Below are 576,716 nucleotides of genomic sequence, written 5' to 3' on the forward strand. Positions count from 1 at the left end.
ATGGATATAGGGCTGTGACAAAGGATGAATCCAAAAGCCACCTCACTATGGCCCCTATAAAAAATGTGGAATGGAAGGCAGCCCTGCTTCTTTGAGGCCTAGTCATAAAGTGGGTAGCAGTATGATTTTTCTTCAAAACACAGGATGTGAGTAATATTACATTTCTTTCCTTCCTCTAAATAAATTTTAATATGCTCCAGTCCCCCATTTGGCCTGACTGGTGGAAAGGCCAAGCTCTGTCATGATGGAATGCTTCTTGATATCATGTGAATGCCCAAAAGGTCTCTTGTATTTGGTCCCCAAAGATCATAGTTGATGTAGTAGTGTTCAGAGAAATACTATTCCTCAAGGATGGGGACTCCCCTGGGGCACTGGGGTCATTGCCAAACCTAGGAGACCAGTACCCAGGACCCAGCCTCCTTAGGAACCCTAAGTAGCCATTCCCTTCTGAGGTCTTGTCACATTTTGGGCCACTGCATGGAGTCAGGGTAGAGGCTTCTAGTGCTTGTGGAGCCCACACACCTCTGTGCTGTCTCCCCAGTCTTGAAGGACACTCCCCAAATCACCTTTTGGTCTAACTCCTTCCATTCCTTTTATTTCTGAGAGGATCCCAAAGAGTTACTTTTTAAGGGACCTTTAGAAACGCAATGTGAAATCTCCTTCTTGGAAGAATGGCTGGGAAACAGTATGCCAGTATAGGGTTTTTCCTACAAACACAGATCCTACAATGTAACCCTATTGTGCTGACTGCCACATCCAATAATGTTGAGAGATGGGTGAGAGGAGTAACTGCAGAGTTGTCACTCCAAGCAACCCAGCAAGCAGGATGTAACCTTATAAGATATCAAACAGCAGAGAAAAAATGGAAACAAAAGTGGAAGAAATCAATTTTTTACTTTTTTTGGGGGGGCACATGTATATCTTTACTGTGCAAGGAAATGTATATTTAATTATTTGCTAATAACACAAGCATCATAACTATGACAGTAATTATTTAAAAGTATTACTTAATTCAAGATGAATAACATATTTTAATAATCTACATTTGCTTAGCATTATATATTTTCATGCGTGTGATCTCATTTGCTGTTGACCACATCCTGGGAAGGGGACACAACAGATAGGAATTCCCCCTTTTGCAGCTAAGAAAAGTCAAGTGGTTTCCATGGTACTTGAGTCCAAAGTCAGTCAGCTGGTAGATAGTTGAGTGGGACTAGAACATAGGTAGATTGCTTTTCTACTTAAGCACTCTGCCCTAAGCTATAAGACTGGGAGTAAAAATATGGTTTATCGATGACTTATTCATAGCTCAGTAATATTCCATTGTATATGTATATACATCTTCTTTATCCATTCATCATAAAAACGGACCCTTGAGTTGCTTCCATATTTTGGCTGTTATAAAAAATGCTACAATAAACATAGAGGTGCATGTATCTTTTTGAATTAGTGTTTTCATATTCTTTGGGTAAATACCCAGTAGTGCAATTATTGGATCATATGGTAATTATATTTTTATTTTTTTGAGGAGCCTCCATACTGTTTTCCACAGTGACTGCAACAGTTTGCATTCCTACCAACAGTGCATGAGAATTCCTTTTTCTCTACATCCTTGCCAAGGATTGTTGTTTCTTGTGTTTTTTATTTTTGCCATTCTGACAGGTATGAAGTGATATCTCATCATGGTTTTGATTTGCGTTTCCCTGATGATGAGTGATGTCAAGCATCTATTCATGTGTCTGTTGGCCATCTGTATGTCTTCTTTGGAGAAATGTCTATTCATGTCTTCTGCCCATTTTTAAATTGGATTATTTGGGTTTTTTTTGGTTGAGTTGTATAGGTTCTTTATATATTTTGAATATTAACCCTTTATCAGATATATCATTTGCAAATATATTCTCCCATCCAGTAGGTTGCCTTTTTGTTTTGTTGTTTCCTTTGCTGTTAAGAAGCTTTTAATTTTGATGTAATACCAATAGTTATTTTTGCTTTTGTTTCCCTTACCTCAGGAGACATATCTAGAAAAAATTTTGCTGTGGCTGATGTCAGAGAAATTACTGCCTGTGCTCTCTTCTAGGATTTTTTTTTTTTAATGGTTTCAGGTCCCACATTTAGGTCTTTAATCCATTTTGAGTTTATTTTTGTGTATGGTGTAAGAAAGTGGTCCAGTTTCTTCTTCTTCTTTTTTTTTTTTTGCATGTAACTGTCCAGTTTTTCCAACATCATTTGTTGAAGAGACTGTCTTTTCCCGTTGCATATTCTTGCCTCCTTTGTCAGAGATTAATTGGCCAGGTAATTTGGGTTTATTTCTTGGCTCTCTCTTCTACTCTACTGATTTACATGTTTGTTTTTGTGCTAGTACTACACAGTTTGATTACTACAGCTTTGTAGTAGTATATCTTGAAATCAGGGTTTGTGATACCTCCAGTTTTGTTCTTTTTCAAGATTGATTTGGCTATTTGAGGTCTTTTGTGGTTCCAAACAAATTTAGGATTATTTGTTCTAGTTCTTTGAAAAATGCTGTTGGTATTTTGATAGGGATTGCATTAAATCTGTAGATTGCTTTGGGAAGTATTGTGTGAATCAGTGACTATGAAGTACATGTTTTGAATTAACCACAAAAGGCTTTCCTCACACTATCCAGTGAATGGTTAAATTCTCTCTTCCTTTACACCACATATTTAACTCCAGCTGAGGCAAGAAAATGAGTAGGTATTGAATGCTCCTGTAATTCTGAAGATGAGAGCTTTTGGAGGAATGTAGGTTTATGGAAGGTTTAGTTAGGTGTGTTTCATTTAGAAATATTTAAATAGTAGCTACTATGTGCCAAGCATCATCCTAGACTCCAAGTGCTGCTCTGTCCAATACAGTAGCCATGAACCACAAGTGGTGGTTTAAATTGAAATTAAATGTAATTAAAAATTTTTGATCCTGGTCACACTAGCCACATTTCAAAATAGCCACTTATGGCTGGTGGCTACTATTGGACAGCGCAGATACAGTTTCTTAAAGGAATAACATTCTTTTAAGAGCTTTCCATTTATTATAATAGAAATAGAGCATTTCTGTAATCACAGAAGGCTCTATTGGACAGCACTGCTTCATAGTTACAAAGATATAAAGGGATCAGACTTGGCCCCTCTTTTTTTTTTTTCTTTTTATTTATTTGACAGAGAGAAAGACAGCCAGAGAGGGAACACAAGCAGGGGGAGTGGGAGAGGGAGAAGCAGGCTTCCCGCGGAGCAGGGAGCCTGATGCGGGGCTTGATCCCAGGACCCTGGGATCATGACCTGAGCTGAAGGCAGACACTTAACTGACTGAGCCACCCAGGCGCCCCTTGGCCCCTCTTTTTAAGAACTTATAATTATTATATGCCTGTAGCAGAACTTAGAATATATCACAGCATGTTCTACAACAGAGTTATCAGTTCAGTTTAGCAGATATTTATTGTGCCAGTCACTATGCTAAACTCTGTGGACACAATGGTGGCTAAAAATTGGTCTCTGCCCCATAGTATTTTATAGTTAAATGAAGATATGAATAAAATACCTCAAGTCCTTGAGGACCAGGACAGTTTTCTCTGCTTGGGAAAGTTATGAGAGGAAAACACAGTTGTGCCCATTTCTTCTGTCTTCTCTTATCCATGTACATAAATAACACAGAAAATACTCTAGTAACTGTATTATATAATAAGCAATTATTATAATTTTGCATTGACATTCCAAAGCACTGAACTCCCTTTGCTCTATTTTACAAATGAGCCTGGACCATACGGTAGGAACCATGACAACTCCCAAATTTGCTTGGCAACATTATTCATAATACAGGCAGTTAGACCTCATGCCAATGATAGTTCTTCTTGCCCTCTCCTACTTAAAGCAGAGAGAGCCTCCCTCCTGTCCTCTCCCTACCACCATGGGTCAGGTGCAACAGATATTTGTATTTAATAATAGTCTCACAGTTCTAAGTGGTCAACAGTGATCTTTTATTGAAACTTCTGGCAACAGCTGTTTTGTGTCTCTTCTCCCTTTATTATGTCTCATTTAAATTGCATAAATAATGAAATAGTTATGTCATTTACAGTAAGATAACTCCGCATTTAATTTGTGGGCAGTGGTTGAATATTAATTGTATTTTCCAAGACTCAAATGAAAGAGGCACTATTCATTGGCTGAATTCTGGAGGGGGGGTGAAGGGGAGTTCTTCATTGCCATCTAGGACTGGTGCAAAGGATTTAACCCTCAGGTTTTTTTCTTACTGGCATTAATGTTACTTTATAGAGAGGAAGTTGCCAAGGGAGTGGAAGCATGTTGCTGTGAAGACAGAAGTCTATTTCAAGCTGGTTTATTCCCTTATTTTAGTGACCTTGGGTAGTTACTTCTTTTTATCTGTGCCTGTGTTTCTGCCTCTACAATTGATACTGATACAGCTTCTGTTGTCCTTGCTGTTTGTTTTGAAATCTTTGCAATCTTAATTGCTGAAGAGAGACCTGGCAGCCTGAACTTTCAGAAAATCTGGATTTATTTCTTGCTCCACCAGTCACTCACTAAGTGACCCTAGGTAAATCATTTATCCTTGGTGTTTTATTCTTTCCATATATAAAATGTGGTTATGGTACACTTCTCTTCCTATTTCATGGGAATACAGGAGGACAGAGATGTGAAAGAGTTTGGAAGATTAGAGTTTTATGGAGATTGAGATTGTAATGGACATGTTTGCTAGTTTGCCAGTCACATCCTTATTGCTAATTGGCTTCTCCTTCCTTCCACAATTCCTTGAATGGGCATCCTTTGAAACCAAGCTACCCGTGACTGGACCAGAGTGGACATCAAGTGTAGGAGGAGCCAATGTATTATCTAGTCTGAGCCAATCAGATGCCCCTCTTGAGTCTCTTAATATGGAGACGCAGAAATGGAAGTCAGATGATGATGGATCCTTGAAGTAAATGGTCAGGTAGATTTTGGGCATTTTGACTCAGTCCATATTGATGAGCACAAGAAGAGATATGGTCTGAAGACAGGCAAAAGAATGGCTTGAATGTGTTAAGAAAAGCGGGTAAGTGACCCTGAGGCACTAGAAAGAATGAAATTGGGTGATGGAATGAGGGGCTCTCTGAAACTTTCTAATTTCCATAAGATCTGGCTCTGTTTTAAGCATTTCACATTTTTATTTGCACCACAATCTAATGAAGTAGGAATCTAATGAAGTAGCTTCCAGTTCAAGAGAACTTAGTCAGTTATAAGACTTATCCATGCTCACAGCTGGTTCTGAGGTTGGTTGAAGATTTGATTATAGGCTCTTGCTTCTAAGTTCAAAGTTTTTTTCTGTTGCAGGAATGGTTTATTATTTGCGTTCATTATTGTTTAAGGTTGAAATAAGGAGATCTAAAGAAATTGTTCTAGTCCAGTGTAGATACTGAAGACTGATATTTTATTTATAAATTGCCTGGACAATATTTGACATCATCTTGGATATGTGTCCTGATGCCAAAAACCTCACTGCTAAATTTATTTCCTCCTCCAGAATATAGATGATACTACTGCCTTTTTCCTAGTCATCCCACTCAAATCATTACTCATTTCTGTTAGAACCAGAGTGTAAGAGTTTGCAAGGTGATCATATATTTTAATTGGTATGTACTCATGGTTTTGGTAGATATTTTCTGACTTTGGTCATCTCCTCAGTTGAGCTTGCATCTTCAAAAAACATTATTAGAACATATTTAGTGATAATCACAAAAGCAAGCATCAACATTTCGTTTAAGATCTAAGTTTGTATAAAAGAATATATTATTTCATCAACAAGTCATTCAATGGTTTTCAAATCTTCTTAGTGATGGGATTATTTAATCAAACAAAATATCATGCTGAAAACTGATATGAAAAGAAATGACAATGGAGCTTGTCTGTCTGAAGGCAGTGGTGGATGTTAGTCCTCTCATTTCTACCCCTAACCTTTGTCATCTTAGGGAACCTAGTCAATACTTCTAGATTCTGTAGAGCACAATTTCAAAGCCATCATATTAAACCATTAAATTTATTGTCAATAATTTTTATTTTACAAAAAGCTATTTTCTTAGTAGAAAAATGGCAAAATATTAATTCCATCTTGGAGTTGCCTTCATTGATGCTTTTACTGAGCTTCCTTGAAGACAAAGGCCTTCATCTCACCCATCTTTGTCTTATATTTCTATTCCCTGCTTCACCAAATAGTTGCTCCATAAATGCCTATTGAAGGAACGAAGTGAACTATTATGTGAACAGAACCTTGGACTAGGGAACACATTATCTGCATGACTTTTAACCATTTAGTGTTCTTTTTTTTTCTTTCCCCTTAATAACACACAATGCTATTGTAATACTGCCAAATGGTACTACACTTCAGGAATTTCTCCCAAGAATAGAGTGAATTTCTCTATAAAGAAGAGTTTTGGAACTAATATCATGGGTGTTAAACTTGCTGGGTAACCTTGAGTAAATTATTTAACTCCCATGAGCTTCTATTTTCTGATCTCAAAGACAGAGCAATGGTGTCCTCTTGACCTATGGTAGTAGTAAATAGTAGATAGTAGCACATAAGTCATATGGCTATTGTAGGAGTACTATTTGTGAAATGCTTAGCACATTGCTTGGCATGTGTTATATGTTCAATATATGGAAGCTATTTTTATTTTGAGGGCAATATAAGAAACAATGAAGCAAAGAACAAAATCACTGTGAAAATGTAAAGTCAGTGTCAAGCCAAATTACATCTATCAATGTGAGCATTGTGCTGTACATTTCACAGTGCTTACTTGTGTTAGAGAGTTGACAGAACTTTCTGTTCAGAGTTGGCAGGTAACTAAATCTCACCTTTTCTAAGAGGTTATGCAATGTGATGAAGGGTTTAAGAAATATCTTCTCAAAAAGGACTTTGACTAATGCCTGGAATAGTTATTATCTCATTAATAGTTGGCATCATATTAATAAAAATGAAGAAGAGTAGGTTTCGCTCCAAAACGGGTTTGCCCATTCATAGAGTGGCTCAGGTGGGCAGCTGTTGTCTTTTTTTTTTTTTTTATTGCCTTCTTCCTATTGCAAGCACCCCATACTTTATGCTAGTTTTCATATGTTTTTCAGTTGTTCTATTAAAGTACCAGTTAGGTATACAGTAAATGATTCAACATTCCGTAGCATTAGATCCCTCATTCCACTTAATTTTATTTGCTTCCCCGTGTCTCACTCTCCCCATTGCCCTCTCATCGCAATAAAAAAAAAATCCCTCTTCCTCACTTGTAGCTTTCTAGCTCTGTGGAATTTTGTGTGACTCATCACATAGTGGAATTGATGAAGTCAACAGCTGCTGGAAAGTCAACTTTTTCCTTAGTAACTGTATCAACATGTGTTTGCTATTATTCAATTAAGAAAAATACATATATCAAATACCCATGGTAGTTTTTGCTAAAATTTTCAATGGTGAAACTCATATTTTGACATATCAAAATGTATAAATGGGTACAGTAGAGAAAGTTTTGATGGGGGAACAAAATCATGGCGAAATAAAGTAAAGTGGAAGAGAAGAACAAATGACACATGTTGTTGGTAATGCTATAATTTATATCAGAATGTGTTCAGTGACTTTCTTCTTGACACTATTTTTTTAAAAGATTTTATTTATTTATTTTTGAGAAAGAGAGAAAGAGAGAGAGAGCACAAGCAGGGGAGAGGGGCAGAGAGAGAAGCAGACTCCCTACTGAGCAGGACCCTGATGCGGGACTCAATCCCAGGACCCTGGGATCATGACCTGAGCTGAAGGCAGACACTTAACTGACTGAGCCACCCAGGCACACCTTTCATGACACTATTAATGGTAAAGCAGAAACTTGGCACCTCATGCCCTCTGTAGTCTCCAGGAGGTCTGACTGTCCATTCATCCATTTATGCATCTAACAAATAATTGAGTGTCTATTATGGTGAAATCTCTGCTTCATGGAGTTTACATCCTAAGAGGGATAAAGAATAAAAAATTGTAAAAAGAAAAATAAAATGATTACTCAATGTGATGTGGGCTGTGAAGGGAAAAGGCAAGAGGTTAAGATGGAGATTAATAGGGAGAACTTGCTTCAGGTAGGGAAGAGATGGAAGACATCTCTCTTAGGAGTCACTGAGACTGAGATCCAAAGGATAAGAAGGAGGCAGCAAAGTAGAGAGGAGGGTGTAAGAGCATTTGGTCAGAGGGAAGAGCTGTGCAAAGTCCTGTGATCTGATAGGGCTTAACATGTTCTTGGAACTGAATGACCAGTGTGTCGGGAGCACAGATAGTGAGGAGGTGGTGGTATTAGATAAGGTGAGAGAGAGAGGTAGGGTTGGGTCATGTAAGACTTTGTAGGCCTTGATAAAGGGACTAGATTTTATACTGAATACAGTGAGAAGTCACTGGAGGTTTTGGCTGTGTGTGCATGTATATGTATGTGTGTGTATGTGTATGTGTATGTGTTGCCACATAGCAAAATGGCCAAATGAGTTAGATGGGGAACAAGAGTGGAAACAGAAAGACTAGCTAGGGTATACCAGGATTTAAATGATGATTGCTCACACTGAGGTAGTGACAGTGGAGATAAGGCAAGAGTTCAAAAGAAAGATACATAGTGGGGCGCCTGGGTGGCTCAGTCGTTAAGCGTCTGCCTTCGGCTCAGGTCATGATCCCAGGGTCCTGGGATCGAGCCCCGCATCGGGCTCCCTGCTCCGCGGGAAGCCTGCTTTTCCCTCTCCCACTCCCCCTGCTTGTGTTCCTGCTCTCGCTGTCTCTCTCTCTGTCAAATAAATAAATAAAATCTTTAAAAAAAAAAAAAAAAAGAAAGATACATAGTCAAGATAGAACTGAGAAAATTCTATGAAACAATGATGAAAGAGAAACCATCCTAAGACGTGGGAAGTCATTTCATAGAGGTAGGTGGAAAGCCACATGACCAATACACGTATGAAGAGATGCTCAACCTCATTGGTAGTCAGAGGGTTATAAATCAAGACTAAAATAAGGTACCATTTTATACCCATTTAGTTAGCAAAATTTAAGAAGTATGCCAGTTCCAAATGCTGGTTTGAGTGTGCATTGTTCTCTGATGCTAATGATTGAAAGACCATTTGTCATTATGTAGAAAAATTGGGGATATGTCAAATATCAGGATTGAACAATTCAGTCTTAATGATAACCCCTAGAGGAACTTACGTCCATGAGCCCCCTCAAGAGAAATGTACAAGTATGTTTATAGCAGCACCATTGGCATCCCAAGGGCCCATCAGGAGGCAACTGGATAAATAGTGGAATGTTCACAGCCTGAGCTAATATATAGCAGTGAAAATGAATGAACTAGAATTATATTCAATAATACAGATGATTCTTAAAATAAAGTTAAATGAAAAAAATCAAGTGTCAGAATATTCCATTCCACATGATACTCTTTTTTTTTTTTTTAAGAAAAAACATAAAAATAGCTAAAGCTAAGTAATTTTCTGCTTGGGAGATTGTTTATGTGTAAAACTTTTTATTTAAGGCAATGGAATGATAAATACAAAATTTAGGAGAATGATTACTTCATATGGATGGAAGGGGACAGGTGAATGGGAAAGAGAAGAAACAAATGTGTGATTGTGAGGTTTTTTTGTTTTTATTTTTTACTGTCCTTGTTCTTTTTTTTAAAAGATTTTATTTATTTATTTATTTGAGAGAGAGATCAAGAGAGCAGAGAGAGCATGAACGGGGGAGCACAAGTAGGGGGAGCAAGGGGAGGCGCAGAGAGAGAAGCAGACTCCCTGCTGAGTGGGAGCCCTTCCTGGGGCTTGATCCCAGGACCCTGAAGTCATGACCTGAGTGGAAGGCAGATGCTTAACCAACTGAGCCACCCAGGTGGTCTTGTCCTTTGATTAGGTGATGAATTCACAGATGGTAATTAATGATGACTAAACAACAAAATAAATAAAATCAAATAAAGAGAGCCACACAACACCAATGATGACATTGGCCTATGGTTATGCCTATGGTACATCTGGGTACCTGAAGTAACAAATTATTTTAAAAACCTATTTGGCTTAAAAATACAGTTATAGTTAGGATAATTTGATAATGTTTGATCTCTACAGATATTCTTTTCATAAGTTTGGCTGTAAAAGAAAGAGAAAATTGTTGATGATTGGAGGAGGATCTGATTTCAAGGGATGGAGTTTTGTTTGTTTTGTTTTAGTGAGAAGGATATGGGTCATGTTTGTAGGCTGACGGAAACAATCCAGAATACAGAAAGGGAGAGATTGATGGTAAATGAATGGAGCTGATAATCAAGGAGCAAAGGTCTTGGGAAAATAAGAAGGAATGAAATTCAGGACACAAGTGGAAGGAATGGCTTTTTGTCATTTCTCCATTTTAGCAGAAGGAAAAGAAAAGAAAATGGGAGCAAATATAAGTAGATTTGTTGTCCATTGTGGGAAGAGGAGAGAATTTGCTTTGATAGTTCTAGTAAGTTGGGTGATGAATAACACCTAGAGAAATTCATTATTGCTCAAGCAACTGGCAGATCTGAGAATGCACATGAAAGTCAAGTAAATGAAAGGATTCCTAGAGACAAAAAAATAGAAGTGTTTTAAATCTTAATGGTAAAATGGTTCTGTCAGTTATTTATATCCAATCAGATTCCAGTATGTTATTGAATTTTCTGAATAAATATAAATATTATGATTCATTTCAAAAAGTTTGTATGTTTCTTTCCATCATTGAAATCTCTGTCCTGGAGTCTGTACCTTAATTTGTCACTAGTCATCTTATGGTCTTGAAAGTCACTAAACTATAAGGTCACAAAATATACACTATTGCAAAACATTTTTTATGTTGTAAAAACTTATATTTAAGTTTTTTAATCAAAGATTTGGTAAATCTGTGAGAGTAATTTTAATTTTATACTTTAGATGTAAAATGTTTTAATTACATTTTAATTGCCATTCATATCGTTGACCATTGTTTGTTCTCGGTAGAGGCACAACTTGCTTTTCTGGGTTTTTGCATTATCATTAATTCTATGGTTTGGTGCCATGGTTCAGGTTCCAGACTCTGGAGCCAGACTCTGTATCACTTACTGGCTTTGTGACCTCGAGCAAGTTACTTGACTCCTCTGTGCTTAAATTTCCTAATCTGTAAAATTGAGATAGTAATGATAGTACATACCACATAGGGTTATTGGGGGGATTAAGTGAATTAATATATTTAAAGTGTCTAGAGCAATGTTTGACATGCAGAGATTATTATAAGTCTTAACTACTATACTTAACTATTGCTAAAGTTTACTCTGACTCTGCTCATATTACTTGCTTATTATATATTTAAGGGTGTATGAAATGATTCTGCAGGCCAGTAGGAACAGGAAACCATGAAGAAGAGGAAGGGTTAGGGCTCAGAAACCATACAGCACAGATAGAGGAGTGAGACTTGTTAGATTCCATAAATCTTGTGAACCAATTTCTTAAAATAAATCTCTATCTATCTTTGTGTATATGTCTTTATATAGCTTTGTATATTATTCTTTATATATACCAATATATTTGTGAATATGAAGAATCAATATATTTCTTATTGGTTCTGCTTCTCTGCAGAACCCTGAATAATACAAAAGCTCTGAATGTAAATTTAGCCAAGGCCAAAAATAAATTGTGACTGAAATATGCCTCTTAAAAAAAGTCCCAGTTAAGACATGGCAAATTTCAAAGCATCAGCCTCCTGGAAGTGTCCTTTACCAAATGAGAATATTAATATCCATCACACGAAGTTGTTGGGGGCTCAAATTAGATGACACATAGGGTGGTTGGGGAGATGGGTTACACAGGTGATGGAGATTAAGGAGTGCACTTGTGATGAGCACTGGGTGTTCTATGGAAGTGTTGAATCACTGTATCATACACCTGAAACTAATACTACACTGTATATTAACTAACTGGAATTTAAATAAAAACTTAAATAAAGCATTGGGTAAACTGCTAAATAAATTGTTATTAATTATAACTTTTATCTGAGGTAAGTTATGCATGGTGATGGCCTTAGAACAATGATCCCACCTAATCCCACTTTGCAATAATTGACAAGTGGAAGACCATTACCTCCCACAAACATACTACAAATATGTACACACACTATGTACACGCTCACCACACAGACACTGACATACATACCTGTTTTGGGGAAAAATAGTGAAGCTGACTGTTGAACTGTTAAACATTTTTATTGTGCAGGCTTTTAACCTTTACAGGACATGCAAGATAAAAAAGTGTAAAATATATCAGTAAGCATATAAAATTTCAGCAATCTTTTGGACCAGCAATTGATTTGCATGACGGACTAGAACAGACATGTCTTGGGATACACAGTTTACAGATTGAATCACAAAGCAATTCCCCAAGTGATTTTCCTCATATAAAGATAAAAATATCTTTACACTTAAAAAGTATGCAATATACTACATTTTCAGTTATGTACACAGTTTAAAAGTAAAACTATGTCCATGCCAGTGTCTGTTTTAAAATGCAAAACTTAAACGTAGGTAACAGGTTGATAATTAAAGTGTCAGGAAAACTAGAAGAGATGAAAAATAAAATCAAGCAGAGTTCCAAATAGGTATATGAAAATAAAAATAAAAGCATATAACTGAAGGTTAAAAATAATGTCCCCAAGGTCAGCCTCTTAATATGAGCAGGAGGAATAAAAAGCTTTTAAATGTACCAGTCAGCTTTCTGTATGACTCAGGTTTACAGGTGAAATTCCTCAGTTTGAGTTCAGAAGAATTTGAATTTATTCCAGCAAAATTACCTCAATCTTTCATTACTGCCTCCTTCCCCATCTTCTTTCTGAGCAAAGTGATGCTTGGATTAGGTCCAAAGCTCCTGGCAGGGGGAGGGGCTGTGTGTCACAGCATAACAGACGGTTACAAGTGCTTTACTTTGAAGGGGGTCACATTTGCAACAATTCTGACAGTCTCACACAATGGCCTCCATTTTACGAGCCCTTCCCCAGAGGCCCACTGATCAGCTGAAAAGGGAACACAATGTTCAGCCACTAAACCACCCCAGTGATGGATTAGTTTGGAGTCAGGAAAGCGTGATTATTCTTGAAAATAAACGAAGTTGAATAGACATGCTGACCTCATTCAGTTGATGAGAGGCAGGGAAAGTTGGCTTCCACTCCTGCCAGCCCAGAGAGGGCTCAGTCCCATTCATTCACCTTAATTCGTTTCATGGGGTTGATGTAGACCATACTTGATATGGATAAAGATGCTGCGTGATCAAATGCAGACATGAACTTTATCCAGCTCTGTTTCTGAGAGTCAGAAACAAGTGTGGAGAATGGATTTTCTAATTTTGGTCTTCAGGAAGGCTGCTGACCTAATGAAAGTTAATGAGTTGGACCCTATTTGAAAAGGAAAATGTGAAGAACAGGAAGGCACTTAGGTCTCATTATCTATATAACAAATATTCAGGCACAGAAAGAATCACAGGTTAAAATTCAAGAAGTGTAAGGCATTAGTTGGAACATGTGACTGCAGATTATGTTTTCTAACTTGATAAAGATCACTAGATCCAATTGGATCATTAAAGTGAATAGCAACAATCTACTAACACTTCAGATGGTGGGGGAAGAGTTTGCTTAAAACCTGCCCACATACCTGTATACTTAATGGCCATAGCCAGGAATTCTTCCCTTACCATAAAATGATCAACATTTTAGAATAGGCACTTGAGGTTGTTTGTTCTTTTTTTTTCCTCCTCAGTTCTTCATATTTCTCTCAAATTACCTCTCAACAATAGGTCCATATCTCAGTCAATAAAACAATGGTCCACATGCAAATAAGAATGTAAGGAAAAATTTTTAAATGGGTTTGAAAAATCGAGACCACCAAAAAAAAAATAGATGAAATAGCTCAGAAGAGACAAATAATAGTTATGAAAACTGAGTGATTTCTTTGTTCTGAACCAAGAAAATTCATTCATATACTGTTGCTGTACCAGCAACCTGAAACTTGAAATTGGCACCAAGAAAATTAAAAGGAAAAAAAAAGAATCAGGTATACTTCTATCCTTAAAATGTCATTTATATTTCTTTCTGCATGTTGATGCGAATATTGCTGAATATTTTGCCAACAGCCTCAAAGAACGGGTCACAGAAGGTGTGGACGTAGATGGAATACACACGGCTGATGCACTGAATCTCAATCAGGAAACTCTTAATGCACGGTACAACTGCCCAGATGTGCAGGAAAGAAAGAATGGCAAAGTAAATGCCCCAGATGAGGGCCATTGGGATGCCAAAGAGGGCAGACAGCAAGCGGTAAAACCAGTATTTTGTCACAGTGAAGGTGGTGAAGCTGGCCTTCCAGATGCCATCAAAACTGTGTGTTCCTTCTGGTTCTGCAATCACATCTTCAAAATCAATCTAAAAGGAAGAAGTGAGAATATGAACTTACAATAGAAGAAAAGAGGAAAAAACACTACTGAGTATCCATAAATACATATTATCTTTAATGTACAGGTTCTATGTGAGATGCTTGAAGGTACCCAGCAGCATCAGCATTACTCTGAACTTGTTGGAAACAGGTATTTGGGCCCCACCTGGGCCTTATTGCATCTCTGGGGGTGGAATCCAGGAGAATTTCTAACATGTTCTCCAGATGTTTCTTTAAACTTCCTGCCTTTAAGTAAAACCTGGCAATATGGATAAGTATACAAGGTGCTCAGTGAAATGTAAATGACGTGACCTAAGCTAATTGTACTCCAACACAACTACACATACAGTGTTGAGTGGTAGTTAGTGCATAATTGATTGCTGACTCTTTGAACACTCCATGGGTAGAATTTCTTCAGCAAATTAGATCACTGTGAGCTGTGAGGACTCAAGAAGTCTCCATGGGGTGGTGAGACTTGGGCAGGGCTTGGAAAATGGAGTATGATTTGGAGAAGAAGGAAGGAGGGACCTTGGAAATGGTGTGAGCAAGATCCCAGGAACAAGGAAGGGTGGTACAATGAGTGTCACCGGCAGATAGACCTGTGTGGGCACAGTTAGAAAGAAAAGTTGAGGCCAGTCTCAATTTTATTTTACATACAGTGGAGGGTCTATTGAAGATAGTGGAGTGGGGGAATGCAATGTGGTTATTTATCAAGGTGAATTTGACAACAGTGTACAGGCTGGAGAAAAGAGACTCAAGGCAAAGAGACTGTTGTTGTATCCCAGGTTTGAGATGGTAGGGCCCAAACTAGAATTGTGGCCAGGAAAAAGAAAATAAAAGAATGAATTTCAGGGATCTTAAAGGAAGACCCCACAGGATTTGGTTACTTCAAGTTTAGGGAGAGAGAAAAGCCTAAGATGAGCTTTGAGCTTTGAGATTCTGATTTGCCAGCTAAGGAAAGCCAAGGTGACATTAACAGCAAGAAGAAAGAAAGGAAGGCAGTTAAAAACATGTTAAGGTACAGCTTCACCTTTGAATTAAACAGAGTAAAGTTTTGAATAAAGACAGATGCAAATATCAGTGGTCCACACCAGTGAATCCTATAGTAGTCGTTTTTGCTGGCCACAAGGAAGTAATCAAATGAGTTTACAGTACATAGCACTTAACAGTAACCAAGTGCTTCTACATGCATCATCTCTATGTGATCTGGGGTTTCATACCAATCTGAGAAGGTGGGTTGTTATCCTTTACAAAAGAAGATATAGAAGTTCAGAGAGGTGAAGGTGACTCGCTAACGTGAAGCAAACAGCAATGGTGGGACCAGAATGCAAACTTGATACCTTTCCCAATAGCATTCTCTCCCACAGTACCTGTCACCTAAACAGTGAATTCCCAGGAGCTTTTATCTCACTGGAAGGATTTATATAAACTCAACTGAAGCATAGGATTAAAAAAATTACCAATAGAACAGTAGGACAGAGCCAGCTCAACTGCTTGGCAAAGGCAGCTATATGAAGGGATCTAATGTAGTTTGAAATCCAAACAAGTTGATGACTGCCAGCATCATCAGGAATCCAGGCAAGCTCAGGATTAGGGAATGAGGTCTTGGGTGACTCCATGGAGCTTCTCAGTGCCAAGATGTCACCTTTGATTCAACACAATAAAACTTTTTTGGGAAAAAGTACATGATGCTCACCAATAATTAAAGTTTATTTTCTAGAACATTCTGTTTCATGATCTATTGTCCAATGCCTTAATAATGTAATATGTAAAAATGGTATGTCTGCAATTATGTACATGAAGTCAAACAGATTTATTGTCATTCCAATTTTTTTCTTTGCCTCTTTATATCTAGACTCAGAGGTAAACATTTAGTTGTGTGTTTTAAAAGGTTGCATGAAATATGTGGCAAGTCACATCAATCCTTTAATGACATTTCTGTGCACTTTACTTAATTGTCTACTGTGGGGTTTTGTTCTGACACTGTATTTTCCCAAAGCTATTAAGAATAAAAACCTGTGGTTTTTCTTCATCCAATTGCAAGATACCCAATAGTTTTATTTTTTTAAAAAAGATGACCTTATTTTGTAAAAAGATTTGGTGAAGTCAAAAGTAATACACTAGAACAGACAAAAGATGAGCGATTGTGGTCCATGAATGCCCTGAAATGGGAACATACATTTGAGTGTACAATGGGAGAGGGTACCTCACTTTTATTAAAAAGTAAAGATAGTCTACTATCAAAGGAGGGCAGGGAGCACTTTATCGGAGTAGGGTACTTCCACCTCTTTACAGAGCAGAACTTGAAGCATGCCTGCCTTGAGATTCTTTTCCTAGGGAAGGGATAGTTACTAACATTTGTTGACTTGCTATTATGATCAGACACTTCTCATTTAACTCACATCAACTCTTAATATATTATTCCTACTTTATAGGAAAAATGCAAGGTTCAGAAATGTTAATATATTTTCTAGATAGATAAGAGGTGGATTTGAGTTTTGAATCTGGTCTGAAAGATACTGACTCTTTCTTCAATACCACATTGCTTTAGAAAAATATTTTTCAAATTTTCTCCAAGGCAGTTTTACTATTTCATAGTTAAAAAGCACATTAGCAAAAAAGAGTTTGCTGAATTTTACTTTTCTGGTAACTGTAAGAATTCTCAAAACATGGTCTCTGAGGACGATGTTGTGATGAGGTTATGTACATCATATATATAATTGGTCCTTAGTGAAGATCTATGGAGATATGAATGTGGGTAAGATTTCTTGATAACTTTATTTTTCTAAGCATAACTATAAATGCATTTTTCGACAAACATATTGGAAATTCTTAACTGCCAGTGAGCATGATTTATCTTCAAGTGAATTTAGAGCAGGTCTCCAGGGGTGGACAGCAATATGAGAAAAATAACATGTTATATAAATATATTCAGTTAGGTAGTTGCTGTTTTAGTCCTGAAAACTTAAGATAGCTAAAGATTACTAAAAGTATAGCCAATTAGATACAGCTGAGAAAAAAAAGTAAGGCAGGTTAAGGAAACACATTGGAACCAGAAATAAAGCTTACTTTCTTTCTACTTCCATTTCTGCAACAGTAATAGTAATAGGTTTTTGTGAGGAGTACATGAGATAATTTATGTAAAGTGCTTACCATGGGTATAGAGCATTACAATATAGTAAATGCTCAATAAATAGTAGCATTAAAAAATTCCTTGCTGTGGGTGATTAAGCTTTTTAATTGACAGTTATAATAAAAGCTATCAACCACAAAGCACCAGTGGCTCAAAAGAGCTAATTTCGATCTGTAACGATCTTCACCACAATTCTCTGAGATACATGGCCTTTATTTCCATTTTATAGATGAGGGTGGTGTAGGTGGTTAAAAAATTGCTCAAGGTCACAGAAATGTTAAGTGGCAAAGCTGAAACTTGTTCAACTTCAAGTGTGAGCTCTTTTTGCTTTTATATACCTGGGGTTACAAGCCCCTATAATAGTCTTACTTGCTTAATTTTGACCCACATAGATATGCTTCCTAAAACATTCGCATTTTGATTATTAAAGGAATTACTGTTGATTGTGTTTCCATTTTAAGTTAGGACATCTAGTAACTAGAATGTTTTGCATTTTTGGTACTGATTGTATTTTCTTGGCCCGGCACAGTATGTTCTCACAATCCTGGGCACCCAGCCAAGAACTTTCACTCTAATTGGCAGATAAGGAAACTGAGGCACAGAAGGATTAAAATGGGCCAGACATTCTCAAGGTCCCAAGTAAATCAGTGGAAAAGCTGAAATTAGAACTTTAACTTCCTGATCCCCAGGCCTAGGTTTAGCCCTGTGCTCAACACTATATCCCTAGGAACTTACATCTTTCTCACCATATCCCTTGTCCATCTACCCCATTCATATCTCCAGGTCTCCTGTAAGTCTCTCATTACCTTCTAAGGCATTGACTTGAAAGCTATTTCTATGTGAAGTTAGAAGAAATGTCCTTTTTACAGCATGAACATGAACATTTCTATATATCTACCTAGGGTGAAGAAAACAGGAAGGAATATTCTAAAAAATATCTTCATTGCACATTTTGATATGTATTGATAATGCACTGAACCCAGGAAAGTTCTGCTAGATAATCAGTCATTCCATATAAAGTTAGTTCAAAATTCTCCATCACCCAAAGCACAGTTTCCTCAGCATTTCCATAGATGTTTAAAGCTAAAGGAATCCTTAAAGAAATGGAGTCCATTTAAGAAATTGATGGCCAAAGCTGTCAGATGACTAGATCAAGGATACCTTCCCACCTATGGCAGACACAGGATTGGAATTCAGGCTTAGGAACTCTCCTGGGCTCTTCTGCGACTGTCTGCTACACATCCCCTGTCAGTCTAGCTGCTACATTCTGTAGCCAGTACAAAAGACAACGAGGCTTGTGTTGGAACTTGAACATCATCTTCCTCTCAAGAAGTCCCATGGGTCTATTATTGAATGAGTGATGGTGCCTCTCTTTGACACTCCCCAATGTGTTCATTGTTCACATCCATCATTGGTTGATTTATCCCTCATTAGAACTATCACTCTGGAGTCCCATTTCTTCAGGGACTTATTCCTCTTACTCCTTAATGAGGATAGGTCTTGCCTAGATTGGAACTTCATCTGCTCACTTAGATTTGGAGCAGAAGAGGAATTAGAGATTTGCTCTAAGACAAAAACAAAAACCGAGAGATGCAGGTGCCATTTATATTCTTAAAATGGGATGCCTCGGTGAGGTTGTCCTGCTTTGCCAAGAACTGATTTTCTGTTCTGTAATCTATGGAACAAGTTGCCCTTCTGGCAAGAATCATTATGCAGACCTCAAGGTCAAAAGCATAAATGTGTTTCAGTGATATTTCTATGTCTTAATAGATGCTTTATAAGGAATCAACAGTTTATATTACTAGATTTTTATAAATGACATTAAATTCCTTTGTGCAGCATTGACTTATGCTATAATTTCAGAAACATAAGTCAACAAAAATCTAGCAGCAGATGTCAAGAAAAGCAATCTGTCTTGTGTTTTGATAATACTTTACTAATGTAATAAATCTAAGAAGGTTTCATCTTGTTAAAAGTATGTCACAGCCATATTTAAAACATTTTTTATATGTACACAGGATTAATAAAATACAGGGTCATTTTTTGTCCTAAAATCTGGACATTTTATTTCTGAGTAAGGAATTTTCAAGAGGGAAACTTTAAGTACATTTAGGGTCTCATAAGCAATGAAGCTTGCATATTCTGTTTCTATGAGGAAATATCTTTTTAGACTGTTAGTGGAAATTGTCAATGTATTGGATATACAGAACACATAATTAACAATAAACAAGGTGGTTTCTGAAGACTTGGGTGTTGTCTGCCCAACATCCACAGAATCCTGATTTATTCAGGTAATAGCAATAATCCTTTGATCTCACAGATAAGTTAGGTTGGTTTGGACTTGCCAGGGTGGTGTTAGTCTCCTTGGTGAGAGATTGCTTTAAGGAAGACATGTGGCCCAGTTCTGGCTAAGTGGAAATCTGCTGGGTGGGACTTCCAGGAAAGCTTTCTCTTCCTTATGAAAAGAGACGGCAGGGCTTGATATGGCCCTTTGCCCTTTTATCCTCCTTAGAATATGTATGATGTGGTGCCTTGATGTAGGGAAGTCATCTTGTGACGATGAGGTGACATGTGTGTTTTAAAGGCTAAGAGTATAAAAGATGCTGCTTTTGCCATTGTCAACCTATAAAAACAATGCCAGTAACTGGCTAGCTCTAGACTTCTAAGGTAGCACATATATATATACTTATTTTTAAGCCACAGCTATTCAGATTTTCAGTTACCTATAGCAGAAAACATTCCTAAGTGATACAGTAACTAATAGTCTTTTCTGTCGGTTGACATAGTAGTTGTATATTTCCACATTTAGAGATCTGAGTTCAATTTCTAAACTCAATGTATCTTTTTAGCACTACTAGACTCTATTCCCAGAATATGCTCCTAAACTGTATCACAAAATGTTGGCTTTACATTAACATTTAGTTCTAGTAAAGCATAAATAAGATGATAAATTAACTGTGAAAGAGACAAATTAACATATTTGTGATAGCATCTAAGATGGCTCCCAATGATTCCTTCTCCCCTACTTCCTGGTATGCATGCCCCATGTAATACCCTCTCCTTGAGTGTGGGCTGGAGTTAGAGATGTGGATTTAGATAATAAAACATGGCAAGAGTGATGGGGTGTCACTTCCAAGATTAGGTTACAAAAGAGTGTGGCATCTGTCTTGTTTCCTTTTTTACTCTCTCGCTTGTCTGCCCTGCTAGAAGCCAGTGCTATGTTGTGAATTGCCCTATGGAGAGGTCTGTGTGTAAGGAACTGAGGGAGGACACTGGCCAACAATCATTGAGAAACTGTGGCCCATAGTCCAACAGCCTGGGAGGAACTGAATTCTATCAGCCATGTGAGTGAGCTTGGAAGTAGGTCCTTTCCCAGTTGAGCCTTGAAGTGACTCCAGCCCTCATACCTTGGTTGCAGCCTTGAGAGGCCCTGAGCCAGAACTACTAAGCTAAGCCATGCTTGGAATCCTGACACTCTGAAGATAATAAATGTTTGTTGTTATAGGACACTGAATTTTGGGGTAATTTGTTATGCCACCAGGGATAATTAAAACAATTCCAAAGCAAACCACCTTTATTTTGATAATCATTTCTAATTTTCTTTTTTTTTCATTTCTTATATTCTATTTCCTTTCTCTTCTCTATTACATAATTCAATTCTCATGCTTATAGAAAATTATATACAGTGAATAAATATCCTGGTCAAGCTCTATTACAAAGCTGTAATCATCAAGAGAGTATGGCACAAAAACAGACACATAGATCAATGGAACAGAATAGAGAACCCAGAAATGGACCCTCAGCTCTATGGTTAAATAATCTTTGACAAAGCAGGAAAGAATATCCAATGGAAAAAAGACAGTTTCTTCAACCAATGGTGTTGCGTAAATTGGACAGCCACATGCAGAAGAATGAAACTGGACCATTTCCTTATGCCATACACAAAAATAGACTCAAAATGGATGAGAGACCTAAATGTGAGATAGGAATCCATCAGAATCCTAGAGGAGAACACAGGCAGCAACCTCTGTGACTTTGGCCACAGCAACTTCTTGCTGGACACGTTCCAAAGGCAAGGGAAACAAAGGCAAAAATGAACTATTGGGACTTCATCAAGATAAAAAGCTTTTGCACAGCAAAAGAAACAGTTGACAAAACCAAAAGACAACCAAAAGCATGGAAGAAGATATTTCCAAATGTCTTATCAGATAAAGGGCTAGTATCCAAAATCTATAAAGAACTTATCAAACTCAACACCCAAAGAACAAATAATCCAATCAAGAAATGGGCAGAAGACATGAACAGACATTTCTGCAGAGAAGACATACAAATGGCCAACAGATGCATGAAAAAATGCTCAACATCACTCAGGATCAGGGAAATACAAATCAAAACCATAATGAGATACCACCTCACACAGGTCAGAATGTCTAAAATTAACAAGTCAAGAAATGACAGATGTTGGTGAGGATGTGGAGAAAGGGAACCCTCTTATTACACTGTTGGTAAGAATGCAGACTGGTGTAGCCACTCTGGAAAACAGTATGGAGGTTCCTCAAAAAGTTGAAAATAGAACTACCCTACGACCCAGCAATTGCCCAACTGGGTATTTACTCCAAAGATACAAATGTAGTGATCCGAAGGGGCACATGCACCTCAGTGTTTATAGCAGCAATATCCACAATAGTCAAACTATGGAAAGAGCCCAGATGTCCATCGACAGATGAATGGATAAAGAAGGTGTTGTATAGATACACAACGGAATATTACTCAGCCATCAAAAAGAATGAAATCTTGCCATTTGCAATGACGTGGATGGAACTAGAGGGTATTATGCTAAGTGAAATAAGTCAATCAGAGAAAGACAATTATCATATGATCTCACCCAGGATCATAGGGGAACGGAGGGAAAAATAAAACAAGATGAAATCAGAGAGGGAGACAAACTATAAGAGACTCTTAATCATAGGAAACAAAGTGAGGGTTGCTGAGGGGAGGGGTGAAGGGATGGGGTAACTGGGTGATGGACATTAAGGAGAGCACGTGATGTAATGGGCACTGGGTATTATATAAGACTGATGAATCACTGACCTCTATCTCTGAAACCAATAATACATTAGATGTTAATGAATTGAACTGAGATAACAACAACAACAACAAAATAAATATCCTGGAATTCGCTCTTGGGGCAAAATTCAGAAATATATGAAAAGGAAAGAGCATTTTCAACTTTCTTCAATTCACGTCAAACAGAATGTTAGAAAAGTTTTAGGCTATTTATGGTGTAATCATCCATTTACTTAAAGTGGCTTGGATTTATGACCAGATATGTACCAAAGACTCAGAGCCAGCTCCATATAGAAGGCCCATCACCAAATCTGGACTCTTAGGCTTAATACTTGTGAGCGAACTAACACAGGGGTTCCCAATTCCTGAGGGTTCTCAGCAGGGACCATGTGGCAAAGGAATCAACTGGGGGAGGGTGCTTGTTAAAATGCAAATATTCAGGCCCCATTTCATTCTCAAATCAGATTCTCTGGGGCAGGACCTGGGGAATCTGTATTTTTAACAAGATTTCTCTTCTTTTCTCATGCAAAAGACTAAACCAGAGTTATGCCTGCCCCTTTGGATCTGGTAACAGCTCTTTTTTGTCCTTGCTACTCTTTCTTTTCCCTCCATGCCTTGAAGCCCTAGTTTGCTTCCTGCTTCTCTCTGGAAGCTCCTCATATGCTGGATGGCATCTGGAAGTTGGTGGATAATGAATGGAAATTCCTTTTGAAAAGCTTTTCCTAATTTAAACCTATAAATATGTATTATTGGACGAGGATGAATGACTTATTTATTATGAAAAACACACTAACTGGCAATAGAAATCCTGATTTATTTTCATGATTCTAAACCCAGTATAAACAAAAGTATATTTAAAAATACCAAATATGTACTTCTAAAATTCGAACGTATGTACCAAACCCAGTCATCCAGAAAGAAGGTTTAGACTAATTGCAAGCTCCTTCACTGTTCTCACACATATTTCCAACATGCTGAGCAGCCTTTGAAGTCAACAAAATAAATGTGCACGAATGTGTGGGCGTAGAGAGGGTTGAGAACTAGCACAATTAAATGTTACCAGAACACAGGAACTTTACCCTAATGCCCATGTGTTTTCTCAGGGGCAAGGGCAAATACCCACGTGTTTACTGGGCCACTGAGGGAAAAGGCTACAGGGTTCTTGCAGCACCAACTAAAAACAGGAGGAGGCCTGGATTGTGTTAATGCCTGCAATTACTTGGATTCCCAGGGGATCCCTATGCAGCCCTAAGAAAAATGTAAACCTGGGGTGGGAACACTGATGTGATTTGGGCTGCCTTGGGGTGGCAGGTACTAGGCAACTTCACCTTGCACAAGAACACAGGGTTGCCTCCTGGGGAGGAGGGGAGATGTCTGCATTACTAATCAGGGTTTCAAGCTGGAAGAGGGTAAAATGGGGGTATTTATCTACCTCTCTGAGTGAGAGGAGAGGGTTGGGGTACAAGGGGAGGAATTCAGAGAAGATCTGCAGTCCTTGACCTGGGCCTCCCAGCTGGGACCCTTGAGTCTCTTCCTTTGGACTGACCTTCCTCTTGTTGCTTTCCAGACATTACAGAAGCCTCAGAATAATGATACTTCTCATTTATAGTGCCCTGTTTCACTCATCTGCTTCTCTTCACAAACTTGTGAAATTCTAGGTTATCTTCATAATAAGAATGGAAAATAGTCCTTTACTTTCCCACTAAGAAGAGGTCACTTTACTAATAAATGACTGGACCAAACCAGGACTTAAAGGGAGGTCTGGGTCTGTTGCACCCATCTTGGTATCTTCCATGATACCTAGTAGTACCATGCACACATTAATTAGCAAATAAATATTTCTTCAATATGTATACTTTTTTAAAGGAGCCATAAATGTCCATCAGAAGGATATAGGCATATATATAACATTTCACTAACCACCATATTATCTCCTATTAATTCTTTGCCTGCTATCACAGTGCACTTTTATTTATCTATTTTTTTGGTATCCCATTTTATTCAAAATGATGTTCTTATTTACCATAGCCCTATGATGCAATGAACATTCTGATCAAAATGAAGTGGAGGGTTGGTTATCATTTAGGTGACTTGGGCACCATGGAAAGGGGCATTTCAAGCTCAGAAGTCTTCACCTTTAAGGAAAGATGATTTAGAAAGTATTGATTAAAGGATGTTTTTGCTTGGTTGGGTTTTGCCCCCAGTGATCTGAATACAATTGTGTAAACCTAGCCTAAAAGCAGGGGGCATGCAGTGGAGTATGGTGAGGTGGGGTCTTGGAAAGGAAGCAGGGGATCAGCAGAACACCCCAGTGGGGAATGGATAGGGAGGGAGTAAACTTGTTTTTTCTCCCCATGTTTTCCTGTCGTGTGTGTGTGTGTGCGTGTGTGTGTGTGTGTGTGTGTTTTCCCAGGGCAGGAAAGGAGGCCTACAAGTAATTTGTACTTTAGAGTGAATATAGGTGACTATGTTTACTTTCCTGGCGGGAGTATAAGAAAGAGGTACAGAGAGAGGCAGAGCATTAGGGTGGTAGATACAGTTGACCCTTGAGCAACATGGGTTTGAACAATGTGGGTCCAGTTATACACAGATTTTTTTTTTTTTTTGATAAATACAATACAGTACTGTAAATGTGTTTTCTCTTCCTTATGATTTTCTTAATAACATTGTCTTTTCTCTAGCTTAAAGAATATAGTACGTAATACATATAATAATCAAAATATGTGTTAATTGACTATTCATGTTATCAGTAAAGCTTCTGGTCAAGAGTAGGCTCTTAGTAGTTAAGTTTTGGGGGAGTCAAAAATTATACATGGATTTTTGACTGCACAGAGGGTTGGTGCCATTAGTTCAAGGGTCAACTGTTTATTCAGAGGCAGCAGACTTTTACAGAGGCCTTGGGATGCAATAACTTATATTATGGAGCACGATATGCCTCACTGGGTTCACATCACATCCTGTATGTATGTGAGGAGCAGCAAGGCAGGGGTTATCTTCCCTATTTTACAGACTAGGAGACTGAGCCTCAGCGAGGTTGTAATCAGTGACTGGACCAAATACAGGACTTACGTCTCTCAGATCCTCATTCACTTCTCCCTCTATCATACCATTCTCTTTAACCCCACACCAAAATTCTCGTTCTGTTTATGCAACCCTGCTCATTCAAATGGAATCACATAGGAATTTCTGAATCCACATGCTCTGGTTGCTCTTTCTTGCCTGTACCCATGCTTCCCATCCAAACTAATAGAACATGCCTCCCTGACTCAGCAAATAATGATGGTCACCAGGACAGAGCAAGTGATCCAAGCCAGAGGATGTGGCTGTCCTCCTGCTGTCAAACCTCCATGCTCAGCATTACCCTCACTCCCCAGCAGCCAAGCTCCTCTGTAGCCAGGATCCCTGGGTCATTTGACTGACTATGTTACCAGGGTCCCCATTGCCTTGTCATCATTCTCTGGCTTTTCCAGATTTACCACACCATTATATCTTATTCCATTCCTGTAGGGCCAGTGATTATCCAACATTAGTACACTCAAGAAGTTTCTGGGGATGTTTGTTAAAATGCAGATTCCTGGGCCTTGGGATTCTGAATCAGTGGTTCTAAGGTAGGGTCCAGGTATCTGTACCCCCTCCCTCCATTTTGATGCAAGTGGTCTGGGGAGAACACTTTGAGAAACAAACTGCCTTAGGATTCATTCTCTGCTAGGTGAGAGGCTCTGAAAAATCTGACACTCATTTCTGAGTGGGCATGACAGTAGGTTAGTTACTGTGTTGCTCCGTACTTTTGAGAGGCAGTTTGTTCCGTGGTTGATAGCACCAGGGCTGGGTTTGAATCTTAACTCTGCTCTGTTATCTCACATAAGCTACTAAGCCTCTCTGTCTTAGTTTCTCACCTGTAAATTGGTGGTAAAATAATACTTCATAGGATTGTTCTATATGCTAAATGACTTAACCTATGCAAAATGTTTGGGACAGTGCCTGGGCAATGGCCGGTGCTACATCAGGAGCTTCTGGCCCAGGCACTCCAACCAGGAGAAGAGGGGAAGTGTCAGGGATTTCAGTAACAGCGTTGGGAGAAATGGAGGAGATATTTTGGAAAAGGAGAACCTCTTGGCATTTCTGAAATCATTTCAGGCAGGTGAATGCTTATTTTGCATTCTGCCATTATGCAAACAAGAAGGATTAGGTCATCTCTATCAAGTGCATCAACCTTCTGGAGTTTATTATAAACATGAGGCACACGGCAACCAAATATGCCCTGGGGAAGAAGATGCCCTAGCTGACTGAGCTCCTGGATTTGTCAGAAAGTGGCACCAACATGAAGTAATGGGACTCTCTCTTTGCTTTAGATTAATTCCTTTTTGCCTTCTTTTTCTTTTTCATTCATTTGAAAGTAGCCAACAGGTTTTTCCATCTTTTGCTCTTCTTAGAGAGTATGAATTACCCTAGGGTTTGTATTACGGTTTGAAAATTTAAGTTAAATTTCCCTGTTTTGATAACAAAGATTTACATTCCTGGTTTACACCCTGTTATGCATTGAATTGTGTCCCCCTCAAAAAGATATGTTGAAATCCTAATCCCCAGTACTTCAGAATGTGACCATATTTGGAGACAGGGTCTTGCAGATGTAATTAGGATGAGGTCATACTGGACTAGGGTGGACCCTTCATCCAATATGGCTGGCATCCTTATAAGAAGTTGGTAATGAGAAAACACACAGGGAGAAGGCCGTGTGATTGGGGTTATGCACTGCAAGCCAAGGAATGCCAAAGATTGCCAGCAAACCACCAGAAACTAAGAAGAGACAAAGAAGGATTCCCATACAGGTTTCAGAGGGAGCATGGCCTTGGTGACATCTTGATTTTGGGGATCTGGCCTCCAGAACTATGAGCCACCCAGTTTGTGATACTTGTTAAGGTAGCCCCAGGAAATGATTATACATCCCTTTGAAAAATTGCTAAAAACTATCCTCCATGATGAGATGATTTCCGGGTTCCAGAGCTTTTTCATACTTCCTCGAGTAGGCTGTCCACCCTTTTTTTCTGGGATCCCAGGTTGAAACCTAAAACCACATTCAGTGTGCCTGCAACCAGCTGGTTCTGAGCCTTCTTCAGGAACCCAAAAATTTCTCTTCAGTCCACATAGCCTCACATTTTTATGGTCACAAAAAGTGCCTAGTTGTAGATGGCTCAGTACAAAGCAGGCTGCATATCTTTTGATTCCTTATTTAAATCTTCAGGCTTCTGGTATCGATTTGGTGGCACTTATTGAGTGTCACCAAATGAATGACCTGGAACAGTGAATAGTGTAAAAATAGGCCATGCAAGGGCTAGTGATAGGAGCTTTGAGACTGAAGCATTGAACTTGAACAGGAAGGAGTGATACCTTGGGGGCACTTGTGTGTGCCATTCTTGAGGAGAAATAACTTCAGCCCTTGGAAGTGTTGGAAGTTCTCTTTCTTAATAGAAAAGTCCTGCATTGGTTAATGCATGGAAATCTTATTCGATCCAAACAGGCAATTATAAGGATTCATTCACTTTAGTGAGCAAGCCTTACTTCCTCACTCAGTTCTGTGTTTACACTTGGAGTTTGTTATTCTTTTAAACTTCTGGGTGTGTCATGGGACAAATATGAATGATTACCACAGTAAAGAAAATAAAAGCTCTTTCCATTCTAACAAAGACATAAGAAACAGAAATGTCTTCACCATTTTCAAACTATCTATTGGTTCGCATAGACATTTGTTTGAACCAAAGCTTTTTAAACAGTCTTAACTCCTTTTCAGTTTCTACAATTCACTTCCTGATGGCAGGGGTTGTTTCCTACCATTCAGTCAAGTCAAACTAGGGTTACTAATAGCTTTCATCTTACCTCACTGCTGGAATATTTTTCCCTCCAGTGCTTGGAGTCTGTTTATTAAACAAATAGAAAATGGATGAAATAAATCTCTGCAGGTTTGAACATTGCTAGGCAAGTGAGGAAGAGGATCTAAACTAGAGTTCTTGTCAGATGTAAACAAGGATAATCATAGCTCATATGTGGCTCCCAAGACACAGCCCCCCACCTCTACAATGGGGTTTCTCTGAGCACTGTTGGCATTTCGAAATGGATAATCCTTTGTTGTTGGGGTGAATGTAGACATGCTGTCCTGTGCACTGTAGAGTGATTATCAGTATCCCTGTCCTTTACCTATTAGAAGCCAGTAGTACCCCCTAAACTGTGATAACTGAAAATAACTGCAAACATTGCCAAATGTCCCCTAGGAGGGGGTGCAAAATTATCCCTGGTTGAAAACCACTGCTCTAGAAAATCAGAATTTGATGTGGTGAGATAGGACTTGAACTTTAGAAATATTTATAGCCTAGAATGCTTATATATTTATTGCAGGAATTTTTGGTCTAAAGTACTGTGGCCTTGTGTGTTCATTCATTCATTTATGCATTCGATATTTATGAAGCACCTACTTTTTTGAGGATGGAATAAATCAAACAAGGAAACAGAGCCAGAATAGGGTTGATGAGCTGGTTATGCGTCATTGGAAAGGGAGTAGTGCAAATGAAATAGAGATGGCCTCTGGCTGCTCAAGCTCACTCAGGAATCATTACCAAGGAGAGGTAATGTCCTTCTGTGGTGCACTACCTTAACTGTTGAGGAAGAGGAATTCATTTTCTTGCTTTTCTCCAAATTAGTAATCATGTGAGTGTACACTGGAATTTTGAGTAATTTCTTTCAGGACAGTGGTCCAAGCCCTTCCCTGCTTTAGGGCCTTCCCACCCGGCCGTTGGTTTTGCTTGTAACATTCCTTCCATCACTCTTTACTTGGCTAACTCTAAGTTATTGGTCATGTGTTAACCTAAATGTTCTTTCTTCAAAGACTTCTTTCTGGTCCACACCCCTTTTCTCACCTGGATTTTTTTTATTATTATGTTAATCACCATACATTACATCATTAGTTTTTGATGTAGTGTTCCATGATTCATTGTTTGCATATAACACCCAGTGCTCCATTCAGTACGTGCCCTCTTTAATACCCATCACCAGGCTAACCCATCCCCCCACCCCCCTCCCCTCTAGAACCCTCAGTTTGTTTCTCAGAGTCCATAGTCTCTCATGGTTCATCTCCCCCTCTGATTTCCCCTCCTTCATTTTTCCCTTCCTGCTATCTTCTTTTTTAATTTTTTTTAACATACAACGTATTATTTGTTTCAGAGGTACAGGTCTGTGATTCAACAGTCTTACACAATTCACACATACCCTAGCACATACCCTCCCCAATGTCTATCACCCAGCCACCCCATCCCTCCCACCCCCCACCACTCCAGCAACCCTCAGTTTGTTTCCTGAGATTAAGAATTCCTCATATCAGTGAGATCATATGATACATGTCTTTCCTGATTGACTTATTTCGCTCAGCATACCCTCCAGTTCCATCCACGTCGTTGCAAATGGCAAGATTTCATTCTTTTTGATGGCTGCATAATGTTCCATTGTATATATATACCACCTCTTCTTTATCCATTCATCTGTCGATGGACATCTTGGCTCTTTCCATAGTTTGGCTATTGTGGACATTGCTGCTATAAACATCAGGGTGCACATACCCTTCGGATCCCTACATTTGTATCTTTGGGGTAAATACCCAGTAGTGCAATTGCTGGGTCGTATTCACCTGGATGTTTTTATCATCCAGCATATCTGACATTTATTTATTTAATGGTTTGAGTGAGTGTGTGTGTGTGTGTGTGTGTCAGAGAGAGAGAGAGAGAAAGAGGGAGAGAGAGATTATTTCTGCTACTAGACTATAAGCTCCCTGGAATATAATAAGTACTAAGTTAATATTTCCTGAATTAATGAATGAATTAGTGAATGCTGCCATTTTGCTACATTATATTTCTCTCTTTCTTCTATTTACAAGAGTAATAACCTGATAAAATCTCCTTTAGGAAAGAAGTTCTGAATGTCTTATTATCCTGTCCAAGGGTTAGTAATTGCATTTATTGATTGCACTAATTTATTCTAACCCAGTCACAGTAATTTTGGTAAAAGAGTGATCAAAGGTGATTAATGACAGTGAAGTCAGATTAATTCAGTTTTTGCTTCTCATGAAATTTGGGTTCAAACCTACAGATGTACACATAGCTTTGCTTAGGGAGCTGATGAGTTCCTGAAGAATGTTCAGTTGGTCTGGAATTCGAACAGCTTCATGTTTACCTTCAGAATCATACGGTTTGGGTGCTAAGTGATGGGATTAAAATCAGACAGGGCCCTAAATTTGAAACTTTTTATGGATCAGAGAGAAATAAACTATAGCTGGCTAATGGGAAAATCTGACTCAAAGTAATACTGCTTCTGCTCTGTAGTTCTTAGTCATCTGATCCAATTGCTCACAGATGGGCTATTAAAAGAACTTCAGAAATGTGGCCACATGAACTCGATGAATTTGACAACTGTCAGCCCTTGGAAAGTCTGAGCATTCTTATTTAGCTAAACCTTTTTAAGACCATTGCTCTAACTAAAGCTGCAGGTAATGATGCACTCTGTTATGTGAACTAAAGAGGGATTAACTGGTTACAAAAAAAGATTTCTGAAAGTTTGTAACCTACTTTGGAACTGATTTTCTGATCTATCTTGGAACACAAAAAGCCCAATTTTGAGGCAAGGGCAATAAAAGGGACCACACAGTTCTGAGCACAGATGAGAAGGGGAAATGAACTCCAGCTCTTGATCTTTTTAGTCCCAAATATTTATTTGTGGTATATTTGCACTCAGCATGCTATCTGTTGATAGCTCGGTATTTCAAAAATGACTAGCTAAATCCCACAGCCTGAATATTAAGAATGAGAATGACCATTGGTAAAATCTAGGAAGAAGGTAATAAATGTAGTATAGATGAGGGGTCTTCCACCATTCTCTCTGCATGGACTTCATGCACCTTTACAGGCTTCCACTCTTTTATGAATACTGGTCAAACAGATCACAGAATTTTAAGAAATGAAAGCAACTTAGGGACCATCTAGTCTCTTCTTGATTGCTATAGGTGAAGAAACTGCTGTCCAAGGGTCCAAGTGATTTTTCCAAGGCCCAAGGTACCACTTGAGGTCAGTGTCCAAGAGAGGGCTAGAATTCAGATTTCTTCTGAGGCTCAGTTTCCCCATCTGCTCTGAAGAGTGATTGGCATCAGTAAAGCACTTCTTAGTGACTTGAGGTCTCTTCTCTGCACTAGGCACTGGAGAAATGAAGGAGACCTGCCTGTCCCTAGGTCCACTGAAGTTTCCTGTAGCCTCTGCACCATTAGGAGAAAAACTAGTGCATGTCGTTAGCTCCATCTTAGTATGCCTGAGCCATGAACCCAGGTAGAAGAAGGGGGAAAAGGGATGATACTGTAACCAGATGATCTTCCTCTTGGGGAGAATAGAAAGAACAAGCAAAGAAAGGGGAAACAATAGGGCTGGATTACATAAGTGACATGAGATTTATCCCACATACAAAGTCTATCTTTTGCAGCTGCTACAGTAGAGTCCCAGAAAGTATTTTTTTGTAATAGGAATTTGAGAGACAATACCATATTCCAGTAAAAATGCTAAGGACTCCCCAAAATGAGGACCTAAAGAAGTAATAATTTCCCCGCTGTGGCCCTTATGGTCCTGAAGGTTTTATCATAGCACATGTTTTTATTATTAAGAAATTCTAACTGAGAGTCTAAACCAGATTCAATTACATTCGCATCACCTGGGGAGCTTTCAAAAACAAAACAAAACACAGTACGTAGGCCTGGGCCTCATCATAGTTCAGTTCAGTTAGAATTTCTAGGGATTGGATAGACACAAAAGTATTTTGAACTGTTTCCCAGATGATCTACAGCTTGGGTAAAGAACCTCTGGTCGAAAGTCACAAAACAGCCACCCTTTGCAGAAGCCATACTCTCTCATGAGTTTACATCACAATAAGGGTTTATACAAGCTGAGAAATTGTATGAATATGCAATGTGTAGGAGGGAGTGGATGGGCAGGCTTGCTGTAAAGATAATGTTTCATACTGACCTTTTGGTACATACAATGCATGCATTTTGCAGTGTTCTACTTTTAGATGTTTACCACTTGCATTCTCAACCACTGTTTAAAACAATGCCATACTAACACCTCTTTGCCCCAAAACAAACCAGGTATCCTGATGGAATAGAGGGAAGTGTTCGTAAGTATGCCGGTGCTTAATTATGAGACTGTATGTCAATGTTGTTATACACCTAATTGTAATTGTAGAGGTAGAGAGATTTGAGAAGTTACATAGACAAGGAATTTAACACACAATCATTTTAAAACAACTGTGACACATTCCTGGGATTAACCATTCTTATTACTTGGAATTTCTTCTCCCGGGTAACCTAATACTTTTTTTTTTTTAAACTAAGTGTACAACCCTTCCTCCTTTTTCCTTGTCCTGAATGGTGATTGTGTCCAAGCAGTATTTTTCTTGTAAGTCTCGTAATAACCTGGCACACCTAAAGGCAACTGTCATGCCACGTCCCCTTCCAGCTCTTCTAACGGATTGTTCAGACAAAGCAGTCCCTCCTCAGCCATACCTGAGAGTTTCTCTTCATCCCTATCTCCTTCCTTTTGTTCTTCCTTAGGATCTTTCTAGCATCTCTACTTCCCTCATAAGATCAAAATAGGAACCCATTCTTAATAAGTCTGACAAATAGCAAATGAAGTAGACAATCTTGTAGGTGACATTTCTTCTCATTACATTGTCCTTTTGATTCCATCCCTTATACTTCCTTTATTTTATTTTATTTTTTAAGATTTCATTTATTTATTTGAGAGAGAGAGAGCTTGAGAGAGAGAGGGCATAAGCAGGGGGGAGGGGTAGAGGGAGAAGCAGACTCCCCGATGAGCAGGGAGCCTGATGTGGGACTCCACCCAAGGACCCGCAGATCATGACCTGAGCCAAAGGCAGACGCTTAACTGACTTAGCCACCCAGGCACCCCCATTATACTTCCTTTAAACTATCATTAAATTATTGAGATGTTTAGTGTTTATGAACAACTGGTAGACTTAGTTTGCATCCTCTATTGCCCAAGGGGAATGGAGCACGGTGGATTCATTTAAGGGCACATTTACAATAGTGATTATCACCTTGGAGATCTTGGTCCCTTGGGGACTGTGGAATTATGAGCGTATCCATTATACTCACCAAGAATCTTGGTTTTCCACATCATAAGCTCCCACAGAAATGACAACCCTTTCCTGGTATTTTCTTATTTTTCATAAATTTACCCATTTGTTTCCTATTTAATATCTATGTTTGTTATTTCTAGTCATTTAACATTATCTCACTTTGTATATAGGTCTTTATCTTATTTTTATGGGTTTTTGGTATTTGTCAAAGTCACTTTGATGTTATTTTTATCACAGATGTTAACAAGATCATTGTAATTGGTGTCATTTTTAAGTTGGGAGTCCTCTTAACCTGTTCATTCCAGTCATTGATAAAATATTAAATGTGCTAGAACTGTGGTCCTGGCTGCATGTTAGATACCAGTCACACCTAAAATTCTCATTACACATCATCACCCTTTTTTGATGGTTACTTCCTAGTCCTGTCTATTCTTAACTGAAGAATGATCCTGATTTCCTATACTTAGCTTGTTGATAGGGAAACTATTTGGAGTCAAATCGAGAGGTCTTACTTTTATACATGTTATAGTAAATCCACCTCCTCTCACAGGAGGTGAGAGAAAGAAGCACATCTGGAAAAGGAGCTAACATTCGTTTCACTTGGCACAGACATCAATAATGAAATGAATGATGTCTGATCCTTTCTAGAGACTTCTATGTTTTGTCTATTCTTGTTTCTTATGAGAAGGGATCTGAGATCTATGAAAGACCACCTCTGAGGTACAAAGAAACTTCTTTGCTGTTGGAATAGTGGATATTAATGGTCACCACCTCCCAGCTAGTAAAATCTCAGATCTCTGTGTACTTAACATCTAGAAATAATAAAGCCAAAGAGAAGGAAAAAGAGGCTTGGGTTTCTCAAAGCTGTTGTTTCCTTTAGGTGTGGAAGGTTTGGATTTTTCTTCAGGGCTGTCTCCTGACCTAGTCATTCCTCTGATGTTTGCCATTGTCCAGAGGCATATGGGTGGTCTGACAGGGAGTCCTTCCACCCCTGTCTTTGAAAGGAATTTCTCATGTGGCCTGAGATCCACTTGTCAGTCTTCACATTTCTGCCCCAGTGGGCAATGCAAAGCAGCAGTGATGACATCTCTTGGCGTTCTGGGAATTTGCTTGTCCTGCCTAACAGATACTTGGGAGTTTAGCCTAATCCTTCAGGCCCCAGGAGACCATCCAGGTGCCATAGCCTGCTTACTGAAGGCTCAGGAGAGATGCATCTGTGTCCTCCTCAAACAGGAGATAAAAATAAAACTCTTAATATATACATAGAACATGTTTTTTCTTTACTTTGGTAAATAGAAGAATGTTTCTGGATTTCTTTAATTATTTGGATATGCTTTTTCTTAGAAGGTTTAAAATGTGGCTGCCATTGTGAAAAGGGGCAAAGAAAGACATTCAGTAATGTAATCCTATTGTCTTTTCACTCACAGGAGACATTCAGTTACTTAAAGAAGAATATCAGATTTCCTCAGCAGATTCAATTGGACATCCATTTTCTAATGGCAGACTCAGTGTGGAGCCCTGAGATGGGTATTGGGCAGCCACAGTCCTGGGGCCACCAGGGTGCCACTGTCCTACCCTGAAGGACTCAGGCATGCAATGGGAAGGAAGAGAGGGCGGAGAGGCATAGGGATAGAGAAGCGGAATACTCAGAGGGCTTTGATATATGCCAAAATAGAGATAAAAATAAAATGTGGTGGAAGCAAAGTGAAGAGATGACCAGTTCCTATGAGCGTGGTCAGCAAAGGCTAACAGAAGCCCCCATGTCTCAGGTAAGCCCTGGCAGATGGCTGCAGTTCTGTCAGGCAAGCTCTGGTGCAGTAGGACTCATGACATGCTCTGTGCCTGGTGTGGAGCAGGTGCTTCCTAAGTATTTGTTGAATGGCCTTCCTAAGGGAGCATAATATCTGAGAATGACTCTCATTCTCAGCTCTATAACTAGAGTGGTGGAGGGGTTTACTCAAAACAGTTTGGTGAATTGGTGGTTATTAACTATTTTAATTTATTTTATTTTTTTTAATTTATTTGACATAGAGAGAGGGAACACAAGGAGGGGGAGTAGGAGAGGGGAAAGCAGGCTTCCAGCTGAGCAGGGAGCCTGATGCGGGGCTCAATCCCGGGACGCTGGGATCATGACCTGAGCTGAAGGCAGATGCTTAACTGTCTGAGCCACCCAGGAGCCCTGGTTATTAACTATTTTAGACAAACAATTTCCCTCCCTATTAAAAAGATGATGCTCAGGATCAAGTGAGGAAGAGATCTGTTGACCTAACCAAAATAATTGGTGGTGAAATCCAATGAATGCCGTTCCATTTCCATGACATATTTTGGTATACCCATTCCCAGCTATATATTATTACTGCTAATCATATAGAAAAGGTCAACAGTGCGCCATGATTGATGGAACATTTCAGTTGTTCTTCTGAGAGATTAATGGTGTCTTATAAAATGCCCTATTAAGTCTATTCCTTACTTCTGGCATTTGTTTTTGAGAACAAATACATAATTACTAGGGAGGAAGTCTCAGAGAAACTACTTTCAGGATTAAAGAGGCATTTCTCCCACCAGCATACAACTCAGGTTTTTCTCAATTGTTTTATGTTTCACAATGTATTACTGTAATGGTACAAATGTCTGGAAATCAAACAGGCAACTCGAGAACCTTAAATGAAGCTGTTAAATTCAAAGTGCCTGTTAGGACCTGCTTTATTCTCTCACACTTGCTCCTCCCCACGTATCCAGGCAGGATCAGCCACACCCCGGGCTCTTCCCTGGGCAGTCAGGGTGCTTTAAAGACTCAGGCGATTCAGCACAAGCCAGCATTGCAGCTTTTCTGGTCTGGGCATGTGTTGTACTTCTAATCACTGAGACCACACCCCCACTTTGTACCCCAGTTCTGGTCTTTGAGACTTGATCCTCCCTGGTTTGTTGGGAACTCACCCAGCATCCAGATTGCTTGAGGTCTGAGGTTTTACATTAGTCTTCACATTGGTCCTTCCCCCTCCTGCCCCAGCCTGCCTGCCAGGATCTAGAGTCAGACCTTAGAGCTACAAGCCTGTCACTCCCAACTCAGAGGACTTCTGGAATCCCCCTTGCCAAATGCTGCCCACCCACTCTAAGAACACAGCCATCTCTTTCTGTACTATGGTGATACTGCAGGTTGGTTGGATTATGATCTATTGCTGGAGAGAGAGGCACTGGAGTGCTGTGGTTAAGAACCTGGGCTCTAGGGTCTCACTGTCTAGGTTCAAACTCTGACAAAGCTACTTCTTACCTCTGTAATTCTGAGTAAGTGGCTAAGCCTGAGTTTCCTTATCTGCAAAGTGAATGTGATGGTGATAATAATAGTCCTCCATAGTCGTTGGAGGAGGAATCTGTGCCACCAAGCTAGCCTGTAGGAATGTTGGAGGAAGCATCCCATCACCTGTTTGACTCTCCCTGCACATCCAGCACTCTTTGGTTGGCCCCATTGCTTGAAGTTAGCCCTTTCTTTTAGTGAAGGCCATATCTCCTGAGTTGGCTTCCTGGCCTAATAATGCCCTGTGTGATGCTGTGGCCTATAAAGGGACAAATGCCTTGGCTGGGCATAGGAGGCCCTGCTGATCTGGGTACTGCTTGTGTCCCTTGCTCTGGCCACACTGTGTCATCAGACATGGCAGCATTGTGTAAAGAGATGGATGTGGGAATCCTGGAGTTGGCATGTGTAAAGCTCAGTCCAGCACAGAGTGGGTGGCAGGACAGGGAGAAGGGGCCTGTGTTTCTCTTTATCTCTGTTTCTCCCAATCTTCCGCTTTCTCACTACTTGGGTCCAGATATCAGCATCTTTTTCAGTTACTCATTATAAGTGAGAAAATGTAATTGTGTTTGATACGTGCAACAAATAGGAGATGATGCAGTGCAATCTCTAGACACAATTTATCTTTTTACATAGAGTCTATCAATGCCTGTTGGTACTATAATGTCTTTGCTGGGCTCAGGAATTGAAAATTAAATGCAGTTTTTAAAAACTTCACTTTTAAATTGCTATAAGATAGAGAATTAAGCACATAGAAACAGCATCAATTTATTTAAGCCTCCTCCAAATTAAAATTGCCTGGCTCTTAATTACCTAAACAGCTGACAGTGACTAAAGGGGAAGCTTGGCTGTGCCTTTAGGAATATGTATTTCCCCTGCCATGAAATAATGACTAATAACAAGACATCTTCTTAAGGTTCAATAAAGGAAACAAGATGTATTTTATATCTGAAACATCAACATAGTTCCCATGAGAGGCAGGAAATAGGTATTCCCTGCAGGTGTAAATCTGTTCTACCAATTAATTCCCCTGGTAGTTGCACAGTACATGGATCATGCAGATTTCCTTTAAGACAAAATTAAAAACACTTCCCCCGTCCTAAACAATGGTTCATGTGAAAGCATGCCATTTTATGTTTCCTGGAATAACTGAAAAATAGTTAAAGCTATTTTAAACATTTAATTTTTGATGGAAGAGCTGACACAATATGTGATGGAAGGATGTCAGTTTCATTAACTCTGTGTTGCAGGGAAAGAGACTAAGGTTTGAGGGTGGAGTAGATTGGCACTTAAGAGCTCCTTCAAGTTATAGTGCAGCTTGATGGCTGTGATGAAGGGCAGGAGAGGGTCATGTGGGAGAGCAGAGAGGAAATGTGAAAATTTTGCCCTTTCTGCTAAAAAATAGTGTGTGTAGGGATTTCTAATGTATTCCAGGTTATAGGAATCAGCTATAGGCCATTGCCAATCCATCTGTGACCATATAATTTTTCTTCCAAGGTAGGACACTTCTGAATATAGAAGGGGCACTATTAATGGTTACTCAGGGTTGATCAGTATTAACTTGTCTGTATGCAGCAACCTAGAGCATATGGCTACCCCACTCCTAGGTCACCCTGCAAGGCTAAGCTTATGGTTGGCTATAAGCCCAATTGGCCTCAAGGGATGGAGAACCATTGAGCAAAGTTGATTTGGGAGCCCTTCAATGGTGTTTCAAAACTCTTTGGCAGGGTTTAAACTGGCCTGACCTTCAAATATTCTTCTGGCAGGGAGAATATCTAGAATTACGTAGTGTTACTGTATAGTCCTGTATTTTCTTAGGATAGAACATCCAGAGTGTATGTCTTTAAGCCACCTTTCTAAACCTGACTTCACAATGTAATTATATAGGGAACTTTGAAAAATTACAGATCCTTAGGCTCCAGCCCTAGATATTCTAATTTAATAGATCTATAGTAAGCTCAAGCACCTGTGTTTTCAAAAAATTCTCTGGTGATTCTGATGCCTCGCCACATTGAAAGCCCTCTTGGGTTTGTAAAGAGGCTATAGGGTTTTTAAAGAGCTGCAAATTTCAAATTTTCAATATGAATATTAGAACTTGAGAGCCAATACAAGAAGAGAGCATATGAAAGAAGAACAGAAATATTTTCCATAATTTAATTATATTTTGTGTAGGACCAGAACAGAGGCAAATTGTTTAAAAATATATATATTCCTTATTTTGCTTATGCTTGTTTACTGGCTCAGGGACAATTTACAGAAATATTATAGATGAGTCATTTTTTGAACTAAGCCCTGAAGGATATAAAGTTTTAACAGACAGTAGAATTTGGTAAAGGAATTCCAGTAAAAGTTTGCAAAGGAAACTATATAAACAGAGGCAAGGAAATAGCTGTAAACTCTGTGTGAGTAGTGTTCATATCTAGCTCTAGATGGTAGCCACTGACTGGCATAGTGCATAATAATTATTTATTGAAAGGTGGATGGCTCTTGGAGGGAATGCTATTATATGAGAATGCCTCTCATTCTTTTCTTTATAGTTAGAGAAATTGAAGCATAGAAACAAAGTAGCTTGCCCAAAATATTTTTAGGGCTGGTGTTTTTTAGCTTTTATTAGCTAAATAAGTTCGATCCCTATTTATAAGCCTAATTCTCAGGGATTACTGAGGGAAAGAAATCTGTTGGCCCTGACATTCTTTACTCCTTTCTTGGTGTCCAGTCCCACACTAATGGGACTAGATGCTTTCTAGTTGAAAGAGATCATGAAAGCAATAGGCCATTATGCTGAAACCAAAACTGATCTGATTACTATGTGCATGCCTTTCCTAGACTGTTAAAGAAGAAGAATTTTGTGTCTGCATATTTAAGAATGATTACATTCAAGTTTTAGAGAAGAAAGTTAGAAAAGTTGCAAAAATATTTTTTCTTATCTTGGCACAATACTCTTTCCACTCTATCAGGGTGTATGTCAGGCATTTATCTAGGGGCTGAGGGTTTCTTTTTTTAGGAACTTCTTTTAAAAGAAGTATAGTATGCAAATTTTTTCTCCATGGCCTTAGGGTACTGTAAAGGAGCTAATATACAAGGTCCAGAGTGTGGAAGAAGAAAGGGTGTGTGTTTCTTGGTGTAAACCATCTTTGTATGAAAACAGAAGCCTTGCCCTTTCCCCACACAAACCAAGCCAGGAGGATCGTGAAAGGGCCTAGAACCCCCCAGGTCAGTGCACACAGCCCCATTCTGGTAGGGGCTAATTCTCTGTGGGCCTTTCATCATAGAGAACTTATGTTGAAAAGTAGGGCAAACTAAAAAGCAGTTTCATTCAAAATATGGAAATGTCTGTTATTTTATGGATTTGAGTGGGCAGGACACATAAGCAGGTGGTTTTTCAAATTACTGGACTTTCCAGATGCTGCTTACTATGGCAGCTGTTCTTACTTTAAGCCCTTTTAAAATGTAGCCAGCTCTGCTATTAATTGGAAGAATAAGCCACATCATGAGTTTTTTCATAATTCAAAGATATTTGGTGTATCTGGTCTTAAATTTTAATAAATATTATGAAATTTTATTCAGCTAAAACTAAATTATTTTTTGATGACAGGAGATGGAGAAGAAAAAGAGACTTTCTTTTAATAATCATTTAAAATGTATATCATTGTTGGCTGAACTTGAAAGTGTTTTCAGATGCTTAAGGATGAATAATATCCCCCATTTAGTATCGCTCAGTGATGTGAGAATAAATTCCTACCAAAAATTAACATAATGCTCCTTTATAAGCTAGAGGTTCTGAATTCCATGACTGATCTTGTATGTGGAAGAATATCAATCACCATCATGTGGAGCTATCTCCTAAACAAATAAACAAACAAAACCAATACCAATTCCAACAGAAGAGAATATTAACAGGGTGCTGAGTGCTTTGAGACAATCTGATCTTTTAAATCTTATTCTTTGATTATATGTATATCAGATAAATATAGAATTTGAAATTACCATTATATTGAGACTAATCAAAAATCACTCTAGAATGCTTTCCAGTTGAAAGGGATTCGGGAGGCATTAAGACATTATTTTGAAAGCAAAACCAATCTGATTACCATGTTATGACTTTTTTTGACTGCTAAAGAAAATTTGTGTCTGAGCATATTTAAGAATTATTACATTCAAGTTTTAGGATAGAAAGTTACAAATGTGTATTTTTATTTTCCGACAAAAGTCTTCTCTCAGATGTTCTGATATTTCTCAGGACTAATCTCAGAATCATCTCAAATCATTTATCTCCTCATAGCAATAGTCTATAAGAATCACATAATCTTGTCTATTCTTCCCTTATTTCAAAATATCTGTTTTGGACAGTAACCGTTTGATAACATGGATAAAATTTTAAACTTCTATAGCCCTTAAATTTCTCTTAAGGAATTGGAAGTTAGGCTGGTAACCATTATGTTCTCTTCCAATTCTCAGATTATGTCATTTTATGCTTGTCTGATTTTATCCCCAGTGCCACTGCATACTGTCCTCATTTCATGTCTAGACCACGGAGCAATTACATCTTTACTGTTCTCTGCTCAACCAGACTGACTACCTTTCATTACATCCTATAGCTTATCTTAAATAAAGCCCACCCTCATCATGTCATATTTAAACGTGAAGTCTTGTTGAGATAATAAAGTCCAAACTTATCATGAGTGCTGGATAAACGAGTCTGCCATCTGGCTATGATCAGTCTGTTCATTTTTATGACCTACCACTCTGCCACATGAATTCTCTAATTCCAGTCAAAATGGGCCACTAAACCTTCCATCATGCCCTGTATGAGGCTTATTTAAAATGCCCTCCTGTCCTTTTCTCAGCCATTTGCATTCTGTTTGTCCTTCCTGATCCAACTCAGATTGCACTCCTTCATGCCCTTCTCTATTAAACTATCTATAATCCATCTTCCCTCACCCTGTTGTCCTATCCACAGTAGGGTCTCCCTAACACTTAATATCAATACCATTCACTTTTTAAAAAACTTTATTGAAGAATAATTGACAAATATAATTGTATGTATTCATTGTGTACAATGTGATGATCTGATATACATCTACATTGTTTAATTACCAAGATCAACATAATTAATACCATTCACTTTTTTTTTTTTTTTTTTTTTTTTTTTTTAATGAGAGACAGAGAGCATGAGAGGGAGGAGGGTCAGAGGGAGAAGCAGACTCCCCACCGAGCAGGGAGCCCGATGTGGGACTCGATCCCGGGACTCCAGGACTGTGACCTGAGCCGAAGGCAGTTGCTTAACCAACTGAGCCACCCAGGCGCCCAATACCATTCACTTTTTAAAAACCTTTTTATTATTCAGTATTCAATACTGCTTATTTTTGATTTATTATAGGATATATTTGATCTATTTCCAAAATGATAATGAGAAGGTTTACAGTAGAGACCACATAAAACAGCATGTCAGTTAAAAAAGAAAGTGAAAATACAAAACCAAAAATGGGAGAGAGGAGTAACATGTATTAATGAAATTTAGAATCTAGCTATATGTTTCCTGGTAGTCAAAGCAAAAAAGGACCCATTAGTTACCATTTGGCAGTGACTTACTATTGTGATACAGTGTGTGTATTTTTTAAAACTTTCTATCTACATGCATCTTGTCTCTCTAACCCATTCCTTGTGATTTCTAGGACTTATTTTAGGAATTATCCTTTATAGTATGTGGCTCAGTGTGTAGTCTAACATATGATGAGTTTAATAAATTAGTTGATTGGTGGCTAATGAATCAGAAGTCTAAATTTGAAGCAGTTTTATTTATATAGAAATTTCAAATAAGTACATAGTAAACATACAAATGAAAATGTGAACATAAAAAGAACACATAGAAATCTCAGAGGGAGAATGAAGGGTCTGAAGTTGTGACCACTTTAATCAGACGAAATTTTAAAAAGCATTCATAGCCTACTATTTTGGGATAAATGTCTATACAGATGTAATATAGTACAGCAAACCTTTAATAAGATAAGAAACCTATTTTATTGGAACTACATTGTATAGACTAATTTACTGACTTTTCTTTCCCTCCCTAAGTAGCTGTTTTATGAGACTGAAAGGATGCCGTGCAGATATACCATGCTGTTCCTCACACTGTACTCAGGCTTTCATTTCTTCTCCATCGAAAGTTATTTTTCTAAACTTGGTAGAAGAGCCTTTTTAAAATGTAGGGAACTAGTCTGGCGCTGTCCAAAAGCAATTTCCATGATGATGGAGATATTCTATACCTGTGCTGTCCAATTCAGGAGCCAGTAACCTTGTGTTGAGAGCTCAGAATGTGGCTAGTGTCGACTGAGGAACTGAATTTTAAATTATACTTAATGTTAATTACTTGAAATTTAAATGGAAAGAGCCATAAGTGGCTAGTGACTACAGAATTGGCAGAGGCAGCTTTTACAGAGCTGCTTGCCTCTAAATAGAAACTTCCATACCTGATTTGGTACCTTGACCACTGTTTCTTTATTATCACATCAAGTTTTAAGCTACCATGCATTAACAGTAAAACTTTGGATGTTTTTGTTATTTTAAGAAGTCTATGTTGTCAAAAGTAAAATTTAGGGAGATTTATTATTTACTGCCATGTAATGTAACCATGGAGAGGATCATCCCTGTTTCTGTCATTATGTTTGTTCTTGGACTCAAAGAAAAAGCACTTCTAAAATAGGAGTCTCCATAGGGTCTAGGTCACCTTTCCTGGGCTACTGGAAGATGGCACTCTCTGGGCAGAATTTGCACTTGTAGCCTGGGTGTCTCTCTGTAGGGCATTCTCTGAAGTCCTCTCTCAACCAGGCATCTGAGTAAGTGGGCCTACCAAATTCTTCTCAAGGTGGATTTTTCTGACTGTCTTGTTTTGCTCATAGGAGCAAATGGGAGGTGTTTGCTTTCTCTAGGCCAGCAGGAGCTTGCTCTAACTCTTCCTTTTAATTTTTTTTAATATGAGGATCCCCACACTTGCTCTTTGAAATGCTATTCTGTCAACTGCTATTTCCTCTAAGCCTGTTATGCCTTTTTTCCATCTGTGTTGAAGTCTCTTTTCCCAGTGGAGCCTTTCTTTCTCAGCTTAGTCATGCTATGTGTGAGACCCACATCCACACTGCTGGCCTCTTCTGACTCATCCTGGGTAGCTTGCTTGCTCCAGGAACCCCACTCACAATGCAGTGGAACAGCAGGGAGGCTCCAATGAAGCCAGCCCTTTCTGAAATCTGCCTCTTTTCCTGGCTTCTCTTCTTGTCTAAAGCTACATGAGGAGGGGAAAAAGCAAAAATGTCCTTCCCCCCCTTAAGGTAACACTTTTAGTAAATAGTTTGTAGTAACTCTAATTTCCAGTTTATAAGCTACTTTTGTTATTGCTGCTACTTTTAAATATTCCATAATCTAGCTAGTAGAAAAACCCACTAATGCTCCAATTTTCCTTTTTCCTCCACCAGCAAGCCAAGAGAGTCAATTCTGACAGTTACATTTTCCTTCCAGTTACAGGTTAAATTGTTTCCCTTTTTGAAATATATTATTCATAAATGTGAACAGTTTCTGAACTATAGCTCCTCCCATCCACAGATAGGAGACTGGCTAGGTGGAAATTGCTCATCTGCCCCATTGGCTGTTCTGGAGTTGTTCAGAGCTGGGTCTTCACACTGTAATCTTCCAGGCCAGGATTTTCCTTGGCCCTCCCTACCCCTCAAAGAAAACCCTCTGCCAAGAATGGCTTAGGCCCATGATTTCCCAATACAGATGGGTTCAGACAGTAAATTTCTCTGACTTGATTTGCTAAAAGGGTCAAAGTTGAATAATATAATGATAATCAAAAACTGATCACTGACTCAAATCTAAGTTTGGCCAATAACTCATTCAATTGACTTATTATTTTTTTAATCACTAAACACGTTCTGAAAGTATAAAAAGGAACTCCAACTTGAGTGTCCCATTAACTCAGGGAAGCCTGACCCAGGCAGTCACTAAAGAAGCAACTTTATATACCTAATTAGAGGGGTCTATGGGAGAAATTAAGAGGCACATGTTATTTTTGGTTGTGTAAATTAGCTTGGTTTTGCACGAGTACCACTTTTTTCCAGTTAAAATACACTCTCTCTCTTTCTCTCCATATATAATATATATGTATTCTTTGTCCTTAGTCGGAAGCATTTTACCCACCTTATTTTTAAGAAAACAACTTCAGGTTATCTTGATTTGAGCTGGGAGAACCTGCCTACCCGTTTTCATCTTGGTACAAGACCTTACACAATGACCTTACTGCTTTAATTCTATGTGCAGTGGGGCACCACCCTTCACTAGACTTTAAGCCTGGGAATAGACAGAGGGTGACCTGCAAGACAACCATCTTACTCTCCCAAGGAGTGGGGGTCCATCTGTTGCAGAGATCTGGAGGTTCATTTGCCAGGAGAAAAGTGCAGTTAAGGAAAAGTGCAGTTATATGAAACTCAAGTTAGCTAAATTCCAGCTGAACTAACCAGCAGGAGGGGGGAGGGGATATGTGACATTTTTGACAACTGTGGGAGCTCCCACATTATCAAGCCCAGAACACGGTGTGTGTGGCAAAGGTACAGAAGGATGCACAGACTGCTTGCCAGAGGAGAGCTGTCCCAACCCTGACAGCATCCCTGGGGCAGGGGGCATGGAGGGGGGGCGTCCTTTGCACGCTGGCCGCCTCACCTTACCTTGACCACATCGTCGTTGAGATGCCTGGGGTCGCGGTTGACCAGGTCGATTTCTTTGGTGTGCGCGTCGTACACTTGCTTCTCGTTCATCTCTTCTGCCATGGCCTTGTTGTTGGGCTTGTAGATGTTGCCCTGTTCCCGAATGGGAACAGTGTAGAGATGTCCCTGCGCAGGGCAGACGGCCAGGAAGGGGAGGGTGGCCGGGGAGATGGGAAGAAAATTTCAAAATGAAAAACAAGCGATCAGAAGTCAGCCTGGCGGCGGGGCAAACCTCGAAGCTCAAAATCGAACTAACCGCTTAGGCAGCGGTGGCTCCTCGCACAGTAAACTCCTTGGCGCTGCAAGCTTTTTAAGAGGATCGAGGAGAGGACACCACACCCCTCCGTACCCGGCAGGGAGCTCCGGTCTCCCCCGCCCGCCGCCAGGGGTCAGGGCAAACACCGCGGTGCGGTCTGCCCAGGCCCCAGCCGGGCGCACGCCCAGCCCAAGGTACCCTGCGGAGACCCTAGCAGGGGAGGGGACCCGATCTCCGACTTCTGTCCAGCCACTCTCTCCGACACGCCACCCTCGCCCCGAATGCTTCACCTGCTTTATTTTCCCGTCCCCCTGGCCCCCATTCCTTCTCTCAATAAGCTCTTCCAGCTTATCTTCAGATCCAGTTTGAACCCCCGACCCATGGAGTCTCCCCATTTTTGTTGCTTCTGGTCGCATCTCTCTCGCACCTGTTCGCGTCCCCCACCCTCTGTCAGCCCTCTTTGTCCCTACATTGCTCTCCCCATCCCCATGGTGGTCACAGTGCCGAAAGCCCCCATCTCTGGACCAAGCCATGTGTCAACCCCCCTAAACTCCCTAGAACAACGATATCTCACCTGCACAGCTCCCTCAACCCACCCTCAGGTCACTCTTAGGCTGCCGGCCGGTGGCTGAGCCACTGCCGCGTTTGGGAACGCGCGAGGTCTCCACACCCGGGCGGAGCCCGAGCGCAGGAGGGTGGTTGGAAGGGGTGGTGGTAGTTGGGGGGAGGAGAGGTCCATCCCTCTCCAAACACCCCCACTAGGCGCCAAGATGCTGGAAGAGTTCTTGAGGTGGCCCAAGAGCTTTGGAAAGTGCAAACATGATGCTCTCCGCCCCGGCCAACCCGTCCAGGCGCCTGGTGGGGAGTCTCGGGGACTGTCCCCAGAATTGCGGGTAAATGACTTCCCACCCTGCGTTCCAGCTCGCCGCCTCTCAGCAGGCAGGGGCTGGACTGTGGGAGTCCCGCAATAAAGCAGCAAGCAGCAACCCCGACCCACCTAGAAATGCGTCCTCAGTACTAATTTCAGGACCCCGGCCCCCTTTCCGCCTCCTTCTAGTTTAGGGGCGCCCGGACCCCTTTCTAAATGGGAAAATAGAAAACATTCCTGCCACCTCTTCACCTCCCCGCCCAGGCCCATTCCGCAGAGATGCCAGCGCGAGAGGAGCGTTCCAAAGTGGAGAGAGGGCTGGGGCAGGGAAAGCAGTCGGAATATTTGGAGTGGGAGATAGCAGAAGGAGGCACTCCTTGCGCTCCCCAGGGCCCGGCGCGCACCCACCCAAGCCTACCTCGGAATCTACGTATTTGCCCCCAGACATGCTGGCCGGTGGCTGGATGAAGGCTCTGAGATTTCTCTGGGTTGTTATTTAAGGGAACTGAGGAAGGAAGATCTTGTATTGTATGGGGGAGAAAAAGGCGCTGGCGGCGGGGGGGGGGGGGGGGGGAGCGGTGGCTGGGAGGGAGCCTCCTGGCCGCCCGCCAAGGGTTTGTTCTGCAGCGGTTGGCCGGGACTTGTGCTGCGCCGGGTCTAGGCACATCCCCAAGGTTCTGGCAGCAGAGGGCGGGGAGCGCCCGCCGGGAGCAAGGAGCAATGGGAAAGCGTTTCACCAGCGCTGGGTTGCTTGGGCAAATATTTTAAACCTGGGGCAAGATTTTCCCAGTTATGAACCACTCAGAGGCGTCCTGCAGAGAGCGAATGTTTTCGCAGTGCATCATGCTCGCAGGGGTGGGGAGTGAAGTGACCCGGCGCGCAAGCAGAGATGCCCAGTATGGGCACCCAAGCTTCGGAAAGAATTCAGCTCTGCTCTAAGCCGTTTGTTCTCATCGCCCACGTTCCATCTCAGCCCAAGACACAACTATCTCCCAGTTTCACAGAGGAAGGGATGAAAAATGACCCAGAACGTTTAGGTGCATTTCACACTTAAACACAAGGAAGGAATTTGTGTGGGTTCGCGTGTGTGGTGGACTTTTGGTGGCACTCCTTTACATCTAGTTGGTGGAGATGGAAGCTGGGAGAAGCAGACATGCAGAATTTAACATTTCCCAACCAGTTCTGAAATTTTCCACAATGCTTTGAAATAAATGAAAATGTTAAACTTTACTGATTTTTTTGGAACAAAGGACATTCATGCCAACACGTTATGCCATATTTATAAAATGTGTAAAATATTTACAATCGTAGAAATATTTAATTGGAGCTTCAAGTTTATCATAGAGTTTTTTTTTTTTTCTAATGTACTTGCCTGTGAGTTAGAGGACACCTGGTTTTTCTACTAATTGATTAGAAGTTTAAAAAATTGTTAGCAATTAAAATATTTTATTCCTGAATTTGGGGATGCTTTTTTTTATTATAAAGCAACACATGATGAATTAAACAATAAGCAGTTATTTTATATTGGGCATTTATAAGTCAAGAAATTCACTGTCCAGAAAGGACATTTTACCTAAGGTTTCATATGCAATCAAAAGTAAAATTATGACTTGAAATAAAAAAGCTGAGAATATACATGAAGGGGCATAGGTTACATTAAAAAATACTGGCAGTCTGACATGGGGGTGGGGGCACAGAAGGGGGAGGAGAAAATGGAGTAGAGGATGGAAACTTGGAGTTGATTATCTAGTTAGAGAGAATATATGAAAATATAAAAGAACTATAAAGGACAGACTGTTGTTTATAGTAAAAAAAGCAATACAATTTTTTTTAAAAAGATCAGTTTCAATTACATGGCAGGGAAGATGTCGCAAATGTTGGCATTAATTATGCTGGCTAGTCATTATTAGAATACTAAAGATCTTCTAAAAATTGGGTTTTTAAATTTTTATTTCTGCCAAAATCCATTTCTAAATTTTTTGAACAAATTGTGTGTTAACAAACATGATATGCTAAGAAAGAGTGGTGTCAGGGTCAATGTGTTGTGTGGTGCCCAGTCTATCTCTAATGATTGCTGAAAGATTGCTGTTCATCTAACTCTTCCTTCATAAGTTGGTTGCAAAGCAGTTGTGGTTATGATCTATGGAAAAATGTGGAAACCGGCTCCCATCTATTGTTATTCAGTCTTCAGCTGTGATGAGTAATCTTGACTGTGAAAAAAGTCAACAGGAACAGGGAGAGAGTGTGTCCTGCATTCCAGCAAGGACTGGACTTTCTGGGGAGGCCTGTGAGTGAATGCTTAACTAGCACTCAACTGAGGGAAGTCCATGGCGAAGCCAAATCAACAGCAGTGCATGGAATCATAATGATCAGTGAAGCGTTGTCAATGCCAAAATGAATTCCTAATGAGAGGAAAAACCACAAACTCTTCATTAACCTGCCTCAACAAGAAGCTAGAACCAAAAAGAAACAGATTGTATTCTGGTTATAATAGTTGAATTGAAGAATTGGCTCCAATTTAACAAGAAATAAAGAAGAACATTTTTAGCATAGGTATAAGATTTGAAATGAACAGATGTAAAAAACAAAATATATTTTCTTTGATATCCCCCACAGATAACTTTAGGCTTGGAGGCAAGTTAATAAATTTCTCCAAATCATTTACTAAAAAATGAGTAAATGGCAACTTATTTGCTGCCTTTTTTTTTTTTTTTTTGAAGAAGCAGTCTTAAAGGTTAGCTCACGCATTATATGTTACTAAAAATATAGAGCTAAAAGGGACACCATTCATCCAAATCAGTAGCCTTAGAGATGTGGAAATTGAAGTCTAAATACATAAAAATGATTTGTTCTTAAGGAGTTTTGTGGGGTAATGAACATTTTAAAGTTGATAAATAACTAGAGCACCTATTAACAATTTCTGGGACAAGGGATTCTTAAGTAGTCTGGTGAGGATCTACTCATGGTAAAATTGTGAAGTTAGTTGCCTTTTGTGTTCTCTTATCTTCTCAACAACCCCTCCCCCCCCCCCGCCGAGTCCCCACCACCTTAGATCCTCTTACACTAAACTGGCTTCATCTGATTTCCACTCTAGGAGTAGGAGTCTAAGGTTTTGCTTACAACAGTATCAGTGGTTTTAAGAAGCAGGCAGGTTTCCAGCATTTATCAACACTCAGAAGCCCAATCAGTGAGTTCAGAAAAGAGATTACAGTTTGGATTATAATAGTGGTTATCACTAGGTGTGATATAAAAAGAATAATAACCAGTGTGGGAGAGCTAGCCAGCAGTCATTCCTAACTTGGGTCACAGCTCTGGAGCTGTGCTTTGGAGTCCTGCTGGCTAGTTGCTGGCTCATTGGGGTGTTAGGAGCCTTTAGGAGAGGGTCAGAAGGGGAAGGGGGAACATTTCAGAGGGTGACTATTTACATGCATAAATATCAATATTTTTACAAGCTATATGTTCAGCTGAATATTTATCCTGTTTTTCAGCATCACCATCTCACACATCTTCCACTGAATTCCATTCAGGCCTTCCCATACCTGCTTTACCTTCTTCCATACCTTCCATTTTATATATGGAAAGAAACAGCTATCTAGATGAAGATCTGCCTCATCATCTGATCCCTTTCCATCCCTCTTCTGGCTTGAAGGCCTCCACTGGACTCTTTCTTGTTGTGGGCCTTTCCATTTTGAGTATTTTAAATGATTTTTTCTCTATTTTCTTAAAAAAAAAAAACACAACTATTTCTACATTCAAAAATCTTCCTGATCACAATGGATGACAAAATACTCTTTTCACACTGTTTCTTTAAATTAACGTCACTCTGCTTATTTGTAAAATGGAAAACATTGACATCTACCCAACAGTGGTGCCATGAACATTTAATGAGGTGATTTAAAGCACAGAGGATACTGCCTAAATCATAACAGATGCTAGGGTTAGGGACAAATTTCAGCCTACAGATTCAGAATTGAAATAAATGTATTGGGGCGCCTGGGTGGCTCAGTCGTTAAGCATCTGCCTTCGGTTCAGGTCATGATCCCAGGATCCTGGGATTGAGCCCTGCATCGGGCTCCCTCCACAGCGGGGAGCCTGCTTCTCTCTCTCCCACTCACCCTGCTTGTGTTCCCTCTCTCGCTATGTCTCTCTCTGTCAAATAAATAAAATCTTAAAAAAAAAAAAAAAAAGAAAGAAAGAAATGTATTTACTTTAAAGTATTTTTATTGTAAAATAGTTTAACCCTCTGCAGTAAATAGTGTAAGAACTCTCACCATGAAGCTTGATCAAATAATATCATTTTGCCTTATTTGCTTCAGATTTTTTTTAAAGTGGAAAACATGTATACTACTGAGGTCCCCCATGAGGTGTAACTTTCTCTCTTTTGGTAACTGAGCTTAATTTCTTTCACAAACCCCCATTCCTTCAGGTAGCAGAAACTTCAGCTCAGTGCATTTCTAGTTTCTGCCATTTTGTTGGGATTGCACCTAAATTCCAGGGGCTTATGAATTGCCAAAGAATCTCGGGGTGGGTCTGTGGAAGAGTCTCTTCCTTAGCTCTGCATCTTGGATCTGAGAGGTACATCATCAACCTGTCTGTCCTCAATCATTGGTCCATTCAGGGCAGTGCTACTCTGTCCTTCATGCTCATTCAATATACCCCTTAGGGCTACAGACACTTTTTGCTACTTCTGTTTTTTTCTTGGGGCTCTAGTTACATCTAATGAATTTGGGTGGGCAGGCCTGATGTGGCAGCACAGGGCCACCGTGGTGAAGGTGCTGTAGAGAAGCAAAGAATTGCCCTGCCACGGTACAGAGAAACTCTAGGGGGTTGCAATCTCCACAGGCCCTGCTCAGAAACAGGAGGCACAGATATCTCAACTTTAGATTCTCTTAATTTATCTGGGCCTCGGCTAAAGACACACATATGTCAAAAATCATTTTGCTTATTTTCCCAATTTTCTCTCCCTTGCGCAGGAAGCCATGCTTGCACATCACCCAACAATTTTTCTGTGCCCTGAATTCCCCCAGGGCCTTCACCCAGGCTTTTAGAGTCAAGAAAAGCCTTATCTCTGCTTTTCTGCTGTAATGATCCTTTTGTAGGCATGGGGGGGGGGTGGGGTAGGGGAGGGCTCTAGGGGCTTCTAGAAAAGAACATAAATTAACATTTCAGAAGTGTTATCATTCAGTTTTCTTTTTTCCCTTCAACCAAATCCTGCCAAAATTTTGCTAGTAACATCTTTCTTAAGCTCTCTCTGGTATTTCTGAATTATAACAAACCCTTAAATTCAAATTTTAAATATAGAAGAACTTCTGCCAGTATTTATATTTCACTGATAGCCTTACATTAAGGCTTTTATCCTTCTAATTAACTCAAAATATTGATAGTGGAATAATATATCTGGCCTTTAGCTATCGTGTCGGTTTACTTTACAATTTTCTTATCATATATTTTGTTATTAAGACCAAACCAATCTGACTGGTTATTTAATATGATTGAAATAAGATTAATTCTTGAGAAAACTTTTGGATAGCAAATTCTGTGTAGAAAAGTACAATTCTTTTCGGTGTCCTAACTAAAATTGGTAAAGGTATAGTTGTACGTACTAAATCATCATAGATGAGGCTTTATGGCTATGTCTGAGTGATATCTCAATAGCTAATTAAAAGTGAAAGATGATGTGAACCAACACTTTTTTTGTCATCATCTATCCAAGGCATATTTTAAAACTGAATTTTAGGGTGTATCAATCAATTATTGCTACAATAATTTGGCATAAATAAACTACTACAAAAGTCAGTAGCTCAAGAACAACCATTTGTTCACACAGATCTATGGATTGGGTGGGCTGGGGCTTGGTGGATGTAGGCTGGGGTGGCTGGGGCAGCTTTGCTTTTCACTGCAAGTCTGTGGTGTCTCTGCTCCATGTCTCTGTCCTCCGTGGACCAGCAAGCTACTGGGGAAGATTTTTTTCATGATCCAAGAAATCGCAGCTACAAAAAAGGAAGAGGAAAAATATGTCACAGGCTCCTAGAAGCCTAAACCTGGAAATGACACACTGTTACTACTGCCCCATTCTGTGGGCCAAGGCAAGTTACTCCACCTAGGCCAAAGTCAAGGACTGGGAAGTGAATTTTGTCAATGGTGAGTCCATGGCAGGGTGTGAATATAAGAAGGTATGAAGTTACCAAATCTACATTAAATGCATTAGTTGTTAGGGATTGGTTTTTGGTTTCAGTTTTCCATGTTTTAATCTAGTTTGTTAGATATACCCTTTTGCTATCTTTTATTTAATTCTCATAAAGCTTTATATAGTATATTTAAAATCTTCCCATTATATAGTTGGTAACAAAAAAAATCTCTTAATCTTAAATGCCAACTTCTGTATGAAGATTCTCACATATGATGCTTGACAGAGGACTTCAGCGAGAGGGGCCTAGATGGGTCATAAGACGCACTTTCTTGAGATGCCTGGGTGGCTCAGTCGGTTAAGTGGTTAAGTGTCTGCCCTCGGCTCTGGTCATGATCCCAGGGTCCTGGGACTGAGTCCCACATTGGGAATCATTGCTCAGCAGGGAGCCTACTTCTCCCTCTGCTTATGCTCTCTATCCCTCTCTGACAAATAAATAAATAAATATGCTCTCTATCCCTCTGCTTATGCTCTCTATCATATATATGATATAATGTAATGTAACATATCTGCAATATTTACCATTTTAAAATATACGAGTAGAGTGATTTTTTTACTAGTAGAGTGTTTTTTTTTTTTTTTTAAGATTTTATTTATTTATTTGAGAGAGAGAATGAGATAGAGCATGAAAGGGTCAGAGGGAGAAGCATACTCCCCGCCGAGCAGGGAGCCCGATGCGGGACTCAATGCGGGACTCGATGCGGGACTCGATCCCAGGACTCCAGGATCATGACCTGAGCCGAAGGCAGTCGCTCAACCAACTGAGCCACCCAGGCGCCCTACTAGTAGAGTGTTTTAACAGTATATTAGAAAATAAAATCAACTGCATATTAGAACATCACGTCTTTCACTTTAACAAATAATTAATTTAAAAATTCCATTTTAACTATAATGAAATGATAAAGAATAAAATAATCCCCTGAATACCAGCAAAAATTATAAGGAGATATAGACTTCCATATTTTTCTTAAGTTAATGTAAATATTTGGGAGGAGCCCTCCACAAAAGCCCTTTGTTTTGTAACCAACCCACCTGGCTTTAAGTCAGAACTCCATTATATAACAAAGGAAACTCTCTTTCCTTTTGGCCCTTACCCTAGTAAATAAACTATTTACCAGGAGTTGCTTTTACCTGGGGGAAATTTATCTCTACAACCACTTCCGTTGAGGAAATGATGCTTAATCATAAAGCATTTCACTCTTCAAAAAGTATAAGTCCATATTGATCATTTATTAAGTGGTTTGGTCTTTATAGAGAACTCTACTTTCTTATAATGATATGATGAGTTTGTTTTTTCACTAATTTCAAAGAAAATCTGTGATTGCAACATCAGCTTTTGTACATACTAGAGGATGGGCTTAATTCTGCACTGCTGGTTTTTGCCTTCAATCAATTCAGCTTCAGAGGAAATGTGAATGTTGTTTTAAAAGCAGGTGTGGGGGATTATAGTTATGAGACAGATTGTAGAATCCTTTCATAGGTCCAAACAAATACCTCTGTCAGTTTTCTCTTTCTGCAGCTGCTTCATTGTCCTCTCTCTCCATGTCTTACTCAAGCTTTGCTAGGGCCTTGTTACTCAAAGTGCGGTCCAAGGAGCTACAGCATCAACATCACTGGAGAGCTTGTTAGAATTCAGAATGTCAGGCCCAGTTCCTGATTTACTGAGTCCAAATCTGCACTTTAACAAGATCTCCAGGTTATTTGTATGCACATTACACTTCAAGAAGCTGTGATCTAGGCGAAACTTGAAAATGCACATTCTCTGAAAGCATTTAAAAAGTATATGCCAGCAAATACTACTTTCCAATGTAAGAACTATAAATGAGGAACCCCTCTCCCCCACCCCACACACAATTACATGCAAAAAGAGCCTTTACATGATGGGAAGAGCAGTACAACTGAAGCTTGGATGACTTAAGAGGGAATCCCAACTCCAAAAGAGGAAGAAACAAACATACTATTAAAGAAATATTTGTAAACAAAGTGAAGGAACCATCATTTAAGGGTGAATCCTACAGGCTAAGTTGGCCAAGTTGCTTACAGGGAACTGGCAGTTCTTTTCATTTCTATAAACTGAAGGCTTCTTGGAATGTGAAATCAAGAATTACAAACTGGGTAGCAGCCAAGATTATTATTATTATTTTTTTTTGGTAGGAAAGGTCCTGAGCTATATTAAAACTATCCCATTAGCCACACCCAAAAAAGTATTGTCCTGTAGCAAGATCTGAGGCACCACTGGCCTATTAACTTTATAAGAAGACAGAGTGGTTTCTTAGGGACCGCTTAAAGTAGCCCAAACCCATCTTGCACAATGAAGTGTTTCATGCTGGGCAGACTTCCCTGCAGATTTTAAGGCTGGGGAAATTTTCCTTTACAAATCTGAATATTTCTTCAACTCTAAGCATCATAAAATCATGAAAATCTTTAGATGAATCCCTAGTTCAATATGCAGCATAGAACCTGCCTGCATTTAATCTGTCCCAGAGATTAATGCTCATCATTCCCGAAGTTCTTCCAGGAAAAATATTTTATAATCTCCTTTTTGTCGTTTCCCTTTGTTTGAATATATTTATGATCACAGTCTTATTGCGTGTATCTACTCTAATAAAATTTTCACATAAGAGAATTCCACTTAGGCTTTCTCTCTCTCAGAAAAAAAAATAGTTTTAATAAAATTGTTTCTTTGTACAAAATCTTTCATGTTTCATGTGGCCCTTCAATCACCTTTAGAATAAATAATATCAATAACTGGCTCTTTTTCAGGGGTCTATTTCAAATTTTTAATTATGATAGGATTCTTCCTCTCATCTAAATAAAATGTATGTAAATAATTCAGTTGATTGCTCACCTGTTTCTTCCACATGATAACAAATGATTTTTTGATGTTTTATTTCCAGTGCTTTGACTATGCCCCTTTCATCCCCTTCCACCCCCTACATGGCCCCTGCACAACAAGCCTATGAAATTGATTGAGTATGCTAAGTACTCTGTGGAGATTTTCATTTGGTTTATATTATTTAACTTAAAATAATGTGGGCTATTCCTGTGACAGCCTCAGGTAGGTCATATCTAAACTGGAGAGGAAGGTTTGGTTTATCTTATGCTTCATTTTATATATTCTAGAGCCATGACTTCTCATTTTCAATATTGGTCCCTATTTTAATATTGATTAGTGATTATCTGTCACTTTGTGAGAAAATATGTATGTAAAAAGTATTTGCCATTTCATACACATCTGTTTGGTGATTTCTTCACTTGGGTGCGTTGTAGTTTACAAAGTTTTAATCAGAAAGAGTATTAAACTTTGTTAGATCATTTAAGACAAAGTTCTAAAGACATCAAGATCATATTTGTGGTCCATTTAGTTTTTCTTTGTCTCATAGGAAAACTTTGTAAACCTTCACCCTTCACAGCCAGCTAAAGTGTTCAATTCATTGGGCTGTATGGGAAAGGGGAGGAGGAGAAAGGGGAAAGGAAAAGAAGAATGAGTGGATGGATCAGTGCTAGCCCTTGCCAACACTGGGAAATATAACTGTGCCCTATGGTAGGGTCTAGCATTATTATTATTATTCCAAAGCACAGACAGCATTATTATTTTAGATGTGAGTGAAGAATCAGGAGGAGAAATGAGTATGGGGATCACAATAGTTGTTATCACTATAGAAAAATGTTTGTTACATTTTTATATGTGTAAAATGGAATACTATAATGTTGTTCTATAATAACACCTAATACCTTAGTAGAAATTACAAATATATGTATAATTTTTTTACTAATATACATATATACATACAAATCCTATCACACACTGCTATTGCAATTTTAAATTGTATAAGCCTATTGAAAAGCAGTATGACAATATTCAACCACACCATTAATACGATTGCATACTTCAATCCAGTTTTTCTGCTTTTGAAAATTTATCATGAGAAAATTACCCTATAAGAGGAAAAAAATCATGTATGGTTTTCCTTGGGATTTCCAAGATTAAACAACTGCTAATAAGACTAGATAACATATTAAAAGATTTACCAACTGACAAGAAATTTCCAACCAAGTGAGAAAAGATACAAAATAAGGCCTCTGTTTAGAAAAATATATGCTTAGTCTAAATGAAAATTAATACTCTAATTATTAATATTTTACGTGTCAAGCTGTCAAGTACTGAGGAGAAATATCATCATTGTGCTTTTGATACATATTAAAGATGTCTTTTTAAAGATAGTGAAATTTTATGAAATTTACAACAGATAGGAATAATGGTATTTGAAAAATATTTTTCTGACCTAAGCTAAAGTGTAGCGCCTAGAGCTCAGATCATAAAGGGAAGGAAAGGGTGTGCTCAGGATAGCAGGGTGTGAGGCTTGGGGAGGGCTCGGGGATCAGAAGGGGGCAGAGTGAGGAGGGTACAGGGAACTCAGTTACAAGTTTGAGGGGAGCTCTTACCACTGAGGACTTGGAACTGACTCCACTGATCAGAGAAGGGGAAAAAAAAGGTGCTTCTCAGGGCAGGAAAGGTGACATGACTGAATGATGAATGAAAAAGAAGAATTTGGCTGAAAGGGAGAACAAATTTTTGAACAGCTATGCACACATGCTAGAAATAGCAAATCATCTCTGTAGTGATTAAGAGCCTAGACTCTGGTGTCAGATTCTCTTGGCTCAAATCCTGACTCCCATTATGATCTTGGGAAAATCCCTCAACTGCAGGGCAACAGTTTACTCTTCTGAAAAATGGGGATGATGATAAAAGCCATATCATAGGGTTATCATGCAGATTAATTAAATGCCTAGCAGGTAATACATGCTCACCAAATATCAATGTTAGTGTTTGTACCAGAGATATTCTCCTGCTGGTATCAGGCATGAAGGATTCCAGCCAGTTTCCCCTCAGTAAAAGAAGCATGTTAATCCTTGCTACTTGCCTCACTGGGAAATTGTGTGTTTACCCCTGCAACTTTCCAAATGACTTCTTGTTTCACTGTCTCAGTTAGCTGAGCCAGCAGTTGGCTGGAACCGGTATGCCATTCAGCTAGAGAAGCAGGTTCTGCTTACTGCCCTTCCCTCCCCTTTTGTTACTGGCAGGTGCTTGATGACAAGCTACTGGGAGGCAGGGAAAGAAAAGAATGCTCCAAAGATGACCTTTTGCTCTGATCTCTTCCTGATGCATTTGTGTCTAGGAGAAATATTTGCCCTTGCTTACATGCTGTTTCCCACTCTGAGTCATGTCTCTTCCTTTCTCTCATCATTTTCCCCCCTACCTTTTCCTATAATGGCAAAAACCACTTCTCTAGCCGTGCAGCCAAGCTGAGTGACCTAACACGTCCAAGTGCAGGCGGATAGGTGTCTCTGTCCTATTTTTGGATAATTGTTGAAGTGGTGTCCTCTGATTTCTCTGATTGCTGCAAGGTCTTCTTTCTTTGCTACAGACACATGGCAACAGTCAATAGCACAGAGAGGCAAGGTGGGAGAGAGACAGATGGTCAGAAGTTGTAGTTCCGTTTTTACTTTAACTTTTGCTTTTCAAAAGCATTGTCTTTAGGGCACATGGTGGTAGCAGAGCCTTCACACCCGCTTCCAGGGCCCTTTTCCTTCAATAAGACATAAGTAACCTTTCTTTATGGTAAGAAGAAAAGTCTTTAGATGACTTCAACTCCGTTTATCCCTATTCGTTTTCCATTGTCCCCTTCACTGGAGCTTTGGGGGCAGAATGTCCAAAAGCAAAGCTGTGATGGGTGAGGATTGTGACTTTGGAGCCTCCTATTTTCCCTTTTTCTGTCCCAGCTTCCTCTTTGGTACTCTCATGTGGAGCTCAGGTCAAAGCCCTCACTCTCAGGTCCCTTATGTAGTTTTCAATATCCCCTTCTCAGGTCCTTCATTCACATAAAGTAATGGATGACTGGTCATAGATTGAAATGTTACCCCACTCAAGGGCATCTTTTTTTTTTTTTTTTAAAGATTTTATTTATTTATTTGACAGAGAGAGACACAGAGAGAGAGGGAACACAAGCAGGGGGAGGGGGAGAGGGAGAAGCAGGCTCCCCACAGAGCAGGGAGCCCGATGCGGGGCTCGATCCCAGGACTCCGGGATCATGACCTGAGCCGAAGGCAGTCGCTTAACTGACTGAGCTACCCAGGCGCCCCACCCAAGGGCATCTTTTACTTAACAAGCATCCAAGTGTAAGGTTCTATTGGTGGTAGTTCAGATATAGTCCAAAGAAAAAGGCTGAGGAGCAGGTACAAAAATGTCTTAAAAATATAACAAAGGGTCCCTTCTTTTGCTCATTTTGCCGTTTGGGGGTGAACAGGGAGAGGAAACTAGGATGATTAAATTATGGAAGCCTGGATTGTTTTTATTCCTAAAAATTATTGCCTGAATATCTAGTATATCTTTATCCTCTGCTTCCTCATCCTTTAATTCTTTCCCTTGTCCTTCCATACACATAGATATACCTTGAAGGAAAGAAATATACTAAATCCTGGTTTGTGATAAGTTGCATTTAGTGGTGGTAATTTTTCACTGCAGTACTACCTACATTTTTTTTTTTATTATGTAGCCTTTTTAACATTCTTTAAGCTCTTTTTATCTTAAATAAACATTCTAAAATGACAAAGTTGCAAGCTAAAGAAACTGAGCCATTATTTATATGATTATTATGCTATTTAATTTGTCCTGGGATTCAAATGAAACGATGTATAGGACTGTGTTTTCTAAAATGTAAAACTCCATAAAACAGTCTTTTACTATTATACATTTCAAAATGAGAAATAGGATAGTAAAAGAAATAGCAATATTTAAAAAATACCAGAATGTTTCCAAATGAGCTTTTAAGTGCTAGTATTTCCTACCACTGAGATGTGAAAATACATTTCATTCAAATAAGAGAATTGAGAGTAAGGACAAGCATTACCACAAAGGATGAAATACACCTAACCTGTTTTACATACATTTTTGTTGTCCCAACTTGATGATTCATGAGTGAGAAAAATGGCGAGAAAGGAAATCTTATTAGAATCAGTACATTTCAAACCTCTCTTGAAAATAAAGAAAATTATGAAGTTGAAATGTGATTCCCATCTCAGCTCTGCAGTCATTCCTAGTTTTCTTCAATTATTTATGCACATGGTCATTCATTCAGAAAATAGTGATTGAGCTCACTGACTGCTGGGCATCATTTCAGAATCTCCAGAAACACAGATGAAGTCATGTTTTTGGTTCTCAAAGACCATCTAGCAGTCTAGAAGGGTTTAACAGGGTTAGTTTTACCATGTGGGAAGTGATAATAGGGGTTGGCACAAGATTTTATCTGAAGACACAGAAGAGGCACTTGATGTGGAGGAGTTTTAGAAGTGGGGGTGGGACAGGCCACGAGGAGGGACGCTGGCATGGGGACAGAGGAGAGGGTTGGGCACACAAGAACAGAATGACACTTAAGTGAGGGCTAGAGTAGGCACTGGCTGAAGACAGCAATGGGTTGAGAGTGAAGGCCTTGTATCCATAGTTTAAGAGTTTGGATTTTGGTCTAAGGGCAGTCACATATAATTGATTGTTTTATGCAAGAGAATGTCAGGGGAGTTTTGATAAGATCACTCTATTTTTTGAAAAGGAAGATGGATTGGAGATCATTGAAGGCTGGAAGTGAGGCCCATTAAGAGGCTGTGACAACTAGCTAGGCAAAAGATGAAGATGGCAACGATTACGGTCTTATAGCAGTGATTTTGGTAGAAACATCTTCAAATAAAATATATTTTAATTAATTAAAAAATAGAATTAAACATTATTTTCAGAGAAAATGTAACAACAATAAAGAATCAGAATTGTTAAAGGTCTAGGAATCCCCATCATGGAGAATCAAAGGCACATACTCATTTTCACAATCCACTGAAGATTGAAAAGTAAATGTATTCGTTACTATCTTTATCGCACATCAGCCCTCTGATAGAAAATTTGTGATTTTTAAAAAATTCCTGGTCTGAACAGCTAGATTGGTTTGCATATACATAGGCAAGTCTTTATCCTACTTAAGTCCCAGAAAGCAATGAGATGGGAAGCTCCTGAGATCCTTTAGTTCAATTCTTTCATTAGAGATAAGAAAACTGAGACCGAGATTAAACCCCTTGCAGGTGACACACCTCAGTAATGGCAGTGCTGAGACTGGAATCCAGATGCCTAATCTGGAGGGCAGGGCCCTTTTCACTGCACTGGAACAGCTTCCCAAGGAAGGCATCTAAACAAATTAATGGGATGTGGATGACTATTGAAAAGAGGAGATTTTTAAGTTCTTCAAAATTATGAAAAGCATTTTAGAAAGCCAAACACCTGCTTTATTATTAGAGGTTGATCATTTTTCCAGATTAACTGATGAGAAAATCCATGCCAATATCAGCAACTACTCTTCTCATACTCATTTTCCAAAACTAATTTTGGACTCTCGTCTGGCTTCATGGTACCAGTATCCAAGTACATGTGATTTATATTGTTTTACTTTCTTATTTAAAAAAATTGAAAACAGAAATATCAGTTTATTTAGGATTAGCAAGAGACTTCCATTTCATGAGGAAGATGAAGTATGATGGGTTTGTGAACAATTCATTGCGTATACTATTCATCAAATGATAGAAAATTTTATAGGGAACCTGATTAAGTGCTGGGAAAACAATTAAATTACCAATCCCATAATTTTTCATGGCTATATTCCTGAATAAGCAGTTACTCATGTATTTTTTTCTATTATGGGTTTGTAACAAGGTTTAAAAAGGTTCTTTATTGATCAGTTTCTTATCTAATATAATAAAAACAATGAACACATTTTATGGGTTTTTAGAAAGTTTATTACAAATACTCATCTATTTGCCCCACCCTCAAATAAGAGAACCAACATATTTGCATATGAAACCTGAATCTACTTGGTACAAAATTTCAGTCTTTGAAATAAAATATTTAATGGCAAATCTCAAAAAAATTAATTTTAATGAATAATCAATGCTATTCAGAAATACGGAAATCGTATGTCTCACTTGCTAAAAGTTAATGGTTTGCTATATATTTTGGCTTTAAAACTTATCGATAGCTATTTGAAAAGATATGATTTATTTAAGCTTATGATTTATTTAAATGCATGTTTTATTAATCAAATACTTTTGGCCAATCAACATATCCAAATATTTTTAAAAACACTTTAAATACAACTATATAGTTGTATAGTTTATAGTATAACTGTAAAGTCACGAAACTGATCTTTTTAACTAACATAAAATCTATGTCGTCAAATGAGTGGTAATGTTTTAAGGTAATGATCAAGAGAATCTTTTCTAAGGATGCTACAATGGCCTAGAGGCAGTTTTGAAGTCTCTTTTGTAGCTTCTCTTCAAAAGGATAGGAGTTTCATAATTTAATCATTTGTTTACTTTGGCCCCCAATAGTATTCCAGTTAAATCATCCTTTATATTCACCAGTCCTGGCAATTTGGAAAAGTAAAATTAATCTTCATTGAATGAAGATTTGTCATCTATGAAGATATTCAAAGGAATGTTAATTCAGGTTCTGATAATAATTCTTAAATTTGAGCATTTACACACTTTTAAGATGTGTAAATTATAGTAACCACTTACATCATAGACATCTTTTGTACATGCCTATCATTTTGGAATAATGAGATTTTTAAAACAACAGTGACTCATAACATTGAAATAGGACTCTACAATTCAAAAGTGATAAGAATAATTTTATACTGTGTAACAAATCCCATATCAGACAACAACATCATGGAAGTCTGTATCTGTTAGTCTTTTACATATATATATACATATATATATATATATGTATAGTAGCTCAATAGCATGGGCCCAAAAAATTGACAACTTTCCTGTAAGTCTCTCTCCATGAATCACTGTAGTTGAAATAATACTTAAGTGTCAGAAATAGCCTTTATGTAAAATGTTATTAAATAGCACCAGTATTACTTGAAGGTAAAGTGAGACATTAACAGGAATGCAATAAAAGTTTAATTTCTTTTTTTGTTTTTTTCTTTTTAAAGATTTTATTTATCTGAGAGAGAGAAAGAGAGAGAGAGAGAACGCAAGCAGGGGAAGGGGCAGAGGCAGAAGGAGAAGCAGACACCCCACTGAGCAGGGAGCCTCATGCGGGGCTCAATCCCCAGACTCCGGGATAATGACCCGAGCCAAAGGCAGACACCCAGCTGACTGAGCCACCCAGGTGCCCCACAAGTTTAATTTCTAACTACAAGAGCAAAAGCATCTCCAAGATGAAATACCAATTAGATTTGGATTAATTTTAAGGTCACAGCCAGAAAAAGCTCAGTCATAAAACATTTCAGGATTTTGCTTGGAAAAGTTAGAAAGAAAAACCTTGTATATCACTCTTTTACATTCTATTCCCAAAGAAGATATATATATGCTTACATAATCAAGACAGTGCAATCTCACCAATGAAGTTCCCCATGAAAGAGACATTTACTCATTCTATATATTAGTTCAACAAGATAATATAATAAAAGTACTTAAAAGCAATCTGATTAGAGCAACATTTACATTAAGTACAAAATATACAGTACAATGAAACATCTTATTAAATAGACCTGTAGGTTAACAATATCTTATTTAAAGGTACACACGTTCATTATCTATTTTCACATTTATTTGTCCTATTATATTTGATAGCGCCTATCATCACTGCATGCTTTTGTTACTATAATTTCTAGGATCTTTGTATATCTTTTTTGTAAGTATTCCCATGACTTTATCTGCAAAGGTAATTTTAAAAGTATTACTTTCAGAGTAAAAAAATAAGAAATTCCATAATTTTACAAGCAGTTGTGCACAGAACTATTATAGTGTTTGAGAAATGTCCCTTGATCTTTATGAATTCATCATTATAAAATGTGTACTTTTGTACTAAAGTAAAAACTGCCTTTAAAATTAAGTGTTGCCAACCCACTGTATAATTCTGGCTCTAAAGTTAGAAGTGAAATCCTTGACTATTAATTAGAAAGGCATTATTTGAAAAGATCTGCCAATAAACATTTCTAAATGTGGTTGCCAATCTTAAAAATTTTCTTAATTAGAACAGTTGGGAATGCTTAGAACAGAACAGTAGTGCTTTTACATTATAACAACCAAGAAGTATTACAGTATACAGAACTCCAGACCTGGGGTCCCAGTGTTCAGTCATGACTCAGTTGCAGGCTGACAGAAGAGAAGCTGCGTCCTACACTTGTGCACAATGGGGCAATGACAACATCTGTTACACTCTTCCATATTGTCTGTACCGAAGGCAGGACCATTAGGCAGGTCTTTACAAAAGGCATTATAATCCTGAAATGGAGGAAGAGATTTGTGTAAGGATTATTGGTGTTGCCAAATGAGGCCACTGACTCTTACACATGCATGAAAAGATATAATAATGGCCCAATTCACCTAAATTTGAACATTTGAAACAAGTCAATAAACAGTGACCCACATAGTGATAAGATGCACAGAGATATGTTGCTTAAAAAAATAAACAGGCACATAGATGATAACACCAGTATTCTTTCTATAGGTGGCATGCTATCTGAAACAGTAAAACAAAAAAATAAATAAAACGGTAAATGTATCTACCTGATCTCTGCCCCTAAACATTAACCTGCTTAATTCTTCGTATTTCCCTGGAGTTGTGCTTGCTGGTAGCCTTTCCCGTTGCCTCATTCCACTTCCCTACCCCTTGAGCCAGGCTGGGTTGGACACTCCCTTTTTGTGCTTCTAAAGTACTACAGCAAAATTTCTTAATCCTTAAATTTACCAAAGGGTATCATAAGTAGATAGCTATACTTCTGTCTTTTCTACTAGAATGGAAGCTCTTTAAGTGAAGACATCCTTGACCTTTATTAAAGGTTGGGCTGAAGTGAACTTAGCACTGTCATGCTTAATATTACTAATTTTTCATAATAATTACATACACTGAAAAGAGCTGTGTGGTAGAGTTAAAAGAACTCTGCAATCATGTCAGAACTCTTAGACAAAACAAAACAAAAAAACCCAGACTATCCTGAAATTATTTTTTCCATATGTCTTTTCTTAAGATGACTGCAAATGTTCATATTCCTCGGGCTGATTAATTTTCTCTGTAATCCTCTGAATAATGCTCTCTATTGTAGTAGTGCTATTTGAGCACAAAAGTATCTTTGAATTCTCAGGAATTGCTGGTAGCCTGAATGGAATTTTTATTATTATCTGTATGGGCACAAGGAAGTAAGGTTGATTTTCTTGGTTTGCTATTAAAATGTGACTTAAATAAAGGTCTGCTGTGCTTAGCCAACAGGGAAGGGAAGATCAGGCAGCTGTCGGATTGATTGAGATATTTTTAGAATACTGAATTATTCCTATGGACTGCATACACATTTATATTTATCTCATATTTTGTTCCAAGTGCTAAGACTTAAAGAAATGCTTAAAATTAATTACTAGGTGTTTCAAAGCTAAACAGTTGAATAGAAACCCGAATGATGACAACTTTTGACTTTTTATCCCATTATGTTTCTCACTTACTGTGTGGCCTTGGGCATATCACTACAAATGAAAGTAGAACAGGAGCTCTTACAGATTGGCTATAAGGATTAACACTTACTATGCACCCTTGAAATGTCTATATGATGCTGTCATTATAATGTATATATGATGCCATCATATATAAGTAGAACAATTTGAAGTCAGAATATACAGTGAAAACAAAACAATCTCAAATTGAAGTTTAAATCAGAAAGCTTCCTAACCAAATCTACTTCACTGAGAATATACTTTCCACTCTTCCTTAGGATAAGACATTTTCTATCCCATAACTTCTTAGATCTCTATGTCCTAAAAGGGAATGAAGCACAGGACAAAAGTGGACTTTCCAGTTCAGCAAAGTACAACTGCTTACTTTTGAGACTTCAGTTGATAGGATGTGGTAAACTCATTTTATTTTCTTTAAGTTGTTGTTCTCTCACTGTGGGTCAGAGGATCCAGTGATCCAAACACTTCTGTTTTTTTTGTTTTAAAGCTTTTATTTATTTATTTGAGAGAAAGAGCACGAAGGGGGTGAAGGGCAGAGGGAGAAGCAGACTCCCCCCTGAGTAGGGAGCCTGATGAGGGACTTGATCCAGGGACTCCTGGATCATGACCTGAGCCGAAGGCAGACACTTAACCGACTTAGCCATCCAGGCACCCGATTTAAACATTTCTTAAAGAAATCTTATAAGATTATACATTCCTCCATTGGACAAAGCCCTTGGGACAGAGACTTTCTTAGCTTTGTATTAACTGTAGTGTCATGTAGATTGCATTGTCATAGCAATTTGCTATATTAAAAATCTCTTCCAGAAGTGAAATTGCTACTACTATATTTCTGTAAGTTGGACTATCTATTAGAACTGCATCCCAGCAAAAACAAACGGTAAGGGAGCTCCAGCCACATTTCTTTGATATGATCCCCTTATGACCAATAATCTGCTCTTGCCAAATGGTGGCTATCTCAGTCTGAATGTGGTATGGTATCAAAACAACCCACTGGTCCCTCATGACCTGTACTTCTGACGTAGGATCCAACAACACCAGTTTGAGTTCTGGGTGGTGGTGGTGTTGTTATTTGTTTGTTTAAGGAATCTAAAATCAGATCCATTCCGACGATGTGATGTGGTTCGAATATCTAATACTGCACACTTTCATAACTTTGGTTCCCAACCTCTGGTAATAACAACCCCTAACCCCTGCCAAAAGAAAAAAAAGAAAGAAGGAGAAGTAAAACAATGCAGAAGAAAGGCTCACTCAAATAGGTTTGTTTTTTTATAAGGCCTCTCCTTGATCTGGTCTTATCATGTCATGGGAATGTAATCCATTAATGATAAATCTATTTTATCAAGATAGCTTTAAACTAACTTTTAAGCATTTTTTTGTTTGAAGTAACTCCTCTACTTGCAATCACAGCTGCCTGATGATGAATGGATGATTGTTAAATATTAATGACCCACATGATTGTAATTTGAAAAACAAGCTGAGGTTAAATAATACATTTTATGTGTCTGAAAAAGAAATGGTTTGATGATTCACCACTGGAAGCACTGCATACAAAAAAACACCTTCTGTTTTCAGGAGAGCCAGGTGAAGAGAAGCATCATTTGGTAACTGTAGCTTTACTTCTATCTTTCCACCATTTAGTAAATGCAAACCATTTTGTTTTCAATTCCTCAGCGAGTGCTTTAGGAAAGCCCAGCTTTGTTGATTATAAATATGGCACTCTGTATTTCCAAACAGCTTAATAGCCAACATTTCACAATATGCTATGTGGTCACTCAGTTTTTCATATTTTTGAAAGAGGTTAGATGACTGTTTTTGGTTAATTGGGAATCCAAAATTTTATGTGCTGGCTTAGGCCTCTTTTAAAAAATCCATGTGCTACTGTCAGACTATGAGCTAACTATACATCTGGCCTTTGTGAATTTGCTTATGTATAAAGGCAGAGATTTTCATTCCTCTGGCAGTCTTTTGTCACTTTCAATATATTTTAGTTGTTTTCCATCTTTAGTGATCAAATTAAATTGGTGTTCTTTGTCTTTTACTTACTTGAATTTTTATTTATCCTTTTTTATTTTTAAGGTTTATTTATTTATTTGAGAGAGAGAGAGAGAGAGAGACAGCATGTGAGTAGGGGGAGGGAAAAAGGAAGAGGGAGAGAAAGACTCCTCAAGCTGACTCCATACTGAGCGCCAAGCCTGACACAAGGTTCGATCTCTTGACCCTGAGATCATGACCTCAGCTGAAATCAAGAGTTGGTCATTTAACAAACTGAGTCACCCAGGCACCCAGAATTTTTATTTATCCTTTAAAAGACTTTTTAGACTCCTTTTTCTCTATGAAGCCTTCCCAGTGCCTCCCTCTTCCTCAACAGGTTTAACAGTTTTCCTCAGCATCTACTTCTGTACATAGCCAGCTGCCCTGATATACTGAGTAAACTGAAGGCAGATCCTACATCTTACTCATCCTTGGCCCAGTGCCCAGCACAAACTAAGCACTCAATAAATTTATCTGCTTGAGCTAACTAGCTAGCTAAGAAACTAAAAGAAATTGATTTACGGGCGCCTGGGTGGCTCAGTTGGTTAAGCGACTGCCTTCGGCTCAGGTCATGATCCTGGAGTCCCGGGATTGAGTCCCGCATAGGCTCCCTGCTCGGCAGGGAGTCTGCTTCTCCCGCTCCCACTCCCCGTTTGTGTTCCCTCTCTCGCTGTGTCTTTCTCTGTCAAATAAATAAATAAAATCTTTAAAAAAAAAAAAGAAATTGATTTACAAGGTAAAGGGGAATTGAGAATAATTTTTAACTTCTAACAATGAACACAACATGTGTTAGGGTGTGGCAATAGCATATGAAGTGATTAGGAAAGACATGGAGGCATTTAGGATTATACATTTTGCCAGGACTGCCCTAAAGCACAATACTGACAACTGTTGCAATACTGGGGGATGATCATAATGCTCTTTCTCTCAGGACAAAGTGAGTATCTTTTAAAACCATAAATATAACATTTTCCTTTAAAAATTTTTTAGTGCTTAAAAAGTTCTCCAAAGTTTTATGATGCATTTTGAGTGTAAATAAAGTTACTCAAAACATCCTATTAATGCCCAGTAGGTTTCTATAGTTATTTTCCCTTTAAGTTGATGCCCCTCCCCATGTTGTCTCATAGGTGAAAAAGTACTTTGGAGTCCTTCTCATTTCATTATCCTGCAGCTTGAGTTTTCATTCATTTCTGTTGGGGGCCCCTCACCTTAACTGCACACACACAGCATCTCCTCTGGTCTCATCCTTGCCATTTGCTAGTGGCAGGATTGGAGCAGCCCCTCCATAGCACTGCTTAACCCGGCCTGACATCCCTGTTCAATTATACTGTCACTGGCATTCTGCTCAGAGATCACTTTTGTTTTAGCCCAGGCACAGGTGGTGACTGAATAAAAGGTGATAAAAGAAATAAGAGCCTTGCCCAGAACCACTGGCACAAGTCGTAACTCAGCCCTGTAAGAGAACAGCCTGGGGCAGGAAGCATGGCCTCCAGGTCTCCACCTCCAGCCTTATTAACGTCAGAAGGAAATTCACACCTGAGGACGGAGGAACATTACTTCTGTTTAAACTCCTAACTCAACCTATGATTCTAAAGAAAGCACACTGCCCTTCAAGGCCTCCGGGTTCTTGCTACTGTGGCGAGCTGATGCGTGTTCTTCTGGCAAGCCCGCCTTGGGAGAAGGGGAGTGCAGAGGGCAGGTGGCAAAGAACATTCCTACGATTCAGAAGGTCGGTCCACCCCGGTGTGCCCCTTCTCACCAGATGTGCAGACAGCTGAGGGTGGCAAAGAGAATTCCTGCAGCGAAGGCCATGGGGATAGCCAGGAACAACGTCAGGAACTTATAGATCACGTATTTGCTGATTTCAAAGAGGGCATTGCTGCAAATCCACACTTTGTCAGAGGAGTGTGTAGACACCGGCTCTGCAATCACATCCTCGAAGCCCACCTGCAGAGGCAAGACACAGGAATCCCCAACTGTCACCCAACCTAAAGCCCGGGGAACCAGGAGTGCTCCGGTGGGAGAAGCGAGGAGAAAGGAGCTGGCTGGGTGCCCTACCTTCTGTTAGGGTGAGGTTGGGCACACAAGAATTTGGCTAAGAATTCCTAGTTACACAGGCGACCCCTCCGCATGTGAGTTCCGGGTCCCAGACCCTGGGCGGCTGACCCAGTGGCGAGGGTGGGGGTTGGGGTCCGGGCGGGGTTAAACGGGGCACCCGTGTCCCCAAGCCTTGGCGGGGCCCAGGTCACGGCCCGCCCCAGGCTTCTTCACCTTGAGATGCGAGTTGAGCCGGTGGGGATCCCGGTCGGAGCCCGAGTCCGCGAACTTATCCAGGTCCGCGTAGTCGACGCCGCTGTGGTGGCTGTAGGCATCGTCGTCCATGAAGAGCTGGACGTCTGCTTTCTCAGTCTCCAGCCCCATCGCGGCGCTCGGTGCGCGGCGGCGGCTGCAGCCCGGCGGGCGCGTCCTCCCCTTCCCGTCGCGCCCGGCCCCGCCCCGCCTGCCTCTCCCGGCGCGGCCCGGGCGGCGGCTGATTCCAGCTGCGGGCTACCGCTGCCGGTGGGGGCCCAACCCGAGCCCGGCCTCCCTGCCCGGCGTGAGGGGCGGGAACCGGACGCAGCCGGAGAGGTGGCTCCCGCCCAGAAGAGTCCCGCCGCCACTTTTTGGCCGGGTTCACGTCTGCCTCCCGGCTGTGACTGCTCCCAACAGGCACGTTCCAGCCCTGCACTGGCGGGCGGAGCGTGCCCTGGAGACGAGGACCCGTATTCCCGCCACAGAGGAGCCAGGGAGACCCCTGGGTCTTATCTCTTGATGCTTAGAACTGGGATTCTTAAGAGCTGTCCAGGGATGATGGACTTACTGCAGGGAGGCAGCTAGGTGGTTAGGAGCACGGGTATAGAATCACAAGGTTTGTCTTAACCTCCCTGCTCTACCGTTTACTATGTGTGCTCGGGACCTCAGCTACCTCGTAAAATAGGAGCAATTGGGGGCGCCTGGGTGGCTCAGTCGGTTGAGCGTCTGCCTTCGGCTCAGGTCATGATCCCAGGGTTCTGCTCAGCGGGGAGTCTGCTTCTCCCTCTGCCCCTCCCCCCTGCTTGCTCGCTCGCTCTCTCAAATACATAAAAGTCTTTTTAAAAAATGGGAGCAGTTGTTCCTGCTTCACATAGTTGTCGCTTGAGAATTAAATTCCTGTAGAACTCTTAACGTGGTCTCTAACACACAGGACACACCTGATTGCCAAGCAATCCCACAAGTGGTAGAGGATCCAGGAAGCACGTCAGCTCTCTGGCTGTCCCCGTGCTCACAGATGTGGGAGCCTGCTGGAGGCAAGGTGAGGAAATGGAGTCAGTTTGGTGAGCTCCCTGTCCCTAGGCGTTTGCACTCTCAGAGCAGAGAGGATGTCTCTCTCTCTTTTTCCTTTCTAAATTAAAACTCTTAATTTGCCTTTGAATCAAGCCCTGTTGAAAGATGTTAATGCAGTCACATCCACAACTACCTGTGGGAAACATGTGAACAAACCCCTATCATAAAGCCACTCTGCAGGAGAAGAATCCGACTGCTGAGTGCTCACTCGAAAGCTTTCAGAAAGGAGGATTGTGCATGTTTATAAAGGCTTAAAAGTCTGGTGGACTTAGATACTTGTTTGGGGACCAAGAAAGTACTTAGTGAAAATTTGCCAAAAGTAAAAGGGTCTTACACTGTGGGGGTGCCTGCTGTTTGCTCAGGGCCTGAGACATAGTAGGAACACACTAAGTATTGCTGAAATACAGTGTATTTGGAACTTGCTGCACATATTAAATCCTGGTGTGTGAACTGGATTTGAAGAATTACTTATTAAAAAAAAGAAGACTTTTTGAAACAATAAAAAGCATACACAAAGAGCAGGATCTGAATAGGAAAAATATTTGGAAGCCAAATCTCAATATTTCTAATAATTAAATGGATAGCAGTGTTGTAACCCCATGGTTGAGTCTCATGCCTGTCATGGTGCCCCTCCTGTCTCAAAGGTGGTCCTACTTGCCCATTCTCTTTTCTTACTTTCCTTTCCCAATTTTATTCACGTTCAGTTCATTCCAAAGTGATGCCTTAGACATTTTGCTTACTGCTTTTTCTATTCCTCTCTATCTCCTCCTTTCACCTAAGCAGACTGACTCTAAGAGTTGGGGCTCTTCTAGAGTTGTTGCCCAAAAACTATCAAAGTGAATAGAAGAGTTTAATACTTAAGAAAATTCATAATAATGATTACCAGGAAACGGAAAAGAAATGAGTTTATAGCTAACTAACATTTTGTAAAAGTTTATTTTTCTTAAAATAATCCCAGATTTTAAGATATTGCTGAAGAAAGTAATTCCCATAGTGCTAGAGTTAGTTTAAGCAGTGGCTGAAAATCTGGCTAAGCTTCTTTCCTTTCTTTGTCCTCTGATCACGTTTACATTTCCAGTGGGATTAGTAAGACATTTGCAATAGTTATCCAAAGTAATTGACTCATTTTTCAGGCATCAGGGCCAGGAGGCCAAAAAGCAGAAGAAATTAACATTGTCTTAATGGCACAGCTTAGATTATAGATTCATTTGTAAAATGATGGGTATTTATGAAAATATGACTCTAAAACCTAAGCTAAAAGAAACCCATCTAGGTTTGTCGTATTTAGCATAGAGCTTAAAAAAGGATTCACGGGCGCCTGGGTGGCTCAGTTGGTTAAGCGACTGCCTTCCGCTCAGGTCATGATCCTGGAGTCCCGGGATCAAGTCCCGCATCGGGCTCCCTGCTCGGCAGGGAGTCTGCTTCTCCCTCTGACCCTCGTGCGCTCTCTCTCTCTCTCATTCTCTCTCTCAAATAAATAAATAAAATCTTTAAAAAAATTTAAAAAGAAGGATTCACTCATTCATTCACTACAAATTTTTATTGAGCACTTCCCCCATGGATTGATCTGTGTAAGGTTCTTATTCTGATGAAATTCTTGTTCATTTCCCCATTTTAATACCAAAGATTTTTTGAGAGGAGCTATAAAAATGATTTTGCTTATCTTATTAGTGGATGCTTAGAAAGTGTTAGCTATTGTTCTCAAGGGGTTTAAACCAGTGATTATCAAAGCAAATGGTCCCTACTAACTGGAAGGGCAATCTACCAGGAAAGGGAGTCGACAGAAAGTGGGTTGGAGGTAAATGGCTGAGGACATGAGTATCTCCCAAATCACATGATCACTCCTTCCATAGTTTTCTTTAGTTTTTTTAAATTGCCCTATAACCAAGGGAACTAAAAAATTTCATAATAAATGCATACTGTTACATTCATCTTCTAGCTGTTATAGCTTCTGACGAGCACTGATCTTCAGATGGCTTATTAATATATTTGAAGAATAACAACTTGATAATTGATTAGTTTTATTAGTAGGATAGTTTATAATTATTTTGTTCCTCACTTTTCTTTTCTCAATGTGTTGTCTGAGAAGATGATTCTTCTGGTTCATTGAAATTTGTATGTGAATGCCTTTATGAATAAAAATAGCTAATTTTTTCTCTCCACTCTTTTCTTTTCTTCCTTCCTTCCTTCCTTCCTTCCTTCCTTCCTTCCTTCCTTCCTTCCTTCCTTCCTTCCTTCCTTTCTTTTTTTCTTTCACAAATCACAAAGGTGTCATTTTTTTCCTTCTGTATAGCTTACATACAACTTTAGGGCAGGGTCTGTTTTTCAAACTGCCATTGTGAAATTGGTTATTAATGAAAATAATAAAGACTCCTTAATTTCACCATACAGTATTATGAGTTAATAATGTTTAAAACATTTGGAGTAGACCAGGTTTTCTCAACTTCAACACTATTGACATTTTGGTTCAGATCCTTCTTTGTTATGAGGGGCTGTCTTATGCATTGCAGGATGTTTAGTAGAATCTCTGCCCTCTGTCCACTAGTTGCCAACAGCACTCCCCAGTTACGACAACCAAGAACATTTCCAGACATTGCCAAATGTCCCCTGGGGACCAACATCACCTTTCCCCTCTTTTCCTAGGCTGAGAACCCTTAGACAGGACATTGTTGAAACAGTTTTTCATGTGAATGGGAAAAATTAAGCTCCAGCTGTCCATTTACAAACCCATGATTAAGATAAATCTCAGAACTGTAACACCAGGGGCGCCTGGGTGGCTCAGTCGTTAAGGTTCTGTCTTCTGCTCAGATCATGGTCCCAGAGTCCTGGGATCAAGCCCTACATCGGGCTCCCTGCTCGGCGGGAAGCCTGCTTCTCCCTCTCCCAGTCCCCCTGCTTGTGTTCCCTCTCTCGCTGTGTCTCTCTCTGTCAAATAAATAAAATCTTAAAAAAGGGCACCTGGGTGGCTCAGATGGTTAAGCATCTGCCTTCGGCTCAGGTCATGATCCCAGGGTCCTGGGATCGAGTCCCACATCAGGCTCCCTGCTCCTTGGGAGCCTGCTTCTCCCTCTGCCTCTCTCTCTCTGTCTCTCATGAATAAATAAATAAAATCTTTAAAAAAAAAAAATCTTAAAAAAAAATTTAATGAACACTTAAAAAAAATTGTAACACCAATTTGTCATAAATTCCAGGGATTTTTGAAATTAAACTTAAGGATACTTGTTTGCTCTCTTAAATTTTCAGAAGAACCCTTTATCATTGATTAGTTACAGATTTTCAATACAATGCTGGTATTATTTGAGGGATACATATACCTCATTTAGAGACCAACAAGAAGCAACTCTCAGGCCCTGTCTACCTTGCAACCTCCTGTTCTTCCCTACCATGGGCCAGAATGGTTTGAATAATTATAGCTAGAAAAATGGAAATTTGGGACCTCTTGATTCCCTCGGGTTGTAAGGTTTAGTGATTTTTGAGACTCTTTGGCAACTGAATAGCTTTTCAAGTTTTAGGTGACCTTAACGGAGAAGTCCATGGACCTGTTAGTGAACAGCCAGGCAATTGCTTAAGCTTCTCTAACCAGACTTGCTTACTATCAGCAAGGACTAAACCTGAGAAATTTGGAAAGACCGCCAGTGTCCTGTACGACCCATTCTCTCTGTGGAAAGACCGCAGTGTCCTGTACGACCCATTCCCATAAACTGTTTCTTGCATAACTCCCTGTCCCCTAGTCCTTCTTGATCAGTGTATCTTTTCATCCTCTCCTCTCTCCATCCCCACCCTCCAATTATCCCCTCCTCAATACACAGCACAGCCTCCCACAAAAACAATTTAAAGGAACAGATAAAAAAAATACCTGTTATTTAAAGTTATTCAATAATCAACTGTTGTGAGGTGTGCCAGATAGTTGTCTGGCGTTTAATGAAAGCTTGTTAATTTTTTTTCTTACCTATCACTTGTCTTTTTGTCTACGTTCTAGGTAAAATTAGCCTTGTACCAGTGAACCAGGGAAATTTTAGTTTAATATTAAGACATAGTCATTTGTTTGTAATTAGTGCCGACTTAATCTTCTGGCTCTTTCAAATAGTGCCTCCTCTGGCCAAAAACCTCTGTTCATACACAAGAATTTCCAGAATTAACTTTTGTTTGGAAATACATAACTCTTAGAAATAGACAAGTACACTATAGACAAATACAGAATAGAAAAGTACACTCTTAAAAAGTCCATATTCGGGGCACCTGGGTGGCTCAGTCGTTAAGTGTCTGCCTTTGGCTTAGGTCATGATCCCAGGGTCCTGGGATTGAGCCCCACATCGGGCTCTCTGCTCGGCGGGAAGCCTGCTTCTCCCTCTCCCACTCCCCCCCCTCTTGCTGTCTCTCTCTCTGTCAAATAAATAAATAAATAAAATCTTAAAAAAAAAAGGTCCATATTCATGATTAGAGCCGAGAGGATAGGTCATTCCATTCTTATTCAAAACAATGTATGACAATTTCAGATTTATCTTATCCTGTTTTCCATAAGTAAAGGATGTTCCTGTTTAATCTTTTGAGTATCCCATTCATTTCTGGAATACTGTATACATAAATAAGACATGTGCATAGGACTTTGATATTTTATCTTTCCAGAACATGAAATTGGCGCTAATTAACTTTTGGTGAGCACTAACTTTCAAGTTAACCTCTTAGTAAGTACAACTTCCTCTATATTCAAATGGGAACATATTTCTATAAAGATGAATAGTTACATGTTTTCCAAATACCAACTGAAATGTGTACAGTAAGATTACTAATTAATAAAACAACAGATCTAGAGGTTGTTTTCTTGGTTTGGGGTTTTATTTTGGACAGAAAAAGTATAGCTTAATTTGAAGCCTTTGTTTTCTCTAGTAATTCTTTTTACAAATGTTATTTCACTTTCATTTAGAGTAAATGCCAATTTAAAAACACACCATAGCTAATCTATATTAGTCATGAGAAAAAAGGATGGAAATTTTGTTTTGTTTTGTTTTGTATTAGTGCATATTTCCAATATAAGAATAAAGACAAAAACACAGAATATCTTCCACCTGACTCTTGTAAAGTAGTGTTTTAGTGTCTACTAGGTGACCCTTAATGCTCGAGAGAGTCATCTGGGAATCAAGAGCAAAGGGAATGCAACTGCACAGAGCAGATGGAAGACTGGAAGACTGCCAATGGGTTGGGCAGGAGAATTTTTAGATTATATTTTTCTATCAATAAATATGTGGGAAGAATTTTGTTTCTACAGAGTTTACTAAAATAATATTTGTCTATTTCTGTTCTGTGGTTACACAAAACTATAAGGCAGATTTTTACACTACTTAAAGGCACAAAATAAATTAAGCAATTTAGGTGTTTTTATCTACTCTTTCTGGGCTACTGAAGCCCAATTAGGCCCTCTGTCTGCTAACTGCTTTTTGACTTCTAGGTTCCTTGTTTAGAACAATGAGAGGATTGCATCTAAAGGTAGATATTAAAGAAGTTACTCTATTTATTTATTTATTTATTTATTTTTTTAAGACTTTATTTGCGAGAGAGACAATGAGAGACAGAGAGCATGAGAGGGAGGAGGGTCAGAGGGAGAAGCAGACTCCCTGCCGAGCAGGGAGCCTGATGCGGGACTCCATCCCAGGACTCCAGGATCATGACCTGAGCCGAAGGCAGTCGCTTAACCAACTGAGCCACCCAGGCGCCCTCTATTTTTTTTAAAGAAGTTACTGTATTAAATACATTATATATAGGACTATTGGCATTCTTGTGTATCTGAATAAGGTAATTTTCCTCTAGTTAAACAATTAGTAAGTGAATAAATGTCTGATTTCAAAAGCAATTTTAATGGATGTTTGCATTTTGTTAAAAAGATAGGAATCCTTCAGAGCATTCAGAACATTCTCATCATGCTAATCTTCAAGAGAAACAATAAACTTTTCATTGAAATATGCACTGTTTCCTATAACATCTGTATTTATGTCACCATCTCACTTTTGGGACATGATAACAATTATTTCTCAAATAGAGTGACATTTTCTCCTTAATAATAGTGAATGAATGTAAGATTCTGCTTGTCACTTATTCTCAGTCTACATACATTCACAAAATTACACATTTTACTAACAAGTATGCTTTTTCCTTTTTAAAAATTATTGTGGTCATTGGAAGCTCTTGGATAAACATGTCACTGAAAATAAACTTAGATAGTAAAACACTGTGGCCCTGAAAAACTGCACACTACTTTATTTGGAAATAGTAGAATTTGCAGAATGTTGCTATAAAGGGCATGTTACTCAAATTACTTGGTTCTGAAGACTCTTACTATGAAAGCAAAGTATTTTCTGAAGGAGTAGAACACAAATAGCTAAATGTTTGGGCCAAAAAATAGAGTTATTATTTTATCACTTTGGAAAAGCTTATCCAATTTCACCATGTATGTATTGCAAGTCTTTTTCATTAAAAAAATAGCATAATACAAGACACAAGAGGTGACAAATGAATGCTGCTTAAATTATTTATAATTATAGGATGCTGATTATCTGTCAGAGTTCAACTATCTATTAGGAACAGAATAAAATGCAGTTAAGTTCCTTTTAGGTGTATGGAGATGTTTTAGGATATTAGAACCTCCTTTAGAGGACTTACACTCCTGCAATGGATCTTATTTTCTTCTAAGTTTCTTTGGTATTTTCTTGTTGGTTTGTTTTCTTCCTTCCAGGGAAAGTGTTTCCATGATGGAACTGTTCCTTTTTTCCTCCTCTCTTTCTTGCTTTCTTGCTCTCTTCTTTTCCAAAATGTTATTTTCCCCAGTCACATAGTCTTGCTCATTAATCTCAGGGTTGGGAAGAACTTAGAGGTTCTAGACCAATGTTCACCCATCAACAAATCTTCATAATTGATCTTACAGATTGTAGGAATATTTAGCAATGGGGAATTATTTTATAAGCAACCCAAATATGGTTGCTATAAAATTCTTCATTATTTGTTCCAGAACCATCTATCTGAAATTCTTCCTTCTTTCCTTCCATCCGTCCATCCATCCATATCATTTTCTGCCTTCTACAGTTAAAATAAGACTGTGAAATGTCAGCCCTTGAAGTGTTTGAAAGTAGTTTTTAAAAACTAGCCCCCGTTCCTACTAAATGAACAGATTCATTTCCCACAATTGTTCTTCGTGTGTCAATATTCCCGAATGCTTCTTCTAATTCTCTTTTTCTCTGATCCTGTTTCTTATCTCAAAATCACACATAAAGCATAACACTTGGTCTGGGGTCTCAGCAGTATGGGGGAAAGCAAGCATACTATATTTCCTTCTGTGTATTGATCTCTAGACTGATTCTTTGGCTGCTCTATCCTGGTGCTGATTCAGACTAATACCATTGGATTTAAACTTTCTTTCTTTTTTTTAAAGATTTTATTTATTTATTTGACAGATTTATTTATTTGACAGAGAGCACAAGTAGACAGAGCGGCAGGCATAGGGAGAGGGAGAAGCGGCTTTCTGCTGAGCAGGGAGCCGGACGTGGGGCTTGATCCCAAGACCCCAGGATCATGACCTGAGCCGAAGGCAGCCGCTTAACCGACTGAGCCACCCAGGCGCCCCTGGATTTAAACTTTCTAAGTCTTTTGTATTCGTTTGTATTTTGTTTAGGTCATCTGCTAATATGAAGTAATTGATTATTTGACCTTAACAGGATGACTATATTATTCCTACTAAATTTTATCATGCTTTGAGTTTTTTTTATTTTTGACAGTTTTCATTGTATTACTTTATTGTTAATCTGCGATTTTGTTTATATCTTTATCCATAGTCACTGGTAAATTTTGAATAGGGCAGGGTTGAGAACTGAATTAGTTATAAAGTTTTCCAGTGAATTAGTTATAAAGCTTTCCAGTGTAATGGCTATAAATATTATCTATATGCTGATGATTGGAAACCTGTTCCAAAGCTTCAAATTTATATGTCCTGCTGATATTTTTGACATCTCAAGCTTTTTATGTCCAAAACCTAGCTCTTGATTTCTACCACTGGTCATTCTCATCACAAAGTTGGTCAAACTATGGTTTGGTCAAGCCTATGAGTCAACTTGAATTCTTCCATTTCCCTCATTGCCTCTTTCCCCATCAAGCCGGTTAGTTCTACCTCCAAACCCAGTGCTTTCACCTTCTTTCATTTTTATTTCCTCTCCCTGGTCTAAATTAACATCTCAACCTGAATCGTCTCAGTAGGCTCCATGCTTGACTCTGCTTCCATTCTTCTCCCAGAAATTATTTTCTCCATGCAACAGCCAAAGAATATATATATATTTTTATTAAAGTGTTATATATACACATATATCATATATATATACATATCAAATATATATATACACATATTAAAGTGAAAAAATTATAAGCATCAGCTCACCTTATCACAAGGAAAACACACCCTATAACTCCACTCAGATCAATAAATAGAAGATTACCAGACCTCAGAAATCTGTCACATGCCAGTCTCTGTATCACCCTCATCTCCTCCCCCAAAGTAACTATGATCCTGAACTCTAACATCGTGTATTAGACTTGCTTGTTATAAATTTTACATAAAGGGCATCATATTTAATACTTTTTAAAAAGTCTAATTCATTTCATTAAACACAACTGTGAGATACATCCATTTGTACAGAGGAATAGTTCTGTTGTTTTCACTTCATCTCTCTCCATTGCTGTGTGATGTTTCATTGTATGAATAAACCACAATTCATTTTTCTACTCTAATGTTGATGGGTATGTGGGTTGTTTCCTTTGAGGGGTTACTATGAATAATACTGCTATGAACATTTCTGAATAAGTCTTTTGATGCAGATATATACATATTCTGTTGGGTTTATATCTAAAAGAATATTCGCTGAGTTAAAGGGTAAATGCGTATTCAGTTATAGCAGATATTTCCATTTTATAAAGTGATTATACTAATTTACACTTTCACCAGCAGTGAGTGAAAATTCCAATTGCTCCACATCCGTACCATGAATTTGCTAATTCAATAAGAATATAAGAAAATATTAAGGTTGGCAATGTCAAGAGTGAAAGGTGACAGACCCCTCCTGTCTTTTTAAAATCAGGAGGTGGATGAAAAGCAAAATCAAGTACTGGTTTGGGACTGCTATTTTTCCCAAAAGGTGTATCACTGGAAAACACACTCATAGGAACACAAAAGGGTCAACATAATCAACCTAGCTCTTTGGGGAGTAGCAAATGCATTCTTATTCACTCTGCTTGCTTCCTGGTGAAGGGATATATTAAGTGTTACACTTGTGTTGTTTTTACAAGCTGTCTTTTAAAATATCTAATTATGAGTGAGTGGATTTTTTTTTCTGAATATGGTGATGTATTCTTTATCACAATTCTTCATTTACATGCTGATGACTTCTCTATTTTTTCTATCTTTGTTGTCCCTTTTAACTGCATACAACTTTAAATATATATAAATTTATATATATTTACATATATATGTAAATATATATAAATTTTTATACATTTAAAGATTTATAATTTTGATATCTAGTGATAACAGTTGAGAAGTACTGATCTAATTCCTTGATGATTCTCATTAACCTTTATGGTATAAAGTCAATGTTAACATCTCAGGTCCAAACTAAAACATTTCTGGGAGTGCAAGGAGGGCACTGTTGATAATTACATTAGGATAACCAATGTAGACAGAAACTGTCCCGGGCAAATTAAAACCTATTGCCACTGAGCTTGACAACAGTCTTCAGACCATCTTTCTCCATTTCAGGGCTATTGATGGCAGACACTGTAATTTGTGATGCCTTAAAGTGATTGGAACAATTCAAGAGGCTGGGGAAAAGAGAATTTCCCCTGACAGTATCATGTAGTAGAAAAAACATGAGTTTAAGGTTAAGTTTTAATTCCTTTTCTAATAATCATTAGTTGTGTAACTTTGGTTGTTACTTGACCTCTTTTATTCTTGAGTTCTTCATTGTAAAATGGTAATGACATAAGCATGAAACAAAATGCCTGAGGTAGTGTTAAATTCTGCCATTACCAAAAAAGATACTCAGTACATTTTAGTCTCCTCAAAGGGTCCATGCTTGCAGAAAACAATTGGTAACCAAAGGGAGGGGAGGTGACTTCATATTGAATAAGGTTCAATTCTCTCACCCAACTCATAATTCTTAATATTGTATATGTCTTTTATATTTTTCTTCAAATACATTTTACATTTGCTGCTAAGAACAGTCCTGTGAGTTAGGCAAGACAATTGTTATTATACCCATATTAGAGACAAAGAAACTGAGGCTCAAAGAAGTTTGTGGAGTTGGGAGTTTTCATTGTTATTAAATATTAGGTCCAGAATGTAAACTCAAGTTTCTTGAGTTTTGGTCCAGGACTTTTTCCAGCATGTCCAGGTTCTTCCTGCTTATTTCAAGGAAATGGATGGGGAATTAATTAACTCTGGTCCTTAGATATCACATTGATTTGAAAAAAACCTTTCAATAAAATATTTAAGGTGTGTTTGCTTGTAGGATATGCTCTGCTTTATTTTTTGACACAAGTGAGGTGTCGATTATAGTTCTGGAATCAGCTAAAGAATAAAATTACTAACCTCATAATCTGCATATGTATTATATATTTTATGGTTATTCTAAAACAAAGGTTCAATTCTGCAGTGGCTTTTCCCTGAATACTAGAAATGCCTCAGTTAGATTTCCTTCAACTCCCTATTCAGTGAGAGCATTATGCTCTGGGAGTGCTGATACTATAACAAAATGAAATTGATAATTTCAATCTGTGGAAAAAGCACATAAATTATTTTGAAGGCAAATGGAAAGGAAATCATGGACCAACTATTGTTGAGAATTATTTTCCACTGCCTTCTTCTACTGATAGCATGAGGAAGCCAGAATTAATCCTAAAACATTTGGAGCTTAAAAGTTAGGACTTTGCTAGTTCTTCAACAACAAAGGAAAGAAGGGAAAACAGGTGTACAATGTTCCAAGTCAATGGGAGTGGTTCATGCCTTTCCAGAGGGGGATGGGCCAGGGGACTGACCCTGAGCACTGCAAGGGAAAGGGCCACCCACATGGCTGCAGGTTTGGCCCAAATAGCTCTGAAGTGCCGCAGAAAGCACTACACTAAAAGAGTAGAAAGAAATGCATGTACTTTGCTATCTTTGGGAGAATGTTCTAAATGGAAGATGGAACCATATGGAAAAAATTTAGGATATTTTTGGGTTTCTTTTTTTTTTTTTTAAATAACAGCTTTAATTAATTTAGCTATAATTCACATACCATACAATTTACAAATTTAAAATGCACAATTTAGTGGTTTTTGGTGTATTCACAGAGTTGTGCAGTCATCTCCACAATCATCAGTTTTAGAACATTTTCATCACCCTCAAAAGAAACTACACATTAGCTATTATCTCCTAATCCCTCCGTCCCCCCCACCCCGCCCAGGCAACCACTGATCTACTTTTTATCTCTGTAGATTTGCCTGTCCTGAGCATTTCATATAAATGAATGCATGCAGTATCTGGTCTTTTGTGACTGTTTCTGTCTCTCAGTACAATATTTCTTTTTTTTAAACTTTTTAAATTTAAAAATTTATTTTATTTATTTAAATTCAAGTAGCCAATGTATATTACATCATTAGTTTCTGATGTAGTGTTCAGTGATTCATTAGTTGCATATAACACCCAGTGCTCATCACATCATGTGTCCTCTTTAATGCCCATCACCCAGTTACCCCATCCCCCCACCCACCTACTTTCCACAACCCTCAGTTTGTTTCCCAGAGTCAAGAATGTCTCATGGTTTATCTCCCTCTCTGATTTCTTTCCATTCAGTTTTCCGTCCCTTCCCCGAAGATCCTCTAAGCTATTACTTATATTCCACATATGAGTGAAACTATATGATAATTGTCTTTCTCTGATTGACTTTTTTCACTTAGCGTAATACCCTCCAGTTCCATCCATGTCGATGTAAATGGTAGGTATTCATCCTTTCTGATGGCTGAGTAATATTCCATTGTATATATGAACCACATCTTCTTTATCCATTCATCTGTTGAAGGACATCTTGGTTCCTTCCACAGTTTGGCTGTTGTGGACATTGCTGCTACAAACATTGGGGTGCATGTGCCCCTTCTTTTCACTACATCTGTATCTTTGGGTAAATACCCAGTAGTGTAATTGCTGGGTCGTAGGATAGCTCTGTTTTTAACTTCTTGAGGAAGCTCCATACTGTTTTCCAGAGTGGCTGTACCAGCTTGCGTTCCCACCAACAGTGTAGGAGGGTTCCCCTTTCTCCGCATCCTTGCCAACATTTGTTGTTCCCTGTCTTGTTAATTTTAGCCATTCTAACTGGTGTGAGGTAGTATCTCATTGTGGTTTTGATTTGTATTTCCCTGATGCCGAGTGACGTGGAGTATTTTTTCATGTCAGCACAATATTTCTAAGGTTATCAGTGTTGCATTATAAATCAGTACTTCATTTCTTTTGATGGATGAGTAATATTTCTTTTTAGTAATGTTATTTATCCATTAGTTGATGGACTTTTGGGTTGTTTCTACTTTTTGGTTATAATGAATAACGCTCTTGTCAACATTTGCTTACAGGTTTTTATAGAGACATGTTTTCATTTCTCTTGAATATATACTTAGGGGTGGAATTGCTGGGTCATATTGTACTTCTATGTTTAGTCTTTTGAGGAGCTGCCAACTGTATCCCAAAGTGGCTGCACCATTTTATACTTCTACCAGCAGTGTATGAGGGTTCCAATTTCTCCACATTCTCATCATTGCTTGTTATTATTTATCTTTTTGAATATAGTCATATGAGTAGATGGTAAGTGGCATCTCATTTGGGATGCTATAACAAAATACATAGGCTGGGTTGCTTATAAAAACAAATGTTTATTTCTCACAGTTCTGGAGGCTGAGAAGTCCAGGATCATGGTACCAGTGTTTGATGAAGGCTTTGTGGTTCATAGACAGTATAAAAAATGTATTACCTCAAAATCATATTCTGTAGATATTATAGTGGAAGTCACGTGGAATAATTGTTTCAAGAAGATAAAGGACCAAGCAATTTTTTTGCAAATTTTTGACAATTAAAGAGAAGCTTGTCATGTATTTGCTCATACATTAATAAAATAGCTGATGATGGTATCAAATTGATGTGATATTTCTATTCCATTGGCTATATTTAAAACAGTAATGTTAGTGTTTATAATATTCTAGAAATTACATTCTTTGGAGTTATTTAAACTGTGGTAGAGAAGACGTTTTATATATCAACCTAGAAATTTACAAAGGGGTACATACTTTTTTCAAACTTTTTCAGGAAATATTGGACAAAAAAAATAATGAAGTGAAGAACATTGCTATGGATCAAGGAAGGATATTTTCCAATTGTTAGAGGCTTTGCTTTTGTAACTTACTTTCCCCTCTGATGCTATCCATTACATTAATTTTGATTCTGATTTTATCTGAAAAATCTGGTGTTGGGGGAGGGTGGGAAAGCAAATGAACAGCAGCTGCCACATTTTGAGCACATTCTGCTTCTGGAATTCATCCCAGAAAATGCTCCTGAATGATTCCAGTGAGATGTGAACCAAGCCTGCTTTTCAAGACCTTCAGAGAAGGTCTTTGATCTTTCCCCTCAGAGTGATTATCATCGTTTTTTAGGATTTGTTTGTTTGTTTGTTTGTTTTAAAGATTTTATTTATTTGACAGACACATTGAGAGAGGGAACACAAGCAGGGGGAGTGGGAGAGGGAGAAGCAGGCTTCCCACTGAGCAGGGAGCCTGACGCGGGGCTAGATCCCTGAGCCAAAGACAGACGCTTAATGACTGAGCCACCCAGGCGCCCCTATTTGTTTGGTTTTTGATCAATATATTGAAAGAATTTTTTTTTTTTACTTTTTTTTTTATTCTTATGTTAATCCCCATACATTACAACATTAGTTTTAGATGAAGTGTTCCATGATTCATTGTTTGTGCACAACACCCAGTGCTCCATGCAGAATGTGCCCTCCTCAATACCCACCACCAGGCTAACCCATCCTCCCACCCCCCTCCCCTCTAGAACCCTGTTTGTTTTTCAGAGTCCATCGTCTCTCATGGTTCGTCTACCCCTCTGATTTCCCCCGCTTCATTCTTCCCCTCCCGCTACCTTCTTCTTCTTTTTTTTTCTTAACATGTATTGCATTATTTGTTTCAGAGGTACAGATCTGAGATTCAACAGTCTTGCACAATTCACAGCGCTTACCAGAGCACATACCCTCCCCAGTGTCTATCACCCAGTCCCCCCATCCCTCCCACCCCACCCCCCACTCCAACAACACTCAGTTTGTTTCCTGCGATTAAGAATTCCTCATATCAGTGAGATCATATGATACATGTCTTTCTCTGTTTGACTTATTTCACTCAACATAATACCCTCCAGTTCCATCCACGTCGTTGCAAATGGCAAGATCTCATTCCTTTTGATGGCTGCATAATATTCCATTGTATATATATACCACATCTTCTTTATCCATTCATCTGTCGATGGACATCTTGGCTCTTTCCACAGTTTGGCTATTGTGGACATTGCTGCTATAAACATCGGGGTGCACGTACCCCTTCGGATCCCTACTTTTGTATCTTTGGGGTAAATACCCAGTAGTGCAATTGCTGGATCATATGGTAGCTCTATTTTCAACTTTTTGAGGAACCTCCATACAGTTTTCCAGAGTGGCTGCACCAGTTTGCATTCCCACCAACAGTGTAGGAGGGTTCCCCTTTCTCCGCATCCCCGCCAACATCTGTCGTTTCCTGACTTGTTAATTTTAGCCATTCTGACTGGTGTGAGGTGGTATCTCATTGAGGTTTTGATTTGGATTTCCCTGATGCCGAGCGATATTGAGCACTTTTTCATGTGTCTGTTGGCCATTTGGATGTCTTCTTTGGAAAAATGTCTGTTCATGTCTTCTGCCCATTTCTTGATTGGATTCTTTGTTCTTTGGGTGTTGAGTTTGATGAGTTCTTTATAGATTTTGGATACTAGCCCTTTATCTGATATGTCATTTGCAAATATCTTCTCCCATTCTGTCGGTTGTCTTTTGGTTTTGTTAACTGTTTCCTTTGCTTTGCAAAAGCTTTTTATCTTGATGAAGTCCCAATAGTTCATTTTTGCCCTTGCTTCCCTTGCCTTTGGCGATGTTTCTAGGAAGAAGTTGCTTCGGCTGAGGTCAAAGAGGTTGTTGCCTGTGTTCTCCTTTAGGATTTTGATGGACTCCTGTCTCACATTGAGGTCTTTCAACCATTTGGAGTCTATTTTTGTGTGTGGTGTAAGGAAGTGGTCCAGTTTCATTCTTCTGCATGTGTCTATCCAATTTTCCCAACACCATTTGTTGAAGAGACTGTCTTTGTTCCATTGGACATTCTTTCCTGCTTTGTCGAAGATTAGTTGACCATAGAGTTGAGGGTCCATTTCTGGGCTCTCTATTCTGTTCCATTGATCTATGTGTCTGTTTTTGTGCCAGTACCATGCTGTCTTGATGATGACAGCTTTGTAATAGAGCTTGAAGTCCGGAATTGTGATGCCGCCAGCTTTGCTTTTCTTTTTCAATATTCCTCTGGCTATGCGGGGTCTTTTCTGGTTCCATACGAATTTTAGGATTATTTGTTCCATTTCTTTGAAAAAAGTGGATGGTATTTTGATGGGGATTGCATTGAATGTGTAGATTGCTCTAGGTAGCATTGACATCTTCACAATATTTGTTCTTCCAATCCATGAGCATGGAACGTTTTTCCATTTCTTTGTGTCTTCCTCAATTTCTTTCATGAGTATTTTATAGTTTTCTGAGTACAGATCCTTTGTCTCTTTGGTTAGATTTATTCCTAGGTATCTTATGGTTTTGGGTGCAATTGTAAATGGGATTGACTCCTTAATTTCTCTTTCTTCTGTCTTGTTGTTGGTGTATAGGAATGCCACTGACTTCTGTGCATTGATTTTATATCCTGCCACTTTACTGAATTCCTGTATGAGTTCTAGCAGTTTTGGGGTGGAGTCTTTTGGGTTTTCCTGTACCTCTGAAAGAATTTAAAAATACTTTCAGATTAAAAGAAAAAACTAGTTATGTCTAAATTATAGTAAGTAAAATTTCAGAAAAATGGTTACATTCAATATTCTAAGAGTGTTACAAGTTGGTAAGTATATTGCAATGTTTGATTTGGCAGTGAGAAGTACAGCTTTAACTGAGGGTAAGATTTTCATCTTTTCAAGCCAAATATGGTCAATTTTTAACTCTTGACAATGTCCATCCATATATAGGTTTCTGTTTATAGTGTGATTTGGATTTATCACTCATACAACTTCTCCATGTTGCAGAATGGGTTTTCCCTGCCTTTGAACTTCCTGTGGTTTGGCACTTACCCTGCTCCCTCTGAGATCCAAGCTCATGAAAAATTAAGCTAATAGGAGGGGATCTTTGATAAAATGGAGAACGGAGACAGGGAATCTATGTGCATTCAGGATCCTGTGAGGAAATAGGCAGGGTCATTAAGGAGAGTGTAATAAGAGACTATTTTCAAAGGTATGAGGTGGGTAAGGGGAGCCACTAACAGTGGGCGCCGTTGCCAAACAGCTCTGAAGGGTGGGAGAAAGGATTAGTGACCAGAACCCAGAAGCCACCTGATAGTGTGGATTTTGGAAGACAAATACAGCTATTGGTGGGTTTTGGGGTAATAAAACCCAGGTTCATTCTCCTCCCATCCTTTGATCTTCTGCAGGTGCCTCCAACTGGCCAAACCAAGCTAGAAGACAAAAGGCAGGGGCACCCTAGATGCTGTCCATAAGGCCAGCTTTCTGGGACACAGGCCAGGGTAGGGGAGAATTGAGAGCATATTTGAAGAGTACGTGGAGAATAGCCAGCATGCTGAGATATAGTAGTGCTGTAAGAGGTTGTCAGGGCAAGAGAAAGTTATGTCTTGTGGCTCAATTGCTCGTTGATTTCTAAAAGAATGGAGGGGTGTGGTGTACTGAATCTTTGTGTTTTCCTTCAAAATTCTTGTTGAAGCCCTAATCTCCAATGTGATGGTATTAGGAGATAGGGCCTTTGGTATTTAATTGGATTTAGATGAGGTCATGAGGGTGGAGTCCCCATGATGGGATTAGTGCCCTAATAAAAAGAGGAAGAAACTCCAAGAAGAGACACCTTTGCTACGTGAGGGTGCAGTGAGAGGGCAGTTCTCAGTAACCCAAGAATAGTGACTTTATCATGAACTTGACCATGCTAGAACTCTATTCTTGGGCTTCCCAGCCTCTAAAACTGTGAGAAAATAAACGCCTCTTGTTAAGGCTCTCCAGTCTATGGTGTTTTGTTATGGTAGCCCAAACTGACTAAGACAAGGCGTCTGCAGGTCCTAAAGCTACTGTCTTCCACACAACATATACACATTTCTTATCTGGGAGCCAGGACCCTGGGAAGTTACAGGGGCAATAAAAACTTTTAAGGCAGACATAGTATGAACTGATAAGAGGATGGACAGAAAAGGAAATGAACCATTTTGTTTCATTCTCTGGGTACTCTGCTATTATCACTGAATAGCAAAATTTCTTTCTTAAAATGGATTTTTCCTCTCCATCTTTTCAAACATTAGTGACACAGCTAAGAAATTATTTATGTATATGTATGTATATTTGTGTATATATATGCATATATATAATATATGTATATAAATACAATTCTGAATATTGGTTGTTAATTTTAAAAGATAGGTTTTATTTCAAAGTGTTTAGAAACAGATCCTATATCTATATTACTTCCAAGTTTTATGCCATAGTGTCAAAACTATATAATTCAAAACTATATTTAACTTGTTTGATTCAGTACTTGTATAATTCCATAGACTTTTAACACTATTCTAGCATTTAAACATTTACAAATAGTTAATTTTAAAAGAAATAAAAAGTATGGAAACATGATTTCTATATATACCCTTTAAATAGGGTCAGTGATTATATGATAAATTTATTTGCTCTTGAATAAATATATGTTACTTTCTAACATTTTCTTTAGAAGAAAATGATTTAAGAGAAGTAAAAGAAACTGAGTGTTAAGAAATCTCCTCAGTTATGTGAATATTGGCATAGTCTCTCTCCATAGAAGGAAAGAGAAACAAATTGTGTATTTGTGAGGATATATATTCTAGCCCTCTTGTCCAGTGGGAAGAAGTAAATAATTGTGGCATTGAGGCAAGATATAGTTGAGAAGAAAGAGCATTAACTGTTCGGACAATTGTTAAAAGCAGAGTATCTCCTAAATTTTTCACTTTTCAGAAGAGAGTATACATATTGAGGGAAATACCTTTCAGGTCTTATTTCAAACTAGCCTTGTAACCTGGAAGTAGGGGGGTACCTTAACGCACATCTTGGGATCATAAAGACAAAGCAACTGTTTACTTGGAAGGCAGTTTACAGGAAGAAGCTAAGTATGACTAATTGAATAGAAATAGCTAGACACAATGAAATGTCATAGTTGGAGTGGAAAAGAGAAGAAACCTAAATAAACCAATGTTCATTGCACATTGAACTATAGTACTAAGCAAGCATGTCTGCATTAAATGGAACAAAAAAAGGCGTAATTGAAGAGAAATGAAATAATTGTTAGAAAGGCTAGAAACAAAAACAAAACGAAGCTTGACAAAATGATCAGGAGCAAAAGAAAAACGTAGTGAAGGGCATGGGTGGCTTAAAGTTCAATTTGTTGCAAGATGATCAACAAAAATGAAATTATCTGCCTTCTAGAGGGAGAATGTAGGCCAGTTAACCATCGCTAGAAGGGAGGCTGAATTGCTAGGATTCTGTTTTACTTCTGTCTTATCTGCCAAGGAGAAAAAAAAATAGGTAAGAAGCTGTTGAAGCTCTTAATGAAGAGAAAGCGTGGTTGTGAAAGTAGGAGTTTGCAAAATCATTTATTCTTTTTTTGAGTTATAATTACTTGTGATAAGATGCACAGATCTCAAGTGTGGAGTTTGATGGATCCTGACATATGTGTACACTTGGGTAACTATCACCCTAATCAAGATTAAGAACATTGCTATTATTCTAGAATGTTTCCCCATGCCCTTTTTCAGTTAATCTCTATTTACTCCCCGCTCTGCTGAGGAAATGACAGTTCCAGTTTCTATCACCACAGATTAGTTTGGCTGATTCTTTTTTTTTTTTTTTAGTTTGGCCGATTCTTGAACCTTATATAAAGGGAATTCTATTAGCGTGTACTCTTTTTGTATGGCTTCTTTTGCTCAACATACTTTGGAGAGCTATCCATGGTGTTATAAGAAGAGCTGTGTTTGAGTCTCCACTCAAATACTCTAGTTTTGTGAGTGCCGCACAGAATTCAAGCTCCACAAGGGCAGGGATTTTTATCTATCTTGTTCAGTGTCCCATCCCCATTGCCTAGAATAGAACCTGATGCATAGTAAGTGTTCCACTTCTCAACTATGACATGAAAATAAAGGTAGTAATCTTTTATTATGTTCAAAGGGATTTGTGAGGCGTAAGTAAGGAAAAATATCTAAATTGCTTTGTAAACTCTATAGCATGTTCTAAAGGTTATCTTTTATTACAGACAAGCCATGAATTCCTTGAAGACAGCAACCATACCTTATTGATCTTTGAATTTTTCACATCTAGCATAGTGTTGAATATACAATGTGAAGTCATTATTGTTCCTTGAATAAATTTCAGTTTTTTCTGAGAATCTCAAGTAAGTGTGTACAGCTTTGGGGGACAAGTGAATAGAATCAGTGTTCTTTGAGTATCTACTATACACACTTTTTAATGTTAAGGTACTTCATGTGTGCAAATTGCTTGTGTTGCTTATGTCATAATTACTTGGCAATAAGAAATTCTGAGAGTTCACACTGGGCTAATGTTGGGTCCACTGGACTGGGAGGAGCTCAGATAGATAGGCTGGCTTTGGAGCTGGAGGTGCACCAAATTGAGTCCTCTGAAGAACAGACACCAAAATGGGATTATAAACTGGATGTGCAGGAGATTTCTTGGGGGAACACCTTGTAGGAGGAAAAGGGAAGGAAGCCTCTAGGTGGTGGGGAGAATTATCAGATCACGGTGCAATGTGAAAGAAAGAGGAAAAGAAGAAGAGTTGATTAGGAAGAGGCTCAGACTGCAGTGAAGTTATAAGAAATTTTGGGCTGGCCTCAGCATCCCCATGCTCAGTTATTGACTGTGCACAACCAGTGGGAAAGTGTGGTATCAGCAGGAACAGGGTATGGATTGAGAGAGCAGCAGCTAGGGCCACCTGTCCATTATGCAACTTGTGACAGGAGATCTGAGTGGTGCATATTGGCATGAATGGGATCAGAGGCAAATTCCATTGTCAATGGGATGAGGCAAACCTGGTTTAATCTAGCCAGCTGATTCTGAGAAGTGGGTAGAGAAACAGTAAATTAGTAAGGAAGAATGGTAATCTGGAAGCATGTGTCAAGGAGCAGCCAGTCTTCTGGGGTTGAAATAAGTGAAATAGAGAATGATAGGAAGAGATGCTCTTATGGTTTATGCTGAGTGAAGTTAATCGAACAATGGATACAGAATATACTTAATTATATAGATTTTGAATCTTTAGATTCTTTTCAGTGTGGAAATGTGTACTTAAGAATGGTTGACGGTATGTGCTGTATTAGAATTTGGAGAAAGGGCATCAAAGAGAATTAAAAGAACAGATCACAAATCTATCCCAGCAGTATGAGAAAAGAGCTAGGTGGAGGCTTGGTGAAGAAAATTCTGAAAAGTTAAAGGAACTGTTTTATCCTTTCTATTTTTTGAAAGACCTGTTAGCATTCACTTATCCTTACTCAGTTATATTTTCTAAAAATTAATATATATCTTATATATTTTGTTGACATATATGCATATCCCACATCGCCCCTGGCCCCGCCCCCCCACAAAAGAGTATCTTGAAACTATTTGCAAATGCAGGTTTGATCACATAACTTTGATTGTGGCAATTACATACAGGGTTTTGATAAATGATTTTTTTAAAAATTGAAGTATAGTTGACACAAAATGTTACATTGGTTTCAGGTGTACAACATAAGATTCGACATTGTGATAAATGATTTTATAAGACAAATTCATGCCCCAGAATAGGGGATTTTCTATTTGTGTTCTGGTCTCCTACATCTGCAGTGATCTTAGGGTAATTGTGTGATGACTTTTCTTGTTATTACCTGATATTATCAATTAAATTATTTTGTTTTTTTAGTGTGAATATACTAAGCTTACTAACATTTAGGAGAAAGTATATCATCATAAATTTCCATTTTCTTGATTTATTTAAATCTGTGGGTGAATAAATGGGAGTTACTATTTACCAAATCACAACTAACATTAATAGGAGAAGGTTTATTAAGAATCCTTTTAGGAATTGTAAATTTTTTGTAAGCAGTGTAAGTGCTTTGCAAAATAGATGTTATATGTTCTTCATATTTTACATAGCATGATAGATTTTGGTATTTACCTACTTTAATTATTGGCATGCCAATAATTGGTAAATACCAATATATTTAACACACACCTAACACATTCTAACATATTCTCCACATTTTTGTTATCCTTTAACTTATGCATTCTGCAACTCATTATAATCACTGTATTAAAATATTTTATTAAGCATCTAAATTGCTTACTCTGTCTTAAAATGGTAATTGTTTTAGGATATTTTAGAATCCTTGGTATTGTGACAATGTTAAAGGGATTTAAAAGAGAAAACACATACCTTATGAAATGTAAAATATATAGGCACCATTTTGATGACCTCTGAAATTTCAGTGAGTGTTTAATGCCCTATAAAAAGGCAGTTTTCACTGTTTGGATTGGGATGCAAGTATTCTGGAATATAAAACATCCATAGCTCCCCTCCCACTTCCCAGTCAACACACACACATGCACATATGTGTACACACACACACACACATCAGTGTGTCTATGATCTGTTGTATGCATGGAGCTTCTGTTTTGCTGCCAAACTCAGTTTCACTGAAGGAAGGTATCATAGGAAATGGGGCAAGCAGGAGGATGGAAGGGATGGCATATGTTCCTAGCTTGGCTCTTTGGACTGGAATGGGGCCCTTGGGATTAGAAGGGAAAGACTAGAAGTTGGAAAAACTGTTTTCTTAAAAGACCTTGTAAAATTCTGTAACTACTGGAGCTACCTTAGGACGCATTCTTCTTGACTCTTTATAGACTCCAGTCCTGCTCTGACATCCCTAAGTTTAATGGCTTTGAGAGCTTCAGGATTCTGCACACTTGAAATAGATTTTTGGTTGGTGGGTACCATCAGTGGGGACAATTATAGGTCTCTTTAGTGAGACTCAATGAAATGGGTGGGGGAGAGGATATTGGATGCCATTAGGTGACTATACCTAAAGAAGACTGTTCTTGGGGTGCCTGGGTGGCTCAGTCATTAAGCGTCTGCCTTCAGCTCAGGTCATGATCCCAGGGTCCTGGGATCGAGTCCCTCATTGGGCTCCCTGCTCAGTGGGAAGCCTTCTACTCCCTCTCCCACTCCCCCGCTTGTGTTCCCTCTCCTGCTGTGTCTCTCTATGTCAAATAAATAAATAAAATCTTAAAAAAAAAAAGATTGTTCTTTAAAATATTAGTGGTAACCATTTGGGAGCATTAGAAATAATTGGAGAGGGACGCCTGGGTGGCTCAGTCGGTTAAGCATCTGCCTTCAGCTCAGGTCATGATCCCAGGGTCCTGGGATCGAGTCCCGAATCAGACTCCTTGCTCAGCAGGGGGTCTGCTTCTCCCTCTGCCTCCTCTGCCTGCCATTCCCCCTGCTTGTGCTCTCTCTCTGACAAATAAATAAATAAAATCTTAAAAAAAAAAAATAAATAATTGGAGAACACTTTGAATAGGTTAGCTTTCAATTTGGGTATGTATATATGTATAGATACACACTGAGGAAACAAAGTGATAATTTGTTTATATTAATAAGAACTTTATATGTGTGTGTATAAATCCTACACATTATGAATTTCTTTAGAATAATAAATTTATTATAAAATGACTTTTAAATTAATTAAATTAAATTAAATTTAAATTAAATTAATTAAATTAATTTTAAATAGTTCTATGTGTTGCATAGGATGTATGGGACTTTTGAGCTTAGTCAGAGGTGACTGTCCACAACCAGTTGTAACATGACAGTGAATGTCTTTGTTGAAACATTCAAGTTGCAATTACAACATATTTCTTCAGGTAGCAATTTCTGAAAGAAGTTGCCGTATAAACTCCTCTTAGTCTGAGGCTATACTCACTGTATAGTCCCACCCAGGAATAAATCCTGTACCAGCAATCTGTTAAAAAACAGTGTCAAAGACCAGCTTTTTTTTTTTTTTTTAAAGATTTTATTTATTTATTTGAGACAGAATGAGAGAGAGAGAGCACATGAGAGGGGGGAGGGTCAGAGGAAGAAGCAGGCTCGCTGCCGAGCAGGGAGCCCCATGCGGGACTCGATCCAGGGACTCCAGGATCATGACCTGAGCTGAAGGCAGTCGCTTAACCAACTGAGCCACCCAGGCGCCCCAAAGACCAGCTTTAATTTCCCATGGTAAACAATTAGACAACTGAACAAAATAATGAAACGGATGTTTTTAGTGATTGGAGAATAAGCAGCATGAGACTGTGATCCTCGTGAAAAAGAAAGTAACTATGAACCCTGCAATCTTCCTGGCTTTCTGCCAAGAGTCAATTTCTAACCCTGGGCACTTGTGGGGAAAACCCCAACAAATTCTGGAGGCCCATTGATTTAAGAAGATGAAGATCCAAGTCTGGGGAGACTAAGGCAGCTGGAAGTTAAAGGGTGGAGTTTTGGAAAGGGGGATACTCTATATAAAAGGAGCTCCATAAATCTGCATGGGATCTCTCTAGTCTTTGTTTAGTACTGGGCTGCCTGTGTGTAGAATAAAGCTTCACAAAGATGGACAAAGAATCACTGTGGAACTGTAAATGTAAATATTCCCAAAGGTCACAAAGGGCAGGAAGATGTTTGAGCTCTGACCATCCACAATGGAAATTCCTGGTTGGTCATCTGGGAAATTTGATGGAGACCCCAGGAATCCTGACTCAGAAGTAGGAGTGAACTAACACTGGAGTGAAGGCTATTGTAGACCCACACTAGCAAAATGTAAAAATAGGCTTCAAAGTGATAAAAATGGATCTTCAAGTTATTTAACTCTAAAAGGGAAGCAAACAACATCCAAAACACTTAAGAACATAACACTCACAACACCCAGCATCCAACAAAAAATTAATAAACAAGCCAAGAAGAAGGAAAATGTGACCCATAACCAGGAAACAAATTAGTTAATAGAAAAAGCACAGAAATAACAGAGTTGTTTGAATTAGCAGACAAAGATGTTAAAAACATGAACATAGTAGGGAGAGAAATGTAGGCTATTAAAAAGGACCAAATAGAATTTATAGGAATAAAAATACTATATACAAAAAAAAAGAAATGATGGCCCCAAATTTTCCAAGTTTGATGAAAGTTATAAACCCACAGATCCCTAAAGCACAATGGACCCAAAGTAGGGTGAACACATACATGCTAACACAGACGCATAAAGTATACCATAATCAAGTTTGTGAAAACCACTGAAAAAGAATATTTTAAAAGAAATGAAAAAGGCACATTATTTACAGAGAAACAAAGATAAAAATTACAGCAGATTTCTCATAAGCGGACAGTGGAATGACATTTTTTTTAAGATTTTATTTATTTTGACAGAGAGAGACCGCGAGAGAGGGAACACAAGCAGGGGGAGTGGGAGAGGGAGAAGCAGACTCCGCTGAGCAGAGAGCCCGACGTGGGGCTTGATCCCAGGATCCGGAGATCATGACCTGAGCTGAAGGCAGACACTTAACGGACTGAGCCACTCAGGTGCCACCCCCTCCCAGGTTGTCTAATTTTAAAAAGACTGACCATACCAAGTACTGGCCAGGATGTAGAATAATTAGAAATATCACTCATTGATTTTGACATTATAAATGGTATAGTTTGAGAGTTTCTTTTAAAATTAAATATAAACATATACCAGGGCACCTGGATGACTCAGTCAGTTAAGCGTCTGACTCTTGATTTTGGTTCAGGTCATGATTTTTGGGTTGTGAGATTGAGACCCCGACCCAGTTCCACACTCAGTGGGGAGTATTCTCCTTTCCTTTTCCCTCTGCCCCTCCCGCATGGCATGTCCCACCCCCAAATAAATAAGTAAATCTTTAAAAATAAAATTAAATGTAAACCTACAATGTGATTTAAAAATCCCACCCCTCTGTTTTTACCTAAGAGAAATGAAAAGTTAAGTTCACATAGACTTATACATGAATCTTCATTGCAACTTTATAGCAGCCAGAAAATGAAAATAACCCAGGTGTCCATCAAGAGGTGATGGATACACAAATGATGGTATATTTATAACATAGAATGTTACCAATAAAAAGGAACGAAATATTGGTACATGCAGCAATATGGATGAAGCTCAAAACTATTACAGTGAGTACCAGGAACCAGATTCCAAAGAGTATATACTGTATGATTCCATTTATATGAAACTACAGAGAAGACAACATTTATTTAGTGTGACAGAATGAAGATCAATGGTTACCAGGGAACAAGGCACATGGGGCAAGAAGGGACACTCGGTGCTTTTAGAGGCCATGGATGTATACTATATTCTGACTGCAGTGGTTATATGGTATATATACCATATATAAACTCATTAAAATGTATACCTAAAATGGGTGTGTTTTACATATGTAAATTATACCTCAATAAAGTTGATTAAAAATGTGTCATCACTAGAACAGAAAGGAAATTAATTCTATTTGGCTGAAGAGTGGACACATTTTGAACAGTCCTGTGTCCTTAAAGTCCTGCTTTAAGCTTGTTTACTGCAAGAAACAGAATATAAAAATGTGTAACTATAGCAAGAGAGTAATTGCATTCATTTGCTAATTTGTATCCTTGACCTTGTATATGCTATTAGTGCTTCTTTCTAGTTCAAAGTGAAAGTATCTTTGAATTATTTTGGTATCATCATTCTTGCTCATCTTAGAAACAAGTCCAGTTTCTTGTAGTCTGTGGTAACTTAAGTGTCTATTGCAACTTAAAGCAATTATTCTGTGAAATAAAAATAATAGGAACGCCTGGGTGGCTCAGTCATTTGAGCATCTGACTCTTGGTTTCGGTTCATGATCTCAGGGTGTGGGATTGAGCCCAGAGCTGGGCTCTGTGCTCAGTGCAGAGTCTGCTTCAGATTCTCTCTCCCTCTCCCTCTCTTTCTCAAATAAATAAATAAAGTCTTTAAAAAAATGAAATAAAGATAATATATGAACATAAGCATAGATATAGTGGAATAAGTAATAAAATCTTAGAATGGTAAACACCTAGAAATTTTCCCAATATCTGAGGCCAGGGAAGATGAAATTACTGCCCAATGCCACAAAACTAGTGAGTGGCAAAGTCTTGATTTTTAACTGAAATTTCTGCTTTTAATTGATATTGAATTTTAAAATAGAATCCTTTCTTCCTGCTTTTTGTTACTCTGTCCTTGTCCATTCTGCCTTAAATCTCCCTAGATGGGGCTTTTTGCCTTTCTCAGGCTTGTTTTTCCTGCTCCCATCTCTGTGCCTTTGCTTATTTTACTCCCTCCTCTGGAATGTCTTTTTGATTTTCTGCAAATACAGATGGTCAAGGAAATTGCCATGATGTTAGAGTATCGCAGTGTGTTTTTCTGTCATAAAAAAAAAAAAAAGGCCAATAATATATTTAATAAAATACATTCACTGGTATCATTTTTACCATAATCTTTATGTCCATTATTCATGTCAGGGACTGAATTGTGTTCTCCCAAACTGTATAGTTTGGGTCAAAGCCCTGACCTTCCAGTTGATTATTTTTGGAGATAGGACCTTGAAAGGACTGATTAAGGTTAAATGAAGTTGTAAGGGTGGGGCCCTAACCCAATAGGACTGGTGTCCTTATAAGAAGAGGAAGAGACACCCGGAATGTACATGCACAGAGAGAAGGTCATGTGAGGACACAGTAGGAAGGCAGCCATCCACAAGCCAAGGAAGGAGGCCTCATGAGAGGACAGCCCTGCCAGGACTTTGATCTTTGACTTTCAGACTTCAGATCTGGGAGAAAATAAATGGCTGTGTAAGCCACCCAGTCTGTGGTATTTTGCTATGGTGGTCCTACCAGACTAATACAGTTCCCTTTGAATACTTTCTTAGATCCATTTACTCCACCAAAGTATTTCTTACCCATAGTTAGTGTTTACTCTGTCCTTAGTATCTATTTTGTAATTTATTATGTTTTATTTGCTTTAGTTTTTTTATAGACAGTTATATCATAAGCTATATATAAAATAATGCTTTTAGAAAATTCATTATTTAGTGCCTATGGGTACTTCTATAGTAAACTAGAATTATTTGTTGGTTTGACCCGAGGTCTACAAGGCCTGATTATAGGCATTTCTCTATGATTATAAGAAAAATGCCCTTGGGCGCCTGGGTGGCTCAGTTGGTTGAGCGACTGCCTTCGGCTCGGGTCATGATCCTGGAGTCCTGGGATCGAGTCCCACATTGGGCTCCTGGCTCAGCGGGGAGCCTGCTTCTCCCTCTGACCCTATCCCCTCTCATGCTGTTTCTCTCTCTCTCTCTCAAATAAATAAATAAAATCTTTAAAAAAAAAAAAAAGAAAAATGCCCTTAAATTGAATATCCATCTTTGAATTGTACAATTGATTTGCTAATCAAAGACTCATCCTCAGTCAATACTTTTTATTTATTTTTATTTTTATTTTTTTAAAGATTTTTATTTATTTATTTGAGAGAGAATGAGAGACAGAGAGCACGAGAGGGAAGAGGGTCAGAGGAAGAAGCAGACTCCCTGCCGAGCAGGAAGCCCAATGCAGGACTCGATCCAGGGACTCCAGGATCATGACCTGAGCCGAAGGCAGTCGCTTAACCAACTGAGCCACCCAGGCGCCCCTCAGTCAATACTTTTTAAAAAAGATTTATTTATTTATTAGAGAAAGAGAAAGTGAGAGCATGAGTAGGGGGAGGGGCAGAAGGAGAGACTCTCAAGCCAACTCCCTGCACTTAGCAGGGAGTCCCACACAGGGCTTGATCCCATGACCCTGAGATCATGACCTAAGCCAAAATCAAGAGTCAGATGCTTAACTGACTGAGCCTCCCAGGTGTCCCAGTCAATATTTTTATTAAAAAAAATTATACTTTAAAACACAATGTCTTAATTAACAAGTTGCTATTTTTCATAACACAATGGAAACCAGACCTTAAGTAGTACATTTTTTTCTCCTTTAGATGTCTTTTGTATACAAATTAATTTAGAATTTTTTAGGCTTACATAGGTATGTCTCATCTCCTGTGAAGGTACATAGCACATCTTTTATTTCTTTTGTATTATATCATTTATTGAGGAGAGGAGGGAGGGAAGGAGAAAGGAGCAGAGGAAGGGAGGAAATGACAGCTCCATACTTCTCCATGCATTCTTTGTGGCTTCTTTAGAAGAAGGAAAAGCATTCCAAATTCAGAGGTATGAGTCAGTGAAAGATGGAGGTAATATGCAGTATTAAGTAGAGGGTGAGATGTTCAAGTTCAAGATTGAAGGTTAGTGGGAGTAAAATGGTTCTGTATGGGGGATGCTGAGAGAGAGAAAATTATGAAATAAAAGAGACCAGCAGGGAGGTGGAGGGCTGGTGGGAGGAATGAATGGAGAGAGGGGGCAGACAGGTGACTGGAGAGAGTGGAGGACTAAGTCTGGGAGAAGTGCTAGCTGCTGACAGTTGAAGAGCATGGAAAAGAGATATGACTAACAAGTAATATTTGAATGAATTGCTGTGCATTTTCTGTCTGAAATATTCACTAAAATGTACATTACTTTCTGAAGCTTGTGGACACATCAAGTTTTGTTATGTATAGAAGAAGAGGACATGAGGAAAATCTTCTGTGTTATATAAGTAAAAAGAATGTTTAAATCTACCAATCTCCACAGTGTTCCTGATTGCAATGAAGATCAAGAGCTATTGGGGCTCCTGGGTAATTCAGTTGGTTAAGCGTCCGACTCTGGCTCAAGTCATGATCTCAGGGTTGTGAGATCAAGCCCCACATTGGACTTCATGCTGTGTATGAAGCCTGCTTAAAATTCTCTCTCTCCCTCTTCCTCTGCCCCTTACCCTTCCTCCCTCTCTAAAAACAAAAATGAAAATCAAGAGCTATTTAAAATACTTTAAATATCCATAACAATATGAGAGTGTTGTCATATATAGTATATTTTCACTCTTCACTGTCTTGAGAAATGTAGCTTTAAATCTTGAAATAAGTTTATATAAGTCCTTTAACTTTATTCTTTTTCAAAAAATTTTGGGCTATTCTCATCCTTTGTACATATAAATATGTAAATATATATGTATGTTAGAGTCTAAGTGTGTGTGTGTTAGAATCAGCTTGGGGTTCGATCTCATGACACTGAGATCATGACCTGAGGCGAAACCAAGAGTTGAATGCTCAACCAACTGAGCCACGCAGGTACCCGTGATCTTTGAATTTTGAGTCAACCTTGCATTCCCTGGAATAAACCCCACTTGGTCATAATGTGATAACTTTATTATATTTTGCTGTATCTGATTGGCTCATATTTACTAAAAATTCTTGCCTCTTTATTCAGGAAGGATGATATACTGTTAATTCTGTTGAGGTTGAGATTTCACAGTTTACCGTGGTAGCCTCTATCTCATTTTGCCTAATTCAAATGCTGATCTGTACCAGATTCTTCCATTTTCTGTTCCAATGTATAGGTTTATTAAAGATTCTGTGTCTCTCTCCTTCTTGCCCACCCAGTGTTAATGCTGGGATGTTGCTTTTTATTGATTTTTCTTTCCTTATTACCAGTTGCAGAAAAATCCACAGTTTCTATCAAAGTATTTGCTCAAAATTTACAATAAGAATGAAGATCTTCACTTCATATATCTCAAAGCATTCTCTGTAACTTTTATCTATCTTCTTTAGATATATTATACATAGTAAGTTTCATATAAGGTACCAGATATTTTCTTTTCTTTTCATACAACATGTTTTAATTTGGATTGTCATACAAATATCTTCACTGTTTCCCTCCCTTTCCTTACCCAATCATCTTCTCCAGTATTTTCTGCTGTTGGCAACTCCATACATTTTATTACTCAAATCAGAAAAATGTGATTCTTCTTCTTTGTCATTCTCTATTTTTGATCCATAACCAAATATTGCGAACTCTGTATCTTAAGAATTCCTCAGTGCCACCTCCTTTCTGTATCCTATCATTGCTGAGATGCTCACCATATCTCTCCTGGATTCCTGAAACCATACTCTAACTGGCTTCTGTTGCCATACCAGCCTGTCCTTTACACTGCTACTAGCTTGACCTTTCTGAAAAATAAATTTGCCTTTTCTGCTTAAAATTATTTAATATCTCCTTTTTTTGTCATTAGCACATGAACTCATTAATGCAGTTTCTAAATTCTTCAAGATCTCTTCCCTGTTAAAGAAATGTCCAGAAAGGGTTTGAGCTGAAAATGAATTCCACGTAACTTAGCAAGGTGAAAAACTATCACAGCTTCTGTGCAATAACCCTAGTCAACGTTTTCCCAACTATACCATAAGAATGAAACACTTAATTTAGCACAGCTAAGATGGTGGGAACTGTCTTATTCCCACTATTGTGTGGGCCAGGAGTTACAATCTCAATTAAAAAAATTGTCAAGTTATTCACATTTATTTGGCTCTAAATCTATTTTAATTTGTGGGAGGCAAAAAGGCCCGTGACCCTAATGGAAAACTCATCTTAATCCTATTCATATGGAAAATTAGGCTGCATTTGATGAAATGCCAGTGATTGAAATTAAACATTTTAGCTCAAATGTCTCTTCATTCCTAATTCTTTACCCTAGCTCTAAAGTCAGAAATTATCCATTCTTTTCTTGTGCTCTGAAAACCCCTTTAAGCTCATATTGCCTTGCTTTGCAGTTCGTATTGAATGTTGAAGTTTTTGAGGCAAGAAAATAATGTCTCATGCAGAGTCTGGATCAAAGATGTGACATAATAAATATGAATCAAATTATGCCAAGACTAAAAGTATAAGAGTATAGACACAGAGCTATTATAAACATGAACCTTATACAAAGCCAGCTTTGGAAACTCTGGTTTTTCTCTTTCTCCCTGCCTCCCAAATCCAGAGTTTCATGGAAATGCAAATGTAAGAATATAAAAAACAGCTTCTTATATTTGTATTAGTTAGACTTTGATACTTGTTTCTATTTAAATAATTTTTTGCAGAAATTTTATAGTGTAATACTCATGTCTTGCCAACAAGGCCAGTGTATCTTTTGGTTTTTCTATCCCCTTAGACTTCAGGTATTTGATTTTGGTATGCTATTATTTTTTATTGTTTGCCATTGTTGACTTAACTTTTGATGAGAGAAAATATTTTGTTTTACCCTATTTTTTATTTTGTCTTACAGTAACTGTATGAAGTAAATTAAATCAAGGTTTTAAATATGAGTGGAGAAAAATTTTAATGAGCAATTTGAAGTATGTTTTGCATATGGTCAACATATTTAAAAATTTCATTTGCTTTTTACTTTAATCTTGGATATAAGAAAAGTATCATAAAAGCAGAATCTTAGCAGATGCATGATCTTCACATGTGGTTTATGAGCACAGATCACTAATGACTAATGCCAACTTGTTTATTATTTCCATTCCTTGTGGAAACATTGATGAATAGAAAGTTAGATCATGAGCAAATTGTAGCTTTCCCAAAAGAAAACAATTTGTATCATGTTGCAAAAAATAAATATGCAAATTTATTTAAGGCATATCGCTGTATTAGATTTTTTTTGAAACTTTTTCTATCTATATCAAAACCCTCTTTGATAAATTTAGTTGTTAAAGCCAGTAAAAATGGAACCCCTAGTATATATCATTCTGGCATATTAATCCAGAGTATAAGCAAACAAATTAAGTGGTTTTATATCCAAAATATCAGGATGAAACTACAAGATTTAAAATATCTGGTAAATGTAGAGAACATAGACACTTCTGTCATATTTGGGAAATTGTGCTTTTGCATCTTTTCTTTTTTTTGGATACACTTATTAGTTGGATGATTTGGGACAAGTCTCTGAGCCTGTATTTTTACCTGTGACATGTAAAAACATGTCTGCCTCACCTACCTTAGTTAGTCCAGTAAATATTTCTTAAGCTCCTGTTATGGGACATAATGCCTGTTCTAGACATTTACATTACATAACAGAAGAGACAGAAATAAGTAGGAAGATACATAATAACCACAACAAATCAATAAACCATATAGCAAGTTAGAAGATGGGAAGTGATGTGGAAAAAAATAAAGCAGGGTAAAGGCAGAAAGTTTCTGGTGGGAGGGGTGGGCTCACTGCTATTTAAAATAGAATTGTCAAGGTAGGCTCCATTGAGAAGGTGGCATCTGAGATGAGACTCAAGATATATAAAGAAGTCAGGCAACCAGGAGCATTCCAGCCTCAGGCATTCACTAGGGCAAAGGCCCAAGCCATGTTTGGTGAGTTGGCAGATAGCAAGGAGGTCAGTGTGACTAAAATGGAGTGAGTGGGAAAGTAATAGAAATCAGAGAGGTAAGGAGGACAGGGGTACAGGTTGATCATGTAAAGTCTTATAAGCCATGGTAAGCAGTTTACTTTGATTCTGGGGGAGATGAGAAAAGTTATGAGGGTTTGATGAGTGATATGATTTGAATTGGGTTTTAAAAGTACCACTCTAACTACTGTCTTGAGAGTGTATTTAAGAGAAAAAGAGTGGGAGAAAGGAGACCTTTAGGAGGCTGTAGAGGAGATCTGAGAAAGATGATGTTGGCCAATGGACCAGGCTACTAGGACTAGAGGTGGGGTGAAGTGCTTGATTTGTAGATATCTTTTGAAGGCAGAGCCAACAGCATCTCCTGATAGATTGGATATGGGATGTGAGAAGTGAGTAGTCAGGGTTGCTCAAATAATTTGACCTGAGCAACTGGAAGGATGGAGTTGACATCAAATCACATAGGGAACCTGCAGGTAGAGTAAATTTTGAGGAGGAACATCAGAAATTCATTTTGGTGATGTTAAGATTGAGATGTCTATGTGACATCTAATTTAGGATAATCTAAATTATGCTCTAATTGAAACTAAATCTCAAAACGTCAGTGGCTTAACATATCAAAAGGTTACTTCTCACTCATGTTATACGTAAAACATGCTTTACGTACACAGACAAAGGGACCAAACCTAATGGAACGACTTCCTTATTGTAACTGCATTTAGAAACATATGGCTTCCAGGATCATGAAACAGAGGAAGAGAAGAACTGGAGAGTTGTCTTGGCTCTTAGTGTATCTGCCCAGAAGTGACACCACTCATTTTCTCGTACAACCCATTGACCAAACCTTGTCATATGGCACCATCTAATTGTAAAAGGGTGGGAGTTATGGACTTTGATATATGAATAGGCATTCAGGTGAGAAGTCTGTGCTATGAGATGAATTTGAGAGTGATTTGCCATGTGAATAATATTTAAATCCAGGGTGAAATCCATTTGAAATCACCAGGGATAGAACAAAGAGGAGAGAAGAGGAAGAAGGATTGAACCCTGGAGTGTTCCAATGTTGATAGGTCTGAGAGTGGAAGAAAAAATGCAAAGGAGACTGACAAGGACCATATAATGAGGTAGGAGGAAAGCCAGGAGCCTAGGGTGCCCTGAAACTCAAGCGAAGAAAGGGTATCAAAGAAAATAGAATGATGGACTATGACAAAGCTACTGAAATTTCCAGTAAGATGAGAATTGAGAATTGACCATTGCACTGACAAGGTGGAACTCAGTGGTGTCCTCCATGTTTTGAAGGCCTGATGACAACCTGTTGGAGTGGATTTAAGGGAGATCTGGAGGAGAGGAATTAGAGATTGTAAGGTTAGGCAACTCTTTTGAGAAAATATAAAGAGTGAAATAAGTGGAGTGTCAGCTAAAGAAAGAAGAGAGATCAAAAACAAGTTTTTTAAAAAAAGATTTTATTTATTTATTTATTTATTTGAGAAAGAGAGTAAGCAGGAGAGAGTGGGAGAGAGAATCTGAAGCAGACCCTGTGCTGAGCACAGAGCCCATCACAGGACCTGATCCTGTGACCGCGAGATCACTACCTGAACCCAAACCAAGAGTTGGAAGCTTAACTGACTGAGTCAAACAAGGTTTTTTTAAATGAGAAAAATAATAGCCCATGTGTATGCTAATGGATGGGTAGGGAGACACTGATGCAGGAGACAAGGGTAAAAGTGCTGAAGTCATGTTCTTAAGCAAGGGGGAATAGATATGTCTACTTCAAGTGGAAGGATTGATTAGCTAGGGACAAGTAGGAAGGCAGAATTGAAGAGTGAGATGTGATGGGAGTCTCTGTAAAGCTTGTGTACAAGTGTCTGTGGAAGTTTGTGCCTTGGATTTGGCATGAACACCAAATGAAACACACTCAAAAATAACAGGCAAATATAAGTTATTACTAATTTACTATTAGCTTTTAATAGCTTAGCATTGGTCAAAACTTCCAAGAAGGAGTCCAACAGGAATACAGCAGGCCAGGCTCCTTTGTAAGAAGATGGAGCCTATCTAGAGGCTCTTGGCAGTACTAGAGTATGATGCAGGCTTCCTGGAAATCATCTTTGCCAAGATGATGTTCACTAGCGAAACAAGGGAAGACTGAGGTTTATCCTAAATTACTCCTATGGAAAGATGAATTAGGAATTGAATGGGTAGAGACTTATACCTCTGTTTCTAGCTTGTGTTTATATGGCAGTGTTAGCTCATAAATTAATCTATAGCCAATAGTTACCATATTAATTCAGTTGCATGGGCCTCATTTTTATGTGTCACATGCAAGCAAGCAGCAGCCATTCATAAGGGATCAATGCTTTGGGACTCAGAGGGCCACATTTAGGAGAAATGTACCCTCTAAATTATATCATTTATATGTTTACTTGAAAACATTTATATTCTGTTCTACAGTAGTAATTAATACCTTCCTAATATAGGATAAAATGAACTCAGGCTCAGAGTGCTACCAGGAACCCAACAGACTATTGACACTTCTGTTGCCTTAGTCATTATCATTTCCTTTTGGGGCAAAACTAAACAATGAAGAGATTTGTTCTGGTGTGTGTGTGTGTGTGTGTGTGTGTTTTCCTTATTAATTCAAATTGGCAATAATTGACCAATTAATTCTGTGAATCATTGGAACTTTTCTAACTTTTTGGACCTATAAAAACTATCTCTTGAATTAGTTGATGCTATATCATGAAGCTACCATGTTCTGGAAAATCAAGCCCCTTTTCTGCTATAGTTCTAAAGATTTTCCAAGCATACTAGTAATCACAGAATCATAGAATTATCCAGAGCATTCCTACACTGCAGAGGTTTGTGTCCAGAGGAGTCAAGCGAAGGATTTTAGAGACCATGTGGTAGCCCACTGCCAACATCTGTATTCCCCAAAGAAGGGAAAGACTGCACTAGAGTTGCCCGGGGAGCCTCTCTCGGGTTCTGTCAGAGAGTCTTTTATGAAAAATGCAATTAATTCATTCTTCCACTCCAGCACTTTCAACAAGGTAACAGTTGACAAACTGCCAGGCTTTATTAGCCAGAACAGAAACAGACATCACTATGTCATAACAGTCCTAAACAGGAGCTTCTGTGTTTTCTACTGCAGCGTTGGAAGATTCTGAATTTTTGATGCATTTGCCTTACGTGCCCACCTTGCTTATGGGCTTAAATTAATATGCTGAACATATGGAGATTTTCAAAACCTTTTATTTTTTCTTACATACATTTTAAATTCTTGTAAACATGATACATGTGCATGTTAAAAAAACAAACATATAGAAGAGTTTATAATTAAATGCCATTGGCCCCACCTCGTCTTCTCCCACATGTAATTCTGTACCCCAGAGGCAACAGTTTTCTCTTTTAAATGTTTCCCTCTTAAACTTCTTTGCTAGTTAACTTTATATATCGCTATGTTATGTATAGTATGACAGTGTTTCTTAATTTTCCACAGACATTGTTGATTGACTTTCTGTTAGATGCAGATTTAGATCAGTTATCTCCTCCATACCGTTGGCATCACCACCATCACCACCTTCCAGTTGGTTTTATGACTTCTATTGGTTATTGTTATTTGCGGTTCTCCTGATTACAGACAGTATCTCCACACTCCTTACTTCCTAAAAGGACATCAGTGCTCCTGGTCTGCATTTAAACTCTCTTCCTTGTTTCCATCTCCCAAATTACATCGTTTATACTTCCATTTATGCGTGTCAAGTTGAAAAGCATTTGCAGAGTATTCTGTACTCATAGTTAACACATTCTGATATATATATATAAATTGACTCTGAAGTTGAAAATTGACATATTCTGGTCTGTGACTTTTTTTTTCTGGCCACCTTCAGTAGTTAGTTATCCCATATCATTCTACTTTTTATCTCCTGAAAAGTCACTGAAAACTCTTTTTTTTTTTTTACTCATGGTTCATCTCTGGTTCTCTTTTGTTGTTCTTCATTTCTTTACTTTTGATAAAATCTAGAGAAGGAAAGAGGATAAAAAAGTGTCTCAGTCCACGTTGTCTTTCTTCGGAAGCTCCTTTTTAACCTGGACCCCGCACTCTCTCCCCAATACATATGTAACAAAAGAAAAGTGTTGTACCAACAATAATCTAACTAAACTCATGTTTTCAGTAATCCGCTATTGGAACTCCATTTTATACATACTGTCATTTTACTTCTGAAGTTTAACATTTCATTATTGCTTTAAATTTAGGAAGGAAAATGTTCTAATCCACAACCCCCTGACATGGCAAATGAGAAAGGCAAACAAACTCTGGAAAATAGAAAGAAACATGTAAAAACCAACCATTGATTTTAATTGTCTTTTTATTCTGACATTCTTAAAAATATATCAAAACCAAAAATGTTTTCTTTTAAAGTTTTGGCATATCTTGATTCCTTATTTAGTTTCCTCCAATTACAGTTTACAGGCAATTGCCCATTTTGATATCTTCATCTGCACTGCAGGATCAGATAGTAACATACTTTCCTCTGCCTTCTGTAAAGCCTGGTTTACAGTTTTAATAACTCCTTGGAACAAGTTACTTTACAATATAAACATATATTCCTGTTTATTCAGAGTGACAATTTTGTTATTGCTGTATTATGAAAACAATTGTGTTTCTAAATAAAATATATTCATAAATTAAAATCAAGAGATCAGCTTAACTACAGTATGTATACAGTCTAAAGTCCCAAGAATTTTGTCTCACAAAATCATTTTGCCTGAAACAGCTGTCTATAATAAAGGCAATGTCTGCATGATTCCTATTTTAAGTATGTCAAATTTGTGTCTCCCTGTTTTCTTATTATTTCCTGAAAGTACTCTTTTTTTGAGGGGGGCGGGTGGATATTTTCTTTACCACTTTGTGAGTCTTGAGGAATGTCTTGATGTGCCAGAAGGACAGACTGCTTTGTCTTGGACTGAAGGTGGCCTTGTGAAAGCTGACTTCAGAAAAAGAGAGGTGTGTAGCTTAGTGGTGAAGGGCCTGGCTTGGAGGCCAGATAGTGGGTGCCATTCCTGGCTCATCTTCTTACTGACTATGTAACCTTAGACATTTGACTTACTCTTTCAAAGCTTATGAATGGGAACAATAATAGTATTTACCTTAGATAGCTGCTAAGAGGCTAATATAAAGCAATTCATGTAAAACATAACAAAATGCCCACACTTATAAAATACAGATTAAATAGTAGTTATTTTTATTCTTATTATATTGACTTGTTAGTATTAATCCTGTCTGAGCACATAGAAATATCTACACACATCCTTTAGTTTTTGAGGAACTATATTCTGAGGATAGCTTTCCAATAGGAAAAGGATAGGAACTTCTCCTCTTTCACATTATGAACATGATTCAAATTTTGGGAATTGCTTGCATAATGTGCCAATGGAAGTATTAAGTCCAACCTTAATCTTTCCTCCACTTAGGAGGTCAAGTTTGTATATAGCTTATTTATATCTAAATCCCTGTTTTTATTAAGGTGCTTTCAATGGCTTAACATGGAGATTAGTTTCATAAAACCTGTTTAACTTTTACTTGACATGGCAAAAAAATCCCTAAATTTTTAAGCAGAAGTTTGTGTGTCCCTAACTAGGTAAAGGAGAGAAGATGAACCCCAGGGTAATGGTGGGAGGCTGAGGGGAAATACTAAAGACTCAATTAAATTCTGGCTGTACCACTAACTTTCTTTGTGATTTAAGTCAAGACACTTTATTTATTCATCACTATGCATATTTATCTTGTACTATGTTCCAGAAACTAGAATAGAGACAAATAAAATTCCTTTCCTTAGGAAACACAGTTTACTTTGGAAAGCAGACCAAGTACAATACAACGTATATGACAATACATACACAGTGTGTGACAATCACCAAATAACATGGATGCATATATGATGTGTGTGAGGGTATGTGGTATAATGTGTATACTATGAAATCTATCTTACTATATTTTATTAGTTTTTGTCATTTTTTTGTGGGTGTATATATTCTGCTTGATATTTGCTAAGTTTCTGGAATCTTTAAATTTATATCTTGAAGTTAAAAATAGAACTACCCTATGATTCAGCAATCATACTACTGGGTATTTATCCAAAGAACAGAAAAACACTGATTCGAAGGGATGCACGCACTCCTATGTTTATAGCAACATTATTTACAATAACCAAGATATGGAAACAGTCCAAGTGTCCATCAATTGATGAATGGATAAAAAAATGTGATATATACATACATATATGCATATATATATATACACAATGGAATATTATTCAGCCATAAAAAGATTGAAATTTTGCCATTTGCAATGACATGTATGGAGCTAGAGTATAATGCTAAGCAAAATAAATCAATCAGAGAAAGACAAATACCATATGACTTCACTCATATGTGCAATTTAAGAAACAAAGCAAACAAGCAAAGGGAAAAAGAGAGAGAGAAAGAGACAAATTGAGAAACAGACTCTTAACTATAGAGAACAAATTGATGGTTACTAGAAGGGAGGTGGGTGGAGGGATGGATGAAATAGGTGATGGAGATTAAGAAGTGCACTTATGATGAGCACCGGGTGATGTGTGGTTCTTGAATTACTATATTGTATGCCTGAAATTAATATAATGCTGTATGTTAATTAACTGGAATTAAAATAAAAACTTAAAAAGCAAAAAAATATATATATTTGACAAAATTTGGGAGATTTTCAGTAATTATTTCTTTAAATATTTTTTTCTGCCCCATTATCTCTCTCCTCACCCTTCTGGGATCACAAATATATGTATACATATATGTACATATATATACAGGCATACATATCAAAGAAATCTTTTTCTATTCTCCCATAGATTTTCAAGGCTCTGTTAAATTTTCAAAATTTTTTTCTCTTCTTCTTTTTTCTATTATTTTATTTTAAATTCACTGACATCTGTAGTTTAAAAATATTAAATAAATATTGAAGTTCATTTGTCATCTTTAATTTGCTCATAAACTGATCTATTGAAGTTTTATTTTACATATGTAGTTTTTACTTCTAGAATCTCCATGGTACTTTTTTATAGTTTCTATTTCTCTGCTGAGATTTATTACATTTGTTCATTCATCATGAGCATATTTTCTGTTATTGAGCATAGTTATAATATCTGCTTTAAAATACTTGTCTGCTAACTCTAAAATCTGGGTCATCTCAGGGTTTTTTTCCATTGGTTGTCTTTTTTCTAAATATGGGTCACGCTTTTATGTTTCTTATAATCTAGGAGTTTTTGATTACATGCTGGACTTTATGAATGATATGTTTTAGAGATGCTGGGATTCTCTTATATTCCTCAGAAGGGTGTTCACTTTTGGTTTTAGCTGGCAATAGACTTGGCTAAATTCACACTCCTAGCTCTGTCTCTCCTGTAATGGGTAAAAGCTAAAATACCTATTTGGTTCTTTTTAGTCCTAACTGGGCTGCTTACAGTTTGCCCTGAGTGTGTATAGTGCAAGGTTCACCAGAAATTTGGGTAGAGTTTATGCACAGCATTTGGAGCATTTCCTCTCTTGCTCTCTTCATTTTGGGATTTACCACTCACTTTCCAGCTGCTGTGGTCACCTGCACCCTGTTCTCTCATTCTTTACATCAGAAGACAGTTGGATTCTATCAGAGTTCTAGATACCCAGCACTGAGCCAAACTGGACCCTGTCCTGGGACAAAAGGCTATAAGACATGGGAGCTCACTGAGTGCTGATCCCTTCTTTGTGTGAATTCTTTCCCGTATCCAGATCCTCCCTGCTTTGGCTTGTTCTTCAGTATTTTTAGGTAATTTTTTTTTTTTATTTTGTCCAGAGGGTATAATTGTTAATCTGCAGGAAGATGGTCCAATAAGAGTTCCTCAGCTATTACCAGAAAGGGAATTCTCGATTTAGGAAATGTAACTATGCCAAGGTTTAGGGTTAGTTGATTTAAGCATATTATATCTATCTATCTATCTATCTATCTATCTATCTATCTATCTATCTATCTATCTATCTATCATCTATGCTGGGTGTTGTAGTATGCTATAATTTAAGGATGATGCAAGGTACTTTAACTCACCCCTTTAAAGTTTATTTTTAGAGTAATGCAAAGTGATGAAAAGAGAAGTTTGTCTTAAATATATGACTTAAGTATGCTGTTTATTTGTGTCTGGGTATAGGTGTGTTCTCCAAAATGGTAGTCATGCTACATGTAGCTACTTAAATTTAAAATAAAGTAAAATTGGGGTGCCTGGTGATTTAGTTGATTGACTCTTGATCTCAGCTCAGATCTTGATCTCAGAGTCATGAATTCAGACCATGCGTTGGGCTCCACACTGGCCATGGAGCCCACTTAAAAAAAAAAAGATAAAGTAAAATAAAAATTTAGTTCCTCACTTATACTACCCACATTCTAATTACTCAATAGCTACATCTGGCTAGAGGCTACTGTCTTGGATACAGAAGAATAGTATATTTCCATGATCAGGGAAAGTTCTACTGGACAACACTGTTCAATAGAATGCTTCTCTGTCAAGCAGACAAGTATACTTAATTGGAAATTGCATGTGTTCAGTCGGTCATCTGAAATCCACAGGGATAGAGGAGCCTGGGTGGCTCAGTTGATTAAGCACCCAACTCTTGATTTCAGCTCGGGTCATGATCTCAGCATCGTGAGATCAAACCCTCAGTTGGGCTCTGTGCTGAGTGTGGAGCCTGCTTAAGATTCTCTCTCTCCCTCTGGCCCTCCCCTGCTCTCTCTCTCTCTCTCTCAAAAAAAAAAAAAAAGAAAAAAAGGAAAGAAAGAAAGAAAGGAAAAATGAAATCCACAGGTACAGAATCCATTACCCACTAGAGCCATACCTCAGTGGACACCGATGTTCACTCTTTTGTCACATTGGCTATTTTTTCCCTTTGTGGATTGACACACTACATATGTCACTCCTTTGTTCCTGTGAAATATCTCTGTGGTCTTAAAAGCAGTAGTAGTTTCAAAGATTTATTTTTATTGAAGACTTAACTATGTTCTAGGCACTGTGCTCTGCACTTCATCTGCATTAGCTCGTGTAATCATTACAACAACTATATGTCATAGATGTTATTAGTATCTCCATCTTCTCAGTGGGGAAGCCAAGACAGAGAGTTAGGTAACTTTCTCACAGTCCTGTAATAGGTGAGGAGTGAAGCCAGGATTTAACTGTGGAAGAATAAGGGAAGTGGAAGAATATTTGATATTTTGATATTCCCTGTGGGAAACTTCAAATTAAAACTTGAAGACAACACTGCTTTACTTTCATGAAAAGAAGTACAGCAGAAAAGAATTACACAGAAATTAGTCACATCTTTTTAGACTCTTATCAAAAACTTGTTATGTATCATGCCTTAGCCAGTTATATAAATTCCTCATCTAGGAGTGTTTGTGGAAAAATATTTATACTGCCTTCCCTTTCACCTCTCTCTGATGCCAAACTTCCTTTCAAATTACCAGCTTTGAAATCACAGTACATTTTTCTGATTCTGACCCATATCACTCTCCATACCCAGGGCCCTCATCCTATTTTATACTCCTGTAACAGTATAATTTTTTGTTTGTTTTTAATTTTCTATTTAAAGATGAGTTACATTTTAATACCTCATATTAAATGTGCATTTCCATGTTTTAAACTTCTTTATTCTACATAAAAGAATTCCTTTGCTAAATGAATTTATTTTCATTCGGAAGGTTTCATTTTTTTAATTAGTATGTATTGATTGTACTTTTCCCCTGATTGCTTTTCCACCATTACCCTTTTTTGTACTCCTTAACATTATATTAGAAATGTTTCAATGGCTTTGAACTCTTAAATTTAACAATGAGGTAAAAGTTTCCTTTTCTAAGGAAGTGACCCATCCAAGAGAGGAAGCACTGTGGTCACAGTGCTGAAGCTGGAGCCCAGAACTGCTTTCTTGCTCTGTTTGTTATTTCTCAACTACTCTACCGCTTCTTGCTACCAGAAAATGTGACTTGGTGGTACCACCAGCTCAGGCCTCATCAGCCCTCTTTAGAAACAGAATAGACTGAACTGATTGTCTAAAGCTCCTTTAGATCTATATTTGTTACAAAAGAGTAACATCTGTAAAATATATTTTGCCCAGCAAAGGAAAGCATGACTATTATTATTGTGACATACTGTTTCTTAGATGTGAAGAGAAGAGTACTCTAAGGAGTACTCTAAAGAGTATTTGGTAAAGGGCGCCTGGGTGGCTCAGTTGGTTAAGCGACTGCCTTTGGCTCAGGTCATGACCCTGGAGTCCTGGGATCGAGTCCCGCATCAGGCTCCCTGCTCAGCAGGGAGTCTGCTTCTCCCTCTGACCCTCCTCCCTCTCATGCTCTCTGTCTCTCATTCTCTCTCTTGCAAATAAATAAAATCTTAAAAAAAAAAAAAGAGTATTTGGTAAAATATAACACCAAAACCACCAAAAAAAACACCCAAAAAATCTGATTATCAAGTAGAACAAAGATTTTACAGTGGTCCTTGGCCTCACATAAATGAAGGGAACTTGTTCTCATCAAAACATTCCTTGCTTATTATATAGCCATCATATAAAAAAGAAAAAACAAAGAGAAAAAGTCTGTAGGGAGATCCAGTAGCTTCAAATTACTTTATTTATTGTATTTAGAGACAAAACCAGGAGATCCCTTATAATTCCATCATGAACCACAAGAACAATAGTTTTAGAAACATATAAATTTCCCCTTTGATATTCAGCTACAAGGAGATCTTTGAAAGAACTTTCCAGCCATACTTATTTTGGAGATGCAGCTGGATTATTATCCACATGTGGCAGAAACAGGAAGGCCTCATTTCCTCAACATTTTCCCACTCTGCTCTTCAAAGGGAGTGTGAAAATATTTTTATAAAAGAATGGGATTCCCTGGGTTTCCTAATAGTTGAAATTAGCTGCTCTTCATTAAAGTGTTACATTTGTCCCTCTGGGTGGAGCACCTGTGTTTTGGTAACTCATTTTTTTAAAAGTCAAAGACATTATGATTACTTGATGAATATGTATAATTGCTGTAGATTTTTGTGAGTCTCATAGCAGATCAATGTATTACCCATTAAAAGAATCAAGGGAAACTCTACCTTAAACAGAAAATTGGAAAAATCAATCACTACTCTATTTAGAAATGAATTTCTCCATTATGATAGCATATCTAATTTAGGGTGATTTATGATTTACTTCTTTTTCTTTTACTTCTTTGAATTTTAACTTTGTCAATAATAAATATTTGTTGTATGATAAAGGAGGAGAAAGAACAAGAAAATGAAGCATTTACCTATTCTATTTTACTCATGAGACAAAGAAGGCCAGATTTAACAACCTAAAGGACTTTAGTTGAATCTTCAGCATATCATTCTCTCTGATAGATGTATTTCACCATTGTTATACCATCTAGATAAGTGTTGTTCAACAGAACTTTGTGGTGATGGAGACATTCTGTGTCTGTGCTACGCAGTACTCTAGCCACATGTGGCTAGTGGCTACTGAGCACTTACAATATAGCTATTGTGACTGAGGAACTAAATCTTTAGTATAGCCAGGTATGGCTAACGGCTTTCATATTGGACAGTTCAGACTTAGATATATCCAAAATAAAAATCAGTCATAGGCATCTAAAAAGTATTGTAGCACTGTTTGTGATTACACAAACCTGCATTTATTTATACATAGTTGTTTGGATGTTTATTTTCTCTATAAATGATTATATGTGTCTATAAAATGGAAGTCCATATTTATTAAAAGTAAACTAGAATCATGTTGTAAAACTATTAGTTATAGGAGAAAGTAGGAATAATACAGGTGGGGCACCTGGCTGCTCAGTTGGTAGAGCATGTGACTCTTAATCTCAGGGTTGTGAGTTCAAGCCCACGTTGGAGGTGGAGTTTATGTTAAAAAAAAAAAGAATAATGTGGGTCAGAATTAAAAGTAAATACTACAACAATCTTCAAAATCTTTAAGAGAGTCACAGCCATTGTCCTTGATTCTAACAATTCAGAAAAGCTCAGGTATATGTTAAAACATGTTAGAACCTCAACAACTCTAGTAGTAGGGGAAGGAAATAAGCTAGGAGTAAGTGGGACAGAGATTGGTGAAACTTTCATCTGTGGGACCTGACCGTGCATGAATAGTGAGAGATGTACAGCAAGAATGACCTTGATTTTAATGGGGGTCACTATGGAAGGAGGTATATGTAAGTGTAAGCTAGTATCATTAAAATAATTAGGTCTTTGAATTTATGAATAGGGAACCTTTAGTCATATTCTTGCTTCTGGTAGCTGCAGTGGGTTTTTGTAAGCCATAAGACGAAGAATCAGAGAGAGATAGGCGTGAACATTGGGGAATGCCTCAAGACTTGAGGAGTAGGCTAGGCTATGAATAGAGTTCGTGCTACTCCCAAGGGCAGTGGACAATGTGCCAGGACATATTTTGACATATTTGACCAGTAGAATGGTTTGCATTTTTTGGTGTTGAGAGGAGGGGGGATGGTTGTGATGGAAAGAGAAACAGCAGTCCAAATTGGTAATTGCTACCCTATTAATAATTTTTTTTAAAAAGTAAGTTTCATGAAGAAAGAGACTATATTTGTTTAACTCCCGTATGTCCAATACCTGATGCAGAGCCTTGCATGTTGTTGGTACTCTACAAATGTTCATTAGATGAATAAATAAAAAGGCTTTTTAAAAGAAGTTGGATCTCACAGAGAGGATGGCCTCCTGCATTGGTCTGGATGTTGGACTAGATGACCTTTAACATCTTCCAATTCTGAGATGACATGATTTCATGACTTGATATTAGTTCCAGCCAAAACTTCTGGATATGAAGCTAATGTAATTTCTTAGGATCTAAGCATTATTTGCTATAACAACATAGGTATTGTTTGATCTTTTAAAAATTAACAGAAACATGTTAGTTGACTTTAATAAAGCATCATGTTTTCAGGATCAAAGTGAATCAACAGATTTTGGTTGTTATGAAGTTCAGTGTTTTGAAGTTCAGTGTTTTACTCTATTATTTTCAAAACCCTCTAAGATATCAAAGTGAATCAACAGATTTTGGTTGTTATGAAGTTCAGTGTTATGAAGTTCAGTGTTTTACTCTATTATTTTCAAAACCCTCTAAGATATGACTGAGGTATTCATAACTGATCTGGATCAGCTCAAAGAAAATTAGTAAGGTAAAATTTCTTTGGGATACATTTCATCCTCTTTAACACTTCTTTTATTCCTTTATCCACTCTTGTCTGTCAGGAAGCACCCAATGCTCTCACTTTTCCTCATCCACCTAGTTTGACAAATCTCTTCCAAAGCTCCTATCATGTCAGATCTAAACTTGTTAGCATTGATTACACAGCCCTCCAGGGTCTGACTTTGCCTATCTGCAGGTCCATACTGAGGCATCTTGTATTTGATGAATCAGTGTGTTGAGCTGTGTCACATCTCTTTTCCTCTACATGGTACAGTCCCCCCCTGCACTGTACTTGCAGGCTGTGAATAAGTTAAGGGGAGTGAGCATAACTTAGTTATGGAGCTCAGATGGCCACTCCAATGGAAATGCCATGAGGGTAGAGACTCTGTTTTGCTTACTACTGTAACCTACGAGTTTAGAACAATATCCAGCTTACTGCAGTTGTTCAATGAATGTATCTATACATCCAGTATCTTTCATAATAGAGAGACTTAATTATTTGCTGAATGACTGAATGGTTCAGAAGTTCTAGGTTCTGTCCTGGATGTACTAGCACTCCATGCTTGATCTTAAGAGTTAATCTGGTTGTGAAGTTTACACTGAAATTTCCAGGTTCTTCAGGACCAGAAGGACTTTAATAAAGGCTACCTTCTATTGAGGCGTTGACAGTGTATTAGATACTGTTCTAAGTATTTTACATGTATTAACTCATTTTTTATTAATTCATTGTTATTAACTTGTAACATTGTGAAACAAGCATTATTATCCCCATTTTACAGATGATGGAAATGAGGCACAGCAAGTCTACATGATTCTCTAAGGTCGCACAACTAGGGAATACAGAGCTGGGAGTCAGGCAGTCAGTGTGGTTTCAAAATCCCTTCTCTTTATCTCTGTATTAGCTGCTTCTTTGTAATGTCTTTATAGTCATTTTCTATATTACCCACTTTTACCCCTGGTGATGCCTTAGTTGTAAGTTGCAGAAAACCCATTTCAAAATGTAGAGGATTTATTGGCTCATGGAACCAAAATGTTCACAGATAAGTCAGACTCTAGATAGCTTATCTGGGTTATGGTTTGGTTCCCCATGATTCTCACAGCCCTGTATTTCTCGAGATGTCAGCGTCATCCTCAATTAGGTGGAGGAAATGGTAGGGAATTGACTATGGTTGTTCTAGGAGCTATCCTCTAGAGGAAGAGACATTGTCTTCAATTGTTCCCCTGAAGAGAAAACTGTCACAGAACACCTCCAAATACTTCTAGCCTCACAGACAGAAATTAGGTCACATACCCTCCAGTACCAGTGGCCAGTGAGTGAATGGGTTTGTGCAGATCAGTGCATGCCTGAACTTCCTGCCTCACCTCTAGATCCAGTGATGAAGTCAGCTTTCCCTGAAGTACGTGAATTTCTTATGGAACATATGAATAAACAAACTGAAGGTGGTTGTGGGGGAGATGGAGGAATGGATAGTAGGCAGGGAACCCCAATTCTTACTACATTCCTCATTTTGAGGATGCTGGTCCTCAGAGATATGGTGACTTATCACAAAGTTGGTTAAAGATCCATTTATTGTTGAGTTATAAATTTCTAAATTACAAGAATCTTTTCAGGAAAAAACATGTCTTATTAAAACTCTTCAGGGGAAATAACATTTATCTCTAAATTTTTACAAAATATGAAATTAAGACTACTAAGAAGTTGGATTTTTTTAGTTAAATATGAGAGAAAACAGTTTGAAAATAAAACTGAATGTTATATAATTCTCATTGAATACTTAGTAATATTTATAATTATAAAAACAGTGTATATACTACTATGTAGTAAAATCTGCAACATAGCTTACTAATTTAGATTTGATTTTCAATTTTGCCATGAACCCCTGTGCAAGTAAATATGACCAAAATCTTTCTGAAAAGTAGGTGGTTAGGATATATCACAGAATGTCTGCTCATCAGCCCATTGAAATCTCGGTTCTTCCATGTTTCACTGAAATTACATATGCCATGTTTAAAAGTGACCTCAAAGCTAACTCCAATAGACGTGCATTCATATGTTCACTTATTTGATAAGTTCTATAGTTGAGCGCCAAACTCTTGGGGATAGGGTGGTGGGTACTTGTCAGTTGTATGTGAATTCTCTGTGGATTCTCAGGATTTCTTTCCTGAGAGGCTTTCCCCTAATTTGTGCCTCCCTCCTTTATGGAGCCTTCTTATAGCCTGCCACCAGAACAATTTTTATAAAACTCAAATTCAGTTATACCTTGTTTTTTTTTTCTGGCCCCAGTATAATTAACATACAGTGTTATATCAATTTCAGGTGTACAATATAGTGATTCAACATTACTCAGGGCTCATCATGACAAATGTACTCTTAATCCCATCACCCATTTCACCCATCCCCCCAACCACCTCACCTTTGGTAACTTCAATTTGTTCTCTATAGTTGAGTCTGGTTTTTTGTTTGTCTTCTTTTTCTACGTTCATTTGTTTTGTTTCTTAAACAAGACAAGTCATATGGTCTTTGCCTTTTCTGACTGACTTATTTCACTTAGCATTATATCCTCTAGATCCATCCATGTTTTTGCAAATGTCAAGATTTCGTTCTTTTTTTATGGCTGAGTAATACCATTGTATGTATATATACCATATCTTCTTTATCCATTCATCTATAGATTGACACTTGAGTTGCTTCCATATTTTGGCTATTTTAAATAATGCTGCAACGAATGTATCTTTTTAAATTAGTGTTTTCATATTCTTTGAGTAAATATTCAGTAGTGGAATTACAAATCATATGGTAGTTCTATTTTTAATTTTTGAAGAATTTCCATACCGTTTTCCCCAGTGGCTGCACCAGTTTGCATTCTCACCAACAGTGCCCAAGAGTTCCTTTTTCTCCACATCTTCACCAACACTTTGACTTTAGCCATTCTCACAGGTGTGAGGCTATATCTCACTGTGGTTTCGACTTGCATTTCCCTGATGATGAGTGATGTTGAGCATCTCTTCATGTGTCTGTTGGCCATCTATATGTCTTCTTTGGAAAAATGTCTGTTCATGTCTTCTGCCCATTTATTAATTGGATTATTTGGGTTTTTAGTGTTGAGTTACATTAAGTTCTTTATATATTTTTGGATATTAACCCCTTATCAGATATGTCATTTGCAAATATCTTCTCCAATTCAGTAGGTTGTCTTTTTGTTTTGTTGTTTCCTTTGCTGTTCAGAAGCTTTTTATTTTGATGTAATTCCAATAGTTTATTTTTGCTTTTGTTTCCCTTGCCTCAGGAGACATTATCTAGAAAAAATGTTGCTATGGCGGATGTCAGAGAAATTACTGCGTGTGCTCTCTTCTAGGATTTTTATGGTTTCAGGTCCCACATTTAGGTCTTTAGTCCATTTCAAGTTTAGTATTGTGTATGGTTTGAGAAAATAGTCCAGTTTCATTCTTTTGTATGTAGCTGTCCAGTTTTTCCAGCACCATTTCAATTATACATAATTTCTGCTTAAATAATTTCAATGGCTTCCTGAGATTTAAAGGAAAATATTTAAAATCCTTACAGTAGCTTACAGATGTTTTCACAAGACCTGAATGTGACTTCCCAGCTACATCTTGTATCACTCTTTCACACATATACCCCCAAACCTGCCCACTTTGCTTTAAATAGAGATTTTTAAAAAAATACTGTGCCTTTGTACATGCTGGCCCTTCTGGGAGTTCCTTTCCTGTACTTCTCTATTTACCTAAATCCTATTCATGCTTCAAGAACCAGCTCAAATATTACTTATTTTGTGCCTGCTTGTGCAAACTCTGTAGGCAGAGTTAGTTATCATTTATTATATTCCCATAAAACTTGATGTGACCCTATTGTTCCATTTAATACATCACATTGTAATTTTTTTTTATATATCTTTCTTGTGAAATGAGATAATGTTGGTCTTTGTAACCCTGAGTTATCATTTTATCAATATACTAATCTGACCAATGAACACTTTTATTGTTTCTAAAAAATATTTTCTGAGTACTTTTTCTAGGCCAGTCACTGAATTCATAGTTAGCTCCAAAATATGGCATGAGGACTTCATTTTATTTTTAATAATCCAGGTGCTTTTTGAACAGTTTGATGTTTATTTTGGCTTTGGTGATCTTCCAAGATGTATCAGAGTGAGAAACGCCACTGCCAGAAGTTGACTGTGTAGTAGAAATTTTTTCCCCTGTATATAAAAATATCCTGATAAGACAAGTGTGATTTGATATCCTTCCAACATACTATTTATGATGATGGCAATTCAATATTAAAATCACTGGCATTTCCTTCCTTTCCTCCTAGATAATTCTTATGCCTCTCACATAATTGAATATAACAACGTTCAATTTTTTATATTTCTATCTGTAGATTATGGACTGCAAAAATTCCAGGGAGAAAAAAAGAAAATATCTTCATTTTGAATTAACACTCTTATTTGGCCTTCAGATTATAAAATTTTATTAGGAGCTTTAGTGAATCAGTCCAGAGTTCTCTGATTGATTCATGAAGCTGAAAAATGTATTTCATGAAAGAAAAATTGTGGTACACTTAAGTGATTTTTTTAAAAAGTTCCATTGAAGAATAAGCCTTGGGCTCATAACTCCTAATTCTGAATCCATCAAGGCATGCTGCTTCTGTTCATGAATATTTTTATTTTAAATATGCACAAAGTATGAAAAGCTTATGCTATTTCCCTATTATAAAAAGAGTTAATTATGAGCACTACATTGAAAAATCATTAGATGATATTTCAGAATAGCACAATAGTTCAATCATTTTCTAGTTACTATGGAATGTATTCATCTTCCTTCTAGTTAATGATTTTAGAAGTGGAATTGGACTTTCAAATTTTCAAGAAGTACTTTGTTGTAACTGATTTTCTTACAAAGAGAGTTTTGATTCTTCCTTCTTTACAATTACTGGTTCTTGCCTAGAGGATGAATATATTCCATCAAAGCATAAAGAAATGCTATCCTTACCAAATAATTATTGTATCAAATAAAATTAGGACAACACTTACTAGGCTTTTAGTAAAATGAGGGTTTTAAAACAATCCAAAGCTAGGTTAATGCTGAATGATCATTTCACAGAGAATATAAAATTCCTCTGGTCATCAGCAGGGAGTCTAAGAAAGCCAGTCTGAATTTTAATGTTAATTAGAGAGAATTTAATCTTCCTATTCCTTTGTAAATAGATTGACAATACAATGACCTGTTGAGTTTTGTGCTTGTTAGTCCTGGATGTTAGAGCACTAGGGTGTGCCCTTTTGGGTCTCTGTCTCTCTGTCAAGCCTTGAGAAATGTAATCTGGTGGTACAAAGTGGAGCATTAAGGCAATGAAAAACAGTGTGACAGGCATAATTGTTTTAATTTGTCCCTGCCAATTGTCAGTAACAGGCCTTAGACTGCACCTGTATCTCTACGAATTGGACTAAGGATCTCACCACACACACAAAAAGAGTTAACTATGTGAGGTGATGGATGCATTGATTATCTTGACTTTGGTAATCCTTTCACAATGTATATGTATGTTAAATCATCACATTGTACACTTTAAATTTGTACACTTAGGTTTGTCAGTTATTCCTTAGGAAATCTGGAAAAAAATAAATACAATAAAAAAGATATCTGAACAAAGGAAAGACCCTTCCAGGAAAGAGAATTTAATGTTTCATCAATCAGGCTAATCACAGCCTCTCTTGAGCTAACCAGTTGGCCTACTCGAAGTACTAGCTCTGCTGTCCCTACATGAAGACAAACTACAGCACACCATGCAGATCAGACTCAAGCTAATAGCACATTTGAGACAATCCTACTCAGTGTTATTGCAGAGACAAGAAATGTATAGCAAGATGGCATAGGAAGTATTAATTTGTGGTGGAGTTCAAATATAACTGATAAATATAGTTCAAATATAACTGATATGAACTTTTTTCTTTCCCTGTTCAACTGATGCCTTCTTCCTATTGGGCAAGGAGGGAGGAGTGCACCTGCTGCTCAGGGAAGGAAGACCCCACAGGTGAGAACAAAGCACTTCTACATTCTATATCCTAAGGTTTTATAAGGCAAAAGCCATCTCAGCTTAAGAGCAAAAGGATTTGATGTAGGTCCACTAGCAGGGAGAATAGGTGTCTTTCTGCTCTTCATACTAGATAAAGAAACTTCAGAGGAAGAGGAGAGTTTAGAAATTAAGTAAATTAGTATTGTAGTGACCACATGTTTTGTTATTCCCCATTAGGAGTCTGGTTTGTGGGGAAGTGTGGCATGGGGAGGAGATGATATAATTAACTTTAAGTAAGAATATGAGAATAAATGGTCTTGTGCCCTTACTACTCATCGGGAATCTCGAAAGGCAGCAGCCTCATATATGTAGAACACTCTACTAGGGATAGTAAAATGGCGTATCTGCATTTGGGAGAAGGGACAAGTTGACCAAAAGATCTTGGGACTGGGAAAGCAGTAAGCAGGATCATACCAGCAATGGGTAAGGATGAGCAATGATAAAGTGCCAGGTGACCCACCCACTGACAATTATTCTCTGAGTGTAAAATATGTTTCACACATGCTCCTCAGTTCCACATGAATCAAGTCACATCATTAAAAGGGATCTCAGCATACGATGGAGAAAAAGGAAGACTCCAAAGGCTTTTTGTTCCCATCATCGCTGTAGGGTGGCAATTCCACATATCCCCTTGACTAAGGAATATGGATTAGGGATAAAACAGGAACACATATACCTTAAATGTGAATGAAAAAAAATTGGGTTTGGTTTAAAGAAATCACAGGATTGGACTAAGAAAAATGGAATTTGAATAAACTGAGATTTTTTTTTTATTATGCAGATATAGGAGTTCATGAGAGATAATGAATTTGTTAGATGAAATAAAATTATATGTTCACAAAACTGGGAATTTTGTGGACCATTGTGTGAAAAATGTACACACATGTAGAATAATTAGCAGAGAGCAAGGTGGAGTGTGTGTGTGGTTGTGTGTGTGTATCCAGAATAGTTACTCTAGAAAGCAAGAGTTTTGTGAAATTCATGTCAGGAATGCTGTCATGATTAGATTAAACCTGATCATTCATAAGGTGCATAATTATAAAACTGTATTTGACGTTACTGAGCCAGTTATCTCTTTTCCTTTTCCGTGTTTCTGTTGAAATCTGAAAGTTTTTTTAGCAATGTTTTTCCTTGTAATGAAGGGTAGTGAGCATATGTGTTGGCTCTGATGAGAGAAAGACGGATAGAGAGATAGAGACAGAGGGAAACAGAGAGGTCCTAGGAGCAGCAAGAAGCCCCAAACCCAGAAGACGCGCTGCTGCTAGCATTCTGCTCTCTGCCTAGTAGCATAGGTCACCCTTCCTTTATGATAACCAATTGCAAAATCCTATGATAAATGCCTGAAATCACACAGAAGCAAAAAAGGGATTCTAACACACCAGGAATCACGAAATAATTGAGAAAAATAAAATTGAGGAAATTGAACTAATGGAGAAAACAGAAAACTTAAAAAAATCATTAATATCTTCAGGGACATTGAAGAGATAGCATATCAATAAAACAAGAGAAGGAGGTTCCAAGAATAAAAGATTTCAAGAGGCGCCTGGGTGGCTCAGTCGGTTAAGCCCCTGCCTTCAGCTCAGGTCATGATCCCAGGGTCCTGGGATCAAGCCCCACCCACATTGGGCTCCTTGCTCAGCAGGGAGTCTGCTTCTCCCTCTATCCCTCCCCCTACTTGTGCTCTCTCTCTCTCTCTCTCTGTGTCAAATAAGTAACTAAAATCTTTAAAAAAAAAAGAATAAAAGATTTCAAAAAATAAAAAATATGAGAATCAAAATTTATATCAATGACTAACAAAATAAATCATAGCAATACTAATATCAGGTAAAATATAATCTAAGGAATACATTAATTTAACATTGCTTTCCATTTCATCCTTAGTTCTAAATTAATTCTTCACATACTATTGTACACCATGGGACAGACTCTATCTTGTTCACTATTGTGTCCTAGCTAATTACCTTATACTTAGTAAGTACAATAACTTTTCTTTAATTTAATTGAATTTAACCTAAATCACATGATCTCCTTTTTCAGTAAACTAGATTGAGGAACCATATAACTTAGTTTTCTGTGTGTGTGTGTCATTAAGGGATAAATATAAGTGAAAATTTCAAACTCTTTTATAGCAATTTCATATATATATTGATGCCTTTTCTAGTTCTGTGCCTCAGCCTTATTAATTTGCTTCTGGAATGCTATTTTAAATTTATCTTTATGATTATATTTCTAAGGTCAAATGACTCACAGCTACACTGGGTCTGTAAAGGCTATGGTGACATTGGCTTTAAGCCCAGATAGAAAAAAAATGCCTTTGACTTCCAGTGAGTGGAATTTCTGAGTCACACATCCTTGCCCTGCTTCATATGCAGATGTATCCTCAGAAGATGAGAGCCATTCTGAAGAGGCATTTCCCTGTTTTGGTCAAGGGTCTCCAAAAACAATTAATTATTTAATTTCTTCTAAAGGTTTTTGTTTTGTTTTGTTTTGTTTTTGTCTTAGTGCAGTATTCTAAGAGGTTCATTTCAGGAGCTCTTGATGTATTTATCACCTACTTTTCTAATGAAATTCACAAGGACTTAAGAAATTATTATCTAGACCTCAACTTTCTAGTCCCTGAGGAAACAGATGCTGCCAATAAGACTGTAGGAGTATCCTACAGAAGTTTGCTATGTGATGACTTTATTGTGACAATGTGTTGATTTCTCTTGAAAGTCAAATCTATTTAGTGAGATTATATCATTTACACAAAGGGGTAATAACTAAAAAACACACCCATCCAGTGGAGACAGGGAATTTTTATAATCTAGTCAGACTTTAAATCTAGAACACCCACATATTATGTCAAAATGCATCTAATAGCAGATTTGCAGGTCCCTGCTCTACTGGTATTACATTTATGATCCAATATATTCTAGCATCCCAGAACCTTATAGCAGATTCTCTTTTCCCAAATCTCTCAGACTTTGGGATTTTTGTTCATTCAGTGTAGATTTATTGAGTGTTTGCTAAGCACCAAGCATGGCTCTATGCACCATGGATGCAAAGATGAGTTAGAAACACTCTGTGCCAAAGAGCTCATATTCTAGAGGGATAAAGTCATAAATAGGTAACTAGAAGTAATCCAATGGTTCTGTCACAGAAGTATACTCATGGATATATGGAACTACCAAGAGGAGAACTCCATCTTATTTGAGGATTTGCAGAAGACTTCCTGTTGGATATAATAATGACACCAAGTTAATTAGGTGAATAGTTGGCAGGAGGCCATTCCAGAGAGATTAGACCATACATGTTACAGCATGGAGGCAGGAAAGCATGGTATGCAAGGGAATTACAAGCAGTTCAGTGGAATAAGGGATGGCAGAAGTGGTGAATAACAAACCTGGAAAGATGGAGGGCCGTATGTGCAATGGTAGCTTTAACCTTATCTTGTGAGTTAGGTGGACCAACATGGTCATATCTTTATTTTAAATCTTTTCCCACCTGTATGTGTAGAGAATGGATTTGAAATCCAATTCTGGAGCCAGGACCATTTCAAAGGCTCTTACAAGGGATAATGAGATGTTAAGCTAAGGATAGAGAATTGGGGTAGACTGGTCATATTTTTAAGATATTAAAACAGCAGGACTTGGCATTTATATATGGGTATATTAAAGAATATGGATTCAAGAATGATTCTGAGATTTTTATTATGGGTGACTGAATGGATTGTAAATTAGATATTTGAATATGGGGCTCTGAAGATAAGTCTGAAATGGAATACTAGTGTAAGTTTCTTAAGCATGTAAGTTTTAGTAGAACTCATCACCAAGAAAGAAATTGGAGACCTCCATCTTGTGTTCCAGTATATTTTCTAGAACTTGTATCTATTTTATCTTGGCAATCATGACTTGAGAAAAACATAGTTATTCTTCTACCTAACTCTCATATACTGTTGTTAGAAATATACAATGGTAAAATCAGTTTGGAAAACAATTTGGCAGTTTTTTAAACAGTTAAACAAACTTGCCATGTGATCTAGTCTTTCCACTTCTTGGTATACCCAAATAAAATGAAAGCATGTATTCATGCAAAAACTTGTACATTTATGCTAATAGTGGCTATACTTATAAAAGTAAAAAACTAGAAAATCCAAATATTCATTAACTAGTAATGGATAAATAAACTGTGGTATATCCATGTAATGGAATGCTACACAACCAATAAAAATACTACAACATGGATGAATCTCAAATAATTATTCTGAGTGAAAGAAGCCAGATAAAAATGAGTACATACTATATGATTTAATTCATATAAAATTCTATAAAATGAAAACCTATGTATCCTGACAGGAAGCAGATCAGTGGCTGCCTGGGAGGGGAGGAACAGAAGGGAGAAATGACAAAAGGACACAGGGAAACTTTTGGAGGTATAAAGATATTTATATTTTTTTGAACAAGAGTAGGTGAATTATTTTGCCAACATGATAATATATAATTCCTTGACTGAAGTAGAGAGGTGTTACATTTTGACAAGAACATAGTCTTAGATAACAGTTCCTTTTTGAAAGGTGAAAGATTCTCTCAGTTATTATAATAAATTTAAGAAAAGTGCATGGACACTAGCACAATAGTCATTTTTGAATAAAATTTTAAGTAAAGGTCTTTCCACATGGGTTTTGGGGGGAAGGGTGACAAGATGAGAGAATATGTTCTCTGCTCTTATTTTCTCTTCTCATTTTTTTTCAGAAGGCAATTTGGACAGATTTGATAGTTTCTTAGATCACAGGTATATCGCACCGGTTAACAGTGTGGGTTTTAGAGTTAGCCTCTTTGAACTCAGATCCCAGCTCTGTGATTCACCTTCAGCAAGTGAATTAATCGTTCCAAGACTCAGTTTTCTCATCTTAAAAATGGGGATAATAGTAGTGCATATCTCACAGAGTTGTTTTAGGGACCAAATAAGATAACACATGAAAAACATCACAAAGGGCCAGGTGTAACACACATCCCTAAGGGGCTACTTTAAACTGAAGAGAACTTTTTTGGGGGTAGGTGGGTGGAGGTTGTATTTTGAGAATAGATGTGGTAGGTGGAGAATGAAGAGGATTCAGAAGTTGGTTAACTCTTGTCTAGCCTTTGGTTCCACACTCTGTCCCTCAGTGGGAGCCTACATAGCATCCAACAGAAAATGGAGGAACCAGATTCACAGGCAACTTTTGTACTTCCTTCTGCACTTACGTTGTTTCTCTCCATATCCTGGGCTCAGCTACCATCCATTGTTTCATCTACACACTCTTAAGTTAAAATAAATGTTCTCTGTTAATACAAGTGGTTTTTTTTTTCATAGTTTCTTGTGAAAATTTGGAAAGGTGAGGCTGAATTCCTTACATTTCTTTTGTCTCCGCCCTGTTTTCTTTGGCATAGCACCAGTTCTTAGGTTTTGGATATTAAAACATATGTTAGTAATCATTGATTAGACTAATCTGGCAAATATGCCCAAAGTGGCTAGCTTCTCTGCAATGGATGATAATGAAAAAGTATAGGGAATGCCTAGCATCTTTCCTTCTAATATGAAGTGAAATACATTTAGACAACCAGTCTAGCCTTTCCTAATGATAGGATATTATTATTAGATTTTTCAATCCTTCCTCCTCATTTCATAGTTACATTTTAAAATGGTTTAATTGATTTTTGTTTGAGATCTTATTTTGGAAATTTTTAGAAGACCTCTCTAGATTCCTCCCTTTTTGGAGAACTATTTGGGTAACAGTCTTCCCTGATGATACTTTTCTTGTCTGCTTGTATGATAGTTAAATGTGGACAGTTCAGTTTAGTCCTCTCATTTAAACACAGGGATTATTTTCTTTTCATGAGTGCTTATAATGTGCCAGTTGCGGATGAAATACGTTATCTTTTGAATTTTTTTCTTTGCTGATGTCTTTTTTATGAGCTTGTCAGTAGCATCTGATTTGGAGGAAGGTTTTTTGTCTTTTGTTTTTTAATGGATATTTGCTTCCTGGGATGATGGTCTCTTTAGTGGCACTCTGCCTAAATCTCTGGGAATGATAAATTGGGTAATCCTTTTGTATTGGCTGTAGAGTGGTTTGGAGAGAGAAGGGGGAACACATTAGGCAATAGAATCCATTGGGGACTGAGTAAAATGTACTTTTCTCTGGCCTCACATGGCTTGTGGCTTAGGGAATATTAGCAATCTTTACTGAAGACACACTGGAAGGCAAAATAATAACCAAGATATATACTAAGTGCATTTGGAACTGCATATATAATTTAATTGTTTGGGTAATTTGTGTGTAAGTTAATTATACATGTAACTATGCAGTTAAGACATGGCTTTTATTTCCCACGGCAACACACCATCATTTGGTAGGATGGAATATAAACTAACCAGTAAAATAAAATAACAATTCCAAGTTACACTACAAAGCAGTAATATTTACAAGAGGAAGATCTGTTTCTTGTCCATGTGTCCCCCTGAAGGTCATGTGGTCCCAAAGTCCCTTCCAGGGATATGCGGGATCTGCAGAATATGATTCTACTCCTCCAGATAGAACCAGGACCCTAGAAGGAGAGCAGAGTGGAGTAATTCAGTCATTGGTGTTATTAGTGGGATGGCTGTTACACATGGAGACACATATTTAATATGGTCATGTGTTCTTTTGTGTGTGTGCCTCATGCTAACAAAGCCTCTTTCTCTTCACTCTCTTTTACTGAAGACCGGGAGTGGGATTGGAGTTGGGGAGATAGGAAGAAAACTAAGTCCTTATACATAATTAATGTACATCAAATATCTTAATCCAAGGTGGCGAGGAAATTGCTCTGAAGTTTAAAAAAATGTATTAGTTAATGCCACCATTTTAACTGTGCAATTTATTTAAGTGCTGTTCTTAATTGGGAGTAGGTATTATATAACATGATAACATGGTTTAAGTAAGAACATACCCTCTGAACTGGTATACCAGAATGCACCCCATTCTTTCATGGCCAACTCTTTTAGGAATGTTTTGTTTGTTGTTTTAACATTCCAGAAGATAAGGCTAATTGCTTTTTTAATATGGGACACTGGAATTGTTTGCTTGGAACACAAACACAGTAACTTATTTCAAATTGGCAGAATGAATATTTACAAACACCTTAAAAGGAGGATTTCGTGTTTTCCAAGCCTTCACTGCATAAAAGAAGCTCTGTTTATTGTAAATATTGACAATGATTAAGTTGCTTGGCATATAGTAAGTAGTTTCTAAATTGGATGGCTGAATGGATGAATGAATAGGAATGTAGAAACACTAAGGAGCAGACTGAGTCAAAAAAGGATTTTTTTTTTTAATAATATGCTTGATTTTTTTTTTTAAGATTTATTTATTTATTTATTTGAGAGAGAGAATGAGAGAGAGAGCATGAGAGGGGGGAGGGTCAGAGGGAGAAGCAGACTCCCTGCTGAGCAGGGAGCCTGATGCGGGACTCGACCCTGGGTCTCCAGGATCATGACCTGAGCCGAAGGCAGTCGCTTAACCAACTGAGCCACCCAGGCGCCCAAAAAAGGATTTTCTTTTAGAGCAAATATGCTTTTACAAGAACTGCTAGGCATGTTGGTACAAGTCCTCTGAAAAATGCCCTCCAAAACTGCTGTGAGGGTTGATTTTCTCCTGTTCCCTACTCTATCTCACCACACTTTTTAAGTAAAATTGCCTGAAAATCAGTTGATCAGCATGTTTTAAACCAGTTAATGAGGGAGGGAAGCTACAACTAGCCTCTCCCAGGTGATACTTGTCTAATTTTCTGATTCTGAGAGAAATCTGTCTTTGGAAATGATTCCTTCTATCTCTCTTTTGGACCTGCAGCCTTTTTCCTGCCACCCTTGTCCCAGTCTGGCTCAGTGAATGTGGAGAACGTAGGTGCCAGCGTCCCACATCCCAAGTGTAGGAGGTCCATATTCATGGTCTGATCTCCATTCCTTCTTTTCATTCCTTGCCCACCACCCAATACTTAGTTCCTGACATGGCCCTGATATGGTCCTGCCAAACAGCTACTTCTGCTGTCTGGGCCTTTTACCACATGATCCTCCAGACCCAGGGACGATTATTTGTAATTGCTTATCGTAGGCCGAGCTCTTGAGAGGTAGGTGATTGTGAAAGAGCCCAGAATTGAGCATCAGGAATCTGGTTTGCAGTCCTGGCTTTGCCACTCTAACCATGAACCCTTGACCACATTGGTCAGCTTCTATTTTTTCCATATCCTTATCCCAAACAAGATTTAATGCTAGGTAACTAATAAACTCTCTTCTGGATCAAATATTCTCTGTTAACATGAAATAGTCATTTCAAAGAAGAGATATAATTGGAAATCTTTTGATGCATGGCTTGTGGATCACTTACTTGTGTTCATTTTGCATAAATATTGTGAAAACTGTTCTGTGAAAAATAAGCTGCTGTTAAGTAACAAAAGCCTTGATTTTAAAAATCCCTTTTGAAAGATAAACTTGTGCCTTTGAACCTTGCCTAGTATCTTTTATAATTTTCAATGAGGGGTTTAAGAACTTTGTATAATTAAAAAATCATCTCAAATTAATGAAAATCCACCTCAGTATAAATTAGGAGAAATGAATATCCTGATTTATTTTGTTCCAGACTAATGACTGAAGTCTCAAGAATGCATAAATAAGCAAGCAAAATAGAACTCATTGGAAAATCACATCTGTCCACCATCATCACACAAAAAAGGCACATTGTGTGGTCTTGAGAAAGATTACATAGCATCCAAGGGAGGAAGCTCTTTCTTGAGGAGAGAGATGAATAACTAGAAAAGCAAAGGGTTCTGTGAGAAAAATCAAAGACTGGGTGGGTAGAGCCGGAATTAGAGTAACAATTGAGGCAAGAGGAAAGACCAAGGACAAATAGAGTTTTTAACTAGACATTCAGGCTTGCAGGCGCCATCTGAAATTGCAAAAGGAAAAGAATAATTGAGCCTGGGATGTGATTAGGATAGTCATACCGTGTATATTGAACAAAATATGAATGAATGAACATGATGACTTAAGAGGGAACGGATCTTTTCATTCAGTTTCCTTATCTGCAATTTAGCATTTGAATGTGAGTATTGAGTATATAACCAGAGTATAGAGTATAAAACCTTGATAATAGTTGGATCATAGCAAGCAGGGTGGCTAGGGCATCTAAAAACAAAAAACAAAAAACAAAAAACCTGCAGGCCCCTGAACACACAACATGCTCAAATTCTATGAAAGAAGGAAGAACTCCCTAACTTATAAGTGGACAGTGACATTAGCATTTGGGTGTTACTCAACAGGTGTGGTGTGCTTCCTGGGTATTTCCAAGAAAAATAAAAATAAATGGATAAGTTCGAGCCCAGGATCCCTTTTGTGGCAGACACTGTTAGTTGACTTGCTCAGCATTTAATTTCAACTTTTTCTCCCTTTCTGACCCCAGTTATAGAGACTGAAAAAGTGAAATTCTTGCTCTTTCAGCCTCCCTTAGAACTGAGGGTGGCTGTGTTGTGTGGCTAATGAGAGATAAGTAGACATCTGCTCAGATCTCCCTTCATCCCCTTGTTCTTTCTGCTCAAATGGGGACATGTTTCCTACAGTTTTGGCAGTTATCTAGGGACTATGAGGGAAGGGTGAATGAATCAGACAATAGCCATTACATCATTAGCCAATAAACGCATGTCACCAGCCATTTACCTATAAATTTATAATAAAATAATTTCCCATTTATTTAAACTCCTGTTAACCAGTTTATTCTTTCTTGTAGATGAATGTACCCTAATGTACTTTCTAGAGAAGCAAACTCTATGCTATATTTCCACATTATACACTCTGATCCCACAGTGAGGTGAAACTTATTTTGCTTCAGGCCACTTATCCTGGCTTTCCATGAGCAAATAGAATCCCTTCTCTGGGCATCTTAGCAGACAGATACAGGTGCTTGTGGAGGTCACTCAGGCATCCTTTGTGGTAAAAGGAGTGGGGTAAGGGCTGGCCTCAGAAACCTCAGTTCTCCGTCTTAAGCAGAAGCAGACTAGGGTCCTAGAACTTAGCATGTTCCTTCCTCTGCATCTTCCTTCCTTCCTCATCCACAGGACAAATAGCTCAGGGTCTCTCTGCCTAAGGAACTGTACTGTGTGTGTGTGTGTGTGTGTGTGTGTATGTGTTTGCGTACTCACCTCTAGACTTCCTCCACTCCCACTATGTAAGGCAGGGAAGGTGGGAACGCAGTTCAGCATCACAACTAGAAAGAATGAAACTCACCTTGAGAACAGCAGTAGAAAGAGGACTCCAAGTTTGTTGTGAACAGCAGTAGTAAAGGGAAAGGCTTGGTGTGGTTTTATGGGAGATCCATAAAAATAGTTGAGAAAATTTATACAGAATAATTATTTTGAGAAAATAGGAGATGTTCACAAAAAAGAGAGAAGAAAGTATGAAAGATTATTCTGGCTTTATTTTCTTTTCTAGTCACTCAGATTATGTTAGTGATCAAAGTAACTGGTCATGCACATATACAAGTGAAACCTGAGCCACACTGGATAAATAGCAACTTATGGAGTTATGCTATGGAAAGCTTAGTTGGTATATTCCCCAAATCTGCAAAAAAACCTTGCAAATATTAATGAAAAATATCTGGACTACTAGTTCAGTCTGCAAAAGGGAGAATAAATTTGAATGAAAAATAGTACACACTGAAGACATCTGACCTCCATAATATCCACATATCATCTTGACAGGGGTAAGAAAACATTTGCCACAGTCTTCTGTGGTGTTGCTCAGTAAAAATTGTGAAATATTACACTGTTACCATACAACAAACAGAGCTATTTAGGTATCAAGTCATTACAAATTAGTAATATTACTTATTATTTAAAGATTTTTAAAATTTATTTATTTGAGACAGAGAGAGCAGGGCTGGGGGGGAATGGGCCGAAGGAGAAGAGAATCTTAAGCAGACTCTGTGCTGAGTGTGGTGCCCATCGCAGGGTTCCATCTCAGGACCTGAGTGGAAACCGAGAGTTGGACACTTAACCAACTGTGCCACCCAGGCTCCCCTAATATTACTTAATATTAAATGGTAATCTGACATATTATTTGTGCTAAAATAAAATGATACCTAAAAATATTAATATAGAACATCTGGTTTACTTCATTTAACTCTCAAGCACATTTAAAGTGAACTTTTTTTTAAAGATATATTTTATTAATTTATTTGAGATAGAGCCAGAGTGAGCATGCGAGTGGGGGGAGGGGAACGGGAAGAGGGAGAGAGAGGATCTCAAGCAGATTGCACTGAGTGTGGAGCCTGACTTGGGGCTGGATCTCACAACCCTGAGATCATGACCTGAGCCAAAACCAAGAGTTGGTCACTTAACTGACTGAGCCACCCAGGCACCCCAAGGTGAACTTTTTAATATCAAGGAAATGTCACTTCACTTTAAAAAACTAAGAGTCCCTATGATCTGAGTTGGAGATCAGATTTTGTCTATTAATTATGAAGATTTAAAACTAATCCATACATTTTAGACAACTGAAATAATTACATATATAGATTTTGACTTTCTGCCACAGAAACTGTAGCTTCAGTAGTATTTTGAGAATTATTTACAAATCATTTATTAACCACCAACATCCTTTTATGAGAAAATTAGGTGGATCAATATATTCACTTACACTGGGAGTTAGAGTTGGGAACTTCTCATTTCCACTTTGGCTATCTCTTGTCTTTATTTCCAGCTATCATTGACAGCTGATGAAGGAGGAGTTAAAAAGAAAATAAATCAAAACTGAAGAATTCTGCTGTTGAGGGCAATACACATATTTTCCCAGAGTGCAAAGTTGAGAAATGGAAATACAAAGTTTCATTAATACTTTGAATAGTACAGTTTAAAATGATCTGATGGGGCGCCTGGGTGGCTCAGTTGGTTAAGCGACTGCCTTTGGCTCAGGTCATGGTCCTGGAGTCCCGGGATCGAGTCCCACATCAGGCTCCCTGCTCGGCGGGGAGTCTGCTTCTCCCTCTGACCCTCCCTCCTCTCATGTGCTCTCTGTCTCTCTCATTCTCTCTGTCTCAAATAAATAAATAAAATCTTTAAAAAAAAATAAATAAAATGATCTGATGGATTTTCCATTTACTCCCTAGAGACTGATAAAGTTTGAATGTCAGGAAACTTTTCTTGTGTTTATTCTTCTATTTTCCTTTTCATACTTTCCAATCACCATTCCTCCTTAACATCCCTCTAAGGGACACCTTAAGTGATTCCTCATTTTAGTGGCACTTATGCTCTTTTTCTATTTCCTGTGAAGTTGCCATTCTGTCAAATTATACATTTTCTTAATCTTCACTCAAACTTATTACCTCCAACATTTTAATGCTCATTGAACATTTCTTTAAATATGGCTCTGTCTTTACACTACCAGATACCAAATGTAGCATTGTTTCTGGCATTATCTAGACAGTTTTAATTTTACAGAAATTATACTACAATAATAAAATGTAGAATTCCATATGATTTTTCACTACTGTATTTAACCATGGATTTACATTTAAGCTCATCAACATTTATTCTGAAATATTTTCCTTCAATGTAATTCCCCCTAAACCAAGTTCTTTGTCTTTACATTCTTTAAAATAACTCATTTTCTCTGATGAAATTTTGTATTGTTCATTTAACATTATGTAGTATGTGTTGTCTGTATTCAAACAAAGTAAACATACCCTGCGCCCTTAGCATTTTTTATATATTTCATACTATATGGTATTCACATCATTTCTGGGATTTTCTCCTCTGACATATGTGGGGATAATCCTGAGGCAGTTCTTTGAGGGGTCCTTGTTATTCTTTACAGATGACTGCAAGAGTCTCACATACCAGAAAAACCCCTGTTGGAGGAAGATTTGGACTGTTTAATGTCTAGTCTCTGATAAGAGAACTCAAGTTTGATAGATTAAATAATTTAGCATAGAAAATATGAGGCTCCTAAAATAGCTAGGGAATCCCTTTGATCATTAGTTTTATTAAGAAATACTGTGACTCATTTTTAAAGGAATTTGGCAATCACAGTTATGTGAAAGTTATTTGAACAAAATATACAGCTCTACATGATCTCTTATCTTTTTGTTCTAGTCATAATCATCTTGGTCCTGTACTTCAGCGTTTAGGTTGATAGTCATGAAATTTGGGAGAAGAAAGAAAAGATTAGGATAAAATAGGACTGACTAACTTCCAGAAGCACAGAATTAGTTTTCTCTGCAGGTGTTGTTGCCCCTCCTCTCTTTAGCCCACCAATATGGTGAATGGGCCTTCCAGCCAGGATGAGTAAGGGGTGCTAGTGCCTCTGTCCAGGGGCTGCCTTCTAGGCCTTTGGCTAGCACGATGGCTCTTGCCAACTGTGAAGGTTTTTTGGAGGCCCCCTCAGAGATGTCACCCATTGCCTCTTGACACCAAGCATCTTTCACAATCCCTTGTAAGATACTAATTCATTTGGCTTATAATGGATGAAAACAGATCATATATTTTCAAGTCAGATAATACCTAAGTTATATAACTCCAGAATTTATAGGAAAAAAAAGTAATAGAGATCTTTAAAAAGACTGTAGTATGGTACCCATGGACTATTTTACTGTATCTGGGGGTTCTACAGAGTTAAGCTTTATTAACCTTTAAAATATAAAGCCCCAGGCTCTGGCTTCTAAACATTTTACAAATCTAGGAAGTCTCTGTATAGAGTACCACTTGCTTATTACTGTTTTTCTAAATGACCAGTGTCATCTCCCAATGGTGGTTAATATTCTTCTCCAAACTTTCCACCTGTCCGAAATGGTGAAATGTAATCTAGTGTAAATAGGATGAAGAATTTTCATTTGTTTCTGTGATCTACCTGGCTTGCTGCTGCTCCCAAGGGGAGAGAGAGGTATCAACTGGTCGTGTGTGTGTGTGTGTGTGTTTTTTTAATTTGTTAAGTGCTACATCTCTGCTCCTGTCTTGACAATTGGAGGCTAGAAATTTTCCAACTGTGCTGATCAGAACTTCTGTCTTCTAGTGGATATTCTACTACTTCCCCATTTAAATTTCACTCTCACCTTTGTTTGAACTAACACTTGCATTCATTTTCAGCCAATAAAAACTACAAGAAGGAAACACCTGTATTTTTTTTGAAAGATTTTATTTATTTATTTGACAGAGAGAGAGAGGCAGGGAGAGAGGGAACACAATCAGGGGGAGCAGCAGAGGGAGAAGCAGGCCTCCCGCAGAGCAGGGAGCCCGATGCGGGGCTCGATCCTGCGACTCCAGGGTCATGACCTGAGCTGAAGGCAGTCGCTTAACCATCTGAGCCACCCAGGTGCCCTTTTTTAAGATTTTATTTATTTGACAGAGAGAGGCACAGCGAGAGAGGGAACACAAGCAGCGGGAGTGGGAGAGGGAGAAGCAGGCTCCCCGCTGAGCAGGGAGCCCGATGCAGGGCTCCATCCCAGGACCCTGGGATCATGACCTGAGTTGAAGGCAGACGCTTAACGACTGAGCCACCCAGGAGCCACCAACATCTGTATTGTTAAGTAGCTAATGCTACTATGATACTATAGCAAAATGAAAATCTTATTAAAGATCATAAGGGCAAGGTTTCAGTGGATGATGTTTTCAAGACAATAAAATTGGTACTACAGTTGTTAATATTACATATATTAAATTATATTCATATCTAATTTGTATTTATATTGTCTTATATTTTACAACATTTAAAATATATACTATTCCATGACATTTGCTTCTCGAAATAAGTTGAAGGATAGGTATGTTACATAAATTTAGCCTAGGATATACAAATAATTAGAAGAGCTGATAAAAGATTCTAGCAAATTCCTCACAAAAGTTATCTGCCTGTGTTAGAAAACATTGTTGCTGGAATATTATGCCAGCCATAAAAAAAAAAATGAAATCTTGCCATTTGCAATGATGTGGATGGAACTAGAGGGTATTATGCTAAGCGAAATAAGTCAATCAGAGAAAGACAAGTATATGATCTCACTGATATGAGGAATTTGAGAAACAAGGCAGAGGATCATAGGGGAAGGGAGCGAAAAATGAAACAAGACAAAACCAGAGAGGGGGACAAACCATAAGAGACTTAATCTCAGGAAACAAACTGAGGGTTGCTTGAGTGGAGGGGTGTGAGAGGGATGGGGTGGCTGTGTGATGGACATTGGGGAGGGTATGTCCTCTAGTGAGTGCTGTGAATTGTGTAAGGTTGATGAATCACAGACCTGTACCCCTGAAACAAATAATACATTATATGTCAATAAATTAAAAAAAAAGAAAACATTGTTGCATTGTAAGTAAGTGAATTATGGAGGAAATTTTCCATTGACTTGTTGGTAGGTGTTTTAAATGATATACGAGCTTTCTGGAAGGCAATTTTAAAAACCTTTTATAGGGGCATCTGGGTGGCTCAGTCAGTTAAATGTCTGCTTTTGGCTCAGGTCATAATCCTGGGGTTCTGGGATAGAGCCTGGGATCAAGCCTGGGATCGAGGCTGGAATGGAGTCCTGCATTGGGGCTCCCTGCTTAGCGGGGAGCCTGCTTCTCCCTCTCCCTCTGTAGCTCCCCCTGCTTGTACTCTCTCTCTCTCTCTCTCTCTCGTTCTCACTGTCAAATAAATAAATAAATAAATAAATAAATAAATCAAACATTAAAAAAATAAAAAAAACTTTTACGTTTGAATACCCTTTGACCCTAGAACCAGAACTAGAACAATTTCCTTAAATTGGGGTTAAAAATCGTACAATTTGACAGACACTGTGGGTTGCCTACCAAACAGCCATTTTCTCCCCACTCCTCAACACTTGAAAGTGCTTGTCGGTATGGAACCTGAAAATGTCAGACTCTGGCTATCCCAGTTATTCTTGCAGCTGAGTCATGGGCATGCTATCCGTCCTGTCCAGTGAGCCAGGGAGAAATCTACTCAGGAACTCTCAGAAAGGTATTACTCCTGGTAGTGAACTGACTGTGGTCTCAGCTTTCAAAACTTCTTTGTATCCAAACCCTTTGCAGCATGACTTTGTGATTTCCATGTGTAGAGGTGGAGTCTCTTTCCCCACTTCTTGAAGTTCGATCAATCTTGTGATCTAATTTCAGCAACAGAATATAACAGAAGTAGTGGAACACCATTTTGGAGCCTAGCCTCAAGAAACCTTGGAAGGTGAGACACCAAGAGTATCACAGCTTGGTGGACTCTTTCCCCAGTGAAAATTAAAAAACAAATAATTATTTAAAGTCTCTGAAAATTGTCCATATGATTTCACTCATATGTGGGATTTAAGAAACAAAACAAATGAGCAAAGGGAAAAAAGAGAGAGAGACACAGACCAAGAAACAGACTCTTAACTATAGAGAACAAACTGATGGTCACTAGAGCGGGGGTGGGTAGGGGGAAGGGATAAATAGGTGATGGGGATTAAGGAGTGCACTTGTTGTGATGAGCACAGGGTGTTGTATGGAAGTGTTAAATTACTATATTGTACACCTGAAACTAATATAACACTATGTTATTAGCTGGAATTAAAATAAAAACTTAAAAAAAAACCCCAAACATCTAAGAACTGGTAATATTTCTGAAAATGAGGATGAAGATAGAGATAAAAACAGAAGGAAAAACTGAATATCTATTTAGAGAGTATTTAGAGCCCCAAATCCCCTCCTTGTCTCAGCTTGGTAGATGGAGGACATATCTATTCTCACCTCAACAAAAGTCTGAGATTTTATTCTCTGGAGAGGTCTGTGAACTGTAGGATACCATACATATACCCTCACTCTGGACCTAACCCTAATTCTAGATCTGAGAAAAAAAAATATATATATATATTCCATATATAATGGAATATTACTCGGCCATAAATAGAATGAAATCTTGCCATTTGCAATGACATGGAAAGACCTGGAGAATATCACTTGTTGTGATAAACACTGGGTGTTGTATGGAAGTGTTGAGTCACTATATTGTACACTTGGAACATTATTACACTGTATGTTAAGCTAACCGGAATTTAAATATAAACTTTAAAATAAAGTATCTGAAAATTGTCCTAAGAAGATATAGCAAATGGAGAAGCATTCATTCAATAAAGTCTACTAAATAGGCAACAACAGTAAGAGTCTGTGGAATTGCAGCAGTCATTTTGGAATTATGAGGGAAAACATTGGCAACACACTGAGGGGAGAAGAACGGAAATACAGAGAAGAGATTCTTTATAACATCGCTGAGTCTGTGAACTGACTAATTCTTGAACTAGCTACTTAACTCATTTCTTTTTATGTGAGAAAATAGTTTTCCTATTTTTTTTAAAGAAATTTTAGTTTAAATACTTTATTTTTGCAAACTAATTGATATTCACACGATTCTCTGAATAGAACAAAACCATGGCAAAGTCATGTTGAGTGTGAGGTTTGCACCTGGGTGTGTGCGTTCTGAAGCGTTGTCCTTTACTCACCTACTCACCCCCACCTGCCTGCAAAGTGCTTCATTTCCAAAGGCTACTTTTCCTGGTCCAGTGTGCATGCATGTCTGCATGCTCCCACCATTAGTATTTATGGTTCATTCAGATCCATGGTGTTGAATAACAAGTGTTCACTAATTCAAATAGGATTACTTACACTAAACATGTGCATTGTAGCCTAGGCTCTACCAAAATATGTAGTCAGGTATCATGAGATAAACAAGGGGCTCATTGGAGTCCTTAGATAAACATTAAATGCTGACTTATTTTCGGAGCTTGTTTTTATTGACCTACACGTGTGCATGATGAATCTCTCTGCAGAAGAGGCTTAAAGGCATGACACAGCCTGTACAAAATTGAATAATCTAGTGTAAGAATCCAAGTAGTCTGATTCCAAAATTAGTTCTGCCTTCATTGGGTGCAGGTGTAGACTATTTGTCAGCCATCTGAAGCCCACTTAGACTATATGTTGGAGGAGAAATCACTTCGAGGAAGCATTTTATTTTATTTTTTCTAAGAAGCATTTTAAAATTCTTGCCTTTACAATGTCATAATTACTTCAAAATTTATTATTATGTTTTACTGTTTCTCTTTTCTTTGTAAGAGCACTTGCCATAAAAAATATGGATGACAATGGGTGAATAAATATTTGGTAATAGTGCTTTTATCTTTAGTTTTAGAAACTTTATTTTTGGTATTTGAAATGTAAATAAAGAGAAACTATACACTTGAAATAAAACAGCTCCCTTGAAAGAGAAACAATGACATATCAGCTTTTCATTTTTAGTAAATTTAGCTTTCCTAGGTGCTATTTCAGTTTTCCCCTCAATAAGAAAAAAATAACAAATAGAGCTCATGATTATATGTAGTACCAAGACAGGGACTTGGAAGAAAATAGAGCCTCCTATTAATGTAGCTGAGTATGTTTGAAATGCATTTCAATATATATTTCTTTCATGAGTTGCTTGTTCATAGTTGATCACTTCCCCCTGTGTTGGCTCCTTTGAAGGATCTGGTTTCAGAAATTACCTCTTGAAGGCCTTGCACTTGACTGTTGGTCTTTCATTTTATAGTGGTGGAGTGCTCTCTGGCTGGCCTCAGATTCAGGTAAAAGTATGCTAACAGCAAAGGCTTTGCAGGGTAGGAGAAAACTGGAAGCCAGCAATTTCACAAGCAACTTAGGAAACAGAGTTAAGGGTATGACACTTCACATACCCCTATTTATAGAAGAAAGCATTTGCAAATTGAGAATAACTTGTGTTTTTCTGTGCACTGTTATTCCTCTAGCCATGTCTAGATAGCTGGCACACAATTTATACATGCAGTCTATATCCTAAAAATCAACACTAAAATTGGGTTGGAAAAACCCTGGTTCAAGTGTTTTCTACATTTGATGTGATGTGATTGAGAAACCTCTCTAGGGGTCAGTGGGAGAGTTTTACTCAATAAAGAATTGTTTTTCATAATTTTTCTTGATGGCTTTGAAAATAAGCCATATTTAGTGATAGTCTACTAATGTCAAGGAGAACTGGTAAAAGGAGTTGCTTATTACTAAATGTGCCTTTTGGATAATTAAATATCTAACTCTGAATTGCACATCTGCATTTTTTCACAATAATATATATGTTTTTAAAAACCACTGAGGTTATTCTTCTCACCTGACTAAACTGAATATGCCTGGCACCCAGCACTGCCCTTGAACTAAACAAAATACTGCTGTTTGGAATTTAACCTTACCATGATCGTTCCCAAGCCATCTATGACTAAGAAAGGATTTAAGACCTGTATCTGGCCTTGCCATGGGGGTATAGGAACAAGTTGGAAGAAAAGAGCAAGTTCTTGGTTATTTGCATGGGAAGAAGCAGGCTTCGTTATAGCCAAAGCATAAGCAGTCTTGCTTTGAGTATAACGCAAAGTTTCATTTGTAAGACAATTCCCTGTACCTTCATAAAGATTTAATATTATATCTTTACTAATTATTAAAATAACTGTAGAACAACACTAACTGAAGGCATTTGTTAGACTAAACAGAGCAGGCAAATATGAGCTGATAGACCTTGGATAGTTAATCAAGTGAAAGTTTTCAGGCTAATAATAACAAAAATGGGGTTGTTAGTGAGTGCTAGATAACCGGTTAGATGTATAGAAGAGCGAAGAACATAACAAGGACTAGAGAAATTGATATTTGGTTATAATCTAAGCAAAGTGCACAAAGGATTTTGAAATGTCTATTGTGGTACTTCATTGAATAGCAAAGTGATACAGGCTTTTGGAGGAGAAATGTGATGTAGTGATTTTTTTTTTCTGAGAATTTTTGCTTTAATAGGAAGGGCTAGGGGTGCCTGGGTGGCTCAGTCGTTAAGCGTCTGCCTTCGGCTCAGGTCATGATCCCAGGGTCCTGGGATCGAACCCTGCATCGGGCTCCCTGCTCCGCGGGAAGCCTGCTTCTCCCTCTCCCACTCCCCCTGCTTGTGTTCCTTCTCTCGCTGTGTCTCTCTCTGTCAAATAAATAAATAAAATCTTAAAAAAAAAAATAGGAAGGGCTAATAATTTGAGATAAATCTTTTTTATCTTATTTAAAAATATTCTTAGAAATATTCTTCTGTTTTTTTTTTTTATTAACATATAATGTATTATTTGTTTTAGGGATACAGGTCTGTGATTCATCAGTCTTACACAATTCACAGTGCTCACCATAGCACATACCCCGCAGTGATTTTTTATTTAAATGACCATGTCTATCTTTATTGTTTGCCCACCCAATATTGGATTTCTTCCTTATCTCTGCTCTGCCGCTCTTCTTCTTCCTTATAATTGGAATCCCACTTTTGATTACATGTCAGGATGTCAATTGCTTCTGACCTTTTTTCTACTTCAAGAATATGAATCTTGACTAATCTAAGTCAGGGGATGGTAACCTGCAGTCTTGTCACCTGTTCTGTAAATAAAATTTTTTAAAGATTTATTTATTTATTTTAGAGAGGGAGGGAGAGCGAGGGTGTGTGTGTATGTGTGTTTGTGTGTGTGTGTAAGTGGGGGTGGAGAGGGGCAGAGGGAGAGAAAGAAAGAATCCTCAAGCACACTCCCCACACTGAGCACAGGGAGCTCCATCCCAGGACCCTGAGATCATGACCTGAGCCAAAATCCAGAGCTGTCCACTTAACCGACTGAAACACCCAGTTGCCTCTGTAAATAAAATTTATTGGAACATACTACACCCAATTATTTAGTATCACCTGTAGCTGCTTTCCTGCTATAACGGCTGAGTTCAGAGATCTTCAGAGATTAGCTGGGACACACAAAGCACACAAGGAAAATATTTTCTTTCTCTTGACCTTTAGATGTTGTGTGAAGATGTGATGCTGGGAGCTGCTGCATCCATGTTGTAACCACAAGAAGACAACTTAAAGCTAACATTATGAAGATGGAAAAGAACTTAGGTCTTTGATGTTATCACTGAACTGTTATATGAGTCAACTGTAATGTTCATATCTCAGGAGTTCTTATGTTGTAGTATAATAAATCTTTCTGTTGTTGACATTATGAGCTGGATCCTTTATTAATTGTTGCTAAAAAATCCTAATACATATAATACATATAACTTGTAAGGGACCAAATTGAAAAAGACAACAACAGAAAAGATGGTAAATAGGAATGACATACATGCACTAGGTTTGTGGGTATAGGATAAAAATTCTGGAAAAAATGAGAACTTTTAAGATTAAGCTATTGTATACATACAAGAATGATTATTATGGCATAATTATAATAGAAACAATTGTACACAACTTAGGAGTTCAGTAATAGGGGATAGGTTATGGTTGGGTTGCCTCATTGCACAATTGTTTGACCATATGATGGTGTTTCATGTGCAGAATACAATGTAAAGGCAAATTCAATAATACAATGCAAAATGCAATGAAAATGCAAAAATACAATGCAAATTCCCTTTGGATTACCTCTGGATGGATTCCAGAAGTCCTGGAACTACTAAAATAAGTGATGTTACACCCATCTAGACTACTGTATTTCCAACAAAATGATATCATAATAGACTAGTGACATCAATAAATCTCACCACAAAGGTTACAAAGCAAATATACACTGCAATTAGATCATGTAAAAAATACATAGAAAAAGGAGGAGAATACACTGAAATATTATTTGCATAATTATGAGTGCTTATAATTCTCATGATTGTATAATTATGTAAGATTTTAATTGTCTTCTTTTTTTTTTTTTAAAGATTTTATTTATTTATTTGACAGAGAGATAGAGAGAGAACAAGTAGTCAGAGAGGCAGGCAGAGGGAGAGGGAGAAGCAGGCTCTCCGCTGAGCAGGGAGCTGGACGTGGGGCTCAATCCCAGGACCCTGGGATCATAACCTGAGCCGAAGGCAGCCACTTAACCGACTGAGCCACCCAGGCGCCCCTTTAATTGTCTTCTTTATAAACTTCTATATTTTCCATTTTTGTACACAGAACAAGTGGTACTTTTATGATCAGAAAAAAATGCAAAACCTCTTTTTAGTTGTATGGTTCACTGACATGGTACTCAATAGAAACAACAACAAAAAATAGATTCAGTTTCTGTCACTTCTATTGCTTATCCTGTAGGTATGGCTGTATAATTTGGATGATATCTCTATTATATTTGACAAATGATATTCTTTCTACTGTTTCCTTTGCTCCTAAAACTATCTTTCACAGCAAGTGTAGCTTTAACTTATTTGGTTTCTGTTTCATGTAAATCAACAGTCTACTTCCACAAAGTCAAATGCAAAGGTTCTCCAGATATCAGACTCCCAAGAGGTAGTCTATGCATTCAGGAAGTGTGAAACATGCAGGCTTTGGGTGGCTGCCATTTCCTTCTGAGTAGTCTATTCCCACAGGTACATTATTACTCACATCTTTGGAAAAGATGAGAAGCGTTCCATGCTCTTCAACGTAAATTCTTTTGCTTGCATCTTCCCAAATGTAAGATAAACCTTGAAAATGACTGGCAAAAGTTTTTTGAAAGAAATAGTTACATTGGGGAGCCATTGCTCCATGCTTTAGAAAGAAAAAAAATAGCAGATGGTTATGTGACAACCACTAATCCAGTGATCGTTTTGGTTTTTTCTTATCTATGAGAAACCATCAGCACTTTTTAAAGAAGCAGTATATTATTATCATTAATCAAATGCTTTGATTTGGGGAATCAATTCATTGATTTGAGAGAACTGTCTGGGAGGTTTCTCTAGGAAATCATATTACTTAGAAGAGCTCAACGTTTGTGGCAACTTGGAGAATTCTTCCCGATCTTCAGTCTCAGAACAAACTATGGAACTGTTGTTTATCAGGCACTTGGAGGCAATATAATGTGAATTTGGGGAACTCAGTATATTTAGCAACATTGGAAATTTGATGGCTCCAGGAAAAAAAAATTGGAAACTATAACTAAGAGGTTTCATCTTGTATACCATACAGAAAAGAACATTCCTGTTTTTAATTAACTATTCATTTCCTTTGCAGGATGTGGCTGCAAGCAATCAAAGAAATTATTTGTAACAAAATGTCTATGGTTTACTAGCTTATTTCACTAAAGCATCATATTAATGAGCCCAAGTTTCAGATTCATCCCCAAGTGAGCCAGCGAATTCACTCTGGGTTGAAACAAACAACTCCACCCAAATTTAGCCAGCCATCTTGCAAAATTGTTCCTTGAGACTGGTTGAGTATGGATGGATGGATCAGTACAAACCCATTCTCACCAACCCCTGGAAAATCCCCTCATACCCAATTATGTCAAGAGTAGTGTCTTCATAAGGAGCAGCAGATTCTTGGTGTAAATGTTGCAAAGCCCAGTGGTTGAGCACATGGACTTTCCAGACAATCTGTCTGAGTTTATGTCCTGGCTCCAGGTTCAGTAGGCTTCAGACTCATTCTACTCGGGGCAAATTACTTAACCTCTCAGCCTTAATCTCTCCATTTGAGAAGTAGGTCAGATAGTAGGTTGTAGTAATTCATAGGGTAGTTGTAGCATTAGTTGTGATGATGTATTTAAGGTTCTTAGTGTAGCCTCTGGCACTTTAGTAACGGCTCAGAAAGTGTTACTACATAAGGTCCCTTGTTTTAGAAAGCAGCTTTTCAACACTGATGACATTTGTGGAACTCAAAGGATCATAGATATTTTTCTGGTGACCCTGTTTGAGTTCAACACAAAGAATGACCACTATGGATCCAACATGAACAGTGTTCTCTGGCAGACCTGGATTTCTACTCTTTATGGAATGTAGTGAGCTGGATGTGACCTGCCACCAGCTAATTGCCATTTAAATGAATGCAAATAGAAGCCCAGACTTCTACCCCACAGCTGAATGAGTCAGGGATTCCAACCCAGCAAATTGCCTGTTTATGGAATAAATCATTGAAAGCTCTCTCTGTGTGGCATTTTCCAGGTTTACCTGAAATCTGTCACTGAAGCCAGTGGTGGTCTGAGAGAGTGTGTAGGAGGAATTTAACCATGAAAATCTTATCTTAATCTTTTTCACAAGTACTCTGTGTCTTGACAATCTCAGGAATTTTATTGGCAGGTTGTCATGCGCCTTCTGCAGAGATTGGAATGCACCACTGGATGAGACAAACAGATGGTGTGGATCAGAGATTTTCCACTTTTTACTGAGAAATTTTGAAAAGATGGGGGAAAATCAAAATCACCATTTAAGGAGACAAAACTTCCTGATTCCTTATCAGTTAAAATCATTACCTAAAGCAAAAGTCTTTCTGCAAACACAACATTATGTTTTATATAAAATTATTTTCTTTCATTTTTTGTAGTGTTCAAGTAATTCTCCTAAGGATAAAAGTGAAATTAAATAGTATACAGAATTGCTGAAATTCTGTTGTTTGGGCTGCAGCATTTTCCTTACATTAGTCATTAGATCTATTTCTAAGTAATTTGTCTGAGATGTGGTATTTTTTGTTTGTTTTGCTAGTCTCCATTTATAGCTCAAGCATTTCTACAGTTGTTTCTGTGCTAACACTCTGCTTTTGTTAAAACGTATTTTTACTGCATTTTTGATTGTCAATATCATGCCATCTTTAAAGCCCCTTTCCCACTTTTTAAAAATTAAGGTATAATTGACATACAACATTGTATTCATTTCAGGTGTAAAAGGTAATGATTTGATATTTGTATGTATTGTGAAATGATCACCACAATAAGTCTATGTAACATCTATCACCATACATAGTTACAAAATTTTTTTCTTGTGATGAGAACTTTTAAGATTTATTCTCTTAGCAACTTTCAAATATGCAATATAGTATTATTAACTGTAGTCACCATGCCGTACATTATATTCTCATGACTAATTTGGAAATTTGTATTTTGTGATCCCCTTCACCAATTTTGCCCACCCCTCACCGCCCACCTCTGGCAACCACCAATCTACCAATCTGTTCTCTGTGTCTGTGAGCTCATTTTGTTTTGTTTTTAGATTCCATTTATAAGGGAGATCATCCAGTAATTGTCTTTCTTTGTTTGACATATTTCATTTAGCATATTGCCCTCAAGATTTATTTGAGTTGTCACAAATGGCAAGATTATATTCTTTTTAATGGCTAAATAATATTTCATATATCTACCACATTTTCTTTATTCATTTAGGTTGTTTCCATGTATTGGCAATTGCAAATAATGCTGCAGTGAACATAGGGTGTGTATATCATTTTGAATACACTTTTTCATTTTCTCCAGATAGATACTATATGTTATTTCTATTTTTAATTTTTTTTCTTTTTTTTCCTTAAAAAAATTTTTTTTATTCTTATGTTAATCCCCATACATTACATCATTAGTTTTAGATGTAGTGTTCCATGATTCATTGTTTGTGCATAACACCCAGTGCTCCATGCAGAATGTGCCCTCCTCAATACCCATCACCAGGCTAACCCATCCTCCCACCCCCCTCCCCTCAAGAACCCTCAGTTTGTTTTTCAGAGTCCATTGTCTCTCATGGTTCATCTACCCCTCCGATTTCCCCCCTTCATTCTTCCCCTCCTGCTACCTTCTTCTTCTTCTTCTTTTTTTTTTTTTCTTAACATATATTGCATTATTTGTTTCAGAGGTACAGATCTGAGATTCAACAGTCTTGCACAATTCACAGCACTTACCAGAGCACATACCCTCCCCAGTGTCCACCACCCAGTCAACCCCTCCCTCCCACCCCACCCCCACTCCAGCAACCCTCAGTTTGTTTCCTGCGATTAAGAATTCCTCACATCAGTGAGATCATATGATACATGTCTTTCTCTGTTTGACTTATTTCGCTCAACATAATAACATCCAGTTCCATCCACATCGTTGCAAATGGCAAGATCTCATTCCTTTTGATGGCTGCATAATATTCCATTGTATATATATATGTATACCACATCTTCTTTATCCATTCATCTGTCGATGGACATCTTGGCTCTTTCCACAGTTTGGCTATTGTGGACATTCTGCTATAAACATTGGGGTGCACGTACCCTTTCGGATCCCTACTTTTGTATCTTTGGGGTAAATACCCAGTAGTGCAATTGCTGGATCATAGGGTAGCTCTATTTTCAACTTTTTGAGGAACCTCCATACTGTTTTCCAGAGTGGCTGCACCAGCTTGCATTCCCACCAACAGTGTAGGAGGGTTCCCATTTCTCCGCATCCCCGCCAACATCTGTCGTTTCCTGACTTGTTAATTTTAGCCATTCTGACTGGTGTGAGGTGGTATCTCATTGAGGTTTTGATTTGGATTTCCCTGATGCCGAGCGATATTGAGCACTTTTTCATGTGTCTGTTGGCCATTTGGATGTCTTCTTTGGAAAAATGTCTGTTCATGTTTTCTGCCCATTTCTTGATTGGATTCTTTGTTCTTTGGGTGTTGAGTTTGTTAAGTTCTTTATAGATTTTGGATACTAGCCCTTTATCTGATATGTCATTTGCAAATATCTTCTCCCATTCTGTCGGTTGTCTTTTGGTTTTGTTGACTGTTTCCTTTGCTTTGCAAAAGCTTTTTATCTTGATGAAGTCCCAATAGTTCATTTTTTGCCCTTGCTTCCCTTGACTTTGGCGATGTTTCTAGGAAGAAGTTGCTTCGGCTGAGGTCAAAGAGGTTGCTGCCTGTGTTCTCCTTTAGGATTTGGATGGACTCCTGTCTCACATTGAGGTCTTTCAACCATTTGGAGTCTATTTTTGTGTGTGGTGTAAGGAAATGGTCCAGTTTCATTCTTCTGCATGTGGCTATCCAATTTTCCCAACACCATTTGTTGAAGAGACTGTCTTTTTTCCATTGGACATTCTTTCCTGCTTTGTCAAAGATGAGTTGACCATAGAGTTGAGGGTCCATTTCTGGGCTCTCTATTCTGTTCCATTGATCTGTGTGTCTGTTTTTGTGCCAGTACCATGCTGTCTTGATGATGACAGCTTTGTAATAGAGCTGGAAGTCCGGAATTGTGATGCCGCCAGCTTTGCTTTTCTTTTTCAACATTCCTCTGGCTATGCGGGGTCTTTTCTGGTTCCATACGAATTTTAGGATTATTTGTTCCATTTCTTTGAAAAAAGTGGATGGTATTTTGATGGGGATTGCATTGAATGTGTAGATTGCTCTAGGTAGCATTGACATCTTCACAATATTTGTTCTTCCAATCCATGAGCATGGAATGTTTTTCCATTTCTTTGTGTCTTCCTCAATTTCTTTCATGAGTATTTTATAGTTTTCTGAGTACAGATCCTTTGTCTCTTTGGTTAGATTTATTCCTAGGTATCTTATGGTTTTGGGTGCAATTGTAAATGGGATCAACTCCTGAATTTCTCTTTCTTCTGTCTTGTTGTTGGTGTATAGGAATGCCACTGACTTCTGTGCATTGATTTTATATCCTGCCACTTTACTGAATTCCTGTATGAGTTCTAGCAGTTTTGGGGTGGAGTCTTTGGGGTTTTCCACATAAAGAATCATATCATCTGCAAAGAGTGAGAGTTTGACTTCTTCTTTGCCGATTTGGATGCCTTTGATTTCTTTTTGTTGTCTGATTGCTGTGGCTAGGACTTCCAATACTATGTTGAATAGCAGTGGTGATAGTAGACATCCCTGCTGCATTCCTGACCTTAGGGGGAAAGCTCTCAGTTTTTCCCCATTGAGAATGATATTTGCTGTAGGTTTTTTATAGATGGCTTTTATGATATTGAGGTATGTACCCTCTATGCCTATACTCTGAAGAGTTTTGATCAAGAAAGGATGCTGTACTTTGTCAAATGCTTTTTCTGCATCTATTGAGAGGATCATATGATTCTTGTTCTTTCTTTTGTTAATGTGTTGTATCACGTTGATTGATTTGTGGATGTTGAACCAACCTTACAGCCCAGGGATAAATCCCACTTGGTCGTGGTGAATAATCCTTTTAATGGACTGTTGGGTCCTATTGGCTAGTATTTTGGTGAGAATTTTTGCATCCATGTTCATCAGGGATATTGGTCTGTAGTTCTCCTTTTTGATGGGGTCTTTGTCTGGTTTTGGGATCAAGGTAATGGTGGCCTCATAAAATGACTTTGGAAGTTTTCCTTCCATTTCTATTTTTTGGAACAGTTTCAGAAGAATAGATATTAATTCTTCTTGAAATGTTTGGTAGAATTCCCCTGGGAAGCCATCTGGTCCTGGGCTTTTGTTTTTGGGAGATTTTTGATGACTCCTTCAATTTCCTTAGTGGTGATAGGTCTGTTCAGGTTTTCTATTTCTTCCTGGTTCAGTTTTGGTAGTTGATAAATCTCTAGGAATGCATCCATTTCTTCCAGGTTATCTAATTTGCTGGCATAGAGTTGCTCATAATATGTTCTTATAATTGTTTGTATTTCTTTGGTGTTGGTTGTGATCTCTCCTCTTTCATTCATGATTTTGTTGATTTGGGTCATTTCTCTTTTCTTTTTGATAAGTCTGGCCAGGGGTTTATCAATCTTGTTAATTCTTTCAAAGAACCAGCTCCTAGTTTTGTTGATCTGTTCTGCTGTTCTTTTGGTGTGTATTTCATTGATTTCTGCTCTGATCTTTATTATTTCTCTTCTCTTGCTGGGTTTAGGCTTTATTTGCTGTTCTTTCTCCAGCTCCTTTAGGTGGAGGGTTAGGTTGTGTACTTGAGACCTTTCCTGTTTCTTGAGAAAGGCTTGTATTGCTATACACTTTCCTCTTAGGACTGCCTTTGCTGCATCCCAAAGATTTTGAATAGTTGTGTTTTCATTATCATTGGTTTCCATGAATTTTTAAAATTCTTCTTTAATTTCCTGGTTGACCCATTCATTCTTCAGTAGGATGCTCTTTAGCCTCCATGTATTTGAGTTCTTTCCGACTTTCCTCTTGTGATTGAGTTCTAGTTTCAAAGCATTGTGGTCTGGAAATAGGCAGGGAATGATCCCAATCTTTTGGTACCGGTTGAGACCTGATTTATGACCTAGGATGTGATCTATTCTGGAGAATGTTCCATGGGCACTAGAGAAGAATGTATTCTGTTGCTTTGGGATGGAATGTTCTGAATATGTCTGTGAAGTCCATTTGGTCCAGTGTGTCATTTAAAGTCTTTATTTCCTTGTTGATCTTTTGCTTAGACGATCTGTCCATTTTAGTGAGGGGGGTGTTAAAGTCCCCCACTATTATTGTATTGTTGTCGATGTGTTTCTTTGCTTTTGTTATTAATTGTCTTATATAATTGGCTGCTCCCATGTTAGGGGCATAGATATTTATAATTGTTAGATCTTCTTGTTGAATAGACCCTTTAAGTAGGATATAGTGTCCTTCCTCATCTCTTATTACAGTCTTTGGTTTAAAATCTAATTTGTCTGATATAAGGATTGCCACCCCAGCTTTCTTTTGGTGTCCATTAGCATGGTAAATGGTTTTCCACCCCCTCACTTTCAATCTGGGGGTGTCTTTGGTTCTAAAATGAGTCTCTTGCAGACAGCATATCGATGGGTCTTGTTTTTTAATCCAATCTGATAGCCTGTGTCTTTTGATTGGGGCATTTAGCCCATTTACATTCAGGGTAACTATTGAAAGATAGGAATTTAGTGCCATTGTATTGTCTGTAAGGTGACTGTTACTGTATATTGTCTGTGTTCCTTTCTGGTGTATGTTGCTTTTAGGGTCTCTCTTTGCTTAGAGGACCCCTTTCAAGATTTCCTGTAGGGCTGGTTTTGTGTTTGCAAATTCCTTTAGTTTTTGTTTGTCCTGGAAGCTTTTTATCTCTCCTTCAATTTTCATTGACAGCCTAGCTGGATAGAGTATTCTTGGCTGCATATTTTTCTCATTTAGTGCTCTGAATATTTCCTGCCAGTCATTTCTGGCCTGCCGGGTCTCTGTGGATAGGTCTGTTGCCAATCTAATGTTTCTACCCTTGTAGGTTACATATCTCTTCTCCCGAGGTGCTTTCAGGATTTTCTCTTTGTCTATGAGACTCATAAGTTTTACTATTAGATGTCGGGGTGTTGACCTATTTTTATTGATTTTGAGAGGAGTTCTCTGTGCTTCCTGGATTTTGATGCCTGTTTCCTTCCCCAAATTAGGGAAGTTCTCTGCTATAATTTGCTCCATTATACCTTCTGCCCCTCTCTCTCTTTCTTCTTCTTCTGGGATCCCAATTATTCTAATGTTCTTTCATCTTATGGTATCGCTTATCTCTCAAATTCTGCCCTTGTGATCCAGTAGTTGTTTATCTCTCTTTTTCTCAGCTTCTTTATTTTCCATCATTTGGTCTTCTATATTACTGATTCTCTCTTCTGCCTCATTTATCCTAGCAGTTAGTGCCCCCATATTTGATTGCACCTCATTAATAGCCTTTTTGATTTCAACTTGGTTAGATTTTAGTTCTTTTACTTCTCCAGAAAGGGTTTCTCTAATAACTTCCATGCTTTTCTCAAGCGCAGCTAGTATCTTTAAAGTGATGATTCTGAACTCTAGATCCGACATCGTACTAATGTCCATATTGAGTAGGTCCCTGGCAGTCGGTACTACCTCTTGTTCTTTTTGTTGAGGTGATTTTTTCCGTCTTGTCATTTTGTGCAGAGGAGAATAGATTAATGAGAGAACAAAATGCTAGCAGAGTAACAACGTCCCAGAAATGATACTCTAAACAAATCAGAAAAGACCTGAAACAGTGGGAAAAGAAAGGGAAAGAGAGAAAAAAGAAAAAGAAAAAAAAGAAAAAGAAAAAGATAAAGATAAAAACAAACAAAACAGAGCAAAACAAAACAACAACAACAACAAAAAACCAGAATGTGATCAAATATGATCAGACTGGTATATAGATCAGTGCCACACACTAGATTTTGGGTGTATTTTGGTCTGTTAGAAGAAAGTGCCTCCCAAAATTTTAAAGAAAGAAAAACTTATATATGTACAAAAATAAGGGTTGATATGATGAAGGGGTGGAATATGACTGTAAAGATGGAAATTATAAAAAATTTTATAAAAGGAATTGATAAGAAGTTGTTTGAAAAAAGAAAGAAGAGGATTTAAAAAAGGAAAAAAAGAAAAAAAAAGGGAGAGAATGTGATCAGGCAGGGGAGTAGAAAAAAACCATATACTAGAGATTTAGGGTATATTTTGATCTGTTAGAAGAAACTATCTCAAAAATTTAAAGAGAGAACAACTCCTATATATATGCCAAAAATATGGGTAACTACTATGAAGGGATAGAATATGACTCTAAAAATGAAAAATAAAAATGTCTTTTTAAAAAAGGGATTGATAAGATGTTGGTTGAAAAAGGGAAAAAGAAAAATTCAAAAAGAAAAAGAAAAAAAGACAGTTAAAAAAAATTAACTTTGAAAGACTAAAGAATCATGGTAAAAAAGCCATGAATTCTATGTGTAGTATTCCCCTAGCGCTGGAGTTCTGCCTTTCTCATTGATCGGTAAACTTGGTCTTGGCTGGCTGTTCTCGCTGATCTTCTGGGGGAGGGGCCTGTTGCCATGGTTTCCAAATGTCTTTGCCGGAGGCGGAATTGCCCCGCCCTTGCCCAGTCGGGGCTAAGTAATCTGCTCGGGTTGCTCTCCAGAGCTTTTGTTCCCTGTGAGCTTTCCGTACAGCTTTGGAGGCGGAGAGTGAAAATGGCAGCCTCCCAATCTCTGCCCTGGAGGAGCTGAGAACTCAGAGCCCCGCTCCTCAGTGAGCCCCCAGAGAAAAGCAGTCAGTCACTCCCAGCTCCCCGGTCTCCAGCCGCACTCCGTGCTCACCCGGCCTATGACCGCGCGTTTCTATCTCTGGCACCTGACCCCAGGTGGAGTCTCCAAACCCAGCAAATCCCTGTGGTGCACTCCCGCGCCGCTCCTCCCGGGGGAGGAAGGTGAGTCTCCCCGGATCTGCCGCTTATTGGGTCCCTGCTGGAGGAGCAGTGGCCCGACTGTGCCGTGGATCACAGTTTATGGCAACCCTGAGCTGAGAGCCCGCGCCTGGGCTCCATCTCTGCAGCTGGCTTCCCCACTCCGACACCTGGGAGCTCTGCTGCACTCAGGCACCCCTGGTCTTTCTGTGACCCCGAGGGTCCTGAGACCACACTGTCCCGCGAGGGTTCCACCCCCCGCTTAGCCACCGGAGTGACGTCCCTCAGCGGAGCAGACTTTTAAAAGTTCCGATTTTGGGGCGACCTGGGTGGTTCAGTCGTTAAGCGTCTGCCTTCGGCTCAGGTCATAATCCCAGGGTCCTGGGATTGAGCCCCGCATCAGGCTCCCTGCTCCGCGGGAAGTCTGCTTCTCCCTCTCCCACTCCCCTGCTTGTGATCCTGCTCTCACTATCTCTCTCTATCAAATAAGTAAATAAAATCTTTAAAAAAAAAAAAGTTCCGATTTTGTGCTCCGCGGCTCTATCACTTGCCAGAAGCGGCCGACGGAGGCCCCTCCCCCGCCGTCTATCCTCCCGAATATCGCCTCGGATTCACTTCTCCACACGTCCTACCTTCCAGAAAGTGGTCGCTTTTCTGTTCAGAGAGTTGTTGCTATTCTTTTCTTTGATCTCCTGTTGAGTTTGTAGGTGTTCAGAATCGTTTGATCCCTATCCAGCTGAATTCCTGATAGGAGATGAAATCCAGGTCTCCTACTCCTCTGCCATCTTGCTCCGCCCCCTTAGTTTTTATTTTTAATTTTTTAAGAACCTCCATACTGTCTTCCATAGTGGCTGCACCAATTTATATTGCCACAAACGGTGTAGTAGCGTTCCCTTTTCCCTACATCCTGTCCAACACTTGTTATTTCTTATCTTTTTAGTAATAGCCCTTCTACCATCTATGAGGTGAAATCTCATTGTGGTTTTGATTTACATTTCCCTGATGATTAGTGATATTGAGCATATTTTCATGTACCTGTTGGCTATCTGTATGCCTTTGGAAAATTGTCTATTCATCTATTCAGATCCTCTGCCCATTTTTTAATCTAGTTGTTTTTTTTTTTTGCTATTGAATTGCATGAGTTCTTTATATATTTTGATACTAGCCCCATATATATGAGATATATGACTTGCAAATATTTTCTTCCATTCAGTGGGTTGCCTTTTTATTTTGTTAATGGTTTTGTTCGCTGTGAAGATTTTTAGTTTGATGTATCCCACTTACTCATTTTTACTTTTGTTGCCTTTGCTTTGGGAGTCAAACCTAAAAATATCATCACCAAGACCAAAGTCAAGGAGCTTATAGCCTATGTTTTCATCTAGGAGTTTTATGGTTTAGGTTTTATGTTCAAGTTTTTAATCCATTTTGAGTTAAATTTTGTGTATGGTATAAGATAGTGGTCTAATTTCCTTCTTTTGCATGTGGCTGTCTAGTTTTTCCAACCCTACTTACTGAATTGTCCTTTACCCATTGTATGTTCTTGGCTTCTTTGTCATAAATTAATTGACCATATATGTATGGGTTTATTTCTGGACTTTTTATTGATTTATGTTTTTATGCCATGTCTGTTTTTATGCCAATATCAAACTGTTTTGATTACTATATCTTTGTAATGTAGTTTGAAATCAGGGAGCCTGATGCCTCCAGCTTTGTTCCTCTTTGAGATGTAGTATATTTAATTATATTTGCATACCTCTCTAAATAGCACTATTGATATAAAGACATGACACTCCCCACACAGTTTTTGTCAAACTAGTTCAGTCCCAGAATTTTCAGGGCCTTTGTCATTCTGTGTCATAGAAATCATGCATTTGGGGCAATGGGAAAATATAGCATCATACTTACTAATTTAAGGTTTACTTGCTAGAAATGCAGTGTCATTATTTTTCAAGATAGTGTCTTTCAGGTCCTCCTTTGTGTGTGTGTGTGTGTGTGTGTGTGAGAGAGAGAGAGAGAGAGAGAGAGAGAGAGGGCATAAACAGGAGGCTAGTCCACAGAGCTAGACGCAATATTATTTAAGAAGAATAATTGGTTAAATGAAAACTGACAAAGTGAGGTAGGTAGAATAATGCCCCCTCAAAGATGTCCATATCTTAATCCCCAGAATCTGTAAATATGTTACCTTACACAGCAGAAGAGACTTTGCAGAAGTGATTTATTTTATTTTTCAGCATTATTGAGGTATAACTGACAAAATTGTAATATATTTGAAGTGTAAGATATGATGGTTTCATCTATGTATATACCTTGTGAAAGGATTCCCCCCCTTGAGTTAATTAAAACATCTGTCACTTCGCATATTTAGTTTTCTGTTTGTTTTGGTGAGAACACTTAAGCCCTACTCTCTCAGAAAATTTTAATTTTACAACACAGTATAATCAGCTATAGTCACCATTACATTAGCTCCTCAGACCTTATTCATCTTATAAGTGAAAGTTTGTACATATCCTTTTACCAGCTTCTCCCTATTCCCCATCCCCACCTCACCCCCTGGCAACCACCAGTCTCATCTCTGTTTTATTAGTTTGACTTTTAGAATATTTTTAGATTCCACATAGAAGTGATACCATGCACTGTTTGTCTTCTCTGTCTGATATTTCACTTAGCATATTGACCTTCAGATTCATCCATGTCGTTGCAAATGGCAGGATTTCCTTCTTTTTTTTAATGCTAAATAATATTCCATTTAGGGCTGTATATGTATAGATATAGATGTAGATATAGATATATAGATGTATATAGATATATATATACACAGATACACATACACACACACCACATTTCCTTTATCCATTCATCATCGATGGACAGTTAGGTTATTTCCATACTTTGGCTATTGTCAATAATGCTGCAATGAACATGAGAGTGCAGGTATCTCTTCGAGACAGTGATTTTGTTTCCTTTGGATATGTACCCAGAAGTGGGATTGCTGGATCATATGGTAGCTCAATTTCTAATTTCTTAAGGAATCTCCATGCTGTTTGCCATAGTGGGTGTACCAGTTTACATTTCTACCAACAGTCTGCTAGGGTTCCCTTTTCTCCACAGCTTCTCCAGCATTTTTTATCTTTTGTCTTTCTGATAATAGACATCCTAACAGGTATGAAGATAGATATAGCTCAGGGGTAGAACATTTGACTGCAGAGATTATTTAAATGAATGCAAATGGAAGTTAAAGGCTTGGGAAGAGGTGATTATCCTGGATTACTTGGGCGAGCCCAGTGTGATCACAAGGGTCCTTATCAGTGAAAGAGGGAGGTAGGAGAATCAAGAGTCAAAAGAGATGTGAGGCCAGAAGCAGAGGTTGGAGTGATGTGATTGCTTACTGGAAGGCAGAAGGGAAATTGACAATGGAAGGGAGCCACTGGCCATGGAATGCTGTTGGCTTCTAGAGGCTATCAAAGATAACAATAGGTTCTTCTCCTAGATCCAACAAAAGGAACATAGCTCTGTTGACACCTTGATTTTAACCCCTATGAAAACCTATTTTGGACTTCTGGTCTCTAGAACTGTAAGATAATACATTTGTATTGTCTTAAGCCACTAACTTTGTGCTAATTTGCAGCAATGGGAATTGAATACACATAGGAGCCTGTTCACAAACTGTGCTGTTGAGAACCCAGAGCTTAGAACTCATCTGCTCTGTGAATATAGAGGCAACTGGCATCTATTGCCACTCTAGTGGCTGTCAATTGTTCCTAGCCAAATGTGTCTATTCTTTCAGGTCCCAGTGCATCCTCGATGCCTTCCTGCCTGTATGCTGATCCTCTTACTGTCCCCACCTCCTGGAATGTCCTCTTGTTATTCTGTTCAGGTTCTTTTCCAGCCAGCAGGTTCACTTGTTTTATAAATACACCATTGTTTCTTTGTCCTGCATTATAGTCATTTAGCTGAGGGAAAAGTCACCTATCTTGGTTTAGCTGTGGAAAATTACATACCCCTTCTGTGAGCAAAGATTATAGGCATAAACGAATCCTAAATCTAGTTACTGCCTAGTGTTGAAATGAGAAAGTTCAATTTCAACTCAAATATTTAGTGAACCATCACTGTTTTCAAGTCATAATAATTGTACGAGAGAAAATATGTAGAATAAAGCCTGCCCCTGGGTAAGGACATAAGTAAGTATAGAAGGATGTGTATGATAAGGCTGTGTATGATGTTAAATGGAGGTAATAGGGCTTTGCCGTAAGAAGGACTTGAATTACTTGTGTCATTTATTAATTTTCTGTTATCCTTGATTTCCTCATCTTAATTTTTTATCTGAAAAGCTCTGCATATTAATTTCTACTTCATAAATTGCTGTGAGGATTAAAGGAAAGTATGGATTGGTTGGTTTATGGATTAATTCAACAAATATGTGCCTAGTGCTTACTATGTGTTGGGCACTATCCAAAGTTCTAGAAATATATTTGTGAGTGAAATAAAGTCACAGTGTTCACAGATCTTATGTTGTTGTAGGAAAAGACATAGGTTAAATAAATGGGTAAATATAATACCAGTAAATGAAAAATGTTATCTAGTTAAGAAAAAGAAAGGTATAGTCAGAGAATGACTGGGGCAGGGAGGGGAAGTGCTGAGGAAGACCACCCCCAGCATCATCGTACAATTTCTGACGTCACATGCTGACCAATAGATGTAAGTTCCTGTTACTTGAGGAAAGGTTTCCAGTTTGTGAATTTTGCACAAATTGATGGTGGAGATAGTGGTTGGATTTTAAGGGTGAGGAAGATTTCAGCAAGAAGGGATGGCAGGGAAGAGTATTGAAGCTGAGAGAGAACGTGCATTGGCACAGAGTTTCCAAAGTGTGTGTCACTTCTGAGAAAGTACATTAATTCCCACACTCATCAGACCCTATTTCACACCGCGTCTGGGTTCCATTTTTGAGTAAAGGACATTAACGTCCCTCGGGACTTTGGCCTAAAACTGGGAAGCATTCTCTCCTCCAGTGATGTAGCTGATTGCTTCTGCTGCTTTCTGTACTTCAGACAGCTCTGCAAGTTTGGGCCAACTTGTTGACCCAGGAAACTAGACCACTGGGCAGGCAATCAGCAATCAAGTTTTATCTCCATTCCCTCTGTAACTTTTTTCTTTCTCTCTCTTTTTAAAAATTTGGCTGCTGTTTCCAGTGGGATGAATCCCTTCTTGATTGCCAGAGATAGTTGCCTACCTTGTTTTAATAATCTTAATTTTCTAATTAGAATTCTCAAGACAAACTCAGCTTGAGGAAAAAAAAGTGTGTTGTGGGGGGAGAGGTGGGGTGAGGGGGTGTGATGCTGGGCGGAAGAGAGGGCAGGAGAGGGCAGGGATGCCTTTGGTTTACCACAGGATGTTCAGATTCTCTCACCAAAGGAAAAGCAAGCAAACAGCAAACTGCCTGAATCATGGGCTTAAGCTCATGGCTATTTCAGAAGGACAGGGAATTCCTAAATGCTGACTGGGGTGGCCTACATGAGTGTGCTAACAGCCAAAATTAAGGTTCTTTGGAATTTTAATTTTTTTGAAACAAATTTTTGTTTTCTTGAGGATAAAGGATCCCCATCTTTCCTCATCTCTGTTCCTATTCCCACCACTTGAGTTTTCCTTTTCAAAAGCAAGAAGCTGCCCTCTAGCTTTCTCCCCTCTCAAAGGTTCTGTCTCTTCCTTTCCCGATTGGTTTTTTGAAATAATCTATTCATGTTTCCTACATCGCCTCACTACTTGACTCACTTGAAACCTGGTTCTTCTGGCAATCTGGTTTCTGCTCTCATCACCCACTGAAATTGTTTTCACAATGGTCAAAACTTCGCCAATTTGACAATTTTGATGACCTCCTCTGACTTCTTCTTCCTCCTCATCCTCCTTGTCCTCCTTGTCCTCCTCTTTTCCCTCCTCCTACTCCCCCTCCTTCCCCTCTCCTTGTCTTTCTTCATCTTCTCCTTCTCCTCCTCCTCCTCCTTCTGACCTCTCTGCATCATCTGAGTCCTGGTAACCTCTCAACCTCTAGGTTTATTATATTCTTAATTTTTGTTTTTATCTAAATATACACTCAGTAAAATTATTTGTTTTCTTCTCTCTTCATCCTCCAAATATGGGTATTTTTTTTGAGGCTTCATTATCAATTTTCTTTTCTCTCCTTTGGCATTTTCCCCTGTTTCAGTAGCCCCAACTCTTCTCTTGAACTCTAGGTTCAAATCCCCAAATACTCAATACACATTGCTACCCATGTTCTCCCATCAGCTTCCCAATTTTAGCACATCAAAAATGTGGTTCATTTTCTTCCTTCGATGCCTCCAATTAGGTGTCCAAACATAGTCTCATAATTAGTGCATTTCTTTGAAGCAATATGAATGAAAAATGATACATGAAAACAAGATATTCAGTATACATTTTTAAGAACAAATTTTCAGAATGGGATCTAACATACTTTTCCCTAAAACTGAACCTAAGAATTCAAGTGTTTAGGGGCACCTGGGTGGCTCAGTCGGTTAAGCGTCAGACTGTTGATTTCAGCTCAGGTCATGATCTTAGGGTCATGAGATGGAGCCCTTGCGTCGGACTCTGCACTGGGTGTGAAGCCTGCTTGAGAGTCTTGCTCTGCTCTCTCTCTGTCCCTCCCCCTTCCCTGTTCATACATGCACGCTTGCTCTCTCTCTATCCAAAAAAAAAAAAAAAAAATTCAAGTGTTTAAAACCCATTTCTAGAAAGTCCTTTAGAAGAGCTACTTCACTTAATACATTTATCATTATATTGTAGAGCCTTACCACATCTCTTTACAAGTTGTCTTACACTGAAAGTTATTTTATTTTATACTTAAAAGAAAATTTTTTGTGACTGTTGCAATTCTCTATACCACCTGGGGAAGACTATAGGGATAGGAGTATTTAACAGCATCCCCAATGAGCCTTCCCACCTCACCACCACCTGACACTTTATTACACAAACATCAGGTTTAGAAATTGTTTTTCTTCCCAAGCCTCCAGCTGCTGGCCTGCCAGGCACTGAGCAAGCCTTGTGCAGCTTGTCACAGGCAGGGTTTCCTGTCAATAGAAGAGAGGAAGCAGTGCTTTTGGATGAACCCTCATTGTCCCGGCTGGAACAGTGATCACCAGGCAGTGATAAGGACCTTTTTCAACTTACACGAACTGCACGAATCTGACTAACCTTGTTAGGGAGAAGAGGAAAGAAGGGGCGGTTACAAATAGTGTTGGAAGCACTCTTTCCTTGGCTTCTCATATCCCAGCAACCGAAAGAATCTAAAACACACTGAGTAAGATGAATCTTTTGAATAGTCAGAATGTTTATCTTGCCAAGGCTTTTTTGGATCTTGTTGCTTTCCAAAGTGAATATAAAATTACATCATGGAATCAATTAAAAAAAAGTAATTAATAGACTCACTTAATTTGTAACTAAAAATTGGACATTGTAATGTGTTCTAGCTTATGTTTGATTTTTTTTTATCCTTTTATTTGGGGTAATTCATGAGTTTAGCATCTTCCACTTAAGGAGCCTACGCCATAGGGTCTCTTTTTTGTTTCACTTTTATATTCTAAAATCGCTCTTTCCATTCTCATTCTTGTTTTCTTTAAGGAGTCTTACATCTAAAAGGTGCTTCTCTCTCTCTTTTTTTTTGTAAGATTTATTTATTTATTTTAGAGACAGAGTAAGAGAGCATGAGTGGGAGGAGCAAAAGGAGAGGGAGAGAGAATCTCAAGCATATTCCGCATTGAGTGTAGAGCCCAGATGTGGGGCTTGATCTCACGACCCTGAGATCACGACCTGAGCTGAAATCAAGAGTCGGATGCTTAACTGATTGTGCCACCGAGGTGCCCCTCTAAAAGATGCTTCTTAAATATTTGTTGAATAAATTCTATAAATATTTGTTGAATAAATGCTTGTTACAGTAAAGACATATCATCAGCTTCTCTTTCCTCCCAAAACTTGACATAAGTATGATATTTTCTGTTATTGTAGAAGTTACTTTTAATATGTTAAACCAAAATAATTATTCCCATTTTCCAGATGACGAAACTGAACCCCACAGAGGTTAAATGACTGTGTGTGTGTGTGTGTGTGTGATGGTGAGTCAGGGATCTGGGGATTGAATTGGCTTATAGGTAGCAAATACATTAGCAATAGTGTCTGACTTTGGCTGTTGTTCCCAGTGGCCCATGATCCTAAAGGAGAAAAAGAATCCTGTAATTTAAATAACTTTCTTTGTAAGAAATATTAATTTAGTGATAAAGCTAAGAGGAAAATTGAAGCAACTAAAAGATAATTTTTCGGGGTCTTCTTACCCCAAAAGGGGTTAATAGTAGCATGGCTGCAGTGTACAAAAGCATTTATATTGAACCTGGCATCTTGTGATGTTCCATCTAAAATGCTTCCTATCATAAAATTCTATTTACAGTTTAATAAAGTCTAGAATGGGCTCCTAAACCCAGGTGCACTGGGACCGAAAAGTATTTTCTAGTGTAGGAAAGCAAAAAAACAAAACAAAAGTGCTTTTATTTCTTATAATCACTTTATTTTAAAATATTTTTAGTTCTTTCCATAGATAGTACCAGTCAGCTTCGAGAGCCTTGGATTTAGATAATCTGGGTTTGAGTCCCAGATATAATATGTTGAAATTTTGTTTAATTACTCTGATGCTAACTGACATCGTTTTTACAATGTCAAAATATAAATGAGCAATAATGCATAATGAAGTGTCAAGCATAGCAGAAGTAGGTGTTTAAAAATAGTAACTGTTATAGTTATTCATAATTAATTTAATTTTTGCTATCATTATTAATTAATTAATTAATTAATTTTTTTTAAAAAGATTTTATTTATTTATTTGAGACAGAGAGAATGAGAGAGAGAGAGCACATGAGAGAGGGGAGGGTCAGAGGGAGAAGCAGGCTCCCTGCCGAGCAGGGAGCCCGAAGCGGGACTCGATCCAGGGACTCCAGGATCATGACCTGAGCCGAAGGCAGTCGCTTAACCAACTGAGCCACCCAGGCGCCCCTATCATTATTAATTTAAATATACTTATTTTTTTCAGTCAATAGTTTTACCTCTTTATAATGCTAACAGTTCAGTTTTTTCACCAATGAATGCCATGTTCTGAATGAATATACTAAGTGCCATTCATGCTAATTATGTACATCTGTTTACCGAAGAACAATTTTCTGTTATTGAAAAACCATAGAAATATGTGATAGATATATGATATTTACTTGTTATTAACTGAACATTCTTTACTTGAATTTATACCATAAAATAGCATATTACTTTATAGAATTTAAGACTGGCGTGTGTGTGTGTGTGTGTGTGTGTGTATGTGTTGCAAGTAAACCAAACAGATATATATCCTCATCAAGTTGGAAATGGTAGTGCTTGACTTGTTTAAGTGAAGTGTGTTTGATTTGATTCTTGGAATTTCCAGAAATACACATATATGATCTAATATAACAAATATAGTGCGAGTACCAGCATGACAGATTTCTTTAAAGCTAAAAACCTTCCTAAAATTTGTTAGAAGAAATAAGTAGAATAGCATACAAAACAGAATTTTCAGTATACATCTGGAGACCATCCTGAATATGTTCTTTATTTCAAGGGCAGATATTTTCAAATTCATTTGACTCTAAGAAATTAAAATGTTAAGATCAAATCCTTTAGTTTTTAATGGTTTTATAATGATGCTAACACAACACCGTGGGAAGTGACACAAAATGGTAGTATGGTATTTGAGAGTATGTGTTTGAAAACTGTACCAGGTATTTACATATATTCCCAAAAGTTCCAGATTAGGTGCTCAGGTCGAGCGTGCTGGATCGTGGCCTTCCTCCCCTCATACACCATCTGGCCTTCCTCATAATCCTTCCCCATCTCACTCCTTACCCACTCCCTTATATGTAGAATAGGGTTCCTAGGTAATGCAACTCCAGAGGGTAACATTTACATAAGAGTCTGTGTATGCAAATGGTGCCCCCTGGAGTTGTGCAGTGGTTCAGCCTGTTGACCATAGGAAGTAGCTAGCCCTGTCCAAGAACTAGCCAAAGTAACATCCAAAGAAATAGCAGCTTAGAAGTGCAAATTCATTATGTGAATACTCTCTTTTTTTTAATTTTTAATTTAAATTCAATTAATTATCATATAAGGTATTATTTGTTTCAGGGGCACAGGTCTGTGATTCATCAGTCTTACATAATACCCGTGCTTATTACAACACATACCCTCCCCAATGTCCATCACCCAGTTACCCCATCCCCCTACCACCCTCCCCTCCAGCAACACTCAGTTTGTTTCCTATGATTAAGAGTCTTATGATTTGTCTCCCTCTCTGATTTTGTCTTGTTTCATTTTTTCCTGTCTTTCCCTATGATCTTCTGCCTTGTTTCTTAAATTCCACGCTTTCTTCTTAACAAATCTATGTTTCTGTTTTGTAGGGTATACCATGGTTAACCTTTACCCTCTACTCCCAGCTTGTTCGACCCTATCTGTACCTCCAGGTGTTAAGTATGGACAGTTACACCACTGACCACCTGACCACTTTATTGCCCTGTTATTTTGTAATATATTTTTGGAAACCTATTTAATATAGAAAGGCTTTTGGATTTTTTCTACTTCTCTTTGGTTTTGGAATGTATATTAAGGAATATCCTATTGAAACCTCTTAATATCTCTCATGATTAAAGATAACATACAATAAAAAAAAGGTAACTTAATATACAGTCAAAAGAATCACTATCCTTCTTTTAGTTTGGTCAGAACAGTGTTCTGTCACTGACAATAGAACTGGGGCTTATAGAAGAGCCTCAAATAAACTCCATGATGTCAATCTCAAAGGCTAAATGATATATGCTAACATGTTTTACTTTGTGTTAATAGTCCAATTATCATTTGTTATTTATGAGTTGCCTAAAATCTTATTTTTTTCTTTTTTTTATTATGTTCAGTTAGCCAGCATATAGTCCATCATTAGTTTTTGATGTGGTGTCAATGATTCATTAGTTGTATATAACACCCAATGCTCTAAAATCTTATTATCCTGGTGTTTATTTTTCAAAAATATAACCAACCAGAGAAATAGATTCTATAAATTTGTATTCATTACATAAAGTAAATTCATAATACACTCATCTTGTGGGGTAGAAGCTGTAAGGGCAATTTTCTGATATTCTTATTCTTACTGCATATTGAGACTTATCAGTCAAATATTCATTCTTTCAGATAAGTGGGCTATTTTTAGCCAGGAACTATTTGAGGTCAGGGACTTTACCTTATTTATCTCAGTTTCCTTAATGCCTAGCATGGTGTTTGGCATATCTAAGTACTGAATGTGTGTTTGTGGAAGTTTAATATTCTTTTTTGGATCTATCTTAGTTCCATTATATCTTTGAGATAGAGCAAGGAGATACACAAAAAATATTCTGGATTTAGATGTCAGTTGTTTTTGTTTGTTTCCAGAGGCAAGTCAATTCCTTTTATTTTGCAGCTAATAGAATATTCTGACAAGGTAGCATCATTTTAATTTTTTTGAACCATAGATTTAAATTGAGCTAAAGCATTACTTCAAATATATATTAAAATTTCAACAGGATAATGTGTTGCTACTGAGATTTTTTTAAATTTAATTTTTTATTATAGTAAAATATATATAACAAAATTTATCATTTTGACCATTTTTAAGTGTGCAATCAAGTGGCATTAAATACATTTACAATGTTGTGCAACCATCACCATTATTCATTTTCATTTTTCTAAACAAAAACTTAGTACCTGTTAATCAGTAGCTCCCCATTCCTCCCCCTGCCCCAAGCCCCTGGTAACCTCTATTCTGCTTTCTGTCTCTGTGTGAATTTGCTTATTCTAGGTGTCTTATATAAGTGGAATCATACAATATTTGTCTTTTTGTATCTGGCTTATTTAACTTAGCACAGTGTTTTCAAGGCTCATCCATGCTGTTAATCTGAACATAATGGGCATATGTATCTCAGTTTATGATAATAAAACCAGCTAATCAGAAGTACCTGTGTTCCCACAAATAGTAGAAATGAAACTGCCAAAAAGAAAAATAGGGGTGGCCCTTATAGTGAGAGGTAAGTGGTGATACATACTCGAATGCCATACAAAATAACATGTAGTAATTGCCAGGGAGTTATCTAGAAGGAACATGCAGGACTGAATGCTGATGACTGGAGCCACACCATGTTAGGAGAGCTAGAGGACTGGGACTGTGTTGGACATCTTTAAACCCCCTCAGAGAGGGAGTTGACGTGACACAGTGGGCACCCAATCAACATTAGTGGAACGAATGAAATAATCATGTACTCAAAGTAACCTTTTCCATAACGTTTCCATAACGTCTTGTGTTGGGTTGATAAATCAATTTTGTCTTTATAAAACATTTTCTGTAATCTCTTTCTCTCTCCCCATGTAGCTTGTAAGTGCTTACATTCCATAAGATGCCAGTTATATTCCCTTGAGCACAATAGATGTTTGATAGGTGTTATTTGCTTGAGTGATTGTCAAGAGAATGTGGCAGAAATGCTCTTCCTCTTGTTTTGGACCATCTTTTTAAAAATTAGGTTGCGTGGTGTGTGGAAAGTAGCCTTCAACCCCACCTGGCACTGCATCGTGGGGAGGCACTTTGGTAGTTATGTGACACATGAAACCAAACACTTCATCTACTTCTACCTGGGCCAAGTGGCCATTCTTCTGTTCAAATCTGGTTAAAAGCATGGACTGTGTCATACACCCAGTGATCCATCCAAAACCAAGGACTGCAGCCTAAATTCCAAATACCAGAGACTGAAATCTTCAGCGTTGCCTAGGGAAACACCTCGATCTTTGAACCTTTATTGTGCTGTTTTGTACAGGGCATTCTCTGTACAAATTTGTTGTGGTTATGAAACAATTAGCAAAACAGCTTAAATTTGTATTTATTTTCTATTCCATACCTTTACCCCATGTTTTTTCCCCTCAAAATCCATTCCTTTTGAAATAAATCATTTTGTATAAGGCTTTCATCACAGAATTTAGAAATGTCAGTTAACACCTGATAGACACATCTTCCATTGGTCTGATTCTTGAGAAAGTACTTATTTAGCCCACTATTCTACTAGTAGCCTGCTTATTACTAGATTACTTATTAGTTTACTATATTCCTAGACTTTCCCTGTTGTGGGCATGGGACTGGCCAACACAAGGTCTGAAAATCATGCTATGTAGGAAAATGGAGATGGGAGCAGTGCTCGAAAAGTCTGAACATTTCTCTCTCTTTTCTGTGGAAATAGATAAGACAATGCGTTTCTATGCCTTATTTTTTGTCATCATTATGCATACTCACTAAATATGGACTCCAATTAATCCTCTGCCAACAGGAACATTCAAACAGATGCTTCAGAGATAGAATCCTTAAGATAGTGTTATTTCTTGAGTCAAGTCTATGATTCTGTCCCTGTGATTCTAAGCATGGTCTCTCACTTTCTGTTTCTATGGAAGAATTGACCTAAAATCTTTATTTAGGATGTTATGAGAAATGTAAAAAAATCTCATGAGAATTAGAGCACTATAACTCATATTTTAAAAAAGCTTGTCAACATCAGAATGCTGTAGAAGAGTGAATGACTACAGTCTGGCCTAAACCATAGATGGCTTTTCTTCTTGGTGAAATGGGTGGTGCTAATTCTCAGAGATTAAATTTTTTAAAGATTTATTTATTTATTTATTTTAGAGAGAGAGAACGAGCAGGAGGGAGAGGGAGAGGGAATCTCAAGCAGACTCCATGCTGAGCACAGAGCCTGATGTGGGGCTTGATCTCATGACCATGAGATCATGACCTGAGCTGAAACCAAGAGTAGGTTGCTTAACTAACTGTGCCATCCAGGCGCCCCTCAGATATTTAACTTGAAATCACTGTGGCTATGGGAGATAATTTTTTTCAAAGGAAGTCTTTTGGAATGTCTCACTTTTTTCCCCATTAATAAAAATAGTAGGGTTAACAGTTAAATTTTTAAGGGAAGACAGTTTGGCATCATTTAAGTCAGTTTATATTTGGGATTAGGAAGTGACTTTACAGAGTGCATCAAGAGACAAATAGATCAATTTGCCAGGAAGCTGAAACCATTTTATTTGTTCTTTCTGGCATGGTAAAATACGAAATTTTCATTTAGGAAAGGTGATTTATTGTGAGCTAGACTATCCACTAAAGGTCAAGTAAAAAGTAAAACATTTATACAGACTGAACCAAAGTGCATAATTTATACAAAAGAATAGTATATTAAGACCTGTATTAGTTTTTTAATGCTATATAACAAATTATCACAAACTTAGTGCCTTAAAGCAACACAAGGTTATTATCTCACTGTGGCCATGGATTAGGAGTCCAGGTATAGCTTAGCTGGGTTCTCTTTTCAGTGTTGTACAAGGGTGCAATGAAGGCAATGGCTGGAGCTGGAATTTCATCTGGGGCTTGGGGTGCTCTTCTAAGCTCATTGATTGTTGGCAGAATTCAGTTCCTTGAGGACTGAAGACCTCAGCTCAACTCAGCCAGTGGGAGGAGGATGAATGCCATCTGGGAGTGGTCAAGGAGACAACAATGGTCAGCAGAACATCCTGGGAGATGTGTTCTGAAGAGTTGGGGAGGAGCTGGTCAAGAGGGCTGAGTGCCACGGAGAACAGAAGCAGAGGCCCATAGGCAGTGGGTGCAAGAGTTTGGAAGTTATCTGGTGATCCTGAAGGCAGCAGTTTACAGTTACTAAGAATTAATAAGCTAATAGTCTCAGGGAATGAAGATAGAAGACAGAAGAGATTCTTTCCCAGTCATCAAGTGTGCTAATCATTTGTAGCTACTTTTCACAAATAATACATTTGCCACCTCTGTCGCCTTTAGATATGCATTGTGGATATTTTCACAGGTCATAGCTCACTTCTACAAAAATTAATTTTTCTGTAAATGGAATGTATTTTTAGTGTAAGTCTCCTTTCTACCTGATAGTAGAAAACTTTAGTTATCTTTAAGTAAATTTGATCCATGTAGTGATTTCTTTCATTTCAGGATTTTAACTTGGTCAAAGAAGAGCTCAGTGTCCTGCTCTGGAGATTCAGCTACACACATGACATCTAGGCTTCTCTGGGGAGGGTGGTTTTGGGCCTCAGCTGTTCTCTGACATGTGCTGGCACGCGCTGAGATGGAAATCATCTTGTTTGTCTGTGGGTATATTTCTACTGCATTCAGTGAGATGTTGCAGTCCTATGGACCCTACCATCAGATTTATGTAGGTTTATTTCTATTCTACCTACCTCTGCTTTCCGCCTCCCTGCATACCAAACCCATCTGGTGTCAATAGTTCACTCTCAGACTCTTCTAGCTTCCCCTAAGAATTTCAGAAAACTATCAGAAGCTCACTGGTCATTTCTACCCAATGGCTGAGGTGCACACTAGGGCAGATGGCATCTGGAAAGTGTTCATTATCTCCTTGGACTTTACCTGTGTCCTCTGATAGCCTCAAACATGTCTGGCTGGATGATTCAACTTGTCTTCCATCCCCAATCTATCATACTCAGCCTAAGGGTGCAGGATATCAGGCCCCTTCTCAGGACTTCAGAGATTATTTCTTCTTCTTCTTCTTCTTCTTCTTTTTCTCCTTCTTCTTCTTCTTCTTCTTCTTCTTCTTCTTCTTCTTCTTCTTCTTCTTCTTCTTCTTCGTTCTTCTTTCTTCTTTTTCCTTCTTCTTCTTCTTCACCGTCTCCTCCTCTTTTTTTTTTTTTTTTTAGGACTTCAAAGATTTCTGAGTTGTCTTCCATTCTCCACAGAGCTAACCTCCAATCCCAGACCACCTTTATCTTGTTTTCAGGGTAAAGGTTATACAGCTCTTCATATTTTTTTTCCTCTTCAGTCGGTTTGTTAAATGATATAAAGTTTTTGTTAGATTTTGTCTTCTCTAGAGATTAGTCTTTTGAGTTTCAAAATACCCAGATCTTCTGAATTAGAATCCTTGGCTTTCATAATGACTCCTGCTATGAGTTGCAAGAACTTATTTGGAGCTAAAGCCAAGAACTTGCCTCTGATTCTTCATGCAGCTGTGTTAGTCATGCCTCAAGGCAGTGTATGTCACTCATGTCATAGGGTGATGGTCTCAGAAAGAGTGTGTGTTGGGGTGGGGGGAGGGCTGGGGTGGTGATGCTGTTAATGAAATGGGGTAGTGATGCCAAGAACTGGAGAACCTGGTATCTTTAATTCCTATCCCTTAACATACTTATGCAATATGTGAAATTCAGATGTCTATTAATCTTTAAGAAAGCTTTCCTTTGACTCCACTTATGAGGAATTGTTAGAGGACCTAGGGCCATTTAGCCTAGAGAAAACTAGTCTCTGGGAGCTGTTGATTGGTGTTTCTAAGTTTTCACTGAGCTGTTGGGTGGGGGAGACACCAAAAAGAAGGAGGAAAGAAGTCTCATGCATTAAGTCCCTATTTTGTGCCAATACTTTTAAGCATTTTGCTTCTGTTATTAGGTTATTTGTTTATAGAAACCATGTGAGGGCATTATCATCATATTGGAGAAATAGAGGCTCAGGAAAGTTAAGCAGCATATCCTTAGAGAAGGAGCAAGGCAAAGCGATCACAAGCACAGTCTCTGGAGCCAGACCGTCTGGTGTTAAACCTGGCTCTCCCACTTACTAGCTGTGTGACATTGGATAATTTGCTTAACCTCTCTGTACCTTGGTTTTCTTAACTGTAATTGGGGAAAATGATAATATATACCGTTGGGATTGTGAAAATTAATGTGCTAATGTATACAAAATAATTAGAAGAGTGCCTGGTACTTAGTAAATGCTATAAAAAGATTTTTATATTATTATTATTTAAAATTATCCTAACCATAAAGCTGTTAAGTAACAGAGCATGAATTTGAATGTAGATCAGCTTGTTTTAAAACAAACTTATTACCATACTTAATGTAATACCATTTATTCAGATGAATTAAATTTTACAATTTCTTTGAGAATTTCCTTCCATAAATATTATTAAGCTTTTCCTATATACCAGGGACTGTGTTACCTAGCATTGAGGAAATGCTTTGTATACATAGAATTACATGTTGAATGCTACCACATCAAGAAAATCGGCTAGATGGACTGTGTCACATTTAGAACTTGTGCTCCAAATGGACCTCATCGGGGTCTTGGGAGAAAATCTAGGAGGGTTCAATTCTCCATCCAAGAAGCTCTGACCCCTAATTGGGACAAACATAACAAACATATTTAGAAACTTGAAAAATGACCTTACATCAAAAGTCATACAAATACGGCCTCCACAGTGCAGGGCTTGATTTAAAACCAAGTAACCTCCTACATAGGTAAAGCCAGTTAATAGTATGGACGTATTTATTCAGCGGTGGTATCATAGGGTCAACGGCACCCGCATTATAGTCAGATATACAAAAGGAATCATAAATTCTAATCTGTAATTGAGATAATGTCCCCCAGCCCCCAACCCTCTGGCTAATTGGCTGGAAGTGAAACAGGGAATTTAAACTTGCCCATTAAGATGATCTTAGTTTTTCTAGTTTAAAATAATCTTACATAAGGTTAACACAGTCTCTTTTTGGTAAATACTTCATCTATCAGGATTTATCCATTTCTCTTTCATATAGTGGCATCTTATTTCAAGGGGAAGCCTGTGTGTTTTTATGCCATGAAGGAAAGGCTCTTTGGTCCATGCACTGTCACCTGGCGTAACATATCTAGTTTTCAAGTTATCAAAATAGGGAGGATAATGCTGGGTGCTATTAAGTTAATTTCTAAAGTCACATGTTCACAAGAACTTTGAAAAATGTTAGTACATTGATCTGACACTCTTTCATATTGTGGCTGTTTCTTCATTTATAAGGCCCTAAAATATAACAACAATAACAACAACAACAACAACAACAACAACAACAACAACAACAAAATCCCTTGGTCTATTTTAATAACGCTGGCTATGGCCTTAAGACCACTTGTGTATATTCAAGGCCACATATCTCAGTATTTTAATTATATTAACCTTAACTACTTTTGCTTGATACCCAAATTGCCTTTGGAGTAGCAAAGAAAACCACTTAAATTTATTTTGTGCCCTATAAGAAAATGTCAAGCCAATTCTCACAGCACCATTTTACTGATTTTTGGCAGTGCTTGGGATACTTAAATGTGAAACACAGTAGAATAAGTAGAATTTTAAAATTCTCCTCTTTAAAAGAAAATTCTCTTCTTTAAAAGTCTCTGCTTTTAAATTTGAGTTAATGGATATCCCAAATAATGAGACATTCCATTTTTTTTTTTTTAAGATTTTATTTATTTGCGAGAGAGAGAATGAGAGACAGAGAGCATGAGAGGGAGGAGGGTCAGAGGGAGAAGCAGACTCCCTGCTTAGCAGGAAGCCTGATGTGGGACTCGATCCCGGGACTCCAGGATCATGACCTGAGCCGAAGGCAGTCACTTAACCAACTGAGGCACCCAGGTGCCCGAGACATTCCATTTATAAATGACCTATGAGCAGTGGGGGAAGGCATCAACTCTAGAAGAAATTTTAGAATAAAATTTAGAAAATGCTGCTGAATTTACTTAATTATTTACAAGAGCTAATAATTTTTTTCAAAGTGTTTTTCAATAAGACAAAAAAAGATTCCTTTATGGTAGAATTTTCTCTTTTACTTTATATTTGAAGGTGAAATGCACATGATCCAGATTTTCCTCAAATGCTTTAACTGTTTAAAAAATCTATTTAGAAATAGTTTCTTTACTCCCTGAATTTAAAAACAATTTTTTAATAAATTAAAATAATTGCAAATGTCCTTTTGTGAAGAGACGGTCAATATAACAGATATCAAACTAGTATCTTTAGAAAGGCCTGCTTGCCAGGTTGAGAATTTGAGTTTCAGGGGTTTACCCGCCATTCCCTAACTGATCAGGATGGTTTACTCTGCCCAGAATGCAACACAATGTGGTTTGTGCTGAAAACCTTTTTTCCTTCTGGGGGTGTGGAATTTTGGTGCATACTAGTCAGAGAATTTCCCATATAACCAACCCCCAATAAAAACCTTGGATGCTGAGTCTCCGGTGGGTTCCCCTGGGTACAGCACATGCATGTTGCTGTATTTTCTGTTGGGGAAGAATATGCTCTGTGTGACTTCTCATGGGAGGAGTGAGCATTAAGTAAACCTGCACATGAATTCCTCCAGATTCTGCCTGTGTCTCTTTTCCTTATAATGGGCTGTCTAACCTTCCTACATTGCTATTTTAATATACTGAGTACTGTGAATCCTTTTAGGGACTCTCCAAATACAGAATGGTCTCGGGGAAGCCTAATACTCATACCTTTGCAATATTTTACAATTTTTTTTTTTAAAAGAAACAAGTAACTTGACATAAAAATAGAAAAGAACACATGTGCCGGAACTGCTAATTTATAGGTTTTCATCACAAAGATTGATTAAAATTTATCTCCTCATTCAGAAATGCAAATAGGCCAAACTTTCTTTTTCCAGTGTTACAAGGATAGCATTTCATTAGTCCTTTAGATATGACAGGACATCAGAGATCTCTGGTTTCAACATAAGTACCGAATGGAGAAAATGAACGTGCAGAATTTAAAAAGAAATCCTGTTGTGTGAATGGCATAAATTTTAATCCAAATAAGGTTAAGAGTGGCCCTTTATAACTACTGGGCCCAGAGCGGGGAAAGGTAGCTGGGCCGGTGAATGTGTAACAGCTTGCCAGCTCTTATTTTAGATTACTCAGAGTCCTGGCTCTATGAAATGTAATTCTGAATCTCAAAGAACATTTCTTTTTCATTTTCTTGGGCTCATTAGGTTAGTAAATGCGAAAGGAAGTGTAACTTAAAAGAGCGTATCGTAGGTATGATGATGAATAACAAGTCAGAAAAGCAGACAGCTGTAGCTCTTGGTGTAATGAGTTTTAAGTTAATGCCTTAATGTTGCCAGTTAAACTATTGTGAAAACTTGCCATTGACTAATTGCATGCTGGCTTATTTAGAAGGGAAAGTCTGCAAGCCAATTAAATAAATCTGAAATGGTTGTATTCCCTGAGCTGTCTCAGAGTACCTATTTATAAGTATGCAAGGGCTTAGGATACATTTTTAAAATGTTAGTAACAGATTTCAAAATCCCATGAATTCTTTTTTTATTTCATTGAAGGCAGTGAAATGCATTACAGATTTTTCTGTAATAGAAAATAAAAATTAAAAATAAAAAGTCAGTTTGTATAATGTGAAGACTGTCTCTAGTTGCAGATTGTTTGCTTTTTTGGCTTCATGATTCATTTCTCTATTCCACCCCATATTAATACTAATTATTAAAGTATCAAAGGACTGGAATGACAGGGCTTAACTAATTTAACCTGACCTGAGTGCAAATGGAAAAGTTATTGTTGTTTGTAGTATAAAGCATTTATGCATTACTTTTTTTACTGTTTTGAAATGTTATGTATAATTATAAGAACATACTTTATTGCCCTTATTGCACAATTAATTCATTGAATCAAAATATGTCCACTGATTATTACAAAAAAATTTACGATCAATAAGTCCCCCACCAATGCATGAAATTCTACACAGTTTTTTTCCTAAACAGTGAAAAATATCACTTTTATTCATGCCTTCTTGCATTAAAATTCTTCCCTTCTTTCCTGGTTATTTACCCTTTAAACGTATGTCTCCCTGATCTCTACCTAAGTCCTAAAATGTGCTTTTCTCCAGTGGTGGACAGAGGAGTGCTGTAGATACAATTGACTGAAGATCTCTATTTTATTAAAACAATAGCTTTCTCTTTACTGTCTCCCTTATCTAACTTCCTAGCTACCCTGAGGAAAAGCACCATAATGCTGAGCCCTTGGCCACTACCCTGATTTGTAAGTACTGTGTGTTTCATCCACTATATCTGGTTTTCTCCTTTCTGTTTATGTATCAGAGAATGTTCTTCATGCTTCCAGCAACTTCATGGATCTCTCCTTTACCCAGCTTCTCTCTCATTGACTGATTATGTATATGTAAAATATATATTTATAAAATTTTATATTTCTATATAACATATATTCATAAAATTTACAAAATTTATATATATAAAAATATACATACACCTTGCTGCAAGAATTATTTCACATAAAAATACATTTTATTTTTACCTGCTCGGAACTAAGAAAAAAACAAATAGCATAGATGTATATGTACTCTGATTTCCTCCTTCTTGCTCATTTTATCATCCATAGTCCTTTAGACAAGGCCTAATGCTCTAGACCAAATGAGCCCCATCTTTGGTCATTTGCATAGGGCCTTCATGATTGTTGTTTTGTCTGTATTCCTTCTTCATTATTATTTACTTAGTGATTTAATTTAAATCAGTTGAATAGCTGGCATGGTCTGTTTCTAGTTTAAATAAGCTCACTACTTCTTATAGCCTTTGATAATATTTGCACAATTATGAAGTTAATGTCCTGGTTATAATTTTCTAATATACATTGAATTGAATAATATTTGAAATATGAAATCATCATACACAGCTCTGGCCACACTAGAACTTATTGAACCTTGTGTGTAAATTACCAATTTCTAATGTTTATTCTTCTGATATTTTGTTTCCTTTATTATAACTCTTCTTCCCATCTCCCCTTTGTAGGTCCCAATTCATGTCTCTTCCTGCCTTCGTGATCTGGCCTAAGTCAACTCCCTGAACCACTCTGTTGACTTTTTCAGTCTTTTTCCTTCTGTACTTTGTACTTGCATGTTATGATATTCTAAATTTCATTTAGTTTTATTTTCCAGTAGTTCAAAGTTTTTACACAAGTATTCATGGTTTTCTTTCCCTCCCCCTTGGCATATTATATTCTTTCTCAGTGCATATTCTTCCTCAAATGTCTGAGTTTCTTAAGGATAGAGATGATTATCTTTTAGTTCTATGATCTCTCTCCCCTTCCTAATCCAAGGATCTATACTCCCATAGACTTCCAATAATGCTGATAGATTAATATCTGTATAATGGATGGGAGGGGTAACTCCATAATGTCTGATTTTTATGTTTTTTACAGCTTTAGTTGGAGAAATAGAATCATTTCTATGGTATGCAAATTAGGACTCCTTGATCTTTCAGACCAGAATAATAGCATGCGTAAAGACTTAAAAGTAAGGGAAAACACTGAGTATTGGGGAAATGAAAAGAAGCAAGAGTATCTGGAGCATAGGTGTAAGAACAAAGTGGAGAACAATATTACTGGGGAGGTAACCGTGTCAGATAGGGCCTCAAAAGCTGCAATAAAGGGTCTTGGTTTGATCCTGAGTCAGTGGTGAGTACTTGAAGAATGACATATTATGTAGGGGGTGGATAGAAGGTGGCCATGTTGAAGAGAAAGAAAGAAAAACAAGTTATGAGCCTCTGCAACAGTCCAAGCAAGAGATGCTGCTGACCTGACTTAGGATAATGGCTCTGGGGAGAAATGATGTAGACAGATTTGAGGATTATTTAGGAGCTGGAATCAATAGGACTTAGTGATTAACTAGATTGGCATATGAGGGAGACAGAAGAGTCTAGGGAAACTGCCAGATTACTGGTTTTGGCCGAGTAGATAGTTGTCCCATTCATGAGCAGAGCATAGAAAGATCTGAAGACTTGATGAGGAAAACAATAATTCAATATTGCATGTCAAAGCTGATTTGCTAGTGGTACATGCAGAGTGAGTTATTTAAGAGGCAGTTTGACATGTCAGAAACTCAGAAGAGAGACCTGGGCTTGAGACAAAGATTAAGGAATTTTCAGCATAGAGAGGTATTCATAGCTAAGGTACAGGAATACCTTTCCTAGTGAGAATTGGTAGGAAATGTGTGGAAGTGGCCTCAGCTGGACACCAAAGACCGCAATACTGAGGGTTGGGTAGAGAAGGAGGAGATTTCGAGGAAGGCAGAGTAATAACAGCCAGAGGTGTAAGGAGCATGGTGAGGGTGTGGAGTCAGAGAACCAAGGGGCTTGTTCCAGGAGGGAACTCTCAGCAGGGAGGTCAAGTAAGAGAGGGGTTCAGAAGTGACAGTGGGACCTGGCCACATTCTGGTTGTTAGTAACTGTGGCAAGATCAGCTTTTGTGGAAATCAGGCCCATATGTTGGGAAAGCATCTACCTCAGGATGACAGCATGTAAGGATGCTGTATTAGTCAAGGTTATCCAGAGAAACAGAACCAATGAGTGTGTGTGTGTGTGTGTGTGTGTGTGTGTATGAAATGTATGTATATTGTATATATGTGTATTGTATGTATGTATATTGTATATATGTGTATTGTATACATGTGTATTGCACATATGCATATATATGTGTTTATATTATATATATGCAATTATATAATATATAATTGATTATAAAGAATTGGTTCATGCAATTATGGAGGCTGGCAAGTCCCAAGATCTGTAGGGTGAGTCAGCAATCTGGAGACCCAAGAAGAGCCAATGTTTCAATTCATGTCCAAAAGGAGGAAAACACCCAGTGTCCCAGTTCAAAGGCTGTCAGGCTGAAAAATTTCTCTCCTATTCAGGTGAGGGTCAGCCTTTCATTTTATTCAGATCTTCAACTGATTGGTTGAGGCTCACCCACATTAGGGAGATCAATCTATGTTAGTCTACCAATATAAATGTTGATTTCATCCAAAAGCACCCTCACAGAAATACCCAAAATAATGTCAGACCAAATATCTAAACACGCTGTGGCCCAATCAAATTAACATATAAAATCAGCCATCACCCTTTATGATGTCCCCACTCTGGTAAGCACCTATATGAACATCAGAAATAGCAAGAGTCTTTTCAAAAGTTCTGAGCTATACCCTCAGAATTCAGTCACTTGTGGGTAAGGCCGCTGTCTTACTTTCCTAAGGATACCACAACAACCAACCACAAACTGGGTAGCTTAAAACAATAGAAAGTTGTTCTCTCACAGTCTGAAGGCTAAAAGTCTGAAATCAAGGCGTCATCAGGGCCATGCTTACTCTTAAGGTTCTATGAAAGAATCCTTCCTTGCCTCTTGCCAGCTTCTGGTGGCTCCTGGCCATCCTTGGCATTTTTTGGATAGTAGCTGCATCTCCTCTTCTTATAAGGACAGCAGTCATTGGATTTAGGACCCACTCTCATCCAGTATGACCTCATCTTAACTAATTACATCTATAAAGACCCTATTTCCAAATAAGGTCACATTCTGAGGTTCTCGGTGGATATGAATTTTTAGGGGGCACTATTCATCTCACTACAGCTACTAAATAAGCATCTGTAATAAATACCCTAGTGGGTTCTGATGCAGGTGGTTCACAGATCACGCTCTGGGAAACACTGAACCTGCAGACTGCTTTTAAGGTAGCGATGGGGGTTGGCTCAGGTAGGTGGGCGGAGGAATTCCCTGAAAGCTTAAACCCACTATGACTGATTTTTAGGGCCAGATATGGGCAAAGGCATCTGGATTTTTAAACGGTATTAGCTCTCTAATCTCAAGAAATCTTAAGTGAAAAAAGATTTCAACCTGATTTAGAGTTCAACATTATTGCTAGAACTGAAAGCTGATTACCTTGCATTCATAATGGCCAAGGATCCACTGTCTTGAACGTGGTTTTATAATATCTCACTCGGTATTAGGTTTTGAAATGACTACCTTCAGAAATAGTTGAATCTATTCCAACTACCCAATAATGTTTTGTTGGATGAAAGCTTAAAAAACAAACAAGTTACCCAGGAAAGTACAAAATCACAGAGGGGACTATCTCACAGGGGCTGCAGATATTCAATACATAACCACACACAGAATTAACTATTTGGCATCCTGAGAGGCCAGAAGATACTGCAAGGAGCATGACGCCCTCATTAGTTTGAATTCAAGAGCACATCCTGTAAACAGTTTTGAATATCATTTAATAAATTTGAATTATTTACTTATATGCATTTTGCAAAGTTTGGACTTGAAATCTTCTGAAGTTGGCAAGCAGTAGAAATTTCTTTTAAAATTTTTATGGGACATATGAAAAATATACCACATGAAGCAACTTATGAATAAGATATAAAGTAGAATTCTGAATTGTGAGCTTTCATTATTCCCTTGAAACTGTTCCATTCTGTTGTATTTATTGGGTACCTGCTACATGCCCAGAAATCTTTGCTGGGAAGTTCCAGGTAATGCAAAACCATAAAGTGTGACTAGTTCAATGATTTTGTACTTTTTTGAGAAATTTTATTTTTTAAGCTTTCATTCAATAAAATATTAGGTGATATTTTGAACAGATTCAACTATTTCTGAATGTGATCATTTCAAAACCCAATATTGGATGAGATATTATAAAACTATATGCAAAACATTGTTCTCCTTGGCTATTATGAATGAAAGATTAACAATTAACAGCCACCTTTCAGGCACAAAATAGATGTAGCAGAGACATCTTTTTGATTCTGTGGTCAAAAGGTCAGGGCTGTCTTCAGCCTTGTGCCTGCTAGCGGAAGGAGGAGGGAGGCTTCCTTTGTCCTTGACTTAAGCCTCCTCATTCCCAGTATGTGATAACCCAGGATCAAGGATAGGAAGCAAATTAACAGCAGCACCTTCAGGGCCTTCCCCCTCCCTTCTCCCTCTCTCTGCCATGCTTCCTTCCTTCTTTAGCTTAATAATGTGCTCTTACCATATTATCTCTGTTCCAGAGTGGTAAAATAGTTATTTCTTCAATATCATAAAATCCTGGGTCTAGGAGAATGCTTAAAAGAGTATCTAACTTATCCTTTTGTTTACATATCTGATTAATAAAAATTACACACAAGTGCATATAGTTCAAAAAAGCAACTTATGCGATACAGCTTTTATAACAACAATAACAGTGTTAGATCTATATGAGTTACTAATTCACCATGAGTGCCTCCATAGACTTGTCATAAATGCTGGCCAAATAAAGGCTTTCTATGAAACATTATCCCAGATCATTGGGGACTATTTTTAACCAATCTATCTTCATTCATTTTTTGTAGATAACCTTTTTGTTTTCTTTTTAAAATTCATTTTCCAAATAGACACTCATAGTACTTCACTTTTTGATATCATGATCTCTATTAAATGACCTGTTGCACATCACTGCAACAATAGAATTTAATAAAAACAGGGTTTTGTAATATTAGTTCTTTCTCTCAGATATTTTGATATATATCTTCCAAATATGACAAAATTCCCCATAAAGATGTATCCAAGATTCCTCACTAGACTGAGATGGGAGGGTACACCTCAATGTTCTGAGTTTCAGTTTCTTTTTTTCTTTTCTTTTTTTTTTTTTAAAGATTTTATTTATTTATTTGAGACAGAGAGAATGAGAGAGAGAGAGCACATGAGAGGGGGGAGGGTCAGAGGGAGAAGCAGGCTCCCTGCCGAGCAGGGAGCCCGATGCGGGACTCGATCCAGGGACTCCAGGATCATGACCTGAGCCGAAGACAGTCGCTTAACCAACTGAGCCACCCAGGCGCCCCTGAGTTTCAGTTTCTAATAACACCTTCTTTCATTTTTTTTTAGATTTTATTTATTTATTTGACAGAGAGAGAGACACAGCAAGAGAGGGAACACAAGCATGGGGAGTGGGAGAGGGAGAAGCAGGCTTCCTGCTAGCAGGGAGCCTGATGTGGGACTCGATCCCCGGACCCTGGGATCATGACCTGAGCCGAAGGCAGACACTTAATGACTGAGCCACCCAGGCGCCCTCTAATAACACCTTCTTTCAGTTTCTTACTAAAGCTGTTGAATGTGCTTGTTCCTTTGTGTTATATACCCTTGATGGCCTCTCAGGACTCAGAACAATGAACTAATCACACTTTATGGTTTTGCATTACCTGGAACTTCCCAGCAAAGATTTCTGGGCATATAGCAGGTACCCAATAAATACAACAGAATGGAACAGTTTCAAGGGAATAATGAAAGCTCACAATTCAGAATTCTACTTTATATCTTATTTATAAGTTGCTTCATGTGGTATATTTTTCATATGTCCCATAAAAATTTTAAAAGAAATTTCTATTGCTTGCCAACTTCAGAAGATTTCAAGTCCAAACTTTGCAAAATGCATATAAGTAAATAATTCAAATTTATTAAATGATATTCAAAACTATTTACAGGATGTGCTCTTGAATTCAAACTAATGAGGGCGTCATGCTCCTTGCAGTATCTTCTGGCCTCTCAGGATGCCAAATAGTTAATTCTGTGTGTGGTTATGTATTGAATATCTGCAGCCCCTGTGAGATAGTCCCCTCTGTGAAGGCTGCAAGGTGCAATCCTGGTGTCTAGCATAGTACACAGTGAGTTCTCAATAAATATTAGTAAATGAGTGAAAAAAGAGAAAAGGAGAGGACGTGTGGCAAGACAAGAGAATTAATGTTCCTTGAGGTTGTACTATATACCAAAGCCCATCACTCTCTGAACATGATTCAGCTTTTAAACTAAAAATGAAAAAAAGGTTAAAAAGTAATAATTTGAATATGTTATGTGTTCTTACAATGAAGGGGAAAAAGACTATAATAAAACAAAATTAATAGAGTAATGCAATAATTCGTGGAATTCATTACTGGTTTAAATTTATATAATTGCTTGCATTTGTAGATGGTATAATATTTTTTAGTTTCTGCATTTGATCCATTGATGATGGTGGAGGGACTGCCCTCTCAAGAGCTAAGTAATTCCTTGAGATAGCAATCAGCTCACACTGGAGGGTACCTTCATATGCCAACCAACCAACCCAGAGCCTGTAAACCAGCCACCCCCTTTATTGGCCTCTCACACTCTGGGCCACTATCCACCTGCTCTAATCACTTCAGGATTTTGTTCCAGATGTGGGATAGTCCCTATGCCCCAGAGGCTGCTGAAATTATTCAAACTAGCCAATCCTAAACCTGCCTTGCCTGTTCTTTCCCACAGAAACTGCAGTGAAGGCTCTTTCCATGTTTTCTCTTTGCTCCCTCTGCCTGACTGAGACTGAGGCTTTCCTGTGTGGCCCCACATGGTGTAGCATGCCCCCTCCTCTTGGGAACTGTGAGTATAACAAACTATCTTTTCAGTGGCAGTTGTCTCCTGATCTGTCAGCCTGACATATCTGAATAGTAATAGTAAAACCTACATTTAAAAACTAGATTGACTGTAAAAAAAAAGTTTAAGTACAAGTACTAAAAGAGAAACAATAATCCTATCACAATATACATCTGCTAATTTATATTTTTTGCCTTATGAGTTAATTGAAATTTTCTAAATGATTACAGTGAGAAAGCCCTCTTATTATTCCATTTCATTTAATAAGATCATTATACCAGCTTTTCAATAATTTGGTTGTTTTTGCCTGTTTATATCCTTCCAAGTAATATAACTTACTGATGGGATAAACCAATGCAGATCAATTTACATTTTTATAGGAATAAAGATTTTGGAAATAGACTAAAATTCAGTGACAGACATGAAGAATATTTTATTCTGTTACTCTGTTTTTGTAGGAAAGAATAATGTTTTGTTCCAAATTCAGTTTTGAGTGTATTTAAAGAGGCAGACTTGATGAAGCACCAAATGGATTTTGTTAATGCATGTTCATAATCCCTTATTCACAATTCCAAAATCCAGAGAACTCTGAAAACCAAAAAAATTTTTCATAAGTTTGTGGCAAACTCATTTGGTGGTGAAACCTAACCTGAATTGATGAGGCCACTTTTATTGTCTTTATTCTTCTTGAAGGTGAATATTCATACTTATGCTATAGAAATATTAATGTGGTATTTGGGGGGATGCTAACCCAGACCATGATGGGAATATTAAACAATGTGCCATTTACAGACTGTCACATTCTAAAATTCACTAAAAGTTCTGAATTTTGAAATACAGCTATCTTCAAGAGTTTCAGATGAGGGATGGTGAACCTAATTCAGTGTATATCTGTGTTCATAGTGCTTACATGTTTTGGTCTTATGGGCACAGACGGTTACTCCTCCTTTACTTAATACATAATTTTATTTATTATTGTAACTCCTGTATTAAGTTTCTTAATTTGAAAGAATGTCATAAAGGTACTGGACCAACAGTTTAAGACAGATCTTGATACTTCCCTGTGCAAGGGGCACAGCAGATAAAAAGATGACCCCATTACTGTACTCCAGTGAGGACAGATGTGAAAGAAATAATAGTGACAGTGCGACAAATGGTGTTAAAGCGGTGTTCAATGTGCTTTTGGTTCAGAGAGAAGGGAACTACTAATTGCCTGAGGGAGTTTGGGAAGACTGCAGGAAGAGGGGATTTTTGAGATGGCAAGGAAAGAAAGGCAGTTCACCAGATAATGAAATGGGAAAGAGCTATTCAATTCCAGTACTACTGATTATAAAACAAAAGGGAAATATTAATGTGATCCCTTGAATAACTTGACATACTGCAACTGTTGCCAATGCTCAAACTCTTCTCATTAGTATTGCTCTGTCACAGTGAAAGACAGTTTTAAACTTTTCAGCATCATTAGAAATTCCTAGAGAAAAGCATCCTAGCTTTTGATATGTCTCTGCATTGAAGCAGAATATAATGCTATTTGCAGGATTCAATAAAATGCCAATGCAGTTTGGATTATCTTCAAGGAGCGACCTTCAATCAAGCACCAAATATCCCTGTCTCACAAGGCAGTTCCTTGGAAAAAATGACTGTGAGACACTGAGTACATTACTTGTCAATAAAAATCACATTAGTAAGATAAATATAGGAACCAGTTTCTTCCTCATAAATGTATACCATTTGCCTGCAGTGATGTGATATTTAAAGCTCAGGTTAGAATTGACAGTGCTGAAGTTCAACCTAGTTATTTTCAAATGCTCAACTTTAGTAAGTGCCAACAGCAAAGGTATGATCTCTTGGGTCTCTTTCAAGGGAGGAAGATGACAATGTGGTTTTTAAGCAGTGATGTAAAAAGAAAAGGTTAAAGGCAAAATTCTAATAAAATAAATTTAAAAAATTCCCCATTCCCATTTCTATTTTGCTAAGTTATTATCAGGGAAATTTTTAACATTGTTACTAATGGTGTCCCTAATTTTGCAGCTGAGTCCCTTTTCATTTTGCATTGTGGCTGACACAAATCATTGAGAATCTCTGTACAATAAATCACTTGAAAAATACATACAGGCAATGAGCCAAGAAAGATGGTTAGCATTTAATCAAAGGCAACCTAGTATTTTTCACCTACTATCTATAAAATGAAACCCATATTCAACTTAATCACCAGGCAATTTTTTTTTTTTTAAGATTTTATTTATTTATTTGAGAGAGAGAGAGCACATGAGATGGGGGAGGGTCAGAGGGAGAAGCAGACTCCCTGCTCAGCAGGGAGTCTGATGCGGGACTCGATCCAGGGACTCGATCCAGGGACTCGATCCAGGGACTCCAGGATCATGACCTGAGCTGAAGGCAGTCGCTTAACCAACTGAGCCACCCAGGCACCCCCAGGCAATGTTAATTCAGAGAAAAGAATGTTGATCCTTGCAACAAGGAGGTGGTTTGGAATACATTAAAAGGAAAAAAAAAAAGTACTGAACCTAAAGTTTAGGGCTCTGGTTTTTGGTTGGGATTCTGTAACTTCATAGCTGATTCCCATAGTTAATGTATGCTCATTAGTGGGAATTCCAGATTACTCAATTATAAAATCTAGGAGGTTAGATTATATGGATTCTAAGGTCTCTTTCAACTTTAAATTTTATAGATACTATCTTGTACTGTAGGCTGTGATCATGTATGTATCTAATAGTGTTGATACTTGGCCTTTAAGCTGGATTATTTTGCCTCAAAGCTTCATTCTTAATGCAGTTGTTAATCAGGTAATAACAACTAAACTTTCATAAATGATGCCATTTAATTCAGGTAACTTCCCAATTGTTCACAATTTTTGCAGAATGAGTGACTAGCTTTTTGCCAGACTCAATGTATTACCAAAGGATAATTATGGAATACATTGTCTATGAAATGAAACCATTCTTCTGATAAAAAATTGTGAAGCCCATACATTTTATACTTTATTTAAAAAATCATTATGGTGGTAAAAAAACAAAAACAAAAACAAAAAACTTTGGTAACAGTCCATTTGTCATCTGGCTTCTTAGTAAACTCTCATAAAATCAATCCTGTGGAAAATGAAGAGGCATTGAAATCTGTTTCAGAGTCTGACACATCATGCAAGACATTACTACAAAAAGACCAGGTGAACCAAAAGACTGGGAATTGTCCAAACCACACCCTGATTATATCTTTTCCAATTTTTGAAAATAGATTCTATTGCTTTATTGTTAATTCATGCTCCTAAATACAACTACCTATTCCTGAAAACTTCTGGCATCATTTTTTTATTTTAAATGATATTTATTTTGTGCTTGAAACTATTTTAAGTGCTTTACATGTATTTATTCATTTAATTATCATACCACCTTCTGAATGGGCACTGTTAGTACCCTCATTTTATGTATGGGGAAATTCAGAACAGAGATGTTTAAGTAACTTGTACTGGGTCACATAGCTAGAAAGTTGTCAAGCTGGGATTCAAGGCTAGGGCCTGGAGGGAAGTGCCATAAACAATCAGCATGCTACACTGCAGTGATGAAGAGCTGCCCGAATATATGTTTATTTGGTTTTTAGGGTCTTGTATATAATAGTAGAGCTGTCATAGCTTTCCTACACAGACCATATATTTTGCAGCAGATTATTCTGGAGTGGTAATTTTTAAAATAAAATTGTAGCAAAATCAAGGAATTTCTTTATATCTTCATGTGGTTTTGTTAGTGTTAGGGTCAAATGCAGCATAGGTTAAAAGAAACACTGATCTTCTAGTCACTTCAAAGACATTGTCTCCAATGAATAAATAGCAAAATTGTAAATTCATGGTATTGCATCACTATAATAACTTCAACATATTTTTTATATTTCTGAATATCGGTATACTTCAGGAACATAGTTTAAAAAAGTAGGTATGACTAAGCATATTACCATTCTGATGAGATATGACAAGGCTTTCAACCTTTTATAAATGTTGTTGGACTAGATTTGGGAAAAATTATTTTTCATAATTTTAAAAATCGATTTGTTATTCTGAACAGAAATCTCTCTTTAGGGCCAATGGGTTCAGTCCTTAGAGGTGTGAACATCAAGAAGCTATTGGCTAATGGTAAGCACATAGTCTAAACACTCATTTTTTACCCAAGTTTGCTGACAAAGGTCGTGTTGTTAGGAATTTAGTGGGAAACAGTGATAGGCATATCATCACTAGAAGGAAGTACCATTAAATTTCATGGAAACATATTACAGATGGCTGTTTAAAATAGTTTAAAAAACTGGAAGATTAATAAAAAATATAGTATCAATATAGATATTTGTTTTGTAGCCCAAATTTCTGTGTGATTTCTGCGGGGCTATCTTAAGATGTGTCATAATGGTTCATGGAAATGGATTAGTATGATGATTGTTAGCTAATTTTCTAGGTGAATTCCCCTTCTCTCTTTTCTTATACAATATTTCTAATATAATAGACAAGTTGAGTCACCGTAGTGGGTAGTTAGAAGGAATGATTCCTTGCCTGTAAAAAAAAAATAAAATCTTAGAAATATATGGAAATGGAAAAATAGTGATTTGAGTTCTTATGATATAATATTCCAACCCATAGCTAAACACTTTTTTTAACTTTTTAAACTGTTGTCACTACCATACTTTACAGATAATTCCACTCTGAAAGACAGACTTGTGAACCTCCAATGCCTAGAACCGTGCATTCCTTTTTTTTTTTTTGCATCACTATTTTCTTGAAAGTTTCTGAAATATTTTGCAAAGTCTAACTTTTGGGTTGTATTACTCACTCAATTACACAAAACATAAAACTCGTCTTTGGTAAAAACCAACAACATTCATATTCTTTCCTTAGCTCTTAGCCTCGGGCCATGTTTCAGTTGTGAAAATGAAGTACTCTATTTTTATCTGAAAATATCTGGCTCGTATTTCATTGATAATCTTATATGCCACCCAGTATTATACCAAGTTGGATTTTGAAACTTACTGGTACTAGTACCACCATACTAGTACCATTAATCATAATGAGGAAAATCACAACTATGTAATAATATGTTTATGGAATGTATTATTTTGACACAGGCTTTGCTTAGGTTATACACTAATACACTCAGTGTTTAGCATAAAGGCTTCCTAGATTTAAGAGCCCTTAACTGTTTGGGCTTTTTGTTGATTTAAGTTAAAAAAAAAACAATATTTTTCCTTTTATGTGTACAATAGCTACAAATGAATAAAACTTCCAAGGTTATATAACTAAGCTCAGAAACAAAAAACCAATCATATTCAAAGATGGGAAATGCTTGGCAGGCATCCCCCACTTTCTCTCCCATGCTCATGGCAGACATTATTCATTGATCATGGCCAGAAGCAGCCTCAGTCCTTTCCTCAAAACAGTGCTCTGGAAAGCCACAGTCAGTCAGGGATGGCTCAGGGAGCAAACCAATCCATCATAACCAATAAAATAGAATATGACATCTCATCCATGAATCTCTCCCATCTGTATCTATAAACCCAAAAGGATCTACTACATACAAATTAAGTTGAAGGAAACAAGCTCATAGCTTATAAGAAAGAAAATGGAGGGACAAGATCACCCAAAAGTTGTTTATCTTAATTTTTCTATATTCTTTTGGACCTACAAAACCAGAGAAAGTGTGTCCTTTTATGAAGCAATCAGTTTTGGGAAGGGAAGTTAGCAAGGATTCTGGCCTCAGGAATTCCTTCCCACAGGAAATGTGGCCTTGCAAGCTGAAGGGCTGGGCTACTCAGAGGAAGTCTGCTGCAGCATTTCCATATGTCAGGCAAACCCTGACCCAGGGGGTGTTCTTCTATGGAAGACCCAGGCTGGCTAAGAATAGAAATAGCCTGTGTGCTAGTGAAGCTGAAAATGATTTCCTCTTGTCCTTATTTATTCAGTTTTAGGGATGGCTTCCCTTTATAGTTTATATATTCTTGATGTAAGTTTCACTGTTGACAAGCATTAGAAATTGAAAACAGCTATTAAATTTGAAACTCTTTTTGTGTATGTGTGGGAGGAGTAGGATAAACTTACTAGGAAAAGAATATAGTACTTGACCTATACCAAAAAGTCCGAAGCAAGCAAACCATAATGTCAAGGTATTGAACCTGTAAGTACACAAACAAGAGTTGGCATGTTTTCTCATTGGGATCCCAGAAATATCCCCACCATGCCTAGCATAATGTTAAGTTCTGTCTTAGCATGGGCTGCTAATAAAAAATACTACGGACTTAGTGGCTTAAACAACAGAAGTTTATTTTCTAAAGTTTAGTTCTGAAGGCTGGAAGTGTGAGATCAGGGCGCCAGCTTGGTTGGGTTCTGATGACACCTCTTTTCCTGGCGTGCATATAGCTACCTTCTTGTTGTGATCTCACATGGCCTTTCCTTGGTATGTGTGCTGGGAAAGAGATCTCTCTCTTTCTCTTCCTGTAAGACCACCAATCTTATTATGAGAGCCCACCCTCACCACCTCATTTAACCCTAATTACTTTCCTAAGGCCGCATCTCCAAATATCATCTCATCCATTGTTGGTTAGGGCTTCAACATATGAATTTGGGGGAAATACAGACATTCAGTCTATAAAACTTTCAAAGCTTAACTGTTGATTGGTTGATCTTAAAAAAACTTGGGTTTTAAGTTTTACTAAAACCCCAATAAGTAATTTGAAAAATATATAAGATTTTCTACCAAGAAAATCAGGGGCTGATAAAAAAAACAAAAATAAAAAACTGTTAGAATTTAAGAGGGTACTTTAAGAATATAGTCAGGTGATCAGATATAAAAGTCAGTATGCAAAAATCATTGGCTTTCTTGATATTAGCAATAATCAATTAGAAAACATAAGGATAAGTAGGATTTCATTCATAATAGCAATAAAACTCATTTTATATTTAGAATAAATAGGAAATTTGCCAGACTTTTATGAATAGGGTATAAAAACCTACATAAATAAAGTGCTATTCCATATTTCTCAATGGGAAGACTCAACAATGTCAAGATGTTGACAAGCTGGCTTTCAAATACATATGGAAGAAAGAACAGCAATGCTTATTAGTAACTCCAATTTTTAAAGAAGAGAATGATGGGATTTGACCTACTAGTAATCAGAACATAATGTAAGGAGATTTAAACAGGGTATTTTGGCACAGGAATAGACAAACACATTAATAGAAAAAAATAGAATGGAAGCCCAGGATTATACAGGAATGTAGTTTATAGTAAAAATGTTGTCTCTAATCAGTAAAGGTGTTCAGACTTCTCGCTGAATTGCATTATGATGGTTGGCTATCCTTTTGGGGGAAAAATTGAACTCAGCTCACATCATAAGCAAAAATATATTTTGGAGAGATTATTAAGAATAAATGTTAAAAAATTATTAAAGTATTTGAAGAAAATGTAGAAAAAATTTTTATAACTCTGGGAATTGGGAAAGCTTTCCTAAGTGATACACAAAAATCATAAATCATATAAGAAAGTATTTGTAACTTCAACCTCATAAAAACAAAAATCCTCCTGTGGGACAACAGTAAAAACTAAGTTATACAATAAACTACGGACTGGGGAAATATTTACAACATATATAAGGTATTTGCAATATACAATGAGTGACTACATATGAATACGCAAAGCACAAAGAACCAAATAGAAGGTGGACAAAGGATACAAAGGACCATTTACAAAAGAAATGCATATGACCAAAATATATGTAAATTAGACAATATTTACCAAAATTTAAAATAAGCCTAATCTTTGGCCTTGCAATCTACTTCTAGGAATCTGCCCCACAGAAATATTTACTCATAGTCAGTAAAATATATTTAAAAAGGGTATTCTCTTTTATAGTAGCAAATACTATCAACAAAAGACAGAATAAATAAAATTCAGACCCTTCCGTTATTATAAAGAAAGAGCCAGAGCTTTATCTACTAAAACTAAATTAGAACGTTCTTTAAGACCCAAGTGAGGGGTGCCGGCACCTGGGTGGCTCAGTAGGTTAAGCATCAGCCTTCACCTTAAGTCATAATCCCAGGGTCCTGGGATCCAGCCCTAAACTCCCTGCTCAGAAGAGAGTCTGTTTCTCCCTCTCCCTCTGCCCTACCCCACCAATCGTGCTCTCTCTCTAGCTCTGCTCTCTTTCTCAAATAAATAAAATCTTTTTTTTTGAAGAGCCAAGTGCAAAGAAGTTGCCATAGAATAACAGAATCATATGTAAATGCTTATGACCCATGTATGTATAAATACATTGTGTCTCTGTATTTTTTATTCCATATGCTTTTGTGTAGATTGACTGTTCTCTGAGAACATATTCATGTGTTGTTTGTTTAACCAAAAAAAAAAAAAGTTTTTTTAATCAAAGAGAGGAGTATTTAGGGAAGGTCAGGCATGGTGGCTCAAGCTCTTCCTCACATGACAGAGGACTGCTTCCAGGAGGGTGTGAGAATCACATGTCTGTCACTAAACATGGTTTGGGCCGCTCTCTACTTAAATTTTCTCTTGACCTCTGGATATGCTGCCAATTTTTCTTTTCTGGGGGAGGGGTTGTTGAAATGGACATAAAAGGAAGTTCTTTAAGACTTGAGATTCTTGTTATGCAAAAGTTGCATTATTGGAAGTGGTTTTAGATGTGATCTAATGCAACTCTCAAGCTTTACGTGGAGTTCAGATTTCCGAGATGGCCAGGAAACTTTAATGGGAATTTCATATTTCTCATGCTTGAGTCACATCCCTTTATCCAGAAACCTGGAAAATATTTACCACTGAAAAGCCAATTGAGGTGGTACTACTCCTCTAACTTTTAAGCGGACAATGTACCAAGACAAAAAAAGGCAATTTCATTCAAAGGAATAAAAATTAAAAAGTATATTTCAGCAGACAAATTATTACTGTGATGCCCTTTGATAACCCACAAAAAGTGTTTCTCAGTGTTACTTTAATTCTCTATATTAGGACTTTTTAATCCATAAATTCTGCTTTATTACTTTCCACCAGCTCTTTCCAACACCGGTCTGGTTCGTTTATCTTCATTGGTCCAATCACTAGAAGGGAGTCGTGGGCAAAGTTAGTATGTTTAAGACATGTCATATTCTTATGTGTCCTAAGAGTCCTTCACGAAACTCACTTGTCTCCTTAGATATTGGCAAGGAAAGGCCAGAAACCTCTCCTTCCAATTTGATACAGTTTATTTTTACTGAGTGCACTGCTTTGGTAATAATGTGCCCAATACTTTCGCGCAGAGCTTATCTGATTTGCATTCAGCTAAACTGTGTCTGTGTTCTCAGATGTGTGTCCCTATAAAGAGACCACCTCCCCACTTTTTGAACTCCATTGTCCCTTGGCCTATACTGGAATGAACTGTAGCTCTATGAGATCAAATAGGCTATAGTAAACCCCACTGGGCTCTTGAGTTGCTTTCATTTAGTCCTTGACTGAAGAATTTGCAAAGTGTAAAGTTCATTATCAAACATGATTCCTTCCTGGAGCTCTAGGCTGGCTTCCTGTGGGGGCCTTTGTTCCATTCTAACTGAGCTTCACAAGCTGTAAATTCCAATTAAAGCTCAAACTCTTGAGACATAGGAGGTTAGGAGAAAGACTCTTCCAACATCTCCAGTCATCCACATATTTTCTGAGCATGTATAAGAACCTTGAACTCCTGGACCCAAGCAAGGCCAGTATAATAATTTTGTAACTTAAAAAATGGGATTTTAAAAAATTTCACGTAAAACTGAAAGTCACCATGCTGGAAATGTTCTTTCCTTTTTAAGTTCTTTAATGTTATATAATCTTTCTATGTTTACAATGGGAGGAAATGATCCTACTGGCTGCCAATGAATGAGGGAGCAGAGCAGAGCTGAAGAAATCAGAGCTAATATTCAGCACAAGTTTCTATAGTCTTGTTTGTTTGATGTGGTGGCTGTTGGGCTTACAGAAATACACCTTCTGTTTATACTTCCAAGTGTTCCTTTTATCGTTAGATAAAAGTGTACAAGGGAAGTTGCCAAAATTAGTCCACCTTTTGGGCCCAGGCCACAATTAAACTTAGATGTAAAAGAGATCAAAGCATTTCCATTCTGATCCAAATAGCTGCAGCCCAGCAGTGTAGCTTGCGGCACTATGAAATGGCTAAATACCTTCTGCTCTGGAACATCTAAGCAATATAGATCTTCCTCAACTTATGATGGGGTTATGTCCCCATTCCCCATCATAAGGTGAAAATACTGTAAGCTGAAATTGCATTTAATACACTTAACCTACTGGACATCATAGCTTAGCCTAGCCTACCTTAAACATGATCAGAACACTTACCTTAGGCTACAGTTGGGCAAAATCATGTAACACAAAGCCTATTTTATAATAATGTGTTGACTATCTCATGTAACTTATTGAATACTGTACTAAAAGTGAAAACCAGAATGGTTGTATAGGTGGCTCGCTGCCACTGCCTGACATCCCCAGAAAGGGCCATATCGCTAGCCCTAGAAAAGATCAAAATTGAAAATTCAAAGTATGGTTTCTAGTGGATGTGTCTTGCTTGTGTACCATGGTAGAGTAAAAAAAATCGCAAGTCAAATAATTGTTCAGTGAGGGGATGTCTGTATATTCCAGACTGCCAGGCACAAAAAAGCATGCATGTCTGCTTTTGAAATGACTGCCTGCCTTTCAGGATCTGACAAAGAAACACTTGTTTAGACCTCAGTTTATGGGAAGTGCCCAGGTACTCCTGAAGGCTGCCTCAGGGGATCTTTACAGAAGGACAGTTTCTCTCCTTTCCCCAGTTGAAGCGGAGTTGAATTTCTGCATGGTTTTTCTATGCTTCTTTTAGGTGAAGCCAAACTGTTGAGGCTGCCTCAACACCTTTGCAAGATGGCAGCATCTCCCCCATCTCCTCCCTTTTTTATATTGCTTTCATGTTCTGAGCTTGGCAAAGCATTAGACTGGTGTCCTCTGAGGACTTGGGAATAGACAGAAGACTTTTGGTCTCTGAGCAGGAGTAGGGTCACTAAGTTATTTATTATGCAAACCATTTTTGTGAGTGAAAAGGGGAATTATTAGTAATTAAGCCTGAACAACTGGAGTAAAGTGAGACTCTGTGGACAAATTGGAATATATGGACCCCTCGTGCATAGGGGAATGGATGACTCCTGTGCCTGGAGCCTCAATTCTAATGCTTCTTTTCCTGTGCAAGACTGGGCATTTTCTAGTCACTCCTTTAGATTAATACAGGCAATCATTTTCTGTGGTTGATAGCAAACATAGCAATAAGAAAAAAAAAAAGGATAATAAATTTCCGTATGACTCAGAACATAGCCCCTTTGTTAAATAATATAGCTCCAGAATAGATTTTGTTGCAAAGAAAATGTTCTGTACAAATTCTTTAAAAAAGTCTTTCAAATGGTTTTTTGTTTTCTGTTTTTTTTTTTTTTTTTTTAGGATGCCACCACCCACTATTTACAAAGAAAGTCTTGAAGGGAAGCAGCAGACCCTTCAGGCCATTTCTAGCAAAGAGATGTACATTCAGTACCGACAACACAGAAACGCTGTTGTAACTATACCCAAACCATTTCTCATGTCCAACGTATTTTTGTCTTCAGACTGCAGTTGGATGGCTGTTTCCTTTCTGTTTGTTTTACCACTTCCCTTCTAAATATTTTGCATCATCCGGAGATTTTCCCAAGTCGTGGTCTGCCTGCTGGAGGGCCACATTCCTCTGACTTGTGGCATTAAGTTGTGTCGCCATGGCAAGGCTTATTTATCATAAGGGAGTATTTCATAGGATGGGCACCTCTCAAAACAATTTCAATGTCCTTTCCTCCTCTTCACATGCTCAGATTCTGAGACAGCAGCCCAGATATGGCTTTCTCTAATCATAAACTACATTCCTAGAGTGTGAACTTTACTTTGCTCTGCTTTTAAGATAGGGAAATATCTGGCTCTGTTTATTTCTTTCAAACTGGGCAGTGCCCTCTTGACTGTTATGACTAATCCACTTGTCAGGGCTGGAATCTGCTAACAGTTCTTTACCCCAGGTAGATCACATTGCTTGAACTTGTGAAGCAAAAACGCTGCAGAGGCCAAAGGGTGACCTCCTGGTGCTTGAAGCCCATCTTCTGTTGACCATGAGGATTTTTCCCAAGAGAAGGAAAGCTTAGTCAGAATCTGACAGTTCTTGCTCCCTCACATTCCTGCAGAGGAACCAGCCTGGGGAGAGATAAGAGCTCTGGGTTGACACCCTGATTATGCCTACCTTTTTATTTGTTAAATGTGGAAATTGACTTCATCCAATTAATAAGAGCAGGAAACAGTTTTTGTTTTCTCTTTGTAGGAAAACATGAAGTAACGGTTTTATCTTAATTTGTCAGGCATTACCCAAGAGACTACAGCCATGTGGGCTGGTGGCCAAAATATCGCTCTAAGTCCTAAGTATTAACACCCAGATATAAAAAGAATGCTAATTGGTTTTCCAGCTGAAAAATAATAAGGTACTTGTGCCAAAAATGCTGTGTGGCATGGAAACCCCAAGTTTGTACAATAGGGCCTGATTGCAATCTGGGGGCTCCATTTGTACTCGTATGTAGCACTAAACAAAGGGAGGTGTTGCGCTCCTCTGCCTTTGTAGAAAGCCTCTCTCCAGATCTCAGCCTGGTGTTGCACCAGGCTTCCCACAGTCTTCCTGCCAAATCTCCAGTTTTTTCCTGGCTGCCATTCAGGAAAGTACAGCTCCATTCGTAGGATGGAAAGTTAAAAAGGCCTTGCTTGGATACGCTGAAATATATACAAACACTGCTTGACGTATGGAGTGGGCTGGTTTTGCCCAAGCTGCTCCTGCCTGCATTCTAAGGAAAGGAGGAGAGAATTTAAAAAGTGATTTCAGTTAACTGATGGAGATAGTAGGTGGAAGAAAAGAGTATTTTTTTTTAAAAGTGAATTCAGCATTCCCCTTGATCCTAACAATTATCCAACTTAGTTTCCACATTGATAAAATGTCCCTTAACCTCTAAGAGCCCATTCAGCGGGGGCCACCTCTAACTTAAGGACCGAGTTTAGTACAGATAGAAGATACTGAGCGTAGATATTCTAGGGAGAAGGTCACTGGAAGTGAGCTGGTGAGAATCGCTCTTGGGACCCTTGGAGCACAATTTGGTCCAGGGCTGGTACTCTGATGCATTTTGGCTAATTGCCAGCATTGCCCCCTGGCCACACACCTTGACTCTGTGTCTACATCACTGATGGAAAAGTGCTTGAGCTGAAAGGTTACCTAATACTTAGAACCCTGTTCTCATTATTTCCAGTTGATGGTAAATACTACTGCAAACTTCACAGATAAATTAAATATTTATCTAATATTATCCAAAATGTGTTTTTAAAAAGATTTATTTATTTATTTTATATATAGAGAGAGCGTGTGTGCCCACGGGGCAAGGGGCAGATAGAGAGGGAAGGGGAGAGAATCTCAAGTGGACTCCCTGCTGAGCATGGAGCTCGATGTGGGGCTCTATCTCACGACCCAGAGATCATGACCTGAGCCAAAATCAAGAGTTGGTCACTAACTGACTGAGCCACCCAGGTGCCCCATCAATGTTTTTCTTTTTTTACTGTTTGTTATAATTAGTGCATTTTCCCCTAGAATGGTTAGGCACAATGGGATGTATTAAAGGGTTTAGAAAGCATTTATTTAAGAGTACAGAGCATGAGGACGTTTTACTGGCAGGAGAAACCAAGGACTAGAAGAACACTGAGTTAGCATTACTGGTCTTTAATTTGATTTATTCCCACCAAGCTAATGAATTTTCCAGTGTCCCCCATCTTTCCATGTAGGTGCCAGGCTCCATTGGTACATTCCTGCATCTGTGACTTTGGGCTTGCTCTTTCTCTCACCTGGAGTGGGCTCCATTCTCTTCTCCTTTTAGATTCCAGTTCAGTTCCACCTGATCTGTGAAGTCTTCCAGACCACTCCAGTGCCCTTGGGTTTCCCATATCTGAACTCATACCTCTCTTACTATTTTCATGAAACCAGGTAAGGATGTGGATGTCACAGATTAGATGGGAATTGAACTGGGACCCAGAATACGAAATGAAGAAAGGAGTAAAGGCATAGAGACCCACTCAATTAGCTCAAAATAAGGAGAACGTATTGTGAACCTACAGAGTAAAAAAAATGGGCATTGCAGGATATGAACTGGAACCTATCAGAAAGCTAGGCAGCTCTTCTCCTGACTCTCAGGGTCATATACTACGCCTCTGATGCTTTCCCAGGAATACTTACTTACACATTCTTCCCTTTTGTCTCTCCCACATTTCCCTCTGTTATCATTTCAGTTTTCTTTCAGCTCAACTATGCTCAAATAACTGAATTAGATTTTTGGGAACTTAATTCCAAACTTCAAGAGATTCAGTCATCTCATCTTGTGCTGTATATCCAGTCCTCTGTTTGATCAGTGTGATTGGCAGGGGCAGGGTTTTTTTTTTTTTTTTTTTTATGTTATGTTAGTCACCATACAATACATCGTTAGTTTTTGATGTAGTGATCCATGATTCATTGTTTTTGTATAACACCCAGTACTCCATGCAGTACGTGCCCTCCTTAATACCCATCACCGGGCTAACCCATCCCTCCACTCCCCTCCCCTCTAAAACCCTCAGTTTGTTTCTCAGAGTCCATAGTCCCTCATGGTTCATCTCCCCCTCTGATTCCCCCCCTTCATTTTTCCCTTCCTTCTCCTAATGTCCTCCATGCTATTCCTTATGTTCCACCAGTAAGTGAAACTATATGATAATTGACTTTCTCTGCTTGACTTATTTCACTTAGCATAATCTCCTCCAGTCCCATCCATGTTGATGTAAAAGTTGGGTATTCATCCTTTCTGATGGCTGAGTAATATTCCATTGTATATATGGACCACATCTTCTTTATCCATTCATCTGTTGAAGGGCATCTCGGCTCTTTCCACAGTTTGGCTATTGCGGACATTGCTGCTATGAACACTGGGGTGCATATGGCCCTTCTCTTCACTACATCTGTGTCTTTGGGGTAAATACCCAGTAGTACAATTGCTGGGTCATAGGGTAGCTCTATTTTTAATTTTTTGAGCACCTCCACACTGTTTTTTTTCCAAAGAGGCTGTACCAACTTGCATTCCCACCAACAGTATAAGAGGGTTCTCCACAACCTCTCCAACATTTGTTGTTTCTTGCCTTGTCAAGTTTTGCCATTCTAACTGGTGTATCTCAATGTGGTTTTGATTTGAATTGCCCTGATGGCTAATGATGATGAACATTTTTTCATGTGTCTGTTAGCCATTTGTATGTCTTCTTTGGAGAAGTGTCTCTTCATGTCTTCTGCCCATTTTTTGACTTGATTATTTGTTTTTTGGGTGTTGAGTTTGACAAGTTCTTTATAGATCTTGGATACCAGACTTTTATCTGTAGTGTCATTTACAAATATCTTCTCCCATTCTGTGGGTTGCCTCTTTGTTTTGTTGACTGTTTCCTTTGCTGTGCAGAAGTTTTTATCTTGATGAAGTCCCAAAAGTTCATTTTTGCTTTTGTTCCCCTTGCCTTTGGAGATGTATCTTGAAAGAAGTTGCTGTGGCCGATGTTAAAGGGGTTACTGCCTATGTTCTCCTCTAGGATTTTGATGGATTTCTGTCTCACATTGAGGTCTTTCATCCATCTTGAGTTTATCTTTGTGTATAGTGTTAGAGAATGGTCGAGTTTCATTCTTCTGTATATAGCTGTCCAATTTTCCCAGCACCATTTATCGAAGAGACTTTTTTCCATTGCATATTTTTTCCTGCTTTGTTGAAGATTATTTGACCATAGAGTTGAGGGTCCATATCTGGGCTCTCTATTCTGTTCCATTGGTCTATATGTCTGTTTTTGTGCCAGTACCATGTTGTCTTGTAATATAGCTTGAAATCTGGCAACGTGATGCCCCCCAGCTTTGTTTTCCTTTTTCAACATTTCCTTGGTGATTCGGGATCTTTTCTGATTCCATACAAATTTTAGGATTGTTTGTTCCAGCACTTTGAAAAATGTCATTGGAATTTTGATCGGGATGGCGTTGAAGGTATAGATTGCTCTAGGTAGCATAGACATTTTAACAATGTTTATTCTTCTGATCCATGAGCATGGAATGTTTTTCCATCTTTTTGTGTCTTCTTCAATTTCTTTCATGAGTGTTCTGTAGTTCCTAGAGTATAGATCCTTTACCTCTTTGGTTAGGTTTATTCCGAGGTATCTTATGGTTTTTGGTGCTGTTGTAAATGGAATCATTCCTCTAATTTCTCTTTCTATAGTTGCATTGTTAGTTAGAAAGCAACTGATTTCTGTGCATTGATTTTGTATCCTGCCACATTACTGAATTGCTGTATGAGTTCTAGTAATTTGGGGATGGAGTCTTTTGGATTTTCCGCATAATGTATCATATCATCTGTGAAGAGAGAGAGTTTGACTTCTTCTTTGCCAATTTGAATACCTTTTATTTCTTTTTGTTGTCTGATTGCTGTTGCTAGGATTTCTAGTACTATGTTGAACAAGAGTGGCGAGAGTGGGCATCCTTGGCGAGTTCCTGATCTTAAGGGAAAGGCTCTCAGCTTTTCCCCATTGAGGATGATACTTGCTGTGGGTTTTTCATAGATGGATTTTATGAACTTGAGGAATGTTCCCTCTATCCCTATACTCTGAAGAGTTTTAAACAGGAAAGGATGCTGTATTTTGTCCAAATGCTTTTTCTGCATCAATTGAGAGGACCATATGGTTCTTCTCTCTCCTCCTATTAATGTGTTCTATCACATTGATTGATTTGCGAATGTTGAACCACCCTTGCGTCCCGGGGATAAATCCCACTTGGTTGTGGTGGATGATCCTTTTAATGTATTGTTGAATCCTATTAGCTAGGATTTTGTTGAGAATTTTGGAATCCATATTCATCAGGGATATCGGTCTGAAATTCTCCTTTTTGATGGGGTCTTTGCCTCGTTTGGGGATTAAGGTAATGCTGGCCTCATAGAATGAGTCTGGAAGCTTTCCTTCTGTTTCTATTTTTTGAAACAGCTTCAGGAGAATAAGTATTATTTCTTCTTTGAATGTTTGGTAGAATTCCCCAGGGAATCCATCAGGCCCTGGACTCTTGTTTTTTGGGAGGTTTTTGATCACTGCTTCAATCTCATTGTTGGTTATTGGCCTCTTCAGATTGTCAGTTTCTTCCTGTTTCAGTCTTGGGAGTTTATAGGTTTCCAGGAAGGCATCCATTTCTTCCAGGTTGCTCAATTTATTGGCATATAGTTGTTGATAATAATTTCTAATAATTGTTTCTATTTCCTTGGTGTTAGTCATGATTTCTCCCTTTTCATTCATAATTTTATTAATTTGGGTCCTTTCTCTTTTCTTTTGGATAAGTCTGGCCAGTGGTTTATCGATCTTATTAATTCTTTCAAAGAACCAACTTCTAGTTTCGTTGATCTGATCTACTGTGTTTCTGGTTTCTAATTCTTTATCTCTGCTCTAATCTTATTTCTCTTCTAATGAGTGGCTTAGGCATCGTTTGTTGCTTTTTCTCTAGGTCTTTAAGGTGTAAAGTTAGTTGGCGCATTTGGGATTTTTTATTTTTTTTGAGTGAGGCTTGGATGGCTATGCATTTCCCCCTTAGGACCACCTTTACAGTATCCCATAGGTTTTGGACCAATGTGTTTTTGTTCTCATTGGTTTCCATGAATTGTTTAAGTTCTTCTTTGATTTCCTGGTTGACCCAAACATTCTTGAGGAGAGTGGTCTTTAGCTTCCAAGTGTTTGAATTTCTGCCAAATTTTTTCTTGTGATTGAGTTCCGGTTTTAAAGCATTATGGTCTGAGAATATGCAGGGAATAATCTCAATCTTTTGGTATAGGTTGAGACCTGATTTGTGACCCAGTATGTGGTCTATTCTGGATAAAGTTCCATATGCACTCGATAAGAATGAGTATTCTGTTGTTTTAGGGTGGAATGTTCTGTATATATCTATAAGGCCCATCTGGTCCAGTGTGTCATTCAAAGCTTTTGTTTCTTTGTGGATTTTCTGCTTAGGTGATCCGTGTATTGCTGAGAGTGGAGTATTGAGGTCTCCTACAATTAACATATTGTTATCAATATTACTCTTTATTTTGGTTAACAGTTGGCTTATGTAGATGGCTGCTCCCATGTTGGGGGCATAGATATTTACAATTGTTAGATCTTCTTGTTGGCTAGACCCTTTAAGAATGATATAGTGTCCTTCTGTGTCTCTAACTACAGTCTTTAGCTTAAAATCTAATTTGTCTGGTATAAGAATTGCTACCTCAGCTTTCTTTTGAGGTCTGTTGGCATGGAAGATGGATCTCCATCCCTTCACTTTCAGTCTGGATGTATCTTTAGGTTCAAAATGAGTCTCTTATAGACAGCATATGGATGGGTTCTGTCTTTTTATCCAATCTGCAACCCTGTGCCATTTTATGGGAGCATTTAGGCCGTTCACGTTGAGAGTGATTATTGGAAGATATGAATTTATTGTCATCATGTTGCCTGTGAAGATCTTGTTTTTATAGATTGTCTCTGTAAATTTCTGTTCTATATCACTCTTGGGGTCTTTCTCCTTTTATAGAACCCCCCTTAATATTTCTTGCAGGGCCGGCTTAGTGGTCACATATTCTTTCAGTTTCTACCAGTCTTGGATGTTCTGCATCTCTCCATCCATTCTAAATGACAGCCTTGCTGGATAAAGTACTCTTGGCTGCATGTTCTTCTCGTTTAGTACCATGAATATGTCTTGCCAGGCCTTTCTGGCTAGGGGCAGGGGTTTTTTATACAACAGCTACCTAAGCCCACTCCCGTGGCAGCCTGTAGGTGGAAAAGTTTCAGAGAAGAGGGAAACAGGTAGGCACTCCAAAAGATATTCATTACCTGCAGAACTGTACTATTTCCCAAAGTAAAGTCCTTAAGGGCAAGGAATAAATTACATGTTGCTTACATCCATCGCTGTGTTTAGCACAGTGCTGTTCATCTGCCACAGTGATTCACAACCCTGGCTACACAACAGAATCACCTGGGAAACTTTTAGGAATATTTCAGCTTTCAATGCTCCTCTTTGCCACCACCAGAAATTCTGATATCACTGGTTGGGGGCAGTGCCCAGACACCAGACATCAGGGGCTGCTGTGCTTCCCAGATGTCAGACTTAACTCTTACTGAGGTCAGGGCCATGGAAAAGATTACTCCTAATACTGAAAAAGTGATTGGCTTCCTAACTGAAAACATGGTGGAAATTCAAGAACTATTAAATAGCTTAAAATTCTTGCTTGGCCTTTTTAGAAGGCTAACTGTAATTACATGCATACTGTCTTAGGTGGGGTGAATACCAGTAATATGAGTAACTTTAGAAAGAGACATTAAAATTTCTGATTTTATATTTAAAAAATTTCCCCCATTCTTATAACCAGTATCATCAAATGTGATAGTCAATGGTTATTTCTGCAAGGCTTTTTGAGCACATAATCAATGCATCTTCAAAATGCAGTCCTGTTCCTGGATTCCTTGAAAACAGGGTCTTATATAATTAGGAAAATTTAAGATTTATTAAGTTCTGAATTGATCACAATTCAGAGTCCCACTTGAATGACAATTATTTTAGTTTTTTCAGTGGCAACTCTGAAACTCTAAATTTAGACTTACTTAAACAAACTTTCCTTTAGAATAGCAAGCAGCTAATTTATTGCAGGCTCTAGATGGAGATGCTCTTCCAGGGTGCTCTTTATAGTATCCTTGTGGTTGCCAAGGTTTGCCTTAGGCTTTAGAACCATTGGATGTGGTTGAGTAGTTAGAGAATTCCTTGAAAGTAGTTTCTGGAGTTCTTCAATATGATCAGTGAAACCACGAAGATATTCCAAGTTAAATTGATTCAAGGAAATTAGTTTAATTGTTTGTTCCTGAGGGAATAGCACTGCCTTTCCTGCCAAGTGTCTCTGGGATCACCTTGGCACATTTGTTAACAACCTCTGGAAGTCAAGCTGCCCTCATCTTATGATTAGGCACTGATTTTTGCATAGAATGTGATTCATCTGCTTTTACATTTCTTACCCCAATTTGCTTCTCTGTAAAGGAGCCATTTTTCCCAATTAACTTGCAGTACTCTTAAGGAAGGCAAGTTTTAACATTGACCTCTTTGGCAAAGGGTCTCAAAAGAGAATACTGTGGAAAACATCTTTACCAATATTTGATCTAGCATAACCAGACTCCATTCCCCTCTTGTGTTACGGTGCAGACCAGTGCAGTACCAACACTTTGTTATCCTAGAGCATCTTGTGCTGGACCCTCTGGATGTGAAGATCCCTTCTTGGATTTACCATCATGTGTCCAGTGGTCAATAATGGGAACTGTGATGTTAGCTATTAAGTTTCCTTTGGGGGTGATGTGAATGGCTTCCCTTTCTTTCTAGCAAGATATTGGCTTTGCCAGAGAAGGAGCAGAGATATCACCTTGCAAGTTGAACCGAGGTTAGTGTGTTTGCACTGACTGGCAGGGACTCTGGAATATCCATTCCCGTGCAGCAGACCTTGCTGACCATCTTGGCCAGAAAGCTGTGCTTGATTGATGGGCACAGCCGTTAAATAAGAAACTGTGCCCTTACTTACTATGAACTCTGCAAGCTTGTCATTTGGCAAGGTTGATCCTAGGACTTTTGCATATGTCATATTTGATCCCAAATCAAATGGCCTAAAGAGGAAGTCATTACAGCTTTCATTGTGAATTCCTTTTATAACACTATTCTGCTAACACATCAATGAAGTAGTCCCTTGAGTTGTAGTGCACACAGATGGCACAACTCAGCACTACAAACATTTTGCTAGTTCTTTGTTGAAATCTAAATCCAAAAAAATTTTGACTAGCATTGATGAGAGGTATACTTTTAGTAACCCATGAGACTGTCAGGTATGCTCCTGAAGCAGGAACAAATAGCAGAATATAAGATCTATTATGGGTTCTGCAAACTTTTGGGAGAACAACATGCTTTTTCTTTTAAGGAATTTTGATTTTGTTGCCTTAAGATATGAATTCTTGTCATCATGTAACTCCCAGCAAGCACACTTCCAAGAAAAAAACTTTCAATATGCCTCCTGAAGAGCATTTTAAATGCAGGCTTTACTTGGGTATTAAGGTGGAGGTTTTACTCAATTGTTTCCCAGAATTTTTTGTTGCCAAGGTTAATTTTGAAAAGGATTTCCCCATTATTTCCTCCCTCCCTCTGTTTCTCCCTTCCCCTCCCCTCCTCTTCCCCTCCTCTCCCCTCCTCCCTCCCTCCCTCCCTCCCTCCCTTCCTTCTCTCCCTTTCTTCATTTCTTCCTTCAACAAACATTTTTAAATTATCTACTTTATGATGAGCTTTTGCTGAAGATACAGGTATTAAAACACAATCCTGGCCCTTAGAAAACTTTCTTCTTGTGGGGAAGGAGTGGAGAAGTAAACATGACAAACATGCTGTCTGATAAGAATTATATGCCTGGTGTTGTGGAAAAACATAGTTAGACACCTAAGCCATCCTGGGTGGAGTGGGGCAGTCTGGAATGGAAAGGTGTACTGTTGGTAAAGGTATCCTGGAGGAGGTAACTTTGAGTCTCTTAGGGCAAGTGGAAGACAGCCTGTTTCAGGATGCAGGGTGGAGAAAAGAAGACAAACAATGGGCCTAAAGGCAAGAGAGGATGGGACATTGAGGAAGTGACAAAGAGTTCTGTGTTATTGGAATGTAAGGTACCTGGGGTGGGGGGTGGAGGACAAGAAGTGACTCTAGTGAGGTTGGAAGAAACTAAATCGGGAATATTGGTACATTTTTATTACAGATTTAGAATTTTCCTAAAGAAATGTGGACACATTAAACAATTTTAATGATTAGATCTTCCTTGTTACCCAGATCATTCTAGTGATGTGTGGAACATAGACCAGATGGTGAGATGGAAGGTAAGGCGATCTATTAGAAGGCAATTGTAGGTAGTCCAAGGTAGAAATGATGAGGGTCTGACCTAAGGCAATTCCAGTTTAGTAGAGAAGAGAGGATAAATTGAGAGAATTTTAAAAGGTAAATTAATAGGACTTATGCTTATATAGATTTGGTGAAAAAGAAAACACAAACATACTTATGAATGAGGTCCTCATTTTAGTAAAGACCATCTATTCCAAACACATCTAAAGTCACTGGGAATCCAGTCAGAGGAATTCAAACTGTACAACTATAATCAATATGACTACCTTTGAACACATAACCCCATGATGCACACATCATGCACCTTCTGCTATGTCACTTGCTTGCTGAAGACCTTGTTGGAGATTCCCTCAAGTTAACTTTTGATCTTTCTCATGAAAAGTCCTCTCTACACAACTATTGGAGATATCAGAATTTATCTAGCTTAGAGCCTCAGAATTATCTTTAATATACTTTTCCTTATATAGGTATAATTTGTCCTTTTTCAAATTCTATCATAAACTGTGCATTTTAAACAATTATTTCCATAGCAAAGACACTTGTCTAATAAGTCATGGGAGCTAACATAATTTGACCTACTCACAGAACTTCCCTTTTTCAGTTTTTTTTCCTCTAATTAAAAGAAGCTAAAATATTATTTTGGTTTCTGAATTTCCATGTTACCTTTAGTACTTTATTTTCTTCCCATTTTGCAAGAGCAGATGTGCACATGTGGTGGAGAAGGCTGCCACTGAACTGTAGACTGTTCTTGTTGAGCCCTAGAGAGTTTCCATGCTCAGAGCAAGCAACTGTGGTAAGCAGGAGGGGAAGGTAGGTAGGAAAATGGTGATTGGTCACAGGACTGTTTGGGGAGAAGCTAAGCTAATTGCAAGTCTTTCCTTGGGAAAGTGAATGGTAGCAGTGATTTAGTACCCTTATCCTAAAACCCAAGTTGTAGCTGTCTAGAGAAATGGAATAATGAGCCTGAGGAGGACTATGGTTTCTTAATTGTTTATTAAGGAGTCAGAATTTGCACCACTTCAATGAAGCCCTGAGCATGATTGTAAGAGAGAAAAGGCTGCTGTACCCCAGAATGGCTGTTGAGAAACACAGAGGCTCAGTCTAGGCTGTGATTCTAGATTTTGCAGCCTTAAAGCTAATGTATTTTATGGATAACTCTTAGCCAGCTCAGTTTATCTGTTTTCCAAGCCCCAGAAAAGATGGGAAGCAAGCTAGAGGCAGGCATTCTGGCAGCAGCAGACAGACTGACAGACAGACAGACAGAACTGACAACCTGATAGCAAAGGAAAGGCTTAAAAATGGAAAGTTGGTGTAGAATTGTATTCTGCATTATAGCATTGTGCAAGAAAAGATAGATAAAATTATGGACCAGTGTTATCAAGGAAGATTAAATTATGACTTGTGTTTTTTATTTGCCGTCAACGTTTGTTAAAATAAACAGCTTAGGAATGCAAAGGTTTTCATTGCTTGAAGAATTAATAACATAAGACATGTTTGTTTCTCTTATGGTTTCTGCTATTAAGCCTTGTAGAAAAACTACAAAGAGACCATGAAAGTGAGTGTCTCTCTTTTATGAGCTCTCAGAATTGCCCATCTCACTCTCTAGTTACCTACCATCTTACTTCCTCTCTCAACTGCTACTCACCTTTCCCCCTACCATTTGCACACATCACACTCTTTACCTTTCTTCAGCTCCTGTGTTTGTAGTTGCAAAGTTTATTGCTATGGTTTGAATATTCATATACTGGAATTATAACCCCCAAAGATGATGGTATTGGAGGTGGGAACTTTGGGAGTTCCCTAAATCATGAGGTTGGAGCCCTCATAATGGGGTTAGTGACTTTTAAAGGAAACTCCAGGGAAATCTCTTGCCTCTTTCACCATCTGGGGATACAATAAGGAGTCTGCAACCCTTACCTGACAATGCTGTCACTCTGAACTTGAACTTTCAGCCTCTAGAACTGTGAGAAATAAATTTCTGTTGTTGGTAAGCCACCCAGTATATGGTATTTTGCTATAGCAGCCCAAATGGACTAAGACACTAATCATTTTCCAAATGGTCAAAAATGGTAAAGGAAATCATTACTGTTCTTTCCTTTATAACTACCTTTCAATTACTTTTACTATTTAATTAGTATAAAATAAATAGTTGCCACAAAGGCCAAAGAATGAGAAACAAACAAAAACATTCAAAAATACTTACAACTTTTGCATAAGAGATTAAAATGCTCAGAGAAAATCAAGAGGCCTGAATTTAAAATGTTGTAATAATTATTAATGACTTAGGAACTAACTTTACTGGAATGGATAAAGCTTTGTTCTGAAAGTCAGCTATATTAAAAAATAACCCCTCCCAAATTCTCATAAATTATATCACTCCATTTTTGTAAGATATTTCTACTATAGACTTTGTGGTTGAATTTTAAGTTAACATATCAGTTTACTCAGAAATCTTAATTCTATAGAAACAAAGAAAATGCTGCTGGGTGGCTCAGTCCATTAAGCATCTGCCTTCAGCTCAGGTCATGATCCCAGGAACCTGAGATCAAGTCCCACATCAGGATCCCTGCTCAGTGGGGAGTCTGTTCCTCCCTCTCCCTCTGCCCCTCCCCAGGCTTGTGTTCTCTCTTGCTCACGCTCTTTCTCAAATAAATAAATAAAATCTTAAAAAAAAAAAAAGAAAGAGCTTGACTTAAAGTTGCAAATATACTCTTAGAAATGACTTAACTAATATGGAATGAATGTTCGCATGTGTGACCCTTGTGTTGCAGATGCCTGGAGCAGAAGGGATCACAATTAATTTATATGAGTATCACTCTTTTTTTGGGTTGAGTTCCCACTTAAAAGTCTGGGAAAAATCTCTTCACTGGTCAGTCAGGCCAGGAGGTTGTCATCAGCTTGCAATTTGGAAGCTTAATCAATGTGTCAAAATGTCAGAAAGAAGCCATGTCAGAGAAAAGAAAGCTAACAAGTATTATGGGAGTTACTGGTTACTCCCAAGTGACATGCTCACCGTATGCTTGCTTCTGCAAGTTCTGTTCAGGGCATTTTCTAAATCTAATTCAGGGCTTCTCAACTCAGCACTATTGATATTTTGGACTAAAAACCTCTGTGTATTGTGGGGGCTATTGAATGCATTCTAGGATGGTTAGAAACATCCTTGGACTCCACCTATAGATTCCAGCAGCATTTTCTAGTATTGATAACCAAAAATGTCTTCCAGCGTTAAGAAATGTACCGTGTGGGGTTCCTGGGTGGCTCAGATGGTTAAGCGTCTGCCTTCGGCTCGGGTCATGATCTCAGGGTCCTGGGATCGAGTCCTGCATCCGGCTCCCTGCTCCATGGGAAGCCTGCTTCTCCCTCTGCCTCTCTCTCTCTGTCTCTAATAAATAAATAAAAGAAATCTTTAAAAAAAAAAAAAAAAGAAAGAAATGTACCGTGTGTGTGTGTGTGTGTGTGTGTGTGTGGTAGGGGAGGGAAGATGGAGAGGTAGAGGGAAAGGCAAATTAACCTCAGTTGAAAATCACTGCCAAAATCATAACCCCAACACACTGAATTAACATGCTGTTATTGCTCTTGAAACATAATACCCTAGAAAAGTTTTTGCTGTACATTGAGATAGTAAAATGAATACTGTTCTCTAAGCTGTTTTGTTCTACTTGATTATAACTTCATTACCTGTAAAATATCCTGGTTGTATTAGGCCCAGTGTACCCAGATGGGTATTTTATGTCTCCTCACAGAATGGCATACTTCTCTTGTCTAACTTTCTTTTCTCTTCTTTGGCCTAAAGTCTTTTTGTAACTGATCTTGTGCCTAGTTAGGTGTAGGGTGAGCATGCATCTGGTTCATCCAGATCAGTCGTGGAGCATGCCTGTTAGCCAGGCATCATTGTTATTGGAACCCATTGTCAGTCCCAAAGTGTCCTGGTTTGGATGATAAATCAGGCACCTTTTTATGACACTCTGGGGGGGAAAAAGATGTTTCTTTTCATTCTACCAAAGAAAAGGAATAAAATTCAGTTTGTTTTTTCTTTTCTTTCTTTTTTTTTTTTTTTTTAAGATTTTGTTTATTTATTTGACAGAGAGAGACACAGCGAGAGAGGGAACACAAGCAGGGGGAGTGGGAGAGGGAGAAGCAGGCTTCCGGCCGAGCAGGGAGCCCGATGTGGGGCTTGATCCCAGGACCCTGGGATCATGACCGGAGCCAGAGGCAGACGCTCAATGACTGAGCCACTCAGGTGCCCCTAAAATTCAGTTTTAAATGGAATGTTTAGGAAGTACATTTAGTTTTCTCCTCTGCCATTTTCCCATGCCATTAACCTGAAGAGAAAATCACTTAGGATGGAAGAGTGTTCATGAATAGACCCAGCAGCTTGAATACATACCTGAAAGGCAGAAGAAGCTAAATACTTTTTGACAGATGAAATGGAATACCTCTAGCAGCAGCCCACAATTTGCAGCAGAGAAGGTGGCCTCAGGGCTGTTTCCCTCCTTTATGACAGGCCTCTATAGAGTTTCCACACCCCCTCAGCAGCAGTTCTACCAGGCAGAATTGGGAAGAGAGTAATTACTTGAAGTACTCTTGATGGAACAGCTAAATAGGATGAATTGAAGCGTTTAACCAATCCCCTTTAGCTCCTATCTAAATCAGAGGGCTGATGGCCAAAGAAATTGAATAGTCATCCGAAGTGCTACAGCTTCTAATACAGGTTTTGGCACTTCAGAACAAACGTGGGATGATAGGGAACCCCCAACTTGCATCACTTTCTCTCCCATTCCTTTCTAAAATGAAGATTGCCAGGGGCACCTGGGTGGTCAGTCAGTTAAGCGTCAGCCTTCAGTTCTGGTTACGATCCCAGGGTCCTGGGATTGAGCCCTGCATTGCATTGGGCTCCCTGCTCAGCAGGGAGTCTGCTTCTCCCTCTACCCCCTGCTCTTGCTCTCTCTCACTATCTCTCTCTCTCAAATAAATAAATAAAATCTTTTAAAAGAAGTGAAGATGTCTATACTAACCATAGAGAAACAGAACTTCAGAAGAAACCCTTCACAGCTACATATGCTAGTCAAGTTAGTCTTTTATTTGCCAATATGAATGCCTGGGGACCAATGCTCATTAAGGAAAATCAGTAAGGCAAAAAGGATAATCAAAATGAACAAACAAAAAAATTTAAAACTGTTACTGCTATCTTCAGAAAGATCGGATTAAGTATTGCAACCATAAGTAAGCTTAGGCTGCTATAAAAGATGAGTGCTTAGGCAACAAGCAAGAGTTCTTGGAAATTGAAAAATAGTTGCCCAAATTTAAAAAGTGAAAGGAAACAGAAGACAAAATAAAATCAATTAAATATCTCAGAATATACAGCAAAAAGGATATAAAATCTAACTATGGAGAATCAATTCAGGACAGTGAGCACGTATTAAAAGTTCTAGAGTGAACAGAGAAAAATAGAAGAATTCAAATGATCAAAGATGTAATAGGAGAAAATTATCTGATTAAAAAAGACACAAGTCTGCAATTTTTAAAAGCCCACAAAGTGTTAAATGGGATGAATGAGGAAAAGCCCCACCTGGACTTATCCTAGTGAAATTTCAGAAATGTAAAGACTCAGAAAAAGAGAAAAAGAGCATACTATCCACTTCTATAGTGAATAATATTACCAAAATCATGACATTGTAAATGCTATTTGTTGTTTTCCAGCTTCAATGAATCAACTCTAGACAAGGCTTTAAAGATTAATTATGGACATACAGTAATGAAATGTAAGTATAATTGGGGCCCCTACATTAATCCACATGGGCTATGCACTGTCCAAGTCTAGGAGACACCATTCTCAAAGGGCCTATATATGTAATGAAAAATTCTTTAGCCATCAAAAAGAATGAAATCTTGCCATTTGCAACAACATGGATGGAACTAGAGAGTATAATACTAAGCAAGATAAGTCAGTCAGAGAAAGACAAATACCATATGATTTCACTTGTATGTGGAGTTTAAGAAACAAAACAAATGAGTGAAGGAAAAAAAGAGAAAGAGAGAGGAAAACCAAGAAATAGACTCTTAACCATAGAGAACAAACTGATGGTTACCAGAGGGGAGGTCAGGGAGGGATGGGTGAAATAGGCGATGGGGATTAAGGAGTGCCCTTGTCCTGATGAGCACCGGGTGATGTGTGGAATCCTTGAATCACTATATTGTACACTCCAAACTAATATAACACTAGGTGTTAACTAATTGGAATTAAAATGAAAATTTATGAAAAAAACCCAAACCAAAAAAAAACAGTAACAAAAAAGTTATCAGAGTGGGGAATGAAGAGGAAACCACCAGAACTAAAGTAGAAACTCTGGCAAGTGGGATAAATGGCAGGTAGCAGGACAGAAAATGTAAGCTTTCCTTTGATACCATTTGAATTTGTTCTTTTGGGTATGTTAAATTAATTAAAGAAGGAGGCTGATGTGGCTCTAATGTCATGGTGGCCTATGTAAGCAAACCAAAATCTAAGCCTGTAAATGCCTCAAGGTGACAAAATCAAAACCAAATTAGAAACCACTAAGTAGGCTTTAAGCTATAACCAATCAATAATTTCCTTTCTTTGCTTCTTGCACTTTCTCTATATAAGTTGCTTCCCTGGCTCCTGTCGGGAAGTATTCCTAAACCACCTCGAGTTTGGTGCAGCTGGGTTGGAATCTAGTTTTGCACAAATAAACTTTTAAAATCATCATTGTATAATCACCCAGTCACCTGGGAACTTTGCAGAGGGGCATGTGCAAATTACACAAAAATCAAACAGATCCTAAATCACTTCAAGATTACTATGCCTCATGCTTTTTTTGACTCTGATAAAGTGGAGGCACAGGGTGCTATTTTGCATTGTGATTTTGTGGACAAGTTAAATGGATGGTATTTCCCATGGGTATGGAGCTCTCTTTTTTCCCTTTGGATATTGGTGGATTTATTGATGTCATATAATTTACTACTAACACTTCAGGATCTTTATTACGTATTGATTCGTTAAATATATAAAACATTTTGTTTGAGCCACGCCACACTTCTGTGACAATTCAGATAATTTTATCAATAACGTTGAGTGGGGTTAAGAAACTGTTTCATGTCATTGAGAAAGGAAAGAGCCAGCACTGGAACAGTCTGTCTTCCCCTACCCCATAGCTTCTTCAAGGGTGGAGGAAGATTGAATAGTATTAAAACACACAGGCAGCTTTTAAAATGTGAAAAACTCATTACCGAGGAGGAAAAAGGAGCCACCAAAAACAGGAAATCCTGCTGAATGCCTCAGCTATAATCTTCCTCACCCTAACTCTTTTTCAAGTTGAACAATATAGTAGTTAAAAATGTGTCCTGCAGAAAAGCTATCGACAGACACTGTAAAAATGAAGAGCGTTCCTTAAAAATCTATATAATTCCATTTAATATCCAGTGCCAATTTGAGTCCTTGTTTATGTCCTATGAAGCATCTTCTGACTCAAAATTACAAATTGGTTTTAATGGAGGTTTTTTTAAAAATATAAGATTAATCTCCTCCCCTCCCCCCCCCACAACATTTAAGAGGTTTTTTTTCTAAGATCAGTATCTATAAAAATGGGGATGGGGATTGGGGAGTAGGAAATGTGAGAAAGTGTAGAATAGGAAATGTAACTGATCTCATACCATTTGAATTTAATATATGCATGTATGGAGGGAGGTGATTTAACCATAAGTGGGAAAGTGCAGGCCACCAATGAGTCCTTTTCCACAATGCTATCTGCTCCCTTTAAAGTTAAAATTTTATTAGACTACCATGAATCCAATCAGGAGTTTCAGGGAATAATTCTGTTCTTGTTTTTTATTGGAGATTTGAAGTTCTGACTTCACAATGCTGAACACTTGATTTAAATTGAACATAAAATTGTTTTAGCAACTCCAGTTGCAGGACATTCTCTTTCTCTGGCCCACCTGGCATCAGTGTGAATGTTTGATGACTTTGTCCAAATTCTGACTCTTTTCACGTTGACTCAGTTTCTATTTGCTAGAACAAGGTGACCTGCCAAGATAGAAAGGACAACATGCAGTGACTCACAGACATGTTTTCTCTTTTATTTCTAAACAAGTGCAAAGACCATCGATAAGAGTGATTTTAACAACCGTGTTAATCAGTTTATTGTGAGGCAGTGCTTCTTCCTTCCTACTATACCCACCCACCCCCAATCATCTCACCCAAGAGAAACAATCTACAAAACTTTTAAAGATATACTTGCTGGTTTGAGTGTAGATACTTAATCTTGGAATTACTTTGGTTTTTGGGTGTTTAGCCAAATTGTTACTGAAGTATACACTTTTCTTGACAATTACCTTTAAGACACTATAAAGTGTTTCATGGTACCTAGCCATAAACAATTCAAATGTATTTTAACTTAAAGCCTTCACTGGCTGTTTTCACCTCAATGACACAGAGAAATATATTTGGATCAGGGAATAATTTACATCAGTAATGTTTAATTAGCATGATAAGGTATGTGTAATCAAGAATTATATAACTTTCATTGCATCCACGTTTATCAAATACAAATGAAAATAACAAAGCTTATTTCTTCCATAGATAAAAGTGTCTTTGAGAAAAATAGTCAATCCGTAGCTGCTGTGATAAAATAGCATGGTTCTACTATTTTCAAAAGTCTAGAGTGAGATTACCTGTCAGGATGGCTAAAATTAAAAAAGATAAGAAATAACAAATGTTGGCAAGGACATGGAGAGAAAGGAATTCTCGTGCATGATTGGTGAGAACGTCAATTGGTACAGCCACTGTGGAAAACAGTTCTTCAAAAAATTAAAAATAAAATACCATATGATCCAATAATTCCACTACTGGGTATTTCCCCAAAGAAATCAAAAACACTAATTTGAAAAGATATATGTATCCCTATGTTTATTTCAGAATTATTTACAATAGCCAAGATATGGAAGCAGATTAAGTGTCCACTGATGGATGGATAAAGAAGATGTGGCATAACACACACAGACACACACACACATAAACACACACACAGGAATACTACACAGCCATAAAAAATGAGATCTTGCCATTTGCAACAACATGGATGGACCTAGAGGGTATTATGCTAAGTGAAATAAGTCAGACTGAGAAAGACAAATATCATGATTTCACGTATATGTGCAATCTAAAAAACAAAACAAATGACTAAGCAAACAAAAAGCAGAATCTGACGTATAAATGCAAAGAACAAACTGATGGTTGCCAGAGGGAATGGGGATAGAGGAATAGGTAAAATGGGTGAAGGGGAGTGAGAGATACAGACTTCCAGTTATGGAATAAATAAGTCACAGGAATATAAGGTACAGCATAGGGAATATAGTCAATGGTATTATTATAGTGTTGTATGGTGACAGATGGTAGTTACATGTGTGGTGAGCCTACTGTAACATAGAGAGATGTTGAATCACCATGTTGTACATCTGAAACTAATGTAACATTGTGTCAATTATACTAAAAAAAAGTCTTGAGTGAGATTAATGGTGTTTTATAAAAGTCAGAATGTGCCTTTATTATATTATTTATTTATGCAGTGGTTTCCCATCACAAATGAAAAGCCCCAAGCTTAGTGAATTTGAATCTTTTAATGGAAAGTAAGCAAACCTGCCTAACTTTTGCTCTGGAGGGATACAATGTCTTTATTCTATTAGACAATCAACAAAGATGCCCTGTGACCCAAAGGGAGACTTAGCTCTGTCTTCCAGAGCTGCTCACTATAAATCATTCTTGAAAAGAAAAAGTCAGTCAGTACCAGCACTGACAAGACATGCAGAAAATTGAGAGACACATGGAGAACTGTCTCCCCCAAACTGGTAACTGCCAATGTGGTATGATTTCAGAGGACTGGCTAATGTATGGACTTCTACCCATCTTAGCTTCATCCCTTCAGTAGATAACGTTTATGTGCACCCCACATTTTCCTTGCAGCACCCTTCTTCCAACACATTACCTAGAGTTTTGTGGTGTCACTACCAGTGTCCCCTAAGTCACTGTTTTCAGCAACCATGGTGACTTGGCTCACTACAAATTTTTATTCTTGCTCTCATTTTATTCCTATTGTCTTCATTCTGCAGAATATACTATACAGTGAACTTCACAATATTTCAATACTTAAAAGATTTTCCTCTCTCTGGACATATGACTTGAGATAGTTGAAGACATGAGGCATATTAGCAACCATATTTCTTTTTTTCTCTCTTTAAATAATGAAGTCTGTATGCATTTTGTGTTTCTTTTTGTGTCAGAGTAAATTGTAATAGAGGAAAAAAGATCTGAGCACAGATTGAAAAGACAAAGTTGAGGGTGTAGGCCTAGAAGTAGGCACCTTGGAAATAGGAAAGAACCCAACTGCATCTGTAGCTTCTTTTTCAATATACATTTTTCAGTCTGTACCTACACACACGCTCACACGCACACACACGCACACACAATTATCTTACTGAGTTTACTTGATGACAAATGTAGCAGGAATTAAATGTATTCTCTATATTCAGTTATGGTACAGCTTTTTCAAGTAAAGATAACTCAGTCTCTTGTGAGGAAATATTCTTATTTTCAACAATTTAGAACCCTATTTTGTTTGTTTCTCCTGCCAACAAAAGCTCTCCCCTCCCCATCCTTCTTCCCAACGTGCAGGCAGAGGTTGCACCCACCTTAATGTGGCAGAAGTTGGGGCCACTGTCTTCTGTGTTCTTGATGTTCTTTGCTACAGAGGGATTGATTTTATTGGTTGTTGTCTTCAGGTGTGAGGTTCCTTTACTAGGTATGTGGTCTTTTTTCCCCAATTCAGAGTCCCTTCTAGGTCCTTGTGGCATCTCTCTATTCCCCCACTGGTCACACTAGGAGCTCCTGGGTCTCTGGCACACCATGCACAGGCTATGGGAGGATTGGGGCACCCTTTTGGATATACCATTGAATGCCTCCCTTCCCAGTCCCCACTGTACAGTTTTTTGGCCTGTTGACAGAGCAGCACAACATGGAGCTCTCCCTTAACCTATTTCAGCTTTCTATGGGCATTTTGAAAGATTTTGTTCTCTTTCCCTTTGCCTGAGGCACTGGGATGGCAGTATGGGCCTGTTCTAGTTCTGACAAGGGAACCAGGTACTTCATCAGCTTTAACTGTATTACCTCTGAGACGTGTGCCTTTTTTGCATGGCAAAAGACTTTGCTGCTCTCCCCTCTTCCCTTGCATCCTATCCTGTCCCCATTTCCCTAGAGCTCAGTAAAACTCTAGGACCAAAGTACATCAGGCCTGTATCCTTATATGGGAATTGGAGTTTAGGGGATTTATAAAAAAACCTTATCCCTTTAAACAAAGCGTCAGTTTCAAGAATCTCACTGGGGGTTCAAAAAATCTAATTTTGGAAATCAAAAGCTGAACATGGACACCTTGCCATCTTGCATTTCTGTTTTAATTCAAAGCTTCCCTAACATATTGGCCAAGGTTCCACTAGCTGAAAGGGGAACAGCATAATATACATGGAAATGTGAGAAAGAAAAACACCTATTAACATATTTTAAAATATTCCCATAAAATTGGATCTGGCTAACTTAATCAAAGGAAACATATTAGAAGGCTATTGGGGTCCCAGAAAACCAGTAGGAGGCCGAAGGATAAGTATGGGAATGAGCAGGAGCCCGGGTGATGCGGAATACCAAGACGAAGAAAGCAAGGCAGTATGGGTAGAATGCCACTATTTAAGATTCAAAGGCAGGTGGGAGAGCATCAGAGGGTGAGTTTAGTGGGAGTCTACCCTCTGTTTTTGCCAGGGCTGGGAAGAGGTGGCATCGGGCAGTTTCAGCTTTTATAATGAATTACATGCAACTGGATTATCCGGTCACCCAACACAACACAGTTAGTGTTGGTTCTGGAGGTTGATCAACCTTCGAGGGAAGAATTAGGGTGTTGTTAGGAGTTTTTTTCTTAGGAACCCTAAATGATATATATATATATATGACACCTAAATGAAAACCAAGAAGAGATGGGGAGGAAGGGCTAAGAAATAGAAGGCAAGGTCTCCAAAAATAAGATCCTTCTTTGCAATTCTGTCAAGGATATGTGTAATTCTGGGGTTTGATGCTTGACCTTGGCCCTAGCACACATCCCACAGTGCCTCTTTCCCCTGCTCCTTTGTTTCATTCTTTATTTTCTCTCCTCATCTGTATAAATGGTACTCAAGTACAGTGCAGATTTACCATAGCCTCTTAATTCCAATTCTAAACTGCTAGGAGAGAAAATTTATTGGGCTAGCTTGGTGTAGCCACACCTAATTAGCTATGAATCCAGGGGGAAGGGGTGGATGCCAAGGACTACGTGACACAAACCCTCCTGTGTGTGGTGTGAGGTAGGCGGTGGTTCCCAGAGAGCAGGGGATGGGGCATAGAGTGGGAAAAGAGGTTAAAATGTATTGCAGGTCAACAGTATTTCAAGGTGTAACTATATCGTAATTTATTTTACTAATCCTCTATTATTTCATACCCATTTTCTCCTATTACAAGCAAACTGTGATAAAAATCCTTGGCATTAAGTCACATTTTTTTCCTCCTTAAGATTAATTCCTAGAAATAGAATTGCTGGTGCAAAGAATCATCACAGTTTAGAACTTTTGATGGATATTGAAATTATCTTCCAGAAAACTTGTGCCAGTTTATGCCATCTCTAGCTACTTAAAAGTACTATTTTTTTTTCTGTATTCCCACCTGGATGTATTAATTTGCTCATTAGATATATTAAAATAGTTAATGCTTTAATTTACATGCCTTTCATTCCAAATAAGGATGAGATTTTTTTCAGAAGCACGTTAGCTATTGTGTTTCTTTGTATCTTTTACTTCTCCTTCTACTATTATTGTTTTAATCTTTATTTTCCTATTTTAAAGACTCTTCAGATATAAAAGATAGCAGTTCTTGCCATATATGTCCCAAATATTTCTCCTTGTTATGGTGTACCTTTTGAGGTTTTATATCTATCTTTTTTTAAAAGATTTTATTTATTTATTTATTTGAGAGAGAGAGAAAAAGAGAGAAAGCAGGAGCATGGGTGGGGGCAGAGGGAGAAACAGGCTCCCCACTGAGCAGGGAGCCCGATGCAGGGCTCGATCCATTGACCCTGGGTTCATGACCTGAGACATGATCATGACCTGAGACCTGAGGCATATGCTTAATCAAATGAGCCACCCAGGTGTCCCTATATCTATCTTTTTAAAATGTATCTATGAAGTAGCTTTTTTAAACTCATGATTATATAATGTAACTAATTTAAAATTTGGGCAGAAGGAAATTCTTTACAGTTACTGGATTTTTTTCTTTGTGGAATATGATGATCTTTTGTTCTAGATTTTTTAATTTTTATTTATTTATTTATTTATCTATCTATTTATTTATTTATTATTATTTTTTAAGATTTTATTTATTTATTTGACAGAGAGAGAGACAGTGAGAGAGGGAACACAAGCAGGGGGAGCGGGAGAGGGAGAAGCAGGCTTCCCGCGGAGCAGGGGGCCCGATGCGGGGCTCGATCCCAGGACCCTGGGGTCATGACCTGAACCGAAGGCAGACGCTTAACGACTAAGCCACCCAGGCGCCCTGTTCTATATTTTTTAATTTAATTTTTTTAAGTAGGCTCCATGCCCAGCATGGAGACCAATGCAGAGCTTGAACTCATGACCCTGAGATCAAGACCTGAGCTGAGATCAAAAGTCAGATGTTTAACCGACTGAGCCACCCAGGCACCTCTGTCCTATTTTCTGACTTTAGGGGAAGTGGTTATTGGCCAAAGCCACCAGAAATTTAAAAAACAGTGAGAGTAAGTAGGGGTGTAGCTTTATGTACAAGTAATGTTATTGATTTGTTAACAGATTTGGTCACATAAATCCAAGATAAATTTGATCTAGGCTCATTTCATTTGGTCACTTAGGGATAGGAGAAAAAGGGAACAAAGGGAGTAGCTGATAATGCAGTATCAGTTTTCAGTGTATTGTCTGTTTCTAAATCTCCCTTCAATTTTCCAAATGCTATTTCAAAGGTCAAGATTTTGTTGAGAGCTGACTAGAATCAACTTCTGTGCGTTAGATGGAAATTGGCTCAGAAGCTAAAGTGTAGTGGGAGGTATTGCTTCTTTTTCCAAGAGATATTTGGCTGAGAGGCTGCCAATTTATGTGCTATGACGCTTTTCAGATAAGGAAATTAGATTATCTTTGGCTTTAAGGGATAAACATCCATCTCCATGCTTTCTAGTCCTGCTTGAATGATACCATTAAATATATCTTCCTATGTTTTATTTTCATTCCCAACTGACAAATATGATTTCATTTTTTATTGTCACAGTAAGGTTTACTCTTCTTGATTTTATAACTTATCTAGCACAAGCTGGATAAAGAAGTATGAGGATATAGTAGTTTAATCAAGTTGTTATTAAAGTTCACTAAGGACAGAACTTTCCAGATGTACACTCTCCATTTTATAACTGCTGATGACTTTTTCACCAGAAGGATCCTTTAAAACCTCAAATAGAGCACATCCAAACTGTGATAGATAGACCCTGAGGTGAGCCTCACTGAGTCCTGCTCACCTATAATCCTCTCCTTTCGAATGTCAGGAGAATCTGTGACATATTTTAAGCCATAGAATATGGCAAAAGTGATGGGATTTCACTCCCTTAATTAGATTATATTGTATGGCAAAGATGATGGGATGTCTTGCCTTGATTAAGTTATGTTATGCAAGACTATCTTAGCATAGATGCTAACATTGGCCTTGAAGAAACAAAAGGCCACATTGTGAATTACCTATGGAGAAGGCCACATGGCAAGGAACTACCTTTGAGACATGTAGGTGGCCTTCCGCCAACAGTCAGTAAGAAGCTGGAACCTCAGTTATATAGCCACAAAGAAATGAATTCCACCAGAAACCTGAAAAAGCTTAGAAAAGTAATCTTCCCCAGTCAGGCCTCCAGATGAGAATGCAGCATAGTTAACATCTTGATTGCAGCCTTGTGAACTCCCCGACAGAGGACCCAACTAAGCCATGCCCAGACTGCTGATCAACAGAAACTTTGAGATAATAAAGGTATATTGTTTTAAGCTTCTGAGTTTGCAGGAACTTGTTACAGAGCATATAAAACTCATATACAAATCTAAACTCAGTATCTTTCCCAAGCCTCTTGTATTTTCTTTGTATTAGTACAACTATTTTTCCAGTGAAATTCATCTTTGATTTCCAAAGTCAAGCAGTTACAAAATCTTGCTGATTTCATGTCTAAACTATATCATATGTGATTCCACTTTTCCATTTCTGGTTTATATCATCTTTCCTTCCTATCTAGACCACTGAAAATCTTTTCCTTCCTTGGGCCTTCCCTGTGTCTTTTTGGTACATACCCAAAGCTGTGCTTCCCAAAACAGCTTCTACAGATACCAGTCCCATGAAATGTCCATTAGAGTGCAAGCTCTGGGAAGGGAAGAAAGGTGGCTGTTTTTTTCCACCCCTGTGTGCCTGATGTGTAGTATGTATCGGAAAATAATGAGTACACAGATCAGAACATTTCTGGAAGAAAATTGAGGGTATTATAAGAATAAAAGCCTGATAATTTTCTTGCAGGAGGTTATAATGAGGGAGTTAACAGGAGGGAGTATAATGAATTACCTTCACACTACAAGAGTTTTCAGAGCCCATCCAAGATACAGAACAGATGTAGGATAGAAGTAGATAGACCATACATCCTAGCTTAGGCTCTCCTTTTAACTCAAAATCATCTTGGTTGAGATGATAAATTCAGGTGGTGGGTGGCGAATGAGGTGCCAGTGCCCTACATCAGATAACCAGTCAGTTTCCCTAACTCAGGCCTCCAGCACATGCTTCTCTTTTAAATATAAATGAACTCGGAAGAAATTTAGAGATTTGTGAGGCTGAATGCTCTTGATTTTTTTGCTGTTGTTAAATCATTTGTCAATCCTTTCACCCAGATTGAAAATCTCAAAGGGAATTCAGTCCCATGCGTTTCTGATTAGTGTGCACGTAAGTTATCCAAAAGTTGCGTAAGCACCATTAGAAGTACAAAACCTTCCTAAAGTTTCTGTTTTATTTTTATTTATTTATTCTGCAGGTGGTGTTGGGAAGAGGGTGTTAGGGGCACAGTAAAGAAGAGTAAAGAGTATTTTGAGTTAGAATCAGGATCATGAGGAAATATCCCTAATATGGTAAAATTCACAAAAATAATCAAGTCTTAAGACATGAAATCCAAGTTGTTCATATTGATATTGTGTGTGGTGCCATATAATTGCCTCATTTTTTGAAACTAATCTCTGCCTACAATATATATCCACATATTTTCATAAATATAGCATTTATATAATATATTTATATAATTTGTGTAATATTAGATTTCAAAATTTCTTCCAGATTAGAGTAGAAATTATTTTAAATGGTTGGTCATATATCATTGAATATTAATGTAATCTTTTCTCCGTTAAATGAGTCATGGGAAACTTTCAAAAGCAGAGAGAGCAAGGAGTGTTAAGCAATTATAGATTACCAAGGTTATCACTTTCTGTCTGAAGGACTGAAAGATCATATGTCAAATTCTGATATATGTGCAATAATATCTAATGAGTAAATTTGAAATTTATGGCTGTATAAAAATAAAAGTTTAAAAGCATTGTTACATTTTAAGAAGCATTCTAGGTATTTCATACCATACAGAAATGCACACAGACTGATTAGTTGTGTTCAGAAACTCCTTTTGTCCAATTTTTTGCTGAGTTCAGTGTCTCATCCCTGCCTGGAAATACTTAGTATGCCAGTGTGCCTAGAACTCAGGGTGTGGTCTTCCCACCCAAAGGCTCTCTGTCAGTTAAAGGGTATGCTTGGTCCAGATTTAATTCACTGGATTCTAAGTATAATGGCAGATTTCATGTATAATGAGTACAATGGCTTAAAATTATGAAATGAATTGCCTTATGAAACATTATTTCTTAACTTTCTGAAATCTGATGCCAGGATACATTTAGGTTTGGAGCATACATCTCTCAGTTCATAGCTCTCTGTTCTAATTTCGAGCTATCACCAACTACATTCAACATCTCTTATTCTGACATAAAGGACCTCACCGCCATCATAGTAGAATTGCAATGAAATTCATGCTTACCACATTCCATGAACGGGCCAGGATTTTATAGAACATACTTCATTCCTCTGGGAAACATGTTTATTTTTGGGTTTCTGAGCAGATGCATTTCTGCAGTTGACTAGTAGCTTGCCAAGAAATTTCTGAAATCTAGCTGTTTTAGTAAGAAAACCCAAAATAGTGGTATAAGTTGTTGACCATCTGTTAGTGCTCTTATAGAAAAGATTGCTGCCTTGGGTGGAAGGAAGAATATAGGCTATATATTATAGAATATAATAAATTCTTATGTTCTGTCCAGTCCTATGATTCTATTATTCAAGCACCTCATATTAATTTGTCATTTCATGCAATTTATTATAGTTTATTTTGGACTAGCTATGAATAGATTTGTGTTATTTGGAATGCATAAATAAACTTCTTGAGGCTTATTTTCTACCTTCACTAATATGTCTTCATAATCTCTGATGTTCAAATGTCTTTTTTTTTTTTTAAAGATTTTATTTATTTATTTGAGAGAGAGAGAATGAGAGAGAGCACATGAGAGGGGGGAGGGTCAGAGGGAGAAGCAGACTCCCTGCCGAGCAGGGAGCCCGATGCGGGACTCGATCCAGGGACTCCAGGATCATGACCTGAGCCGAAGGCAGTCGCTTAACCAACTGAGCCACCCAGGCGCCCTGATGTTCAAATGTCTTTAAAGGAGAAAGGGGATAATATTTCCCATGTCATGTTATAAACAAGGCTTAAAATAAAAATCCTTTAAGGAGAGAATATACAGAAGTTTTAATTTTCACTAAGGTAAAGATGATTGGTTTCAGAGCCTATTTATTGAGCAAATTATGATAGCAGACACTAGACATCCCTGAAGGTGTGAGGAGGGACACCTCAAAGGAGAAGAAAGGCCATAGAGAATGGAGGGTGGGGAACTTTACCCTTTGCTTTAGAATTGACATGTTCAGTATCTTGCCTCCTTCAGGTGGTAAAGTATTACAATCCGTCCCCAACTTTAGTCTTGATAGTGAAGACAAAGTATAGGAGAGTACTCATGAGTGGTTAGAGGGCTATATTATTTCTCTCTTAAAGTGTTGGAATTCTTTTCATTAGATAAAAAGGAGCAATCAATCAACAAATATTTAAGTTTAGCACTGAATTAAATGCTAAGGAATTACAAAAGATTAATAGCCAGTTTTAAACAGCACAAAAGGAAAGGGAGAACAAAACCAATAGTAGTAAACTCTGATTTTTCATGTAAAATAATATCATAGGCATCGGGAAAAATTAGTTTCTGTTCAACAGGCCATTTTTGCCCCTATTAGGAGATGTTTTAAAGTCTTTTCTTAGTATTTTGAACAAAATATTTGTACTCCTTACTGAAAATAGCTTGACAGGAAGTCCCAAAGGAATTTTGTCTGCCTCAAAAGTTGCTTTTAGAGTTCTGAGTTTCTGGCTTCCTCCTTCCAAATGCACAGTGGATATATATTCTAATTCAAAATACAGGTTTTTGAGAAATAAGATGTTTCTCTTCCTCAATAACGAAATTTTGCCCAGTTCTTTCAATAGGAGGTAATTTGCTACATTGAAATACTCCATCTCTTAATTCATAATTTTAAGTGGTGAAATATAAATTAAATACTTGACGAATGATTCCTGATGTACTTAAATGTGACTTCCCTTTTCATAAGTGGAGGAATGGGTACATATATATATACTGGCCTGAGAGGCTACCTCTAGCCATGTATTAGTCTGAGAGGCCATATACTATGACTGTTGCAAGTGTGACCTCAAACTCCAGCTCCGCTACTCACCAGCTGTGTAACTTTCAGCAAGTTACTTATATACACTTTAACGATTTAAATTCCAGGTCTGTAAAACAGGTCTGTAAAAAAAATAGTGAATGTAAAGTTGACTTTCCACGCCTGTGGAATACTCTCTATAACTTAGCAATTTTTCCCTATTATTAATTCAAACCCTTCCCAAATTTTGGTCATTACATCATATTTTTCTAAAACCAACTCTCTGTTTTTACTTAATAAAATGTAAATCTTGGGCGCCTGGGTGGCTCAGATGGTTAAGCGTCTGCCTTCGGCTCAGGTCATGGTCCCGGAGTCCTGGGATCGAGTCCCGCATCGGGCTCCCCGCTCTGCAGGAAGTCTGCTTCTCCCTCTGCCTCTCTCTCTCTCTCATGAATAAATAAATAAAATCTTTAAAAAAAATTAAAAAAATAAATAAAATGTAAATCTTGTATAAGTAAGAATTATAGACTGAATGTCAATTTGTGACCAAGTGCAGGATATACTGGAGCCATTATGTGGTGAATGCAGGGTGTGTAGGTAACCAATCTAAACAATTTAGAATTTTATGTGGATGTTAAGATTAATTTTTAAAATTTCAAAAATAGAACTGATATAATAAGAAATATTTTATTATTTTTATTTTTTTAAAGATTTTATTTATTTATTTGAGACAGAGAGAATGAGAGACAGAGAGCATGAGAGGGAGGAGGGTCAGAGGGAGAAGCAGAGTCCCCGCCGAGCAGGGAGCCCGATGCGGGACTCGATCCCGGGACTCCAGGATCATGACCTGAGCCGAAGGCGGTCGCTTAACCAACTGAGCCACCCAGGCGCCCAATAAGAAATATTTTAATAAAGGCATGCCTATTGCTAATAGTGGATGTAAACACTTATCTCGATATGTTAACAATTTTTTGAGATAAAGTAAATATAAATAAAGTAAACTCTGTGGGAAAGTATGTTTGATATTTTTTAAAAACCCTCAAACTAATTCAATGATGTCATTAAATTCATTAAATTGCATAAAATTCTGAAAAAGTGAACCAAACAGGATTGAAGAAATAAGGATCATCTATTTTTTTAATCTCTGGGAATTTCCATCATTATTGAATATGCAGTATTATTTCCTGTATTAAACATACAAACTTTTTAAATTCTATGCACTCTTCTAACAATCACCCCATTTCTCTGTTTCTCTTTTATGGCTAAACTCCTCTTTAGAGCTTGTCCTAACAATTCCACTAAAAGCTCTTTTATCAGAGCATAGCCCCACATTGCTGAATCCAATGCCATTCTTCATCTTTGACTCAGTTTATTACTTGACTTCCACTCTGTCTCATCTTTCTGATTGCTAAACACTGAAATGCAGCAGGTTCTGGCTTTATGTACTCTCCTTTCTCATTCTTGTTTCCTAGGTATCTTCATCCAACTCCCTGCTTTTAAAATCTCTGCATACAGATGACCCCAAATTTAGATCTCCAGTCCTATTAATTACAGGTTTGTATAGTCACCTGTTTTTTACTTCATGTCTCCACTTAAATGAAACATAGAAATTTCAAACTTATCTTGTTCTTCATAGGACTCTTGGTTTACTTCAAACTTCCTTTTCCTATGGTTTTCTCCATCTCAGGAAAATGGCATCTATTCTTCTGATCACTTTAACAAAACAAAACAAAACAAAACAACTTTGGAGTTGTCCTTGTATTTCACTTTTCCCTCATGCTTCAGATCTAATTCATGAATAACTCCTTTGGCTCTACCTTGTAAATATATCCTCGATTAACTACTTCTTACCACCTCCACCACTACCTTCTGAATCTATGCCATCACCCTTTCTCACCAGGATTATGAAAATAACCTATTTGTCCTCCCTGAGTCTGCCTTATCCTTCTCCATTTTATGTTTAGACTGTTGCTGGAATGATCTATATAAAATGAAAATCAGATTATGTGACCCCTCTGGTAAAACTTTTCAGAGACTTCCCACCTCACACTGAAAAACCGCATTTCTTATGATATTGTCAGTCTTATCTGCCAACATCCCCACAGGGAGGGAAATCCTTTAACAAGCAGGATAGGAAAAGCAAATTCTCCAAGTTGAGTTAGTCGAAACAGAACGTGTTAATCCAATGATTTTAGGGGACATGTATAAGGTTGCCCAGTCATTGTGAAACAACAGATGAGATACAGGAGAGGAAACTGCAAAAGATTTATATTCTTGTCGGAATAAGATATACTAATAACCCAATGATTTTGATTGAATTAAACATATAGTTATTACTAAGATTGAAAGACTTATTCAACATCCCTGATTACCTTCGTTATGGGCCCCTAATATTCATTATATCACAATGAGAAAGGCCACATGCAAGTAATCAGTAGCTGAGTAACAGGAAGTCTAGATCATTGTACTTTGGGAAAAGGATAAAGAAGGAGCTGAAGATGAATTTCATGTATAGATAAAAGATGAGATCATAAGACGGTTTAGGGTCTTACTTTTATGATTGGTTAGGTAGGTACATGGCAGTGATCAGTAAGGGCTAATTATTTTCCACTATTGAGGCTACATTTTCCTGAGCACTCTACCAAATGGTCTGTGAATGATGAATTTTTCCCAATCTGGCTGGTAGGAACAGCACTGCTTTGGGCTCTGTGTGAATGTACCTTCCAATCTGTTAGCATAGTATATATGGCATCTTTTTATTGTATATGTCCTCTTTAATTTCTATCAAAAAAGTTTTATATACATTTATTGTTGGATTTATTCCTTGAGACCTTACTTTTTATATTCTCTGTGATATCTTTTAAATTTAATTTCTAAATGTTTGTTGCTGGATAAAAATGGAGTTAATTTTTTTATATTGATTTTGCATCCAGTAATCTTTGTTTAAAGATTCTGATGATTTATCTGTAAGTTCTTTTGAGTTTTATATGACATCAGCATATGCTGAGAGTTTTATTTCTTCGTCCATTTTTTTATATCTTTTATTTCTTCTAATACTTAAATGCTTTGGCTGGGACCTTCAGTACAATGTTAAATAAAAATATGAATAGTATTTGTTCCTGGTCTCTAAGGGAAAGCTTTGTAGAGCTTTTCATCTGAATGACGACATTCTCTTTTATCCCAAAATTGTTAAGAAGTTTTTGTTTTGTTCTGTTTAATAATGAACCCATGATGAATTTTATGAAATTATTTTACTGTATTTATTGAGACAAGTACATGGTTTTGTAATTGGGTGGCTTACATGAACTGATTTTCTATTGTAAATCAACTTTGCATGTCTGAGATAAACCAACTTGGTCATGATGTAATATTAATACATTGCAGGATTTACTTAGCTAATATTTGGATTGGGATTTTTGCATGTAAGTTTATGAGTGAATTGACCCATCATTGTCTTTCCCATTCTATCCTCAGATTTTAACATCAATGTTATACTGGCATCATAAAATGAGTTAGAGAGTATTTCTTATTTTAATATCCTTTGGAAGAATTTATGTAATAATGCAAATATTTGTTCCCTCAATGTTTAGTTAGAATTCAGTGCTGAAGCCACCTTTATCTTGTGTTTTCATTTTGGGAAGAATTTTGCAAAAAATGATGTAATTTCCTTAACCATTTTTAGAGCAATCTGGATTTTCTATTTCTTTTTCGGTTAGTTTTAAGATACATTGTCTTAGGAATTTGTCAGTTTTATTTAAATTTCCAATTTATTGGAATAAAGTTGTTTTTAATATCTTACCTTTTTTTATATCCACAACAGTGCAGCTATACCTCGTTTTTATTCCTAGTATTCCTAATATTGACTACTTCTGCTTTTGCTTACTTTTATCAGGCTCATCAGAGGTTTATCAATTTTATTAATCTTCACAAAGAGCCATAATTTGGTTCTTTTGATTCTCTCTCATATATATTTTTCTCTGGTTTTTTAAAAAATAATTTATGCTGCTCTCTTTATTTACTTTTAGTTTATCTCTTTTTAGATGATTGTTTAGCATTCATTCTGAACTTTTGTTCTTTTCTAATATCCTAGAAATGGAAACTTAAGTACTAATTTAGTCTTGTCAAATAAGTTTTGATGTGTAGCGCTTTCATTATCATTTTTTCTAAATATTTTATAATAGTTATGATTTCATCTGACTCATGGGTTATTTAGAGGCGATTTTCTTTCAAACATTTTTTTCTAGTTATCTTTTTGTTTTGATTTTTAACAAAATTTCACCATATACAAAGAAAATGACCCACATGCCTCAGTTCTTTGAACTTTTTTGAGACTACTTTTGAACCAGAATATGGTCTGTTATACAATATGTTTTGTGTATGCTTCAAAAACTTTTTAAGTTCACAGTTGGTGGGTATAGTGTTCTATATATGTCCATTGATTGACTTTTATTAATTATGTTTTTCAAATCACCAATATCATGTTAATTTTATTTCATCAGCTGTTCCTTTAGCTGTGAGAGCAATATATTAAACTCCCCCATTATTATTGTGATTTATTTTTCCTGTTTTTTCCTCAAATTTTTGATTGCCTATTTTGGGGCTTTGATGGTAGGTGCATACAGGTTTAAAACTATTATAACTTTTTGAGTCATTGAATCTATTAACATTTTCTGGTGACCATTTTAATCTTTTTTAATGCATTTGCTATTATATTTATTTAGAGTGACATTAGTACCTTACTACCTTCCTTTTGCTTAGATTTTTAACTAGTATATATTGTTTTGTAAAAATCATTTTACTTCCAAATATTCTGAATCTTTAGGTTTCAAAGTTATCTCTTATAAACAGCTCTGGGCTTTTTGCTTTTTGTTTCTTTCACCCCACGAGGCTAAAAATTTTATATCGAATGCAACCTAATTGCCAAATGCCATAGCAATGAAAGTAGGCTCTAGAACTCTACTTTCCTATCTGGATCCCAGCTTTTACTCAGTGCTGAGACTCCCTTTTAATTTTACCAGTTCATTAATGCTTCTTAAGAATATGTATTTATTTAGGATTATTAACTGGTTTTGTTACTGGTGAGAGAGTCTGCATTGTGTGAATAGAGGTCTCAGTCCTGGGATTCCCCACAAAAAGATTTACGTGAGGACCAGAGCTCAGAATAAAGACGCCAGAAGGAAAGCAGCAAGCACAAAGCAGTTTATTAAAGTGAAAGTACGCTCTCCAGGTGAGAGAGCAGGCAGATTCCACAAGGTGGAACTGGCCCTGGGTTGTTTTGAGATTGGATATTGTCTCTGGGCTGGCAGGAGCTGTGACATACAGTGAGGTGGTCTCTAATGGAGGGCGCTTCCAATCATTTGGGGGACTCCTCCCACAGGTTGGGAGAGGAAGTTTTTGACCCTACAAGGTTTGTACCAGAACTGTCATGGCAACCTTCGTGGGGGGACTGTAACCACAATGCAAATGCATTATACTGAGTCTAAGTGTTACCCTGGGGCAGAGGTGGAAGAGACCAGAGCATGCCCCATGCCTGTGGCTCTTGATCAGCCAACCCAGAGGTCTTGGAAGCCACAAGGTCAGGATGTTGTACTTCCAGGCTTTTAAAGTGTAGCTTATTTATCACCATCCTACCATCCCTATCATTCCCCTTCAAGGCCTTGGGACTCTGCCTTGGGGAGTTCCTTCCACTCCTCATGTCTAACTTTTACCTAACAGTTTCAGCAGAGGGATGATTCAGATAGCTTGCCATATTATAACAAATTAAAATGCAAAATAGTGAAATTTTAATCCATTATTAAATCCAAAATTAAAATCTACCATTTTAAAATTTATAACTCATGAGTTATAAGATGTGATAATTTATATGTTAAATAATTATGTTATTGCTTATTGACGGCCTTTTAATTTTTCTCCAGTTTTTTATTAAGATTCACTTTACATACAATAAAATTTACCCATTGTAGTGTATAGTTTGTGGGTTTTGACAAATACACAGTTTTGTATTTTTTGGTGTATTTTTTTTGTGTGACTACCACCATCATAAAGATATCTAACAGTTCCAGCACCCCAAAATACTCCTCTTGTCCCTTTGTAACCAACTCCTTGTCCTACCTCAAACTCATGGCAACCATTGACCTGTTTTCTATACCTGTAGTTTCAATTTTTTCAGAATTTCATATAAATTAGATCATCCAGTATGCATCTTTTTAAGTCTGGCTTCTTCTTACTTCACATAATGCAGTTGAGGTTTGTCTGTGTTGTGTGTAATCATTTTTACTCCCAAATAGTATCGTGTTGTACAGATATACCACTGTTTATCCAATCACCAGTGAAAGGATATTTGGGGAGTTCCAGTTTTGAGAAATTGCAAATAAAGCTGTTATAAACTTTTGTATGCATATTTTTATGTAAGTAAGACTTTCATCCTTGAAGTGGGAGTGCTGAATTGTATTATAAGGGAATACTTAACTTTCTAAGTACTGTTAAACTGTTTTCCAAAGAAGCTATGACATTTTGCAGTCCCACCAGCCATATATGAGAGTTTTGGTTGCTCAATACGATCATCAGCACTTGGTATTTATTGTCAGTGCCTTTGTGGGTTTTTTTTTTTTAAGTTCTTATTTAAATTCCAGTTAGTTAACATACAGTGTAATATTTGTTTTAGGTGTACAGCATAGTGATTCCACACTTCAGTACAACACCCCGTGCTCATGACAAGTGCATTCCTTAATTCCTATCACCTATTTCACCCATCCCCCCACCCACCTCCTTTCTGGTAACCATCAGCTTGTTCTCTATAGTTAAGAGTCTATTTCATGGTTTGCCTCTGTCTCTCTTATTTTTTCCCTTTGCTTTGTTTGTATTGTTTCTTAAATTCTATATAGGAGTGAAACCATATGGTATTTGTCTTTGACTTATTTCGCTTAGTATAATACTCTCTAGTTCTATCCATGTCATTGCAAATGGCAAGATTTCATTCTTTTTTATGACTGAGTAATATTCCATTGTATATATATACCACTTCTTCTTTATCCATTCATCAATCTATGGACACTTGGGCTGTTTCCATAATTTGGCTATTGTAGATAATGCTGCTATAAACATCGGGGTGCATGTATTCTTTAGGTAAATACCTAGTAGTGTAATTGCTGAATTGTAGAGTAGTTCTATTTTTAGCTTTATGAGGAGCCTCCATACTGTTTTTCAGAGTGGCTGTGCCAGTTTGTATTTCTACCAAGAGTGCAAGAGGGTTCCCCTTTCTCCTTATCCTCATCAACACTTATTTCTTGTGTTGTTGATTTTAGCCATTCTAAAATTTCATAGGTGTGAGGTGGTATCTCATTGTAGTTTTGGTTTCTATTTCCCTGATGATGAGTGATATTGAGCATCTTTTCATGTATCTGTTGGCCATCTGTATGTCTTCTTTGGAAAAATGTCTATTCATGTCTCCTGCTCATTTTTTAATTGGATTATTTATTTTGGGGGTGTTGAGTTTTATAAGTTCTTTATAGATTTTGGATACTAACCCTTTATCAAATATGTCATTTACAAATATCTCCCGCCATTCCATAGGTTGCCTTTTAGTTTTGTTGATTGTTTCCTTTGCTGTGCAGAAGCATTTTATTTTGATGTAGTCCCAATAGTTTATTTTTGCTTTTGTTTCCCTTGCCTCAGGAGACATATCTAGAAAGAAGTTGCTATGGCTGATGCCAAAGAAATTTCTTGTCAGTGCCTTTGACTTCAGCCACTGTAATAGGCATGTGATAGTATTTTATTATGGTTTTAATATGTATTTCCCTCATAAATGATGATGTTAAGCCTTTATCATGTAATTATTTGTCATATGAATATCTTCTTTGGTGAAGTGTCAACTTGAAAATTTTTCCCATTTTGTGTTGGGTTCATTTTCTTACTGAGTTTTGAGGTATAACCTTGGTATAAGCCCTTATCAGATATGTGATTTGCAAATACTTTCTCCCACTCTGTGGCTTGCCTTCCCGAAAAGCAGAATTTAGTTCTGTTGAAGTCCAAATTATCAATTTTTCTTTTATGAATTATGGCTTTGGTGCCACAGCTAAAAAAATATTTGCCTAACTCAAAGTCACACAGATTTTCTCCTGTGCTTATTTCTAGAAGTGTTTTAGCTTTAGATTTCACATTTAGATACTGATTCATTTTGATTTCATTTTTGTTACCTGAGGTATAGCTTCTCCTTCCTTCCTTTCTTCCTTTGTTTCTCCCTCTCTCTCTGCATATGGATATCAAATGGTTTTGGCACCAATTGTTTCTGCATTGAATTGCACTTGCATCTTTTTTGAAAATCAATTGTACATGGGAGTGTAGGTTTATTTCTGGAGTCTGATTCTCTTTCATTGTCCTACAAATCTGTTTGCTCACCAATATTGCATTGTCTGGTTTTATGGATCTTGCCATCAGGTGATATAAGTTCTCCAATTTTGTTCTTCTTTTTCAAAATTGTTTGCTTATTTTAGTTCCTTTGCCTTTCCATATAATTTTAAAAACTAAAAAACCTGCTGGGATTTTGATTGGAATTGCATTAAATTTGTCAATCTGGGGAGAATTGACTTCTTAATAATATTGAGTCATATAATCCATGAAAACAGTGTATCTTTCCAGGTATTTAGCTCTTCTTTTATTTTTTTCATCAGTGTTTTGTAGTTTTTATCTCTTAGATCTTAAACATATTTTGCTAGTTACATGCCTAAGAATTCATGTTATTTAGTGTCTTAAGTATAAATAGTGCTGTTTTAAAATTTCAACTTCTAACTTTTCATTAATAGAGTATAAAATATGATTGATACATTTGTACATTGACCTTATAGCCTGCCTGCTTGTTCAACTCATTTATTAGTTCTAGTAGCTTTTTTGTAGATTCTTTGGTATTTTCTATGCAGGCAATCTAGAACCTTCAGTATGGTGCTGAATAGAAGTGATGAGGGCAGATATCCTTGTTTTGTTCCCATCTTAGGGGGAAGGAAAGAGCTAGTCCTTTACCATTGTGTGATGTTAGCTATTTTTTTTTTCTTAAATAGATGTGCCTATTAAGTTAAGGAAGTTCCTTTCTATACCTAGATTACCGAGAGGTATTCTTTCTATCATGAATGGATATTGAATTTTGATTTGAATTTTGTTTGTCGGTTGGTTTTTCTGCACCTACTGAGACAGGATCATAAGAGTTTTTAGATTTTTAAATATGAATTACATTGACTGATTTTCAAATGTTTAGCCTGCCTTGCAGTCCCTTGATAAACCCCAATGTATTCATGATGTGTTATCCTTTTTATATAGCATTGAATTTGATTTGCTAAATTTTCTTAAGATTTTGCAGCTATGTTTATGTGGGATATTGGTGTGTAGTTATCTTTTCTTACACTGTCTGGATTTTGGATTTAGGGTAATGCAGGCCTCAGAGATGAGTTCGGAAGTATTCCATTGTCTTAAACTGTTTTGGGAGAGTTTGTGTAGAATTGGTATTTTTTTCTTAAATGTTTGTACAGTTTAATGGTAAAGACTTTGGGGCCAGGAGTTTTCTTTGTGGAAAGTTCTGTTAAACTATAAATTTAATTAATAGATGTGAGGCTATTCTGGTTACATTTTTTTCTTGAGTCAGATTTGAGTGTGTCTTTTAAGGAATTTGTTTATTTCATGTAAGTTTTTGAAACTGGTGGCATGAGGGCGCCTGGGTGGCTCAGTTGGTTAAGCGACTGCCTTCGGCTCAGGTCATGATCCTGGAGTCCCTGGATCCAGTTCCGCATCGGGCTCCCTGCTCGGCAGGGAGCCTGCTTCTTCTCCCTCTGACCCTCCCCCCTCTCATGTGCTCTCTGTCTCTCTCATTCTCTCTGTCTCAGATAAATAAATAAAATCTTTAAAAAAAAAAGAAAAAAGAAAAAAAGAAACTAGTGGCATGATATTGTTTTTTTATATTTTCTTATTATCTTTTTAATGTGTGTAGGAAATGTAATGATGTTCTTCCACATATTCCTGATAATTAGTAACTTAGTAAATCGTGTCTTTTCCCTCTCTGTTTTTTTTCTTGATCAATCTAGTTAGAGGTTTATCAACTATATACATCTTTTCAGAAATCTAGCATTTGGCTTTAGTGATTTTCTCCATTGTTTTTTTATTTTCAATTTTTATCAATTTCTGCTCTATTCTTTATCATTTCCTTTCTTATGCTTGTTTGGGTTTTATTTGTCTTTTCATTTGTCAGTTAATTCAAGTTGGTTAATAATGTTGTTCATGTTTTTTATATCCTTACTGATTTCATGACTTATTCTTTTGATTACTGAGAGAGTTTTGTTGAAATCTTTGTCTGTAATTGTGAATTTGCTTATTACTGCTTTCAGTTCTGTTTTTGCTTCATATACTTTGAAGCTCTGTTATTAGGTGCATAAACATTTGAGATATTTTTTGATGAATTCACCTTTTTGTAATTGTAAGATGACCCTCTTTATTCATGGTAATATTCTTTACTTTGAATGTTATTTGGACTATTACTAATATAGTCACTGTAGTCTTCTTCTGATTAGTGTTAGCATGGCATATCTTTTTTTATTGTTGAGACTTAATTTCTTAGAGCAGTTTTAGGTTCACAGGAGAAATGAGGAGAGAGTACAGAGATTATCCATATACTTTCTGACCCCCACATATGGACAGCTTACCCCATTATCAGCATCACCCACCAGAGTGATGCATTTGTTGCAATTAATGAGCCCACACAAACACATCGTCATACCCAACATCCATAGTTTACATTATAGTCCACTCTTGGTGTTGTACATTCAATGGGTTTGTACAAATATATAATGACATGTATCCATCATTATGATGTCATACCGAGCATATGTATGGGGGGATATACATGCTCAGTATTTCACTGCCCCCCAAATCCTCTGTTTCACCTATTCATTCCTTTCTGCCTCCAATCCCTGACAGCCACTGATCATTTTACTAGCTCCATAGTTTTGCCTTTTCCACAATGTCTTATAGTTTGAATCATATATATCTTTTTCATCCTTTTAATTTTTTGTGTCTTTACATTTAAAATGGGTTTCTTATAGGCAGCATATAGATGAGTACTGTTTTTTTATCCAATCTGTCAATTTCTGCTTTTTAATTAGGGTGTTTATATCATTTGCAATAACGTCTATCTGTGGGTCTTTTCATACCCTGTGTACAGGCCTTTGCTGGCACCATGGGAGAGTAGACAGTGCCGAAACTTTTGCTGAAGTATTCTTCAATAGCAACATTTTACAGCATAAAAAAAGGTCTGAGGCAGTAGTGGAGTCATTGTGCTTTCTACTGATCTGTTATACTGGCTTTAGGAAGCAAGTTCTTCTAAGAATAAATAGTCTTCTAGGGTTCTTGGAAACATTTTGTGGTGAGGAGGAGGTGGAAGGCCAAACTGTAGGAGGGAGGGAGGATGTAGTTTTTCAAAAGTGTAATCCTGAACTTCTTTCCGATTAGAGTGATTGAGGTTCAGGTTATTAAAATGAAAAAGTAAAAGAGACATGACTGTGTTTGTTCCCTTGTAGGACTCACAGAACATTTATCTAAATTTTGATAACAAAAATATCATTATGGTTTGAGTACAGTTTTAACTTGTGACTTTTACTAATAAAATATAAATTACATTTGTACCATTAAATAATTTTTTATAATATAGTTTTCTATGGATCCATAATTGTCTGTTGTATAGATATACCATGTATATCTATGTATATAACAGTCTCTCTCTGATGGGCATTTTAGACATTTTTCCTATTTAACAACAACTAAAGAAAATCCCTGCTATCCATGGTGATGACCATATTTTGTTAAAAGCTATTTACTTATTTATTTATTGAGAGCACAAGCAGGGGGAGGGGCAGGTAGAGAGAGAGGGAGAGAATCTCAAGCACACTCCCTGCTGACCGTGGAGCCTGACACGGGGCTCAATGCCATGACCTTGAGATCACGACCTGAGCCAAAATCAAGAATCGGCCACTCAGCCGACTGAGCCACCCAGGTGCCCCAGTGACCCTATTTTTATATGCATTCAGGATTATTTCTTTAGGGTAACTTTCTAGAAGTAAAAGCTAAAGCTTCTGAAATATTTATTGAATACAGGTTAATTTTATCTGAATGTAAGAAGTCAAAAGAAACCAATGAAATTTAGTGGAAGAACTGTAGAGATAGGCCTTAGAAATTTTGTAGGTTTGGCTCTATAACTTACTTGAGAGTAGGTAGAGTTTCCTTTTTTAAAATACATGATCCTGGGCTCATAACCCTTCTGTGTTCTTTTTCAAATTCTCTTTATCATAAATGATTTCTCTTTTTCTGATTAACTCTTAACCCTTGGTCATCGGGCTTTGAAACTTGTCTTGTTGTTCTTACTTTATACTTTGTATTCTCTTGTCCTGTGGTAAAGAATATTGGAAACTACAGAAACCAAAACACAGGCCTGCTAATGGCATACTTCAGGAGTAAAGGTTTGGATCACCCATCAGTCAGAGACATACAGTCAGCAGAGGTGTTTGCTGAGGGCAGAGAGAGGATGAAATGGGAAGTTAAGGAAGGGAGCTCTAAGTTCCCCTAGGATCCCATGACCAATGGCAGAATTTAGAACCAAAGCAGTGATGCTTATTTTCTGTATATTCTTTTCATTTTCCCCTTTCGTATTCCTCTCTATATAAGATAAATTAATAATAGTGAACTCTATAGCTTGGTATTTAAGTTACAGATTTATCAAGGAAAGAATATAACTACAAAGGAACAAGCCTCACCCAGAGATGGACAAATTGAAGGTTTTATGTCTTCACTTTTAGTGAGAGAGTAGGAATATCTTTGGTTAGGCGGAAGCATACTATTATTTTTGGTCAGAAGTTAACGTAGGTAAAAGAGATGAGCTGGAAGCTGAATCAACAATAGTGTATACACAGCTACATTGTTTGCTGTCAACTTTGCATTATTCCCGAGTCTAAGGAATTGCATTTCCCAGAATCCCCTTTTCTGATGTGCTGATCTCACGCGAGGTACTCATGTAAGATTTGGAAGGCAGGATGAAAAGGTCATTATTCTAAGGAGGTGTGGTGGCCAGATGTAGTGACTTTGCAGATCTTCCCATAAGCTTCTCTTTGAGGTCATGGTGACCTGATATGGCAGATTTATAGAACTCACTATGAGCAACCATTTCATAGCTGTTAACAACCAGATGTGGCTTCTCAGACTTCTCTCAAAGCTCTAACTTCTCTACTGTGTTCTAGGTCTTTGGGCTGAAGTCATTAGTAACTGAGTCTGTGATTCTTTGGTTGCAGTCTCCAGACCTTCCCTCCTCCAGCACCTTCCACACTTGTGGAAGCCCTGATTCCTATATTAAATCACTTTTATTATGGTAATGTGCAGTGGTTCTGTGTTTCCTGATTTTTTTCTGGATTGCTGCATATACTAAAATTCAATTATTCAGTGGATTACTTATGCAGAAATGGGCAGATTAAAGCTGTAGAATCAGCAATCCATAAACAGGTCTTAATAGGTGAAAGAATTTAGTATACAGCAAAGCTACCAATTCAAACCATAAAATAAAGACAATATCATTTAATAAATGGTAATAGGATATTTGGTTAACTATTTGGAAAAAATAATAACAGACATTTAATAGTTTTCATCAGAATGAACTTTCAGTAAATTAAAGAATTAAATAAAAAAATTGAAGCTAGCAGAAATTAGGAATAATTACTTGTCTTTGGGGGAAGAAATGTTTGTATAGCACCAAAGCAAAGGAAAATACATGAAGGAAAAGACTAATAAGTTTAACAACATAAAATTTTAAAATTTAAAGGTCAAAACTACATTAATAAAAATGAAAGGAAATTTGAAAACTTCTCCTGAAAAAATTTAAACATATATATAAAGGATTATAGCTTTACAAATAAATAACCTAATGGGTAAGTGGCATTAATTGTCAATTTAGAAAGAAAGAAACATGGCTAAAAAATTCCTTAACATAATAGGGAGTATAAGAAATAAAAATCAAAATAGTAATATCTAATTTTTTTTGCCTCTTAAGCAAGGCTTTTATAAAGATAGTACATATTACTAACAAGGATGTGGTTAAATGCTGGTAGTAGAATTTTAAACTGATACAAATTTGGTGTCAATAAAAGGGCTATTGTTGGTGATTAGTAAAAAGAACTTTTAAATAATCATGTAGTTTGATTCTCTAATTATTCTTCTAGGATTTTGTATCAGTGAAATAACTTTATGCAAACATATTTATGCACTAAGAAAGTAATCAAATAGTATCTGTAATAGAAAAAAATGGAAACATACTAAATGATTAGCATTAAGACACTGGTTAAATACCTATGAATTACTGCATGATAAAATACTATGCAACAATTATAATGCTGTCAAATAATAAATAATATTTAATGACATAAAATGTTCAAGGCATAATGTTAAGAACTATGATATAGGAAGCAAGGGCAAAAATGAACTATTGGGACTTCATCAAGATAAGAAGCTTTTGCACAGCAAAAGAAACAGTCAACAAAACCAAAAGACAACCGACAGAATGGGAGAAGATATTTGCAAATGACATATCAGATAAAGGGCTAGTATCCTAAATCTATAAAGAACTTATCAAACTCAACACCCAAAGAACAAATGATCCAATCAAGAAATGGGCAGAAGACATGAACAGACATTTTTCCAAAGAAGGCATCCAAATGGCCAAAAGACACATGAAAAAGTGCTCAACATCACTCGGCATCAGGGAAATCCAAATCAAAACCTCAATGAGATACCACCTCACACCAGTCAGAATGGCTAAAATTAACAAGTCAGGAAACGATAGATGTTGGCGGGGATGCGGAGAAGGGGAACCCTCCTACACTGTTGGTGGGAATGCAAGCTAGTGCAGCCACTCTGGAAAACAGTATGGAGGTTCCTCAAAAAGTTGAAAATAGAGCTACCATACGACCCAGCAATTGCACTGCTGGGTATTTACCCCAAAGATACAAATGTAGGGACCCGAAGGAATACGTGCACCCCGAAGTTTATAGCAGCAATGTCCACAATAGCCAAACTGTGGAAAGAGCCAAGATGTCCATCGACAGATGAATGGATAAAGAAGAAGTGGTGTATATATATACAATGGAATATTATGCAGCCATCAAAAGGAATGAGATCTTGCCATTTGCAATGACATAGATGGAACTGAAGGGTGTTATGCTGAGTGAAATAAGTCAATCAGAGAAAGACATGTATCATATGACCTCACTGATATGAGGAATTCTTAATCTCAGGAAACAAACTGAGGGTTGCTGGAGTGGGGGGGGTGGGAGGGATGGGGTGGCTGGGTGATAGACATTGGGGAGGGTATGTGCTATGGTGAGTGCTGTGAATTGTGCAAGACTGTTGAATCTCAGATCTGTACCTCTGAAACAAATAATGCAATATATGTTAAGAAAAAAAAAAAGAAGATAGGAGGGGAAGAATGAAAGGGGGGAATCAGAGGGGGAGACGAACCATGAGAGACGATGGACTCTGAAAAACAAACTGAGGGTTCTAGAGGGGAGGGGGGTGGGAGGATGGGTTAGCCTGGTGATGGGTATTAAAGAGGGCACGTTCTGCATGGAGCACTGGGTGTTATGCACAAACAATGAATCATGGAACACTACATCAAAAACTAATGATGTAATGTATGGTGATTAACATAACAAAATTTTTTTAAAAAACTATGATATAAAAAGATGATATACATTAAGATGAAAATTTATAAAAATTTGGGAGTGGGTTAGTGTGTGTGAGTATGCATAGAAAAGAAAAAGATTGAAATTATTGCATCATATGGTATTTCTATTATTAATTTTTTGAGTAACCTCCATACTGTTTTTCACAGTGGCTGTACCAATTTACATTCCCACAAATAGTGCAGGAGGGTTGCTTTTTCTCTACAACCTTGCTAATACTTGTTATTTCTTGTCTTTTTTATTTTGATTACTATGACAGATATAGGATGATAGGCTGAAAATTTTAATACCACTAAGGTATTGAGTATGAATGAGATGGATTTAATTTTTGTTTGTTATGATTACCTATTTTTTTTTGTAAAACAATGAAGTTTAACTATATAAAGCATGGTCCTTGGGTTCAGGCAGATATGCATTTGAATCTTGCATTTATTATTTATATGCCACTCCATCTAAGTTTTTGCCTTGCATTGATTATTGTTTTGTACTCTATGTAATCAGCAAAATTTTTCTGAAAAAAGCAAGATAGTACATATTTTAGCCTTTGTGGGCCAAGAGGCAAAACTGAAGATATTGTGAAGAGAAGTATGTAACAAGGGAGAAAACAAATTTCCACAAATTTTTATTGGCAAAACTAAAAATACAATGATAATAATTGAGTACAGTTATTTTTTGAATTATAGATCCACTTATGAGGATAATGGCATTTTTCCCTATGAATAACATTTGTTTACTGGGGATTCAAAATTAGTATTCTCTATCCATCAAAATTTGTCATAAAAGTACATCTATCTGTCAATATTGATCTGTAATGAGACTTCCTGTGTTTCATTTTGAAAATGTCTTTTTACATAGAACAGTATTGCCAAATGCTGATATCTGTCCATGAGCATATAATTTTAATTAAGCATCATTATTGTCTGGAAAGCCTTTATGGATTCCACTAAATTATTTTCCACATTTGTTTTTTAACATGCCATTATATTGCATATTAATCACTTCTAACTGTAGGTTAGGTAGAAGCTCCTCAATTGCAGAATTAAATGGATTTTGAAATACGGAAATTTCCTTCTCACTTGAATTTAGGTCTGAAAAACACATCTGGAACTATATGTAGTTTGAGGTCAGAACATGTATCTGTTGTGAATCTGTATTGGACTGAATATCTCACTTCTTATTTTAACTTTTGGCAAAATAGAAGTATATAAAAAAGCTTGACATTTCTTGTGATTCAAATAACAATAGTTGTCACTGAGTTTTACCTATAAGTGCTGATTTGCTTATAATTTAAATTAATTAGGAAATGTATTCAAGTCTGCATCAAAAGCTTATTTTCAAAACCATTTAGTGTTCAATAATAATAGCTAAGGGTGGTTCTTTTATTTTTTTAATAAGACATACCTCAGTATTGGCCCTGAGGTCAAAATATTTCAATTAAATGTTAACCACTGTTACGCCATTGAACTTCTGTATGGTAGGACAAGTCAGGTTATTCAGCTTCTACTTCTGACAAAAATTCATTGGAATAATGGTGTATGAAAGTCATTGCATCTCACCATTGATACTATTTGATCAATGACACATGTAGATTCAACTACTTTCTGCCAAGTACTTGCTGATGAATATTACAGTGAGTAAGCACTTCACAGTTTCATAAGATTTATAAATGTATCCAAATAAGCCTTTTCTGCTTCACATATATTTTTACTACTATCAGTTGTAACACATCTTAGCAGATTCCACTTCAGGTTGTATTGAATTAGTGTTTTCCCAACTTCTTTGAAAATATTGTCATCTATACCTGTTCCAATGCAAATGGTTCATAGAAGCTAATTCTTTAGTCACCTCAAACTCAGGATTAACTCTTGAGTCATCAAAAATCAAAGAAAACCATTTGAAATTATTTGCTTTTTTTTCAATTGGCTATTGATATTGCTTCTAATGCCCTCAACTTTGCAAGCAACCATTATCATGGAAAGGCTCTTATTTTTGAACAAGTGCATTTTCTCTGGACACATTTTTTCAGTTGCTGCAATCAAATATGGCAAATGGCTTTCCATATCTGGCTAACAAATGAGCTGCTCAGATGTTTAATTTGGTTGCAACTTCATTTTCAATTTTTACATTTTTGTGTAGGAATTTTGCTGTGATGAGATATTCCATTTTAAGTTTTCTAATTTTTCTGACTGTTACTTTCCTATGAGGTGAGAATATTGTGAGAAGTTCTTAATCTAGGAATATCAACATATATTATACTAAATTAGCATAGCTATAGTGTCATTGCATTATAAACACAATGTTTTCCCATATAACTCAGTAACAAAGTAATCCACATTCCACTGTGCCTTAAAAGTATGGCCCTGTATTTGAAGTCCACTTTTCTCTTTTTGTTTTAACATGATGGGTAGGCACTGGTAATAATAATAAAACAACATGCTGCAATATGGTGATATGCATGACACTCAAAACAATGCTTCACTGTGATTTGTAGTATACCAAATAACACTGTGAAGCAAGGGGAGTACCACATTCAGTCTCTGTCACAACTATTCAACTCTGCATTATGGCAAGAAAGCAGGTATAGACCATACCTAAATGAATATGTCTGTGTTTCAATAAAACTTTGTGTACACTGAAACTTGAATTACATATAATTTTAATGCGAAATGTATGCAATAATATATTTAGATTTTGTTTAGATTTTAAGAACACTCTTAGATCAGGGCGCCTGGGTGGCTCAGTTGGTTAAGCGACTGCCTTCGGCTCAGGTCATGATCCTGGAGTCCCCGGATCGAGTCCCGCATCGGGCTCCCTGCTCGGTGGGGAGTCTGCTTCTCCCTCTGACCCTCCTCCCTCTCATGCTCTCTGTCTCTCATTCTCTCTCTCTCAAATAAAAAAAAAAAAAAAAAAAAGAACACTCTTAGATCATGGGCCATATAAAAAGAGATGGCAGGCTGGACTTGGCCACAGACTTTAGTTTGCCTCTCCCTGGGCTACATGAATCAGAATATTTTCATTCCCTATACATTCCATGCTGTTTCTTTCCTAGTTGCCTTTTTTGACTTATGCTGTCTCCTCTACCTAGAATGCCATCCATCCATTGCTCCTTGCCTCCCTTCATTTTTATGAGATTTACTGCTACAAGTCCTTTAAGATCAGCTCATTTCTCACTTTCCTAAAGTTTTCCCTGATATGCTCTCTTCCCCTAAGATTTCCTCTCTCATTTCTGTAATAACCTGTGTATAACTATTACTGATCTTTTATCACCGTATTAGAGTTTCCTGTGTATGTATTTTTCTTCCCCAACACACTAGGCAACTGAGGACAAGAACTATGTGGTTTTTAAAAATTACCATATTATTCATATCTATACAAAGAAAACTTGGGATTTACATATATATACATATATTAGACCTATATATAACTCATATATGATATGTGTGTACATATATTTGTGTGTATGTGTATTTGTATTATGTATATGTGTATATTTATATTACATATATTTGTACATACATATATGCAAAAGTCAGTCTGTTTTTATCATTTCCATAAAATGAAAATCTTCAGCATCATAATTTATTGAAGTCACTGCCCATGCTTGGCCTTATGAAATTTAGAAAACATTTGGACTTTTTTTTTTTTTTTGAGCCTGTGAAGTTAACTCCTATAAGGAAAGCCAGGTTAAGAGCAGTGCCAATTCCATATTTTCCAAGACTTAATTGAAAGACTGAATACAGATGTTTATCAAACCAATTTTGATTATTGGGCCATTTACATATTCATTTAAAAGAGTGTAGTTTTCTTCCATATTTCTTTGTGTCTCTGTTAATATTTTCCTTTCTCAAAAACAGGCTATATTACTGGGCACATTTTAACACCACAATTAGTCACGGATGTGGTGATTCATCAGGTTGGCTTAAAAAACGAAAGCGGCCTTGCCCTTCCTAAGCGTTGACTGTTGGCAACTCTCTTTTCCCCACTCTGAATCAGATGTGTATTTGTTTGAGTAATCAAGAAAGAACTGTCTGTCTTGTGACCTTACAGGCTGGTGAAAGGGAGCAACTGAGTGTTTTTGGCATAGTAAAGTTAGCAGAACAATGCAAATCTGTAGACCAGAGACTGCTCTGCTTGGCCACTTACTCTGGGCAGACTTGAATGCCACACAATCCTCTGATTGCCTGCAGGATTTTTCACCCTCTGCAGAAAACTATTTTAATATAAGCAAAATGGACTTCAAGTCTTATAAAAACAATTCTTAAACTCTCTCTGTGTGCATCTTATTGAATTCTCTACCATCTATTAAGACCTGCAGTCTTTCCAAAAAGAGCGTTCTGAATCCTACTGTGATAAGAGCTGGTAACAGACAGCATTACAAGATGGATGCCATTAGCAGAAAAGCACATTGAATAACCCTGCTGGGGAATGAATGAGTCAGCCTAATGCAAATTTAGGTGAGGCAATCGGACCACACAGAGGGGATGTTGAAGGCATTTCAAAGATGAGAGAGAGGGGTGATAGCCAGTAAGGCCAAGAACTTTTAATGAAATGACAGATCTGATGACAGTGAAGCTGAATCTGGCGGAAGCAAAGGATTCACTTTCTCATAATGGATTAACTCATCCTATTTGCCTCTTAAACAATGGGTATTTTAAAGACACCAGTTGGAGGAAGTCCAAGTATCCAGTTTTAAGGATGCCTATTAGAACAGTTATAGGAGAGTGTCTCTCTCTTATTTTTTTCTCTTGGTAGGGGTATGTGGGAGGTCATTCAAAAGCCAGATAGAGATAAAATTACAATGCACATCCCAGTGGACTCCTCCCTGCCCTATGTTCGACATTCTTAAAATCTATGTCCCAGGTCTTGAAATCTTTAAACAATCTACAATGTTCTTTTGCCTGCCCTGGGAAACCTATTTCAGTAGCACAGCCATGCTGGTTACACACCTTTTCTGACTCATGTTCCCAAGTGATTTTATTCCAGATATGATTTGGGGACAGTTATGTAAATGCTGTTCTGATATCTTCCTAAAAGGAAATTATTTTGGAAGTAAAGTCACTGATAAAATCAACTCAGAGAAATGCACTTTGTAAATATTAAAATATGAGCATTATTAAAGGCCATGCTGTAAAAATACCAATTATTTTTCCTGGATAGCAGTTATAATAGAACAATGATATATCTTTAAGGGGAGAGTGAAAGGACCTCAGTTTGAGAAATGTGAGGCAGGAAAAGTTTTAAATTATTATATTCACGAATATTACCTAAATGGTTACTTAAAAAACAATTCTCTATGTAAAATAAAACACAAAAGGCCAATATGAAGGGAATGGAAGTTAATGTTATCAAAGGAGACGAATGTAAATTAGGTTTCTTTCCATATCCCATCATGGAGGAATCTCCTTTTTCTCTTGGCTTCCTGTTTTCCACGTGGAGAAACTTCCTTGAACATGTCAGTCCCAGTTCTAGCCACCCTGACTCATTCCTTCCCAGAGGGGTGAGCAATTCAGGGCAGACTCAGCCCTGTGGGGATGGCCTGGCAAAGGCCTGCAATTCTCCAGCTCTGCCTTGGACTCACTGGGTCCAATGCTCTCATTCAGGGTCTAAATGTTGGAGGATATTTATGACTACAGATCTAAATCCAAGTTCTTAAATACACCTTCTTGGAGGCTCTGGTGTGACTCACCCTCTATCTCTCAACTGGTTCTGAATTTAGGTAGGAAAGGGAAGAGTTATTTTTGGATCTTGATAAAGCTCCAATAGTTGATTATGAAACAAAATTATGTGAGATGTAAGAGGTATATCTAAGTATCCCTCAGAAAAATTAAATAGAATTTATCTTCCTGAGAAGAGGCAAAGCCAGAAAAATAATACATACCAAGTCCCTTCATGTTTATTTGTTTATAGTGATGTATGACATCAGATAGGCAGATGTATGAAAGAAAACAGCATGGAGGGAGCATAAGGCTCCACTTGGATGTGTAGTAGTTAACCAGAGAAGACCAGCAACATCAAAAAAGCCTAAGAGGAGAAAAGAATTATGAATTTCACTCTTCCGTCTCTCTTCCAAAAGAGTAACTACAAATATGTGAGAGGGAAGCATGGCCATAGACACTGTGAGGCTATGCAGTAAAATCAGATTTCAGACTAAGGATAACTGATTTCAGGATTTAAATCAGGATCAATCACAACAGGGCATATGAGATGCCATGAGGCTATGTGTCCCAGTGGGACAGAGTGGGGAATGTTCTGTGGGAAGGAGAGAGCTTCCTTTAAGAGAAAAGGAGGAAGAACTGAAAGTTTAGTTACAAGAAAGCTGGAGGCTGGAGGGAAAGAAGGGACAAATAATGGGAACTGAAAATGGCTTGATTAAAGAAAGACAAGTAGAGCAACAGAAATGCAGCTCTCCCTCCACCTCCCACCCCTTCACTGCCACTACTCCTATGGAGGTAGCTAACTCTACTCATTCAATATTTGGTGTAATGGCATCTCCTGCAGAAGGCTTTCTTCAGCCCTTTCAACGTACCCATCAGCCTTCACTGCCTCCTCTCAGATTCAGACTGGCTGGTCCAGTATTTAAGAACTTGAGCTGTACAGCCAGAGAGATCATATTTGAAAATAATCTCTGCAATTTGTTTTCTGCACAATCTTGGGCAAGTTATTTAACCTCTCCTAGTCTAGTTTCTTCATCAATAAAATCTGGCAAATGATAGTATACATTCCATACAGTTGTGAGCACTAAACAAAATAATACACAAAGAGCGTGGCACACTGTAAGAACCCAGTAAAAGGTGGTTATGATTACTGACCAGTCTTTCTCATTCTCTAGCATAGCACTTATCATGTTGCATTTCCATTTTCTATCTGCACGTCTATCTGTATGTCTGTTTGCATGCAAATTGTGAACTGAAAGTTGAATCCCCCATGCCTGGTACAATGTGAGACCCCATAAACGTTTGTTGAATGAATTCAAAGAGTAAGCTTATCCCATTCTCTACCATAAATGACACTGATATCTGTGGTTGTATTTCAGAAAGGGCATGCTAGGAAAAAATCTGTCCAAGTCAACTATATCATTGTCTACTCTTTCAAAATACTTAAAAAAAGAGATTCTCTAATCGCCTTTGATAAGATTCTCTGGTCAACGTTTTCTCTAAGTCAAACACACACTTTAAAATGAAAGTTTATCACTTAATTTTTTACCTCAGTGAAAAAAGAAAACAGCTGCCTTCATTCCGTATAAAATAACCTCTCATACATGTAAACATTCACATTGGCTCTTTCTCCTCTTAGTAAAATAAACCTATTTCTTTAACCTTTTTAAATAGTCTTTTCTCTTCAAGCCCTTTACTAACTGTGTTCTGAAAAATACTGAGTCACAAAGCATAAAAACAGTGAAAAGTTTTATGAAGCTTCAAAAAGTGGGACATCTAACACATGAAGAAAGGACACCCATCTAAAAATAGAAGAGCCACATTTATTTGGAAATTGTGGTCCTCAAAACATTATTATACTGGCAAATAAAGTCTTAGTAGTTTTAGCCAGTTATACTACTTAACCCTTCCTACTTTTATAAAATATATTTCCAAAGGATTAAAATATTGATGAATTTAATATATTAAGAATCTTAAACTATTTCATCCTTGGACACATTCACTACTTTTCAAAAGATCTGGCCCAAAATGTAAATTGGTACATCCACTATGGAAAACAGTAACGGAAGATCCTCAAAAAATTAAAAATAGAACGCCCAGATGATCGGGTAATCCCTCTCCTGGGTATGTATCCAAAGGAAATGAAACCAGGATCTCAAAAAGATACCTATGCTCTCATGTTCATTGTAGCATTATTCATAATAGCCAAGATATGGAAACAACCTAAATCTCTGTAAATGGATGAGTGGATAAAGAAGATGTGGTAAATGTATGCAATCAAATATTATTCAGCCAAGAGGAAAATAAATAAATCTTGCCATTTGCCACAACATCAATGAAATCTGAGGGCATTATGTTAAATGAATTAAGTCAGACATAACAACAAATATTGCATATCACTTATATGTGGACTCTAACAAAGATGAACTCATACAAACAGAGAGTAGAATGGTGGTTACCCTGGGCTTGGGGTGGGGGAGATGGAGAGATGTTGGTCAAAGGGTACAAACTTCCAGTCACAAAATAAGTAAGTTCTGGAGATATAATGCACAGCACAATGATTATAGTTAATAAGCTATATTATATGCAGATCTTCCTCAATTTACAATGGGTTTATGTAAGAATAACCAATAAGCTCATCATAAGTTGAAAATATCATAACATATGTAATTTATTAAATACTGCACTGAAAGTAAAAAACAGAATGGTTGCATGAGTACAGAATGGTCATTGGTGTATCTGTTGTTTACCTTGTTAATCGTGTGGCTGACCGGAAGCTGTGGCTCACTGCCGCTGCCCAGCACCATCAGAAAGTATTGTACGGTGTATCACTAGCCCAAGAAAAGATCTAAATTCAAAATCTGAAGTATAGTTTCTACTGAATGTGTATTGCTTTTGCACCATTGTAAAGTGGAAAAATCGTAAGTTGACCCATTGTAAGTTGGGGACCATTTGTACTTGAAAGTTGCTGAGAGAATAGTTCTTAAATGTTCTTATTACAAAAATGAAATGGTAATGGGTGCCTGGGTGGTTCAGTCGGTTATGTGTCTGACTCTTGATTTCAGCTCAGGTCATGATCTCAGGGTCATGAAATCAAGCCTCGTGTCAGGCTCCACACTTGGGATTCTCTCTCTCTCCCTGTCTCTCTCAGCCCCTCCCCCCAGCTCACCAGCACTCTCTCTCTCTCAAAAAAAAAAAAAAAAAAAAAACAAAAACAAGAAAAAAGAAATGGTAATTTTGTGATGTGATGGAGGAGTTAGCTAACACTATGGTGATAATCATTTTGCAATATATAAGTGTATGAATATCAATGTGTTCTATACCTTAAATTTCCACAATGTTTTTTATCAGTTATATCTCAATATAGCTGGAAAAAAATTTTAATATTAAAGACCTGGAGAATGATCAGGTTCATCATAATATGATCCAAAACTGAAAAGTTAGAAACAAGCTAGGGAAAAGATCATATAGGATAAGAAATAATTTGTTTCAGAAAAATGTTTGCACAACACAAACATTTCCTATAGTATTACAGAGACAATGCCTTAAAAATGATTATGTATGCATTTAAAATAATATTTTAAGGATTATGTTTGACATTTGAAAATGGGGCACTTGGCTAGCTCAGTCAGAAGAGGATGTGACTCTTGATCTCAGAGTCTTGAGTTTGAGCCACATGTTGGGTACAGAGATTACTAAAAAAATAAAGTATAATAATAATGTAATAGCAAAAATGGCTTATCAGATTGCATATTCAATATGAAAATTTTGTTTAAAATTTTTTTTCAGTGTTTAAAATAAATACATTGTGGTAGGCATTTGTTATATATGTGGCCATCTGTGGTTTAGGACTTGAAATTAAGGCTCAATATTATGTGCTATCTTGACATCTGGTAAAATGAGGAGGATCTTGAGTGACTGGCCTAACTGCAAGTTCCCCTCCCCAGTCTGCTTTCATAGATAAGATCCCCTAGCCAACTTTATCATGGATTAGCAATCCTCCTTATCACCAGGCACAGTTCCTGCTTATCCCTTAGTGGGCTTCACTTCTTTGCCAGCCCACTATTCAAGGATTATTCAAATAAGCCAATCACATCCTTCTGCCAGAACTAGGAGTCACTCTGCCCTCTTGATACTACAAAGCCTGCCTTCCAGTGTCCTTGCTTATTCACACTGTTCCTGAGTGCAACCCCCACGTAGACTTGTGGGCAAGTGGAGTTCCCCTCTCCCAGGCTGTGAGTATATGTGATTAGTAAACTGATGTTGATCTTATGAGTCTAGTGTTGGGTCACAGTGTTCAGCCATCCCTGTAACTATAGGGCAGAAATCCCTCCCTTACCAACAGGGTGAGTAGTAGGTGATCAAAATAACACCCAACAATTGTTAATTAAACACCCTTTTTATATTTGCTGAAATTCTCACCAAAATATGAAGTGTCAAAGGCAGAAGCCCTTTCTCCAGCCTTCTGTGTAGCTAGGACATGTGTATATGGCAAGGTTTCCACCCATTCAGGTGCCTGAGAGTTTGACTTGGAACATGAGTCATTAGGCCTTCAAGGCAGTGTTCTCTTGGTGAGTGTGGCAGTGGTCGTGTGAGACAGTTCATGTACAGCAGTGATGAGGTTCCCTTATTTAGTCCCAAGCATCATCATGGAAAGTTGCAGTTTTGGGGAAGGTTGCAGGGTTGCAGCCAAGATGTGGCAAGAGTGTCATGATTAGATATTGTTTCAGGCTGGATGGCTTTTCACATTGAGTCTCTGACACTCACAAATCCTGTGAGGGCCCAATATCATTTTATATGTTTCTTTACTATTTGAAGTAGCCCAAGTTGGTTCTACTATTCACAACTTAGTACTCTTACCAGAATAATAAATGGCATCAGAAAAAGTAGCAGGCAGCCAGAATCCTTAAGGAGATGGAAATCTGAGATTATATGACATACTTACATCTGAAGGCTTTGAGAATAAAAATGTTACCAGATAATGGGATTCTACCATCCATACCAAGCAGTGTTTAAACAAAAGAATTAAGTAATTCTTCACCTGTGATTACTTCTGATGACAGGCTTTAGGAAATAAATGTCCACCGATCTGGGATAGTAGGATATGTGTGAGAAATGCAAGGATTGTGGCATAGGCTGATTGTTTCTAAGTGCACCGGAGAACTTACGGACATTAAACAATGTGCTCAGTATCCGAAATTCTTGTCTCAATGCATTCAAGGGTAGATAATTTCCTTGATGATATGAAATTATCTTTTACATTTTTCAATAATGGAACAGTTGTAGTTGAAAATAAGATAGAAAATTTTATCCTGAGGATCACCAAATTACAAAGTCAGTTTAACTTATAGTCTTATTCTCATGTAAAAGTTAGGGTATTTCTTTTTTTAAAAAAAATTTTTAATTAACATATAATGTATTATTTATTTCAGGGCTACAGGTCTGTGATTCATCAGTCTTACACAGTTCACAGCGCTCACCATAGCACATACCCTCCCCAATGTCCATCACCCAGCCACCTCATCCCTCTCACCCTCCTCCACTCCAGCAACACTCAGTTTGTTTCCTGAGATTAAGAGTCATTTAGGGTTTGTCTCCCTCTCTGGTCAGTTAGGGTATTTCTTAAGCAAGATGGAAACGTATGAATTAATGTAGGGCTAAATGAGAGGAATCAGACCATGAGAGTACAAAAACGCCCAAGTTCCACAGAATCTCCTCAGTAAGCAGAATCAGCCTCTTTCCTCCGTCATGGGCCTTTCCCTGGCTCGCTTGGAGACTTGTAACAAGCTTTTCCTCCTGCGTGCCTGCACCACCTCTCACTGCTGTCAGTATAACTGGAGTCAGACATCAGCGTGTCTCAAGGGGCCACTTTCCAATAAAACAGGGAGGGGAAAGTTTATATACCACATAATTAGAAATACTTCACTAATTTGTGATGGCAAAAGTTTAGGGAATATATTCTGAAGGGCCTAGACTAAGAGGGAGCTAGTTTCATGTGTATTCATTTTGCAAAAGTTCATAGAGCTGTTCATTTGTTATATATGCCCTTTCTCGTATGCGTATTTCAACGAAGTTTGTAAACATCAGTAAATTGGCATGTTCAATCAATTCTGAGCATCACACTGACCCAAGTAAAGCTTTGTCTTGCTTTTCTTTCTGCAAATTGCTCCCCAGTGACTTTTGAATTCACCTTTTGTACATATCTGAATTCTTTCTGACAATAAACATTAATGAAATTCATCTCCTTCTATAGGTGCTGGCCTCCATAATTGAAACAGAGCCATTCTTTCTAAGATTTGAGCAGAAGAGGGTTCCAGATGTACAAGCAGCCTCTGCCTCTCTCCTCAGGTGTCTCCCTTTCAGGGGTCTAGTCCATGGACTCCTGCTGCCACTCTTTCCTCCCGACTTTTTGCCACCCTGGCTCCAGCACACGCAAGCCCTTTCAGTTGCTTCCACTTAGAAAATCTAAAACAGGCTGATATTTTCTTTTCTTTTCTTTTTTTTAAAGATTTTTATTTATTTATTTGACAGAGAGAGACAGAGAGCACAAGCAGGGGGAGCGGCAGGCAGAGGGAGAAGCAGGCTCCCCGCTGAGCAGGGAGCCCAACCCCAGGACCCCGGGATCATGACCTGAGCCGAAGGCAGACGCTTAACTGACTGAACCACCCAGGCGCCCCCAGGCTGATATTTTCAAAGCAAATTTTACTAAACAGGAATAAAGAATTACAAGTAGAAATCCGGGGGGAAAAAGAAATTAAGCCTGCATTGCAATAGTTAGGTTTCCAATAATAGACCTCTAACCATTTGCTCTCTATTCCCGCCCCCTCTCCACCCCACTTCCATCACTTCCATTTTCCTACTTTTTTACATGGAGAAGGGTTGGCAGTAGGTGACCTCAGTATTTAGTGCATAGCTTACAACATATCAAGATAGGATCATGGTGGAGCTGGAGGGGGACTGAATATTTCTGAGGGATCCTGACTTGAAATTAAATGTGGTAATTAATGAGGTTTGGGTTAGCTCATAGACTGAGAGTGTTGTATTCATATGATAAATAGTGGCATAATGTTGGGGGAGAAAATAGTGTTGTTGGAAGTTTATTTTTTTAATTTATTTTTATTTTTATTTTTTAAAAGATTTTATTTATTTATTTGACAGAGAGAGAGACAGCGAGAGAGGGAACACAAGCAGGGGGAGTGGGGGAGGGAGAAGCGGGCTTCCCGCGGAGCAGGGAGCCTGATGTGGGACTTGATCCCAGGACCCTGGGATCCTGACCTGAGCCGAAGGCAGATGCTTAACCACTGAGCCACCCGGGTGCCCCATGTGGTTGGAAGTTTAAATGAAAAAGAAGGGTATAAGTGTTGACATTGGGCAGCAAAGCATAGTTAATGGACACATTTCGTATCTGTGGCTGACCTATATGTTTTTGAATATCCTTTCAATATTGTGGGAAGGTGTAACTGTATTTCCTGTTCTCTTCTGCACTAAGGACTGAGGCATGTGATTCACTCAGATGAATCCATAGAAGTATTTAGGTGAACTAATGCCATTACTTTGAAGCAAAAAATAGAGATATGAGTCTTTTATTTTCTCATGAAATAGACTGGTTCTAATTTGAGAGTATGTTCTCAACGTGGTTTTTTATAAACCAAAAGACAGGTATGGAACTAGGTGAAAAGGAAGCTAGATTTTATCCATTTCTGAAGTTGGACTAGATTATGAGAAAATTCATGTGGGCACAAATTCAGCTTTATAGGTATCCCCTATAATACTTACTGCTTTACAGATCATAGAGGTTTGGTGAAGATTATTTATATTATTATTTTAAAAATCACTCAAGTACGTTGGCAGATACTCCATGTCAATTTAGTTTGACAGGATATATGTTAGTGTATGTTAAACCAGCATATACTGAGGGAGTTAGCAGCATTTGTAGTTTTAATTCTATAATAGTGGGATAAGGAAAGGGAATGTAGGGAAAAAGAAAACATCCCACCCTGGAGCTGAAATATTTTGAATCTGACATCACAATTAATAGGAGGAGAAAATGAAATTTTCCTAAAGCGTGAGTTCAAAATTCCACAAGTTCTTGCCAGGCAGGGGCAGTCCATGGGCCAGCTGCAATAGCTGTGTTAGAGCCAAACCGGAGATAGAAGAGATAAGAGTAACATGGGAGCCAAATATGTACTTTAGAAAAAGCAGAGGCTTTCAAAAGGAAAAGTGTGAGGTGCCCAAAAAATCACATTCATTGTCAGAATGAAATCTGACACTCTGATAAACTATTACTTGACTCCATGTAATGAAAGATAACAGGTTACTCTAACCTGTGCCCTTCATAGTAAGCCATTAATCAAAATCTCCAAAGGGACACCCAGAAAGTCAGAGATTTTAAAAAAAAATTTCAATTAAATTTTATGTTTAAATACTTGTGGTTATCAGACTTTTAAAAAATGTGTACTCATCCCATATCTTTGTGAAGGACAATTTTTTCTTGTTGGCATAGAAATGGAAAGAAATGGTGGCTCTTGAAATAATGTTAAGGAGATCATTAGATAAATTTAAGTTAAAGTAAAGTATGTGGGGACTGAGGCTGGGTGACTTAGCCATGATTTCCCTTGTTTCCCTGACCCACTTCCTTTTCATGCATTTAAATGAGACTAGTCAACTAGTAAAGATTTTGAAAAGAAAATCTATCTCTACCATTCATTTTGACCCTTTCACAGATCAACAGGTGATATTTACCTCATGATTGTTACAGGTTGGAGAAAAAGCTTCCTATAAAATGGTGTATTTGATTGGATTCAACAAAGTTGGTGAAAAACATCATTTATCTCTAATTGGCCCATGCAGTTTCAGTACATCCCCCATCAAAAAAAGACCCCCCTCCCCATCTTGGATGCTCAATGATGGGAACAACAGAGGGTAAAGGTGTAAGGCAGTTGTCTAAATGAGAGGCGTGAACTGTGCCATCCTCAGTCCTGCTTCCAGACTCTTCTAGAAAGGTTTCAAGCACCATAAAGCCCTCTGAGTTTTGACCTATTCTGTTGTATTGAGGTAAACAACTTTATTCTATTAGTTGCTTAAGAATACACCCAAGCAAAAAAGTCTATCTAGTCCCAGTTAGGGCCCTGCTATTATGGGTTTAGAAAGACTAAAGTCACGTTTGCAGTTGAATTTTATAATTCTGAAATTCTTTCTTACTGCCTGCTCTGATTGTCCAGGCACCTCTGCCCTTGATCTGGTCTGTTTCCGTTAACGTGACACCTGGCTTCCCCAGGGTGGTCTGCTCCACATCTGAATCATTCAGCAAGTATTTATTGAGCATCTGCAAGAAGCCAGACTCTGTGCTGGTTGCTAAGGATGCAGTTAAATAACACTGCCCGTCCTCTTGAGTTACCCACAGTCTGGTGGTGTGAAAACAGCAATCTATTGCTTTCTCTTGACAAATTCCTTGATACCTAGAAGGCTTAAAATGATAGTTTTAGCAATGAACTTCAGAAATAAAGAAAAAGCAGAAGTCACATCCTAAAAATAGTAAATAAGATGAGATGGTATTACAAGGCACATGTAAATGTTTCTGAGTTGTATTAGAAGACTTAAAAAAGACAAAATTTTAGCTTAGGTTAGATTTCCATCAATAGTTTGTAAGAAGCTGTAGAATTCTCAGTTCCACCCAAAATCTGAGACTAGTTTTTTCACTTGGTGGAGATTTCCTACCTGGTCCATGTGATGATACATTTCATTCCCTGTGGTTCTTGCCCTAGTCCCAGCATGAGATAAATAAACATCACCCCACACAGCCTCTCCATGTTGGGGTCCTTTTGTATCTTCAGGTTGTTGTCTTACGTGGGGGCCCTTTTAAAAATTCTCAAGTGTGATCCTTCCCAGGGAACTACCTGGCTCTTGTCAGGCATCCTTGCCTTGTGGTTATTTGGCTTGAGGCAAGGGGATACAAATGAATCTTCTCTTTAAACTCTTCAATACTTCATTCTTTAGTCACTGAAGGTGTATAATCACAGAAGGTGTATGATGTAACTTTCATGGGACCTGAAACTCTTTCAGTTTTTCGGGGGTGTTAAAAAAAAGAATACAAAAGAACAAATGTGAAATTAGGAATGAACGTGACTATTTACTAAGAAGGTGAAAAGAATTTAGAACTAATGACAAATTTTTTTCAAAGATTTTTTTTTTCAAAGATTTTATTTATTTATTTGAGAGAGAGAGAATGAGAGAGAGCACATGAGAGGGGGGAGGGTCAGAGGGAGAAGCAGACTCCCCGCCGAGCAGGGAGCCCGATGCGGGACTCCAGGATCATGACCTGAGCCGAAGGCAGTCGCTTAACCAACTGAGCCACCCAGGTGCCCGAACTAATGACAAATTTTAAAAAGCTTACAAGTACCTCACAGAATTAAAAAATAGCATTTTTATTAACTGCCTCCTACACCTCTAAAATGTCTTTTTCCCTGTGATTTTTGGCTGCATATTCTTCAATCTCCTCTTCATATGCCAATGATTTAGAAATGCCATTTTCAATAGATATATTAGAAAGGTATTTCAATTTTTGCTTTGTCATGGTTAATTAAAATTTCTTTTATTATTAGTTTAGAAGTTCCTTCCACCTTTATACCTCTTTATTGGAACTGCCATATACATTTTTAGAATTCTTATAAAATGTGGGAAAACCACTATTAAGTTTCTTTCATATATGAGCTGTAAGATTTCCAGTTTTCTGGTGCAGCGAATTAATATTAAATGCCCTTTTAATGGACAATTTTCGTTGTCTCAGGAGGTACCTGTGCAAGTAAGGGGGCCCCGAAGGTTAATCTTCATTATTTTGCAGTAATCCACTGTGACCTGCTAATGTTGGGAGAATTGGTTTATAATCTCTTGGAATATATCATCTAGGTCATCCAGTCCCTTGACTTGGGATGCTAGAACTCTCAGCACCTAATCTATTGTTCTTAGCCTTTAGGACCTCAATTGAAACAGACACTTTAAGTGGTAATACATAATAATATATGGGATCTGAATAAGAGGATTATGTTAGTTTAAAAGACTAAATCAAACTGTACCCTACAGACAGAAAATAAATAGCCACCTTTCAAACGATGGAAGTTATAAGACATTGTATGGGTCATAATCTCTGACAACAATGCAATAAAACTAGAAAGTCATTATACAGGAATGTTAAAAAGGTCAACCACTCATACACCTAGTTATTTTTCTCAATAACTGTTGAGCCATGAAGGAAATAAAAACTTATAATTACTCCAAAAATAGTATTAATGAAATCATTACATATAAAGATCTATGGGATAGTGTTAGAGCTGTAACTAAAGACAAATTGAAATTATTAAATATTTTTATTATTAAACAAAAATAATCAAAATCAATTGCCCATTAACTAATTAATTAATTAGTAGTGACTACCTCTCACAAGGATTTGCTTTGTTTTCTAAACATGCATAAGCTTTGATATCTAGGCATGTTAAGGAATAATATGATCAAGCATACATTATCATACATTTATATGGTAATTTGGGTTTACAGAAGAAGACTGAACTAAAAGTTAGGAGAAGCTGAGGGGGAAATGTTTGTATTTTGAACTTATTTTATTAGACATTTCCTGCTTATGACTTGGTGAGCCTGGCACATGCTTGTGTATCTGTAGTTAGTACAATAGTTTCCTAACTTCATTATGTTTGGCTTACTTTATATTTAAGTGTATATGGGATTGGGGAGTTTACAGTTGGAGAGGGAAATGTGTGAGCCCTTGGACACTTGACATAAAACTTCTCAGGGAAATGTTTGCAATAGTTCTTGGTAGAAACTTCAAGAAATATTAAGTTAAAGAATATTGATTGATTTCCTATGGCTATAATATCTTTTTTCTAGGCTTTTATTTTAAATGGACTGGGATGCCTGGGTGGCTCAGTTGGTTAAGTGACCAGCTCGTGATTTTGGCTCAGGTCATGATCTCATGGGTTGTGAGTTTGAGCCCCATGTGCCCTCTGCCCCTCCCCCAACTCATGCATGTGAGGGCACACTCTCCTTCTCTCTCAAATAAATAAATCTTAAAAAAAAATAAAATGGATAGAGACAGAAATATTGACTATCTTTTGTTTGTTTGTTTTTGTTTTGCATGTATTTTTTAAGTGCTTTTTTGTTGTTTTATAATCTTAAACAAAGGTCCTAGATGGGTTTTGCTTGCTCAGAGAATAAAGTACGCCAAATAGAGATCTTTCATAGTATGATTCATTTTAATTTGGGGGACTTCATTTACTCATTACAAAAATGTTTTCAATAATAATGACACTTTCTTTTAAATTTAGACACAGTGTGGGGCGCCTGGATGGCACAGTTGGTTAGGCGTCTGACTCTTTGTTTCAGCTCAGGTCTTGATCTCAGGGTCATGGGATCAAGCCTGGCTTGGGGTTCCCCATTCAGTGTCATAAGCAGACTCCCTCTCCCTCTCCCTTTGCCCCTCCACCTCTAAAATAAATAAATAAATCTTTAAAAAAAAAAGTTAAAAAATGAACTTAGACACGGTCTGAAAATACTGAAATAATTGTGTTCAGAAAGTGTTATGCAAACATTACATTATTTAACAATGCTCCTCTAATTTCAGCTAAACCACAGGATAGTGATTTATGGATTTTGGAAAGTTCTCATACATAGTTGGTGGAAGTGAAAATTGGTAAAACCTTTGTGTAGTTGCCAGGATTTCTTCACCAAAATATAGAACACATTTGATAACAATTCTCTGACAAAAATAACCACAAGGACAGTATACAATATATGACATGAGAAGCTTATTGACATGATACTCAATATATCTTACGTGTAACTTTAATGGCTTAGGGGTTTTTCAGTGTTTGTCCTTTAAAAATTCAGGTTGTCTTTACCATAGCCAAAAACTTTATTAAAAATATGTGTAGGTTCAAAGTTAACTTCTTACTCCCTTAACACTTAACTGGTTTTGCCCACTACTCTATAGATAACCCATAAAATTGCACACAATTTACATCTTGAACCAGAGTTTAATAAATCTGATGCTATTGTTTCTACTGTGCTCAAATAATTATTTCCATTTACTCAAAGACAGTAAACATCAGGCCCAAGACCCAGACTTTTGCATGAAGAGAATTTGGAGTTCCTTTTAATGCAACAATTAAATTTGAAATACTCCAGTTAAAAAAAAAAAAAGGCAAGAAATGGTGAATCTTTATCAGAAATCCTCTCCTTCAGATATTCAAGAAATCTTGTTATACATTTGGTATCAGAAATGATTTATTGATTATCTTAATGGGTTAATAGCATTTCCTTCATTCAAATGTAACATTATTCCTATAAGCATCCTTTTTCATAAGAAATTTGGGGTCATAATTATGTTTTTATTTTTTAAAAGCTTTTATTTATTTATTTGTAAGAGGGAGAGAGAGAGAGAGCATGAGCAGGGGGAGGGGCAGAGGGACAAGCAGACTCCCTGCTGAGTGAGGAGCCTGATGCTGGGCTTCACCACACGACCCTCAGATCATGACCTGAGCTGAAGGCAGGTGCTTAACCAAATGAGCCCCCAGGCGCACCCCATAATTATGTTTTTAAAAATTCTTGATTTAAGGTAACAATCTTGAAAAATAAACCTACAACTATTTTTTTTACAAATACTTCAAACTCTGAGAAAGATGAAAGCTAAACAAAGAACAATGCCGTTATGAGTCATGTATTTATAAAAAAGGAACTGTAAAGTACTACCACACAGGCACATGCTGTCTAATTACACAGGAGGCTCATTTGAGGCTAGAGCGGGCAAATGTACTCACTATGCCATTCCCAGATTGCCTCAGGGTACAGCTTTCCTGCGTGACACGGCAGGTGAGTGTGAATGAGACCCTTCCTCCAAGCCACCAGAGCACAGTGGGAACACACGTCCTCCATCCGGACTGCAGAGGTAGAAATGGCTGAATGAAGTGGGTTCACAGCCTCTCTTCCCAACACCTAACAACAACAACAACAAGTTAAAATTCAGCAGCAGCTTAACAAGAAAATTGTACACCTTCTCTCCATAAATTTAAAAAGTAGTTACCTGGGGTGCCTGGGTGGCTCAGTCGTTAAGCGTCTGCCTTCGGCTCAGGTCATGATCCCGGGGTCCTAGGATCGAGCCCCGCATCGGGCTCCCTGCTCGGCGGGAAGCCTGCTTCTCCTTCTCCCACTCCCCCTGCTTGTGTTCCCTCTCTCACTGTGTCTCTCTCTTCAAATAAATAAATAAAATCTTTTAAAAAAAGAAAAAAAAAAGTAGTTACCTGAGAGGGAGATGGGGAGAGACAGAAAGCTTCTTTCAAAATATCATGTCACTCCTCCATGTAAAACACTCCAGTGGCTTTCCATCTTCCTCAGTGTAAAGGCCCAAGGCCTTAAAATGTCTTCCTGGCCTCTCTAGATCCTGGCTCCCACTACCCTTCTGACCTCATTGCCTACTAGTCTTGATGGCCTCCTCATTCTGCTTCAAACATGCCAATCACTTTTACAGTGCTAATTCTTTGCATTTGTAGTTCCTTGGCCTGGAGAGTTCGTCCCTTGGAAATCATGTCTCATTTCTCTACTTTCTTCAAGTCTGTAGCTCATATGTCACCTTATCAGAGGTCCTTTCAGACCACCCTATCCAAAATACTAAGCCCTGTCACTTTCTATTATGCTTACTTCATTTTTTGTCATCATGCTTATATCACCTGACTTATGTATGTTTTGTTATTTATTCATTGTTGTCTCATTCCCACTAGAAGGTAATCTTCATGGGGCCTATAGGTACTTTGTCTATTTTGTTCACTGCTATAAACCCAAAAATGGGCTTGGCACAGAGTTGACACAAAAAATATGTTGAATGAGTGAATTCTGGTGTGGACAGAGTTCTAGCTCTGCTTCCATTCTGCAGAAGCAATCCTCTCTTAATAGTGTGAATCCACAATGTAATGACATTCTCACCAACATCTTCCACAGGGAGAGAAATGGCCTGACCAGGCATCCTGGAAGGCCAAGAGAAAAATATAGGAAATACTTTTTTTTTTTTTTTAAGATTTTATTTATTTGCGAAAGAGAGAATGAGAGACAGAGAGCATGAGAGGGAGGAGGGTCAGAGGGAGAAGCAGACTCTCCACTGAGCAGGGATCCCGATGTGGGACTCGATCCTGGGACTCCAGGATCATGACCTGAGCCGAAGGCAGTCGCCCAACCAACTGAGCCACCTAGGCGCCCTAGGAAATACTTTTGAGGACATAAGCTCTCATTGTATGAGCAAAGGCAAAAAGGGCCCCAAGGTGCTGCTCATTTCTAGGGATTCATGCTAAGGTGGATAGAGAAGAAGTTTGCAGGAGTGAATGCATCCTTGGCTGGATGCAGTGAGCCTTGCTATAGTTTCTTTAAAAGTATTTCAGAAGGAAATAAAATATGTGACTTTGTTTGAGCATTGCCTTTCCCCCCTCTGTAGCCTCAATATACAGAAAATAGAGCATTTCAGATCTCAGAATTAGACTCAGAGGGTCATAGCAAGAGATGGGGAGGGTGTCTATCAAATAGATTTTACTACACAATATCTACCGTCATGTGAAAGAGGGACAAGATGTAGAAATGTGATCCATCAATCAGTAGCTAGAGAGAGCTACATATAAATGTGGAACATGGCCTAGAAGAGACAAAATGATGAACCCCATCTGGAGGAAAATGCCAAACAATAGAAGACAACCTAATGTGAGTGCTCTGAGTTTATTAAAAAACAACAAAAAAGGGGGTGCCTGGGCGTATCAGTAGTTTAAACACCTGACTCATGATTTTGGCTCAGGTCATGATCTCATTCATGGGTCATGAGATTGAGCCTTGGGTCGTGAGATCAAGCCTTGCATTGGGCTCTGTGCTCAGCAGGGAGTCTGCTTGGGATTCTCTCTCTCCCTCTGCCCCTCCCCCCTGCTCACTCGCTCTCTCTCTCAAATAAATCTTTAAAATAAAACCCCAAAACTTGTAAAATCGTGAATTCAAAAATAAGTATGAAATATAACAATGGGATGATATTAAGAGGGCAGTCACTAAGTAAGCAAACTGTTAACCAGAACACTACTGTATAATAAAGTGGAAATGACAAAATACAAAATATATATGGCTGGAAATATAAATTTTTGTGCATAGGAAAAATTTAGGTAACTACAGTGCCCATAGGGATTTAAAATATAGAAATGATGATAGGATCAGCAAATAAAATTCACTATGAGGATTCTAGAAGTCCCTACAGTAGAAATGCCAACAAAAGGAATAGAATTTTATTCAAAAATGTAGAGGAAATTTCCTCTGAAATGAAGACTAAAGATTGCAGATTGTAAAAAAATAATGAAGAACAATCAATACATATCAACATAGACCTATAATTATTGAAATAATTAAACTTTGAGGAAGGAGAAAATAATTCTTTGGACGCCTAGAAAACAAAGGAAGTCACTAAAAGCTAGCTTTTGTCTTCTATAGTAGAATCCAATGCCAGGAAAACAGAGGAATAATGACTGCAGAGTTCTGAGGTCAGAGATTTTAATCAGAAATATTATACCTTGCCAAAATATTATTCATTTATAAAAGTCATCAGCAAATTTTCAAGCATGGGAGAATGCAGGGAATATAGACTCTATGAGTTCTTCTGGAAAAACCTATTTGATCTCAACTTTTTTTTACACTTTTACTGAGGTATAATTGATAAATCATAAGATATTTAGTGTACATTGTGGTGATTTGATATAGTATAGATTGTGAAAGGATTTCTCCCATGTAGTTAATTAATGTATCTATTACCTCGCATATCTATTTCTTCAAATGGTGAGACCATTTAAGTTCTGTCATAGCAAATTTCAATTATATAATACATTGTTATCAACTATAGTAATTATGTTACACATTAGATCATCAGACCTTATTTATTGATAGCAACTTTTTAAAAAGATTTTATTTATTTATTTGAGAGAGAGGAGAGACAGAGCATGAGCGTGGCGGGGGGCGGGGGAGCAGAGGGAGAGGGAGAAGCAGACTCCCTGCCGAGCAGGGAGCCTGATGCGGGGCTTGATTCCTGGACTCCAGGATCATGATCTGAGCCAAAGGCAGATCCTTAACCGACTGAGCCACCCAGGTGCCCCTTGAGTGGTTTTCAACATTATTTGTGAAACTAAGTTTTGAAAAACTACCCAGATTAAAGGAGGGGGTGGAGATTCACTATAAGACAGGAGGTACTATCTCTCGATTTTCATTTGGACAACTCTTACCTTCTAAATTTCTAAAACACACAGATTCTAAGGAAACTAAAAAACAAAACAAGCTAAAATAATGACAATCTGGAGACTACAACACAGTCATTTGGAACAATGGTTCTCAGGCAATTTTATCTGCAACTTTTCTTAAGTACTGTATTTGTGTTATCATTCCTCTTTTCCCTACATTTTTATTTTCCTTTTTTATTCACCTCCCTCAAAGATCACAGCCTGGACCACTCTTTTATAAAGAAAGAACACTCGTAGTTTATGCCTCCATTACTACAGATTCTTGATTTTATAGATCTCAACAGGGACTGAGCCTGGGTGGCTCAGTCGTTAAGCGTCTGCCTTCGGCTCAGGTCATGATCTCAGGGTCCTGGGATCGAGTCCTGCATGGGGAACCTTGCTCAACGGGAAGTCTGCTTCTCCTTCTGCCTGTCTCTGCTCCCCCTGCTTGTGCGCACTCTCTCTCTCTCTCTGACAAATAAATAAATAAAATCTTAAAAAGTAAATAAAATAAAATAAAAAATACATATAGATAGATCTCAACAGAGATTGAGATGTGAGGCTTAAGAGGCCAAGGAGGCCACACTGCAACTCTGCTTGACTTCAAGGCTGTCACCATGAGCCAAACCTCGGAGCACAGCTTTGTGGATGCCATAATAGAGTACTAGATGAGAGGAAGTCTTATAACTCATTTCATAAAAATTTGCTCATTTTACAGATAAGAAAAGTGAAGATCAGCTTTATAAAAAGTGACTTGCACTGGGTGCAAACTAGAGTCCAAGACTGTGATTTCCAGGTCCGGTCAACGTCACCACCATGTGCCACGCCAACCACTTGGCATCCTTTTGGCACACAACCAAATCTTATATTTGCCCCTGTAATTCAAGGTTGTTGTTGCTGTTGTTTTCCTTCTTAACTTGGTTTCTTCATTTGCTGATTCTTTAGCTGTGGGATCCTCAGTCATATCCACTGAGGAGCCAACTACATTAAATAAAAATATGGTCACGAACCCTACTCTTAGCCCAACTCCCAAGGTGAATGACCTTGTTGGGCTTTACTCCCGCTCTTTACCAGGGAGATCAGTATCACCTCAGCTATTTCTAAGCAAATCTAACATTCCAGAATGCAGGGTATATAGAATCTCAGGGAATGACTGATTCTCTGGGGCATGTTTCTGTGTGCACGCCTTGTTCTTTTCAATGACCTCCCCATGAGTTTCTGGAATGTGAAGACTGTTTTTTTCTGAAGAAACCACTGGCCTACATACTTCTAGTTCTTTAAAAAATTGTTACAAGGGACACTGCTGTAACCAGCAATATAAACTCTTGGACTGTTTCCTAGTTATCTTTCTGCCTGTTCTTTATCCACCAGCCTGAGAAGAGTGGTGCAATTTTGTGAGCTAGCTAAATAAATTGAATAAATGAACAAATAAGTACACTGAAGAATAAGCACTAAACTGTGAACCCAGTGCTTCCACAATAGACTTCTTTCTGTGGCATGACTTTCATCAAAAATATCCTTTTTCTCCTAATCACTCTGCATTTCTAACACTCTAGCCTTCCCTTAAACCTTCCTTTCCTTCCTCTCCTTTCTCCCCTTTTCTTCTTTCCTCCTCCCACTGCAACATTTTCTTCTTTAAATCTTCAGACAAAAGAGCAGTTTTAATCATTGAAACATATGGATGCTGGGCTGCTATCACTTAACAATCCATAAATAATACTTAGATGTAAATTTTGACATTTTGCTCAAATTTCCTCATGGCTATATAAGATTTTTTTTGTAGTATTAACATGAATGTAGAAAAGCAATGAATACGTTGGTGGTGTTGGTTGAGAGTGACAGATACAGAAACAAAGACAGAAAGAGACTTAGGGAAATTTCAGATGAATATTATTTGGCAACATTTCAAAAAAAACCCCCCAGAAAACCCAAAGGACATTAGCAAGATCAAAGCTGTGTGGGTACATAAGTGGAGTTCAAAGAAGGTAGCAAAAGATACCGGAAAGCAATTTTTAAAATCATGTAATTACATAACAATGATTCTTTTGTTTGTACCAACCTTTCTAGTTACATTTTGATGTGAATGACAAGTGATAATTTCCTTAAATGTACTTCCACCCTGTTCTCAGTATGTGTTATGTGAAATCTTGTTTCCTGGCATGTTTTAGGAAGAGAGGTAGAGGAGTCAGGCTGGCCTCAGTGTGATGTGTGCCATTTCCCACTCCTGATCCATCAATTACACTGGTCAGGTGGCCTCACCCCATCTCTGAGGGAGGCCGGGCAAAGGAGTGCACATCACCATCACCCGGATCTGCCATACCTGAGGTAGTTGAAAACTCATTGGTCTTGGAGTCCAGAAAAACTGTGTTCCAATCTACCTCAAACTCAGTAGAGGAGACAACACTTCTTATTTTCCATCAAAAAGTATGTTATACTTCCCCATATTTCCAATCACATTTACAATTATGCTAACAACACCTAACTTTTAAAAGGACACTTTTTGCTGAAGAATGTGTAAGCCCTTGGTTTATTGTTTTTATTTTAGTTGAGAGCAGTGGTGTTCTATCCAATAAATAACATTTCCAACAAAATTAAAAGGAGGCATTAGGAAAAAAACGAGGAGAGGCATTTATTTTACCATTTATTCTACTCTTTAAATCTGATTGAAGAAATATACATATAGAGAAGTGTACGTATTGGTAGTGTGCAGTTCAGTGAATTTTCACAAACTGGCTATACCTGGGTAATCAGCTCTCAGATCAAGAAATACAACATTACTAGTAACTCAGAGTCCCCTTCTAGTTTATAACCTCCTAAGGATCACCACTATCCTGCCTTCCAATACCACAAGTGAATTTGTATTTTACATAAATGGAATCGTACAGTATATATTCTTTTTTTTTTTTAAGATTTATTTATTTATTTGAGAGAGCGAGAAAGAGAGAGAGAGAGAGAGCACATGAGAGGGGGGAGGGTCAGAGGGAGAAGCAGACCCCCTGCTGAGCAGGGAGCCCGATGCGGGACTCGATCCCGGGACTCCGGGATCATGACCTGAGCTGAAGGCAGTCGCTTAACCAACTGAGCCACCCAGGCGCCCCACAGTATATATTCTTTTGTGCCATGTGCAGAGAGCAGAATGGAGTCTCTCCTGTCCAGCAGGAGCCAGTGTCAAGCAATGACGCAAGCAGGTAAGGTCCTGCAGCCAGGAGACATCACCGGCTCCCACGCCAGTTCTGGGGAGAACTGATCATGAGCGGAACCAGAGGAGGGCTGCAGAGACCCCAAACCGATCCATTCCCTTTAAAAAGGGAAGGATTTGGGCAGAAAACAGTCAGACTCTTCAGACCTGACCCCTCTATGTCTGACCCCTTAAAAAAGGCAACTGCCGCCGAAGGCGCTGCCTGATGGATGTCCGAACAGAACCGAGAGCCTTCCCTGCTGGAACATGAGAAGCAGTCAGTGCCGAGAGCTGACCCGGACCAGACGGAGGCCTTAGCTCAGCTGTGCGCCCCCAGCCTGACTTCGCGTTTGGTTCATGAACTTCCTGCACCCTTCTGTTGTCTTGTTTGTTGTGTGGCTTGTCTTCTGTCCTGCTCCGTGTGCTGTGTAAGAAGCCAAGCTTAATCACGTGGTGAAATGTCATGGAGTTTGGAATCCTAGGCCTGCTTTATATTGTGATTTAACTTTGCTTTATGATTGAATAAAGCTGACACTGTGGAAAGACACAACTCGTGTGTGCGCCTTCATCGCCTTCATCGTGTGCTCATGAAGTGTTACATTGAATTTGTTATTATGTTATGCTATTAGGTTGTTCTTCTTATTGCTAATGTATTCCACTCTGTGAATATAGCCATACTATTACATTTGGGTTTATTTTTGACCGCCAGTCTCTATTGGCTAGAGAGTTGGAAAGTATTTTCATATGTAATCAATATCCTGCTTCTCTTGATCAGTTTCCTGACCTCTTCTGATCACTTCTGACTGCTCTCTTTTTGAGGCTTACAGTCATTAAGTTTCCATGGGCTTTGCTGGCTCTGAGGCAAATCCAATCATAGTTCTCTTTTTGTTTTCCTTACTCATTCTTTCCTGAGTTCCTCTGCTGCTGCATATATATATCTTGTATATATCATCTATCTATTTATCTATCTAATGTTTTATGTAACACACACACACACATACACTTTTTTCATGCTTATCTCGTATGTCAGTTATTCTCAATTTTTTTTACATTGGGCTTAAACTGGAGGTAATTTGGAGACACTTATATGGGACTTGTTGAAAAAAATTATATATTTTTTATTTATATAATTATAAAAATACAGCATGTTAATGAAGAAATTGAATATGGTCTTTATATAAAGATGACAAATATTTGTAGTTTTTAAAATGAGAAACTTAAGTTTGTTTTGGTGAAAGAATCTGATTTTTTTGTGTCACATTTTTATAACTGAAATGTTTATAGATTTCCTATTCAAGTCTTATTAATGATGCAAAATCTTGATAATTACCATCAATGAGACACTTTTTTTGGTGCAAGTGTCACCTGGTGATGGGTATTAAAGAGGGCACGTTCTGCATGGAGCACTGGGTGTTACACGCAAACGATGAATCATGGAACACTACATCAAAAACTAATGATGCAATGTATGGTGATTAACATAACATAATAAAATAAAAAAAGTATTAAAACCATTAAAATATTATAACAGTTAAAATTATATTTGAAAAATTTAGGAATCTCTTTATTTCTCAGCTGTAACATTGAAATTTCCTTTGCTAATGAGGATAGATTTTTAATCCAATAGAATTTTTTTTATATCAAGTATTTTGAGATAATGACAAAGCTCTATTTTGGAACAGGCCTACCTACACATCAGAGAAGCTACTATGTAGCCAGCACATCAACTGAAAACAGAAAGAAACATTCAGTATATGGGAAGCTAGAAATGTGGGACCACTCCCCAGAGCTATCCCCTTCCCAACATCCCATCTGGCCCCCTTCCTCTTCCTCCTCTCTCCTAATGCTCTACCAAGTTCACCTTAAGCTATTTGGCATCTCCAACTCCAACTCCTCCAGCAGCCTCATAGGCCTTATAATGGGTTGATTGGTGGTTCCCCAAAAGATATGTCCATGCTTTAATTCCTAGAGCTGTAAATGTTACCTTATTTGGAGAAAAGGTCTTTGCGTATGTAATTAATGGTCTTGAGATAAAGTGATTGTCCTGGATTATTTGGAGGGTCACTAAATCCAATGACAAATGCCTTTATAAGAAGCACACAGGAGAGATTTGACAGACAAAAGATGAGGAAGTAATGGGACCACAGAGGCAGAAACTGGAGTGATGCAGCTGCAAGGCCACAAGTCAAAGAATGCCACCCCTGGCCTTGCAAGCTGCCCAAGGGCTGAGACAGACAGGATGGTGTAGCATGGCCAGTGAGCCTTCTTGACACATTGTCCTTGGGGTGGCCACATAGGGCTATTAACATTCAACTCACCCTCTGGTAGTGATGCAGTTTCTTCTCACTAGGATTATTGACAATGTATGTTGGAAAGAAAAATTATTTTCTATAGAAAACATCCATAGTTTTGGTAGGAAAAAATATAGGTTTATGGTGGATCAGTATCAGGAAAATCACCCAGCAGAAAATATTCCCAACTTTTATTTTGAATTTTATTAAAGCGCTCCTTGAGCATAAACCAAAAGATCCTGAAGAGGTGGTAGATGGTGGTGGAAACCCTTCTATATTTGGGTGTAGAATTATCCTAAATTCATGTGTTAGTCTGTTTGAACTTCATTTTTATTAACTCTCTGACACATTACTTTTTGAGACGTAATAAAAGTTTTGAGAAATTTTCTTCAGCCCACTTCACATCAGTTTGCTCTTTGCAGTTCCTTTGCACTCACCTCTGTCTCTGCCTCCCCTGCCCCCCCTCCATGTGCTTCTCCTCAGGTAATACTCCTCCTGCCTCTCCTAGCCACCTTTGTGCCAACTTTTCTGAACTTTGTACTGGGATAAGGATATTTTCCCAAGGTGGCCAATTGTTCCAACTTACTGAAGACTTTTATAAAGAAAACACCAATGTAGACCGCTTGGTAATTTAAAATTCGTGATTGGTTAGCTTTTGGGGTTCCTGCATTGCAGTGATCGTCTTGTAGATTCCACAGTTCTTGGGGCAGAGCGGTAGAGAGGAAAACAGATTCCCTTTTTCTAGGCCAGAACATGGGAATGTTAAAAAAACACAAGCAGAGCACGAGGAGTGGATTCCTGGGGTGACAGAAGTGACAGCAGTCTCAGCAGCAGCTCAGAGGGCATTCGTTTCTAAAATTACCGTGGTATGGACATTGCTGGTGGAGTCCTCTCGTCCCATAGAATACTGCCTGAATTGTAGTTGAGAAGTACTGGGACTGACCCTTTGGACATAAGTAAGTATTCTTGTAGCTTCTTGATAATACAAAGGGTAAGTCCCTGGAGGAAGCTAGAACCTTTATTCACCCTGGCGAAGGTGATTCGTTTTACTTTGGCTAACTGATAAGACACATAGTGTGATCACAGCTCTAAGTACTGTCAGTGTTCCATTTTACAGATAGAAAAACAAGGCGCAAAGAGATTTAACAACCTCTCCAAGGTCACAGTTAATAAGGCGCAGTCAGAATCAAACCCAGGCAGCCTGGCTAGACAGTCTGTTTGAGAAGATTTGATTAGCATTTAAGTCCAGGAAATAGAGTGGAAGGGTTACTGTACTGTTACCCAAATAATTGCTCCAAGAAATGGAAAGACATTGTGCATAAGGTATTTACTTGTTAGTGTGAGTTGGTGTCACAGCGTGATGGGAAGGTATCTCTGGTGTCTCACAACAGGCAAAAGTCATACAAGAATATCTTGCATTTGGTACTGGAAAAGTTGAAACTGCCTTATGTACACAAGATTGAGATAATATTTATTTCAGCAAAATATCTTGAGCCTGTTCATTTTTGTACCCTGAGGTCTGGAAAACCTGACATTCTCTTGCCTAGCTAGTGTAATCTATTTTAGCATCAGTGTTCCCCATTTTCTAATAAAATTAGAGTTTTAGGTTAAAGAGAAGTATTTATTAAAGCAAATGTTGTTTTTACTGTAATGCTGTTTAATTTTATCAGACTGGTATCCAAGTTACCCCTGAAACACAAGCTCTATAGATTGTGAAGTTTAGGAAGGTTAAAACATGGCTAATGGGTGTTCTTGAGGAATCTTAAATCTCAGCTAATATGTTAAATTTTCAATTTTTGAGAACATATACAAAATGCTCTTCATTGCCATTAAAGTCTAGGAAGCCAGGTTATGGCTATTGATCCCTAATATAAAACTGAGAATCAATTATTGAAAGATTTATTTATTTATTTATTTATTTATTTGGAGGGGGGAAACAGAGAGAGAGCGTGTGAGCCGGGGAGAAGGGGCAGAGGGAGAGGGGAGAGAGAATTCTCAATCAGACTCTCCACTGAGCCCGGAGCCTGACGCAGGGCTTGATCCCAGGACCCCGAGATCATGACCTGAGCTGAATTAAGAGTCAGATGTTTAACCTACTGAGCCACCCAGGCACTCCGAGAATCAATTATTTAATATAATATACCTGAATTTTTCTTCAAAACTTAATTGTAAGTAAGTGATTTATGTCCATACCCTTTTGGGGAGAGTCTAGCTCATCAAAAAGGTGGTAAAATTTCATACATTATATTTAGAGATTAAAGATTAAGTCCAAGCTAAAATTGAGTTTGCTCTGGGTCAGCCAAAGTTGTTGGAAGAGAGAAGCTGCCATTTAATTAAAAGCACCAGCAGGTGGAGATAGTCTTATGTAAAGATGTTCTCAAAGTCTCAGACTCCAGTGTCCCCTCTTTTCAGAACTTTAGGCACATCTTACTGGGCATATCCCCCTGGATATGACATTGGCATTTTAAAGAAACGTACTCCAAACAAAACACCATATTTGTCAACCCAGAAACTCCCCAAACCCTGTCATTTTGGATTTTTATGGAGGCCTCACTACCTAGGTATGATTGACTAAATCATTGGCCATTCATGAATGATCTCAAATTCTAGCCTCTCTCCCCTTCCAGAGGGCTGAAAGTTCCAACCTTCTATTCATATGGTTGGTTCCTCTGGCAAACTCAGGTGTGATTGAAAGGGGTTTCTTATGAATAACTGAAGACCCTTTATCTCTTTCGTCACTTAGGAAATCTGAAGGGTTTTAAGAGCTCTGTGCCATGAACTGGATGAAGACCAAATATGTATTTCTTATCATAAATCACAGTATGACAACATCTCACCACTTTTCCTGCTGGATCACTTACACTCCTGTTAATGACCCAGTTCCAGTGTTGCCTCCCCCCCTGAAATCTGCTCTGCTCTCATCTTGACTCCCTTCATGCATCCCCTCTATTGAGGGCTTAACACACTACATGATAATTACTTGTTTGCATGTCTGCCTCTCTCCCCATCTGGTGAGTACAAGCTCATTGGCTCCTTGTACACCTTGTAAACATCAGAGTCTTTTTGTAAACTCTGAGCGATTGGTTACTGAATAAATGAATGAACACAAGTTCGATGTTTTCTACATATTCACAAGACTGTTATCTGGTGAATTTGCTGACATCAGCTCTACTTGGTGACCATATCAGATTACTGATAGTGAGAGGACTTTTGTATCAAGCCACAACTATAAATATCTAACATAGTTTATTTATTATTAATTTTCCTTTTCTCACATCACTCACTTATATTTGGAAATATATATTACAAGGTATGTGAGCAAAATAGCTGAGTCGTTTCTTTTAATATTAACCAAAATCACCAGGTATCAGACTTATTTCCATTTATAAGATTCATGAAGTAAGAAGGTATAGTCATTTTATTGCCTTGTAACCAGAGAAAACTTTGGGGCATATGTACATTCTACATTTCTGAAACATGATTTATTCTCTATAGTTTGTGAGTTTGATACATTTAGATTTTAGGGCAAATTTTAAGCTTATAGCCACAAATTTTGCAGTTTTTCTATTCATTCAAAATGCCTTCACCAGTCTTTTTTTTTTTTTCATCTAAGATTATTTGGGTATTTTATGAGATTAAGAAGAAAAAAAAGATTTGGTTAGCATATCTAGTTTCTTTGAAGTGAAATGACACTTAGAATTTGATAGGTGGTCTTAATTCATTTTGCCAGATAAGTGTATGTTGCTGATAAGTAAGCCTATTTTCTTCAACTGAGTGTAAACAAGTGAAGAAATATGGTGGAAAATAGTGTTCTCACGTCTATTATGACTTTTAAAAACACATCTCTCTTGTAATATTCTTTAGCCTTCTTCTTGCCTTTAAAGATGTGACCCATCAGACTTTACATTTGTTCAACAGAATTGATGGAAGTCTTTGCGGCAACTGTGTATCTCAACCACATGTCTTTCCACTTCAGCTCACCAAGGGACGGACTACTTTTATTACCTGAACAGGAAAACTGAGTCATCTCAAAGGGCCAAAAACCAGACTCTTTCCTAATCAGAGACCTCGGAGCCTGAAGGTGTTCAATTTGGGTCCTGGCCTTTTGGAGACAAACTTATGGGAATAAACTTTTCCATAGCAGAAGAGACATCATGATTTTTCCGTATTGCACTCCAATTTCTTGAGAATGTACTTGAAGAAGGATGTTGAACTAAACCTTAGATTTCTGTCTTCTATTTCAGATACATTCCATGCAGATTATGGCACTGTGTAGGGTATACCACTCAGCCTCCCACACACGATGATTCCTACGGAAACCCCTTTTACTGGCTGCCAACAAATCAGGAGCTTGGGCTAGCAGGGTTTGAGAGGGCACGGATTCAGCCTGAGCTGGGGCTGGGCAGGAACACAGTGTGCGTTCCAGGTTGGCAGAAGTGCATGGTTTACAATTGCAAGGGAAGGCAGAGCTGCTGATGCTAAAAAACAGTCCAGGAGGCTAATAAATGGTAAATGAGGCCCCCAAAGCACACAATGTCTCTCTTTCTGTCTCTCCACCTTCCTTTTTTTCTCCCTCTCTCATTTCCCTAATATGTTATCAAAGCTGAGACGTTAACTGTAAAATTTCTGAAGTCCCTTATTCATTGTGTAATGGGCAAGCCACTGTGTTGTCCTTAGCTATGTCTGCAGATTCATACTGATCCACCCTGAAACTTGTAATGCCGGAGTGTGTGTTGGTTTGAATCGGCATTACCATACAAGGCAGCTTTGAATTCCTTGTGGTAACCTTTTATTACTCTTTTTAAGTTTCCCAAGTACTGCCAAACGTCTTGAACTTTGTGGAATGATTATAAATTTTATAAACATAAACCTCTGATTTCACTTTGAAATTGTGAAAGAATGCCAAAATTATAGTCACAATGCACATTTCAAAATCAAAGACCTGGAACACCATTTTGATTACTTCAAGCCTAGAAAACATTTGTTGGTATTGTTGGACAATTGATAAATGGGCCTTGCAATAGCTATGCTGGTTTTCAGGAAGATTATACAACCCAGAAACAAAGACTGGGCTGCAAAGCTAGCCTGGGTGTCTGGGTTGTTTGTATATGCCTCAGATATTTAGAAAGCTGCCCCTTTAAAATCTCCAAAACATTTATTAGAAAACTTCATAATATAAGTATGTTTCCCTTGGCATCTCAGCAGGGCAGTTCTTGTTTTCGGCTCAAAATATGAGGGATTTGGTTCAGAAACAGAAAGGGTTTTGTCTTTAACGTGCTGACATGGGGCTGCTGCTGGTTGCATGACCCAGAATCAATGCAATGCGGAGCAACCCTGTAACGAGAGAACTTTCTCTACAAGATGGGCTAAAGCAAATGTGCATGGAAGAAATCTCTGGAAGGGCAAACAAGCAAAAGAAAACTATTTTTATGTGGTCCTGGTATAGTTTATATGAAAGGGAAAAGACATGGAGTCAGTATGGCAATATGGGGAGGCTGGATTGACAAAGTTCAAATGCTAGTTCTTCAGCTTCCTAGTTTTGTGGCCTTGGTCAAATTACACAATCTCATTGTCCTCAGTTTCCTTATCTGTAAAATGATATAATAAAACCTACCTCCGAGGGAGTGAGTGCATATGTATAAAGCATTTAGAACAGTGACTAGCTCTGCTGTTCAAAAGAATGATAAGGCAACTTTAAAAAGAGAGTGACCAAGAATGAGGGAGGGTATGTGCTATGGTGAGCGCTGTGAAGTGTGCAAGACTGTTGAATCACAGATCTGTACCTCTGAAGCAAATAATACATTATATGTTAAAAAAAAAAAAAAAGAAGAAGATAGCAGGAGGGGAAGAATGAAGGGGGGAAATCGGAGGGGGAGATGAACCATGAGAGACTATGGACTCTGAAAAACAAAGAGGGTTCTAGAGGGGTGGGGGTGGGGGGATGGGTTAGCCTGGTGATGGGTATTAAAGAGGGTACGTACTGAATGGAGCACTGGGTGTTATATGCAAACAATGAATCATGGAACACTACATCAAAAACTAATGATGTAATGTATGGTGATTAACATAATAATAATAATTAAAAAAAGAGTGACCAAGAATGAACTTTGTTTAAAACAATGTTTTGGCCAAAATTTGCTCTCACATAATAATGCTTGCCCCAACACACACACACCTAGAAAATGTCATTCTAAAGCTATTAACTCTTCCTTTGGTAAAATGCACATTAAGTACTCTGAAAAAGCCTCTATGATCGTCCCCCCAAAAACCTTTTGGCTAGAAATAAGTAATAGAAATTCCTATGTTTGTTCTGTAAGAAGCAGAATTATCCTCAGCCTTCAGTAAGGATACTGAGCCCTCCCTCCGGAATGCAACCCCTTGTAGCAGGGGCTTAGCTGGATGTGCTTGCTCTGTCTTACGCCACCGTAGGGCAGAGGGAATCCTTAATAAATATTAAATGGTGATGATGATTTCAACAATAATGCTTTACAGTTACCTCATAGATTTTGCAAAACTGTACAGGGAAATACTGGGTATAGTGCCATTTGGTAGAAAATGAGGTGGGGTGTGGAAAATCAATTCAGAATGAAAGTACTTGAAGTCGCTGTGGTCCTATATGGTCCTCCAGCTTCTCTTCCCAGGCCCTATGTTAAGTCCATGAGCAGAACTTCGTTTGGAACAAGGAAAGAAAGAGAAAATGTGTGGGAGAAAAAAAAAATAATGTACTATATGCCTTTGTTAAGCAGGACTGCCCAAACTCTCTATATACCCCCTTACGATTCACTTTTTTTTTCTTTTTATGATTTTATTTATTTATTTGAGAGAGAGAGAAATCACAAGCAAGGGGGGGTAGGGACAAAGGGAGAGGGAGAAGCAGACTCCCCACTGAGCAAGGAGCCTGACGTAGGGCTCCATCCCAGGACCCTGGAATCATGACCAGAACAGAAGGCCGAAGCTTAAAACAGACTGAGCCACCCAGGCACCCCACAATTCAGTCTTATATATGCTTAATTACATTGAAGGTAAGATCCCTAAATTGTATATAAATTGCAATTCAAAGGAAGTAACTCATTTTTAAATGTGAGAAAATATTGTAAGAAATTGGGTAAAAAACTGATTATGACTCACATACCACTGTTCTTTTTTTTTTTTTTTGATGTAGTGTTCCATGATTCATTGTTTGCGTATAACACCCAGTGCTCCATTCAATACTTGCCCTCTTTAATACCCATCACCAGGCTAACCCCTCCCCCCACACCCCTCCCCTCTAGAACCCTCAGTTTGTTTCTCAGAGTCCATAGTCTCTTATGCTTCATCTCCCCCTCCGATTTTTCCCCCTTCATTTTTCCCTTCCTACTATCTTCTTTTTTTTAACATATAATGTATTATTTGTTTCAGAGGTACAGGTCTGTGATTCAACAATTCACAGTTCTCACCATAGCACATACCCTCCCCAATGTCTATCACCCAGCCACCCCATCCCTCCCACCCCCCACCACTCCAGCAACCCTCAGTTTGTTTCCTGAGATTAAGAATTCCTCATATCAGTGAGATCATATGATACATGTCTTTCCTGATTGACTTATTTCGCTCAGCATAATACCCTCCAGTTCCATCCATGTCATTGTAAATGGCAAGATCTCATTCTTTTGATGGCTGCATAATATTCCATTGTATATATATACCTCATCTTCTTTATCCATTCATCTGTTGATGGACATCTTGGCTCTTTCCATAGTTTGGCTATTGTGGACATTGCTGCTATAAACATCGGGGTGCACGTACTCCTTTGGGTCCCTACATTTGTATCTTTGGGGTAAATACCCAGCAGTGCAATTGCTGGGTCGTATGGTAGCTCTATTTTCAACTTTTTGAGGAACCTCCATACTGTTTTCCAGAGTGGCTGCACCAGCTTGCATTCCCACTGTTCTTTGATAAACTATAAGTATTGACAGACTTCCAGGCTAATCTCCAGATTTTATCTCAACATTTATCACAATAGATTGAACACCTATCTCCTTTATAAGATATGAGATTATGAACTTCTTGAGGGCAAGGCTTATGTTGTACATGGTTTTACACCCATAGTACTTGGGACCTTGTGGATCCCTCTCAATCTTTCTTAAATAAATGATTTTTATTTCAGAAAACTTGGAGAATGAACAAGCCCTTGTGTTCTAAATTCTTTCCCACTGAATCCTTAGCAACACTAAAGGTGTTTCTCATCCTGACAACTGGAATGCTGAGGATTCCACTGTCCAGTATAGGAATTCAAGAACTTCCAGTAGGAATATAGGCCTTCCATTTTCTCCAGGACTGTGATCCTAACCTCCAAAATGTACTGTCTTGAAAACAGTACTCACCAGGTTTTCTGAGTCAGGATTATTATGAATGTTCCTTATGTTTATAAACTCTACAGATAGAGTTTATGGACTTATGTTTATTAAGACTGCACATTTGTATAAATCTTTGAGCCAAGGGAGAGGAAGGGCAGATAGAAGGATGAGTTAAAATCTTAAGTACAGTATTTGTATAAATAACATTTTGTAGTAAATTTACATGTTTTGCAAGATTTCTCCTTTATGGGTCAACTAATTCTGTTCAGCAGATCTTACAGATACCAGCCCTGCATAATGAACTACCCCCAAATTTTGTGGCATAAAACACCCATTCATTATGTTCATGGCATCTATGGTTGGGAATATGGACAGGACACAGTGGGTTCAGCTTGTCTCGGCTGACACTGGGGCTTTTGCTAGAAGACCTGAGGCTGGGGATGGAATCATTTGAAGATTCATTCACTTGTGTCTGGAAGTTGATGCTAGCATTGGGCAGGGAGCCCCAGTTCCTCTCCATATGGACCTCCCCACATGGAATCTCCAAGTGGGCTACTTTGGGCCTCCTCACAGTATAATGACTGGGCCCCATCTCTTGAGATAGGCTAGAGAGGTCACACTTGTGAGCTAGCCTAGGAAGGCATGCTTGCTACATTCTGTTCATCCTAGCAATCACAAAGTCCCCCTCAGGCACAAGGGGAGGGAAGATAGATTCCAGATGGTGAGTGGCAAGGTTCTGGGAGAACATGTGAGACCACAAATATTACTAGGGTTGTTTTTGAAAATGCAATCTGCCACATAGGGATTGATACTCTCATATTATAGAGGAGAAATTGAGACACAAACAGGTTAAGTGGTTGTTCAGAACTTTCAATGTCTATTGTACCAAACAGAAGTACCAAAACTACTAGTATAATTTTTAATTCTTCAGTAAAGAGAAAATATACTAAACTTCTCTTAATTTTACCCTGGAAAAATAGAAAGTAACATGAAAATCTCTTCAAAAGTATCATTGACATATAGTCATGTTTCATAAGAAGACTAGGACCTTTTTTTTAAGTTAATATGAGATGCCAACATAACTTTTATTTATTGACTTCTTTATCTACATCTCTAGCCAGTTTTTCCTGAGATTCAGATTTCAGGTTCCAAACTATACCCCTACACCTGTCTCAAACTCAATGTGTTCCAAAGAAGATTCATTTTTCTCTCAACCTAGCTCCTCCATAAGGAGATTTGTCCATTTCTGTCACTGCCATTCTTCCAATTGGCAGGAATGGGTTTTGGGGTTGTCCTTGACTCCTCTTGTCCTTCAATCCCACTGTGACCAGGTATTTTACACTCTGTTTTTGCAATGCTTCTATTTATCTATCCACTACTCTAGGAAAATAATGAAAATAACCTCTGTTATTGGAGAAGATACTTCAATATCTCAGTCACTTTAGGATCATTTCTGTTGTCTCTGTTCAGGAACAGGTGGTCATTACTTTAATCTTCTGTTTACCTGTTTGTCTCCTCCATGAGACTATGAAGAATTGAGAGCAGAAGTCTTACCTTATTCACCTTTAGTTTCCCAGTATCCCAGTATAACACTTGACCTAGTCAAGGTATGTTTGTAGAATTAGCAAACGATCTGCTTTATTTATCTGTACTAGTTAGGAAAGGCTAACTCCCATGAAAAATAACCCTAATCTCAGTGGCTTAAAACAATAAATCTTACTTCTTGCTCACATCGTGTTCCAGTGTGCAACAGTGTGGAGAAGAGAGCCTCCTTTATCTCCTTTATCTCTTGGCTCCACCATCTTCTAAGGAAATTTGAGTTTTAATGGCCAAGCCTAGAAGGCTCTTGCTGGGAAATACAGTCCCACTGGAGATAAGTTTGGTTATCATCTAGCCAATGTCACACTAGCCTTTCAACTATATACTTATTTATAATAGTCATCTTATAGATCTGCTGGTCCTACCTGCCTTTATTTCCATTCTGTTCTCTGCCCCCCAAAACCTCATTTGGGGAGATTTTTAACTTTTTTGTAAAGGTTGCATGACTCTGACCTCTAGGCATAAACTGGTTTGCCCAGTGTGAAACAACTGGGGTCAGACTTTCTTTTTGGGGAATTTGGAATCAGAACCTGGTAGCACTGTTAGGGAGAAAAAATTTTACTTTACCCTTCTACGTTCTTTGGCTGACAAATTGATATAAGCCAGATTAACAGGGGAAAAACAAACAATTACAGATGTGCTGGAGCCCCATAAGAATATGAGACCCCACAGGCAGTTAAGCAGTTGAGGTTTATATACCATCCAGAACTAAGAAGGGGGTACAGAGTCTGAGACTTCAAAGAGGAGGAAGACAAATTACAGGAAGATGGGAAGAACAAATGTTTTGGTAAACAAATGTTTGCCATACCATTCAGAGACAATGGGACACAGAGAGGAATTTGATCTCCAGACCATGCTGAGCTTACCCCCAGCTTACCACACCTGGCCCATATTCTAAATTCTTTTAGGCAGATAAGGGGAAGGTAAAGCTTTTCCAAGTCTTTGGGCCTTGATTAACTTCGGCTCAAAATAATCCACATGCCAAAGTGGCATTTGAGGGAAGGCTCATTCTGAGCCCCTTCAGGACTAAGCTCTGATAGTAATTTCTTAGGCAGTGGGGTATAAATGATTCCTGTGGGAGAGTTCACAGCCTTCCCTCAACCCACTCAGTCTATTGAAGAGGATCCCAATTCTCACATGTTATGATAAAGGCCAATGTTTAGAATCTTAGAACAATTACAACCTCATAATAGCGATTATACAGGCCATTATTATCTAATATTTTTAATGGCTTTGACCTCCTGCTATTTGTATATTCTCTCATCTTGAATCTTATTTTCCCCATTTGGCCACATTTAATTTTATGTGTTAGAATTCTTCTATTCTCTCTAGAACATAAAGCACCATGAGAGCAAGGATTTTGTCTTGTTCACTACTTCGTTCCCAGTGCCTGCAGCCATGCCAGGCATAGAGCAGATGTTCAATAATTATTGATTGACTGTGAGTGAGTGCATGAATGCATGAATGAAGCAATGGAGAGAAGTGGACATGACAGAGTGCAAGAGAAGAGAAATTGGTAAGACTGGGGCTTGGGGGCATTGTGGAGAGAGAGCAGCTGGAGATGTAAAGAAAACAGGCAGGAGAGGAGTGGGAATTTTAATAAGTATTGCTGAGGGCAGTGCTATGTACTATGATCCTTGTTACCCCTTTTTAAAAATTCAAGTAAATTTTTTTCTTAACTTACTGAGCTATATTTCTTCTACTGATCCATTTTTTAAAAAAATTGACCAAATGAATTCCATATCAACTAGTGAAACTCTTACCTGGTTTTCATGACTTATTCATATGTCACTTGATTCATTTTGTTATTCACTATTTTGGAGGCATATATCATGTGTTAAGTGCTATTGGTTCCAGGGAAAAAAACATGAATAATATTATATTCCTGAACTCAATTAGGGCAATGATATAAGTAAACTAGTAGTATAGATCAAAACCTTTGTGGGAGCACAGAGGATGGGTCACAAACTTAGTAGGGTGTGAGAGTGTCGTGGATCAGCTTCTTAGTGGTAGCAACCTTTGCAGTCATGGATGTATGAAAGAAGTTGCTAACTTCAAGAAAGCATTTGGGTGTGGCTAGATAACAATGTATATGTATGGACAGTTAGAAAAAGAGGCTGGATTGCTGTTAGATTTTTAAGTAGGAGAATAGAAATTCCATCTTTGTATTACACTCTGGGAGAAGAATAAAGAATGAATCAGAACAATGTTTCTCAAAGTGTGGACCCAGATATCAGCATCAGCATCACCTGGGAACTTTTTAGGAATGCAGATAATCAGGCCCCACCCAAGACCTTCTGATTCAGAAACTCTGGGGAGTGGGGTCCAGCAATTTGTATCGAACAAGCCCTCCAGGTGATTTTGCTGCATACTAAAGTTTGAGAACCACTGAGTGAGCATGAGGGTGAGAGGGTGAGACTCTAAGCAGGAAGGCCTGATAGGAACTTACAATATCCCTGGCGAGAAACAGTGAGGTCATCAACTACAGTGTTGGTTATGGTATTAGAGAGGCAGGCATAGACAGATTCAAATAAATGTTTCAGATGGTCAGATAAGTCAGCATGGTAGGGGAACCAAGTAAGAAGATATAAGGAGGGAGGGAGAGAGAGAGAGAGAGAGAGACTTTGATAGAGGAGGTAACAATGACCTGTGACTTGAAATGGATCAGATAGATAGAATGAGATGGAGTGGGGAGAAAGCCAAGCAAAAATTTAGTAACCAGTCACTGCAAGAACTTCACAGTATCTCTTGCTGTAACTCCACATCATCTCTGGTCATTCTCTGGCATTCTGCCTAACAAAGATACCCCAAATGATGCCCCTGTCTCATCTCACAAGCCAACAGAAACCCCAAGCTTCAGAACTAAATAGCTGCCCAGCAGCCCTATACCCTATAGCTAAAGAATCTGAACTCTAATCATTCATCATAGTGATCCATAGATTCTGAACTCTAAATAATTATTCACCATAGTGTTGAGTTGTTTGCCAATTCAACAGCCATTACCCCTCTTCCTATTGTCAGCAAATTAATTTTGTTCTGGGTGACCATGTGCCCAGCCCTTAGGGTATGAATTATGATGGGATAAGTCAACCATACTTATAGCTTTCCTTTTTCTCTGAGCAGGTGACCTAGTTCTAGCCAAGAAATGGAAGGGTAGTTAAGTCTGCTGGGGGCTCCTGGAAAAGATGTTTCTCCTTGTTAAGAGAGTAAAATACCCTTTTGTCCCACCTCTGCTTTACACTTTGGGTGCTGTTATGTGAAGGATTGGCACTTGAGCAAAAGGACAAACTTGAGAGTGGAAGGCAATGAGTATGGGATGGCAGAGCAGAGAGATTAAAAAGAGCTTGTTCTGAGCCAAATTTGGACTAGCCTATGTCTTGTCTTTAAACCACTCCTGTTCGTAGTTACTTACAGCCAAAAGCATTCCTAATTGATTACTCATTCTTCTCTAGCAAACTACCGGAACTAACCTTGGTATGTCTCTCAGCTCTGTTTACTCCAGGCGTCTAGATTTTTTGGCCTCATTTGGAAATCTGATATCCATTCTGCTTTGTAAATCCCTTAATCTGGCCCTATCCCTTCCCACACTCCCTAACTTTACGTCTGTGTCCTATGAATTCCAACTTCTGTGAACTGCAAACTCCCTGTACTCTCAACTGCTTCATCTCCTTGTTCCAGCTGATAGTTATCCCTCATGCTCTGTTTCTTCTGTAGAATTCTCTAGTAGAGGCCAGTTATTTTTGCTCTCATACAGACATTCCAGAGGGCCTGTCGTGTCAGTGTCTTCCTCGTCCTCTGTTGGCATTTCCACTAATTCCTTTTTTTTCCCCTAACAAAATCACAGCTCTTTGAAGTATATATAGTAGATGGCCTCAGACTTTACCACCTATTTCTACCCTTAGTTGTCATCTTGAATCAAATTCTAGGATACCCCTTCACATTTTTTGATAACTTTTGGCCTCTGGCTCATTCTTCTCTCAACCATTTTCCCTATTGTTATTCTTGGTGACTTCAACATATTTCTAGATGTCTATCCTACACTTGGGCCCATTATTTCTTAGACTCCTCAAATCCAATGATCTTGTCCCCCATCGTACTCAGCTATAACTGTGAGAAGAGAAACAATCAATGGGACTCGGCCAGAAGAGCTCTAGATTCCTAAATCCAGCCCTCGCTTAAACTATATCATGATGCCTTCACAGTCAGTATTTATGGGGGCATCAACTCTAACGTCTCTGCATTCAATAATGGCAGACTCTAGTAAAGATAACTGGGCGCAAGTTGTTTTGTTATTGTCTGAAGGTCAAGATATTCTGGGGTAAAGTATCATTGAAGAAAAATCAATAGCAGCCTTCATAAATGTCAGCATAAAATGCTATTCAAAACAAGTATAAAAGGTTAATGATATTTTGAGTGTTTCAAAATACATTATCAGATTAAATAGAAGCTACAATGACATGTTGTTCCCCATGAAGAGACAAAATAATTAGCTAAAGCTATTTAAATATCTGATAAATATATAAAAAAAAGATTCAATTAATGAAGAAAGCATGTGTGTCGGGTTATGTGCTCAAAACACACCCGTATACCCCAGCAGAGTGGGTCCTTTTCATATCTGTGAGTATTCAGTGCAATCATCAAAGTTGTCATTGAGCATTTAAATCAGGAGAGGTCAGGAAGGGGCAGAGCATATCTAGTAAGAATCTGTGGTAAAATGCTATTTTATGGAGACATTGATGGAGTCATAAGTTTTCTGAGCAGTTAGGCGAATGCCCAGAAGACAAGTTCAGATATGCCAGGGCATCTTGAGGCAAAGGCTTAATACTGATCTTGGGTTATGGTGTCTCTTTGGTAACCATGGTGAGGCTGGATGAACTTAAACACTGCATGTTGGAAATTTCTTAAGAATAAGTCAATAATGAATCTCTTGCCGGTAAAATTGGGCCGAAATACTTCAAAGTCAGATTTGGAAATCTATGCTTTAAGATTTCAGGGTTACAGAAGTTTCAAGCTAGAGTTGATTAAAGAAAAAAACTTCACAGGCCCTCATTTCAGGAAAAAAAAAAGATATTCTACAACCAATAGAAAGGCTAGTGTGTCTTTTAAGCAACTCGTATTTCTTAATGGGATCAAATAACTGAAATCCACTGATTTCTCAAAATTATTATTGTATCCAAGGGTTACAAGCAAAATTCTGCTTAGAGATGAACAGGATATGTCCAGTTTCTATGAATGAGATCATGATTAATCATTCTAACATGTCAGATTCTTTTAATAAGGATAAATGTATTACCTCACCTCGGTATTCTTCAACAACCGATGTGTCAAAATCTTTTGAACTTCCTGGGTCAGGAAAGAAACCCCTCTGTTCTCAAGTACCCACTGCAGAGTAGGGCATAAGAGAATCAGAAGTCCCCGCTATACCTTTTAATATCCAAGATGGTGGCTTCTGCAGAAGGGAAAAAGACATCCCTTATTCTCTGTAGTGCCTTTATCATGGTTCATATTCTGCTATTCTTTTCCAAGTCTAGTCCTTCCAGAGTAGCTCTCTAGTGCTAACTGCATAGACTATGGTAGTTAATGACTTCTATATTGACTACAGAAAGGATAAGCTATATCTCTGAAAATTAGAACTTACATGGGATTTGGGTGATACAGATTTCCATTTATTACTTCCCTATCTTTTATTTCAAGGAGAGGATTTAACTTTGGTTCCTGTACCAAGTAAACCATTATTTAGAACTGAGGACAATGCAGAATATAAAATGATAGTGGAGAGTGAGGGGGTGAGCATATCCTAAATGCTAGAGGAAAAATAAATCTTAGAGAATCTAGTAACTATCTTATTCTCTTGTTATAGGACAAAGTATTTAAAAGACTTTTATTTCAAAAAAAAAAAAAAACCAACCTGATTCACAATTAAAAATAGCACTCATTCTATTCTATTACATACATTTCATTACAGTTCATTTTCTTATATTATAAGACCCAACTGAAAATAAGTCAGGGTAAAGGGTAAAACCCAGTGGCTGTGTATTTCCCAGGCAAAGTACTTTATTCTTTTAGGAAATGCCTAACATACATGCAATCAATATCTTGGGTAGTGAATGATGGATTTGGTCAGTTTTCTTAGGCGTCTAACATCCCCCAAACAGCTTGATTCTACCTCAGCCCCAGGAATGTAGGTTGTGCAGGGAGACATGTGAAGAGTGGCCATGTTAATACAGAGGGGAATTGTTTCAATTTATTCCCACTTAGCCATGCCTGGGAAAGTTAACTTGTTCAACTTTGTGGAAAAAATGGTACAGAAAATGTATTTGTTGCCATTTGAGATAAAGGTAAAAAGAACAAGCATAAAGTGATTTATAGACAATGATGGACATTTGTGATATAAGCATTTAAAACTGTATGCAGGATTAGATTACTTCTTTAGATAAAGTGACATGTGTTCAAGATACTTTCATGGCTGCGGAAGGCATAATGCAGAAGGAATAAATGTGTCTATCTGTATGTTAGTGATAGTATGTGAGGGTGGGATGGGATACGGAATTTAGGAAAAGCACTATCAGCCAAATAATCATGAGCTGGGAAAAAAAAAAAAATCCAAAGCAAATTATTCTGAGTATGTGTCATAGAAAACCACTACACCCACTATGACAGGAATACTTCAGACTGAAAAAAAAGAAGAAATCTCATGATCTGCTAAACTAGGAAGAATTCATCCACTACTATTCCACATTTGCTTCCTTTTTCACAATAAGTAGCCATGGAAAAAATTGTTAGAAAGCCAAAAAACAATTTAAGTAAAAGAGCAGTATTTGTTAGATTCACCTCAAAAGGATATAGCTTACCCAAACTTCAGTTAAAATGACACTTTTCTGAAAGACAAAACTCCTGCATGAATTGAAAAACCAGCAACTTAAATTTGTTGTTTGCTTGATTTATTTAAAAGTGTCATAAAAGGGGCAACTGGATGGCTCAGTTAAGCATCTGATTCTTGATTTCAGCTCAGGTCATGATCTTAGGGTCTTGAGATAGAGCCCTGTGTGGCGCTCTGCGTTGAGTGTGGAGCCTGCTTGAGATTCTCTCTCTCCCCTTCTCTCTCTCCAAAAAAAAAAAAAAAAAAATTTCATAAAATGTATCCCTTCATAACGAAAAGCTGTCTTGTCAGAAACAGCTTTTATTATTGTTTGAGGCTTTATCTGTGGAGACAACGCCCCCTGCTGTGACAAATGCTCAACTGCAGATGGAATTTTTTTGTTCTCTAAGGGAAAGGCTATGAAGAATAAAGGTACAATTGCAGAGGTGAAAGAGACTTTATTTTGAATATACGTATCATTCATTCAGTTTCATTTTTATAGTGCATAGCTATATATGGAAGTATATAGGGAAAAATAAACATTAGAAATATCTAAGGATGGAAGTATATAGGCAAAGAAGACTTTTGATATATACCCTTGAACAGGTTTAGAAGCATCATACAACAGTATCCATTAGAAAATAAGTTCATGCAAAAAAAAAAAAATCTATCCAAACCATGGTAGGCAAGTGCAATCAGTACAAGTGATAGTTTCTTGGGTACAAAAAGTATACATGTTCTTTGGATTGAAAACATAAATGAATGGCTTGACTTTTATGTCCAAGCCAGAAATCATCTACAGAAGTAAAAAGCGGATGCCACATGTGACAATAAAGTATTTAAGGCCACAGATAGAGGTCAACAGCTTACAAAGAGAATGCTGTGAGGTAAGGCAAGTTAAAAAAAAAAAAAAAGAGAGAGAAATGCAATAAAGCTACCTCTGCCTAAATGAGAAAAGAGCAAAGGCATTAGAATGATAACAGCTCTCTGTAGTCTGCTGCGTTTCTCTTTTCTTTGTCAAAAGAATTCACCTAGTATCACTACAAAGTTCAGTGAATAAGATAAGGCAATAAACGCAGAGCCTTGGCATTAGGGCAAGTTTAATTTCCTTTCATTTTACACAAGAGCGGAAGAAGAATATAGAACTAGCAGTGTGCATCTTTCCATTTCAGCACACTAATTTTTAAGTGTTCATATATATATATACTTTTTGTTTGGCACAGGGGGATGGGCATATGAAGATTAATTAAACCCAAGCTTCCACCTCCAAGATTTTACATGTGGAAAGCTAAGGAAAGATAAAATTCTTTACTGTTTTAAAAATCAAATGCTTAAAGCAGGTTTTAAAAATTGAGATGAAAAAAATTGATAAGGAAAAACAGCAAAGAAAGATACTGAACAAAATCTCCTGGTTTCCTTTACAGTTTCTTTTTTTCCATTTATTTTTCCAAATTGCATTTTACAGTAGAAATGCAGACCATTTAGGATAGCTATGGCTCAATATTGCTTGGTACTTTCCTCTTAAGACATCATCTTCTTACACTCCACTGAACAGAAAACCATCCCTTCTACTGGCATGAACTTCTGCCCAATGAGACACTTGCTGCAGCACGAACACAAAAAGCACTCTGTGGACGCATGCCAGCTGAAATTGTTGTAGGTCACCCGCTGCACTTCAGGGTCAATGGCATTGTGGCATCCTTGACATACCTGTTAAGTCGATTACACAAATAAGAGAAGAGGATGAGAGATCAAACTGTGATGGTAATATTTTCATGTTAGAACAAACAATACCTTTCTTTCAGATGGTAAATTAAACTGAGAATGGCCACTTCAAAAATATGTAACTGAGAGTGACCTTCCAGTTAATCCTTTTAGGCAACCACTGTTAATGGGCGTCTATAGGCTGAGCACTATGAGAAATAACAGGTGAAGACCGAAAAGGTGATTTGGTGCTTATAGGATACCCCCATGGTGTTTGAAGCAGAAAGTCTTGGATGGCAAGTTTCAAAGCAGTTTCATTCCAGTGTATTCTATTTTAGTAATTATAAAGAAGTTTTATGATTTTTCCTATAATACCAAATGCTGGTGAAGATGTGGAACAACAGGAACTCTCATTCATTATTGGTGGGAATGCAAAGTGTATAGCCACTTTGGGAGATCGTTTAGCAGTTTCTTAGAAAACTAAACATACTTTCATCATATAATCCAAAATTGTGCTCCTTGGTATTTACCTAAAGGAGCTGAAAACTTATGCCCACAAAAACTTGCACATTGTTATTCAGAGAATCCTTATTCATAACTGCCAAAATTTGGAAGCAACCAAGATATCCGTCAGCTAGTAAAGGGATCCATACACTGTGGTACATCCAGACAATGGAATATTAACCAGTGCTAAAAAAATGATAGGAGCTATCAAACCATGAAAAGACATGGAGGAACTTTAAATGCACATTGCTAAGAGAAAGAAGCCAATCTAAAAAAGCAACATACTGTATGATTCCAACTATATGACATTCTGGCAAAGGCAAAACTATGGAGAAAATAAAAAGATTAGTGTTGCCAGTGGTGGGATAGGGAGGTGGGAGAGAGGAATGGGTAGAGAACAGAGGACATTTAGGGCAGTGAAAATATTCTCTAAAATATTATAATGATGGGTATATGTCATTTGCCCATTCTATACCTTTGTCCAGACCCACAGAATGTGCAACACCAAGAATGATCCCTGAGGTGAACTATGTACTTCGGGTGATTATGATATGTGGATGTAGATTAATCTTTGGTAAAAAATGTAGCATTCAGGTGAGTGAGGTTATATATGTGTAAGTGTAGGGGTTATATGGGAAATTGCTGTGTCTTCCTCTCAATTTTGTTGTAAACCTAATATTGCTCTTAAAAAATAGTCTTCAAAAAGATTTTTCCTCACTCATTAAAGCTTTGAAGTAGTAATTTTACTAGTCTTACCTCTGACACATGAGATTATTAACATCACTAATTTCTAGACAGTATGAAATGAAAATCATGTTCAAAATAATTAAGGACTCAATTAAAAATACTGACAGTGTTTGAGAATAATTAGTTTGCACTAAAAATATAACTTGTAGTTAACTGGCTTCTGTTCTAAGTCATAATTTATGTATAATCTAATATTGTAAAACATTAATACTTTATTCTCTGTGGAATTCAGTGTATGTTATGTACAAATAAGTATATGGCACACACTCACATCCACAAACACACACGGTTTTCTTCTTTAGCTGAACAGGTATATAAAGAAAATAAGTGAATAATCCTCAATATTTTAGCAAAAAACAAAACTACCCTATCAAGACTCCTAAAACACTAGACAGTCCACAGGTCTTCTTGTTTGTGCATATTCTGAATGAATGTGACTATCTAAAGTTTTTAAGTATTTAATAATAAGTAGATAAAGCAACAAATTGACCTGGATAGGTCATTCAGCCTGAGCATCCCTACTTGAAAAGACCTTAAAATGTGGCTGCTATTCAGTGGGGAAACTGGTTTAGGATGTGAAGTGTGAAGTGAGTCCTTGTTACAAATATCTACTTCAAACATGCAACATACTTTCTATGCTTTTTTTTTCTTTTTTAGATTTTATTTATGTTTGAGAGAGAGAGAGAAAGAGAGAGGCAGAGGGAGAGAGAGAGAATATTGAGTAGGCTCCATGCCCAGCGCAGAGCTGAGGCCGAGGTGGGCTCAATCTCACGACCCTGAGATCATGACCTGAGCCGAAATCAAGAGTTGGACACTTAACCTACTGAGCCACCCAGGCACCCCAACTTTCCATACTTTTTAGAGCTACATGGCTTCTAATTACAGAGATTATAGCTGCTTAATTCCCATGTTATGTCTACCTAGTGTTTCCCGAGAAGCAAGGGAGATATTCTCTTTCCATGATAAATGCACCACTATTTCTGAATACAACAAAAATGGGTGTTTTAATTATAAATGTGCTCTTACTTTGTAGCTGTATCATGAAAGCAATTGCTTTTGCATATATTCATATTTTGTAGATTTGTATTTAGAATGTTGTCCTTTGCAGTTTTCTGTTTCATATTAATTTTTCAATGTTTTAAACTTTTTTGTATAAAATAGAAGCATTTCACATTTTTTTTTTTTTAAATTGCTTTTAGACCATGCTTTTCGACCATGACCTATCTTGTTTATCTCGGCCCTCTAACAATATTTGTGGATCTTTTTATATCTTTTGAAACTCATATTTTTGTGATTTAAAAAAAGAGATAACTACTCTTCAATTATATGTAAAATTAAAGAAGTTGCTTAGGTTAAAAAAAAAGAAACTAATGAACACCCTGAATGGTATAGGAATTTAGGGTTTGTGGTTTTATATAATTTAGTTTTGCTAGTAATTTGTCATTCATCCCAAAGTCTGACATATAGTCCCAGCTAAAACTTACTGCCCCTAATTCTTTATAAATCTGAAAGCTGCCTAGGCCTCATTGAGGGTCTGGGACATGATGTGCTTTACCACTTTCTGCCTGGCATTTGATTTTTTCTGGGTTCTTAAACTTCTAATATTTCAATTCGTTCTGATTTCCTTCAGTTTCTCCTACTTCTTTTAGTTTATTTGTATACACAGTGTGAGAAAATTAACACTTATTGTAATGAGCTCTCTGGCAGGAGGTTCCTGTGAAGTCTCAGAGATGTGAACTCAGGGGGGTGGGCATTTGAGACCAGAATTCCAGAGACCATTCAGAGACAAACTAAGTGTATTTCCCACTATCCTCTTTCTAAGTTATTTTTTCCCCCCACAGAAATTCCCTGTTTTGAGTTCTTGCCTTCAGGTCTACAAACAATTTGTTTGAAGATTAAAAGATCTAAGCAGATTGATAACCCTGAACTAGACAATCTTCAAAATTTTACATCATTTAGTATGTGGCATGGATAGCTCTTTCTGCCATTAGCTGGTTTGTGCAGGCAATGGAGAGAGTTGTTCATTTTAATTTTATACAAAGGGCAATAGTACACCTTACTGGGAAAGTAAACTTTCTAAAAGAAATCATGCCACATTATAAAGCTAAATAATTTACAAATTTTCTGTGTTTTAATAATATCTCTGGTTATTCCTCTCTATTGGTTAGTTACAATGTAATGAAGAGAAGCTTGTAACAGTTACCTAAAGCAGCTTCATTTGCTTAAAGCTTTATTCAGTATTTATTGAGTATCTACTGTGCTGTTCTAGTGTTAGAAATAGAAAACAAAACAGACAAAATTCCCTGCCTGCATGGAATTTGCATCCTAGTCCTTGAGACCAAGGTCACACAACCCTACAATAAAATACACATTATGATAACCATCTACCTTTAAAGAAACTGTAGCAATAATATTTAGAGAAGCGGTTTTTAACTAAATTATGTACTAGGTCACATGGTGATTCATTATCCTTTTCCCAGGTATAAGGAGGCCCATGTTGATCCCAAAGCAAATGAGAAATATTAGAAGACAAAGAAGTCACTTGAACATTTCCTAAGGGCAGACACTGAGGGCATGGAAATAAAAAGGCAAGCTCTATCCACCAGCTGCTTATAGTCTAGGGGAGGAGACAGAGGGGTGGTATTAATTACACATAGATGTGCCCCATGGGAGCACAGAGAGGCATCCTAGCCAGAGAAAAAGGGGTGGAACTTGGGGGGGGGGGAAATCAAGAAAGGTATTCTAAAAAAGCTTGCCTCCAACTGAGTCTGGGGGAACATACAGTCTAGGGGAACATACACGGTCAGGTGAAGCGGAGAATGGGTGCATGAGACAAAGGAGTTAGTGTGAGTAGAAGACCAAGAATGGTGCGTAAACTAGAAAATGAGTAACTTGTTGAATATGATTTGGGTTGGGTAACTAGTAGAACAGGCAAGAAGGGGCTGGATCTGTTAAGCCAAGTCTTAATGATTAGGTTTGCATTTCAGGAAGATTTATCTTCCTTCATTATGGAAGGTGGCTTTGGACAAGATGAAGAATGGAAGTGGGGAGACCAGATTTGAGGGCACTACAATAATCCAAATGATAAAAAATAAAGGTCTGCAGTAGAGTAGAGTTGTAACTGTGAGGATCTGAGATTTATGGATGAGGCAGAATTGATGGGAAATGACGAATTATACCCAGGGAATGGATAAAGGTTGAAAACTGGCACTGGCATCAAAAATTGTTACCTTATTCGCATAGTACCACACCCCTAGAACGATATAAACACGTCACTGTGTTCCTTAGCCGGGAGCCTGCTTTACGTGATAGCTCTGGGGAACTTTAGTACATATTTTCCTGCTTATAAAGAAGTAAATGTCTATCATTTTAATATCCCTTGGATTCAGAACTTGACTATATATGGTCAACTTTCTTTATCTGTCCTTCATCTAAATTGCTTATCTCTTGGCCATTATGCAATAGCAGCTCTGTGTAAGCAGGGTAGAGCCAAGAAAAAAATATACTTTCACATTAAATATTTGAATGTTTGGCGGATACAAATAAATCTAAACACACAGGTCAAATTTTGTTATAGTCAATCAATTCAATGAGGGTTTAAGAAACAGGCATTGTACAGTCTCCAGGTTTAAAAAAAAAAAAAATGAAGCCACAGTGGGGGGCTCTAGGAACATGAACAGAAACCATAAACACTCAAACAGCTAAAGAATGCAAACAGCTCCTAAAAAATCTTAATGTAGGGCGCCTGGGTGGCTCAGTTGGTTAAGCGACTGCCTTCGGCTCAGGTCATGATCCTGGAGTCCCGGGATCGAGTCCCGCATCGGGCTCCCTGCTCAGCGAGGGGTCTGCTTCTCCCTCTGACCCTCCTCCCTCTCATGCTCTCTGTCTCTCACTCTCTCTCTCTCAAATAAATAAATAAAATCTTTAAAAAAAAAAAAATCTTAGTGTAAATGGACCGTGATCTGTACGATGAGAACCAATCAATCTCATTCCCATTAAAAAACTTTTTTTTAGTGGGGATTTGATGACTAAGTAGCACTTCTAATCTATAGTGTAAACTGTACAGATAGAAATCTTGAGGTGGCTCAAGATACTGTTTTTGAGTTACCTGGATTTTAACACCCTATGGCAGGAATCGCAGGTTTCCTACTTAAGCATAGTCCTTTCTGTTTCTCATTGGCTTAAATAAAGGCAGAGTGTCAAGTCCTGCAGCAGGTCAAGCAACCATACCCCAGGATGCTTCTTACCACAGCATGATTCTTCACATAGCAGGGCTTGCACACGGGCTTGTCATTGACCATCACGTATATTTCCCCAGCTAGGATGTTGTCACAGTCAAAGCAGCAGAAGTGTTTCAAATGCCAGTTTTGGTTTTCTGCCTGGGTGTACTCATTGCTGAATATCAACTGGGAAGAGGGCAAAAATAAGAGGAATCATGTATTTTCCTTTTTGCTATAGATGAAAAAGCCAGGTTCTGTAGACCAATAAGGGATTTAGATCCATAAGTAAAATCAACCCACTTTCCTGGGCTCAGTCTGAAAATAGCCTAATGTTTAAACTCAGGTTATTATTTAGTTTAGTCCAAATCACTCTTCTGTGTTCCTGGACAGTCTTGCATTGTCAACACAGTTAACACGGACACTCTCCGAATGACTGAAGTTAAAAGTTGTTTTCCCACTCAACTCCTCTGCATGTAAAGAAAGAGACTGATGCTTGGTGAATTCATGTGGGCTTTCTGCCAGGACAGCCTGGTGCGGATGGTCAGGGGATGGACTCTATGGGGACACCAGAAGGAGCCTGCCTGCGGGAGCCACGGACAACATACCTCATCGCAGCCAGCACATCGTGGTTTCTCACTGTCACAGTAATGTCTGCCACAGTACAGCTTCCCATTCTTCCAGAAATAAATCATGTCGACCAGGAGTTCGTGGCAGGTACTGCAGACGAAACAAGCTGGGTGCCACAGTTTATCATAGCCGGCCCTTTCAGCGTAGACGGCTGGGTCACCCTCCTTCATACTCTGTTTGCAGCAGTAGCAGGACTGAAAGGGAAGCCGTCCAAAACAATATGTCATCGTTAAGACTGGCATTTCTCATCATTAGTGTCGTAGGAATTCAGAAACAACTTCCAAGAGAAAGAATTCCTACTAAAATTAGTAATTCATCCACGGAGACGATAAGATGTCAGTACTTCCGGGAAATGGAATTTCTAGGCTCTCTCCAGACTCTTCAAACCTAATTCTTGTGCCCTGCTGGTAACGGAGCACTGTTTCCTGAATCAAGTCTCTTACAGAAAAAGGGCAACAATAATTTTCACCATAATTTTTAAGTGGTTCTCTCAAAATGTTACCTTAGAGCTTATTAGTACCTTTTCTCTTTTTTTTTTTTAAAGGACTAAGCCTTATTGGTTAACGTGCTAATTGTATCTATGAGAACTGTATTACACTAAGTTTAGCCCTTATGTTTTGTTCATCTGTATCACAATTCTCTTTTACTTTCAAGGTATAAAAAAAGACTTCAATTTCCCTCTCTAAGGGAGATTTTTTTAAAAATAAGATTGACTATATAGTTGACCCTTGAACAACACAGGGGTTAGGGGTGCTGACCCCATACGCAATCAAAAATCTACATATAACTTTTGACCTTCTCTAAACTTAACTAATTGTCTACTATTGATCTGAAGCCTTACTAATAACATAGTTGATTCACACATATTTTGTATGTTATATTATGTACTGAATTCTTAGAATAAAGTAAGCTAGAAAAAAGAAATTATTATTAAGAAAATCATACGGGGGGCACCTGGGTGGCTCAGTCGTTATGCATCTGCCTTCAGCTCAGGTCATGATCCCAGGGTCCTGGGATTGAGCCCCACATCGGGCTCCCTGCTCAGCGGGAAGCCTGCTTCTCCCTCTCCCACTCCCCCTGCTTGTGTTCCTGCTCTCGCTCTCTCTCTCTCTGTCAAATAAATAAATAAAATCTTAAAAAAAAAATCATATGAAAGAGAAAATACATTTACAGTACTATACTGTATTGATAAAAAAAAAAATCTGTGTATAAGTGGACCTGCACAGTTCAAACCCATGTTTTTCAGGGTCAACTGTATATCCACATAAATTTGAATTATGAATTTTAGGCATGTTCTCATAAGCAAAACTGAATTAACCTAAGCATACGTTATTCTTGTTTACGGGAAGAAATAAACAATTAACACCAAAATTATGTTTAGAAGCAGATTCTAGAGGAGCATGTTGTATTCCAGCATGACACCCATGCTAACTACCATGTATACATAAAACTCACAATTATCCTTGGCAACAGATAATCAGAAAGCTCAGCTTTAGATAGAGGTCACAAACATGAGTCGCTAAAATAAACCTCAACTGAATTTTAATTTATTTCCTTCACTTACTCCTTTTGGAAACATAGGAATGCCGCCCCCCTCCCCCCACCAATGTTCAAAGAACGGGAAAGAACTTGTAAAAATAGACCAACTGGGCCAACGCCAGGAGCTCTGTACTTACATACGGAGTTCTTTGCTCGGCCGATTTGTCCTCCGTGGCCCCCATGGCTGCTGTGGTGCTTCTATCCCCACTGGGGCTGTACATCCGGTTGGGGCCTTGAGCACCTATCTCACGGGGAAGTCTGACATCTCCTACTCCCAGAGCTTCGCGCTTGTATTTCTTCACAAACTGCTCCATCTCCTTCACCTCCTTGGGGGACAACTCATGGCACTTGCAAGGGTCCTGGTCGTGTGCGGGGAGCTGCTTTGCCAACTGTTTCTTTCGGTACTGCGCCCCCTCTGAGCCTGCCACCGGCTGCTTCTCCGTGGGCAGCATCTGCATGTACTGCCTGGCCTGGGCCCCAGGGAGACCAGCGTTAACCGGGAGGTGCCTTGGCCGTCAGACAAGCAATATTTGACAGCCACATCAGAAGCAAATTATTTAAGAAAGAAGGGGGTTTTATCCATTTGTAACAGTCTTTAAAATATAAGTATCTTCAGAGGTTAACACCATCACAAAAGGTACTGTAAATAGATTTAGTTCAGTAAAAATAAATACATTTTTCCCATGAAATTAAACCTTTGTTTTTAGTTTATAAGAAGATTTCGGTTACTAATGTTTACCTGTGCTATATACACAGATGTATAATTGCAAGAGAACACAAATTTTTAGAAGGCGTGTTTAAATGTTTAGAATGGGCTATGGATCAGCAGCATTTTTATCATTATAAAAAAAAGACATTATCATAAGATTCACTTGAATGACTTAACTCATCTTCCTAAAAGACTTCCAAATGTCATATTTGGTTGTTATAACAGTAAAAGGAGTTTGACACAAAATTACTGGGTTTGTTGTTTTTTTGTTTTTGTTTTTTTGCCTGACACAGTAAAGTATACTGTTGAACATTTTCTGAGTTTTGAAAAAATGATAGAGGGGCGCCTGGGTGGCTCAGTCGTTAAGCGTCTGCCTTCGGCTCAGGTCATGATCCCACGGTCCTGGGATCGAGTCCCGTATCGGGCTCCCTGCTCAGCAGGGAGCCTGCTCTCCCTCTCCCTCTCCCACTCCCCCTGCTTGTGTTCCTGCTCTCGCTATCTCTCTCTGTCAAATAAATAAATAAAATCTTTAAAAAAAAAGAAAAAGAAAAAATGGTAGAAATTCTATTCTTTCAGATATTCTTTGCTATCTTAAGAGATATCTTCTCAAGAGTAAGCTAGAAGTTACTAGATATATACAAAACATTTGTTTTTCATATAAGTATTAAGAATGTCAGACCATTCCCTGAAAAAGGTTAACATACCTGAGTAGTCAGGAAAATTCTATGAGGTATCTAATTTTACTTTCAAAAATCAATAGGAGTTGAAAGTCAAAGTAATAGGAACCCCAGAAAAACAACAGACTTGAGGTTGATTAGGTCACTAAAGGGACTGCCCTAAAGAAGTAGCCCCCGAACTTTAACAAAGAGACTGCCCTTCCCCTTATTATTTACCAATGCCTGATTCTGGACAGGAGGAGCCCATTCATAGGTAACTGTATTGATGGAGACATTCTTCTTGGCAGCAACTGGATTGGTCAGTATCATAACATTACGTTTATACATGGGAATTCCATCTGATTTTAGCTTTGCAATCAGGGTGGTATATTTGGTGTCTTCAAAAAGTTTTCCCACTTTTCGATCCTCTTCATTGCTCAAGAGGACATCATGCTCTTCTTGGCCACACTTGCAGTTACGACATATTTTTCTATAATTTTGGAAATAAGTTGACAATAACTAATTATACCTAATAAATAAGTAAGCATACTCATACATTTATAGTTTATAAAATACTTTTATACACATTCCATATAATGGTATAGAAAGGCAAGCTATTGTGTGGGGGGATTCCAAGTAGCTATCCATAAATTTAAGCAAGGAAACATAAAAATGTACCTTCACATTATAAGACTTCAAAAACTTAGGTCTTAATTAAAAAGTGTATGTTCAAGGGAGCATATCTGAGCAAAACCTCATCTGGTATTCCTCATTTTCTTAAATCAACAAGTAAATAAAATCACCAAAATACTATTACAGCAAGAGGTTTCATATTTTATTGCATGGTAACATTTCATAGTCTTTACCTAAGTTTTTTGTTTTTGGGTTTTTTCTAAGTGAGACGGAGGTTGATATAACTTTTCTGATCAAGGACTATAATCCTAGATGCAGCTTCAGCTTTCCTCATTTCCTTTCCTGTCCCCTTGCTAATTTCCTTTCCTTTCCTTTCTCATTTCCTGTTTCCTTTCTCTTCCTTTCCTTTCCCCTTATTTCTTCAAACACTTAGTGACCACTTACTATGTGCTTTCATATGTATAAAAAACCAGATAGATGAAAGTCTTTGGACTTTCAGAGCAATGAAACAAACGATACCACTAAATGAAATGTCCCCCTTCCCCAATCTGGCCTAGCAGGTAATCATTCTTTCATGCAACATACACAAACGTCCATGTGCTTAGCAATGTACTTAGCTTATATATAGTACTTGGCTTAGCTTATAGCAATGTACTTAGATTGATACACCCTATAATTGCATTTGTGATAGTAAAGAAAAGTACAGGATACGTCATTTGACAGGGCCTAATTTTGACTTGGAATTGGTGAGGAAAGGACTCCATAAAAATATTACTCCATAAGAAACTAACATTTAGGTTGAGATCTAAGGGATAATGAAACAAGTATGAAGTGTGTGTGCGTGTACTTGAGATGGGGTAAAGAAAGAGGAAAAAGACCTCCAAACACTGGGTAGAAAGAGTATGTGTGGTGGTCCTGACTTAGGAAAGAGCTTGTGCCCTTAGGTCCCATGATCAGAGAGGGCTGGCGGGACTGCAGTGAGGTAAATAAATGGGGAGTGACAAGGTTGGAGAGGGAGGGAGGCATAAGATCATGCAGGGACTTGTAGGACACATTAAAGGATTTGGTTAAAGAATTAAGCAGGAGGCACTGAAGGCTTTTAGGTAATGGACTAACATGATTAGATCTATCATTCTCAAAACTGTACCACCTATTATATGAGAATGGATTAGGGGTAGACATAATTGGAAGGAGGGAGACCAATTAACATGTCAATGGTGCATCCAGTTTGCAAAGTAACAGGGATCACTACTTCAAAAGTGGAATTTATATTCTGGATGGTTATTTTTGTGGTCTAGGTAAGATGTGTTATAGCTTGAACTACAGTATTTAACAGTGGAGATGGAAAAACAAGAACAGATTTAAGATCTCCTCGAAGGTAAAACTGACTAAATTTTGTGGTTGCTGTGGACGTAGTGATGGTAAAGGGAAGGCCCAATCTGCCAGAAAATGAACCCAGGTTTTCAGGATGAGTAAGCTGGTAGAAGGAATGTAACTTATTAAGAGAGTAAATATAAAAGAAGAACAGATTTGAGGTAGTTGGGGGGAAGGCTGATCAAAGTTCTCCAAAATTCAACTACTGAAGTTTGAAATGCCTACAAAACAGGGTAAAGATATCAAGTAGACTGTAGGATATGTAGATCTGGTGTTAAAAACTGTAGCCTGGTAGAAAATATAAATGTGGGAGTCAGGGAATGACACATTTGCATATAAATTGAACAGATCACTTTCATCTCCTGGGCAAGAGTACAGGGAAAAGGTGAGGACTCAGGAAGGAGTCTGGCAGAGAAGCAGAAGCTGGAAGAGGTGACCGAGGAAAACAGAGAAGTAGAGAGACTTTGTGGTGTTAAAAACATAAGCTGGAAGTAAATATAGGGCAGTGATAGCATATAAATTAGAGGGAGGAGTCTGAGAATTTAAAAAAAACATAGTAATATCCTTACATTGTTCAGGAAGATAGTGAAGATCTAGATTAACATTAGACGTTGTTAAGCATGCATATTAAACTAACTAGATAACTAAAGGAAATATTACATATAATTTCTAAACTTAGAGAAAATGGAATGATGATATAAAATGCAAGTAATTAAACAGAAGGCAGTAAGAGGAGAATAAAGAAACTTAGAAGATTAGGACATGTAGAAAGCACAAATTATAAGACGGTTAACATAATCCAAATATACCAATAGTCCCAATAAATGGACTCAGTGCTCCAGTTAAAAGACAAAGAATTTCAGACTGAATAATACAACAAAATCGAACTATATGCTACTTGGAAGAGACACTTAAAATTTAAGGACAAAGAAAGGATGAAAGCATAAGGATGCAAAAAGTTACATCAGGCAAATTCCAACAAAAAGTAAGTTAGATACTTATATTAATATCGTACACTTTAGACTTTAATGCTTTTTCCTTTACTGAGTATTAAAGAGAATCACTACATAGTGACAGAAGTTTAAAATCACCTCTATGATGTAACAGGTCTAAAATTAATATAGCTTAATAAGCTACTCAAAATATATAAGCAAAAATAACAGAATTTTAAGAAATAGACAAACTCATTATAGTAACACTAAAAAATTAGAAATAAAGATTTGAATAACACAATAATCCTGATCAAGTGGACACATAAAAAATATCCTATCCAGTGATTGAAGAATACTTCTTTTTGTGAACATTTGAAACACTTCAGGAAACTGAACACATACCGATAGACCAAGTCTCAAGAAATGCCCAAGGAATCACCATCAACCACATTATTTGAACAGAATATAATTATGTTAGAAATCAACAGCAAAAAAGGAAGAAATCAGGGAGGGAGACAAACCATGAGAGACTATGGACTCCGGGAAACAAACTGAGGGTTACAGAAGGGAGGATGGTGGGGGGAGGGGGTAGCCAGGTGATGGGTATTAAGGAGGGCACGTGTTGTGATGAGCACTGGGTGTTATATGCAACTAATGAATCATTGAAAACTACATCAAAAACTAATAATGTACTATATGTTGGCTAACTGAACATAATTTTAATAAAAGTAACTAGAAAGTACTTTTGAAAGACTCCTAAAAAATTCAATATTGAAACAAACAATCACAATAGAAATTAAACCAAGTAACATTTTAAGGAAAAAAGAAAACAAAACTATTACTTCTTGAAATGCAGAACAAAACTGAGGGGGTGCTTAGGAGAAAAGGCATAGCTAACATGCTCAAGTTAGAAGGACAAGAGAATAATATGAGTAAGTTCAACTCAGGAAGTTATGAAAAATGGAGAATAAGACTAAAGAACATGGAAGGAAAATAAAAATAGCAGAAACTAATAAAACAAATGTTTGCTTCTTATAAGATGCAGGGAAAAAAATGCATTCAATATATTTCAATACATTTTAACATCTCTTCTGACTACATTTTGCTTAGTAGTTTTAGCTCCAGAAGGAAACTAGACGGAATTTTAGGAAAGGTTTCTGGGAAAAAAAAACCCACACTCAACATACATCATACTCAGTGCATTCATTTTAGCAAGAAAGCAACCTTGCCATCACTTCACTCACACAGTCCTGTGGGTACTAATCAGAGCAGTAAGAAAAATCAAAGAAATTGAAGTTATAAGGATTCATCAGAAAGGGAGAAACTAAACTGCTGTTAATCATAGACGCTATGACTGATCATATAAAAATGTATTAACATCAGTAAGAGTTTAGTAAGTTTTCTGGATTTAAAATTAATAAATTGGATTTCTCTACATTACTAAATTAGGAAAAAACAACTAAAAATTCTTAAATGAATCTCTTTGCCAAATAACAAATTATTAAATAATTATAGATTTTTGTGTTTTGTTTTCTTAAGGTAAGGTATGCAAACTAAAAATACTAGATTTGACTCGTGCAGTCCCAGAGAGAGAGAGAGACAGAGTCAGAGATTTGGGGGGTGGGGAGGCAAACTAATTTCCTCGTGCACACATTGGTTAGAAATCTTTATTTGGTAAGAATGGGCTGAAGAGTTTGCATATTCTAGTTCAGCTATAAAAGACTCTTATATCTGGTTATGTCATACTCCCGTCCCATGGAAAGGAGCATATTATTCTACTACAGTATGTTCTTCATTCTTGTTCTTCAGTTAACAAAAACAATATAATTATCCATAAAACTATCACATTGCTTTTGGTTCAAGTTTAAAATCAGACCTTCCTGAGACTTTAGTTCTTTAGGGCTGGGAAGTTAGTTCTTAATATAGATAAATAGATCCTTATATGGCTGTGAACTATGGCATGCATCCGAATAGTCAGCAAAGTGATTAACCAGAGAAGGGAGTAATAAAGTTACAAGGATATGTGATGAAGGATATGACTTCCTTTGGAAATGTTTATTATCCAGTTCTACACCAGAACAACATGTGCACCATAAAATAAGGGGAGTTAGATTTTAGAATTTGAAAGACAAAAAAAGCATGTGAAATAAAGTCTGCTGGTTTCTAAAGCTGTAGAATAAATAAGTTCTATTTACTATGAAAGTATTATATATAAAAAGGTATATTAACCAATGATATAAGAGCCATCTCTCTACTTTTTCTTATTATGTGTCCTGGCTATTCTTGGAAGATTTACATTCTGAGAATATCTAATTTCCCCATCCACTCTTTCCCCCACCCAACATACCTTTATTAAGTAGGTAAAATCAGGTTAAAACAATACACCAATAGCAGCAGTTGATGAGGGAAAAAGAAGTTTTCAGTTTTCTAAGTGAGGAAAACCCATGAACTGATTCATGATAGCTTTTAAAATCACAGATACATTATAAACCTCATCTGCATCCTCGCTGCAGCATGGTGGCAAAGCAGTAACAGAACACTTGGCAAGAATATGACTCAAGAGGGTGGAATGGTTCTTTCAGTTCAAGTTGTCATCACTAAGCAGCTGGAGTGACCACATCCCTTAGAGACCCTTTACCCTAGAGCTCCATTTCTAAAATAAAAAGGGATAGCTACAAACCACCGTTCAAGAAAGAAACCTATAAATCTGGGCCAGGTGCCAAGATATTTTACAAATATCTTCTAAGAACTTTTATTTATTTATTTATTTTTAAGTATTTATTTATTTGAGAGAGAGAGAGAGAGAGAGAGAACACACGTCAGCAGGGGAGGGATAGAGGGAGAGAGAATCTCCAGCAGACTGAGCGGAGCGTGGAGCCCAGTGTGGGGCTTGATCTCACGACCCCGAGATCATGACCTGTGCCAAAATCAAGAGTCTGACACTTAACCGACTAAGCCACCCAGGCACCCTCTTTTAAGAACTTTTAAAGTCATTAGGAAGATAGCCAATAAGTTTATTGAAAGGAAACTTTTGTTGAGGAATCAGGGGAGAAAAGGATATCATTATCCTGGTACCCAAGAAAAGGCGTGAGAATGAGTAGGACATTTATTACATAATTAATTTCAACCTAAAATAACCCAGATTCTATTCTATTCTTAAGAAAATGAAGAACTTTAAAAAAATTGATTTTATGCCAACCTAAAACAAAACAAAAATGGCATGGGTGAGCGCAGTACCCACGTGCTGGGGCTATGTTTGTAAGGTTTGTTTAATATCTTTCCTCAGATGCTTCACCAGTAACTTTTGATGAAAGATGCAGACAAACAGCTTGTTTACTACATTTATATGAGCTATACCAATTTGATAGCAGTTTTTGAGGGCGTTATAAGTCAGTTACCATACTTAGCACAGTTGCCAAATCTCTAAATCTTCTAACCTGTCTTTCCTATAGAGCACTTCTCAAATTCTCCATAGGATGTTAATAAAAGTTAACAAAACTGTTAATGTTAATAAAAATTGGGGAAGAAAGAAGTGAATTCAGAATTAAGTTTATTTAAAAGGGTCTTTTTTATGACTTCTAAAAAAAGATGCAAATGTAATCTGATAGGCTGGGAAGCTCTAAGTTATGGGGGAGTAGGGTTATTTGTATTAAAAAGTTCTTTGTACAAAAAAGTTTAGGGTGTTAGCACAAACACAAGGATAATGTGCATAACAAATTGAAACTGTACACTCACATTTTTACATTTCAACTTTGGATTTCTTGAGTTAAATCCAGGAGAGGGTATACCAAAATTTAGCAAAAGCACTGTCTCAGAAAAATAAACAGATTTACAGTTTCAAGCTGAAAGCAGTCAAGAGACTATCTTTCATCCCCGCCCAAAGGGAAATTATTTTTGTATCACTCTTCGTAAAAAATATTATTTTTACAAGGCAAGTAGTAGCAACTGGAGTGCTTTGACATACTGCCCGTATTCACAGTGATTTAAAGGTATGGTCATGGCACTGCTACAAACCATATTTTAAAATGGTTGGAAGCTGCCGTTTTATAACAGGGATATACTTATATGGACTTAAGTGTGGGCCTCTGTTACAGGATTCCACACAAGGATTAATCCATTTATGGTGGGAAATTTTTAGTTTTCAGCCATCCCTAAACCAATCAGAAATTCTCTGGAAAGATGTATGCTACATTCAAGTAACACTTTTCTTACAAAATGCTACTATCTTATTAGAAGGATTTATCAAAGATAAAAGACTAATTCTATCACTTATATGATGAATAACTATTATCCTAATGATATTACTTTCAAAATGAAATGACTGACTATAAACTCAAAATCTTGGGTGTGTGTCTTAATATCTCATAAATATTTGTTAGCTCTAGATATTACTTGGAAGTGTGTCCAGAAGACAACAGCTCTTATTTAGTAAATATCAGGCATCCTCAACCTTTTATTTTTCTCTAGTCTTGTCATTATTGATGCAGTGAAGAAAGACAGAGCTCACAGTTAAAGCATTATTGTCCACAAAGACGTATATGTCACAAAAGCACCACACTGTAGAGAAGACAGCCTGATGCAGCCCCCAAAGTTCACTGATCATGAGGCACGTGAACATGGGTTCTAGTTTCTGTTCTGCCATGTAGAAGGTGGTGATGAGGAAGGTTTTGGCAAGCTTTGGGTCCAAATTTGAGTTCTGCCATCTATAAGCCATGCCTCTGGTAAGTCATTTAATTTCCCTAAACCTTTGATTTTTCATATATAAAATGGAATGCTATCACTTACCTCAAAGGGTATTATGAAGATTAGTTACAATCAGGGACATAAAGTGTTGTGGTAAGCAGAATTCTAAGATGGCCCCTTTGACCTGCACCCTCTGGTGTCACCCTCATAATTATGTTACTACATATGACAAAGGGAGATTATCCAGGTGTGCCAAATCTAATCACACGAGCCCTTTAAAAACAAATTTTCTCTGGCTGGGCGCAGAAGAGGAAGCCGGAGAGATTTAAGGCATAGAAAGGATTCCAAGCACTGTTAGTGACTTTGAAGGCAGAAGTGGCCCTGTGCCAAGGAATGTGGGTGGCTTCTAGAAGCTGGCAACAGTCCCTGACTGACAGCTGGCAAAGAAACAGGGACAACCTACAACCACAGGAAATGAAGGAAATGAATTCTACCAACATCACGAATGAGTCTAAGAAGCAAATTCTAATCCCAGTTTTCAGATTAGAGCCCAACCTGGCCAAAACCTGATTTCAGCCTTTTGAAATCCTAAGCAGAGAATCCAGCTAAGCCTGCCTTGATTTCTGGCCTAAAGCATAAATGGAATCCATTACTAAGTGTTGTTTTAACCTGCTAAATTTGTAGTAATTTTGTTATGCAGCAATAGAAAATCATTATAAGTGCTTATTAGTGTACGCCACAGGCAATTTCATAAATTATATTTCTTATTAATATCTAATAGGCTCAAACAAGTCATTTTAACTTCCTTTGGGTTTTAGGTCTTTGATCTAAAAAATGAGGTCTGACTAGCTAAGTTCCAAGTTCCACTCTAAACTTCCATAAGTCTAAGAATTCATTTTTAGTTTTTTCACAGCTGTTGTAACACACCTTGAACAGGCAATCATGCCTGCTGGATCTCTTTCATTCACTCTCCAGATCCATTCTGCACCCTTCTGCACAGTACCCTGAACCATGCTCTAGGAGGCTGACCTGTAAGGACTGCAGCTTTGGGCTACCTTGTCCCTAGCAGTGGAAGGTGCCAGCAGGAAATCCGAGTGAAGAAGAATAGTGAGGTCTGAGGATTTATTTCCTGGCTTCCTACAAGTGTACAAGGTGCTCAGGCCAAAAATGACCCCTTATTTTCCTTGGGGGTGTGTAGAAGCAGGGAAGAGGGTGCCAAGGACTGAATTGTGCCTCCCCCCCAATTCGTATGTTGAAGCCCTAACCCCTAGTGTGACTGTATGTGTAGACAGAGCTTTGGGGAGGTAAAGTTAAATGAGGTCATAAGAATAAGGCCCTAATATGATAGGACTGGTGGCTTTATAAGAAGAGGAAGAGAGAGATCTCTCTCTCCATATACATGCACTGAGAACATGTGAGGACACAGAGAGAAGGTGGCCGTCTGCAGAGCAGGAAGAGGTTTCTCACCAGAACCCAACCATGCTCTGATACTGAACTTCTTGCATTTCCAGCCTCCAAAACTAGAAGACAATATGTCTCTGTTGTTTCAGCCATCCAGTCTATAGGATTTTGCTATGGGAGCCTGAGCTAAGACAGGGAGTAAGGAAGAGTTCTCAGAGGTAATGCTTGAACTGAGACTTCAAGAATAGGAAGGACTTTTTGTTTCATGATGGTAAGATGTAGGGTCTTTCCAGTTAAAGGAAACACACACACACACACACAAAAACCCCAACACTACAAGTATTTCAGGGAACAGTATGTACCTCAGCAGATGAGGCACAGGGTGCTTGGAGGGGAAGTGGGAGAGGAGACTAGACAAGCAAGCAGGAGTAGATGTTGAGGTTTGCCTAAAGGATCAAGCCAAGTGGGAAAGCAATGAAGGTTCTTAAGCTATTGGGAAGTACACAATAGTATCCATTTTCAAGACCATTCTATGGCTGCATGGAAGTCAGATCGCTGAAAAGTGGGGAATAATTAACTTAGCTCTGATGTTCACAATGTGCCCCACGAAGCCCTACGGGTCCTAGAAGTCAAGGGTTACCATGAAGATGGAAGAGGAAGCTCAGCGGACAGGATCCTGGGACTCTATGTCCCACTTTAATCACAGCAGCTCTATGGCCCTAGACCAGACCTGGAATCTTCATTATACTGAGGACAACCAGCCCAGCATATTTTACTTCAATGACTGTACTAAAAATGGCTCATCTGGAAGTCGAAGACACCTGCCCTCTAGCCTTCTAGTTATGGTGAAAAAGTCAGGGAATTATCAAGAATTCTGAGAGAGAAATGTGTCCGAATTCATGCCAGGAAGAAGACAGAACTACTAAGTAACCTTCTGGACGATCTGTATAAATCCAAGCGAGGCTGGAGGCTGTGGCAAAACCCTAGTCTTTTATGACTCCTAACAAATTCTCAGAGTATACCAAGGTAAGTAAATGGAAAAATGAAAACAAAAAAGTGATTTTCAGGCCACAGAAGTCAGCTCTTCTCTGACATTTTTATCTGAAAGTCTCAGATTATAGTGATCTGCAATAGAAAAATAATATAGCACAAATAAGAATTACTCTAAACTAACCTTCTGCTTTAGAGAAAAGATGCTATCACTTAGGAATAAGCTTTAAAAATGTCATTAGCAGTTTTTGGCAACTATAGCCAACCTAAAAAGATTATTTTGATTGCACAGTAAGAACCATGCCCAGCAGAGGGCAGTGCAACTCTCTACACAGCCCACTGAGAGCACAATTAAGTGGTGTGTGCCGTCCGAGCTCAAATAGTTTAATCCATGAAATCTGTTTTGTGTCTAGTGACTTTACCTTTCAAAACCATGACAGACATGCTGCCTAACTGCTATGTCCCTTGAAAAGGGGGCACAGGGAAGAGCCATGAAAGTCTTGTAATTAAAAACTTCCCTGGAAAATTTTAGCTCCCTACAAATAAAGAACTGTACCGTCATTTCTTGGCGAGCGGAGGTTTCTGTTTCCAGCCTCCAAAACTAGAAGACAATATGTCTCTGTTGTTTCAGCCATCCAGTCTATGGGATTTTGCTATGGGAGCCTGAGCTAAGACAGGGAGTAAGGAAGCCCCCACTATTTAAAACAACTGTCTTTGTTTCCTAAAACTTGCTAAATAAACCTTTAAAAGAGCCTAATATCTCAAATTTTATTTGTTTACATTCTGCTTTAACTTACATTGTACACAGCCCCAAGAACAGATGAAATTTTTTATTCTAGAGAGTTTTCTATGGAAATATGCAGTACAGAAGTGAGGTTCTCACTGTGAGAACAGAGGTTCTCAAGTGAGGTTTATTCTAACAAGGCATCTGCCGTCCTAATAATGTATAGTTGATGACTAACTTTTTCTCCTCGTCCTAATGATGTATAGTTGATGACTAACTTTTTTCTTCTAACAATAACATGCCGATTCTAACTTTGAACAGATTTATAAACTACCATTACAGTCCTTGACAGCCATTGATGAACAACATTTATTCTTATAAGAACAGGTTTAAAATAGCGATTTTTAGATGTATAGGATATATTATCACTTTAAAATATGTAAATCAGATCTACACAAAATTCACATTTTGTTTTCAAAATTCACATTTTTGATCCATTAACAGTTGTCTGTCATGTATGTGCACTTGATTCAAGCCAAGACAATGGAGATGAATTATTATTTTTTTAATTTAAGTGTTTCAAAGTTTCTCAGTGGTAAATTTATAGCTGAAAATTTTGAAGAGCCCTTAGGTTCAAGTCTATGTCCTGACAACTAGCACATGAATGCTTAATTAGCCATATTTATTATTTATTGCAAATATACAGATAAGATGTGCAAAGTTACCAATTTTTAAGAAAAGAATAATAATTATAATAAATAGTGACAGATTACCATAAACTTATTTGCTGCTCAGAAAAGAGACATATTCAGTATTCTAGACTCAGGAAATATGAAGGACAGCAAATAAACAATGCCAAATATAGTTACTATGGCCCAGTTAGCTCAGTCACACTTAATGATAGGAAGACAGAATAGATTTATTTTTTATTTATTTCCTAGAAAAGAATATGACAGATCTACAACTTAGCAACCATGCTAGAGGATTTGCAAGAAATCTCCACTGCCCGAGGAAACACTGTCAAAGAGCAGAAATTATTCATGTGGTGGTAGTTTTTTACAATATTACCTCCAAAAGTGTAGTTCGAATCCTTCACATTTTTCTTTGCATTTTAAACAGGGAGCTCCAAATCCTTGCTCATGACCTAAGCCCATCTGTTAAGGAGAAAACAATTTGTATTATAACAGTTTCAAAAAATCTTAAAAATTCAATAAATTGCACTTCTGATTCCACTTACCACTCCTGCTGATATAATTTCAAACAACTCTTTCATGAGTAGCACGTTGTTTGGTTAATGGTGACAGATATAGATATGGGGACTGGAAGTACCTACACAACAGACCTTTAATTCTTATTGCTTTTTTCATGAAAAGCACCAGAATACAACTGTGTAGAAGACTATAAATACCTCAAGTTGCAAAAAGTCATAAATTTTTGTCTTTGGCCACTATACACCCTGTATACAATAGGAACAGGGAGCAGAGAGCCAGAGCTTGGGAAGCAAGTCTGCCCCCTATTAACATATTTTACAGCAAACAAGGAATATGAAAAAGATTTTAGGATTATGATTAAAATAGTATTATTTCATTTTATTATTTAGTATTCATTTATTTTATTTATGATCCATTTTATTATTTATATATTTATTATATTCAAAATATTATTTATTATAAGTATAATAATAATAGCAACAACAAGCATATATTGAATGCCAGGTACAGAAGTAAGCACTTATTGAAATCTTATAAAATCTCACAAAATGCTTATAAAGTAGGCAATATTATAGAGATGACAACTGAAATTCAGAGAGGTTACAGAACTTGTTTAAGCTCAAAGTATAAATAAATGGTAGAGAAGTGATCTGGGTTCAGGTCTTCCTGACTCTGAAGCCTGTGCCTTTTTTTTTTTTTTAAGATTTTATTTATTTATTTGAGAGAGAGAATGAGATAGAGCATGAGAGTGGGGAGGGTCAGAGGGAGAAGCAGGCTCCCTGCCGAGCAGGGAGCCCGATGCGGGACTCGATCCCGGGACTCCAGGATCATGACCTGAGCCGAAGGCAGTCGCTTAACCAACTGAGCCACCCAGGCGCCCGAGAAGACTGTGCTTTTATGCCTAGGGTGGGCAGGGAGGGGATGTACTATTGCCCTTATTATAGCAAACTATTGTTTTTAATCATATTAAACAATAATCCTTGGGAACTTGCTGAGACATGACTTAGTAAACAGAAAAGGGGGTGGTGCCGATGAGGGAAGGACACAAGAAGGCAATGTAAGCTCTTTTACCCAACTATTGATATTAGAATAAAAAAGATCAGCCCACCTTATATCAGCACATGGGCAAATCACCAGTGACCAGGCTACTCTGTATTTTAAATATCACATCAGTGATTGCTAACAAATTTGTTACCACCTAGTGCCTGGAGTAAGAGTTCAAGCTGGACAAATAATAGATTTTCTACCAGGGCACCCTTTTGTAACTTTACCAAGTTGTGTTTTTGCTATGCAATCTAAACCACACTGTTACTTCTTCCTTGAAAGATCAGTCTGACCACGCCCTCAAGTGTAGATGAAGCCCTTCCTTTTTTTTCTGAAGAAAATGACCACATCCTCTTACCATAACTAAGGTCTACCCAGCTGCTCAGGGGAACCCACATTATTTTTAAGTCAGACCATCTCAAGCATACTCTCTAAAGGTGATAAAAATCTGTCCAGTATTAACTAAACTTCATCACTTTTGCCATGTCCCCATTACCAATTTTACAAAGATTTTAAAGTTGTATACTTTAATACTAGGTGACACTTTTTTTGCTTGCTTGCTTTCTTGCTCTTTTGCTTTTTTTTAAGGAATCAAATTGTTTCCTTGTCACTGATGATCACAGCTCACAGTACAGAAATAAAGTGGGTTAAGCAAAAGAGAGAGAAACTGGTTATTTGAGTTTTTTTTTTTAAAGATTTTATTTATTTATTTGAGAGAGAGAACGTGAGCGGGGTGGTGAGGGAGGCAGAGGGAGAAGCAGGCTCCCCGCTGGGCAGGGCGCCTGATGTGGGGCTCAATCCCAGGACCCCAGGATCATGACCTGAGCTGAAGGCAGACACTTAACTGACTGAGCCACCCAGGCGCCCCTGAGTTTTCTGGTCTTTTGTAAGGAATGTAATTAAAGAGTTTTCTCCATTACGATATCCAGACTAAAATGAATGGCAAATCTAAAAAAGGGTATTCTTTTTTAAGCTCTTTCTAGCTTTCCATTACAGGAGAGTTAACAATCCTGAATTTACCTGGTATATGGATTTCCTTCATAGGTGGTTTCATGCATTCCTACCAAACTCTGATCCCAAATGAATATTAAGATGACATTAAGGCTTAATCACATAGTTTAGCTTAAATCAGCTGCTTCTAAACTCTCTTGTATATAATTCACAGTAAGAAATACATTTTATCTCATGACAGAGATATGCACACACACATTAAATTAAATGTCCACAAATTCTTACCCGCCTTCAAATCTGAATCACCTGGACTGAGCAACACTGGCCTTAATAAAATACTGCAAGCATACTGGAAAAATAGCATCTCATTCTCTAATTCTGAATGGAACCTGGAAGCTTAGCTAATATAACTAGAACCCCAATTAGTCAGCAGAGGTTTTACACTAAGGCCCAGTGCAGTTCATTGCCAATTTATTATTATTTTTTTTAAAGATTTATTTATTTGACAGAGAGAGAGACGAGAGAGGAAATACAAGCAGGAGGAGAGGGAGAAGCAGGCTTCCCGTGGAGCAGGGAGCCCGATGCGGGGCTCGATCCCAGGACCCTGGGATCATGACCTGAGCCAAAGGCGGATGCTTACGACTGAGCCACCCAGGAACCCCTCATTGCCAATTTATAAAGTCAGCATTGGAAAGCGGCAAATTTTTTCCTTCCTACCTGCTTTTTATCTTCTTAAAATAGTGATCAGTTTACCTACTAGAATTATTAAAACTGGTGATATTTCCTGAACGCGTCTTCTAAAGTGGCCCACATATTCTTCTTGCTGGACAGGCCTAGGCATCCCCCTGGTGTAAGAGGCCAGGAAACTAAAATCAAAAGGAGGGCCGTTCTGCTCCTGATCGCACAGCCAGTCAAGAGCTTGCTAACCTACCACTGTGCTGCGGGGCTGACCTCCACAGAACATCGGGTGCAATCCCTTCAGTCTTCCAAAGATTCCCGGGCCCATTTCTGCTTCAAGGGAAAGGACTACAAGCCTCTAAATGTAATGACTGACAGGTGTAGAATGGGAAGATACAAATCTGTCAGGAAGGCTGGGGAGGCTCTTTTGAACAAATGATGCTTGAACTGAGCTGAAAGGATGAGCAGCACCTGACTCAGCAGAGAGAAGAAAAAGTACATTTAAGGCAGAGGAGACACCTGATATCAAGGTTTGTGGCAGAAGAGGACATTGTTAGAGACGGGACACTTTAGGGCATTTGAAAGGTGATCGGATCAGGCTTGCAAGAGGCTGAGGGAGCTTTTTTGTCTTTCTCCTTTTCTCTTCCTTTTCCCAAGGAAGAAATAATCTTCTGAGGATGAGACTGGGAAGGAAGAAGCACTCGAGAAAAGCCATGCAGGCAATGGAGGGGATGGATGGGGAGTGGGGGAGCAAGAGCACCCCTCAAGCTCTGGTAGCCACGCCACAGAGCCCCCTCTGGGGAGACTAGGAACCTGACTCTGAAAAAAAGCAGTCATTTGAGGGAAACAGCTCTGCAGCCTGCCCCAGAAAGCTCGGAAAGCACTGCTCCAGTGTTCTTCCATCCTCCCTGCCTGCCCCACTGGCGTGCCTAGAAGGCCAACGAAATCTCCATCTAGGTTCCTTCAGTATAGTTTATAACTACCTGAAGAAAGTGTCCCTCGCACCTTTCCAAACACACACACTTTCATTTTCCCCAAATGCTCAGACACAAGGAGTGAGGGGACTCTCAAAATATCAGAGAGAGGGAAGGAGTAAATGAAAGAGAGTGGAATGAGATCACGGCAATATGATACACTCTCCTGCCGTAATTCAATGAAAGCAGTTCTAATTAAAAATAAACATACAAACGAAAAGACACCTAGCTTTCAAAACCATTGTTTGTAGCTAAAGTGATTACAGAGTTTCAGACTGGGAATAAACTTGTTTTCCTAGAGGAATTTCATTAAAAGAAATTATTTTATAGCTGTAAGTGTATAGCTATAAAACTTGAACTTCCTTGAAACTCAGCAATGAAAATCTCTAACCTATGCCTCTTCTTGGGTGAGAACTTCTTCCATATCCTTACCCTCGTTATCAACCTCTGTTAGGATAGAAAGGCACAATGCCACTAATAACAAAGATACGTGCTTCTCATGCTAGTGCTTGCCCAGGTCCACATCTAGAATGCAATGTGTTCTCTAATCCTGTTAATCCAATCTATATAATAAAATTGCACCAGAGTGGACATATCTCTACTGGTGTAAGGCAAACTTCTTCTGTTTCTGTTTCCACCACAACTTAGGCATTTAGGCATCTTCACAAGTCAAACATATTTCAGATGAAGGAAAGTGTGCTCATTCAACTCAATAATAAAATGAGTTTCAGAGCCAGAGCTGCCCCAGGCACAGTTTCTTGGGGCCTATTCCCAGGCCTTTTCGGGCAGAGGTCACAGGAGCTGGGATTCCCCAACTCTTCCTAGTCTTAGTTCAAGGGTCTGGAACTCCATTGCCCTCAGCCAATTTCTCTCCCTCCTTCACTTTTGTGGTCAGGATTCCCGGAAGCACAGGACCCCAGATTCTTCTCCCTATACCTCTTCTGTCCCCTTTATCCTCAGCACAGGCTGCACCTCTGGTTAGCATCTTGTGTCCTCAAGAGCTCTGGCTGGGACTCTTAGATATCCAGATCGTATAGGTTAGATTCTGCCCAGGTGTCTGGGCTTGAGAATTCCTAGGCAGGGGTAAGAACGGGGAAGGTGTTATTTAATGATACCCAGGGTGTGTGCAGGGGAACGTGGGAAGGAGTGGTGAAGGGGAGGGGGAACCCAGAAAGTATTGGCTCCTCAGCTAAGGCAAGTGAAGCTACTTCACGTCCAGATCCCTGGACAAACACCAAGATATATGTGCTCATATGTAATAATATGTTGTGAGAATTAGCTATACCAGGTATTAAGGAAATGATCAAGATCTACATGGCTAAACAGAGAACTGAAAATGCAAAAAGAGCACTGAAGGGAGTCAGGAAAACTGTGATCTGGTCCCAAGGTGTCACTGCCAAGTCCAGTGATTTCAGAACTCATTTTTATTCTCTGAGCTTCTTCGTGTAGATAAGGCAGGAATTGAGTTAGATCAATTCTAACAAACCTTTTAATTCTAAAATTATGACTGCAAATCAGGTTTCGATTAACTTGATCTGAGTTTGTTATTCAGCATGGTCTTCTGCTCAACATTTAAACACTAAATAGACAATAGTCATTTGAGAAAGCTAATAGATTATTGGCTCATATAGGTTAGAATCATTTGGAGTTCAGTTTGGAAGAGTAGTTTATAAAGGAAACAAAAAATTTAAGTTCTGAGGGATAAGACACAGTTCTGTTGCACGTAATTATTTTAGCAGCAAATGTGATATGGTATTCCCTGCAGAGTCAACACTTGATGCCTTAAAAACATATATTTTTCATAAGCGCACAGGTCCCAAAGCTCTCTACTTACTTCATATAATTTTAGTAACACATTCTGGCCAGCGTCAATACAAGGATATGACAGATTAATTTTTCTTCTTCAGTGTCCAAAAAACAGATCCTTTGGATTGATTATATTTGGAAAAACTACAGCCAGGCTTTAGGAATACCTATCAAAGTCCTTTGAAAAAATAAAAATAACTCTATAGTATATTTCCTGAAATACTAGTCCTAGACAAACAAAATTTTTAAAGTATCCTTAACTATAGGTTCCAGATACTGAACTTACATTACCATGATCTATGCCCCAAAACACCCCTTGTCCCCTGCTTATTCTAGGGTAAGAAATGGGAATGGAATCAATTTCTCCATATTCATAATTTCAGGTAACCAGATAGGTTGGCAACATTTCAAGTGACCCTGCTGATCCAGGAAAAGGTACTGCATGTCAGATACTTTAAAGAAAAAGGAAAGAAGGGTAGGAAACATCTGGTATTTCAACATGGTCTGAGTTGATTTGGAGATAATTTGAGTCTGGAAGATATTATGCAGTATTCAGGGTGAGATCATCTGATTCATGCTGTTTTCATAACCAAATTTCCCTCTGGAGCAAAGAATCATATGTGGTTACTAAACAAACAAGTGTTACTAAGACTTCTTTAATCATTTTGGAATGAAGCAGACCAAGGTAGATTATAGGAAATATACATATCTTCTCTTTCTCTCTGTACATGTGCATGTTATTTACCTACTTATCACACATGCAGACATACATATATTCATATTACACTCTTAAAGAAGCATTTTAGACCTCGTTTATACAAATGAATATTCTGAACAAAGGAATGACATTTCCAAAAAAAAAAAAAAAAGTTCCTCTCAACACATGGCTCTTTTAGAAACTTGATGTGATCTGGGAAGTTCCCCCTACCTGAATCAATATATTTGATTCATCGGTGACACAAAAATTTAAATTGTTTTAGATTTTTTGTTCATTGCCTGCTTCCCAATCTCTACCAAGATTTGCAGTACCCACTCTCACCCCCCAGAAAAAGGTTGGGTTACACAGAAAGCCAGACTTAAATATAAAAACAGAGGCATCCTTCAACTTTTATGTAGTTTGGCAAATTTCTTAGATGAGAATACAAAGAAATAATTTATTATGATTAAGAGCTACTATTAATCATTTCTAGCAAAACTGCTATATCTTTTTTTTTGCTTATAAGAACAAAAACTTTCCATCTCTCATTTAAGTTTGAAATACACAGGAGGAAGAATGAAGAAAAAGTCGTCACCACCCACCTGGTCGCACAAACTGGGGCCCAGAGTCCTCCTTGTCCCTGTCTAGCCATGCTTACTATGCTCCAAGTCTGGCTGGTCTCTCCTCTAAAAACTCCATGGTTTATTCCCCTCACCTCCACTCCACTGCTCAATGTTCACACTTCTGTCATGTCAACCTGGGATCACTCTCCTTGATGATCGCTCCCTTTGATGGCATCCTATTGCCACTCTCAAAATTACTTTAATAAAACCTGAAGATGATCACAACATTCCCCTTGTTAGATGCTTTTACTGAGTTCAATGAATTCCACAAGTCTTATCATACAGAGGAGGTCATTTTCAATCCACACCACTCTTGTTCCTTCCACTCCCTTCCTCACAAAGCTCTGCTTCCCAGGGGAGCTTCTCCCCTTTGTTGGATCTCATTCCCCTTCTCCTCCATCTGGCAAAATCCTACTTTGTACAGACCCAACTCAAACATCAGTTACTATGCAATGCCCTTCTTGGACAATTCTCAATCAAGTGCTAAATCCCCATCAGTCTTTTATTTAGTCCTTTTTTTATTATGCTATGACGGTTGAACCTCAGTTTACCCCATTAGACTACAAGTTTCTTGTTCATATTTGAATCCTGATGGTTGCCACAGAGCCCGAGCTTGACAGAAATGCCAGAAAGTTTTATTTATTTAATGCTTATCTTAATTATCTAATGACCTTTAACATACTACTTTTATCCCACGAGTTCACATAGTACTTTTACCCCAGGAACTCCCATTGCATTTCAAAAAGGAAAAAAAAAAAAAAAAGGTCTGGTAAGGCTGTTTATTGCCGGCATGGTTCTAAGATGGATCATCTCATTTTATCCTCACAACACCCCTATGTAAGTCTATGAGATACTATTAATTATCATCTGCATTTTCATCCCGATGAAGAAACTGGAGCAGGGAATTTTTAACTTGCCCCAGGTCATCTGCATTGCAGAATGCCCATTCTTAACCATTAGTGCCTAAATGTAGGCCATGAACATGGAAAGATCCTGGGTTAACTACTTAGTTTTTTAAAAATAGAAAGAAATAGAATATTTAACTTGAGACCAAGGATTATAGCTCAAGAAGAGAATAATCAATTAAGGGTCTTTGGTTATAAGATACCACTTATACAGAAGCAAATGGGAATAAAACTCTTCATTGTAGATTCTAGGATTCATTTCCATATTCCTTCAGTTTTTTAGTGCCATAAGTACAAAGCCAGAGCCCTACATGAATCTGTACCATAAAATTCACTGTGAGCCAAAAGGACCAACATTCTTTTTGTTCACACACAGTAGTAAACCATCACATAGATTACTGTGTTAGGAAAGAAAAGGAAACAAGTGATCTTTCAACCTAAATAGTTTATAATAAATTCTATTCTGGAGGTACTGGGTCATTCTTCCTGGAACTTTAACAAATTAAGTAGATAACTCCCACTCAATCTGTCCCTACATTTCTTAAGGCAGTACTAGTATCAGGTAAGCGACACACGGAATGTCACCAAGGCAATTTGTCTCCTTCAGTCTGAGAAGTAATCAGGTGACAGCAGATTTCCTAAGACGTCTATATGACTTCAATAAATTTGGTAAATTTTTGACAAAGATCAGAAGTAGATCCTGCTGCTTTTTTCTAGGAAACAAGAATGAATTTTAGTTCTGGTAGGATACCTTGAAACATTTCTAATTATGCTTTTTCTTAATGAGCACTGGTGATTGCGATGGTGGAGATGGAGGTAAAAGTACCTCAACCACCATTTGTTAAGATGTTATCACTACCGGGGCGCCTGGGTGGCTCAGTCGTTAAGCGTCTGCCTTCGGCTCGGGTTGTGATCCCAGGATCCTGGGATCGAGTCCCGCATCGGGCTCCCTGCTCCGCGGGAAGCCTGCTTCTCCCTCTCCCATTCCCCCTGCTTGTGTTCCGTCTCTCACTGTGTCTCTGTCAAATAAATAAATAAAATCTTTAAAAAAAAAAAAAAAGATGTTATCACTACCAGGCACAATAGGTACACCATTCCATTCAATTTTCCAGACAACCCACGGCAAAGTGTGATCTTCCCTATTTCACAAATAAGGGAACTATGACTTGGACAGATTGAGTAATTTGTCCAAGACTGCCCAGCTAGCAAGTGGCAGAACTGAGATTTGAATCTTAGCGATTATAACTCCAAATCCTGAGCTCTTTACTCCAAAGTCAGCATTTTTCTTGTCCAAAATGAGAGCTTGAAGATAAATAATAATTTAAATAAGTAATATTCCTCATCTGTAACTTCTCTGGAACAATAGGTTCTGATCTGAACGACTGCCAATTCCTCACTAGCCAAGAGCTCCTCCTTCCTGGACAAATACGAGACTGATTATAAGGAACCTGAATGTCTGCACACCAGCTGCACTAACACCGAAGGCCCTGAGGTGATTATTCACACATGCAAGAAGGTCCACAGAAAAATGGGGTGTGAGTCAAGCAAAATCTCCAGGGTCCTGAGGCAAAATAGGTCTCTTTCAATGTTATATCAAGGAAAAAATGTTTGAAGAGAAGCAATGAATCCAAAATATATTTATATCATGTCCTGGAAAAAATAAAATAAATAAAACATGAAATACAGATGAACAAATTAAATCTCAAAGTTGGAAGATCCTTATTCAAAATATGTAGACTTAACATTAGTACTGAAAATTATGTGCTATGTTATATATCCATACATTATATAGAAGATACCATATGGTGGCCAGGGGTAATATAAGGAGGCAAAAATTGAAATAATACTTTTCATTTTTTTCAAATCACTAAATTTCTAGATTTATAATGGAAAATGTCTGTATTGGTTACAAATTACCCCCAAAACTTAGGGGCTGAAATAAACATTTATGATCTCAGTTTCTGTGGGTCAGGCCAGCTGGGAGTGGCCTAATGAGGTGAAATGGCTCAGGGCCTCTTGCCACATTGCAATCAGGAGTCAGCTAGGGATGCAGTCATATCACAAGGCCCAACTGGGGCCAAGACCCACTTTTAAGCACTCCCATAAGGGCGCCTTACGATATGGCAGCTGGTTTTTCTCAGGGCAAGTGATCCCAGAGAGAATGAGAGCACCCAAGACAGAAGCTGTGGCCTTTAATCTTAGAAGGGACATACCATCATTTCTGCCATGTTAAACGCTTTGGCAGCAGTTGACCAGGTCCAACTGACACTCAAGGGGAGGGAAATACACAAGGGTATGAATTCTAGGAGTTGTGAATCAATGGGGGGCATCTTAGAAGATGCCTCGGGGCGCCTGGGTGGCTCAGTTGAGTCAGTTAAGCATCTGACTCTTGGTTTTGGCTCAGGTCATGATCTCAGGGTCGTGAGATTGAACCCCACATTGAGCTCTGTGCTCAGTGTGGAGTCTGCTTGAGGTTCTCTCTCTCCCCCTGCCCCTCCCCCTGCTCCTTCTGCCCCTCCCCCTGCTCTCTCTCAAATAAACAAATCTTAAAAAAAAAAAATAAGCTGTCTTCCACAACCTCTTTTCTGTTTTGATTTAAATCCAAAGACTAAGTGATTTGTGATGAGAGACATATTACAAAGGGCAGGGATATAGGGTGTGCTTATCTACCACTCGTCTTTATTTTTTTTCCATTTCAAATGTTTAAATGTCTCTTCACCCAAATGGGCATAGTGAACAGAACTTTGCTCCCTCCTTATAAATATTCTTATTCCTCTCGATTTGTTAGCTGTTCACTCAGTCAGGTGCAGGGAACAGTCTTCCAGAAGATAGGGTAGAATATGATTTTTAGTCTTTAAGTCTTACTTTCCATTGATCTCAGCATATATACATACTTTTGGTAATATATATATACACATACATACTGCTTGTGTTTTAGAACACAATCATAAATTAGAATGCAAAATGTCAAGTTTGATTAGCAAGAAATTTTCAGAAATCTATTTAAGAGAAAAATTTCACTATTTTTATACTATGCCATAGTCCTCCTTAATAAACACATTAAAAATGGAAAAAAGACTTGTATAAACTTTATTACATAAATCTGGTGATGGAATTAAGTAAAATAAAAAAATTATAGCACTTCTTTGTGATGTCAGAATGCAAATTACTTGATTCCAATTAGACAGTATTTATAGTCAGCAGTTCCTAACTACTTTTCCTGTACTGCTTACCTATTCAAAGCCTAATGTATCCTCCTCAAAGTATTATTAGGGAAAAAATAACTTAGATTTTTAAAAAAATCACTTATTTTAGGTAAACAAATGATTAAAAATGTATTGTGTGTTCAGTTTACCCTAGTTCCTTATAAACATTTTTCAAACTGACTACTATCAAATTATTTTTATACTGTTGCTTAAAGGAAGTTGCTTGAAATGTTCACCAATAGAATACCTCCTCTGCAGACTCTCAAAAAAAAGGCATTATCCTCAATCTGCTACTTTGAGAAAGACAATCCAGGCTATAAAAATGTGACAATTAACAAGTTATGATTGTTGCTGAAATGATTTCTTAATTAGGATTGGCTGAGCTCTGGCTCCATGGAAGGACTCTGCAGTGGCATGTGCTTTTATACACAGCCCTCAAAGCCTCCCAATTATTAGCTATAAAAGGAATTTTAAAAACCTGATTCCAAAAGGCATCTGCAGTAGTCCCTTAAAAGAATTTAGATCATAACAAGCAATCCTAATTTGGTCTTGTGTCACTACCTCAACAGCTGACTCTAAAAGAGTATTTCCCACACATGGCTGTATCTTGAGAGGCTCTTATTAAGACTCTGAATATCCTAAAACTTGAGTGTTGCCATCATTTTTGCCAGGGCTAAGGGCTATAATATTATTTCTTTAGGAGTAACTTGTAAGTTATAACAGATGAGTGAGGGGGTGGGGAGGGTGACTATATACTTGTGTTATTTATTACCATTAACTGCTTATCTAATCAGAACACATGCAGGAAGAGAGCACTACAGGTGTGTTTTCACAGAGCAGAGAATGAAGGGAAAGGCTTGTGGCTCTGGCTGAGAGAACCACTGAAGAGGCTGCCCAGGGGAGCAAGAGGATCCAAGGGAACCTAGAGAGTCACGCCCAATGAAGAGAAGGCATGGAAAAGGAGAGGGATGGGGAGGATAACAAGTACAAAAAGACAGTCTTCTTGGGCGCCTGGGTGGCTCAGTTGGTTAAGTGACTGCCTTCGGCTCAGGTCATGATCCTGGAGTCCCGGGATCGAGTCCCACATCGGGCTCCCTGCTCGGTGGGGAGCCTGCTTCTGCCTCTGACCCTCCCCCCTCTCATGTGCTTTCTCTCTCTCGTTCTGTCTCAAATAAATAAATAAAAAAAAATCTTTAAAAAAAAAAAGACAGTCTTCTCATTTTCTACTTTTGCCCAGGATTGGTGTTCAGGGGCATTTAGAACAAAAACAAAGTCTAATAGCACAGGGGTCTTGGAAACTGGGAAAGGCAGGAAGAGAGGCAAGAAACCCTAATTCCAGAGGCTTTATGCTTATTTACTTACTGTCTAGTCTTTTCACACCATCCCTTAATCTGGAAAAAAAAAAGAATTATGTTTACATGGTGTGCTGTGTAAACATAAGAGCCTTAACTAATTTTTGATCCAGTTTTTGATGTCTGATCTATTACAGAAGTGGTTTGTATTTATGTTTTTTGTTCTATATTTAGACTACAGTCCAAAGATTTCTGCACTACAAAAGGTACACAGACATCATTTTAAATTTGTCTAGAGTTCAGGGGAAAAACACATGCATATATCACCACCTTTTTACAACTAGGATCAAATGTCAGGTACAGATAAACTTAAGTTTCCTTAATCTTGATAGAACAAGTAAATAAATCAAAATTAGATTTGACTAGATTAGAAACAGGACCCATTCTCAAGTGACCAGTGATGTCAGGGAAGCTACAGTGTCCTGATTCTTTATTTTTTCACATGGACAGAGGGCTATGAAGGTAATTCAAGTGAGAAAAAACCTTCTGTAAGGCCCTCTCCTCCCCCCAGCTTTCAGTGTGGGAGGCTGAGAAGACTTACATTCTAGCAACAGAGGGGGTGTGATTTATGATTGACTGCCTAACAAACTACTCTTAAATAGACTGGCTTAAAAGTAGTTTATGATCATGATACTCTGCTCATGGCTTTTCAGTTTGGCACCTTGGGCTGGGTTCAGCTGGATGGTTTTTCTAGTCTGTACTAGTCTCACTACATCTGCAGTCACTTTTCAAGTCAACTCGGGACAGCTGGTCTAGGGGAGCCTCAGCTGAGATAGTTCATCTGTTCCAGGTGGTCTCTCATCCACTGGCCAGTGGGGCTAGGCTAGTTCCATGGTAGCAGCAAGGTTCTGGGAAAGTAGTTAGAAGTGAACAAGGCCTCTTGAGGTCCACATACACATCACTTCTACCACACTCTATTGGCAGCCCAGAGTCAAAGCGTAGGGAAGATTCCATTTCTTAAAGGGAGGTGTTGCAAAGAATTGTGGCCATTTTTGCAATTTACCACAAAATCTTTGAGGAAGATTCTGTTTAGAAAAACATACCCATTCTATTGGGCCAGAATACCTAGTAATGTTAAATCAAGTGCCCCCTCTAGAAAACCTAGTTAATATAGCTTTGAATCCTTCCCATAGTGACTAGCACATGGTACCTACTCAAACAAGTACTGGAAACGATTACTTAAAAATGTTTACTTTTATCATAAAAAATTAAGATCAAAACAATTGGAAAATTAAAAAAAGAAACCAATTAAATGCAGTAATTTTTTTTAAAGATTTTATTTATTTGACAGAGAGATAGCACAAGTAGGCAGAGTGGCAGGCAGAGGGAGAGGGAGAAGCAGGCTCTCCGCTGAGCAGGGAGCCGGACGTGGGGCTCAATCCCAGGACCCCAGGATCATGACCTGAGCCGAAGGCAGCCGCTTAACCGACTGAGCCACCCAGGCGCCCCTAAATGCAGTAATTTAATACATCCCAATTATTGAACTTTAAGTATTTCTTGTGTTCAACAAAGCACCAGTAGCAATAATATCCTGAAAGCATGTTGTCACAAAATTCTTGATGATATATTCAGGTGCCTGTTAAAGGGTTTGAAGTTCTATGCAGAATTTTCTTCCTTCTAGGTTGGATTTCTTTTTTTTTTTTTTTTTTTTTTAAAGATTTTATTTATTTATTTGAGAGAGAGAGAATGAGAGAGAGAGAGCATGAGAGGGGGGAGGGTCAGAGGGAGAAGCAGACTCCCTGCCGAGCAAGGAGCCCGATGCGGGACTCGATCCAGGGACTCCAGGACCATGACCTGAGCCGAAGGCAGTCGCTTAACCGACTGAGCCACCCAGGCGCCCCTAGGTTGGATTTCTTGATAACGATCATGATACATCTATTTATTGTCTACGTGCAGGCACCATACTTTGTGCTTTAAAATGTTTATCTCAATTATCCTTACAGCCCTGTGAGACAGATAGTTGTAACCCATTTTCTGATCAAGATCCCAAGGTTTAGAGTGTTAGGTAACTTTGCCAAATTCACCCAGCTTGTAAGTGCCAGGGTGAAGAAATGAACCCAGGATTCTAAAGCTGATAACTGCTGCAATTCAGCTTCTCCAAACATTTACTTATTGATGCCAAAGTCTAGTGAACTAAACAAAACTGATCAGGGCACATTCACAGCATTAATAATTAACACTGATTGAGCACTTGCTAACTATGCTAAGCGTTTACATGCATTGCTTTATTTAATGACACAATAACCCAATAAGGAAGTATTATCCATGTTTTATAGATAAGCTCCCTGAAGCTAAGAAAGCTAAGAAACTTGTCCAAATGTCTAGGGGAGTATCAAACTGGGATTCAAACCTCTGTCTGGAGCCATCAAAGTCTGTTCTGTGGCCTCTAAAGTCCCTAACTGTGCTCCACCAGAATGGGCAACAGTGGGCCACAGGATGATCCTATTCTCTGGCTGGACTTCCATCTGGTCCATGAGAAGGTACCAACAAATAACATCTCTATTGTTTTTACCTGTGACATCTTAAAAGCGATATGGATATTAAGCCATCAAAATCTGTCTTGCCTCTCTTTACCTGTAATTTCTCTTGGGTTAATTTTCTATTCTGCTACCACTGGCACAGTCTAACACAGCAACATTTGAGTATTTGTGAAACCTATTTTTAGGTCAAAATCTGTCACTGCTCTTAGAAACCTTTGGCAACTTGCCATTTTCCAAAAAAATGAGTCCTACATTTCTTCACATGGAGATCACATGACTCAGGTGGAGTGAACTGGAAGAGGTCTGAGTCTAAAAGCTAACAGAAGAATGAGTAGAATGAGAAAAGGATCCTCTAAAAATCAAGTAAGGGATACTGCAAGGTTAATTTTCCTTTACAATTTTTCAAAAGAGCCTTTGAAATATCAGTAGTCTGTGATACTGTGTAGAATATCTTCTCAGAATAGACTCTGATACCTGAGCGATCTTCAGCAAAGTATACTTCAGCCCGCAAAATTCAACAATCCCACTTCGGCATGTGTGCTAGACTGAAGTGATGATCCCAATTGTTCACTGTCCGGTAGCAGGATGAAACATTCACACCCTCGCCATAAGCTTGCAGTCACCAGAACGGGCTTCCCTCTCTTTGACTTGAGTTTGGGCACAAGCAGAGGCGTAAAATGTGATCCTACAGGTGGGCATGCCCTCTACTGCTCTAGCCTTTGCTTAAGGGATCCCGTGATCTAAAGAGGATGAAAGATATAGGAGTCAACGTAGTCCCAATCCACAACCTGGAGCCAAACCCAGCCTACACAAACTAGACCCCAGTGTGAAATTTCCTCTACTTCAAGAGATGATATCGTGTAATAAGTAACAATCAGGGTTAGGATAGAGCAACAGATCCTTAACAGCTAGCAGGCTCAGTAACACACTTCCTCAATTTCAACCTGTAATAGGAAAGTCAGAAATCACTGCAGATCATGTACCTTGGCTTTATTTTAGAAGAGTCAAACTGAAAATGTTAATGGTGTGGATAACAAATGTTTACTGATGTTTCCCTTTTCACTGGCTTTTCCCTTCGTTCATGCTATTCTTCCTGCAGTGCCCTCTTTGCCTAATGAAACCTTATTCATCCTATAGGAGTTAGTTTGAATGCTGTTTCCTCCATAAAACACTCCCAAATCCACCCATGTTAATTACTTCTGCTTCGGAGACTTCACAATAGTTGTCTGCATTCCTGTGATTGCAGTGCTACTCAAAAATGTCACAATTTGTGAACTACTGGTTATTAGTCTGTGGTGAGACATATAAAGAAACTGAGAAAAAGCTATGAAGACTTATCAGCAGTAATTTTATGGCTGATGCAGTTAATAATTTTTTTAAGTGGCCTTGTCTTTGTCTTTTTTTTTTTTTTAAAGATTTATTTATTTATTTATTTGAGAGAGAGAGAATGAGAGAGAGAGAGAGTACATGAGAGGGGGTAGGGTTAGAGGGAGAAGCAGGCTCCTCGCTGAGCAGGGAGCCCGATGCGGGACTCGATCCAGGGACTCCAGGATCATGACCTGAGCCGAAGGCAGTCGCTCAACCAACTGAGCCACCCAGGCGCCCCTGTCTTTTTTTTTCTTTTAATAATTCATTTTTATTGTTTTTTTTTTTTTTAAATATTGGCCCATGACAGATTCAGAGTTTAAAAAAAACATGGTTCCTCATCACAGCTATTTTGAGCAACCCAGTGTTACAGCACTTACTTCATTCTACCCAACACTGCAGTTAACTTACATATCTGCCCTACATATCTGTTCAGTTTGCCTGCCTGCCTTCTTTTATTGACCAAAGCTGACATCAGAGTGTTTTGGGGATACAAACTCAACAGGTGATATTGATAGAAATGGAGTTTTTGTAACCTTACATTTAAATTGCCCTTTTAATATTCTCTATGAAAAACAGAGGGTAACTTTGTTTAACCCCCAATTACTTTTATTGTAGGCTCGTACCTCATCAAGGAAAAAATATTCTTTACCTTTACTTTGTGACTCACTCTTTCAAGACTTTCAGAGGTTATACTTACAGAAACAAAAATCCACCTGACATATGCAAGATCATTTTCCAATGAAACATGCTATCACTTTATATTCAAACAAAGCAAGGGCAAGTTCACTGCGGCTACAGACTTATGAATGGACTCAGCACCAAGGCATTTGTGCTGGGCTTTTGGCCTCTTTTTTGCTAGGCTTGCTGCTTAGATAAGAAGCTATGCAACAGACCACCTGAAACCTCTTTTACAGTTTTGCACAGTGGCCAGAATGTCACAGTAATAAACACAGGCTGAATCATTTCTGAGTTGAGGATGATCCAGCATTTCAGAGATTAAATATATTTGTTAGCAGCAGACTCTCTGTCATGTGGCAGATGAGATCTCAGCAGTCCTCAATGCCTGGCTTCGCATACAGCTTCCCCTTCATGCCTTGGTCAAACCCGAGAAGTCCTGCATTCTTAGACTACACAAGGACCAGACAAACTGGGAATCTTAAACTATGCTCCTCTGCTTTTTAGAATATAACCAAAATAAAAGCAGCAATACCTGGAATCAACTAATTTTTATAGCTATGTACTACTCAGTGTGACAGAAACGAAGTACTTCCATAGCATGTTCTCAAAATATACCTCATGAGTTTCTTGATTCTTTTTTCTATCACCTTCTGTTCTTTCCTAATATTTTTGTCATAGGCAATGAGTAGTGATTATACTGGTTGATTGAGAAGGAAGGAAGAGAAAAGCAATTAAGAAGTCATTTTAGGGGCACAGCATGAACTTGCATTAGAAAATTATAATCATGCATACTCTTATCTCTCTAATTCCCTATTATTTAAGTAGGGAGTTGAGTAGATTGGATACTTAGAAAAAAACAGGTGAAACAATTCTAAATATGACTGGAGCTCTTTTAGAGGAAAGTCAAAGACTGGAGCTGGACAGCTGAAAAGCATAATCTCTACACTTAATCCTCTAATAACAATGCTTAAGGCAAATTTTAATACATGGACATTTACTCAAAGAGCAGGGGTGAACTTATCAAGTTATTTTCCCTTAAAATCTTGAAAATCTATGACGTTCTGAAACCTGTTTTCAATTTGGTTAGTCTGTTTTCCTCCCTCAAAAAAGTTGATTTCATAATTTATATAATGTTCCCTGAATCTCACCACCTTGTAAAGAGCAAAATAATTTCCTGTAGGTACTGTATATCAATGATCTAATGAGCAGATTTAAAAAAATCACAGTTTGATGGCAGTAGTTACCAAACAAAGACTAGTAATGACTGCAAACAGAAAACACAATCCAGGGATGCCTGGGTGGCTCAGTCCGTGAAGTATCTGCCTTCAGCTCAGGTCGTGGTCCCAGGGTCCTAGGATGGAGCCCGCATGGGGCTCCTTGCTCAGCAGGGAGCCTGCTTCTCCCTTGCCTGCCGCTCCCCCTGCTTGTGCGCGCTCTCTCTCTCTCTCTGACAAATAAATAAATAAAATCTTTAAAAAAAAAAAAAGAAAGAAAGAAAGAAACAATCCAGGAATGACTCTTGTAGGGCATTTGTAAACAGGAAGAAGACTTGTTTGTGTAACTTTATAAGTGTAATGTAACTAATTATAGCCTTATCCATTTATGAGCTTTTTCACATTCTAATACATAAAAGCTGCTTTCTCATTCCTTTTACATTTGCCAGTAAGATAAATAAGAATTTCTAATTACAAAGTTTGCAAAACCAGGAACCAATACTATGAATTACCACTAAAAATGCCTCTTCTCTATGTTAGAATTCTAGCGTATTGCTGACCCATAAGCAGTTTTATATTACATATTTTATTATATTAATGGGTATAATCCCAGTTGTGCTTTTGATCATTTATTTTGATATTTACTATTTTGCTCTATCATTCCGTTTAAGAGTGTAAATTCTATGACACAAGGTACCTTACCTTTTCTGCTCATACTATACTCACAAAGTCTAGAACAGTGGTTGGCACATGAAGTACCATAATTTTTAAATAAATCATCTTATTTTGGGAGAGAGAACTTTTAAAGACAATAAAAACTCCATTATTTTTTCATTTTCCTGTAATTAAATATTGAGGAAAGGGACATATCACACCTAGGATTATCTGACCTATGCTAATGGAGCAGTTTATCATGTATTTGAAACTTCATACTACACATTTAAAATAATTAAACAATGTCTTCAAATATTTCACAAATCTTATAAAGGTAAATTAAGTAAAAACAAGTTGAAAATAGCTAAGATTTATTAAAAAATTGTTTAACTTATAGGTTTCCTCATGGAATTCACAGAACTGCATAACATTATACATCATACTATTATTAAAATCACACATATTTACATATTCTTGGTTTGTGTGATTTTTAAGCACTGTGGAACATTATTATACTTATAGACTACTGCTACTATTTATCAAAGTCACAAAGAGTCATAAGGTTTGAAGAAATCTTAGAAATCACTTGGTTCCCCTATTGATTTTAATAGATATGGAAACTAAGAACCAAAGTGGCCAACATCACAAAAACTAGAGTGGATCATATCTACTAACTCAGTTCAGAGTGATGTCATCAACATCATACTGATAAATGGAAGTGAGAAAGCTGATATACTATAGATCTCTTCATACACAACAGGTCTTTACATATACTGGATGCTTACTGACCTTTTCTATTTTCTGAACACACTGTGGTATATGGTTTGAAAAAAAACTTATATTCAAGTTAGTGTGGGGCCAAATTGTATTCCTAGTTATAGTTCTCAGAACAAAGAACATCGGAAGTAGTCTTCTTGAGCCAATTTATCATTCTCTCCCTACTAAGTAGGCCTCTCAGAGTAACCCTTGTTGCTCTCTGATGGTCCATGAGGTTAATTCCATGCTCACTATGCTGGTATAATCCCAGAGCTCATGGAGAACCTCGTGAAACAGTTGATCATTTTGGTGTTTCCCACTGCTTCTTTTATTTAATTTTTTTTATTAACATATAATGTATTATTTGTTTCAGGTGTACAGGTCTGTGATTCATCAGTCTTACACAATTCACAGTGCTCACCATGGCATCCCATTGCTTCTTAATAGATCTTCTTGTATCAAGAATGGGAAATTTAAAACAATAATGAAAATGACAACAACAACAACAAACAGTTCTCCCAGCACTGATTAATTTCTTTTTTAAACTGAGCTATTCTTAGCTATCTGGTCTGCTGGTCCAGTGGCACTCTGAGCACTCTGCTACTGGGGGAAAGAAAGGTTTAGCCTATCATGCGATGTATGAGGCTTTTTATCAACTCAGCTTCAGCAGATAGATGATTCGTCTACAGCCCAACCCATGAGTGCCTCGATACAATTCCAGATGTCACTGATATCCCCAAGCACAGAGCCAAATGCTGGGTCACTATTGTTCAAGGACCATATTAAGTAGCTAAGAGGCAGCATTACCATTGCTCCCAATAAAAGTTGGAAAGTTGGAAGAATCCTAGAGGATATGGTCCAGGATATTATTGGACCTTATAAATTTCTTTGCCCGTAAAAGTCTCTGAGAAGTCCCTTTTCATAATACGTTTACTTTATTTAGACTTTGTGTCTGTCCAAAGAACGTCTATGGCAACTTACACTAAAGGGCAAATATACAACATGGATAAAGTATAAATAAAATATAGAAAACCAGTAGGGTGGTAATTTTATTGGAATAGAAACCACTTCCTCCAAATAATTCCTTAAAACAAAAATTTTGAAATGCACTTTCTCTTTTTATATTAGGGTAATTCATTTAACATATTTAGTAAACAAGGCAATGATATAAGAGGACTCAGGGGCTAGATGATGGGGAAGCATGGTTCTGAAGACTATGGTTCAAGATCATAGGTTAATCTGAAACTGCCAGAACCTATCTAAACCTGCTTCTTTTGTCCTTAAAATGAAGCTAAGGTCTACTTCATAAGATTGCTTTGGACAGCAAACAAAACTATACAAGTATAAATAGGATAGGAATTCACTGCTCAAGAAGCTTGCAATGTAGGTAAGAAGAAAATTATAATCTAGAGGGAGAAAGGAATGAATGTCCTAAGAGTTAGAGATAACACGCTTTGGGAATTCAGAAGAGATACTGCACCTAGCTAGGAACAAGAAGAAAGATTTCCTGGGGGACAGGGCATGGTGGGGAGGAGGGGAGTGTCTTGAAGGATGAGTAATATTTAGTATTGTAGATGAGAAAGCGAAGTCAAGGGGTGAGGTGATGGTACCCGGTAACAGCCAGCAGAGATAAATCCCCAATTCTACTTCATAGGAGAGCATAAAGGAACAAAATCAGTAGAAAACCTACTACAGTTCTATTCAAACCAATATTCAGGGCAAGTTAGAGAAAGTGACTTTTCATATCCAATTAATGTAATGAATCACCCCATGGGTTAGCAGAGATAAAAGCCCAGCTGAGGACCACTTCACTTTCTTCTGTACTTGTTCTGAGAGACCGAGTAACTGCCTCTAAGGCAGAGCCCTGGCAGTACCCTGCCCTCCCATTACCCCCAGCTTTGCCAATGATTCTCTCAGCAAGAATGGCTTCAAGCCGAGAATCCAACTGTAGATTTGAACATCCAGGTCACCATTTACTTGCCTTTTCTGCTTCAATCAGGGGCCACCTAAGAGAAAAGTCTCGTTCTAATTCCTAGTGGAAATCATCTTTGTGGTTCAGTACTCTTGCCAACTGCAACCACGTGGTTTCACTGTGTTTCTCTGGCTAATGACAGCAGCTTTCAAAACAAGTTTGGATGCTGAGAAAGGGGACTTTTTCGTGACCTATGATTGTAAAAGTGCATCTCATCTTTTTAAAATAAAATTAAAGAAACAAGGAAGAGAGTCCTAGGAAAAATATGTGAGGCGTTAGGAAGGATCAAAAGACAAAGGTTAGAAAGGAGGCGAGAAATGAATAAGGAGTAAAATGAAAAGCTCTGCAGCAATTCCAGGCAGCCTAAGGGAAATTATGGGACTTCTCCTTCTCTCTGGTATGTTTTTAAAGGGAAAAAAAAGTGATTCTCATGGGAGAGTAACACAGAAAGGAAAGAGGAAAAGTGCTGGCTGTGGGCCATGATTTACCATTCACCCCAAAATGAGACTCTGTTTCTGCTTCTCAAAGGCCATTGTTTTTTTCCAAGCAGACCCGGGCTCTATTACACAAAGTCAATTGCAATGAAGAGACATAAAACATAAGGAAGAGATCTAGACAAGTAACTCAGAAGACAAGGCACAGACATAAAAGTCAAATTCCACTCTAAAATATTAAAACAAAAACTCTGTATAACCAAACTAGCTTCACATCCTAGCAACAGCTCGCTTGCCTCAAACAAAACAAAATATAGCAAAATCTAATTATAAAAATCCCTTGTTTTTGTGATGGTGGGTTTTAACTGGTAATTACTCTAAATTTGTGCAAATGATGTGGACACCCAAGTTCTCCTTTTATAAACCAAGAATCCTATAATAGTATCATCTGCCTAAGTTGTTAAGGACAACCCTCTTTAATTCTTTTTACACAAAATGTTAATGGGAAAAAAAGGTAACATTTTTCATCTGCCTGGGGAAAATCTGTCATGAAATCAAGAGTGTAAGAGTTTTAGAAGGAAAAAAATGCCACATATCTTAAAATTGACGTCAAAACAGTTTTATTTAAATGGTTGTGTCTTTGTTCCAGCTTCCAACCTGGCTTTTTTAAAGGTACGTTCAAACTATTACTTTACTCGTATACCCAAGCCAAAAAGAAGGGAGACTTGAAAACTAGCTACCAAAATAAGGTGAGAAGGCTCTGCTAGTAGATCAGAGATAAAATCTTATGTTTCCTTCTTCCAGTGTGTTAGGAAACAATTTCCACAAGGAATGCAAGTTGCTGAGATTATGGCTAAACTTATGAAATCTATTCCTGGAATCTCCAAACTTTTTGTACTGGAAAACTTTTTGTTAAACCCATAGAACATCAAGCCTGTCAAGGGTCCTACAAACGCACAGAGAGAGGGTTATGATTGGCAGTAAAACTGGACATTTTCAGGGTCCTTTAGTAGTTTCCAATATACTGGTTGAGGACTCTGCCCTGAGGATCAGCAGCGATGACAAGGTAGTGAAACAAAGATTTGTTACTGTCATGGGATTGCAAGAGCTTTAAATTTATAGAATCCTTTTCCTCTGGGGTAGAGGAAGGAGAGAAGGAGGATTAGAGAAATGGGTAAGATTCTTGGATGAAAAGACAGCTTTTTAAACTAAAGGGGAGATGAAGGAGAAAAATTATACCATATATCAAGGGCTTTTTTAAAATCATAATCCACATTTTAAAACTAAGGAAATTATTTATAAATAATGTCTGAATTTTTCCCTTGTAAGGACATTAATTCTTAACTTTGGACTTTCTTCCTCAGAATTACTTCTTCTTTATCTCAAATAATTTCAAAATCACTTTTAAATGTTGACTCCCCCACACCGTTTAAGTACATTTCCTTTTTCAGAGCAGTTTTATGTTCACAGCAAAACTGAGCGCAAGGTATGGAGTTCCCATATAACTCCCTGCCCCCCTATCTCCCACATATCTTCCCACAGTATCAATATCCCACACTAAAGAGGTACCTTTGTTACAACTGATGAGCTTACACTGACACTTCATTATCCCCCAAAGTCCAGAGTTTATTTTAGGGCTCATTCTTGGTGTTGTTCATTCTATGCATTTTTACAAATATATACTGACATGTAGCTACCATCCTAGGTAGCACACAGAATAGTTTCGCTGCCCTAAAAAATCCTGTGCTTCACCTATTCATCCTTTCCTCCCCAAAAGGGTGCTGACTCTTAAAAAATAGTTTTTGCATCAATATTTATAAGCACAGTCAAGACCTCCCAAATTTTAGATAGGCATTAAATTAAGTAGCTCTTACCCACTTGAAAAAATAAGCAGTGTTCAGCAACAGAAGGCTAACTAAGCAGCAAAATGCTTTCCTAGTGGCAAGGAAGATTAACAAAAAATGTGTCACTTAAAAGCACAAGAATAAGAAACCAAAAGGGAAGAGAATAGAATGCAATCACATTACTCTTATGATTTACATTATGTTTTCCTGTAATTAGATTCCCTTTAGAGTACTGGTTCTAGTCATAAGTGATAAACTGTTTTTCTACTGCAAGTTTTTATGTTTCAACAGCTTTGTAACCTAATATTTTGCATTCGCCTACATTTTCAAAAATCCAATTCTGGGCATGAAACAGAATTGATGCTCAAGTCAAGAACTCTGTCTTTTAGAAGATGAAATAATAGCAATACTGGCAATCATAGTGGACAAGAGAAGAAAATTAGGTTCTATTTTTCTCTCCTTTCTCTCTCCCCACAAAACTTCCTTCCCTATTTGATAAGGGACAGCTAGCCTAAATTTACCGCAGAGTAAATGGGAGCAATTGCCTGGAATGAGACCTTTCCCAAAGAATGTTACACTGGAATGTGACATCAGCATTCCTTCTGAGTCACAGTCTGGTGCCCACCCCTTCTCTCAGGAGACGTGAGGCTCCCATAACCAGGGAGCAGCTCAGGTAGGGCTGTGGGTCCTGAAGCCCCGGGGCGGGGGGGGGGGCGGCAGAGGGGGCGTAGGGGGTGGGGGGACAGCCAGGCGGGAAACGTCTCCTGACGCTAAACCACTAGTGACAATAGCCCCTTTGGGGTTAGCTGCCGAAGAGGAAGAACGTTTTCTTTGAGAGATAAAGCACTAAGAGGGAGACAGTGCATGGGAAGTCAATAACGACCAAAAAAAAAAAAGAAAGAAAAAAAAATCACTTCTCACGCCATCACCAGCCGCGAGTGCGAAGGAAGTGCGCTAAATCAGCACTCACTTTTGAGAGCCGTGGGCAGCCAGGGTGGGAGGGGAGGAGGTCTGAGCTGTCAAAGTCACATCAGTGCTCCTAAACCACAAAGGCTTAGTAAAGTTGAACTTCCTGAGACAGGAAGAGTGTCACGATCTCGCCCGAACTCGCCCTGTCCTCATCCTTCTCTGTTGGGGAGGCACAGGCGCAGCTGAAACATACTAAGGAAAGTTTCAAACACCTCCAACCGTTGGACATGGTTAGACGGGGAGAAATGTCCCGCGCCCACTCCCGCTCTCGCGCCCGACTCTCCGTCGCTCCCGGATTTCAGGAGTTAGGGGGGCTGCCAGGCACCCCCTCTACCGGGAGAGGCGGGTACCTGGGCCAGCGGTACCGAAGACCCGGAGCCGGCTCGCGCCGGGCGTCCCGTGAGCCCCACCCGCCGCCGCAGCCAGGGGGCGGCTCCCCGCGCAGGTGAAGCGGCTGCTGCCCGCCGCCCGCGCCCTCCTACCTTCTTCACTTTGGCCTCCAGGTCCATGTTTGTGTGTCAAAGGAGTTCCTCTCCCGTCCGGGATCTCACGCCCAGGATCGCCTGGCCTCCGGCTTCGCGGCGGGTACTGGGGAGGGTCTGCGGGGACTCCAGCGCCGCCGCCCGAGCCACTCGCCCGGCGCCGTCAAACTTCCGCCGCCCAGTCGGCAGCAGCCAGCCTGCAGCGGGGATCCGGGAACAAAGAGGCCCAGGCAGCCAATGGCAGCGGGGCAGCGCCGGCCGGCCGCCAATCACCGAGCGCCGCACCGCGCGCACCTTCGCGGCCCGAGCGGGTCGCAGGCAAGGTGAGGGGCGGAGTCCGTTCTAGTAACGCAGACCTGGTCTCGGTCCATGCACTGTGCGTCTGCAGATCCTCTCGAGAAGAAACTGAAACCCACCCAGCCTCCAGCTGAAGATGAGGAAGAACCCTGTCCATTCTGGCAGCTCGTACCTGTGTTTGCCTGGGACCTAATTAGATATGTGTCCTGGGGAGTCCTTATCTCATTGCGTTAGCTTCTTGGTTTATTTTCAGAGCAAAGAGAAAGACATGAGACCGTGGAGACTGTTAAGGATTTCTCTGATGGTCATTGTACCCCCAATTTCACTATTGAGTTGTAGAGGTGGCCGTTTCTCCATTGCTTTGCTCCATAATCCCAAGCACTGGCAAAGAACCTCATCTCACAGACTTAATTTCTATAAACAAGTTTATACATGTTTTCTGAGCATTCACATGTTCAAAAACAGGGATGATGTGAATCACTTCAGAGACAGGTTGTGTCATTCCTTTGGAAGTAGAGGCTTGTCCTTTGTCTCTGCTATGTGAAACGGTATGAGGCTGCTACTCATGTTCTCGTGCCTTGATGAAGTTTCATAAGGGTAACAAGCAGCACCAGAGCTAGGATCCATTTCATGGCCTTATTCTGGAACGATTACAATGAATACCATCAGATTGGTGGGTCTGGAAGAGATCCTAGGGATTACTGAGTCTAGCTTTCTCATTTTTCTGGAAACAGAGGACCCCAGAGGTGTAGAGATCTGTTGGATTTCTTAGTGAGCTAGTGCTCACGAGTCTAGGCAGTGCCTCCAGCATGTTTGGGAGCATAGACACATTATATTTACTAAGTAAAAGAGAAGAGAGAGAAGAGTCCATTTATTTTCCAGTTTGTGGTAATGACAAAAAATTATAATGCACAGACAAGAGGTGACCTAATCTGGCATCTATTTTTAAAAAGAAATTCCCCACAAATGTAGATACCTGGGTACAGATGTCTCTTACTTCACCTCTGAAAATTTAGTAACTGAAAGCAGCCAAAACTCATGTTGGTCAACACTTTCAACCCTTTGCTCACTTGGCTGATTGTTAGCATCATTCAACAGAGCATTGATTTATACTGTGCATATTTTCCTCATCCTATTAATAAACTAAGAATGGAATGACCAAAATGGATCGTGAATTTTTCATTCTCAGTTGAAGTAAAACTTTCCCATCCCATTTTCCCAAACCATCCTAAAATATTTGGGCCCCTACAACGTTTACTGGGCATAAGCTCCCTGAACGGGAAGCTTAGCTATGACAAGGGAATTTGGTCTCTTTCAGGGAGCTTAAGAGATGGAAAATGTCCAATAAAACAGTTTAAATAAAGCATCAAACAAATGTCATGACATAAATTTTGGGCTTATTTGGTGGGATTTCAGAGATGACACTAAGAAAAAGATCTGGAGACTTTTTCTTTTTTAGCCATCAAATTCTGCCTTCTTCTCTTTCTTCCCAGCCCTCCAGCCTCATTTTGTGTTTGTATCACTAGCAAGGATGTAAGTTGATTTCTATCTGGAATCTACTGTGCCAATATTATAAAAGCTAAAAATAGAGGTGGGTAAGCATTAAGTTAGGAGGATTAGATTGTGAGTCTTCATTTAGCAATTCAAGTGTTAAGCTAGAGAGATTTTAAAGAGTTAGAATTGGCACTCTTGACTAAATGTAACTGACAGAAAAATGAATAGAAAACAGCACACATGTTTCTGGTTTGATCGCCTATGGAGATGGTTCAGGAAAAGATAAAATATATGATGAAGGTCAGGGTTTTGTTTAGTTGTGCTTTCTTTGGGGGATGGTGGAGATAAAGGGTTCAGTTCTGACTATATTGGGGGTTTGAGGTTGGGAAATGAAGCAAAGTATCCAAATACAAATCTTAGAGATGAGAGCTGGACTGAAATGGTGATTTAGGACTCAATAGCCTACATAGTTAAATCACTGAAAGCCATGGATAGAGTAAGATCAGCATGGGAGATGGCAAAATAAAAGAGAGTATCAATGACTACAGTTGAGCAAAGCTGAGCAAGAGAAGCACAGAAAGGAGATGAGAGCCAATTAGAATTTAAGAAAAAAAATTTCAAGTAGAGTTCCAGCAACCAAGAGAGGAAATTCGAGAAGGAATTAGTCAACAATGTCAAACTGTAGAGGAGGGTTGAATCCCCATTGGATTTAACAAAAAGAAGATCATTGACAAACTTGGGAAATGCTAGCTATATCACACTTGAAACAGGATGAGGGCCAAAGTAAGGCAGTAGCAAAGGGTATGGAGAGTTAGAAAGGGTAATCAGTGATAGTAAGCAGGTAGAGAATATTGGAATTGATTGGTTTGAAAGGAGGGAAGAGAAGGAGTCTAGAATGACTCTTAGGAACCTATTTTGGGTGAACAGTATGGTAGATCTAACTCACTCAATAAGGTAAGAAACAGAAAAAAAGGAAGATTGAGAAAGATAATGGGCATTTTGTATGTGGATTTTTTGAGGGCAGTTGGATTGAGTCTGGTGATCCAAAGAAAGATGTGGGCTAGAGATTCAGATGGCTGATTATAAATACACAGGCATACACACATACATGTATACATATACATACATGCATATAAACCAGCACACACAGTAAGCATACTATAAACACTAGGAAAGAATTCTACACAAGTGAGGTAAAATTTCAAGATGGAGATGATTACACCTCTCTCCTCAATTATTCATGTTGTCCCACAGTCCTCTTTAGAAATGTCAATCATTTATTAACACATGTTAGAGGAATTCCTGTACTACTAGTATAGATATCATTGCTCATTAGCTGCTTGTATAGGATTACACATTGTTCTGTAGGGATATACCAACATATCTCGGAGCAAACTATTAAGTATAAAATTTTTTACATTGACCAAACATTGGGCATTGACTAAGTTAGTAATGGATGATCCATATGATAGATTTATTAGAGGTTCTAAATTATAATACTTAAGAATTTTTGTAACAGTGAACAATTATGTTGTGGGAACAAAATAAAGTATAGGAATATATATACACTATGCTCACGACTATGCAAAAATACCTTGCACAGAATAGGAACATGAGGAAAATACACTAAAATGTCAGTAGTGGTTTGTCTTTGATTGGTGGGTCCGTGGGGATTCCTTCCTTCCTTTAAAAAAAATATTCCATGATGAGCATGACATAGTTCTTAATGGAAAAACCTTCTTTAAAAATGTTATTCAGACGATGGACTCTGAAAAACAAACTGAGGGTTCTAGAGGGGAGGGGGGTGGGAGGATGGGTTAGCCTGGTGGTGGGTATTGAGGAGGGCACATTCTGCATGGAGCACTGGGTGTTATGCACAAACAATGAATCATGGAACACTTCATCTAAAACTAATGATGTAATGTATGGGGATTAACATAAGAATAAAAAAAAATGTTATTCAGAGCATTTTAGGAAGATGGGGCAGTGACAGAGTAATTTTCAATCTCTCTGAAAACTCACATTAAGAAACAAAACAAAAAACAAATTAGTTAGCAAACCAAAAGCCCATGGGCAACATCTGCAATAAAACTAGGTGATAAGGTACCTGCATAAACCCTAAAATACAAGCAGTGAGGACAAACCACTAAGAGCCACAAGACATGTATGTATAAACAATTTTGTGGAGGGAGGGAGGGAACAATGGGTGGTGTCTGATGGACAAAAGAACTCAAGATGTTCTCCATTTATTCATTTTATTTTTTTCCAGTTATTCATTTTAAAACGTGGCAGGGCTTTTATAACAGCAATTGACACAGTAAGAATGATTAAAGGGACTAAAGCAATCTCACTCTCGTGATACTTCAAAACTGACCCTCAAGGACTCCCTTGTAGACAGACCCACAATAAGAAACTACACTGAAGAAAATCAAAATTGAGTAAGATGGGGCAGAACAGATATTGAAAAGTGAAAAGCTGGAGAAGCACTCTCTAACATGCTAGCCAGGAACCACATGTAGTTATTTAAATGTTAATTAATTTAATTAACATAAATTAAAATTTAAAATTCAGCTCCTCAGTCACACTAACCATATTTTAAGTGCTCAACAGCTAGAGAGGGGAACATAATCAGGAAATCCCAAAAGCACTATTGTATTTTTTAATGCTTCATAAAAACAAGGAAAGATGGAGCTCTCTGAATTGGGGCACAATTTTCTGAAAACTGCCTGTTTGTAAAAGTTTAGGAAAATTAATATCACATAAAAATGAGCAACAGTAAATTATCAAGGTCAAATTAAATACAAAGTTATAAGAAAAAAGAAAAGAAATCATAAAAAAAAGAAAATGGAACAGAATAACTTCCCTACAGATAATGAAAGAACATCAGAAAGATGTGTCCACAAAACAAAACAAAACAAAACTGTAAGCAATTATTTCAAAACAAGCTAAAAGACATTAAAAAGTTAACACATGTCAGGAAAAAAATCACACAAAGCAGAATTAGAAAAACTCAGGAGAGAGGTGATAGAACTTAGAAAAGAATTAGAAATGAAGAAAACAATATTACAAAAATGAAGACTAAATGAACAAAAATACAAGGGCAAAACTGATGATGCCTGAGAAAAATAGGTAAAAAAGGTTTTTTTCTAAAAATTCAAAAGGAAATGAAGGAAAAAAGAGAAAATATTCTAGAGACAGTAACAAATATTGAAAATAGGATAAAATGATGGACATATGAAAGGGAGGAGTCCCTGACAAAGAAAATCAGATCAGAGGAACAAATACTAAAAACTATAATTCAAGAAAACTTTCCTGAGTTCAAAAATATATATTTGGAACTAGATACTGAAAGATCATAATATGTCCCTAAATTGACTCAAAATAACCAACACCGGGACATATTTTTGTAAAATTGCTGGACTTTGAAGAATGGGGTGGGGGTGGAGTCCTTTGGATATCTAGATTTAAAAAACACATGACTGGGGTGCCTGGGTGGCTCAGTCGTTAAGCGTCTGCCTTTGGCTCAGGTCATGGTCCCAGGGTCCTGGGATCAAGCCCTCCATCGGGCTCCCTGCGCTGCGGGAAGCCTGCTTCTCCCTCTCCCACTCCCCCTGCTTGTGTTCCCTCTCTCGCTGTCTCTCTCTGTCAAATAAATAAATAAAATCTTAAAAAAATAAAAATAAAAAAATAAAAAACACATGGCTTTTAAGAAGAAAAAAATTATATTATCATCAGAATTCTTCTACAGTAATCTAGATCAGAAGAGTAACATATTAAAGATATTCAAGAAAGATAGTGTGAGCCAAGGATTTTATATGAAGCGACTTTCAAGTTTAAAGGGCACAAACTTTTTAGCAACATAGAACTCAGGAAATATAGTTCTAGTGAGCCCTTCCTGAGGAATGTTCACATGGCTGTTTTCTGTGTGTGTGTTTGTGTGTGTGTGTGTATGTCTGAATCTCCCTCTTCTTTCTCTTATGAAGAGACCAGTCATTGAAGTTAGGGCCCACCCTAATCCAGTATGACTTCATGTTAACTAATTATAGCTGCAAAAATCCCATTTCCAAATAAGGTCATATTCTGAGGTCTCAGGTGGATATGAATTTTGGAGGGACACTATTTGACCTAGTAAAGTGGGGCAACAAAAGCAACATGGCCACAATAACACTCCTACTTGGAAAACAAACAAGCAAGCAGAAGCTATCTGTGATCATTGTTCCACAGCAAACACTATTCCTGCAGAATTGGGAATATAAAAACTAACTTTACTGGTAGTAACTTTAACTTACCTTTCATTTTAGATACACTGGATTGTTACTTCGGGGAAGATCTTCCTTATCCATTGTCCCCTAAGGTGAAGTTCCAGAAAGGCATTAATTGAGATATTCTTTCTGGAGAGCTGTCCTGCCATAAGAGCACCCTTTTGGAGGATTGGGGTATTTGGGATAACATAAAGAAAGGAGTGATAGGGCACTTTTGCCAGGCTTATTTCAGGGGAATTTTAAATCAGTATTTCTCAATCATGATACAAATGACATTTTGGCCCAGATGATGTTTTGTTGGAGGGGGCTATCCTGTGTATTGCAGGATGTTTAATAGTATTCCTGGTCTTCACCTACTAGATGCCAGTACCACTCTGCCCCAGTTGTGACAACCGAAAATGTCTCCAGACATTGTCAAATGTCTTCTGTGGAGCTAAACCATTCTCAGTTGAGAACTACCGCTTTCAATGATTCCAGCAATGTATTATCTACTGTTGTGTAACAAGCCATCCCAAACCTTAGTGACTTCGAACAACAAAAAACATTTATTTTGCTTACAAATCAGCAGTTTGAGCAGGAAAGGCAAGGATCCTTTGTCTCTGCAGCATATAAGTTCAGGTGAGATGGCTGAACAGGGGTGCTGCAAGATGGCTTCATCACTGACATGTTGGTGCTGGCTGTCAGCTGGGACCCCAATAATATTTGTCGGTGGGAGTCCCCAGTTCCTCTCTAGGTAGGCCTCTCTTAGCTGCTTGAACATCTTTACAATATGTTGGCTGGGTTTCAAAAAGTCATCTATGGAATCTGAAAAACAAAAAATGAATAAACAAAAAGGAGAATCAGACCTATAAATACAGAGAACAAACTGATGGTTGCCAGAGGGAAGGGGGATAGGGAGTGGGCAAAATGGGTGAAGGGAGTGGGAGATACAAGCTTCCAGTTATGGTGTGAATAAGTTATGAAGATAAAAGGTACAGCATAGGGAATATAGTCAGTGATATTGCAATAGTGTTCTATGGTGACAGATGGTACCTACAGTTGTAGTGAGCCCAACATAAGATATAAAAAAAAGTTGAATCACTTTGTTGTACATCTGAAACTGATGTAACATTGTATGTCAACTATACTCAAATTAAAAAATTAAAAATAAACAAACAACAACAACCAAAACAAGTGTTCCAAGAAAGTGAGGTGGAATTTATGACATTTTAATGATCTGATTTGGAAAGTCATGTAGTGTCATTCCCATCATATTCTATTATTTGAGGTAGTCAAAAAGATCTACTTTTGTTTAAAGGCAGGAGAGATAGACCCCACTTTGATGAGAGGAGTGTCAAAAATCACAATTTAAGAAGAGTATGTGGGATGGGAGATATTGTTGCAATCTTTGGAAAATACAATCTTCTACCACCTGCCCTACTGTCACAAAAATTCACATCCCTTCCACATGCCAAATATAATAATTTCACCCTCTAGGATCTTCAAGTCTCCTCAAAGTCTAGTATCTGTCACCTAAATCAAGTCCAGATGTGGATGATGCTCCTCAGGTGTGGTTAAATGGTTGCAGTTCTTTGAATACTATTCGTCTTGGTCTGAAAGACTCTGGACTAAAGAAAAAAGTTATCTCTCTCTCACACATAAGCAACATATAGTGGGGAAGTCCTAGAATATCTGCTATAGACAATCCCTTTCAAAAATGAGTAAAACAGGAAGCCACTGTTCCATAGCAATTCTGAAATTCAGCTAGCTACGTGTTCTTCCTTTCTTGATTAGGACTCATTTCTATTCCTTGTTCACAGATCTTGGCTCCACCCTCTGCGATCTTGGTTCTGCTCTCTGAATCATTCTTCCTTTTCCATCAAAACCACTTCATGTTTGCATCTGAGTCATTTTCTCAACCTGCTTCCTACATGCAAAAATTGGAAGTCCAAAACTCTCTTTGCATTTTGCACTAACTCTGTCCCTTCCGTCCAAGCTTTTATAATTACTTGTAAATCAAGGGTTTAGAAGTCTCTCCTAGTGTCCAGTTAGAACCAGTCTTACATTTGGGATGCACAAGTCTTGAACACCCCAGGTCTGCTGGTTTATCCCTCTACTGAGCAGAAGGTTAGTTCAGTAAAATGTCATGCATCTCCGCCTTGCTCTCTGCAATCTTGGAACTCAGCTGCCATGCTGTGAGGAAGTTCAAACTGGCCCATGCAGAAAAAAAACACATGGAGAGGACATATGTAGATGTTCTTGCTGATAGTCCTGGTCAACAGCTATCCCCAACCAGACATGGTGAATACACTTCCAGAGGATTTTGATCACAAGCCACTTTGTAATCCCCAACCTTCAAGACTTCCAGCTAAAGCCCCAGTGTCATGGAACAGGACTCTCCCACTATGATCTGTCCCAGTTCCTGGTCCACACAATTTCTAAGCCTAATAAAATGACTGTTTTATGCAACTGGCTTCAGGGTGGTTTGTTATAAAACAATAAATACTACAACAGCTTTTGAGTAGGGTGCTGCCAAACAAAAACAACAACAAAAATCTAAAACGTGGCATTGGCTTCGGGCAGAAGTGAGAAGAAACTCAAAGGGACTTGAGGATACTAGTTGAAAATCTAAAGGGCTTCTAGGAGACAGCTGAAATTGAAGGACTTTGGGGAAGCTATTAGAAGGGCTCAAGGAAAAGTATGCACATGTTACTAAAAGCTGGAGAAGAAGAAGCAATTGCTAAGTAGTAGCAGATAGGTTGCCAAGACTTGTCTGAAGTGAGGTAGAAAATACGAAATCCTTAGAACTTGATGACTGCAGAATATCGAAAATTCCCCCTGGCTTCTTTCTACTGCCTATGATAAAATGTGAGAGGAGAGATGAACTAAAGAATTCTGACACTGTTACATTAAAAAGGACTGGTACTTTCTGGCTTGAAAAGTAAAACTGTTTCTTGTACCCAGCATTTCCATAAGGCAAATGACTTTTAAATTAAGAATTAAAAGAAGACTTCTAGAAAAAAATTAAATCTAGAGTGGTGTGTAGGAGCCTTTGTTGAGATTTCAGAAAGAGCTAGAGGAATGACTCATATATAACTTTTACAGACAGAAGGCCCCTAAGGATCTTAAGATTATGCTTCATAAATCTACTCCATTATGTCTGGAGCTTTTGCTAGAAGACCTGAAACCTAGGGGTGGCTCAATGATTGGGAGCTAAAATCATCTGAATTTACCTTCATATGTCTGGTTGGTGATGGCTGTTAACCAGGACTACCAGCAAGAACATCTACAAATGGCTTCTCCATGTATTCTTTCAGCATGGGTTAGCTTGAACTGCTTCCATATGGTAGCTGGGTTCCAAGAATAAGTATCCCAAGAGAGCAAGGTGGAAGTGAATGGCATTTTCTTTTTTTTTTTCTTTAAACATTTTATTTGTTTATTTGACAGAGAGAGAGAGGGAGAGGGAGATCGCAAGTAGGCAGACAGGCAGGTAGAGGGAGAGGGAGAAGCAGGCTCCCCGCTGAGCACAGAGCCCGATGCGGGGCTCCATCCCAGGATGCTGGGATCATGACCTGAGCCAAAGGCAGACGCTCAACCGACTGAGCCACCCAGGCCCCCAGTCAATGGCATTTTCTGAACTAGCCTCCTAGGTCTCATGGCATAATTATCACCAAATTCTGTCAGTTAAGGTAGTCACAGAGGTCTAAGGCAACATAGACTTCACTATGCAATAGGAAAAACGTCAATATCACATAGTAAGAATGTGGTGTGGAAGATATTTTTGTGGCCATCTTTAGAAAATACAATCTACCATAGGCATAAATTCTAAACCATAGCAACCAGTTGGGTCTTTACCTTATCCATCCTCAATTTAATTTCCTGCTGTAGGCCACTGTCCTAAAATAGCCAGAGATAGTAAAACCTTCACCCTGCCATTGAGCTGATCCCAGGTTACTCTATTTTGAAATGAAGGGTTTGGAGAGGCGGTCAGGCAGGGAGTACACAGCAGATAATTTGGTGAATCACAGGAGATTATAACTTCCGCATCTCTCTGACTCCTTCTGAAAGCACTAGTCCAAGCCAACATACTACATTTAGTAAAAGACAGTGTTCATTCTTTGTAATCAGCAGACCTTCTACTACTTTGTATTTCTGGCTACTGGTGGAAAGGGCTTCTCTTAACAAAACTGTTGATTGATCCCAATGGACCCTTTTCCTCTCAGATTAGCCAGCTTGGATCCTAGGCTTTTTCTCTCTCTCATAGTTTATTGGAGGCTGTAAGAAGTCACCAACACCTCCAACACCCTGACATTTGCTGTGGAATCTTCCTAAGTTATAGCTTTGTTGTACATGGGCTGTGTCCTAACAGAAAACTGGAAAGAAATTTAACCAAGTCTCCTAATAACATTTTCAAACTATTGCTTTCTCATCATAGACTCCCTCAACCAACAGAATCACATTCTAAGGTCTTTCCTTTGCAACACACACTTCCAGATAGTAACTTCTCAGTGTCTTGTCATTATCTAGTTGCATATGGGAGAAACACAGTCTGAACTAGTTCAAACCTGTTGGGTTATTGACTATTAGAATTCTCTCTTCTCCCTCTCCTCTTCTTTCCTCTTTCCCTCTCTCTCTCTCTCTTTCTGGTAGCACTTCAGATTCATTCTCTCAGTTTCTCCATATCATGGAGGACATGCCTACAGAGAGTTCCAGGTCACATTTTTCATAACCAAATAAACGAAGGTTCTTCTTTACAAGTTCAAGTTTGAAAAACCCTGGGCGTGATCTATGATCACTCGAATTTTCTCTTTTTACTAAAATGAGGAGACATAAGGTATCCTTATTTATTTCTGTCCCTTATAATCTTAAGGCAAATAAATACTGGCACAAAATACTCATTTTTATATTCAAGGAACAATACTTTTGTTGTTTTGTTATTTTGATTGAGAAAACTCCATAATACTGCACCAAAATGTAGTTAGATTTATTTATTTATTTTTAAAAGATTTTATTTATTTATTTGAGAGTGAGAATGAGAGAGCATGAGAGGGGGAGGGTCAGAGGGAGAAGCAGACCCCCTGCCGAGCAGGGAGCCCGATGCGGGACTCCATCCCAGGACTCCAGGATCACGACCTGAGCCGAAGGCAGTCGCTTAACCAACTGAGCCACCCAGGCACCCCAGTTAGATTTATTTTTAACCTAAACCTAGAGCACTGAATAATCCCTTTTGAATTACTGGATGAATTTAGAAATGACGTAAACAGCAGAAAGAAAAGATACTGTTTCCCGCAGAAGTCACTGTGAAATGTTAACAGTAATGTTAAGTATATGCTCACTACTTTCCTAGGCAAACAAGGAAAATGTGATGTAAAAGACAGGATCGTAAAATAAAAGTATGAGACATTATAGCATTGCAGTTTATTGAGGTAATTGGCTAGGAAACCCTGTGTGTCTTGGAATGGAGAATTTCACATCATTTCTAAAACAAATATTTTCTTGTGGGCAAATGCAGGGAGTGCTGAGTGATATTTGTGGAATTATGTCTATGCAGCATGCTCCCTGGGTAGAAGGATACCTTTTAGGCAGTTAAGCAGTTAGGGCTTTTTTGGTTTTGCTCAGTAATCAAAACAGCTATGGAAACATTCTGTGGATAAAGGACCATGAGCACTGCTATAGAGTGCATGTTTGTGTCCCCCTAAAACTCAGATGTTGAAACCTAACTCTCAGTGTGATAGTATTAGGGGGTGGGGCCTTTGGGAGGTGAGTAGGTCCTGAGGACAGAGCCCTCATGAATGGGATTAGTGTCCTTACAAAAGAGATCCCAGAGAATTCCCTTCGTGTAAGGAGGACACAAGAAAAAACTGTCAACTATAAACCAGAAAGGTTCTCACGAGACACCTAATCTGCCAATGCCTTGATCTTAGACTTCCCAGTATCCAGAACTGTGAGAAATAAATTGCTGTTTAAGCCACCTAGTCCATGGTATTTTTGTTACAGCAGCTGGAAAGGACTAAGATAAGCACTGCAAAGTTGAAGCAAATGTCACTATCTTACATTCTTTTAGCTATTGTAGCAATTTGTTTTCTAAACAACATAATTATGGTTTTCCAGTAAGTAGTTGGTACAGTGTTATAGTACAGAAAAAGAGAAGTTGACTTGTATGTGAGACAGAGTGCTATGTATAGTTCCTACAAACTCAAAGCTCATAGACATTTTAATTCCACATTAATTATAACAGGACACCTTGCTTTAATTACTACTTAATAATGAAACTGTAATTTTACTTTACAGTAAAACATTCTTCTATTCATTATATTGTCATTTAATAAATTTTCTTACTTTAACAATTTAAGTAAGATTACATTTTTAAACTGCTTTTTCTTGGGTACCATTTCCTGAGAGCCCAATATGTTACTGCTAATGGAAATGTTGTACTTTTAAGATTGCCTCTTAACTGTAATATAAATATGAGTCTCTGGTAAGTCTCAGCGTGGACAAAACCTACTAATTTATTTTTCATAAGCTGAATCAGTCCTAAAAAGGGATGGCACCAGTCTTTTGGTGACTATTTTAGTGTAGTGCTTACTATAATAGCTGGGTAAAGAGGAAAATCAATTATAGTTTTGAAAGAGATGTAGATTTTGTTCACTTAAAACTCGGGCTTTTAATCCCTGGATAAAAACCTAGCCTAGCATTCCTCTGAAAGGCATTTGCTTCTACCATAAGAGGATGTAGTAACTCTAGGCACCTATCATTTAAACAAATGGATTAGTCAAAATAATGATGTGAGAGATTCTCCAAATAAGGCCAGCATGTTCTTTTTGGATATGTGAAAAGTAAATTGTGCAATAAAATTTCCATCATACTTTATCTGTCTTTGATAGGTCACAGAAGTTGTATCAGTATTCATATGCATATGAGAAATTCCAAGAATATCAAAGGTGAATTAATTAATTGACTTGTATACTTCTTGAGATTTAATTTCTCTGTAGCCTTAAAAAGTAAAGACCTATACATATCCAAAATATGTATACAGTTAATTTTATTCTGGTCCTTCTGCATCTGGTGAATTAACAGGAAATAAACTGTGTATTTCATGTTACATTTCACTGCCCACAGCAGACTACTAACTCCATTCAATTTAATTCAACTCAAATTAATTTATTTCATACTGAGAGCTCATTTCTCTCTTAGTCAATATTGTATATAGTCCAAAGATGTAAAATTATTTTCTTTCTCTCACGTCCTGTTGTGAAAAGAGTAAGTAGTAGGAAATAGTTAAATAACTATTTATTCAATTAATGTGAGTTATAAATGATAGACAGTAAGTGCTATAGACTTTAAAAACAAGATGTATATAAACATGTTTACAATAGCTCTCTTCATAACTGCAAAACACTGAAGATAACCAAAGTGCTCATTTTCATTGAAGAAGATAAATAAGTTATTTATATTCACACAATGGAATGCAACATTTAAGAGGAATGGACTATAGTTAGATGCATCAACATTGATGGATCTTATATATAATGTTGGGTTGGAACAATTAGGTAGCTGCATTTAAAAAAAAGATACAGCTTGGTCTAGTCATACCATACACTGAAATAAACTCAAAGATTTACATGAAATCATTTGAGTACTAGAAGAAAACAGAAGAATTTCTTTATAAAATTAGATTAGGAAAGTACTTTTGTAACTTTGATTAAATATCTGAAGCTATTTTAAAACAAACAAAACTAATTATATTAAAAAAAACCAACAAAACACTTCGTGGCCAAACTACCATACTCAAAGTCAAAAAGACAAATGACAAATAGGAGAGAAAAATTGTTACTCAGAGAATCAATATGCTAGGAATTGATTTTTTAAATGTCAATAATCTAAGTGAAAAAAATGCGCAGAGGACATGAAAAATTAGCCCACAGAGAAGGCAAATGACCTTAAACATAAGAAAAACATATACAACTTCACTCAATGAGACAGTTTCCAATGAAGCTACAATGATATACAATTTTCACCAATTAGATGAGCAAGAATCTAAGTTTAATGAGACAGGGCAACAGGAATTTATATATCATTGGTATGAATATAAAATAGTGCATCATTTCTGAAGGGCAGTTTGGTAATGCCCATCAAAATTACAATCATATTTCCCCTTTAACCCAGAGGTCCCACTCATAGGAATTTATCCTGCAGGAATATATGCAGACAGAAAAATGACATGTTATTGTCTGCAACATTATATTTGTAAAAGATTAGAGAATAACCCATTGTCCATTAATAGAGGACTGGTTATAGAAACTATGGTAGATGTACACCATGGAATGTTAAATGCAGTTTTCAAAAAGAATGAGAATGTGCTCTCTGTACAGATACAGAAAGATCTATATGTGATATTAGGTATTTTTTGAATGAAAAGGGGTGAGGGAATAAGAATACATAATACAGTTGTGTTTGCTTATATTGGAAAGATCCAAAAGAAACTAATGAGTGATTACCCATGGGAAGAAGGTACAGGGGGCACGGAGTGGTTACAATAGGGGAAGAAGTAAGATTTTTCAGTATATTGTATTATACTGTTGTATTGTTTTGATTTTGGAACCATGTACATAATACCTACTCAAATTAACTAACAGACCCATGAAAATAGAAGGAATAAAGTACAGAAGAACAAATACAGTGTGATTGCTTTTATGCGAAGTTTAGAAAAAGACAAAATATAATAGTTATTATTTTAGGTTATATACATGGTGATAAATACTGTGAAACAAACCAGGAAATGATTAATACAAAATTCAGAATAGTTATTACCAGGTATTGGGAGTGGGGAATGAAGGTATAGAGCAAGGTAGATGGAACTTTAGAAGGAAGGAAGAAAGGAGGGGTGGGAGGTTGGGAGGGAGGGAGGCAAGCAGGCAAAAATACAAAAAAGAAAAAGAAAAAAGAAATCAATGAAGTCTACAGGAATTCAGGAGGCCTTCCTGGAAGGAGGGGGATTTAAACTGATTCTTGAGGGTGTGGATTCCAGTACACGTAGTTCTCACTGACATATTGTTTTATAGCTTACAGAATGTTGCCTATACATGATGTCATACTGAATCTGGATAGGCAGAGAGAGATGAGAGCAGGCATCCAAAATGAGGAAAATAGCAGAGCCAAGGCACAGAGAGTGAGAGGTCACACAAGACTTTGAGGGATCAACCTAGCTGGGCAGTGGGATTGGGCCTTGATGAGGAATAGACCAATAGATTCATAAAGTTTGATTATAATGGGATTGGGAGTTTATCTGAGACGCCATCAAATGTGTGTTTGTTGGTTTACAAAGACAGATCCAAGAAATATTTGACAGTTGAACATAGCACTTTTTAGGCCCTGCCAAACATTGACTCTAGCCTTGAGACTCATCACTAACAATCAGCTCCAGGACTTACACGGCCCATTGCAGCTACCCAGCCAGGTATATTTTTGATTACTTAGGGAGGGTGCTGTTTAATTTCTACATATTTATGAATTTCCCAACTTTCCTTCTGTTTTTGTTATTTTCTAACTTCACTTGATTGGTGTTGTCTCTTTGACAACATCTATATCATAGAGGAAACAGGAAGAGAGAGTGGGAATTGCTTCAGATTAAGGGAGACATGATGACCAAAAACAAGGCATAGTCCTCGATCAGATCTTGGTTTGAAAATATAAAAACAGGAGTGCCTGGGTGGCTCAGTGGGTTAAGCTTCTGCCTTTGGCTCAGGTCACGATCCTAGGGTCCTGGGATTGAGCCCCGCATCGGGCTCCTTGCTCAATGGGGAGCCTGCTTCTCCCTCTCCCTCTGCCTGCCAATCCCCCTGCTTATGCTTTCTCTCTCTCACAAATGAATAAATAAAATCTTAAATATATATATATATATCACCATAAGATACGTTTTGGAGACAAGTAACAATATTTAAATATAGATTGGGAAATAGATGACATTAAGAAGTTTTCTAAATTTGTTGGATGTATTGACAGTACTGTCAATGGGAGTACTGTCAATGGGAGATGCTCTTATTTTCTGGAAATGCAGGCTAAAGTAGCTGGGTTGAAGCAAATAATGTTTACTATTTATTTTATAATGGCTCAGGGAAAACATATTGAAGAAACAAATATGGCAAAATGTTAATTATGTAGGGGGTCTGTGGATGATATTGTACTATCTCTCCTTTTCTGTATTATGAACATTTTCATGTTAGTGAAGATTTAAAAATCCAATATAAAATTATATATACAGATAACTTAATTGCAATAGAACATGTTGGAGATAATGAAGTCATTACAGAAAGAATATCTGCAGAAATAATTAGAAAAAGGCAAAAGTTTAAGAAATAGACTTTCAGCTTTATTTAGTTCCATCTTTTCTCATTCTAGGGGACAGATTTATTTTTTCTCTCTCTCTCTCTTTTTTTTTTTTTAGAAGAAAGATAGTTTCTAGAGTCAGAATAACATGATGGAATTTTTTTAAAGAATATTCAGTTCTTCAGGAGCCTGGGTGGCTCAGTCGGTTAAACTTCTGTCTTAGGCTCAGGTCATGATCCCAGGGTCCTGGGATCGAGCCCCGCACCCGGTTCCCTGCTCCGCGGGCAGCCTGCTTCTCCCTCTCCCTCTACTGCTCCCCCTGCTTGTGCTTGTTCTCTCGATCTCTCTAATAAATAAATAAAAATCTTTAGAAAAAGAAAGAATATTCAGCTCTTTCCAGTCTGTTTGAGGGGCTTAGTAAACCTTATACGATCTATATATAGGGCTCTAGTGTGTCCTAGGCAGATTCCCAGTTCTAATTCTTGAAATATGGAATATGTGTCATTCACGTATCCTGTGACAAAGTTGCCAATACAAGAGACTACACAGAGGTCAATAAACCACAGACCAGAGTTATTTGAAGGACCAGTCTGAACTTCAACTCAATCAATGTCACGCATCAATCCAATAATGACAGCATGCCTGCTGTCACGAGGCACCTGGTCTTCTTGCTCAGTGGATATCACTGCTGGAAAAACTCTTGCAATGGCAGCTAAAAGATACTTGTTGAAGGCACTGCCTTGACAGACATTGCAGAAGATACTGGAGACCCCTGGTGGCAACATAAAGGAAAAACAGCTCACCGCAAAATTCCAGTCTTCTAGTGTGTAAAACAGAGTAAATGGAAACAACCATAAAAAAGAATGAAATCTTGCCATTTGCAACAACGCGGATGGAACTAGAGAGTATAATGCTAAACGAAATAAGTCAGGGAAAGACAAATACCATATGATTTCATTCATATGTGGAATTTAAGAAACAAAACACACAAGCAAAGGGAAAAAAGAGAGAGAGAGGGGCAGGGGAGAGACAAATCAAGAAACAGACTCTTAGCTATAGAGAACAAACTAATGGTTACCAGAGAGGAGGTGGGTGGGGGGATGATGAAACAGGTGATGGGGATTAAGGCGGGCCCTTGTGCTGAATCACGATATTATACACCTGAAACTAATATAGTATGTTCACTAACTGGAATATAACTTAGCAACAACAACCAAAAAGAAACTAAAGCCATCCTCTCTGAATCCCTTTATTTCTCTGACCTTTCCACTTCATTTTTCTTTTTCCTGTTCTTTAAAAACATTGTCATTCCTTAAAGGTTTTTCCATGCTACCTTTTCATTTACATGTTCTCCCTAAATAACCACATCCATTCACCAAATCATACTTTTAACATGGTTTTCTCTATGGAGCCCATGCTCATATTTCTAACTCCCTGCTAGCTATTTCCATTTAGATTGCTCTTAAACTCAACCTGTGAAAAGAATTATTGTCAAAATCGGTTAATCCTGTATTTCTTATCTTAGGAAGTGATGTCACAATACAGCCAAGCCAAAGGTGAGATAGGTGCTGGCATAAGGAAAATAAAGACACATCTTAGAGTAGAGCGAGGAAAACAGACCCTTTATTTTTTTTAAAGATTTTATTTGAGAGAGAGAGGACGAGTGGGGGGAGGAGCAGAAGGAGAGGGAGAAGCAGACTCCCCGCTGAGCAGGGAGGAAACTGCTCCACCTCCGAGGCTCCACGTGCGGGGTTCCACGCGGGGCTTGATCTCAGGACCCTGAGTGGAAGGCAGACGCTTAACAGACTGAACCACCCAGGCGCCCCCAAAACAAGCCCTTCAATGTGACAGAGGAATGTATATTCTGCTTTGGGAGTTTTGAGGAGGGAGATGTAACCCAGCCTGAGTGGGAAAGATTCAAGATGAAGAATTTATAGAAGAAATTACTATCAAGCTATGTATTATAAGCACTAAGAATTTGTCTGTGTTATGAGTTGAATTGTGTCGCCACCAACATGCATAAGTCGAAGTCCAACCAGTACTTCAGAATGAGACTGTATTTGGAGATGGTCTTTAAAAGCCTAATTAAGTTAAGATGTGGTCATTTGGGTCAGCCCTAATCCAATATGACTAGTGTCCTTGTAAGAAGTGGAAATTTGGACACAGATGGATACAGAGGGGAGGTGACGTGAAGACACGGGAAGAAGACAGCGCTCTCTCTACAAGCCATCAACCCTGTCAGTACCTGGATCGTGGATTTCCAGCCTCCAGAACTGTAAGGCCATAAATTGATGTTGTTTAATCTACCCAATCTGTAGTACGTCCTTACGGCAGCTCTAGCAAACATATATTCTGATTTCTTTTTCAGGATAAAGCTAAGACCTTTCTAAGTAGAGGGAAGAAAATGTGCAAAACAACTAACAATGAAAGATCATAGCTTAGTTGGGAAACTGTAAGTAGTTCAATAGGACCAGATTACTGGGCATGCTGTGGGGAAGAGACATGAGGAATTTTGAGGAATGAGGCTAGAGAGACAGAAAGAGGCCAGCTTATGAGAAGCTGGGTTATTAGGGTTTTATTGGTAACTTATTGCACAATTATTAGGTTTGAGATCTCAAGCCCAATTAAATAGTGGAAATTGGGGTGAAGACATTATGGAATTAAGGGAAGTAGCATTGAAAGAGATCTCATATTGTAGTTAGCTCCCTCAAATCAAAGTTAATCATTGGTGTACAACTCTTAGGGCTTCGTCTAATCCAGTTTTCCATGTTAATAACTATTATTTCATGATGTCCACTAGACAGAAATATTTTTAAGAACTACATTGATCCTTTTCTCTCACAAGATTTTTATCCCCCCAGAACAATCTAAATATTTCTTTACTGAATTTTATGTCAATAATCTTTCCTCCACTCCTTCATTCCAAAATTCAATGATTTATTCTCTCCAGGGTTTATGTTTTAACAATATCTGGAATTTGGGGGTGACTGGGTAACTCAGTTAAGCGTCTGACTTGGTTTCGGTTCAGATAGTGATCTCAGGGTCATGAGATTGAACCCTGCATCGGGCTCCATGCTCAGTGCAGAGTCCACTTGAGATTCTCTCTCTCTCTCCCCACTTCCCTCCACTCATGCACACACGTGCTCTCTCTCTAAAATAAATAGACAAATCTTTAAAAAAATATCTGGAATTTGTTATAGCAAGTCTGTTGTGTTGGTGCTTGTAAACACTGGATTTAGCTGGAATATTATTACTTTTTAAAGTTAGTATCTCTACTTCTCAAGTCTTAGTATTTATTTTGCTTCTTTTTAATTAAGATTAATTTTCCTGATAGCTAAGGCATGGGTGGCAATTTATTTTTGTTGTTCTATCTACAATCTCCCTATTACCTTTTAATTCTTTACTTTCCCATGGATAGAACACAATTGTTATGCTATAGTAAAATAAGGTGTAAGTTCCATGAAGGCAGTGGCTGACAGAGTGCCTGATACATAATTGACAATAAATGTATTTTGGGGGAAAAATACAATTTGCTCTTAGCCATCGATCAACAAATCCTGATGAGACAGCTGTTTTTGAATTAGAGCAGTACCTCAGAATCCCCTGGGGAACTTTTCTAATACGTACATGTGCTAGTTCCTCCCAACACCAAGTCTGGATTTGGGAGAAGGGGGATGGAATGATCTGGGCATAAGTACAGTGAAAAAGCTTCCAATATGACTTTGATATCCCCTGATAACTGATGAAGGCAGAAGATGTTATTCCTTTCATCTCAGTTAAATCCCTCCAACCTGAGTACAAGGATGAGGAAATATGTTAGGTAGTGGGGAAAATGTTTTGGAAAAGGGGATTTTGCTTAGTTTTTCAATACATTCTTTAGCTGCTTGTGTTCCCAAGGCTGGTCTCCACTGAGATCAATGTGCTGTATAGTCTTATCTTAAAAATGGTGGTTCTGGAAGGATGGGAAAACCACTAGACTTAGAATCAAAAGCCAAGGATTTTATTGCTAGCTTATTAGGGTTTTATTGGTAACTTATTGCACAATTATTAGGTTTGAGATCTCAAGCAAAATAGATAACTCTCTGAGCTTCAGTTTCCTCACCTGTAAATTAAGAGTATTTGAAAAATACTTTTTTTTTTTAAAGATTTTTATTTATTTATTTGACAGAGAGAGAGAGATAGCGAGAGCAGGAACACAAGCAGGGGGAGTGGGAGAGGGAGAAGCAGGCTTCCTGCCGGGCAGGGAGCCCGATGTGGGACTCGATCCCAGGACCCTGGGATCATGACCTGAGCCGAAGGCAGACGCTTAACGACTGAGCCACCCAGGCGCCCGAAAAATACTTTGAAAATGCCTATTTGAAAAATACAAGTATTCGAGGCCTGAACTGTTTTTGACTAACTGCTGTACTTGAAGAGTACTACTTACCACTCTGACCTGAAGGCATGTGTTTTCCTTTAAAGGAAAGTGGTATTTATGGGGGAAAGGGGTGTGAAGTTCTTGGTAACAGACTTCCAGAGTTAGCTGTCTTCATAACTAAAATTACTGCAAAGTGATTTCTCTTCCTATAACTCAAATCAAGGGCAGTGCAGTGGCTTTTTGGCAAGCTGCCCCTTTACTACTCCTTTAGGACATGGCAAGTCTCTGCTATGTCTTTAAAGACTTCATATTAGCAATTTGATGGTTTGTAACCACTAGAGATTTTTTTTTTTTTCTATGTCTGTCTCAGGGAACTTTTTTATTCCAAACAACTGAAACCTAGAAGCTAGTTTGCTCTAAACATGAGAAATTGATAGAGATTATAGGGAATAAATATCATGGGCCCCTAGGTAAAAAGGTGCTGTTGGGCTTCATAAGCATCCTGGATCAAGAGCTGGAAAGCCACAGGAGCTGAGGAATGCCATAAAACATTAATATCCTACATGTTTGGGGTGCTTTGCAATGATGATTCCCATTTAAAATAGGGAATATGCCACAGAAAGACAGAGAAGTTGATCCATTAAAAAACAAGGACATCCAAAGTCTTGAATATTTGGCTGTCAAGCCATGAATATTAGTATTCTTTAAAATTTTATTTTAAAATTTACTTTGAATTTTTTATTTATTTTAAAATTAATGAATACATTACTTAAATACTGGAAAATAGGAAAAAGTAAACAAAATCTCTCATTTTTCTATCATCATAACGCAGAACTGTCTGTTTTTTGGAGTGTGTTTTCTGATGCATTTCCTCCACCCCCAACAAATCCAACAGAAAGGTAGGTAACCTTGGTTAGGGGTTGGAGTTGGGGTACCCACAGGACCCCTTCCTTATAAAGACCTATTTCTTTGAATTCCTTCCTTCGTGGCATTCAAGGGAAGCTGTTATAATTTAACTTAATTAATTAATTAGGTTAATTAAACCTAATTTGTTTGTGAGACTGCTCTGATCTATCAGTAAAGAAAGACATTGATGTTTGGCTGGAGTGTGTGAATTTTTATGGAAGATGAAGGGAATGCTCTCTTAGGATCCAAGGTAGAAAGAGTGTCAGCCTACTGGGACAAAGACTCCAGGATCCCAGTAGGCACGAGGGAGTACCAGAGAGTGTCCACGGGACAGCTGACAATGAGACTTCCCAGGGCCTTAGAGAAATGTGCAGGGGAAAGAGTGCTACCTATTATTGAAGAGACATGGGGTGGACTCTTTAGATATTTATGTAAAAAATCAGAGGAAAAAAACTGAGATAGAAAGGGTAAATACAGCAGGACAGAAGTTCTAAAAAAACCAAATGTTATGTCAGGAAGAAAACTATCAGACATAATAGAAGAAAACATCTTAAATTAGAAGAAGAGACACAAGAATTAAGATGGAAAGAATACGTAGAGTTCAAAAGAGGATGTAAGAAAAAATGACCCATACCTACACACATTCCAGGGGGTTCAGGTACTCCCAGAAAGAAAAAAAAAATCCCGGTATCAATAGTTTTCCTAAAATATAGATCTGCAATACATGGACAATTCGAGTCACCAAAAATAATTTATCTAAGCTCCAATAGCAGATGGAAACAAAATTAAGGGATGTCTTATCCGATCTTTGAATCATGTTCTATGTGGTAGAAATGATTAATGGTTGCCCCTCTGATATAATGGATGAAACTCTGTCTCTCCATCTGCCTCTCCTAAGGTCAGTGGTAAGGGAGGTGGGGTGCTTTTCACTTTTCATAACTGAAACAAAGAGATCCTCACCATCAAAGTAGAAAATAAATGGGACTTTATTGAAAAAAAATCCAAATTAATCCTTTTGACTAATATTTCTCTCTTATTTTTATTTTTTTAAAAGATTTTATTTATTTATTTGACAAAGAGAGACACAGCGAGAGAGGGAACACAAGCAGGGGGAGTGGGAGAGGCAGAAGCAGACTTCCTGTGGAGCAGGGAGCCTGATGCGGGGCTCGATCCCAGGACCCCGGGATCATGACCTGAGCTGAAGGCAGACGCTTAACGACTGAGCCACCCAGGCACCCCTAATATTCCTCTTTTAGAGTTGCAGATCTTTCTGCACTGTCTTTATTTTTTTTTTTTAAAGATTTATTTATTTATTTGAGAGAGTGAGAATGAGAGAGAGTACATGAGAGGGGGGAGGGTCAGAGGGAGAAGCAGGCTCCTCGCTGAGCAGGGAGCCCGATGCGGGACTCGATCCCGGGACTCCAGGATCATGACCTGAGCCGAAGGCAGTTGCTTAACCAACTGAGCCACCCAGGCGCCCCACTGCACTGTCTTTAAAAAAGAACTAATTAATTAAGAGTCCAGAAGAGGCCCTCAAAACAGAAAAGAAGTAGTCAAAGAAACACTTGCACACACATGTTCACAGCAGTATTATTTGTAAATAGCCAAAAGGTGGAAACAATACAAATGTCCATCAGCAGATAAATGGATAAACAAATTACACCCCCCCCAACACTCACACACTGGAATGTTGTTCAACCATAAAAAGGAAGGAAATACTGATACATGCTACAGAGTGATGAAACTTGATAACATTATGCTAAGTGAAAGAAGCTAGATACCAAAAGTTACATATTGTGTGATTCCATTTATATGAAATATCCAGAATGGACAAATCTATAGAGACAAAATGCAGATTTCCAGAGGCTGGTGAGAGGGGGAAACAGGGAGAAATTACTTAATGGGTATTTTACTTTGAAGTGATGGAAATGTTTGGAACTTGATGAAGTGGTGGTTGCTCAACAATGTGAATGAACTAAATAGCACCAAAGTCCCTTCAAACAGTTAATTTTATGTTACATGAATTTCACTTCAGTAAATTATTAAGAAAACAAACAAATGAATCAAAGAAACACTTGAGACAGGCTTTAGGCAAATTTTCTTCAATCTCGGGAAGCTACATTTCATCAGACAATTCCACAGGAATGTTTAATCCATTTTTGCCTTATGTTTCATGATAACAAAACTTCTCTCTCCAAGGACAAATGCATTACCTGTTCTAATCGCTTTGCACTAAATGTGGTCTCTGTGATGGTAGAAATCATATCAGTGGTTGGCTGGGAGGTAGAGGTTTGACTGGGTATAGCATGAGAAAACTTCAGGAGATGGAATGTCATATCTTGAATAAGATAGTGGATACAATGATGTACACATTTGTCAAAAATTCATCAAGCTGTACACTTAAAATCAGTGCATTTTATTAGATGAAAATTATATTTCAGTAACTTTGATAAAATAAATCAAAAGGAAAATAAGCACACAATGCATTATTATGGTGACACTTATCAGGAAAAATAAAACTCAGAGATACTAAAACATGCTACCTCTGATGAGTGGGATTTGGGAAGCAGGGTTAGGTGGGAAACATCTGAGTTTCACTTTATATACTAGTTATTCCATTTACTGTGTGCAAACATCAGGGTTGGTTTTTGTTTGTTTTGGTATTTTAAAGCCAAGAGAGAGAATCAGGGTAGGAGTGGGGTGGTGAGGAGGAAGGGCTTGGATACAGAATTTAGATGCCTGAGCATCCTCCATGGTTCTTGCTATTGAACTGACAGAGCATTTGGGAAGGACACCATTTAAGAGGCTAGGAGCTATCTTTGTTCATGACCCACCTCAATCAGTGCAGAATGGGGCAGCCTGTTCCTCTGGTCAACAGTTCTTATCTGCTTTATACATTGAGTCCAGCCACTGTGGGTGGGAGCTCATCACACTGCCTGTGTTTGAGGATCTCTCCCACTACATAGGCAACAATCACTCCGTAGGTACTTTGAATCCTTGCACTTGGTATAATTCTGCCCCTGTTTGGACCTTTCGCTGCTACAGTCCAGGATACTGATGAAGGTAGGGGCAAGCTGAACTTCGGGGATGGGTGTGGGACCTCTAGAACAGCTGAATTTGGGGATTAAGGAAGTCAGTATTCTTGTTTTATTTAGGAAATTTTAGACAACTAGGGTAATTTTTTTAAATGATTTTATTTATTTATTTGACACAGAGAGAGACAGTGAGAGAGGGAACACAAGCAGGGGGAGAGGGAGAAGCTGGCCCCTCAAGCTGGCCCCTCACCTAACAGGGAGCCCGATGCAGGGCTCATTCCCAGGACCCTGGGATCATGACCTGAGCCAAAGGCAGATGCTTAACAACTGAGCTACCCAGGCGCCCCGACAACTAGGGTAATTTTGATGATGTGTGAATTTCTAGTCAAGAAGTAATTTTTTTTTTTTTTTTTTTTTTTTTTTTTTTTAGAGAGAGAGAGGGGTTAGGGAAGGAGGGGTAGAAGTAGAGGGAGAGAGAGAAAATCTTAAGCAGGCTCTATGCTCAGCCCAGCATAGAGCCTGAGGTGGGACTCAATCTCACCACCCTCAGATCATGACCCGAGCTGAAATCAAGAGTCAGATGCTTAACTGACTGAGCAGCCCAGGGACCCCAAGAAGTAACTTTTTTGAAAGGGGGAGCTTTTACCCAGGTGGCAGGAGACCAGTGAAGGAGGGGGTGAAGGTTACATGATGTTTTTGATGTTGCTGGTGTTTATTGATTCCATCTTGAGCTCTATTCATTGGAGCCAACTTCATAGAAAGAAAAAGAAAACTAGAGTTTTATTGGCACATATATTTGACACTAATTCTTTGAAGGATAAAATAAAATAATTGTTTGCTTTGTTTAAAGTCAAAGATAATTTACTCTAACAAGTAAACCTTTAAATTCGATACACCATGTATCTTGATGTTTATGGAGCCCCTTTCTCTGAGCGGTAACAATTGGACAGTTTAATTCTGTATGTGTAGTATAACCTGTCAAACCTGGCATGAAGCTACTAAAGACAAAGACTGTAACTTTAACAGTATGAAAGAGTTTTGCTGCCACCTAATGGAAAGGTATCATATTTTTCATTATTCTGCAATGGACAATTTTCTTTTTACCTCGTTGAATATTCATATAAAGCTATATTCATTATTTTATTAAATATACTTCAGTTGGAAGTGTTTTTTTTTTCATTTCTATTGATTTTAATGTTATTGGAGTGTGCGTGCTGGTTAATGTGTTGTGGTGGTAATGCAGGGGGTATGATAGAATATAAAATTAGTTTAAGTTTTAATCTAAGCATCATGATTCATTTTCTTTCTTTCCTTTTTTTTTTTTTTTTTAAAGATTTTGTGTATTTATTTGAGAGAGAGAGAGCAGGAGAGCACAGGCAGGGGGAGTGACAGAGGGAGAGGGAGAAGCAGGCTCCCCACTGAGCAAGGAGCCTGATGTGGGCTAGATCCCAGGACCCTGGGATCATGACCTGAGCCGAAGGCAGACTCTTAACCATCTGAGCCACCCAGGTGCCCCCATGATTCATTTTCTAAAATTTTGTTTATGTGAAATTTGCCAAAGGTTTAAGGATATAATAGATGGGTTGTGAATACTGAGTTTTTATGCTCAATGAATTTAGGCGATTTGGATAATCCTATGAATGAAAAGAATTATTATCCATAATATGAAAGGATGTTAGGGAAATAAACAGGAAAAAACATATATATGGATAGATAGATAGATAGATCAATAGATAGATTTACCCAGTGAGCTAAAAATATTCAAAGTTGCTTTTTTTTCTTATAATCTACTTTTACATTGTACTTATTTAAAATACATGCAGGAATTGCTTTTTGCCCCTTTAGTTCACTGCTGAATGCCTGGTGCATTCTAAATGTTAATAAATGTTTGTTGGATGAAATATATTTATGTGATTACATAAATTCTAGAAAATAGAGGAAAGAAAAACAAATCACCACAACCTTAACCTATGAGAGTTGCAAAGGTTTAGTTGCAGAATATCTCATCTACATATCATTCTGGAATATTCCTCAAATCCTAAGGATTTTCTCCCGTTCCCAGTTTCCCTTTGGGCTCTAGTATTTCTATCCACTCTCTGGAATATAGTTGCCCAATATATCAGCACCCTTTTCCCAGGGGACCCATAGAACCTCCTGGCCACCCTATTCCTTTATCTTCCACAAAGCCATCATACCCGATTTTCAAAAAATACGTGACTTTGAAAAAATACCTTTCCTTCTCATTTTGAAGAGACAGATGCTGAGGTTGTATGATTCCTGAAAGACATTGATTAGGAAGGTTACCTTAGTTTTTAGTTTTCAGTCTGCCACTGTCCCTCGAAATTCACACTTTAAAAAAAAATGCATCCTTTCCTTTATTTGTTTCAAATTAAACTAAAAGGAGGAAAGCGTGGGGTATGTCTCAGGATTTACATTTTTATGTCAAAAATACATTAGCTTTAGATATTGGTGCAAAACTAAGAATGTCACAAATATGTATGAGCATTACCTATTTTGAAAATTCTGATTTCCATATAACAAGTAAGACTTTTTTTTTTTTTATTGAGATGTAATGGACATAGAACATTGTATTAGTTTCAGGTATGTGACTTCTTTGCTTTAGGTTGAGGGCAATTTTGCAAAGGAATTACAAGGTCAAAGGACCAAAATTAAGTTCTAGTTTACTTCACATTTCTCTTGAATCCCACATGTTGCAGAACCTAAATACTTAGGGCTTCCCTGGGATGGGCCTTCTAAAGGTACCTGGCCAGTCATGTCTCCTCTCCCACTCTGCACTCCTTTCCTCAACACTTTCCATTCGAAACTCTACTATATTCTCTTGGGAAAACTCTACCACTTCCCACAGGAAAGGGCTCTCAGTGCCTGGATCCACCTGAATCTGATACCCTGGGCCTCAGTCTAATGGACATTGACATTCATTACTGCTCAGTCTCATAAGAGACAATGAGTACAGGTCCATCTATTAGACTTTCCTTTTTAATCTTTTCACAGCAAGAACTGTGGGTCTGCTGGCCTCTTTATTAGTGGGGTTATTATCCAAAGTATCTTTTGCTAAAGCAAATAGTTAGGAGTGGTTATGGGGGGTTAAAATATAGGCTTTACCATTCAGCAGTGCAAGAAAATTTTCTTTATTTTGATATATTTCTACATGCCTACTATTTTTGTACAGGGAAATTTGAGGGATGGGCATAAACATCATTTATAAGTAGCTCATACTCTTCTGTCTTAAAATGGTCTCTTTGGGTTAAATTTAGCATCTCCTACATTTAATCTCAGTCTTTCATATATTCTCTTCTTCCTTTTACAAAACTTACCTTAGGGTGAAGCAGGAACATCAGCTTTGCACTTTCCCTTCATCTGTGGTTCCCATGGACCTTGGGTTGGGTTCTTTAAACACCAAACTCCACTCTCATAACTTTAACCACATTAGTCTTTTGATGACACGTAACTTGCAGTTCACTAGGGCCTTTCTTGAGGACTCCATGTCCACTGCTGCCACTTCTAATGTGTCCTCAGGTGGGGTAACTTGTGTTTTGATCTCTTGGTATTGACATGGTATGGAGATTGCTCCTTGTAAACTTGGTCATCTCTTCCATCTGGCCAGGTCCTGTCTTGACTCTTTCTGGCTATATGTATCCCCTAAGGTCCAGCTATGACTCCAATTCATCTCTTAACATGGGACATTGACCTCAAAGCTCTGTGCTATAAGTTAATTTCCTACTCATCCAAACCCCTCCGGTAAGCTCACTTCATGTACTTTCTACCACACACGGGAAACACTGGATTCTTCTCTGTTAATCAGGAAACAAAAGGGAGATGTGGAAACACCCTGTCCCACATATCTAGATCCTTTTCTCTGCCTTTGCTGCTCTACTGTTCCCCCAAGTGTGAAACAGAGTACTTAGTTTTTCTCAACTTATTTGGAGTTTCATAATTCTTATCAATCTACTGGATTGAGGCCTTTTCAGGTACCTACAGCTTTCTTATCTTGGACTTGTCTTACTTAAATTTCTCTTTTTTTTCCCCCTCCATCTCCCATCTTACCTCCCCACCCCCATCCCCAACACTCTCCTTCCCAATCATCTATTCAAAACCAATAGGTCCATATAGCTTCAGGATATTATGTGATAAACTAATACTTCTCTGCCTGTGTCTTATAGGAAATTTTCATATTCAGACCTCTGAGATGGATACGCATAGGCAGACTTTAGATTTTAGAACATTCTTTACTCTTGCAACAAAACCTGACTTACAAGGGTATTTTCTTGCTGTGGACTCAAAAATTTAAACTTCGAGCTTTAGAAAGAAACAATGACCTCTTTCTTCTAAGCTCTTACCACTCTCTTTTTTAGGACATTGAACCTTATGCCTTAGCCTTAGTGGTGGAAAGAATGGTCTTTCAAGAAAGGAGAAAAATAGATTAATACAAGGGAGAAATATGAAGTGAGGTATTTAAAAATGTTTTCATTTTCAAACTTTTATTTATGTATTTCTGGGGGCACAGAAGAAACCATATTGAGGAAAGATATGTTCCACATTATCAAGGCTTTGGGGAGCCCTTGATATAATAGGTCGCTGGTAATATGCTGAAGAGATGTGCAAAACTCACAGAAAAAGAATCTGTTTGTAGTGGTTGCTACTGCTGTTACATGGAGCATGGCAAGGCCTGGATTGCACTGTTTTGTTTTTGAATCACATTCAGATAGAAGATATGGATGGGGGGATATAAGAATATGGATGTATAGCTAATTCTTTTTATATCATATCTGTATATTTTATATACAGTTTCTGTTATAATCATAAACACAATTTTGAATCAAAATATAAATAAAATTTAGTGATAATATATTAACAATAACAAGTTTTCTTTGTATAGTAGTTGACAAAATATTTTCATTTCATGATGTCATACAGAAGCTTCAAAACCTTTTGAGTTCGGAATGATAAGTCCTATTTCACAGATGAGAAACAGAATCCAGGGGGAATTAAGTGCCTTTCTCACATGTGTTACTAATCAGTGTCAGCTCATGAATGGTTTTAATCCATATGCAGTTGTTGCTCTTATTGTTTAAATCATCCCATAATAATTCTAATAAATGATATAGTTAATAATCATAATAATAGCCTTATCTCTTTTCTACATGACAATCCTTTACCTATTTGAAGGTTCTTATTATGTGTCTCCATCTTCTCCGGTTGCCATATCTATCTTAGTTTTGAAAAGAAAGAAAGGAAGTAAAGAAATCTAGTAGGGAGGGGATATCCAATATGGGTGAAAGAATCATCATCAAAAGAGGAAGAATAACAGGAGGGTGCAGAACCAGGAAGCTGAGTCCAGAAGTTCTACTTTGAAGGTATTATAACTGCACTTAGAATTATTTCTAATGACTTTTCCCTCCATTAGAACAAGTCAATCCTTAAGGAGGGCACGTACTGCATGGAGCACTGGGTGTTATACGCAAACAATGAATCATGGAACACTACATCAAAAACTAATGATGTACTGTATGGTGACTAACATAACAAAAAAAAAAGTCAAATAGAATCTTAGAATTGGGAGTAAAATGGCAAATGTAGAACTATTCGGTGCTGGAATTCTATAACACCCAGTGGTGTAATGGTAAATATTTAACCACCAGTTCTCAGTGGACAACAAAGGCCCTTGTTTTCAGTGTTTGCTGATTTTTATGGTGGAAATACTCCCATGATGGCCAGTTTCAACCTACTGAAATGGTGTCAGCAAACACAGAGTTTGGAAGTGATGCTAACAATTATGTCTTGTGAGCTGGTACAAGTCAGTTTAACAAACCATCGGTAGGTTGATCGCAACCCTAAAATGTTACCTAGCCTTAGCTTTGAATATTTTTAGTGTCCAACATTACCATTCCACTATTTGACAGTTCTAATTTTTGTAATTCTTTTCCTGATCTTGCTTCTGAAATTGCTTTTGCTCCACTTTAACTCACTGTCCTAGTTCTCCTTGTTTACTATCAACTTAAATCTTTTCTTCTTCAGGATATGTATTCTTTGCTCATTAAGTCAATATACATATGACATTTTCCAGAGGCCAAATCATCCTGACAACCTGCTTTGACAATATTCTTCAATGTTACTGTTCCTTTATGAATTTAATATTTATAACCACATAACACAGCTCAACAGAACTCTCATTTCTCTTTAAATAGATATTTCTAATATAGACTAACTCTATATTGTTTTTTTCTTTCTTTTTAATTAAATAATTTTTAGCAGTCACATGATATAATTTGGTTTTACTTTTGAGCTTGTGATCAACTGCCAAAAATCCCCTTGGTCTTTTTCATGAGGATGGCTGTTTTTACATGTCTTCTCTGTCCTAATCAACTGAACTGTGGAAAGTTAGCCTGTAGATTAGCCCAAGCTCCTCATTTTAGAGATGAGGGAACTCGAAATCACAGAGATTAATTTATTTAAATAAGACTACATAGCTTTTTGGTGATAAAGTCAGGTCTAGACCCAGATCTTATGGTTCCTAAATCTCTACTCATTTCCTTGTATTCTATTATTTCCTCTTACTCTTAGAATACTGTGAGGTAGGAAGAGCAAGGTCTATTAATTCTGACACATGATGAAACTTGGAGTCAGGGATACTAAGTGATTTGCTTAAGACACGTGGGCAATAATGGCAACTGAACTTTTGAACCTATGTGTAAAGCTGTTAAATACCATATTTTCCAAGTATGTTCCTTTACATGAGAATATAGGATAATTTTAATTTTGATTCTGCGATCCAGTTTTAACTATCCCTCCCATTTTCCTATCATTTACAGTAGTATAAAGCATAGGCCCTCTGTCAGCCAGGGTCCTGGCAAAAAACAGAAGCCAACTCAGATGGTTCAAAAGACTTTAACAAAGGTGTTGTATTGGTTTTCCAGGGCTACTATAGCAAATTACCACAAACTCAGTGGCTTAAAACAAAAGAAATTTATTCTTTCCCAGTTAAGGATGCCAGAAGTCCAAAATCAAGAGTTGGTTCCTTCTAGAGGCTCTGCAGGGAAAAACTGTCCATGCTTCTCTCCTAGCTTCTGTGTTTGCCAGCAGTTCTTGGCACTCACTGGTTTATAAAGGCATCTTCACACAATTTTTGTGTATTTTTCTGTGTCCTTTCCTCTTCTTATAAGGACATCAGTAATTGGGCTCAAGGCTCACCCTAAATCCAGGATGATTTCATTGCCAGATCTTTAATTAATTACATCTGCAAAGATCCTATTTCCAAATAAGGTCACATTCTGAGGTGCTGGGTGAACATGAATTTTTAGGCAACACTATTTGACCCATTACCGGTACCACTTACAAAATTGTGTGTGGAATAAGGAAAGAAGCAAGAGTGAGAAGTCCTTACCAGTCCTAGGCTTAAAGGGACAAGAAGAGAAAATTGTGTCCCAGGACCTCAGTGAACAGCAACAGTGAAGAAGGGGACCATTGTGGGAATTCTAGCTGTAGAGGGATGCAGCCCCTGTTAGGACTCTGGGCTCAGAACAGGTAGAGGGCAGTAAGGAAACACTCTAACCACTTACTTCTTTCAGTCTCCAGTCTCCTTTAAATGATTCCCATTAGCCACATCCAACCAGAAGCCAGATGTATTAGTTTCCTATTATTGCTGTAAAAATGACACAAACTTGGTGGCTTAAAACAATTCAAACTTACTATCTTACAGTTCTATAGGTCAGAAGTTCTACAGATGGCTCACTGGGTTAAAATCAGGGTGTCAGCAGGGATTATTTCTTCCTGGAGGCTCTAGGGGAGAATCCACTCCCTGGCCTTTTCCAGCTTCTAGATGCCATTTACATTCCTTTGTTCATAGCTCCCTTCCTCCAACTTCAAAGCCTGCAATGACAGACTGAGTGCTCACAGAGCATCACTCTGACCTCTTTTGCTACCTAAGGTAACATACTCACTGGATCCAGGAGTTAGGATGTGGACATCATTGGGAGGGGCCATTCTTTTGTCTATCAAATCAGTGGACAGTCAGTAGGATTCAGCCTCCCGGGCAGGGTTGGATCCAGATTATGGGGAGATAAAGCTTATACAGGTAGGAGGCCCTCTGTAGGAAAAATAATTCAAAATTGACTTAGGCACAAGGCTTTAAAGGGGCAACTGCTGAGTGTCCCTGAAGCTGAAACTTCATTAGCTTCCAAGTAAACCAGTCTCTGCTCCTGGGCACAGAGAAGGGCAAAGCAGGCCAGAGAATGACCTTGGGTGGGGTGGGGCAAATGGGCAAGAATCAGAACAATGTGCCTTATAAGTTCCTCCAAATAGCTGGTTAAAAGTTTGACTTGTTCGGAATCTGCTGGCATTCCACCAGCGCTTGTACTTCAGGGTAGTATCAGTCTTCTTCAATAGCTAATATTTGATCATTTTGTTCAGGAGGATAGCACGAGAGAGGGTCAAGAGCCCCGTGAAATGGACTTTTGCCATGCCCTCATAGAGCTTGGGCTTCACCCATTTTTCCCTCTTCCTGCATTTAGGCAAATGTGTGGTAATGCTGTTGGGATCGGTGCCTACCCACTCCATACTATTCTTTTGCCTTTGACGGCAGTGTAGATTTTAACGACATCTTTCTCTCCAGTCCTCCCCTCGGATGACCTGTAGTAAGTAGTCCACTCAATGATCCAGAGAAGGTGCCACTGAACCTTAGACTTTATAATCAGGAGTTCAGGCTTATTTTGTTGCCAATGGAAATCCCATCTAACCATGGTCTATTCAGTTCTAAATTTTCTTTTTTTTCTTGTGACTATGTAGTGAATTTGACACAGAATTTTCCTTCTAGACCCCTTCAGTTCTAGGACTTTACAGTGTAGTCATATGACAGTGTGTCAGCAGTTCAATTCCAATATCTGCCCCAACACTACCAAGGGACTTTCTAACAAGAACTAGGACTGTTATTAGTTGTATTATTACCCAAGTAGAATAAAAAGGAACTACATGAATAAGAATAGAGAAGTGAAGAATACCAATTGCCCATGTCTTGGTAGTTAAAAAAAAAAAAAAAAAGGAGTAAACTCCACTGTAGAATTTACTCTGTGAAAATAGCTCTACTTCCTGAAGAAAGTTCTGTTTTCAGGGTATTTTCTTGCTTTTTTTGTTTTATCTCTGTAAGTCAAATGAACTCCCTAATTGCCAGAACTGTACCAACCTTCCAATGGGAGTTGCATTGAAAACAGAAAAAGTAAGAGAATTAATTATACTGATAGATTGAAGATGTTGGCATACACAATCTAATGATGGACATTCTGGCTGATGTTCTTTCTCAGTTTAGGTGCATTGAATGGGGAAGGCACAAATACTGATAATGAATTTAGGTATGGGTCATTTCTAAATTCACAGTATGGGTTCTGTTTCTTATAATCTATCAACTAGTATCTTCACCTGATATTAATATCTTAAAAAAGAGAAATTTCTAATTTTGTATGGAACATTTCTTAGATCTTTTTCTCCAGATTCCTAAACAAATATGAAAGGAAATGGCTAGCAATGGAGTAAAAATCAAAATAAACTCAGGGAAAGGGAACTTAAAATAAAAGTGAGGTTTATTTGAAGGGCTAGAACTTCCCAGAAGTTCATTGCTGGACTTAATCTAGTCCATGGAGCACAATTTAATCTTTGATTGAACAGTGGCACCAACATAAAATGCTTCTTTAACATGTCCTATACAAATCTTAAATACTGAAAGACCTGATTGGCCTTATGACTCTGTCACTTACTGGCTATGTGATCTTGGGTAAGATGCTCAAATTCTTTAAGCCTCTATTTTCTAAAATTTAAAATGGGGGTCATATTATCTTCGTTAAAGTGCTGTAACAATTAGTGGTAATGCGTGTAAAATGCCTATTGCTACTGCAGACAATTACAGTGCAGTATGAAAATATTACATATTGCATTGAAATTCATAATGACTTTGTGTAACTCTTTTCTCACATATTTACTTTTAAATAAGAATTAGGGGGATGCCTAGGTGGTTTAGTCGATTAAGCATGTGCCTTTGGCTCAGGTCATGATCCCAGGATCCTGGGATCGAGCCCTGCATCAGGCTCCCTGCTCGGCGGGAAGCCTGCTTCTCCCTCTCCCACTCCCCCTGCTTGTGCTCTTTCTCTCTCTCTCTCTCTCTCTGACAAATAAATAAATAAATAACATCTTAAAAAAATAAAATAAGTTAGAATTAGGATTTAAAACTAACTTCTGGCTGGGGAATTATATGCATTTGTTTGTTAATGGAGATGATCATTTAGGGTGAAATAGACAACATACCTCTTTCTCAATCTTTCTCAGTCAAAGGGGTTTTCCTTTGAGGATATGGTCTGCAGCTGTTTATTAAAATGTGTTAAAGGAGAAGAAGAAAAGAAGGGCTCAATTATAGCTACATTTTACATGGCATATTCTGTAATTCTTAGTCTTCTAACTCCTGGACCACTGATCATTTTTAAAGTACTATGTGGAAGAATAAAACTATATCCAGCGATATTTGGTGTAAATACAAAGAGTGTAAATACTTAAGGGAAACAAGTGTATGAATATAGAATCATTATAGTGAATGATAGCAAGGAAAGTCACTCACTGATTTTCCAGATTTTTCTGGATAAGTTAGAAGATGTCATAAAGCTATATTAGTTTCTTCATCTATAAAATGGGGGGAGCATAAATCTCTTCCTCTCAGGTTCCACGTTTGTAATACTTTGTGAAGTTCCCTGTAGCAGAGTCTCCTGGATGTCACCAAGATCAATTCTTTCCTCTTTTATTAAAAGGACTCCTGAGTGGGGCATCTGGGTGGCTCAGTTGTTAAGCGTCTGCCTTCGGCCCGGGTCATGATTCAGGGTCCTGGGATCCAGCCCCGTATCGGGCTCCCTGCTCCGCGGGAAGCCTGCTTCTCCCTCTCCTGTTCCCCCTTCTTGTGTTCCCTCTCTCGCTGTCTCTCTCTGTCAAATACATAAATAAAATCTTAAAAAAAAAAAAAGGGACTCCTGAGTTTCAGCAGGGTGCATGGTTGCCCGGCCAGCCATGTTTCCCAGGTACCTTATCAGACTTCATTCTGAACAAAAGGATGGGAGAGAAAGTGATGTGTGCCACCCGAATCTGACTGAACTGGGACGGGGACGGGTACATTGGCCCAGAGGTGGAAGCCCTCTTTTGAAAGTGGCAGATGGCTCACACCAGTTCTGAGGCCTCTTCCCTCTGCACAACTCTAGCAGCACAAGATAAACACCCTCATTTAAGCCACCGTATTTTAGGTCTCTGTTGTAGAAGCTTAGCCTATGACTTCCTCATTCAACCCATCAGAGGAACACAGCACTAGCCCAGAGAAAAAGTAGGCAGTTTCTAGAGAAACATTGTTGTGGGGTCTTGACCACTCCTGACAGCCAGTGGTGGCAGTCCGAAAGGTCAGAGAACTCTCTAAACAGTCCAGAGGTTTTTACTGAGCAGCAGTTTCTAGGTCTGAGCCGTGCCAACCTTAACTGTCTCGGGTCTCAGCAGCTACTGGAGCAACTGCGGCTGCCCGTTGCTGTGACTTCAAGATGTAGACTGAGGGCCGCCTGGGTGGCTCGGATGGTTAAGTGTCTGCCTTTGGCTCAGGGCATGTTCCCAGGGTCCTGGGATCGAGCCCCGCATAGGGCTCCCTGCTCGGCGGGAAGCCTGCTTCTCCCTCTCCCACTCCCCCTGCTTGTGTTCCCTCTCTCGCTGTGTCTCTCTCTGTCCAATAAATAAATAAAATCTTAAAAAAAAAAAAAGATGTAGACTGGCAGCGGTATTAACGTCTCTCTTCTTTAGTCCTGGACTTTGCCCTGTGGCTTTGGCATGGGCCGCCCATCTCCGCCCTCTTCCTGTTTACCTGGTGCATGATCCCCCAAGCGACTTGAACTGCTGGCTTTGTAATTGTCCTTGGGAACTGCCTGGGAGTGCAGGTCCTTGTCTGTTTTCTCTGGCATTAAATATTAGGCTATATTTAAGGGGGTCACTTTCTGATCAGCTCAAATTTCACTGAAATTTAGGGAAATGCCTTCTGTAGAAAGTTTGAGATTTGTAAACCCGGATCCTGGTAGTAGTCCTGCTGATCATGTGCACCAAAGGGAAATTTTCTTGCAACAGTAGAAACCGGCAACTATTGAGTATTTTGCAAAATGACATGTCACAGGAATCCCACCATGTTTCAGTTTGTTTTCTAGTTATTTTTAAGTCTTACGGAGGATTTGATTGATTTACAAGCTCATCTTAACACTTCTGGGCCGATGTGCTTGTTGTACTTCAAATACCTGCATTGCTCTTCCTGGCTGTTCTTTCCAAATAGCTCTTCTGATCTCTCCAGAAATAGGTCTGCAGGGTTTTTTTTGTGTGTGTATTTGTTTGTTTTTAGTCATTCAGGTTGCCTCCATGACCCATTGTTTTCTATCTAGATTGTCTTGATTCCCAAACTTCTCCTCAAAGATAGCTTTTTGAAAATAATCAACCTTTAGCAAGTGAAATCTTTCCTCCTCCTTGACCTTCTTCTTTTTCTTCTTTTTCTACAGATGTTCTTGTGCATCTCTTAAGGCAAATTCCTCCTTTCTTCCCTCCAGGGGAAGAATTCCTCCTTTCTACCCTTCCAGGCTTTGGTCCTGGCATATAACCTGCATATACAACAAATTCCCTGTCTTCACTTGATGTGATGAGCACTGAGTGATGCCTGGAATTGCTGAATCACTATATTGTACACCTGAAACTAATATGCTGTATGTTAACTTTACTGGAATTAAGAAAAAATTCCCTGGCTCTCCAGTTTGACTCTTGTCATGGTATCTCTGAGAATGGATACAGAAAGAAACTCTGATCTATCTATCTATCTATCTATCTATCTATCTATCTATCTATATCTGCAATTATATATGCAAATGAGATAAATATACATAATTATGTAAATATAAAAATAATATAGATATATATATATGAAACTACTTGGAACCAATTGTCTCACCTGGACTATTTCAGTAACCTTCCAATTTATCTTCCTGCGTCTACAGTTGGCACTCCTACAGTCTATTCTCCACAGAGTAGCCTGGGTAATCCTTTGGAAATGTAAGTTACATCATGTTTCTCCTCTGCTCCAAACCTTCTAAGCCCAGAAGAGCAATGCATCAGCCTAGAAGTTTAAGATGAGCTTGTAAATCAGTCAAATCCTCCGTAAGACTTATAACCAACAGGTGGAAAACAAACTGAAACATGGTGGGATTCCTGTAACATGTCATTTTGCAAAATACTCAGTAGTTGCCAGTTTCTACTGTTGCTTCTAACCAGCTTTCCTATTATTCTTCAAACACACTAAGAACACTCCTGCTTGAGGGCCCTCCTTACACATGCTGTGCTCACTGCCTGGAATGCTAGTCCTTCAATAATCTACATGGTTTATATTCCTTCACTGAATTCTCTGCTTAAATGTCTTTTTTTTTAAACTTCTTTTCTTTGAAGATTTTATTTAACTTTTTATTTGAGAGAGAAAGAGAGAGAGAAAGCACGCATATAAATGCGTACATGCGGGGGTAGGGGAGGGAGCAGAGGAGGGGTGAGAGGGAGAGAATCTCAAGCTGACTCCATGCTGAGCATGGAGCCCGACATGGGGCTCGATCTCATAACACTGAGATCATAACCTGAGCTGAAACCAAGAAAGAGTCGGAGGCTTAATCGACTGAGCCATCCAGGTGCCCCTCCTTAAATGTCTTAACGAGGAAGCCTATATAAGGAGGCCTTTACTGACCACTTATCGAAGTCCCCCTTCTTTCCTTCTCCTCCCACACACAGCCTTTGCTTGTCACTGTTTCTCTCCCTTACAGCAGAGAATTTATCTAATTTGCTCAATTATCTACTCTTCTAGTGCCTAGACCAGTACCTGACATGTGGTTAATAATTAATAGATATTTAACACGTTAAAAATAATTGAAGACTAGCAAAGTATTTCCTGAAAGACATGTTCTTACTTTGTCGACAAACCAGAGTTAGACATTAATTAAAGGCTTAAATAATTGTTGGAAAAGAATTTGCCTTCAATTACTAAACATTTGTTTAGTACCCATTGTGACATAAGATACTTTACTAAGTGATTGGGGATTTAAAGTAGAATAGAATATATTTCTGTCCTCTAGGAAGGGCAATACATAAAACTTGTGTATTATTTTCTTTGAAACTCAGCCTTGTTATAGAGACAGATAAGCTATTATTGTCCCCATTTTACAGAGGTTAACTTAAATGTAGAGTGCTTAAGTGACTTGCCTGAAGTAATACAAGTTAGTGAGAGGTCCAAGCTTTGCTACTAACTAGTTTGCATTACTTGGACAACTGTTCAGAGTTCCAAGCAAGCCTTGTCTTCTTTCCACTCTACCACACTGCTCTTCTGCACATCCATTATAGAGGCCAGATGGCTCACAGGAGTGAGGAGAGGTTTATTCTTCTAGATATGGAGAGTTAATGGTACACTTTTGAAAATAGAACAACTATAATTTCATCCCCTGAGCCAGTAAGCATTGGCTAGGTTAAACACATAACTTCCAGATCTAAGTAGTTACTAAAATTGTTTATTTTTCATTTATGCTATAAGCGCAACATAGGTTATAGAAGGGCTTTGTTCATTAAAGTCACTTGGGACCCTGGGTTGACGGAAGCTCTGTTTGGACACCTGCTTCCATGATCACGAAGGCAGATGGAAAGGAGGGCTGTAGAGCTGGGCACCAGTAAGTAGATATTTCAAATCCTCCCATTTTGCTGACCAGAAGTAGTCCCATGGCCATTCTGAACTTCAGGTGAGCCAGAAGTGTAGGAGAATGGAATATGGGCAAAAATGGTGAATGTTGGTAATGATTATCACACCCACCCACTGACAAATACACACACAGACACAGACCACACAGAGGCTTGGTATGTTACTTTTTTTTTAATGGAAAAATGACTCACTTGTCCTCCCAAATCTTTGTGGTGAGACTGGTGTTTCCTACTTGTGTTTACTTGTTGACTTCTCTGGAAGGGGCTTGTAAAATCCAGGGAAACTGAACCCAGACAATGATGACAGAGAAACCATTTATCTTATCTTCTACCATTTAGCCTTCACCCATCAGTAGCAATTTCATCCTCTTATTACACATTGAAATTTGTGCTTGCTTCTCACTTTTTAAACTGATCACTTCTAACTTTTATTTCTATACAGATAGTTGTTGATAAAATAATAAAGTATTTGATAGAAAGGGAATTGGACTGTTTTTTTGTAACTGCAAATTGTTCAAATCGTGATCTGTTAAATATTACTCATTCTCTTTAACATTATAGTTAGGAATATGAGAAATGAATGTAATGCCAAAAAGAGGAACTAAATCATGGTTTATGTAGTTCGGCCTCACTTAGAAGGAGAACATGTAGAGAAGTTGGAGTACACAGAACAGTAATGCTTATAGTACATAAAAAGCAAATGGAGAGATTGACTCTTACAGATTATGTTCCCGAGCCATTACCAAAGGTAATTTTTTTCTCTACATTATTTAATTAGAATAATAAAATATAAAATTACTTATATCCAGGGCTTGAAAGCACATAACTATAAATTTCAATTTAATTTTACATGTTTAAGTATTATAAACATTTAAACTTTAACTTACATTTTGTTCTATAAGTTAGAAATAAGATTTTTAATGCTGTTTTTGAAATTATTGGTCACATTTTATTATAAGGCTTCATTCAGTATGAATTTGATAGAAGAAAAAGGAAATGGGGAATTGAAGAACTGATATGTGACTTCTAAACATTATTGTTTTTTGACTGTGCAGAAATGGTTTCAAATTTTGCCAAAATTCATAGAGAACTGGCATGAATATGTTTTCTCATTTTATAATATATATGTGTTACAAAGTATTGGTTGAAGACATGATTGTTATATATATAATGTAAGAAATGTATCTATCATCTATCAATCATCTAATTTTTTAAAAAGCACAGATAAGGAAGTTATTTTATTGATATATTTTTGATAAAAATGTATGCATTATAAATTTGAATTTTTGAAAATTATATTTCCTTAAAGTGAGGCATAGATTTGAATTTTATAATTTGATGTGAGGCATTTATTTCTCATTATCCACTGCAGTAAATATACTTGCAATTTAGTGCTCATTTCACTTATCACTTTGAATAGCATTCAGGTATCCCTTACATGGAGAGAAATGAGTTGTTTAAAAATGGAAACTGTTAAAATAAATAAATCACTGAATTAGATATGAATGATGTTATATACAGATTATTCAAAATCATATTTGTAAGGTTGACTTTCATTTTTGTTAAGGCATGATAATAAAATAAATTAGCACAACATTTTATAATGTTTTAAGAGCAAAAATGAAAGAATATTTGATTATAAGTTTTTGCTACTTCATATTTTTAATATGAGCAAATATCAAAAATAAAACCAAGTACAATTAAGCAAAGACCTTCTTCAACTCACATAATATTAATAGGGATTTGTGAAACACTATAAAATAGAATTTATGTTGTTATAGTATGACATTAATATTATATTTTTATAGGTTTATGCTATCACAAAAGAAGGAAAAAATATAACTGCTTATCCATTATTGCCTATTTTAAACAAAGACAGCACAGAACTTCACAAAATATTTTTATAGCTCAGAACTTAAAATTTTTTCCCTTTGGATATCATTAAAATTTCCTTTAACATACCTTTCACTTTTGGGGGGAATTGTGTCAGAATTTGAAAAAACAGAAAATAGATTGCTTAGAGAGCATTATTAGGATGTGAATTTGTTACACTCAGCTAGAGATATACTTAGTTGCTTAAATTACATGAGACCAACAAGAAGAATAGCTACATACTTCAGAGGTTTGCATAATTTTTCATACAACTAAATAATTTGACTTACTCACTTTAGATTATTTCTTTTCTTATCCATAATGCTCATATAAAGCTACAGAGTTTTAGCTGATATTTCTTGTTGAAAATACAGAACAAAGTAAAGAAATAATCGTTCAAAAAATACTCTATAGGTTGTGAAATGGGTCTTTTTCTTTTTAAAATTTTATTTATTTATTTATGAGAGAGAGAGCATGCACAGGAGTGGGAGGAGGGGCAGAGGAAGAGGAATGAGCAGACTCCCCACTGAGGACCCTGAGTTCATGACCTGAGCCAAGGTCAGACGCTTAACCTACTGAGCCACCCAGGCACCCCCAGAAATATCTTTTCATAGCATTATATTGGAGAAGTTCAGGTGACAGATATGGGATTGAATTTGAGAAATATTTTTCTGTTGATTTGTTTATGACCTTTACCCATTCATAAACTTCATAGAATTTTCTTTTTTGTATTTATAGTCAAACCCCGAAATTCCAATGGCACTGTTGTTATTTCTTATAAGAATGTTATAACACATACGGGGGGAAATGATAATGAGTGTGAGCCACACTCATTATTAGAAAGATAAATATGAATGTGGAAAACGGAGAAGGATTTTAAATGTGTGGAAAAACATAGGAAAAGGGAATATACTGAAACCACTTAAGTATCTGAATGTTAAAGGTTTTCTGAGATCTGCCATGGGTAGTTTAACACAGACTGTGCTACTTCTAGAGAATACGTTTTAAAAAGCTTTGGAAATAATTTCCAAAATGTTAGCTGTTGACTAAAATCCTCCCCAGACAGTCTTCTGGTGAGATTAGTGTATTCTTCCCCAGCTCAGAATAGAAATCACAGAGCTATTTTTCCAGTGCGAACGGGCTGCTCTTCGGAAAAAGCCCCTCCTGCGCGGCTTCCCCCAACCAGCCCCCTGCTGTCTGTCCTGCGGTGTGGCAGCTCACACTGCCCGGAAGCCCCAGGTAATGATGAGATTGTGTGAGGCCATATGAATTGCTTGAAAATGCAGGGAACACAAGAGCTGTCTTATTTCTCTGCAGGGGAAAAACGAAACTAAATTTAGATTCCCACTCACCAAATCTAGTATCAGTTGTTTTGTGGTTCCTTCATCATTCCTTGGGCTGTTTTTGGATTTGCACAGTTTGGGGACAACATTGTGGGGACTTTGTTAGTCTACAGTGGTCCATTTGAAGGAAGTTGCTCTCAGTGCTCAGCTGTTTCCGGTCCCTGTGGGAGGCCTGCCACCTCTGAGATTCAGTCTCTCACACGGTACAACTTGCTGCCCTCTTGTCTCACCAAACCTCAAGAATCCAGCTGCCAGGGATCAGGCCATTTGCTTTTTCATCAACATGCAGAGGCTTTTCCTTCTTACAGAATCCACTTTAATAACTGTCAAAACTTGAGGCTTTAAAAACAAAACTTTTGTTAACTTCCCAGTGCTTAAAGAAAGTTCAACCTTAGCTATTTCATTTTAATCCTGAGGTAGTATTTTCCTAATTTTATAAATGAGGAGATTGTGGCTCAGGAAAAATTTTTTAAAAACTTGTGTTTACGTGAACAAACAGGGGACATAGAATTTAAAACTAGGACCCTGATATGTGCCAAAGAATTCAGAGTTTGATAATACAGACATGTCCTCAAGGAGACTGGTATTTAGTGGGAAGGGGGACAACAGATCTGCAAATGAATTAATACCTTTCAGTGTGATCGAAGTTACTGTGAAATTATATTAGAATCTAAGTGAGAACACAGGAGGGAATGGACAATTCAATATGGGGTGCTCAGGTAAGGTTTCTAAGAAGAAGCAACAGTCTTGACAGTTGGGAGGAGCCAAACTTTCAAAAAGAGGGGAGAGGCGGGGAGAGGTATTTTGAGTATTCTTGCATTTGTCATCTCCTAGTCACTCCCAGCCCCACACTTACCATCTTATTTCTTGTTTTCCCTCTGTATCCTGATGTACCCTGATTTCCTCTCCCCCCACCAAACAAAACAAAACAAAACAAAACAAAACCCACTGGCCAATCCCTACTAAACATATTTTATCACTACATATTGTCACTAACCCATCTGAGTTATGGAATATGTTTTCCCTACTGTGCTATTCCATATGCACTGATTATAGTAAGTATATATGTGTACTATTGAACAAAATTCAATATGTAATCTTACTTGTATTTCCTTGTTTCTTCTTCTGAACATCTAGGATCTTCTCAACTGTCATTAGGGAAATTAATGAGAGAAGAAAGAGGAGACAATGGGGAAAGTGAGCTAAGGAAGAAAAAAGGAGAAAATAGAAATAAATAGAGTAGAGAGAAAAAGGAATGTTAGTTAACAAATGTGGGCAGCTCGATGGTAGCTCTTTCCACCTGCTTGTGAATCTTGTGCATGTGAAAGGAAAGCATTCTGAGATAGGAAAATTTAGGGAATATGACAAAAGAAGAATACGATTTAAAAATAGGACATGAGAAAGTATAGGAAAAGTCATCAGAGACATGGTGGAGGCCTAATATATGAAATCAAAATTCATTCTTTAATTGGAAATCCCCAAATTATTTTCTAAGTGAGCTATATTGGTTCAAGATATTTCAGAATAAAATTTGGTATTACACACAAATGTGGAGATGAAAAGAGAAGGCCACTAAGGCCAACGGAAGCCAGGGTTTCCATATTGTCTAACATGTGTATATAGGGGAGAATTACTTGATCACAGAATGTGAAAATGGCAAAATGTGTTAATGACCTTTTAGTCTCAAACCTTCATTTTGGAGGTGAGGAGATGGAGACCAAATGCCTTTTCCAAGCACAAACAAGGAGCTGTTAGGAGACCTGACTAGATTCTACATCTTGGATTCCTTTCCTAGTAAACTGAAGCCTATTAACATAGATACAGAATATGTCAGATTTGTGGGCTACACTCAGGAGACATAAAACTAAGCACTTGAGAAGTCAGGCAGAAATTCTAGAGAATTACAGTAAAGTGAGAGCTACAAAAACATGTGACCCATTTCTATGTGGGCCAAACTATTTCGAAGATTCAAAGCTGAGGGTTGGTGCAGTTGTGGGGGAGCACACGTGAAATTAAATATTTCTCTGGCTTGTAGTATCTCATTTTCTATCTTTTAAATGTCTTTGGCTAATTGTGAGTTGATTGTAATCTTAGAATTGCAATCTTAGGACTGATAAAAAATTGAAGTAATTTTTAAAACAGATTCTTCCTCTTGAAATGTAGATACTCATTTTTAAAAAAGATTTATTTATTTTAGAAAGAGAGAGAATGGGGAGGGGCAGAAGGAGAGGAAGAGAGAGAGAGAAAGAGAGAGAGCGAGAATCTTAAGCAGGCTCCACCCCCAGCCCGAAGCCCAACGCAGAACTCGATCTCATGATCCTGAGATCATGACCTAAGCCAAAATCAAGAGTTGGATGCTTAATTGACTGAGCCACCCAGGTGCCCCAGTTAGCAGTTTTTATAAATAAATAATGAATTTCAGAAATGATAGTATCTCATATTCAAACCTGTTAATGCAAATGTGGGCAATGGCCTGTGGTTGTGCTATAAGAGAATTAATTCTCCTCTTCTCTTGGCAGTTCTTGTCATTCCACTGAAGGGGAGCTTCTGGGGCCGTGTAGACAGAGCTGTCCCACTCTGCCTCCAGCATTGGCTGAAATTCCTTCAGGGAGCAACAAGAGCTATAGGGTCTGGACTAGGTGAGGAGATGGAGGACTTGCCTCAGGTGCAAAATTTAAGGGGGCACCAAACATTTCAGCAATCAAGACAAACAATATTTTAATGCAATATTTTTTTAAAACTGAAATCTTTTAACACCAAAAAACTGCATAATGAACAAAATATGACAGAATCAGTAACGGCATGGTGCCAGGCCATATTGGAGCCTGAGGCAAAAGAAAAAAACCCAATAATACTGATCTAAGAGTTGGGGAGAACAGGGAGTTTTATTTTACTGGTAAGCTACATTTTAATTAGGCAGCCACGTCACAAGGAATGTTATAAAAAGGGTGGAAAGACAGAAGCATTTATTCAGTCAGCCAACCTAATCTTTTTGACATGTTAAGACTCCCGATTAAATGTGTGGCTTGAGGGTGGCGAGGTGGGGAACATGCTTGGGAGATGCTGGGAATGGCAGATGAGAAGTTTTCAAAAGCTGGACATTTCTCATCAGAAAAGTTTTTCCAATCCTGTGAAGACATTAGAGTTGGTAAAAAGCAAAAATATTGCTGAGTTTATAGAATCACAATAAAGAACAAAATAAAGCAAATCTTTGAACTAGTCCTGTGAGGTAGACCCTGGCAGGCTTGCTGTAGGTTCAGTGACATAGTAAGAAGTACCACATGGAAATATGTCAGCCATAGAGCGAGAGATTGCATTTTGTAGAATATAGTCCTTCTTCGATACCTTAAATAATGTGATGTTTGACCATATGGCTATGGCCGCTTCCCTTCACTTGGTTAACTTCTACTCATACTCCAGTTCTTAATTTAAATATTAATTCCTCAAGGAAACTGTCTGATTCAGTATAGATTAGATCTCCAATTATATATGTTCATTCGACCACATATTTAGCATTAATCAAAATGATAAGCATATCAGTCAAAGAGAAATCGTACTAGGTCTTTCAAAAGGAGTGAATTTAATAGAAGAAATTAGTCATACAAATGGTGAGAGGGTTGATACCACACCCCGATGTCTTTTTCTATTGAACAAGGGCCTATTAACATTGATACTGGAGATGTCAGATTTGTGAGCGACCCTCTGGAAATGTAAAAGCAGGGTGAGGTAACCCAGACGGGGAGTGTGTTTGTGAGTCCTCAGAGTGCCTAGCAGGGTGCCGGAACTGCCGAAGAGGACAATGTGGCATGGTCTAATATAGCTGACGTGGGGAAATCAGGGCCAAAGATGGGACCCCTGAAGGGTCACAGCCACTTTGAGAGACACCACCACAAGGCAAAGAGAGAGGAACAAATATCCAAGAGAGAGGAAGAGCCATGACTTCTCCTCTCCTACCACCTTTCAGTACTGCATTAATGCTTCTCATTGGCCAAACCTAACTGGAGGTCAACTGACAAGGGATTCTGGGTAATATAGTTTGTAGAGGTCCCTGGACCCCTATGAGACAGCAAAGAATATAGAAAAAAGGCATGGAACTCAGGCAAACAATGTTAATATACTAAATAATTACATATTAATGAATGCTGTTATCAGGGTAATGCTAATCTTTCTAGGCAGTGTAACTTCTGTGTGTCAGGGTTGTGGCCGCCTTATTAACTAATATATTCCCAGCACATTTCATAGTGCCTGGCCCATTGAAGATTTTGAATGAATGAAAAAAATATATGAATCAATATTGTCATTTCCATTATACTTTCAAGAGTCATGATTTCCACCAAGAGTCAGTTATGTGCTCCTTCCAGTAATAGTGTGAATAGCAACTCCATGATTTACCAAAAGAAATAAGGCCTCTATCTAAAAAAAGTGGGGGATAGAGATGGGAGAGAGGAAGGAAAGGAAGTGTGTTATGATGGTTTCAGACCTTAGAAAATTTTGTTCTGCCTGAGTCTTGACTGCTTTATCCATCTAGCCCTTATACCTCATAGGACACTCTAGTATATATATTAACTTGGGAAGATTTTTTCAGAAGTGGGAATACAGGCATTATATGAAAAATGGCCACTGTAGGTCAATACTCATAACTAAGAATAAAGGGCAATCTTTCTAATGTCTGTTTCAAGGCAAGGCTTAGTAGGCACTGTGTTCTTTACCATTATGTTAGGGTAGGATCATTCTTCTCTCCTTATGGTTTCATCTAATTCTCTGCTTCAAGGAATGGACCACCAATCCAAGATTTTACAACCTGTTTCCCCTTTCCTTCTGTGACTCCAATTACATATATATATTAATTCACTTGAAGTTGTCTCACAGCTCATTGGTGTTCTCCTAATTTTTTTATACTTTTTTCATTAGTTTAATTTTGAATCTTTTCTACTGTTGTGTCTTTAAATTCACTAATGATTTCTTATGTAGTGTTGATTCTGCTGTTAATCCTATCTAGTGCATTTTTTCCCCCTTCATTATAAATTTTATTTGGTTTGCTGAAACAGTAAATAAACAGAGGGCTTTGGTTTTTTCTATGCCCAATTATTACTAATCACTACTGGCAAAGCAAATGATCAGAGTAAGAATGCAAAACACAAAACGAGTAACCACAACTGTGACATCAAAGAAAGAAAATAATCAGATCATCATCGTTGTTTACTTGAATGATAAGGAATATCCACGCTATTTATCCAACCTGTTGGTGTTTACTGGTTTGAAAGCTTCTGCAGTTCCCCGGCAAAGATTTATATTATCCAGTGAAACTTTCATTTTAGACATTATATTTTCCTTTTCTAGAATTTAGATTTAGGTCTTTTAAAATATCTTTCATGTCTCTCCTTAATAGGTTTATGCTTTCCTCTACCTTGAACATGCAGTGTATGGTTATAGCAGCTGTTTTTTTTTGTTAAAGAATTTTTTATTCATTTGAATAAAAAAAAACCTAGCTTTAATCTCTGCCAAGTGGAATTAGAGTAGTCTTGAGTCTAAGGCTACTGTGTCCCTGTAAGTCAGACAATACCCTCTGAGTACTATACTTGATGCATCTCCTATGCATTATGATGTTTCTCATCTTAGGTTCTTAGAAATGTGAACGTTCCCAACTTTGTGAGATTGCTGGAAATTGTTCCTCCTACTCCTTTCCAGTAGTTCATTGCTCAGCCAAAAGGTAGTTTGCTTATACTCATGCTCCAATGAGCATTCAGTTGAGGACTCTGGGGGAACCCTCTGCAGATTTTAGGAGCTCCCTCTCTTTATGGCTTTCTCTGCTCTGATACTCTGTCCTGCAAATTCCAACTGCCTTGGCCTCCCCAAATCCTCATCTCTGTCTCTTCAATTCAGAGAGAACTCTGGGTTCTGTTTGACTTCCCTCTCCCTGTGACTAAAGTTTGGAAATTCTTCTCAGGTAGTAAACTGAAGCAATCATAGAACTTACCTTGTTTATCTCCCTTCTCTCAGGAAGGATTGCTCTCTGCTGCTGGTTGTTCAATGTTTGAAAATATTTTGTTTGAATTTTTAGCTAAGGTATGAGTGTAAATCTGGTTCTTGGTCCTCTATCTTGGCTGGCGATGGAATTTCCTGACGTTTTTTACCAAACTAAAGCTCCTGCACACATTGTTCCTAAATGCCTTTTTAAAAAAAGATTTATTTATTTATCTTAGAGAGAGAGCATGCACACAAGCAGCAGGGGGAGGGCAGAGGGACAAGGAGAGGGAGAGAATCTCAAGCAGACTTCCCACTGAGCAGGGAGCCTGTTGTGGGGCTCAATCTCATGATCCTGAGATCATGACCCGAGCCGAAACCACGAGTTGGATGCTCAACCAACTGGCCCACCCAGGCGGTCCCTAAATGTCATCTTTTAAATTCAAAATTTAATCTAGGTACACTTGGAGATCTGACTATTACTCTGCACCATCATTTAGAAAGGTTTTAATAAATGTTTTTCAGAATATGACCATAGAGAGAGCTCTATTTACGTTTGAATTATTCTACTTCCTACATTGGGAAAGAGTGAAAAAAATTTCAGGAATTTAATCTTTAAGTCCAAGGTGCTTACCAAATTAGCATGGATGTCTCAGTGAACAAAATTTTAAAATCCAGTGAAACAAATCAATTCAGATTTTATTATCTTATGAACCAATTAAATTGGCCATTTCATAGTCTCTCACACTAGAGGTGTTCATTCACTATTTCATCCATTAAAAAGGCAAATCTTCCAATTATGAAAAGTTATATAATGATATTAGAGATAAGTATATTTGTCCTGCTGAATTCAAGAAAATGCCATTGTAACAAGTTTTCATCTCAGGAAAAAAAAAACACTATTAAGATAAGAAAAATTTAGCTGGAGAATAAAAATTTCAAAAGCTAATACCAAAGGAGAATATTCTCTCTTCAGATTAATGTTAGAGAAATCTATTTTGAATTTAACTAAGACTGATCAAACAACCTTTCAAAGAAATTCAGACTTTCTCCCACATATATTCATTTTCATATGCTACTGATGGAATATTATGAAATGCTACCTGCAACTTGCTCAGATAATGCAGTCCACTGCACTATTTTCAAAGGCAATTAATGAAAATATTACAGTATGAATAAAATTATATTTAGAATTTATAATTTTAAAACCTCAAATTTTGATTTTGTATCGTTAATTATACTCATCTAAAAGTGATGCATATCAAAATGAAGGTTTAACAAATTAAGTTTTGAGTCAAAATAAAGCCATATATCACAAGGGCTTTATTTCTGTATGAACAAATATAATTTGAGTTTGAGTCACACTCACATGTCTTCCAATCACCCTTACCTTAGCTCTGAATGCTAATATAAGAACACAAAAACTCTTCTCATGAATTTTTAAATGTTGGTTTCACTTCCACTTAACAAAGTATTAAAATAGTATTCCCCTAACTATACACTCTACAAGGAAGCACTATTACAATAGAAATGCAAACATATTCTATAAACATATAGATGCCAGAGTTGTTGTTGTTGTGGTTGTAGTGGTTTTATTCAATATTCTTAACCATGTCATATATTACTATGTGATTGTGCTGGTTTCGTTGTTGAGCAAGAAAATGGGCTGTGGATTTTTTTTTTTTCTTTTTTTGCTTTAAGGCCACTGAATCGAATTCTGGTCACTCCTAAATAAAGTTGAAAGACAAGCAGGCCCGGAATCATTACATGTATTCAATATTATATTAGACATCCCAGAAGGTATAATACAATTTATTCCTTGACTTTTAATTTAAAACAGATTTAATACTTTTTTTTATAAAAATAATTCATGCCTATTATTGAAAATCTTGAAAACAGAGTGAAATTGAGAATGGCTAGTCATGGTTCCTCGATAAGGAAGAGGAGCTTTAACAGAAGTAAGGTCTTTTTTTTTTTTTTTTAAGATTTTTAAAACTTATTTGACACAGAGAGAGAGAGAGGGAGAGAGCAAGCACAAGCAGGGGGAATGGCAGACAGGGGAGAAGCAGGCTCCCTGCTGAGCAAGGAGCCCAATGTGGGGCTTGATCCCAGGACTCTGGGATCATGACCTGAGCCGAAGGCAGCCGCTTAACTGAGCCACCCAGGCACCCCCAAAAGTGAGGTCTTCTGATTAAAAATATTAAGCAATTTTAAGTAACAGACATAAGACCAGTAGTAAAACTATAAAAGTAAACAAAGTATAACAAAAAAGAAATTGTAGATTAAGCATGAAAAATGTTTTGGTGTGTTGAAATGTGTAATAATTTAGACTTTAAAAGCCAACAGAAACAGACTTCTACTTTCCAGAATTAATTTACCTGATGGGGAATCAAGATAGGGAGGAGGAAGTTTTTCAGTTTGGTCTGATTTCTGTTTGGTTGCACATGGGCTGTTGTAAAGGAGATTACAGCCTGGATGCCCATTACCTAGAGGCAAGGCAAAATGCTGGAGGAGGTCATGATGAATTGCAAATTCGGTAATGTTTCTTGGAGTTCTCTATTGTCTACAGGCTGAAAAGTTGTCTGAATTATTATTTCATTTAGTGGTATATAGAATGCAAGGATTGGGATCATTAGAGAAAAAAGTGCATTTTTTCTGTTGAAATTTGAAGGTATCACCAAATATATCAAATGAAATATTATTTAGGAATAATTCTAAAAGTCTATGTTGACCACTGCAATTTGAGAAATGATGCTCAAACTTTTAACACACACACACACACACACACACATGCCCATTCCTCCCTTGTATGCTAATCTTACACAGGATTATAATTAGACATTATTTGTAATCCCCCAAGTTAGAACTATTGTTTTTGATTTCTTTAGATGCTTGTTTAGATTTAACTGCTTGTTAACTACTTCTGTGCTCACCATTCATTTTTAGCCCTTCAGACCTTGCTTCTCAGATCATTTTCTTCCTAATCCCTTTAGTGAGAGTATGTTGATAGCAAACTTTCAATTTTTGTCTGAAAAATGTGTTTATTTCATCCTCATTCTGGAAAAATTCTTGAAAGCATTTTTTTGGCCTTCTCTTTTCCAACCTCCTACACTCTCTTTTCCAACCTCCTACACTCTTTTTTCCAGTTTAACTCTCAGCTGATGATCTTGCTTTCTATTCCAATGAAAAAATTGAAGTCATTAGAAGAGAACATGCAGAGACTCCCAGCACCCTCTGCATCTACACTCTGCTGTCCTGACTGAAACTTGAGATGAACTCTCCATGTCCCACCTGAAATCAAGTTTTCCAGTATGTGCTGGTCCCCATACCTTTTGTCATCTCCTCCAGCAATTCTCTCCTCTCTCTTCTGCACAATCACTGTTTCTCTTTTAGTGGACATTCTCATCAGCATACAGCATCTTCTTTTTTCTCACATGTATTTCTAAAAAGTTTTTGTCCTTATTTGCATGGTCAGCTACCACAGTATTTCTCTGCTTCCATTTGCAGCAAACCTCCTTGAAATAATTATTATTTAAAGCCCATTTCCACTTCTCTCAATTATTCTACTCAACTATCAAATTAGGTTTGTGTACCACCAATCCACCAAATCACTTTTTTCAAGGTTCAGTGGCTAAATCCAACACTGAATTCTCAGTTTCCATCACACTCCACTATCAGCAGCATTGGCCACAGTCACTCCTTTAATATATTTTCTTGACCTGAGCATACAATACCTCTTTTGGTTTTCCTTCTCACATGGATCGGATTACCCTTTTTCAGTATTTTGTGCCCATTTTCCTTCATTTCCCTAACCAGTTGAAATTTCCCTGGTCAGCCCTTAGTCCATTTCTTTTTTATATTCACACTCCATGTCTTGGTCATCTCGTCCAGTGTTTTGCCTTTAATTGCCATGCATATGCCAATGACTCCCAAGTTTGCATCTCTAGTGAAGACCTTTCTCCTGAACTCTGGATGAAATTATCTAACTTCCTATTCAACAGCTCCACATTGATATTAATAGGTGTTTTGAACTCAACATGTCCAAACCTAATTTCCAATATCCTCCCTCTTTCTGTCAAGCTATCTCAACCAGAGTCACAATGCAGGTTCATGACCCCCTTTTTTTTTAGTAGCTCAGATAGAATGTTTTAGTCATCTTGATTCCTCTTACCCAATCCAACAGGAAATTCTGTTGATTCTATAGTCACAATAAATCCAGAGTCTAGCCACTTCTTACCACTCACCTGCTCTTACTCTAGTCTGAATCATCTTTATCTTGAGCCTGGATTACTTCAAAGTCTCCTAACTGATTTTCTCCTTTGCCACCACCCCCACCCCTATCCCCACCTCCCACCACAGTACATTCTCACATAGTAGTCAGTAGTCAGTGTGATCCTGTTAAAAAAATCCAGCGTGCCACTCTTCACACATTCCTTGACCTCCATTCCCTATTTCACTGAGTAAAAATCAAAGTTCTTTTTTTAAATTAACATATAATGTATTATTTATTTCAGGGGTACAGGTTTGTGACTCATCAGTCTTATATAATACCCAGTGCTCATTACAACACATACCCTCCCCATTGCCCATCACCCAGTTACTCTATCCCCCCACCCCTCTCCTCTCCAGCAACCCTCAGTTTGTTTCCTAAGATTAATAGTCTCTTATGATTTGTCTCCCTCTCTGGTTTCATCTTGTTTCATTTTTTCCTCTCTTCCCCTATGATCTTCTGCCTTTTTTCTTTAATTTCACATATCAGTGAGATCATATGATAATCAGAGAAAGACTTCTCTGATTGATTTATTTCACTTACTGTAATACCCTGTAGTTCCATCCACATCTTTGCAAATGGCAAGATTTCATTTTTCTGATGACTGCATAATATTCCATCGTATATATATACCACATCTCCTTTATCCATTCATCTGTTGATGCACATCTGAGCTCTTTCCATAGTTTGGCTGTTGTAGACATTGCTGCTATAAACATTGGGGTGCAGGTGCCCCTTTGGATCACTACATTTGTATCTTTGTGGTTAATACCCAGTAGTGCAATTGCTGGGTTGTAGGGTAGCTCTATTTTCAACTTTTTGAGGAACTTCCATACTGTTTTCCAAAATGGCTGCACCAGCTTGCATTCCCAGAAAATCAAAGTTCTTAAGGTGTCCCTCACTCACTGGGTTCCAACCACATTGGCTTCCTATTTCTGGAATTCTCCTAGCATAGGGTTTTATACAGTCTGTTTCTCTTTCTCTGAAACTCTCTCCTGCCCCAAATCCCTTACCTCCTTCAAGTCTGCTTAAATCTCACCTTTTTAATGAATTCTATTCTGACCGCCCATTTGAATTTATAAACCTCTGCCTTTTCAGTCCCAATCACCTTACCCTGGTCCACTGTTTTCACAGCATACTTTTCTTATTTATTATGGTTATTATTTTTTGACTGTTTCTCTCCATTGGAATATAAATTCCAGGAAAGTAGGATTTTTTTTTTTTGTCCCTTTTATTCACTGATTGATTCTAATCACTCTCTAACACAGTGTATGCACATTTTTGTTGAATGAATGATTGAATAGGACATAATTTCATGGGGTATAGAATTCTACATTGACAGCTATTTTTTCTTAGTACTTTGGAGTTACCATTTACCAATCTTTTGGCTTCCATTATTGTCATTAAGAAATTAGCCACCAGGCAGATTGTTCCTTTTAGCAAATCTGTCTTTTTCCTCTGGATGTTTTAAGAACCTCTTTTTCTCTCTGATGTTTTACAGTTTCATTATGATATGTCTGAGTATGGATTTTTTTCATTAATTCTGATTGAGACTTATTGATGTTCCTCAATTCGAAGCTCTGTGTCTCATCATATCAGGAAAGAGCACAACCATTGTCACATCAAATATTTCTTCTACATCCTTTCTCTCATTCATTTCTGGAACTCCAATTAATAGACATATGTTAGACTCTCTATTTTCATGTCTCTTAACTAATGATTTTCACTCTTGATTCTCTGAGCTCCATTTTGAGTAATTTATCCATATATGTCTCAGAATTCACAAATTTCTCTTCACTTTTGTCTTATCTGTTGTTTAATCCAAACTTTGCATCCTTAATTCTAGTTACTATATTCCTTCATTTTAAAAATTTTTAATTTTTTCTTTTTCAAATCTCTCTGGTCATTTTCCATAATCTCTTTTTCCACCATTATACTTCACAATAGCCTTTTTCAGTTATTTAAATCTATCAAGGAAACTCATTTTGCAGGCTTCTTGTAATTATTAAAAGAGTGACCATCTGATAATGTTACTTGGCAGTTTCCTGATTTATATCTTGATTCTCATCTCTAGTTGCTTGATCCTTCAGTGTTTGATGATTTTTCACTGTGAGTCAGTTTTGAAGCATTAACTGATACTTTTTTGAGGAATATGTTAAGATGAATTTGTCTCACTTTTGTCAGAAACATATGTTTACTACCAACTTTGGATCACTTTAATCTACATTTTAATTTTTAAATGACCTGAGAAATTTTGCCTGCTCTAGTATTACCTTGTTTTAGTAAGTTGTTGTGGGTATTTCTGAGACAATGTGAATAAGGAATTCAGGTCTATTTGTGTTTCAGGATTTCTTTTCCTAATGTGTCCACAGTTGTTGGTCATGCTGCTTTGAAGAATGAAGAGGTAGACCAGATGAAGAGTAGTGGGCAGCAAAGCAAAGTTTATTGAATGATAGTTAAGTTTATTGAGCAATAGTATAAAGCTCACGAAGAGGGAGGAGACCAGTGAGGGTTGCTGCAGGAGTTTCTTTTTTTTTTTTTTAATTTTTTTTTATTCTTATGTTAATCCCCATACATTACATCATGAGTTTTAGATGAAGTGTTCCATGATTCATTGTTTGTGCATAACACCCAGTGCTCCATGCAGAATGTGCCCTCCTCAATACCCACCACCAGGCTAACCCATCCTCCTACCCCCCTCCCCTCTAGAACCCTCTTTCCACAGTTTGGCTATTGTGGACATGCTGCAGGAGTTTCTAAGTCTAGAGGTTTTTTTGAGACTCTTGGCCGGCTGTTTTAATCTGATTAACCCTCCATGAGCCTATCATCCAATCAGGTTTTTGTACGTGCTCATCTACCTATCAGGTAGTTGTTCAGGTGGGAAAGGGTGGAAGGTTCCTTCCAGGGTGGTTAAAAATCCTTTTAAGGGTAATTTCCTTTTAGAGTGGGGGGGGGAGGGGGAAAGGGGAAGTGGGCTTGTGGCTGCCTGCCTTTTTTTCTGACTATCCTTCATTATTTGGGTATGGATTCAACCTATCATCCAGATCTAAATTAATCCAAAGTAACTTTGTTTCCTGAGAGTGTTTCTGGAACTGAAACTATATGATACTTAATTTGAGCTCCTGGGTCCTTTAACAAATAAAAAATTCATTTTTGGATTCTGAATCTTGGTACTCTGATTGGAAATATTTTGGTTTCTAAGAATTGCCTGTATTTCCTTGAGCTCAGGGCATTTGCTGGATATAAGTCTAGTAATTCTGATCCTCTACATGGGTGCAGAAAAGGAAGTGGCCTCTGTGGTGTGATTTGATGGGTGCTCCCAAGCCCCTTTTGACCAAATGATTTCCTCCTCTCTTTAGCTGTGGCTCAGAGATGACTGTTTTAGCCATTTCATAATCAGACAGCAAAAGCAGGAGTCAGTCTTCAGATAGCTCAGGGGAAGAGTGGGACTTAATAGATACCCTACTTCTCCGACTGCTTTCTCCTTAGTATAGATTTGATTATAAGAGAAGATGAATGTCATTTTGGAAGGTTAAGAGCCTAGAGAGAAGACATTTAGGACTGATAAATTTCCAAGGAAAGAAGAGGAATCAGTCTGAAGTTATTTGGACAATTTACTGTTGTGAAAGAATAAGCATCAAGACTTTCCTAAGATCAGGGGAAAAAAGTTGGGGTGATTATTATTATTTTTAAGATTTATATAATTATTTGAAAGAGAGAAAGTGAGCACAAGTGAGGGGAGGGCCGAAAGAAAGGGAGAGAGGAAGAATCCCAAGCAGACTCCCCGCTGAGGGGTGGAGTCTGATGTGGGGCAAAATCTCATGACCCTGAGATCATGACCGGAGCCGAAACCAAGAGTTGGATGCTTAACTGACTGAGCCACCCAGGCGCCCCCGGGGTGATTATTATTAGAATATAGTTTTATTTGTATTTATTTTTACTTTTTTGCTACAGTTAGCCAGGATTGCATACAATCTCTATTAGTCAGATTTCTCCAGAGAAAGAGAGAGGAGATTGATTTTTAAACAATTGGCTTACATGACTGTGGTGGCGGGCAAGTCTGAAATCAGTAGGGTGTGCTAGCAGGCTGGACATTAAGTTAAGAGTTGATGTTGCAGTCCTGAGTCTAAATTCTGCAGAGTACGCCAGCAGATGGGAAACTCAGGCAGGGTTCCTATGTTGTAATTTTAAGACAGAATTGAATCTTCTTTAGGGAAGCCTATCTTTTCTCTTTAGGGCTTTTACTGACTAGACAAGGCCCACCTACATTATGAAGGCAATCTGCTTTACTCAAAGTCTACTGATTTAAATACTAATCACATCTAAAATATACCTTTGTAGCAACATCTAGACTAGTGTTTGACCAAATGACTGAGCAGCATGGCCTAGCCAACTTGACACAAAAATTAATCATCACATAATCCTATAAAATTTTAGTGGACTGCCTGCCAATTTCATTTAACATGATTACATTTGCTAATGCCTCATAACTTTTGCATCATGCCTTTTGTATACCCAAATTTAGTAATCCAGATACCCACATGAGTGATCTTCGTGGAGTTTTTGTGCTGAGGTGGTGACTTTATTAGTGAATCAGGAAATGTTTGCAAAATACCCAGGCTAGGGAAGAGTGTCTCAGAGTCCTTCATCTCCAGTTTTCTCTGGGCCTCTTCCTTCTCCATAATCCTGTGCTAAAGTTTATAATTAGAGGCATTGTGATATGTTTGTAGAAAAGGTAGAGACAGAGATAATATGTTGGAAGAATGTGGAAGGTGGGTTTCCCCACTCCTCTGACTACTCCCAGATCTCATTTCAATGGTCAAGATTGCACAATTCCCTAACAGAAACGTCAATAACATACACAGCAAGGGGTGATATACATGATTCAATTTGGCAAGACATCAAATCATTTCTTGATTTAGACTTCAGTGATTTCAGTTCATTAAACATGTTTTCTGTGTCTGCTTCCAACTGGCAAACTCTAGACTGATGTTTTTCTTTTTCATGTTGTACTTCATTGATTATCATAAAGAGTAGCCTTTGGGTTTTGAAATTCTCACACTCAACAAAGAATTCTCCTAAAAGATCATCACCTTTGGTGAGAATGTCATTTGAATTCCCAGAGCCTACAGGTAGGAATGTAACCAACAACGGCTTCAGTACCACATAACATGGACAGTCAGCTTTTCATTCTGAAATGAGAATTACTACCCCATATATCTTCTGCTCAGCTAGTTCTGCATTTTCTCTGAAGGTCTGTTATGGCAAACTCTCTGTATTCATCTGGTCTTCTGTAGCAAAAACAGCTTATGAGACAGAGGTATAAATGAGATAGAAGTTTATTTCTCTGACATGTTAATAGTCCAAAGTTAGTTAGACAGGTGGTCAGAAGATAATGGTAGAATGTTTCCTCCTAAAGTTCAACGAGGTACCTTGGTTGGTAGGTTGGCTTTGTCATCAGAAATTTATTTCTGTTTCTGGTCCAAGGCAGTTGTTCCAGTGGTCACCATATTCCAACCAGTGAGAAAAGAAGCCAGTTCAGTGCAGGCTGCTTATCTAAAAGAGAGAGCCATAAAGTGGCATGCGTCACATTCACTCATCTCCTGTTTGGCTGAACTCAGTCCTATGGCTACAGCTAGCTGCAAAGGAAGCTGGGAAATTTAGTCTTTAGCTTGATAGCCATGTACCCAGCTAAAACCCAAAGGGTTTTATAAAAGAAAAAAGAGGAGAAGAATAAACACTGGATGACAATCAGTGGTCTGTGCTACACTTACACTTGGCATTAAATTGTTTGCTATTCTTAGTTAAGAGGGGTTTTTGTTTTTGTTAATATAAATAATAGACATCTCTGAACTGACTTTAATGAAAATAGAGAATGCATTATAAAGACACAGGGAACTTGAGGGTGGGAATGCAGCTGGACCTCAGGAAGAGACTAGAAACAGGAACTGAAAATTATGAGGACCCTCCTTCTGTTTGCATCTCTGCTTCTCTCTGCAGTTCTGATTCATTCTCTCTCCATTGCCTGGCTTTCTGCGATCCAGGCCACCTAAGAAAAACAGCATCTATAGAGCTCCTGAGCTAACCTGAGAGAACTCAAGCTGCATGCAGAATTTGCTTGGCTTCTCTGAATCCCAATTCCAAGTTCCTGGGTGGGGAAATCTGATTGGTCCAGCTAGGATCAAGTGTCTACTTTTGTCCACTTACTTGTGGCACAGGGCCAGGTAGTATAATTATAGCTTGTAGGGCCCAACAATGTGTAGGAGTGCATTCAGAAAAATGGGAAGGGTTCCCTACAAGGTGTCACTACCTCCAACCTTCTCAGTATTCTTAGAAATCCACCACTTCAGATATGATCCTGACCTTTTGTGTCCAGCTTTTCCAGTTTACTGCTAGAGCAAACATTCCTAGAGACCAACAGAATTCATAGCAGATTCTCATTGATTTTGAATTGTGAAGAATTCCTTCTGAAGATTTACGTTTTTCCTACAGTATGGACAATCTTCATCACAGAAGATTGTACTTGAGAGAGAGAAACAGCAACTCGGACAGCTGTCAGCTGGTAGCTGGCCAGACACCGACAAGGCATGGTGTTCTGCTTTTCCTAAATAGCACCAGCATCTCATGAGGTCACCTCTGATCACAATAGAAAGACAAGGACAAAACCCTGCACAAACCACACAAACGACTCAGCACCTTCCTCTCCTGGCTAACTTGAGTGACTGCTGCCTGTTTACCAGTTACAGCTTTAGACTCATTGTGTTTTTCCTGATGCCGAGAAAATTGATACCCAACTACTGAATTACCTGTATTTTCTGATATTATCCAATCTAGTGCTGGGCTGGTTCTTTGTACCCTCCCTAAAATTTACCTAATAGAAGCCCAACTCCTATATCCAGCTCCCTGCAGCACCCTTGAACTGAGGTGCTCCGTAGTTCCTCATGGGATATGGTCTCCCTGGCTGTGGCAAGTAATCAACCCAACTTTGTTTGACTTCCGTGGTGCATCTATAGTCCTTGGATGATGGTACTTCTCTGAGGGATCGGACTGAAAGAAAAACAAAGCAAAATCGACAAAACAAAACACTCTAAATACACATGTGCATACACACAGAGACTTTGTCCCTTGTATCTTTTGTCCAGTTGTACTGAGCGTGTTTTTAGGCTAGTGAACTGGTTCATCTAGAAGATGATGAAAAGATACTTGTTATAACTTGAGGAGCTCAATAGCTTGTTGCAAGGGAATGTTAATTAATTAGTTAATTTTTTTTAACTTAGCTCTTAAAACTTATTAAAATATGGAAAAATCCCTGCGAAAGTTTATTTATTATTCATTACATTAACATAAGGATGAAAATAGAGTAGTTTGAACTGCTCCAGCTCCTTTTTACAGTTCCAGATATTTAAAACTACTCAAATAATTTAAGTTTGGAAATTAGTCTTTTAATTAGTCTTTTAATTTTTATTTTTTTGGTCACCTCCTGCCTAACCGACATATCCTTCCGGTGAACTCCTGAACAACTCCTACAGCACTTCCTTAATTAGCATGTAATATAAATGCTTCTCTTAAGGTATGTCTGTAATTTATTGATTATAAATTTCCAGAGGGTGTTGACCATGTAATGGAGGTGTGTGTTTGTTTGCTTGTTTTTTCCAAGTGTCCAACAGGACTTGGTACTTTATTCAGAATAATTGTTTTATAAATAAGTGGCTGATACCTGGGTGGTGGGGGAAATTTGGTGACAGCCCAGAAAGGACACTAGATTCAAGTACTTTGAGGACATAGATTGTGTCATATTCAACATTATGTCTCTAGTGGATAGTACAGTGCTAGCACATTATGGCTGTCCTATAAATATTTGTTGAAAGATGAAAAGACTGTAATGCTATGGCCTCCAGAGTGTAGAGAGTCTGGTGAAGGTCACAAGTGGGAAGAGAGAAATTGAAGATGGCTTTCACCTGAAATATCATTTTGCCTCTAAGCCTGGCTCTGTGGACTCCCATATCTCTTTGGGCAATACATTTAAAATAGTAACTGACAAAAATAAAATAAAGTAAAATAAAATAAAATAGTAATTGATATTCATATGTTGTATGCTGTCATAGAACACTGCCAACATATCATTGCTTTCATTTGTATTGTATATATATTTTTTGTTATTATTTTTTAAATGATATAATACCTTGAAATTTTATAAAAGTTGTCTTCTACAGAAATTCAGGTTATTTTGGGGGATCTACTACTTATTCTAGCCTCTCTCAAAGATGCTGAGATAGTGTTTTGGGACATAAAATGTCTCCTTGTGAGATTTTAATTACTAAAAAAAAGGCACATATATTGAAATATGTTATTCATTTTCTGCATTACTGAACAGAAAATACAGATTCAATTGGCTCAGCTCTTTGGTGAAGAATGTTAAATTGTAGGATTTAAACAAAGAGTAGGTTTTCTTCCTACCTATCATTTATCTCATTTTTCACCAAGCTTTATTTCTCAGATTTGCCTTTTTTTTTTTTCCTATATTCAACAACCCATCCCTTGGTCTTGGCCCTTATTACCAAAAGTCCAGATTGTTTTAATGTGTTTCCTGACAGTCCTTCACCTCTCTTGGTAAGCTTTCTCACTCCTGTCTTAATCTAATCTGCTGACTGTATTTCTAGAACATTCCTTCTATTGCCTCATGTCCCAGCATAAGACACTATAATGGGTCCCCTTTGCTTTTTAAACCTGTGGACCTGTCTCTCCTGAACCTCTACAATCCAGCCTACTGGACATTATGTCTATTTCTGTTCAAGTGTCTCTGGGTGCCCAGTCTAGCTGGCTTCTCTGTCTTCTGCTTATGTGATGGTCTTTTTTGTATCTGTGTTCTTTCACTTGGTGATTTCTCCTCTGGTCTCTCCTTTTCTTCCCTTCTTTCTCCCAGTTCCCTGAATTCTTCAGATTTAGTTCAAGCTCCCACTCCTCTATAAAACTGTTTTTCCAGGACACAAATATAATCTTCTGTGAACTACCATAGTAATTCTTCCCAGGATCCCATAGTTTATCACTAAGTTGTTTTCTAGTTGTTTCTTATGATTTGGTTGACTTTCCTAACCTTGATCATAAACTAAATAAATTCAAGTCTTGATGGTTTTAACTTTTTTTGACATTACCTCCATTCTTGGCATACTCCATAAATAATAACAATAAAATACTAAAGAGATGAAAGGTGAGCTTTCATCAAAGAAATCACGATCAAGAAGTGGCTCTTGAATGGAGAAGGTTTGTTGAAAGGCTGGGGACGGGTTGGGAAGCAGTGAGAATGGCCCATTGTTCCGACGCGGTGCAGGATGTAGTGCTGGGCAGAGAATGGAGGCTGTCAACTCTGGTTAGACTTGGCCATTGTTCCTGGGAAGCCCGTGTTAGCTCAGAGTAAGAGATAATTCATCAGAACGCTCTTGTACTTTTTTTGTCTCTTGCTCCGGGGCAGAAACTGCTCTACTTCACAGGCTGAACTTTTTACCTCTTGCCCTGCGAGGCAGAAACATGCTGCCTGAGTGCTTCCATTTTGAGACACCTTGTAGGAATCCTTATTGAATTGCTTTAGAAGAGTAGATTCTCAGCCCTCTAGTGCAACAATCTGCCACAGCAACCCCAGAGGGTGTTATGTTTCAGTCAGAGGCAGAAGCCTCCTGTAATATGGGCTCACTGGGCTTTTGGGGGAAAAAAGAGCATTTTGCAAGCCTAGTTCTAATTGAACATCCCCACGTTGCAATTATTATTGTATTTCAGTCTTGTAGCCTTTGTTACGGAGGTTTTTGTGTGAGTTAGGAGGGGACGCTTTGGGTGACTGTTCAGGCTTTTACTTTTTTTCTTTAATTTATTAAAGTTCAAATTAAACAAGGTTCCTGCTGTTACCAAAGTTTTCTGAACTATTTTGTGTAAATGTTATTCACTCTTTGAAATCAATACAATTAAAAGTTATGTTAAGAATCCTCATTGTCAAGGCTGTGAACTTTTTCTCTAAGGATTTTGAACTTGTTTCAGGTCTTTGATTTCTTAAGTGCATTTCAGAAAGAAGGTATACATGTTCTTTAATTGCTTCTTAAATTGGCAAAGTTATATTCTGTCTCAGACCAAAAACTTTAAATGATTGCATTTCTCTGTAGATTAGTAGCTTGTTAATTTTGAGGATGAAATGAATGCAGGAATAAAAATCATTTGACCAGGTATCTCAGGAGCTCACTTCAAAAAGAAACAGTAGATGCAGATTCTAACAAGGCCCCATCTGAGATCAGAGCTTCTGTATGACGTACTGGAGACATCTAGTGGACAAAAGTCAGAATGGAACATAAAACTGCACCCAGGCGGGATCCTAACTTTGAGATAACATGAGGCTTTAAAAAAATCGGAAGGTATTTCCCTCCTGTAAGAAAATCAGTATACTTTCTCTGAAAATAAATTGTCCTGTACGTTTTAAATCTGATTTTAACTTTGTTGTTTTGAATTCATTATGAATATAATGGCCTATCTTGCTTAACTTGGTACAGTTATCTGTGGCAGTGTCCGATTTTAATTTAATATATCCAGGACGTAGAGGGAGATATCTCACTACCAACCTTGGAGAGGTAGATTTACATGGAACAAAGGAATGTTGTATTTGGCTAGTTGTGTAATCTTGGGAAAACCTGTGTGAACCTCTTCTTTCACATATAAAGTGTGGGGTTAAACAAATGGTTTTTTTCTGGTTTGGAAATCTAAAATCCTATTTGTATAGCATTATTTTTGTTTTTCATACTCTTTGACACTTTTGAGAGGGTTTTCACAACTATCATCTAAACTGACTCTTAATAAAAGTGTCCTAGCTATTTAGTTCAAAGTTTGTTCAGTGATGCTCAGGAAGGTGAGGGAACTTGTGACCTGAAGAAAGAGTCCAAGTTCCTTGACATTCATTCTGACACACTCCTAGTAGATCCCACTGTTGATGCAGTTTGAGTAAATTTCTTAATGTTTGGGGGAACTCAGCCTAACTGTCAACAGCTAGTAACCACCAGCTAGCATCTACAGTTGTCATATCGTACATTATTTCTAATCATCTTAGTAACCCTGCAGAAAAGGATTATTAAACCCAATTTAAAGTTGAGAAAGTTAAGACTCAAACAAGACTCAAGCTCACCAGAGGGTCTGTGACAGGACCTATGTGGATACTCAGGTCTCTGACTTTATTACACAAAGCTGAAGAGCATCCCTTGACCAACCAAGGGAACCTCTGAAAGCTGGTACTCTGTGTGTTTATTTCCCCTGAGTATTGAGAAGCCGGTGGGTAGGTGTTCCCAAATTCTCAAACTGGACCTCTTAAACATAAAAACCCGGAAACATAAATACAACTATACATTGAATATCTCAGAAGATCTCTTAAAAATTATTTTAAAAGACAAATTAAAACAACTTGGTGAGTCTTTTATCTTGAGGGGAGAAGATCATCAAGTAAATGTATGACAATCGCTGGTCACTATGAGATATATTTTTTTGAAAAAATGTTTAAGACACAGCAGAGATACAATAGGACATGTAAGTTTTAAGATTAAATTAGCCAAAAACAAATGTATAGAAGAATTCTAAACAGCAAAATTGATTAAATTTGGAGAAATAGTACATGGAATTAACAATTCACATATTCTAGTTTGCCATTGGTATGGATAATGCATTGAAAAATATTCATTAAGAAGCTTTTTGGAATAGAGAGAGGGATCAATTAATTAGATGTGGTGACTTAAAAACTCACATAATTTATTCTGATAACATTAACCTGATTAATTTTAGTTGGAGAAAATTATTTTTAAAATGTCACTAAAATTAAATGCTGACTGTATCATTAGAAACAACACTTTTTTAATATTTCATTTATTTTCATAAAATGTTTAGTTTTAGAAACAATTTGAAAACCTATTTGGATGAATTGCATAGTTATGTAAAACAGTACTCAGGAATAAATTGATATTTGAAAACATGAAAAGTCAATGAGTCAACATTTTAAATAACTTAATATTAATATTCAAATTTCTACTGAGTTTGGAAATATGCTATGATTCATTAATGGTGAAACATTTACTTTATTATCTTTGATATGTTTACGAGAAATCCAGTGTGTTCAGTAATTACGTTTTGAAAGAATAAATCTTTCATGACGAAAAAGAATCCATTTATTAGTATGTAACTGTAGATTTTGCCTCAACTAGATCTGTAATCCTAGCAGCACGCCCTATTTACAGCGAAACCACTGGCTTGATGAACTCTGCCATAATTTATTCAGTTGTTAGCATTTATCCATATTTGAGTTTTATGTAACTCAAATTAATATACTTTTAAAACAATGCTTTGAATTATTAAGGTATCTGGACTTGCTTTCATTAATAAACCTCAAAATATTACTGCTTACAAATTTATATCCGTTAACAATATCATTTGATTTTGGTCCCCCCACCCCTGCTTTTTTTTTCCTGAGTAAATTAAATGCACAGCTTAAAACCAATTTCCTACACGATGCATATAGTAATCGCAACACCTTATCGGTATATATAGAGAAACATACAGAAAATTGGTGTAACTGAACCAAAAAAAAGTGTACGGGTATGCAAAATAAACAAACAAGTCACATACATACTAATAAGCTTTAAGTAAAGCCCTCTTTCATTTACTGTGAGGAACCAATCAGTCCTTGCAGAGAACCCTAAAAACTAATTTTCTAAAGCAATTTTTTCATGTTAGTTGTAGTGATCGTGCACGTTATAGGAAGGTAGTAACTAAATAAATATTATTTTAGTTTAATTGGATTAAAAATTAGAAATGCAAATTCTCCTTGTACTATGTCTATAAGCCCTCATCTCTGTTTTTATGGTAATACCCTTTTAATGGTTTAAGCCTATGAAGAAAAAACACTGAAGATTTTTAACTAGCCGCTTTGCAGGGGGCAGAAAGGAGCAAAGAAGATTTAGTGGTGAAAAGAGCAAATAAATAGGTGCTCCAAGATTAAAAAGAGGGTAGAAGTGCATGCTGAGCTGTTGAAAGACCTCTCTGTGTTTAAAGAAAAATATTGTTTGGTGCTTTCACCAGTGCATGATCAAAATAAGAGGTACAAATTAGTTCATGGCTGCTGAAGCTACAAAACATCATGCAGAGCGCTGTCTTTGGGAACGTTTTAATGAGGAGAAGAGGTCATCAGACTGTGACATTGCTTTTCAGAATTCTTCAAGAACAACACAGACTTCCTGTTCCAAATGTGGTAGAGAATAAAACAACCTTAGTAGTAATCGTACAACTTTTGAACCGTGTTCCTTGGAAATGCCGTACAGTGCTCATTTTGTAGCTTTAGTTAGCCATCTCAAAGGAAACGCTTCCATATTTTCCATGTGCCCTTATTTCAAAAGTACAGTGAAACGGTGGAGCTTTAACATGGATTATATTTATAAAATAAAGTTTTATTCAGGCTTCTAAAGAGATTTTAATGTTTTCATTGCTCCAGGTGAAATGGTACACGGTGGCTCTGTTCATTAACATTTAGCATCAGTGCAAAAAATCAAGGATTACCACATACAGCATAAAAGGAGGGATAGTATGACTTTGAAATTAAATTCACTACAATCTTAGTTTTGCCGCATTTCAAAACGTGATTTTAAAATGTATAAGTTGTTAATGACATTCTAGGTCAAATATTCATAGTGCAATATCAATCCTACAGAGACTGGCATTATTCAAATTTGAACAGAAGCTGAAGAGGTTTTCCTGATGCTTAATAAATAAGACATTTATTTTGGTTTCAAAGACCAGTATTATAATATTATTTAATACTTCAAGTATGGGTTGGTGCATTTTGCCACTCCATCATGAAGCTACAACCTTCCTTTTGTTTCCCATGGACATGAGCACATTTGTAAGCTGTGTATAGATAAAGAAAATATTTATGTCCATATATTTAATATAGTTATCAAAAATATGAGACCAAAAAAGATGACTCATCTTTTATGTGGTAATGCTCACAATCTTATTAATCTCTAAGTGTTCTCATAATATTTTTTTCTTCCAAAATAAGGGATTCACAAATAATCACATTTCCTCTTGATGTGTAAAATTAATTGTCAAATGCGGAAAATAATGTCAGACCTACAGGAACAGTATTGAACTTGAGTTGAGATGGAAGACAGGTCATTTCTGCACATAGCAATGTTTCTGATTAACTTGTAAGAGGTGATTCAATTTGTGTTCAATTAATTGATTTGGAGGTAGCATTTTTTCCTTCCCTCTTCCTTTTTTATCTTATTTTCTTTTTCATTTTCAGCACAGAACAAAAGTCAAATGTAGACTCTCTGCTTTACATATGATAAAGAATAAAACTGTCGTTCTAGTTTTATAGCTTTTCAACTATTTCATCGAAAAGTTTCTTAACTTACATAGATCATTTACTGGACTTAGTCTTTTATATTAATTTTATTTCTTTTAATGTATGCAGCCTTTGTTCTCAAATGTTCTTATTCATAAGCCAGACACATTTATGTTGACATCCTTAGCATGTAGAATTTTCTACAGAGATCTAGTATGGTAGTTATTTTTAGCCTAAGCCCTCAGTCTGGTTTGTCTGGCCTGCTCTCTTTTGGTTGATTTGTAGGCTATTCCTGTCAATGATTTACATATTAGGAGCTCGTGTCAATCTATTTTTTTGGTTATTTTTTGCATTATTAGCTTTCCGGACCTATTCTCCTTTATCTGCGCTATGAATTCAACAATATTCTACTTCATAAACATTGTTTTTAAATCTTAAATCTTATTAGGCATCTAATAAGCTGCTGTTCATGAAGTTTTAGTGAGCATTTATTATGGTAACTTAGGCGAAGCCCTGGAAAATAACACAAAAAAATGAGAAATAGATAAAAATCTATAATTTTCTCCCAGTTACTTCAAATATAATTCAGTCAGGAAAGAAAAAGGTGAATTTTGGGGACATCAAAAAGAATGGCATGAAAATCTTTAAGTAATTAAAGTATGTTATATATCCCACAAAACATTTTTTAGCAAAGGAAATTTTCTGATAAAGGAAGGATTTTTTTTTCTTGCTAAATAAGATATGTTTGCACTTTTTGTTAGCAGAAATCTAAACATAAGACATTGTGACGTAAACAAAAATTAAATCACTATTAATCACTATATAAATCACTGTATAATTTTTGAAAATCAACAAAAACTTAAAAAGACTGTAAGTCCTTAAAAGTTTATGATAGCTGTTATTGCATAAATTTATTTCTCTTTAAGATACTGTGTTAATGGATTTCTTTATCTCCTAATCTAGGAGAAAGCTATTGTGGAGAAAAATTTAAAAAGTAACCGGACAAAGCTATAAAGTTGACATTGTTCTGGAAAAGGGACGAATAAGGAATGAGATAAAAGGCAAAAATAAAAGTGACTTAAAATTGGCACATATTACATTGGTTAAATTTTGATATAAATATTCACTATATAAATATCCTCAGTAAAATTTAGAGATATTTTGCCATTTTGAGAAAAGAATTCTCATCTTTTTTTCAGCTACTGATATTCTACGGTCTGTTTAAATGTTGACTAAATGTTATAGTTCTCAGAGAGTATTCCACAGTCCCCAGGGCATCTCCAAGACCCTTTCAGGAGGCCCGCAATGTCAAAATTATTTTCAGATTAACTGTGAGATGTTGTTTGCCATTTTCACAGTTTTGATATTTGTACTGATGGTGCAAAAACAATGGTGAGTAAAATTCCTAGTGCCTTTTCATGCCTCAGGGCCTCAGGACAGTGACACCAAGCTGCTCGTGGTACTTGGTGTGTTCTTTTCGACCATGTACCCATGGGTAGAGACAAAAGATGCCAGTTTTACTTAAAAATACCCTGGATCAGGCAGTAAATATTAACTTGTTAAATTTTGACCCTTAAGCACATTCAGTTTTTCAAAAGCTGTACTTAATTGCTGATATTCTAAGCATCTCCTGAATATGGAGCTTTGATCTTTTTTGCATTTGTATTTTTTATTCAGCATATACCTAAATGGTCAAACACTTCATCTGATACACAACCAAAGAAGCAGCAATTTGTTCAAATCCTTAAGAAAACATCAAGAAATGGTATTTTAAACAGTGTTGTATGAACAACACTAAAGGATACACTAAAGGATATTGAAGGGATTTCCATGAGCAATTTTGATTATGTACATTTTTGGGGACTCCTAGGTCAACTGTAGGCACTAACTTTTCCAAACAATGCTGCCAAATGCTCTGCGGTACATCTCATCACCTGGTATTCATGTGGTGATGGAACATCATCCAGATCCGGACGGAACAGCACTATTTTCTGATTAAAAAAAGCAATCATTCCCATCTTTCCATCAAATAATCTCTACTTTGGAGCATAAACTGAAGTATAATAATCCAATATGATTACAGGCAACAATAATGAAGTACCTGGAATCTACCATTTATTGCTATGTAAAGAAAGCTCTTCTGAAGTCATTTTACATTCAATATGTGTTAACATCTCAAGGGTACTAAATACTGTAAATTATCATTTGCTGTGGGTCCTTCTGGAGCAGAGTCTCCTCTTAATTTTTACCCTTGTTTAGCAAACTCTTTTTTTTTCCCCCAGTAAACATTTCAAAATAGTTTTTAAATTTTTTTTTAAATTTTATTTTATTATGTGATGTTAGTCACCATACATTACCTCAATAGTATTTCATGTAGTGATCCACAATTCATTGTTTTTGTATAACACCCAGTGCTCCATTCAATACGTGCCCTCTTTAATACCCATCACTGGGCTAACCCATCCCCCCACCCCGCTCCCCTCTAAAACCCTGTTTGTTTCTCAGGGTCCACAGTCTCTCATGGTTCATCTCCCCCTCTGATTCCCCCACCTTCCTTTTTCCCTTCCTTCTCCTAATGTCCTCCATGCTATTCCTTATGTTCCACAAATAAGTGAAACCATATGATAATTGACTTTCTCTGCTTGATTTATTTCACTTAGCATAATCTCCTCCAGTCCCATCCATGCTGATGTAAAAATTGGGTATTCATCCTTTCTGATGGCTGGGTAATATTCCATTGTATATATGGACCACATCTTCTTTAGCAAACTCTTTCTTTATGGATGGTGGAAATGATATAAAAGATAGAGGGAAACAAGATATTTAAGGAAACAATTTTTTAAAGTACTCTCATGTTCTCTAGAAAAATATGCTTAAATATAAAAAAAAAATCATTGCTAATTAAAATCTTTCCTTTTCCCCCCATTTATTTTTGAAGACTCTTTCTATGAGGCAGTGTTTTGTCTGCAATTAGTAAGAATAATATAAAATAATATAATTACACTTGTTTTTACAATAAGTATAAAGTTACTAGACTGGCAAGTGAGGAATCTATTCTAGATACATATTTTCATGATATTTTTGTGACCACAGGAAAGATCTATGTTCTGGATGATAATATCATTAATTAATTATAACTGATTAGCAGACCAGCCTTGATTAGTGGGTCCATGTTACCCCAGAAGGAAGTCTATATTTGCTGATCTTTGTGCTTTTTTTTTGTTTTTATCCTGCTCAAGATATTTATTAATTATTTGCATGAGGATGCAGAAGACTTATTGATAGCATATTGACCCAATTTCAGATGGTATAAAAGCATGGCCATATTTACCATTGATATTGCATATTTAATAAGTAAACCTACTTATAAATAAACTTATTTAAAAAATTTGCTGCACATAAGCAATGCTATAAATGAGATTGTGGCTCTTAATTTCCTGGATACAATTTTTTATTAATCCGCATTAATATAAATTTTATTAATGTAAAAGGAAAATTCAACCATATAATCATGTCATATAGTTAAATTAGTGTTTATACTACACTTTGGGTAATTTTAATTTAGGCAGAGTCTTTGCAAAAGAAAAGAAGATGAAAGGACCTCTTTGAGAAATAATGAGAAACAGCAGGACTGGACTGGAGGTTAGCTCTCAATGAACAGTTTCACAAAGGTTAAGCCTGATGTGTCTGTAATTCATAGGTGGAGCTGCCCATGAGTTGTTTGGAAATATGGCTTAATGGAGTCACAGTTATCACTGGTTTGAAAACTATAAATTGCATATATTACTTCATTTGACATTCACAGCAAACTTGTGACTCAGTTACCATTCTCATTTTATAAATATTCATTCACTCTCTGATTTATGCAGCTAATATTTATTAATGCCTACCTCTGCCAATAACTATTTTTAAGTAGTGGGATGTAACAATTAACAAACATGCAAAAACCCCTGCCTTCGAGAAACTTCCATTCTAGGATGAGGGGAAAAAAAAAAAAGAGAAATTTAAAGACAGATTAACTAACCTAAGCTAGTAAGTAGTAGAGTCCATACTTAAACCTGGTTTGTTATTCATTTTAAATCTCAAGTCTTTGATCTTTTCTTTTCCAGATAGAACTCAGTATAAATCAACCATATCATGTCACAGAAGAGAGAGACGGGGGAGAGCGAGAAAAAGAAAGAGAAAGAGAGAGGGAGAGAGAGTAATGACAAAACACTAATAGTGGTTATATTAATAGATGTGGTACACAGAATGAGGAGAGGTCCATTTCCACCACAATTAGATTGGTCATCTTATGTCTGGAGTATTATATTCCGTTTCTGGCACTTGAATAATTCTTATGTAGTGGAATTTCAGTACACTTTGCATGAAGAAATGAAGACTTAGAGAAGACTTGGTGATTGTTTTATGATTATGAAGAATTGTGAAGTGATAGAGACTTGATTGGTCTGAGAGCTGTGTGAGACTAGATAAGGTTGCCCAGTGCTGACAGTTTTCAAGCATTTGGGGGAAATTATTTATTGTATAAATCATGAGATGGACAACAAAGGTCCTTTCTAACAGAATATTGGATGGATAACATAAAAATTTATGATTCTATTCTGGGAGTCAAATGTCTTATTACTTCTGCATGGTTTTCCAATCCTTTCTTCTAAATTAGTGTGTTTTTCTGTGAATTAAAATATAGACTATACACACTTTTCATAGCAAAGATTTTTACAATCCTTCTATTCGCTTCTATCTTGTACAAGTTTGATAAAAGCTCTACCAACTAATGTTTCCTGTCCTACTCTCCTATATTTGGGGATTTACCACTTCTTAATTTCTTTTTTATCATTTAGTATCTTAGACAGGAAATTAAATAATAATATGAGATAAATTTAGAACAGTTACCTGGAAGTTTACGTATCTTTTAAACTCAATATTCAGACAACATATGCCTTGTCAGTCTCTTCACTGGACTTTCTCCAAGTCTTAAATGTATAGTATCAGTTTTTCTTACGGGTCACCATATTATCACTTTCATTCCCTTCTCTCTGCATTTGATAGAATTCCCTTCATTTACTTACATATTTATCATGCTGTCCTAGATTGGCAACAGTGAAAAAGACAGATTAGTTAGCCTTCATGGACTTCATAGTCTAGCTCATGAATGGATAAGGAAACAAACTGCTAGCACTCTGTGATAAGAGCAATGGTAGTGAAAACGTAGTGAACTAACAGAAGAAAACAATACACCTAACCTGCACTTGATTCGTCTGAGGAGATTTCTAGTGAATAGGGCTTCAGATTTGTAAGTGAACAGAAAGGAGTTTGCCAAGCAAAGTGTGTGTGTGTGTGTGTGTGTGCATGTGCTCATGTATGTGTGTTCTTGCATTTATGGTGGCAGGAATATGGTAATATAGACAAGAATGCAGACAAAAATATTGAGTCATTAACATTATAGTGTGAGGCCAAGGAGGACACTGGGTGTTGAAGTTGGCAGAGAACCACCATCAAAGAGGAAAAAGTGCCACAGGGAAAGACATCTGGGGGAATGACAGTAGCTTCTCCTTCACAATTTGGCTAAGAACTAGCTTTAGAAATTATTAAAATGTAAGAATATTAGGAACCAGAAAGATAACAAGAGAAACACCGTATAAAAAGGTTACTATTCTAGATCTTGTTCTTTTACCACTTTGTTGGTGAGTCTTAGAAATCAATCATATTACCTTTACTACACAAGTGATATTTAATGTTTTCCATATGCTTATTGAAATATGGTGTGCCAACGTAAAGCAACATATGAAAAAGAAAATACAAATTTGTGTTTCCCTTTGTCTCTCAGTAACAATTCTTCCTTTACATTATACATCCTTATCATGTTGCAGCTTATCTACGTTGCCTTCTCTAGCCCAGTCACACTCACACATGGCTGCTATATTACTCTTCACCTACTTGCCTTTAAATAACACTTTGTCAGGTTACTTTGTATTTTTTTTTTTTTTTACTGATCTGAATATTTGTATAGTCTTTGGGTCTATAAGGCTTTTCTAAATTTAAAACCAAAGCCAGAAACCTCCTCAAAAAAGAATGATAGATGAACTACTAAAAAAGAAGTAAGCCAAAGGATATATAGTTTCTCTAAAGCAAAAACTAAACATACTCTGAAGCAAAATTCAAAACAGTCAATAGAACTGACACTGTGAGCATACTAGTTTATGTTTCTTCATATCTAGAAAGATAAACCAATTTAAATCCATATCAAACAGAACATCATATATGAAGCAGGAATTTTTAAAGCTAGTAGAGAAAAAAGAATGATTATCTTAAAAGGGGTGAGAATTAGTTAATTGAAAATTTCTCATCAGCAACAACAGAGGCCAGAAGATAATGGAGTAGTGAAGGGAAATAATTATAATCTAAAATTTTATACCTAGCTAAACTATTACTCTAGGGTCAGGGCAAAATAAGTCTATTTTCAGAAATATAATTATTTTTAGAAAAGAACTATCCATCAAGAGTAAAATTAGCGCTAAGAGTAAAACTGGTGCCATTACAGGAAACAATGATGAGCAGAGAAATGATAAAAAATGTCAATCTATATATCTATATATATGTATATATATGTTATATATCTATTTAACTATTGGCTGTATGAAAAAACTAATTTTTATTTTTATTTTATTTATTTAGAGACAGAGAAAGGGAGGGAGTGAGTAAGTGGGAGGAGGGCAAAGGGAGAGGGAGAAAGAGTTTCAAGCAGACTTTGTGCTGAGCACAGAGCCTGATGTGGGGCTCCACCTCATGACCCTGAGATCACAACCTGAGTCAAAACCAAAAGTCTGTTGCTCAACTGACTGTGTCACCCAGGCACCCCTCTAATTTTTATTAAATCAAAGCTAAACTAAAGCTATAGGCCAGTACTACTCAAAGTATGGTCATCAGATCTGTGCTTGTGCATGAATTACTTGTTATTGATCTACAGTAAGTACAAGAATTGAGAAAAATTGCTTGAAACTTTTTTAGACATTTGTGCCTCAACATTATCGATTGGGAAGATTACTCTCACCTGCTAAAAGCAGAGATTATTACATTGGATAAAAAAAACAAACTCCAGACATGAACCATTTTTAAGAGCTCCATCTAAAACAAAATCTCTCAGAAAGGTTGATATTAAAACAAAGAACAATAAGCCAGGAACCTAACGTAAAAAAAATCCATAGCAATATTTGAAACAGATAAAACTTTCCATCTGACCTGTTCCAAACTCCTAAAATTACCATTTCTCTACAGAGAAACTCTCCCGCTTCCCCACTGTCTCAAGAGTTCTCCTTTCAGGAGTCCTCTGTTCTCTTGCTCCACTCTGGACTGGTTGCTGTGTAGACCCAGGACATAGTGATCCTTTAGGTGTCCTTTGTCTTCTTTTCTGTTGGAGTCCCAGTTTTTAGTTTTTTGAATTCCACTCCCTTTCTTTTTTTGTTTACTTTCACAAATGACTAACATACATTATTCAGTAGTGGATCAAATGAATATGCAAAGGAAATGAAATTTCAGAATTCACATGTTTGTGAGATTTTTTTTCCCCCACCCTCACACCGGCCTAATAATTAGGTTGGTAAAGAATTCTAGACCAAAAATCATTTTCCCTCAGATTTTGAAGGCTTATCTCCATTGTGTTCTAGCTTCCCCATTACTGATGTCAATTCCATCTCAAGTTCTGATCCTAGGTTCCTTTCTCACTAAAATTTCTTGATAGTGTGATTTTTGTCATTCCTTAGGCTAGTTGCTTAATGGCCTTTTCAATCTGGAAGTTAATGATCTAGGAAATTTTATTTATCAATTCATTAATTCTTTGATCATTTCATTCCCCCCCTCTTTTTTTCTTTATGGATCCCTTGGTTGTTTACTTAATTACTTATTTCCTATTTTTGTCCTATCTATTTCCATCATGTTTTTGTTTCTGCCTCTTTGGATAGTCTCTTATGTTTATTTAGTTAATCAAAATTGATTTTTTTCCATTTTTAGTGCATCCCGATTTTTATTTCATAAGATACATTCTTTTGTCATTCTGAGAATATTAACTTTAAGCTTCATTTTTTTCTCATTGTCTCATTTTTTTTTTTTTAAAGCTTTATTTATTTGAGAGAGAGAGCATAGCAAGAGAGAGCACGGCGGGGGCGAGGGGCAGAAGGAGAGGGACAAGCAGACTCCCTGCTGAGCAGGGAACCTAATGCAGGGTTTGATCCCAGAACCCTGAGATCATGACTTGAGCTGAAGGCAGATGCTTAACTGACTGAGCTGCCCAGGTGCCCCTCATTGTCTCATTTTTCTTTAAGTTTCTTTCCTATAATGATCTTTTTGGGAAAATTTTTTGTACTGCTTGTTTTAATTTCTCTAATGTATAAATCTCCCACCTTCCAACATGTTGGAAGAGGACTAAATGTAGGGTGAGGACATGGAGAGCTAACTGGTCCTAAGTCATCAAACTGGTTTCCCTTGCTGCCATCTGTACAAGCTTTGAGATTTCAGTTTGCTCAGTTCTTATACACTCACTCTAGATGATTTCCAAATCTACAACTTTAGCTCTGATCTCAATTGTCCTATATTATAATTCACAACCAGATATTTCCTTTTGAAAGGCATTTCAAGCTGAAAAATATGTCTTAATGAAGTAATCAACTCTCCATAGATACCACCCTTACTCCTCTTTTATTCTTAGTTTCTTTAAGTGGCATCATCTTTGAGTCCATTCCCTCACTTACCCTTCATATTTAATGGATTCAACCAAATCTCAGTCAATTTTGTGTCTGTAGGATGTCTTGGAGTTATTTTTTCCCATTTTGTCCTGGTCACTACAGTACATACCACTAGCTTTACTTTTTCCCTGAACTAATGTAGTATAGCCTCTAAGTGGATCCCCCATGCTTCCCCATTCAAGGCCATTACATGCATTGTCATCTGGTTAATTGCCCCAAAGCACAACAGTGATTAATTATGTCATTCAGCTGCTCAAAATTTCAATGACTTCTTTTTTGCTAGAGTAAAGCCAAATTCCTCAGCCTAGAATTGAGTGGCTTCCATATTCTAGTTCCTATCTAGCTTTCCAATTTCATTTCTCATTGTTTAATGTCACATTTTCTATATATCCCAGTAAAAGAAATTAATGTTCTCATATCCATCCTAGCTTTACCAGCTCTGTGCCTTTGCACATGATAAAACCTCTGCCTGAAATGCTTTCTTTAATATCCCCCAACCCTGCATATTTGAACTATACATGTGAGTTAAGACAAATCATTAAGTCTACCTCTTCTATCAAGTAATCTCTTGTCCTTATTTTCCTGGACCTCCCATACCTTTCTTATTAGACATACTACTCTTGAGGGTCAATTGAGTAGCTCTTTTGCTTTTTACTCCCCAAATGCCTAGCATAGCATCTTGCCAACTGTGGACCTTTAGTATCTGTTGAGGCATGAAAATATAGACTTTATGCATAATATGTGGTATACATACTTAAAAGCTACCGTGAAATTATTTACTATCTATTGAATATATGTTGGCCTTCTTATCCCAGGAAGACACTTGAGGACAAGGTCTCTGGCATTTTCTTTGTTTCCCTCTACCGTGTCTTGCATGATGCCTTGCATATGTGTTTCTCCTTTGTGGTAAAATAGCAAATATATACAGCATATAAGTAATTGTCCTTCTGTGATGCCTTTGAAATGTCAGTTTGAGGAATTGGGGGGGGGGATTTACATAGGAGAAGCATTTTTTTTTCTCTCCTCAAGATAGAATCAGCTGCTACCCCTTAAAATAGTCTAATTATTTTACTGGAGGCCTAGTTATAAAACTACTTGCAGTTGCACTAGAAATAGAATTCTGGTGTCACTTAATGAGATTTTTCAAGTTCACATTACTTATTCTGCAGACCTCTTCATTTGAGTAGATTGTTTAATATTTTATTTGTTTTATTATTCACATTTTGGGGGTAAAATATTTCCATTCGAAGTTGGTTGAATTGTCTGCCAGAGTTTGAGTGCAGAGAACTTTCTCTTGGTCCTGTTATTTCCAAGTGTGCCACTGTCTCGTGTATCTGGAATTCTTCTCCCTGGAGCGGGTTTGCTGCTGCTGTCTGAGAAGCAAAACTTTGTCTTACCCGAGAATGCAAGTTAACATTTCCTTACCTGCTTCACAACAACTTCCTTTTCCCCCTGTGTTTCCCTGCTTTTCATCTGTGAAGTGAGCTTCTCTTACTGTCTGCACCCAAACCAACTATATTCTGCAGCAAACTTTTCTGATTAAATTGTACTATATATTTTGAAATATATTTATTTATTTATTTTATTATTATTATTTTTTAATTTATTTGCGAGAGAGAGAATGAGAGACAGAGAGCATGAGAGGGAGGAGGGTCAGAGGGAGAAGCAGACTCCCTGCCGAGCAGGGAGGCCGATGCGGGACTCGATCCAGGGACTCCAGGATCATGACCTGAGCCGAAGGCAGTCGCTTAACCAACTGAGCCACCCAGGCGCCCATATTTTGAAATATATTTAAATGTATCTTCGCGTTTGGGGGGGATGGTACTTTTCTATCTAATTTGTCACTGCTATTTTACATGATAATGGTGGATAGAATTCATTTTTTCCATTCATAGACTATGATTCCAGCAATCTTACCCCATTCTACACTCCCTCTTCTTCCCTTGTCCCCCACCGCCAGACCACTGTCCCTTTCTAAGTCAGCCATTTAATTTTTTGCACTCTCATATTATGTTTACTACCACGCTAAGAATTGTGGGAGGGGTATTGAAGCCATGAAACTTCCTTTGCAGAATAATGCATGTAAAACAATTATAAAACAATTAAAATAGTAAACTCCATGGTAATGACCATGAATGTCAGAAAGTAGAGAAAAAAGAAGTGAGGTTGGCAGGAGTAGTGGAATTTGGATTGGCTCAGAGGACTCGGAGATGGGTTAAAGGGTGGTGGTGTTTGAGATCTGGAAGTGGTGAAGCAACAGTGAGGAAAGTAGCCTAATGCAGAGGGAATATGTGTGCTGGGCGGAGTGTGGGGTTATGCAGGTTAGACCAGGCTTGTGAAAGATCACATCAGGGTCCACTTAAGCATTCAAGCTTGTAATAGGGAAGTGGGATGACAAAAGTGATGTTTAGAGAGATTGGCTTCAGTTAAGATGCATAGGGGCTTATGGCATTTAATAAAAGGTGAGGAACTCAAAATATGACAAAGTAGATAGCTCATTGTAAAGATTAAAATAATGGTAACTGTAAATAAAATATTTTAGAGACAATTTTGAATTATAAACTAGGAGGAACTGAGGCCAGAATAAAAGGAAAATGGGAGGTTGAAATCCAAGGGACGAAAAGAGAAGCTTCAATGTTTCCCTACGTTCTTGTAACAAACCCCAGTATTTTTGAATTTCACTGCACTTTATTCAAGTGCAGTTATCCTGCTGGGGCCACTAGGTGGTGATCTTTGTTAGTCACTAACATTATTCTTTAAAGAGCTCAGCAATTGCAAGAAAACCCATGTTTTTGTTTCGTACGATTCCTGATATATAGCATTCACACCTATGGATATACATCCATAAATGTTTTTCCTCCTCCTTTATTCTTTTTAGTCTGTGCTGTCAGGTAAGATAAGGGAGATGGGAAGGAAGTAAATATGAGATCTCCGTCCTCATACCTGTTTGGTTTTAACATTGCTCCTGGCATTTCCCAATCCTGGTCACAGGGGAGCAGGAAAAGGCATCATTTCTCTTGTTGGCCTTATCAGGATCCTCTGCCAGGGGTTCTCTAGGGTAAAGCCAGTGTTGGCTATGGTGTGGCGAATGGGGAGAGGTGGCTAGGTGGTTTGCCTGACACATAATTCCCGCGCCATCGCCTGTTTACTGGTCCCCAACCCTCATTATGTTTACTTTCCATAGAACCCCATCTTCTGCCCCTATAGGGACCCCGCCATGATGGAGTTTATAAGCTAAACCACCGGGTACTTATGCCAAGTTGTGGAGAGCCTGCTACCTGGCAGGGGGAAAGGGAGAGAACTTGTCCAAGGGCCTGGCATATAGCAGGCACAGCCAGTATTTGTTGAATGAGTGATCAAATGGTGAAGGAATGAATGAGCATCAGTGATACCGTGGAGGGAAGGGGCGGTCCCAGAATGCTGAAATGAATGTTTCCATGGAAATCTTTTTACCTATGTGTTTGCTCTTTAGACTACTCGTGTGGTAGTATCGCAGAGAGCCCGACCTCCATGGTTAGCATTGTTCTGTGGGGAAATGCTTCCTGAGTTCCAAACATTTAACTTACTAATGAACTTTTGTTAACCTGTGACTTTATAAGAAGTTCTTATTAAATTAAATAATAGCACAGTTCATAAAAGTCACTTTTGAAGTGACTTGCTTAGTCACAGCAACATGTAATTAACAGTAAAGGCTTAAAGTGCAAACACTTTTTTAATGCCGAGTTTCCTATGGTCTTTAATAAACCCTTGCAAATGTAACAACAATTACAACTTCAACAGCTTCAGTAAGTCTGAAGGCTCTTCCTAAATTTATTTCCAACATCTCCCTGTAGAGAAGAAATTCTGGGCACCTAGTTACAGCTGTACATCTGTTACCTGTTCTGAAAATTAGGTTGTCAATTTTATCTGTAGTGGAAGAAAGGAAGGTTATTTTCTTTCCTCCCAATAGCTAAATTTTAATGAATTTTTTATTTCACTGATTTAGTCTTGACTGCTTTTTCCTTTCCATTTGACCTTTTGGACCAATCAGGGCTTTTAGCCAAGAATCAAAGAAATCTGGGTCCTGGCTTAGGCAAATCCCAGACTCATTTCTTATACCTGATTTCCCTGCCTTATCTCTGTCTGACAGAGATAATCACCATGTAATATTAATGATTTAGAACTCTGACGTGGGAATAGTGAATCTGTAACACAAAATTTCTTGATAGCAAGTCGATATATTTAAATGGTGCTACTTTTAAAATAGTCATTTACTTTTTATTTACTTTTTGAGGTGAAATTCACATAGCATAAAATTCACCATTTTAACCACTTTGAAGTGTACAATTCAGTGACTTCCAGTACATTTACAGTAATGTGCAACCATTACCACTATCTAATTCCAGAACATTTTCATCACCCCTAAAATAAACCCATACCCATTAAGCAGGCATTCCCCATTCCTCCTTCCCTGTAGCCCCTGACCACCACTAATCTGCTTTTTCTCTGTATGGATTTGCCTATTCTGGACATTTCACATAAATGGAATTAAGCAGTATGTGGCTTTTTTGTGTCTGGCTTCTTCTAATTAACATATTTTCGAGGTTCATCCATGTCATAATATGTATCATTACTTCATTCCTTTTTATGGCTGATAGTATTCCACTGTATTTATGCAACACATTTGTTTATCCATCTGGGCTATTTCCACTTTATTAGCTATAATGAACAATGCTACTATTAATATTCATGTCTAGATTTTTGTTTGAACACCTGTTTTCAGTTCTCTTGAGTATATACCTAGGAGTGGAATTACTGGATCATGTGGTAATTATATGTTTAACTTTTTTAGGAACATACTTTTATTTTTATATATGCAATATTGGTTATTCTTCAGAAGGTTAGGTTTTATTGCAACCACAGATATTATTTACACATGATGTCTTGGGCTGTAATATTAATCTGTTGATCTACTAATTGTTGTCTCCATATTCAATAGTAAAACTTCAAAGACAGAGTAATTTTGGGTTAAGGAAACATGAAATGGTATGTCTTCAATCAAAATCACTGAGGCATCCCTCTCCCCATCCTCTGCTTTCATTCAGTAAACATTCACTGTATTCCAACTGTGCATCAAGAATGATTTTAGGAACTTGGGATACAGACAAAAAGACAAAAAATTTTCACCCTCATGGAACAGGGTTGTAAGGATGTAAGAATGTAAGAAGGGAGAGAGAATTTTAGATATGGATAAGAGCTATGAAGACAATTATGTAGGGAATTGGTATGAAGTTTCTATCCTAGACTATAAAATTAGTGCTTCTCAAATTTTAGGGTGCTTGAGAACACCTTGGGATATTGTTGAACTACAGATTTGAATCCAGTGGATCTTGGGTGAAGTGTGAGATTCTGTCTTTCCAACGTATTCCCAGGTGATGTCCATGCTGCTATGGGCCAGACAGAGAAGGCCTTAGTGTTCAATGACTTTTCAGCAGGGACATGAATATGGAGTATGCATCAAGAGCCAACTTAGTCAAAATGTGGGAGAGAAAATTCCAGGGAGAGGAAGCAGCTTTTGCAAAGGTTCCATTGACGGAGTAGGCTTGGCATATCTGAGGGAAAGCACTGTAGAGTAGCAGTCCCTCCCTGACACATGGTTGGTTCGACAAACAGAACAAGCCAGAACTCCTTGACCCCTTACACCAGTTACAGCCTCTTCCCCAACAACCAACGAATGAATTCATTCTTAGATCCAAGTGCACCTTTGAATCAGCTTCCTTTATCTTGTCCAATCTATTTTTGCAAAAATATCTTCTTCTCGCATACCACTTACTGCAGCTCTAATTTCCTTCTAACTTTGGTTTCTTTTTTCTTTTTCTTTTTTGTATCTTGCCCTTTTCATTTTACGTTGTGAGCATGTCCAATGAGATAAACTATTCTGAAACATGATTTTACATGGATATATCAAGGTATATTTAGAAGTTCCTGGAGTTTTGTAGTTTTTGTTGGTTTTAATTCTTTTTTGGGGGAACTATTATAAACAAGACTATGATAAATATTATTGCTTATAAATCCAATGTGTATCTCCAATTAGTTTCTTAGAACAAATTTTTAAAAATGTAATAACTGGACTTTTGATAAACAAAGCTTAATTACCCTCCAGAAAAAATGTTCTAATTTATATTCATACTGTCAGCAAATAGTCCTTATTTCACCTCCTTTTCCCCCATATTAACTGACAGAATAATCATTTCTTTTACTTTTTATTGAGATACAATTTACATATCATAAAACTCATTCTCTTAGAGTGTACAATTCAGTGGTTTTTTAAATATATATTCATAAGTTTGTGCATGCAATTTTATTTTATTTTTAAGATTTATTTATTTGAGAGAGAGAGTGTGTGCACATATGTGAGCAAGGGCGGGAGGGGCAGAGGGAGAGAGAGAGAGAATCTCAAGCAGACTCCCTGCTGAGCGTGGAGCCCAACACAGGGCTTGATCTCAAGACCCTGAGTCATGACCTGAGCTGAAATCACAAGTCAGATGCTTAACCGACTGAGCCACCCAGGTGCCCCTTGTGCATGTAATTTTAAAAATTTTGTTAAATTTATTGTGTTTAAAGTCTTGTTATTTACAATTGCTTTTTGTTGTTTTTCCTCTTAGGTTTTCTATATAGTTATTTGGATCATTACAGATAATAATCATGTATTATTTCTATTAGTTTTAACTCCCTTCTCTTTCCTGACCTATTTCATTGGCTGTATCCATACTTTTCTCAATTACTGATAAGACTATTTTGCTGTATAACATAGGAATTTGGAAAGTCAAACTGATCTGGATTTAATATTCCATTTATTAAATGCCTAGTGTGGGGCAAATTACTTGTGATTGTTGAGTTTCAGTTTCTCCATTTGATAACAATAAGGAGCATTCATAAATAGGCTTATTGAAAATGTTGAAGGAGATAACAGATATAAGGTGCTTAACCAAGTGTTTCATATATGGTGATATTGATTCCTTTTTCATGAATTTCTAAAGATCAATGCTGCACAGGAAATAAAACCATGTGACAATAATACACAAAAGAAGACTAGTGCTACTATTAAATTATGTTCATATAAATATAGTTATTGTTGAACGATATCTTCTAGACACCCTTGAACCAGACCGTCTCTGCCTTTTCTACATATAGTTATTCTATTTTATTATAGTGCCTACCTGTAACAAGGGTCCCATTTATGCCAGCTCAGGAATATAGCTGTTTATATTTTTAAAAATCTCCAGAGAATCTGCACTCTCCCTTGGATAACTCACAGAGGTGCCTCACAGCCCTAAAGCCATAAATTCTTAATCTCCAAATTAGATACTTCCTACTGTACTTTTGGACTTTTCTCTTTAGTATAGTAATCTTTCATAACATGCAGCTGTTGAGTTTGTTTTTGTTAGAGAAAGACTGTTAGACTATACTAATCATGTCTAAATCCTTTAAATATACCTCATTTATTATATTCAAAAATAATGGGATAGCCCCGAACAATTGTATATAGGTGCAGGATTTATCTAGGGGGCAAAAGAGGCACCAGAACGCCTTAAAGTTAATTTCCCCATTAGGAAAAGATTCCAGCAGGCAGTCAATTGATCAAAAGAAACTGTTTAAACTTGTTATGCAGACACAATCAGCTGGTTATTTTTAATACATAATTGAGCACAAACATTTTAGTGAAGAGCTTAATAGTAACTCTGAATAATAAGGCAGATTATTTTGGAACTTGCAAACATTTTACAGTTGTGAATGTATTTGAAATGGAGGAGATAAATAATTGAATAGAAAGTTTTAGTGTTTTGTAAATGCTGAGAAATATTTTTTCTTTGTTAGACTGACCATCAGCAGTGGTATGAAATGATGATTTAGAGACAGGGTGAGTGAAATGTCTATTCTTGTCCCAAGTCAAGGCATTCACTGAAAAAATCGCTTTAGGCCATTACTTTGGCATGCCATGGGTTAAATAAAGGTCAACTCCAAGTAAAAAATAAAAATCAGTTGATCTTTTGGTGTTAAAGGGGCAAAATAATTATCATTTTAGATGCTTTTAGTGCTCTTATAATTCAAGGATTTTGGATTTCTTTTTCCCTCAACTGAGAATTTTTAGGCCAGTGGTGTCCATAATGTATACGAGTGCCTGGGGGCATTTCTGAAGGGGAAGAGAAGAAAATTTACCATATTTTAAAAAGTGTTCTCACCTATACAGGCTCTCGCATGATATTTAATAACTCAGTGATGTGGCTAGCCCTCAGGGGTTTGCAGTGCTTTTTATATTTAAATTAATCATAATCATTTGGAACACGGGTTATCTGGAAAACTGTGTTCTAAGCCCATCTTTGGCTCACTGTTTACTTCCTGTAAAAGATTCCTAAATATAGACTTATAATTACTTTCCAATATTTCTTCTAACTTATATGTCTCTGTTAAGAAGGTTGTGATGGCAAATTGTGTCAGTCATTGGGAGCTCAGGAGCTCCATGTCCCTTGGTTTTTAATCTTATTTAATTATTTTTTAATCTTATAATGTCTATCTTAAATATCTATTTTTTAATCTTACAATAATTCCATTCTTTAGAGAAGGTAATGGTGGTACCTGTCCAGCCAGATATTGAAAAGATTGCTCAGGATGGTTCATATGATGTAACCATCACATAGCAAGAGATCGTTAAAAGTCAGTAGGGTTATTCTTGTCCCTGCTCTGTATCTTCTGCAGAGAAAATATTAAAAACAGCAAAATTAGAGGGCTATCCAATTATCTGGTTAATTCTGACACATACTAACAGCTGTGTAATAAGCGTGTGGTGATGTGTCGCTTGGGTGGTAGATACCGGACACGTTCCACCCAGTTGTTGGAGCCTTTCTTGGATTGCCTGTGTAATTCAGATAATTCTCTAAAAATAATCTCCCATAGCCAGGAGGATTCGGTAAGGGGTAGGTAGATGGCATCTTAATGATTCCTAGGACAAACCAGGCTTGATAGATTTCTACCACAATAAATTTGTGAGCTCAAAGGAATGGGTGAAGTTTCTGAATACGTTTGCTGGAGACGATGGCAAAGCACAGACTCTGCCCAAAGTGGCACATGGTCCAGATTAAATAACGAGAGTTCCATCTTTTCTCTTTCTCTTGGTTAAAAGATGTTGATTGTTATTATATTTGTTTGCATAGGCCAAAAAGAAAAACACCTAAGCTTGTGGGGTAGAATTCGTTTCTCTTCTTTTAAGAAAACCCTTCCTCTTAGAATGTAAAACTGGTTGATTTTTTTTTTCCTATTAAAAACTGACGCTTTCTTGTAGGAAAACTCTTCCTGTGACTGGTGATAAATGATTGTGAAAATAAAGGCTTATTGCAGATTACACTAGACCAGCCAGATAGTCTTGGAGTTAAAGAATTAGTAGGCCTTTCCAATGAGAATCAGCCTGAAATTATGTCCATTTATGTGACATGTGTTCTTATTTGCTCATTCATAGAATAGTAGATTCTATTATTTTTAGAGTTGTAAGGGGCCTTGCAAGCGTTGCACACATAAGGTGGTCAGTCAATATTTGCTGAATAAATGCATGAATGTATTTTAATGTCCCGCTCATTGTTGAAACCTTTTCCATTTTTTATATACTATAGAGAGTCATTTAGCTTGTGCTTGAACATTCCAACGGACTAAAAGCTTACAAAATTCAGAGGCAGCCCTTTTCATTGGTGGATCACTCTAATTATTAGATCTTTTTCTTTCTTAAAGCCTTTTTTTTTTTAGACAGATTTTATCACCATGTAATTTCCACCCTTAGGTTTTAGTTTGGTTTTATGGGAGAACATTAAAATAAATCTACTTCCCCTTTCACATGAAAGTTCATCACATATTTCAAGACAGCTCTCATGTCCCCATAATTCTTTTCTTCTCCAAACTAAACTACCATTTTTCAGTTGATAGTGTTTCTAGTTCCCTAACCATCCCTATTCTTCTTTTCCCTGTTTTTTTTTTGGTCAATGTTTCTAATATACTTATTTATTTTATCATCTTCTGTATAATGAGTACTTTTTGAATCAGCAACTGCAATAGCTATTTTATTTATATTTTTTATTTAATTCCTACACCAACCACATAAAGTCGGTTTTTCCCAGTAAAAACACTGTGTCCGGGCCATCCAGCTAAGAGACATGACTTGGATTCATGCTGACTGTAGATAACCACCAAATCATGTGCAAATATCTTAGCCTTTCTTTGCCTCCGTTTTCTCATCAGTGAAATGGGGATTATAATCATCCCTACCTCCTAGAGCTCTCATGAAGATAGAATTCATATTTGTAAAGCACTTCAAAAAGCATCTGGCCAATAAAAAGCACTGTAAGTGTTTGTGAAACAAGCAAACCTAGTTTATGCTTCCACACTATACCGTACCCTATAATTTTTTTTTAAGTGGGTTTGGTATGCTTCGTCAAGTTCCCCCAAGTATATCCCTGTCTTAATCCCCAGAACCTGTGGATATTACCGCATACAGCAAAAGGAACCTTGCAGATGTGATTAAGGATCTTGAAACAGGTAGATTTTCCAGGTAGACCCAATGTAATCATAATAGTCCTTATAAAAGGAATGCAGACATTAGAGTCAGGGAGAAAACCATGTGAACGTGGAAGCAGAGATAAGAATGATGTACTCTGAAGATGGAGGAAAGAACCACAAACCAAGAAATATAGACAATTTCTAGAATATGAAAAGGCAAGGAAATGGATTCTGCCCTATTGCCTCCAGAAGGAACCAGCCCTGATAACACCTTGACTTTAGCCCAGGGAAATGGATTTCAGACATTTGTCCTATAAGATAAAAAATTTGTGTTAAGCCACCAAATTTTTGATATTTTTTTACAGCATCCACAGGAAACTAACACAGCAAGTGTCCCCAGTTGTCTGACACCTTGCATTAGAAAGATCTCAAGTATAAAGAACTTGAGTTACATCTGAGATGAGTATCATAGGCATTGCGTCCAATCAACATCCAGGAAAATACATTTTACATCCAGAAATTCCTAGTTGTATGTGATATTCCCAATAGCCTTGAGAGAGAAGTTTAGTTAGCAAAAGCCACACTAACAACATTAACTCTGCCCTACTTTCCCCCTTTTCTTGGGTATTAGCCATGCTCGTGACAGTCAGTGTGGGGGAAATTTATCTCATTGGTGCTTTTGTTTTTATCCTCTGTCAAATGTCCTCCCTCCCCCCTTTCATTTAGGGACTCCTTTGCATCTTTGGGAGTGAGTTGCTCTTTCTAGGTGGTATCTTTCTTTTAGCCCCTCAAATGTCTGTGGTCATTCTTTGCACTTCAATCTTAATTAATTCATCCCAAGTCCTCACCTTTGTTGTTTGTTTTGTTTTGTTTTTGTTTTAAAGGCCACAAAAAATACTGTTCGCACACACTGAGTCTTTGGTCAGCTGAAATCTCAAATCTGTCCTGTATGAATTGATGGGGAACCTGGATATCTCCCAATTTACACCTATTTAAATTTTGAACCCAAATGAAATACTGTGTATTTTCTATGGAAGTGGGTTTGGCCCACTATTTTAGGCTATCACACTATTAATAATAATAATAATAATAATTTATTGTGTATTATGTATCTAGTACTATTAGGGGTTTAAAGTATTAAATTGCTATTAATAATTATTACTAAATCATGTTGTTACAATAATCAAGATAATAAGAAGAACTTTATTTTTAAATGCTGATTTTGCCATTCAGTCCATGTTATTTCTCCCAGGTTAGTTTTTTCCCCTCATATTTGAGCAGCATCCATACTGTGTATTTCTCTGAATCCTGTTAAATATGTTAAACAGCAATGCAGAAATGAAAGGTTCTGTGTTGGGGCGCCTGGGTGGCTCAGTTGGCTAAGCGTCTGCCTTCAGCTCAGGTGTGATCCTGGAGTCCCAGGAATTGAGCCCCCACCCCCATCCCAAGTTGGGCTCCCTGCTCAGCAGGGAGTCGGCTTCTCCCTCTCTCTCTCTGCCCCTCCCCCCCATGCACACACACTCTCTCTTGCTTACTGTCTCTCACATAAATAAATTAAAAATCTTTAAAAAGAAAAAGAAAGATTCTGTGTCCACCATTACAAATGTTACTCAAGGTAAGTTTCCCAAACTTCTGTGCTTTTGTCTTCAAAGGGCCCTAAAATACAGATATCTGAGGACTGAGACCTATTTTTAATATATCAGCAAGTGAAAATTTGGGGAAAAATTAGGCTCATGTTGAAATATTAATCATCTCTCTTTGGGATTGATAGTTTTAACAACTTTGCCTCACTAATAACTGAGCTTGTGTAGATTTATTTTATCAGTGAACACATTATAAAAGACTTTGTAAGATGCTTTGCTGAAATTAAGAACTGATATTATATTATAGTCTTCCTGACAATCATCTTAGGAAGATGCATCACTGATTTTATTTTATAGAGCACTGTATTAGTTTCCTACAGCTTATAAGCCACAAACTGGGTGGCTTAAAACTACAGAAATTTATTCTCTCAAGTTCCAGAGGCCAGAAATCCAAAATCGAGGTATCAACAGGAGTGGTCCCTTCTGGGGGACTCAGAGAGAGATTTCCATGCTTTTCTCCTGGCACAACTCCTGTCTCTGCCTCTGTCATCACATGAAATTCTTCCCTCTGTGTCTGTCTTGTTGGTGTCTCTTTCCCTCTTTCTATAAGGAGTCCAGACGTATGGATCAAGGCCTCACCCTACTCCAGGATGACCTCATCTTAATGTGCAATTTAAGTACATCTGCAAAGACCCTATTTCCAAATCAGGTCATATCTATAAGTACCAGGGGTTAGGACTTCAACATTTTTGGGGGGGCAGGGAAGGACACAATTCAACTCACAACAAATAGAGAAAAGGAGAAATCACTAAAGTGACTAGGGAATGCATACAGAATATGAACCCAATAATTTTGTCATCATACGATATTCCCTTGTTTCCAATTCCCTGTCTCCTAGTGAATTCCACTTTATTTTCCACATCTTCATAGACTAGCTACTTAAAAATGTGCTGTAGAATTTCATGGGTGCTAAAAATAAATCTCACTAATTCTTGGTGTCCAAATCTATTATTTCCCATTTTTATTAAGTTGTTCATACCATTAGCTCAGGTTCCTCAAGTACTTTTTTTGTTTCCAAGCTCACATAATTGCTCTGGACAATTTATTTAGATTGGTTTGCTGAGTCCTTATCACCTATACTCCTATATTGGGCTTCAATTTCATTTTAATGATTATTCTATATATTCTAGTTTAAAGCATAATGAGTTCTGCTTTTCCATGTGCATATCCATTGTTCCTGCGCTGTGATTTGTCATAAAAATCACTGGTCTTTTCCTACATCCTCCTTCCCTTTACAGTTCTTTTGCCTTCCCCTAAGGGTTGGCAGTTCAAAGTAGGGCTCAGCCAAATTCAATCAGTTAACCAACCACTTGATAATTATTGGATTCCTATTATGAGCAAGGGCTGTGTGAGATGGGGGGGTGGGTGGGTTCTCACAATGTAAGAAATAACACATAAGAAATCTTGCCCTTGAAGAGCTTGTATTCTAGTATGTGGAACACAACAGAGTAGGCAGGTAATTGCAATAGTATATGGTAACTGCTCTGAAAATGGTTGTGCAAAGATGTCCTTCTGCAAGAGGAATACCTTACCCACCTTTGAAATGATTGCTAGTGCCACAATTTTGTAATTAGCTATGTTTTTCCATATGTTGTTCCTTTATTATTCTATCTTAATATCTACTTTTTGAAGACACAATGCTCCTTTTATGGATCTGGTGTTGCCTTGGACGGGAGCTCCCTCATTCTGCAGCCAATGTATTTTTTTTTTGCCTTATAATAATGTTCAACATATTAATCAAATAAGAACAGTATTATTAAAGTTAATAACATTAACCTCTTCTTTTTTTTGCAGATTCGTATCAGTGATATAGTTCTCTAGAAAAAAATCAGAAAAGCAAAGGTTGGTATGCTATCTTACAAACGCTTAAACCAGAGTTTATCTAAGAGAGGTTATTTAAAGATATGTTAGAGCATTAATTCTAAATTCCCTGGGGCACTTTTGTTTAATCCAGACACTTCACATTATTACAATGTCTTCTGTGGTGGGAGATTTTATAGAGACTAGAAAGAAAAAGATATTTTTCCAGATACATTGGACAGTAATATGGATGGCCATTAGCTACACATTCAGTTCCTCTAGCAGCTTCCTCGTTTTACTTTCATGGCTTTTTAAGAGGTTACTTCTAGGACAGCACTGCTCTTCAGTCTGCAATAGCTCAAGTTGGAAACCGAGCGGGGAAAATGCGGTATCCATTGTGGTCTGTTTTTCTCTGTGACAGTTGTTCCTATTTTGTGTTTGTTTCTCTTTTAATGAGGATACAACTTTCATCTAGGGAGATGTATGGATCACTTGTTAATGCACTTAAATGCACTAAGGCACTCCATCAGTTGGAAATTGTGACTTGTAGCTGAATTATTTTTGCACAGCGAATGGTTTTCCTTTTGACATATTTTAATATACTTGCACACTGAGAGCAAGAGTGGGTGAACAGAAAACAGACTGTTTTATTAACCCAGCAGTCACCTTTGAGGTTTGTACATGTCCACTTTTTTTCTTGCCTTTGTACATAATCCCAAGAGGCTGGTACCTGGCTTTGCTCAGAATAACAAAGTCAGGCACAAATCTCCAAACACAATTGTTAGCTGGATGCCAACTGTTTCTTCTCATCTTTTATTTTTTTTAGACTTGAGCATTAAGAATTGGATCTTTATGGGTGAACCATAACCATTAAAGGATGAGTTTGTTTTTCTATTTCACATGCTTCCCCTATCATTTACTAGATTTATCTCACAATATGTAATCTTTGGTGATAAAAGAAAATAATTTTTGCATGTTTTTTGCAGAGCTCCTTTTTTTCAAATCCATTAATAGTGAGAAGAAAAGAAGACACAAATATGTTACAAGCTCTAACCGGACTCCAGTTTCAACAGAAAGAACAATTAGGAGAAAAGGAGAGGAGACTTCATCTCAGCCAGGAAGCCAGGGCCCAGCATACACAGTTCCACATGCAATTTTCATACAAACCAGTGTTTCAGAGACTTTTCCCAGTAAGACCAGAAATTTCTTCAAGTCAATTACCATCCTTTTCTAAGGTATATATCTGTATATGTGTGTGTATAATATGTATAATATATAAATATAGCCATAATTTCTAAGTAAATATAGTAGGTAATCACCACTGAAATCCATACATTTCAATTTTACTCAAAAGTTGAAGAGCAAATAATAAAAATCCAGAGCCTTCTCCCAGCTCCCAGTAAGTGGCTCATTTAAAAGGATATAAGTATCAGAGCGACAAAACATCCAAAGTACACAGTTTTCTCTTCCATATCATCATCATTATCAACATCATCATCATGATAATAACACCAGTTGATATTTTGGAGACTTTTATACATTACAAAGGAGTTTCATATCATCTCATTTGACTATCCAAACCAGTCAGTGAGGTGTGCCTTATGAACAGAAAAATTATTAAGAGTGAAAAGCCTTTTAAAAGCATTCTGAGACTTCTAGAACACAAGTAAGTGGTGTGGTATATAGAAAGCGTGACGTCTTTGAGTTAGAATTCTGAGTCTGCATTGCTGATTCTATGATACTGGGCCTTTTAAAACATCGCTTTGTTGAATTGTTCAGTTTGAGAGATAATAATTATGCCAAAAGTGGTTATGGAGTTTGAAGATTTCCTTTTGTAGAGGGTCCGTTTTGGTGTATAAAGGTAGCGAATGTATTTTAGATGGGATTTTTGCAGGGGAGTAGGTTAGAGAACATAACTTTGAAGACCAGCACAATGAGTATATGATCCTAAGGCTAGGGACCTATTCAAGGGAACACACCTAGTAGATGACAGAGGCAAGATTAGAATCCATTTTTTTTCTGCCTCCCAGAGTACATCTAGAATTCAGTTTAATTTCAACACTGTATTTTGAGCCTTTGACCAAGTTCTTGATCTATAATTGTAAGATATAAATGTGAAAAAGACCTTACTATGAAGATTTTGTAATGTAGAAGGATAAATAAATACATGAAAAGAAAGACTGTACCATGCATGTGGTACATAGTAATTGTACAAGGGTTCGGTGATGTCATGGAAGGCTTTATTATTGTGAGGCATTTGAGTTGGCCCTAAAAGTATTGCTACATCCATTTTCAGGGAAGAGCTATATCAATCATATTTGCTTTAGCTTTCCTCTTAAGCCTATTCTTAAAAAGAAGACCATTCCATTAACCTCTTGTAAACTTTCAAGCACAATTGCTTATTTATTGTAAATTAAGCTTTCAAAAATCTTTGCTCCTTAAGGTCATGTGTATCTTTTGTTTATAATTATTTCTGACTTTACTACATGTTTTTTAAGTCCTTCTAACTTTAATTACTAAAATGTTGTTTAGGCAGGAATGCTTTTTAAAAATGTTTTTAATCTTTAATTTTTTAAATTGAAATACAGTTGCCACACAGTGTTACATTAGTTTCAGGTGTAGGGCGTAGTGACTCAGCACGTCTGTATGTTACGCTGTGTTCCCCACAAGTGTAGCTGCCATCTGTCACCATTCAATGCTATTATCACACCACTGACTATATTCCCTCTGCTGTAACTTTTATCCCTGTGACTTATTCATTCCATAACTGGAAGCCTGTTATTTTCTACTTGCCTTTACTCCTTTTGCCCAAGCCCCCACCCCCACCCCTCTGTCTTCCTAAGTAGGCGTGCTTTTCATGGAAAATTCACCTAAGATTGAGTACTATAACTTTTGTCTTCTTAGGGTCATCCTCCTCCTCCTCCTCACATCCTCATTATCAAAACAATAAAATTTTAGCACTTTTTAAGCAAGTGCTGTGGGAGAGCCATCATGCTGAGCAATTCGTGTACATTAGTCCTAATTTCTTAATAACTCAGTAGAGTAGTTGTAAGCCCCATTTTGCAGACACTGAGCTGAGGCTCAGAGATTTTAAGAAATTAGTTCAAAATTATACAATTAGCAAAAATGGCAATGTTGGCACTTAATATTTGTCTACCTAGTTGGAGTTTATCACTTTCTTACTAGGTTTATGAGTGAGAACTCAGATGATTTCCCGTAAGAATAGCCTATTTGGAAGCAGAGTGAGCCACCAAGACAATTTGTTGGTTTCTATTCCTAGGAAGGACAACTGATACCAGGGGTGACTGGAACCAGGACTTCAAATATGTTAAGAATGTGTTTATCTCCCAACTGTGCTTTTCCCTGCATACTGTCTTTGTTCTCAGACCGGCTCCTCCTAGCAGCAAACCATGTGAGCTTCATTCCCTCCAGGCTCACATTCTTACAACTTGCCACCTAGGAAAATGCTGGCTTGTGTTTACCTAGGTCCAGTGTGAAAAATTTCAGATTAAGACTTGCCTGGGATCACAGTTCCATCCCTTGGTCTGGTCATTAAGGTGATGATGAGTGCTGTGCTCGGTTTTTATCGGTCAGGTGTTCACTTCTGCGACCGTAGGTACAGATGGATGCGATAGTGTGTTATTTGAATTGGGTGGGGGGTACTCTACAGACATGCCCTCCAGGAAACTATTAGGCAGTAGTCCCAATTTGTGGCTCTCAACACAGGCCATTATGATACCTGTTCTCATTGCCTTGGTTAATTTTCTACCAGTAACACCCCTAACTCATTAGTTCTATTAAATTATATCTGCAGAGTGGAAAGGTTTTCTCTAATTTTACCCATTAAGCTAAAGTAATGCCAAGTTTGTTATGAACATTTTTTTAGGCGGGGAAGGGTAGTGGGAGAGGAAGTCTTAAGCAGACTCCACTCTGAGAACGGAGCCCCACTTGAGGTTTAATCTCATAACCTCAAGATCTCCTCTGGAGCTGAAACCAAAAGTCAGAAGCTCAACTGATTGTGCCACCCAGGTGCCCCATTGTATTATGAAATTTCTTAACACGTTGTAATATAAGTTTCAATAAATACTTATTAATTTATTTTGAAGAATGAAATTTGGCTGTTTTAGAGTATGTAAAATAGGCATCTTCTTTAAAATGGAACATTTCTTTCTGAGCACAATCATGTGCCACCCCTGTGTTAGAATGTTAATGAACAGACTCTATGTGGGAAGCTCTATCCTTTGGAAGTATCTAATTTCATTTTGTTGATAACATGTAGAGGGGATAAAAATTATGAGAAAAATGTAGTCTCTTTCTTTTCTATAATAATTTCACACTTTTCTTGAATTCCCCACTGCCCTTCCAATACTCATATCTTACCGGGGGATGGTAGGGGATAAGAGATGGGAAAGAGGAGATGGCTAATTGGGGAGAGGATAATGGGATAAAAATTTAACTTTCTAGTTAAATGTATTTCAACCCTTTCAGTTTAAAGTGTTTGCTTTCAGGTTAAATCTGTCTCTTTTTGGCAAATGCTGTCTGTCATGGGTATGAGGTAGAGCTTATGTGTCTATGCGTCCTCTGACCAGGCTTCCTGTTGGCTTCCACTGCTAGGTCTGTGGTGAATGGGATTCATGGCCTGTCCTCCTGGCTGAGGCAGCATCGATGGTCAATGCCGGTAGACCTTGAACCTCAACCACAGAGCCCAGGCTGGACCTCCTCATGCCACCCCTTAACCACTGGAGGCCTGAAGGAATATTTGTCAAATCACCATTTCTGATATGCTGAGGTCACTCAACACTATCAGAGTTCTAAATGGAAAACATACCAAAGGCTCCTCTTGTTCATGTTCTGTCTTCTCCCTGCTGGGGTTCTGTCCTTTTCCAAACTCCCCAGTGCATACACACTAATGAGTTTCCTCCAGAACAGGGAATTAGGACCCTCATGTCTGTCTTGTCGTTTCCCTTTGTCTTTTTTCTACAAATTTTTTTTCCCCCAGAGGAAACATATTACTTCTCCTTGGCCTGTTAGGAACTTTCTACATTTCCTTTTTCCAGTGTTGACATCCACCTTTTTCTCTAGGGCCATGAGCAAAGGGGCAGGGAGTTGGAATACAGAAAGGAAAATATACAAGAGGTGTGTGTCAAGGATATTAATCCTAATATTGGGATAAAACTTATGGAACAAGAAAGGCAATTAAAAAAAAAACCCAATCACAGAATCAACTGCTAAACATTCCATGCCTCCAATTTTCTAGTTGTACTTTGGATGTTCTAAATTTGTCAAGTAACCTGTAGAATTTGGTTATCTCCTCCAGATAAATCTCATTTCCATTTATGCTGAAAAACCTTTTGAAGTTATCTATTTCAAAGACTTTTTAACAACCCTTGCTTTAAAAAAAATTAAACTCAGACTTAAAAAAGAAATTATGTCAAGTGTCCTGTATATTACCACTTACATACTTTAAAAATCCCTCTGCCTCTAGTGTTGATAAAGGGAAAGTACAGAGACTATAGAGCTAAAAAACATAAAATGACAACTACACATTGCTATAAAAAGTTTTTTTTAATCATAATAAAGATTCCCCCCCCCAAAGTTCCATTTGTTCTAAATATGAGGAATGCGTGGTTCAGACATGAGCAAATGTAGCTGCTACTATCTGATACCAAGTGATGGATGAACTGAAATGGTAACAGCGGCTTAGGCTAAGTTCATCCAAGTTATGATCATCTTCATAATCAAGAAGCCTAAAGAAGTCACCTAATCCCCATTGTGTTTTCTGAATAATACATTATTCATTATTATACATCTGAGACTTGTAGCATCTAATACCCTGTGAAATAGCTTTGTAGCCCAAGAGTTTACTAATGGAGGAAAATGGCTCACTGAAGCCAAGGGGTACAAGAGTGGGACTTATCTGTTTCCTACAGTCTTCAAGTATAAGACAGTCTGGCACTGTGATTCATATTAATCAATACCTGCTTTTCAGGAGCTGTCTTGATTTTAGGTAATGAAGCAGAGAGAATTATACAACCTTTTGGGTAATATATTGTGGCATCCAAAGATGTTATAATATTAATGTTCTTCTTCACTATGAATGGCCTATAATTTTAGCATAATTTCCTTTTACTTATCTTGAAACATAGAAAACTGGTCACCTTTAACTTTATAATCTTCCTCCATAAACGTGAAGACTGTTGTTCATTTTCAGTTTTTCCTTGTATGTCTCTTTTTTTGAGGCTTTGATTAAATTATTTTGACTAACAGCCACCTCTTCAAATTTCTCATGGTTACTTGAAACTGCATCATGGGGTATGACCAAAAAGAAACTCATTAAAGTTTTAAAATAACATGTACTCAACATACAACTTTGTTTTTTGAATTTTTAGTAACAACACTACTATCTTCATTTTCAATTATTTTTAAAATATGTAAGTCCAGATATATACATACTAATTATTTCTATTAGCTTCCAGTAGATGAATAATGATATCTGTCTGTGCTACCTGACCCTGTGGGTGAAATCTCAAACACAAATAACTGAGAAAGGCAGAAATAGTATATATTTCAACTCCAAATTACATTTTTAATAATAATCTATACCTATACAAGTGAAGAGATTCCGTTCAAGATTTAAGAAGGTGTCTTGGTGTTCTGTGAATTATTTTAGTTCCCTCGATTGAATGGTTCCCAATCTCTCTGGCTTTCCTTTCAACTTTCTCCTGTTTAGGTTGAAGGGATTGCCTGTCTACAACTTTTCTGAGACCTCTCCAGTCTGATTACACACTGTGTAAGCAGCAGTTTCGGCAGATCCTCTTTTCACTTGCTAGCGGAGAGAAAACTAGCTTTCCATTTTCCTATTCTTGTTTGGCTCCTAGTTACAACACTTTTCCTTTGTCCATTAGAGACCATCTATGCCCTTGGGGCTCCAGACATTCCCTCCTGCTTTCCTACACATGCTCCATCTTGTCACCCTCCCTTAAAATTGTTCCACCACATTCTAGGCACTTGTTCTCACCATATGCTGTTTTATTTTCTACACAGCTTTTCAAAGTATCTGAAAATAATTAATCATATCATTTTGGGGCTTTTGGCATTGTTTATATGTTTACTGATTGCTTGGCTCAACCATTGAAAATGTAAGCTGCATGGGAGAATGGATCTTGTCTATCTTGTAGATGCAGCTCTGGGGACTAGAATAGAATAGGTACTTACAAAGTATTTGTTTAATAAAGGATTTTCCTTAAAACTCAGATTTGGGGATAATTTTTTTTTGAGGGGATGGCTTCTCACACTATCTGCAGGCAAATTAATACATTATCATGGCTTCAATAAATGTAAATGCCCTAACCTACGAGAGTTAGCACTGACCTTCTCTGAACTGACATCCAAATATCCAGCCTCTTCTACCTAGAGGCCTTTTCAAATTCAATACGGCCCAAGCTAGATTAGTAATCTAGTGTCTCCTGGTGCCTTCTCAAATGAAACAAAACAGACACCCTGCTCGTTGTTCAGTGTTTTGTACTTCATAACCGGAATACTTATTTATGCATTTGCTCAAGCCTTAAAACTGGGCTCATCTTTTCATCTTCTCTCTGTTACTGTAAATTCTTTTTGACTCTCTCTCATACTCTTGATTCTGCCTCATAAATCGTTCTCAAATCTACCCACTTTCCTCTCTACTGTTGCCATTACCCTAGTCAAGGTTATTATCATTTCTCATGTATTTAACTACAATGCTCCCTATTGATGTCCTTGCTTTCTGTCTGATTCCCATCCAAACTTTTGCCACCATGTATCCCCAAGGATCTTTCACCAAGTAAATACGACTGTAGTATCCTTTTCCCAAATAAGCAAACTCACCAACAAAAGCTCTTCAGTGGCTTTCCATTCCCTTTCAGATAAAGTTCAACCTCCTCAAGTTGCTCAGAGTGGGGATGTATGCTTACTCCTCTTACCTTTCTTGCTTTGAGTACTCATAAGAGTGAATGAGTGATCTTTAGGCAATTTCCCCTACATTATATTTTTCTCAGCTGGACTATAGCTTGAAGCAAATTTGAGATTATATTCTCCAATAAGTACCCTGTATCCTGTTTTTCCATATTAACAATTGAGAATGGAATATTAAACTTTGAAAACAGAGGAATGTGGTAGGTTTAACATTTTATGATAAAAAATACATTTCTTAAGATTTAAAATACAAAAAGGGTTACTAGCAGCAAAGCTTAGAATTTTCCTTAAGAATCATCTTTGGATCTACTCCAATGCATGAACAAATGTTCCGTTCAATCACAGTTTTCAGACATAGCTGAATGGCCAAATTATTTTGGTCTAGAAAATTTTCAAAGCACTTATTACTTGTGTCCAATTATAGCCATAGAAATGTATCAATAACACCCTCAAGCATTTTCTATTTCTGGGATATCATCTAATGTCTTTTAATAATTTACAATATATTCATTATTGTCCCCCATCTCCACCCCCAAGCTTTTTTCTGCAATCAATGCTATTTTAAAAGTAAAAATTCCTTCGCTGGTTCTTGTGAACAAAAACACTCCTCTTTCTTCAGCCAATTATTTATGTAGTCAATCAGGTCTGCTATTGGGGCAAATAGTTTAAATATTTTAAGAAATTTAATCCTTGAATTGTGTAAAGTGTGAAAGGTACATATATGTTAAACTTACTTAAAATGGTTACTTTCTAATTCTACCTTCATCTTCTTTTCTTCCATTGCAGTTGGAGCAGATTGCAATTGCCTCCTTTCACTGTTATTAACTTCTCCCCTTTCATCAGAAAAAGGATCTTGCTTTCTTTGATTCTCTTACTGATATTTTAAAAGAAATTTTTTCCCTCTCTTGCTGTCTCTCAGGCAAGTCCCATCTCAATTGTACTTTGTCATTCACTGTCAGTCTTTGTGTCTGTCCTCTTATCCCAGCCTACTTTTCTTCTTTTTCTTTTTTTTTGGGGGGTGGGGGGAGAGGTGGAAGTAGGAGGCATTGGTGTTGAGAGTCTCACATCCATTTCAGGCCTTAAGCAAAAATGAATTCATTTCAAATGGAAATCGCATTTTACATAAAAAACGGTAAGGTTTCTTTGTTTTAATAAATTAGAGCCTCGTGTAACACATACTCATCTAAAGAAATTTTAGAATAGGACCTCCAAATAACTAATAATCGGAAAATTCTGATCTTGGGCCATACACTGAAGATAAGGAAAGACATCTGCTTCAGTACCCCATCTGGCTTTTACACAGGCATTTCAGACTCAGTATGCTCTTGCTCTTTCTTTTATCTATGCCCATCTGCTTGTATGGCGTGTTCCCACCCTAACATATTTTCAGACCCTTGCCATAGGGCAGAAGTGCCAAGCAATTATTTGTTGAGATATATAGCCCACATAATACTGTAAGTGACATCTGTTCTGTAGGAAATCCTTCCCTTGTGGCTGCAGGGTCATATTGGCAGCTCATAGGAATATCAAAATTGACATACAGGAACAATTGAATGTTTCATCTTATCCTGAATTCTCACTCAGAGAGCATCCAATACCAGATGCTTTAGAGGGCCCTGTAACCCCCTGACTCTTTCTCTTGTTCTCTCTACACCTATGGTAATTGGCAATACTACACTATGGGGAAAATTTCTTCCTGACCCCAGCTGGTAACCAAATTATGCCCTAAAGCATGAAGATCGGCATATTTTAAGTTTATTGTAGCTAAGATGTTGAAAAAAAGCGATGTTTTTCATATTAATGTGCTTACCAGATTGTTTGACCTAAATAAATAGCTTGAATAGTAAATTCCACAAATTACTCTTAATAACTTATTATTTGGCAAAATTACAATGACAGATGAACATTTTAATCTTTTAAGAGTGCTGATCCCCATGTTTGGCAATTATTTCTTCTTCTTTAAACTATTTCCAACAGATGATAAGAAAAATGGTTCACAGTCCATAATGGTTCAAGATTTGAATCTTTGAATATAAGTATTTGTTCTGAGTAAACTCTGAATTCGTTGATTTTTAGCCATTTGATATTAAAAAGGCAAGCAGAATTTAGAGCCAGAATCATTACTGGCAAATTAAAAATACAATACGCAAGGTAGGTTCTGAATAAATTCATACCTAATTCAGTTTCCCCAAACCATCTACATTGGTGGTGTTACCCTCTTTAGTGATCCTCAGAACACCATGAACAACCTCAGACTGGAAAAAGTTAGGATGGTATAATTGTGAAAGGTTTATAAAATTAGAATTAAAATTAAACTACTCAATTACATAATTGAATCAACAACCCATTTACTTAAGTTTATGTTTGAGTAAGATTTAAACACTTGGTATGAGTTGTATTTTGAAATACCTACTAACATGAGAATTAGTGACTTAAAACAACTTTTACCTCTTTATGATTCTCTAGGCTAGCAGTATGGACTGGGTTCATTTTAGTGGTTATCTTATTTTTGCTGTTCCATTGGCATACTATCTGGGGATGGATGGTGTAACACAGCCTTACTCAAAAGTCTGGTTTTGGTACTGGCCGTCTGCTGGACCATTTATCTCTAGTAGGATAAGTTGGATTCTTCCTATGTTGCAGAGTTCTAAAAGCAAGAAGAAAGGGACCAGCCTTAATGTAGAAATTATTTTATACTTCTGCTTGCATGCTGTCCCATTGGGCCAGACTCATGCTAAGCCCAGAGTCAATGTGGGAGCAGACTATAAAATAGAGCAGATACAGAAAGGTATGATTTTTGTGGGTGCTTTAACTATAACAATCTATGACATCTTGTTGCTATATTGCGTGCAGAAACTTAACGGTACCGCCATTACTGCAATATTGTGCTAAATTCCGTAAATCTACAAGAGAAATGTGTAAATAAGGTAAAGATCAGTAAAACTAATTCCTCTTTTTATATATTTTAGATACAAGTCCTTTGTCAAGTATGTAGTTTGCAAATATTTTCTCCCAGCCTATAGTTTGTCTTTTTATCTTTTTAGTAAGACCTTTCATTTTCATAAGAGCAAATATTTTTAATTTGGATAGCATCCAATTTATTAATTATTTCTTTTATGGGTTGTGTTTTCACGTCATGTTTAAGAACTCCGTTTATACATTGTTGTATATACTCTGTTTATTCAATTTGCTAATATGTTGTTGAGGATTTTTGCATTTAAGCCCATGAAAGATATTGGCCTGTAGTTTTCTTTTTTTCCTTTTTTGTATTGCTTTTGTGTGACTTTGATATTAGGATAACACTGACCTCATCAATGAGTTGGAAAATGTTAGTTCCTCTCCTATTTTCTGGAAAAGATTATGTAGAGTTGATGTCAGTTCTTATTTAATGTTTGGCAGATTCCATCATCGAAAACATCTGGGCCTAAGATTTCTTTTTTGTAAATTTTAAGTTACAAATTTAATTTAACAGTTATGGAGTGTTGAAATCCCAGTTAAAACTGTGGGTTTGTCTATGTTTCCTTTCAGTTCTATCAGTTCTTGTTTCATGTATTTTGATGCTCTGTTGCTTGGTGTATACACATGTGGAATCATTATGTCTTCTTGGTAGACTAACCCTTTTATTATTATGTAATATTCTTCTTTGTTGCTGATAAGTTTCTTCTCGGAAGTTTATTTTACATGATACTGAAAGAGCTCTTTTTTTTTTTTTAAATTAAGGTTTGCATGGTTTATCTTTTATAATCCTTTCAATCTGTTTATATCATTTTTTTGAAATAAAAAATGTTTCTTATGGACAACATATAATTTGATCATGTTTTTTATCCATCCTGTTTTTCTTTTAATTGATTTAGCTGAAACAGTTAAAATTAATGCAATTATTAGTAAGTTAGTAGATAAGTCTTGTATTTTATTTGTTTTCTATTTGTTCCCTCTGTTTCTTATTCATCTGTTTTCCTTTCCTTCCTTTGGATTACTGAAAGGTTTTTTTTTAGAGTTCCATTTGACTTGTTTACAATGTTTTTGAGTATATGTCAATATATCATTTTTAGTGATTGCTCTAGGTATTAGAGTATACATATATTTACTGTCACAATCTACATGTGTCAAAATCTGCTAGAATTGACATTTTTATTGCTTTGAGTGAAGTGTGTACTTTATTCAAAGCAGCAACTTTACAACTGTAAAGTTGACTTCCATTTTGGTCCTTTTACCCTGCCAACTTTTAAAATATAATTTTCTTAATTTTTTTTCTACGTACTTTGAGCTCACATCAGATGGCATTATAATTTTTGCTTCAACTAACAAACATAATTTTAAAAACTCAAAAACTCATAAAACAATTAAAAAATGACCCAATTAAAAATTGGGCAAAAGATCTGAGCAGATACCTCACTAAAGAAGATATACAGATGTCAATTAAGTGTATGGAAAGATGTTCAATATCGTATGTCAATGAAGGGGGGGAAATCGGAGGGGGAGACGAACCATGAGAGACTATGGACTCTGAGAAACAAACTGAGCATTCTAGAGGGGAGGAGGGTGGGGGATGGGTTAGCCTAGTGATGGGTATTAAAGAGGGCACGTTCTGCATGGAGCACTGGGTGTTATATGCAAACAATGAATCATGGAACACTACATCAAAAACTAATGATGTAATGTATGGTGATTAACATAACATAATAAAATAAAATTATTTATGTAGATCCAAGTTTCACCTATATCATTTTCATTCTCTCTAAAGAACTTTTTTTTAAGACTTTATTTATTTATTTGAGTGAGAGAAAGAGCACAAGCAGGGGGGAGGGGCAGAAGGAGAGGGAGAAGGAGACTACCCGCTGAGCAGGAAGCCCAAGGGGCTAGATCCCAGGATCATGACCTGAGCCAAAGGTAGATGCTTAAATGACTGAGCCACCCAGGTACCCCAAGAAATTGTTTTTAACAATCCTTTCAAGACAGGTCTGCTGGCAACAAATTTCCTTAATTTTTGCTTGTCTGAGAAAGTCTTTATTTCTCCTCACTTTTCAAGGGTAATTTTGCAGGGTTCTAGGTTGATGTTTGTTTGTTTGTTTGTTTTCTTCTCAACACTTTAAATATTTCATTCCACTCTCTTTTTGCTTGCATGTTTGCTTTTGCTCCTAGATAGATAAGGGTTTTTTTTGTTTGTTTTTTTCTCCCTCTGGCTTCTTTCAACATTTTTTCTTTATCTTGGATTTTTTTAAAGTTTGAATATAATATACCTAAGTGTAATCCTTTAAGCATTTTTCCTGCTTGGTGTTCTCTAAGCTTCCTGGATCTATGGTTTGATGTCTGACATTAATTTGGGGAAATTCTCAGTTACTATTGCTTCAAATATTTTTTCTGTTCCTCTCTCTCTTCCTTCTTCTTCTGATATTCCCATTATGTGTATGTTATACCTCACGTGGCTGTTCCAAAGTTCTTGAATATTCTGTTCTGCTTTTTTCAGTCTTTTTTCTCTTTCCTTTTCAGCTTTGGAAGTTTCTATTGTCATATCATTAAACTCAGAATTTCTTTCCTCAGTCACGTCCAGTCTACCAATGAGCCTATCAAAAACATTCTTCACTACTATTATAGTGTTTTGGGTCTCTAGCATTTCTTTTTAGTTCCATTTTAGGGTTTCCATCTCTCTGCTTATATTAGCCATCTGTTCTTGCATGTTGTACACTTTTTCTACTAAAGCCCTTTGCATATTAATCATAGGTTACATATTTTTAAAATTCCTGGTCTTATAGTTCCAACATCCTTGCCATATCTGACTCTGGTCTTACGCTTCAGTCTCCTCAAACTATGTTTTATTACCTTTTAGTAAGCCTTGTAATCTTTTTGTTGAAAAGTGGACATGATGTATTGGATGAAAGAATCTGCTATAAATAGGCCTTTAGTAATATAGTGGTTAAGTTGTAGGGGGAAGAGAAACATTCTATAATCCTGTGATTAGGTCCCAGTCTTTTGGTGAACCCATGCTTCTGGACTGTGAACTTCACACCTTCTCAACTCCCACTTCCACAAGATGTCTAGATAGGGCTGGCATTGGGTATTTCCTTCTCCCAGGTAGGTTAGGACCTGGTAAAATAGTTTCTCCCGAGGGAGGGTCTTATTAAGAAAACAGTGCTCTGGTGTATTTCAAAATGGTTATTTTCCCCTACCTTTTGTCAGAAATAGAGGGGAATTTTTCTCTGATTATTCATTGTGAGAACCTGATAGAGCTCCTAGAGATAAAACTGATAAAAGTGGGAGGCCTCATATGTCTGGGTATTTCTAGATCTCTTAACTTTTAGTCTTGCCCTCACTGGGCCTCCAGCAATTTATCATTACAGTTTAGGTTTTCCTACCATGCTACTGGTTCCCAAAAAGTTTCCTGCTTTTGGATTTCTGCTTGGGTAAGTTGTGATTCTCTATACCTACTTGTCTGTCTCTCCAGTTTGGGAGGAGGCAATGGTTTGCCCCGTGACCTCACTATTCTGACAGATCTAAGAAGAGTCGTTGATTTTTCAGTTTGTTCAGTTTTTAATTTAGGTGTAGGTTGGGGTGGCTGTTTTTAAGCTCCCTACATTTTGGACCAGAAACCAGAAGTCACACACTTACTTTTGTTTTATTTTTGTAGTTGGTGTAGTAGCATGAGTGAAATGTTTTTCATTTTCAATAAAACAGCAACACTTCACTGAGAAAATAGATTTTAAGGTGAGCTAAAGCAACAAAGTTTTAAAAATTCAGTGGTTTTATGGCCAAATATTAGACTGCATTTTGAAAAGGTCAAACTCTAAAAGGAATATTAAGTAACCAACTCTGTATTATAAATTCTATAAATCTTGGATACCATTTTAATGATATCTTTGCAAGTGGGTATTACACCTGTTAATTAAAGTTGAAAAAATAACCAACATCCTCATTATTAGTATCTATAAGTAGCAATTCATCTGCTGGGTATCTCAGGCATATATATTTAAAGCACAATGTGCTACATAAAATCAGTGATAGTCAGTTTAATTAGCATCTGATGGGAGTTAGCAATTTAACTTCAATTTATAGCATAAAGGTTAGGTGTGGTGAGCTCATTCTGTAATCCTGGTGCTATTATAATAATGAACGGTAAATTGACCACAGAATAAAAAAATAAGAGTAGAGAAAAACCATCCACAAGTTTGGTAATCTGTAAAGGTACTATATCCCAATAAAAAAACATACTCTTATTTTTAATTTTTAAGTACATTTGTCATTACATGGTAGTGCTTATGGGAAGCTAAATCCTGAAGTCTAGTCTAGACCTAGACATAATGAGAAAAAGTAATCACGTTAACAGCAGTTGGTCTTACCCATCTGACTTCAAACCAGTTCTGATTTTTATAAAACTTTGTAGGTTACCAGATGCTGAGGGCAAATTCTTTGTAGTGTTTATGATTTCACACTCAGGAATCAAGATTATTTATGTCCTTTTCTACCTTCTTAATGTATTTAAAACTACCTCACATATTACTTTGTTGGTTTTCAACCTGTCTAGAGTGGTTTCTGTATTTGTCCCTGATGCTTTTAAATTATTCTTGTGGTGTTTGTTTTTATAAACTCATCTCACTTTTACAATAAAGTCTATCCATTTGTACAGCCTGGGGAAAAATGAAAAACGAAACAAAACAACAGCAAAACGCTGTGTATAAAAGTTTTGCAAACTGCTTTGGAAAAGTTGGTATCTCAGGAAGACAAGAAAAGTGAAAAAAACCCCAAATTTCTGATATTGACTTTCTCTGGGCCGGGTTATATCTATACAAACTTTTAAAGCTTGCATTTCCTCTAAGGTATATCACCTGTGAATATATTTTCCTAACAATCCACTTAGATCTTTTTTCACTATCAGGGCATCAGAAATCAATGAACTCATATAGTTGGAAAAGAAGCAGGGATATTTCTATAAAAAGCATGAGATTATTTTAGCCATAAACAGATGTGACAAAAAGACTATGGGACATGAAGTTACAAAGAGAATATGCGTTTGGTAAGAGCACAATGACAGAGCAATAAAATTAAGCAAAAAAAAAAAAAGCAAAACAAAAGCAAATCCACTCTAAAACCACCTAACAGGGTAAGTCATTTATTATACTGTAAATTAGGTAAATTTAATCTTCAGAATTGAAAACCTCAAATGCTGCATTTTTTATTTTTCTTCCTAAAACTCTTTCTGCCCATCTTGTTGCTTTGTGCCTTTATAATCTTTTCCTCACATGTGTGTCCCTGAGAAATTTTCTTTTGCTTTAAAACACAAAAATGATGGCCTTTTCTATGAACTGTACCTGTAGATTCTTCTTTTTCTTTCCATTTTTCAAGCATATAATGCTATAGACAACATTGCAGAGTTCATGTGTCTTACCGTGGTTTCATGGATGTCACGTCTTGCCTCTTACTAGGAAACTTTCCCTTGAGGGCAAGGCCCAAGACTACTGCTTTCTTTGAAACTTCAAAGTATTCTGTCTGCTGAAGTGTTAACTCAATAGGTACTCAGTAAATGTTAATTGGTTGAATATAGAAGCCAATGAAAGGAATGCAAATTCTTTTACCTTTGTTAAGAATGGTTAATCTATTCTTTTTTAGGACTAGTTCAAATGGCTGTAAGTGCATTCGTTGGAGCTGTTTATTAATTTAACTTGTTGTTGTTGTTGTTGTAGAGCTTAAAGACATTGGCTGGTTTTCTGGTAATGATCATATTCACTTCTGTAGTATACTTTTCAGACACAAGATTAAAGATCCAATCTAGCAATTAATCACTGACTCCCGAGGTGACCTACATTTTCTACATTAAAAAAAAAAAAGGGTAAGGGAGCAGTGGTGGCAATCTTATTTATTTGGTGGAGATTGTCCAACTTAAACAAATTAATTAAATTTATTAATGGGGTGGGTCTCTCCTTTAGCCATGGCCCTGATTTTAAGTCAGTGAGATGAATACTACCAAGGAAGAATGTATATTGAGGAAAACTTTAATTTATACACACACATATCAATCTTTCTTTTTAAACTTTGGGTTTTAAAACTTCACCAAAATGGGAAAAAAATCTTTACTTGAAAAATAAAATGCTAAAATATCTGATTATGTTTATTTTGCTTCAGATAACATATTTATTTTAGAATTAATGGAATACATGAAAGATGCTATTTGCCAAGATTTTTGTCTATTTAAATCTGCAGTTCCAAGGCAGTGTTTTAATCCTATTAAAGCTAATTGAATGGAGTCTGCAGGCTTTGTCAGTTAGGTGAAGTTCAAGTTTAACTACTATTAAGGAAAGAAAAATATAAGAACCAAACAGTAACGCCTAACTTCTGCAATTTATTCTTTCCACTTGAACCTTAGGGCAATGTGAAAGAATGTTTTTTGAGTTCACAGGGCAATTCATTGGAGACATTGAGATGAGATCTGGTCTCTGAAAGGACAATTAGTAGGTTAAAAAAAAAAAAGGGGGCCCCTTTGTTTGGAAGTCCAAATTATGTTTTTATGGGGGATCTAGTAGCTCTATTGAAGATAAAGGACTGACAGTGTTTCCATTAAAACACCACTTTCCAGAGCAAACACTGTCAATGTAAAAATTTGCTCCAGGCTAAAGTTGGCCTCAAGATTCTAGCCTGGAAGGTATTTTGTTTTAGAAATTCATTTGGGCCAGTTTAGCTTAAAGGTTAAGGGAATGAATATATGTGTCCAGTTGCTTTTTTTTTTTTTTTTAGTGTAGTTATGAAATTCTTTTTTCAATTGTATTTGCAACTGGACAATTTTTTTCTCTATGCAACTAAAACAGGCACATGTTTATAAAAAGAGCAGTTTGGAATTTGGCACATTTTCAATTTTGGATGATTTTGTAAATTGGGTTAAGTGATTATAGTTCTTGTTTATTATTATTTCAAAATTTCATGTTGAAAATTTTTCTCCATTTAGAGTGCAACATAATTTTGATATCCACTGAAAGCCAAATATTTTTGTTTATGTAGGGTCTTGAGTCTGTGTTCTTATTCTCCCATAGAAAGATTTTATAACTAAAGAATGATGATTTTGTAATGGTAGTGACATTATAAATGTTCACGAATTGCTTATATTTGAAATCTCCTATTTGTGATGCCCTAACTGAGGGAAAAACAAACGGGGGAAAATACAATCTTAAATTTTTATGTGAAAGACAGGGCCAATAACTTATTTCGCCATTTACACAGTATTTGCTTTTATTTAGGATCTTACATTATTTAATAAGGTTTTCAACAATTGAAAGTTTTATATAGTCTAACCATGAGATTTCAGGGAAGAGATCACTCTTGATGCCAGTTTAGATCTCCAGAACAGCTTCTCCAACCTTTTAACATTGCACGATTCTATAGGTAAAATATTTTTGAGCACCTGCAAATTATGTATGTCTATTACATTTAGATATTGATACTCATGATATTACTAATACATTTTCTAGATAAAAAATAGTTTTATCTTTGAGAAAAAAGAATAAACAATTATAAAAGTCTAGTATTTCCTACTTTCACCCCAGTGGTGAGACCTCACTTTGAAGACCAACATTCTAGATATCAGCGGCCGGTCTGTGTGATGGTTTGACACATCTGGAAGAAGTCATGCTGGACTTCTGTGGTTAGGGACCTCTTCCCAAATTCTGATACCATAGGCCTCTGGACAGAAGAGAAGTTCCAGGGATACTGGCTAGGACAGAGCTTACCCTCTTTGTTTTAAAATCAGCTTCTTCATATTATCCTATTTGTGTGCATTTTTCTCCCATAGCTAATGGTTGACATCTACCTGTTCTCAAGGCCCAACTTCAATGATCCCTCTTCAGAGATCCTTCCCTTAGTCTCTTCCACCTCAGTGGGAATTGGTATCTTTTCTTCTAAATCATTATTCAAATTTAATTTTAAGAGTAGCTGTAGCTGCCTTTATCAGAGTTTATAAATATATATTTATATTTTTAATGCACTTATTTATGTTTTTTGAGCCTTATATATAAGGCTAATAATGTATTTCTATCATTGTATCCCCATCAATGTCAGTGGCTGTGATTTGTGCATGATGGTCATTCAGTAAAGGCTTTTGGGTAACCTCTTGTTCAGACCACTATAAAACCTTTTAAATGGTCTCCTTGCTTAAGGGTCAACCCCTTCCCATAATCTTGCATATTCTAACACATTACATTCCTGAAGTAGAGCTCCACTTGTGTCATTCTTTCAGTAAAAAGCATTCATTGGCTACTCTTCCAATTAAGTGTATACTTTTCATCCTTGTATTCAAGGCCTTAAATAATCTGGCCCATTTCCACTTTTTCAATGTTAGTTCTTTGCTACTTTTTATGTACCATATTTTCAGTTCCAGGCATTATGCTTACTATTCATCAAATATGGTCCATGCTTCTCGTGATAAATACTATAGAGTAATTATACGTCACAGGGTAGATACTGTTTCCACTTACTATAGATTTAAGCAAATACATGCCAAAGTCATAATGAAATATCGATCTAGTGATAATGCACTGTGGTGAATTTATAGTTGGCTGAATATTTATACATGAAGAGATTTTTTTTCAAAATATACAATGTTATATTACTTTCATGTATACAACATATTGATTCAACAGTCCTATACATTGCTCAATTCTCACCATGATAAGTGTAGTCACCATACAGTGTTACTATATTATTGACTATATTTCCTATGCTGTACTTCTCATCTCTGTGACTTATTTATTTTATAACTGGAAGTTTGCATCTTTTAATCCCCTTTATCTATTTCACCCATCCCCTTACTCATCTCCCCACTAGCAACCACCAGTTCTCTGTATTTAAGAGTCTGTTTGTTTTGTTTTTTACTTTTTTTGTTTTGTTTTGTTTTTTAGATTCCACATATAAGTATACATAAAAAGATTAATAATAGAAGAGAATAAACAACTTTTTCAAATTTGTGCAATCATCAGGTGCAAGAACTGAGACTTAGACCCAAGATTATGTCCAAAGTCCTTGTACTTAATTAATAAATTTCCCTCTCTCTTTTCCCACCCCATCTCTGTTTCTCTGTCTTTGTTTCTGTGTATTTATGTGTATAATATTTATATAAATATAAATATATACTTCATATATATAGTTTATGTGTGTATCTATTATTAATATCTTCAGTGATGATGTTAAATGTATTTGTATTTCAGTTATCTGGAACAATTGGCTAAGATGAAAAGTAACAAATATAAATGATAAGCTCTTCCTTTATATTTAAAAAATCAACATCGTAAGTACAAAATTGTGTAGACATAGTTTAGCATTAGCTTATGTAAAAAAGGAAGGGTTTTAGTTGACCACAAAAAATAATGACCAAGATTTGTTGAAACCTTCCTATGTACTAGGGACTTCTCTTAGATTTTCATATATATTGACTCAATATTTACAGTAATGGCAAAATACTGTTCTCATTTCCATTTTATATATAAAGAAACTGAGGAACACAAATGTTCATCATCCTGCCACATTCTTTGGTTTTCCAATTATTTCACAAATATTTAGCTGCATCTACCATGTGCTCAGTTTTGGAGGTGAGTAAGGCAGTTCTGTTGAAAGAGAGCCAGCAGTCTAATTGGAAACATGGAGGGAAAAAAAATACAGAATTACAATACACTATGAAAAGTCCCATAATGGGTCAGCACACATTTCTACAGCAACACTAAGGGGGGAGGTGGGAGTGGTTAAGCCAATCTTTTGGAGCATTAGAGAAAGTTCCCCAAAGAAATTCATTCCTAGGTTAAGATCTGATGAATGAGAAAGAGGTAGCCTAGATCAGTAAGGGGCCAGGAAATAGTGGTCCAAGCACAAGGAACGGCAGGTGCAAGAACTCTGAAATGTGAGAGATGGTGAAGAACTTGACAACAAAGTCATACAAAAAAGGATAAAGAAATATGTTACATATTTATCTCAGTAATTGGATTTAAGGGAATTGTGATAGCAAGTGTTTTCTGAAGGATTGTTATATGGAGAAAATAATCTTAGTCCACATTATTCCAGAAGGAGAAATGGCCTACAGAAACTAACATGTAGGAGTTAGAATGTGGTGATTTACAGTTTAAGATAAAAAATAAACACTTAATGTAGTAGATTGATCTGACAGCAGGATAGGTTTGAAATTCCTGTTACTGGAGGCATTTAATTACAGGTCGAAAGATCTTTTTTCATGAATAGTGAAAGGCTCTTTTTCTTTCATTGGGAAGGAAGTTAAATTGTTCTCAAAGATACTTTCTACCTCACCTACCCCTGAAATCATAACTAGATTGTAAAGTGTGATGTTAAGAAAAGATGAACAATGGAATGTAGCATTCCAATTTGCTGAGTACAGAATTTGTAGAAAAGGAGATATATTTGATAATATTTGTATTTCAATTTGTGAGCAATCTTATAGTTCTTGAGTCAACACCCTATGTACTTTGGAAAAATAGTAAAGGAATATAAAATGTTGGTCTTTTATTATATACATTTTCAATTTATATATGGAAAGTCAGATAGATCTATCCCAGTCAATATTTCTTAGTATCCTAGACCTTCTATTTTGGTAGGTTACATATTTTGGAGAGCCCAAATATTAAATACAGCAATTTTTATTTTTTAATTTTCACCTGAAACACTTTCTTAAAAGATAAATAATTTTGTTGAATTTATGAAATGGTATAGTAAAATATTTAACACCATTTTAAATATCATTTATTCCAAATAAATATATTCTAAGCAGAGTTTCTTTGGAATAAAATTCTGGACCCAAGGTTGTGAATTGGTGGCATCTAGACTTAGTTGGAAGTTTTTAACATTGGCTGAAATATCTTTTCTTCCTTGACCTCATGGCCTTGTGGGTCATATACCAAAGAGTTTTGCCATAAAATTTCATGCAATGGTCCGAATAGTGGCAGATTAAGCCAGAGAGTGAATAAATTTACCAAAGGAAAATAGCTCATTTATTACTGTTGCTGCTCTGAGGATGTGACTTCGCTACTTTTGGCAGATTCATTTGGCATTTGGCAGATTCAGAACTATCTCACCTATAGATCCAGAAGGGAATATATTGGAAGAATAATCTTGTGAGACATGAGGAAACAACTGTGGGAGCAGAAATTATATAATTTTATAATTTCCATTTTGTTTTTATGCAAGCAGTTTACTAGTAGCACAGATAGGGGAGGGAAATTTAAAATCATGACTTGGCAGAACATTCTTTCTCTCTTTCCTGTTTAATGCCAAGTAACCATTCTTCTAGGATCTCATTCCTAAAAGTAAGATCTAACTTTCTCAAAGTATGGATATTGTCATTTTGCATTTGGTGCAAACAAACAATTCATTGGGAGAAATGCAGTGTCTTATAGCATTGCCATTTGGGAGACAGTGGGGGTGGTAATGGTAAAGAAATATTCAAGATTCTAAAAAATGAGTACAAGAACAATTGAATGGTAATTTGGAGTTGGCCCTTCTCTAATTCCCTGGTCCTTAATATGGTGTCATTATTTCAGGAAAGTGCCCATTATCTGATAGCCAGAAATAGAGACATAAATATTTAGTTTGAAAAAACTGGGCTGGGGGAATGAAGGGGATTGTAATAAAGCAAATAAGTCCTTTGAATTCTGGGGCAGGGGTTAACATCAATTCAGAGCACCCCTCTTTAAGTATGGAACTTTGAGTTAAGAGAGGAAAATCATTAGAATCCCACTACTTTTTAAAACTATCATTTACCTTTAATTTTTATTAAGGAAAATAGCTTAATATCTTAATAAATCATGTGTGAAAGAAGTTAAATTTAAAAGAGAAAAATTGGCATTCTAAAAATGAGGAATAGGCAAGCTACAGGCTCTGAAAGATGTATTTTTGCAGATGTTATGTAAGAGTCAATTAATTCATGGAACTATTTTTGCCATCCGAATGTTAATGTTAGAGCATCTTATGAAAGAGAGGTTAAACGGATACATTTAATAACTTTGGAATCATGGTTGGTTATTTTTGTGTTAGCTTTATCAAAAGGTCAATCTGGAAAGTTCTGTCATCGATAACACTGTGAATGAACTAACCAAATACATTTAATACATAGCTCCAGCTAAAGGTGATATCTATGTAACTTTGAATGAATGATTGGTCTAACCTCACTGGAGCTAATAATATCATTTTAACTTCATCTCGGGCTTATTTTATTCTTGTGACATTTAATGAAATCTATAAACAAACTTTTAAAAAAATCTTATTCAACAATTACATACTTTGGACTTTTAAACATATTTTTATTTAAACCAAGAAGTTATTGGCCTGTTCTTTTGACATAATTACTTTGTCGAGCATAGCATTCTATCATCTGCTTAATGGAGATTAATAAATGCAATCCACGTGATCAAACTAGTTCTATAAATTAGACTTTTAAGTAAAGTTTTATCAGTATATGCAAAAAAACCTCTCTACCACAGAAATAATTAGAAGATTTATGAAATTTCTACTTAGAAATGGATCCCCTGTTTTACTTCTCTCTTAGTTTAAAAACTCTTTGTTGTATTCTTCTCGGCAGTACAAAAATCAACCACATTATATGTTCCTTAAGTAAAATATAACTTCTTGTCACAATCTAAAACACCCTGTGTGATCTGATTGTTACCTATCTTCCTAATCTAGTTCAAAGCCATTCTTTCCTCCTTATACTGCAAACTGGCCTTAAGTTAGTTCCTCAAATTCTACAAGCTTACTTCTAATGAGAAACTTTTGCATATGCTGTTCCTTCTGCCTTACTCTTTGTATGCTTGCCTCTTTTTTATTCTTTAAGTTAATGGTCCTTTTTGTTAATGAGTCTCCTCCTTCTTCTAGTTAGCCTCTGTTAATTAGTATTTATACTAATGTTTATCTGTTGATCTTTTGACAACACCATTAGACTAAACTTCTGTGAGGGAGTGGTTATGATTAATTCACCCTTTATCCACAGCAGCCAGAAAATGCTTGTTATTTAGTAGCTGTTCAATAATTACTAATCAATGAAAACACAACTGCATTAATTGAAAAGAAATCAAGTACTTAATTATTGCAAAGCTCTGATATAGGGGCTCTCAAACAATTGTCAGATACTTATTAAAACTGAAATATATTGAAAGCCATGGATTCTTGAAGATTTTGAAAAATATAAAGAAGTATGAGGCATGATATACATTATACATCCCAGGAAGCACACTGTAAGGCATGATTATTTTTGGAATTATATTTCAGAATTATAACAATAGTCAAATATGGAAAATTTCCATAAAGTCTGTAGACTCACTGGTTGATTCCATTAAATATCCTGATACTTTAGAAGTACTACTTAGGTCATATATTATGGAAACCTCACCAACATGCCATGATAAAAACTGAATCATATCATTTCAGATCTTGGCTGACAAATGGGCAAAAAAAGTCATTTTTATTAAATTGCTTTGTGAATCAGAAGGGTAGAAGAACAATTGAATATTACAAAATGTTCAACTGTTAGTTAAAATAATTTTATTTGTTATAAATAATATTGTGTTTATGGCATAATTAGTACAGAAGAAAATTTAACTGCTGTACCATCATTAGAAGTTTAGGAAAGATTATATCATGAGTAAAGTTTTAATCACATCTTAAAGTTGTCTTGGTTTATTTTGTAGGCAACCCAGTGAAAATATTTTAGGCAAAACTTGAAAAGATGCTGGAAGGACAAGCAAAAATGCCAAGAATTGGGTTAATTGGCATAACACAAGGTGGCTGGGCACAGTTGGGGAAAGTGTCAAAGTAGGGAGAATCCCTACCAAGAAAGACGGTTTGTGCAATTAGCTCTCTGAACTTTAACCCTTCGAGAATAATTAATGAGTAACAGAGGGGATCAAGACAAAGACACAAAGTGATATGGTGGGTGCTAGCAAGTAATACATCAAAGAATGCTCGTAATTGGCCCTGTGGCTTTCATTCTTTGCCCTATTTCTTTCAATTCATTGACTCAAAATAATGGGTTCAGGTTCATTATCAACAGGTTTTTAGCTATAAGACTACAACATTACAACAAAGCTTGGATTGTGGCAGTGTTGATGGCCACGTAAGAAGTTGTAGTTGGTAACCACTCCTTGCAGAGGGAAAACAGCAGATTCTTTCTGAATGGATTAACAGCATTTACACACATATTCAGAATCTTGAAAGCCTTATATTTTTCAACACTACAATGTTGGAATATGGTTGGTGTGGGCAGGTATGTATATTTCCATTTGAATGATGTATGAAGCTGGGGTGAAAGGTTTATATTCCCTGCATTATTTTAAATGAAACTAAATTATTGGCATATGACACAAAAAGACACTAAGGATTTTGTCTCTCCAAGCATGTAACTATAGATTCTTTCTTATATTTTTGAATTATATAGCTGGCAGAAGTTTTGATTCCTTTTATTTACTTTAGATCATAATGAGGGAAAAAACGGAAAGTTTCCCAAGAAATTCCTAAGACAAGTGTTCTGAATTCTTCTAATTTAGTAAGCTAAATTTATTTCATATACAGATATGTTTTAATAACAACTTATATTTTTGTGCACAAGATGTGCCAATATTTTTAAGATTTATCCTTTATTATTTAATTTTGTGTGTTCATTCTGTAAGGCAAGGTAAATTTTATTTTTTGCACGTGGATACTTGAAAAATACCTTCTTTGCTTATCACTCCTAAGTTTCCAGAGGATGTTAACACTGTAGCTATTAGTTTACCTTATCATGTTAGTACAACTAATTTCAATTTTGGAAATTAGGTATCATGATGTAATTGAAATATTATAATTGCAAGTATCAGTCTAAAACTAATTAATGCATATGATTATTTAAAATGTCATATATTTTCATAGTACTTAATATTATCATTTCATCTAAAAGCATTTTAAACTAGAATTTTATTAAAAGCTTCTATATTTTTTAGCTATTATATTATAAAAAAGCATACTCTATATTGGTAAATACACCATATATTTGTTGATAGTGTTTCAAATTTATCTCAAACTTCAGAGACAAATGGAAGTCAAATACGAAATATGAGATTGAATTAGATATTTAGTTTTGTGATTTCCATTAATTTAACATCTATTAAAATGTATTGGAAATGATTGATGGATATGAGGCTGACTAGAAACATAATTTCATTATCTCACAATAATGAAATCTGTACTAATTACCTAGGATGTATCTGCCAACAAAAAATTTATGACATCATCACTAATTAATAAGAGCATATTGTTGGAAAATTATTATGATTCACTATAATTAATCCATGAATCTGCAAAGTTAGCTTTTACATTTCCTGGTGGGCAGTTTTTAACTCAGCATATTTTCTTTTGTTTTAGATCATATGATATATTAGATTTTAAATGAAGAAGATATTTTTTTTTTTCCTCATCAGTAACAGAAAGCACTTTTTTATTTTGGTTAATAAATGATTTGTTAATACACAACATTAGTCAAATATTTTCTGTGGTGAGTTAAAAGTTTTCTGGATTTATAATTTTAGAGATTTAAGAGTACTTAGAGAATATCTTTTGACTTTAGTTTACCAAGTTAAACTAGCAAAAGGTCCTCCTAGCTCTAATATCCTATGCCAAAGTCTGGGTGAAGTAGTAAATTTAAGAGTAGGGCTTTTGGAGGATTTGCCTCTCCACTTACCCTGAAGCAAATGGGTATGTGTACATATTTATTATTCCTGTATACATTCCATGCATTAATAAATATTAATGAAGCATTACCTAGTATAACAAGCATTGCAATAGAAGCATTGGAATATCAAGGATGAATAAAAGTATCATCACTAATCTCACAGTCTTGGAGGAGACAGATGTGTAAACAAATAATAACAACACAATAGTGTTCAATACCATAATGAGGATATGAATGCAATTCTTTCCAAAGAAGAAAGGAGTCACTAAATATGGCTGAGGGGTCTCCTAACTGACTTCATAGAAAAGGTAGCATTTAAACTTGGGCCTTAATTGATAAACACTAATCAGTCAGGAAAGGTGAAAGATGGAGGGGATGTATTATATGAAGATACCGAGGTTTAACACATATGTGTTGAAAACACAGCAAGTTGCTTGGAAGATTATCTTGAGTCTTGAGTACTTGTTGGAAAGTTGCAGGGTATTTGGTTAATTTTTTTGTGTGGGGTCAGGCTGAAAATTACCTTGTATCTATGATAAAGGTTTTGGACTTAATTTTGGGAGCCATGGGGGAACTTGGAATATCTATAAGAACATGTACTTTAGGAAGTCAAATGTGTAGTCAGTGAGTAGATGGCCTGGAGAGAGTAGAGACCGGTGGCTTGCAGCAAGAACTTTTTGGCAAGATGCTGTGATTATTTAGACTGTAAATGATGACATACTCAACTGAAGCAAGGGCAAGTGAGCATAAAGAGAATAGAACTGATTTAAAGATTGCTGAGATAGATTCCACAGGATTTGATACTGCCAAGTAAAGAAGTTGGTGCAGTTGAGGGAAATTCCCCAAATTTAATTTTTTTTGGTGTTTGGGACAATATAAAATGTATTATTTCTTTGTAAGAAGCTAATGAGATTAACATTAAAAAATAGCATAATTGATATATAATTTATATACCATTTAGTTCACTCACTTAAAATGTAGAATTCAGTGGTTTTTAGCATATTCACAGAGTTGTACAAACATCACCACAATCTAATTTTAGAATGTTTTCATCATTCCCCTGAAAAAAACATCACACCTATTAGCCGTCACTCCCTCTTATTCACATTTTCTCAACTCTGGGCAATCACTACCATGCTTTCTATTTTTGCCTATTCTGACCATTTCATATAAATGGAATTGTACAATATACAGTTTTTTGTGACTGGCTTCTTTTGCTTAGTGTAACATTTTCAAGGTCTATCCATATTGTTGCATGTATAAGAACTTCATTCTTCAGTCATTTTTATTGGTAAATAATATTTCATTGTATGGATATATTACATTTTATTCATCCATTAATTAATTGGACATTTGAGTTGCTTTTACTTTTTGGCTATTATAAATAATGCTGCTATAATTTACATGTATAAGATTTTGTATAGATGTAAGATTTCATTTCACTTGGGTGTATATACCTAGGTGTGGAATTACTGGGTCATACAGTAATTCTGTGTTTAACATTTTAAGGAACTGCCAAATTATTTTCCAAAGTAGCGGCACAATTTTCACTTCCCACCAGAAATATGTGAAGGTTCCAATTTCTTCACATCCTTACCAACACTTGTCATTATTTTGTTATGGCCATCTAAGTGTGGCTGAATTCATTGTGGTTTTGATTTATATTTCCCTAATGAATAATGATGCTTAGCATCTTTTCATGTGCTAATTGGCTATTTTTTATATCTATTTTAGAGAAATATCTATTCATATCCTTTGCCTATTTTTAAATGGAATTCTTTATATTTTTTATTTTTGAGATATAAGAATTTCTTTTATTTTAGATAAAAATTCTTCATCAAGTATATGGTTTGCAAGTATTTTCTCCCATTATGTGGGTTATCTTTTCACACTCTTGATGGTATCCTCTGAAGGACAAACATTTTTAATTTTGAAAATATATATATAAAATATATATATTTTTCTTTCATCCCTTGAGCTTTCGTGTCATTTCCAAGAAACCATTGCCTAACCCAAAGACACAAATATTTCCTCTTATGTTTTCTTCTGGGAATTTTATCCTTTTAACTCTTATGTTTAGGTCTATGATCCATTTTAGGCCAACTCTGTGTTTGGTGTGAGGAAGGGGTTCAACTTCATTCTTCTGTGTGTGGATATCCAGTTGTCTCAACACCATTTGTTGAAAAGATTTTCTTTCCTGTTTTATTGTCTGAACACCCTTGTTGAAAATCCATTGACCATAAAGGTAAGGGTTTATTTCTGGACTTTCATTAATAATGAATAATTAATCTATGTCTATCCTTGGCCAGTGCCACCTGTATTGATTATTGTACTTTTTAAAAAAGTTTTGAAATTGTTAATTTTAAGTCTTCCAACTTAGCTTTTTTTTTTTTTAAGACTTGTTTTGGTTATTATGGATCTATTGAATGTCCATATGAATTTAAGGATCGACTTCTCAATTTCAGCCTGCTGGGATTTTGATAGGGATTTCATTGACTCTGTCGATAAGTTATCTGCAGATCAATTCAATTTTATTGATTCTGTATTGCAGTCTTAACAGAATTGAATATTCCTATCCATAAACGTGGCATAGCTCATCAAATATTTAGATCATTATTTTCTTTCAATGATATTTTATAGTTTAGGATAAATATCTTGCATTTTGTTAAATTTATTCCTAAGAATTTTCTTCTTTTTGATGCAGTTGTAAATAGAGTTGTTTTCTTAATTTCATTTTTTGGATTGCTCATTTTAGTTTATGGAAATACAAATTTTTGTTTATCAATCTTGTATTTTGCAATCTTGCTGAATTCATTCATTCATTTAAATAGTTTTTCAGTGGATTTCTTAGAATGTTCTATGTACAAGATTGTGTCATTTGCATATAGAGATAGTTTTTCTTTCCAATTTGGATGCCTTTTATTTTTTTGCCTAATTGTCTTGACTGGGCTCTCTAGGACAATGTTGAATAGAGGTGGTAAGACTAGACATCCTTGTCTTGTTCCCAATCTTAAGGGGAAAATATTCAGCTGTTCTTCACTAAGCATCAACTTATTTGTGTTTTTTTTCCTCAAAGATACTCTTTATCAAGTTGAGGAAGTGCTCTTCTATTCCCAGTTTGTTGACTTTTTTTTTTTTATTATGAAAATGTGTTGGATTTTGTCAGATGCTTTCTCTACATTTATTGAGATGATCATGTGGTTTGATGAAATGGAATTTTAAATTTTAAATTTAAAAGTCCATGGATATATACCAATACAACATTTATAAGTCTGCTTAAACATTTTTGTAACAAATCTTATTTTTGAAAATATTTTTTTAAGAAAAAACTTTAGGCCCAACTATAAAAGCATGACCTGTGTATCCTATACTTCAGTATCCCATACTAAATATATTTTTTATGTGTAAGATTTTAAATATATTCTGTCTATAAAATAAAAATAACTGAAATTATTTCACAAGCACACACAAGTATGCAGCCCCAGCTATATTTTTATGCATTTTCAAAAAAAGACAAGAATAGGGGCTAATCTTTGAGAAAGAAATAAACAATGAATAAATTCATTTCTTAGAGTGTATATATTTCTATTATGAGAAATACACATTTTCTAGTTTAAGTAATACTATATATTACTTAAAATTGTGACATACAGAACTAAAAATGGATTTCTCATTTGATATGTGATATTAAAACTTGAGAAAATCCAAGCACATTATCATAGACAGTGAGGAATCATAAGCAGATGTTTAGATCAGAATAGGAAGTTATTAGCATTCATAAGAGAATTATTTAAAGTAAGATTTGTGTATTATGTGGCAACTGCAGAATTTCTCTCACTGTATCCCTTACATAAATACAGCAATCAATATAAGAGACTAAAGAAATCTCTTTATATCTAGTTAAGTAGACTTTTTAGGAAAAGGAAGGAGGGATATTTTTCAAACTTAGCAGTTATTCTTAAAATAATGTCATTTCTTAAAAATATCTTTGATTATATAGTATATTAAAATCTCAGTTCAAGATAAATATTTCTGTATTCCTGCATACCTGAGTTGCCCTTTAAATGCCTAATAACTTGATTCATATTCAGGTTTTTTTTAACTTTAGTCTGCCTGCTGTGATGAAAGAGTTATCTCATCTTGTATTAATTTCATTTGATATATAGAATATCATTATGTCACAGCTGTTGAGAAGCTTAAATTTCTGAAAATCTCTAAACTCTAAAAGTAATATTTAAAACTTTTTTTGTGTGTGTTGGGAGTGTTTTTCTTTTCATTAAGTTGACTATTTTAGCATCATCTAAATATAGTAAAAAATGTTAACTTGATCAGAAAAAAATATTTTATTTAAAAAGTTCCCTTTCTTATATAATAACAAAATAAAGTAACTTAAAAATGTGTGTGTGAATGTATTTTGTCATTTGAATCCTTGCCTTTTTTTTCTTTTAACATTCTGCATAGAGAATTGAGATCATGCTCAGGTCTCGGCTCAGAGGAAATTTTAAGTCAATTTCATTGTGCATTACCTGAGTATGTGTGTATCTATGTGTTATTTTGGGGTTTGTGCCCTTACTTTCTTGTTCTGTCTTGCTCTTCTCTGGGGGCTATTTCTTCAAATACATTTCTGAAAAAAAATTTTTTTTCATGCTTCTATGATAATGGTAATATTGGCAGTTACATTATTAAATTTGACTTTACGTGATAAAGATATCCAAGACTGTTCCATAACTTGGTCATAGAGGAACCTTATTACTTTAAAACTAAATTTTGTCATTGAAACTTCAATTTAGAGCTAATAGACCCTGGTATTTGGTATGTATTAAGAGATGACATTCTAATCAACTGCAAAAAAGAATGTGTACACCGAATGTGCTTTTTCTCCACTTCTGATGTGTTTATATTTATATTTTCTTCAGACTTATCATATAATTCAATGATACTCCTTTCTAAGGGTATGATAGTAGATTCCTAAGTACCAAAATACTAAAATACCTAACACTATAGTTTTGCATTAGGTGATCTGAGAGAATTTATTAGTTCAATATTTGTTCATAAATATTAGATTTATAAATAATCTTATTTTTTCAGATAAAGACATGATAGGTATTTTTGTATAAATAAGCCAAAATGATCCATTTGTTTGCATTAGGGATTAATTTGATCTCTTGCTTTGTTTGGTGACAGAGAAATAATAAATGAATATACTTGACGTTTTAATATAAGAAACCATATTGAATTTTATAGATTTTGCTAAGAATTAACAAAGTTGGATTTCTTTGGGGATTTTGGAAACAGCTGTATACTCACACACACATATTTATATCACTTATATATGCATATTTTATGTATATGCAAAATAAATATATTTATATTGTTTTAATATTATATATGTTTATATAAATATATTTATTTATATTATTTTATAAGAAGCAGATCTGAGAGAATCAGAGTACATATCATCACTGGAGGCTAAAAATGGGTCAAATATCTTGACAGATTAAAATTACTTGACCATTAATTTGAGGTAAATTTCTAAATATATATATATATTTATTTATTTAAAGATTTATTTATTTATTTTAGAGAGAGAGAGAGAGCATGAGTGGGGAGAGGGGCAGGGGGAAAGGGAGAGAGAGAATCCCAAGCAAACTCTTCACTGAGGATAGAACTGTTTGAAGAGCTTGATCCATGACCCTGAGATCACAACCTGAGCCCAAACCAAGAGTCAGATACTCAAAGCACTGAGCCCCATCTAAAAATATTTTAAAGTTGATTAGTAGAAAGATTAATTAATTGTGATTGGAAAAAAAAAACAAAACATTTTGGAAGCTTTTAGAATTTTTGATACAAGAAACCATGAACCTATCAGCTAAGGCAGGGGCAGTGAGAAGGAGAAAGGTGGGGAGATTTTTTAACTACTGATTAACACATTAGTGGTATAGGATTAATCATTAATTATGACCTCTTTGGAAAAGGAAGCAGTGCTCACTAAAAACCTACATGAATAAATCATGTCAATCTAAAATTATAGCTAAGAATCATGGCAGACATCTATTACATTGTTGATTAATAGTGGTCTCCTAACCTGAAGGTAAGGTTCTAGCAGCATTTCAGAGAATACTTTATTTGAACTTTTCCTCTTCAACATTTTTATCAATAGCATGAAGAGGGAATACGTATCAAATAGGCGTTTAGGATTACTCAAGATCTTTGTTTCTTACTGAGTCAGTTCTGATGAGATGTATTTTTTTTTGGCAATTGTAAATTTTGCTTTCAAAATCATTGCCATATAGCTATTGATTATATTCTCTTACCATTTTTGTCTCTTCTTTATTTCTTTTATTATATTGTTTATATCTTCTCTATTTTTTGATCAATTTTTCCAGAGATTTATCTGTTTTGTTAGGCTTTTTATCCTCAAAGAACCAACTTCTGCTTTGTTGATCTTCTCTAGGGTACTCTGGTTTCTATTTCATTGAACTTGAAGAATAATGACTCTTTCTATGTATGCAAGCTCAGCATGTTAGCCAAGAATCAAGTGTGGAGAAATGTAATGTTGGCAAACCCCCAATTTAACACATCTTAACACATTACAGTTATCTCTTTTTCCTATTTCTACAAGTTGTGTTCTTATTTCAGTTATTTCTTTGTGTTCAGCATTTGCATTCATTTTTATTATTTCAGTGTTTTCAAGTTCAGTCCATTCCATTCTTGGGAATATCCTTGGAAAATATAAATGTTATAGTAAAAATGAGAGTGTGGATCTTTGTAAAATAGCCTGCATATACATTGAAGAACTAGCTATATCTAATAGATTTTCTGCAGTTGCTTTATGACTTTTGGATATATTTTTTGTCTTTTACTTTTAGACTTATTATTTATTATTAAGACTTGTGAAGGCAAAGCATTCTTTTCTGGTAGTGTTAAAAATTATTAAAATTTTATTTCATAGATAAACTGTTTATACACAAGTCAACTTTTCTCCCACTTTGTTAATTATTTCAAAAATCTCCAGTCAAATTATTCAAAGAATTATAACTAAAATGTTTTGTACATATTGTTTGGACTATTGGAACTTTTTAATGTCAGGAACTCAGTTTAATTATTTTTCAGACATAGATATATATTTTTCAGTTTTTTGCTTTCCTGTTTACTTAACTCCCACAAATCTAACTCTGTCTACCCGCAATTTACTCTCCTCTCCTCTTAGGTTTTTAAAGTCAGATTCTCTGAATGCTTGTTTTCAGGTCACACTTAGTGTAACACTTAAATTATTTCTAGGCTTAGCAAAGTTGAAATAGTTATTTGCCCAGATTCAGGGAGATCAGGGCCAGCTTATAGAAAAATAGGTAATCATCCTCTCGTACAATGTAAGGGAAACAGGGACCTCCAGATCTCCTCAACCTCCTCAAAAATATAAAAAAGAAATAGCTTCATTTTGCTTGAAATCCTCATTTTATTTTGCAACACTCCCTGAAATTCTACCTATTAAACATTCACTTGAGATACTAACTATTCCCTTTCAAAACAAACAAGGAAAAAAATCCTCAAATGATTAACATTTATATGGATTTGTTCTTTTTTAAATATCTTAGATAAATTGGAGAGTTAGAGTGGAACTTCTGAGGAGAAAACGGTGAGAAGATTTCAAAATTTTCAGTGAAGGACAGGCTTTGGTGACATACTGTACTTTTGGTTAGAAATGAGACAAAAGCTCCTCCTTTTCCCTCCTTCCTCAGGGAATTTGATTTACTGAAGAGCAGCTTGACAACACTGAATGCTGCAGGTTAATGGCCAAACACATTACTAGATAGAGAAGGAATGTAGAGTAAGTGGAAGAAAGACTTTAGTTAAGGACACAGTCCATTTTGACTAAAGATGGATTATTTAAAAGTGACTTTGGGGAGTAATAGCTACAATTAGCACACAGATATTAATAAATATTTGCTAAATTCCCAAATAAATGCATAATCAAAAAGAGTAGAAGTAGGTGTCAACATTCAAAGCAATTGAGATGGGATGATATGCCATTAATTGCCCTGTGCACCTGGTCTAAGCAAAACAAAGTGAAAATCTGTCAGGCTGAGTGCTTATAGAAAATGGATATCCAAAATTCTTGGTCAGTTGTCTACAGGTTTCTCCATATTTTTCTTGTCTTCATTTCTTGTTTCACTTTCTATTCCATGATTCAGAGCCAAGAATTATCAGCATCTCACTGCAGGTGCCATTTTGTTTTTGCTGAAATCAGAGGCATTGTAGACATTCTCAGATTAGCACTTGAAATTTATTGATTCATTTCTGTCCTATACATGAAACGTCCATGAATAATAAGTCTTCCCTAAGTATCTGAAATAAGTAAATCAAAGTTTGTGGAAAATCAGGGAATCCTTAGTATAAGCTATGAAAAATAGTTTTTCCTAGCTCCTGTCTCATGTTTTATGGCCTTATCCTTCTGGGCTAGTGGGGTTTTTCCAAGGATCCTTCTAACTCTTTCCTTTATAAAATGTCATATGCAGTAATTTGAATCTAAGAAATTTTAGTAGAAAAATCAGAATTTAAATATTAATTTAAAATGTGCTTTACAATTTATACAAACTGATCTGAAAGATCATGATACCATTTTAAAAAATTTTTCACTGTATTTTTTTTAATACAAGTAAATCTTAGATGAGAGAATGATTGAATTTCCAATATTTAGCTTGAAATCACCTCTTGACCCAGATGAATTATAGCCTTTACATAAATTGTACTTTGACTTTAATAGATCATATACTCCTACTGTGTAAACTGCCTAGGGAATAATTTAGTAAATTGTAAATTGCATTATCTTCTCAAGACTACTAGGGTACTATTGAGCTACTGAAGATACAATTTATACAGTAGACATAATCTATGATATATATTAAGCTCCAGAGATTTTTTTTATTTGTAAGTGAATTTTTTTAAACATCACACAAAACAATTACAATTTGGCCAAACTGCTTTATCTGAACTAGTTTAACACTTCACCAGTTAAGTTCAAAAGCTCTCAACCCTTTTAAATGTTTCCCAGGATCATTACAACTCAGAGAAAGAAAATTCTTATTCCCAAATGTAATTCGGTATTTTAAAATTAGAATATATGTTGCTCTTCAGCTTGATCTCAAACACCTATTCCCTGATGGTTTTAAAAGCATTATCCTCTATTTAATCTCCACTAACTCAGAATTACAAACTAAAAAAAAAAATTTTCCAGCATATTAAATGTTGACTAATATCCTAGGTAGGAACCTACTTTAACCTAGATGAAAATAAACATCTATTATAAATAATTTCCAACGAGAAATGCAGCTACCAAGGTTGCTACATATTTGTGTCCTCTGATGATTGTATCTGATCTTTAAAGATATAGATAGATATGGGCCTGGAATCAGAATAAAGGAGAATTGGTTAAGTGACTCAAACATTTAATGGCAGCAAGTAATGAAAGATGAGTGAATTTATTTCTTCATTAGGGACAGAAAAGCCACCGGGGCCATCAGGCTATGTTATGTAAGCAGGGCACCTTCTTTCTTGGGCGGGCCTTGAATGAACATTGCCAGCATTTACCAGGAAGATTCAAATTTTACTTTGTTTACTTTGCTGACCAAGGCTCCTTCTGTTTGATGTATTCTTCCCTGAGGTAAGATAATAACCTCAATCAGATTGCATTCAATTTTTTAACTGACTGGGAAGCCCTTTTCTCACTTTAGGATGATGCTGTGTAACTTTAGTGTTATGTTATGTCTCAATTCTGCTGCAGAAGGCCTTCTGATATTCCTAGGAGAACATCATCCACATCAAATCCATACATAAGTGTGCACATATATTTAGACACCTATGTATTAGCTACCACCATACAATAGGTGATGAAGACTGTCACAAGTTCAAATAGTGAAATATTCTTTGCTTTAAGAATCAATTTATAATCAATTTAAAATTCATGCCATAGTTAATGTGCTATAATCTGTAATGAATATAAATCCTTTTGTTGGTGTCCATTTTTATCAGTGTTATACATAGTCAAAGAGTTCAACACGGCTCTTATAAAAATCAGTATTCTACCCCCTGCCCCTTCCCTCCATTTACTCTGTCCCAGAAGCATCTCCATTCTTGACTTTAGCTCATTTGTTTGGTACTAGTCAAGTCTCTAAATAATGTATTCGTAGGATGAACTCCAATAAGCCATGTTATTTTTTTCATGTGATATAGTCCTGGATTCAATTTGCAAAATTTTTCTTTAATATTCTTACATTTATGTTCATAAAAATGTAGATATGTAGTTTCCTTGTTTTGTAAAATCTGGTTTTGGTTCAGGGTAATACTGACTTTCTAGAATGAATGGGAAAAGATTCCTTCCTTTTCAATTTTCTGGAAGACTTTGTGTAGAACTAGTATTTTATCCTTATCAGTGAAGTCATCTGAGGTTGGAATTTCCTTTTTGGGAAAAATTTTAACTTTTTTTTTTTACTAGATATAAGCTATTCAGGTTATGTGTTTCTTCTTAAAATCTTGTTTCTGTCTTTTAAAAATTTTGTCCATTTAATTTTTTTAAAGTTTAATTTTTTTTTTGGCATAAAGTTGTTCGTAATATGCACTGATCATCATTTTACTATTTTTAGTATATATAGTGATGCCACCTCTTTCTTACTGGGTGGTTTTTATTTTCTTTCTCTATTTTCTGTTCTGCCTAGCTAGAATTTTGTCAGTTTTATTGATTTTCTCAAAAACCAGTTTTTGTTTTCATTAATTTATTTCTATTTCATTAATTTTCACTCTGATCTTTAATATTTTCTTTCTTTTACTTGGGGTTTAATCAGTCTTCTTTAGTTTCTAAAGGTGGAATCTGAGGTCTCTGATATGAGGCATTTCTCCTTTTAATATAGGAATGGGCTGGTAAAAATTCCTTTCTAAGTACTGCTTTACCAGCATCTCATAAATTTAGCTGTTTTATTTTCATTCAGTTCAAAATATCGAATTTCTCTTTTGATTTCTTTTTTGACCATGGGTTATTTAGAAGTATATTATTATGTTCCAAATGTTTGGTGATTTCAAGAGATCTTTCTGTTTTGATTCTGCTTTGATTATAGAGAACATACTTGGTATGACATGATTTTTTTAAATGTTTCGATATTTGTTTTTTTTACCAATACTATGTTCTGTCTTGGTAAATTTTTCATCTACACATGAAAACAATGTGAATTTGTTGTGGTTGGGTGGAATCCCTAAGATTTTAAGGGTGCCTGGGTGGCTCAGTTGGTTGAGCATCCAACTCTTGATTTTGGCTCAGGTCATGATTTCAGGGTCCTGGGTTCGAGCCCTGCATCTGGCTTGTGCTCAGCATGGAGTCTGCTGGAGATTCTCTCTCTCTCTCTCCCTGTGCCCTTACCCCCCACCCCCGCTCCAGTGCACACACGTGTGGGTGCTCTCTCTCTAAATTAATAAAATCTTTTTTAAAAATCCCTAAAATTTCAAGATTTTCTATTTCTTATTTGAGTTTAATCAGTTTTTGCTTCGTATATTTTGAATTTCTGTCATTAGTTGCATGATGGTTTAAAATCATTATGTCCTCGACACTTTCATTATTATAAAATGGACTTTATCGCTGCTAATATTCTTTGCTCAGAAACCAACTTCAACTGATATTAATGTTCTTCTGACTAGTGTCAGTATAATATAGCTTTTTCCATTCTTTCATTTTTAAAGTATTTATTACTTTATACTTAAAATGTATTTCTTTTAGGGACCATACAGTTGGGTATTACTTTTTTTAAAAATGCAATTTTATAATCTTTGCCTTTGAATCCAGGTAATAAGACCATTTACATTTAATGTAGATTATTAATTATTAATTTGGGCCATTTAAATCTATCACCTTAATATTTGTTTTTTATTTTTCCATCCATTTTTTTATTCTCCTTTCCCTCTTTTTCTGCCTGTTTTTAGATTAGTCAAATTAAACAAATATAGGTTATGATTCCATTTTATCTCCTTTGGTGGTTTATTCATTATAATTCTGTTTAGTTATTTCAATCGTTACTTTAGGGTTTATAATTTATATCTTTGACTTATTACATGTTACTTTCAGTTTATACTATACCTTTTAATGTATACTATTAGAACCTTACAATAGACTTCCATTTATCCTCTCCCAACTCTTGTGCTATTTTTCATTAATTTTACTTTTACAGATATTATAAACCTCATTTGCCTTTGTTATAATTTTTGTAGTCATTTATCTTTTAGAGAAATTTAAATAGAATAAAATCTTATATATTTGCCCATAAATTACTATTTGTAGTCCCTTTCTTTCTTTAACACTAATAGTATGGATTTTCAGGTAATAAATTCTTTCCGATTTCATATGTCTGGAAAAGTATTTCACCTTCACTTTCAAAAGGTATTTTTGTTGAGTTTAGAAATTAGATTTATCATTTTTATCTTTTAGTACCTTAATGATGCTCTTTCACTGACTTCAGTGACAGAAATCTGTCATCTTTATTTTTGTTCCTCCATACATAACATCCCCCCCCGCCCCTCCCCAGCTACTTTTAAGATTTTGTCTTTATCACTGGCTTTGAACAGTTTAGTAATATATGCTACGATGTTTAGGGCTTGGGATTAATTGAGCTTCTTGGATGTGTGGGCTTATAGTTTTTATCATACTTGATAAGTTTTTGGCCATTATTTCTCCCAATATTTTTTTCTGCTCTCTCTCTCTTCCTAATTCTGGGGACTACAACTGTACTTATTATAGGCTACTTGAAGTTGTCCCACAGCTAACTGACATTGTGTTCATTTTTATTGTTGTTATTCTGGTTTACTCTGTGTTTATTTTGGATTGTTTATTTTGTTATGACTTTAAGTTTCCTGACCTTTTTTTCTCAGCAGTATCTAATCTGCTGTTATTCCAATCCAGCCTGCATCTCACAGATTGTTGTTTTCATCTCTGGAAGTTTATTTTGAGTCTTTTTTTTTTTTTTTTTTGTCTTATGTAACTCTCCAAAATTTCTCAAACACACAGTACAGTTATCATAGTGTTTTAATGACATTTTCTGCTTATTCTTTTTTTTTTTTTTAAAGATTTTATTTATTTATTTGACAGAGACAGACACAGGGAGAGAAGGAACACAAGCAAGGGGAGTGGGAGAGGGAGAAGCAGGCTTCCTGCTGAGCAGGGAGCCCGATGCGGGGCTCGCTGGATCCCAGGACCCTGGGACCATGACCTGAGCCTAAGGCAGACGCTTAACGACTGAGCCACCCAGGCACCCCTCTGCTTATTCTTAAAGATTGATTTTTCTTTCTTTTCTTTTTTTTTAAGGATTTTATTTATTTATTTGACAGAGAGAGAGCAGGAGAGCATAGGCAGGGGAAATGGGAGAGGGAGAGGGAGAAGCGGACTCCTCTCCAAACAGGGAACACCGATGGGGGGCTTGATCCCAGAGTCCTGGGACCATGCATGACCTGCGCTGAAGGCAGACGATTAACTGACTGAGCCACCCAGACACCCCAAGATTAATTTTTTCTTGATTGATTTTTCTCCTCATTTTGGCTTCTGTTTTCTGTTTCTTTGCATCTTCGTTATTTTTTTAACAGATGCCAGACATTGTAAATTTTACCTTATTGGATGCTGAATATTTTTGTGTTCTTATAAATTTTTTTTAGAGATTTTATTTTTTTATTTGACAGAGAGACACAGTGAGAGAGGGAACACAAGCAGGGGGGGTGGGAGAGGGAGAAGCAGGGGGAGTGGGAGAGGGAGAATCAGGCTTCCCGCGGAGCAGGGAGCCAGATACGGGGCTCCATCCCAGGACCCCGGGATCATGATGTGAGCCGAAGGCAGACGCTTAACGACTGAGCCACCCAGGAGCCCCTCTTATAAATATTTTTGAACTTTATTCTGTGACACAATTTAGTGACTTGGAAAGAATTTGAAAATTTGGGGTCATTTTTTAAGTTTTTTTGTTTGTTTTGTTTTTTAGCTAGGAGCAGAGCAGTGCTAGATCTAGGGTAAGTATCCTTATAATTGAGGCAAGCTCCTTCTTAGTTCTCTACACAATGCCTGTGAATCATGCTTTCCAGAATGTCTGCTGTCTCTAATCATTTCAGGTCGTCCTTTTTTTTGTTTGGGTTATTTTTCTCCATAAATGCACAGTTCAGTATGTAGCTGAATACTTTCAGAGGGCTACCTGCAGATACCTGGAGTTCTTTCTCTGTGCAGCTCTTTTCTCCCCAGTATACTGTCTTGAGAACTCTAGCCCCCTTAGTCTCCCTATATTCTCATTTCTGCTTCCCCCTTGTAGAATCTGCCAGCTTCTGCCTGGGTTGACCTTCTCTGTAACACAGGCTGCAAACTCTCATGGCAGTAAACTAGGGAAATCACTGAACTCACTTTTTTCTTGAATGTCTCCTGTCTTTCAGGGATCATTCTCTTATTGACTCATGTCCAGTTTCTTGAAAGTTGTTTTTTCATTTTTTTTTTCTCATTTTTTAGTTGTTTCTATTAAGAGAGTAAGTCCAGTCCCTGTTAGTCTTTGTCAGCTGTAGTCACATTCGGTTTATGCTTTCTTAACAATATTTTTACTACTGTTTTAGTGAGGTTTAACAATATGCTAACAATAGTTATAAAGTAATCTTTAATAGCTGTTAATTATAATATCAATGAAAACAGAAACAATATGGCACAGTATGTACCAAATAGGGGCACCTAGGAATGTAGCTTACTGTAGTGAAAAGATCATAGAAACATAATAGGAATATCCGGTCCTTGAATGAAACTTGCAATTGATTAGTTTGTCGTATTTTAAGCTTTCTGTTTATTCTTGATTTTCTTATTTGCAAAACAGATATTCTACAACTATACTATATTCTTCACAGAATTGTGAAATCATTGGGATGATGTGTATATATTACTTTGAAAAATGGACATCTTATGTACAAGATCTCTTTAAAAGTTTTATATTTTAATTTTATAAAATATTTATTACAAATCTTTTTTACAATATATAATCCATGTATATTTCTTATGTTGCTTATATAATTGATTGGGAAAGCCCATAACAGGAAAACAGTACAAAGTCCAAATAGACTATAAAATCACCATATGACAAATATTACAAAATATTTGTATGTTTAATTCATTTGGAATTATTTAGATTTCTATTATTTTTTATACACATATATTTCTATCTTTTTTGATTCTGTCTACATAATTCAATAAGGATTTAAATTAAAGATGAAATAGGATGAAATAGCATTGGAAAAAGGAAAAAAGCCATATTTAAATGACAGACATTACTATAGCATTGATTCCAAACTGTGGGGCCTATTGCTTTTAAAAGCATAACTTCAAACACAATGCTAAATTTGTTTTAAATATAACTGTGGAATTACTGAGAGGGATCTTTTCCCATTTATGTCAGAGATGAAAGATGATTTGTGATAATGCATAGCTATTTTCCTGTCATCATAATTGGACTTACTCGCTAAACTGAATTAACAACATAGATGATCAGGGAGCCTGCCCATTGATATCTAATTACACATATAACTAGTGATAAAAATTTTAGATCGCAGTTTGTGCTTTTAAAATACTTTTGCTTTTATAAAATGCCATATACCTTTATATATTCATATGAATATAATATTGTAAGATCATAGAATGAAATTTACTCTAATTTAGCAGACTAGTAGTATGATTCTGACTTGGTAAAACTTATTTATTAATTTGCTTAAATTGATACTAATGAAATAAAATCTTTAAAAAAATAAATAAATTGATACTAATGATAAAGATATATCAATTTAGGAACTTAATCTGTGAGTAAGACAAATCTGAATTCAGATGCTGGCTCTATTAGTAGGCTTGCCAGATAAAACAGATGATGCCCAGCTATATCTGAGTGTCAGATGAACTATATATATATATATATATTTATATTTATATATTTTTTTGGTATATGTATGACCCACACAATATTTGGGACATACTCTCACTAAAATAATCAGTTTTATCTGAAATTCAAATGTATCTGGGCATCTTTTATTTTTATTTGCTAAATCAGGCAGCCCCATCCATCCATCATTATCATCTGAGTGTTGATCTTCTTCATTCTCTGCATCTAGGTCTGTGTCATTCTCTGGATCTGGATCATTCTCTCTAAAACTGGTTTTGTCTCGGTCATTTCAATACCTCTATAGATAATATCTTTAATACTTTGGTCTTTTAATTCCTTGATCTTTTTTCCTCCTAGGGATCTTGGACTCTATTACATTAACCATCCTTTTACATGATTATATTCTAGACCTCATCATTCCAGATATAGGCACATCTTTCATAATTTTTAATTCTGTGAATTTCATCACCAACTAACACATCTTATTTTTTATTTCATATCATTGAAGACCCACAACTGCAGCATTAATTCTTTTTTACTCCATTGGGACCTACAACTCATTGATCTTTCCACCATTTCATTACCTTTATCCTTCATGATCACAATTCTCTCCTTATTCAATAGATTCCAGAGTTCTTCATGGCAGTATAGAATTACTGTTAGATGCAGCCAGACTGCCTGGAATAAAAAGGCTTAAACCTTGCCTTCACCATTTACTAGCTATAGCCTTCAATAATTTACTTGATAATAATCTTTCTGCTTCAGTTTACTAATCTATAAAATGGAAATGATAACAGTTACACATGCCACGTAAGATTGTGAAGAAAAAATAATTTATATAATGTGCTCAGAACAGTTCCTTCTTGGCACATAGTATACACTATCGGGTTAGCTTTTGTTGTTATTGTCCTCAGTATTAACATTATCACTGCTGGAAATGTCAAAATGCCTTTGTTCACACTCTCAAATTCTTGGTCCATCTCTTTCTTCACCTTTCTTGTCTACCAAAACCTCAATCCTATTTAAATCCAAATATACTCTGGACATGCCCCCACAAAGTATAGGGGAGAAAACCCAAAACAAACAGGCTGTTGGGTTTCACTTTAAATTAATAACTATGAATTTCAAATTGGCTTTTACTGTTGCCCAGAAATCCAATCACATGTCCAAATGCATTCCATCTCTTTCAAATCTCTCCTTTCTCACCAACCTTGAATACCTCTCCCTGCTCTTACATTCTTCTTCACCTGGGAAATGGGAGCCATCAGCAGAGAACTTCCAAAAACTCTCAGCCCCACAGTTCACATTGCCCAGCTTTCTGAGTCTGTCCACACTCCCCAGCTTCCTTCCTTTCACTCTGAATGGACTCTTACCATCACCTTGACCAATCTCCCCACCTTGACCACCATCCACCTGGACCAGTCTCCCCATTTGTGCACTCCTGTATGTTTGCATTTTGTTATCTAATAGGCATCTCAAAGTTAACATGTTGTAACCCACCCTGCTAATTTCTCCAGCAACCCCATCCTCAGAACAGTCCCTCAGGACACAGCATTTGTGTCCTCTCTTCTCACAGCACAAATCCTTTGCATGAGGCTCCGGAGAGCACCTGACATACCAAAAAGTTAATTTAGCTAGTCCTTAGTTTGACAATATGGACTAAGTAGATGATAAATAGTAGCACCTATCAAAAAATTTTTGGAAGAATTAAACCAATAATGCAAGAAAAGTGCTGACCACAGTGTGTAGTAAATATTCAATAAATGTTTGCAGCTATTTTGACTATTATTAATACTATTCCTTTTTCTGTTCCTCCTCCTCCTCCTCCTCCAGCGTGTACTAATGTGGATAAACATACACATGTACCTGAATATAAGATACCGTGGGCATAAATGTTATCAGATGTGTATTCACACACAATAATACTATTTGCTCCAGTTCTGTAGAAGAGCAATTCCTTTTGGACTATTCTATGAGTTTAACTTGAGAGGTACCTAAAGAATCTCATCACTAGAAATCATGAATGTTAAGAATTCAACTTGAGGGGCATCTGGCTGGCTCAGTTGGAGGAGCACACGACTCTTGATTTGGGGGTCATAAGTTCCAGCCCCACATTGGGTGTAGAGATTACTAAAATCAATAAATAAACTTAAAAAAAATTCAACTGGAGCCAGACCTCCTGAGCTTGAATTTTGCCTCCAATATGAATTTGTGTCTTACTTGAACTCTATGCCTCAGTTTTCTCATCTATAATATGGGAATTATTAGTACCTCCTCATAGGATTGTTCAATTTTTCCATATTTGTGTAGTTTTTAGTACGATTACTGAGATATTAATAACACTTTGTAAGTGTTCACTCTTGTTTTTATTATAATGAAGTGGTCTTCTCCATAAAAAGGTTCCAAGGCATAAATTCAAAAGATTGCATAATAGCTCATCTCCCTTGTAGGTGTTATGGTCTATGCATATGGGAAAAGTTTTTTACAACTTCAAAAATGTAAATCATCATGTGATTTTTCTGCCCCACGTCCTTTATGATTTTTTTTTTTTTGTATTTACATCTTTCTGGAATGAGACAGGATGATTTGAGTTGCACTTAAAGTGCAGGAAATATCATCAATATGTTTGTCAATTTCATTTATTCATTAGAGAGCTATTAAGCACTAATTTTATGTTGTGCACTAAGTTTTCTGGTGGGGTTCAGTGGTGATTAAGCTAAAAAATTTTTCTGTTCTCTTTGAACTCATGAAGCAAGGAAGAGATCTTTTTCACATAAATTACTAGAAGCCCAACTATTCCTTTTCTTTTGGATACCTATGTTAGATTAAGGATCCAGCCGACTTCACAGCATCAGATGGTGCCGGTTTTTAGGCAGCACAGCAACGACGCTGGGATACATGGGCTATCGGGTGCTAATTTGCTCAGGTTTCCTCCGTGCAATTCCTTGCGTAACTGGGAAAATCGAATTTGGTCTCCTTTCCACTGAAGTAGACACTGCTGCTAAGTGGAAATAAATTTGAAAAAGAGAAACCCTTCCCGGATGCTGGCCTGTCCCAGTTGGGTATTTTGCACCTTCCATAGTCAGGTTCCAAGTGGAACTATAGATTATGCCTGGAAGCCTGAGACCAGTCGGCTGTCAGATGCCTGAAGCCAGCAGGTGGAGGCAGTCAAAATGAGGAAGGAGAGAATGACACTCAGCACCTAGCTGTTTACCAGGAACCAGTCATTCACTTTATAATCTAACTTTAAATATGCTTCCCAAATGGTTGTTGTTCAAAAAACTGAGGAAAACACCAGAACTAAAGAAATTGAAGAACATTTTGTTGATACGGTAGCCAGAAGAAAATAAAGTTAGATTCTGATAAGATTTTGTAATAAAATAAGTGTAGGTTAGTTACACCTATTCTTAGTGACTATAGCACTGTGAAAGGAAAGAATATTCCAAACAATTTGATTTTATATTCGGAACATGTAATAAATCTCTTATTTTGCATATAAAGAGGCATAATATTAGTACTAATTAAGAGCAAATGCTTATTCTCATTAAATAGATTTTGTACAAATACCTTAAAATATCAGTTAGGAAGGGGTAACACATTATTGGCCTGTGGGGTAGCCCATAAGACTTGCTCTAGTCATGATGGAGAATATACACAGAAAAGCTTTAGAATATTAAATAAATCCCACTCTTGTCTTCTTTAGGGCAACTCACTACTATGTTTAATATTCAGAGGGCCGAGTTCTCAACTTCTGAGAAAAACTTTACATTGTTCCTAGTGGAAGACTTAGGTGCTAATTCTGCCAGAAATTTAAATGCTCGAATTTTAGAGATTGTAGATTACTTTTTTATTTTTGAGAAAATAATTATGCATTATCTAGCAGCTAAGAGTCCCAGAAATTGGATAGTAGTGGCTTTGTAGTTCATATTCACAGGAGGACCCCATATAGCAGCCAGAAGTGTTCCTTAATAGCATTAGGAATCCCACCCATACCCATACATTCTCCTTCAGTAATCAGTGAGTTCAGTAGTGTTTGGTTTATTTTCATGACCCCCAAATAGACCAAATATGCATGAGAAGTTGACCTTGGATTTGTCAGTGTATGAGTAAACCCACTGGTGTCCTCCCATGACATTTCTCAGTAGCAGCATCTCAAATGGTCACAGTCTCAAATACTTAGACATGCATTTTTATATGGGTTTCCTTTCCTTTTTCTACTTAACTATTACTTGCAGGTAAAACTATGTTGTTTTTAATACTTTTTCTTTGAAAATAAGGAATGTTTTATTCTTAACACATTTTTATAAATGTAAATAGATATCTCAAATTTGATCATAGCTTGCTTGGCCAGATTTGCTAGATGAGAACTGCCTATTTTTACTTAAATCCTCCTGTACTATGACTCATTTTTAACAATTCATGTTTTAGCTTACCATTTTCTCCTAAGAATTCAATGAGGGATTTTTAAAAAGACTTTTCCATTCATAAGCTTATTCCCTTTTGTATAGGGGAATATTCACTTACAGTGCATATAGTTTTTCAAAAACTTTGGTCCTCTGTAGAGTATGAGGCATCTATTATTAATAAAATATTGGTAGTTTTTTTTTTTCTGAATTGTCTTGAGAGAATAATGTTCCATTACTCAGGAAAAAAAGTCTTTCAGAATGAGGTATTCTTAAAGAAAAATCATTATATACACATATGTTCATAAGATACACTATTAAATTTAGTAGTCCCATCACATGTAAGCTTCAGATATTGTTGCTTTAATGCATTCCCTCACTACTTTGATAAAAGCCTTAAGATGTTGCCACTAGTTCTTTGATGATTTCCTCTGATGTTACAGTACCTTTCTTTTTTTCTCCAAAAAAATCTGTTTTGCATAAACATGAGAAGTCAAGACAGTTTGAGTTAACGAGTAAAGAGATTCAAGTTTTAGCAACAAATGTACATATATTTGTGATCAGTTCTCTCACACATTATGGCCCTCTCTTTCAATGTAAGGGAAGTTTATTTTAGATTTCTGGAAAATATAAGCATTATCTTTAAAAGAAGCCCAAATAAGTTACTCAAGTTTATAGTTTTGAAGTTTATTCAGTCTTTTCCCCATTGAATTAATGAGAGTTATTAATAAAATTTAGAGGGAGAAGAGTCATATTGACTAAGATGTTGACTTACTCTTATTCATTTCTTTCATCATCCCTGCCTGACTTCTGAATGTGTCCTGAATTCTGTTGGATTCAGGAATGGATGGATATTTTTTTTAAATGTTTAGTTCTAGCTTCCAAATCCAAATCAGTTTGTGGTAATTACCTTTAACAAAAAAAGCCATTATGTCCCTAGTTAGGTTTTATATTCCTATAGAGATGAACTATTAGCAAATTAATAATGAACTTAGCTTTGTCCATTTAATTATGAAGTTCTGCTTTCAATTAGACAATAGTTAATACAGTATTATATACTTGAAATTTGCTGAGGGTGTGTCTTAAGTGTTTTCACTATAAAACAGAGTTGACTATGTGAGGTGATGGATGTGTTAACTATTTGATCGTGGTACTTATTTCACTATATAAATATATCAAATCATTACATTGTACATTTTAAATATATACAATTATATTATTCTATTATTCCTCAATAAAGCTGGAAAAAATAAAAAACACCTAATAATCAGAATTAAATAATATTAAAGAACTCCAAATTTACTTTTGATATCAGGTGGTGTCCATCTCATATCACTTCTTTTTATCAACATCTGGTGAAGTTGTCTACATTGTGAATGTTTCCCTGAGCCCATGTAACCACTTTAGTTGTTCCTTCTTCATATGCAGTGCAATCCTTCTAGTGCTTGTGCTGTATTATATATATATTTTTTGTAACCAAGCATGTTCATCTGTGGCTCTATTCTAGAAAAGAATGCCATTCTACCAACTCTCAGTGGTACCTGTGGGCTTGCATTTATCTCATTGTGCTAAAATGTCATTTTCCCTTTGCTACCTATACTCTGTGAATTGATAATATAGACATCTAAAACCTAACTATTGTGCCTGGCACTTTTACCTGTTTTTTCTTTTCTTTAAAATTAAGGTTACTAGGCACCACTTTCACTACTGTTCCTTCTAGTCACCCTATTGTGTCCCTCTAATACCTGATTTATAGCTTCATATCGGATTGCCAGCTGAAGGTGAACAGTTGTACGTCTACATATTGTGTGAGAGATACAGCTCTTGCCCCTTGTTTTTTGAAATGTCTGATCATGAATCTCTATCTTGTAGGAGTGAGAGTCACCAACAGTCATATTACGTGTGTGTGTGTGTGTGTGTGTGTGTTCTCTTTGTTTCAGAGCTGTTATCCAAAACAGGGGAGCATAAGAGAGAACACAAAACCTGTGAAATCCCTGGGTTTTTAGAAGCACAGCTTTGCCTACCTTGAACTGAAATCAGACAATGAAGTACAGTTTTCTACGTGATTAGCAAGATCTACACACAGGAGAAAAGAATTACTTCTGAGCACACCATTACTTGTCATACGTTTCAGATATACCAACATGGTTACTGACACTTAGCAGCTCTCTTTTTCTCTTACTTAACATAGAAAGTTCTCAAGGCATTGAATTTTATAGTCTCCTAACTTTATAATTTCTGAAGTGTGTTACCTTTAAAAAAAAATCACGGTATTCCACAATATACGTAAGCGACAGCACCTAGCACAAGTCCTGGCACTCGGTCCATATGCCCAAATTATTTGAATATAGAACTGATATTTGAAGAGTGTTTGGCTTATATTTGATGATAGTTAACCACTTTCACTAGCATTTTAAAAGCTGGTTATATTTTCATTTCTTTTTTTCTTTTTATATCTTCCTTCTTTTTCTTCATTAGATTATCAAAAAACGGAAGGAAGCATTATCATATGGGGAATGTAACCCATAGAAATGTTCTATGGAAAGATAAGGCAATCCACAGAGCTCACACCAGTGCAATTGGTGTGTTTACATGCTAGTCTAGACACACCCAGTTATTTGCAGTTTGAGAAATATTTCATTTAGCAGATTTAACAGATCCTTCTTGTTTAAATCTCACAACAGGAAATAGATACTCAAGCTATATGAACTAAGTATCTTGGGAAATTAAGTATTACCCTCCCTTGAGGGAAACCTCTACATAATAAAAACATATCCCATTCTAAATTTCCTAAACCGTAGCAGTATATCTAATCTATCTCTCTGTCAAAATAAAAGTGAATGATCCAAGGTTAATTCTCTAACCATTGGCATAATAATATTCTCGCAAACATGGAGTATGGCAAATCTGGGTTAAGTCATATTGCTTGTGTTCCAAATGGCAAGGGTGCTGTTGGGAAGGTGGTTTGGAACACGTAGGATGGTTTTCATTGATCGTGATATTAGTGGCTAGATGTTGTGAATGTGTGACTCCATGTTTGTACTTGCTGGGTTCAGTGTCGTTGACCCAGGCACTCAAAGCTGACCACCACAATGCTGTGCAATTTCAGCATTATAATCGATTTTTAATCTGGGGTGAGAAAATAAATAAAAATGGAATGCTTGAAATGCAATTGTAAACAAAAGTAATATTAAAATATCAGTCTTTCCATTTATAATTTTTTTGATTTATATGTCCTTGTAAAAATTTAAGGGAAAAGATATTTCAAAAGCTGTTTTGAGTATTTATTTTGGCGTCTCTCTTCTGAACCCATATGAATAATTATATAAGTATTCATTTTTTTTTAAATTAGGAAATAAGAACAAATCATGTTGGCTACTTCCTAAGATACTGTATATTAAAAAAAAACAAAACACTATTCCTGCCAATGCAATCATTTTCCTTGGGAGTTGTTGACACCCTTATTGAAGTCCTATGAGCCTCATTTTTCTTTGTTCTATTCCCAAACCATAAAGCACCTACTACCAAAGTGACTTTAGATACCATTGACATTTCTGGTCACCAAGAGTAGGAGTTATCTCTGACAGAACATTTATACCTTGCTTTATTCTACTCTTTTTGTTCAGTTCACATCTAGATCTCTCCCCCCTTACATTTCTTCTTATTTTACTTTGTCAGAATATAGCTTTATTATAGATAAAAATGTCAATGAAAATTATAAATTAAAACAAGAGATGTGCATTGATGATTCTTCTGTGTTCATGAGCATTTTTTTAAATCTCTAAAGGAATTTAAAAAAATACTTCAAAATGGAAACACAGAAAAATATTTCTACATTTTCTTCTTCCAAATCTCTGCTCTTATTACCCTTTCCAGATTTTCTTCCTTTAAACATAAGTGTATTATTACAATTATTTTAGTTTCTTCAGGAAAACCTTATGTTTACTTGTAGCAAAATATGTATTTGTGAAATAGCTCTCTCATATTTTTATGCTTCCCTGAAAGATGACAATTTCCCCCATGTAGATAGATCCTGAAAGGTGTTTTGGCAGAGATCTTGAGAACAAACATAATACTGACAAACATACATACGCTTATACATAGAGTTTGTTTTTATTTTAGTTCTTATCTCTCCAAATCATGATGATCAAAATTATCATCTTCCGCTATCTGTCTGTTTCCCCTCCTCCTCCTGTACTGAGTCTCTCTTCTTATTTGTATTTTTAGTGTAATAGCTCAGAATAAATCTCACAGCTTCTTATTGGGTGGATTGAACTTCTTAGGTGACATTATGGAAAAACACACCCTCACTGAAGAGTAATTCCCTGGGAAAAGTTGATATATTAAAGGCTATTAGGAGAATGTTATAGTTGTTGGCCCTAATAACAAATATCCCTGTTATCTCTTATCAACACATGGGAGGATTGCAGGTTAATTTCCTTTGAACTAAGCATGGCCCTTGATAGCTTCAGCCAATGAATGATAAACAGAAGTGAATCATTTCCTGCAGAAACTTTAAGAACCTGTATATGGTTCTCCACATCTTGTTTCCCTGCCTCGGTGGTATTGAAAGCATATATGGACTTGGGGTCTCCATTATGCTGGGTCTTTTAGTAACTGTGGCACAGAGCTCTCTATTATTCCACACTGGACATGTAGAGTATGAAAGAGCATTTTGTTTTTAACATTCTGGTTTTTTTGGAGTTGCTTGTTTCAACAACATATCCCATCCTTCCCTGTCTGATAGAGAGCAACTGTACAATTTTGGCAGACTGTAGAGGACTTGTCATTTTTCCAATCTCTAGGGAGCTGCAATGTCAATCATGGGACATGCCATCTCACCATGACAAAGGAAGAAGCTTTATGCTTTTATTTATTTTATGGATAATACATTGTCTAGTCTGAGTATAACAGTGTTCAGATTAGATGGCAGCCTCCATGGAATATTTTTGATGTCTGGAATTTTATATATAATAATTCCTTCACAAATTTAAATATATCTTCCCTCTTTACCGAAAAGATTCATTACCTTCCAAATGCAAATGCTTTGGGGAGGGAGAGTATTTTAAGTCTTATCAGTCATTTATACCTTAGTGAATAAAATGTATAATGAATTAATTAGAGAGTCCTCTAAAAATAGTTTTAGATAGCAGCAAAATGGACAGATGATAAGGAATTGTAGTACCTATCTGGCAAAAGGGAAAAAGACATAGAGATTTCATGTTAAAGACAAATATTGCCTACTACATAATTTTCAGAAGGGCTGGCTCTTGTTTAATACCCTAGTGTATGCCAAGATCAAGATCAAACATCAACTCTAGGGAAATCTTAAAGCCTTTGGCATCATAGAAGAATTAAATTATATTAATGCCTTAAAGGTTTCCAGAGACTTCTTGTTCTTCAAAACTGAGTTGCTGGGGACAGAAAAACTTGGAAAAGTCATTTGATTCTCTTGATAAAATTTACCCATTTATCATGGAACAATGATTAAGTCCATGCACTTCTGCTGATACTGGTGGATTGATGAGATGATGTTTCTGAAGTTCACTGAGGTAGACGAAGAGTATTTTAAAATTAAAAAATAACTACTACTGCAATTGTATAATGATATGCATATTTTACTGCTGTCCCACAGCCTTTGCGCCTGGTTCATTGTTAAGGACATAACAACTCTGACAGGATAAAACCTAAGTGCAATTTTATATTTGAAAGTTTACAAATATTATACTTGCTAGTATGCTAATAAAATAGTAGAAATCTAGATAAGTTTCAATGTTAGTATTTTAGTCGGATTGACTCCTGTCTGTTAAATGGTCTGTAGTTCTTAAATAATATCAGAATTCAAGATCATTTGGTGTTTGTTAAAGTGCTATTCAGGCAAAGTCTGGAGTTATGACCTAAAAATATGGGATACTAACTTTCTAACTTTTGCACTTCCCCAAACTAGATAATGAAATCAGAATTTTAAATAACCAATGCCAATTATTTGCCAAGTGACTGAATTATAATATTAATCTCTCCAAAAGCATGATTCCTAATTATGAGTGACATATAAATTTCAGTTCTACATACTCACAACTGATTTTGTTTGTTTTCTATGGTAATATTGATCTTGGACTTTCTTTCCAAACTTCTTGGGGGAGATATATTATTTCCTTTGATTTATTTGATTCCTTTTTAAGAGAGAAGCTAGGTTTCTTCAGTGTTTATCAAATTGGAAATTTTCTATAATGATTATCTTTAAACAAGCTACTTGTTGGGAAGAAAAAGTCATATTTATGAGCATAAATATCCTCAACATCCCAGGTGTATAGTTATAAAATCAATTTCCATTAAAAAGATTTTTACCTTTTATCTTCGAGACTTCTATGAAAGCAATCTGAATTAACAACAGGTGTGTTGTTTGTCCTTTTTGAAGGGCTAATATGCTCCCTTCTCCTCTGCTTTTTACCAACCTGTAGAGCTACTAAGTCCCTTTCCAAAAGTGTGTTAGCTGCCACGTGGCAAGCAGTAATTTTTTCCTATATGATCTGTTAATACTTTTAATGCAAACATTATTTAACTTAGACATTATACATTATTGATAACCTTAATGCTCCCCAGTATGTTTGACTTTAGAAACCCACTATCCTCTACTTGGATCACATTTCTTATTTCAATATCCTCTTTCCTACGAAAATCAGATATAAGAAAACAATCCTTCATTCCTTATATCATTTTTTTGTTATTTTAAATCTTACCCCATTAAATTACTATTTTTCTGTCTTTCAACTATTTTAAACCGTGGGTGATTTATCTTTCAAATTCTATTAGATTTTAATCTCCTTGAGGGTAAGAACTGTGTTTCTCTTTGTATCTGAGTCCCTGATAAATGGTAGGCATGCAATAGAAACTCATTAACAAATGAATAAATACACAAGTGTGGTCTTCGTTTTGATGGAAGGTTAATGTAAAGAACGTGAAGGCTTAGTATTTAATATAGACTGTCTACTGTGCGACAGCATCACTTCTAAATACTTGGAGCAGAGACTGTTGGTGTTCTGTCTATACTTCCACATACCCCTTACTGTTTCAGTGAATGACAGCTTGTCTTCCACCAGCCTGCATTTGGAGTTTTGTCAGAGTGCTGCCCTCATTGTGACAGAATCCACTTTGCTTGCTAGTGTAACTTGGGCAGGATGTGTCCTGTGTCTGGGAATTAATTTTCCTTGGAGGCAGCCTGAAAACAGTGATTGATAGATTTTGGGGGGATAACTATTCTAGATTCTTTACTCCCTGCCTAAGGTAAGTCAGAGATAGGTAGTTTACATAATTTTCAGTGTCATAAAACTAAGACAGAATCACTACTAATAAAAGAAGAAAAAGTTATAATCCAATCTGGCAATAAACACATTTTCAGGTAAGAAGACAAAAAAAGAAAATACTCGGGGCGCCTGGGTGGCTCAGTTGGTTAAGCGACTGCCTTCGGCTTAGGTCATGATCCTGGAGTCCCAGGATCGAGTCCCGCATCGGGCTCCCTACTCGGCAGGGAGTCTGCTTCTCCCTCTGACCCTCCCCTGTCTCATGCTCTCTCTCTCTATCTCATTCTCTCTCAAATAAATAAATAAAATCTTAAAAAAAAAAAAAGAAAATACTCAAACATTTATAATACAGTGGTGACAATTAACTACATATTATATGTTTTGTAGCTACAGACAAAAAGCCATTTTCCCAGTTTTTGTTTTGTCAAATTATAAAAAAAAATTTCTTTTCTTACAGAGGTTTTAATATTTATGTAATGAAATATGTTGGAGATTTCTTTGTTGACATATTACTCTGTGGGTTATAAAATAATCACTCACATTTTTTTTAAATGACGTTTTGAAATTTTTATATTTTTATATTTAAATATTTAAGATCTTAAAATTAGATTTTTGGTGTATTAGAGGTAGGGGTCTCTCTCTCTCTCTCTACTTCTCTTTCCTTCTTTTTTCTCAACAAATTGTTAGTCACACCCTTAGAATATTTATTGAGGAATGTATCAAATTCCTACTAATGTAACATACCACCTCCAATATATACTAAATTTCTAAAAATGCAGAAGACTTGAATTTTATGTCTATTATACACCAGCAGTAAACTGTTTTAGTTAGTGTAGTTTTATAATGTGTTCAATATCTTATTTTTCAAGTACTTTCTCACTATTTTTAAAAATATCTTGCCTATGTTTTTCATTTATTATCCTTAGTAAATAATAATAAAAATACCCATAGAAAGCAACTAGAATTTTGATGGATATTATATTGAATTTATAAATATATTTGGTATTAAAATATATTGACATAACACCACAGAAATATGTGTAAACTTCCATCTGTTCACACATACACACAAGTACATTTTTTTCTTTCTTTCTTTTTCTTTTCTTTCTTTCTGTCTTTCTTTCTTTCTGTCTTTCTTTCTTTCTTTCTTTCTTTCTTTCATTCATGTTATAGAATAAATGTAGATTTTCTCAGTACAAATTATAGTGTGGGAACAAAGTTGAATCTTTGAATTTTTAAGTTCACGCAGATAACTAATACATAAAATGAAACCTTTTAAAAAGTTTCATTTGTAAAGGCAGTAAGTAACCAGTGCTCATGTCCCTTAAAAATACGGATCACACTAGAATATAAAAAAAAATTGCTAGAAATCTTATAAGCTGAATTATAGATCTTCCATCTACATAGGAAGATAAAATATTCTTGGACAAGATAAAAATTATCCTGGAGTCAGTATGAGTGCAAAATCATATGTAAGGTAAATGTGACTACATGAAATATGGGAAATTTGATGGCCTTAAGCAAAACCTCAAAATCTATTAATACTCTAAACAAAACTGCAGTTCTTAAAACCTGAAAATTGGTGCAGGGCAGTTTGTTGAACAACTGTTAAATGTGAGATTTAACATGTTGCAATAGATGTGGGATCTTAGTCCATTTTGATAACAACCATGTACTGCTTGTGTATATTCTGGGAAGAAATGTTAATTACGGGGCAATAATGGGATCAACAAGAGCTTTTACTGTGGCCACATTACTGTGGAATAGTTTTGTTGGAGTGCTGTTTCTCAAATTGGTAGCATATTTCAGATAAAGAAAGGAAGTCCCCCTCTACTTGAAACTGCTGTGTCATTTCTTCTTCCTTAACTGAAATTCCAACCAAGTTTCAGGAAATGCCCTAATGAGCCACTTCTCTTTTCTCTTTCCTCAACTAAGTGGATTCCAACCAGCCCTAACTATTCATTATTCATGATCAGATCATTTAGTCTGGTTGTCTTTTTTGGCATGGTGCTTATGTTATGGGAAGAGGGATTATAATTTGGTGCTGTTTGTAGAGGTGATAACACTGATAGAATCCAATCATTGCTGGTAGGTAACTAAACTGGCAGGTTAATTTTCTGTACTTTAAACAAACTATGAAGACAAGTCTAATCAATACTTATTTTACTTTGATATGTGTGGCTTGCTTGTAATTGCGGTTTCATCTTGCATTATCATTAGGTATCATGATATTAGAGTAGCTGAGCTGTGATTTGCTATAATTTAGGTAAAATATATCTGAAACTTTATTAATGTCTTACTTTTAATCAAGATGTAGAAATCACTGTTTTAGTTCATGATAACCAAAGCAATTTCTTCTTCCGGTTTAATATTCTTGGATATTTACTAAATTGTACCGATTTAACATTTTATTGCATCTTATATGTTATTCTATGAGTAAATGTTAATTTCTGTTTACATTTTAGCAATATATATTTTATTGGCTTTTAATGGTAAGAAAATATGAGTTCTGTTCATAGCTGAATTAACACCACATAGTACTTTAGTGTATGTTATTTTTCCAGGGTTAAAAATTATTCTAGTTCTTTAAGTGAAGGTTTGGATCTGAAAAGTTTGTGTAGGAGATGTCAAATATCCAAAGCAATAACTTTTTATAGTAATAGTTTTCAATTGTTATAATTAGTAGAGTTGTGGTAGGGACTTGAAGATTATTTATATATCTGTATACGTACACACACACGTACATCTATTTCTTACATATTTGTTTCTGTGAATTATAATCCCATACTTTCAATATTGCCTTAAAATGTTTCATTGGGAATAGACATTTTGAGAAAAAAATAAACCTGAAGTAATCTTTAATTCATTTCAGGTAGCTTAATTAGTAACTTATTTACTGGAAACTTCATTTAACATTGACACTAAAATAACCTTCACAATTTTTCCCTATTCAGAGACTGTGTCAACAAAGCAGAGTGAAACAGAATGAGAGTTTCTTATCAAAATTATTCAGACCATTCTGCTTCACTTCTATTTTAGATGAATCTAAGCATAGCTTTACATCTTCAAGTCACTTTTGAATGAATACTAAATCTTCCACTTTTTTGGTGGAAACTGCCTTGAATAGGCCAACTTTGTGATCTCCATTTTGAGAATAAAAAGTCTTTTTTCACTATTAAAACAAATGGAATATATATAATTTCCATGTTGCCTATTTTTTGGTTTTGATTATTATTAATATTATTTTTTAATTTTTCAGTTTCATTACAAAGCAGTAGAACAGTTAAATGCATGAGTAGAGTATATTTTGTTGAACTGAAACTTGGAGCTGATGTCAAAAATGAAACAAGCTGAAAAACGTTTCTTAAGCGTCAGCTTAATTTTAATGACTGTGGCACAAGGTTTGTAATAAGTTCTAGATAACCAAAATAATTATGAGACATTTAAATCTGATGCAAATATCTAGCATAAGTGAAATTTTCAGAAACCGTAGTAATTAACACAGTGGGAGTAGAAAATAATTTTGAAAACAGTGGTTTGAATAGTCAAAAAGGAGAAATAGGAAAGGAGAAACTGAAAGAAATGAAATACTCTTACACAACTGTTTCAAGTAAACTAATGAAATATGATTCAAAGGGGATAATGATGGATATTGATAAAATAATAATCATAATTATACATGTGGAAATGCAATCATTCAACTCTTTGGAAATCAATGTACAAATCAAATTATCTGAAGTCAGTTAGACATGCCAGATTCTTATGGAGATAAATTTAACTCTTTTAGTAAGAAATGCTGGATTTAAGCAGTGGAGTGATAGCAAATCTAAAGAGGTGATGTTTACTAATAGCAGATTGCAAATTTTATGCTATTTGGCAAACCAAACAAATGTAGAGTGCAACATATAGTTCCCGCTCAGGTTTTACTAATTGTGTTTACTAAGATCAGGAAGAAGAGTCTCAAGCATAGAGCTGAGGATGTATGAGGAAAGCACGAAAAACCACAAGTGTCCTCAAAAACATAAGCTATGAGGAGAGAGCTTAACAATAGTCTTATAGAAAAAATGAGTAGCAAGAAACTAATGTATAAAAATATACCTTGTTTTATAGAGTTGTGAATTGCCAGCCAGTTAAGGAGTCTCTAGGTTGGGGTGCAAGTGTTTGGAGACATATCAAAGATTTGGCAGACATCACTTTGCCTGTGAGAGCTTAGTGGATACATAATTATGTGATTCCATTAAATTGTATTCACTGGAGCATGGGAAGTCTGGCCACTTACTCATCAGCAAAAAAAAAAAAAAGTAGAAGAATGGTATGAGAATGTGTTACAGGTAGTTTATGTTAAACGTCAGAAAAATTGGGGGAATCTGTATTACTGAAAGGTGTAATAGTAAGGTAGGTTGTAGAATTTCTTCAGGTGACCAGTTTAAAGACTAGATTGGTCAAGGAGAGAAAGCCCTTGTTACCGATGTTGTAATTGCTCTCAGGATACCATGGGAGGTTGGGCCTAATGATCTTAAAGATCCATTAGGTTGCTGTTTTTCTTTTTATCTCTTTAGGTTTGAAAGAATAAGTGAGATTTCAAAAATAGAACTAAAAAAAGCAGTTGAAGGGAATGAATCTAGGAAGTAGAGATTGAGTTTTAATAAGGATTCCCATGCTCCCTGATGTTCATTTCTAAGAGTTACCATGGAAGAGTATCTACAAATCATTTCTTGCCTTTCCTGAAAGACTCCTCCTCCACCTGCATACTAGAACACAATCTGATTCACTTTCTGGGTTTTTTTGACGGGCCAGAGAATCCTTCTATTCCTCCCTTTTGTTCCTTTCTTTATTTCTTATTTTGTGAACATGTTTCCAATACAGAAGTTCATATGCATATGAACAAATTAAGTTCTGAAAGATATTCAGCTTGCTTAGATGTATTTCCATCCAAGTAAGAATTTGAGCCAGGTCTCTCTATCTCTTCAATCAGGTATTTCTCTGTGTCCTTTTATCCCTTTGCCAAAAACTCATTCTATCCACCATCTTTCCCCACTCTCCCCAAAATCTAGACCATACCTACTACTTTGAAAATCTGTCTATAGACAGGTAAATGAGCTCAGCTAGTGTCTGCAAGGAATATCTCAGCAGCTGTTTATAATCTCTGCTACCTTTGATCTTGTGCAGACTCAAAAGGATTTGAACCTACTGAACAATCTAAGGTCTGCAATAGAAATGTTGTCAGCAGCATTTTTTACCATCAGACTTTAAGTTCTGGTAAACTTTTAGGCTTCCTCTTAATTAATTTTATGCCAAAAGGGCATTGATCATTTAGTCATACTCGCAAATGTTTCTATTTAGACAATTGCCTTTTCACTTCTATAGCTTATGATTGTCCTTCACATATGCAAGGCTCTTTTCACATGATGGATGATTTGTTCTTTCCATCAGAATTATACCTACCATTCAAGATTTTTCCCATAAGTATAGTCAACCTTCTTTATCTCTGCTCTCAAATTGTAAAACATCTATTGTTGTTTTTATTGCAAACAAACATTTTTTTCTCTTAAAAGACTTTTGACATGTTGTGGACATGTAGGGATATAGTGTTTGGAAAACTCTGAGCATATCCACTCTTAGAGTAGGAACAAAGCAGTGGGTGAGTCTGCCCAGTGAGATGACTGATGACACCGTCTTCTGGAGAAGGTACGGAATATGCAATTTTGTCTTGAGCGATAACTTAGTTAATATCATGTAAGTTGATTAAGTTGAAGGTGTATAAGTAGAGGGGGGTACCGGGTGTAACACTAGTTTCTAAGGATGCTAAGATGCCTAAGATAGGGTACCTGTCAGTGAGCATTTGAGGTATCTCAACAATTAGTCACACTGACAAGTTTTAAAAGTATATATGAATTCCCTGAGTTTGGGGGTTTGGGAAGGGTTCAAAGAACCCTTGAAAAATAATTAGCTATTCTTTAGGCAGGCAAAGGATAGGAGAAAGGCATCAGACAAAAAGACTAGCATGTGCAGAGTTGTGAAAAGCATGGCACATCCAGGGGTCTTTGATTAGAGCTTGCGATCATTGTGGGGAATAACATAAAGTAGGGCTGGAGAGTTAAGATGGGGGCAGACCATAACTATGCTTTTAAGTGTTTTAGGATTTTAACAAGAGGAGTAGCTTGATCTGATTGTGTTTTAGCTGAATACTCTGGCCATTTGGAACACAGTTTGGGGGGATAAAAGATTAGAGCCATTAGTTTTAGATTTTGTTTATACATTGCCCCTGTTTCTGCTTTAAGAGAACAAGGACAAGTATGTGCCTCCGCATAATACTTTGCAAAGTGGTTGCACCTCTGGCAAGAACAGAAGGCAAATGCTTTGCTAAAAATATGATAGAACCTACTTCTATAAGAAAATCAAAGGTGGTGGACTGTGTCATTTTCCACTGTAGAAATAACCACTGAAATTGAACATGGATTAGCTCCCAAACCAGTGGGCCAAGCAAATTTTTGCAAGTGATTCAGTGATTTCTTTGTGGTTGCTTGGTTTAGTGCTGATAGAACACACTGAAATGGGAAGTCAGAGTTTAGCATTTTCAGCTCGCTACTAACTTGCCATGTGACTTTGAATAAGTCCGTGTGTGTGTGTGTGTTTGCTGAATATTCTAAGTTGAATTAATATCTGGTGTGGAGAGTGAAGGGCTAGGGCTGGGACTGAGTGTGAAGGACAAGGGGTCTGGTGGGGGTGTTAAAGTTTAGGTCTCCTGTGCCTGAGGAGTAGTTCTGAATTCACTCCTGGGATATCAAACTTAGATTGGATGTGGGAACTCTAAGATTGGAAATCTAGGTCGTAACCCAAAGGGAGGACCTCTCTCCTTCCCCCTATGGAATCCTTGATCTCACATTTCTGACAGATTTTCAGAGCATGAAACATAACCATGGGCTACTATCTCATATATCTGGCCTTTTTTCTCCCTCAATATCCTTTCCTAAATACAGGCTCAGAGGACTCTGCCTTTAGGACAGAGTTCTCAGAGCAAAATGAAGTAGAGAATGAAGCAACTCTGCATGATTCGGGAGGTAACTTAATTTGCCTTTCTTCACAGGTCATCTCTACTTTTCCATATTTTCTGAGGATGTAGTACCAATTCATTCACATTTCTATTTGTTTCAACATGAAATACTGGTTGTACTAAGTAGTATCTAAATTCACTTATAATCAGCCTTACTGAGCACACCTAGTACAATGTATGACTAAACTTTTGAGCATTTGCTTAAGATGTATTTGTCTAAAGACAAAACAAACAAACAACAACAAAATAGCAAGCAAAGATATTCCAGAATATGCTAGAAGGAAAGAATTTATAAAATAAATGCATAAGCTAAAAAAGTAAGTTCTCTACTTGGGGATGAAAAGGAAACAGTGACTGTTAACTATTCCTGCTTGAGTAGCAGTCATCTTAGAAGTTTTCATGAATATCAAAAGCAGCTATATTACCTGAAGTCTTCTCTTCTCCAGTTGATAAAAGTTAGCACTGGCTGGACTCTCATCAGGTACAAAAGGCTTTGCACATATCAATTCATTTGAACCTGAAAATACCCTTGAGGCAAGTGCTCTTATCGCTATTGTTCAGAAGAGAAAAGTGAGATTTTTTGGAAAATAGGTAAAGTTCCCAAGGTAACCAGTGAGTAAGCGATGGGGCAGTGACTTGGTTCTAGATCTGCATGGTGCTTAGACCTAGGTAAACTATATAATCTTTTTTTTTTTTTTTGTCGCTTTTAGATTTAAACTTTATCTTTGTTGTTCTATTTCATTCATTTTGAACAAGATCCCACCTTTATTGCAGAGAACGGGAAACAGTTCAAGGGAGAAAGGTTGGGGGAAATCAGAAACCATGCTATGCTAAAAATGGTTTCCAGGATTACACATGGATAACGAGGTCTTTGACTGTATTAGATTTGCAAAAATAGCAGTTGCAGAGGTAACAAGGGACCAGAATAGATGGCTCTATTTCATAAAAGAAAGAGGCAAAGTGAAAAGACTCATTAATGTTGAAGCAGTAGATGGATAACCAGTGACAAATATCAAGTAGATTTCCTTCAGTTTGGTCAGAGAAAGGTCATTGATTATTTTTGGTTAAACTGGTTCACAGAGGCCAGGTCTCTACTAAAAAAGGGAATTAATTGCTTCCATTTCCCACTAATTGCCTCAACATTTCCCTTTGCTTTATCATTGGAGATTTGGTCAGAGAGGCAAAAAGTCAAAAGTCAGAGTGTGATGGAATCTACATAAAAAGGGAATCTGAGGAGACCAAATTATGGCATTTGGTGTAATAATTATAATGATACTTAGCATTTTTCCCTGGGAGTGCTGTGGATTTTTAGAGACCTTTTCAATCTTTAATCAGACCGTAGGGCACATTTAAGAGAGTTCACTGTTTTTATTTCCATCTAGAGGATAAGGCATCACAGAGAGATGAACTGACCTCGGGCAAGTCTCCTGAGATGTTAATCCTGTATGTTGGATTGCACCCCCCTATGTTGAGTTTTAGCTAGAAGCCTGGGCTCTTCCCAGAAGTATCATTCATTCATGTTTCTTCAGAGTCTAAAGACTTTTGTGCACATTATCATCTGAGATTACTGCCTCTATCAATGACAGAAAAATCACCTAAGAAAACAGCATGAAATAGTCTTGATGTCACAACTATTGCTTAGTTTTCAGCTTATTAATTGGCGCTCCCGGCATTTTCAACTAACAAGACATTCTACTTTGTATTTGATGACTCAACCAGTCTTTGAAATCCTGCCCAGCTCCAAGTCCTCTGGAATAGGTGAATTTTGTATTCCAGACATTGTGTTTTATTATTCTGAAACCCAAAGTGGCAATATAGAAAGGGGAAAGAACATGAGCTCTGGATACGATAAGTCAGTGTTTACTTGTACTACCTTCAGAGGCCCAATAGACAAATGTTTCCCTTTAGGAAGTCCCAAATCTTCAATATCAACTACTCTTCTTTCTGGAAGAACCAGAAATATGTTGTTCTTAATTAGATAGTTATTACACTATAGGTCACTTGAAACATGACATATTAGAATGAGCAGAAGTTTTAAAGATGGTTAGGTTTCAAAACCAGCTCTGTCATAACCAGTTGTTTGATCCCAGACAGGTCATGTAATTTGATTGAGACTCAATTTCTTCATGTGGAAACCTGATATACCTCATTGGGTTTCAAGGTTATAAATGAGAAAGTGGTGGTAAAGCACCTTGCTTAATGCCAGCGTGGAATGAGGACCTAGAGACCTCAGTCATGTGCTTATTAGTGTTGTTATTAGAAATTATAAAGATATTAAATGATACAACTATTAATTGGGGCAAGACTTAAAAAACATAAGATGCTGGTGTAAAAGAAGTCTAGTACTCTATAGAGATACTTTATTTGAATAAGATGCTCTCACAGTTATGGTGACCTTGAGCTGGACCTTCTTCCTCTGGTTGGATGCCTCTCCTCTCCATGGCAAGTCTTCCTTACTCTATCCTATTGAAAGTTCTTTGTTCCCATTGCCATTTCATAATCAGAACAATTCTGGGAATTGAGTAGTATTATTGTATTATTGTACCCACTGTACAGGTAAGGGTATTTACGTACTGGGAAGACACTGAGCGGCCCAAAGGCACACAGCTTGTCAGTGGGGAGCCCAGGCTTGAAGTCAGGTGGGCTGATTCCAAAACCTGTAATTTCAACGGCTGTTCTAACAGTGCTTTTGAAACATCAGACTGCAGTTGTAGCTGTCATTTGTGCAAGCTGAGACATTAAATTGCCTTCACCTCCATTTTTATATTAATTAAGGGGCTTCTTAAAGCTTATCCTTCTTCTGACAAAAGTGGCTATTCACACTAAAATGGAAAACCAGTTGATAGTGAGATCTATGTCACTAACCCTACTTTGGTTTCTGAGTGTTTTAATTTAATCTCAAAAAGTATAACTAGCCCCATCCCTTGTCAGGACCATGTCTCAGCCCTCTAACCAAAAAATATTAGGAGCCGGGCCTATGGGTCCTTCCTGCTTCCATGGTGCTTTTCTCTCATCTGCCTTTCCTCCTGTCCCCTTCTGTAGCTCTCAGGCAGGCCCAATGAGCCTTTTCTCCCTGGCGCCAAAGCTGAAGACCAACTCCGAAGAGAGCCCTAATTGTCAAACTAGTTGCTCACAACATTTTTGACTTGTTTCTCTTAAACAGTGTAACCTAATAAAACTCCTTTAAGATATATAAACAAGGCCTACCTACTAACACAAGAAGAGCTAAGACTATGTATACATGGGAAACCTGGTTTGACTGTTTTGATTAACTTGACTGCTCAAGTCAGTGAAAAAGTACTCACCAGTGAAGCAAACCATTCTGACAGATTTTTTGGCCCACTGTGACTGCTTGTTTGACTGGCTTGCTTGTCAGGTTGAAGTGGTCAGATTGACTGGAGACAGTCTAACTGGGAAATTTAACTCTGGAGGACGTGGGTGTCTATATACCAGAATCTACTTTAACTTTATTTGAAATCTGTACCTATTTTCCTGGGACCGGCAAGAGAAGTTTGGAAGTGACACATTGCAGCACTTGACTTTCTAGAGTGAGATGTCTTGTCGCTTGCTAGAGCTGGCAATACATTTATAGGCTACAAAACAACCACATTTTTCCCTATGCACATATAGAGTTCAAGAGGATTGAAACTCTACCCTAACTTGGCCAAGTCTTAATAAGGCATCATACCCTCTTACTCTTCTGAAGGGTTGATGATAGATATGTGACAGCAAATGACTTCTCAGATATCAGGATACCAATTCGGTCATCAGTGACTTGTGGTAAGGGCCACATTGACCTTGCCACTTATAGTAGTTTTTCTAAGAAGAAGAATTTATAAGAGAAAGAAAAAAGATCAGAATAAAACACCAAACAAAACCCTTGGTGAGATGCAAGAGAATCCGGTTGACATTATAACTTGAGCTGCTTTTTGAAAGCAAGCCCCTTTATATATCTATGCTTGTGTTCTGTTTGGAAATTTACTTTGAAATGAGCTCCCAGGTTTGGGCAAGACAACACCATAAGGATGGAAGGAATAATTTATTCTCACATGATAGTGTTGGATTTTATGGGGAGAACACATCAAGGTTATTGTCTGCTGTAAGCATATTTTTATATGGTCTGGTTTATGTTGGTTGAGTATCCTAATGTGTTTACATTAGGAATTTGAAATATCCTGTTATTGTTTGAAAGACTTTTTCATGTGCTGCTCTTTAACACTCCTAAAATTCTAGCTTTACTCATGGACATGGAAATGTTTAGTAAATATTCAGAACTTTGATGCTACCTCATGTACTTCTATTAAATATATTTAATAATAAGATTAGATAGAAGTTAGGGCTACAGTGTTAGTAAGGACTTTAAAGTTATGACACTTTTCCTGAAATAGTTTGCTTAATAGTCATATTTTCCCTTGTGTTAGAGTCACTTGGTGTATCATTCTATTTTTTAAAATTTTGTGATTAATGAACGGAAAGGAAGCTTACTTTAGTTTTGCTTTCAAAGTTTATACTTTCTAGTCATTTTATGATTAAATGTTTTTAGCAATAAAGCACTTTGATCTGCGTAAAAGAACAAGATCAAATCTCACAGTTTAAAGAATGCTATAGAGAGGCCACTGGGATATATATTTAAATTTTATATGTTCTCTATATTATAGAATCATTATTAATTATGGTTCAATGATCATCTTGATGCTTCAGAGTTTTTACACATTTAGGATTATTTCCTTAGGCTATGCAAATGTATTGCACACATTTACTTCCTTGGTAGTAGGTCATGTGGGTACCTGTTGCATTGTTCCCTCCTCAGCACTAGGTATTAAGAATTAAGACATATTTGTTAAGTTGAAAGGCAAAAAGCTTTGTTTTAATAATTACTTCTAATGAGGAACAGAGACTCAGTAGTGAGACCAGTGAGGATTTGAACTTTTGCTTTGCTTCGCTTCAAAGTTCCTTAACCTAGCCTCTATCTTCACTTTCTCCCATGGAGAGAATTAGGCTGCTCACCTCAGTGCCTTGCTCTGAGGATTACCTGAGACAAGGCAATCAAAGCTCTGCACCTGACACAAAGCAATACTTACTTACTCACTATACTTATTACCAATTTATGCCATTATTGTCATTATGATTATTCGTATAATTTTTAACTTTGAAGAGAGTACAATGTAAGCATATGTGGATTAATTTTTTAACTGTGCCACTTCTATAACTTGGTTAACCTCTCTGAGCCTTAGTTCATCAATAACATGCATAAAATAAGGGATTAGAATCATAAGGGACCAAATATGAGATCATAAAAGGGATCAATGGATAAGAACGTGCTCTGTTAATAATAAAATATTATATAAAATACAAGTACACTGTGTCCTATTAATTCTATTTACTATTGTCCTTGGATCCCATGGCAGTTGTCTGCTTACCCTATAATCTTGTGGCTGCATACTTAAAAATTCAGTTTCAATGGCAGAGAAGACTCACATAAACTGTGACAATGATGGTGAGTTATTAAATGGTGGAAATACTTAGAAACCAAATTATCTATGCGATATATCACTGTTTTTTTGTTTAGTCTCATGGAAACATCATATTCAAAGTTAACAGATGTCCACCATTTTGTCATTGTAATATATTCTACAAGCAGTAAGGAAGAAAATTAAGACCATGTTTGATGCTGCAATTTTTGGAGATAATTTTCCATTGAGAAGAGGATGTATGGTTGATAGTATACTTTACCAATATATCTTTTATGGTAGAATTTTTGCCACCACCAAGCAAGTGATCCATGTTAAGAAGCAGGGACATTTATGGGGATGTCAGGTGGTTTCCTTAAGCAGAGAGGTAGTGAGTAACTGACAGGAAAAATGAAAATGTGAAAGTTGACAGAGGCAGATTATGGAGTACCTTGTTCAGTGGATTTCAGAGGATGATCCAGTGTCCAAAACTGGGGTCTCCACCTTCCAGCTTTCTTGCTCTCTTACTCCTTATACTTTCTCTTTGGTCTGATTGAGTCTTTTTTTAAATTTTATTTTATTATGTTATGTTAACCACCATACATTACATCATTAGTTTTTGATGTAGTGTTCCATGATTCATCGTTTGCGTATAACACCCAGTGCTCCATTCAGTACGTGCCCTCCTTAATACCCATCACCAGGCTAACCCATCCCCCCACCCCCCTCCCCTCTAGAACCCTCAGTTTGTTTCTCAGAGTCCATAGTCTCTCATGGTTTGTCTCCCCCTCTGATTTCCCCCCTTCATTTATCCCTTCCTACTATCTTTTTTTTTTTAACATATAATATTTTATTTGTTTCAGAGGTACAGGTCTGTAATTCATCAGTCTTACACAATTCACAGTGCTCACCATAGCACATACCCTCCCCAATGTCTATCACCCAGCCACCCCATCCCTCCCACCCCCCACCACTCCAGCAACCCTCAGGTTGTTTCCTGAGATTAAGAATTCCTCATATCGTGAGACCATATGATACATGTACTGATACTCTGACTGACTTATTTTGCTTAGCATAATACCCTCTAGTTCCATCCATGTTGTTGCAAATGGCAAGATTTCGTTGTTTTTTTGATGGATGCATAATATTCCATTGTGTGTGTGTGTGTGTGTGTGTGTGTGTATACCACATCTTCTTTATCCATTCATCTATTGATGGACATCTTGGCTCTTTCCATAGTTTGGCTATTGTGGACATTGCTGCTATAAACATCGGGGTGCACGTACCCCTTCGGATCACTACATTTGTGTCTTTGGGGTAAATACCTAGTGGTCTGATTGAGTCTTAATCCACTGACTACTCCATCTTCTCACCTTTGGGCCTTTGTTTCCTCCCTGTTCAGCCTTTACTCTAATTTCAGTCAGTTCTCACTGGTAACACTTCTTGCCCCATTGTCCTGTTATTATGGACCATCCTTGACCAGCTCAGCCTCTCAGCTGCACCTTAATCCTTAATTTTATCACACCTTCAAAATCCCTTTGTAATGTAAGGTTACATATCCACAGGTTCTGTGGATTAGGATATGGACGCCTTTGGTGAGGGAAGCATTATTTTACCGATCACAGAATAATTGAAAATAATTGGTAAAAGCTTAAAAAGACTAAAACAATATATTTTCTAATTATATATATTTTTTCTTTTAAAATTTCAATAAAAAGTTTTATTTTAATTGATTTGTCTGCTCAAATTAGAATGGAAATAGAATCCTGGATCTTCATCTCTGAAATTACGGTAAATATTTTCTGCATATTTCAAAGCTACAATATTAACTAGCATTTTGAGTTTTTTGTTATTTCTCAAAAGCAACTGACACACAAAAAAAGGTCTTACAAAGAAGTTTTCTGTTATTTCAACTCTTGCCAACTTTTTATGTGCATTTGTTTATTTCTTAAATTTATCCCTCAGAGCAAGAAGTTTAAAGAGATTAAATAGAATAGTCATGATATTTATTTAGAATGAGCCAAGCTGAGAATAATATTTTCTGCCTTTCTCACCTCCTCCCTCCCCATCCAACTGTTCTCTATCATGAAAAGGAGTTAGAGGTTTTCAGGAAAGAAACATTTAAGTAACAGTAAAGATGATATAAGGAAACTTTCTGGGGAAGAGGACTAGGACTCTTCAGAACAGTGCACATTTAATACACAGATCTAAAGACAAAAGTGGAACAAAACATCTTTAAAAAAAAAAAGGAAGCACTCATCTAAAGTTAATATTTCTTGATGGTAGATTTCAACTGTAGCGTTGTCCCATACTGTATGGAGAAGCCGTTATCTTGCACCATATGATGGTTATAAGACAGACAAAGTGAAACACAAAAACAAAATCATGAGTGAGCCAAGTCAAACTTAACTAATCATGGGGAAGCAACTCCAGAGGTTTTTCCACCAGGGTGGAGTCAGCTGGTGGATACTTGTATACAGATATAGGACACAGCTTTTTCTAATAATGGAGGCTGGAGTTAATTTTTATTATCTTCACGAGCTGGTAATAAATACGTTGTAGTTGAAAGAATACCCTACTTGCAATCAAAAGACAAAAAGTGGAGTTCACTTTTTCGCCTGTGTGATTGTGAGCAAGTCCGATAACCCGTTTGAGCTTCAGTGTCTTCATCATTGGAATGAAGACAAAAGTCCTTCCTCAAACCATTGTACTGTTGGATTCCACATGTGATGGTAGCTACTATTATATGGTATTCTGGGACTTTCAATTAGTCCATGAGGTCCTATGATCAGTCTTCTTGATAAATTAATGTTTCATGGCTATGTACTTTCTGTAACTATAAAAAATTTGCGACAGACGTATGTTTCTTCGACTCAGAAGGAACATTGTTCTTCAGTGACAAGGGGAAGGTGAAACTGCAACAACTCTGTAACTGAAGGCCTTTCCTACATGAAGGCGCGATGACTGGGGGAATTTGATTAATGTAGATTAAGTAATAACAGATGCATTTGAAACACAGACAGCCAGACATCATCCTATTTACTAGTTAAGTAAAACAAAATGTAGATTTTACCCTTTTTTTCTAGAAATACTAGTAATAACTGTAAAAACTGAGTGATAGAAATGTACTTATAATACAAAGCCATTTTCTGCAGTTTGTCAATCAAAATGAATAATTTCAAAGTCTCATTTTCAATTAGATTATTTTAATATTTAACTACCTAAAATGCCCCAATCATATTCTTTAGAAAATGGTTAGACTAGAATACCACAGTTCTAATGATGACATTTTATTATCATAAAAATGACTTCATTAATTGATGATCATATATCAACTCATAAAGTAGATAAGGGACATAAAAAGTTTTCAAGCCTGAGATAGTATAAAACCATTAGAATTGTTTAGAATTTTTTTCAGGAATAAACCTCTGCGATCCTTTTATTCTCACCAAAAAAAAGTATGAATTTCTTTGTTATAAATTCAACTACCCTAAGTGGCCTGTGAGTTTCTTTTACAACAAGGTCTGTATAAATTGACAATATATTGATATTATCCCAAATCTAACCATTAAGATATATTAAGAATGAAAAATATAATGCCTTTGTAACAGAATGATGCAAATGATGGCAAGTATTATAAGGAGGTTTGGAATTTGTCCCAGGTGTTCTTATTGATGGTTTTGGATCTATTTTAGAACATGTAAAATTAAAAATAAATGCACTAATGACTTTCCAAGATATTTGAAACAAGACCTCTTAAAGAAGTCACTCTTGTTTCTCCTTTATTCTCTGAATCCTTGAAAGAACATTTACAACTTCATAATGAAAATGATTTAAGGTCACTAGACTGAGGATGAGAAAAAGTGTGTTTAACCATTACATGAGAGCTTTGTTTTAAGTTGAAAGTAACTGTGAAGTATAAAGTATCATCTAAACACAATTGTTGCTTTCTGAAGCAAAGAGGACTTGTAAAAGTCCTTTTAATAAATATTAATGTTTAAGCTTTAATGTAGTCAGTTAAACTTTTTTTTTAAGATTTTATTTATTTATTTGAGACAGAGAGAATGAGAGACAGAGAGCACGAGAGGGAGGAGGGTCAGAGGGAGAAGCAGACCCCCCGCTGAGCAGGGAGCCCGATGCGGGACTCGATCCCGGGACTCCAGGATCATGACCTGAGCCGAAGGCAGTCGCTTAACCAACTGAGCCACCCAGGTGCCCCAGTTAAACTTTTTAAAAAAGAAATTTAAGACATTTTACTGAATCTAGCTGAAACAACTAACTTGTATATTTCTACATTACAGAAGACAATTTAATTGTATGAGAAACTTCTGAAAGCTTTGGAGAAGAGTATTAACTCATTTAAATACAGCTAAAAGCACTACATACAAATATGTCTAATATCAAAATATGTTACAACTGAATCATTCCTTCTTATTGAAAGAAAAACACATCTTGCATTCATTCAATTAGTCTGTTGAATCAGAAAGGACATTTCCTCATGTCATTACTTCCCCAAGAGATAACATATTGCTCAATATGAATTTTGATTTTTAATACATTATAGTTTCTGAAAATAAAATGAAGTTAAATATTGTGCTGAAGTTTTGAAAAATAATTGTGAAGGCCCATTCAAGTTCTTTTATTTATGATATTGTAAGATTAAATAATATTATTTATGTAAAACATATAGCATAGTACTTTCTTCAGGCTGTTCACTCAATAAACAAAAAGAATACAAAATATATTATCCAAAAACCTAGGGCTAGATGTGTTTTAGAATTCTCAGTATTTCAGATATTGAAAGATAATGTAGTACATACAGAGAAGCCCAAGACAGGATGCCATACTCAAACACATTAATGTATCTGCAGCAAAGCCTATGAATATCTACTATAAGTGAGATAAAGATAGATTATAAATAGCCTTACTTTATTTCAGATCTGATTTTGCCACCAAATAGGTTTGCACCAAACTTAAAACAAAAACAAAAACAAACTTCTGAGTTTCAGAATTTTGGGATTCTGGAATTACAGTTAAAAGGTTGAGGACTGATAAAGAGAGTTGTAATGCCCTTGGATTGGGAAAATAATTCTAAATCTATATCAAAGGGTTGAATATATAACTCTGGAAATAGGAAAAACTAAATTAATTAAGGGGGATTTATTCGACTGTATAACACATACAGACTTCAAGTGAACACTTTGCAAAACGTGTGAAAAGTGTAAGACTGTTGAATCACAGACCTGTACCTCTGAAACAAATAATACATTATATGTTTAAAAAAAAGAAGATAGTAGGAAGGGATAAATGAAAGGGGGGAAATTGGAGGGGGAGACGAACCATGAGAGACTATGGGCTCTGAGAAACAAACTGGGGGTTCTAGAGGGGAGGGGGGTAGGGGGATGGGTGAGCCTGGTGATGGGTATTAAAGAGGGCATGTATTGAATGAAGCACTGGGTGTTATACGCAAACAATGAATCATGGAACACTACATCAAAAACTAATGATGTAATGTATGGTGATTAACATAACATAATAAAATTTAAAAAAATCAATGGGATCTGGGGAAAAGCTAGAGTTTAGAATCAGAATTGATTGCCTGATGTGTAATTAGAGCTTGGGCATCCACCATGTTCAGTTCTAGGCCCTCTCATCTTGTAATTCTGTGCATCCTCCCCAAATCATCTCATCAGTTACCATCTAAGTGTAAATGTCAAGCTAGTTTTATCCACAGTCCATACTTCTGAGTTCCAGACCCATGTATCTGGCTGCCTACTTCACACCTTCAAAACATCACAAACTCAGTGTGTTCAAAACCAAACTTATGATTCTTTGTCCCTCCCAAAACCCCAGTCCTCTCTGTGAAGGGCATCACAATCCATTCAGTCACTTAAGCCAGAAACTCAGGTGCCATTTCTAAACATTTCTGAAATCCAGCTACTTGCTTCCATGTGATTACCTCACCCTTATCCCATGATCCTAGTTCAGGCAACCCATTTTTCTTTCCTGAACTCTCCTTTTACCTCGCTAGGACTCATCCAACTGAACTGCTAGTGTCCCCTTCCCTGTGATAAGGAAAATAAGACACCTTTATACACCTAAAAGCATTGCATGGACTGGCCCAACTGGCCTCCTCAGTCCCAGATCACACTGTAATCTCTCTGCTCCAGTCCTTTCATTCCTCTCAAGCATTTTTCTCATCTTCCTTCCTCCCATCACGGTCTTTGCACATGCTGTTCCACCTCCCTGGAATGCATTCTTTATACTCTTGCTCTAGTTACTTCCTTTTCATCTTCCAGATCCAGCCCTACCATCCCTTCCTTAGGTAAACCATCCCTAACTTCTATCTGGATAATTTCTGTCCACATGCTCATAGTCTTGTCTATCTCTCCTTCCTATTCTTACAGCATTTGAGAATTTACAGTCATTCGTGTGATTGTTTGACTAAAACCTTGTCTCTTCCACCTATCCATAAGCTGCATAAGGAGAGGGACTATGTTTCACTTTGCTCACCACTGTTACATAAATGGTTACTGTATAGAGGCACACATATTCATTTGAATAACTTGCTTCCCTTTTTATCTAGGTCTGTCTTCTTGTTTTTGAGATACCTTTTACTTCCACAAAATTTATCAATTGTGTTACAATTACATGTTTAGTTATCTATCACTCTCAATAGACTGTGAAGCCTTTGAAGACTGGGTTATGTCTGTTTTATTCAGAATTATATCCCCAGAACATATTATAGTAGCATAAAATCTGATGTGTAGGAGGCACTCAAAAAAATATCTGTAGAATCAGTGAATGCTAAACCTGTGAGTGCAGGGTCAAATGTATTTTAAAGTATTATGGCTCAAGTTATCTCCATGTTTCATATTAACTTATTTTGGTCATTGATGATATTGCCAGTTGACTATAGTGTGTGCATGGCCTGTTGTGTTCTTTTAAAGCCAACATGAGGTGGTCAGTCTCTGATGTGATTCTTAATTGATATTTATGGCTCAAAAATTCCAAATACACATGCTCTTAAGAAACAGATCAGAATAATTATTGCTGATATTTGTTCTAAATCTTTTAAAGGTATAATATGATAATTTTCCTGAGGTGCTAGCATAAAGAAAACAAATCAATGCAAGTATAGATGGAGCTAGATTGAGTTGTAAGGGAAGCTTAGACTTCATAGTGTAAATATGAGTGCTCATGGAGTGCAAGCATTTTTACTGCTAGAACACTACTGAATTAAAAAAAAAACTCTGCTTAATAATATTCATGCCTCTTTAAAGTCTCTTAATTGTGGGTCTCTTCTCAAAGACGTACCATTGGAATTATCCAAATTCAAATGATTGGGACTGAAAGACTATGTTACAATCACATTTTATATTATTATCCATTAAATAGCTTTGGGTTATATAATACTCAGCTGAAATATGCTGACACTTATTCAAAAATCTAAGTAAAACTTTTGATGAACCGGGCCCTACTTTGTTCAGTAGTTATATCTTAATCAGACAAGCTCGACTGTATAATTTTAGGTTTAGTCAAGATGAGATTTATGGGTATATCATATCCAAAGACTGCTGCAAAGAAAGTAAGATTTGAAGAAATGAGTTATTAATCTTTACTATATAACATTAACAAATGTCATGTGGCTTTTATGAGTAAGTACCTAGAGGTAGTAGATTCATAAGTCCCCCAAAATAGATTTCTTCTTATATACCTCTGATGCTAGGAACATAATGAATAGTCACCTATTATTCACTTATGATGTCCAAGCTTTTACTTCATTTATTAAATTTAAGTTTAGTACAAAATTAACAAAATTCAATAAGGACTGTCATGTTGTAGTGAATGGGATTGTCTGTCTTGCTTTTCGATAGGGGTATGTGAATGTGTACATACATGCAAATGTGTGTGTATGTGTGTGTTTGGTGACAATGTACATATTTTTCTTTACTATCATGAGGTACTATATTTACTATAAATCTATTTCTTGCTGAATATATTTCTGTTTCTGTTCTTGCAAATAGTCTAAACCTGCTTATTAGGTAGGTGCCCATGTTTGCTTGATTGATTAGTTTGGCTAGTCAAATTAATGGTGATAAAAAGTCTTGTTACTGAGATAATTGCTTGTGTGATGTTTGCCATCACTTTTTAGTTTTGAGTTTCAAAAGGCCAGTACCCAGAAGGTGTTTTATCTCCTCCCAGGTCCTGTGCCCTCAGTTTAGATAAGTGGTCTCCAGGTGGATAGTGACATGTGGGTCATAGACCTGCTTTCTAGAGAGGAATGACTTTCCCTTGGGACTAGCTTTAACAAAGAGCAAACTCTCATTAAATGTTAAACTCTCAGTAAATGTTGAAAGAATTAGCTGAGGGCTTTTATCATCATCTTATGGTTTCTCTATAAAAAGATAACTTTTTAAAAGAAGCTTATATATATGTGGGAATCATGTTTATAAGTTTTTTTGTGATGTACAGCACTATTAAGGAGATATGATACAAGCAGACAATCTTAGAGAATCACAGGGTTTGTTGGAGTCCTTCAAAGATTTTTTTGGTGCAACTTCCTACTTGCTTCTAAAATTTCTTTGTACATTATGTTCTCTCTGTTGTTATCCACTGGATGGGATATGAAACCCATACAAGAACTAGGTCAAAAGACTACAGTATAGAACACTGAAAAGTAAATTGGAGGAATGAACTCATGTATCTAGGAGCATAATTTGAAAGCCACTGTGTGAAAATAAGAATGACTCCACGTGGGGGCATAGAGAGTTCTTCTAGCCAGCACTGCATGGCTGGCCCACATTACTCCACAGTCTTCTACCTACCAGGAGATCTTCGATGCAAATGCAGGTAGCGTCACTTAATAACATTTTGTTAATCTTAATTAATTTCTAACAAAATCTTTGCTGATGTGTAAAATTGAACCCTCCCAAGGCTGATTTAAATTCTGAGACTTCAAAAAATTTTATCAGACATCAGTTACCCTAAATAATTTCTTCTTGTTTCACCTGCTATTGTCAGAGAATGATAGCTGACTTTTTTCTCTGACATTTGGCTGCTTTCTCGCGGACCTCTATCAATTCTCTCAGGATTCCTGCATCTGTTCTAGTCTGCAAACAAATAGAAAAAGGAAAAAAAAATGCACACACAGATACATACATTTTGCATTTGTGATGTGATTCCCCAGTCATTGTTTCCTGCAACCAGGAGAATGCATTTTTTTGCTTCCTGACCAACTCCTTCCCGTTAGCTTATTGTATTTGCAGGAGTTTGTGTGATTCTCATTTTTTAAAAATAGTTTGCCCATTAAGCACATTGCCCTAGTTCTCTTATTAGTGGATCTAAGCATTTTTATAGCTCACTAATACATTATTTCTAATTTCTTAAAAGACCACATCCCTTTATTAGAACATGGGAATCTAAACTACCTTTAAAACATTTTAAAAAAATAGACATTTTAAACTAAGTTTTTCATTTTTTTAAATTCCAAATGATGGAACTTTATTTTTTAATAGCATAATTTCCATCTAAAGGTTAGTTTGAGACAATTGTTGTTGGAGTGAAGATTTTACCAGGTGAGTCTGGATTAGTCTATCTGAAGGTGGAGTCAGTGGTGTAAGTTGCTCTGGAGGCTGAGTGCTATCTAAGGGTCCAGTCAGGTTTGTACAAGGTTATGTATTTGGGCTTTTCACTGGAGCTGATTCATATTATGCTTTGGGCCTTTGATCAGAAATAAACATAGTGGATGTTATGGTGCATTGCCTAGACGATCCCCTTCACAACTAGCCACTCTTCCACCTACCTGATCCTGCTCTCCTCACCCTACTGTGGCTAAGGTCTGAAATCACCCCCCAACAAACCTCCTGCAGGCATGTCTCAGAGTATATTTCCTGGGTAACCCAACTTAAGACAATTTTCTAAATATATGGGCATATGAAGAATTTCATTGCGTATTTTACAAAAACTCCTATTGGGATTTTGTTCAATATTTTGTTCAAGTCCTCCATGAAAAAATCCAGTTTATAAATTCTCAGATATTTGTAAAGATATTTGTCTTTCCTCAGAACTGGTATGATCTAATTACTTAATAAGAAATATGACCCATATGGAACCAACACTTATTTATAGATCAAAAATACTCAAATGTCTGCAATATCATAAGGTTCCACCTTATATATAATATATATGTAATATATATAAATTTAATATGTATATTTATGTAATATATATATTAAATTTTCCCTTTTCCTTGGCTGCCAGGATGCTCATGGGTAAGTTTTTGTACTCAACTGAAATATTAATCTTCAGTCTACATTTCCTGGTGTAAATCATCTCTTACCACATTCACACTTCATATTTATTTGTAACATTTTGGAAAATGGGGAAACTATAAGTACATTCTTTTAAGTGAAATAAAACGGATTTCTGCATATAGACATTAGACTTAACGTGACCATTGTTATGTTTAGTTTGCAACAGCAGCATATCAGAGTGATAATGTTCAAGCATGGTACTGAGTTCTGGGGATGTGATTTACTTATTTGTTTTCATAAGAAAAATTTCCTTACATTTGGATGGTCTCAATTTCTTTGACAGTCCAATGAACCAAATCACAGTCTACAGCTGCTCCAGCTTTCTAGGTGAAGACTTTGACATTCTGGTTTTGGTTTACCAGCTCTTCTAGTAGATTCCCCAAGTTCTCTGTGGTCACCATAGTTATTCAAACACTGTACTTCAATGACTCATTCATTCATTCATTCAACACATGTGGACACATTTTTAATCACCTGCTGGGTGCCATTCTCTGGGTTATGAACAGGATGTATGGCAGGAAAGAGGTCAGCAAGAGAAACACAGTCCTTGCCCTTAGAGATCTCGTATTTTTCTTGCCTGTCCAAACTCTGACTAGACCACAACTCTATGAAAGCAGGTATTGTGCTGATTTTCCTTCTACCTTCGGTGTCCCACTTGACAAATATACGCTTGGCACTCAATATTTCTTGAATAAGTGGATAAATGAACAATGGCAACCTATCATTTCATCTACTTCATCTCACAAAATGCTGGGAACTTCAGTAAGAGAAATCCGATAGTTTTATGGCTGTGTCTTCAGATGCCAAGCAATTTAAAAGTATTTTAAAATAGGCTGCACAAGGGGCACCTGGGTGGCTAAGTCGGTTAAGCATCTGCCTTCAGCTCAGGTCCTGGGATCCAGCCCCATGGGCTCCCTGCTCAGCAGGGAGTCTGCTTCTCCCTCTCCCACTCCCCCTGCTTGTGCGCACTCTCTGTCAAATTAAATAAATAAATAAATAAATAAATAAATAAATAAATAAATAAATAAAATCTTTAAAAAATAGGCTGCACATGGTTTAGCTGCTGCTTAAAACTTAGATGTCTCATTGTTCTGATAATCAGATCATGATTGGAGGTGATGTAGGTTTTCTGGGGAGTAGTTTTTTCACATTCCATTGAATCTTTCCTGCTCCACTAAGCTTTTAGTCCCTTATGCTTACTCTACAAATGTTCTATAGATGGGGTCTCAGATGGTCCTCACTTTTGCCTGCTAACCCATTGTAATTCTCTTTTAAAAAAAAAAAAACCTCAATAATTTAGGCAGAATTAGAGTTGATCCCATTTTATATTTTACTCCAACTCTGTATAGAATGGTCTACAGAGGAGATGGTCTTGTTTTGAGAAAGGAAACGTATTTGTGTGAGTTCTTTTTCACAACTAACATTAGTAATTGTCTCCCAACTTTTTTTTTTTTTTTTAACGAATACCTCTTTATTTGGCTGCAGATGTAGAGGCTTTTTTTAAAAAAAATAATTTATTTGAAAGAGAGTGGGAGAGAGAGCAAGAGAAAGCACAAGCAGGGGGAACAGCAAAGGGAGAGGGAGAAGCAGGCTCCCCACTGAGCAGGGAGCCCAATGTGGGCTCCATCCCAGGACCCTAGTATCATGACCTGAGCCCAAGGCATAAGCTTAGTCAACTGAACCACCCAGGCGCCCCTGACTCCCAACTTCTTGTCTTCTTTCTTGTTTTCTTTGATCTTTTGCACTTGAGATTTCCCTCCCTTTGACCCTGTGCAAGGCCATTTCTTTCCAACACCTGATTTATAACCACTTTCTTTTATAATTCGTTTTAAAAATCCACTCCTTTTTGTGGCATTTTTAATTCATTGTATACACCACTGAGCTTTTCCTTTGTACTCCAGTCATTTCAATTATTTACTCAAGAGCCAATATTGCATAGTGTTTAGGAAGGCAGGCTCTGTATTCCAGCTCCATCCCTTACTAGCAGAGTGATAAGAGACATGTTATTAAACCTCTCTGTCTCTGCGGCTTCATCTACATAGTGCAGTGGGGATAGTAATGATACTTCCCTCCTAAGGTTGTAACAAAGATTAAAGGAAATAATGAATGTAAATATCCTGGTACTTGTTGCATATTATTATTATCATATTGTTTTTAATGTGGTTGATATTAATACTGCCCAACTAGATCATAAGCCTGGAGAGCCCTGAGATCACATTTACGATGTCTCTTGATGTAACACCAAATGTAATAAGTACTCTAATGAAAGCTCTTAGAGTCAATGGATGAAAAGTAAAAAATGAATTAGTTAATGAATGTTGTAAATTCTGATTCAACATACTTTTCTTAGAACAAGAGGCATTTTTCGTTTGTAGGGATACATGTTCCTTAGTCTTCAGTTACATTGTATGATTTGTAAATCTGAAGATGCTATTTATAATGTATATTTTGTAAATGTATACAGATTAAGAAGGATTAACTAAAACTGTAAGATAATCTAAATAGCTACCCTAGAAAAATTATCACTGGCATCTTAATGAAATGTTATTTTACAACTGTAAAGCTCATAGCAATATAATTAGTAATATGTGTAATCTTTATTACCAACCTTAATCTTTTTTATATGACTGAAAAATTATTTTATGGTAGTACAATTAAAATAATGCTAAAAATGTCAGCATAACAGAATTAAACTAAAGTAACTACTACAATATTATACCCCAAACCAGCTAATTTAAATGCAAAATACTTTGTAAAGGCTATTTATCTGGGCTAATGCATGTTAAAGGATTTAAGGAGTAGTTTGTGTAGCTGAAATAAAAGGAAAAATAAGCACTGTACAGCAATCTTTACTATTGTTTAACATGAGGGAAATATTAAATAGGTTTATATATAGACCACTTGAGGAAAATGTATTAGAAGCCACATCACAGCATAGTAAATATAAAGAGGACTGGCAGGCAATACTACTTTCAAAGTCTTTTAAAGGAAAAGCTTGACATACATGCTTAAAATTGCACTTTTGCACTTAATGTAATATTGTTAACTGTGATAACTAACCGAATTTTAAGGCTATATTTTGAAAAGGGATTTCAAAATACTGGACAGTTGTTTAGTTGGCACATGACGGCGGTTACATTTTTCTCTGAATGCTTCCTTCAATTTATAATAATCTACACAATTATTATTAAGTGAGACTACGGAAAGGCTTAAAAGTGAGATTATGTATGTATGTATGTATGTATCTATGTAATCTCGAGACCCAACATGGGACTCAAACTCACAACCCCAAGATCAAGATCAAGCCAGGGGCTCCTAAAAATAAGATTTTTAAAAACAAAAATAGGGTGTGCCTGGGTGGCTCAGTCGGTTAAGCATCTGACTCTTGATTTTGGCTCAGGTCATAATCTCAGGGTCATGGGATGGAGCACAGAGTGGGCTCCACACTCTGCAGGGAGTCTGCTTGAGAGTTTCTCCCTCTCCCTCTCTGTCTGCACCTCCCCCCGCCCCCGTGGGCACTCGCGCTCTTTCTCTCTCTCAAATAAATCTTTTTAAAAAATAAGTTAAAAATAAGTCTAGCATAGAAATTTTTTTAAAATATGGAAAAAATTACTTAGATTTTCACTACCCATAAAGTATCATACTTAATATTTGGGGTATGTATATTTCTAGTTTCTGCTCATCACGGATAATTTTTTAAAAAAATAATAAAAAAATAGTTGTGATTATGTTCCATGGAATATTTATATGTAATATAAAAAATCCAAGAAATATATATTATATGAAAATTACTATATTTTCCTTGTATTATTTTAAGCTTCTTTTTCTAGAACCTCAAAAAGTATTGTTGCTTATATATTCATTTCAAATTTTGGTTCACTTACATGTTTTTGAGAGCTATTTTTTTTTTTAAAGATTTTATTTATTTATATATTTGACAGAGAGAGACAGAGAGAGCGCACAAGCAGGAGGAGCAGTAGAGGGAGAGGGAGAAGCAGGCTCCCCACTGAGCAAGGAGCCCAATGCAGGACTTGATCCCAGGACCCTGGATCATGACCTGAGCCCAAGACAGACTGAGAGCTATTCTTAAAAACTTGGTTAGTTTTAGTAAGTTTATTTTTAGTAAGTTTAAATTACTTCTTTCAGTTTTTAGTAAGTTTTTAGTATTTTTATTTGTTTTAAATATTGTTTTAAATATTTTATATGTTCCTTAGTCTTCAGTTGTTTTAAATATATATTTTATTTTAGAAGGTTTAAATTACTTCTTAGAAACTATCATCCATTAGTATCATACGTAAATTATGACAGAAGCATAAACCATCAATGCGAGAGAAGTAGATGTTGTAATGTGTCTATTGTCATAATTAAGTCGTTTAAAGTGGAACTCTGATTCACCAGATGATACTACACATTGTATTCATTTGGTTTTTATTCCGTAGGTCTCGGCACATCTGGAAAGTCCTGCAAAGTCCCAGCTACAGAAAGTACAGAGACAACAAGTAAAACCCTTCATGACCCTTGACTACCAGATTGTCAACCAGACTCTTAAACGGTCACACCCTCCACCACCAGGCAGTGCACTTCTGGTGCAGCACGGAGAGCCATCTGCCGAGAGTGACACTGGCCTTACTGGAAATCCACTCACCAGGTTACTAACGCTTGGGAAAGAAGATGACAATGTGGAATGGCATGTATGTCTAATAGCTACTTATGAAAACATATAATCCGTTTTTGAAAAAAAATTTAAAGAGATTAAAGTCCACATTTTGATACTAAACATTCCAAATGCAAATGCACTTAACAAAAGGGATGTCTTAATGTATTCATTTGTAATAGTTACGCACATATTGATTCCTATGCATAATAAAATATAACAATTCATTTCTCAATACCTCATTTCAGTTGTGTATCAATGTGAGTCAAAATAGGCTCTAACGGTAATTTATGTTAGGAAGATTTAGCTTTGTAAGGATTTTCTGGTGTGTATTTAGTTAAAATATTTATCGATAGCTATATTATCTTAAATACCCATTAAAATAAAACAGGAAGAAGTTGTTTAAATAGCAGTCAGTATGTGCTCTAAAATAAGACTAAAAATCTTACTGCACTTAATGTTGTATGGAATTACATTTGGATTTCTTACTATTAATTATTTATTCATTCATTTCTATTTTCAACAAATACTTGTCCACCGTTGACTAAATAACAGGAATTTAGAGGTGCCAGGGATACAAAATGAGTAAGAATGTGTACCTTCATGGAGTTTATATTTATCATGACCTGCTTATGAATGAACCTTCGAAAAGTACTGAAGAATGAATTGAACTGGCAAACCACTGGAACCGGGGAAAAGACTTCCTTTAATATCTCAGTGAAGAAAAACAACATTCATAGCTGAGCTTTCTATTCATTTCCTCTTCTTTTTTTTCCATTTTATTTGTTAGATGGGCCATGGTCCTGTGATCTCCCACATTTAATCTCCCAGTCTACATTCCTGATGATTATTACTGATTTCAGGTTGCTGCTTTTTAGTTATGAAGTCTGTAGTCTCCAGTCACCAAAGAATAATGCTCAGTGTCCCATTATGTGAATTCCAAGTGGTAGAGGAAGATTTCGTTTTTTGCAAATTTCACGTTCATCTGGAAAAGGGAAAATAATAAGTTTCTGGTAGACTGTTTAATAAAATATGAAACAGCCACAAAACAGGACTCATTGAAATCTAAAACTGAGCATAAGTCTCCACATGGATATTTACTGATACTTCTCTGTAGTGACTATATAAAGAATTTTAAAAAAATGAATGTAGAGCTAGTTTCTCTATTCACTCTATGAAGGGCATAAAAATATATGTAGGATGAAAATCATCTGTATAGTAAATATTAGAACTCAACCAATACAATTTATCTTACAACCACCTTCTTCCAAAGTTCATTTCATTGTGTAGAAGATTGATTTCTAAAGGAAAAAACAAATCCCAAAGGATATGCATATACCAGTCAGTTCCAGGCAAAACCCAGAAAATGATCTTATTATGTATCTTATGAAATATGTTTTCTAAAAAATAAGAAAGGATGAGTAACATGTATTGGTGTTCTTAGTTTTTCTTAGTAAATGTTTTTATTCCCTAGGCACACAGCTTACCTTTTCTTTTATAATAATTTTTTACATAATAAGGGAAATTTATGTGATTTTAGTGGTCTTGTAGGTGGTGCCCATCAAAGGCAGTGGCAGAAAATGGCTGAAAGGCCCAAAAGGTGCAGCGCTCTGGGGCGATGTGCACATTGGCTACAGAATTTTTTTTTCTATTTTTTAAACCATTGTACCTTCGACTGTGTATATAAAGTTTCTTCTATCATTAATGTCTATTTAATCATAATTTTATTCAGTGTGTGTAGTTTTAATCAGTGTTGTTCTCTTGGAAGTCCACTTATCATGTGAACATTTTAACATACTGCCACCATTCACAGTCTTGTTATCTTTCACAGCTAAGATGTATCCTATGTCATTGCAATTTTCTAAAATTCTTTGATTCAGGCTCGGAGTCCATGTCACAGAGCAGCAATGTGCAGTCTTCAGAGTCAGACTGCATTGGGTTAGAACCACCACTTACTAGCCATGCGGTCTCAGTCCTTAACCTCTCTTCCCAGCATTCCTACGACTAGAAGAGTTGTTTTGATGTTTGCATTTTTAAAGGTCCTGACACAAAGGCAGAGTGGGGGCTCAGGAGATGGGGCTTTTGCCATTCTTTGGTGTTTCTTTCTCCTAAGCTTATCTTCCTGGGACATCCGAGAACATTTTATTAATTCAAAGAAGACCTCAGATATCATAGCTACTACAGAGTAAGTCTGTGAGAGTATCCTCAGATTCCGGATTTGGGGGTTGGTATCAGGAGTAACTTGGTGATTAATGGTCTCTGAGACAGTGAAATATAAAATTAAAAGAAGCATTTTATAGCCTGGGCCTTTCCAGGATAAAATTTATACTCATGGCACACAGGACCCTTCCATACTTAACCCTTGCCTCCTGACCCAGACTTATCATTCAGTTGCTCCATGGCACTCTGCTTCAGCATGTGGGTTCACTAGTGCTTCTCACGGTGGCCAGGTTCTCTATTCTTATGTCCTTTCTTTATCATCTACTCATTCAGTCTCCACCATTTGTTGAGATAATTCTAACTCACTCTTCAAAATTCATTTCAGGTTTCTTTCCTAAGGTGATTTTATTGGTGGTTCCCTGTGTAGATGAGTGCTTATTCTCTGACTTTTCATAATAACACCCGTATCCTGTGGATAAAAATTGCATTTATTGCAGCATTTTCATAGCACATGCTATGTTTTAATTATTCATTGTCTTGTTTTCTTATCTGCTGTACCTCCTAGGAGCTATAAGTTGAAGGGAAAAGGACAAAAGTTAGCAAATAATTATAATATTATGTAGAAAGGACAGTGGCACAGATAGGAGCATGAAAGTGCTCTTCTTATTCAGAAATGTCAATAGTAGAACCTAGAGAAAGTGACTAGTGGGGCATTTACACAGACGAGGTAGCATGAGTGGAGAATAAAGATGGGGAACAGCAGAAAATGAAGTGATCAGAAAAAGAGAGGCCGGTGGTAGCAAAAGGTGACATCAGAGGTGTAGGCAATAGACAAATCACAGAAAGGCTGGCACTCCATGTTAAGCAATTTCAAATCCTGGAAAGGTTTAAATGCAGGGGCTGGAGTGACATGATCAGATTTGACTGTGATATCATTCTGTCTGCTATGGAGGAGAGGAATCCTGGAGGGAGAGGGCCAGGTGGGAGGTTATTTCTATAATGCAGTGAAAGATGATGAGACCCTCTATTAGAACATGCTAGAGTTGAGGTATCTGGGAGACCACTATATAGAGAGGCCAGTGACAGCTAGGGATTTTTGCCTTGAGGAGAGTAATCTAGACTGGAAGAAGAGATTTGAGAATTGTCAGCATGGAGGGGGGCGGAATACTTAAAAGTTCACATGAGAAAGAGAGCTCCTGATGATCATGAATATAATAAAGAGAGCAGAGAACCAAGGATGGATTGAGCCATCAGCAATATTTAGCAGGTGGTCAGAGAGGAGGGACTATAAAGGTAAAATAAAAAGATAGCCAGTGTGGTGTCATTAAAGCCAAAGAGTTAAAGAAGGAGGGACTGAACTATACACTCAAGTGTAGCAGCCAAGTCTAGTAAAATAAGGGCTGATAAATATCTATTGAATTTGGCTGTTCAGCAGTCAAGGAAAGTAACAACAAAAGGAATTTCAGTAGGATGGTTGGCAGAAACCATTCTTCCACCTTGATTTCAGAGTTGACAGGAGGTGGAGAGGTTGAAACCTGGGATGTTTGGGATGACAGGGCCAAAAGCTAATAAGGAAAAAACAGAGAGTCTGAAAATTGTTTTGTTGATTTGCAACAGGGTCTAGATTGGATTTAAAAGGAAGATTGTGTTTTGATGAGATCATGGAATTTAAGATTTTAGAAATGGAGTGGTTTAGAGGATGACAAGACTCAAGGCCTGGCCTAAAGAACAGGTGAAGAGAAGGCTAAATTCAGATTTATGATTTTGAGAGAAATGAGTTAAAATATTCAACTACAATTGTTGATTTATTTTCTATAGAATTCTGACAGGTTGTTGCTGTAGATATTTTTAAGTGCATATCAATTTATGATCATTTGATATTATTTTTCCTTTAAAATTTTATCTTGAATCTTACATGACCTAATAGTAACATTGCTACTGTGATTTCCATTTAGTTATATTTGTGGTACATTTTTTACTTTATTTTCAGCTTTCTCTCTTGTTTTATTTTAACTATTACAATACCTTTTAAAAATCCAATTTGAGAGATAGTTTCTTGAGCTGAGTGTTAGCTCATTTACATTCTTGTTATTACTATTAGGATTTATTACTTTTTTAATGTTTTCAAATTACGGTAGTTTGTTTCATTATTTGTCATTTTTTTCTATCCTCCATTGAACAGGTTGTTTCTCTCTCTCTTTTTTTTTTTTTAAGATTTTATTTATTTATTTGACAGAGAGAGAGAGACAGCGAGAGCAGGAACACAAGCAGAGGGGGAGTGGGAGAGGGAGAAGCAGGCTTCCTGTGGAGCAGGGAGCCTGATGTGGGGCTCGATCCTAGGACTCTGGGATCATGACCTGAGCCGAAGGCAGATGCTTAAGGACTGAGCCACCACCTAGGCGCCCCTCTCTTTTTTTTGTTCTCTAACTTTTTAAGATGCAATAGTTACATCTTTTTCTATATCTATATCATTGTTCAGCAAGATCTATGTCACACCCTTAAGTAAAAATCTTCCTGAGTATGGTCTTATCTCCTTGTTCTCACCTATCTCCCTGTATTAGGATTTATAGTATCTCTCTCTCTCTCTCTGTGTCTATTTATATTCTTGTTTAGGCCAGAAAAATTTTATTTATTTACTAATTTTTCTTTTTCTTTTTTTTTTTTTTTAAGATTTATTTATTTATTTTGAAGAGTGAGAGGGAGAGAGCATGCACGCAAGGGGAGGGGCAGAGGGAGAGGGAGAAGGAGAGAAGCAGACTCCCTGCTGAGCAGGGAGCCCCACATGGGGCTTGATATCAAGACCCTGAGATCATGACCTGAGCTGAAATCAAGAGATGGACCCTTAACTGACTGAGCCACCCAGTCGCCCCTATTTACTCATTTTCTTATATTTTATATCAATTTCATAGTTTTATTTTTCATCTAACTGGAGTACCTCCTGGAAGAGTTTTTCAAAGGACTTTTTGCCTTAAAACTTCTGGGTTTTTATGCCTTAGAACAATTTTATTTCATACATATCCTTAAAGGATATCTTATTGGTTATAAATGTCTAGGTTCAAAGTTCTTTACCTTTAATACTTCAATTATTATCCCATTGTCGTCTTGCACTCAGTGTTGTTGAAAATTTTCATGGTTGGTCTTTTGTAGATCTTTATTTTTAAGCTTTTCAAATTTTATAAATGTTTTTTCTTTGCCCTCGAACCTCATACTTTGCATACCTATTATCTCCATTTTGATTTTAGTCAAAATAATTTGTCTTTTCTTGTATTTCATCTTCATTTATCATTTTGAAGATACTTATTCTGCTGATTTGTAATTCTTCTTTTGTCTAATATGTTATTTCTGTTTCATCTGATATAAAATGTTGTGGTTATTGTCTTTTTAAAAATAACAACTGGATTCTTAGGTGATTAGTTCTGAAGATTCCTGGAAGCTGTGAAGCAAGATTTTGAATGGATTTTAGATCTGAAAATCAATTTAGGATAATGGAGGGACCGATGTCTTCAATAGATTAGGGGCAAAGACTGTCATGTAGGTGGATGAGAGAAATGAGGGATCGCAGTGTTAGAGAAGAAAAGAAGAGCCTCCAAGGAGGTTGAGTTTTCACAAGTAGGAAAGATAGGATTCTTAATGAAATAAGAGAAACCTAAGCATATTTGTTGACAACAGGAGAAAACTAAAGATGCAGGAGAGTGGGTCACTTATGATGCAAGTTTCCAGGAAGAAAGGGGATAAATGATATATATATAGTTTTTGTTGAAACTACTACAAGTACTCCAAAGAAAAGCTGTTACCATAAACTCTGTTTAGCATCCTTCTTTCCTCAGGTCTTCTTTACATCTGTTCAGTACAAATTTATTGTGCATGGAATGATAAATTTGAATGAGAAAAATATCATGAAATTAAATTTTGAGTTTAGTAACAATCAAGAATATATTTTAAAACTTTCATAGACTGTACTAAACAAAAGAAAATAAAATATGCATACTTACTCTCCTAGATCCTTTAAGGATCTCTCGATGCACATGGACTAATGTCTAACGTCCAGACCACATGTGAAATCTAAAAACAAAACAAACGAACAAACAAACAAAAAAGCCGAATCAGACCTATAAATACAGAGAACAAACTGATGGTTGACAGAGGGAATAGGGGTGGAGAATGGGCAAAATGGATGAAGGGGAGTGCAAAGTATAGGCTTTCAGCTATAGAATGAGTAAGTCATGGAACTAAGAGGCACAGCATAGGGAAAGGTTTCAATTGTCCTTCATAGTGCTGTATAGTGACAGATGGTAACTACACTTGCGGTGAGCGTAGCGTAACGTATGGACTCGTCAAATCATTACGTTGTACACCTGAAACTAATGTAACATTGTGTGTCAACTACACTCAAATTTTTTTTTTAAAGATTTTATTTATTTTTTAGAGAGCGAGCGAGAGAGAAACAGCATGAGAGGGGAGAGGGTCAGAGGGAGAAGCAGGCTCCCTGCTGAGCAGGGAGCCCGATGTGGGACTCGATCCCAGGACCCTGGGATCATGACCTGAGCTGAAGGCAGACGCTTAACCATCTGAGCCACCCAGGCGCCCAACTACACTCAAATTTAAAAATTAACATTAATTAATTAATTTTAAAAATCCAGACCATTTTCAAGAGCAGCCCTCTTGAAGATGGTACTCACTAGCCCATATGCGGCTCTTTAAATTTAATTTTAAATTCATTCAAATTCAATAAAATCTTTAAAAATTCAATGAGATCAAAAATTTAGTTCCTGAGCCCAGGAATTTAAATAAAAACTTGAGAAGAAAAGATTTAATGCCTCAGTTAAACTAGCTATACTTCAAGTGCTCAGTCACCATAAGTGCTTAGTTGCTACTGTATTGAACAGTGCAGATACAAGACATTTCTATGCTTGCAGAAATTTTTGTTCTACACCACTGGCCTAGAGGGTTTTACAACCTAGAGGGCACACTTTTCAACTTAATCTCAAAACTGTCTCTTGCCTCATTCCCATTGACCAACATTCTTTCTCCAACATTCATCTTCCTACCTTAGGGTCTTTGTAATTTTTGCTTCCTTTCCAAGAACTATTCTTCGCCATGGTATTCATGTCTTTGTTCAAATTTCAGTAAGTCCTTCTCTGACCATTTTCCAAAATAACACTCATTCCCATCAAGCTCTCTTCCTACCTGCTTTTATTTCTTCAGACCACTGTTTGTTATTAAGCTGTTTATTGTCTGTTTCCTCATTAGCGTTATCACTCCAAGAGGGCAGAGACTTTGTGCTGTTTGCTTTTATAGCTCCAGTACTTACAACAAGGTCTTGTGATAAGTATTGCTCAGCAAATATTTGTTAAATTAATATTGAAAAGTGTTCCAATTTTTTGGCATATCAACTTTAGGAGTATCTTAATAGAAGTCTGAATATTTAATTCTCTAAGGTTCTCAGAAATGTTGCTTTAGAAGATAACATTAACAGAATCGTAAAATATTTTCATATGTCTCTCCGAGTTTACTCCTAGTTTTTCTGCATATGTTATAGGAAATTCAGAGTACTACAGTTGTATAAATTCAGCATTCTCATTATCTTTGAGTTTACACCATATTTTAAAATTGCACTAAAGAGAATATAATGGGAGAGAGGAGAGCTAGAGCCAGAGAGAGAAAGAGGGGGCAAGCATGGTATTTTTAAAACACAAGCCTTTATTTATTTATTTTTGGTTTGATGAGAGACTTTTTTTTGTTGTTTCAAGTTTTTATTTAAATTCTAGTTAGTTAACATATAGTGTACTATTGGTTTCAGGAACAGAATTTAGTGATTCATCATTTACCTATAACACCCAGTGCTCATCACAAGTGCCCTCCTTAATCCCCATCCCCCATTTAGCCCATTCTCTCATCCACTTCCCTCCAGCAACCCTCAGTTTGTTCTTGGCAGTTACAAGTATCTTATGGTTTGTCTCCCTCTTTTTTTTTTTTTTTTTTTAAGTACAAGCTTTTAAAATCTTCTCCAGCTAAAGTACAGGAGGGAAGGAAGGCTATTTTAGAAAGGAATTGAGAAAGGGAGTAAAAAGCTGACTTAAGTTAGGACTTTAGGGCCAGATTTCCAGAATTTCAATCCTGCCTTTGTCACTCACCAGTTTTGTAATCTGGAATGAGATATTGAGCACTTTTTTTCCCCTCTCAGTTTCCTCATCTGTACAATGGAGGTAATGGTAGTATCCACTTCATAGAGTTGTTGTGAAGATTAAATGAGCTGATGTATGCAAAGCACAGAGAAAGTGCCTGGCATATCCTCCCACACTATATGTTTGCTTTTGTTACTATTTTAGGTGTCAGTGATTATTGTTGTTGTTGATATTGCTATTATTATCATTAGCCATTAGGGAAAGCTGGATAATATGTTTCCATGTAGTTTGTATCCATGTGGACCAATTGGCTGGTTTGACCACTGCTATTTGAATATCCACCTGTAAGATGCAATCAAAACATTTGTAGGAAGTCATCTCTCTACATGTTAAGTACATGGGCTCTGGCTTGAGGCACTTCATGATAACCACTCTATTTATAGAGATACTGATTTCCAAGGGACTAGCCCAGGGTGATTGCCCAGCCATCACCTGCCAGCTGGTGGAAGCAAATGCATGGAAAAACAACACAGATCAAAGAGTGGCAGGATTTCTTCATTTTAAGTTCTAAAGTAGTCTGGGTTTTGATATACAGATAACCTTAATTTAAATATTCTTTAAAATTTTAAAGATTGCTAAATTTTTTCTCTCTGAATTCAGGCTGAAGCACAACTCTTATCATTATGCACAGTATTCTAAATGTATTATATTTTGCTAGATGGAAGACGTAATTGAGGATATAATCGATATGGAGTCAAGTTTTAAAGAGGAAGGAACAGATTCTCCTCTGCTAATGCAAAGAACAGTAAGTGTTTCCAGACCTGAGGAGGTCAATGAGATTGAAATAAATAATGGCATCTGATGATAAAAAAAAGAAATTTAATTGATTAGTAAATGGTGTCTTCTCCTACATTTTGAACCAGACACAAGATAACAGATGAATATTAGGAAATATTATTGGTGCGGAAAAAAGATTATGTAATGTTATTGAGGAAGATGATAGGGCTTGTGATATTCCATCTATCTATCTACCCATCTATCTATCTAGTCCTTATAAACATCCATCTAATTATATATCTAATTTGCTATAGCATTTTTTGTGAGTGATTTAATCTTCAGATTTCTTGAAACACAGCATATAATCAAAACATTCTCATAAGCTAATGCCTAAGTTTTGACAATTTTACCACAACTAACAACAATCAGATTCAGAGGCTCTAAACCTTGTAGAGACAAGAAAAAATATTACAACAACAAAAAATATGACTTTACTTTAGATCCAATAACCAGAGATCAAAGATGAACTTAAGAAAAGCAGAACAGGCCTCACCCTACTTTAAGGCATGTAGAGACATTTATGTTGCAATCAACACAAATTCCTGGAATGATATGCAATGAAGGGATGGTATCTTATCTCCTGTTTGATTGCTGTTGTCTTCTCATTATTCATTTATTAATCACTAAAAATGTTATTTGTAAAGGGCGTGCAAGGTCATTTCACCTACTTGGAAGGGTTACTGTTGGTTGGTGTGTTTATAGTTTTGGACCTTTTAGAAAAATGAGAAAATATAAGGAAGACTGTGATTGAGTTGTTATTTTAAACATTTCATTTAAAGAAAATGAATTCTGACTATATTGTGTAGTATATCAATGTATATATATTGTGTAGTAAATCAATGAGCTGGAATATGTTAATGATGAACATTTAAATTTACGACCTTAAGAAAAAATTGAAGAAAGTACGCCTTTTTTTCTTTTCTCTTTCTTTTTTTCCCCAGACAGAATATCTAGAGAAAAGTATCTCTTTCCTCCTTTTCTCCTTTTCTCTGGTATGCAGGACCCCCTAGAACAGGTCACTAATACTGGCATTATCTGAGAAAGGTCAAATGAGGTTTAAAACCTAGTCTTTTTGCAGGTTTTATTTTTATTTTATTTTATTTTTTTAGGATGGACTGACAATTCTTTCTACCGCTTCTCTCTTCAGATTTCAGGCAGCATAGTTACATGAAATCTGACTAATTCTCTAGATAAATGTATTACTAATGATAATTTCTGTCTAATTTCACAGCATGAAGTTACTATTTTCTTAACTAGTATTCAACTTCTGGGTTTGAGGAAATGATACTAATTTCCTGAAATCTTTTCTTTGTATGTAGTACTCATTAAAAGTGAATACTGAAACATTTTCTTTGTCAAATTAGCTTACTTGTTTTGCAGAGGCTGCATAGAATGGCTTACTCAGTGCAAATTGGTGGCAATAACTATCTGGAATTTGCTTTTGATAGCTAGGATGTACTTTTAAAAAGATAGATACCACTGGCCTACCCGCACTTATACAAAGAAATATCTGTGTTGACCAATCAGCAATCATTGATAAATCTAGATCTATATGTAAAACCAAAGAGTTCAATTAACCAAATATATTTATTCCATATGTATTATGTACAAAGCATAATACATGTACCATAGGAAACTAAAGTTGAGTAAGACGCAATTCACAAGTCAAGAGATCACATGATAGTGGGGCAGTGACAGAGGTGCCCCTGAGGGGCAGGGAGGGAGAGTGTGGATCTGTGTTAAACCCAGGTTCTAATCTAGATGTTGTGCAAGTCACTTAACCTCTCTGCTTTCTTCTGCATTACAAGAGTAATTAAAAATTTTTATCTCCAAGGTTGTTTTTATGTGAACTCTTAGTATACTACATGTGTACATTTGAAATACTAGTCAGAGAGTTGCTCTGGGGTTCAAGTGAAGGGGAAACCATATTACACTGAGATTTTTTGGAAGTGCTTTAGGAAAAGATGATGTTTGAAATATAGTTATGAAGGATAGTTAAGATTTTAAGAGGTAGCCATGAACACAGAAAAGTAGCAAGTTAAGAGAGCAACATAAGAAAAAGCAAGAGGTGAGAAAAAAGAGAATGCTTAAGAATGGCTGGTAGAACAGAGATGGGAAACTCTGAAGGATTTTTATAGTTCATGTGGATAAAAATAAAGACCTGTTGGATTCAGAGGAATGCTTTGAGTGAGAGTATTAGCAAGTGAACTTTTGGTACAGATGGTAGAATCTGGCTCATCTGGAACTTAAGCATGAAAGTAATTTGTTGGTTCATGTCATGTGTAAATTCCTAAGTACTATCGCATGCGGGCGGCCCTCCGAAACTTTGCCTTTGTTTTCTTCTGTGCTGGCTTTATTCCCAGCTGTTGAGCAAACACTACCATAGCCTATTCCTAGCTATGCACATAGTTCCTTCTTGTGAACCCAGTTTTTTTTTTTTTTTCAGACATCTACCTCTTCACAAGGAAGAGAAGTTTCTGATTAATTTAAGCCAATCTTGGTGGCTCCACTTCCCCTGGCAGAGGGTTTTAAGAATGGGCTTGTGTTACAATTTTGACATGTTGAGCAGCTCGCTGGGAATCTTCTTGTCTTTAAAGTAGACCCAAGAAAGAGAAGGTTTTTGCCTCTCTGTGATGTTGTAGGACAATGTGACTGATGTAGTCATTTTATTGCCCAGAAGCTAAATAAACTAAGGAAAACCAAACGAAACAAAGGGAGAAGAAAAGCCAAAAGAAATGCTGCTTATATGCCCCTGGAGAATTCTTTACCTGTGGATTTCACCTTATGTAAAATTTTTTTCCCCTTTATTTTATAAGCTAAGTGTGTCAGGATTTTCTGATTGCTATAGCCAAATTCATCCTAAGGGATACATTCAGTCAGACTTGGCAACCTAAGAGAAGGAGAGCATCCTTTTCCCCTTTGTTTCAGTTAAATCCCTGGGATGATTCTTATTGGAGCAATGTCTGTCGTATGTCTATCCCTAAGTCAATTTCTCTGGGTCTTGGGCCCACCCTCGAGCTGTGGATTGAGCAACCCCACACAACAAATTACCTAGACTAAGAGTGAGAATGAGAACAGGAGTTGTTACCAAAATAAATGTCAGTGAATTCTAATGAGGCTAAACCAACAGATGTCCCTATGGTAAACTTCAAAAGTGAGATATTTATCAATTAGCAATAATTATTATTAATTTCTCACCTATTACTTGAAACTCACTTTTCTACGTACTTTACATATAATTTCTCTAGTTCTCCTAGAATGCTGTAGAATCTCAGGGGCCATCGATTGAGGGTGCTGTTAATCACTTTAGCAGGCTCTGGCTGTGGCATAAGCAGAAAACCTTGGATCTCACTTAGCTAAGATTTATCTCAGGACCACTGCATATAGGCTTAACTAAAAGTCATGTTATAACTTCTGTTGATGGGAAACTTGGAAGCTGCTGAGGGGAATCTTGGACCACTTGTGGTGGTCCTTCACATTTAGCCAGGTTGAATGAACTAGTTCAAAATCTTCACAGATCAATTTAGCCCAAGTATTTCTTACCCAGAAATGAAAGTTGAGTAATCAGTGACTAGAGTCAGAATAATTAAAGAGAAGTTACCTCTAGGTTTCTACTAGCTATCTGTCAGCTTCTTCTTACTGCAACAACTATGTAAACGAGATTGCAAAGAGCCAAAGTGCAAGAAACGTTCAGCCAGATTAATCATATTTTTGACAAAACCCTAACCTGTCAGTTTCTCAGTCTCTTTAGTGTCAATGTATTTTTCTCTTCCTCATTTAGCCATCCCTTCACATGATGATAGCCTAGATCTTGTTATTACCATTTTTTTCTATCCTATAACATTTTTATTTCATACTTTTTGACCATGACATTCTATTTGTTCAGTACCTTTGCTGTAGTGTTCTTATTTCACCAATTGTTCAAGCTCCAAATCAATGTACTCTATCACTATTTTCAATAGCTATGACTTTGCACTCACAACATTTTGAAAATTTCCTTAACCTGTCTAGAGTCCTTGGTCAAGCACTCTAACCAATTCTCTTGCAAACACTCCTAATATCTCCCTGTTTTTCTTCATTTTACTTCCCTGGCAAAACCCCTACCCTGATTAAACTTCTCTCATCTTACTCCACATCTCAACCTGAGCAGCTTAATGGATAAAATTTCACCACGTTGTTCATAGTACTCACCTCAAATACATGACCAAAATTTCGCAGGGCTTTTCACCACCTATTCTACTGGTATACACAGCTATGCCCTGGTAAAAATTCTCATTAATTGAGACCAATTTTTTTTTTAAAGATTTTATTTATTTATTTGAGAGAGAGAATGAGAGACAGAGAGCATGAGAGGGAGGAGGGTCAGAGGGAGAAGCAGACCCCCCGCTGAGCAGGGAGCCCAATGTGGGACTCGATCTCGGGACTCCAAGATCATGACCTGAGCCAAAGGCAGTCGCTTAACCAACTGAGCCACTCAGGCAGGCGCCCGAGACCAATTTTTAATATCTTCTCTTATCTCCTCAAAACTCCACAATTCATTGTCCATTCTTCATTTTGCAGCCAGTTTCTTTTTTACAATGTATTTCAAAGAGCAAATGTATGCAACACTGTTGGAATTCATTCATTAGCTTGGCATCACCAATTCTACTAAACCACCTGCATCTGTTTGCATTTCTTCTGCCATCTCTTCTATTAAAATAATAGCTCCAGCTCATAATCTAAAGCCAGCCCATCACCTGTGCCCTGGATCTCACTCCTACTTACTTTCTCAAGGACTTTCCTTCTCTAAATAATGAGTCCTTCTCCTACGTAATCAGTCTATTCTGATCTACGGGATTATACATATCAGCATTACACTGGTCTTTAATAATACTCCCTAAAATTAAAACCAAACCCCCAAAACTCTCTTTGAATGCATTTTCTCTCCGGCTACCACACTATTTCATGACTTACTTACACACAGACGAACTTCTTGCTTCCATCTTCACCCTGCCACCATTTCCTCCCCTCCTTTTTTCTAGTCTCCAACAGAGCTGTTGTCCTCACCATTCTAAAGGAGCTCTTAAAACCAACCGAAGTAGAAGCCAGTAGCAAGTTCTTCATTCTCACCTCACTTGGCTTCTCAGTGGTATTTGCCATGGTTGACCACTTTTCCTTCTTGAAGTATGATCTGGAATTCTCTGGCACCACATTTTCTGGTTTTCTACCCACCTCCCTGGTTCTTTCTCTTCTAACAGATGTCTAAATACTCACCTGTTCCAAGGCTCAGACTTCAGCCCTCTTTTCTCATGTATGTATACATCCTACAGGTGATCTCCACCCTTCCCCAGCCTAGACCTCTCCCTATATGCTAGACTCATATATCCTACTGCTTGACATCTTTTATGCTTCTTTTTTTTAAAAGATTATTTATTTATTTATTTGGCACAGAGACAGAGACAGTGAGAGGGGGACACAAGCAGAGGGAGTGGGAGAGGGAGAAGCAGGCTCCCCGCTGAGCAGGGAGCCCAATGCGGAGCTCGATCCCAGGACCCTGGGATCATGACCTGAGCCGAAGACAGATGCTTAATGACTGAGCCACTCAGGCGCCCCATCTTTTATGCTTCTAATAGACATTTCAAACTTAATCTGACCAACAGAAAGTTTTTGTCTGCCCCCCCCCAACTACCCAAATCTACTTTTGGTTCATGTAGAACCCCTACTCCAAAAGAGTCATCTTTCTTCTCTGTCTTACTCCCACACCTCCACATCTATCAGTACATTCTAACGAGCATCCGAGATTTCCCGAATCTCACAGCTTCTTATCAGCTTCTCTACTAAAACACCATCATCTCTCACCTGAACTTCAGAAACAGAATCCAGCCTAACTTCCCTGCCACTTCTTGCCCCCTTACAGCTGTTCACACCATAGCCAGAATGATCTGCACAAAGCAAAAATCAGATCCTGTTTCTCCTTGCTTAACATTCTGTTAACTTCCTAAAATCCTCAGAATATAATCCAGACATCTTACCATTGTCAGCATTTCCCTTTAATTTAAGGCTCTGGTCTCGATAGCCTTCTTCCTGATCCTTGAACATGACATGCATACTATCATCTTAAGACCATTGAACTTCCTTTTTTGTCCCAGAACTTTGCATCACTGCCCCTTTATGTTTCCAACCTTTAGTCAATATCATCTTGTCAGAGAGGCCTTCCACAATCAGCCTAGTTAGAAGACCCCATCTCATCACTCCCTAAATCACTATCTTATTTTGATGACCTCTGACACTTATGATCAGAATTATTACTTTATTTACCTATTTATGGTGTGCTCCCACCCCTAGAATGTAAACTCCTTGAAGATAACAATTTTATCTGGGTCCCTGGAACCTAGAGCTGTGACCTGTTCATTATTTTATCCTTGGCACCTAGCACAACGCCTAGCACATCATAGGTGTTTGGCAAATGCATGTGAAATACTTCAAAATCCACACATTGTATTGAAAAAAGTATTCCCATTATACATTAGTATTTAATATATTTTTTTAACAGACCAAGGCAGTAGCACCAAGGATTACAACCATAGTAACAGCTACTGTGCCTCGGGTACTTGCTATGTAACAAGGCTTGTGCAGAATGCTTTTTGTGAAAAATTGCATTGATCATCACAACAAACCCATGGGAGAGAGACTAGTATTACCTGTTATCACTTTATAAATGAGGAAAGGGGCTTAGAGAAGTTCAGTAATTTGTTCCAGTTATGGCAGTTCGTGAATGGCAGGGGAGGGTTTGAATCCAGGCCTGTAGGGTACCAGATGCAACAGCAATCCTACCCACCCTCCTGTGCCATCAGCCTCAAAAGGGAGCTGTTTCCTAGTACTGTAGAATCCTAAGAGTTGAGGGGACCTCAGACTGATCGGATTCCCTACCACACACGTGCAGGTTGATTGCTTAGCCCGTGAGTTTAGATCTGTGTCCCTATAATTTCCACCCAATGGTCTTGGTTTCACCCCTTCCTTTCCGAGACGTGGTAGTGCATAGTAACTCATTTATTTTATCATAGATAGCTATTTTTTCAATCGGGTGTCTGTAAATGCTGGTGGCATTTGGCAATCTCAGTAAACTGTTATAGTTCAAGACCGTTCCAGAGATGAGGACTGAGTAAATATTAACAGCCCCTTGCGCTTGGTTGGAACTTGAGAGGACTGCATAACATCACAAGCAAGCTTTTGTCAATCACAATCTAGACCAGATTAGTCTTAAAGTCCAAGGAAGAGCCAAAGTCCACCTTGGCACCAAGTTTTTCTGCCTAGTCCTCTCAGCTATTGTTTGCCGGTTTTTAAGGAAAAGAAAATGATGAAGTAGAAAGAGAAAAACATTGCTCTCGGGAAGGTTAGAGACACTTCAGAGTTAAAACTGGTGAGCAAGGGAATTTTGGAATTCTTTCAATGTTTGGATATGAAGCCACCTTAAATACTGAATATAAACTTTATAAACTAATAGTCAATAAAACAAGGTATGTAAAAATTGAGCTTTGAAATGCATAATACATAATCTGCTGTACTGACAAGCTTGTTTACTTACAAGATAGTTTTTGGTGCTCTGGATACAGTAAAAATACTGTTATAGTTTCTTTAGTAAAAAAGTGGTTAAAAATGTTTTACTGGGACTTTTCTATCAAAAAGTGAGGGTTCCATTGGTTATTTATTGCGTGTTTACATTAAATCAATAGCTGTTTTTATTAATTTAGTACTAAATAGATCATATGCATATAAAGTGTATGATGCAAAAGTATTTATAAGTTACCATCTCTATTTTGTGTTTTATCTTTTCTACTTAAGTTATAAGCCAGCTGGTCAAGGACAAGGGACCTTCTACACCCGCCCAACACATTATTTTTATTCACTCATAATAGAACAAAAATAATAATAACTCAGTGGGACTTCCCTATTCAATGTTTGTCATTCAAACCTCGTAGCCCTGCTTTTGCAAATAAAATAAAGAGGGAGATCCATGGTATGTGTCTTAACACTGGAAAAATCTAGTTTACTACATTTAAATGAACAAATACCCCAAAGGAAAGCAAATAATCTTTTAAATGCCAGTTTTTTATGTATGCATACATTGTGTGGTATATGTTCCCTACAGTGCTCTCTCTCTTTATGCCTGATGTTTCTCTTCTTTTTGTGTCTACAGTTATTCTAATAATCTCATACTCACTTTTACCATATTAGTTCCACAGTGAGTGTCTTCACAGAAAAGAAAAATAGAAGATCCAAACAACTCAAAGTTTTCCCTCAGTTTCCCATGAAACTTACACTAAATATATGATATAGATACATAGATATCACACATAAACATATATATGTAAGGGCATATGAAGTTTTTTGCTTTTAGTGTTTATACTGAAAAATTGCCTGAAAATATATAACTATATGTATTTTCTTTCCTCTTTTGTATTTATAATGAGATTATCTGGAAGAAGGATATATCACACACACAGACCACACATACACATAGACACACATACACAATATACATATATAATACATCTATACACATACATTATACATACACACACACACTCACACACACATGTCTCCAGAAAATTCTCAGGGTTTTAGATAAGTAATTAATTTTCATGAACATGGTAAGTAGTATATACTATTGTACTTTCCTTGCTGAGTGAATATAAATGAAGAGGGGTAAAACAATAAATATAAACTAAATTATTAGATTTATGGTTGAGTTTATTAGTCCTATATGTTTTGGTGAAGAGAAAAATAAACCGGGCTGGCATGAAAGACAGTGTTGGAGAAGGTTTGGACTTTAAGTTGAGCCTTAGAGAGTAGGTTGAATTTTGATACTTGAATAAAACTGAGAAAAAAAAAATAGTCCAGTGGCTTCCAACTTTTTTGCATATTCAAATCACTTCTTACCATTAAAAGTGTTAAGGCAAGGACCTTTCCAGAATAGGGTAGGTAGTAAGGAATCCAGCCTTTGTTTCAGATAGACCCAGGATTAAATCCCAGGCCCACTATTTGTTTGATCTTGAGATAATTACTTAATTTTTCAATTTTGAGTATTTTCTATTTAAAATGGGAAATATGATACCTCATAGAGTTGTTATGAAGATTACTTGAGATAATGTTATTTGTTATTATTATGGAATATACTAGCTTAATATCCGGCACATAATAAATACTCAACTGCCTATGACATAGTATATGTGTTAGGATAATATTTGTATTTTACTATCTTTTTTAAAAAAAATTACCAATATATGGACTCATATGTTCCTTGTGGCAACACTCTTTCCCTCCCTCCCATTGGAGTCTGAAATCTATTTTGGAAGCCATGCCATGGTATATGTGTACATGGTGACAAGAAATATTTTATAACTTGAGAGTCGTGGCAAATAATGTTGACTAGATAATGAGGGGCCATTTAATGAGATTTTTGAAAGCTAGACACAAGAGTTTGACCTTAATATGGGAGTTGGAGGGGAGAGATTTTTGATTTTTGGGGTGGGGGAGATCAGAAGGTAGCTGTATTTTTAAAACATGAGTTGGTCTGAGAAGGGCAGTTGGGAATTAATTGAGAGGGATGGAGGGATGGATAGTAGATGGACGGATATAATTTACGTTTAGGACCCTGAATGAGGACAGAGAAGAAAATATAAACTGATCCATGATTTAAAAGAAAAAAAATCATACTGGGTGATAGATTGGACATAGTATATGAAGAGGGAAGAGGCCAAAATAATCGGGAAAACATATGTGAAATTTAGGTCAGATTAATGATGTTGTCCTTTATTATATTTAGCCTGATAAGAATAAATGGATATATGAGCACTTTCGTAGTTTATTTAGATGTTTCTACAATATATTTGGACCCAGATTTTATTTTCTCATAGGGCAGCATGATTTTAACAATAGGCAAATCTATATTTTTCTAGGGTTATGGAAACTTATTATTTTCTCAAACACTAAGAACTTTATCATAAATGGGATTGAATTTTATGAGACTTTTTCTGAATCTATTGATCTGATCATAGATGTCTTTTTCTCTTTTAACATCATAAAATATGTTTATGGGAAACCCAACATTTTTAGGGCAAAATATCTTGTTTATATTCTCTTGGATTCATATTGCTAGTACTATTTTTTTTTATTGAGGTATAGTTGACACACCATGTTACATTAATTTCGAGGTATACAACGTAGCGATGGCACCACTCGGTATGTTATGCTATGCTCACCACAACTGTAACTACCACCGTTAGAAATCCCACTGACTGTATTCCCTCTGCTGTGCTTTTCATCCCCATGATTTACTCATTCCATACCTGGAGGCCTGCCCTACCCTTCATTTAGCCAATAATATTTTGCTTCAGAGTTACAGTCATGAGTGAAATGGGCCTATAATTTTCCTTTCTCATAAAAAAATGTCTCCGTATGGTTTCAGACTCAATGAATTAGGACATACTCTCTCTTATCTCTATTGTCTGAAAATGTTGGTACAAAATTAGGATGATACATTTCTTGAAAATGTAACACTTTTACCCATAAAGCCATCTAGTCCAGATATTTTCTTGTGCAACATGTTCGAAGTTTGTTTTTATTTCTTCAGTAATCATAAGACTGTTCAAGCTATTAATTATGTCTTCAGTCAGTTCTACTAAATAATATTTTTCTAGAAATTCATGCTTTTTGTCCAAGTGTTCACAATCATTGGAAAATTATTATGGGTAACATAGCTTAGTATCTTCTTATTGTGGTGAAATGTGTGTAGCATAAAATTTGCCATTGTAAACATTTTAAGTGTACAATTCAGTGGCATTAGGCAGATTCATAATGTTGTGCAGCCATCATGCTATCCATTTCCAGAGCTTTTTCATCATCTGCAATAGAAACTCTACACATAGTAAACAAATTGCTAACCCTTTCCTCCTGCCCTGAGCCCCTAGTAACTTCTATTCTACTTTTTGTCTGTATGAATTTGACTACTAAAAGGTACCCTTTGTGGGGCGGCTGGGTGGCTCAGTTGTTAAGCGTCTGCCTTCGGCTCAGGTCGTGATCCCAGGGTCCTGGGATCAAGCCCTGCATTGTTCCGCGGGAAGCCTCTCTGTCAAATAAATAAATAAAATCTTAAAAAAAATAATAAAAGGTACTTTTTGTAAGTGGAATAATACAATATTTGTCCTTTTCTGTCAGGCGTATTTCATTTAGCATAATATTTTTAAGATTCATCCATGTTGTAGCATGTATCAGAATTTTATTCTTTCTTAAGGCTTTATAATATTCCAGTATATTATTTTTGTTTTTTCATTCATCCACTGAAGGTCATTTTGTTTGTTTTTCCTTCATCTGTTGATGGTCATTTAGGTCATTTCCACCTTTTGGCTTCTATGAATAATGCTGCTATGAACCTTAGTGTCTTAAATATCTGTTTACGTCTCTACTTTTTTTTTAAATTTAAATTTAATTTAATTCAATTTTTTATTATTGTGTTAATCACCATACATTACATCATTAGTTTTTGATGTAGTGTTCCATGATTCATTGTTTGCATATAACACCCAGTGCTCCATGCAGAACGTGCCCTCTTTAATACCCATCACCAGGCTAACCCATCCCCCCACCCCCTCCCCTCTAGAACCCTCAGTTTGTTTCTCAGAGTCCATAGTCTCTCATGGTTCATCTCCCCCTCTGATTTCCCCCCCTTCATTCTTCTCCTCCTGCTATCTACTTCTTCTTCTTTTTTTTTAAATTTAACATATAATGTATTATTTGTTTAATTTAAATTTATTAAATTTAAATTTAAAATTTAATAAATTTAAATTTAACATATAATGTATGTTTTTAAAAACATAGGTTTTTTTTTAACATATAATGTATTATTTGTTTCAGAGGTACAGGTCTGTGATTCAACAGTCTTACACAATTCACAGCGCTCACCATAGCACATACCCTCCCCAGCATCTATCACCCAGCCGCCCATCCCTCCCACCCCCCACCACTCCAGCAACCCTCAGTTTGTTTCCTGAGATTAAGAATTCCTCCTATCAGTGAGGTCATATGATACATGTCTTTCTCTGATTGACTTATTTTGCTCAGCATAATAAGTCTCTGCTTTTAATTCTTTTTGGTAAAAACTTAGAGGTAGAAGTGCTGGCCACGTGGTAGTTTTATGTTTAACGTTTTGAGTAACTGTCATACTGTTTTCCACAACAACTGCATCACTTCACATTCCCAGCAGCAATCACCAAGGTTCCAATTTTCGCATCCCTACCAACACTTGTTATTTTCCTTTCTCTTGACAATAGTCATCTTAATGAATGTGGAGTGGTATCACATTCTGGTTTTGATTTATATTTCCCTAATGACTAGTGATGTTGAACATCTTTTCATGTACTTATTGGCCTTTTGTAGATCTTTGGAGAAATGTCTATTCAAATCCTTTGCCCATTTTTTAATTGGGTGGCTTGTTGTTGCTGTAGTTGTTGTTGAGTTGTTAGAGTTTTTTAAAAAAATATAGTCTGGATATTAATCTCTTAGTTATATGATTTACAAATAGTTTCAGTATTATGCTTAGGGATTATCTTTTCACTCTCTTGATAGTGTGCTTTGATGTACAAAGCTTTAAATTTTGATGAAGTCTAAATTCTATTTTTTTGGTCGCCTGTGATTTTAGTGTCATAGTAAAAAAAATCATCACTGAACTCATTATCAAGATGTCCCCCTATCTTTTTTCCTAGAACTTTCATAGTTTTAGTTCTTATGTTTAGATCTTTGATCCATTTCAAGTTAATTTTTGTATATCATATAAGATAAGGGTCTAACTTTGTTCTTTTGCATGTGGAATCTGCTTTCCCCAACACCATTTTTTGAAAAGACTGTCCTTTCCCTATTGAATGGTCTTGGCACCTGTGTCAAAATCATTTGACCATATATTTGAGGGCTTATTTCGGCACTATGTCTGAAATAGTGCAGAAATTCCACTCCATTGGTCTATGTCTGCTATTATGCAAAACACTGTTTTGATTATTGCCACTTTGTTGTAAGTTTTAAAATCTGGAAGTGTGAGTCCTCCACTTGTGTTCTTTTTCAAGATTGTTTTTGCTATTTGGGGACCCTCGAAATTCTATATGAATTTTGAAATGGATTTTTCTTTTACTGCAGAAAGTGCTTTTGAGAGTCAATTGAATCTGTAGATCACTTTGGGTACTGTTGTCATCTTAACAATATTAAGTCTTCTGATCAATGAATATGTGGTCTCTTTCCTTTTATTCATGTCTTCTTTAATTTCCTTTAGCAATATTTTTTAGTTTTCAGCATACAAGCCTTTTGGCTCCTTGGGTAAATGTATTACTAAATATTCTCTTGACTATTGTCAAGAGAAAGGAAAATTACTAAATATTTCTTTTTGATGTTATTGTAAATAGGATTGGTTTCTTAATTTCCTTTTCAGATTCTTTATTGTTAGTGTATAAAAGATGCAATTGACTTTTGTGTGTTGGTTTTATACCTGGCAACTTTGCTGAATTCCTTTTTTGGCTCTAATAGCTGTGTGTGTGTATATGTGTGTGTAATTTCAGGTTTTTCTAACTATAAGATCATGTCATCTATGAACATGATCATTTTACTCATTCTTCTCCAATTTGGGTGACTTTTGTTTCTTTTTCTTGCCTAATTGCTCTGGCTAGAATTTCTAATACTGTGTTGAATAGAGTGGTGAAAGCAGACATCCTTGTCTTGCTTGTTTTTAAATCTAAACTTGTACTCTTCCTTTCACTTGAAATAGTATTTATTTATTCTTAGTTCTTTTTACTAAGTCTTGCCAGAAACATGTCATTCTTGTTAATTAAAAAAAAAAACTTCTGTGTATCTACTTTTATATTTTTTTTCAATAATTTATGCTCTTATTTTGTTATCTATTCTACTTTCTTTGGGCTTATTTGGTTATTTTTCTAGCTTTTTGAGAATGATACTTAATTTATCAAATTTCAATTCTTTATCTATTTTTCTCACATTACTTTTTAAAGGTATAAATTTCCTTGAAAGTATTGTTTTGGCATATCCCAGAAGTTTTTTTATGTGTATTTTTAGTATCTTTTACTTTTTTCTAAATTCCAGCATGATGTTGTCTTTACCCTTGAGTTATTTAGAAATTTCCAAGCATTTTAGAAATCAAGTGTCAATGAAATACACTGAAGGTGTTTTTTGATGAGTTCATAATCGATATTTGTATAAGTCCCATATGTTCTCGAGAAAATTGTATATTCTCTAATTTTTGGATATGGAAGTGTACAGTGTCTATTAGGCCAAGCTTTTAGTTTTATTATTCAAATATTCTATAACATTATTGATTATTGTTGTCTGCTCTACATTTTGAAGAAATGTCAAAATTTCCCACTACATTGGTGGATTTATCAATTTTGCCTTATAGTTCAAAACATTTTGCTTCACATATTTTGAGGTTATTTTATTACATGAATGTGTGCTTATAATTATAATGCATTTTTGGAGAATTTAACTCTTTGTTAGTATATAGAGACTCTGTCTATCCCTAATACATTTTCTAATTTTAAAATCTATTTTCTCTGATATTTATATAGCTATGTCAGTTTTCTGTGGTTATCATTTGCTGGCTATATCTTTTTCCATCCTTTAATTTTCAATCTTTGGTGTCCTTTTACTATGCAGGTGTGTCTCTTATGCTGTCTAATCCAAACAGTCAGCCTTTTTTGCTGAGAGGTTTGACCTGTTTACATTTATATGTTTTCACCTGTTTCTCTCATCTTACTTTATTATTTAAGTGTGCCCATTTTTCTCCTTAGTACTTTTTAACCACTTTTATACCCTTTGGTGTCCTTCACTGCACCTCAATCATACTAATATTATTTAGACTTTAATACTGAGTTATATCATTATATATTTCACTTTATTTTTTACCTTGGTTCCCCTCATTTTTGTTAGACTACAACCACTTATTAAGATATTTGATCATTTTTATTTCATATATTATTTATTTATTTATTTATTTATTTATTTATTTATTTATTTGAGAGAGAGAATGAGATAGAGAGCATGAGAGGGGGGGAGGGTCAGAGAGAGAAGCAGACTCCCCGCTGAGCAGGGAGCCCGACGTGGGACTCTATCCCGGGACTCCAGGATCATGACCTGAGCCGAAGGCAGTCGCTTAACCAACTGACCCACCCAGGTGCCCCTATTTCATATTTTTGAAGCATATCCTTTAAGTATCTGCTTCTATTTAGGTACTTCATCCAAAACTGTTTTCAGTGTTAGTTTTTCCAGGTAAACATCCTTAAGTATTTTATGACTTTAGGAATATTTTTATTGTGGCCTCATTTGTGAATGACATTTGGGCTGGATATAAAACTTGTGTTTTAAGTTATTTTCTTTCAACATTTAAAAAACGCTGATTCACTTTCCTCTTTCATTCAATTTTGCTATTGAAAACTCTTATGTTAATCAGATTCTTGTTCCTTTGGACATAATCTTACCTTTTTCTCTTTAGGCTTTTAGATTTTCCTTTTTGTCATTGTATATTCTAACATTTCACTATAATATGTCTGGGTGTAGGTTCTTCTTATCTATCTTCTTTCACATTCTATAGGCCTTTTGATTTTTTTAAATAAAAATAAAATCATAATAAAATAAGATGAAATAAAATAATAGAATTTAGTTAATTCTCAGAAATGTATCTCCATTATTTCTTAAAATATTTTCTTTCTTCTCGTTTTATTTCTCTTTCTCTCTGCAACTCCTAATATCTGTATTGTAGTTCTAATAACTCTATCCTCCATACTGATTAGATTTCCTTTCATATGTTCTATTTCTGGGTCCTTTTCTTCATCCTCCTGAAGGATTACTTCAATTTGGTTTTATAGTTTACTAATTCCATTATTCCTTTCTCACTGTGTTCATGATGCTACTTTTCCATTTTATATTTTCAAGTACTATATTTTCAAATCTCTTGTTTCTGCTTATTCACTTTGGCCATTTATATGTTTATTTGTTCTCATTTTATATCATAAATTATTACAAACATCTTTTTTTTTAGGTTGAACATCAAGCTAATTTAAGAAAATTGGTTTCATGTGATCTTCCTTTTTTAAAAAATAATTTTTGCTTCTGATGTTATTTCTCACATTGCATGTTGTTTTACTTTTGAAATAAGTCATTTTCCTCAAATGTTTTGATATTTTGACTGGTTTGCTTGTTTTCTTCAGGGAATATCAGCTACTGTGAAAGGCAGTGGGAAGGTCAGAGCCTAGTCTACTTCAGTCTCTATAATCTCAGTAGTGGAGCTGTGACTAAAATTTAGGGTGGAGAACCCTAGACAACAAGAACCACTGGCAATCACTCCTTACCTCAAAGCAAATTCTGAGATCAGGAGTTCATGCTTTTTACCAGAAAGAAGTATTGTCTTGAGGAGTATGTTCTACCTTTTGAAAAGATTTTATGATAAATTCTTTATTATATGTCTTTAAAATTTGTGATTTTGTTGTTAATATTCTTATGTTCCCCTATTGTCATGTCAAAGGTTTTGCTTTACTGAAAAAGTGATGTTTTTAAAACCAGAAAAATAAATAGTTCTTCATAAAATATCTATCCAGTTTCCTACTAATCTACAAAATAAACACATTACCTAAGTAGCTTATACCTTTGAGAAAAGTAGATATAATTTTGCTTTGTAAGCCTTTTCAAGGGTGTATGTAATCTTCAAATTTTCACTAACATTATACTCACATATTTTAATGGAGGAAAGGCATTATAGATAACAGGAAGTGTAGTACACACTTTGAAACTGAAACCAATTTTCTAATGATATTCAAAAAGTGATTAGCCATTTACATGAAATAAAGTAGTACCTACAGCATAAAATTAAATAGGATATTAATCATTATGCTTTAGGGCATAAATTAAACAATAATCAAGGTCAGAAGAAAATGTAATATACCTATAGTTAAGCAGGATTAGATTCATTATCAGAATTCCAGCACCATTTCTATATTAGGCATGGTCTGACCAAGTAATATGGACCAAGAGTAATGTTATAGTTAGGAACCTATCACTTTATTGTTACAGTATATATGTAATATAGCTCCTTTTCTTAAACATTTTTGCAATTTGCCACTGCTGCATTGAAATCCATCTGAATTCAAGCTCTTCAGAGAAAAGTGCCCTTTCTCTAAGTCCTTCCCTCTTCCCCCTCACTCCCTATCTTTTTGTTCAACACATCCATTATGTTTCTCAAAGACACAGAGGAAATGTACAATTCAGGTTGGTGATGCCTCAGCTTATAACCAATAAGATTTTCAAAAAAGGTCTTGGAAACTTTTTACTTTTACAGTATGACTAAATGACTCACACTTTAGGGAAATACTTGCTTTTAGGATTTCTTCCTAATTGTATTGTTCTGATATCCAATTTTATCAACTTTGTCCTTATTTTCAGATGAGGAAATTGAAAAGGAATAAATACTCAACTTAAGGGTTCCCTTCCAAGATTTATGAAGTAAAAATACATTTTAAAACAATGACTTTGTATAAAATAAAGATGAGGAGTCTTAATAGAGTAAATAATGAAAAGAACCAATATATAAAAATATATCAGAATAACATATTCAGTCTATGATGTCCTTATTAATATGCATATTCACATTTATTAGCCTGATTTCCACTGTATTTTTCAAGTTCTTTTTCCTCTGAAATACACAATATTTATTACATGTAGTTTAATGGATTATTATGTCAGAATTAATTTTGGTCTTATAATGTTTTTTCTTCACATTTATTTTCAGTCTGATTTTATAAGTATCAAAAATTTCCCCCAGTTTGAATTGGAGTTTTATAAAAAATGGAAATAAGGAGTTAAGAATCTCTAATAATCTGGTTATAACTTTGATTATTTGTATTGTTTCTAGTCCTTAAGAAAAGAAAAAATTACTACTTATTCAGTTCTTATTTTACTGCCCAGAAATGGATTAAAGATACTTAGAATGGAAATATTTTAAATGTTCAAATCCTACATTTTAAATGTGGCTTGCTCTGGAATAATGAATATTAACTTGAATTATGAATATTATTTAAATTAAATTTTCTTAGGAAGTCCAATCAATAAGCATATTTTAAATAATAAATTTGTACAATTTTGAATTGTGTTATAAAGTCTCTTAGTTTTCTGAAAAATTATTCTCAAGAAACACATTAGGAATTGCAGTGTTTCTATAATTAGATGTACCCTATATCCACTAGAGGCAAAAGTAGTTTTAGACTACTAAATATCCCAGCTGGGATATTTATAATAATCTAGAACATTAAGTGTGTGATGAGAAAAAGTATGCCTTCCAGGAAGGAAAGAAAGTCGCTCACTTAATTAACAGTGTAAAACACCTCTTGACTGTGAGTTGCTGGTAGCACTGATAGTATTAAGAAGGCTTCCAAAATGTTCAACCATTATACTTAATTTATGATATGCAATGAACTTTCCAGCTTTGCTAATATGTATATTGATTTTGTCCAAGTGATTTTTTAAATCTTACTCATTTATAACTAGGTAATGTGCAGATCAAACTTCCATAACTTCGTAAATATTAATCAGAATTTTCTTTCATGAGTGAATTAATTTCTCTTTTTGCTTAAATATAAATAGCTTTTTTCAACCTATCCACAAGCATCCCATAATGATTTTGAAAAGTCAATGCATACTCACTCTTGTTTAAAATTAAAATGCTGTATATAACTTAATAAAATGGAAAGTTTAAAATATGCATCTAAATATATCAATGTCTACAGAATGTTTGATTCATCTTTTCTTCTTTTTATTTCTAAAGTTATCTGGAAGTATTTTGGATGTGTATAGTGGTGAGCAGGGAATTTCACCAGTTAATATGGGCCTCACAAGTCCTTCCTGTCCAAGTAATCTGCCAATGAAAAGAGAAATTACAGGTAATGTTGCTTTTATAGTTTTATCCCTTTTTAAGTCAACTACTTAAGTTATGAGTGACATACATTACCAAGCTAAATAGAATTTTTAAAATGTTATCAAGATAATCGGTTAAAATGGGAGAAATGTAGATAGTAAATCCTCCCTTTTTTTTCTATGACAACTAAGCAGCAAATTAATATAACTTGCAATTCAACTGAATTGATTATTTTAGGAACTGGGCAAATACACACTTATGCTCTACACATATATATGACAACTTGACTAAGTTTTTCACTTAACATTGGTTCATTTTGATATTGAACTGATGCAATTTATTAAATTGATTACAGAATAATAGATTAATTGATCAGGGAAAAATAGTCTTTTCTGTATGTGGAATTTGATATAAAACAGATTGTCCCCTTTTAGCTTGTTTTATGAATTTCATGATAAACTCACATTTAACTTTCTCAAGTAGGTTTAAAAATAAAGAACCCTCAATTTTCAGTAGTTCATTTCAAAGTTCTTACAACTCAAAAGAATTGTAAGGGCACTGTCAAATTCCTCCAATATATAGATGAAGAAATCAAGGGTTAGAGGAGTTACTTTCACAATTGTACAGCTGAGTTGAAGAAGATATGCATCAAAATAAGGATTTCCTGATTTACAGAGTCCCATGTTAGTTCCTCCATAAGAATAAAATAAAATTCAGTTGAAATTTCTGTAACAAGTTTTTAGTTTGGGGCCCAAACATCGATCTTTAATAATTATTACATAGTTGACATTAACATTTTTGTAAGTGCAATATGTCCATTCTTGGAGTCTAGCCAATAACTCAAAAATATCTATGCATACAAATTATTTAGACTAAAATGAATTAATATAGTTTTAAATAAACAAATTTAAATAAATGTATTCCTATGTTACCTATTTTAAAAACTAGAATAATGCAAAGAACACTGCATTAATTATTTATTGCTATATAACAAATTATCCCCAAACTTAACAACTTGAAATAATAAACATTTATTCTCATATATCATCTCTATGGGTCAGATATCCAGAGATGGCTTAGAAAATTGGTTCCCTCAGTCTTTCATTAAGGTTGCAGTCAAGATGTTGTCCAGAGGTACACATTTGACGCAAGGCAGCCTAGAGGATGCGCTCCGAAAACAGTTCAGTTGCAGGTCTTGCAAGTTAGTGCTGTTTGTTGGCAAGAGGTTTTGGTTCTTTACCGCATGAACCTCTCCATGGGGCTGATCAAATGTCCTTATGACATGACAACTGGTGATCCAAGAGACACTAAAATGGTAGCTGTACATGTCTTTTATGACCTAGTCTTGGAAGCCACACTAGTCATTTTCATAGTATTCTGTTGGTGTCCCAGGTCAGCCCTATTTAATGTGCAAAGGAACTACCAAGGGTGTGAATATCATGAGAATCATGGTAGGCCATTTTGGAGAATGACCATCACAAATGCTTGCAAACCATGTAGTACATAGAGTAAAGTGTCATTTCCTGGAAGTGTTTGATAGGAATACTTGAGAATTGTAGCTAGTTCCAACTCCAGGGACATAGAAATCATAGTTATTTATGAAAAATGTTAGTTGTAAAAATTAGGCTGAAATAATTTTGAATAATCTTAAAATTTTAAAATAATAATAATGATTGAGCAGTTTAATATTTGCTATGCACTGTACCTCTTTTCATCATCACAATGATTATCAGATAGGTATTATATTATGCCAATTTTACAGATGAGGAGCTGAGACACAGAGAACTTCGGTAATAGATCACATGGCTATTAAATGGAAGGCTAGAATATAAATCCAGGTTTTACTATTCAAAGCCTAAAAGGTTTGCCATTGCCTCTTACTTAAAGTGTGCTCTGCTCTAATTTCTAAATATTTGCATAAAAATATTATTATGCCATTTGGAGCAAATAATATTGTATTTTCACCTAATCTTTCTGAATTACGTTGACTAGAGAGATTGTAAAGTAGAACTAAGTACTATTTAAATTATCTTCCTTTTGATCAGAAACAGATACGCGAGCTTTGGCAAAAGAGAGACAAAAAAAGGACAACCACAACCTCAGTGAGTATATTTTCCTTTTTTCTAAAAAAAAAAAAAAAAAAATTAATGCAGGAGGAAATGCATGGAGGTTAAAATATGTGGTCTTTTATTGTCACTTCATAAGTATAATGGGGTCACATAACCAAAATAGCCAAAATGAATACTATATGTTCACTAGTTGAGCTATTTTGGGAAATTTAAATGATGTGAACTCTCAGAAGAGCTACATATTTTTAGGAAGTGAAACATCTCAAATTGTCTCCTTGATCACTCTGTCTCTCTCAGGCAGGCTGAGTGTGACAGAGATGAGTGCATTTAGTTATATTTGAACTCTGTTGTGACTCATTGACTCAAAGGTTTAAAGAGATAAAAGTGGCTTTAGAAAATGTACACCACTTATAAAGCAAGAAACTACTCCATGGTCTCATCTTTCTGTGTCAGTCTGCTCCTCCCTTCCTAATGATAAGTTATCTGAAAGAGATTGCTGAATTCTACCTCTGCAAAAAAATGTCCTTGTTGCCTTCCTAGGGGGTCAGTTTGACTCTGATAACGGGTACATGAGATGGAGAAATACAAGCGAGGGAAGTAGGTTAGCAGCAATGTTGAGCTTGATAGTGTTTGGTCATGTCTCAAGTGCTTAACTGCCTCAAGTGAGCTTGACTAAGTGAGTGTGAAGGCTTTCTGTTTTGGAAGGCCAAGCAAAAAATGAGAAAAGAATAAAATAGAATAAACATAAAACTTTAAAGCTCTAAAACAAACCAGGAATTTTCTTACATGTGGTTAGCTGAAATTGATTCTACACGGACCTGTGGACCCACGTCTGTCTGTTCATATTGCACCTGCCTGCATCACAGACTGATCAGAGTTTGTTGACTGTAAGATTGCGAGGGAAGAACTGACAAGTGGTTCTAACTGTCTGCAGGGTCATCGTGGAGACGAAAATGATCTCACTCTGAGAGCCCTTAGCTGTAGAGCACATTGGCTTTGATCCAGATTGTGAGACAAGTAGAACATGAGTAGGGGGAGCTCGTTGTTGATAAAAAGGATTAATACAGCAAGGAACCATGGGCTTCTCTCTTCATTTTAAACCTGTTAACTCATTATGACTCTCCTTGCTCTTCTCTTCTGTACGTCTCCAGTTTAAATAACAGGTCATTTAGCCTAGGGGTGGGCCTACTGGTGTCAAGGTCCTCACTCAGGATGATGGACACAGGGAGTGGCCTGTGCAGGCTCTGGAAGTGGGCTCAGGGCATTTGGGAGGATATTCCTGGTGCGAGTTACTCAGAGTGTAGTTTGACTCTGTGACTGACTTGCTCAGTGGGGAAGGAAGGGTTTGGTGAGAGAAGGCAAAAGTGGCTTCTTTTAAGTATAGGTCCAGGATAGAGACCTCTCTCACCCTGATCTCAGGACAGGAATGAATGAATATATCAAGACTGTGAAGAGTGAAACACACATGACATATAATAACTTGGTAATTTCTTAAAACTTGACTCCTTTACAAATAACTAGTACTGGATATGAAAACATTGAGGAACCAAAGTTCTCATTATAATTAGCTGTTAAAAATTTATCAAGCACAATCTAAGAAGAGTAGAGTGGGAACTTCTGACATTTTACATAAGGTATATTTAAATAATAGATTTTAAAGAAATATTATAGGACTAAAGCAGTTCCCTATTTTGAGGTAAAACTGTGAACATCCTTCATAGCTATTCTTCATCTTATATTTAAAAGTCTGTTTTATAATATAGGAGTGAGTATGTGTGAGCATAGAATTATTAATAATTCTTACTGTGAAATATGGATGTATTTCTATCAGCTTTACCTTTGTTTATTTTCTTTTCAGTTTTTTAATGTGGTGTCATTGTTTTTTTATTACATGCATAGGGAAAACAGGATTGGCAAAGAGGGAAAATAAACTCCCTCAAGAATCAATTATATTCTAATTTTAGAATAATCCCAATATATTATTACTGAAGGTCAAATCCATTCATGGTAAATTGCTTTGTAGAGTCAATTGTTATTCTTTCATGACTTTCCTTGTTTCTGGTAGCAGATCTTAATTTTTAGCTTGTGTTAAGTATTTTCAAATATTTTTGATATATGATTTTCTTCTTCTTCATGACCTTTTTCTTCCTTTGTTTCCCTGGAAAGCTTTAAAAATGTTACCTATTGAAAAAAAAATACTGTATAGAAGCATTATGTTGTGGTTCTTGATTCTAGGAATACAGAGTCGACTGCAAGACTACACTACTCCGTAAGACTGTTTTCTCATAGGGGTCAATATAGGAAATTCTACTTATTTGTATATCTGACATTTATTGAACATTTATTAGATGCATAAAATTTCCAAAAGCAATGAATTTATGGAAATGAAAACAGAGAAAACAGTTCTGAATAAGAATTTATACCGGTAGTTCTCAAAATGTAGGCTCTAAATAAACAGCATCAACATGACCTGGGAATTTGTCAGAAATGCAGATCCTTGGGCCCCAACTCATGTATGCCAAAGGTTGAAAGCCACTACTCGATATATTATTGAAAATTTTTATTTTTTATTTTTTTATAGATTTTTATTTATTTTTTGACAGAGAGAGAGAGACAGCGAGAGAAGGAACACAAGCAGAGGGAGTGGGAGAGGGAGAAGCAGGCCTCCCTGCTGAGCAAGTAGCCCGATGCGGGGCTCGATCCCAGGACCCTTGGACCGTGACCTGAGCCGAAGGCAGACGCCAAAGGGCTGAGCCACCCAGGCGCCCCGAAAATTTTTAAATTAGAAAAAAATATTTACAGTCTAATCAAATTTATTTAATACCTCCTATATGCCAAGCTCTCTGAGGATAGAAAACTGAGGAATAAATGGCCCCTGCCCTCAAGGAGGTCACAGTCTAGTTGGGCACACACACCCACCATCTGCCAAACGTTGTCTTAGGCCTTTGGGGATTTTATGAGAAGAGTGAAGCATGGTAGAGACCTCAAAAGATTATGATCCTGATGGGCAAAATGCATATGTGTGAAATGATAATCCAGTAGGATAAATATATATAAATATATATGTATTTCAGTATGAGTAAATATTATAGCATTTCAAAAAGTGAAAAAAAAAGCTATTTTGAGAGAAAATGTTTTTAAAGCATTGCCAATAATAGAATCACAATTCTAATACAGTCATTTTTACTTTTAGATTGAAATGTATTTGAATTTTTATTTTATTTTTGAGTACTCTTGATTATATGGAAATTTTTTCACTCACTGTTTTTTTAAAGATTATTAAGAAAGTTTGGGCGCCTGGGTGGCTCAGTTGTTAAGCAACTGCCTTCGGCTCAGGTCATGGTCCCAGGGTCCTGGGATCGAGTCCCATATCGGGCTCTCTCCTCTGCGGGAAGCCTGCTTCTCCCTCTCCCACTCCCCCTGCTTGTGTTCCCTCTCTCACTGTGTCTCTCTCTGTCAAATAAATAAATAAAATCTTAAAAAAAAAAAAAAAGATTATTAAGAAAGTTTACAGCTGACCAAAAATGAATTGTGCTTTAATGAGAATAATCAATAATATTTCTCTTTTAATAGTTGAAAGAAGAAGAAGGTATAATATTAATTACCGAATCAAGGAACTTGGCACTCTTATTCCAAAATCTAATGATCCGTGAGTTCAACAATCATTTCTATAATAATGTTATGGTTTGAATACCCTCCAACATGGGTGGGAGGGGAAGGGGGAGAGAAGAACCAATTGCTAAGAAACTAAGTAGCTTATGGTAAAGGTAAAGCTAACTGCTGCTCTTATTGTCCTATTCAAGACCGATAGTTATTAAGCATCAAGGTTGTAACTAACATTTGCTCTTCTGAGATATAGGAAATAAGGAAATTATTTCTTCTCAGTTCATAGCAGGTCTTTCTATATGGCACCAATATTGGCAAATTTAGTGGTAGTGTCAAATGTTGTCTATGGGCGCCTGGGTGGCTCAGTTGGTTAAGCGACTGCCTTCGGCTCAGGTCATGATCCTGGAGTCCCGGGATCGAGTCCCGCATCGGGCTCCCTGCTCGGCAGGGAGTCTGCTTTGCCCTCTGACCCTATCCCCTCTCATGTGTTCTCTCTCATTCTCTCTCTCTCAAAATAAATAAATAAAATCTTTAAAAAAAAATGTTGTCTATGACACTTACTGGTATACTTAATTTATGGTTATAGCAATTCTTCCAATGTGAGATTTATGTGTACATTAACATTGAATTGTTGGGTTTTCAGAGGTCCCAAAATTCTGGAGACATGCAAGTACAAAATGGAATTATAAAAGCATGCTGATTTTAGTGCATTAACATTAATTTATTAATTTTTATTAATAAATTAAAAATTAATAATTTATTTTAACATTAATTTATTAATGTTAATGCAATAATCAGTTATTGTAATTAAAATTTCAGCCATGTTTTGGTATCGTACATACTCAAAGTCAGTTAAACAAGATGTTTGAAGTTGTAAATTTCAGGAAAGAATCGATTAATCAAAGCATCAAGTTAGAATGTTGAATGTTTCTCCAAAACATAAAAATAAGATTTGTTGCATTAATAATGACTTGAAAAATGTTTTATTCAAACTGAGAACTGGCCTCTCCAAATACTAGTGATCATCTATTATCAGAAACAGCGATGTTTGATAAAGTGATATTAGTGAAATTTAGAAATATTCTCCCTGAATCCAAATGTGCCAATTCACTTGGACAATTTAATAATTTGTAGTAGAAGGGAAGGTAGTATTTATCCTCATGGGCATATTAGATGGAATGGCAGAAAGAGCTCTGGATGGAGACTCTGAAGAACTCAGTCATAGTGTAGTTGTCATTTGATAACTCTTCAAATCCTTTAAAGTCTCTAAGCATGCAACTCTTTTTTTTTTTTTAAAGATTTTATTTATTTATTTGACAGAGAGGGAGAGATAGCAAGAGCAGGAACGCAAGCAGGGGGAGTGGGAGAGGGAGAAGCAGGCTTTCCGGTGAGCAGGGAGCCTGATGCGGGGCTCGATCCCAGGACCCTGGGATCATGACCTGAGCCAAAGGCAGTCGCTTAATGACTGAGCCACCCAGGTGCCCCTAAGCATGCAACTCTTAACATTAGCAGAAGAGAATACCCATTGTCCCCATAGGAACTTTTTTTCTTTAGCCCTTAACATATATACATGCACATTTATTCACCAAACATTTGATGTAAAGCCAAGGCTTTTCTGTTTGAATATGTGTTTCAACTTTTCTTTCTTACATAAACTGCACTAAAATATATAGTCTATTTTAATTTCTTTAAAACAAAAACTCACACAACCTAAATATAGACTTTTTAAATGTTTATACCCTTATTTTTGACAGCATATATATTTTAAAGATTTTATTTATTTATTTGACAGAGAGAGACACAGTGAGAGAGGGAACACAAGCAGGGGGAGTGGGAGAGGGAGAAGCAGGCTTCCCGCTGAGCAGGGAGCCTGATGCTATGTGGGGCTTGATCCCAGGACCCTGGGATCATGATCTGAGCCGAAGACAGACGCTTAACCATCTGATCCACCCAGGTGCCCCTGTGACAGCATATTTTTTAGCAACCCACCTTTACTGACATTTTAATTGAGTTTTTCCAAAGCTTTTAATACAGTCTTCCTAAAAACAGTTAACTATTTTTATAAATACTTTCTTTTTTGGCATTCATATTTCATTAGCTAATTTAATTATAGGTAATTCATTACCTATAATTTAATTATATTATCATCACAGTAATTACAATGGGCATTAATTTAACCTCTCAGTAAGTACATGGCACCACACTGACAACAGAAATACTTGGATGTATCAGAGGGTAGCCCATTGCTCTCTATTACCTATTTTGTCCTGACAACAGTCAGTGAGTGTCACAAAGGGAATGGAGAACATTAATTAACCTTGAAAGTGATTGGATAAAGGTCAGTTAAGAGAGGTTCTCTTGGGGCACCTGGATGTCTCAGTCGGTTAAGCGTCTGCCTTCGGCTCAAGTCATGATCTCAGGGTCCTGGGATCGAGCCCCATGCCGGGCTCCCTGCTAAACAGGGAGCCTGCTTCTCCCTCTCCCTTTGCCTGCCTTTCGGCTGGCTTGTGCTCTCTCTCTCTCTCTGTCAAATAAATAAATAAAATCTTTAAAAAAAAAAGAGAGAGAGGTTCTCTTGTAAGTGGTGGAGCTAACCCACGGTGTCAAGGCACGGTTATATGCAGAAGGCAGATGAAACTTTAAGACTGGACTCTGAAGCCCAACTGACCATGTTCAGATGTCACTATGCCTATAAGGCACCAACTGTATGGTTGGGTTTTTATAAACATAAAACCAAATAGTATATATGAGAATACTGTACAAATGATAAAGCTTATGTGAGGGATTATTATTCTATATTTTATAGAAACTTTAGTTATAAAAAGGCTCCTTTCTACTTCTAACTCACTGTCTGGAACAGAGAATGGCAACCTTTTCCTGTAAGGGACCAGATAGTAAATATTTCAAGCTTTGTGGGCCACATAGTCTGTGGCAATTTTCTAACTATGTTAGAAAGCAGACATAGGCAATATGTACATGAATGAACATGGCTGTGTCCACTGAAACTTTATTGATAAAAATAGACTGTAGGTCATAGTTTGTCTGTCCCTGATCTAGAATATAGAAAATCAATTTATCAGAGAATCATGGGAAAGAGACTATCATTGGGAAAAGTTTATTGTAAACATTCTAAAGTGTTTTTCTCTTCTTTATGGATCTCAGAAAGAGGTATCATTACTTGTTTTAATTGTATTATGTTCTATGTATGGGAATGATATTTACTTTGGGTCTAATTGAAAACACATTAATTCATTAGATGTTGAAGATATCTGTATGTGGATCTGCGCACATAGCACAGATAGAAGAGATACTTCACTGCCGGCCACAGCATTCCAGACATCCAACACCAATTCTGTTTCAATACATCTCATCCCTTGGCTTGCTGTGGCCTCACCTATTAACCTAGTACTTCTCTTTAGGGTCCACTAATGTGAGTCCCATGGGTGAATTCAGAACATAGCCTCTTTAAAACTTGGGGGGGCGCCTGGGTGGTTCAGTCGGTTGAGCATCTGACTCATGATTTCGGCTCAAGAAATTGGTTAAGGAAAAACCTCATATATTAAAATGGCTTTAAAATAGAATGAACTTTAAAAAATTTAGTGCCAATGATGTCAGATAGAAATGGTCAGAAGACCCACTGTCTGGTCTCTACCACCATTTTGAAGGTTTATTTTAATAAACAGCACCTTAAACTTCAAAGCTGACCAGAGGTTAATCTTTCCATAATATTTCTTCTGTCCTTCAAGTGTTTTTTTTTTTTTTTTCCCATGAGAAAAATTAAACAAAATGAGGGCCAAAACGCTCCTGCGGCAGCTTAGAGTTTTAATTCAGGAGTTCAATACCTTTTTGAGTTACAAGTACCTTCTTAGTTTAATGACAAAAGTAGCCTCTTTTTCCATAGCCTTCTCATCACCCGAGAAGTGAGTGGAATGAGACCAACCGCTATGATGGCCCTAGAGGAGCTGACAAAACATTTGCACCCTTTAGACAGACTCTAGTAATGGGTTGGTGCTTTTCAGTAGAAAATGGCTTTGCCAGGCCCTAGTAAGCATATTCACCTGCCGGTAGAAAATATATCTTCCTCTATTTGTTACGGCTAATGGAAGTATCATCTAACCTGAACTTCCAGTGAGGCATATGCAAGTGAGATTTTTTATAAACTATATTTCCCACTTCTGATCACTTAATAAATAAATATTAATTTCAATGTATCTCACATAGATCATATAAACCGAAAGTACATAAAGTGTAATTTTTAAAAAAGATTTCCTACATGCTGGGGCTCCTGGGTGGCTCAGTTGGTTAAGCGTCAGACTCTTGATTTCCACTCAGGTCATGATCTCAGGGTCCTGGACTCCAGCCCCGGGGTGGGGGGCTCCGTGCTTACAGGGAGTCTGCTTGAGAATTCTCTCTTACCCTCGCCCTCTGCCCCTCCCCCACCCTGCTCATTCTCTCAAATTAATAAATCTTTATAAAAAATTTCCTACGTGCTTACTGTATGCTGTATTAAAATAAATCTCTAAACTGAAAATTCATCAAGGTTTTCTGCAACTCTGATTAACTTTTAGCAATTAGTTTGGCCGCATTCTCCACATGCATTATTAATTCTCATGCAGGATTAAATTCATTGATGTTATTACAATCGGTAGCCTGTTTCATAATTCCAGATTTATCACTTCTCCTGACTTAAAAATAAGTTTTAATGAAATATTTTTTCTATGCTCTAGAAAGATTATCTGGTAATGTTTAATTGTATTTACTTGTCTTAAACTTATTTAAAAATAGGCATCCAGTTTTTAAAACAAGTATTGATGTCTTTTGTGCAGAAAAATTTGCCTAATGATTCTAGAAAGTTTTGCTCTATTGCTTAAAGTAGATGTTGCCGAACTCTGATTTGTTTCACAATCACTCAGGATCACCATTCAGAAGGCACCTTATTTTTTTTTTTTTTCTTAGAAGCATAAAAGCAACCTTATTAGAAAGTAGGTTAAAGGACTGGTACATTTGAAATGATCTTAAAAAATTTAGGCTTAAGTCCTCAGTAATGTACATTTCCTAGTTCATTAATGCAGAAATACCGCACATAGATTTTAATCTCAGAGTTAATAATAAAAGCAATTTTCACTAAAAATATAAAAACTGTAATGGTAGAATCATGATATTGCATTTAGCTCTCCCACAAAAAGTCACTTTATTACTTTCTTTTGACACTTATTTTCATTCTGGGATTAATTTTACTATATAAGGGCTTCTTAACTATTCTATTAAAATTTCTATTCAGAAGCAATAATATCTAAGAGTGAATAATAGTCATGTAAATCATTATTTCATATTAATGTAAAAGATTTTGTAAGTTCTTATGAATTCTGCTGACATGCACAATTGTGAAAAGGTTATCTCTCCGTTCTATAGTGATATGCGCTGGAACAAAGGAACCATTCTAAAAGCATCAGTGGAGTACATCAAGTGGCTACAAAAAGAACAACAGAGAGCTCGAGAATTAGAACACAGACAGAAGAAATTAGAGCAGGCTAACAGGCGGCTTCTACTCCGGATTCAGGTTTTTATAAAAATGTTGCCATGAACCACATTGCTTATATATGACTTACCCATCATCAGTTTTATTCATTGTCTCATTTATTTTTTTCTTATTAACAGTAATTTTCCTTCCAAAGGATAATTTTATTGCCTTTTAGAAGCTCACAAATTGGGTTGTTTTCAGTTAGACTTTGATTAGAAGTCCAGGATCAAGGCGGCTTTAAAAATAGAATGAATGACAACAACTAATTGCAAAATGCGGAAAATAGAACCAGTTTGATAAACACACAATGTTATCTCAGCCAAAAAATAATAATAAATAAAACATTTGTTTCTCTATGTAATATTGTACACTAAATTCTTCTCTCTCCCTTTTATTTCTTTAGTAACATTGCTATGGATTTCATTGCCGCAAGGCATATTATGCCAATATATATTAAGTCACTCTTCATCTGTTCATGTGACACAAAATATCAAAATATGGGTTTTCATAACTCTCAAGATTTTTTTTATGTGAACATGCTTATTGCCAGGTAAAGCACTACTCTGTTCCATGAAATGGTCCTATAGTGAGAAATTAATCAGGAAGAATAAGTGAAATATTTTCCACTATCTCCAAATGACTATATTGTAATCCGAGCCACTATGGAACCATTATATGTTATGTATTCCTTTAAAGAGCAATGAGAAGAGAATTTTTTTAAATCTATAGTTTTCTCAGGGTTATTTTTCAGGCATTAGAATTATACTAGGTTCCATTACTTGCAAAGAATATTATAATATGTATTACTCTTCATTTTGAATGCTTGTTAATATTTTGTTTCTATTTCTGGTTTATTTTTCTAGAGTTAAGTCCACTTGCAAAATCATTATTTAATTATTCTTGTTCAAAATTGCAGGAACTAGAAATACAGGCTCGTGCTCATGGTCTGCCAGCCCTGGCTTCACTTGGCACAGTTGATTTGGGTGTTCATGTCACCAAACAACAGACCCATCTTGAGCAGAATTCAGTAGACTATTGCCAACAACTGACTTTGTCTCAGGGAACCAGCCCTGAGCTCTGTGATCAAGCTATGGCCTTCTCTGATCCTTTGTCACATTTCACAGATTTATCATTTAGTGCCGCTTTGAAAGAGGAACAAAGATTGAATGACATGCTACTGGATGATACAATATCTCCATTTGGAACAGATCCTCTGCTATCTGCCACTTCCCCTGCAGTTTCCAAAGAAAGCAGTAGGAGAAGTAGTTTTAGCTCCGATGATGGTAATGAGTTATAAAAAACAAACAGACTCAATTCATCAACTGGGAAGTAATTCTATGCTGGTGCTATGCAAGTATGTTCTGTTTCATATATTGCTTTGGCTTAATTTTTCCAAAAGGAATGGACTGTTCACAAAAAACTGATTAGAAATGACAGAAAAATTCACAGGAAGAAGAAACATGGTGTTGAAGAATTACTGAGAACTAAAAAGGATTTTTTTCCTCTTTGACTAAGACATCCAAATCTACTTAAATTATGTTTTCCTGGAAAGAGGTACAACATAAGAAATAGCTCTCTACTAATGTTGTAAAAGTAGTGATGTGGTGATGTACAATTGGAATCAACTGACTTCAAGGAGTAAACCTACTGAAATATACAAACCTTTTTTCACTAATTCACTTCCAACTCTTCTATTCAAGTCTTACATTAGTCATCAAGTATCAAGATCAACAGATCTGATAGTCCATGGACTTTCTCCACTGTCTGGGGGACATGTTGTTGAAAGTTTAAACTTGACAGAGGAAATAGTTAAAAGATACAGTATCTGTCACTTCTAATTGAAAAGTGAATTTACAGTAAACATTGGAATTTTCCACAATAAAATACCAAAAATTTATAAAACCTTTGCTTTCTAAAACAAGACCATAATCCCTTTTGTCAGTTCAATTACATTGATTCTAAGAGTATCTTTGCATATTTATGGAGACATGCTGTGTTCAAAAAAGGAAAACATTGAATACTTTCCTCAAGAATAGAGCTAAAATTTTACTCCTTCACACAAACATACACTTACACACAGGCATACAATGTACTAGTACATGTCCTTTTTACTTTCCTTCACTTTCATGATTTTTCTAATCAGCATCAGAAATTGTATTCCAAATCTTCTTTTCTTCATCCAAAAGAGATATTTGATAATCAATTTCAAAAAAATAAATTACAATTAAAAAAACCCTACTAGGACAATTTCTCAGCTAGCTAAAATTTATCGCTATCTCTAAAAATGGATGTAAATTAATTAGGTGATACAGTTTTGCTCCAAATTGACAAAATACAGATACTTTGTTTGCCAACTGACAAAATCATTAGTAAAACAGAAACTCTTTCTTATTATATTGAGCTCTGAGTGGAGGATAAAGCTCCATTCCCATAAGTACTTAGAGTAGCCTATGACCTTTGCTAGCTTTGTTAGCATTTATTAAAAATATTTATAACTATAATGCTCTACTCAAAATTTTCTTTCTCAAGAAAGAAAGCTCAGGCTTGGGATTAGGAACTGACTTACCAAGAAGGTTGCTCTGTGCTAGACCTCCATGAGTGATCATCTGATCAATGAGTATTTATGGAGGGATACTCAAACTTCAGTGAATCCTGTGAAAATGTAGAACAGATGAGCAAGATATGGTCTTACTCCTCAGGGAGTAACAAGTCTACATGAGAAACAACAACAAAAGATAGAAGACACATAGAATTAAACTCTACATGGTACAGTATAAGCTGTAAATACAGAAGGTCAGAGAAAATGGAAATGAATGAAGAAGGTTGGAGAATCACAAAAGTTTATGGGAAGGTAGAATGTAACTTCTTTTAAAAGCATAAATTTGGTGAAAGGGGGAGCATATTAGGGAATAATATCAACCAAATGACAAAAGTGAGAATAAGTTGAGGAAGTATCTTCATGGAACATTCATTAGAAAGATCTGGCCACCCTAGAAGACACCACGTTTGAAGTCCTGGAAAATAATATTGGCAACAGGTTGTGGAAGACCTTGAATGGTACGATGAAATGATATGGTAGAAATTGAATTTTTTTTACTAGGAGGGAGAAGCCTAAAAATTAAAATGCTACTGTACATTACTAAAGTAATTCAGAGGTAATCTTCCTTGAATATTAACTTTGGGATAAATTTTTGAAAGGGTACTTTAGGTATTACTCATAGGAAAATATGTCATCACAAAATTTGAGACATAATGCTAATGAAAGTGGGAAAATATTAAATTCTTATGGTCTAGTAATTATCTCAGGCTTAGCTTGCAGCATTAGCTCAGAGTTTGGAGAATTAAAATAATTTTTATTGTTTGACATGGAAAAATTAATTCTAAATTTATAGGACTAGTCATTAAAGACAGATAAATTCCTCTGAAATACGCCATGTGAAAAAGAGCAATAAGATACACTTCAAGAATTTTCGAGAGAACATTATATACTTTTAACTTTATAATAAAATTCCACTTTATTATCTGGGTTGATAGTTTAATATAACAATACAAATCATAGAGAAGGAATATATGTTTGAATCCATGCAAAACACATTCTAGACAGAGACTGATTTCTGTTTTCATTTTATCCATTATTTTCATTTCTTCATATTTTGAGAAGACCTACACTGATGATGTCATTACTCTGTCATTCTTTTACATTCTGTTAAAATACTACTACTCAGCCCTGAAACTCATTCCTCATAATCTTAGCTAATGTAAGGGCTTGACACAGGTGGTAGAGTCTGGACAAAAGAGATCTGGGAAAGGTACTACTAATATTTGCTGCTACTTTCAGATTATAATAGCTATCAGGGGATTGTAAAATGGGTAATGGGTTTTTAAAGACAGAGTAAAGAGTGGTGCTGTGTCACGGTCAACTGAAACAGATTAAAAAATTAATTTTAGTCAGTAGTTCTTAACTTTTTAAGGTATTGAGAATCTAGGGAAAGTTAGAGACTCCTCAGAAAAATACAGAATTGTATATATAGCCCAAAATTTGCATGGACCAAGAAGTTTTAGGGACCTCCTAAATGTCTTTTTGGACGCCAGGTGAAGAATTCCTCTATCAGCTCTGTTACTTTAATGGAAAGCATTGTAGCTGTATATCTATCAGGAGCTCAGTGGGTAGTTAATGTCATATACAGTGATGGAGGAGGGAGCCCTATTTATCTGTATGTCACTCTCCCAACCCTAAGAGTGTTGAGGTTGCCTAGGAAAGTGAAAATATACCAAACACTAGACTATTCACAAAGGAAATTGTTTACTTGTAAAGTAGTCCCCCTTCAAGCATCTCCTGTTGTTTATATACCTCCTGTTATATACTCATGTTATATATTCATGGGTCAGTTTCTCTATGATTATTGGATATTATAAATATCTGCCAGTAACAGTTTAAAATAATGCATATGTATATCAAGATAAAAATATGTAAATCAAAAGTAAATTATGTGAGTATCTAAGAATCAAGAGAGATCCTTGAGAAAATTGATGGATGTCTAGAATATTTTTGTAGAAATGAGACTTATAACAGTAAAAGAGGTATATTGCTTATCAAACAATTTTGTCACAAAAAGCATCAGCTATCACTGGACTATTAATATGCAATTAACCAAGTTTTGTTCATTCAAAGGATTAAAGCATAATTGTAATTATAATAAACTTTGTTTAAAATAAGATAAAAGTTTATTTTACTTTTAGTTATCTAAGATAATGTCCCATCCAATCTTTTACCCCTATTTATTATAAAATATTGGCTATCTTTTTGTGGATTCACATTAAGCAGCCTTTCCAATTCCAAATTATCTTGAAATAACAAGTACCTCCTTTGAGTACCTCTTCATATTTTTTTCTTTTTAGTGTCCTTTTCCATAACTGGAAAATTTATATATACAGAACACATTTCCTCTGTTTACAGACATGGTATCAGTGACTATAGCCTTCTTTACACGGGTACAAAAGTTCTAAATAATAAATACCCAGATGAGCTGGGGACGTTGAGAAATAGCCTTCCTCTTTTTTTTTTTTAACTCATTTTTTTCCACTCACATGACTGTAAATAAAATATTTAATAGCTCTTACTTTAAAAAAATTAGGTACGAGTTTCTTTATTTGGCATGCTCATTTACCTTTATGTCAGGGGAGAAGTTAGATTTCCCAATGTTAAGAAGAATGTATTTCTTTGTTTTGATAGATTGAGGCATATTGGAATTTTCTTATACTTCACAGTATCTTGAAAATATTTTTTTGCTGGTCTGATACTGTGGAATTTTGATGTTTAAATAAATAAATGTCATAACTAGAAGTGTTTCAGTGTTTTTACAGTATCTCTAGGCTGATATTTACTGATCTTATAATATCTAAGATGTAGATGAAAACTGGAATCAATTAATCATCTTGCTGTGTTATCAGCACTAGATCAACCATCTGGGTTTCTTGAAAACACCTGAAGGATTGAATTTTACTTGAGGCTTGATAATGGCAGAGCCTATATATGCTACATGGAATGACATCATTCGCCCTTCCAGTGCCCTGTATGTTGATAAGTATAAGATGTCAACTTGAATTAGTGTAAGTTACATATACAGAGATTTCATTAAATGTATTTAACAAATACTAAACACATTTAGAGTGTTGCTGATCTAATGTGTCAGATGACCTTCCTGTAATCATTATTCATTGCATGTACCAACATTTTATCATTTGTATAATATTTAATTTGTAAATAAGGAACCTATTCAAAAACTGATAAAAATAGTTTTCTCAAAATTTTTCTGTGTTACTTTTTTTTTCTGTGACATTCATAGAGAATTTGAGTGTATAGGAGATTATCAAAAAATAGTTCTTTTGTTTAAAGAAAAAGCAACCTCTTACTGGATGCAACTAATTTAATGATGAAATACTACTCTCTGCTGCTGTATACCTAAAAGGGAACATTTTGTCTTCTTCTTGTGAAGGGATTTATGTATGTATTTCTACATATCCAAATTATTTCTCTTAATCCTCAGTAAAATGTCTTTTTCCTACATTTATTCAACAGGCTTCAAGAATAAAGTCAAAGATTTTTGTGTTTGCAGTGCTGCTTCTCCTATTCCTGCACTACCATTTTATTGCAAAAATTCTATATTTTCAACTTTGCTTTTTCCACAGAAATAAATTTTATCTCTATGTTACCTAAAGCTGGTGGTTAGGGGCGCCTGGGTGTCTCAGTCGTTGGGCATCTGCCTTCGGCTCAAGTCATGATCTCAGGGTCCTGGGGTCGAGCCCCGCCCGCATCGGGCTCCCTGCTCGGCGGGAAGCCCGCTTCTCCCTCTCCCACTCCCCCTGCTTGTGTTCCCTCTCTCGCTGTCTTTCTCTCTGTCAAATAAATACATAAAATCTTAAAAAAAAAAAAAGCTGGTGGCTATATATAACAAAAAAATGAGAAAAAATGCAAAAGAAATGGTAATCATTTTGCTGAAAGAATTATATACGATCAGAAGGTTCCACATTATATTACTCTTTAATACATGACTACTAAAGTTTAAAAGCTAACTAAATTCAAGGATCTTATCTAACAGCATTGTAGTTGCTTATGGCATAACAATGTAGTTAAAAATCTTTGACTTTAATAGTGTTTTATATATACGAATAGCTAAAGTAACGTTCCTATAACTTTAGTCTAACATTGCTTAGATCAAGAAAACATTGCTAGTCTAATAAGACCATAGAATTTCTAATTATTGCTATTTTTCATTTTTATATAACAACGTAATGTGTCTTATTTTCTAGGAAAATGAAGAAAACTGGTGTGTACACATTTTTTAAAAAAGAATTGTGCACATTCTTTAAAAAAAGTACCAATATTTTCTTTGTATATATTAAATGAAAGCACAGACTTATTAAATGCTTTAATATACTTTTTGTTCTGCCTTTGTCTATAGACTGCACTGGAAAATACAAAATGTGGGTTAATCATCTGAAAGGATACTTAACAGCCCCAAGACTTCACAACTGACAACTGCTCACCACACAGTCCATGCTGAAAAGAGTGATCCAATATTTCCCTGTTAGTGAAAATAATAGTTACATTCTTTATTATAGTCTCCTGCCATCTGCTTTTCCATGCTGTTATGGTTTTGACTTATGGAAAATATTTATCAAACTGTTGCAAATTTGCTAACAGGCATAATTGTAGCAGTGTAATCACTAAGAAATGCTGCAAAATCTTTTAATATACTAGATGGCCCCCAGATAATCTAGGGTAAATAGAATACTGTATTTTAATACGTAAAAGATTTTAAAGCTGCTAATTGGTATTGAATAGACCTATCCCTTGATAATGAAATTAATCAGGATTTCAGTTAAATGTTAAGACACTCTAATATTTAATACCATGTTTATGAATTTTCATCTACATACCTGCTTCAAAAATAATCAAACAGGATAGCTCTGAGTTGACTATAGAAAACAATATTTTATGTTCAAACATGGGTTCATTCTTTTTTTAAGGCTATACCATAGGAATATTTTTTAAAGCATTAATCAATGCCAAAAAATAATTTCTGTGTGGAAAGAAATAACCAATATAATATACATCAAAAAATCAGAATGATTTTTTGGCCCTATACAGACTGAAAAGATGGATAACTGAATGAATTTTATACCTGACTGTTCATTGTGTATATACGTACATGTGTGATGTGTTTGGGAATGGATACATATGTGCCCATGTGGCAGCTTACAGAAAAGTTTTCTTATTTCTTGATATTCGAAAGGACTCTACTAGAAGAATGTGTTATTCTTATGTTATTGTTTAATGGAACCTACACATAGGCAACATTTGGGGTTGTCCCCAAATCTGTTCTATTAGACACACACACACATCTTGCTCTGAATTGAGTCCAAAAAGTGGGATAGATGAAGACTGCTGTAACAGGTTTTACTATTTTTGTTAAAATAAGTGATATATGTAGCTATCAACCATTTAGATATAATATAAGCATTGAGTTTTTTGACCATCAATATTACCACCTGCAGTGTTCTAGCTTTGGGGTGGTTAAGTGGTAAAATACAATAAGGCTTATTGGCTAAGTAGTGGATACCCATCATGTAAAATATATATCAGTTTCATTAATTGGCAACCATAAGACAAGTGTACAACATTCTAGATGGTGATGAATTCGATAGGACCGACCACATTGCGGTTAAGTATATGATTCACGTAATAAGAAAAAGGTGCCTGCAGGCTATTGTTCCTAGCATGGATTAAAATTTACATATTGCTTCTCCTTATGTCAAGACATCTGGTGCCTGCAAATGCTAACATTTCGTTAAAAAGTTTCACAAGCCAGGAAAAGTGGATTGGAAACATTGCATGTGAATCATTCAAGCATTATAATAGAATAAGAGCTATGTTCAGAAAAAATTAAATTGCTGCAAACAATACTATAGTCAAGATTGTAATTTATTTGCTTATGCAAGTGAAAGGTGATGCTGTGTATCTGGGGAGAAAAATAGTGTTTGAGTTATATGGTTATCTCTTCAAAAATACTTATTTCATATAATTACACGGAGCAAGTAGGTTTCTAAGTCCTTCAAGATTTTACAATGACTCAACAATTTTAGAAGCAGTCTGTAGTTCTATAAAAGCCATTCTGCTATACCTAAGAACGGGAAGAGGGGGCTATCTGAGACTTTATTCATTCTGGCATTAAATTTTTATTTACTCATTGGTAAATAGAAGAAGTATATTTGAGGTGTAGATGAATTACCTTCCCTACGCAGGTCCCCAAATCAATAAAGATAGACATCCTTGCACCTTCCATCATAGTCCAGCCTTCTGTTCTATAATCTAACAAGGCCACTTCAGGATTTTCCTACTTTTAAAGCTCTTCGCCACCCCACTCCACAGTTATCATTATTATCTGGGTTCCTGCTGGCTATACCAGCTAGCTGCTACTTAAAATCTTCGTGTTGCTATTTATTATAGCTAAGCATAGATTACCTGCCTCGTCAAAATGGACGGGCATTGCAAGAAAAAATTATGCCCTAGCTTTCTCTGTATCCCACATTACTTAACACAGTGTCTTGCTTGACATGGTATTTCCTTAAAAAATCAACAAAGTGATGGTTAATTTTAGGTCAGGAAGGTGTACCAGTGTCAAATAAATCAGATACTGAAACGGTCCTCACTCAAGGCTGTGACAATTCATTGGAATGAATCTCCTCCAAGCTCTCGTTCAATTCTTACAACTGCAGTGAGATAACTGTGTTTCTTTCAGCTTATCTAAAATATGAGTTTGGGACATGAAACTAATATAAAATGTTGCAATGATGGATTTAGGGAAATCTACTCTAGAATTCATCCATTTAGTTATTCACTGTTCCTTTAATAAGCATCCCCCAAGGAATAATGGTTGTTGCTAAGGGGAATGTAGAAGATGAAAGTAACTGAGATCTTTCAATAAAGGGTAGTAAAGGCTATGCTGGCAGAATGAAGGGTGCTGTGGAAGCCCAAATCAGGGCATCTATACCAGTATCAGGGAAACTGAGACCTAGGGGCAGACTGGGGGCTGAACATGGTGCAAGAGGGGAAGGCGAGGCAGAGGGAAGAGCTCTTTAAACAGAGGTGACCAGTCAGATGATGATTACTGATTCAGAGGGCTTATCAATGCTTTCAGGACACGGAATGTAACTGTGTGGGGTCAGAAATTTGAGACTTATTTGGAGTAATTAATCTTAAATTCTTATTTATCACGCAGGATCCAGGTTATTCCGGTATTTGGTCAGAGGACGATTACTCCTCCTAGGCCTGGAGTAGGAAGGCATATATTACATATTTCAGTGTATGTGTGTGTGTGTGTGCGCGCATGTAGGAAGAGCAGGAGGAAGTATACTGATAGGGTGAACCAAGGTATATTGTTCTCAAATTATTACTTTTTCCCCCAAAGATTTATTTATTTATTTGAGAGAGAGAGAGAGAATGAGCATGAGTGGGGGGAGGGGAGGAGGGAGGGAGAGAGAGAGGGAGAGAAGCAGACTCCCCGCTGAGCATGGAGCCCCACACCGGGCTTGATCTCATGATCCTGAGATCATGACCTGAGCCAAAATCAAGTCAGTCCCTCAACGAACTGAGCTACCCAGGCGGCGCTATTCTCAAATGGCTTCACCACTACTCATTTCTCCTCTCAAGACAGGTGATGAGTTTGTTCTTTTTCTTATTAATATTAAGCCTATAGTAAGCCCTATGCTTCCAGGAGTAGTTCTGCCTTGAAGTACCTCTCCCACACTGTCAATGAATGCCCAGCAGTGATCAATTACACCTTGCCCCTTTTCATTAATATTCTACAGATGTTATTTAAGAAACCTAGTGTGAAGAGAAGACTGCCTGAGTAGAAAGGCATACTATATCCTTGGATGGGAAAACTCAATATAATGAAGATTTTAATTCTCCTTAAATTAATTTACAAATGTTATCAATACCAATAGGTTTTTTTTTTTTTTGTAAACCAGACAAGTTGATATTAAACTTTATGAACAAATAAGAAAAAAAGGAAATATCTGAAAAAGAAGAGCAGTGAGGAAAGACAAGGGCTACCAGATATTGAAACATATTCTGAAGTCTGATGAATTAAAAATCTGTGCTATGGGACATGAATAAACAGACTGTCCAAAGGACAGAACTAAACCTAAGTATATATTGGAATTAAACAAAAGGAAGCATTGCAAATCAATAGAAACAAAACTATTCTATAAATGGTGTTAGAATTATACCAAATGCCCATCTATATGAGAATTACAGCGTGTCCATGTAATGGAATGTTGTGCCCCTGCAATGAGAAACAACAACAACAAAAATCACTCTGCATTCTGATATGGAAAGTTCTCCATGGAAAGTTTTTAAATTAGTAATAAATGGTACTGATTTGTCTGTATGGGTGATGAGAAAGATAGGAATATGTATTTATATTTGCTGTGTATGGAAAAATAAACTTGGCAGATACACTGAGTTAAAGAGGGAGCAGACAGGGAGATATTTTCAATAAATACCTTAAAAAACTTTTTTTTGAAGAAGCTGTGTAATTTTGGTAGAGTTGATTCCATTCAGAGTTTCAAGGGTGGGTTTTTGCTACAGGGATTGGGTCAGATAACCCAGGCATACTATGGGTTCGTGGCTTTTCTTTGGCACATAATTGGTTCAAGGGTGGTAAAGTTCGGGAGCTCGGAACTTTTGTTTAATGGTTTTGCCAAGCGGTTTGCTCGCTGTCTTCCCATGCTTGTGAACAGGGCAGCAGGTGGGACCGGCTAATGCCAGCAGCCATCCCGTCTTCTGGAGGAAGGTCAGTGTGAGCGCAAAGCAGACACATGTGCGGAGGGAGACGTTTGAGAAAGCCGGGGAACGACGGGAGCACCAATTGAATCCCACCCAAATCCTGCCCTATCACATGTCTTGCTAAGTTCTGTGGTTTAACAAAGAAAAAGGCTCCTTTAATGTTTTAGCCAGTTGGGGTGGGAATTTCTGTTACCGGCAAGTGGAAACAGGCTAATAGATGCGCCAGAACTAAGACAACATTGCCTAATCTTCTGCCAGACCCGGCCATGCGTGTGAGACACGGTCACCTGCAGAGCGTTAGAGCACGACTCCCATGTGCTGATGTTTAAGTCGGGAGCAGGAGATGAGAGACCCTCCATCTGAGCTCTGCGCAGGCCGCGTGGGATTGTTCACATATTGAAACCCCCTATGGCCCTGCTTAGGGGCCTGTATGCAATGAGCTCGGTTCCTCTGGCCTGAAAGGTGTGTGCGAGGAAATTCAGGTGTCAGAAGGACAGCTCTTTTTCCTTTCGAACGGAGCAGGACTCGGTCACAATTCCTTTGGGCATCCCCCGTAATGTAACTAGTCTCTCTTACTGGTGAAAATAAGTTAACTTACATCGTTTGGAACGTTTCTACATATTTACAGAAATGCGAGTAATTCTGAATGCAAAATGGACAGGATCACCGTGAAAATGTGGCTGCTTCCTTTGACCCACCCATCCATCCATCCATCCAACATTTCTTGATTTCCTGCCAGGTGCGCGATATTTTACATCTGTCAGTGGTTGACAGAGATTAGGTTTCCCGAGTTCCCATCCTTAAGAAACTCATTGGTGCAGGAGAGGAACCAGTATGCCCATGATTAAACACAGAATCACGTAAGAGGCCCAAGTATCCAGACTTACGGGGGTCAGGAAGGGATTCCTGAGAGAAAACGCTTCTGCCCTGAGTTTGGGGTGAGTGTTGCTATTCCAAGTCACTACAAGAAGATTTCTTAAATTTTTTAAGGAAATTATTTCTCTTGCTTTTTTTTTTTTAAGTGAATCAGTATTATTTTTTTTTGTAAAGAAATAGTTACTAGCTAAAAAGTCCAAACAGTATAAAATGGTACAAATGTTATGATATATAAAGAGATAAACTACGCAATTATATATAATAGTCCGAACTTCTAAAATAACATACAAGTATGATCTATTCATCAAAATATATAAAATTTATATATGACCACTCAGATTCTCACATTGTAAAGATTCTTATTGATCTTTTCTTATATTCTTCAAGCCTGTTGATATATTTTTGTCCATGTGTGTGAATGTGTGTGTATGTGTCTCAGTGTACATAACACGTATAAGGTTTGTTTTTGAAAAAATAAAGTCGTATTGAGTTTACTTTTTGACTTATTTTCTTAGGGTTATCTTTCTTGTCATGGAATATTTTCTACATTGTTATAAATGCTTCATTGCAAAGATGTAACTGATTTGACTTAACCATTCCCTGTTGGTGAGGTCAGCTTTTCACTTTTACAGAAGATGCATGAATCTGCATGTGCATGTCTCCCAGGACACACGCAGAACTTTTTCTCTAGGGCACAGTCTGGAAAATTAATAACTAGAGTATGGGGTAGTGTCTTCTACCCCAAAGAAGTCTCCTTTGCAAAGACTACTTTGCAAAGTAGGAGTATTATTTTGCATCCCTACTTAAAGCATTTGCTCATTCCCTACGGCCACAACTCAACAACACTTGATTTTGTCTTCTGTTTTATTTTTATCAATTTTATGGGATAAAATGTTTGTTTTATTTTCATTTCACGGATTCCTACTAAGAATAAACTTTAAAAATACATTTTTGGCCATTTGGGGTTTTTGTGTGTGTGAGTGTTCTCTTTCTATCCTTTGCCTCTTTTCCTGTTTTGTTGTTTGAAACTATTTTTTAGTTCATTGTAAGAATTCTAAATATATTCTGGACGCCAATTCTTTGTTGCTTATACCTTTGTAGATATGTTTTGCTAGCCTGTGGCTTTTTTCTTTCTTAATTCTGACTTTGGTGATGCTATATCCTTTGAAACGGAAATTTTAAACTTTGACATAGTCAAATTTTTCAATCACCTTTTCTGAGTTGTATTTCATATACTTATCTAGGAAATTTTTTTGTAGCCTTGTTAATTGAAGATACTGCATATATTACCTTATAATAGTTTTAAATTTTTATTTTGCACATTTAAATCAAAGTCTTTGGGAACTTATTCTCCTATATAATAAGGCAATAATAAAATTTTTTTATTCCAACATTCTAATATCATTTATTCAATCATCTCTCCTTTATAAAATGTACATTTATCATATACTGTGTTATATGTGGGGGGTTTTTGTGTTCTCTTTTCATTTTGCTTTTCTGTGACATATTTTGTCAGTTCCATACTACTTTAACACTGTTTTAAAGTAATTAGTAACATACAGGAGAATATGTTCCTATACCCTTCCTTCAGAATGGTCTTTGCTTTTTACAGGTCTGCATGTGAATCTGAAAAATATTTTCTAGCTTTGTAATAGATCATGCATATATTTTAAAATTTCATTTCATTCAAAGAATAATTTGGGGAAATTTACATCTTTAATATGTCACATCTTTCCCTCTATGGCAAGTTTTATGTGCCTAACTGTTTTGTAATTTTTTTCTAAGGTCTTGCACATCTTTAATTATATTTTTACCTCTGTTTTTCATTTTTCTTCTATTACAGATGCAATTTTTTTATATTAAAATTTTTCTGTGCTTATTTTTATTTGGGGTAGGAAAGCTATTGACTTTTATGTTTCTAGGAATTTGTCCATTTCATCTAAACTTTCTAATTTGTTACTACACAGTTATTCATAGTATTCTCTTATCCATTTCATTTTTGTAAGATTAGTGGTGAAGTTCTCTCTTTTATTCCTGATTTTAGTAAATTGAGTCTTTCTCTCTCTCTCTCTTTTTCTTGGTCAGCCTAAGCTACTGTTCTTTGTATGTTGACATTTAACCCAGAATTTTTGCTGGATTTTTTTGTTATAATAATACTTTTGTAGATGTCCTTGAGTTTTCTATATAGACGGTCTCCAAAAAAATTTTTCTTCCTTAGTAATGCTTATACCTTCAGTTCATTTTGCAAGTGTTAATTCATTGACTTCTACTACTAGTACAGTGTTAAATTAGCAATGATAGGGGCTTCCTGACTTCAGTGGTGTCAATAAAAATTATCCTTTCAAGAAAAAGTATTCAAAATTGGAAAAATGTAAAAGAGAACATGGAGTGCTTTTTCAGTGCTTGTGACTTTGACTTTTTATTTACTAAATGATTTTAAAACTCTGAAGGCGTAGGTGTGAACTTGCAGAAAATTGATTGCTATGTAAATTATTTTCGTATTAGAGAAAAGCAAAATCATCCTGTCCATGGCAACACAAAAGAGTTTTGTCTGATAGTCATACAATTGATTTTAATACAAGTTTACTTTGTGTTTGGATGAAAGTTATGTTTTAACTTCCTAAAACTATGCTTCAGCAATGAAAATGTTTATAGATATTTTTAGCAATAAATACGAAGTTTGCTGTAAGTTTTTACTAAGTTCTTTTTATCAGGCTAAAGAAGTTCAATCTAATCATATTTGTGTGGAGGGGAGCTCGGGATATTTTTCTTTAGTTTTTTTTTTTTTTAGTTTATCTTTTTCTTTCTTCTTTTTATTTTTATTTCTTTTTATTTTATTTTGATGAATATCCAATTTTTCCAGTACCGTTCATTGAAAAGACTGTCTTCTTCCGCTGAATTGTCTTTGCACCTTTATTGAAAATCAGTTGTCCATAAAATTGTAGGTGTATCTCCAGACTCTATTCTGTTTTATTGACTTTGACTAATTTATGTCAATAGCACATTGGATTACTTATAACAACTTGAAAGCACGTATTGTGGGGTTCAGGATTTTTTTTTCTTTTTTGGGTTTCTTTACATTTCCATATCAAATGTAGAATCAGCTTGTCAGTTTTTGCAAATAGATCGCTGAAATTTTAATTGGGAGTTTTGAATCTATAAATCAACTTTGGGAGAAATAACATCTTAAGAATTTTGAGCCTTCCAACCCATGATGATGGTATCTCTATTTACTTAGGTCCACTTTAATTTCTCTCAGTTTTATAGTTTTAATGTATAAATTTTACACATTTTTGTCATACTTACCCCTAAGTATTTCATATTTTTGATACTGTTGGTGAATGGCATTTTATCATTTCAACTTCTAATTTTTTGTTTCCAATACATAGATACATAATGTTTGCAAATTTATCTTATGCAATGTGGCTAGTTTCACTTATTAGTCCTAGTAGTTTATTCTGTAGAGTCCATCAGATTTTCTACATAGATGATCATGTTGTCTGTGAGTAAAGATGGTTTTACTAATTCTTTTTCCATTGTGGATCCCTTTTATTTCTTTTCCTTGTCTTACTGGTTCAATGGCTAGAAGCAAAGATACAAATTGAACAAAGGTAGTCCGAGCAGACATTGCTGTAGGTTTCTGATCTTTTGGAAGAAAATTCAGTATTTTATCATTAAATATGTTTGCTGTAGGTGTTAAATGGATGCCCTTTATCTGGTTACAGAAGTTCCCTTTTGTAAGTTATCTGTTGCTACATTAAAAATTACACCAAAACTGGGGTGTCTGTGTGGCCCAGTTGGGTAAGCATCTGACTCTTGCTTTCATCTCAGGTCATGATCTGAGATGGTGCTCGAGCTCCACCTGGGGCTCTGGGCTCAGCGGACAGTCTGCTCCAGATTCTCTCTCCTTCCCCCTCTGCTCCTCCCCCCACTTGCACTCTGTCTCTCTAAAATAAATAAAAATAAGATCTTTTTTAAAAAAAATACACCAAAACTTAATGGTTTGAAACAACAACATGTATTATCCTATAGCTTCTGTGGGTCAGGGATGCAGACCCCATTGAGGCAAGACCTTATAAGTAACCTACACAAATCCTGTGACAAATAAGTTTTTTCTAATCTGTTTCAGAAGACAGAAAGTGCCATAAAGAAATTAAAGTTCAGACCCCATTAAAATGGAGAGTCCTTGGTAAATATCATAGGCTTTTAGGTGAGAAAATCTATGCTCTAGGAATAAGGATTATGCCCTAAGAGTAATGAATCTGCCCTTGGAGTAACAGCAAAACTCTATGAGTATGATACACACTTACATAAAATCATATTCACTTTAACAAAGCCTAAAACTGAGTCTTGACAGCTGCAATGCATCCTCCAGTAACTTAACATTTTGCCAAAAGAAAATTTTACACTCTCTAGAGGAAAATAACATAATCCAGAGTTTCTTTACTATAATTTTACAATGCTTAGAATGTAATATAATAATGTCACTAGACATGTGAAGAAGCAGGAAAAAGTTACTGATACTGATAAACAAGGCATTTTTTTTGTTCTTGTTTTCTTTTTTTTTTTTTAAAGATTTTATTTATTTATTTGAGAGAGAGAGACTGAGAGAGAGAGCACATGAGAGGGGGGAGGGTTGGGAGGGTCAGAGGGAGAAGCAGACTCCCTGCCGAGCAGGGAGCCCGATGTGGGACTCCATCCAGGGACTCCAGGATCATGACCTGAGCCGAAGGCAGTCGCTTAACCAACTGAGCCACCCAGGTGCCCTGTTCTTGTTTTCTTTTAAAGATTTTATTAATTTATTTGACACAGAGAGAGAAAGTACAAGCAGGGGGAGCAGCAGGGAGAGGGAGAAGCAGACTACCCGCTTAGCAGGGAGCCCGACGTGGGGCTCGATCCCAGGACCCTGGGATCATGACCTGAGCCAAAGGCAGATGCTTAACTTTAGCCACCCAGGCACCTTGACAGTTTTTTGTTTTTAAGTTAACAAGAGCAAGTCCAGGGATAACCCAGATTTGGGATTTAGCAGGAAATTGCTTCAAAAATAAATTCATTTTCCAAATATTTTTACTTTGCAAAAAAAATCCTATTTTGGATTTAGAAGCTACTTAAAAACTATTGTTTCTCTTTTAATTTCTGTGGTAACAATTGTAACATTCTCATAAGTAAATGAATGGCCTTGTGAAAGATCAGTGAAAGGAAATAAAAAGGAGAAACTTCATAAATAAAGTTAAATAATGCATTATCCTTCTTAAATTGCAAATTTAAGGATAAATACAATTTTGTGCCTATCAAATTAAGAAAAAATAAGTATCAATATAACACTTTATTACTACTTGGAGGGTTTAAATTGTATATACTCAAGCAACATGACATTATATATCAGAAACCTGAAATCCTTAACATATTTGATACTAATTGTATTTCTAGGAATATATCTTAAGAACAAAATTTCAAGTATAGGCAAAGATTTCTATGTAAGTGTGTTTATTCCAACCTTATTAATAATACCAAAGTGTCAGGAGCATACATGTTTCTTATAAAGTTGAATGATTAATTATTCACCCTTTTGAAAAAGCATGCAGTCATTTAAATATTACTTTAATTTAATTATTTAAAAATAATATATGTAATCATATATGTATGTAATAACGTAATCATATGTGTCATATATATGGTACTTTCTCAATTAAAATTATATGCATAAAACAACTAGAAAATATACAATAATAATTTATTATTTTTGGCTGCAGAACTATCATTCAAAATTATTATTTTCTTGTGTACATGCTTCAGTATTTCCCAACATTCCCACAGTTATTGTCTCATACATCTCTTTCATATACTCAGAATTTCTCACTTTCCTGCCCTTGCGCCTTGAATAAGCTCCTCCAGAATGGTCATCATTTTTATCTCCGCATGCTGATTAATCTTCATGGATCAGTTCAAATTTTATCTTCTCCCAGAAACTTTCCATAGAACCTGTAGCTGGAAGTTATTTTTACCATGTCTGAAGTGTCATAGCACATTATCTCTACCTTCTTTATGGCCTTATCCCTTTCCATCTTCGATTATGACTACTTATGTATATATTATGATTCAATGGGTAACAGAATTTAAGTTTGTTGAGAAAAAGAATCTTTTAAAACTTTATGCGTATTTCACAGCATTGAGCTTAATTCATAGCAGGTGGGTGTTTAAAAAATCTGTTGAATGAATACATTTATAAAAAAATGGATATCAATCAAAACCAACATTTCAATAATTCAGAATTTACTATGTAAACATTTGTGTACATATTTGAGGATATGGCTAAATAAGCTCTTCAAGAACAATTTACTGTATTAATGACAAATATACATATTATGCTTTTCACTGGTTAGTCATTGCTGTGGGTATTTAATATAAATTAAATTACTAAAACTTCTTAATTACCCTATGAGGATATTTAGACATGGAGATGCTAAGAAACTTGACCAAAGTCATACATCTAGTGAGGATTGGAACCCAGGTAGTCTGATTCACAAAAACTTGCTCTCAGTCATATTACAGGGTTCTGAATTTTCATTAAGTCTTCTGATATGTTTCATGCCTCTGCAAAGCAGTGGTTATGAAAATCCTTTCATCTGAGTGACATTAAGATTTGTGGATAAATTATATATACATATACATGTTTATTTGTATTTATATGGATATGTGTGTGTGTGTGTGTGTGTGTATACACACACAGGATGAATATACCTCAATGCCCAACCAATTCAAATTAAGTGCTAACCCTGGCTTGCCACAGTATCAGTTGCCCATTCTACTTGCCTTTATATTTAATCCTTGGATTAATTGACTTGAGTTTTTCCCAGAAAGTCACTTGAAAATAATCTATATACAGCAATCTCTGCCTTTACAAATGAATGCAGATAGTTCATTAGACAATTAATGATTAACTTTGTCCTAAAGGAATAAGGTTAGAATAAATTTATTTTTGTGGAAAGGGAAATATGGCAGGAACAAGTCTAAAATGATGGGACATAACTCTGGTGATAATCCAGATGAATAATTCAGAAGTGCCCTATTTGATTCTTGGGAAACTTGGGGTAAACTTGGGGGTTGATGGCCATGCTGATCAAGGCCTGGGTAAGAAAGGTAGGAAATATTTGAGTCTTAATCTATTTTAGAATATTGCTTGGGATTGACCCCATTTGGGGAAAGTAATCTGAAGAACCCAAAGACCTAACTAGAATATTCTAAAATTACTTATGATATCCCACTATATGTTATTTTAGTTTCTTTGACAAAAAAAAAAATTAAAATAGCAGATGGAAGAATTGTTTGGCATCCATCCAGGCCATCTGGTTTAGCCACAGAGACACATCCACTAGGACAATTTACTCATAATAACAGAAGGATACACCTAAACAGGATAGAAGACTGGAATTCCTCCTCATCATCAAAGATGTGCCCAGAATATTTGAAGAACTGCCATCGTCCTTCCATCTTCCCAGAAAAGAAACTTGTAAATACAGATCGTTTGGGGGCTGACAACGACTATGTGTCTACCAAAACCAGTCAGTTCAATGAAAAAAATAAGTCCATCATAATTGTAATTTTCTTATAGAGAGCACTAACAGACCTTTTAGACTCTTCACCTCGTTTTTGGAGTATCACCCTGTCATGGTCTCTTTGATTGTGTACTAATGAACCTTATCAAGTTTTCTGGTAGTCCGTATGCAGATGTGCTTCTAGCAGTTGGGTTATGTATGACCTGTCAGAATATGTTCTGACTATTATGGCCTACTCTGAGAGGGAACAAATGCTTTCTCCAGAATGACAGATATTCTACAGCTTTGGGTTTTTATTTTATCCAAAAGCTTATCTTATGTAAAAGAAACTGGCAAATACCATGAAAAACAACATTTCTGTATACGTGTTTTGTAATGCTTTATCCCCGATTACAAATAATAATACCTGCATGTGGTACATAATTCTAATGATATAATCCAGTCTTAGTGTTTTACTGCCATTCATAAACTGCTTCAGCAGAACTACTTGTGATTTACAGTGTCAATAGAACCCTTTAAATTACATCCTATATTATGTCGTAGGGCATGTATTGCCCTATGGTCTCACATGCAATGTCAGAGACAGAGAGAACAAGAAATGGAGAATTGTGATTTCACTGTAAATCAAAAGCTAAGTGTTGTTTATGAGCATGGGGGTTTTAGACATGATATCATTTCACCTTTTTTTCCCTTTCCTATGGCAGTTAACCTAATGTGGGACAAAAACCTAATTCAACCAACAATTATTTATACTTTAATGTCTTTGGCATTGATAAGTAAAGGCAAATACTAACCATATAATTAATCCTCCTAAAATTATTCTTATTTTAAAAATTGGCTGGATTTTTAAGAATGGAAAGAATATCGAAAGGGGTACATGCTTATCCCAATGCGTATGTATACAGTGTTAGGTACTCTACAAACATTTGTTGACATTTCCATTAGTTATAAAAAAAATGAAATTTACAAATTAAATTAAATTATTTGTATGTAACTGATAATACAAAACAATGAAAGTTGCACTTGAGAACCCATCTACAGTCACCAATAAGTTTGTTTATTTTTTAATTTAGATGATCTGTTTTAACAAGTGAAGCCACACTATACCAAACACAAAAGTTGGATTTGGAAGAGACACTAAATTCATTTCATGGCCTAAATACTTGAAGTTTCATCTCATCTTCAGTGATATATTTTAAGACTTATGATGACAACTGTGATTTTTTTAAAGCACTTTAGGGTGGCTTGACCTTGAATTTTTGCAGAAAAAGATGTCTTTTGACCTCAGATTTCCCCACAAAATCTGAGCCTAGTAAGTAGTTAGAGATAAAAACAGTAATAATTTGTGATGAAAATGCAAGCATTTCATCTGAGCATAACCAGGTTCATTTACCTGGGAGTAAAATAGTGTAAGAGGCAGACAAAATCCAAGTGAAAAGACAAAACAAAACCAAACAAACACACTTTCCATTTATAACCATTACTTACCCTTGCACGTATATGGGGAGGTACTCCTGCTTCCAAATGAATCTATCTTGTCTCTTCCATTTGTGACTTGATGTCTCTAAATCCTCTTTAAACCATAACCAGCAACTCTGAAATTCTATCAACAAAAGACATGTATACAGATGAACAGGAGTCATTTTAAAAAAGATTCTCAAGCCCATTTGGATTCAGTTAATCTCTGAAGAGGCTGGTTAAGAAGTCAAAGAAGGAGATGAGGTTATTTCTACATTCTATGTGTCTAATATTTACCTGCAGGCATATATGAAATAATTCTTAAATAACTGTGGCTACTTAAAATTTCCAGAATGAACCTACGCAGGGAGTAGTTGATCTGAAACTGACACAAACCAGATAGTGTCTTAATGTTACTCTAAGGAATTTTAAACTGACTCTGTTAATGCTAAGGTTATTTGCCTTGGGGATGCCTAATGGAAGGGTTATTATAACACTGTCCACAAACAGAGGGCCTTGAGAGAGGCAGGCCACAGCACTCCATTGACAGCTAATACGTTGGACCATTGCCCTGTCACAGGGATCTCCAAGGCCAAAGGTCATACCTCTTCCTCAATATTTAAATAAAGATACTTGACAAAAGCAAAAAAACACCTTATTGCCAGTGATGGGGGCTGCTCAATTTATAAGAGCCTTTACAAAGTCATGCTAATTCTTGGCATTCTTAGAATGCATGGTAACCTTTCATAAATCCATCTTTTCCAGATGTCCTTGGAAATGACAGTTATAAAACTACAAATGATTTGTAATGCAAAATGGGACCGACAGACTTGAAGATTAGGGCTCCATGTACTAAAATGACTAAGATTATAGCTAACAAAAGGCATAAAATGCATTGATAAATAGCTGCCAAAGTAGCTCAAGATTATTTTAAACATCCCGAGTCAATGCTAGAACAAAACAAAACAAAAAGGAAAACTTTTCTAGACAGTAGAATTTTTTTTCTCTTATGTCACTTTTTAACTTGTCAATCTATGACCTTGATTTTTAAAATCTTTCAGGAATACTGGACTAGTTGAACTTAATTATATATTCTCTTTTCCTTAACCTTTAAAAAACGAGTCAACCAAATGCTTATCCTTTTAACATATCTACAATGAATCACAAATTAAAACCTAATGAAAAACAATTTTCATTCTTCATCTTTACTGTTGAGATGACTTACATTAACAGGATAAGTTGGGGCTCTGTATTTAAGTCACACATCTCGGCGAATGTTTTCAATTGCCTGTTTTCAGGGAAACTGAAAGTCAGGAGATAATTTGAAGCAAAACTCGAATGTTGTAATCTGAACTTTTGAAAAAGACTTGAGGAAATGACTAAATACTACTTTTCTGTATAACTTTGAATAACCTACATGATAAGCCACCTGCCCTGTTGCACTTTCAAATATCAAGTGTAAAGTCTGCCTCCAAAACCATCAGGACAGTATTAGGAGCTTGGACCCAATAGGACCTTTGACCTTCTGCTAGAGAGGAAGCTGACAGCTGACGCATTTTCAATGTTTTGGTTCTGTTTGATTCTTATCCCTCTTTTCTCCATATGTCCTCTACTTGAATTTAATTCCTTCCATGCTATTCTCACTTCTCTTCCTAATGGCTGTTCATTGAAAATGAGACCACGTCCATGGCCGTGATTATGCTAGGGGAGGGGAGAAAAAAAAAACCAACTTAAAAATCCACCGAAACCTTCAGAATGCAGTCCTTCATTTGCATTCAGAGAGCTTGAAAGTGAGCCACAGTCTTCCAGTATTTAGTGACCCCGAACTAGAATTCTAGTGAAGACATTTTTGTAGAGGAGCTAATATATCTTTGAAACAGGAAATAATATATTTTCAAGGAATCTCTAAGTTTTTCTATGAATAGTTGCATTCATTAGTCAAATTTACTCAAAGTAGTAAGTTCATTTCTAAACATTTCTGGAAACCGTATGTGTGCTAAGTTTAGTTAACTATAAAATAGATTTGACCAAAGCATGGAGAAAGGATATTTCCTTTTCTTGCTTATTTTTCCAGTGCCATAAAATACGCTATCATGTTTACAGTATGTCAGAGTGATATCATACGCAGAACACTAAAACAGATGATGTTTTCAGTATATGGATGAAAAAACCCCCTCAGAGCTCACTAGGAGCCCTAAAACCAAAACATTATATTGACACTAGGTGGACTGTATTGGGGAGGCTAGGCCCCTGTGAAAACCAAGGCATGCCTTAATCCGTCACGTGGTAACTTACCTCCTTTCTCACCCAGTCCATCTTATGAAATGATTAGGTTGTTGGGTGGAAAAAGCAATGCACTGTGGGGTCCAGCTATGGAGCCAAGAAAACGGGCCTTTTCTAGGTATTTCAAGTATCAGACCTGCAGTATTAATATCATTCCTTCACCATTAGCTTAACATTTATTTATTCACAGAGCCCAAGAAAACTCACTTTTGGGGATTCTTTGAGAATTTGACCTGTAATTTTTATTTCACTCACTCATTCATTCATTCATTCACTTATCATTCAACATTTATTGTCTTCCATGTATCAGCAACGCTACTAGACACTGCAAGGCATGAAGATGAGCCATGGAGCATCTCCTTTAAAGGCCTGATAATCATCTTAACATTGTACCCTCCTCCAGTGACTTGACCTTCTTCATCTTCATTTTGACTCTCTCTTCAATATTAACTGATACACTTTCACTGAAAGAGATCATTTCATTTGTCTTTCTTACCTCACTAAGATGTGGATTTCTACAGGGAAAGAGCTAGGCTTCATCAATTTTAGAACCCCAGGGTTAAGTGTTAAATGAAAAAAAAAATTGAATGAATGAATGAACAGAATACATAGCAGCAGAATTATATTTGCTGTGTGATCTTCAGCTAGTTAGTCTTCATTCTAAGATACTCAAACACTCCCATGACACAGTGTTTTCAATCATCTTAAATACTATTTTATCCCAAATCTTGGTTTGGGAAAATTTAAAAGAAAAAAGCAGAAGGGGAAGCTTATGATTCAAATATGGGCCAGAGGAGCCCTTGTTTACTGTGTGGTTATACTTGAGAATAAAATAGACCCAAAGTCAAGATGAGATCCACAGAAATTTCTACATCTATTACCAATCAAGACATGTCATATTTTTTTAAAGATTTTATTTATTTATTTGAGAGAGAGAGACAGAGGTAACGGGAGAGAGCATAGGCGGGGATGAAAGGGAGAAGCAGTTTCCCCACTGAACAAGGAGCCCGATGCGAGGCTTGATCCCAGGACCCTGAGCTGAAAGCAGATGCTTCACCAACTGAGCCACCTCAGCGCCCCAAGACGTGTCATATTGACATTTACGATATTTAACATTGTTTAAATGATTCCCTAATTGATAATTCCTCATGCAACGTTTATTTGGTTTGATCTATGTTTACCCTAACATGGGTATCATACGGTCTGATTGTCTTAAATGATTCTTTATAACATTTCTTTAGTACACACAGGATGCCATCATCACCCCCCCCACCTCTCTGTTTGCAACACAGAAGCTTTTTTTTTTTTTTGAGTAACATATTATTCTTTTTTCTCTTTTAAATACAAATCCAGGCTGGCAAGCACAGTGCTATGTATACGCTGGATTGAATCAAAGCAGCATTCTCCTACTTTTCCTGTGCATAGGAAGTGATACTAACAAGAATCAGATTTTCCTGGACCTGTAACAGAGTAACAGAGGAAACAACTTCTGGCACAGTAATTCTTTGAACTGGAACCATGAAGGCAAGTACGAACGTATCCTTCTATTGCATGCAATGCCTTATGCACAAAAGCAGTTTTTTGGCTGTTGAAATGGACTGAATCAGGCTTGCGGTACTAAATTTTTAAGGGTATGTGAATATTTTGATTTATTTTGAAGGATTCTATGTTCACAATTCATCTGGTCAGATGAGGAGTTTCAGTTTTGATTCCATGTAATTTACTTATGGAATGGATTTGAGACAGATGTTTAGGAAGATGTTTTATAAATATTTTCACTCGATCAGAAGAAGCAAGACAACCCGTAATCCAACAATATTAATGCAATTAATACAAGCTTATAGTGTTGGATTATTAGTAGTATTTATCAAGCACTCACAGGATTTGGAATAAGCAGCCTGGAGCCCATGATTGGCCATTGATTAGCTGAGTGACCTGAAGCAACACAATTAACCTCTGTGAAACTCACTTTCCTCATCTGTAAAAATGAAGCTAATTATACCAACCTCACATGGTTGTTAGGTTCAAAGGATTTCACAGAAGTAGATGTGTTTTTCAATCTGTACCGTTACTAAAAATCATATAATTATTTATTTCCCTTAGAATGTGAGCTGTGGTAGCACTAGGATCATTTTCATAAAAATTTCTACACTGAACACTAGTCCTGGCACGTAGCAGGTGCTCAATAAATGTTGAATATATCCACAAATGAATTGATTCAGGATACTAGAGCTACAAGGATTAATATAATCCCTGTCCTCCAAAAACTTAAAATTTAGGAGAGGAGAAAGATATATGTGCCATATACGCTGACACAATTTAAATTATACCCATACAACCTTAGCAGCATGAGGGTAATCAGCGATCTGGTGGTTTCTCCATTCCTTCTTTTTGTGTGCAAACATCTGCAGAACAATATGCAAGAATAAATTCAAGTTCACATTGATACATGCTACTTTTAAATTCCTGTGAATTTTACTGTATGAGCAAAGAAAAATAAAACCAGAGTTTTTAGATTTGGGAGAGGTACTTTAGATAACATATCTAGTGAGGAAAATAAACCCAAATTATACAGATGCCCTTTTAGAGATGATAGGTGAACACACCCATTTCCTATTCCCCTATATTTGATGTAGGAACAATGGACTTCCAGAAAATCCATGATGACTGAATTTGGTGATTTCTCATGAGGAAGGGAAAGTAAGCCTAATGTTTCACTCTAGTGAAAAAAATGTTGAATTGAGATGTTGGTTATAATAACTTACATCTCAAGGATATTTCCTATCAGAAATGTTTTTGTTGACTAACCAGAGAAAGCTCTGCTTACTTACTAAGTACTTAAATAATTCCTGTTGTAAGGATGGGACCAGATGACCTCACATGCCCTTTTTCCCCTCTGAAATTCCATGAGGATGAAAAACCTAGAACAACCAGGGATTAGCCACTCTAGCCCTCTTTGGTGCACTTGCACCTGGAACCTGAAATCACTTATTGGCTGGAAGATAGTGTCAAACACTAATTGGCCACAGCTGCTTTATTGGCAAAGGGAAAGAAACACCACAGGTTAATTCAAAGTTGGGCTTAGTCTCACCCATAATTTACTTCAGTCATCCATGTGGCTATAGTAAGATCTCAAACAATGAATGCAGGATTGAAGCGAGGGGGATTTCAAGTATGGTCATCAAATCTGTTAAGCAGAATTCTTCTAATGGTATCCTACAGATACTGTCTTCATTTTCCTATGCGTAATGTTACTTTGTATTTCTTTAAAGCATTTTATCTTTATAGCAACATTTGGATGGGGAAATAGTGATATCTACACATTGCAGGTAGAGAAAACAAAGCACAACAGAGTTAGGGACCTACTAAGGTGACCTATTTACTGAGCAGAGACAATAATCCAGTGTTGCAGAAATTAAGAACACTCACTGGTCCACTGGTGCATGTTTGTTTTTTTGCCAGAATGCTTTTCCTAATAGTACATCTTGTGCCGATTTGGTGGTTCATGCTGTTGGAATGGGAATAAGGGTTAGGATGACACCGAATGGTGGGAAATGATAAATTTTGAATTAATTTCTTGCAGCCTGAAAGAAGAGTATTTAAAAACACAGCCCCAAACTAGAAGTGAAATTAAAAATAATGCACACATTTAGTGCAGAAAGTACTCTTACTCTCTTTCTTCCTCCCTTTCTTTTTTTCCTCATTATTTTATCCCCATGATTAGCATGCAAAAGAGAAGCAAAATGGGTGGTAGTTGATGTGTAGATGTTCAACAATTAAGACAGGGGTCTGCAACATACCTAAAATAGGAATGACATTATATTTGCAGAGTTCTTTCCTCTTGCTGTGTGTGCGTGTGTATGTGTGCGTGTGTGTGTGTGTGTGTGCCCAAGGTGCTGTGTGGGATGCTGTTTGCATTTCAGCCTTTTGGTCAGACCCAATTGTGACTTTTCCACTGAGAATTCTGGCCCACTCTGAAGACTTTTGTTTCCATCTAACTCTTTCTCAAAACATCCTAAGATGCTTACAGAACTTAATTTTTTGTAGAGCATGAATGGGGAGACCTATGAAGAGCAGAAAGAGTGCAAGGAAACCATTTAAGAAGTGCATATGCTTATAGAGACAGGGTTCAATATTGTTAGGGGAAATAGTTACAAACCAAAATGTGCAAGTTTTATTTAAAGACGACATGAAAACCTAAGAATGTGGTTCCTTTTATTTTAAAGAAGAATCTGAAAGGAGGCCATATAATAAATATGTTGCTTTATGCTTTTCTATCTTTCAAATTTTTCTTTTAGGCATTAGAATGATTTTTAAATATAAACAAAAAAAATCTCACTCAAAGCCTCCCAATTTTGATGCTATTTTTCTTTCAAGCTCCATTCTAAACTGGAAACAAAGTCAGGGAAATGACATTTGTGTGACACTCTCTAGCAACACCCTCCCTCGTTCCCCCCGCCCCCCATCCCACACCACTACCGATTTTCATTTAGCTGGCTGCCAGCCACCAACCCAAATTTGAAGAGATTCATGGCCCACGCTTCCTCGGAATTATGATGCCCTGTTTTATGGGATGTTCAGATTTTGGTAAGAATGGAAAGATAGATCCTCTTCAGTATTAACCGAGATGTATTAGTATGAGGACTATAAGGGCTGTGAATTACCTGCCTCAAAAACAGGCTCTAAAATTTCATCGTCCTGAGGAAAAATTGAAAAGGATTTTATTAAAGACAATAAGCAGAATTAAAGCTGGCAAAGAAAGCTAGGAGCTGACACTGAAAATAAAAATAGCCACATGAAATACTCCTAACCAATTTGGATGAACATCTGAACAATAATAAAAACTAAATCTCTATTGTGGTTAATTTTTTTAAAATTTTTATATGTAACAATTATCATTACCATAGAAGAGAATTTCAGAAATTGTTACTGTATGCAACTGGTTTCCACAGCTATAATACTTTTCTTAAAAACTGTGACAATATTTCAGTGCTGAGTTAAAACTACACCATTGGATTATCAACTTCTTTCACTTTCTCCCTTATTCTTGGACCACTTTCTTAAATTCTGTAGCTCTGGGTCAAAGTGTCTCCCTGAACTAAAGAGGATGCCCAATTTAAATTAGAAGTTCTATTACCACCCAGTTGGTAACCACAGTGAGTAGACCCAAACTTCTCTGGGATTTAGTGCTGCATCTCTAAGCAGAAAACACAACCTAATTTTTATATTTATCATTAATATTGTTTAAAATAGAACATTTTTGTAAGTAGTCAAATTAGTTATACATCAGAGGGTGAATTAAGTGCAATTGTGTGGAGAACAGAGGAAAAATAATCTTAAGAGTAAGGAGCATTAAATTAGTTGAATGAGATACTCTAATCTAGAGGCAACTATTTTCTTCAAATAACCAGCACTTGGGTGCCTCCCTACTCTGCATATGACCGACCTTTAACTTTTTCCTAAAAACGAACTTTCAGTTATTTATTGTTAAAAGTTATGATTTGTGAAAAACTGGAAAATCCCCCAAACCCCGCCTCGCCGTCCACACATAGCAAAGTGCTTTGATATTTTTTATATGTCAAAATATTACTTACAAATAAAGTATGAATCAAGCAAACAAATAAAGCCACAGTTCCTAGATCCTGCAGTGTCTCCAAATTCTGGTTGCCCACTCACAAATCTTGTCTTTCTGCAGAGATACCTGTAAGTTGTTTTTCAAAATCTTAGGTCTAAGAAGTTAAGTCTCCCTCAATCACTGCATTGCTCCGCTCTGAAAGGCATTATTTGCTCGAACAGATCGCAGGTCCTAAGCCTTAAAGAGGAATGCAGTTTGCTGTTTTGTGGACACTGACTTGAACAGCAGATGCAAGTTCCGTTTTTTTCAGATGAAGCATAAACAATAAAACACTTCTCCAAGGCACTTGCATTTTTTTCCACTAGAGGTCTCTCTCGTAACAGCTTTCCTTTTGTTGGGAATCATTATTTTACTCAAAGGCACAATTCTACCTTTTAGATTGGAATGCTGCACTTAACATGTTATGCTAGAGAAAGATATAATACCTCCTTAGCTTGTTCTCTTCTTGATGGGTAGATATTAGGTGGACTGAATGAATCATCTTGGGTATTTTATTACACAATTGGCTACACTTTGAGGTTGGAACTTTCACCAACGCCTACAGAAGTCTCAAAATTTGACCGGTTCAAACAATATGCTACAGTAAATATGCCTTATCAATGAGCACTAAACAGTCAGGCTTGGAATTCTCCTAAGAACATGTAAGATCTGGTGCCAGCTTAGATCATAAAATCGCAAGCCTGAAATCATTTTACATTCATTACTTCCACTTCGGCACACACACAAAAAAAGCATGCTTTCTTATTTGTGTAGGGATATTTAATTTTTGCTGATTCCTTGTATATTCTTTTTACAGAAAATAAGCGATTAACTTCAAAAAAATCCATATTATGGAGGTTTTTGTTGTTTTTAAAAGATGTTTTCTGGGGAAATACTAATTAGGAACTACGTTTTTACCAAAAAGTCCCCTACCATTAACTAATGCAAAAAGACCAGTAAGTTTCAATAATGTTCAAACAGAAAGGAGTCTGAAATGAAAACAAGCACTGACTACTCTCAAGGAAAATTGCATTGAACAAAGAACTATAGAATAAAAAACCACACTGACATCAGTCACAAAGCCATTTAAATATTCAGCAAACCCAAAGAGTGTGCAGATTTCTGAGGCTGGAAGTAGAAAGACAGTGCTGTGCTCCTGACACAAAAAATTCAGTGGGAAGATGTGAAATGTGAAGAAGCAAAGGAGCGCCTAGCAAATCAATTTTAGTGTTATACCGAAGGTAGAGTTTGTCTGCATGAACGGATACAGTGGCTCAACACAGAGCAATACTGTATAATGAAAAAGGGCGCAAGGAAATTTGACAAGCTCAAAAATGTACCACCACCTGGCCAGGAGAACACAGACCTGTCAGACAACAGTTTTGAGAATCAGAAACTGTCCTAGAACAGAAGCAGAAATTAGATAATGCATTATTTACATTATTGAAATTGTAGTCTGCTACCCAAAGGGTTTACCCAATACCTCTTCCTCCAGCCGTAATTTATTAAGCAGTTAGGTACCTGCTTGCTTTCGACACCCACTCAAACATATCCGTGTATTTGGTGACAGAGGCTAAATCCCCACCTACAGCTGCTTCTACTGTCACTGAATTACTGGCCGAGTAACAACCACCACCACCACCCAGCCATGGAATTAAATACGAGATTGGCACATTTTTAAACTCGAGCGACTAGAAGAAGCAGGCATTTTGACAGGGTTTGGGGGCCCGTGTGCATGAGTGACCGGCACCCCCCAACGGCGCCCCCCACCACCAAGAAAGCACATGCCGGGAGCTGGCTGGGCTGTTCACATGGCAGGAATGACCGCACAGACCTGACAGACTCCTGGGATTTCCGTCCTGGAAGGAGTCTGAGAGATCCGTTTTTTCACTTTACAGTTGAAGAGACTGTTCAAGGAGGTTAGTGACTACCGTCGGACCCCAGACGACTGGGTTGTTCTGAGAATATGGTCGAGAAAGAGACCCAATTGTTTAAAAACAAACAGCAGCTTGGTAGCATCATAGACAGTTGAATACACCACAGCGATATACAGACTAACAGCTTTGAGAGTTAAGGACACGTTAACAGTGTGTTATTATGGGAAAAAAATATTTTTTTGAATATTAATTGGCTCATTTTAATGGAATGTAAAATAAGCACTATCTTTAAGAAAGATGGTTTTTCAGGATAGGCATTCAGTGCGGGAGGTTTTTTTAATCTATCAGAGGACACTATGCCCCTAAAGGTATGGTTCCTTCATGTTTCTGTTCCTAAGTTATGAACTATTATCTCTGGTTTCAGGCAGTTCTTATTATTTTTTATTTAATCTGGAATATTCTAATTAATAAGAGATTGACCCAGTCAGCCATACCCAATTGGAGCAACAACAAAATCATCCAAATGAGAGCAATGAATAAAGGTTTTGGTTAAGTGGTAGGTTTTTTTCTTCCTTTCTTTCTTTCTAAGGCAGTAGGTTGCTGAAATTAGTCCATAGTCAAACTTGTGCATTTCAAAGTACACTTTTGAAATAAGGATGGCAAAATGTCATTAAAATATGGAAACTAAAATTCTCTACAAGGGAAATTAGAGATAAGGAACAAAGCTGGCTTTTCCTTGAAAAAAAATGTAATATTGCATCTTCATGAGATCTTTTTCCTACATACTTACGTAAACAGGGTAGTTGATAACTACCATTCTGTGTGTTTATCACATCATCTTTATTCAGACAAATTATTGATGCTCTGATGTTGAGCATATTCTGGAAAAAAAGTACTCTATGCAGTTTCCAGACTTTAAAAAGTCATTACGCCTTCTTTCTTAGTAACCCTTTAGGTAAAAAATAATGTGTTTATTCTATTAGTTACCAGGGAATTATAAAGGAATGCAATATGTTTGAGTTAGATTGGTTCAGACTTGTGTGCAGTCTTAATACCTAGAAGGCTTTACTTTTAATATATTTTGGAGTGAGGGGGAAACAACCCAGAACCCCCAAAAAGTTTTTCTCATTTTCCCCCCTTTCATTAGTTCTCCCTCTGTCTTTTAATTCTTTTTTTAAAAAACCCTTTTTCTCCTTTTTATCTCCAGTGACATTTTAGAAAGTTATTTGCTTAGCTTTTGTTCCCACATCCACTTTCAACCCTGGATGCTGAGGTCAGTGAAAACCATTTGGAAGACAATGTAAATTCGTTTTGGTGATTTTTTTTTTTTTTAAAATATGCTTCTTAATTCATATGTATATATATAGAGATTAGTTCTTCCTTTTTTTTTTTTTTTTTTTTAGTCCACCATGGGAATAAAACTATTCAGGTATCCCCTCCCAGCATTAAATGATAGATTGTAGCAATCCCCAGTCAGAGATAAAAATGCCAAGATGATAGGGATCAAGTGTGTTCTCCTTCCACTGAGAAGATTGGGTTTATTGTCTAAGCACAAGCTGAGCCTTCTCCCTGTGTGGCCAAGCAGGGTGTGGGCACAATTTATGAGACAAACCCTGAAATAGGCTCTTGTTTTCCTCTTGGAAATTTGCATGGTTTTTTTTTTTTTCCTCTGACCATTAAGCTTTTAACAAGTGTTTCCCTAGATGGAGTGTTTTACAGCTGGTTGTTAAGGTAAAATAGCACATTTCCCTACCTGTGCAACACGGTGGCCCACCAATGAGATGGTGCGCAGGGCTGTGCCTGAAAGAGCAACAGGGCGCTGGAGTTGAGCTCTGACTTGGGTGAACTTAAAAAAACAGTCGGCTTTTCTTTCTTTAAAGGAGTTTTCCTTAATGGAGAAAGATTGCTTCTCTGAAGCAAGCGTTCAAACCGTGTTGTTGATAGTTCTTTCGTTCTGGCAGATAACTGACACGGTACAGGAGACACATCCTGGAATGTCGTCGGCTTTATTTGGCTTTTAAAAGGGCCTGCTTTAGGGG

The 576,716-nt window shown here is 37.0% G+C and overlaps 4 protein-coding genes and 3 long non-coding RNA genes across 15 annotated transcripts; 2 read left to right on the forward strand and 5 right to left on the reverse strand.

Annotated features, from left to right (window-relative positions):
* Positions 1-12,219: 12,219 nt before the first annotated feature.
* CAV1 (caveolin 1) lies at positions 12,220-48,050 on the reverse strand. 3 transcript variants are annotated; one of them, XM_045864369.2, is made up of 3 exons: positions 47,415-48,050; positions 45,834-45,998; positions 12,220-14,442 (listed from the first exon to the last, which is right to left on the reverse strand). In XM_045864369.2, the coding sequence occupies exons 1-3, from the start codon at positions 47,442-47,444 to the stop codon at positions 14,101-14,103; spliced, it is 537 nt and encodes a 178-aa protein (XP_045720325.1). In that variant the 5' UTR covers positions 47,445-48,050; the 3' UTR covers positions 12,220-14,100. The 3 variants fall into 3 exon arrangements, with proteins under 3 accessions (XP_045720325.1, XP_064431098.1, XP_045720326.1); XM_064575028.1 differs by lacking the exon at positions 47,415-48,050 and adding an exon at positions 47,126-47,143; XM_045864370.3 differs by lacking the exon at positions 47,415-48,050 and adding an exon at positions 46,703-46,858.
* A 13,942-nt stretch (positions 48,051-61,992) lies between these two features.
* On the reverse strand, positions 61,993-70,333 carry CAV2 (caveolin 2). Its single transcript, XM_045864371.3, has 3 exons — positions 70,041-70,333; positions 69,529-69,716; positions 61,993-64,517 (listed from the first exon to the last, which is right to left on the reverse strand). Exons 1-3 carry the CDS (start codon positions 70,188-70,190, stop codon positions 64,367-64,369), a joined length of 489 nt encoding a protein of 162 aa, XP_045720327.1. The 5' UTR covers positions 70,191-70,333; the 3' UTR covers positions 61,993-64,366.
* Positions 70,334-70,491: 158 nt separating this feature from the next.
* Positions 70,492-267,047, forward strand: LOC129045470 (uncharacterized). 2 transcript variants are annotated; one of them, XR_008505234.2, is made up of 4 exons: positions 70,492-70,677; positions 70,993-71,100; positions 183,011-183,124; positions 265,877-267,047. It is a non-coding gene; the product is annotated as an uncharacterized LOC129045470 (long non-coding RNA). The 2 variants fall into 2 exon arrangements; XR_008505235.2 differs by lacking the exons at positions 183,011-183,124; positions 265,877-267,047 and adding exons at positions 123,119-123,162; positions 144,046-144,229.
* LOC123835369 (uncharacterized) lies at positions 187,154-255,320 on the reverse strand. The gene is made up of 7 exons (XR_010406415.1): positions 255,181-255,320; positions 225,623-225,767; positions 224,127-224,197; positions 222,346-222,478; positions 213,107-213,194; positions 208,392-208,535; positions 187,154-187,667 (listed from the first exon to the last, which is right to left on the reverse strand). It is a non-coding gene; the product is annotated as an uncharacterized LOC123835369 (long non-coding RNA).
* LOC135362081 (uncharacterized) lies at positions 255,379-283,971 on the reverse strand. Its single transcript, XR_010406414.1, has 4 exons — positions 283,446-283,971; positions 259,550-259,735; positions 259,287-259,461; positions 255,379-255,518 (listed from the first exon to the last, which is right to left on the reverse strand). It is a non-coding gene; the product is annotated as an uncharacterized LOC135362081 (long non-coding RNA).
* Positions 283,972-285,449: 1,478 nt separating this feature from the next.
* On the reverse strand, positions 285,450-332,955 carry TES (testin LIM domain protein). 4 transcript variants are annotated; one of them, XM_045864376.3, is made up of 8 exons: positions 332,753-332,955; positions 319,912-319,940; positions 307,523-307,608; positions 295,955-296,207; positions 294,490-294,822; positions 292,792-293,007; positions 292,214-292,372; positions 285,450-286,721 (listed from the first exon to the last, which is right to left on the reverse strand). In XM_045864376.3, the coding sequence occupies exons 3-8, from the start codon at positions 307,606-307,608 to the stop codon at positions 286,533-286,535; spliced, it is 1,236 nt and encodes a 411-aa protein (XP_045720332.1). In that variant the 5' UTR covers positions 319,912-319,940; positions 332,753-332,955; the 3' UTR covers positions 285,450-286,532. The 4 variants fall into 4 exon arrangements, with proteins under 4 accessions (XP_045720332.1, XP_045720331.1, XP_045720328.1 ...); XM_045864375.3 differs by lacking the exon at positions 319,912-319,940 and adding an exon at positions 322,856-323,121; XM_045864372.3 differs by lacking the exon at positions 319,912-319,940.
* Positions 332,956-478,903: 145,948 nt separating this feature from the next.
* Positions 478,904-544,969, forward strand: TFEC (transcription factor EC). Of its 3 annotated transcripts, XM_045864378.3 has the most exons (8): positions 478,904-479,022; positions 504,194-504,445; positions 513,412-513,498; positions 532,375-532,489; positions 534,510-534,566; positions 538,107-538,182; positions 543,552-543,699; positions 544,577-544,969. In XM_045864378.3, the coding sequence occupies exons 2-8, from the start codon at positions 504,266-504,268 to the stop codon at positions 544,955-544,957; spliced, it is 1,044 nt and encodes a 347-aa protein (XP_045720334.1). In that variant the 5' UTR covers positions 478,904-479,022; positions 504,194-504,265; the 3' UTR covers positions 544,958-544,969. The 3 variants fall into 3 exon arrangements, with proteins under 3 accessions (XP_045720334.1, XP_045720333.1, XP_045720335.1); XM_045864377.2 differs by lacking the exon at positions 478,904-479,022 and having other exon boundaries at positions 504,121-504,445; XM_045864379.2 differs by lacking the exons at positions 478,904-479,022; positions 513,412-513,498 and having other exon boundaries at positions 504,121-504,445.
* The last annotated feature ends 31,747 nt before the right edge of the window (positions 544,970-576,716 follow it).

Source organism: Mirounga angustirostris, unplaced genomic scaffold (assembly GCF_029215605.1).
Source record: "Mirounga angustirostris isolate CCGP_5_RB_7025 unplaced genomic scaffold, mMirAng1.0.hap1 SCAF_12, whole genome shotgun sequence".
Taxonomy (NCBI): domain Eukaryota; kingdom Metazoa; phylum Chordata; class Mammalia; order Carnivora; family Phocidae; genus Mirounga; species Mirounga angustirostris.

Excerpts from the sequence above, each read along its gene's own strand:
- CAV1 (XM_045864369.2), bottom strand. The coding sequence starts at position 47,444 with ATGTCTGGGGGCAAATACGTAGATTCCGAG. Across the intron at positions 45,999-47,414 it reads GCAAATACGTAGATTCCGAG|GGACATCTCTACACTGTTCC; the intron begins GTAGGCTTGGGT and ends TGCCCTGCGCAG. Across the intron at positions 14,443-45,833 it reads TCAACGACGATGTGGTCAAG|ATTGATTTTGAAGATGTGAT; the intron begins GTAAGGTGAGGC and ends TCTTCCTTTTAG.
- CAV2 (XM_045864371.3), bottom strand. The coding sequence starts at position 70,190 with ATGGGGCTGGAGACTGAGAAAGCAGACGTCCAGCTCTTCATGGACGAC. Across the intron at positions 69,717-70,040 it reads GGCTCAACTCGCATCTCAAG|GTGGGCTTCGAGGATGTGAT; the intron begins GTGAAGAAGCCT and ends TTGCCTCTGCAG. Across the intron at positions 64,518-69,528 it reads CTCAGCTGTCTGCACATCTG|GATTATAATGCCTTTTGTAA; the intron begins GTGAGAAGGGGC and ends CCTCCATTTCAG.
- TES (XM_045864372.3), bottom strand. The coding sequence starts at position 332,779 with ATGGACCTGGAGGCCAAAGTGAAGAAG. Across the intron at positions 296,208-307,522 it reads TTCGAACTACACTTTTGGAG|AAAAATATGTCGTAACTGCA; the intron begins GTAATATTGTAA and ends CCAAAATTATAG. Across the intron at positions 286,722-292,213 it reads ATGTGAAGAATCATGCTGTG|GTATGTCAAGGATGCCACAA; the intron begins GTAAGAAGCATC and ends TCGACTTAACAG.
- TFEC (XM_045864378.3), top strand. The coding sequence starts at position 504,266 with ATGACCCTTGACTACCAGATTGTCAACCAGACTCTTAAACGGTCACAC. Across the intron at positions 504,446-513,411 it reads ATGACAATGTGGAATGGCAT|ATGGAAGACGTAATTGAGGA; the intron begins GTATGTCTAATA and ends ATATTTTGCTAG. Across the intron at positions 532,490-534,509 it reads AATGAAAAGAGAAATTACAG|AAACAGATACGCGAGCTTTG; the intron begins GTAATGTTGCTT and ends CCTTTTGATCAG.